This window comes from Barbus barbus, assembly GCF_936440315.1.
Source record: "Barbus barbus genome assembly, chromosome: 9".
NCBI classification, from domain to species: Eukaryota; Metazoa; Chordata; class Actinopteri; order Cypriniformes; family Cyprinidae; genus Barbus; species Barbus barbus.
The window spans coordinates 17827558-18404273 of NC_136737.1; the positions used below are offsets into that span (position 1 = coordinate 17827558).

Sequence of the window (576716 nt, forward strand, 5' to 3'; positions counted from 1 at the left end):
TCCTAGGCTTTTTCGTGCTGATGGCCTGCACCCCAGCAGAGTCGGAGCGGAACTCCTGTCGGACAACATCTCCAGGACGCTACGGTCCATCTGACTAGTAAGCCAATTCTCAAATAACTACTATGATGACTTTTGTTCTACCCACTTAAATGATAGAAGTACTTGCATTGTCCAATCTATACAGACTGTGTCTTTTCCCCGAATAGCGAGGTCAAAATATAAATTTAATGCAGGATCTAGAAAAAATCTGATCGTGATTAAACCAGAAAAACGCAAAATAAATGAACAAAAACTATTTTTAAAGCTTGGGCTCCTAAACATTAGATCACTCGCACCCAAAGCAGTTATTGTAAATGATCACAGATAATAATTTTGATGTACTCTGTCTGACTGAAACCTGGCTTAAACCAAATGAGTATTTTGGTTTAATGAGTCTACTCCACCAAGCTACTGTTATAAACATGAGCCCCGTCAGACTGGTCGTGGCGGCGGTGTTGCAACAATATATAGTGATATTCTCAATGTTACTCAGAAAACAGGATACAGGAGGTTTAACACATCCAAAATACTTCTGCTTAATGTTACACTGTTAGATATGCAAAATAAATCTCTCCTATCTCTTGCTCTGGCTACTGTGTATAGACCGCCAGGGCCATATACAGATTTCCTAAAAGAATTGGCAGATTTCCTTTCAGATCTATTGGTTAATGTTGATAAAGTGATAATTGTCGGAGATTTTAACATTGACGTTGATAATACAAATGATGCATTAGGACTTGCGTTTACTGACCTAATAAACTCTTTTGGAGTCAAGCAAAACGTCACCGGGCCCACTCATCGTTTTAATCATACGCTAGAATTAATTATATCGCATGGAATTGATCTTACCGATATAGATATCGTACCTCAAAGTGATGATGTTACTGATCATTTCTCATGCTGTGTATTACTGATATTAATTATATGGCTCCGCGTTATCGTCCAGGCCCAGCCACCAAAGCTGCCAGGGCAGAGCATATCCGCAAACTCATAGATAATAACGAAAACAATCCAAGGTTCTTATTTAGCACAGTGGCTAGATTAATAAATAAACAGATGCCACCCGATCTAAATATTCCCTCACAGTTTAATAGTAATGACTTTATGAATTTCCTTACTGATAAAATAGATAACATCAGAAACAATAACAAATGTATATTCTACTGCATCTAGTATTTCAGCTTCATTCATCGCACCCAAAGAAAACTGCAGTGCTTTACAACTATAGAACAGGAAGAGCCAAATAAACTTATCAGTGCATCTAAACCAACAACATGTTTATTAGATCCTGTACCCACTAAACTACTGAAAGAGTTGTTACCTGTAGCAGAAGAACCGCTTCTCAATATTATTATCTCATCGTTATCTTTAGGTCACGTCCCAAAACCATTCAAGCTGGTAGCTATTAAGCCTCTTATTAAGAAACCACAACTAGATTCTAATGAACTGGCAAATTACAGACCCATTTCAAATCTTCCTTTTATGTCTAAAATTTTTGAAAAAGTTGTGTCTGCTCGATTGTGCTCCTTCTTGCAAAAAAATTATCTCTATGAAGAATTTCAGTCAGGATTCAGGCCTCACCATAGTACAGAAACTGGACTTGTTAAAATTACAAATGACTTCTTGCTTCAGACCAAGGCTGCATCTCATTGCTAGTATTACTTGATCTTAGTGCTGCGTTCGACACTATAGACCATGACATACTCATAGATCGATTACAAAACTATACTGGTATTCAAGGGCAGGCTTTAAGATGGTTTAGATCCTACCTGTCCGATCGCTACCACTTTGTTCATTTAAATGGGGAGTCATCTCAATTATCACCAGCAAAGTATGGAGTACCACAAGGATCTGTCCAAGGTCCTCTGCTATTTTCAATATACTTGTTGCGCCTTGGTAATATTATTAGAAAATACGGGATTAGTTTTCATTGTTATGCTTATGATACTCAACTATATATCTCAACAAGACCAGTTGAAACTTCTAAACTATCTAATCTAATAGATTGTGTAAAAAAATGTAAAAGATTGGATGACCAATAATTAAATTAAATTAAATTAAATTCAGTCCTCCTATTAAATTCAGATAAAACAGAGATATTAATTATTGAACCAAAAAACAGTACACAAAATCTCTTGGATTACAATTTGCAACTAGACGGATGTACTGTTACATCCTCTAAAGTCAAAAATTTGGGTGTTATATTAGACAGCAACTTGTCCTTTGAAAATCATATTTCCCATGTTACAAAAACAGCATTCTTCCATCTTAGAAACATTGTCAAGCTTCGAAACATGCTACCTGTTTCTGATGCAGAAAAGCTAGTTCATGCATTCATGACCTCTAGACTGGACTATTGTAATGCACTGCTAGGTGGTTGTCCTGCATCTTCAATAAACAAGCTACAGATAGTCCAAAATGCAGCGGCTAGAGTTCTTACCAAGTCAAGAAAATATGATCATATTACCCCAATTTTACAGTCTCTGCACTGGCTACCTATTAAATTCCGTGTCATTTACAAAATATTATTACTTGCCTATAAGGCCCTAAATGGTTTATCTCCTGCGTACCTAACTTGTCTTCTACCACGCTACAATCCAACCCGCTCCCTAAGGTCGCAAAACTCTGGACTTTTGGTAGTACCTAGGATGGCAAAGTCCACTAAAGGAGGTAGAGCTTTTTCACATTTGGCTCCCAAACTCTGGAATAGCCTTCCTGATAACGTTCGCTGTTCAGATACACTTTCTCTGTTTAAATCTACATTAAAGACACATCTCTTTAGCCAAGCATTCACATAATGCATCTTATAATCTTGTACTGCAGTTATATCTGATCAAATGTACATTATTATTATTCTTTAGCTTGGGTTGAACAAATCATTTTTGCTTAGATGGAACAGCAGCTACGCTAATTATGTCTCTATTTGTTTCTCTGTTTCTGCCACGGGATTAACATCCCATGGTAACTAGGAATTACAGAAACTTCAGTCTGGATCCAACCCTTAAATGATCTGAGATGACCGAACACCTGAGAAAAGATGATGCCAACCCCTTTAGAGGACCTCAGAGAATGCCAAAGCTAAGACAACATACAGAATTACCAAATTTAGCCATAAGTTAAATATATTAAGGTTCTGCAATATATAAATATATTGTGGAAACTTAATTCCCTGTAGAGCTGCTTTCCAACGATTTGTATCGTAAGAAGCGCTATACAAATAAACTTGAACTTGAACTTTGTGCAAAATTCTGTGTGTGTGTGCGTGTGTGTGTGTGAGAAGTGCTCTCCCACACACCCATCTAGTGTGTTTCTTTATAGTGCCTTTATCCAATCAAAGCACTCTGTGAGCAGACTTTAATTATCCATCTTTGTGTCCGTCTTCCTCTCTAACGTCTGTTTTTTTCCCCAGCATCTTTTGAAGTCACTCTTCAGCCAACTGTTGGTTGACAGACAATTTGCTGCTTGGCTGCCCATCACAAATGGACAGATCCAGAGATAAAGGAAAAGAGAGAACGATAACACTAAAGCCTCTTATAATTTCAGTCCAATCGCAAAATCCAGTGGCAGTTTGGTGTCACCACTAAAATTAGATCTTCTTAAGACCAAACTCTTACAAAGCGCAGATGGACAGTGTTTGATACTTGTATAGGTATTATTTAGTAAAACCCTGAGGGATTTCTGATGGTAACGACTCTAGTTTACTCTAAACACAGTAAAAACATCTCTTGATGGAGAAGTAGGGTCAGAACCGAGGTCAGGAGCTAAACAGACATTATTTTTTAGTTTGACCTTATCTTGGGTTGTGCTTTTTTGCAGCCCATTCTTAAAATGGAAACGTCAGTTCCCTATCTGTCGGTCACTACGAGTTATGTCGTGACGACATAGGGGATTTACTTGGAAGCCCCAATCATCTCTGACTTAAGAGAAAACGCCAATGAAATTGGCTAGTGGATTTTGCATACCTGAGCCACTCCCCGTGCATACGGGTATAAAAGGGCGACAGGTGCATCCACTCATCCGATTTTTGCTTCGGAGCCGAGTGGATGAACGTGTTGATCTCCACAAAGCCATTCATCATCTGTCTGGAAGCTGTTCTGGTTGGCGTTACGGTGCGAACAGCGGTGTCCTGTCTGCAGCGATTCCCCTGGGCACTTCAACTGAAAGAGCAAATCATGGTCGGTTCACGTCTTTTTAAAGACGCTGTTCCGGCCGTGTCCTCTTGGTTGCGGTCATTTCCTGTCCTCCGTAAACAGCCACGATCGTTGTCTTCAGTGTCTGGGGCTCCAGCACGCTGAAGCTGCGTTCGTGGATGGTTTATGCGTTCATTGAGCGTGTAACCATAGCAGCGCTGCGATCGCGCCTCTCTCTCCTCACGGGGATGGGAGGGGCCCCCTCTGTCACTACCCGCGCTGGCTTCTCTGCCACGAGCAGAGAACCATCGGCTAGTGCTCTGGGCGATCTAAGGGTTACAGTGAGAGCCTTCCGCCGGGCCAGTCCCCACGGACCTTTCACTCCTCCTGCAGCAGCTGTTCTGTGCGGCTCCCCGGTGATTCTGCTGTGCCGTCTCACGGCGTGCCCAGCAGTTTCATTCGGCGTGCCGATAGAGGATTAGATGTCGATCGCGGCATCGGGGGATGGGCAATCGTCCTCTGAGGATGAAGGTTCGGCGCAGCTGCGGGGTTCGCGGCCGCCGCCGAATCGGACCCAGAGTTGACGGCCGTGCTTTCCCGGGCCGCCGCGAGATCGGGCTGGAGGCGTGCACACCTCTCAGTCCTGAGCCCTCGCGGTGAGATGATTGGCTCCTCGGCAGAGGCTGTGGCTCGCGACCACGCCCTGCCCTGGTTCCTTTCTTCCCGGAAGTGCACGAGGAGCTGATGAAGTCGTGGACGGCCCCTTTTTACGGCCAGAAGCGGCGCGTCTGCCTCCTCCATCCTCGCTACCCTCGATGGCGGGGGGGCTAAGGGTGACGCTGACATTCCCCAGGTGGAGAGAGCGGTCGCGGTGCACTTGTGCCCGCGAAACGCCGCCACTTAGGGGAGTCGTTCGCGCCTCCCGTCCAAAGCCTATAGGCTGATGGCCGTTCTCGGCCAAAGCTTATAGTGCTGCGGGCCAGGCCGCCCCTGCCCTGCATGCCACGGCTATCCTGCGAGTACACAGGCCAAGGCATTAAATGCACGAGGGTAGTACCAACCCGAGGTTGACGCAGGAGCTGCGCTCAGCGACTGGCCTTGCCCTACGGGCAACGGAAGTCACAGCGCAGTGCCTCGGGAAGGCGATGTGCACACACTTGTGGGCCAAGAGTGCCGTCTGTGGCTCAGCCTGTGGAGAGGGGCGAAGTCGACAAAGTACACTTTCTCGACACTCTTGTCTCCCAGGCTGGACTGTTCGGCGACACTGTCGAGGACTGTGCCCAGCAGTTCTCGGCAGTACTGCAGCAGACCGAGGCCGTCCAGCACATCTTGCCCCGGCGTGATGCACCGCTCCGCCACAGGGCAAGCCCCAGTCTGCTGGTCACCGTGGGCGCCCTCCTGTGTCCCTTTGAGCTGCTCCGCCTTGTGCTGGGGCGTCGAGCCTCTTGCAGGAGCGTGGCGCCCCCCCCCCCGTGTTCCAACTGGCCCCGATATCGTCCAAGGAGGCGATATAACGGCCCTGACACGGGCAACCCGGAGGTGTGGGAAGCTGCTCTATCTCAGGAGATGGCGGGATCAGCGCCGCTCCTTCCCCCGAAGGAGGGTTGGGGGGAGAATCATTCATTCTTTGTCAAAAGAAGAGCAATTTCCTTTTTCCCCGGGTTATCAGGTTCGCGGGTTGACAGTGCGCGACGCACTGCCTCCTCACTCTCGCCCGCGACCCATCTTGCCAGCGGCCAAGAGAGTGCGGTTCGGGGACGCAGTGCCTCCCCACGCACCTCTAGCCAGTCCCCTTTGGGACCTAGGGAGTTCGGTAAGGATGCTTCAGAACGCGCTGCCTTCTGTACTATCCAGCCTTACTCCTCTGCGCTGCACCACCGCAGGTACGTCGATTGTGCCGTTGGAGCCCCTTGCACGGCGTCTGGAAGCGTGGCTTGCGCTGCCCAGCCCGTCTCGGTGGCTCACGCGCACAATTCGACTCGGCTATGCGATTCAGTTCGCCAGGCGACCTCCCAAGTTCAGCTGCGTTCTCGAGACCTCAGTGGTAGCTCGGAACGTTCCTGTCTTGCGCGAGGAGATTGCTGTCCTCCTGGCAAAGGATGCAATCGAGCCGGTCCCTCCAGCCGAGATGAGGCAGGGCTTTTTACAGCCCTTACTTCATCGTACCCAAGAAAGGCGGTGGTCTTCGACCAATCCTGGGGTGCAATCCCCAGGATTGGTTTGCAGCGATTGACCTGAAGGATGCTTACTTTCATGTTTCGATCCTTCCGCGGCACAGACCGTTCCTACGGTTTGCGTCCGAAGGTCGGGCATGGCAGTACAAGGTCCTCCCCTTCGGGCTCTCCCTGTCTCCCCGTGTCTTCACGAAGGGCGTTGAAGGCGCCCTTGCCCCGCTACGGGAAGTGGGCGTCAGGGTCCTCAACTACCTCGACGACTGGCTCATTCTGGCCCAGTCCCGAGAGCAGTTGTGCGATCACAGGGAGCTGGTGTTACGGCACCTCAGCCAGTTGGGGCTTCGGGTCAACTGGGAAAGGAGCAAGCTCTCCCCTGTGCAGAGAATCTCTTTTCTCGGTGTGGAGTTAGACTCGGTGAGTAGGACGGCGCGCCTCATGGACGAGCGTGCCCAATCAGTGCTGAACTGCCTGAGTTCCTTCAGAGGCAGGACTGTGGTGCCACTGAAACAGTTTCAGAGGCTCCTGGGGCATATGGCATCCGCAGCTGCGGATTGCTTCATATGAGACCACTTCAGCACTGGTTGCACTCCCGAGTCCTGAGGTGGGCATGGCGCCGCGGTTCACTTCGGGTGAGTATCACGCGCGAGTGTTGCCGCTCCTTCAGCCCCTGGACGGACCGTGCTTTTCTACGGGCCGGGGTGCCCTTAGAACAAGTGTCCTGGCATGTTGTTGTCACAACAGATGCCTCCAGTACGGGCTAGGGCGCTACATGCAACGGGCAGGCAGCCTCGGGGCTCTGGACAGGGCCTCGACTGCTTTGGCATATCAATTGCCTGGAGCTGTTGGCAGTGCATCTGGCCTTGCGGCAGTTTCGGCCACTGCTGCTAGGCAAGCATGTGTTGGTCCGCATGGACAACACTGCGGCTGTGTCGTACATCAACCGGCCGGGAGGTGTACGATCACGCCGCATGTCACAGCTCGCCCGCCATCTCCTCCTCTGGAGTCACACGCAGCTCAGGTCGCTGCGCGCTGTCCACATTCCGGGGGAGCTCAATCGTGCGGCCGATGCGCTCTCACGACAGCTCACTTTCTCGGGGAGTGGCGACTCCATCCCGAGACGATCCGGCTGATCTGGAGTCGATTCGGGGAAGCTCAGGTAGACCTGTTTGCTTCCCGCGAGTCCTCCCACTGCCAGCTATATTCTCCCTGACCGAGGGGCCCCGCGGCACGGACGCACTGGCACACAGCTGGCCTCGGGCTTTACGCAAGTATGCATTTCCCCCAGTGAGCCTACTCGCACAGACACTGTGCAAGGTCAGGGAGGACGAGGAGCAGGTCCTGCTGGTCGCGCCGTATTGGCCCACCCGGACCTGGTTTCCGGAACTCATTCTCCTCGCGACAGCCCCTCCCTGGCGTATCCCTCTGAGGAAGGAACTCCTTTCTCAGGGGCTCGGCACCATATGGCACCCGCGTCCAGATCTGTGGAACCTCCATGTGTGGCTCCTGGACGGGACGCGGCAGACTTAAGTGGTCTACCACAGGCCGTGGTAGACACCATCACTCAGGCTAGAGCTCCTTCAACAAGGCAAGCCTATGCTCTGAAGTGGAGTCTGTTCGCGAACTGGTGTTCTTCTCGCCGGGAAGACCCCCGAAGATGCACGATTGGAGTAGTGCTTTCTTTCCTGCAAGAAAGGTTGGAGCGTAGGCTGTCACCCTCCACCTTGAAGGTGTATGTGGCTGCTATCGCGGCCCATCACGATGCAGTGGACGGCCGGTCCGTGGGAAAGCATGATCTCATCGTGAGGTTCCTGAGGGGTGCCAGGAGGTTGAATCCGCCTAGGCCACCCCTGATGCCCTCCTGGGACCTCTCTATCGTCCTGGCGGGACTTCAGAGGGGTCCCTTTGAGCCGCTGGACTCAGTCGAGCTGAAATTCCTGTCGGCTAAGACAGCGCTCCTGACCGCGCTCACTTCCATCAAGAGGGTCGGGGACCTCCAAGCATTTTCGGTGAGCGAAGAGTGCCTTGTGTTCGGGCCGGACTACTCTCACGTTGTCCTGAGACCCCGGCCGGGATACGTGCCCAAGGTTCCCACCACGCCCTTCCGTGATCAGGTGGTGAACCTGCAAGCACTGCCTTCGGAGGAGGCAGATCCAGTCTTGGCGTTGCTGTGTCCCGTAAGAGCATTGCGCATATACGTGGACCGCACCCGGAGCTTCAGAAGCTCTGAGCAGCTCTTTGTCTGCCACGGAGGTCAGCAGAAAGGGAAGGCTGTCTCCAAGCAGAGGTTGGCCCACTGGATAGTGGAGGCCATCGCCTTGGCGTACCAATCCCAAGGCGAGCCGTGCCCCCTTGGGGTGAGGGCTCACTCCACACGGAGTGTTGCCTCCTCCTATGCGTTGGCGCACGGCGCCTCTTTGGCAGACAGCTGTAGAGCTGCGGGCTGGGCGACACCGAACACCTTCGCGAGATTTCACAGTCTCCGCGTGGAGCCAGTCTCTTCCCGTGTGTTGGGTAACAGGTAAGTGGCGGGAAGAGTTGGCCGGTGTCACGCTTGCTGCGCCATTCCCCCTCACCCGGGGATACGAGCGCCTGTTTTCCTCCTCCAGTTCAGTTCCCCGGACGGCGAACCCTGGTGGAGACCTCCAGCACCCCCGGCAGTCAGACTGGGCGGAGCAGTCTGACGCCAGGCCCAGTACTGGTGCTAGCTCGCCCGGGTCTCCGGTCAGCCCCTGTACTCAGCTAGGTGTCCGTATGGCCTGATTCCCTTCGGGTAATCCCACACGTGTATTCATCCACGGTACGGTTTCCCTCACGGTAAACCCGTGTCTTCCCTTTGGCAGAGCTCTGTCAGGCCCTGCTGGCAGCCCTCCTCCCTACTCCTAGGTAGGATCTGCCCCAGGGTCCAGTCGTATGTAGTACTGCCCCAGGCCTGGGTCAGTCCATATCAGTGTCTCCACATGTTACCTCCCTTCGGGCAGGATGTGGCCTCCGTAGCGCCCTTCTCCGGAAGGCTCGCTTCCCCGTCGTTACCGCCAAGCTGTAACAACAAATAGGAAAGACTTGAAGCAGTCTTTCATAGAAGGTCGAAATCCCTTCCGATTTCTTGGGGAAAGGAACAGCGGCTTGGCTATCTCCAGCAGCAATGTACTCAGTGGTCCCTGCGGGCACCAAGGTTAGCGAATTTGCACTAGGGCGATGGGAAGGTTGCGACCTTCGCATGGCATTTGTCTGTCACGCACTAGCTTGTCAACATTTGCATGCACAAGGTCGTGACGGGGTTCAGGTTGTGGCGCTTTCCATATGACCCCTATGTCGTCACGACATAACTCGTAGTGACCGACAGATAGGGAACGTCTCGGTTACGTACGTAACCCTCGTTCCCTGATGGAGGGAACGGAGACGTTATGTCCCCATGCCACAATCTTGAACCATCGCTGGTTGCCAGGGACACGTTCTCGGCTCCTCAGCGGGTAAAACCGGATGAGTGGATGCACCTGTCGCCCTTTTATACCCGTATGCACGGGGAGTGGCTCAGGTATGCAAAATCCACTAGCCAATTTCATTGGCGTTTTCTCTTAAGTCAGAGATGATTGGGGCTTCCAAGTAAATCCCATATGTCGTCACGACATAACGTCTCCGTTCCCTCCATCAGGGAACGAGGGTTACGTACGTAACCGAGACGTTCAGTGTGTTTTTACAAAAGTCCCTAAGTGACCAGTTTCATCTAACAAATGGTCATTTCTTGGGATGTTAGCACACATTTGAAGGATTAATACTGAATGTAAATAAGTAAAACAACAATGATTAGATATTTTAATGGCAGTTCACTCTGTTCATAAAAATATATTTGTTTACAGTACTGTAAATATTTTTTAAATGTTGTAAATTCACCATTTAACAGTATTTTACAGTGGTATTACATATAATGTGCTGTAAACAATTAAAATTTTTACTGTGTATGGTGAAGTATTATACTTAATGGTTACACATTTTTATGTTGATTTATTGATGGTAAATAATATTTTTTACTGAAAAAGTCAGTAAATTTAGATGTTATTCTACACTTTTTAGGTTAGCATTTTTGTCAGTTAACAAAATGTATGTCATGTTGTAATTGCTAAAGTAGGTAGTTATAAGTCAAAATATTTTTTATTATGACAAAATCAACCTATTTATTTATGATAATTAAAAAAAAATTAACTGAAATAAATTATATAGTAGTTATTGTAATGTAAGACGTTTAATTGTATATTGTATTGTTTTATCATAATTATAGCCTATGATTCAATTTTAACTGTAATAATTATTTAAATTGATTTTTATTTTTAATATAATTATTTAAATTATTTAAACATAATGTAGTGAAAATCATTGCAGATACACATTGACATGTTGGTATTAGTCTAGTACATTACAAACATTCTTTTTTTTTTTCATTTAAAAAAATAAATTAATTAAAAGTGAAAAGCCACGCAAAACATCCCAAATTAACCTATGCTTTACTTAATCCTTGAGACAAGGTCCAAACACAACCAAAGCTTTACCAAATCTCTAAAAAGTTACTTAAAATATCTGAGATTCTGCTTTAGTGACATTTTCTTGTGAAACTGTAGACTTTCAGAAGCACTTTAATAGACTCGTTGGACTACAATGTCTTGAACACCGACATCTGAGCTCCTCCGTGGGCACTGCTCTACGGTGCAATGACTCCACAGGTACGAATTTAATTACTGTAGTCCCTTGAGCAGCCCCATATAACCAGAACCCGCACAGCCAACAAGTACAGCAATCAAACACCTGAGAGAGAGAAAGAGACACACACAGCTGTGGGTTCACGTTGACTGCAGGTTAATCAGAGTCATTTATCACTTGTGCTGTAATCGCTAGCATTAGTCACCTAAACGGCCAGGACTCAATGTGACATTTTCTCAACCGTTTTCTTCAATATCGGAGTGTGTCCGCTCTATCCACACTGTCTTTATCTCATTCCCTCATTCATTTTATCTCTATATCTATTTCTGTCGCATACTGGGGAGAATGAATTAGTAATGCTGTCCATGCGGTGTAACAAAATGGGGTGTTTGTAGAATTTTGAAGGCAACTGTTTGCATGTATTCACTTAAAATCAAAGTTGTATAACTTAATATATAAGTTGCTATGACTTAATTATAAACAAATCATAAACTTAACTAGATGATTTTGCTACAAAAATATATATATAAATAAAACATGGTTACTATACTTAAACCATGTTAACCACAAAAAAATTAACCTTGGTTTTGCTACGCTAACCATAGTTTTATCATGGTTATACTAGGCTTACTTCAAACCGCATTAGTTGGTTTACGCATGACTAATTGGTAATGTTACTGAGAATTGCTTGCATGGGTTCTTTTAGCATGCTTTAGCACATGCAATATATGTTAATGTTGTTTTAAGAGATTTTTACATCTTTTAACACATTAGCATGTTTTAACATGTTTTTGGCATGTTGTAATACATGACTAGCATGTTTCTAGCATGTTTTAACACACTGTCAGTCTGTTTATGCCGTGTTTTATGTTGTTAGCACATCTTAGCACATTGCTACCATGACGCTAGCATGTTTTAGCATAATTGCTAGTCGTTCTTTTAATGTTTAAGTATATTGCTTGTTGCTAACAAGTTTTAGCACTTTCCCAGAATGTTTTAATACTTTGTAGGTGTCACGTGTGTGTTCCAGTTTATTTCCTGTGTGCCCTTATTTGGTTAGTTTCTTTCCCCATTCTGGTTATTAGTTTATTAATCTCCAGGTGTGTGTGTTTAATTATCTAATTTACTCCTCTGTATTTAAGCCCTGTGTTTTTATGTCTCTTGGGTCTGCTGTTGAATGTCTTCATGTGGTCAATGGTTCCTATTTGGTTTATTAAAGACTCTAATTTCGTGAATTCCTCGTCTCCTCGTTCCTGGCTTCTGTGCCTCCCTGTGATATTGTGACAGTAGGCGTGTTTTGCTAATATGATTTTAACTTATTAGCAAAATGCATTCATGCTTATTTGTTAATATTGCTTTAACATAATGTGACGAGTCGGCTGCCTCCCCCCCGTCCATCATCACCACCCCGTCCCATATTTGCCGCCCTTCACCAGGCTCCCGACAGGAGTGGGTGTGTGAGAGAGGAGGGGCGCTGAAACAGCCAGGGCTGGCGGCGTGTGATGAGGCGCACCTGACGTGAATAGAGCCTCATCACCGCCGCCGTTAAATGCCGAACGCGCCTCTCCTCGGGGGACCGGTCTCTCCCCCGTGCATGCACGCTGGTGTCCTCGTGGGTCCAGGAAGGGAGCGTCGAGGAGGACTGCCGCACCCGTTAGGCGGCTGACGGGCCAGGATGCCGGGCCGCCGAATCCCCCAGAAGCGCCGGGATGCCCGAAGATGGACGAAGCCGCGCAAGAGACGCCGCCGCCACTCGCTCCCGGCCCCGAGAGGGGAGCGCGTGCGGCCACCGGACTCCGCCCCTTCCCTGGACCCTTCCCTCCTGAACACTGCCCTCCTGCACAGCCCCGCAGCACGACGAGGACACCAGATCCCTGTTTATTTTGGACACTTTTCCCCCTCTGGACACTTTATTTTGATATATTGTTTAATAAAAACCTCTCCGAGGCTTGACGCCACGCCCACTGTGTCTGTCGTTGGCTCCTCCCGCCACAATATTATTTGCATGGTTTAGCATGCTGATAGCTAGCTTAATACGAAGTTTAACTTTAGCTTAACTTATATATTTACAAAAAATTGAATTAAACTGTTTTTATAATTATAAAATATATGAAAAATACAGGTTTATTAGAGAGATGGTGATTAATCACAATATGAATGTCATTTATCGGTATCAATAATTCACTCTTCTGATTTCAAAGCTTCTTTACTACAACAATCTGTATTTTGTACCTTTTAAGCTTTTAGAGCGTTAAATGGCTTTTCAAAATCAAAATAATATTTGCAGAAAGAATTATCCTATGTTCAGACTGGCCTGCTGTGTAAAAATGATACTAAAGATAAAAGACCCACCATTGTCAAGCAAATTGCAGTTGTTCTGGCTACCTGCATATTTTAGGATTCATTTTAGTGTCCCCACCTGGTTTTTAAGGCTCTCGGAGGGGATTCACACATATGAATGTCTGACAAACAGTTTTCCAGATCGCAAAACCGTAATGTCATTGGAGTTTTAGTCGGACAATAAAACTTCCTATCTAATTTTTCACACTTAGTTTTACAAAGTACATATTTTTCAACTTTTTATGAGGATTTTGCTACCAACTTTTATGCCTTACATAGAAACATTTATTATTATTATTATTATTTTGGATTCAGGATTGAAGCTGCTATTATGACTAGGTTTTCTGAGTAGCAATCCCTTTCTTTTTCTTTCTTTATTTAGCCTGTCTTTCTTATTTGGCGGTATATCAAATTAAATTTTATTACCAAATTAATACAGAATATCAAGGTTTCACATACATTTTACTTGCAGTTGTATGTTTATAAAACTTTTTAACCAATTGGTTACCAAATGACTCAGGACTGCCACTGGTGCTGCTTCAAAAAAGCCAAGTAAGTGCATTTTCAGATTGCCGATTTGATTTATCTTCTTCTAACACACTGCTAAATAAATCTATAATAAAAAGTTTTAAATAAGTAGTACTAGTACTGGTATTAACATAAATGTTAGCATTATCTTTACTAAAGCAGTGGGGAATGTAGAAAGATCTTAGTTGCTTAGGGAACAGTTTCTTTCTTTTTCTTTGCCACAGGCTGTTAAGAGTCAACATTCTGCAAACCTTAATTACCCTCCCGAGGGAAACACTTGCTTATTTCATTCTCTCAGGGTTTGTGTTGCATATCCATTCTCGCCTTGGCTGCCATATGACTTCCACATTCATGTATTACCCGTCTAACTCCCTTTGCGTTTGCATGTTTTTTTTAATTTTTTTATTCCTTTCTCTCATCTCAACATGTCTCCACTAAGTACTGTTTAATTAGGGACTAAACAGCGAAAGTGTGGAGTCGTCTATTGTATCATCCGGTTTTCTTATCATTCGTTAACTTCTGGCTGGGAGTCTCTGAAAACCTCAAAATAAAAGAAAATGTGAAATTTGGCACACTGATTCATTTGGGTCTCAATATATTTAGTGGCAATTTGTCTGTATTGCCAATATATACATTTTTTTTTTCCCCCAGTTAGAATCATGGTTAGTTTTAGGCATTGAGAAATATGTTAGAATTACATTTAGGTTTGGACCATACATTTTTGTTTGAATTTTTACAACTTATCAGGACCCTGGGTGGGAGCACCAATTTTAGGGATTGAGTACCCATTGATTTTTTTGGGGATTAATTGACCCATATTTTACCTTGCCCCATAAAGTACCTTTGTAAACATATTTTTTGAACTTGTTCAAGTTCAAGTTTACTTATATAGCGCTTTTTACGATACAAATCGTTGCAAAGCAGCTCTCCAGGAAATTAAGTTTCCACAATGTATTTATATATTGCAGAACCTTAATATATTTAACTTATGGCAAAATTTGGTAATTCTGTATGTTGTCTGGGCATTGGCATCCTCTGGGGTCCTCTGAGGGGTTGGCATCATATTTTCTCAGGTGTTCGGTCATCTCAGATCATTTAAGGGTTGGATCCAGACTGAAGTTTCTGTAATTCCTAGTTACCATGGGATATTAATCCCATGGCAGAAACAGAGACACAAATAGAGACATAATTAGTGTAGCTGCTCTTCCATCTAAGCAAAAATGATTTGTTCAACCCAAGCTAAAGAATAATAATAATGTACATTTGATCAGATATAACTGCAGTACAAGATTATAAGATGCATTATGTGAATGCTTGGCTAAAGAGATGTGTCTTTAAACCGAGAGAGTGTGTCTGAACCCCGAACGTTATCAGGAAGGCTATTCCAGAGTTTGGGAGCCAAATGTGAAAAAGCTCTACCTCCTTTAGTGGACATTGCCATCCTAGGTACTACCAAAAGTCCAGAGTTTTGCGACCTTAGGGAGCGGGTTGGATTGTAGCGTGGTAGAAGACAAGTTAGGTACGCAGGAGATAAACCATTTAGGGCCTTATAGGCAAGTAATAATATTTTGTAAATGATACGGAACTTAATAGGTAGCCAATGCAGAGACTCTAACATTGGGGTAATATGATCATATTTTCTTGACCTGGTAAGATCTAAAGGTAGGATCTAATCCATCTTAAAGCCTGCCCTTGAATACCAGTATAGATTTGTAATCGATCTATGAGTATATCATGGTCTATAGTGTCGAACGCAGCACTAAGATCAAGTAATACTAGCAATGAGATGCAGCCTTGGTCTGAAGCAAGAAGTAAGTCATTGGTAATTTTAACAAGTGCAGTTTCTGTGCTACGGTGAGGCCTGAAACCTAATTCTTCATAGAGATATCTTTTTTTGCAAGAAGGAGCACAATCGAGCAGACACAACTTTTTCTAAAATTTTAGACATAAACGGAAGATTTGAAATGGGTCTGTAATTTGCCAGTTCATTAGGATCTAGTTATGGTTTCTTAATAAGAGGCTTAATAAACGCCAGCTTGAATGGTTTTGGGACGTGACCTAAAGATAACGATGAGTTAATAATATTGAGAAGCGGTTCTTCTGCTACAGGTAATAAACATACTGTTTTTCCACGCAATTCTAAAAACTTCTAAGTTAGTTTTTCTCCATTTGCGCTCAAGATTACGAGTTTCTTGAGAAACTTTCTTTTGAACTTGTCATAAAGCTTTCATCAGATTCTCACAATATTTGGCTCATACCATTTTGAGAACATGGCAGTGTAGTAAAAGCTCTTTGATAAATCAAAACATTTGTGTTTAATATGTGAATGAATTTGATTGAGTAAGCATGGCTGTAGCTTCACAAGGCTTCAATGTATTGATATGAAACTCTACATAAAAATCAAATCTACACATAAAGTCGACAGTACCCTGTGCATACAGTAAAGGAGCATTTTTGGATAGCACCACCTACTGTTAAATCAAAATGGCAAAAAAATAGTAACTTTGGTAAAATGTTTGTGTTCGACATGTAGCTATATTTCCTTTTTTTTACTTTTTTTTTCAGTTTTCCTTGATTCTCTACTCTAAGTTTGTAGATGTTCAGATCTAACAAATTTGAACTATGCAAAGTACCCAAAAATACCAAAAGTGGCCAAAAGTTCTAAGCAAAAATGTCTAAGCATTCCACTGATGTGCTTGTACTGTAATGTCTTGCAGCTTTAATTATATTTTCTTCCTCTCCCTCCCTTCGTCTCTAATCTTGCACTGTCATTTGCTGATCTATCATTGTTCTTTTTCTTTTAAGCACCATCATTTCTCTCTTTCCCTTTCCCCGCTGTCTTCCGCTCAATGGTTTCGTTCATCTCATTTCCAGGTATCTTCTGGCACGACCATATAATTTCACCAAAGCTAAGTGCTGACGGTGCAAAATTGTTAATGTACCGAATCCAAAGAGAATTACAATAAATAGCTGTTGCGAATAACACATGGTCTTTGTAAATAAAGCACACTTGGCTAACTGATTTAAAAGCAGAGGACATTCACAAAGTGCTTTTTGAAAGCTAGCAAGTGTGGCGAGAGCTGTTAGATTTTATGATGAATGGGAAAAACTGGCAGATTGGAGTCTCTCTCCCCTCTCCGCCATTAAACCAGCTTTATAGGAGGATGGAAAGAGAGGCCGCCATGCTGCATTGGTGGTCATTAAACTCAAAGGGAACACATATTGTGGTAAATAAAGCATTAACGAGTGCCACCGAGAGATGCAGACTTCGCACTTTCTCGGATGTGCACAGATGTTTACACCTGCATCATTCTCCTGTTGCACTACTGGCGGCCGGCAGGCAGCCACCCTCGCTTAATTCAACCACTCTGACAATGCATGAGAGCTGCAAAGGTTAGTTAACTTGACTGTGTTCTTGAAGAAGAAAAAAAGTCCTAAAGTAAAATGGGGTCCTAATGCCACTTTGTTTACTTTAGGTCAACATCTCAAAGGTTTTTGACCTCAAAGTAATGGAAATTAGCGAGACACACTCATTTGCACAATATGGCAAATTCGCACAATGTTGTACAACTTGAGTTGTACAAAAAATGTATTGTTTTTTCTTGTTACATGGTTAGTTTTAGGTATTTGGTAAGACACTTGTACTTAGGATTATGGTAAGGTGTGGATTATGTATTTTTGCACTATCAAGGTTTGATCCAAAATGTTGAACTGTGTCTTTTCTAAGTTTTAGATTAGAAATGTAGCGTCTACTTCATGTTTTAAATGGACCATGCTGAGTCCAGAGCATCCAACGTACTCATTATAATTCATAAAATACGGCAAAATCACACAATGTTGTTTGACTTACATTGTATGAAAACTTACAGGTTTTCCTGTTACAATAATGGCTAGTTGAGTAAGGAGTTTGGATTACATTTAGGTGCAGATCATACCTTTTTATTTGTATTGTTACAACTTCTCATTACACTGGTTTGGAGCACCAAGTGATTTAGACTTAATGTCCCAACTATAGTTAATGGCTTTTATTAATGTTTACCTTTTGTTAATAGGCTCTAACAAAGTTTGATAAAAAAATATTGATTACATTTTCAGTAAATTTTAGATTAGATCCATAAACTCACTGTTTTCAGAGTGTAGTTCATCTTTTCAATGGACCATTTCTCTGATGTCTGAGGACACTGCGTTGCTTCACAAATTAATTCAATTTCTGCTGTTTTCAGAGCCAAAACGCATCCAATTATAAGAATTGGGCAGCTCTCCAGGCCAGACAACTTTTGAAAAACAATTTCTAAATAAGATGTGTAATGAAGACAAATGGTGTAAGTAATTCAGAAAGGTGCAACGATTTTTTTCAGGGAAACGGTGACAGTTATTTGATGGCGAAGAGAGAAGATTTTTTGCTTGGCACACAAAGATCATTTAGAGTTTCTTGGAAAAGCTAGTCTGTTAGAGCTGTATCTATTCTCTCTGAATCTTAAACTCAAAAATGAATTGTAATGAATTACACAAGCAACTTTCATTAACACAAGCATTTTGCAAGACTTGTGCAAAAATATGACAGGCAGAACGTGTAGTTGTGCTAGTTGGGAAAATGCTAATGTAGGTGTTTTCGTAGAGACGTTTGTTCAAATTAAAACCACCCGTAATGGTTATCTCAAATTCAACATTGGCTTCCATTGTCTCCCACATGTGCTAGAAGCAGCAAAAATGTTTGTGGCTTCACACATATATTGTGCTGAGCAATGACTACAAATGGAAATTTGCATTCACATATTCCCTGTGATGTGTATATCACCTCAAGCCTTACCTCTCTGTCCGGCATCCACTCAACCTTTAGCTCTCCGTGGAGACAGACGGCTATTTTTAGCTCTGCATAACAACACAGTTTCTCAACAGATGGGCCCATTTAGGAGTTTTGGATAGAAAGTGAACACACCTGCAGAATGTTCACATTTATAAAACACCATCAGCTGTTATGAAATAGATTTTTTTTTCTGCAGTCCAATAAGTGATTTGAGTCCTTTAAAAGAATAGTTCACCCAAAAATGAAAATGTGCTGAAAGATGTAGATGAGTTTGTTACTTCATCTGAACCGATTTGGAGAAATGTAGTATTACATCACTTGCACACCAATGGATCCTCTGCAGTGAATGGGTGCCGTCAGAACGAGAGTCCAAACAGCTGATAAAAACATTACAGTAGTCCACATGACTCCAGTTCATCAATTAACGTCTTGCGAAGCAAAAAGCTATTTTTGTGTAAGAAACGAATCCATAATTATGCAATTTTAATTTTAAATGGTTGCTTCTAGCCAAAATACTACTCCATAATTACGCTACCTCCAGTATAAAAAGTCCACTGACATAATTATTTGGAATTGTTGTTAGAGTTTTTGGGTGTGAACAGTGCTTTATCTGTGCATGTTTCTCTCCTGATTCAGACAAGACAGCTTGTTCACTGGAGAAAGCAATGTTAAAATAGCTGACTTGTATTTTATGATGGTAAAAACTATTAAATTGCTTCTTACAAATGCGCAACTTTTCCCTTCACAGGATGTTAATTGATGGATGTGTCATGGATTTTATTGTGATGTTTTTATCAGCTCTTTGGACTCTGATGGCACCCATTCACTGCAGAGTGATCCAGTGATGTAACGCTAAATTTCTTCAAATTTGAAGCAAACTCTTGGATAGCCTAAGAGTGAGTACGTTTTCAGCAAATATAAATTTTTTAAAAACGCTGTACAACGACATAATCAAACTGCTAACTGACTCTCTTTCTGCTTTCTTTTTCTGACTCACCATGTTGCTAATTCTGAATTGCTTTTCCTATAATGTCTTCCTTGTCATTTGTCTCACTTCCTCGCTTTCTCTCTCTCTGACATGCATTGGCCTTTGGACTCTGTGTTCGGGGTTAATCTCAAGCTGTCAGCGTTGAGAGATGAACATGGTTTTGTGCTGTCCATATGGATATTCACTTCCTGTCATTCTCTGAAATGGCTGTCACACGATTTGCTCTCTTTTTGCTGTCTTGCATTCATCACTTACAAATTCCACACCACTAGACATATTTCAGCATTTGTCATTTTTTCACTGCTCAAATATATACGTCATGGACCTTCAAAAGTGCAATACCCTACTACAGTGGCTCTTAACTACTGCTGAAGTGCCTCCAAACAAATATGCTTTTGCAGTATTTGTTTGCAATTTGCTAATATTCATTGGTTAACATTAGATAATGCATTAGCTAACGTGAACTAACAATGAATATAATATTTTTAATGCATTTATTACTGTTAATGTTAGTGATATAATTGTTGATCATTTGTTCTTGTTAGTTCACATTCAATAGTACCGCCTTTTCATTTTGCTTTTATCTCTCCCTCCTTTTCACTCCTTGGAGCCTTTATCATGGGGCTGTCCACATTTATCAGCACTGTTATGGTAGTGTGTTTGGCCGTTTGACTGCATCTGACCTCCCGTCAGCAGGAGCCGCACGGCTCCAAGTCCGGCTGGAAAGAGCTGGGGGTGACAGACTGGCCCCGTCCAGAACACTCCAGATCTGACAGTAATTGTCTCATGCCTGTGCTATCCTTAAGGACCCCTGACAGCTGGTGGGTGGATTTTTTGTGCACCAATTAGGATGAGGAAAAAAATCGCATTCCCTTCAGAGAGCGAAAGAGAGAGATCAGCCTTCTTCACGTTAGCGGCATCGAAAGCTTTGAATGTTTTCTTTAAAAGCAGGGAAGGGGAGCCGTGGCTTCTATTTGAGCAGATGAGGAATGAATTGGATGGAAGTCAGACTGCAAGTAATCAACGGAGGCTTATGCTATCTTCAGAGTGCTTGAAGGCTCGCAGCCAATTTGTTTTAAACATTAGCGCGTAAGTGTTCAAAGAGAATCAGTTAATTGATTGTTAAACTGTGCAACCTTCTACATGCATCCACCAGGATATGCTTTCATCAGCTGGATGGCCTGTACTCTTGAACATTAAGAGCGTGGTTGTTGCGAGAATAAAAGCATTGATTGCAATATGGCTGGACGTAGGAGTGTGGAGAGTGAACAACATCCTCCAAATCACAGTTTTTACAACAAGCACGCAAGCACTTGGTAATAGCATTGACTGCATTCTCCATAGTGGCCAGAAGGGTTAAGGTGGGCTAAATGCTTCCGGTACTGTCCAAACCAAAGGCCAAATTTTTGCAGATATTTAGTGTACCTAGAGCCCTTTACCTTGGGTAGACTCTTGCTCCTAGTAATATATAACAAGTCATTTATTTTATATATATTATATTTTTTAATATTTTCATAATCATTTTTTCTAATGTAGAGGTTTAAAAATAAATTGTCTTTGCTATTTAGCAATTATATTTAATCCAGTTTTAAAAAGACTACAAGCATAAAATAACTATGTACAGTAATACAAACTCAGCTATAGTTACATTAGGAATTAAATGCATTATTTTTTTTATATATAATTATTTTTAATACATTAAATTAATTGTGACATGAATTAATGACAGCAGCCATGCTATGCTATTATCTGTGGTTCAAGAGATTTGGGTTTAGAAGCTAATTTTAGCATTAAAACGCTTCATATATTATTCTCAGACAAAAATTAGGAGTGCTATGCACATGGTTTCTCCAAAGAAAGAAGTTTCTCCTAAATGTTCCCATTAAGTTAAATTTATTTTTATGTGTACCATAAATTGTAAGCAGTAGTTAAGTAGCTTGTGGTTTGGTGTTGACACAATGGTGCATGCAGAACAAGAAATATATTTCAATACACATTTGTGGTAATTGCAGAAGTTGCAAATGGTAATGCTGTTTTGATTTCTCTATTATACTTAGGCTAACTTTCAATCTTGGTGTGAAAACGTTTGGAGCAGCAGAAAACCTACCTGATAACAAAAGTTAACCATGGTTTTGCTACAAATAAAACCGAAAAAACATGGTTACTACAGTTAAACCATGGTAACCACAAATTAACTATGGTTCTTCTTTGCAAAACCACGTTTAGTAAAACTGATTTAGTATTTGTAGTAAAACTGTGATTATGGTAATCAACGCCAAAAAAAAAAAAAAAAAAAAGATTACTAAATTTGTACTATAATAAAACCATGGTTAATTTTTGTAAGGGACACCCAAAACATCTCCAACTCATCTGAGAATGCCGAGGACCGTTGACCGTGCCAATGTCTGTACATGTTTGTTTCCATAAGAGGCCGCTGACAGATCTTGAGCCTGACACAACCCATTAACTCTGAATGATGACAATGAAATGTATTATCATTTCATGAATAATTCTGTCATTCACTAGGAAAGGAACAGATTAGCCTTAGCATGTGACTCTGGTTCAACCATCACAAGATATTTGTTATGACAACCAAACATGAAATCTTATATCAGTTAGTATTTTGATTCTTTTATGCCATCTCCACAGGGCAGAGTTGAATGTGCACACATTGTTCCTTTCATGCCGACTGATTGAACAGCAGGTTCACAATGTTAAATTTAATTAGCCTCACCACCCAGACTTTGGAGAAAACTTTTGACAATGATTTTAGTATATTTCAGCAACACACAAATACAACTTAAATTAACCCTAAAGTTAGCTTTAACATTATTTAAATAAATAGCAAGTTAGCATGCTGTAAGGTCTGTTTTGGGTTCTGTTTGATGTTCTTGCTTTCATGTCTTTTATTTTAAAGTTTAGGCCTCATGTCTCCTTGTCTGTTCAATGTGTCATGTTCTGATTGGTTGTCCAGGTCATGTGTCTTGTTTCCCATTGGTTTGTTCTTGTCATGTGACCCTCCTTGTTTGTTATAAGTAGTCATGTCTTTGCCTTTGATTCTTGTCATGTATTGATTTTGTAACCTGCTGTCGGTGAGTCTAGTCTGTTTCATGGCAAGTCTGTTCAAGTCTTCGTTTGGATTATGTTTGTATTTTGAAAATCGCCATTGTTAATAAACTGCACTTGGGTTCATCACTACGTTCACCTTCAGTGGACTCTTTACTAGTGGTGGGCAGAGCGAGGCTTCGTGAAACACTGAAGCAGTTGAAGCAAATGTGTCGAGGCTTCGAAACGTTTCGACACCCGTCTCTACAGTGACACCTAGTGGGCATTTTGAAGTATTGCTCTGAAACCGTGTCGACAAAGAAACAGTTACGCGAATTGACGAATTATAACGTATGTTGTGTTAGTTGGTTTATCAAGTGATTTGGGGGAGTGGTTAGTGTGTTCGACTGGAATGCTGTCTCCTTGGGTTCGAATCCTGGGGGAAGTCATCTTCACAAAATTATAATAACATTTACATTTATTAATTTAGCTGACAATTATAATAAACAATTAAAATGTGTGTTTTTATTGTTCTGTTCTTGTAAAGTGTTGAAACATCAGTCTGACATCTGAATGAACTCTTTGTGAATAAATAAGTGTTATTTTGGTAATGGAAAAATAGACAATAAAATACATCAAGCCACAATGTCTTACTTTTTTTTTTTTTTTTTTACATATAAAGATTTTTATTTAAAAATATTAATTGTTCTGCTGTTGATGGACTTAGCCTACTTCTTTTTTTACATAGAATTTCTCCAGCCTTTGAAAAAATCCTCTCACAAAAACCCACGAAGTGAAGATGCGTTAACTCCACTTTTATACTTTGTGGGAGTTAGGTTGAGACAGATGTGCAATTGTGTGATTTGTTCCCGACCCTGTCAATCAAATGCAGAATCGGCAGGTATGCCATGTCTCGAAACACTTGTGACACGCCCCGATGCTTCGAATCGCCTTAGTCACGTGACATGGGTGTTTCGAATCACGCTTCGGAGCAGTGTTTCGAAACATCTGTGCTTCGGGATCTCGACACCGTGTCGAAATGTCAGTTTCACGTCAGCCATCCCTACTCTTTACACATGCTAACATTAGAAATGTTAATGGATAAGCTATCTGTAGCTAGAAACAATTTTGTGTTGTGAGCACTTCCTATGCAGTTAAACCCTTACAAAAATTATTAAAAAGTATTAAAATACCTAGCTATTAAAATTAACTATGGCTTTGCTGTGCCAACCATAATTTAACCATGGTATTTGAAGTGAAACCGTAATTATACAAATGGTAATCAATGTAAAGAAAAAAAAACATGGCCACTACATTTTTACTATAGTAAAACCATGGTTAATTTTCGTTAGGGAAGTTTTCTGTGTAAATAGCAAATTGCTATGGATTTGTGGTTGCCCAGGCATGTTAACATTTGACACGTTAATTGCTAAGCTATCTGTAGTTGGCCACAATTTTAACATGTTAGTTCCAAGTTGTTTTTTAGGCAGTGAACGCGTATACGGAGTGGATTTAGTAAATTATGCAGATTCTGTCCTGTGTGGTTGTTAGATCATATAAGACTTGTTAATGGCCAAGCTATTTGTATTTAGCCACATTTCTAGCAATTGTTCGTGTTCTGAATGCATTTAGTGAAATGCTATGCAGTTTAAAGGTGTTTTGTCTAGTTATGAGGGTGTTCTAACACTAAACATGGTAATAGGTAAACTATCTGTAGCTAGCCACAATCCTAATGTGTTATGTGTAGTTTCCGGTGTGGTTGCATTTCTAGCAATTGTTAGTGTTCTGAGTGGATTTAATGAGATTCTATGCAGTATTTCAAGGGTGTTTTGTGTCATTGCTGAGGTATGCTAACATTAGACATGTCAATGGCTTAGCTATCTGGAGCTAGCTACAATTCTAGCATGTTTTGGGTAGTCTTCAGGGCAGTTGCCATGCGTTCAGAGTGGATTTAGCAAATTACTGTGCAGTTAAGGGTGTTTTGTGTGGTTGCTAAAGCATGCTAACATGTTTTTGGGTAAGCTATCTGTACCTAGCTATGCTAGGGTGTTGTATGTAGTGTCCAATGTGTTTCTGTGTGGATTTAGTGAGTTGCCATGTAGTTTCAGGGGTATTTTATGATGATGCTATGAGCTGAGTAAGAAAACAAGCGTTGCACATGTTGCATCAGATCCAAGATGTAGATATGTTTATGGAAAGGTTGCATCTTACGGTCTCAAGACAAAAGCATATTTGAATAAAAAGGGTATTGATGAACCACAAAAGCTGTTATGTATATTTTATACAAAAATTATGGATTACTGTAGTTTAGAGTAGATGATTTGTGAAAGCAGAAACTGACATTAATGAAGACAAATATGAATCTTTGAAAAGAATCTCTTTAACTGATTCAATTACATAATCTTATCTTTTTGTTTTTCGCTTTCCTTGGCCTCCTCATTTCTTATTTTATCACAATTAAACAGCTGATGGGATTCACCTTGTCTTCCAGTACAGGCTTTCTACAATGTTTTTTGTTTGGGAAATGATTTATGACGCTAGTTGGTGTAGCTGAAAATGGTTTAGCCTGAAAGTGGCAGATATTGGTCGCTAGAAACCTCAGAACATGAGACTTCAGAAGCTTGTTACCTGGGAAGTCCAGCGCAGCCTCAGGGGACAGGTTTTTGAACATACTGACACTGAACAGGTGATTTAGCTCTAAATGCCATTAGGCTGTAAATCCTAGTTGACTGTAAAATGGTGATATAGAACATTTAGGTGGGTAAATCTCATCAAAACTGAAAAAATATAATCTGTTCACATTTACAGTATATTTCAGTTGTAATATTTCTCCTACTTTGTCCACAGTTCTGGCTGTATATTTTGTTCACTAATCTTATTGCAATGCATTTTTTGCTTTAGTCTTTGTTCTTTCCTTCACAATTTTCTCTCTGTTGTAGTCCACTTTTAAAAGTTGTATAAATGTGTTTTGCATATTTCCAACTGATAGCGAAGAAATGTAATTACTTCTCAAAACTTCAAATTAAGCATTTATTGCAGCGTTTCTCTTGTCATTTCTTCACCATTGTGAAAGCTGCTTAGTAATTGGAATCCCTTTTGAAAGTGCCGTTTTATTGCCTTTCAAACACTTCGCTAATGTAGTGTGTTCTCTGGGTCTTGTAAACAGACTTTAATGGTCTGTGCCTACCAACTCACTGCTGCGGCTTCATAACACTGCTAAAACATGGACAAACCATCTACTGCAGTCTAATATAATCACGAAAGGCACCCTACTGCACTTTTGAGACCAAAGGAGACTTTAAGAGCAGCTAAAGAGCTATGAGTCGTTGTAATAATGTTGTGATTATGCAGTATTAGTTTATGAATTATGAGACATGCATGCAAAACCTCATCGACAAGCATCTTTGGTTGTATCATGTTTTTACTGGGAGTTGTTGAGGACAAGGTAATTTTAATGAGTGCATTTTCATATTTTAGACAGCTCATGGGATGCTGGCATCGGTTTTGAAATCACGGTACATAAAACATTAAAAAGGTTTTTCGGGGATGTGACAGAGTCGCTGAATCAAAGGGTCTAAGTTCTGACTCTCGGCTTTGAAACAGTAAGTCCATGACAGGAATTCTCCGATGGATTGAAATGGGTCACAGTTTAAACGGGTCAGCTCTGATCCGGAGTCCAAGTGTGGATGTTGGAGAATAACATGGCTAAAACTCACTCTGGGCTTTTGAATTTTGTATAGGAGTTGTTTAGCCTAGTGGGAGGAATAGTTCACCCACAAATTAAAATTCTGTTATCATTTACTAACTAATGTAGTTTCAAATGTATTTTGTTTTTACAGGCCTGACAGATCAACTTTTTACAGAGCCGCAAAGGGGACACAGAGATGGAAAAAAAAACATAGATGGGAGGAAAACCATCACAGAAAAAAGTTATTGTCACAAAAATATTGCAGTCTTTACGGTCTCGCAAAATATTTGCATTCTATGGCAAACTATTGTGTTCCCCTGGGAAACACTGTGTTTGCTCGGAAAGTATTTGCACTCTCTCACAAACCATTCGCGTTCTCTCACAAAACTATTGTGTTCCCCAGAGAACTTTTGCATTTGTTTACAAAACATTTGCATTCCCTCGCAAAACTACTATGTTCCCCCAATATGTTTACGATCACTCGCAAAACATTTGTGTTCTCTTGCAGAACTAGTACGTTCCACCGAGACATGGCATTCCAACTTGGCATTTGCATGGCAAAATAATTTGCACTCTCTTGCTAAATATTTGCATTCTCTTGCTAAATATTTGCATTCTCTTGCAAAACTGTTACGTTTGCCCAATAAGTTTGCGATCGCTCACAAAACATTTGCGTTCTCTTGCAAGACTATAGCGTTCCCCCGAGAAACTTGGCAAAATAATTTGCACTCTCTTGCAAAACATTTGCACTCCCTCGCAAAACTGTTACGTTTGCCCAATAAGTTTGTAATGACTCGTGATACATGTATGCTGTCTTGCAAAACTATTAATTTCTCCTTGAGAAAGTTTGTGTTCTCTCAAAGTATTACATTCCACCGAGAAAGTTTGCAATTTCTCACAAATTGTATATATGTTCTCTTTTAAAACTATATCATTCCTCTGAGAAAATTTGCATTCCGTCACAAAATATTTCTGGTCTCTCACAAACTATTGTTCCGTCCAAAAACTTTGCATATCCACCACGCATTTCCATCACAAACATTTTGCAAGCAAACATCGTTTCATTGGAGGAACAAAGTTTTAGGGACCAAATGTGAAGTTTTTGGGGGGCCAGCAAACGCAAGGTTTCTTAAGGTTTCTTTTGCAAGACAAAATCAATTTATTAATTTTTTTTTTAAACCTATCACCATGGAACTTCTGGCTTAACTAATTCTGTGATTTTTGCAATCACGTTAAAACCAGAGAAATGCTTGTAGCAAAGCAAAGAAATTCATTAATCTTTGTTTTTACATTGTTTTCCACAAGGAGCTTGCGTACTTAGGCATACCTGAGCCTGTAGGAATCATGGGAAAGACATTAAGCCATTCTCAGCATTTTGGAAAAGAAGCTCCGAGAGCGATTATCCTGAGGTCAATGACAGGAATCATATGAGCTTGATGGACAGCCTCTAAATGCCTCACCTCCTCTCTGCGGAAAGCCGTTTGAGCTTTCCTAATTACCTAATCCGCTGGTTTTCTGTTGTCAACGACAGCCAAATCCCTTTCCCGAATTCAAAATCTGGTTATGGATTACATGCAAATTGGGGTTTCTTCCAGTCTGCTTTTATAGGACGTTATTCATATTTATGCAAAGCAGCGCCGGTTGTTTCTATTTTAGTTTTCTCTTGCCTTTCCTCCAATAGGCGTATCATTTAATTAAAAAAAGACTGGCAGATGCACAAGACGAAACATGTTGCATCAGGAAACTGAGACAGTCCATCCTCTTGATGTTCATGAACATTATCTTGTACGTAATACCAAACTTCACTTGAGGTAGAATGTTCTTAAGTTAAATATATTTGAATTATATTATGATAACTTTTTACTATTTTATTGTAATATGTTTTGGGCTGTATTAATATATTGTACAATAAACAAAACGAATCAGGAAAAAAGACATTTACATGTAAATATAATATGTTTGAACAATTTCTAGATAGTTTTGACATTCTGTATATTTTAATAAAATACCTAATTACACAACTTAATTTTTTATTCTTAAAAAAAACAAAACAATAAAATTCAAAACTTAACAAATTGTTCCTCTTTTGTAATTCAATTTAGATTAAACAATATGCTAAATCCGTTAATGTTATTGTAATTAATGTGATGTTTTCCTGGTATATACACACACTTGGCCAATAATGTGTATTAAATGGTAAAATGATTTACTCAGCTTGTTTTTCATAAGGCTACCACATACACACACACACACACACATAATTTATATAAATGATAAAAATCTCCAAACCTTCAAACACATTCTCCTCATCTCAGTCCCCATGTTTGCAGTTCCCTCTGTATCTGTCTCTCCCCTCCCTCTGTTACTTCACCTCCTTTTCATCTTGACTTTTCAATCAATAATTCAGCTTCCCCCTGCAGAGCAGGCCAACTGATGGACTGATTAAATGCACAGAAGGCATGAACTAAAGAAGAACGAGGGACTGAGAGAAAGAGAGGGACTAAAAGAGTGAAAGGACCAGACAGAGATAATGGGAAAAGAAGCAGATTACGGTAAAGGTTGTAAAGAAATGGACAGATTCAGAGTGGAAAGTCCCTGAAATCAAGGCTGAGAGGACAGAGGCATGATGGGAATTGAGATGGTTTAGAGGAAGATGACATGAAAGACTGATACAGGGGGAGAGAGAAATGCACAGGAGGAAAATAGAGGGAAAAACGAGACAAAGCAAGTCACAAAAAGAGTAATGTTTACACTATCAATAAAATCACAAAAAGCTAAAAAACAACTTGGGTAAAAGAGATGGAAATTATGAAAAGAATGAGTGAGAAAGAAAATATAGTGAAAGAATCATGAACGAAAGGCTGAAGGACAGATGAACGAGAGTAGTATATGGAGAGAAAAGTGTCAGGCTTGATTCACTTCTCTTCGCTAAAAGCTTTTTAAATGGTATTAATGTGAATACGACACATGCTTTGCCACAGACTGTCATAGTGTACTGAGTGATCACTGCTCTTTGAAACACTGAGATTACGAGTACATGAGTAAATAAGACCGAGAGAAAGAGAACTGTTACTTAGAGAAGCACTTGAAAAGAAACATCATATTTGCCATGACTGCATTACTAATAGAAATTTATGTGCTCCCATTTCATTGGCCAGTGTTCACACTAAGCCCCGCCTATATTGTAATCTGCCAGTACTGCTAAGTGTACGTCATCTATTCATCTTCCATTACTCAGTAGAAAGAGAGAGAGAAGAGCAAGAGCATTAAGAAGAGAGCGAGGAAAATGTGGTGGCGTTTATAGGGAAATAAAAATGACAGAGAGAGAGAGGGTAGGAAAAGAAAAAAGAGGAAGCAAGAGGAAAGCAAGGTTTTATGGAAGAAAGGAAGGAGAAAAGAAAAAGGAAATAAATTAAAAGTGAGGGAGGAAGCATGGATGAACGAAAGGATGCATGAAAGGACAGAAGAAAGAAAAATGGATTACGAAAGTAAAAGGAAGGAACAAACACAAATGATGGAAGAAAGGAAAATTAAAGATGGAACAAGTGAGCAAAGGAAGGCAAGGAAAAATTGAGGGTGGGAAAATAGAAGGGAATGGAAAAATGAAAGAAGGAGAAAAGTGAAAGTGAAGTATGGTGACCCATACTCTGAATTCGTGCTCTGCATTTAACCCATCCAAAGTGCACACACAGCAGTGAACACACACACACACACCGTGAACACACACCCGGAGCAGTGGGCAGCCATTTATGCTGTGGCGCCCGGGGAGCAGTTGGGGGTTCGGTGCCTTACTCAAGGGCACCTCAGTCGTGGTATTGAGGGTGGAGAGTCAATCCCTGCCGGCCCGAGACTGGAACTCACAACCTTTGGATTACGAGTCCGACTCCCTAACCATTAGGCCACGACTTCCCATAGAAAATATAGGATAAAAGAAACAGAACAAAAATTGAGAAGGAAGGAATAGAACAATGAACAAAGAAAGGAAGGAAAATGGAGTAGAAAGCTAAATAAAGGAAAACACATGACTGGAATTAGGGATAAAATGAAGATAAAAATTCAAGGGAGAAAGTAAAAATGGTAGAAAGGAAGGAAAATTAAGGAATGAACAAACCAACCAAGGAAAAAGGACAGAGGCAGGAATGAAGGAATAAAAAATAGAAGATGGACGAAGGATGAAATTGAAAAATCTAGAAGATGAATGTGGGAGGAAAAACAGAAAAAAATGATGGCAGGAAGGAAATGGAGAAAATAAATTAAGATAAGAGTCAAGTCAAGTCACCTTACTTATATAGCGCTTTTTACAATGCAAATTGTGTCAAAGCACTGCACAATATCAAAAAAAAGGAAAATAAAGTGTCAATAAGTTTGAATAGTGTCTTTGCAATAAGGTCGGCGATATCGCTGGAATGAAGCGTCCCCAACTAAGCAAGCCAGAGGCGACAGCGGCAAGGAACCAAAACTCCATCGGTGACAGAATAGAGGAAAAAAAAAAAAAAAAAAAAAAAACCTTTCGTTTCCTTGTCGATACGTGGGAAGCGGTCCTGACACGATGATCGTCGCCGCGGGCGATGTGCTGCGTACCGTCTCGATCAGGCTCTTGTAGTCCCTCTTCAGTGTCTCCGTCTGCCGCAGCTTGATGTCGTTGGCCCCCGCGTGCAGCACGACAGCACCGATGTTCTCGTTGCCCTTCAGGATCGCAGGTATCTGCGCAGAAACATCGAGAACACGTGCACCGGGGAAACAGTGAGTGTGCACTTTACCTTCAGCTGACGTAGCACGGACGTGCCGGACGATGGAGCTTCCCACGACCACAGCATCGCGTTCCGTCTCGCGGAGGGGGGCGAAGCGGTTCCGGGTGGAGATGAAGGACATCTGGGAAGATCGCGTTCTGGGTGCACAGGGTCTGTGCAAAGAAACACACGGAGTAGAGGTGGTGGGGATGTTAGAAGCGTGTACTTTACCTTCAGCTAGCGTAGCACGGACGTGCCGGACAATGGAGTCTCCAACTATCACAACGTCGCGTTCTGTCTCGCGGAGGGGGGCGAATTTGTTCCTTGTGGAGATCTCGAAGACAGGGGGGGGAGAAGTCGTCACCCGAGGCCTGGCTCGCGTCCTCCGCTGCTGCAGCACCCAGGGTCCGTGGTGTCCCGGCGCCGGAGTGAAGGACATCTGGGAAGATCGAGTCCTGGGTGCACAGGGTCTGTGCAGAGAAACACACGGAGTAGAGGTGGTGGGAGTGTTAGCAGCGTGCTGTATACTTACCCCGGACTTGTGAGCGACAGCCCGGGATGTTTCCAGCGCAGCTCTTCGTTCCTTCAGCTGGGCCTTTTTCTCCAGCAGGTCGCGGATCTGTTTCTCCATGGCCTCCAGCTCCAGCTGCACCGAATGCAGCTCGAACGTGTCCTCACCTGCACTCAGAGGTAGACACAAATCCGCCATTTAAGCAAGTAACAGTGAAACAATAGTAATGTGTGTGAATAGAGGATTTGCAATGTCAGCGAGATTAGCGGCTGCCACGCTGCCGATGCTAACGGGCTATAAGCTAATAGCAGACTCGAGAATCAGAATAAAACTAGTGATAAAACTAGTGATAAACAGGCGCTCTGATCGGATTTGTTATAGAACGCAATCGTGGATATATTCACACGTTATAGAAAAGCCGTTTGAATAAGGCAGTCGAAGCCCCACTGTCGTCGTTAAAGCAGGTTCAGTGGCAAACGGTTCAATATAGCGCACTAACTAACAACCCGACCAAACGCGCCAACCCGTTTGACTAAGGCTGTCAAAGCCCCACTGTCGTCGTTAAAGCAGGTTCAGTGGCAAACGGGATCACGGAGGAAAAAACAAAACGAAAAGGGCCTTTTCGAAAAGGGCGAAAAGGGCCTTCCGATAAGAGGCAGAAGAATGGATGGAAAGAAGAACCGTAGTAGGAAAGAAGGAAAAATGGAAGGAGGGATGATAAAATAAAAATGATGGATGGAAGCAAGGGAAACAAATCAAGAGAAATAAAGGAAATATAGAATATAAGGAAAAAATATGGTGGAGGATAAAAGATGGATGGAAGGAGCAAAAAAAAAGAAAAATGAAAAGAAAAAAATAGGAGGGCAGAGTAAGTTTTCATGAATTATAGCTCTAGCTCTGAGGTTTGTTGGAAATATATCCAAATAATATTTCAGCTCACTTTACGTTTCGCTCAGTGAAACAACCAGAGCTATAAAATATTTCATCTCTTGCATGTTGACTTCCAGTAATGAGAGAAGACCTTTTGGGAGATGCAGAACTTGAAGTGGAGTGAAATAAATGAGGTCCTGTGAGCCTTTCTCTACTGGAAGGCATGTGTAATATAGTTTCTACACACATGATGATATCAGAACTGCATCAGGTGAGTTCAGTAGGGGTTGAGCCAGTACTCTGATGTATGTGAGTCAATGAGAAGAGATCTGTGTTATGCACACAAGACCCTGGAGATTCCAGAATGCTAACAGCTGAACAGTGAACTGTCTTGTCTTGAGACTGTCAACACACTCCCTCTCATCTTATTCCTTCTCAAAATGTGTGCACATGTGCAGCAGCAAGAAAACAGGCAGTTGCACTGGGATTTTTCTTATACTGTCCCCAGCTGGAGAGTGTTGAACTTGCACAACCATTTTCAGAGCAAGCCCACTGTCAGAAAAATGTGCAATGGGACATCTTTGTACATTATTGACCACTAAAAGGTTCTTAGTTGTAACTTAAGGGTACATATTACTGATTTAAATTACTAATATGCACTGTTTAGAGGTAGATAAAAGACAAAATTGTCCCTTCAAGGGCGCTGCTCCCAAGGACAAGTTGTTTTACCCATAAAGGTGTATTGAAAGTGTACATATACACTTTAGCTACTAATATGTACATTTATGGTACTAATATGCATCCTTTAGGTCCTAATACCTTGTAAGGTTCTAAATTGAACCTTTTAGGGGTAAATAAGGTACAAAAGTTTGAAAAGGTACTGCCAGGTGACGTCTGGGTTTGTACTTTTTTTTTTTTCTGAGAGTGTAGGATTGTTTCATCCATTTTGATGTCAACCAGGTGAGTCTGACTGATTTAGTAAAGTAAAAATACTTTTTCTCAACAAACCACATGGTTTGAGGCCTCATTCATGGCAATCGGTATCCAGCAGCAACCACACTTTCTTCCCAGCATGAAGCAGTTCAGAGCAGTGTTGCCCGTATGAATTTTGGATGTTTCCCTTATACGACACATTACAGTGCTTGGAGTCTATACTAAGAAGTGAATGCATTGAATCTGGAGTACCGGGACTGGGGTCAGTAAATACCCCAAGAGCTTCCACAAAACTTACCCTCATGCTTGTGGGAATGACTCTCGATACGCTTTCTGCTAAAGGCTAAGATCCTCTGAAGTTGGTTGTTAGATGACAGTAGTAGCTTACGTAGCATTTTGGAATCATCAACAACAATTCCAAACATAGAGCAGTTTTGGAGCTATTCTGCATTTTGAGGATGGACAACAAATCTGAGGAGAATTTGCCAGTAATTCCGTCAACATGTGACAGGGATACAAGATCCAACAAGTGTTCTAGAACTCTAACTCAGAAATGGCTTGCCTGGAATCTGAGATACTGATGTAAGAGTGTGTTGTTATGGTAACTGGGCATGCCGACAGGGAGCTAATAGGGTAATTGACCTGCGAGTAGCGGGTTCTTAATCCACCCCCAAAACTCTCACACACAAACAAACACTCCCTTCCCAAGCAACCCACAGGGGTCGTCCTTTATCGGAAAACGCTGCTGCGTTTCTGTAATACGGATGGGGCTGAGTCTCTCATAGAGCATCAAGAATGTGACTCACGTTGCAAGTGCAAAGAGACAGTGAATAAGAAAGAGACTGAGAAAGAGGTCTTTCCATAGCTTTCAGTCAACCCTGCTGGAAATTATGGCTATAAAACCATCAAGGTGCCCTGACTACATCTGGTACAAACAGTTCTCTAACAATGTTAACATTCCATTCAGGTGTAAACTGGGCTATAAACAGATGGACTAACAGGTGGTGGGGCCAAAGGTTGACTTGGTAGACCACCTTGAACTAGCAACCAACCAGCTAGCATGTACAACCACGGTTTTGTTCCAACGGGGAAATGGAAAAATGCTATCAAAGTAGACAACCTGATAGAGAAGGAAGAGCAAGGAAACTGAGGGAGTATAGAATAAGTTGTTCATGCACTGTATTTTCCGATAATTGGTCCGAGGATAGGAGCAAACAACAGGGAACATTCCCATCATGCACTTGCAGAAGCAGGGTCATAGTCTGTCTGCAGCAGAACCACAAGGCCAAAACCCATCAACTAGGTCTGAGAGAACAAGAGCATATAGATTCTGCACAGATTTTCTATTCGATGTGGGGATAGATCGATTGCAAAATACAAAAGATGCTTTGGTTATTAAGAGTCCACAGATTCATAATGAATAAATAAGACAATTCATAATGAATAAATAATACAATTCTGAATAAATAAGACAGATAGATATTCAGACGGAGAGGACAGCGGGAAGACATATGTGAGATGGGCATGAGAATAAAGCAGCGGCTTAGTACAGAAAACCGCAAAGTGCATTAGAAAGGCATCCAAAATGTGTTTAAAATTTTTTTATTAATATACTGTATTATTCAGTCCAAATGACCTTAATATATCTTCAGACCTGATGCTGCAATTTTTAAAGGCTTGTCCATTCTGGTTTTAAGTTCCCTTTGACTAAAATGACCTCCATCAGTTATTTTGCATGCTTAGACCTCTTCAGTTAAAAATAAATTGTGAATCAAAGGTCTCTGGCGAGAAGCGTCAAATCGTTTACCGTTTCTCCTGCTGTCAACCCTCCATTCTTGACAAAAGCTTTCCCAGAGGGGCGCGAGATGGATAACACTGAGGAACCCTCTCGTTTTCATCTTCCACAACTCCCCCATGTCTCCATTTCACAGGGTTCGTGTTGCTGTGATCTTCCGAATTTCATGGCGTTTTGCAGATCTCGTCACAGTGATATGGAGTAATGTACAAAGGTTTAGTACTTGGTGTTCTCAGTGCATTTGAGAAAATTGCAAGTTTGGCGGAGGCCTATGTGGTTGGCTCTGGATCTTGATGTTTGTGTTATGCACAGTTTGATGACACTGACACATTTAATTTCCCACTGAAACAGGAAGTTGGGGCAGGACATATGGAACGACTTACCTGACAAAACTTCACTTGAAAATTTGGACCTTTGTAACCCCTGCCTTTTAGCAGGTGACCACAAGTGGGCATTCATTTTGGCAGCATTTCTTTTTTCGGAACCAACATAAAGATCGCAAATACTTAATTTTATCACAGTAGATGTTTTACCAGTGCTCATTTTTGTGTACTTTGTAGAAGTCAAGCCAAGTTACTGCCATTGAGATGAATGGGAATGCTAACAGCTAGGTTCAGCAGGTGTTGTAGACAAGCTTGCACGCCAACAAAATCCACGCTACACTAAACCCTTTGTACCAAAGATGAAGATAATTTCAACAAGAACCAGTTCCAGCCACTTTCCTTTAAATAATGGTTAGGAAATTTAGTAGAAACATGAGCAAAAACAAAGATAGGCACACAAACCATTTTGCTATTGCTAATCAGTGACATGTTTTTTTATCATTTAGTGGTAAAGCTTATAGACATGGACTAAAAGCCAAAGGATTTCGATTGAATTGCAGCATAGAGCACAAGGAACAATACTGATATTCAATCTCTTGTTGTGCCATTAATTAAAACACAGAAAGATTTCTGAGTTGATTTCTGATTTGATTTCCGTAAGTAGCAAGATCTGTGCAAACCATGTGGATAGGAAAATGTCCAGTCATTCACCCCAGATGAGAATCCCAAAAACTGCTGTTCAAAAGTGCCATCAGTTGTCCTTTAAAGGCTTGCTGAAAGAAACCAACTCAGTCTGTCGTCATTTTTTTCAAGTCAAGTCAAGTCACCTTTATTTATATAGCGCTTTTTACAATGCAAATTGTGTCAAAGCAACTGCACAATATCAAACAAAGAAAATAATGTGTCAATAAGTTTAAATAGTGTCTTTGCAATCAGGTCGATGATATCGCTGGAAATGAAGCGTCCCCAACTAAGCAAGCCAGAGGCGACAGCGGCAAGGAACCAAAACTCCATCGGTGACAGAATGGAGAAAAAACCTTGGGAGAAACCAGGCTCAGTTGGGGGGCCAATTCTCCTCTGGCCAAACAAACCAGCAGTTCAATTCCAAACTGCAGCAAGTCAGATTGTAAGGGCTCAGCTGGTTCCAGTGGTCTTTCCCGATGGCTGTCTAAGTGGCGGGGTCCTCAATGGGGATCTGTCTCTGGCGCTCATCCAGGTGTCTGGCTTCCGTCTACGATCAGGGCCACATACGTCATCTCCCGGCGCTGATCCTCCATCTCAGGTGTTCGGTCATCTCAGATCATGTAATGGTTGGATCCAGACTGAAGTTCTGTAATTCCTAGAAACGGAGAGACAAGCAGAGACATGATTAGCGTAGCTGCTGTTCCATCTAAGCAAAAATGAATTGTTCAACCCAAGCTAAAGAATAATAATAATGTATAATTAAGGTATCTTACCTGAAATAGAGAAGGATTAAGAGGTAACATATGACCCAAGAATGTCAGAAAAAGATAGGGGTGAACAAATATGTAATCTGAATAATTCCTTTATCTCTACTGTAAAAATTTTCCAGCTCTAAATTTACTTCCCAAAATAGAATAATTAATACATCAGATCTCAATGTTATTCCCTTGTGCCTGGTTCTATAAAGTTTTTATTCAAAGTAAGCTCGCTTTCTATCTCTTTACTTTTGTCCTTGGGCTTAAGTATTAGCCATCTTTTGCTGAGGTGTTTCTTTTCATTGGCATTATCATTTCACTTATCAGAACCTTTGTATGCTGGTGGGAAAGATACTAAACCTTTTGTGTGCATCAGCAGGAATGTGAAGAGTCTTTGAAGCACCATTCGGATTTTGATTTTACTCTTGATGGGCCTGCAATCAGAGGTATACAATATACTTATTTTATATTATAGTATGCTATTTATTCATTTTAAACTCTTACACTTATTTTGAACTCCATAACTTGGACAATTCAATCGGGAATTTAATGGTGGAGATAAATTTTGAGAGGATTTCAGGAGAATTTCCATCAATGCTTTCTGATAATCAGGTCACACCAGGTGGTCAAGTTCAACCAGCTCAACCAGTCCTCTGCAATGTGGTCTGCCAGGTTGACCTCGACCCCACGAGCTGGTAGCTCAACTTAGCAACCACCTAAACCAGGTTGGACATGTTCATGGATTGTGACAAGATGGCAACTTTAAATGATTTTCAAAAGCTAACAGTCTCAACACAACTTGGCTAATGAACAGCAAAACCAACTTGAAAGTAAAACAGCTTTGCAAGGGCATGAAGGTGAGTAAACAATGGCAGTGTTTTCATTTTTAGGTGAACCGTCCCTTTAAGAACAGCTGGTACCAATTATAATTCAACCTTTTAACTCCGGTCTTGTTTTTCTCTTCCAGTGTCTGTCTTCTAACCTTGTTTTTGTCTGATGTTCTCCAGTCTTATCTCTCTCCATGTTTGTCTCTCTCCTCTGATCTAGAGTATTCTGGTATTATTTTTCTTCATGTTCTCAGTATGGCTACATTGGCTTCTCTCTTGCTGTCTTCGTCTGGTAATCACACGGCCCAGATTAGTTCCCTAGTGACTTGTGCCTCAGATCAGATCTGAGGCTTATATTTGATTCAGAGAGAATGTAATAGCCACCGAAAGTGAGAGAGAATCTCTCTGCGTGTGAAAAATAATAACTAGCCGATATGGGCTGATACACAAAGAAATTGGTATTAATAACCATCTATGTGTATAATGAATTCCAAGCCATTTTCACTCAGAAACATCTTCAGATAGTTGCTAGAGATTAGCCTGGCTTCTTGAATCAACCAATTAAACATTTTTTTGTGTAATTCTGACTGAATAGTTTTTGACACAGATTAAAATCCTTACAAAGCCACAAATTGGCCATTTATTTGGGCTTTTCTTCTGATCCAATGAAAAGGCTTGATTATGTTGGTATCTTATGTTGGTAACTATTGTTCTAACCAGTTTAATGCTCTTCTAATTCATTCATATTGCATATTTAATACAAGATTTGATGAAGCATGCAATAACTGTGCATCTGTAGAAATGCCGCCAAGTAAATCATTCTTGGTTCTCTTACATTTTCTGAAACATACTACAAAACCAAGAAATGCAATTTTTTTAACAGTTTTTCTCCAAGTGCTGAAATTTAGCTTATTGCAACAGTGCAAAAACAATTTTACAAAAACAATTTTAGCACCTTTTAGCACCACATTTTTGCACTGCAATTGTTTTTTTGTTTTGTTTTTTGTTAACAACTTTTTATTGAATTTTTTTTCTGGGAACAGTAGTATAAAACAAAAAAGCAGCTGTGCAAATTTAGAACCCATCCCACCTCCTGGTAGACTTAAAATAAATTCAATAAATAAATAAAAATATTAATTAATTAATATTTAATACATATAAATAACAATACAATAAATTTTTACAAAGATTTTAGAAAAGATGACAACATTAGAAAGTCGAATGCCATCACGTTAATGTTTCAGATCATCAAACTAATTTAAATATTAATCAAAAATGACAAGTAAACACAACATGCAGTTTTTGAATGAAGTTTTTTTATTATGAAGGGAAAACAAAATCCAAACTTACATGGCCCTGTGTGAAAAAAGTGCTTGCCCCCTAAACCTAATAACAGGTTGGGCCACCCTTAGCAGCAACAACTGCAATCAAGTGTTTGCGATAACTTGCAATGAGTGTGTTACAGCGCTGTGGAGAAATTTTGGCCCACTCATCTTGGCAGAATTGTTGTAATTCAGCCACATTGGAGGGTTTTCGAGCATGAACCGCCTTTTTAAGGTCATGCCACAGCATCTCAATAGGATTCAGGTCAGGACTTTGACTAGGCCACTCCAAAGTCTTAATTTTGTTTTTCTTCAGCCATTCAGAGGTGGATTTGCTGATGTGTTTTGGATCATTGTCCTGCTGCAGAGCCCAAGTTAGCTTCAGCTTGAGGACATGAACAGATGGCCGGACATTGTCCTTCAGGATTTTTTGGTAGACAGAATTCATGGTTCCATTTATCACAGCAAGTCTTCCAAGTCCTGAACCAGCAAAACAGCCCCAGACCCTCACACTACCACCACCATATTTTACTGTTGGTATGATGTTCTTTTTCTGAAATGCTGTGTTACTTTTACGCCAGATGTAATGGCACACACCTTCCAAAAAGTTAAACTTTTGTCTCGTCAGTCCACAGAGTATTTTCCCAAAAGTCTTGGCGGAATCGAATTGTATGTGTAAGGAAAACACAGCCAAAAAAGGTAAAACGCATATGTATGAAATGTATTGAACACGCCTAGAGCAAAAACTATTTAAAGAGGACACAGAAAACATTCTAGAGTTATTTTCTGCAGAAAACTTCTGGGCTTTATTCTCATTTTGTAATAAAGTCTATTTTCTGGCATCCAAACCCCAAGACTTTGAAAGTGATTCTTCATAGAAAAGGCAGAAGCCACCACAAATTGGCGTCATGAACAGGATTGGAAAGGAGCAACAGGGTGGACGACCACTTTGGGTGGACTTTGACAAGCAGCACAAACTAAAAAAAAAAGGTAAGCAGTTTTGCTTTTATAATTAGTTTGTGTTGTTTGCTGGTCTGCCCTTGGTGGTAAGGACACTTAAAATTGCTCTTCCAAATTTAAAGAACAAAGAGAGAGGAAAAAAGGGGGTTTGATTCCAGAATAACTAATTGCATGCAATGATCTGTGTTTATTGTTAAGAGGGCCTTGAGGATAACATTAAACGTGAAGCAGATAAAGTATAGGAAAGCGCTCAAAGTCCTTCGGATACCGCTCTGATAAAGTTGTAGGGAGAATACAGAGGTCTGCATTGGAAGGCAAAAATTCCTGCAGGGTGCTGTTTTTTTACTGTGTTGAGGAAGTGTATCAGTGAAAGAGCGAGTAGAACTGACAGGTCACTCAAGGAGAGTGTAGTGTAGTCTGTTTCAATGTCTGTGTCTGCGTGAATGATTGTGGTTGTATGAAAAATAAATAAATTTCGTATCGGGTGGGTAAAAGCAATGCACCCCCTCCTGGTCCCTTGAGTAGGATGCAGCTAGTGAGGGATGAATGACTGTATGAGAGGGACGAATGACTGTATGAGCCCTATAAATAAGGGGACAAAGAATGAAAGAATGAGCCCTGTGTGAATATAGGGACTAGAAGGAGTGAATGTGTTTAGGAAAAATTTGCATCAATAAAGATTGAATCAAGATCTTTTATATGCTTTTACATTTTAGAGGTCTGTGTGATAGAAAATGAGAACATTTCTGAGATTAAAGCAGCAGAAGTTAGATCAAGGCATTAAGTTAAAAAAAGTATATTAAAAATACTTTTAAGGGCGGACAAAAGAATAAAAAAATAGAACAGAAGTAAAAATAAGTATAAAAATTAGTTTTACTAGTTTGGGATATTGAGTGATTATAAAATAGTTGAAACCATTAACTCATACAGAAAGTGTACATTCATCAGACAGACTAAAAAACTAGGTTTAAAGATGCATGTCACAAAATAAAGACTAAAAATAGGAGAACATTGGTTAAAATAGTTCAATTAAGTGGGAAAAATAGTAAGTTAATTGGCTATAGAGAAATATATATAGAGAGAGAGAGTCTTAAATATTGGATTGTAAGATTATAGGAAAATGTATGGCAGCCACTCCGGTGGAAATATTAAAGAATTGATAAATAAGGTCTCAAACAAATGGCAGAAGAGAACTAAGAATATGATGACAGAATGGCCAAAGGAAGGGACATTTGATGTAGCATTGTGTGAGGAAATGGAAACTCTGATAAAAAAAAACTATAAAACAAAATATCAGTAAAAAAAGAGAGAAGCAAAAAGGGAAAAAGAGAACGAACTGATAGCCATGTTTTAAAAGGAAGGGAATGATGCATTCAAAAGTATAAAACAGACAAAGGAGGCAGACAAAGAAAAAGGAAAAGTTGTTTTCTAAACCACCCAGAGGGTTTAGAAAACAACTGCCCCAGAGGAACAGTTGCCAATACTTAAGGGTACGGTAGAAGTGTCGGGAGAAATGCAAATGGAAGGACAAGTAGAGTTGGAAGAAAAAAAGGAACCAGATGTAAAAACAAAGAGGCGACAGAGAAAAGAAAGTGAAGGATATTTACCGATAGATTGTTATAGACAGGCACGCATATAATTAATAAAGGGGAAGTCGTGGCCTAATGGTTAGAGAGTCGGACTCGTAATCGAAAGGTTGCGGGTTCGAGTCCCCGGCCGGCAGGGATTGTAGGTGGGGGGAGTGAATGTACAGCGCTCTCTCCACCCTCAATACCACGACTGAGGTGCTCTTGAGCAAGGCACCGAACCCCCAATTGCTCCCCGGGCGCCGCAGCATGGCTGCCCACTGCTCCGGGTGTGTGTTCACGGTGTGTGTGTGCGCATTTGTTCACTACTCACTGCTGTGTGTGTGCACTTGGATGGGTTAAACGCAGAGCACCAATTTCGAGTATGGGTCACCATACTTGACAATACGTCACGACTTTTACTTTACTTTAATTAGAAATTATGAAAACAAACCAGGAAGGCAAAACAGGATATGAGAAAGTGTTAGAAGAGATTAGGAGAAAAGATTGGGAAATTGAAGCACAAGTAGAGGCTATAGAAGAAGAAATAGAGAAGAAAATTAAAGAATCAGCAAAAAAGATACAAGAGGTAAATAAATTGAAGAGAGGGAGAAGTAAATTGTTCGACAGTAGTGAGGATGTGAATGAAGGTGAGGAGTCATTTGATAAAGGAAAATGGGAACAGGGCAGAGAAAAGCGGACCCTCAGACCACTGGCTGCACAACTCCCAATTTCGAATCAAGGATGCACAGGGACAGTATGTCCCCTGGGCCTCACAGGACCTTGAGGGGCTGGTCACTCGCCTCCCAGATATTCATGAGGGGGCTGGAAAGTGGAATAAGGTGTTCGAAAAAGAAACTATGGGCAAAATTTTAGCTGTGGGGGACATTAAAGTACTTCTGGCAAAGATTATGGGAGGAGCAAAGATGGAAGAAATTCTTCAAGCATCCAATCTAGACAGAGCTGTGGACTCTCACTACATGGATGGAACTGTTTTTGATGCATTCCGTCCAGCAGTGTGGCAGGCACTGCGTGCTGAGGACCCGATCAGACTAGACCCTAAATCATTAAAGGGAGAACAGCTGGGGGAAACAGAAAATCCAAACACATATGTTCAGAGACAGCTGAAAAAATGGAAACAAGAAACTGAAAGGAATCCAGAAGGAGACTCATTAATGGCAACACGGTTTAGAAATGCTGTGATTGATGCCATGCCACAAGCTGTAAAGAGCAGGCTAGAGGACGTGGTCTGCTTAAACTCTAAAACACACAAAGAGTTCGGTGACCATGTGTCCCATGCAGTGGAGCAGCACAGAAGAAAGAGAAAGAGCTACAGAGAAAATTAACTCAGTTACAACTTGAAGAACTGACAAAAAAAGAACAAGAAAAAGATTCAAGCTCCAATAAAGAAAGAAAAATCAGAACAAATGGCATTGATGTCTCTAGTAAATACTCCTCCAGCAGCTATTCAGCAGAGCCCACCTGCAGCAGTCCCTCCAAATGCACACAACATTCCTGTACCCATCATTAATGTCTATAGTCAACAACCAGAGCCAATGGGATGGAAAAGAAAACCAGTACAAAGAGGACAGAGAGGAAGAGGAAAGCCGTATACTGGTCCTCCAGGAATGTGCTGGGGATGTGGACAACTCGGACATAACAAAATTGATTGTCCCACCAATCCATGGCAACAGCCACCTCAGGGTGGAAGGAGGAAGAGTTGGCAGCAGCCCACCTGGGGTCCATCACAGGGCCCAGTAAACCCTTGGGGAGGTTCCAAGCAAGGCTATTAGGGGTGCCCAGAGAATCCTACAGGGGAGAGTCAGCTTCCAATTTTAAAAACTAAAGCTGATCAAGAGCCTATTCTGCAAATTAAGATAGAGGAAAAAGCCACATTAATGATGGTGGACACAGGAGCTGTTTATACTTGTGTAAATTCAAATTATGATTCACATCTCCCTTTGTCTGGAAAATTCGCAAAGACAATAGGATTCTCGGGACAAATGCAGCTAATTCCAATGACAGCTCCAGTGTGTCTACAAACAAAAAATAAAAGTGTAACAATGCCCATTCTTGTGTTAAATCAGACTCCTGTTAATTTGTTAGGGAGAGATGCATTATGTAAATTGGGGCTACAAATTTGGTGTTCTCCAGAAGGAGTCTATATAGACACAATAGGAGTAGAAACTCAGATGATGGTTGTAGAGCCAAAAGCAAATGTTTATTGGATAGGACAGGTAGAACCAGATGTGAGACAGACAATTCATAAATGGGGAAAGTTTATTCAGGCTCAGATTCCAGAAGCAAAGTTGCCAAAATCAGAATTTCATTGTACAATGATATATGATCCTGAAAGAGATGAAGAAAATAGAAAAGAAATGGCAGGAAGAAACTGAAGGACAAAACATTGAAATAATTTCACTGCACATTATAATAGGTAAACAGGCAGCAGCTCTGAATATACCTGAATGTGAATTTGTGAAAAAATAGTTCAATGTAACAGATTCTGTGCTACATGTATCTTTATATGTAGGAAAAAATTGGGAAGCAAAAGATTTGGGACCAATGATGAAAAAGGCAGAACAATGCAAATGGGAACCAACAGAACATCCGTTGATTTTTCACTCAGCTGACAAAAATCACATCAAAATTTTGTATGCAACTAGTTTGATGGGAATTCCTCAGGAAGCGGTTATTAGTCAAAGGAAATTGACGCAGATGACTGCAACATCCGAATTGATAGACACTCCTGACACTGAACTTTTTAAGGAAGTAGAGCGTCAGGTACCAACTGAACTATGGTCTCAACATGACTATCTATTCTGCCATGTGCCTTTATTTATCTCTTTTTTTATTTTTCTACAATGTCCTGACTGAAAAGCTCCTTTTGCACTATATATATACACTCTATACATATACACATATATCTGCACAGTTTTGTTTTATTTAACTGGTTTGCACTCTATCTGCCATGTGCCTTATGCTACTTTATCTATCTCTTTCTTTATTTTTCTACAATGTCCTCATTTGTATATCTGTATACTTGTATGTACATATGTTTAAACTGTATTTATCTGTATTTGAACGTCTTAAATTTCATTTGTCTTAAATGTTAACTGTATGCACCAAGGGTCTGAGAGTAATGCAATTTCAATTTTCTGTATGTATGTACATGTGGAAGAATTGACAATAAAGCAGACTTGACTTGATGTAGGATTGATAAAATCAGCAATCCCAGTGAGAGTAAAACTTAAGCCAGATGCACGTCTGCCCAGAAAATCGCAATACACCTTTATACCTGCTTCACCTGATGCTGAAGCAGGTATAAAAACAACTATTGAAGGGTTAGTGAAGGCAGGAGTTTTAACAGAAACAACTAGTTATTGTAACACTCCAATTATGCCTGTGATTAAAGCAGACAAAAACAGGTGGTGTCTTGTGCATGACTTACGAGCAATCAATGATATAGTAGAGGATGTGCTAGGTACCAAACCCGCACACGCTACTGATGAATGTCCCTCCTGATGCAAAATACTTTTCGGTAATTGATCTCTGTTCGGCCTGCTTCAGTGTTCCACTAGCAGAGGAGAGTAGATATTTATTTGCATTTACATATGCTGGTAAACAGTATACTTATACCAGAATCCCACAAGGGTTTAAACATTCGGCACATTCATTCAATCAAGTTCTTAAGGCTGATTTAGAGGATCTTTTGATAGACAGTACTTTGTTACAATATATGGATGATTTGATTATTTATTCTTCCTCACTAGAACAATGTCATCAGGATTCTATTAAAGTCCTAACGAAATTAGCACAAGGAGGTCATAAAGTATCCAAAACCAAAATACAGTATTGCCAGCCTCAAGTTGAATACTTAGGACGATTGATTGTATTTGGCACACTAGCTATAGCTCCAGCTCAATTAGAAGGCATAAGTAAAACACTATTGCCTCAAACAGTAGGACAAATGATGACTTTCCTCAGAATGACTGGCTTTAGTGCCAACTGGATAGAAGACTATGCAGTAAAGACAGGGCCATTGAGAGAAATCATGAAACAAGCAGGATTGCAACATTTAATTAATCCGTTAAAATGGAACACAGATGCCTTAATAGCATTTGAGACTTTAAAAAAGGAATTACACCAAGCCCCTACATTGGGAATGGCTGACTAGTCTAAATAATTTAATTTGTATGTGGCAAATAGAGCTGATGGTTATGCATCAGCTGTACTGATGCAAGAGACTTGTAGTGGGAGGAAAAAACAGCCTATAGCTTATTACAGCACAAAGTTGGATAATGTAGCACAGGGTTACCCACCATGTTACCAACAAGGCTTGGCAGCAGTATATTATGCTTATGAAAAAGCATCCACAATAACCCCATGATTGTGTGAATGACTCATTAGCATTTACAAGATTACGACCAGATCTTGAATCAACACCCATCCCTGAAGCAGAAGTCACTTACTTCGTAGATGGTTCTAGCGTCAGAGATCATGTAGGAAATCATAGAGGATATTCAGTGGTGAAGAAGTACAAGGAATAATTTGTACCTGTCATATCACAACATTGTGTACAACCTTGTTCTGCTCAATTAGCAGAATTAAAAGCTCTTACAGCTGCATGTCAGTTAGCGAAAGGACAAACAGCCAATATTTTCACGGATTCAGCATATGCTCATGGTGTATGTCCTCTATTTGGAGCAGTGTGGAAGCAAAGAGGTTTCAAAAAGAGTGATGGGACTCCCATCCAACATGGTGAACAAATAGGTCACTTAATTTCTGCTATGATGCTACCAAAAAGACTAGCAGTAATCAAATGTCAGGCACATAAAAAGGGATATGATTATGTCATTAAGGGAAACAATGCAGCAGATTTAGAAGATAAAAAAGCTTCAGGATGTCTGGTACCAGTATTAGCACCTGTAGTAATTCTAGAACCTCAACCTCAATTGGATGATATAATTCGAATTCAACAACAAGCAGGCCCCTATGAACAATCAATGTGGCACCAAAGGGGAGCTAAAAAAGACTCACAAGAGATCTGGCGGGCACATGAAGGACAAATTGTTGCACCAACTTCACTTTTGAATATTCTCATTGCAGATGTGCATGGTTTTGACCATTGCACAAGGGGGGAAGTAATAAGGACAATTAAACAGCAAGGATATTGGTCTTACGTGCAATTGTGGATGAATTTTTGTCCACATGTGAAATTTGTGCCAAAGACAATGTGAGGAAAGGGATAGCGACACCAATAGGCCATATACCAATACCAGAAGGGCCATTTAAGCATTTGGTAATGGACTACGTGGATATGATAAAGCGAATACAAGGCAAAAGATACACGCTTGTGATAATAGACAGATTTAGCATCAGATTTAGATTTGGGATACCATCAGAAATAAGTTCATTATTATTTTATTAATAATAAAATAATAACCCCATGAATGTGTGAATGAATCATTTACAAGATTACGACCAGATCTTGAATCAACACCCATCCTTGAAGCAGAAGTCACTTACTTCGTAGATGGTTCTAGCTTCAGAGATCATGTAGGAAATCATATTATATTCAGTGGTGAAGAAGGACAAGGAAGAATTTGTACCTGTCATATCACAACATTGTGTACAACCTTGTTCTGCTCAATTAGCAGAATTAAAAGCAAATTAAAATTAAAATTTTATTAAAATTAAATTAAAGAATTTCAGAATTAAAAAATTTTTAAATATTTTTTTTTATTAAAGAATTAAAATTTCTCTGGTATTCCGGAGAAAATGGAATGTGCCCAGGAGAGAGGGACCCTACAAAGTGGTGAGAGCTACTCCAACAGCCGTCCAAGTGGAGGGAAGCACAACTTGGTATCATCTAAACCACTGTACTAGAGTTCCCAAGAGAAGGACGGAAAGAGAAAGAAACAGACAAGCAGACAATTCAGGAGAAAGGGACAAGGAGAAACCAGAGACACAAAGTGCAAACTGAAGAAAACTCAAAAAAAGATTCACAAGGAGCTCACATCCTCCTGTCAGGTGAACAGGAGAGGAGAGAGAATAAGTCTGACAACATATCTGAAGACCATCATATGGCTAAAGCACCTAATAATGCAAGTCCAAACTCAACCAACAGAAAGCAACCTGACTTCCCTTCAATTAACTTTTCAACCTTTGAACAACAGTGATAAATGGTATCAACTCAACAGAACCAATGATAATCAAATATCGTAGAAACGTTGATCATGATATCCAAGGTGATGAAGAAATTAGTCAAAATGATGAATTATGGGACAGCCCAAAATAATGAGTGGTACAGATGGGCAATCTTTACTGCTAGAGAAACAGGGAAAGAAAATTGCTTGCTGTGCTCCAAATCTCCATTAAACAAAGTGAAAGCCATACCAAATCTATATGATTATCAAAAATGTGCCGAATTTGGGAGAAACTTTTGTCATTTAACTGATTTTACCAGATCATATTGTTTAGCTGAATGTCTAGGGTTGTTAGGACATCCTAAATTAACAGATTATTTTTTTAGACCACTCTGGGGATCTTGGTGTAAGTATTCATTTGTCAGCCAAAATATGAAAATTGAAAAACGGAAAGTAGAGATTCCTAAATGGTATAGCATAGATTATAAACAAGAATATGAGTGTTTCCATAAACCAAAATGAACACAATATGTGGGCAAGTTCAAAGGAATATGTGCTGTTAGTTGGTATATTGATAAGAACAATTCTTGGAAATCAGGAATTCCTTCTAGAGCTCCAGAACTTTTAGCACACGGAACAAATAAAGGAAGTAAAATAACACCAGAAAAATGTGAAAATCAAACTATTGCTTTACCTTCTATATACATTTATGAAGACCAATCATTAATAATAGCAGATTTATTTTGGATCTGTGGAGATGAGCTATTATTGCCTTCTTTACCAATTGGATGGAAAGGTATATGCGTAAGAGTACGATTACTTCAAGAAATTAACATGGCCCAATGGGGAACAGAACAAAGCACAAACAAAGAAGACAACAGAATTAGAAGAGGTTACAAGCCAGACCCCAATGTATATATAGACTCAATTGGATAACCGCGAGTAATTCCCAATGAATTTAAAGCAAGAGATGAAGTAAAAGTAGGTTTTGAGTCAATATTTGTTTGGATCACACCAAACAAAAATACTGAATGAATTAATTATATTTATTATAATCAACAAAGATTCTTAAATTATACTAATGCTAAAATATAAAGTCTATTTTCTGGCATCAAAACCCCGAGACTTTGAGAGTGATTCTTCATAGAAAAGGCCACTGTCATCACTCAATGGCTGCATGTCGAAGTGGTGCCTGCAGAATAACATAGCCTTTATAGACAATTGGACGAGTTTTTGGGGCAGACCTGACGAAAAGAGATGGTCTTCATCCCTCCTGGGGTGGTGCAGCTCTTCTCTCTAGAAATATGGCACATAGTCTTAAGAGTTCGTATTTGACTAACTGGGGCCCAGGTCAGAAAGCAGACAGACTGGCTAAACCGACCGTCTGCTAGCTTCCTCATGTCACAGAAGTCAGTTAATTCTCAGCACATAGAGACTCCTTCACCTAGATATCACACTATAGAGACTGTGTCTGTTCCCCGAACTAGAAAATACAGAAAATGTCCAAACCAAATTAAGAGTAACAATATAATTGATGTTCAACAAATAAAAAATGTTTACAATACAGAGAAACAATTGATAAAACTTGGCTTACTGAATATCAGGTCCCTTTCTACAAAAGCACTTTTTGTAAATTATTTGATCAATGATAATAATCTAGATTTGCTCTGTTTGACAGAAACATGGCTAAAACCAGATGAATACATTACTTTAAATGAGTCTACCCCCCAAGATTACTGCTATAAAAATGAGCCACATCCAAAAGGTAAAGGGGGAGGTGTTGCTACAATTTATAGCAATATTTTCAGTATTTCTCAGAGGGCAGGCATTAAGTAAAACTTGTTTGAAGTTATGGTGCTGCGTATACCATTATCTAGAGAAACACGTGTTAGTGATAAATTCCCTGTGATGTTTGTACTGGCTACTGTATACAGGCCACCAGGGCACCACACAGACTTTATTAAAAAATTTGCTTATTTTCTATCTGAGTTAGTACTGGCTGCAGATAAAGTCTTAATTGTTGGCAATTTTAATATCCATGTCGATCATGAAAAAGATGCATTAGGATCAGCATTCATATGGCGCTTTTCCACTGCATAGTATGGCACGGCACGGTTCAATACAGCCAGGGGCGTAGATTACGCGGGGGACGTGTCCCCCCCACTTTTTATAAAAAATAAATTCGTCCCCCGCACTTTTTCATTGGACAGTTGTGTTCTCGACATGTTGAGGTTTTAATGGAGCAATGTATATAAATGCAGAATGATTTACAATTCAAAGAGACAAGATAATTTATACATGACGTTTACGTTTCCATGGCAATCAGTCACTCAGTTTGTGACATCACGACACGCCCAGGCTCGCGCCCGCGGTCCCGCGCTGTATCCATCATTCATTAGAGGTCGAGATGAGTTCAAAGCGGCAAGAAACTCTTCACTCCTTTTTTACGAAGAAGTCAAGCAGCGTAAGTTGGCATGTGGGATCCGAATAGTGTTGCACAATGTTGAATGACTCTGCCTATTGTTCTTGTTGAATAATTAGCAAGTTTTGATGTTCATTATATGGAGAAAAAAATAAAAAGCTGCCTGGACAAACACGCACTTATTTATTTTCAGTGTATTTTTCCATAACTCTTTTGTAACGTCTTTTATTTTAACACGTATGTATGTTATCAGAACCCTTCAAATAAGAATAAAGATAATGTTGAATGAGATTTTACAGCGTTTGCAGCATTGTGACACTGCCAAATCTACATGATGTATTTCAATCAAGTATGCAAGCACTGATCTGATACTGGACCGATCTTCATTTAGGGGTGCTCTGTCATTATTGCACTAATTTGACGTTTTTATGTGTTGTCAAGAATGAACAAGAAACAGTCAGCCTAGGTTTGTTAGGACAGAATCAGGACGACACACAAGAAAAACAAACTTCACAGGTGAGAACAACTGATAGAGTGACTTTTAACACCTGTCTGTTTTTACATTGTATGAAATCTATTAATACACAAGTGTTTGTAGGATTATATATGGACCAATCATAAAAAAACACATAGTTAGTCAAATATAGAAAAATAAAAAATAGCATTAGTATGATGAACAACTTCTCAGCTGTCATTTTTAACTACAGTAGGTAATTATTAGCTTGCATATTGGTTGTTTATTAGTACTTAAGCACATATTAATTCTGTATTCTTCATGACCATATTCTGCATCCCATAATCCTACCTTATACCTAAACTTAACAACTACAGCGACTACCTTACAAGCTATTAATAAGCAGTAAATGAAGAGTTTATAGAAGTAAAAGGCATAGTTAATAGTGAATATGTGTTTATCATTCTAAAGTGTTAAAAAATAATTTAGGATACAAATGATTGGTTATTGTCCAGCAGTGTACTTAATGTGTTATTTTCTGCTGTATGTCACTATTCCCTGTATGTACATGTTACTTTATTTGCTATAGACAGAGGCAGAAGTGAATCCACAGTTGAGAGTGAATGAGGCAGAAAGTTTCAGTGAGGCTTCAGAGGTAAAGATTATTTACAGCATTGTCTATGATAAGATATGTCTTTTAACATAGAGTAATCAGACTAATGTATAATAGAACAGAACAGAATAAAGGAGTATGTGAATGTGCAAGTATCCATTAATGTGTGCCATGTACTGTACATACAACACACACAAAATACAATCTGAAATATGTAAACAATAGTACCCTTATAAGGACATCTTTGTAACTTATACTCAAAAAGGTGCACATATAGAGTACCAATATGTACCGTAATGTACAACTATGAAACTTTTTGGGGTAAATAAGGTACAAAGATGTCCTTTTAAGGGTACTGTCCCAGTGACAAGCTGTTGTATTTCTTTCTTTCTTTTTCTTTTTTCTCTCTTTCTTTCCTTCTGTTTTATAATCATATATAACAATATAATCATAAAGCATATTAAGCCAAAAGGTATGATTAAAAATAAAACCTGTCAATTAGACAAGGGTTAACTGAAAAAAACAACAACAAAGAAACAGGTATAACACTAGACATTCCGTCCCCTCCACTATTGAAATGATGGCTACGCCCCTGAGTACAGCTCACGTTTGGCGGGTTTTCCACTGGGACCAGTACCTGGTACCTGGTACTTTTTTTAGTACCACCTTGGCCGAGGTTCCAAGCGAGCCGTACCGTTACCAAAACCTGACATGTAAACTCTGCTGGTCACCGATTGGCCGGAGAAAATCGTCACTGCCTGCGTCATTGAACTTTCAGCACGAGACACAACAGACCCGCTAGATTTAAATCAGCACAGTCAACGAAGGATCAAACGCAACTGTTTTGAATGAGCGTACCTTTTTTAAACAGCCAAAAAATGGCTGTTTCATTGTCTGTTGAGGAAGTACAGATGTTCCTCTCTTTGATAGCCGAGGAGCGGATCCAGCGAGAGCGTGATAGAGCGATGAAGAATTAAAACGTTTTTCAGGAGTCACGGCAGTATAGGTGGTGCAACTATAACGACACGTGAATAATCCCGCCCACTCTAAAGTGGCACTAAACTGCAGTGGAAACACAAAACGAGCCGAACTGAGCCGTGTCGTGTCGTTCTGAGCCGTGCCGAGCCGAGTCGTACCACGCAGTGGAAAAGCGCCAATAGACATTCTGAACACTATTGGGGTTAGACAACACATTTCAGGACCTACTCATTGTCGAAATCATACTCTAGATTTTATACTGTCACATGGAATTGATGTTAGTGGTGTTGAAATTTTGCAGCAAAGCGACATCTCAGATCATTATCTAGTCTTGGTTAAACTCCATATAGCTAAAACTGTAAATTCTACCCCTTGATACAAGTATGGCAGAACCATCACTTCTATCACAAAAGACTGCTTTGTAAGTAATCTTCCTGATTTATCTAAATTCCTCAGCATATCCAACAGCGCAGAAAAACTTGATGATGTTACAGAAACTATGGACTCTCTCTTTTCTAGCAATTTAGATACAGTTGCTCCTTTATGCTTAAGGAAGATCAAAGAAAACAGTCTGACTCCGTGGTATAATGAGCACACTTGCACCCTAAAGAGAGCAGCTCGGAAAATTGAGTGCAGCTGGAGGAAAACAAAACTAGAGGTATTTCGTATAGCTTGGCGGGAAAGTACCCTATCCTACAGAAAAGCATTAAAAACTGCTAGATCTGATTACTTTTCGCCTCTTCTAGAAGAAATAAAACATAACCCCCGGTATTTATTCAATACAGTCACTAAATTAACGAAAAATAAAGCATCAACAGGTGTTGGCATTTCCCAAGAAGCAGTAATGACTTTATGAACTACTTTACTTCCAAGATCGATACTGTGGAAGAAAATTCATTTTATGTTAATTTTATGCTTCTGTATTGCAAAAACCTTTTTGGTATGGCTGTGTAAAATTGGGAAAGGGTCTGGGGATTTCTAGCCTAAGATGTATGGACGACAAGGGAGGGGTCCATAGAGGGTGTTGGGGAGGAAACCAGACCCAGGGGAGATGGGCCAGATGTATGGTAATGACCTGAAAGGTTATTTGGGCCCTAAATATAAGAAGATATGCTTTTGTAGAATGATATAGTAGAATGTTGTTTTTTACTTCAACATATGTGGAAAATTACAGCAAAGAGATGTTTTGTAACCCTGTGACCTTGAGCGTCTAGAGTGTGGATATAAGGTGGAGGAGCACCCTCCCCGGATGGTCACACTCTGCAGCAACTGGTGTTTCTGTATGACTGTCTGACATTCTTTGCAAAGAATTAAACCTTTTAAAAGACTAAGAGTGAGTTTGTCTCTTGACTGATGAGAGTAAGTTAAAATTTGCCACAACAGATACTATCAGAGATAAAATTGTAACCATGCAGCCATCAGCTACAGTATCGCATCAGATGCACTATAGATCCCCTGAGGAACAATTCCACTCATTCTGTATTAAAGGAGAGGAAGAATTGTATAAACTTGTTAAATCATATAAATCAACAACATGTATGTTAGACCCTATTCCATCTACTAAAAGAGCTGCTTCCAGAAGTCATGGATCCTCTTTTGGCTATTATTCATTGTCATCAGGATACGTCCCCAAAACCTTCAAAATGGCTGTTATTAAGCCTCTCATTAAAAAAAACACAACTTGACCCCAAAGATCTAGTTAATTACAGACCGATCTCACATCTCCCTTTTCTGTCAAAGATACTAGAAAAGGTAGTATCCTCACAATTATATTAAATTATATTGTATCTGTGAGGAATTCCAGTCAGGATTTAGACCGTATCATAGTACTGAGACTGTTCTCATTAGAGTTACAAATGATCTGCTTCTATCATCTGATTGTGGTTGTATCTCTTTATTAGTTCTACTGGATCTTATCACTGCGTTCGACACTATCAACCACAACATTCTTTTAAATAGACAAGAACACTTTGTTGGCATAAGTGGAAGTACCTTAGCATGGTTCAAATCGTACTTATCTGACCGCCATCAGTTCGTAGCAGTGAATGAAGAGGTATCATATCGATCACAAGTGTAGTATGGAGTACCTCAAGGCTCCGTACTAGGGCCGTTACTTTTCACGCTTTACTTGTTACCCTTGGGAGATATTATCAGGAGGCATGGTGTTAGCTTTCACTGTTATGCTGATGATACTCAGCTCTATATTTCTTCACGGCCTGGTGAAACACACCAAATTGAGAAACTAACGGAATGCATAGTCGATATAAAAAACTGGATGAGGAGTAACTTCTTACTGCTAAATTCTGTAAAAACAGAGGTATTAATTATCGGACCTAAAAACCCCACATGTAATAACCTAGAACACTATCTAACACTTGACGGCTGCTCTGTCAATTCTTCTTCATCAGTTAGGAACCTAGGTGTGCTGTTTGATAGAAATCTTTCATTTGAAAGCCATGTTTCTAGCATCTGTAAAACTTCATATTTCCATCTCAAAAACATATCTAAATTGCGACCTATGCTCTCAACGTGAAATGCAGAAATGCTAATTCATGCATTTATGACCTCAAGGTTAGACTATTGTAATGCTTTACTGGGTGGCTGTTCTGCACGCTTGATCAACAAACTACAGTTGGTCCAAAATGCAGCAGCTCGAGTTATTACTAGAACCAGGAAGTATGACCATATTAGCCCAGCTCTGTCAACACTGCACTGGCTCCCTAACAAACATTGTATAGATTTAAAAATGTTAATTACTTATAAAGCCCTGAATGGCTTAGCTCACGCCGTAATTTTAAATCTAGATTATAGACACATTTCTTTAACCTGGTTTACACATAACACACTAATGCCCATATCATATCCCCAGTGAAGACCTCGACTTAAAATACAATAAAACTAAAAATAAAACAAAATAACTAAAAATCTAATAAAATACCTAACTACATAATACTATTATTGTTAGAAATTGCAACAATATAAAAATAGAAATATAATACATTTATACATTTAAAATTTTAATTAAAACAATAAGTGAACAATTAATACACAAAAATATCCTGGCCAGAGGAGAACTAACAGTCCTTAGAGATCTTCCTAGAGTATTGGAGGTGAGAAGTAACAGAATGTCTTGTCTTAAGAGAACAGGAGACACGTTGAAGGAGCACACACCTCAGAAGCTGGAGACGGGGGGGAACTAGGAGACCAGGAGAACTATGGAAGAACACAAGAGTTAAGTTACACTGGTAAGTATCATAGAAAGCTGTACTAAGACAGAGTCCACTTCATGAGTACGAGAACAGACAAATGTGCTGACTGAGGTGTGTGATAATTTACATTTACATTTATTCATTTAGCTGACGCTTTTATCCAAAGCGACTTACAATTGCTATATATGTCAGAGGTCGCACGCCTCTGGAGCAACTAGGGGTTAAGTGTCTTGCTCAGGGACACATTGGTGTCTCACAGTGGATTCGAACCCGGGTCTCTCACACCAAAGGCATGTGTCTTATCCACTGCGCCATCACCACCCCACATATGGTGATAATGAGGTGATTGGATGCGTGACAGGTGCAGGTGTTCAGAACTCAGGTGATAGTGATCATTGTGCTTGAGTGGCGGTGGAGCCCAACCGTTCTGTGACACTAGAAACCTAGGCGTACTTTTTGATATTAATCTTTCCTTTGAAAAACATGTTTCTAGCATTTGTAAAACTGCATTTTTCCATCTTAAAAATATATCTAAATTACGACCTATGCTCTCAATGTCAAATGCAGAAATATTAATTAATGCGTTCATGACCTCGAGGCTAGATTATTGTAATGCTTTATTGGGTGGTTGCTCTGCATGTTTAATAAACAAACTCCAGCTGGTTCAAAATGCAGCAGCTAGAATTCTTACTAGAACCAGGAAGTATGACCATAATAGCCCGGTTCTGTCAAGACTGCACTGGCTCCCTATTAAACATCGTATACATTTTAAGATCTTGCTAATTACCTATAAGGCCCTGAATGGTTTGGCACCTCAGTATTTAAATGAGCTCTTAACACACTATAGTACTTCACGTACACTGCAATCTCAAAACTCTGGCCATTTGATAATACCTAGAATATCAAAATCAAATGCGGCCGGGAGATCGTTTTTCCTATTTAGCGCCCAAACTCTGGAACAATTTACCTAACACTGTTCGGGAAGCAGACACACTCTGTCAGTTTAAATCTAGATTAAAGACCCATCTCTTTAACCTGGCTTACACATAATACACTATCACATTTCTATAATTCAAATCCGTTAAAGGATCGTTAGGCTGCATTAATTAGGTCAATCGGAACCAGGAACACTTCTCAAAACACCTGATGTACTTGTTACATCATTAGAAGAATGGCATTTGTCTGTTATGGCATTAGTCTGTTTCTTTCTTATTAGGTCACATTAGCCACCCAGATCCAGACTGTATCCAGATCAGATGGTGGATCAGCACCTAGAGATGACCTCTACAGCCCTGAACATCAGCGGAGACCAGGACAACTAGATAAGCCCTAGAGACAGATCCCCAGTGAAGACCCTGTCTCCTAGATGGCCATCGGGACAAGAGCACAGGAACCAGATGAGTCCTTTGCACAATCTGACTCTGCTTTAGCCTATATTTAAACTGGTGGTTTTGTCTGACAAGAGGAGAATGACACTATTTCGACACACTATTTCCCCGTCTAAATACTTTCACGAGTTCACACTTACATATAATAAATAGAATAAAGTTTATGCGTATTTGGCGTGCTGTCCGAGGGCAGGGCTCCAAGCTCTGAACTTTGGCCTGAACCCTGAGTACCCCCCTATAGGTTAGGACAGGAATAGTTGTAAGTGTGGAGAAGGTGTGGCGGAGGGTTGCTGGAAAACTGTCAAGGAACAGAGGTAAATTTGCTGTGTATATATACACACCTCTTATCTTGTAAACTGGGTTGATTACTGATTGTGCATCCTCTTGTGTTAGTTAGGTTAATTATCTGAATGTGCTCATCTCGAACTTTGTAAATAGTTTGTTTGTGTATGTTAGTTTGTTAATGAAAATGTCCATCTGAAACACATGGTTTTTGAAAACAATTTCCATCTGAAATACATGATTTATGAAAACGATTTATGAAAATGTCCATCTGAAATAGGGTTAGGGGTTAAAAAAAATCCAGAAATCAAAATCAAGTCCAATTTCAGTTGTTCACTGTCCTTCCACTCCTTCTGGCCACTCTCCAGTCCAAGTCTGGCCTGGTCCCACGACCAGGTCCCACCATCCATCCGAGTTTTTTGACTTTCAGCAAATTGAATTATTTCTGGTTAAATTCACACATTCTCCTCTTTAATAATTTATTTGGTTCAAGCATGTATACATGATCTTATTATGATTGTATGAAGGCCTCATTTGTACTTTGTAGAATCTCTATTACCCATACTGACATTAATGTATCATGTCTAATATAGATTTCCAAAGTGTGTTTTATGAATTGTATTTATGAATCTACTACGTTTCTAGTTGTCTTTTTATGAGCGGTATTCTTCAAAGGGTTATATTTTAAGATATGTTTCGCAATTAATTTTCATTGAGAACAAAGAATCATGGGTTAGCCCTCATAATCCAGTTCAGGATTTGCTCCGATCCAGGAGCCCTCAGAATCCAGTCCAGGATTTGATCCGATCCAGGAGCCTTCAGAATCCAGTCGCCCTCGGAATCCGGTCCAGGTTTTGCTCCGATCCATGAGCCCTCAGAATCCAGGAGCACTCATAATCCAGTCCGGGATTTGCTCCCATCCAGGAGCCCTCAGAATCCCGTAATCCTCAGAATCCAGTCCATCATTCTGAAATCCATGATTTATGAAAACAATTTCCATCTGAAATACATGGTTTATGAAAACGGTTTATGAAAATGATTTATGAAAATATTCATCTGAATATTCCAGTTCAGGATTTGCTCCGATCCAGGAGCCCTCAGAATCCAGTCCAGGATTTGATCCGATCCAGGAGCCTTCAGAATCCAGTCGCCCTCGGAATCCGGTCCAGGTTTTGCTCCGATCCATGAGCCCTCAGAATCCAGGAGCACTCATAATCCAGTCCGGGATTTGCTCCCATCCAGGAGCCCTCAGAATCCCGTAATCCTCAGAATCCAGTCCATCATTCTGAAATCCATGATTTATGAAAACAATTTCCATCTGAAATACATGGTTTATGAAAACGGTTTATGAAAATGATTTATGAAAATATTCATCTGAAACACATGATTTTTGAAAACAATTTCCATCTGAAATACATTTATGAAAATGTCCATCTGAAATAGGGTTAGGGAGTAAAAATCCAATAATCAGAACAAAGTCCAATTATGGTTGTGCACGGTCCGTGAACAGCATCTGGCCACTAATCCTCAACTTCCAGTGGTCTAAAAATATATTTCTGTTGATGTAAAAAAATCCCAAATAGGGCTTGAAGAACTAGTGGTTGTATTTCTTAAATTTACACAGCAAATAGTATTTGTTAGGTTTAGTGTGTGTGTTGTTGTACACGTTTCCTCGAAGAAAGAAGCAATGAGCAAGGAAATAATTTTTGTTTGGCTCTCTACGTCACCCAGACTTTACCATTATATAATAAGAGGAGCATAGAAAAGTTTATGAAAGTGTCACTCCACAATACAATAGCAAAATATATAAATATGTATAGTATTTTTATGTTACATTAATCAGTGTATAGCACACCTTCCTGAGGAAACGATATGGACCAGAAGGCATTGCAATTACTACATATTTAGACAGACTTAAAGAAGTTCCAGATCTATACTTGTGCTTCTTGTTATTTCAGTTATTTTGCCTTTAATGTAAATAAACATGTGCAAACAATATACTTGCTCTTGTGAATTTATTTAGATGTTAATTACATTTACTTACAAATTCATCATCATCATGTTGATATGCTATGTTACTATAAAACTCGTACGACAAACATGTCTTCTAATTAAAACTCTTACGACAAACAATCTTCAATTGTTGCGTATACCGAGCTGCAGCGGACACTTTGTAAATGACTTCACTTGAACCCATTGTGCGATCTGTCTCTTTAATACCGCGTGGTTTATATACACGTTGCTGCTGATTGGGCTGACATTTTTTACACACCCATCAAACAAGAGAAAACGTATCTCAAACCCCGTTGCACGTTTCCAGGAAACATGTCGTTCAACCCGGAAACAAAACATTGGGCACTGGTGTGAGCCTGAACGTGCCCCTGGTTTTGCTAGTGTAAAATTTGCTGTTGTATTTGACATATAGTCTGAATAAACGGCGTTCACAGAGAAGCATTAATCCACAGTCACACGGGGAGCCACACTGTAAACGAGAGGCCATATTTTAACATCTTTTTTCCCACACATCGCCGACCGCAGCAAATTTATCATGTTCACGTCAAGTAGGCCTACTTTTTCTGTCATCAAAGGGAATGTCTCCAGGGACGTTGTAGCGGGAAATGTGGCTCTGACAGCGTTAGCATTCAATAGGATCCCCCATTGCTACACCTTTTGATTTATAAACCCCAGCTAATATCAGTAACCCATGATGGGCTTGGAAAAGGGTTTCATCAAGCTCCTTCCAATTTTCACCATAAACCTGTTTTCCCTCCTCACCGGTCACCTCAGGAATGTAATTTTTTACTGATATGAGGCGATTTGAGGTGAATATTTCCTGGCGAAAAGGCAGAAGATCCTAAAAACAAAATGGAGTTAATGAGATCACAGATTTGTTTTTGCATCAAAGCAACTCTAAAAGTATTTTGAAAGCATTTCATTATGCCACCATAACAAGTTAAGTTCACCAATGTAAATAGTGGAAGCTAAAATAAAGTAGACATAACAAAGTTAATATTTGCAAAGCTTGATTGGGTTCATCCAAGTTTGTTGATGCTGCCATTACTTTTTTCCCTCCAGCCATCAAAGCTAGTTCATTCAGAGTTCACTACTAAGGCAAATTTCTGTCCACACTTGGTTTGTTTATGTGCCTCTGAAGGGTCTATTTTGAGTATGCATCATGATATTTGTGTCATCAACGCGAGCATCACTGTGAGTACTAGCAACATAGACTGGATTGTCAGGATTATATATAATTTTCAGTCTATTCAGTTTAATTAAATATTTTTTAATTATCTGCATTAAATTTCTCAGAGGAATGTGAACATTGTTTTTCAGAGTTATAAATAAAGGATTATTGCAGTATGTTTTACTAGATAATAATATTTAAGTCTTTATACTTCAAAATTGCAAGTTTCATTCAGTGTTATTTGCTGATTCTTAGTCATTTTTGGGGTAGAATTTACTAGCAATTTCTGAATGAAAATTGTTTCAACTACATTTTTTTTCCCAGTATATTGTGTTATTTTCGTGTTTAATGTAAGCAGTTTATAAAATGTAAAATATTTACATTTTCTTTAGCTTTAATTCTATATTGTCAAATACTTAATCTAAAATAAATATATATGTATTTTTGTTTATTATTATTATTAGATTTGGAGGTATAAAAATTTATTTTAGTCCCAGGTAAACTGAATCTTTTTAAAATCATATTCTGTTTTAGCAGTGTAATTTTATTTTATTTTATAATATACAGTTTTAATTTAATTTAATGCATAATTAGCATTGCAAGGTTTTCCTTTGTGACTGTCTGTTTCTTAATTTAAGATTGACAATCCTAAATTTAATCACTAAAAAAAAAAAAAAAAAAAGTTAAAAGTAAACCCAACACCATTTTTTTTTTCCTTCAGGCTATAACTGAACAGAACAACATGTCACAATGGATTTATGTAATATGAAAAGAAGATGAACGAATTAAAGAATTATGAAAGAATGCACCCTTCACCTTCTGTTTCATTTTGGCAGTGCTGAACCTCTAATGTTGTTTTTCACACTTGAGAAAAATGTGAATAACAGGGCAAGGGCACTCAAGATGGCAAGCAGGTGAATAAACAACAAGAAAAAAGGAGACTTACTTGGTTCATAAATTACTGCCGCAGCTCTTCTTACTACACTTAGTGTCACTGTGACTCTCTACCTGACAGACATTTTCTAACAGCAAAAACACAGTCGAGAAACATCTATGTCATGTTTTGATGAACCAGTACAGCAATCTGTAATTTACAGAAACATCACGTCTCCGTTAACCAATGTTATCGATTGCAATATGACATTTTCAACTAGACAACGGTGAATATTTGGAAACATCTGAGCGCTAAATGCTGCCATTGACCAATCAGAATCCAGTATTCCAGACCAATGTAATAAGTTAATATGACGCTCACAATCATGATATTGTTCCGAATTCAAACCAACAGCACGAAATTTAAACACTTATTGCTAGCTACTTTGTTTTTGAAAAATTTCCAAACAAGGTCACAGTTGGATTCCATTGCATTCCATTACAATTAAACGGTATTTTAGAAGGAATAGAGTGAAATAATTCAGTCATTCATGAATACAGTTTTTTATTTCTTTTCTTAATTAGTCAGCGTTTTTAAACAAATTGGTCCAAAAATTATTAATTGGTACTTAATTTTATGTGCTTTTGCTATTTTTAAAAATATTTCTACAGTCATGGCCAAAAATATCGGCACCCTTGCAATTCTGTCAGAAAATTGTTCCAATTGCAAATGTTTTGGTATTCACGTGCTTATTGGTTTTGTTTGCACTGCAACAACATACACACACAACAACAACAACAAAAAAACAGAGAAAAAAAAGTCAAACTTGATAAAATTTCACACAGACCTCAAAAATGGACTGGACAAAATTATTGGCACCTTGTCAAAATTGTAAGAAATAATTAAGTTTCAAGCATGTGATGCTCCTGTAATTTGTATTTAGACACACTTGTAGCAAGTAACAGGTGTGGACAATATAGTAATCACACTTGCAACTTGCACTTGGAGAAAAGTCAACCTTTGTGTTGTGTGTCACACTGAGCATGGAGAAAATAAAAAAGTGTAAAGAGCTGTCTGTGGATTTGAGAGAAAAAATTGTGGAAAAATATGGACAATCTCAAGGCTACAAGTCCATCTCCAGAGATCTTAAGAGATAACCTCCTTGGATGTGGACGGAAGAGCAAAATTAATGAAAAATTAACTTCCAAACCAATTCAAGCTGATCTGCAGACACAGGGTACAACAGTGTCAGCTCGCACTACCCGTCACCATCTGAATGAGAAGGGAGACCCAGGAGGACACTACTGCTGACACAAAGGTATAAAAAAGCAAGACTGTAATTTGCCAAAACTTATGTGACAAAACCACAATCCTTCTGGGAGAACATACTGTGGACAGACAAAAGACAAAAGTAGAGCTTTTTGGTAAAGGACATCATGGCACTGTTTACAGAAAAAGAAAAGAACACAGTCCCTACAGTCAAACATGGTGGAGGCTGCTTCTGCTGCTTCTGGCACTGGATGCCTTGACTGTGTGATCGGTATCATGAAATCTGATGATTACCAAAAACTTTTGGGGCGCAATGTAGTGGCCAGTGTCAGAAAGCTGCGTCATGGGTCTTCCAGCAGGACAATGACCCGAAACACACTTCAAAAAGCACTCAGAAATGGTTACAAACAAAGCAGTGGAGAGTTCTGAAATGGCCAGCAATGAGTCCAGATCTGAATCCCATAGAAGACCTGTGGAGATCTCAAAACAGCAGTTAGGAGAATGGATCCTTCAAATCTGAATGACCTGAAGCAGTTTGCAAGAGAAGAGTGGTCCAAAATTACAGTAGAGAGGTGTAAGAAACTCATTCATGGTTACAGGAAGCGACTGATTTCAGTTATTTTTTCCAAAGGGGGTTCTACCAAATATTAAGTTAAGGGTGCCAATAATTTGACTTTTCTTCTCTGTTTTTTTTTTTTGTGTGTTGTTCCAATGCAAACAAAAAAAAGAACCAAAACATTTGCAACTGCAACAATTTTCTGAGAGAGGGGTTGCATTTTGTGACAGAATTACAAGGGTGCCGATATTTTTGGCCATGACTGTATATACATTTAATTATTTATCCAAATTTCACATTTAGTTTGTCATTTAAGTACTCGAAGCCACACATATATCAGTTTATTATACCTATATCAGTTATTGTTTTTAATCTAAGATTTATATTTTTTATATATTTTATATAATTATATTATATAAATTATATATAATTTATATATTTTACTTCAATTGTCGAAAACGATTATTAATAGTTTTAGTTAACAATAACAATGTGTTGATCGAATCATTTGCATAAATGAAAATTCACTCATTCAAATACATACTAAAATATTTGTTTTTACCTCCAAATCTAACTAAAATAAATTAAAAATACCTATACATTTATTTTAGATTTAGTATTTGACTATATAGAATTAAAGCTAAAGAAAATGTAAATATTTTACATTAAACACGAAAATAGCACTAACAACAACACTATACTGGGAAAAAAATGGTGTTGAAACAAATTTCATGTGCTATTTATTTTTATATGTTTTTTAATTATTTTATTTCAGTTGAATTCATTATAATACTTTAAATGAAAGTTTATTGATTTGTTTATATATTCAATTTGTGATAATTTGTTTTAGTTAACAATAATAACAAATTGTGTTGAATAAATCGTCTTGAGTAAATAATTAATTGAGTCATCTACTGCCATAAAGTAATTGCAAAAAGAGTCAGAAAAACTTCCCACTAGTAATGCATTAATAAGATTATTTTTTTATTTTGTACGATAGATAATTTTGGAGTACACTGGGCAGCCACTGCATTAGTGCAATTTAAATTACAGTCATGCCCATTTAAAAGCTTCTACTGCTTTTCAGTGGATGTTCAGTGGACCCAAGATGCACCAGGGCATTCGGCATGTGGACCATTCTGGACATGGCAGATCTGTCACTGGCCCATCCAAGCCACCAGCAACGGGCCCACTAAAACAGTGTCAATCAACAAAGGGCCATACCACCCTCAAGACGATGGCAATCCCAAGTGCCCCCATTCGTGCCAAGCCACGTCGGCAACCAAAGCTGAGAACTGAGAGCTAAAGGCTTAGCTTTTCATCAAAGGCAAAATGCTTATCTCCCACCACAGAGACTTGAGCTGCGTCATTTCCAAACATCTGCCACTGACCGACTAATGCTGAGAAAACCGATTTCTGATGAGCTAAAATAGCGACACAGAAATTCAATGTATAGAGTAAAATCAAACTACTTTCTCCTCTGAGAATGAAAGTGGCACTATTTACTTAGAGATTAACGTCTGACTGGATGAAGCACCAATCCCTTGCTGAAGTATTTTTAAATTTTGCCCTTTCAAATCATTCACATTCATCACAGACACACAGCTTATCACTGTATCTTCTGTCGGTGGGATTACGTTTTTATTTCTACATGCTTCTCAGTCTGAACAACAGCAAAATTTGCTCTCCCTGAGAATCACTTCCAGAAATCTGTGAGGAGATGGAAAGATAGACAGCGAGTGAGTCAGAGATACAGACAATGACTCAATGAGCACCAGAGAGCTGATCATTTATTTATAAATGGCTTACGACTGTGACTGCAGTGGATTGCTGGTATAATAAGAGGCCTTGTGGACGTACGCAAGAGACTTGCATGAGTGGCACACTGGGGAGAATGAGGTAAGATGTGCAAATTTTTCTTTAGGCTGTCCTCTATTCAATAAAATGAAAACCAATAGGCCTAATTATATTTTAGGATGTCTGTTATCAACTGAAAGAGAAGAAAGCGACTCAAGTGGGGAAAAAAATACAACTTGTCCCATGTTAGGTAAGCTGTGTCATGACTTATGTCATGGGGTAACTTGAATCATAATGGAATATGTGATTTACATTTAATATAAAAATGTGGAGAGAATTTATATTTTATTCATATCTATATTTTTATACATTATTTTTTAAATAACTGTGTGTGTGTTATAAGTGTGATTGTATTATTATTTTTAAATATACTAGTATTAAGTATTAAATAAAAATGCTATTATTTTATAGTGCGCATCATTTTATATTCAATGCTAAAAATATTGCCATTTTCTTTTTTATTTCTTTTTTATATTCATTTTCATCATTTTCAAAACTAAAATAAGCGAGATTTTAATGTATTACAGTACTACAGTTAGTCAATCTAAAATGGTGATTGCGCATTAACAGCTGTCAACCGTGTTTGACCGTGTCTGAACTTATTTACCCAGCAATTTTTTTTTTTTCACACCTGCTCACCATGTGCATATATATGATTTCTTCTTGCAACAAACCATCCCAATTGAAATCAGTGATGTTTTTTGTGCAACTCTTGTGTATCTATAAAGTGTACAGGCCTATACTTTAATAATACTGACGTGGAACTAGTTTTGTGTAACTCTTGAGTTGACAAAAGTGAAATTTTTCATCAGAATAACCAAATGATTTTTTTGTAGATGTAGTCATGTAAGGATAACAGACTCTGGCTGAAGTATTTATAACCAGCCAAATAAACACAGAACTGTAGTTGACGTAGGGGTGCCTGACAGGGAGACGGTTATCAAAGTATGTTTGAAAATTGGTTACATACTAGGCTTGATTGAACAAAGAAAATACTAAGAAAACCCCAAAAATATGAAGCCTTTCATCTTGGAAAGGCATACTAAACAAAGTCAAAGAATGACATTGTTTTGAATGAGGAAACTTCAATCCTCTTTGCTTTGTCCAAACATGGTTTCCGTTAATTAGTCTGTGGTTATGTATTGCCAATACGCAAAATAATGCACAGAGGATTAACCAGTCATGCTTTAAATGAGGGGCAGAGCTCTAATTAATAAACTCTAAGCCGACTTAGATCCTGAAATATAATCAATACTTCTGAGGTGAAGATGCGTCAAGACTCAAATTAATTTTGATTGGAGCCAGATGCTAACTTTGACATTGTCTTCCCCCCATCTTTGTTAGCTATGAACAAAACTACCCATGGTAGGAAAAAAGACCAACAATATGTGAGGTTTCTGTGAAGTGTGTATTTAAACAAGTTGGAAAGTCAATCATAACATCAGGTGCATTAAAGAAACAGGTAAACTACATCTAATATGATGTTTTGCCCAGTGTTAGCAGGCTTGCTAATTGTTAGCAATGACAACTGAGACTTTTAGCTCTTGTGGCACTAATATGAATTGCACTTTGGTGATGTTTTGCGAGAAGCACCCAGCTGCAGCCTGCAGATCGAGGCTGGGCTGCACCTGGGGCGGGGCTGCACATCTCGTCCCACCTACAACTGTTCTCATTGGTTAGTGGCGTCAAGTCATTACGTCGATTCTAGCGGTTTTTCATTCACGTTCTTCTTGGCTGCATGGTGAATACAGGCGAGCTACATCTCTTGTCTAATTTGTTTAATTACAATTTTTTATTCTGAAGTGCTGTTTAGTGTGTTGTTAAAAGGAAATGTAAAGTAGTTTCAAAATAAAATCGCATAACTTTACTCACTCAGCCATGTCACGCAAGGTGGAAAGGTCTGCTTTTAAATAACCAGGTCTGCGTTTCCCAAAAGCATGGCATAATGCTGCCTTTACGTTCTATCGGAAATTTAATAATTCTCACTATTGAAGTTGTAATTACGAGCTCATCACATTAAAGTTTCGGAATGGGAGGGCGTTCATGTGCAATGTTTACGAGAGCACTTGAAGGCAGCATTAGAAAGTTAGTGTGTGGTTTTAGTGGGATTATGAATTTGATATAGTGTTCCCAAAATAAGCCCCTTAAAAATAAATACAGTGGCAAAACTGAACCAGCAGAAGTAATATAGGACAAGTTCATATTAACAATGGCTATACAAATTTATTGTTTTTGTCTCTTACATGCAGTTGCTTTAGGGCAATTGTAAACCAGGCCCGGTTCAGACAGAAGGCACACTATGCATGGCTTGACAGTAAGTGTGTTAAAGTTTAAATTTGTGCAATGAAGTATGCATAAGGCCTCATGAGTTTAAGGTTGGCTTTAAGTAATCTTGCTTCTTGCTTTTTCTAAAGCACTGGCATGGCTAACATAATCTTAGATGTGCATATGAAAGAGTTCTGTTTCTGTTTTTGGATACAGGTGTTGTGAACTGGGGAAAATGGAGTGAAACATCAAAGGCTGAATTGCGGGTGCCTTTTGAAATTAAAGAGTGTAACACATGTAAAACCTTGTTCAAATCCTGCTCAGGTTTTTACGGTAATGGGAAGCGTGGTTACCTGAGAGGATTCTACGACAGCATAGAGGACCCAGACTGCTGTTGCATGTGCCAGTAAAGTGTATAAAGAAGGAAGGTTTAATGATTAAATTCAAATTCAAATTCAAATTTTATTTGTCACATACATATACATACATAGTACGACATGTAGTGAAATGTATTGTACGACTGTCCAACAAATTGTCCAACAAAATTAAGAAAAACCTCAAGTTTACAAAAATACAAATAGAAAAAGTACAGTAAACATATATACAGAAATAAACTAGCAATAAAATAAAATAAAAAAATAGATATGAGAATAAAAATAGATATGAAGAATAAAAATAGAATATGATTCTAAATAGATTAAAATAAAAAGTAACGTGTATGTCAGTGATAACGTGTCCGTGTGCTGTGCAGCGCAGTAAAGTGTATAGTGAGTAAAGGAATACTAAAGACAAAAGACAAATGGTATGTAAGTCCCACTCATTTATCCTTACGTAACCTTCTACAAATTAGTGCAGATTGTATTGAAAGTGTGCAAAGTGGAAGTGTGGGGTGATGTGCTTAGAGTGGAGAGTGGTTAAGACTCCGAATGGCCTGCGGGAAGAAGCTCCTCCTCATTCTCTCTGTGTTCGCCTTCATGGAGCGGAAGCGTCTCCCTGAACGCAGCAGAGAAAAGAGTCCATTGTTGGGATGGCTGAGGTCCTTCACTATCTTCCTGGCCCTGGTCAGGCACCGCTTGCTGTAGATGTCCTGCAGGTCAGGGAGCTCGGTGTGAATGGTACGTTCCGCTGAACGCACCACCCTCTGGAGGGCTCGTCTGTCCTGCATAGTGCAGTTCCCGAACCAGGAAGTGATGCTGCCCGTCAGGACGCTCTCGATGGTGCAGGTGTAAAAAGTCTTAAGCACCCGAGAGGGAAGTCTAAAGTCGCGCTGTCGCACCAGTGTTTGTTCACCATCAGACATACTCCACCTCCCCTAGTCTTCCCCGAGTCCAGCGTTCTGTCCATGCGGTAAACCGAGAAGAACTCGGCCGGCTGGATGGCGTGGTCTGGTACTGCTGGGTTCAGCCATGTCTCGGTGAAGCAGAGAAGGTTGCAGTCCCGAATGTCCCTCTGGAACTTGACTCTTGCCCTGAGGTCATCGAGTTTGTTATGCAGCGACTGGACATTGGCGAGCAGGACACTTGGTAGGGGAGCGCGGTGTGCGCGTGCCCTCAACCTGTTCCTGACGCCGGCTCGTTTCCCTCGAGGACGCCGGTACGGGTCGCGTCCTTTGTTCCTTCTCAGAATCTCGCTCGGCCAGGATGGGTCCGGGTTCAGAAACGGCGAAAGGTGAGTGCATTGTGCACCAATAGAAATAAGAGTGGCCCTGTCGTATGTAAGAATGGCCATCTTACAAAAAGAAACCGGTGATTATGGTTTACAATACGAAAAAATAACAAAAGAAGACAGGGCTAGAGAACGCAAAGTTTTGCGGGGGAATGCAAACATCTTTGCGAGAGAACGCAAAGTTTTGCGAGGGAATGCAAAAGATTTGAAAAATATTTTTTCCTCCCACCCCAAATTGTTTTCACCAACCCCGACATCTTTCCACCACCATGAGCTCTAAGGGGCTCCGTACTTTTGCAATACTTGACGGAATTGTAGACCTTTCTTGTTAAATCTGTTATGTTTACAAATTGTGCTTTTTGTTCAGTTATATAATTTGACTTTTGAAGGTAGTCTTTTAAAGATTAACGTAAGACACAGACCAAAATTTAAGTCAAAACTAGCGCATCAAAAACTAATTGAATGTGCCAAGCCGACACATGCCATGGACTGGAATTGGTTTTTTGAATAACACGTTTATTTGGATCTCAGTGACAAGACTCACATCCATCCCCTCCAGGGGAGCAGGGACATAAAGGGCTGGAAATTAGGCGATAGGGGCGCCGCGGGACTCTGTTTGACCATGTGGCTTGATGTTTGGTTGGCGTTTTAATGCCGCCACTTCAATGAGTTTTGACGAAATTACCTAAATGCCTCCCTTTTGTTGGCTGAGAGTGTTTCATATCTTTTTACACAGCAGTGGAGCTGGGGACAGTAAGTAATTTGATTCTTTTATGGCGTATTTGTTCAGCATGTTGGAGAGAAAAGCAAATAACAAATTAGAAATGAGTGTCTGAGGGCGAATAAACCAAATGTTTACAAATAATTCAGTTCAGTAGTTCCCCAGAGGAAGAGTTGTTTCACATTATACAAACCAGAGGCATAACAGTACCTACTAAAGGCAATTAAAGTAAAATCTTTACATTTGTTTTGTCAAATTACAAGAAAGCAACTGTGATAACTGCATTGAGTTTTTCTATATTTATTTTATTTAAAAGAATTTACAACAGAAATTCTTTTTTTCTTCATTTGTACATACATTTTAATGCAAAAAAAACAAAATCATGCACTAAAAGGGAACTGAACCCAAAAGAAAATGTCTGAAAAGAAAACGAATCATAATCAATGCACTGAACGCTCTAAAAGTAAATGTCTTGTATATTGCCTAAAAATCAAATCACATACCAGCCCTAGGGGGAAGGGAAAAAATATATAAATTAGTAAAATAAAAAAATTATATTATTATCCTTCAGGTTACTGAAGATAAAAAAGTATTAAAAAATATTTTGCATAACTCAAGGGATTTCTCGAGCCATTCTGATTGAACCTAGTGATCACGTGTGTAAAAAAAAATAGTTTAAAGAGGGTCAAATCTACTTGGCTGCCTCGGATAAAACTAAAATCAATGTCTAAAGATCTCCCTGATAGTACAGACCTTGTGGTTCAACTTTATTGATTCAAAAGACAAGAACAGCAGATCAAATCCAAGAACAAGAACCAGAACTGCCTTGAACGATGCCTTGTGCAAATGCCGAACATTGGGATCATGAAAACTATGTAAATGAAAGCTACTGTGTTCTTTTGTTTTAAAATTGCAATTATGAAACCACATCTTGATAGACAAGATTTGGTGTTTCTTATGTTGAACTCCGTTGGTCTGAATTTGTATTACAGTATATAATGGACTTCAAATTCTCCACTTAATGGCTAATTGTTGAACTTTCTTTTTAACAGGGAACTACAAGACCTTTCAACACAGCTTTTCCTGATGAATTTCAAATAGAATGCAATCCCAAGCTGGCATCACACATATATGTAAATATATATTAGATTCACAGAAGAATAACTCCAATTTAGGTTCATATTTAAAGGAATAGTTCACCCGAAAAAATGAAAATTCACTCATTTACTCACCCTAATGTCTTTCCACACCACTATGACATTCCTTCCCTTGTGTAACAGTTGCTCTTTTCACAATTATACTGGGAATTGAAGCTTTCGAGCTTCAAAAGCACAATAAATGTGGTCCATATGACATGTATAGATAAATCCCTAGACTTTTGAAGTCATTTGGTAAGAAACAAACCAAAGTTTTATAAAATCTTGACGTCCATCTTAGATCTCCTTGTAAAGTGCATAAGACATGAACTTATAATTTGTATACAAATCATTCTTGAATAACAAAACCTCCTAAACAGTTGGAGAAGAATATCGGTAAACAACGACTTCAATATCGGTTGTTTCTCAAATGAAACTACTGTACAACTTGAAGACATAAAATATAGCATAAAAGTATTATATGTATGTGGAAGTTATCAGACCTTCTTTCTCACAATTCTGAGTTTATATCTGGCATTTCAGACTTTTTGTTTTAGAGATAAACCCAGATTTGTGAGATATAAACTGAGATATAAAAAAAATCTGGATTGCCAGAAGTTAATTTGCAATTGCAAGTTTATAACTCACAATTGCGAGAAACAAAAGGCAGACTTGTGAGATAAAAAGGTCACGATTATCTTTTTTTACAGTATGATTTATTGCCTGGCGGAAACCAAAAACCGAATTGCAATATGAATTCTGAGTTTATATCTCGTAAATCTGACAAATCAGTTGTTTTTTTCCCTCGCATATTCCAATCTTGAGATAAAACGTCGCAATTACCTTTTTTATTCATTTATTTATTTATTATTCTGTGCTGGAAATGAGCTTCCAGATTTATAAACCACTTTTGTGAGGCAAAATAATAATAAAAGTCTCTATTTATTGTAATTTCACAGAAAAGAGCAACTCCTCCACCATAAAAAGAGTCATACTAGTTTAGAACATTATGACGGTGAATAAATGATGACTGAATTAGTAATTTTGTTTGGATTTATTCAAGGTCTACTCTAAATTCAATGAAAAGAGTCTAGAATAAGTAAGAATAGACAGAAAATAAGGTTTAATGAGAAAGTGACAACAGAAATCTGAACTAAATGCCACGTCATCTCAGTTAGCTTCCCGTTCCAAGCAAAAAAAAAAAAAAAAACACTTCTCCATTGAAAAGGTGAGACCTTTTGTAAGCAAAGCCAGGTCACGAAATGAAAAAGCAACACGAGAGAGCAGAAAGCCACCTAATTTGTGACCTTTCAAGAGGGTTTTATCTGCCGTGATTTTGTGCGTCTCGGCAGCTAAGGCGCTCATTAAAATCAGAAGAGGATGAGGGGGAATGAGAGATTGACAAGCAGAACAGATTTCTCCCTTTCATCTGCGTTAGCACTTGCCAAATTCAATTGAAGGAAGAAAATAACATGAAAAATAGCAAAATCGCTGAACACAAACAGGGATTCAGTTGTAGGCTCCTTAATTGGGTCCTCGGGGAAACATTCCGGCTACAAAATCAGGGATTTCGGGGTGTTTATTACAGGATGTTGAGACTCCAGAATATTAAGTAAAAGGGTTTGATAAGGATGAAAAAAAAGGGCGGGTGGTCGAGGAACACAACAGCTGCTTGTCAGTCAGGGTTTTGGCACGATTGTGTCAGTGGAGATGAACGTTTCTAATTAGGGAGAAATAGTTCAGTCCGGTTTAGTGAAAGAAAAAAAAAAAGGAAGAGTGAAAGAGAAAAAAGGCTTTACTGCCCTCTGGTGTTCACTTAAAACGTTAAAGACAGCAGTAGCGATGGGTGAGAGAGCTGGAGGAAGCTCAGTTGCCGCCCACTCCAGCTGCTGAAGTAGTTGTTCCAGAGCTGCTCGGTGCTGATTTGCCTTTATGCCATTGGCCGCCACGCCGTCGACCACTTCCACCAGACTTCAACTGAAAGAGACGATAAAAACCAACTGTTTTTTATTATTTATTTTTTTTATTTGAATTAAAAACAGGGATAAAAACACATTTTGGTTCCTCAAAGTAATTTTTTTTTTAAATTTGACCTTTTGACCAAATTTTTGAATAACAGTAAAAGAAAAATATATCAATTAAATAAATAAATACTGAAATATTATTATTATTTATTTCTCTTTATTGTAATTTTCTCCAAAAGTCCAAAAGAAACTTGGACTCAAATTCTGAAAATGTAATACAATTTTCTTTACGTTTAAGCTTTTTATAATTTTGGTAGATAATGTTTTTTTTTTTGTCAAAAATTTGGTTAATGGCAATTTAAAACAAAACTGAGTAAATTTCAATAGATTCTGTTTGTAAACCTGTAATTTAACATCTCAATAAAGGTTAATAAGGACAGCTTTACTATTTGAACTACTTACAAAGAAACAAAACCCAAAATTTGATCTGTAGTGACCATTAATGGAAAAATCAATTAACCATTAAGTCTAAATGAAAAAGTCGTGTGCTTTTCAGAGGTGATTTGTCTCATTCAAATACTGTTCAGGAAATAAATCAGCCTAATTCATTACATTAAGACTCTAATGTCTTTTATAATCATGAAAGTAATGCTCTTAATACCTCTGCGATTTACACTACAGCAAATTAAAATTTTAAGAAGCTTAAAGCGTTTGACCTTAATGTGCTTTAAACCATTTTACCTTTACTTCACACTGCTTTCTTGTGGTTTTTTTAACTTTATTCTCTTTGTTTCAATCTGTACAAAGTGTCTCCTCGCCCCCTGCTGTCTACCGAACTGAGCCACGGACAGAAGAGAAGAGAAAAGGCCGGTTTGGGGTATTGGGGATGAAAAGAGTCGAGAATTTTCAAGGGCTGTAAGTTTCTGTGAACGTTTGGAGATTAATATTATATGCAGCCCGAAGGAAAATGTGAAGCGGAAAAAGAGTATATAAGGAACAATATGGGAACAAGTGAGAGAAAAGAATTTAATACCAAGCATAATACAAACATTACAGAATATTTTAACATGATTATTAATCTGTGAGTGTGTGTTCACAATATATACAATTATTTTATACATTAGTCATTGTAGTTGTAGTATAATTATTGACTTATTTTTTATCCATCTATCTATCTATCTATCTATCTATCTATCTATCTATCTATCTATCTATCTATCTATATAGGATATAGATGAATACAAATTTCAATAAATATTTGTTTTTTACAATATATACAATTATTTTATATACACACACACACACATATATATATATATAGTGCTGCTTAAAAGTTTGTGAACCCTTTAGAATTTTCTATATTTCTGCATAAATATGACCCAAAGTAGTCCTGAAAGTAGACAAAGAGTCAAACAACCCAATCAAACAAATGAGACAAAAATATTTTCTTTGTCATTTATTTATTCAGGAAAATTATCCAACATTGCATATCTGTGAGTGGCAAAAGTATGTGAATCTCTTGGATTAGCAGTTAATTTACAGGTGAAATTAGAGTCCATCTGTGCAGAGGTGTTTTCAGTCAGTGCAATGACTATCAAATGTCAGTACGTGACCTGTTTTATTCTAAACTAAAGGCCTTTCTCACATTGGCTAATGTTAATGTTCATGAGCCCACCATCAGGAGAACACTGAGCAACCATGGTGTGCATGGCAGAGTTGCAAGAAGAAAGCCACTGTTCTCCAAAAAGAAAATTGCTTGCTAAAGATCATGTGGACAAGCCAGAGAACTATTGGAGATAGGTTTAATGGATGGATGAAACCAAAATAGAACTTATTGGTTTAAATGAGAAGCTATTATGTTCGGAGAAAAGAACACTGCATTCCAGCTTAAGAATCTTATTCCATCTGTGAAACATTTTGGTGGTAGTATCATGGTTTGGGCCTGTTTTGCTGCATTTTGGCCAGGACAGCCTGCCATCATTGAATTCTGAATTATACCAGCAAATTTTAAAGGAAAACATCAGGACATCTGTTTAAGAATTAAAGTCTTAAGAGAACGTGGGTCATGCAGCAAGACAACAACCCCAAGCACACAAGTCATTCTACCAAAGAATGGTTAAAGAAGAACAAAGTTAATGTTTTGGAATGTGATTGGCATTGCGATTTCAAGTTTTCCTTTCTCCTTGGAGTGTTACAAGCTGTTCATGCACAGATAAGATCCCTAAAGCTGCAAAGACTCAAACCCAAAGAGACATTCTTTATAATAGTTAAGACTCGACCACGCCCTCGTAAAACTGCTCATTCAAACATGATCCCGCATGTCTACATCTGTGTGGGAAGATTTGCATAACACTGTCCAAATGTATACGTAAAGAAAGAGTGTGTTATTAGTAGCGCTTTTTGTTTGTCATTTCTCTGATCACAAATGCTGACATGGTATTGTTTACATGGCGCGATGCAACGTGACGCGTAAAAATACCGTATAACTCATTATAATCAGTAACTATGTCCCCACTGGTTGCAGCAAATGCCTCGTTTATGATGGGTTTTATTATTTTTGTCTCATCGCGCTAGGACACGGCATCACAATACGGTAAGGGGCGTAAGATTTCCGTCACACACTTGAGATATTCGACCAATCACAATGCACTGGATAGCGGTCCAATCAGAGCACGCCTCGCTTCTCAGAGCGATGAGCTTTGTAAAAATCGACGCGTTTCAGAAATGCAGAGCATAGAGGAGCAACAATAATGTACAGTATGTGGAAATTAATGTGTTTTTTGAACCTTAAACAGCATAAACACATTGCATTACACCAAATACACAAAATAATGTTCTTTTTTAGCAACGTCATATGACCCCTTTAAATGGTTCTGCACTAAGGAATGGACTAAAACACCAACATGTTATTGTGCAGGACTGATCAGCATTTACAAGAAATTTTACCTTCAGTTACTGCAGCGATGGATTTCAACACCGTCATTCCCTCCAAGTTGACCACTAAATTTGGAGACTTGGGTGTTAACACCTCCCTCTGCAGCTGGATTATGGACTTTCTGACCAACAGACCTCAGCATGTTAGGTCAGGCCACACCTGCTCCACCACCATCACACTCAACACCGGCGTACCACAGGGCTGTGTGCTGAGCCCATTCCTCTACTCCCTCTACACCCATGACTGCAGGCCTGTGCATGGATCCAACTCCATCATCAAGTTTGCTGATGACACCACAGTGATTGGCCTCATCAGAGACAACGATGAGACTGCCTACAGGGAGGAGGTACAGCACCTGGCTGAATGGTGCGCTGACAATAGCCTGCTCCTCAAAACCAGTAAGACAAAAGAGCTTATTGTGGACTTCAGGAAGAAGAAAAGTGGCACGCATGACCCCATCCACATTAACGGGATGGTTGTTGAACGTGTCTCCAGCTTCAAGTTTCTGGGAACCCAAGTCTCGGAGGACCTGACCTGGACCACCAACACATCCAGCCTAGTCAAGAAGGCTCACCAACGCCTCTTCTTCCTTAGGACACTGAAGAAGAACCACTTGTCTCCAGCCATCCTGGTGAACTTCTACCGGTGTGTGATTGAAAGCATCCTGACCAACTGCATCACAGTCTGGTATGGGAACTGCACAGTTGCTGACCGCAAGGCACTGCAGAGGGTGGTGAAAACTGCCCAACGCATCACAGGGACACCACTTCCTGCCATTGAGGACGTCCAGAGAAAACGCTGTTTACGTCGAGCTCGTGGCATTCTTAAGGACTCCTCTCACCCTGACCATCGACTGTTTAACTTACTGCCCTCTGGGAGGCGCTTCAGGAGCATCCGAACAAAGACCAGCAGACTCAGGAACAGCTTTTTCCCTACAGCTGTCTCCCTACAGAACTCTGCCCGATGATTCCCCCTCACACACCACTACAAACTCTCCACCCCTCCCCATCACTAAATCGGTTAAAAAAATAAATAAATCCATCTAAACACTGAGTACTATGTACTGGAAATTTTTATTTTCTATGCACTTTCAATGTTCATTGCACTAGTGTTTATATATCTTAATGTATAGCTTATTCATATCCATTTGTAATTGTTCATAGTTGTTGCTCATAGTGTACATACATTTACTGCATAATCCATCTGTATAGTATGTTCATATCACCCATCTGTATATCATACTGATAGTATTTAAAATTTGTAAATTATGTCCATAGTACTGCCTTATCTGTATATTTCTGTACATATGTAACATATTGTAGGCACTGTATATCCTGTACCTCTGCTTATTGCACTTCTGGTTAGATGCTAACTGCATGTCGTTGCCCTGTACCTTACATGTGCAATGACAATACAGTTGAATCTAATCTAATCTAATCTAATCTAATCTGCAGCAAAAAAAGGGTCACACCAGATACTGAAAGCAAAGATTCACATACTTTTGCAACGCACAGATATGTAACACTGGATAATTTTTCTCAATAAATAAATGACAAAGAAAAGATTTTTCTCTCACTTGTTTAATTGGGTTCTCTTTATCTACTTTCAGGATTTATATGAAAATCTGATGACGTTTTGGGTCATATTTATGCAGATTCAGAAATATAGTAAATTCTAAAGGGTTCACAAACTTTCAAGCAGCACTGTATCTGTATATATATATATATATATATATATATATATATATATATATATATATATATATATATATATAATACAAACAGTTATGAGTAAATAGTATATATAATTAAAATATAATAATAATAAAAAAACGTCTGTCTGTGTTTAAAATTAAAATATAATACAATCTTAGTATTGTTATTACTATTATTATTGACTTGGTTTTTAATGTTTTTACAATATATAATAAAATATCTGTACATACAGTTTGTACAATTATTTTATCCATTATTTATGAATTTATTGCTGACTCTCACCAGTTGTCCCATTTGAGGGCTTCCTCCCATCTGTGTGCTTTCCTCGCAGGCTGATGAAGAGCCTTCCACCTGTGACGAGGTTTTCTTGGTAGACTGCATCTTGGCCTGAGGCTTGCTTTGAAGCAGCTGTCGTACAAGCAAAGACAACAGACAGGAGTTTAAAAGGAAATGCATCGCCAGTTTTTATGACTCATGCTGAAAGGTAACAAATCTGTTTTTATAAATTATTGGCTGACATTGTGAAATATGCATGATTGACATCACTAAAGTTAAACCAATTAAATAACAATTTCCAGTTGGATGAATCTCAAGAAACCATATATATGTATATATATAGGATGAATGTTTTTGTGACCTCTGACCTTAGTGATGGTACCCACGGCCTTGGTCCTGCCTTCTCTGAAGACGAGTCTCTGGTCCATGTGAAGGTACTCGGGGGTCTTGATGAAGCGGAAGTGTACAGTGGCTTTGTCCCCCGTCCGTAAACAGTCTTTGTTCATGCCGATGATGGTGGCCGTCTGTCTGATACTGCCACAGTGAACTATGATACAGAGTAACTCATGACTAAGTGCCAAACAGATACAATATCTGTTTAGATTAGTGTTGTCAAACGATGAATCACATTCAAAGTAAGTTTTTGTTTACGTAATATATGGGTATGTACTGTGTGCATTTATTATGTATATATAAATACACACCCATGGCGTGTACATATTTAAGAAAAATATGCTATGTTTATATAGTAAATATACTTATATATAATATAAATTATATAAATATATACATGTAAATATTTTCAGAATTTTTACTGTATGTGTGTATTTAAATATACATAATAAATATACACAGAACACACACATATACTATGTAAACAAAACCTTTTATGCTGGATGAGAGTAATCGTTTGACAGCACTAGTTTAGATACAATTTAAATATTACATTTTTTTTTTATACCTCTCCAGTAAAACAAAAGCATTGACATACATTGAAATTATTTTCTTTATGTATATGTATATTACATTTCATTAAGGTAAAACGGTGTAGATTCATACTATAATACTGGTTAACAACAATATTACAAAACATAAAATAAAAATTTAAACAATATAGTGAAACAAAATCATCTGCCAAAATGTGTGTATCCCCCGTAATGTTTAATGTATCTTTTTAAATATGTTTTATTCAGTACAACAACAGAAGTTTTTCCCAATACAAACATTCAGTTATCATTTTTTGATACACAATTTTATAAAGGTAAACCTGTAGACCTATACTTATTATACTGGCTATAACATGAAATAAAATGTAAGCACGTGAAACAGAATTATCTGTCAAAATTTGAATATCCTCTTTATCTGCCTAAATGTCTATATCATAAATGGTTTTTATATAAATTATAAATAAATGTATTACTTAAAAATTATTTATTTTTAATTTATTAAAGAAATTGTTCATATATTTTTAGTAGTAAGTTTAGTAGTCATTTATTTTTAATAGTATTTTTTTTTATATAAAAAGTTTTTAATTGTAAAATTTAATAGTAAAATTAGCTAATTTAAAATTAGTATATATATATATATATATATAAATATATATATATGTGTGTATGTATATATTTGTTCACATATTTAAGTACAATTATGTTATTTGTATATTATATAGTTATTTAATATTTCAATATTTTTATTTGTATATTATATAGTTATTTCATATTTCAATATTTTAGATATAAATAAAATGTTAAATAAATATTTGCTGCAGTAAAAATCCAAATATCTTATTTTGGATGTTTTCGTTTATTTTTTATCTCAATAGTATAAATGTTCAATATATATTATACAACAAGCAAACGTTTTAAATATCACAAGAAACAAAAATTCATTTTAAATCTTTTAAAAAAAAAATATGTTTAATATAGATTACATAAAAAAAATCTTAATGAACTTTTATCACAATAAACAAATATCTAGTCTAACATTTATTTTGGATCTTTTGATTAGACATTTTAAACTATATAAAAATGTTAAGTTTCAATTTCATCAGAATCAAAAATTCCATCAAATATTTATACTAATCTTTTTATTAAATGTTTAACAGATTATATAAAATATAATGTGATGTATGTAATATCATGAGTAACAAAAATTCAATCAAATATTTAACATTTGTCTTGCCTACTCACCCATAGCTTGGTATCGCGGCGATATCGTCGTTGGATGGTGCAGTACGAGAATCTCTGCCTCAAACTCCCAGCATGCCTGTGGGTTGAGGCGGGGCGACACCATCACCATCCCCTTCCTGATCGATGAACGCTTGATCTTCTTCAGAGCGAACGAGGCCGTCTGCCCACCGCGCACTTCTTTAACAGGCATGCGCTTGCGATGGATGGATTTGACGGCAATGGGGATGAAGACGCCCAGAGGATCCGGACCGAGGAGCAGCGTGTCGTTCAGCCGTATTAATCCACATAAAGTAGTCCCTGATACTACGGTACCTACACCCTGAGGAACATACGAGAGGTTCAAACAATTGAGAAAGAGGTAGACAGAAGTACAAAGACAGTATGTGTCGTACCGGCACTGAATATGTGTCGTCAATTTGAAACTCTGGTGGCTCGTCGTCTTTAAACGTCGTTCTGGGAGACAGCAGGTTCAGGAACATTTTCAACAAGTCCATGTTTTCACCTGTCACATTTGAGATCTGGAAAATCGGACACATCCTACACAGAAAATCAATGTTTTTGTGAAATATGCTCTCACTATTTCAGATTATATTAATACCTTGCTTGAAATTGATACTTACAAAGATTCTTTGGGCAAAAAAGCATCTTGATTTTTTCAACATTTTTTCATGCAAACAATTTAATTGTAGTCAGAGAAGTGACTAAAAATTCAACTTTTACAGTTTTTATATGGTTGTCAAAAAAGTGTGAGGTTAACCCTAAGTGTAAGGGTCATTGCACACTGAGTCTGAAATTTTAAGACGAGAAAAAGAGAAAAAGAAAGGAAATATTGGGTCCATCCAATCTTGAGATATAGCGAGGAAGGAGAGTTCCCCCTCATTATTAAGGAGCAGCGGGATTATCCCGGGCGATTCAAAGTTTACTTCAGGATGTCAGTGGCTCAGTTGGATGCTTTGCTAGTAATACTAGGGTCACATATTAAAAAGAAGACCACCAGTTTCTGTTAACTCAGTGTGTAAGGATATATACAGTGCTTTGTGCTGCGAGACGAGGTGGATGAACTTGACAATCGCCATTCTGGATTTTGGCATTCGCTTGAACGGTTGCTCTGAAATGTCAAACACTTCTCAAAATGCTTGCTTCAGATGCAAAAAATGCAAAAAGTCGAACCCGATCAAAATTTCTTTATGACAGGTGAAAGTTTCGGAGGCAGTCTGTAAACGTGATTGACATAGTGTGAGGTCATATTTATTTTTCGACGTGTGAAAATTTCAGATTAAATTGTGCAATGGCCTTAAATTTATAGTTTTTTTGCCCTTTTTATCATTCTACAGGCAAAACTTAAGTAAAATTACCTTTCTGAGCTAAAGTTTGAAGCAGTAACAATGACGTCATCCTTGTTTTGCACCAAAACTGGAATTTTTCTGCATCCTGGAGACTTCAGTAACCTTTGTAATAACTTTAGCGTCTCTGCAACGCGAAACCACACAAAAATTTGTCTATAAAAAACACACACTGTAGGGTTGAATGGCTGGATTTGTATTTCACATTATTTTTCGACAGCATTTGCGGGATATTGTTGATTAAACCAGGAAATAATTTTAACTTTAATTTCGTTACATCTTATAACTTCCGAACTCCAAAAACCCAATAACATTTACACAATAAGCACAAGGATACCAGGAAGTATTCTTGCGTATTACACAAACATGTAGGAATTACACCACTAGTGTGTAAACTCATCCACACAGAGAAGTCATAGAATATTAAACTCAAATTACAAAAATGAATCTTCAAAAAAAAAAAAAAAAAAAAAGAATTTTTGTAGATCATTTTGGTTATAGTATATAATGCGTGAAAAAAAAAAAAAAAAAAAAAACATCTGCAAAAATTTGTGGGCACCTGGTATCTTACAAAATTTCTATATATTAAAAGTTTATTCTATAAATTATTACTGATTAACATTATGCCACAAATGCTGTTGATAAAACTTCTGTAGTAAAATGAGAGAGTCACATTACCTTGTAAGATGTTAGCGGGACACATGTCTATCTTTGTTACAACTACAAAAACAGGAACGTTGAGGGCCAGAGCAAGGCCGAGGTGCTCTTTAGTCATGCCAATGATTCCTGCATTACTTCCCACCTTTGCGAGACAAAAAAAGACAGAATTCATAAAACTTGAAACCGCTGAATACATACACCTGTGGCACACCTACTCCCTCTCACCATTAGCATGCAGAAATCCGGCAGATGGCCAGTCATGCCAAATACGGTGGTCTTCAGGTACTTCTCGTGGCCCGCCAAGTCGATGAAAGTGATGACCTTCGATGACCTCTCACAGATTTTGGTCCAGTCCAGGCTGCCTCCATGGCTGTCTGGTTTGTTGACCACCTGCCCCTCCTGGTCGAAACCCAGAATGTCATTGCCGACGCTACTCGTCCGGCCGCTCTCCATCTCATGTTTGTGGCGGAACAGCTTCTGGCGAGCGAATCCACGACCGTTGTCGAGTTCGCCATGGGTTAGGACACCCAAAAGTGTGCTCTTACCAGCATCTACATTACCTACGACTGCCACTCTGCAAAAAGAAATGATTTTAAGCAAAAAAATTATAATTTTTAACATAATTTCTTTGTAAAACATCTAACCTGACTTCCAGGAAGTCTGCCTCTCCCACTCGACGACGGATGAGATAATCGCGGACATGTCCTGCTGTTTCCGTCCTCTCTCTCAGCAGAATCAGGTCAGCATCAACCTGTTCACAAAGTGACTGCACTGTAGCGACAGATGCTTCCATATCCCGCTCATCCAGACCATAATCACCACCGTCTGAGAGACAGAGACCCCAAGAATTTATCAACACTTCTTAATAGGACATTTACAAAAAGGCTTGAAAATACAAGAATAAAGATGACAGATGGGCAACAGTACAAAATCTGGTCAAACCAAGATCACATCACATCAACAATCTTTGACCTTAGAGGTTATAAGATCACTATTGTATAATGTCTTTTGTTAAAGCAGTGCTTTTGTCTATTAAATAAAAATGTTCAAAAGTTTTGTAAGATTTTTTTTAAATGTTTTTGAAAGAACTCACCCAGCTTGCATTTATTTAATATACGTAGTAAAAATAGTAATATATTGAAATATTATTTAAATTTAAAATAACTGTTTTCACATCTCACCTGTTCCCATTCCGACTACATAGATGGTTTCTCCGCATCCATCCTCTATTCGTTCTCGCAGCTGCTTTTGTAAACACTCATACTGCTCTCCTGTAGGGCTGACCAGTGCAAACTGACGACAATCAACAAAAATAATCAAAGTACTATTAAATGTACTTAATAGGAGAAAAACGAGATATTTATTGAGCATGTATTTTAATATATTAAAATGTCAAAGTTTTGGTATGCATTCCATATAATATCTCTTTACAGTGACCCTAAAACGAATTTGGACACTTAAGTAAAACTCAGAAGTGTATGAATGCCATTAAATTGGATTAAAACATATTACATCTATTCTGTTTTAGTTTTAATGATAGCACAAGCTTTTCAAACTTTTTTTTTTTTTTTTTTGCAAAACGTTTAAGTTTTAAATGATTAAAACAAAAATCTATTTATATAAAATTAATTTTCACTGCTTTAGACAGCAGGCTATGACTAACTTTATTTAAGATGCCAATATATTATGGTATGCATTCCATATATTCTATATCTATATACAGTGACTCCAAAAATTATTTGGAATGAATAAAAGATAATTAATTTTATAAAAAGTAGTTTGGTTAGTTTTTAATTATTAAAACTATTTAAAAAATAATTTAAATAAAATTAATTCTACTGCTTTAGACAGCAAGCTATAACTTTAATTTTCTGAACCATTCTTGAAAGTAAACCTATTTTCAAACATCTGTAATTTAATCATTCCATTTAATAATTTATTTTCATTATTACAAACATAAAACATCTATAAAACGTTTACCTTGAAAACTAAATTTAATAAATTTAATTCGAAAAAAAAATATTTTGATATTTTATAATTCTAAATATAATCAAATCTAATTTTAATAATATACTTAAATACTTTTAAGTGTGATTTAAGACTGTTAAAATAATTTTTGGTCACTTACAAATCAGTATTTGTAGCAAAAACTATGCTTTTTCATGTTGCACTTTTTATTGCAGTTTTACATGCGTTAAAAAAGCAACAACCTTAAAGTCACTCTATCACAATGTTACACATGTTCAGGTTCGTTCGCACACATGCACATAAGTCTGGGGTCAGTACAGTTGTTGCAGTGCCAGCTGGCGTTCACATGCACAGCCAACGTGTCACTCACGCAGCAGCGCGTTTGCTTTTAATTCAAAGTTGTTAAACGTGTTTAAACGCCACGCATTTATCAAATACACTCTTGTAATGGTTCATGCACATAGAGAAGCGTTCAAAAGAACGCTTAGGCCTGAGAGCCACCTTGCTGGTGAGGTCTAAATGATCCTCGGCTTCCCCGTTCTGGTTGTCGCCGGCGTCGCTGAGCTCAGCGTCGGGCGAATCCTCCGCGCAGCCCGGGTCAGGTGCGAACATACATGCCGGCACAACCGACTCCACCGCCGGGCTTAAGCTGCTCTCCGCGGCCGCCATGTTCTTCTCCAGCCTGCGTCTGGGAAAGAGATTGATCCAGTGAAGTTTTGTTTTTTGGTTCTAAAACTAGTTTCGCTTCAACTCTTAACTTGTTCATACTGACCTGTCTGGCGTAGTTTACAGAAATAAGGGGCCTCTGGGAGACACGCCTACTCATGAATAATTAACAGCCACGTCGTAAAAAGCCTTTTAAACTTTAAAGTTTCTTTTGTGACTTTCTTTAAAAAGTTTCTGCCTTTGAAAGAAGGTCGATTTTTATACATGTTTTCACGTGGCGTACTTAAAAAAAAAAAAAAAGTTGTACCGACTTAGTAATTTATACATTTTTAAACGAGCTCTGGAGAGAGACGCCTACTCATGAATAATTAACAAAGCAAGTCTGGAAAAAAAACTACTTGAAAAAAGAAAAGAAAAGAAAAGAAAAGAAAAGAAAAGAAAAGAAAAGAAAAGAAAAGAAAAGATTTAGATGTAGGCTAATGCGCTGATCTTTAAAACTCAACACGCCAGAACAGGACATCCATCAAGACACGCCTACTTAGTAATAATTAATTTACACTTTACATAAAAGTGCAAGCAGGCAAGTCTGAATAAGTCTCTCAGTCCAGAAGCCATAAATTGGCATTTAAAAAATAAATAAATAAATGTTATATATGACTGCGATATGTATCGATAGATATATAAATAATCAAGACAAGAGATTGGAATAACAAGCATATTATAAGTAGCAAATTTGTTCTTTTTTAATTTATTCTTTTAGCATAAACATTGCTACTGAAAAAGGCCTCCAGGAGGTTCTGGAAAGTATGAACACTAGGTGGCAGAGTTGTGCCGTGGATTGGAATTATGTCGGCACATACTGTACAATATAATATTGTATAAAGTTACATGAACTATTATTTTATCAACACATGTATAAAGTGTTTATAAATTATACCTTAATATACCTTAATAAGGTATTTATATATAAGATAAAGTGGAAGTATCTTGGTACATATAATGCTTTATATTATATTTGACTTTTTGATTGTTAATTAATTCACAAACTATTCTTTTATCAACTGTATACACGTATCTATAGATAAACTTTATATATATGTATATAATGTATATAATTGTAATGTTAGTGCAATAAAACTTACTGTATTAAAAGAAATTGATTATATTCTATAATCTAAAATATTATGTATATTCTATTCTATTCTGAAATATTATTTTCTTTCAAAAGTTGTAAATAAGTAAATAATGTAGCACCCTATAATATTTTATTATATTTCACACATATTAATAATTAATAATATAGAATTTTTTCAGTACATTACGTTTTACTGTATAAAATGTATATAAAATATATAAGTTAATGATATAATATGTAAGGTAAAGTTACTGCATTGGAATTATCTCGGTACTATTAGAATAGAATAGAATAGAATAGAATAGAATAGAATAGAATAGAATAGAATAGAATAGAATGTCCATTGTACCTTGTACATAATTCAACATTTTAATTATTGTTAATTAATTCATAATAGTTTTCTGCCCTAATATCAGTTTATTGTTTATATATATGTTTTGTTTTTTACTTTGTCTTTTCTTGCACTCGTTGCATATGCTGAGAGGAGAAACTCATTAAATTAACTTCAAATGCTAAAAATACAACGAAATGATCTGAACGAACCCATGAGATTTCTTTGTTTTAACAAGGTGAAGATTTGAGTAATTACTGTACGTTTCCTTGGCAACTGATCCAGTTTTGTTTCAGTGCCAGTTTTTGTTTTGCAGTGCACTGTTTATTTCTAATTCAAACCGCACAAGCGTTGGCCTTTGCTTTGCTGTGCTGTTACAGATGCCTGGAAGTGTCTGGAACCTCCTCCCAGCAAACTCTTTGTTTCAGGAGGCGTAATGAAGTGTAAATTGGTTTCACGAGTCTGTTTTTGAGTCTGTGTGCTGTACAGGATTGGTAATTTGTGTCCACAGGCAACAATCAAGTACAAGACCATGAAACCTGAACAACTGCAACTCGGTAACAACCCACAAAAGAGAGCAAAAATAAAAACCAAAAAATACTACTTCGGAATGCATACTATTATGTTTAATTCACACAGAAATAATAAAAACAGTATGAAAAACAGAAACAAAAAAAAAAAGACTGCAAACAGTATGCTGTTCCAAACATAATCCAATCTTTCGGCAGTCTGATCATACAGTACATCGGATAATAAGTGAATGTTCATACTATGTCTAATATAATTCTTACACACTGCAGTGATGTGTAATATGTTATTCAGAGCACAGTTAAGCACGGGATGTCAGTGAGTGTCGGTGTCTGTGAATTCCTGTAGAGGGCAGCATTTCACAAGAAACGAAAATTATCAACTGAAAAAAAAAAGACTGCAAATATGTCCAATTTTAGCATTATGTCATCTGCTTTTGGGCAGCAGAGTAATTGCATTTATTATTATTATTATTAAACACAATAACAATAGAATATACAGTTGATTACAATGTCATAATTTGTATGTGTGTGTGTGTGTGTTACTACTACTACCACTACTAGCCTACTATATATATATATATATATATATATATATATATATATATATATATATATATATATATATATATCATGATGTTAGTAGTTATGATTTTTTAAATGTATTATTTATGTAAGCGTTTTTAACTAATAGTAAATATGATTGGTAATGATTTAAATAAGAATTTAGTAATAGTTTGGTAATTGTGTGTGTTTAATAATAATAATAATAATAATAATAATAACCAAGCAACAATAATATTAGTATTTGTTTGTTAAATGTCATATTATTTTTAGTAAATTATTATTGTTACATACAAATAGATTGTTATCAATTGGCATTTGTATTTTATATAATGATAATAATAATAATTATTATTATTATTTTATTTTTTATATATATGATTTTTATTGTTTTGCTATCTTGGAGTGTTTAAAAAGTATTCATAGCACCGATTGTTGGGTAATGCCATAAATAACAGTTTAGTCATCTGTAATTCAGTACACATAAGTGGGACCAGATCATTCCCTCTTCACTAATAAACCTCTGGCCTGTTTCAATTATTAACCACATCACGGCCAGATTTTACCCCTATTTGAGGTAGAAGCTGACTCTCTGACCTCAGTACCTGTCCATCAGTGTAAGACGGCAGCAGAGTGAGACAGACAGACAAACACAGGGCTGAATGGAGAGATGGGGCCAGACACGCTCCTCGCACGGAAACAGGCCTCTTTTGTGCAGCTTGATTGAAATTCCGCCGCTTGTGGAGTCACAGGCCATTCTAGAGCTGTGGCCAATTAGGAAGTTGGGAAACCAGGGGTCTGTGTCTGGTTGAGCTAAAGAAAAAGTGCGAGAAAGCCATGAGAGAGCACTCAAACACAGCTGAGTGACATATCCTTAAGTGTCCTCAGGTTTTTAACGGGCCCAAGCCAGCCATTTAAACCATTTCGACCGACTGACTCAAAACGCTTAAAAGAAAAAGTGTTGCACCTCCCAAAATGTTTTTGTTTTCTATTTTCAAGCTTTATATTAATAACCTCTCTGTCTTTATGCGGGTAGTTGATTGACGTTCTGTAGATGGCAGTAAAACACTCTCGCAGCTGGATGGATGTGTTTTATACGCTCCCGCTGTCTATCACTCTCTCCCGGGATTGTGTATGGGTTTTATTTATGATAACTGGGTAATAAAGACACTCTGTTCTTCTCTCTTATATTGAGACGTGAAGATTGTGAAGGATGCGGTTGCTTACGTGCATCCGAATGGCTTGCTTGTGGGGTGATCTGTGCTTTAAAATCGAGGGCCACATTATTGCTACACACTGAATGTGTGTGAAAATTACTTTGTACACAGAAAATATATGGCTTTGACAGCTGCCTTGGCACTTAAGGACACACTTGCAGAGAAAGTTGTTTGTAGCTCTGCAGTATGTGCTACAGAAATAGTTAAACATTAATAATACAATGTTGTTGTTATTCATTAATTATTATAATATTTTATTTATTTTATAGAATAATAATAAAGCTGTGTTGTTATTTTTGTTATTATTAACGTTTTGGATCATATTATTAATATATTTGTTTTGTTTTTTGTTTTTACAATTTTTTACTGTTTTGTTAAGATAAGAAGAAGTAGAGCTTATTCATTTCTTTAGTTTATTTTATAATTTTTCAGATAATATATGACAATCTAATAAAATAATATTATTAAATATAGTATATTATTATTATTATTATTATTATTATTATTATTGATATATGATGTTGTTGTTAATATTTAGGTAATATTATTAATATTTTTTATTATTTTCTTTATTGTTAAGATATATAATAAGACGGATTAGTAGTAGTAGCAGTTTTATTTAGAATTTCTAGTATTAATTTCTTTAGTTTATTTTACAGATTTTCAGATAATATATGAAATAATCGAATAAAATAATATTACTAAATATTATATATGCATATTGTTATTGATGTGATATTACTAATTTTTAGATGATATTATTAATATTTTTACTATTTTTTTAAAAGTAATAATAATAGTAATAGTAGTAGTTCTAATTTATAATACTAATTTTAATAATACAATTTCTATTAATTTCTTTAGTTTTTTTTTCAACTAATAAACATTTAAATAATGTAATAAAATACTATATACAATATAATAAATTATTATTATTATTTAGCTAATGTTATTAATATTTTTACTATTTTCTTTTTTGTAATATTAGTAGCAGTAGTTCAAATTAGAATTTATATTAATTTCTTTAGTTCATTATTTTTTCTTTCAAATTATAATATTAAATAATCTAATAAAATAATATATATTAAATATAATAAATTATTATTATATTTTATTTGCATTTGTTTATTGAGCTTTTTATTTAATTAATTAATTAATTTATTTATTTTTTATTATTATTTTCCAAGTATGTGGTCTCATCTCTCCATGAATTAGAAGCTAAAATGATGGAAAATACAAAGAAATAAACAAACAAACAAACATTTGGAATTGTTTAGCTTGTTGGGTTTAGGGTTGTCTCTATAACCAGGAGCTGGAGGGCAGGGGCTGAAAAATAAATGTGCATGATGACGTCATCAAAACGTCAAAGTCGTTTGAGAGGCGGAGCCAATACATTTACATTTGATAAAAGATTACAAGCAAAAGTTACAAGTAACGTGTGTGGCATTTCAAAATAAGACAAAGAGTGTGTATTAAAGTATTAAAGTAAATGAGGTCAGTTTTAATGTAACGTTGATTTGGAGTAATAAAAAAAAATGTCGAAAATGTTGCACACATCATCTGTACAAGAACACTAGAAGCTGACAAAAGCTTGTGTTGCTGTTGAAAAAAACATTTAAAGCCCAAATTGATGTATTCATATGCATATTTGGCAGCTCCTCCTACATCTTGGCAAAAACAGATGCATTTGTAAGTGTTAAAGTAGTTATTTTACCTGTTTGCATATGGTTAGCAGCTTCACACATTGTCTTAATGAACCAAAAATGTAATCCAAAGACTTTCTGACTCCAGGAAAATTGTGTGTGTGGGGTGGTGTGTGTGTGTGTGTGTGTGTGTGGGGGGGGGGGGGGGGGGGGGGGGGAAGAATCATGGGAAAATTTGAAATTGTCGCCAGGCTGCCTTCAAAAATCACGGCAAAGAGTTTTGCACAGTCACGACCTCTGGTTTCCAAAAATGTCCAAACGTTGCCAAACATTTAGAAACGGAAAACCAAAGTTCAGTGCTTTTCCACATCTGAGACCTCATGAATTGCAGAGGATTTCGCGCAAGAACAAGACGTGCGAGATCTGGAGGTTTCACACGTTCCCTGGCGCCAAGGACACCTGCTTAGATTTGAGGACAAACATGACGAAATGTATTAAATGGCGAGTTTATTGCATCATTGCGTGTTTGCTGGAGTTCGAGTGGAGCTAATGAATTCATCCACTTTTAAAAGCAGCGGACTTGGCCTCCGTTTCTTTTGTCTAAGCATAATGGTGCAAGAAACCAACAATCGAAAGGCTTTAGTGCCTGTACCTTTGCTCCATCTCGTGAAAGCCAGATAAAGTCATCAAAAACCGCTGGCAGATTACCTAGCTGCCCGAAACATGTTCCTGAATCAAATTGATAGAATTAGATTCCATCAAATCACTTTAGCTTTTGTTTCTCTAGTCCCCACTGATCCTCGCATGGAAATAAAGCAACAGGCGACGTCTTGCAGCGACGTTCATTGTTTTCTTGGCGCTGGACTTTATGATGTAGTGTTTTATGTTTTTTTCCAAGAATTGCTTTCTGCACTTTGAGTTTGAAATTGATACACCCAAACCTGTGGGCCCCAGAAACCCTCTCAGAGAGAGAGACGCTGCTTTTATGAACACTGGAAGAGCGTTTGGGTTTGTTGGGGTTTTATGTACATTGAGCTAGATTCTATCTATCTATCTATCTATCTATCTATCTATCTATCTATCTATCTATCTATCTATCTATCTATCTATCTATCTATCTATCTATCTATCTATCTATCTATCTATCTATCTATCTATCTCTGTCGTGTCTCTCTTTCTTATCACTCACGTGAGTGTGTTCACCACATGCATAATGTCATTTCATGTCATTATTCGGTGTTGTGATAGGTCTCTCTCTCTCTCTCTCTTTCTCTCCTCCCGTCGTCCTATCACCCTTCTTTCTCTCTCTCCCTCCCATCCTACCTCGTTATCCTCAAACTGAGGCGCACGCAGTCCGCTCTATCCGTACAACAATCTCTCTCTTACACACACACACACACACACCTGCTGGGAGGAGCTGCGGAGCGGAGCGCTGCGGGGCGTGAGACCGGCTTCGCTCACACTCAATTTGGGCATCATCATCATCGGCGCTGGCGGATAACGGATCTGCTCGGGACTACATCCAGCCACGATGACCGACTTTATTTTGCCATTTTTGAGCATGTCGGGATTAATTCTGCTGGTTAAAACGCAGACAGTGGCAGGGGCTGAGCAAGGTAAGACATGCCAAACTCATTATTTGGGTTATTAACGTATATTTATTATTTATTTGCATGTATTGGTATATGTTCCTCTTAAAGTGTTAATAAATATTGTATTAATGTTTAATATTAAAACTTTGCTGTATGTTGGCAAGTCTCTATCTATCTATCTATCTATCTATCTATCTATCTATCTATCTATCTATCTATCTATCTATCTATCTATCTATCTATCTATCTATCTATCTATCTATCTATCTATCTATCTATCTATCTATCTATCTATCTTACTTATTATATAACTTGACATGTAACTGAGAGACTGCCTGGCTGATTGACTAAATCAATAACCAATTAAGTAACTTCTTTATTTGTAGAAGTTGTAGTTGAAGAAAACAGCTTTTAACCATTTGTTAAAGTTATGTTGATGTACCTTTCAAACTTAGACTCTTTAAAAAATAAAGGTTTTGATGGTTTCTACACCCTCTGTTAATCAAGAACCTATTTTCATGCTCTTGGGGACCATATGATTCTTTGGAGATCCATGAAAGTGCTTGCAGCTCCATTATACAATTGATTTTTTGGTTTCCGGTTTCTGGAGCTCTCCAGAAATGCACACTTTGGATGTATACCTTATTTCAAACACTTGCTTCACTTCATCGGATCATTAATAGAGGCTTCAAGAACTGAACTGGGTGTGTCGGATCAAGGACACTTACAGTTATAAGATGTTTCAATGAACTAAAGGAGATAAAGTTCTTTGTGGAACTTAAAGGCTGTAAACTCATTTTTCAGTCACCTTTATTTGTAACAGTAGATGGTTGAGCTGGTGTATGAGTGTCATTTTTCATAAAAGCATCTACCGCTGACTCCCTGATGCTTTTAAATGCAGTATCATCTTTGTGTGTTATTAGGAATAATGCAGTGAGTATGTGTTACACTGATCCATCAGATGCGTTTAACTCTGTATAAATGGCAGGGTTGCATTTACAGCACAACCACGGTTTATTAGGTTAATAGCAAATGCAATCGAATGATTCATCTTTTAATGGCATTGTGGATCCCTAAAACTGCCAAAATTACCTTGACTAGAAACTTTATGTCCCCTTCTGTTTAGCCGGACAGACCAGATGACTGTTTTAACAGCACAAATTTACACTTGATATCCATCAGACATCTTCCAAACAAGTGCCAACTGGCACAAAGTTTTTGCCTAATTTGTGGGCTAAAATGCTTTAATCATATCTGAATAATGGATTTGGACTGGGTACAAAAAATGCTTAACAGACCATGAGGATTGGTTTGCAGATGAAACTAGATTTACATAAGATTTCATGTGGGGTTTCTTGCATAGGGACGGTGTGTTACCAAGTTTATCGAGCAGGCATTCAATAAACCGTTGACAAAATGTGGTTTCCCTAAACAAATCAAGCATCGCAACAAGTGCAGCTCCCTAAGGGCTCCATTACCGCGAACCGAAAACACTAATGGCCTATAGACTGAATACTTAGTGTGGTACATGTGTCTCTGTCAGTGTAATGTCAGCCAGATATTTCCTTTCAGGTGATATATCATTCTTTTGGATGGAAATATGTTGTGTTATTAACACTAGAGCAGAATTTCCACTTGAATGCAAAAACCGAATGAAGTTTGCGTTCCATTTTCGATACATAAAGTGATTTTGACCTTCATGTCATTGTGCTTGTTTTGTAAGAGTTTATCTTCAGCCAAACCACTTTATTGTTGCAATTTCGCTACATGGCTGACAGGAACTAGTTTAGTTATAAATGGAATCAGGTGGTGTTGTGGTTCAGGTGCTAATTTTGGCTTCGACGTTTGTCTGCTTGATTCTGGAAACAATTTCTGGTAAAAAAAGGTCTAAGTTTACGTAAAGCCTGAGGATTTTGGAATCATGTTTGCGGGTGATGGCATGACCGCTGGGTCTGTTATGAATGCTGTTTTCCTCGGATAGGCCTTTGTTGAATTTCAATGCTGCATTCAATTTTTTGTATTGGTTCAAGACTTGACTCGTGACTCAGTTGTGAAAGACATATTGGCTTGAGAAATGGTCTCCTCTTGTTCTTGGTTTCTGTTTTGGCAGCATGGAACTATTTACTGCAGTTCGTTCTTGGTTTTATATTCCAGTACTGAAGTGAAATTATCTATATTTTTAGCAATGTTCATTAGGGGTTGGGTGTTTAGCTTCATTTAACAGATTTTAAAATGACCACAGTTTAATGTGAAGTTGGAGGAATTGTCTTTGAGAACACATTGTCAGCACATGTGCCTTAGGGCCAGGACTGAATATTTAGCATTAGGACGTGGCGTTTAATGTTTTTCAAAATAAATGATTCATAACTTAAAAGCAGCTGCAGTATTAGATGGCACTGAATGTGGTAACAAAAGATTGTTTGAATGAAAAAAAAGTAAATCTTTTGCTAATAAATCATTAGGTGGATTAAATGTAGCTTCAAAAGTATTTTATTCAATAAGTAAAGTACAGTATAAAATAATAAAGGTATTTGTTCACTAAATGATATTTAATAATTTCATAATTTTTGGCAAATTACATGAGATGGCTAATCAAAATTCCAATAATCTAATTAATCAAAATTAGTACCGATTCACAGAAAACTGAAAAATCAAATCTAAAACTATTTTTTGCTACTGGAGAAGAGACGCTCTTAAAACAAACAAATAAATAAAATAATAAAATAAATATAAGGTATAGGCAGGGTCACTGCACATATATTGCAAACATTCAACATATCGTCCAGCTTTAGTGTGTGTGTTTTGTTCATGGTCATCTTAAGTAGCTGAGTTGTGCAGCCTGAGGGTCTCCTACAGTACTGTCAGTCAATTCAGCTGCCAACTCTTCAAAGATCTTCTTCAGCCAGCGCTCATGCACCTGCTGAAAGCTATGCCTGATGTTTATTCCATCTTCTCTCTTTCGGTCAAGTTTGTTATTGTGTTTCTCGCAGAACGAGATTTAAAATCAGGTGCGACGCCATAGAGCTGTACAGCGTGATATAGAAATACATTTCCAATTCCTCAAACAGTCATGCATAATTTCACAGTATCGCTTATGTTTAGGACAGATGAACGAACGCCAGGCTCACCGGTCGATGATGCAATACTTGACCTCCAGTTTCTCTCGTCAGACTGACATAAAAATCATTCAGATGTTAAAGGAGTACAAACCCCACCGTGGACTGCTCTGCCAAGAAACATGTGTATCTCTGTTTTTTTAAAATCGCTTTAGTTACAAGTTCTAGGCTGGATTGTTTGCTAGCAAATAAAATATTAAATGTAATAAAATAGTAATAAAGCATTAGTACACATGTTTATATTCTAAGGCACATTGAGTATAAACCATTGAGATTTATATCAACACAGTGTTCTTTGGCATACAATTTACTTGGTATCAAAAATAGCTAATTGAGAGAGAGAGACTTTTGACTTTTAAAAGCAATTTATTTTACCATTAAAACACATTCATAAAACAAAAACCAATTTTATAACTCACTACCTGTTAAAAAAAGAAGTTTTCATCCTCTACAAAAACCAAACCCTTATTTAAATGCCACTCACTCTCAAACATCAGTTCAGCACTGTTTACTCGATAATATTCATATTCCAGTCGAATCCTAGATTCAACTAAGGCCTTAAACAAATTGCCATAAAATTGACTTAGTATGAAAAACAGCCTATTGATATATATATGTATATATATATATATATATATAGAGAGAGAGAGAGAGAGAGAGAGAGAGAGAGAGAGAGCGAGAGAGAGAGAGAGAGACTAAATCAAAACTAAATCATTAATTAATAAAACTTTCCCAACTTTTGTAGCTGGTTACTACTAAGTGACAGATTAAGGCAAATGTATGACCCTATTAGTCTTTCTGTTGATTTGTTTTAATTTAACATGTATAAATTTACATTGGAAATCCATAATATAATTTTAAAAAAATTAAATATTATATTTATTTAATGTTTTTAAATAAATATAATTGGAAAATCACAAATACATTTTAAACTGTATTTACACTGCATTTGTCTGAAACTTTAGTTACGCTGTTGAAAAATATATATATTTTTATGTGTCATGCTAGAAAATTGCAAATCTGTTCATTTTAAAATCGAAATTTGATATTTATTTAATGTTTAATGTTAGAAAATTGGAAAATCACAAATATATTTTACACTGTGTTTACAATGTATTTGTCTGAAACTTTGGTAACAGTGTTGAAAAATATATATATTTTTATGTGTCATGCTAGAAAATTGCAAAATCACAGATATGTTTTAAACTGTGTTTAGACATGCCTGAAAATTTGTTCATTGGGTTGATTTTTTTTTTACTTTTTTAAATAATGCAGTGGAATAAATGCATGACCTAATAAAAAAAAAAAATAAAAAAAAAAAATATTATATTATATTTATTTAATTTGTAATGTTAGAATTGTGCAAGATCACAATTATGTTTGGGACTTTGGTAACAGGGTTGAAGATAAATGCAAATCTCCATATAAAATGAATACAAATACGACAGAATTTTGTGGAAAGTGCCAATTCATTACTGCAAACTCTCAGATGTTTCTGTTTGCGAAGGAAATCATTACTTGTCACGTGACTGGCATATGAAAACCTTTGATTTCAATGCTAATGGATGATTGTAGTCTTGTATATGGTTGCAGTTGTGTTTCTAACCCATTAGCGAGAGTAAAAAATTCTGCCTCTATCACAGAGAGTGTCTTTGATCCTTGAGATTTATGGAGACAGACTTCAGTAAAGAGGAGTTTTAACTCGCCGCTCATGGGCGTCTTCATGCATCAGAGGATTATGTACTTCAGTAAGTTTTCATGGCTATTGCCTAATTGATATTTATGGTCATATTTCTGGCGCCTAATTTACATCCGTCATATTTCTGGATCCCTTAAAGCTGCTGTATTTAGAAATTCAATGGCACATCATACAGCTGTCCGAGAAAGTCTTGGCTAATTACTCTAAATCTCAAAATCCTGAGTCTATATTTGGATCCATATATGTGGTATTTCTTTAAAGAAAGAAAGAAAGAAAGAAAAAAAATCTGTTGGCTGTCCAACAACAAATACTATGTGTCATACATCTTTTTTTTTAGCATGATTTACAGAAGACTAAAACCCACTAATATATTATTCAGTGTAACAATAGTTTATACCAAAAAAGCCACCATGCATATTTAATTAAATTAAAGTTGCATTTTAATAATAATGACAATAGGATGCAAAAATAATGCAAATAATATAACGCAAAAATAAAAAACATAATGGTCAACATGACAGGTTTTGTGGGATATATCAAGATATAAAACAACACCTTTGTGTTTTCTGGTCTCTTATGTGCTGAAATTGTCTTTTGTCTGACAAATCAATTATTACTCTGAAGGTTTGAGCCCTACATTGGGCACCAGGTGACTTTGGAGTCACAAAGTGTTGCACTTGACATATTGTACTTGAATTTGTTGTTTTCAGTGATGCAATTTGAGCTTGTTGTTGATGACAGGGATGCAGACCAGTGTTTATCAGAGTGCATTTGTTGTTGTCGCATTCCCATGAAAGCATTTCTGCCTTTGTTTGTGCCCTTTGGACTTACTGCTTCTGTAGGATAAAATGTGAAGAAAGCAAAGCAGGCCAGAGAATACAAGAGAAGCAAAAAGAAAAGGACACACAGTCCTACTTCCATACCTGCACTTACACTTGACTCCCGCACTCCCGCACAACTCCTACGCGTTCACTTACTCTTGATAACATTCCTTACTTTCACTGGTCTGATAACTTTGGCTGTCAAGTATGCCATAAATATAGAGTGAGGAAACTAAATCAGATGTTTGGAGGAGAGACAGCGTGGTCCGTACCCGTATGAAGCACCTATAGGCTGGATGTTTCTCAAAGGCGAAAGCGCTGTGATGTGACGCTTTTAACTCGGAGAAGAACAACAGGGGGTCTTTTAAATTCAGATCAGTACTGTCACTACTTCTGCATAGACACAAATATGCACAAACACAATCAAAAGCAGCCGTTAATGCGCGCAGACACTCGCCGGTTTTGTTTTTTCAAATGTCATCATTAACATCAAAGAATTAGTTCAGGCAAACATTCAGTTTCTGTTACTATTTATTTAATTTCATGTCATTCCAAACCTGTATGTTGTTGTATTTGTCTGTAGAATAAAAATTGAGAACGTTTGAACAATGTTCACGCTGCTCTTTTGTAGTCTGGATGAGTTTTGCACAATATTTGATAGCTTTGCGCAAGGAAACTTATGTTTTGTGTGTGTGTGTGTGTGTTCTCCAGGTTTGATTGCATTGATTGAGCATAAGTGCAGATTCATGCACTAATTATGCTTAACACAACAATCTATTTTTCTGTCAAGCGGAAGATTATTAGTAAAAAAGTAAAGTAAAGTCGTGACGTATTGTCAAGTATGGTGACCCATACTCGAAATTGGTGCTCTGCGTTTAACCCATCCAAGTGCACACACACAGCAGTGAGTAGTGAACAAATCCACACACACACACACACACACACACCGTGAACACACACCCGGAGCAGTGGGCAGCCATGCTGCAGCGCCCGGGGAGCAATTGGGGGTTCGGTGCCTTGCTCAAGGGCACCTCAGTCGTGGTATTGAGGGTGGAGAGAGCGCTGGACATTCCCTCCCCCCACCTACAATTCCTGCCAGCCGGGGGCTCGAACTCGCAACCTTTCGATTACGAGTCCGACTCTCTAACCATTAGGCCACGACTTCCACTAGTTTAGACATCATTCCCCCATTAGCAGTTTACACAAAACTGATCAACCATTTTTTCAGGGTTTGTTTTTTCTGAATTTTTGTTTTCTGCAATTGCTCACAACTTTTTCAGTGTTCGCATATCTTGTGCACGTACAGAATCTGTTTTCGCGTTAAAACTGAAAGTAATTTATTATTTTCTGGTATTGCTGTATGCTGGTGTAGCTGATTTGTGAGTGAATGCTTCAATGCTACAAATTCAAATATGTAGTCAAGAATGAGATTTGAGATCCACGACTCGAAATACAGTGTACAGACTACTTTTATCATAATTTGTTTTGTTATTTTTTAAACTGAAAAACTAGTTAAACGAACATGGAGGAATTCAATATTAAAAAGCTAACGAGTAACAGCTGCTAGAGATTTTTCGCTATTGCTGACAAATCTGACAATCTAACGTCTTTTCCAGTGTCTGCATGTCTTGTGTGCATATCTGTGGACTTTCTGATATCAAAACTGAAAGAGAAACTCATTAATTGACCTATCGATAAGCCCCTCCCCTCGAACACAGACTAGCCAATGGCAGTCGACTATCAGTTGCACAGGGAGTGAAACTCAGACATCTTTAGGTTTCAGCGCCATAGAGAAATATTGGAAGATCCGAAGCTCGCATCGGTTTTATGAGGTTTATGCTTCAAAAATAAAAAAAAAAAAGGATGTGCCTGGGTTACTTGTAACACTGGTTCCAGGTATCCTGAGAGGATGGGCAATATCATTTATTTTATTTAGGTCAATTGCGATGCAATTTGTAAGTGATGAGCATATTTTTCTTGCGTGGTTGGGTTTTGAGTATTTTTGATAGTTTGCGTATTATTGTTCATGTAAACATCGCCATTGACTCCAAGAAACCATTGGTTTTCAGTTGGTTTGTTAGTGAACACTAAATGGTAGTTGAGATGTGTAGAATGAGATTCAAGACTTGCAGAGCGAAAAATAGCAATTAACAAATAGTAATTAGTAGTGTTTCATTGTACATGTAAATGTGCCCATTGGTTTTCATTTGGTATTTGAGTGAACTCTACACTCCAGTTCACATGTGTAAAATTATTGTGAATGAGATTTGAGACCTGCAAGCTTGAAATATAATGCATATGTTGCATGGACTGCTTTTTTATCATAGTATATATTATCATACAAATCATTTTTTTATTTTTATTTTTATTTTTTATAGTGAAGTTAACAAATCTGCTAAACAATTTTAAATTTTTTTTTGCAAATGCTCACGCATCTTTACCGGCAATATGACATTTTGCAAATCTGTGGATGTTTTGACCTCAAAACTGAAGGAGAAATGTAATTATTTTTTTATGTTTTTGATAGTTTGCATATTTTATGCATACTGTATAAATGCCCGTTTTGCCAAAACGTCATTGGTTCCCAAATGGTTTGTGAGTGAATGATACACGCCAATTCAAATGTATAGAATTGTGAATGGGGGTGTCTTTTATTGCTGTTTTTTTTTAATATTACACAATATTAACTTTTAGACATAAATTAATATTTTTGATTGATCAAACAGCTTTTTGGAAAGTTTTTCATTCATTTTAAAGGGATAGTTCACTTGTAAATGTGTGTCGAAGAGAAGAAATTGTTGAATAAAGTCATTATTTTTGTTTTATTTGCACAAAAAAGTATTATCGTAGCTTCATAGCATTGCGGTTGAACCACTGATGTCACATGGACTATTTTAACCATGTCTTTATGACCTTTCTTGGCCTTGAACATGGTAGTTGTGTTGCAGGGTCTGAAAGCTCTCGGATTTCATCAAAAATATCTTAAATTTGTGTTCTGAAACGAACGAAGGTCTTACAGGTTTGGAGCGACATGAGAGTGAGTAATTAATGACAGATTTTGAACTTTTGGGTGAGCTATCCCTTTAAGTCGAATTACGTAAGAATTGCGTACTTACAAATACTACAAAATAAAAATGTATTTTAGCGTTAAATGTGTACATGTCACCATTTTTCTTGAAGGTTAGGTTTCTTCTTTGTTTTCTCAGTCAGAGCGATGTTGTCAAGTGAGGTTTTAGTTCATGTTCAAATATTACCGTAAATCTACATCTCGGGGATGTTCATATGAAGGTGCTCAGAATATGAGATTCAAAAGTCTTCAGGGAGAGCTGGTGGCTGGTTAAATAAGAAGAATCACAAAATGAACATTGATTTATTGACTCCAAATAAGCACAGTGTAGCAGATCACAATGGAGCAGATTTCAGCCTTTATTTAGACATAATTTATTGACGAGTTAAACTTTCAATATTCAGCAAGAAGCAAGTTTCTCTTTAATGGAAATTAGAGAGAAAAAAAAGCCTAGCATGCATTTAATAACTTCAAATGTTTTTGTGCGAGTAGGTGTGAATGAATCTGTACCCAGCAGATTAAAATGGCCTGACAGTCTCATGCTCAGCTCTCTGAATGCGCTTCAGTGGTTTCTTGTCGTAAGTCTTTCACATAGCAGAGGCCAAAACAACAACTCAGCCCGACTAATAAAGACACAGCTCTATTGACTATAAACCATGGGGCTATAAATCCTATAAACACTTAATAGACTCCATTATAGATCCCCAACCACGTCTGCAGCGCTCACTCAAATGACAAAACAATACTTTGTACAGGTGAATATCTCAAACTCAAAAAAAACAAAAAGGCAAGTCTTTCAGGAAGCAGTAGTTAATTTAGGAGTGAATTCCATTTTGCCACAGTGATAAAAAATGATCTTACTTGATAAAATAAATTGTATTACTTACAAACTAGCTGCAATCTATAGTTTAACCATGGTCGAAATATGCTAAAACACCACTGCAAGGTTAATATTTAGAGTAAAAAAAAGGTGTTTTATTTTATTTGTCATATGCACTACAGTGTTTTTTATTTTTATATTGTGAAATTATTTTACTACTAACATTATATTAATAGTGTATTGATTGGTTAGAGCAATTTAATGTCATTCACTTTTACACTTTTATTTTACTTTGTTTTATTTTACTTTTAATGAGTCATGCATGTACATATGGTTATTTATTTATTTATATGCAATTTAATCATACATATATATATATATATATATATATATATATATATATATATATATGTGTGTGTGTGTGTGTGTGTGTGTGTGTGTGTGTATATATATATATATATATATAAGATTGCATCGTGTTCTTTATGTGGGCTACTTATGCAAGGAATCACCTGACACTATTTGCTACTCATTTTATTTGATATTTTATCATCATTCACATACATACTAATTATTATTATTATTATTTTGCAATTCTTTACGAATTATTATCATTTATATAATAATTTTTTTTATTAATTATTGTTACATAAACTTATTTGTTTTATGTCATGCACTTACATAATAATATTGCTATTTTTCTTTATTGCCATTTAATTTTAGAATGTTATTTTACGTTATTGATACTTTACTTAAAGTAAATTATTTATTTTATTTATTTAAATTTTTCATATGCATGTATATACTGTTATTAATTAATTATTTTATTTGTTTGTAACAATTTAATTAGGGTGTACTTACACACACACATTTTTGTATTAAACTTTAGCGAACTCTTTTTATATCGAATTCCTCCATGTTCATTTAGTTTTCTATTTGAGTCTAGGATGAATTTTCGTTGACTTGTTTGGTGACAGACTGTTTAGAGTTTGAATCAGGTGCCTTGAAAAACCATTACGCTCAATAATTACCCTCCCTGTGCCGTTCAGCTTCTACTCACTGATGTGCAAAAAAATGACAGTGATATATTACTGTATTTCCTGCACATTCGCACATGTTGCTTTTAGCTCAACTGTTATTACGTTAAAAGAAACAAGTGAGAATCTGACCTGAGAATCTGTTTAATTCGTGTCGTGTTCAGAATTACAGGACGATCAGCTGATGGCATTTGCGTGTTGGATTTTCTCCTGTGACTGTATTGCTGTGACAAACACGGTATTGTTTTTACCTTTGCAGCGCAGGATAAGACAGGCCTTGTCACCTCTAGCAATAGCAAAGCCACTAACAGCAGCATTGCATAACAAGACCAAGGGGAACTGAACACAACATCTCACTCTACGCCCCCATGCTACGCTTATATTACCTTTGCTGATCCTCTAACAAGCTTACTGGACATGTTTGACCCTCTGGACTCCTTCAGTTCAATATCAGAATATAAAATCACTGTACTTTGAACTTGAGCTTTTAGAAATATTCTTCAAGCCATTTCCTATTATAGCAGTATTTGGGCAGTTTCACAGAAACTGTGTATTTAAGGAGCTTATATAAAGAAACAGTAGCATCGTAATTCTTTATGTGGGCTAATCATGCAAACAATCACCTTGCACTGCAACAAATGTGCTAGTTGCTACTCATCTGGCAGCCAGTTTTTGAATTAGTGTCTCCTTTCATGTAATTGTTTATTTTATTTTATTATTTTGGCACACATACTTTTTTTTTGTTACATAAACTTATTTGCTTTCCTATTTTAATTGATTGCACATTTTTTTTATTTTGTTACAACTTACTTATTTGTTTGATTTTATTTTAATTTGTTTTATGTCATGTACTTACATACTAATTTATTTATTTATAGCAATTTAATGGCATGTACTTGAACGCTATTTTAATGTTTAGTCCTTTGTTTTCAAAATTTTATTCAGATATGTCTTGAATTTATTTTTGTTAGTTAGTTAGTTAATTAGTTAAATACTTAATCGATTTCAGTGATTATATCATAGACTTGCATATAGTATTGTCATCTATTTTAAGCAACTTAAAGCCGTGGACTAGTATTTTATTTTATTGTTATATTTCATTTTATTGTGTCTTGCACTTACATGCTGATTGATACTTTATAATATTATTTTGTTTTATTTTATTTTATTTCTCACATGCATAGACATTGCATAACATTAGTGAGTATTGCAATGGGTTGTTGCAAGTCTCTATGTTTGTGCTGTCTGATACATACAAAATAATAAGTCAATTCAACTAGGCATGAATATAGGCCAAAAATACTGTTGTTATACTGTTGACTTGAACACAACATACCTCAACATCCACAGAAACACATGCAGGAAAAGGCCTTGAGGTGAAGTGTCCAGCTCAAAGCTACATCTGTGGGAAACTTCTCTCAGTAGCATCATTTCTAGTCTCTAACCTTTGCGTTTCCAGCCTAAACCACCAGATGAGAAGCTCAGCTTGTTCCTTAAACCACAAGGACCATTCGGTTCTGCTTGTATTGTTCAGCTCTAAGTTAAGAGCCGTAATCCATCTCGAGGGGGTTTCGAGACAAAAATGATAGATATTATCATCCTAAAACTCCCTTTAGGCTTAATCTGATAAATAGCACATTCATAACGTGCCATCGATCGACTGTTTACGCTGGCAGGAGCGCGGAATCGATGCGTGAGAGCTTGGCGCTAATGTCCTTGTGAAGTGAAAAAATGGCGTCGCTTTCCTCCGCTTGTGTCGAAGCTCTCAGAGGTCAGACCTGGAAGCTGTCGAGAACCAAAATGTGCTTATTTTAGCGATTTATCATCGGTGATGGAAATTGCTGTGCGTGTCTAGGATGATACATATAATCAGATGAGTATTGACTGAATTATTGCAGGAACAAACAACTCCTGGCCGGTTTTTCCCACAATGCCTGAGTGATAATTGGATTTGGAGCTTGAAGTAGTTTTAATTATGCTTGTTTGGTTTGAATTAAGGCTAAAGCTTCTGTTTAATTGCTCAATGTAAATTTATAAACGACAGGTCGGTGCACATGTATTTAGCTGGTTTATTGATAGACCGATCTTTCTTAATGGTGTTGTAAAAACGTTTTTAGAATAATTGCTATATTACGAACGTGTAACCTGTAAGTATATCAGCGTGACCCCAATTAATTTGTCACCTCCAAGCTTGCTTTTCACCAAACCTTTCACCGTTAAGTGAACGTGTCGGCTTATTTTTGTTCAGATCACATAGAATGACTCCAAGATCAAATGCTTTCTTTTTCCTGCTGGAATAATGAGGCCTGTCTTTGCTTTTTAAAGCACAATTAGCCCAAAAGTTTGACTTTGTGTTGAACACAAAAGGAGATATTTTGAAGAATGCACAGGTTGCTCTTTTACAATTGTTTTATTCTATATAATTTTAAGCTTTTACAGTGTTTTTTTATATTCATTACATCATGTAAGTAGCATACACTCGTCTGAAATACAATAGCTTTGTAAAATGTATAGTTAAAATATAAATATTTATACAAATGTATATACTATATAAATATAATAATACAATAATATACTATATTATACTATACTATACGGTATAGTATATTATACTATATTATATGCCATTTTATATTTTGATATATATATAATATATATATATATGTGTGTGTGTAAATAAATATTGTTTTAAATGTTATATATATTAAATATATAGGACTTATATTTATATTCAATATATGTTAGATGAATATTCAAATATTATAATATGTAATAATGTACTATATTATGTGTTACATGAAGTACTTAGATGGAAAAAAAAATTATAATTAACATTTATAACACATTAATTAAATATATAAAATAATGTTTAATAAATAATGTATCCAAAATGCAAGAAACAGTCCTACAGTTTCAGTTTTCTGATTCTGCTTTGATCATGATTCAAACTTTTCTACTTTTCTTACATTTTGATTACTTCAACTTAAATTTTGATATGATTTTTATGCAACAATGTACATCATGAAATGTAAGATTTGAAATTTAATGTATCTAAAAAAAAAATCATTTATATATGTATATATATGTATATATATATATATATATATATATATATATATATATATATAAATAATTGTACACTATATTTATATAATTTATTTAACAGGTGAATAATCAAATTTTCTTTATTTATTCATTCATTTATTGTTTGGATGCAATGTTTACCATTTTTAAATATTGTTTCCTTACTTTGTGTTATATTATGTTAGTAAGGAATTTACTAATTTTTTTCGCCTGCTCTTTGACCTTCGTTCTCCTTAAGGAACTGTCTCATTGCTCCGGTTGCTTCTTTTTTTCATTGGAAGGCAGCAGATTCTCTAGGTTTAGGAAGTTTGAGTTTTGAGTTTGCATATTGAGGCGCAGATTACCATATGGGCTTGTTCTCCTTGAATAATAATGATTGTATTAATATCTATGTGCAGTTTAATCAGGTTTGCTGTCTGCTCTTGATAGATATTTATACTCTGTCTCCCTCTCTCTGCCTGTTTGTCTTTCTCAAAAGGAATAGTCGCTAGAGCAACATTTAAAGACTGACGGTGTTCCTACTCGACTGAAATATTCAAATGTACCAGCTTCACTCTGCACTCCCATTGGTTGTCTCCACACTGTTCATTTACATAAAGTTGTACTTGTGTAGTCTGGTATAGCTCCCAATCAGCGCATTTTTATTATTTTATTGTTAACTGTATTATTTTCATAAACAAATGTGTCATAAAAACATTGCTTGAGGACATTTTGGATGCTTTCACATCCAAAACATTATTATGTTTATTTAATTATTAGTCCGTTAATTATGTGTAATGACTATTTTATAAAATACTAGTTATATTAAAGTAGTAATTAACAATTACATTGTTCTGATTAAAATATTTAAATATATGAATGTATACAATTTAAAAATCATTGATAAAAAATGACTGTTTTTGTTTACATAATATATGCTGTGTATATTTATGTATATATAAATACACACACATGCATAATATATTTCAGAAAAAGTTATGCTTATATATTAAATATATTTATAAAATAAATTATATGAATATAAATATAGACATGTAAATACATGTAAATATTTTCAAAATATATACTGTATGTGTGTGTATTTATATATACATAATAAATATACACAGAACACACACATACACTATGCAAACAAAAAACTTTTATTTTGTATCGTTTGACAGCTGCAATACAAATATTTGTAATACTGTATATGTAATATTACACTAATTGTATAATTATATAATGATTTTATGTATTTATAAATATGTTAATTACACTATTTAATTGCTATTTTATATGTTATACATATATCAATATTATAATACTGTACTATAATAAAGTAATACATTATTAAAATTAAACAGTTTGTTTGTCATTTAAAAAAAATTAAACCTGTATATGTAATATTAAATTTTAATTGCATAATTATTTGTACTCTTTAATTCTACAATACTGCATATAGTATTCAATTTATTTAATAGTTTAATATAAATGATTTATACATTTTTGAATGACGAATTTCACTTATTACTTATTACTTTGGTTATTACTTTTTGAGTTTAATAACTATTAATTATTCATATTTAGTTATATTTAAGTAATTTAATTACTTTAATGTAGTAGTACATCATCGTAATTAAAAAAAAAATCATTTATAAATAATATTAAATATTTAATTAATGTTTTAATTATTCATTTGTTATACTTTTAAAATATTTAATTTATAATAATATGGAATACTTTTGGCGCATGGATAAACATCGCTGGAACTCTGTTTCATTGTTATTCCTGGCCAGTATTTTCCAGTTCTTTTCTGGTGTCTAGTTAGGATGATTAACCGAACACAAAGTTTGGCGTGAACGTTTGCATATTTGTGTTGCTCACTGTAAGCGTTAATGAAGACGAACGACCGAGAGCGTTTCCAAGCCGACTGCCGGCAGCAAACTATGTGTCAGAGTTATGTGTGTGTTACTCTTCAAAACCAGAGTCGCTGCTGAAAGCTTCCTGTTGACTTACTTATCCAATCATTTTATTCTGAGCGTCCCTCAAGAACGGACGGCTGTATTTCTGTCTCCATCAGCAGAATCAGATGCTGTCCATGGTGCTGAAAGAACCTTCCCAACTATGACGTCTCTAATATCCACATGTCAGCCACGTGTTTACAAGACACATTCACTGCTGCTTGTTTATCATCTGGGTTTGCGCTCAGCTCTGGTTTTTCTGCTAGCTGATGGTGATAGTATTGACATTGCCTCAGGCTATTTATCTCACACATCATTTGCATCCCAGCTAAATTAAATGGGAACAAATGATCTTGTCAACTCGTCCCATTTCAAATTCCCCTGCAAGTGGGTCACTTTATACTCCTGTCAGGGTAGAATTTGTGCTAGTAGCATTCGAAAAACAAAAAACGGTACATTGACAGCTTGATTCTGCATTCAAATCCTGCAAAAATTAGCCCCATTCACTTCCATTGTAAGCGCATCAAAGTGGGTCCAGTTGCCTTTGGTTGTAAGTGCCTAATTGCGTCTGGTGAGCCTCTTACAATAGAAGTGAATGGGGACAGATTTAAATGCAAAACTGTGAAGCTTATAATTTTATGAAAGCACTTAAAATAATTATTTTGTATTATGTAAGCTTTCAAGCTTTTTAAATCGTAATTTTTTTACAGTGGTTTTGAGGTTTATGGAGTTATGTTGTCATAGCAATGAAGTAAAATTGGATATAACTTCACACAAAAGTGCTTTTTTTCAATCATCACTAATTCAAAATCATGCTAATTCTCATACTAATGAAACAGTGATTTTTTTTAACATTTACATATTTATGTATAGCGACCTTTAAATTTATGATACCATGATAATGTTATATAACACTTATCTAATATCTAATATTCTAGCTATCTAATATTATGTAAAAAATGTGTTAGTTTGTGTGTGTATTATATCGCTTCATATATGATTTTATATTATTTATTTGTTATTATTATTATATTATTAATTCATTAATAATACTAATACTAATAATGTTATACAGTATATTATTATATAGTACTATTTGTGTTTATTATTATTATTATTATTATATTAATAAATATATATTATACTATACTTATATGCACCATGTCAGGCAAAAACAACAACAACAACAACAACATAATAATAATAATAATACTAATAATGTTATACAGTATATTATTATATAGTACTTTGTGTTTATTATTATTATTATTATTATATTAATAAATATATATTATACTATACTTATATGCACCATGTCAGGCAAAAACAACAACAACAACATAATAATAATACTAATAATGTTATACAGTATATTATTATATAGTACTTTGTGTTTATTATTATTATTATTATTATTATTATATTAATATATGTGTGTGTGTGTGTATATATATATATATATATATATATATATATATATATATATAATATGCAAATAAATAAATATTATACTAATGTGCACGGTCAAGCAAAAACAACAACAACAATAATAACAATTATTATTATTATATATTTGTATATATTTGATATTATATAGTACCATTTACATATATTATAAATGTGTGTGTTCTGAAATATTTACATTAATAATATCTATCTATCTATCTATCTATCTATCTATCTATCTATCTATCTATCTATCTATCTATCTATCTATCTATCTATCTGTCTATCTGTCTATCTGTCTGTCTGTCTGTCTGTCTGTCTGTCTGTCTGTCTGTCTGTCTGTCTATCAGTCTGTCTGTCTGTCTGTCTGTCTATCAGTCTGTCTGTCTGTCTGTCTGTCTATCAGTCTGTCTGTCTGTCTGTCTGTCTATCAGTCTGAAACTAAAAATACTAATTAAAGAGATTTGTCAAAAAATCAACTTAGAGTATCATGTAAATGCACGGCATATGAATATGTATTTCAAATGTTAATCTGTGATGTGAATACATAATTTTCAAAGTACTTATTCTGAACCCAGGATATTCCTTTAAAGAATGCTAAAGCCCCACAATGAGCTAGTGCTGGACTGTATTTCTTTGTGGTCCGGGGTCACACACACGATTCTCTCTGATTGTTTTCTCTGATGAAACGCCTGCATGTTGCTGTGGGTTATTGTTGCGCAGAGGGGGTTCAAAGTTACTGGGCCATGTGAAGGACGCTCCTACTCTCACAAACCAATTTCACCTCTGCTTTTCCACCACACTCGTCCTCTTTAACTAGAGTTCGCAACCTGTGTATTTACAGACGACTGGAACTAGCACACAAGTCTCACAGTACACTTCTTGAGACAATAATTGGCTCCCGAAATGCGCAATGCAGCAAAAGTAAGTTCACTTAAGCGCCCTAAGTGCACCTGAACCAATGTGGGACGTCCAAGTGCGCCGTTGGGCTATTTATGCAACCCGTTTGCAGGTGCATCCCAAGTCCGTGTCCGATAGGCTAACTCTTGAGCTAATAGATGGACATAAACTCTTGTTCCTGTGCCATTAAGACCCTTTTAGAGCTTTTAAAGAACGCAGTTCGTGTAGCAATTCATTATCAGATCTTCCGATGTCGTGGGGTCGTATGTTATCCCTTGACAAATGTTGAATAAGAAGTGAGTCATCTGGTGTTTGAGCAACAGATTTTGTCCACCGCCGTAGGCCTCAAAAAGACGAAGCGACCCTATTGTCCTTACATTTTAATTAGGCATAATAAAAGTACGGGAGATAATGGATCCGTGTGTTCCCAAGAACACTCGAGAGCGCCGTTATGGGTCTTACGCAATGACTCTCAGTCCATTCATGGCCCTTAACGTGTGCATTAGTGAGGAGCTGAGTGCCGCCCAGCGGGGCCATATCATCACTGACCCGCTGATGCCGCGGATGGTTAAGTGACTGCGGCCCGGCGATGTTTGAAAAGGCTTCTACTCCAGTCGTTCATAATGGTTGTGGGTATTATGATCACAGGAATTATGTCCGGTAAGGGTACAGCGGTTTCCCACGAGAGGCGGATGAGGTTCACTTCTTGGCTGTGTAAATAAGGACAGGCTTTTATTGACATCTCGGGGGGTTGGAATGGGTTTTGCAGATGGAGTAGCTACTTGAGTGTCTTGTGCAATTCATAAAACTGTCCATTTGAATCGATGATGGGTTTTCAGGTCTTTTACGTGTGTATGCATTTTGAGAGAGTCTGATAAAAATGCGCTGTGAAATGCTTTGGGGTTCTGAAAATAATTATCCAGAGAAAACAGGAAGATTCACTCTACTGAAAATCCTTTTTTTTCTATTTTTTTTTAAAGAAAAGATTTGCATTTTTGCTAAATTATTGTTATTGATGTTTATTTATTTAGTAATTTAGCAGACGCTTTTATCCAAAGCGACTTACAAATGAGGACATAAGAAGCAATCAAAACCAACAAAAGAGCAACAACGTGCAAGTGCTATTACAAGTCTTGGTTAGCCTAACGCAGTACAGATAATTATTATTATTATTGTTATTTTTTAATAAAAAAACATAGATAAAATACAATTAGAATAGATAGTGCTAGAGTTAGAGGGTCAAGTAAAGATGGAACAGATGAGTTTTTAGCCGTTTCTTGAAGATGGGTAAGGATTCGGCTGCTCGGATCGAGTTGGGCAGGTCATTCCACCAGATGGGAACAGTTAATGAAAAAGTCCTTGAAAGTGTTTTTCTGTGTCTTTGGGATGGTACAATAATTCGTTGTTCACTTGAAGAACGCAAGCTTCTAGAGGGCATATAAGTCTGAATTAATGAATTTAGGTAAAGGGGAGCAGAGCCAGTGGTGGTTCTGTAGGCAAACATTAATGCCTTGAATTTAATGCGAGCAGCTATTGGTAGCCAGTGCAAATTGATGAACAGAGGCGTGACGTGCGTTCTTTTCGGCTCATTAAAGATTAATCTTGCAGCGGCATTTTGGATTAATTGTAGAGGTTTAATAGAATTGGCTGGAAGACCTGCCAAGAGAGCATTGCAATAGTCAAGTCTGGACAGAACAAGAGCCTGAACAAGGAGTTGTGTTGCATGTTCCGAGAGAAAGGGCCTGATCTTCTTAATATTATATAATGCAAATCTGCAGGACCGGGCAGTTTTAACAATGTGGTCTGAGAAATTCAGCTTATCATCAATCACAACTCCAAGGTTTCTGGCTGTTTTTGAAGGAGTTATGGTAGATGAGCCTAACTGGAAGCTGAGATTGTGATGAAGCGATGGGTTAGCTGAAATTACAAGCAGTTCTGTCTTAGCTAGGTTAAGTTGAAGGTGATGGTCCATCATCCAGCAAGAAATGTCTGTTAGACACGCAGAGATGTGAGTAGCTATCGTCGGATCATCAGGATGGAATGAGAGGTAGAGTTGAGTGTCATCAGCATAGCAGTGATATGAAAAGCCATGTTTCTGAATGACAGAACCTAGTCATGCCATGTAGACAGAAAAGAGAAGTGGTCCAAGAACTGAGCCCTGAGGCACCCCAGTAGCTAGATGTTGCGACTTGGATACCTCACCTCTCCAAGATACTTTGAAGGACGTATCAGAGAGGTAAGACTCAAACCACTGGAGTGTGGTTCCTGAGAAGCCCTTTCTCAATAGGGTTGACAAGAGGATCTGATGGTTGACTGTATCAAAAGCAGCAGACAAATCTAGCAAGATGAGTAATGAAGATTTGTCAGCCGCTCTTGCAAGTCTTAGGGCTTCAACAACAGAAAGCAAGGCAGTTTCGGTCGAATGTCCACTTCTGAAGCCAGATTGGTTACTGTCCAGGAGGTTGTTCTGTGTGAGAAAGACAGAGACTTGGTTGAACACAACTCGTTCAAGTGTTTTTGCAATGAAAGGAAGAAGGGAAACCGGTATATAGTTCCCAAAAAGAGTTGGGTTAAGAGTGCGTTTTTTAAGAAGTGGAGTTATATGAGCCTGTTTAAATGCTGAGGGAAAAATTCCAGTGTGAAGGGATGTGTTAACGATGTGCGTGAGTGCAGGTACAACTGCAGGAGAAATGGCTTGAAGGAGATGAGATGGAATAGGATGAAGCGGACAGGTAGTAGGATGACTGGAAAGGATGAGTTTAGAGACTAAATGTTACAGTTACTAAATATATTCTAAATTATTTTATTACATTATTTGAATAATAATTCTACTAAAATATTTTATTAATTATTTACATTATATGAAACATGAAATTAAAAATGAAAGGAATTTTAAAGTTTTAAGAAAATGAATTAGCGTTTTTGTTACATATGGCAATATATATATGTATATATATATATATATATATATATATGCATATATATATATATATATATATATATATATATATATATATATAAATAATGTAAAGAAACATGACAATTAAAAATAGAAAATACTACTACTAATTATTATTATTATTATTCTCATTTTGCACATTCACCTTGGCATACCATGGTATTCTTTGAATTTTTAATTCTTTGAATATTTAATCTACTAAAATATATGATAAATGGTGTGCGTTTTATGTATAAAACCATGAAAATAGTATTAATAAGAGCTGATAAAATGTAAAAAAAACTGTAACTTGAATGCAATGTAAGTCGCTTTGGATAAAAGCGTCTGCTAAATGCATAAATGTAAATGTAAATGTAATAATAATAATAATAATAATAATAATAATAATAATAATAATAATAGGTTGTTATTATTATTAGTATCATAATTAGTAATAATTAATAATAATAATAATTATTATTATTATTATTTGAAAACATACCCTTCTATTATTATTATAAAATATTTTTAAATATACCCTGCTATTATAATTATTATTATTGTTATCATTTTTTGTTCCATGGCATTCCATATTTAATAATTAACCAGTAATTTACTAAAATTTATGATTTATCAAGAATGGGAATATATATATATATATATATATATATATATATATATATATATATATATATATATATTAGTGCTGTCAAACGATTAATCGCATCCAAAATAAAAGTTTTTGTTTACATAATATATGTGTGTACTGTGCATATTTATTATGTATATATAAATACAAACACATGCATGTATATATTTAAGAAAAATATGCTATGTTTATATATTAAATATATTTATATATAGTATAAAATATAATAATATAAATAAATGTATATACATGTAAATATTTTCAAAATATATACAGTATGTGTGTGCATTTACATATACATAATAAATAATCACAGTACACATACATATAGTATGCAAACAAAAACATTTATTTTGGATGCGATTAATCGCGATTAATCATTTGACAGTGCTAATATATATATATATATATATATATATATATATATATATATATATATATAACTAGGGATTTGCCCGAAGCCGAATACCTTATTTGGAAAGGCACGGATAATGGCTTCAAAACGAATAATGAATTTATCCGAATAAGAAACAAATATTCGGCAGACACAGTCACATGTTTTCTGGAACATTAGTGAGGTCTGCGGTTGTTAAGATTTTTTCAATAATAATGGCTAGTACTGCTTTGATAGCGTTTGACACAGTTTCGTACAGATAATATCATGGTGATCATTGCGTTTGTCTAACGAATGTGGTCTCCTCAGCAATAAATTATCCGCGTGCTCCTTTTTTGATTGCTGCCTGTCAGTGCCGGCGAAGCAGTGTTGCCAGATATTGCTACAAAAAAAACAAAAACAAAAAAACAATTACGGAAGCAGAAAAATGACAATAGTTTTTGAAACATAAAGCATGCTGAATTCCAGAAATTGAAAAAAAAAGATGCATTGAAATTAACAGTGCTTGCATTTTAATGCATTGTATTTCCAGGGCTTGCATTTTTAGGTCCTGAAATTTAACATAGTTGTTTATTTAAGCTGTGAATATTTCAATTCAAAATATTTCACACACATTTTCATAATTAAAAATTCATAATCAAGTCATTCATTTACAAAAACTGATTTGCACAAATGAAGCAAGGGCTAGGTAGAAGTTTTGATTATCGGGGCCAGTATAAACATGTGGAAATGCTGATTGTGTGTATGTTTCATTCAACATCTTTGCTGTTTCACGTAACCTACATGTAAGCAGCTTTCTGTTATTTCTGTACTTCAGCGTTGGGTAAAAGAGCATTATAATCTCCTTTGTGGTAGAGAACGCTGCTTACATGTAGGTAACGGGAAAAAGCAAAGATGTTGAATTAAAGATACACACAATCAGCTTTTCCACGTTTATACTGGCCCCGATAATCAAAACTTCTACCTAGCTCCATTTGTTCAAATCAATTTTTATAAATGAATGACTTGATCCACATGGTCTTCATCAACAGCCGCTTGCGCCACCTGCTGGTGAGCGGCTGACATCAGCTGAAGATCGTGCATTGGTGCTCTACTGCTATTCCCGCAGGTCCCAGACGTGCAACGCTGAATTTTCTGCCGAATTTTAACCACTGAATTTGTGACAGCGAATTTGGAAATTGAAATAAAATGACCGAAATTTGCCTGTCGAATATTATACATTGTATTTTTAAACAGACTTACGGTGGCCGAGAAGTGCAAAACAAATCACGATTCTGAAAACAAAATAACAAATTACAAACGCAAATTCAAATCTAAAAAACAAAACAACAATTCAGAAAACACAACAACAATTCAGAAAATATGCTATCGCTATTTGACAGAACTATGTCAAATTTACCATCACTCCATAGACACTGTATTAGAAACACCCTCGCATTAGCGTTAACAAGTTTTTTTTTTGTATTCTGATTCAAAGGTAACATAATACAGAGTACAGTGTTGTAAATGTACATGCATGTATATTTTTATGCAGCAGCTATTTTCACTGTGTAAATAGCGATAGAGGCTATTTAACTAAGTGCAAATATGTATTTACACTATGTTAAAATAGCAGGATTTTGTGCTATGTAAACTACTTGTTGCAAATAGTGCCAATTATCTGCACCTCAGTATTGTAGTAAAAAAAACCAGCATGCAATAATAACGTATTGAGTGTAAATTATAATTTTTAATTCAAATGGATGCCACCTTATTGGGACAATAAAGCTCTCCCTACACCTACCCTAACCCTACCTGATACTTTATTTTCAACTTTTGGATTATTTCCTTAATTTTTATTGAAAATAAATGCCTTTCCGATGCGATACGAGATTTGAAAAGGGAGAAAAAAAAAAGCTCGCAAAATGCAGACTCGAACCAGGGTCAATCGTGTCCAGAAACACAATGGCACGTACGCTATCATCTGCACCACTGGAGCTAACACTTTCACTTTTTGACTAGTATTTTTAGATTTGCATTTGCGTTTGTAATTTGTTATTTTGTTTTCAGAATCGTGATTCAGAATCGCCAGGACCTAAAAATGCAAGCCCTGGAAATACAAGGCATTACAATGCAAGCACTGTTAATTGCAATGCATCTTTTTTTTTTTTTTCTGGAATTCAGCATGCTTTATGTTTCAAAAACTATTGTCATTTTCTGCTTCCATAACCAATCTCCTGATAAATGCAGCAAAATAAATATTTATTATTTAAATCTTGTATTATGCAAATAGGATACAGAATCCCTAACCTCAACCTTCATCTTCCCACTTTATTAACGCTGTTACATTAAGTATTAAAACAAGTCCAGCGATGCTTATAATAGATCTGGCAACATGGCGGAGAGGAGTGGAGGCTGCACTTGCGCCAAGCTCCTTCACTCCTGCATTTCGCAGCTGCTGCGAGTCAGCCACATGAATTTATTCAGCGACATGATTTTAAAAAAAAATTCATATGTTTTCTAATTTTATTTTTTGAACATGAAACATTTAAGGAGGTCTGGACCTCATAGCTGGCTATGGGCCTCGATGTGTAAAGTGAATGAGTGTAAACTATGAATGAAATGAGCGCAAATCAACAGCCGCGTTAGGGTCTATCAGAGCTTTGTCTTGAGTTATATCAACTCGACAAAAATATCCTAAAAACGGTCCTAACTTCAAACCTTTTCGAAATTCAACTGTAAAAACGCATTATATTAGCCCTTTTCGTGAATGGTATTACATTTAATTATACAAGATGAAGAAAAGCAATGTTTGATCAAGGCTTTTGGAGGGTTCAAATGATTTGTTGCGCTCTGTTGATAAAAAAAACTCGTAAATGATCACAGACTCCCGCAAAACACATGATATAAGTTACTTAAAGTTCAAAGAGCTTTATATTCATTCTGCTATGAGTAGGCTACTGAACACTTTCTTTCCATTTCTATTTTTTTCTTCTACTAGTGCTCTTATTTAAGATTGTGGATGCTTGGCTCTTTCACTGGAAAATAAGAAGAATAAAGTTATTTTTATTTTTTGATAAAGTTTTAAAGATAAGATATTTACAAAGTTATAATTTTAATAAAAAACAATACTTTCTTTAGCTATACAAGGCATATTTGTTAAATGAAAACTATGACTCGAACAGATTTGCATTTAAAATAGTATTTTCATGTAATTTCAAGAACTTCCGGTTTAAACCACGCCCACTTCCTGATCTAGCCGAATACTTATACAAATAATTTTGAGATTGTCACAGATACAGATACAAAAACAAATAATGGCTCCGCTGCACACCCCTATATATAACCATATCATATTTAACAATAATATAATATAGAATTAATTTGTATGCATGGTAAAAATCCTGGTTTGCGTTTAAGTAACTTGGAGTATCATGGCATATGAATATTATTATATATTTTTTTACCCACATATAAATTTAAGGAGCCTACTGCGTCATGTTTTTTGTGAAGCATCCTACACTGGCCTGCAACTTCTAAGTCTGTTAAAAAATGATGACACAGTGTGTGAATACAAGAAAACGTCCTGCTTTCCCCTGATTTGCATTTTCAGTATGAATCTTCCCCGGAGCAGATGGCCGGTGGCTAAAGAATACGAGCGTTCGAGCCACATTCACCATCGCTGACATTATCTGGACTCGTCTGAATCCCTGCCTGCCAAACGCCCGAGCCAGTCTCGTCAGAAAGTACGCCCCTCATCTCGGTCCGGGCGTCATGCGAAGGCCAAATGCCACAAAGCTCGCAGGTGGCGGCGAACATCCATTCCGGCATATTGGCGGAGGATCTCTCAAAACGACTTTGTATGATCGTGATGTCGAACAGAGGGCACCATGTGTTCGTGGTTTTATCAGCCCGAGTAGAAAAACGCTGCATGTTTGTCCATCCTCGCAGAGAAAAACAGGGGAAGTGACTTTCAGGACAGCCGTATTTTGTTCGAGCAGAACGCTCTGCCATAATAGGGCGGCAGATGGGCAACACCGCTGTGCGAGATCATTGGTGTTCTGTAGATGTTTTTTTATTTCTGTGGCTCGTTTAGCATTTATGGCGTTTCTGCCGGGAATGAGGCGAATTCCATCATGTGCAATGACCCAAAAACCGCACACTTTTTGCGCACTACAGCTGGTGAAAGCGATTGGCGCAGTCGTGTAGTAATGTTCCCTGCGGTGTCGCATTTACACACACACTCAAATCATGATCAAATCTTAGAACCGTGACTGAATTACAGCTCTAAATGGGATGCAAATGCGATGCATGCAACAAAATAGATATTTAGGCTCATGTATACATGGAAATGCAAGTCACTATTGGGAATTGAATCGGTTCGGTTTATTTTACAGGTAATTTGCAGATGTAAATGCTAAGATTACATGTTGCAATCCAAGAAGAGCCAGTGAGAAGCCAACTTGTGAAGACTTTAATGCAGAACATTAGACATTAGGCGTTCTTGGTCTAAAATGTAGACTAGACATTTAATCACTACAATCTGAGTCTTAAAAAAGCCATAAAAACAAGTGTTTATTTATTTTGTTATTTATTTTAATTAAAATAATAACTTTTTAAATAATCTTTGTTTATTCATAATGATTTTTAATAAATTACAAACAAATTATGTGTGTATAGATAGATAGATGCTATTTCCTAATTTATTAGTACTTAAGTATTTTATTATATATGTTATATCTATTCATTTAACTAATAATTTATTTTAGTACTCTAAAGGCAAATGACAGCTTTTAGATTATATATAACTTATTTTTTATCAATCTACATTTATAAATAATATAATTTATTTATTAATGTATAATTTAAATATGTATTATTAATTTAATTTAAATGTGTTATTTGAATTTATTTAATTTTTAATTAAGCAAATTAATATTTTTTAAATGAATATGTGTGTGATTCAGAACATTTTTTTATGTAAATGTAATTTATTTATATGACAATGTTTTCATTTTTATTAAAATTTGGTGCTACATTCTACACTAAAGGGAAATTATAGATCTTCGTTTATTTAATTTAATCAACCTGATTCCAAATAACTACAATCTGAATCTTAAGAAAGCAATAAAAACAAATATGTATTTTATTTATTTTAATTAAAATAACTTTTTAAATTATCTTTTATTCTTAATATTTTTTTATAAATTACAAAGATAGATAGATAGATAGATAGATAGATAGTAATTAAACATTACAGTTAACATATTTATTGTTACATATGTGTATATATTTTGATATATGAGTTAACTCTAATATTTATATAATGTAATTATTATAATTGCACAATGATACTTGTATTAATATATCAATATAACAAATATATAATAAATAAGACAGTTTTGACGTGCAAAAATAAGTGCATCATCCCATAATTTTAAGTGCTGCAACCAAAAGTTAGCCTGGATTCTGGTGTGCAGATATTTTTTTTTCCTCACAGTAGACGAGTCCTCACAGATTTGGCGTCATTTGAGCAGAGTGTGTTTTTGCTGTGTTTATTGTCTTCAGACGGCCTCCTCACAGTGCAGTTTAGAAGAGTAGTTCCAGTTCTCAGGTCTTGTCTCTTTGTGCCCTTCCGTGGCCCTTTATCGCCATCTAAATGTGCAAACAATTGCACTTCTGATAGCTAAATGCCCTTAAAGCAGCCGAGGAGCCGGTGAGGAACCAGAGTTGACAGGAAGTGGAGCTCATTTATGAGTAGTCAGTCGGTATGAGTAATGTAACATGCAGGACTGTCCGCAGAGTGCTCAAGACAAGCGTTTTAGGCCAGAAACCTTTCGTCTGACGCTTCAGTTTCCTCTCAACCGCATCTTTCTTTCAGCGAGAGTTCGGATGAAGGAGGTGGTCGCATCAGTTAGTGAGGGCCGTCTCTTGCTTTCGCTTGCTTGGGAGACGTGACTGGAAAGACAGACCCTGAGGGACTTACAGCACAACTTCAGCACACACACACACACAGTGACAAACATAAACATGTATGGACTGACCAGGACTTGTTTTCCCTGAGGAGGTCAGGAAAATTTGTGAATCACAGATTTAGTACCATCTGAATTAAACACATCTTTTTGTTTTTCTCACACAACCTCATTTATATATATATATATATATATATATATATATGTGTGTGTGTGTGTGTGTGTGTGTGTGTGTATATCTAATAATTTATTTTAGTACTGTAAAGGCAAATGACAGCTTGTAGATTATGTGTATATATATATATATATATATATAAGTGTTTTTATTTTTATGTAAATGCACTTTATTTATATGACAATGCTTTCATTTTATCACAATTTGGTGCTACATTCTACACTAAAGGGAAATTATAGATTTTTGTTTATGATAGCAAAATGTGCATTGGCACGTGCATGATGACAGATTTGTGAACATGCAAATGCATGCTCATTTTTACTCAACAATTAAGTTGATCGTGTATTGATAGATGAAAAGCCATGTTCTATTACACAACTGAGGGAGCAACATAATTACACTTTCTCCTCTTCTCTCTCTCTCTCTCTCTCTCCTAATCCTCTCTTATCTGGAGTTTCTCCTATAGCCTTTACAATACTGCAGTGAATGTATGAACAGATTAGAAGGGCGAGGAAGCGTGAAAAGAGCAAAAAGTGATGTAATGTTATTCATCTCACTTGTTTTCCACTGAAAAAAAAGAGGTATTTGCAGAAAAGATAAATTTGTCCATTTAAATTTGACATAGACTTCAGCAGATGATTTTGCAAAACTAACTCAATACAAGACAGCTGTTAGCTAACATGACATTTAAAAGGTACTATTGTTTAAAAACCTGGAATATTGAGTTACTAAAAATGCAAACGAACACATTCTTACCTGTGAAAGTTTATCCAGTGTCTTCAGGAATTTAAATTTTGGTGGTTTTTACAACCAGAAGCTGTGCAATGAGTGAACTTTGAAGCAGTTCTTCTCTCTCCACACATTGGTTAGTGTAGCCTTTTGATTTTTTTTCTGCTGCTGAGAGGTTTGGTCACTGCAGGCTTTCAGTCCAAATACTCTTAAACGTCGAGACACTGCATGCCGAGATAGATCCTGTTCAGCGATGAACTGGCGAGCAATTCCAGCTGCAGTGTTGAACCGATTGCTCACTGAGGTTCTCCGCATTATCATGTCCCCTCGTGCATTTGTCTTTCTTGGACAACCAGCTTTTTGGGGGACTTAAATAAGTTAGTGACATTGTAAATATGCAATATTACATATTTCAAGATGGCGGATGTGTCTTCATGTCTGGAGTGGTCACTTACCTTTACTACATATGGTGGGTCTCTACAAGTGATTGGTCGCCTTCTTTTGGTGGCTTTTTAAAACAATTAAATCCTAATGGAATATGTCCCAAAACACACTACAGGAAAACATTTTTGAATGGTTTTAATGGTTAATAGTTGATGGTTTGTAATTGTTGTAATGGTATTTGTAGTGGAAACCATTACAATTTATGTGATGGGTTACTTTGTTGTTTTCATCAGGGTGGTATGTTGCTGTGGGGTTGCTAAGGTCTTCTGGGATGTTTTTAGCACATTTCCAGGTAGTTGCTATTGTGGCTTGTTCTGGGTTGTTTTAGTATGTTGCTGTTAAGGTGTTTTAGCAGTTTTTTGGGGTGGTGGTCTGAGTGGGGTTTTTTGTGTTATTTTTTTTTTTTGGCAAGGTAAAGCAAGTTTATTTATATAGCACATTAAAACACAATGGTAATTCAAAGTGTTTTATATAAAAGAAAGTAAAATAAGCATAAAAATAATCTCAACAGTAAAAACAAGGAATTTGAAAACTTGATTTAAAAACTGATTTAAATCGAATTTAAAACAGTTAAGAATAGAATAGCTTGTTGAATGTGGGGTTGCTAAGGTGTTTTAGGTGTTTTTTTGGGTGGTGTTCTGGGTTGTTTTTAGCAGGTTGTTGTGAGGTTGCTAAGGTGTTTAAGATTTTTTTGGGTGGTGTTCTGAGTGGTTTTTAGCATGTTGCTATGGAGTTGCTCAGGTGTTTTAGGTGTTTAGGTTTTGTAGTGTTATGGGTTGTTTTTAGTATGTTGCTGTGGTTACCTGTTAATGTTTACCAGAGCGACGGCGCACTGAAGCGTTTTTTCCCCCACTAGTTTATGAATGAATTTAACGTGAAAGAATATCATTAATCTTGACAAACTAGATATCATTCTGAAGGTCTAAGCCTCAAGTATCGACGACAGATTGCTGTTTTTCGATGGAAAGTTTATAAGGAATGTATTTGCTACATTTGTGTAAGCAGTACACATCAAAACATGCAGAATAAAAAAGCAGTAGCTACGTACCAGATTCATAGTAATAACGAGTCACAAATGCGTCCACTGCTGAAATCCCAGTTTAGTTAGAGAGGTAAGGGTCCATAGCAGTGTTAATTTCGTCGACGACGACGAAAAATATTCGTCAACAAACCTTTTTTCTGTGACTAAGACGAGACGTTGACGAGCTAAAACTAATATCTGATGATAAAAACTATGACGAAATTGATGCGCGTCTTCGTTAACAAGACGAGACGGGACTAAAATTTTATTTGAGGACTACCGGACATTCAAAATACATCCTATAGGCTAAGTTAACTGTCTTGTCGTTCAAAATGTGCGTCTCTGTCATTGGATAAGGTGCATTGCATGACAGCCGCAGTGGACAGATAGGCTACTAAAACGCGAACTAGCGATCTGAAACAATGGCCTCAGCAACCGAAGGGTTAGGGAGTGGGTGACCAGACGTCCCGTTTTTCCCGGGAGTCACAATTCATTGTTGATTAACTTAAAGTTAAGCCGGGCTCACACTGTGCGATTTTTAAAAGTCTTTTGCGATTGTTGCTTGTCACACTGTACGAACATGATCCCCATGTCAGACTGTAGGATCTCAGTTGTCTTAATGTCAGACTGTACGACAGTCAAGACGCGATAAAAACGGACGTACTCAAGAAGACTTGTCCGGAGTTTTATTATTAATTACATGCCTTGATGTAAAAAAAAAAACCCCGAAAAAGACGACGTGTGTGGAGCAAGTCATGCCTGGGCAAAAGAGGACTTTATAGACTTCCAGTTCTACAGAGCGAACTTGAGGTAATTTTGTTATTCGAGTTTAAACATCCTGCCCCTTAATAAATAAACTTTAAGTAAACTTTAGCTTGTACATGTATTGTTTTTACAAATAATGAATGGTTTGAAGTTGTCGCGCTAATTGCGTCATCAAGTTCAGTGCTCCTATTGGTTCTTGGTTTGACGGTCGTCGTAGGAGATGTCACACTGCAGGAAACTTGAGGAAAGTGTCTGAAATCTTCTGACACTGCCAGAATTTAATCGGAGGAAAAAAATGATCGCAACGGCCATTAATCGGCTGTCGGTGAACATGTCAAACCAGCGATCTAGACAACCGATTTTAGCCTAGGATTATAGGAATCTTTTAGGATTTTAGGATTTTCAAAATTTGTCTCAGACGAACAAATCGTGGCCAAAATCGCACAGTGTGAGCCGGGCTTTAGTGAAGGTGCGATAGGCGGAAACGCGCTGATAGAAGTGCTCTCTCTCGCACACGCTCCACTTCTTTAGTTCTCATACAGCGCGCGATCAGTTCTCAGTTCTCAGCGCTCAAATACACACACAGCAGTCCACATGTCTCTCATGTAGAGTATCTCACCGAAATACAGTCCGTTATGGTTTAAGTGAGCTTAAACAGGTGGGTGAAAACTGAATGTATGTCAGTAGGCTATTACATACATACCTTCCGTCTTAAATGAACAGCATTCCTAATTATCTGTCATAAATGTTAACCAACAAAAGATGTTAAATAAATGTATACTTAAGTAAACCTACTGTATCTAAAAAATGAGTTTAATTTATATTTCTACCAAAAAATGAAAATTTATTCCAGTTTTTCCAAATTCAATCCTTGATTCAAATTTCTCATAACTAAGCTTAATTGATTTGGTCTAAAGAGAGAAGAATTAATGACTATTTTTGTTTGAATATTACATATAAGATAGCTACCAAAATAAATGTTGGTAACTGCAGTTTGACTAAAAGTAATGACTAAAAGTTGACAAAAATGCTATGACTTTTCGTCGACTAAAACTAGACTAAAACTATGAAAGACTCAAATGACTAAAACTAGACTAAAACTATGAAAGACTCAAATGACTAAAACTAGACTAAAACTATGAAAGACTCAAATGACTAAAACTAGACTAAAACTATGAAAGACTCAAATGACTAAAATGTGACTAAGACTATTAAGCATTTTCTCAAGATAAAGACTAAGACTAAATCAAAAATGCCTGCCAAAATTAACACTGGTCCACAGAACAACATCACAGCGAGCACTTTTAGTCCAGCGAAACAATAACGTTGTAATAAGGATGAATATTCCTTTGTTTACATTTCATTTCTTCGGGAGAGTTATTGTTCACGTCTGTTATGGAATAAATTACGCTCAAAAACAGCATCTTGGTGGTAAAAAAAAACAACACGGTGTAGTAGCATACAGTTTTACAAACAGAATGAGACCGTCCACGGAAAAAAAGTCTCAGAAAAGCAGAATATAGTTTATTTGAATTTGGCGCTCTCTCCTGAAAGCGTGACGCACGCTCTGACGCAGCTGTCATCTGAGCGGGACGTAACTTAGCGATCTTACATAAAAAAACGTTGTTTTTTTTTCTTCTACATTTTTTATGTGTGTGTTTGTGTATTGTGTGGGGAATGTGGCCGTATCTGCATGATTATAATATGTATGGACGGACATCAGCGGTTTTATTACCGACTCTATGACGGCTATCATTGTGATTCAATGATCAGCTATTATTGATTATATGGCCCATCTGTTTGATTATCATCTGTATGGAAGCACATCAGCGTGCGATTACTGACTGTATGACCATGTCATGAATATGTATAATGACTAAAATAGTTTGTATAATTCTGCAATACTGCAATTCTGGTGGTTATTTTTCCTCAAACAGGAGGGTGGGGGGACTATAAATAGTTTCAGAAAAAATATTGCAGGAATCTCATTTTTCATGGTATCTTCTTCAAATTTGAAATATAAACTCATGAGACACGTGGCTTTCAACCCATTACTTTTCTGGATTGCTCCAGGACTTACTTCATGTATTTGTATGAAATAAAAAAACATTCAGTGTGGAAAAACATTTTTCAAGGCACGTCAGTGTCTATAACTTTTGATCTTTTTGAACATTATCAACTCTGGATGATGCATAGTAAAGCCTAGAGTGTCTTCTTTCCAAAGATACCTAATTTGTTTGTGTAGCACACTTTGTCAGGAACTGTTACCATGTTGCTGTGGTTAAGGTGTTTTTGGGTGGTATTCTGAGTGGTTTTTAGCATGTTGCTATGGGGTTGCTAAGATGTTTTTGGTATTTTTGGGTGGTGTTCTGAGGGTTTTTTAGCATGTTGCTGTGGTAAAGGTGTTTTTTGGTTGGTGTTCATGGTTGTTTTTAGTATGCTACTGTGATTAAGTTTGTTTTTTTCTTGAGTGGTGTTATGGGTTGTTTTTAGCATGTTGCTGTGGTTAAGGTGTTTTTGGGTGGTGTTTTGAGTGGTTTTTAGCATGCTGCTATGGGGTTGCTAAGGTGTTTTAGGTGTTTTTTGGGTGGTGTTCTGAGAGAGGCCCTGGGGGGGCTCGAGCCCCTGCCCTTTTGAGGTCCGATGGTAAAGTGCCCTTGCGGTCCGGTGCCCCCGGTCTGTGATTTCTGCCGAGGGTAGGGGTGTTCGATATGACGATTTTTGATCGTGAACGATAAAAATGTCTCCAAGATCTGCTTTTTTTGAAGAAATATCGTAGTATCGTGCTACAGCGCACATTCTATCAGCAGTTCTGGCGCCTCATACTGTACAATGCCACATGCATTCACATCGGTGTTAACTCAGCGGTAGAGTTACTCTCATGGGACACTACACTTATTCACAATCACAAAAGTACATTATTTGCATCTGCTTTAAAGCCTTGGTTAAATGTTTCATTCACACGGTGGTCAGACATGCGCTTTTTTCTGAGCACATACTCAAAGCGTGCGCATGAAAAAGCCTGTCAAACAGCGCCTGATTACTGAACTAAGTTATCTTTTGTGCTAATATTGTCAAAACACACAAGGTTTATGTATAGACTCAGTTGGTTATGTCTAAAATCAAAGTAAACAGCTGAGAGAAACAGATGCGTGCCTGTGTATTTGATGGGAGCAGGTCTTAAAGGGACAGTACTAAACATCCTGCCCTCTGTCATTAAAGGGATAGTTCACCCTAAAATTGTATTTCTGTAATACTTACTCATTCACACGTTGTCCCAAACCTGTATTAATTTCTTTGTTGGGCTGAACACAAAATAATATATTTTGGAGAATCTGGGTAACCAAACAGTTGCTGGTCCACATTGACTCTGATAGTAGGAAAAAAATATATATGCAACTGTTTGGTTTTCCACATTCTTCAAAAGAGCATTTATGTTTAACAGAAGAATGAAAGTCATTGAGGTTTAAAACAACTTTTGAGTGAGCAAATGATGGTATAAAAATAACACTATTTTTATTTTTGGGTGAATTATTCCTTTAATGTTAATAAAACACCGAACACAAAGAGAAAAATCACTCACTACTCTTGACTGAAAAACTTTAATAGGAATCAGTCTAGTGTTTTATTTTTATATTTGTTCATTCAATTTCTTGAATGCTCCTGCTAAATACACCTATTGTAGCCTACCTGAAAATAAAACACTGTTTATTTTATTTGTATATTGTGCGTATTTGTACTGTGCATCTTTGTTCTCATTTTTAATAACAAATATAAAATAATGAATGACAAAGATTTTTATCTTCACCCACTTCGGCCTAAATATCGACCATCCTTTTTTATATTTATATGATAAAGAATCATGATAAAATCTTGAATTGTGATATTTCTAAAAAAAATAAAAAATAAATTGTGATATGATATTTTTGCCATATTGCCCACCCCTATAGCCGAGGGGGACCAAACCCATCACCCAGCCCAATCCATCCACAACACCCCCCCTGGTCCTCGATTGTGCCCTTGTAACGCCATTTCACCCCTGCCCTTCCAGAGGCCTGTGCGCGCCACTGTTTCTAAGGTATTCTTGCTGGTTACTTACTGGCCCAAGTTTCACCCCCAAAATTCTCTAGATAGAACTTCTTGCCAGTTTTATTTGAAAATCATATAATACCAAAAAATTCTCAACAAATGACAGTTAAATGTTGCATTCATTCAACCACACTTTAATGCTTAGCTTTAGCAACAGAAATGCTGTTCACAATACAGCTGAGCTCCTTTGTGTGAATCTTTTAAAAAGGCCAGTTGAATGTGATATTAAATGAAATAATTGTTTTCTATTCCAGCTGAATCATTCCACTCAGGATGTCCCAGTGAGAGTGAAATGCGGTACGCACTGTGAAGCGCCGCTCTGTTATGCTAATCTAGCCCCATTATGAAACAGTACGATTCAGAAACGTTTTGGAAACTGAAGCGAGCCGGTCTCTTGAGTTCACAAAGACTCAGCCAATCAGAATCCACAAGTAAAAGCTACAGCCAAACGCTTATTAAAGCAAACAGAAAGGCACAGGAAGTACTTGTCTAATAAAGGGCAAAAAATATGATGTTTCATTTGCAAATCTGACTTTGCAAAGATAAAAGAAATTCAGAAATCTGATGAATCAGATAAAATCTCAGGACAACGGATGCAAAATCGTTGCATTTAATTTTTTTTTTTTTCCTTTTGGTGCCTCCACCAGAGGTTTTTGTGGTGACATCTGCGATAAGAGAAGAGCGTTTCAGACTTTAAAATGGTGACTTGCAGAATGAAGACAGCTGGCGAGGCTGGATCTTGTCATTTCACAAAGCCAGAATGTCCTGTGATGTAGATTGTAATGATAAAAGAACGTCCAAGGACTCGTTGTCTCATTCCACATCGGTTTTTGTTGCTAAAAGCATGACGACTTTCAGTCGAGCAGCCAGCTTGATTGACCCTGAGAAACGCAGAGATGACATTCCAAATAACTCTTGAAGCACAGGCTTAGTTTATGTAAATCACACTTTTTCTACCTTCAAAACTTTTAGCATGAAAACAGCTTTTAGATGGAAGGAAAAATGTAGAGAAAATTCATGAAATTATTTTTAAGCTGGGTTAACAGAAGTAGCAATATACAGAGACTCCCCAAAACACAACATTTCAAGAAAAATGGTTTCAAATGATCAATGAAATTCACTTATTTTTTTAGGCCACTTAAAGGGGTCATATGATGCTATTATAAAGATCATTATTTTGTGTATTTGGTGTAACAGAATATGTTGACTTGCTTTAATGTTCAAAAATCACATTATTTTTCAAATACTGTACATTATTGTAGGTTCTCTATGCCCCGCCTCTCTCAAACCAGTCGTTTTCTACAAAGCTCCTCCTTCCAACAAGTGCAGTCTGCTCTGATTGGCCAACTGACCCAGTCCATTGTGATTAGCTGAACACCACAAGCATGTGTCTGAAATGTAACTCCCCTTATCAAGTTAGTTTTATCAGTACAAGCCTGAAAGGGGAACAGAGTCACGTGACAGACACAGTGATGATGCTTCTATGTATTTGCAGTACACATGCTGCGGTTAAGATGATATATGACGGGCTGTACACTCCGCTGTGATGTGACCCTGTTCCTCTCACACACATACCCACACACACCCACACACACACACACACACACACACGGACGTTTGTTTTGTGAATTGTGTGGACATTCCATAGGTGTAATGGTTTTTATACTGTACAAACCGTATTTTCTATTGCCCAACACCTAAACCTACCCCTTACAGGAAACTTTGTGCATTTTTATGTTCTCAAAGAAACTCTGTATTCTGTATGATTTATAAGGCTTTTGAAATATGGGGACCACCCGTTGTAAGTTAAATTCAACAGGTGGTATGACTTTGGGATAGGTCTGTCAGTTTTATTTTATATATTGTATAATTAGTCTATATGTAGTCTATAAATATAGTTTATGTATTGTAGCCTATAGTTATATAATATATAATAATTTATATTTATTTTACTTTATCTGAAACATTTAACTAAAAACTATGCTCAATTCAAGTAGTAGCAAAATTAATAATCAATCAATCAATCAATCAATCAATCAATCAATCAATCAATCAATCAATCAAACTTTTGTACAAAAACATTGAATTTACAATTTTTTTAAGGTAAGTGGTTTCAATCAATTTATTTTAGCTATATTTAAATAAACACATTTAGTTGACTAACTTTCAACTAAATTTGTTTATTTAAATGTAGCTAAAATAAATAGTTTGCAACCACTTACCTTAAAAAATAAATAAATAAATATATATATATATATATATATTTTTTTTTTTTTCAGTCTATGTTTTTGTTTGTTTTTTTATCTGCGTTTTATTTGCTTGTTTGCATTTGCACGTTTTTCTCTAGTTTCCCCCTTTTATTAAAATAAAATTGGCCATTTTATTTATTAGCCATACAAACATAAGGCAAACAAAACTTTGTGTTTACATATCTGGAGTTCATGGTACTGTTTTGCGTTATTAACGTTGCAAACATGCTTTGGTGTCCAGAAGGAATCTATAATACATCCTTGTATTACTTGTTCTCCATTTTTAAAGACAGTTTAAATAATTAGTTTTTTTCCTGCCACAAGTTTGGGCGCTCAAAACTCGTTCCTCATTACCGTGTCACATATCTATGGCAACCACGAATGATATTTCATAATTAAGAGCTGGCAGCGAGCCTACGTCCTTCCCACTTATTTCAGAAATAAAACGATCAATGTGGGCCCCACGCACGCGGCATAATTGAACGAGCTTGTGCACGTTTGGGATTGATTAATCACACGAGAGAGAAATTGCAAACATCTCTTCTGCACAATGGCTGGAGCCGTTCATCATCTCGTGCGGCGGGAGTTAATGTTTGGAGCGCGAGGGCTGGTAGACGGAACAGCGCGGTGTAATTAAATATCCAGATCTGGATGAGGATAATGCCCGCGTTCATTAAATGTCACTCACTCGCACCTTGTTAAAAAAAGCGGCAGATTATCTGAGGAATGTTTTACAGCAGTGCAGATGAAGAAATGACAGATTTACAGTCTGTGCTGCATGAAATGTGGCTTCAAGAAAAGGTTAGTTAGAAAACCTGTTCAGTTCTAATAAAGTTGACACTACGTTATTTAATCTTACATGTTTCTTGTTTTATTGTGTATGATTAATCAGATCATGTTATCTAGAAGAAAAAATGTTATCTAGAAGAGCTTTTGGTTCATGTCACCTATTTATTTATTTTTTCATTTGTTTGTTTGTTTAGTTAGTTATTCTAAAAAATTCAGCCCAAAGCTAGAGTTCACTGATTTAAATCAGTGTTTGTGTTTATTATTATTATTATTTTCTTCCAAATGCAATGTTAAAAGGTTGTGAAGGTGCCATGGACTTATTAGATCATGGATTTGTTTATATTTCTTTTATATTAATAATTATAAATAACAATTATTATTTGTCAATATTTATTAATATTAATATTTTTATTAATAATATATAACTTATTTTTAATATTTTATTTGACCAATTTTGTACATTTTATATTATAATAATTAATATATATATATATATCTTTATTTAAAATTAATACTTTTTTAAAATACATATGTAATATGTTTAATTATATATAATAAATATATGCAATTAAATTTATTAATTTATTTTTAAACAAATGTTTCAAAAACTTAGTTGCGCAAACCTGTTCTGCTAAGACCTTTCTAGTTACTAAGGCATAACTGTATAGTTGCTAAGGAGTTCAGAGTGGTTTTTAGTATGTTGCTCATGGTTGCTATGAATATATTTCAAAATTAACCTATCATTTACCCTATAGACTTTTTTTAATAGATTTTTCTGTGACCTTTGACCTTACCTTTATACTTCATTATTGTTGGATTATAATAGGCTCTATTATCTTCCACACTGTAAAAAAAAAAAAAAGGTTGGGCAAACTTAAAAGTTTAAGGCAACCAGCTTCAGCAGATTTTTGAGTTTTCTCAACTTTATACAACAAAAACCAACATTCTAACCAACCTAACTTTAAGACACGACAACCTAGACTAGGGAACTCAAGACTTATAAAGACCAGGGAACAAAGGAGCAAACGAGAGCATTAACACAAAACAGGTGACAGGACTAAACGATGATTACTAATTAACTAAACCAGAACAGGAACTACCAAATAAGGTCAAAACAGAACTGAAAGGAAACTAAATCGTGACAGTAAACAGGGTCAATTCACATTGAAGTTAAGCATTAGAACAAAAAAAATGAGAGGAAGCAGCTAATATAGTCTTTAGGACAGTTACTCTTGGCACAAGCAGCAGTGAACAACTTCCTCCATATGTCATAGGTCGTGGGTCAATAGCGTTGCATTAAAGCGCTCGATTCACAAGGACGGTCACCATACGGACAACTTTATTTATAGAACAAGCGCTGAAAACTCGAATCAGTCATTGATACTTTATCCAATAAACGCGCAGCGTGTGACTGATTGCAATACTTAACATGTCAAGAAAGTATCTTGAATAAGACTTCTTCACTTTATCCAAACAAGAAACGCTCTCGATTTATTGACAAACGCACGCCGAGATTCGCATTGTGATACCCGCCAGTGTGAATGTTCATCATTCGAACTGCTTTTGCATCCATATTTCACACGTTCCCATAAAATATATTTCCAAAGCAGGTGTCAGGGATGTGTTTAGCATGCTGTATTTTCCCAGGTACAAAACAAGCAGGCGCGGAGTGACGGAGGACTGTGAGCAGAACCACATTAGGCATAATGTGTGAGAAAGCCACACTGAATTTTAAAATAAGCTGATGAATTATTCATGTTTTCTTAGTGAGGAGTGTGTGTGTGTGTGTGTGTGTGTCGGCTCGTGTATAAGGTTAGAGGGCTTGGTTCATGTTGTTTGAGGTAAATATCTTGATCATCTGGCACAAAAATGGAAGAGTTTGTTTAAAATCGAGGCAGGATTAATAATGAAGGCCTCTTAATATGTTTGCATATATATTTTTTTGTATTCATTTTATTTATTTGTGTTCAGAATTAATGCATTTTTTTCAGGATTATGGGTCTGGTTCATTATGCAGGGATTTTCAGTGGGAATTGAGCAGATTGTTATTAGTTTCAGTATATAATAAGGAGAGATGAAGTTTAGTTGGAGATATAGAGGAATAGATGAATTGGCACAATACTATGAGTATATTTAAAAAGAAACAGGATTCGCAATCCAATATAACTTTAAAGTAACAATGTTTTCTGAGTTACGTGGGAGATTTAGAGTGGAAAACTGTGTTTAGGAATTTGGATTGAATTGTTTTTTTTTTTTTTTATTAGGATTTGATGAGATTATGAAATATTACTTTGATATTATTGGCTACTGCTTTTGCTAATAGAAAAGTGGCATCAGGTAAAATTGTTTCAAAAGTAAAGAAAGCTGCATATGATGAGATATAAAAAAGATAAACATAAAAGTGCATATAATGTAATAGATCTTTAATGTATAGAATTTGTATGTATTAATTATCTAAATAATTATCTAAATTATATAATTATATAAAGTAATATATAAACAATTCAATAATTCAGAAGCATATATATATATATATATATATATATATATATATATATATATATAATATAACTAATTATATAACTAATTTATTAATCGCATCCAAAATAAAAGTTTTTGTTAACATAATGTGTGTATACTGTGTATATTTGTATGTATATATATATATATATATATATATATATATAAATACAAACACATGCATGTAAAAATTTAAGAAAAATATATTATGTTTATATAGTAAATATATTTATAATATAAAATATAAGAATATAAATATATAAATGTATATACATGTAAATATTTTCAAAATATATACTGTATGTGTGTGTGTTTATACATAATATATATATATATTTTCCAAACTTTTGGAGGGCAGTGTATACATGAACTATATATGTGTGTTTCTGTGTATTTACGCAGTAAAAAAAATAAAATAAATAATAATAAAAAAAAAATATATATATATATATATGTATGTATGTATAGTTTAATGTATATTTTGCTTAATATACAGTGTCCTACAGTGCCCTCCAAAAGTATTGTAACAGTAATGACAAAATTGGTCTGTTGGCTGTGGAGTCAAGACATTTACAAATATGATTAATAGATGAATATGAGACAAAACTACAGAATGTCACATTTTATTATTGGGTGATTCAACACATAGATGTTTTACCAGCTAAGAAGATCAGCACTTTTAGAGTTTCATCTCTCTATCTGATGTGAGCATAAGTATTGGAGCAGTTGCCTCACAGGTCTTTCTAAGTGACCAGCTGTGTCCTGCTGCATTAATTCTTCAGATATTAAAAGCAGGGTATGTGTCGTACCAGTTATATCCATTACTTCTGTATTCTGAATCTTGCATTCGATGATGACACACACAAACCAGGATGAAGACGAGGGAGCTGACTTTGAGAGAAAAGCAAGAAATTTGGATGCTAAAAGAAAAGAGGAAGTCATTAGAGCTATAGCAAAAACAAAGGGCATGGAGAAAACAACAGTAGTTGATAACAGACAAATCATAAAAGCTGTGAAAATGAACCCTAAAAGAAGTGTCTGTAAAATCACCAACAACATCCAGAAAGCTGGGGTGATGCTCTGACAATCTACTGTCCTCAGGAGACTTTGACACAGAATTACAGATGCTACACAGCAAGATGCAAACCTCTGACCAGCACCAAAAATAGAAAGGCAAGATAGAGTTTGCAAAAAATCACAAAGGTGAGCCAGAAGAGTTTTGGAACTGTGTTTATGGACCGATGAGACAAAGATGAACCTTTATCTAAGTGATGGGAAAGCAAAAATGTGGAGAGAAAAAGGGAACTGCAATGATCCCATGCATACAGCCTCATCTGTAAAGCATGGTGGAGGTGGTGTCATGGCATGGGCATGCATGGCTGTCTCTGGAACAGGCCCTCTTAACTTTACTGATGACTTAATATATGATGACAGTAGCAGAATGAATTTGGAAGGATACAAAACCATCTTGCCTCCAATATTCAAGAAAATGCCACCAGATTCATTGGGAAGTGCTTCATATTGCATCAGGACAGTGACCCAAAACACCCTGCCAGGTCAATCAAGGAATTTATAAGGGCAGAGAAATGGAAAGTCTTAGATTGCCCAAGTCAATCTCCAGATTTAAATCTGATTGAACATGAATTTCACCAGCTGGAGAGGAGAGTAAAGGCAGAAACTACCCAAAACAAGCAACAATTGGAATTGTCTGCATTAAAGGCTGGGAGAAGTATTTCAAAGGATGAGACCAAGAGTCTGGTGATGTCTATGGGTCACAGACTCACTGCTGTGATTGTGTGCAAGGGATCTGCAACTAAATAATAGCTTTTAATCTTTTATATCTGCCTTATGTTCAACTGTCCCAATATTTACGCTCACATCAATGAGTGGGGTGAACTCTAAAAGTGCTGCTCTTTTTATTTGGTAAAACATGTATGTGTTGAAACAGCCAATAATAAAATTTGACATTCTGTAGTTTTGTCTCATATTCATCTTTTAATCATATTTGCAAATGTCTTGACTCCACAGCCAACAGAGCAATTTTGTCTTTATTGTTCCAACACTTATGGAGGGGACTGTACTTATTTTAGTATTAAAATTTGTATACACTAATTCAATTTATATATTTATTTTAAAATTTCAATTTATATATTTAATTTATTTTAAAATTATTATAATTGAACACATTTTTCTATATACATCTTTACTCAAGATTTTTATAATTTGAGACAATTATTATGTCACACACATAACATATATAAATGAAGCAATTTATAAATTTATTAATTTACTTAATGTTTAATAATGTAACTATACCTGTATATACCTACATGCATACACACACACACACACACACACACCGTGCACGCTTTTATTCATTTATACACCAATTTAAGATTTTATTCTCTCTCTCTCTCTCTCTCTCTCTCTCTCTCGTCAAGTTGTAGCAATATATAGGACAATAGAAAAAACATAACTGAAAAACAAACCAATAAAGTATAATATTTTTCTTGGCATTATTTCTAATATTATAATTATATTTAACGAATCACAATTCAAACAATTTATTGCATAAATATTGTTCATTAATTTTTAAAGAGAGATGATTTCATCCAGTGTAAAGCAAGAAGGCCATGGCTATGATGTTAACTAGCATATCTATGGTGTATATCTATTTGTGCAGTCAACAGTTTATATTCACTGTATATAATAAGCATATATAGACTGATAGATGAACCCATCTCACACTGAACTGCCAGTGAATCACATCCTGCTTTAAATGTGTTCATGCAGTACAGCAGATGCTGTTGAACAAAACACTCATATCTCAGCTGCGTTTTACCGCAAACAAATTGTTACAGGTTTTCCGTTTAAGCACTGTTCTGTGTTTGCATATATTGGCTTTGACTCTTCACATTACCAGAGCGCGAGTCCAAAACATGTTTCCATGTACCTCAGCACTCAGGGCCAAACGAACAGGATATTTCCTTTGAACTTCCTGTCTCGACTCTGCACTTCCTTGTTATCTCCTCCAGAGCGATTTGGAATTGGAGTTGGGAGCATGCGTTGTAAAATCACAACGCATGCTGCTTTCACGCATCAAACCGTCCTGCCCATCCACTCAGCAGGAGGCCGCAAATGCACCTCTATTACGCTCCAGTCTTCATGTCGTTTTGTTATGGAAATGCGTGCACTTGTCCCATGTTGAAAGGCTCCTGGCTTCTCCTTTTGTGCTTTTCAACTGCTGTTAATGCGGGAAAAACGCCGTCTGATGTACCAACCCCGTCTCTACACTTTGTTGGGTCCATCCCTGCTGCTTCTCTCTGGGATTGTTTACTGCAACGCAAATAAGGATAGAGAGTAATTGAAATGGATGTCGGGATTGTTTGGGTTTAGGCAGACGACCGTCTTGTGAAATGTTTCATACAATACGTGTGCTATTTGGTTATTTATGAAGCACTAATGCATCATGGATAAACAAAGAGCGAGCACTTTTTAGTAGATTGCAAGCTACTTGAGGATATTGGTTTTTAAGCATTTGTGCGAATGAAAGAACATGTGTTCTCTTTGAACTCTCGAGAAGAGAGCAGACGACAAGACCACACTCACTTAAATCTGAGCAAGTGCATTCACAATCAGTATATGGATTTATTATAACTGTACAAATGAGTTCTTTCTTACAGTTACTTACATTTATTTATTCATTTATTTACTGATTTATTTGTTTGTTTGTTTATACACTTTAAGATAGATTTTTTTTCCCGGTACACTTATGTAAATCCCTTTATATGGTTTTGTATGTATGTATTTATTTTAGTGCTGGGCAACGATTAATCATGATTAATTACATCCAAAGGTTTTTGTGTACATAGTATACAGTATGTGTGTTTACTGTGTATATTTATTATGTTAATATTTAGAAAATATTTACATGCATTTACATGAAAATATTCATATTCATATAATCTATCTATCTATCTATCTATCTATCTATCTATCTATCTATCTATCTATCTATCTATCTATCTATCTATCTATCTATCTATCCATCCATCCATCTATATCTATCTATCTATCGTTCCATCCATCCATCCTTCCATCCATCCATCGTTCGTTCGTTCGTTCGTTCGTTCCATCCATCCATCCATCCATCCATCCATCCATCCATAGTTCGTTCCATCCATCCATCCATCCATCCATCCATCCATCCATCCATCCATCCATCCATCCATCCATCCATCCATCCATCCATCCATCCATCCATCTATAGTTCGTTCCATCCATCCATCCATCTATCTATCGTTCCATCCATCCACCCATCCATCCATCCATCCATCCATCCATCCATCCATCCATCCATCCATCCATCCATCCATCGTTCTATCGTTTTATCCATTGTTCTATCTATCGTTCTATCCATCCATCCATCGTTCTGTCTATCGTTCTACCATTCTATCTATTGTTCTGTCTATCTAAATGCAATGGGTCTTAAGTGGTCATCATGGACTTCCTAAAAGCTAAATAACAGTAATGAATTATTATTTTAATTAACAATAGTAAAATATTTTAAATGCATTAATTCAGTAATTTTCATTATTAATAATTTTCATTATTTTCTTACTTTATTTTCTTACATTTTATATTCATATTCCTATTTTGGTGTATATTTGTTTTTGGTAATTTTGGGTCTACTCTTTACATCCAGTGTAAAACAGTTGAGTATCACTCACTTACATAAACTATATCTGTCATTTTACTGTCAACCCACATCCAGCATTAACATTTTCTATGACAGTACAGCCATACTTAACACAAACATGACAAACATGTTGTAACATCTCATTCATGCGGTCTCATTTTTCATCTCTCCACCCTGCTCTGCGCTCTTCCTCAAGCATGTGACGTGGAGGAATATCTGTGTGCGGATGGCCACAGCTGTGTTTCTGAGAGCTGGCTGTGTGACGGGGAGCTCGACTGCCCCGACGGCTCTGATGAAGCACCAAACATATGTGAGTCCATCAACAAAACACATCGCACCATTTATTCATTTTCCTTCATTATTTCATTTATCTAAACTATTTCTCTACATTTATGTATATATAGAAGACATTATTTATTATATATTTATTTATTTTAAATGGATTATTAAAAACCAACTAATATAACATTTACAATTTTTTTTTCATTGAATGATAAATTATAAAACATTTTTATAAATTTGTATATTTGTTTTTATAAATAATTTGTTTTATATCTATATATATATATATATATATATGTGTGACCATGTTGGTTTTTGTGGTTTATGGGGACTCTCCATAGGCGTAATGGTTTTTATACTGAACAAACTGTGTGTGCTATTGCCCTACACCAACCCTACACCTAAACTTAGCCCTCACAGGAGACTTTGTGCATTTTTAGATTTTCAAAAAAACACCATTTAGTATGTTTTTTAAGCTTTTTGAATTACGGGGACATAGGCAGTGTCCTCATAAACCACCTTCATATTGTAATACCTCTGTCATACCCATGTCATTATACAAATTTGTGTCCTCATAAACCACACACACACACACACACACACACACACACATATATATATATATATATAAAATTATATAACGTTTTAATTTTTTTATATTTTAAAAAAAGTTAAACGATCTCTCTGTAACAAACTCATTATTTGTTTTTCATATACTTTTTTATTTATTAAAAAAAAACACACAACTTAATACAAAGTATTCATTGTATTATATAAAATTTTATGATATCTAACACACTTTTACATTTTTCAATATTTTATAAAAATATATTTTTCTCTCTCTGTAACAAACTCAATATTTGTTTACAATATACTTTTATTTATTAAAAAACATATAACACTTAAAATGTATTTATTTAATTATGTAAAATAATTTACAAAACATATATTTTTAAGTAATTTATTTTAAAAATATATATATAAAAAACATATTTCATTGTATATCATTATTTACATATATTTTTCAGCATTGGCATTTCCTATGCCATGCCCTCATACATCTCATAACCTATATAAACATCAAGTAAATATGTAAACTGTCATATTCGCAAGCTTATTTTAAGCTTTATTCACTCACAAATAAAGAGATCTGATTAACGAGCTTTAATTTTTTGAATATGAATATCATTGAGGGCGTTTTGAAGGACAAATTCAGATTTAACATTGTCACAAAGACCACAAACTAATCAGAAGTGCATTATTAAGCTGCATATTCATATAAACAATCTTTTTAAAAAGAGTTTTACACTTTCTGCCAAGTTGCATGTAATTTTGCCCAGTGTCAATGAGATGCACACTAATAAATATTGCTGGATGAGAAATACTGAGCCTGGGATAAAAGATGAAGCATTAATTGAAGGAATTGTTACCTGGAGTGTTGTGCGGTTTTTCACACGATACAGTCCTCGAATGCGCTGATTCTGAAAGGATAAAGAGATGAGAAAGCTTTTGTACGTATGACAGGCTGCATAATTATCTTTTTTTTAATAGTAGGCCATGGTATATCTTTTGAAATTCAGTGTATGCGGGAGGAAATATTCCTGACAAGGCTTTTATGAGATTAAAGGAAATCACAGTGGAGGTCAGTTGCCTTCTGCGAAATATCTTGTGGTACCATAATAAACGTGTTATTTTAAAATTATTTTTCCTGTCAGTATTTGGCAAATAAATGCCCCTTGCTCATTATTCCTGACAGTTTGGCAATTATTAAGCTCATTTAAATAAATACGATTTTTTTATAGCAAAAATTGTCTCTGCATGCATTCGGAATACACTTTTGCTTGTACAGTATGTGCAGCTGCATAAACTAGTTTCTGACTTTTCTCATTGCACGTCAGCAAACGCACCACCGTGGTTCCTTTGATCAGTTTGTCATCTCTCATCTGTGAACGACCATCTGTGGTTTTCCAACTTGCCGTTCTCTTAATATTCATCCCGTTAATCACATGAGATTAGTGTGTAATCCATTTCCAAAACAATAAACACAAGCAGAAATTTAAATTTGTGCAGTTTGAATGGATGAAAGAGCCTTGAAAAAAGTGTGTGTGTACTGAACATTTAACATTTATTTCCTTTTTAATGATTATTAAAACAAATGTTAATTATGTGCATACGTATATACACTGTAAAAAAAAAAAAATGTTGAGCCAACTTAAAAGTTTAAGGCAACCATCTTCAGCAGATTTTTTTAGGAACTTTCTTAAACTTTTAAGTTTGCCCAACTTTTTTTCTTTTCTTTTTTTTTTACAGTGTTCGTAAACTTTTTTATTACACGTATAGTTTTAGTATATACAACATTCATGTACAAAAAACATATGTTCATTAATTTATTTATTTGAGTTATTTCAGTTATCATATATAATTCATATAAAATAAGTGTTGGGGGAAGTTACTTTTGCATTACTCCCTAATAAGTAACCAATTTCAAAAGTTTAACACTTTCTTTTTCCATGCAAACCGCCCCCCCCCCCCAAAAAAAAAAACTGACAGTCAATAAATGGGAAAACAAATTAACTTGCGCTACCTATTTGAAAAAGTAACTCAGATATTTTTTTGTAAATTGAAAAGTAATGCATTATTTTCTAGTTGAAAAATCAATCGGATTATCAAGTACGTAACTTGTAATGCATTACCCCAACACCGTATATAATTATTATTTACCTTTATTTGTATTTTAATTTTAATACTATTGGAAAAACAATTTATATGTATTAAACTTTTCATATATATTTACCATTTTCCCCTCTAGTTTATGCTTCCCTGCCTCTGCTGAATTTTTATTTTATTTTATATATTTTATAAATAATTTTATATTTAAAAACATCCCACGATCTGACACCTATTATATGGTACATGCCAAAAAAGATGGGTTTATGATACGTGTTATTAACAGATTACACTTACATTAGGTTACTTAGGCTATAGCCTTACCCTTACCCTTTTAGCCTTAGCCTTACCCTTAAGGAGGCCGTCGTGGCCTAATGAATAGGAAATCGGACTTGTAACCCAAAGGTCGTGGGTTTGAGTCTCAGGTCTAGCAGGGATTGTAGGTTGGGGGATATATATATACTGAGGTGGAGGTATATATATATATATATATATATATATATATATATATAACTTTAGTTAGTTAGTGTACCACGTGGGGGCTCCAACTGCAGCAGGTATGCATGTAATATAAAAACAAAAACACTTATTTTTGACATTTTAGGAATGTCTGTGCCTCTATTCTGTTGGTTTCAAAAGAATTCCTTCATAATTAGTCTTTACGCGAGACCCCCTTCTAATACGTTGTCATGCTGGAGCGCGACCGTGGTTGAAGCCATCAGAGAGAGACTAAAACAATATAAAATGCTGCATTAATGAGGTTACATCACCCTCAATATCTTCCAGGTTCCATCTTGACTTCTGCTGCCTAGATACTTTTGAACCTCTCTGGAGATCTGGAGGCCCTGAGAGGAAGAGCGAGAGACACTGAGAGGATATTTTTAAACAATTCTCCTATTTGTTGAATTACATATTCTCTTTTAACTGGGATTATGAAAGTGGAGCAGAGGTCCGCTGGGAAAAGCCTTGGGGGGAAACCTGTGTATACACTTCCTTTGTCCAAAAAAACTCTTGAAAAAAACCCACTCGGGTGATCGTTTACAAGGAAATTGAAAGTTAAGGAGGCAGACGTACTGTAGACCGAGACATTCGGGGATCTGGACGGAGATCGATATTGGCGTTTTGGCAGTTGTCTCTGCTCCCCGTGACACCCCAGAAATGTCAAGCAATCCACAATCGGTGATTCACAAGAGACAGCTGGCGGCGTGAAGAGACATATTTAGGAGGAACTGTGCTGGGAGTTGAATATTAAAATAGCTTTGCTCATCACATTTATACACAGCACCCCTATGAATTGAGTTGAGGGGGTTGAGTCTCTGTTTTATGGCTTTTATTTGTATTTATGCCGCGTAGAGAGGGAAAACAAGAACGTAGAGGGCTTTAGAAGAACTTGTGCTGTTCATCTGTTTTGTTTAAGTACGTTTATTCCGTCTTTGTTTGGTTCTGCTGATACTTCTTTTGATTTTTTTTGAGTACATAATACTTATAAATCAAGAATACTTTCTGTCATTTGCTAAATTAAATGGTACTGAAATTGTATTTTATAAGTATTATTAATCTGGTTGCTTCTTTTTTCTGTCCTCTTAAAAATAAAGGTTCACATTGATGGTTACATGAAGAACTTTAACATCCATGGAACCTTTCCATTCCACTAAAGGTTATTTAATGGTTCTTCTATGGCATCCCTGTGAATACTTCCGTTTGAAACCTTTAGAAGGAAGAAGGCTCTTTAGATTTTTTAAATGTATTGCACACAAATAAATCAATATCTGATTAACTTAAAAGCTATGGGTTACTTTACAAGTTACTTGAAAAAGTAATCGGATTACATAAATTGTGTTAATTGTTATGTGTTACCCCAACACTGTAGATAATTATTATTTACAATTGATTTTTTTACAAGAAAGTAACAATTTCAGTTTTTCTACTTCAAAGTTTTTACGTGTAATTGACCATTCACAAAGACCCCCCCTAAAGACGACACTGACAACACGCCGAAAGACAACAAAGAACAGGTTACTTTTGCTATGAAACAAAGTCTCGGCTTTCTAATTTTGTAATTTTTTTAAGAAATTTAAACAATAAATACCATTTTGTAGCTCTTTAATGTGTCATGACAGATCACTGTATTACCTCAGTTCAAATGGAAAGTGAACTGATCGTCTCTTCCTCTTTACTAGTTATGGCCAGTGTTGTGCAAGTTACTTCCAAACTGTAATACATTACATATTACTTGTTACTGTTATTTAAAAGTAATTCCTTACCTTACAATATTACTGTCTCAGAATTGTAATGCGTTACATGACTCCTGTTTTACTTTTGAGTTACTTTCACCAAAATAACTACAGAAGTAGAACTAAACATTCTTAAATGACAAAATGTACTAGAGCCCTGCACGGGCCTCAAATTTAGGCCCTAGTCCCGAGACGCTGAGGCCTTAACCCGGCCCGTGTCTGACAGCTTATACGACCTCACTCATACAAATTCATGCAATTTTTGCTAAATCGCACGTGTTTTACGAGTTGCCAATTCGTATGAATTTGTACGAATGACCTACACCTAACCCCGCCCCTAAACCTACCCGTCACTGGGGTTTAGACAAATCGTACTAAATCGTACGATTGAGGTCGTATGAATTCGTCACCTCGTAAAATATGTACGAATTGCCTTGAGATAGCGTTGGAAATACCGAACCGAGTCTGTCTTTTTTTTCCCTCCCTTCTCCCAAAACGGCTCATGTTTCAGCTATTAAAATAGTTCAGTTTTGTATGTAATGGCAAAGTGTTTATATTTCATTTCGTTTTTTTATTAAGTTCATTTAGAAAATCGATTGGAGCATTTTTTTTCATTAAATAAGTTTTTTCTTTCTTAAAGTAACGGCCAAGCGGTCAGCGGCAGACCGGCAGGCTGAATAATCACAGCTTATGTTTGATCAATTCAGCCTTCTCAAATCATCATGACTTGCCTAAAATAAAATCTATAGATATACTAAAACAGTTCAAGCATATAACAATGTTTAAACGTTAAACCTAGATAAATGTGTGCTGCATCCAGTAGTTTGTGGGGAGAGTGGAAGCTAAAGCGCAGGACATGGAGGCACCAGCGCAATCAATTGCAATTTTTTTCAATGGAAACAACTTAAGCCGTAATTTTTGCTCATAAAGGTAAGAGTAATGCATCATTCTGAACTGTAAAGGGTCTACTTTTATTTGTGTGCACTCACAATATCAACAAAACGTTGTGCTTTTATCTTCAACAGGAGCGCTCCACAAAAATGAACCGAAAGACAGCGACTACATGCCTCACAGACATAATAAATATATCTATGGAAAGATTTAAATTACTATTTAATGAAATAAATAAAAACGAAAACTCTTTAATATAATCCTCATCTGTGAAGATGCACTTCTCTCTAAAGGCGTGTCTAATGAGGAGATGGCGTATCCTTACTATTTCCCCCTGGGCACATTCATGGTAATTACTTTTGCTGGGGCTTTATGGCAAGCTTTATTGCATGTATTTGAACGCAGAACTCTTCAGCTGTGCTGACGGTTCGCTGCTGCTGCGAGCCACTCTTGAAAGTCGCACCAGCACGGACTCATGTTGTTTCCACCAGCACGGCAATTTTTTTCATCTTTATATTTTAGACATCCATCAACTATTGATAAGGAGAAACCTAAAACAGGCCAGAGGACCGGCCCGCGTCTGAACTATGACGTGAATATTGGCCCGAAGCCCAGCCCTAGGGATGTAAAAAAGTTGAAGCCCGACTTTAAATTACATTTTTTTTAAATAAAATTTTGGGCCAAAAGTGTGTTGTAACGCAAGCGTTATTGAACATGTAAAATTATTGAACCGAGTAAAATATTAGTGAAAATTGATTAGTAATGCCTTACACTACTGCGTTACAGCAAAAAGTAATCTGTTACTGTAATGCATTACTTTTGTAACGCGTTACTCCCAACACTGGTTATGGCATGAAATAAACATGAATGAACATCAGAAAGTATTTTGTTTCAACCACGGAAAGATATTAATATACACCATTTTCAATTTCAAGTGCACCGACGGTAATCTACTCTCCTGTCTGGTTTGTTTGTCAGACAAAATGGCAGTTTCACCATTTTGATTGGTCAGATTGCCTGTCAATCAAACTCCCAGTGGAGGGTCAGTTCAGTGTGTTACTTGCCATTTCTTTGTAAGTATTTGTAAAGCTTACTAGCAATTTATATTTACATTACATTACATTTAGTCACTAAGCAGACACTTTTATCCAAAGCGACTTACAAATGAGGATAATGGAAGCAAAAGACAAAATAATTGTCAAAAACAACAAAAGAGCAATGAAACCCAAGTGCTATAACAAGTCTCAGTTAGCTTAACGTAATACATGTAGCAAGGTTTTTTTTTATTATATAATAAATAAAAAGATAACATAAAATAGAAAAAAGAATAGAGCTTTTGTTCATTGTATAATAAATACAAAGAAAATAAATAGATTACAAAAAGAATAAAGAAACTAGTTTTAGTTAGTGTTTACTCTTTTTTTATAAGAAAACAAGCAAAATGAATAGAGTGCAAGTCTAAAAGGGGCAAGTTTTTTATTTTTTAAGAATATAATTAGAATAGAGAGTGCTAGAGCATGAGATAAAGATGGATGAGATGTGTTTTTAGCCGATTCTTGAAGATTGAGTTGGGCAGGTCATTCCACCAGAAGGGAACATTTAATTTAAAAGTCTGTGAAAGTGATTTTGTGCCTCTTTGGGATGTTACAATAAAGTGACATTCATTTACAGAATGCAAGCTTCTAGAGGGTACATAAGTCTGAAGTAATGAACTTAGATAAAGGGGTGCAGAGCCAGTGGTGGTTTTGTAGGCAAACATTAATGCCTTGAATTTTATGCGAGCAGCTAGCCAGTGCAAATTGATAAACAGAGGTGTGATGTGCATTCTTTTCGGCTCATTAAAATGAATCTTGCTGCCGCGTTCTGGATTAATTGTAAAGGTTTGATAGAACTGGCTCGAAGACCTGCCTAGAGAGCATTGCAAAAGTCCAGCCAGATCTTCTTGATGTTGAATAAAGCAAATCTGCAGGACCGGGCAGTTTTAGCAATGTAGTCTGAGAAAGTCTGATCATCAATCATAACTCCAAGGTTTCTGGCTGATTTTGAAGGACTTGTGGTTGATGTGCCTAACTGGATGGTGAAATCGTGATGAAACGATGGGTTTGCTGGAACCACAAGCAGTTCTGTCTTGGCAAGGTTGAGTTGAAGGTGATGGTTCTTCATCCAACAAGAAATGTCTGTTAGACTAGCTGAGATGCGAGCAGCTATCGTCAGATCATCAGGATGGAATGAGAGGTAGAGTTGAGTATCATCAGCATAGCAGTGAGCCATGTTTCTGAATGAAAAAGTTTTCTTTTATCATTTTTCTGCTGTCATTATACAGTCATATCAAACATTTTAAAAAGTAATCTGAGTTTTAATCCTCTAAAACATTTAAACTTGTTTATAAAGCACTTGAGACATGGCAGGAACACCGATCTACCAGCCTTGTATAGAATCTGAAAGTAGCTTTGTTACGAACTGTATAGTGTCATTACCAAATTAGTCAGTATTCAAAAACAATCCATTTCTTTTTATATTTATAAATTCATACTTAATTGACCGTGAGCTTAATTGACTGCAAACTTCTTGTGTTAGCAAATGCAAGACGTACTTTTATTCCAAAAAGTTACATTACATTCACACATCATTACCGCCTCACGCAATATTAAAGCCCACAAACTTTTTTCCAGGGCTTGTGATAAATGTTTTAACATACTGCTTTGTTCCTCTTTTTGTGAGTGTCTGCCAAATGCATAAATGTAAATGTGGTTTGAAGAAGTTGAATTTTTCAAGATTACATTAAAAGTTCTTCTCTTCTCCAGGCTTGCGGCAGGTAAAGGTGAGATGTCCTGTCAATCACCTCCAGTGCCTCGGCACCCACAGGTGTGTTCATTTCAGTAAACTCTGCAATGGAGTACTAGACTGTGAGGATGGATACGACGAGGGTGTGCACTGCCGCGGTGAGTTCGCAATGATTTTATATACTGTATACGCTATTGTTGAAAGTTTTGGGTCAGTAAGTGTCTTTTTTTTAAAGTAGCTGGTATGTTTATTCAGCTAGGATGCATTAAATTCCTCAAAAGTGACAGTAAAGACAATTACAAAATATTTCTATTTCAAATAAATGCTCTTGAACTTTCTATTCAGAAAAAAAGAAATCATAAAAAATAAAATGTATCACAGTTTCAATAAAAAATAATAAGCAGCACTACCATTTTCAACACTGATAATAATGAGAAAACGTTTTGTTTGTTTTTTGAGCAGCAAGTCAGCATATTAGAATGATTCTAATAAGGATTTTGTGATATTGAAGACTCGAGTAATGATGCTGAAAATTCAGCTTTGCATTAATTTAACTATTATTAATAAATTAATTACATTTTAAAATATGTAAAAATAGAAACAATTGTTGGTGCCGATAGCCTTGTGGGCAGCATGCCAACATATAGTGCCATTGCGCTATGGGTGTCCTGAGTTTGAATCACGGCTTGTGGACCTTTCCCAATCCTGCCCCTATCTCTCAACCACTTTGCTTCCTGTCATTACACTGTCCTATCTAAATAAAGGCTATATATATATATATATATATATATATATATATATATATACAGAACAAGTTTTTTTTTTTTCTTTTTAATTGGAATAGTATTTCACCATATTAGTGCTTTTACTATATCAAATAAATGCAGCCTTGGTGAGCATAAGATACCTCTATAAAAAACAAAACAAAACAATTTTATTTATTTATTATTATTATTATTATTTTATTTATTTGATAAATAATCGATGTCCACTGGTATTATTAGGAAAGTTTTTTTTTGCACCAAAACAAATTTTTCATGACCATTTTTCGTCCTCTCTCTGACCATTTTAAAATAAATAGGCCATTTTCTTCTGTGTCTTAGACTCTTATGTAAAACTGTTCAAAACAAGTCATGTTTGCAGCTTGGTTTCTTCTTCTTTTCATAGTGCAGTGAACTCTTTTGATATTAAAAGATGAAAAGATGATCCCTTTAATTGTTCATATGATGAATCTATGAGACATGGCTTGAATAGTTTTGATATGTGTTTTATTTATGTGTAATTATTTATTTATTTATATGTAAACAGTCTCGAATTCAGCTGAAAATACCATGATGGTCCACCGACATCTATAACTGCAGGTCAAGATTTTAACCTGTGCAATTTCCATCTTAACGCCACAAAGTGCCCATTTTTTTCCTCATTTTAAAAGTGTTTGACAGAATTAAACCCACAACAAATCTGCAGTCGTTTGAAGTCACTTCCATGCAAGATAAGCACAGTCGGCTTAATGTAATAATGGGTTTCTGCTAAAAGGCAATTACTGTTTCTCCACATGATGAAGTGAGGATTGCGTTTTGTGACATTGTGGTGAAAGGCAACAAGAAAAGAGGTTTATATGGAAACTGCAGCCTAGTTTACGTCTAAAATGCTGATGTATTGCAGCTGAGAATGTTTAACTGTTGAGATGCATGAGCTACATCGTTCATGTCTTGAGAATGTGTGTATTTAGTTACGGCCATAATAAATGAACATATGGAGGTATTCATCATCCTCACCTTGAGTTGAACCGCTTGTAAGATGTTCGCACGCATACGGCAGGCTTTTTAAAGCAACCGAAAAACCTCGCTCGGAGAGCAAACTTGCACATTTACATTTTATGTTCCATTTCAATCGTAGTCTTGGTTCGGTTTCAAAGTAAATAAAATTGGGCGTCTTGAAGACGGAGGTATGGAAGTACATGCTCCTTTGAGGAGAAAACTCGGGCTGCTTTGTTCCACCCCATACCGGTTTCGGATTGCTCTCTGCACACCTGTCATAACTGAGCATTCATAATTTACATTATCAGTCCGCAGAGCAGATATCAACTCTCACTCCTGGAGGTATACAAATCTAGGACATATAGAGAGAAGAAGTGAGAGAGAAACATCTTTACGAGAATGGTCATATGAGCCAGACTCTTTTTTTTTTTTTGGTCATAAAAGTTAAGACAAACTAACCTTGTGGGTTAAAGATAGCGTGACACTAGCATTGACCTCATTTACGACCTTAATAAATGGCTGTAGTCTTATTGTGCACGATACTGCAGTGCGTAATGTCAACTTGTTCCTCTTTTTTAAGGTTAATGTGAGGCAAAAGCTAATTTTGAAGCATTTAAAAAGAGAAATTAAAACAGAAAACTTTTAAGTTCATTTTTTTTTGTTGAAGTTTGCATATTTATTTGAGCTGTTAAGCTGTTCAAATGTCATTTTTACAGTCGTTTTAGGGCTTATGGCATTGCTATAGTGAAAAAGTTTTAAAATTGGATTTATTAAGCATTTTTTCCACACTAAAATCATGTTAACACTCACATTGTTTACATTTTGTGGCTATTGAAACAGTGAGTGTTCAAGATTGGTCCCATTCTCTTCCATTCTAATTTGATAATACTGTTAAGCTATTTAAAATGTCATTTTTAAAGTAAAGTAATTTTTATTAACTCTTTTTTTCAAGAACCAAAAAATGTAAAATTGTATGTAACTTTAAATAGAACGCAATTTTCACACCAAAATCATGTTAACGCATATTGTTTACATTTTGTGGCAATATTATTGAAACAATGAGTATTTAAACCTTTACAGATTCACTTCCATTGTAAATGCCATTGTAGGTGGTTGCTAGGGCATTGCTATGCAGTTGCATACACCCAGAATACCGTATAGTAAAACATGGTAACCATAATTTAACCATGGTTTTGCTACCCTAACCATAGTGTAACCATGGCATTTGTTGTAAAATTGTGGTACACATTTACTACACGTTTACTATAATAGAACCATGGTTAATTTTTGTAAGGGTTGTTCCAGGTGGTTGCTAACTGTCTGAAGTCATAAAAGCCCACCCTATTGTGTCTGTTGCCACTTTTACTCCAAAATGGTGCTTATTGACAGTCCAATTGAAATGTAGGTTGCTACGTCGATAAACCTGAGTAAACAGTCTTGCAGGTATTTGACATCGACTTAAGCACCTAACTAACCTTGACAAAGTGTTTTTATATTCTCTTTTATTTTGTTCTGACAGGGAAAAAAACAAAACAAAAAAACTAGTGCGCAGCATTGGGACCACTGCCTTTGGATCACTGTGTGTTATTTTGAAACTCTTTCTTGGCTATTTTTCTTGGTTGTGTGGGGATTTGTTTTGTCATTGAGGAATGGAGCTTGCCTTCAGGTGACCACGGCTATTCACTAGAGACTAAAGAATAGAGAATAAAGAGATTTCGGCTGTGTGTGTGAGTGTGTGTTTCAGTACGATCGCTTATCTTCACGTTTCCCCACTGTTTTGGTCCTTCTCACACAGATTATATTTAGATCATTGGGGCCTGATAAGGACTTTATATCTTTTTTTATTATTATTCAGACGGTGTATGCCGGTGTCAGACTGACTGACTGTAGATGTGTGAAATGAATAACTTAACAAAGACGGCATAGAGCGGTGCAGAAGATAACAGAATTGAGACAAAAAGAGAGTTACACATTTAATTAACTTCCCTGAACACACACACAGGAAAGAACATGATGCCGTGCACATTTCATGGCAAAGGTTTTCTTGATCTGTCGCATTTATTCTCGTTTGTCTCACGTCAGAAGAGCATACAGTTTTGTGTACAAAATCACATTGTCTCACACTAGTACTCCACTACAATTAAGAAAAAAGCTAATCATATATAGTTAAGTGTTAGCATTCTCATTCAGTATGTGTACATAGCATGTTATCATAATAACCTGTTCTAGATAATATTTTTTTTTTTAACAAGTTAGTGTTATGCTAGACTAGGGTGACCAATAGATCTGTTGCAGGACAGTAGATGTGATTTTGCGGGATAATGCGGGACACGTGTGAGACAGATACTACTGTTATTCCATTTAAATACTGATTTACATTACATCCGTTGTCTTATGCGCTGATTTGTGTTTCTGCCGGTGGATGCCCATTGCCCACACTCCAGGTTGCCCTTCTGGAAGCATTAAATCCAGGAGAGAGTATAAGTTTTGAGTGCGCACACGTAGGCCTAATGTCTGATCGAGAAAGAGAACGCATGTGTTTTGTGTGAGAGTGAAGAGAATCCTGCGAGCGGAGAAATTTGTTGCGCTCTCGCATTACAATAATGCGCTCTGGACACTTGTCATTAAAATAATGCCTCAAAAGGAACTATTAAAATGAGAAGAAAGTCATGTCTGAAAGCTGCAAGGTTTTTTGTAAATGAAAAGAGAATATCGTGTTTTTCCGTGTGCGCTCGACCATTTCCGACGATGGTGCTCAAGCATTTGATGAGGTTCGCACATCCTTTGCGCCGTCCACGCAGTCGTCATCAGCGGAAACAGCCCTCTCTACGACTGCGTCGGTTGGTTATTTTCACAGCTAGAACATGACAGCTGCGCACAGTTTTTAATGTATTTCTTATTTTTGGTATTTCAATTTCTGGGGTGAAAAAAAAAAACAGAATACATAATTGAAATGCGGGATGCAGCTTACGTTTTGCGGGATGCGGGACAAAGCTCCCAATTTCAGGACTGTCCCACAAAATGTGGGACGGGTGGTCACCCTATGCTAGACTAGTAGGCTTAGTACTCCAGTATGGTTAAGAAAAGGCAGTGGCTTTACACTAAGTGTTAATAGCAATTAGATGTTATATTTACACTAAGTGAAAATAGCATATTTTCTTAGCGATAGATGCTATTTACACTACGTCCAAATAGCAATGGATTCTATTTACAAGATTTTCTGCTATTTGTACTACTGTACTTATTTCAAATAGTGGCAATTATCTACACCTCATTATTGTAATACATTATAAAATAGTACGTAATAGCGTATTGAGTGTAAATTGTAATTAAAATTATAAATGGATGCCACCTTACTGGGACAATAAAGCCCTCTCTACACCCACCCTAACCCTACAGTAATTAGCACTTGCTAGTAGGATAAGCTATTTGAAGGCTTATCACATTTTCATGCCTCCCTCGAGCCCACAACGCATCACATGCTTGTACTGTGATCATGATATCCTTTTCTAGTTAGTTTTAGGCTAAGCTAGTAGGCTTAGTACTCCAGTACGATTAAGAAAACAACTAATTGCATCCTATAGAAAGCTAACTGTCAGCATTTCCAAGTACCTGTTCAAAAACATGCCTTGTTTTCATAATATCCTGTTCAAAAATGTTATTTATTATAATTTTTTTTTACAAGTTAGCATTATGCTATTGCTAAGGTAGTAGGCTAAGCTGTTAGCTTGCTATATGAAGGTTAATCATATCACCCAATAATACTACACTTAGACCAATTTTGGATTTTTATTGAGTATCTGTTCAGAAACATAGCTTATTGTAATAATTTGTTCTAGCCAATAGAAAACAGTTAGCCCTATGCTAAAGTAGTAGAGCAAGTAGCTTGCCATCTGGCACTAACAGCACAAAGAAAGGGACATGTTTTGGAATTGTTTGTTTCAGTAAATTAGAATGGGCTTTGACTCTTTGACTGCAAACTTTGACTCGTCCTGAGCTTCACATATACTTGCATTTGTATAAAGATATTGCACCATGGATTGTCTATTTCTGTAAAATCACAGCACAGGAAAAAGGTCTTGTTGAATTTACAGAGCAATCATTTAGTCATCTGTGTCTAGAGATTGAGGTTGCACATTACCGAACATGAGCGATGGGCTTTCTGTCCTCTGGGCTTGAGAAGCTGCCTTATTTTACACATCCACATTTATAGCACAAAGGAAATGCTAAAGCTCATAAACTTTATATCTTTATGTGACAGGAAGGACTGTAACCTTGAAAATGTGCTGAGTGTCTCTCCTGCGCTTTTTTTTTTTCTTTCCTCTTGCTCTCCACAGCTTGCTCTCTTTTCACAGTTCCCTACAACAAAGACTTTTGCGACTAACATGAGTCTGCTTTAAAACAAGCACTGCATCCTATTGTATTTATTCTACTGTTTTTTTATGCAGTATTCTATGTGAAGGGTTCTTACTAAATCCCATGTATCCGGAATATATGTATGTATCTTAGTGCTGTCAAATAATTAATAGCGATTAATTGCATGAAAAATAAAAGTTTTTGTTTATGTAATATATGTGTGTATTGTGTATTATGTATATAAATATAGACACATACAGCATACATTTTGAAAATATTTACATGTATTAAAATGTGTATATTTATATAATTTATATTATATAAACATATATACAAATACAACAGTTTTCTTATATATATATATATATATATATATATATATATATATATATTGTTACGAGATGCTGATCCAGGAAGGCAGGAAGACGAGGGATTCAGAGTAATCAGGTTTTTTAATGACGAAGAATTTTTAATGACAAAGAAGATTACTGAACTCAAAGCTTATAAAGAACACAAACTAATGAGGAAACAAGATGATTAATATAAGACATGTGAATGGAATAAATGACGATAGACTAATAATGAACTAATGAGAAGAACCGGAACAAAACCAAATATGGGCAAACAGGAACCAAACCGTGACAGATATCGCCCCCCTCCCGGAAGGTGTGTCCCGCACCGGCGGATCAGGAGACTCGGGAGGCCATGGCGGGACAGGAGACTCAGGCAGCCATGGCAATATTATATTTCCATGAGGCCATGGCGGATCAGGGAGCTCCGTGGCCTTGGCCCTTGGCCTGGCCACACAGGCCGTGACTATATGGCCGCCCCAAAAAAAATAATTGGGGAGGTTCCCCTCTGAGAACAATTTAGGAGAAGCGGGCTCTTGGGGACGCTCGGGCAGCGCGGAGCTGGACGGGACCAGCGGAGACATAGGAGGGCACTCTGGAAGCGCGGACATTTGAGGGCGCTCGGGCAGCGCGAAGCTGGACGGGACCAGTGGAGACGAAGGAGGGCTCAGGCGAGGAGCAGGCATTGGTGGGCATAGGAGGGTGATCTGGAGGCTTGGACACTTGAGGGCGCTCTGGAGGCGTGGAGCTGGACGGAAACAGCGGAGACGTAGGAGATGCAGGAAGGCTGCACGGGACCAGCGGAGACGCAGGAGGGCTGGACGGGACCAGCGGAGACGAAGGAGGGCTCAGGCGAGGAGCAGGCACTGGTGGGCACTTGCGAGGAGCAGGCACTGGAGGGCGCTCGGGCAGCGCTGATTCCTGGGGGCGTTCTGTCAGCACTTTCACAGGAGGGACTGGCCCTGGAGAAGTGGGCACTGGAGAGACTGGCCCTGGAGAAACGGGCACTGGAGGGACTGGCCCTGGAGAAGCGGGCACTGGAGGGACTGGCCCTGGAGAAGCGAGCACTGGGGAATGCTGAAGAGGAGTGGGCACAGGAGGGCGCTGTCAAGGAGCGGGCACAGGAGTCCAAGACATCCCCTCATACACAACTAGTACTCCCAAAGGCACGTGAGCATCCGTTTCCGGGCTTACCATACTCTCTGGTGGCGGGCCTGCCATACTCTCTGGCGGCAGACTTGGGTTGGTCGCAGGCGGCGGCCGTGCCGCGGGCGGCGGCACAAACTTTGTTGCGGGCGGTGGTTGGCTGATGTTCCCCGGGCCAACCTTGCGGGGAACTAATCTCAGCCTCCTCATCTTCGGTTCTGGTCATGTCTTCTGTTACGAGATGCTGATCCAGGAAGGCAGGAAGACGAGGGATTCAGAGTAATCAGGTTCTTTAATGGTGCAAACGCATTCAACAATAGAATAAACACGACGAAGAAGATCTTATGATACTGAACTCAAGGCTTATAAAGAACACAAACTAATGAGGAAACAAGATGATTAATACAAGATAGGTGAATGGAATAAACGATGATAGACTAATAATGAACTAATGAGAAGAAGCGAAACAAAACCAAATATGGGCAAACAGGAACCAAACCGTGACATATATATATATATATATATATATATATGCATATACGTGTGTGTATTTATATATACATAATAAACATACACAGTACACACACAAGTATTATGTAAACAAAAACTTTTATTTTGGATGCAATTAATCGTGATTAATCATTTGACAGCACATATATATATATATATATATATATATATTTATATATATATATATATATATATATATATATATATATATATATATAAAACTGGACACAGATTTAAACATGCAACATAATTACAATGCAATACAAGTGTCTTACACAATGTATTACACATAGTTTCACATGGTATTTTTGCTCAGGAAACATTTAGCTGTATGCTAGAATTGTCTTCTGTTGCAGTTCTGGATCTGCTCTAAAAAAAAAAAAAAAAGCGTAGTAGAACAGATGCACCATTTCTCTTTCATCTCCCGAGGAAAGAAAGTGATAGATTTTTCCCTCGCTTGTGGCCTGTTAACATATTAATAGCATTAGCTTGTGTTGTGCTTATACAGTATGTATGTTTCTGGAAGCTCGTGTGTAGCCCGCCTCAGCCGTTTCCTCTCCCTGTCTGTAAATTTGCACTACTGAATGTTTATCAAAGCCTAAAAATGATAAAAAAGAAACCTCAGAACACGTGACAGTATTGACAGTCTTTGATGGCAAAATCGGAGTTTGTACTTCAATTCCGATGGAAAAAGTTCATTTTTCATTTTTTATTCAGTGGCGGAAACGGCTTCCATAGGAATACACACATTCTCTTTGTTGATAATTGTAAACCTATTGAACAAATGCTGGCACTACACATCGATTATGTTCAGATATTTATCTTGGTTGATATTATTTCAGACTTCATTGATGGTCGAACAACTGTTATGTGATGATGAAATCTTTTTAGCAAATGTAAAAAAGTAAATATCTTTTTTTCCTTTTGATATTCGTATAAATATGATTCGTATCATATTCTGTTGATATTTATGCATCATCTTCCAAAAAAAATAAAAAAAATAAATTCAATTTCAATATAATCAATATTACAATATAATATAAATTAATAAATAGAACAAATAAACTAATAAATGACCTAAATCAGAGCTGTTATTTGGGGCCTCATTGGTAAAACAAAATTTTGAGTGTGAATTGTTTGAAAAACTATTAAATTCAATTCAATATGTCAGTTTATGTAAGAATGGTTTTTATGAACAATTTGCCAAGATATTAATTCTAACGTTTCAAGAATAATGCTATTTTGCTTGATTCATGACTTAGCATTCCAGTTTCTACTCAAATTAAACTTGTCTTTTTGCTTCACCTCAAAACCGTTGAAGAGCCTTGAACATCTCTTTCTCTTTTTGTTGCTCTCAGTTACATTCCGTAACTAACATTCTTAGTTCTTCGGGACCGTTGAATGCACCACAAACGTCCTGAAGCATTATGTTCTGCACCAAAACAATCAAAAGCACTGTAAGATGTGACCATGGTCCCTCTGAAGGTATTGTTTTACGTCTCCTGAGCATTCATAGATTGGTGCGTACTACATACTACAGGTGCTAGGCAGGAAACTGTCTTTGTGTTGCACTTCTGAACGTCCCTGTGGTAATAACACACTAGCCTCGCTTTCCCCATCTGCATTGTCAGTCCCTAATGAATATACAGAATTGAATATAGCAGCCCACACAGCAAGGCGACTAAAAACCCCTGAAACACACAGCAACTGCAAACAAAAGAGTCTACACTTCACTGTGGCTTTTATATAATGGCAACTCACACAGTAAACAAAGCATTGGGATAACAAGAACGCCGTCAGATGCTTAAAGGTAAATTTATCTTGGAAACAACAGCTTTTCTTTATTCTTTTTACAGCCCGTTGTGAAACATAATTACTCTACTTGTAATGACCTGATTAGGTTAAACTTCAGAAGTTTTTTATGCACGCAAAAAAAAAAAAACTTGCGCCATCAAAAAATTATACAACTGATACCATCCATCTGTACAAGATATTGTTTATTGGTAACTCATATATATATATATATATATATATATATATATATATATATAATATCTTCATGATTTCGACAATTGAACTTAATTTTCTTGTGATCTCACCATAACAAAAATTGTATTCATGAGATTTACTTTTTAATATATCTTTCCTGTGGCTGACACAATAAGTTTTCTTCCGATTTCAATTAATTTTCTCATTATATTGACAAATTAAAAGCTGATTTCTTGTCTAATCTAATTTTTGGGGATTTTGCCATTATAAAAGTTGCATTTGAAAGATTTGGACTTTTTTTTATCTCAACTTGAGAAAATGTTTTCTCAGGGTTTACACAACAGTTTTCTCATTTCTCCTTTTTTTTGGAATTTTGTCATAAAGGTTGTTTTCTAAAGATCTCTATTTAATTTTATTGTGATTTCACCATAGCGACACGAGATTCACAAGATTTCAAATTTCTTTTGATTGCAACTAAAACAATATCGTGACCTACTTCAACTTAATTTTCGTACAGTATTATCGTGCCTTAACAAATGCTGTTTTTTAAGATCTCTAACTTTTGTTGTGAGATTACAAGAAAATTGTGTTGACCAGATGTCGACTTTCTTTTGATTTCAACTTCAACATTTTCTTTGTGATTTCAACTTAATGTTCACATTATCTAGACATAACAAAAGCTGTTTTCCTTATATCTACTTTATTTTTGTTTTGATCTTGACACAACAAATGTTTGTGATCTCAAACGAACTTTCTCATGATGTAGACATACCAAATGTTGTTTTGCACAAGAGAAAACAACAAACAGCTTTTAAGTTGGGTTTTCAAGACAAGTTTATGGTGAGATCTTAAGAAAATCTTTTTTTTTTCATTTCAGTTAAGATCAATTGAATTGACATCATGAAAAAGACAGAAACAAATAATAATACAGATATGTAACATCATTATTTTAGGTGTTAATATTATCAGTATTACAGAATGACTTGTTTATTTCCTTCATGTGTATTTAATTGCTTAGCAAAGACATTTTGTAATGTAGCTGCACAGGAATTTGACAGTTGTCAGCTAACAGCTGCAAATGTTAGAATTCATCAAATAAATTCAACATTTATTCATCTAGTGAGACTGCTAGTGTTCACTCGAGTGCTGAAAATGCAGGCATATTACAGTATGATGGGAGCAGCTGAGGGTTAAGTGCTTTGCCCAGGGGCAAAACTGCAGTGGTCACAGGAAGGGCAGTTTCATGTGCCAAGTTGATGTCCTTTGCTAGCTTGACTAGGATTTAGACGAGTCTCCAAGTGCAGAGCTTTTACGGCCACATCAATCTGGTTAAATATAGACTTAGTCGTTGAGCACAGGCCGTTGAACCAACCTGTTCATTTGCACCGGTTTATCTGGAGTTTATCTGAATCCTCTTCCAATGCTGACAGCCGATCCTGAAGTGTTGATGAAGGGGCAAAATAAACCAGCTCTGTTTCACAGTTACACAGATATCTCACATCCACCTCCCTTCGGTTTCTCTAGTTAGAGGTGCATGTGTTTGTGAAGTTATGCAATATTAGTTTTTGCTGTAACTGTGAAAACAAACCATGAGCTTTTAATTTCAATTTCCATACCATTCCCAGTTTAAGGGGTTCTTGGCCTGAAAAAGGATGACTACCCCTCTCATAGAGACTTCTCTGGACTTGGGCTAGTAAGCAACCACCTACCAACCACTCAGAATACCTTAGTAACCACATAGAAATATGCTAAAAACACTTCGGATAAGCTAGCATCATGTTGTGAGTTGCACATTTTCTTCGTTCTTTGTTCAGATGTTCCTTTCTATTCTAACAAAACATATTGTTACTCAACATGGGCTAGTACGAAACCACCTATAGAACAATACTAAAACTTATCAAAACATGCTAGCATCATGTCACTAAACTACCGACAACAGAACCATTGTGTTTTGTTAATTATGTTTGGCTACTTTGCAGAGCTTGATGGTTTGCCATGTCCACTTATTATAAGCAATGCTTATTAAGCATCTTTGGTTTTGTTGTTTGAGCTTGGCTCATAAAACATTTCAGTTTATTCAGTTTATTAATAATGTAGGCAGGTGCAGGTTGCTATATTTTGGTATGTGGCTTATTTCCAAGATAACACATTTGGATTTGAGTTTGTTATGGACTTCTTATTTTTTCTAGTCTGGCAACATTAAGTCAAACCGTACACTGATTTCTTGCACCGTACATACAGAAGAAAACACACAACTCAAAGTGTTTAAGTATGTCAATGCGTAGAATTTCTGCAAATGCAGTTGACACGACCTAAACTCGGTTGTTGAATGGATTTGTTACTTCCAGCACTAAAAGTTGAAATAACAACCAAATTTAGCTGCAGTATGTATGTGGTCATTGTGTTTGTGAATTCTGTGCATTTTCTTTGTTGCTTTAGAAAGTCAACTTCCCTTCTGCTTCCAACCTCCGTCCTTTGTCTTCTAGTAAACCATGTTTTTACTCAACTGTCATCTATTTATAAACACTGTCTGGTAGGTGCGGACCCTCTGGTCACCTGCTCTGATCGCACAAACAAAACAACAACAAAAAATACACAAGCGCACACTCGTTCCACTGCAGTGATGGCCTAGCTGTCTGAGCCCTGGGGATGGTGGCCACTCTAATGATGGAGACTGGCGGGAAGACCTGCTGTGAGTGAATAATAGACCTGTCCATACATATGCCATGTTCTCTGAACTGGTGATTCCTGCTGAGCAGGGGGCGGGGCTTATGGTGCAGCTTTTTGATTAGTCTGTTTAGACAGTTGAGGAAGATGCTAAAGTCAGGTGAAGGTAATGCCAAAGGTTTTCTATTACGTATGTGATTTAAAATCAAAATTTGATGTCCAACAACAAATATTGGTTTCATAAATGATTGGGCACATCTTGTGTTGCTCTCCATTTGACTGATATTCATGTTCATGTACCTTCTAATTACTTTGCCTATTTTATTTAGTTTGATTTTATTTTATAGAGAACATTAAAGGTTTCTGTTGGCCATTTTTAAAAGACAAGCCCTTCTCTGTTTTGTGTGTGTGCTTTGTTTTGTTTTGCTTTGCTTTGTTTCATGTTGCTTTGATTTGCTTTTTTTTTTTGCTTTGTTTCATGTTGTGTTCTTTTGCTTTGCTTTGTTTCATGTTGCTCTGTTTTGTGTTTTGCATTGTTTCATGCTGCTTTTCTTTTCTTTTCTTTTTGGAAAGCGTTGCAGGTTTCTATTGGCCATTTAAAAAAGGACATGTCTTTTAATGTTTTGTTTTTGTGTATGTTTTATTTTTTTGTTCTTTTCGCTTTGTTTTATTTAGTTTTTTTTCTGTTTTGTTTTGCATTTTGTTTTGCTTTGCTTTGCTTTTTTCCCCCTTTTTATTTTCTTTTAGAAAACATTGCAAGTCTCTACTGACCATAAAAAACGACAAACTCTTCAATATGTACCAGCCCGAATTTGTATTTCAGTATAAAATATGAATAGTGTTTGTAAGCCATTTCATTAGATCTTTTGAATGTGTCAAGCTTAGAGGCGGTCGGAAAAAACTTGTGGTATTTAAGTCCGTATAGATTTTCAAGGTCCCAGGCTTCAATTTTTAATGTGGTACGGGACTCCCGAGAGTGATTGATTGTTCACAGCAGCTAAAGTTCAAGCTCTTTGGGTTGGGGTAGAGAAATAGATCTACAGGCATTTACCTTAATGCCCCTGTCAGACTCAGCACCCTTCCTGGACCGCTGCCGTTAGCACTACATCACCCAGCGAGTGTCAGAGGAAGTAGGGCTCCTCACTGAGAGAAAATCACCTTGAGGGAGAGCTCTGGAGTTCACTGGAGATAAATCCTGTTGTGTGGGAGCCTGACTCGCAGCGAGAGTCCACCCGTAATGGCCTCCTTCCCACTCGGAGGAGATTAGTGTGAATCCGGGTGGCAGCTAGTGTCCTACAGTAGCTTCACACATTCAATACCACTCACAGTGTAAACAATGATTTTGACCTATTTTTGAAGTTACGTTTGAAGTTTTGGGCTCCTAGCATAAGCTTTGATTTCTCCAAAGAGTAATTCTCATCCGATAATCAACTCTCCCACCTGCTGTTTTGAATCAGAGATGTCTAGTTTCCTCCTCCTGGATCAATGCTTGTAACTTTTCACTCATTTCAATGCTGCAACATAGTCAGCTCCCTTTGTAAATAAATGGAGTTTCACATGCTTTTTCTTTGATTTATTTCTGTGAAGTTTCTGTTTTTTATACCCAATGGGCAAATACTGACATTTAAATTTTTATAGGGTTATCAAAAGGTCTTTTAGAAATAATATCAGGAAAGTCAAACTGTGTGGGGTGAGATAAGTGTCAAAAAAATTGGACGCAATGTAAAAAAGTAAATTGTCTTTTATTAGCAGTTTTCTTTGCTTCCTTTTTGCAGATTAAAATTTACGATTGCAGTAATCGCTTTTTCTTTTATACTGCCAAAGGCTTTATTTACACTTTTTGTTGGTGCTAAATCATGTCAGTTTAATTTCTGAGGTTTTATGTCATTTATATGTGTTGGTTTGGCATGCTGTTGCAAAATTTGACTATTAGTTAGGCCAGCTTCCTCCTCGTCATATATTCCACCGTATTTTTGGCACAAATCTAATGCGTATGAAGTCCATTATTCATTTTAAGTTCATGTTGTTTTTCAGTGAGGAAAACTGTTTTGGATTGCTTTTAGTGTAATTATTGTAGTGTAAAAAACAAAATATGTTACTTCTGCTCTTGTTGCTCCCAGTTCTTGTTATGTGAAAGAATAAAACTACAGATTTTAGAGGCTCAGATTGCCCATCTGCATAAATTAATAAATAATCTTTTATAGGCAAGATTATGAAATATTTCAAGAACTGTTAGTCGCTTCCCATCGCTAGTCCCACATATAAATAGTTAAACATCTTTCAGCTCAAGTGGATACACATTCCCTGTAATAGATAAAAAGCCATTATATTTCACTTTCAGTTAAACTCATATTGTAAAACACTTTGCATTACCCTTAAATGCTGTGATACATTTTTAAAGAAGTACTTAATTTAAAACTGTCAGACTCAAGCCATTCTGAACGTATGCCTCGGGTGGGTCGATGAATTTCTCAGTGCAATGCTTATTATTAATGTGGGCTCCATAGCAAATGCACGCTAAAAATCTCTCTCGCTCACGATTAGATGGCAAAACCATCTGCAATGTTTTTCTTTCTCACTCTTTCCAGTATTGTCACGCACTTAAAACCGTCACAAATGAAGAAGAAAAGCAAGGTGACCTGTTAGCCACAACCCTAGGTGAATAAAAACATAAAATATGGGCTATGGTTATTGAAATTGAAACAGATTGCCACCCAAGCTTTTATAAATCACTGCTATTTTTCAAACTATTCTGGGATCAATATATAAAGACGGGGTCATCTTCATTTGGTAAGCAATCCAGGAGAAGTGGTCGTCAAAACGTCCCTCATTATGAGGCTGTACAGGTGATAAATATCACACAATGGGCCTTAAATTTGTACTCCTCCATTGTGTATTGACAGCGATTTGGAGCGGGAGCTCGCCGGGAAGAATTGCATCCACAGAAACCGGCCTTAAGTGCCACTTAAAAAGCGCTGAATCATGGTCTCGTAATGAGGCTGCATCTGTTCAACTTTTAAAAAATGATTTCATACTGGCGAAATGGCATTGTGCTTTTATGGAGGGTTTTGTCGAGTGTAAATGCATGTTCATTGGGAGGGCGAACTCTGTGCATGATATTAAGACTGTGAATCAAAGTTTAAATGTGTGTTTGTGTCTTCTCAGAGTTGGTGCGTAGCTGCAAGGAGCAGAGGTGTGAGTTTGACTGTGTGATCATGAGAAACGGGACGTCCTGTTTCTGTGGGGAAGGTTTCGAACTGGATGAGGATGGGAGGCGGTGTCGAGGTGAGGGTCATTACCATTTGAACTTGGTTTGAAGAAATTTGGCTCTAAAGAAATGTAGCACTTTAGAGAGAGTTTTGACTTATTACAGGTAATAAAGGGAAAAAAGTCCAATAAAATGCTTTCCAGAATGAAAACTTCCTATGAGCTCTGACTGACAAAGCAAATATTGGTGTAAGATCATATACTCCCTATACTCAGTGCCTGTCTGCCTGATGAAAAACAATTTAGATAATGAAAAGAGCTTTTCTTAACTAGTGCGAGCTATGCTAAGCAAGCAGGCTAAGTTGTTAGCTACCTGACAGTGTTTAGATTTGACAATATTTAGTTTTGGTAATGTGATGTGTACAGTGAAAATTGTAAATAACATATTTTTATGATTAAGAAAATGTTTAAATAGATTTTCTATCATTAGTATATAGACACCGAATAGAGTACCTATAGAAATTTGTCTCAGAAGCATGTTTGTGATATCTTGTTTTAATCAATAGTTTTTCTTAAAATACAAACAAATTGAGCTATGCTAAGCTAGTAGGCTACAGTAAGTAACTACCTGAATATGTTTAAGTATGACCATAATTCGAAAGATAGTAAATAGTTACACAAAAAAATGTGTAATCTGGTTTTGTATCAGTTCCAATCAGGCATTGAATAGAGTACCTATAAAACGTTCTCAACTAATATGTGATGAAAAATTTGATGTGTTTGCGTTTTAAGCTAGTAAGCTGTTAGCTACCTCAAAATGATTAAATATCACCATTTTTAGCTTTGGTAGTTTGAAAGATATTCACGTTATTTAAATTTGTTTTATTTCGCAGTTCTAATCAGGCACAGAAAAGAGTACTCATAAAAAGTTGCCTCAGCTGATATTATTTTTTTATTATTATAGTCTAGAAAAGCTGGCTGTCCAATGCATGAACTCGAACCTCAGAGAAATTGTTGTTGATTTCATGATAAATTGGTTATGTTAACCAAAACAGCAATTTACTCACTCTTCCCTCACCAAACATGTATTTGCATATTCATGTTTTTTGATAGGTTGCTGCAGAATGGTGACATTAAGAGTTGGGTTTGCATATTTAGGTCATGTTTGAGCACATTTAGCACTTAATAAATAGCCCCGCTGTTGCCCACAGATCATGATGAATGCAGGGATTATGGGACATGCAGTCAAATCTGTATGAACACGCAGGGATCGTACAGATGCGCTTGCACAGATGGCTTCAGCCTGCAGGCCAACAGACGTTCCTGCAAAGCCAAAACAGGTGAGTCCATTTATCATCCGTGTTAGTTCCAGTTCCAGTCCAAAAAAAAAGTGCATTAAGCAACATGTATTTTACTTTGATCTTCAACTGTGCTTTAAAAGCACAAGTCTAAAAATAATTTAACCCATGCATAAATCAAATATTATCTCAAGTTACTGTACTAAGTGCTGGAGAGGTGGGCGACTGCTCTAAATCTGTAAGAGAGTAATAAACTCTAAACTGATTTTTAGCACATTGCTAGTGCTAGGGGGTGCTGTGATTGGGTTTTAGGGTTGTTAAGTAGTTGCTAAGGGTTTTTTAGGGGGCTATTTGCTAAGATGTTCATTAAGGGGTTTTGACTGTTTTTAGTGCATTGTTATGTGGTTGCAACAGTGTTCAACAGCTAGTTTGTTTACTGTATTGTTTAGAATTGTTTTTAACGTATTGATATGTTGTTTTTAGGGTGTTCTGTGAAGTTCCTAGTAAATTCTGTGGGGGTTTTAGCACATTGCTACAGTATGGTTGTAGGGGATTCTGGGTAATTGTTAGCCTGTTGCCAATGGGTTCTGAAGGATTTTTAGCCCATCGTTATGTGATTCTGGGAAGTTGTTAATTGGTTGCTAAAGGTTCTGCTGAGTTTTAGTACATTTCTAGATGACTTTGGGTATTTTTAGCGCATTGCTACAATATGTTGTTGTTGAGGTTCTGGGTAATTGCTAGCTTGTAGCCAAGGGGTTCTGAAAGATGTTTAGCTCATTGTTATGTGATTTGCTAGTATTCTAGGTAGTTGCTAGTCCATTCCTAAAGGTTCTGTGGGGTTTTTAGCACATTTCTATATGACATAGGCAATTTTGGGTAGCTTTAGCACATTGCTACAGTATGTGGTTGTAGGGGTTCTGTGTAGTTGCTAGCTTGTTGCTAAGGGATTGTTTTTAGAACATTACTATGTTGTTTCGAGAGTTTTCTAAGTACCTGTTAGCTAAAAATGTTGTTTGCTAAAAAGTTCAGAGGGGCACATAGCTTATGTGTTTTTGCCATGGTTCTTGGCAGTTGGTAGTTCTGAGTGTTTTTTAATGCATTGCTATGGGGTTTCTAGGGTGTTTTGGGAAGTTGCTGGTTGTTAAAGAGTTCTGAGGGAAATTTTAGCACATTGCTACAGAATGTGGTTGATGGGGATTCTGAGTAGTTGAGGGTTCTCTGACTGTTGTTAAGGGCCCTGAGGGTATTAGCATATCCTATATGACTTCTGTGACTTCATTTTGAGTATCTGTTAGCCAGTTGCTAAGTATTTATTTGGGGTAGTACATTTCTACAGTATGTGGTTGTTGAAGGTTATGGATAATTGCTAGCCTGTTGCTATAAGGGGGTCAGGGGGTGGGGGGGTTAACACATTGTTATGTTGTTTCTAGGATTTTTTCTGTAGTTAACTGGTTGCTAAGGGTTTCTGGGTTTATTTTTAACACATGACTATAATGCGTTTTCTGGGGGTTCTGGGTAGTTGCTAGCCTGTTGCTAAGGGGTTCTGAAAGATATTTAACCCATTGTTATGCAGTTTGGTAAGATTCTATGTAGTTGTTAGTTGGTTGCTTTAAAGTTTCTGTGGCGTTTTTATTTATATATGACTTTTAGGTTGTTTTATTTTAGTTGTATGCTACAATATGGTTGCTGAGGTTCTGTGTAGTAGCTAGCCTGTTGCTGACAGGCAACTGAAATGTCCCTGAGTGGTTTTTAGCACATTACTATGTGGTTCCAAGAGTTTTCTGAGTAGTTATTACCTGGCTGCTAAAATTTTTTTTTTTTTTTTTTAGCATATTGCTCCAGTATGGTTTTATTGAGGGTTCTGGGTAGTTGTTAGAGGGTTGCTAAGGGTTCTGAGAGTTTCAGCACATTCTATATGACTTCTAGGTCATTCTGAGGGGTTTTAGTGCATGTCTACAGTATGTGGTTGCTGAAGGTCCTGGGTAATTGCTAGCCTGCTATAAGGGGGTCTGAGAGGGGTTTAACACATTGTTATGTGGTTTCTAAGATGTTCTCGATAATACATAATAATAGCATTTACAATTGAGGATTGTCTCTTAGCAAGAACCACTAGAAAATATGTTCAATACTGAAAACAAGGAAAGGTCAACAAACTCCACACTTGACATTTCAATCAGCATTTAAATTATAGTCATCTTTAACATCCTAAGAACTAGTCTGGACTAGATGGGTAAACACAAAGCCCTCTGGGATGTTTGATTGAACAGGAAAGCCTCAGTGGAGTAGCACGGTCACAGTGGCGATCATCCGAGTGCATTAGTATAGATGACACTGTCATTCGCCTGATGCGAGTGTCAGTTACACTTATTGTCATCAATATGCAAATGGATTCCAGCGAGCTGTGCTACGACAGAGCCATAGGAGAGATAAACAGGGGAGGCCTTAATGGAAAGTCAATCAGAGCCCATCCAGCCCGACCTGCGACTGTCTATCAAATTTAGAGATGATTACACGCTCAGAGTTAATTGCACTTCATGGTGTCTGTTCATTAGTGTGAAAAAAAAAAAAAACCACAAGCCGATCACAAAGTTTACGTGAGCATAATATGTCACAGCAATTAGATTTTTTTTTCCCTTAAGTGTGAGCTTCTTAATGAACCTGTTTTAATTTCTATATAAATAATCAGAAATATAAGTAAATCTTTATACTGTATGTTCATGTAACATAAATTCATATTTTATATGGGTGTTTCTGCAAATACAAGTATGTTTATGTTCCAAGTGCAGGTTTTTGTGATAACTAGCTTTTTACTAATCATTTCTTTACGCTATAGTGCATAAGTTTGCCCTATTAGTTTCTTTCTTTCTTTCTTTTTTGTTTTGATAGATAGATAGATAGATAGATAGATAGATAGATAGATAGATAGATAGATAGATAGATAGATAGATAGATAGATAGATAGATAGATAGATAGATAGATATGTGTGTATTATTTAGTGTTAAAATATAAATTTTTATTCATATTGTTAAAATACAAGTAGTGTATTTGTATATATGTGAATGTGTGTGTATATATTATTAATTCATATGGCAATATTTCTTAATATTTGTTTATATACATTTATTGTGTGAAATTATCATTTTTATTTGCACTGCTGAAGTAAAATTAGTGTATGTTTATGTGAATGTGTGTATGGATCAATATTTATATTTATATTCACTTTATTCTTGTGTGAAAAGTATGAAATTTTTGTGTATGAACGTGTGTGTATGTGCATATATATATATATATATATATATATATGTATATATGTGTGTGTGTGTGTGTGTGTGTGTATATATATATATATATATATATATATATATATATATATATATGTATATATATATGTGTGTGTGTGTGTGTGTGTGTATATATATATATATATATATATATATATATATATATATATGTATATATATATGTGTGTGTGTGTGTGTGTATTTTTTTTTTTTACAAATATGTTGTAAAAAATATTTGTTTATATTGGAGAGTTGCTGAAATCGCGTTTGGTCTCGTACTGCATCGTGTATCTTGTCAGTGTGTGCACTTGCTTGGCCATTTGTAGTTGATAAACAGGAAAGTGGGTCCAGCTGAATTGAAATGATAATTTGTTAGATTGGTATAATGAAGGTTATTATACCGCGGCAGCGGTCGCGGCAGTCGTCGTGTGAAGCCCTCTTAGTGTGAAGACCAAAGAGTGTAAAGACCATCGACTCTACCGTGCGACTCCACCGTGCAGGGACACCGGCAAGGGATAGTAGTAGCTTTTTATTTAATTTTTTTTCATTGATATGTTTATTATTGAAATGTTGTTGTTATATGCATGTGTCAATTTTATTTAATTTCTTTATTTTCTTAAATATGTGGGTAGATAGTATTTATAGAGTTGTAACTTTTTAGTTTTAGTTACTTTTTCTTATTTGTAAGTCGCTTTGGACAAAAGCGTCTGCTAAATGACAAAAGTAAAAAGTAAGTAAAGTAAATATGTGGTGGAAATGACGTGTTGGTTCAGAGAAATTACAAAAATAACAAGTAATTTTGTAATTTATTTTATTTCAAGATTTAACATTGAAATGTCCACAGTAATGGAAGTTCCCAATATGAGCATTATGTTTAAAAAAAATTATTTATTATAAATAGCTCTGTGCATTTTGTGCTCCCTCTTTCAGATCCTGGTGATAAACCTCCAGTTCTGTTGACAGCAAATATGAATTCTATATCAGTTGTTTACCTCAATGGATCTTCTATGCCAAATCTCAAGTCCATGGAGACAAATGGGACTCAAATATTGGACTTTATTTATAGAGAGGAGTCACTCTGTTGGCTCTCAGTGGCACAGGATACAGGCCAGCTGTGGTGTGCCCGCATGACCAAACTCAAAGGCTTTTCAGAAAAACACCAGATACGGATAGGTCAGAACCTACAAAGTAAGTACGCACATCAAGTCTCAAAGCGCAAATTAAGGAACGTTTCATAACTTTGATGATTAATTCAGAGCAAGTGCAAACTAATGTCCTTTGAAGTTTTTATGAACTTGAGTGTTGTGTTTAATGTCCATATAAATTTTTTCATTAGTCTCTTTTTTCACTTCTTTTACCTCTTGAAGTGTTTAATGATCTGCTAATGAAGTGTTTAATGTCACAAGGTTAAATGAGTCAAGTGTGCATGTCAGGTCATTGAATGTCAGTTGTTGCTCCTTTGAAGCATGCATGAATTATTAAATGGTTCTAACTACCAGATCCCAGTTAACAAACTCGTATGTCCCATGTCTAAAAATGAATGGTTTCTTCCATGTAGATGTGGAGCATATGGCCATCGACTGGTTGACAGGAAACTTCTACTTCTTAGACAGAGTGAACGACCGGATATTCGTGTGCAGCGAACAGGGGGATGCGTGTGTCACCATCATTGACCTGGACATCCAGAACCCTAAAGGCCTAGCGCTGGATCCCATCATGGGGTATGCTTGCTAACACAACCATTAGGTCCTTTCATTTGTATGAGATGGTAGCAATGTTGTTAAAACTGGGGTAGATATATTTGGGAAAAAATCTGTTTAAACAACATGTCTACTACTATGAATAATAAGCCACTATACCACATGTATAGTTGTGTTGGCACATCAGTTCATATATGTCGGCACTGATAGCCTAGTTGGCAGTGCGCCGATATATAACGCTGTTGCGTTGCGTTGTCGGAGTCCTGAGTTCAAATCCCAGACCTTTTCCGATCCCACCTCCCTCTCTCTCTCTCTCTCTCCCAACTTGTTTCCTGTCTACTCTACACTTATCTACATCTTATCCTAATAGGCCTAAATGCAAAATGGTGAAAAAAAGAATGGTATGTGTAAGAATATGCATATAACTTGTGAGTCTGAACTATCCGTTTTATAATATTATCTTTAATAATATTAACTCTACAAACTGGTTTACTTCCAACAGTTTGTGAAAAAAAAAATCAGAAAAATAGTTATTACTTTTAATTTAATATGTATATAATAATACATTTACATTGAATATTTTTTTCAATGTTTTTTATTATTATTACTATTATTAGTTTGTTTACATTTTTTTAACATAATTTTGTTTACATAATTTAGAAATAGAAATGAAATCAAGTAAATCACAAGCATTAATATTAATCATCATCATAATCATAGTCATCATCATCAATTGTTTAAGAAATAGTAATAAATAGTTTGATGATGATGATAAAGACATAAAAGTTATAAATAGTTTGATCACGATTATTATTAGTATTATATTGGGATAAAGTACCTTTTGATTTGAAGTAATTTAATCTAAATTTAATGTATTACATAATTTAATTAAATACAATTTCAAGTAAATAAGTATATTATTCTTATTCTTATTACTAAAACCATTAAACAAACAAATAAATAAATAAATACCTTGATTAAAAAAATCATCAGTGAAAGATTTTTTATCATACTTTAATTACATGGTCACTGAAGTCTAAAGAGCTGATAAAAGGTCAATAAAATGACCTTTTAGAATCCACTCCAAACAAATAGTTCATAATTCGTTGACCTATGCAAAGACATTCAGCTATTTGTACTATCTTAAAATGATCACAAGTCCTACAAGAGGCTCTTGGTTGAATTTTTCATAGGAGTGAATAAATCACCCTTATCTGATGTCGAGTCATCTACGCGTTTGTGATGTGAGAAACTCTTTGTTCTCTTGGTAAACATTCATTTGTATGCTGTGCTGAGTTGTGCATGCTGTTGGGGCCAGTTTGTCACTTTCAGACGACGAGGACCGTTTCTGTGCCAGAATCCTGGTGCGGAGTAATGCGGATGACCTCCCCCTCTCTTATTTCCGCTGTCAGTATGTGTTAGTATAAAGAGAAATATCATACTGCGGCCCATTCATTCAGCTCTTGCTCACAGTGCCTCGGTTTAATTGCGCTGTTGTTACTGCAAGCATTCAACTCTGGCACAATATTTTGCAGAATAGAAAAATGATGGGTATGAGTGGATCGATTAAATGCCTTGACTTCTGATTTCATTTACCTCAGATAGTAGATTCCGGTTTAAAACTGCTCTGTTCTTGCCCCCCCCACCAGAAAACTCTTTTTGACGGACTATGGGATGGTAGCAAAGGTGGAACGCTGCAATATGGACGGCACCAACCGAACCAAGATAGTGGAGTATAAAACCGAACAGCCGACCGCTGTGACACTGGACTTGGTCAAGAAGCTCGTTTACTGGGCGGACGCTTATCTGGATTTTATCGAAGTTGTGGATTACAATGGCAAGAACAGACATATGATCATCCAAGGAAACTCGGTAAGATGTGCTCAATCTTGGTTTCTTCTTCTTGAACCCATGATCTTCATGTGAAAAAGACCAATGCTGATTACGAAATACTTGTGTACCTGTGTAGTAGGTACTACATTTGTTTTGAAAAAGTATGTAGTATGAAGTATGCAAAAGTACGTGGTACTACATATGCCATGTTGTCACTGTCAAGTGAGCTACAGTCTTCACTTCACTTCCACTTCCACTTCCATTTACTCCACTCCCATGGCTTCATGGGATAATAGAGTGTCCATCAAATGCGCAATCTAGAATCTCTGCAGAAGTAGTAGGTCATCTGAGTAATATTCATCTATATATATTTTTTTAAATATTAGTTTTCAAATTTCTGACATACTACTACTGTTTTGGCACACTGTTTTTTGAAAACTATGAATATTGGCATACTGTTAATATTGGTGTGCATACTAGTTTGCCTTGATTTTTTTTGAATAGTATGAATTCGGACATGCAGTGCTACTTTTTTGGCGTACTACCTTTTGAATGCTATGAATTTAGACATGCTGCTCTTTTGGGGTACTAGGTGAATTCGTACATACTATACTTGGCGTACTGTTTTTAAGATACTGTGAATTCGGACACTACTTTTTTGGCACACTGTTTTTTGAAAACTATGAACATTGTCATACTGTTAATACTGGCATGCATACAAGGCAGTTCCTAGCTTTTTTTGAATAACTTGAATTTGGACATGCTGCTCTTTTGGCATACTAGGCAAAATCATAATATATACATAATATATATGACATACTGTTTTTCAAATACTATGAATTTGAACATACTTCTCTTGTGGTGCACTGCTTTTTACATACTTTGAATTAGGGCTGGGCGATATAATGAACGCGATGATCATGCGCATCTCATCAGTAAAGCCGGTTACGTCATTAGCAGTGAAACTCCATCACCTGCTTTCAAATGGAGCGGCATTTAATACACAAAGCCATAGATCACTGACAAGCTACGCATGGAGATTTACCGCTAATCACGGAACCGGCTTTACTGACGAGATGCACATGACAATCACATGCGATATATCACCCAGCCCTACTTTGAATTCGGACATACTACACTTTTTGTGTGCTGAGTTTCACATACTATATAGTGTGGCATATTCTGACACAGCACAAGGTGTGTTGCCGTTTGCATGTGAATCCCCAACTAACTGGTGAACATCTTCCAGACCAGCATAAGAAAGTCTGATTGGTGACCTCTGTTCAGCTAAGCTATCTAGGAGAAGTTCTTGCTTAAATTTTCCCCTGCTGCCTTAATAGTCAGCAGTAAAGCTGTGATAAATGATGCTCCTTTGAATAACTCTTAAAGCAGTTTATTTTGAAGGCGATAAAATTTGGCCCCTCTCTCTCGCCCCTCCAACAGGCCCAGAAGTATGGTGATGCAAAATTCATAGCTTCATAAATTCTGTATAAATTTCATCCTTAGTTCATAGTACGGGCCAAGGGCACTGTCAAACCCATGCATTTTTCTCAAAAACAATAGAAAATCCATCTGCGGTTGTTTATCAGCGTTATGAGACATCTGGTGTTAACTAATACCCTCATGCAATATTTAAGAAAAGAGTTTTACAAATTCCTTCTATCCCTTTTGGAAATTGCCTGTGTGCAGGTTTTCAAGATTTGTCTAATTTTTAGATGTTTTTCTTGCTAAGTATCGACATCCAGTCAACGTACTGATTGGGTTTTTTAAGTGTTAAGAGATTCCACACTACATTTAGTGACAAGTTCCTATGTTGGCTTGAATTTAATTGCAATAGTGGTGACCATGAATTCAACAATCTTTGTTAGTGGAACAACTTTCCTATCAACCGTATCCGTAACCCCCAATTTAGGGGGATTGATCAGCGTTAATTTTGGTTCCTATCGCATCTTATTCTTAGGCTAAAATAACATTTCAAGTTTATGATACTATGCAAATCAACAAGGCAAACCAAATTTTTGTAACATTTTGAAAAAAAAAATGTGTGTACTTTGGTATATAATAAGGGTAGAGTATACCATTTTTCAAATTAATACATTTATTCAACAAGGATGCATCAATAGTGACAGTAAAGACTTTTATAATGTTACAAAAACATTTCTATTTCATGTGTCGTGGTACTCTCATGAATGGTGACAGAGACTGGCCCGGAAGAGTAAAAAAATGTATGAATGTCGTTGAAAGTGATGAAAGTTATTATTTTTGTTTTTTTGCACACAAAAAAGTATTCTCATAGCTTCATAAAATAAAAAAGGTTGAACCACTGATGACACATGGACTATTTAACAATGTCCTTACTACCTTTCTGGGCCTGGAATGTTTCACTTGTGTTACTGTCTATGGAGGGTCAGAAAGCTCTCGAATTTCATCAAAAATATCTTAATTTGTGTTCCAAAGATGAACGAAGGTCTTACGTGTTTGGAACGACATGAGGATGAGTTAATGACTGAATTTTCTTTTTTGGGTGAGCTAACCCTTCTGAAAAAAGAAAAAAAAAAGTTTAGTCAAGAAATCTATTTTTCTAAAAAAGAAAAAAAATTCATGGTTTAATATTCCATAAAAATATTATGTAGCACAACTATTTTAAACATTGCATTGATAATAATAGCAAATAAGCAGCAAATCGGCAGATATGAATGATTTCTTAAGGATTATGTGATGCTGAAGACTGGAGTTATGAGGCTGAAAATTCAGCCTTGCATCACATAAATGCATTTTTATGTATATTTAAACAGAAAAAAACGTTTTTTTTAATTGTAATAATATTTCACAGTATTACAGATTTACTGTTTTTATACCACGGGGCCGTTGAATGCTTGAATCTGATTGGCAGACAAATGTTCTAAGGTGTGCAATTATATTAAGAGAAACGCACGGCGAACGTAGTTCCAGGCTCCGCATTAAGTTACATGTCCATATCACTTCACCAAATGATTTCAATTATTTCAAAAGGTCTTACAACAGCAATACAACCAAAACCAACAAGACACTGGCCAAATACATAAATATAGTAAGCAATGGGATAAAAACGACTGATCATTTCCATGTTTTGCCACAAAATTACGTTTTATTATATATGTAAAGCACATGCTCTAGTTCTCCCGCTCTCTCTCCCTTACAGACACACATATGCGCTAATGTTGTTAGCGCTGCTCTGACGACTTTGTCAGTAAACAGTTTAGCAACTTAAAAGTACATGACATTTCTCACAAGCGAAGCGAGGTAACAATGGCACTGTTCATGAGGAAAATAAACGTAAAGTTTCACGAGTAGGGACGTTGCTGCCGAACACTGATGAGAGACAGACTAATTCAGAGACAGACTAATTCACGCACGCTCATGTCTCTCTCTTTCTCATAACTTAGTTATTAGCTGCATTAGTCTGCTATCAACGGCTCAACGGCTTTACTAGGTCTAAAATGACGTTTTGGAATTAGTAACAGAGGCAATGGATGAGATTCGAAAGAAATAATCCTACTCACAATAACGATTTAAGCACAAAAACCGGACGAATCCATTGAAATATATAATCTGATCAATGTGTTGAGGTGGGGCAACCGTAGCATAAGCGGAATAATTGACTCCGGACCGTTGAATTATTAGAAAAATAATGCACACCCCAATGGCCCGTCGTCAATTATTCCTTACTAAGTAAATAAATGCAGTGATTGTAGGAGACATCTTTTAAAAACAAATTTTATCAACCCCAAACTTTTGAATGGTAGTTACCACAAGGTAAAAAAAAAAATGCTACTAACCTGGCAAACTGTGTCAAAACCAATCAGTTTTTCTGGACAGGAAAATTGTTCCAGAACAATATCCTACTTGTGAAATCACAGGAAGTAGGCACCCAAACTGTGCCCCTTTATGTAAATTCGTCACATGGTTGGACGCTTTTGTCTCATTGTCCCCAGCCAGAACCGTTAGCCTGGTTGAGCATTGGGTTGTTTTGACCTTGCAGAGTCCTGGCTTCCCACTACAACTCTTTTGTGTGCTTTTTTTTTTATTGATTTGTTCATCCAATTCCTGCGAGGCTCAGCTCTAGCATATTCCCAGGGTCTCTATCGAAGGCTATATTGGTACTTTTTTCTCTAAGCTGGCACTGAAAGATAACCTGAAATGAACTCCGCTACCTCTAACTCATTTGTTTTTAACGTCACTCTTTCTACTTTTTTTCCCAAAATCAAAGCCTCGACACTACCCGCCGGTAATTTGTAGCACAGATGTGACATCAAAGATCCCTGCATATTTCAACTGGTGTCTGTCAGGGCTGCTGTTTATTCACCGAATGTTACATCGGCTCTATAGCTGGATGGATTAAAGAAGCAAATTTAAGCAGACATATTTGTGCCGTGTTCAGAATTAAGTTGAAGAGGTGTCATGGCCTCTAGATGAGTCTTTTTTGTCTTTCCCCATCCCTGTGTTTCTCTTTCTAGGTGTCGCACCTGTACGGATTAGCGCTCTTTGAAGATTACCTGTTTGCGACGTGCTCTGAACCCTCCAGAGAGAGCAAGGTGGACATATTTAGGATAAATCGCTTTAACAGCAGTGACACATACACCATTACCACTTTGGAAAGTGCCAGAGCTGTCCGAGTTTATCACAGACTGGCTCAACCTACAGGTAAACTTGTTGTTGGAGCGTAACTAATGTAATCAGCAATGGCTCAGATTAAAAATAGTGATACATTTTAATGTTTTTGGACTGAATTCTACTTAAATGATCATATTACATTCAGTTTCTGGAAGACAAGAAATGAATAAATTTCTGCATAAAATATTGTATTTTTATGTTCGTTGTTACACTGCAACAATTTATACGCAATTGGTTCGTGACTGAGGCCTAATAAAGATGACACAAACCAAAATGGCTCCCAACCTTGCTAGTAAATTTGCGACCAAATGAGTCTCTGTCTGTGTGTGTGTGTGTGTGTGTGTTTTCTTTTGGACAATGAAGATTTTTACCACGATTTCTGTAAAATCTGCAATATCTAAGCTGATCAAAGCTAAACCCATTCTACTTCATAATAAAATATAAAAGTAATTGTCAGGAAAAGTTTAAAATAAGAAATATGCAAAGTCGCGATAAGCCTGTTTGTTTTCATGTGCTTACTCTACACAAATTAGTTGCTGTTATTAGTTAGCATTTAGAAATTTGTTATGTAGCATTGCTTTTTCCTTGCTGTACGTGAAACACTATTTTACTCATTTTATCACTTTAAAACATTGAAGAAACAGGGTTAAATTTGTCATTAGCATTTAGCGATATTGCTAAATGTGCTTAAAGTAACTAATGAATTTGTCAAAATATCATAGAGTTTAGTCAGCTGTACGTATGATCATTGAAATCAACCATGTTTTAGTGGTATACATGTGTTTACTATGATAAATTATAAACTATTTAGGGTGTGCCTGAAGTGGTATTTTTAGTGCATTTCAGTGATATTTTCCAATACTAGCGCCACGATACTGACCTTTCTCTTTCTCCAGTCAGGACTCACGCATGCAGCCCTGACCCACACGGACGAAAGGGTGGATGCTCGCATATCTGTCTCCTGAGCCACAACTACAAATCACGCGTGTGCCGCTGCCGGACTGGCCACGTCCTTGCCAGCGACGGGAAATCATGCAAAAGTGAGGGTTACAAAAAACCAATCTCTCTTTTCTGTCTCTTCCTCCTGGAGCTCCCAGGTGTCTGATTAGCTCTGGGAGACGGGTCTCTCTTGTAAATGGTTTTAGGGTTATTCCCAATGGAAGAGGTGCTGCTATCTGAAACCGTATATCAGATGGATGGCCCTCGTGGGTTTGTCAAAACAGAAATTTATGACCAAATTTATGGAGCCGCAAGACGCTGAAGAATGGACACGTTTCTGTGATTAATAGTCCACGTTCAGAACATTAGGGCGGAATACATGGGAAATTGATATGTTTTGTCTCTTGGCATGGGGATCATTGACTATCTAAGAATATGTGTGTGTTTGTGTGTAGGAAGACAGACGATTTTAAAAGGAGTTTTTCCTCAAAGTTCAGATGGTGAACTACATTTACAGTAAAAAAAAAAAATAGCAAATCATCTAGCAGCTCAGATATATTACAGTTTTATTTAGTGTACGAATTATGCTTAAGTTAAACCTCATGTCATGAAAATCAGTAACCTTCACTTCATAAATGTGCCATAGGAAATCTTTGCATTTGCATTATTTTCTTTATCGACCAAATGTACAATAAAAATACAGGCTCTGGTGTAAGCAAGCCCAAAATGGTAATAATTCGTAAAGCATTGTGAAATCATAAGAAAAACATACAGTATAACCTAAACTTAACCCTAACAATAGATCTAAACCTTTAACTATAAAAGTCTGTCTGCCACATATTAAAAAATAATAGGCTAATAATAATAATGAAAACTAATTATTTTACTTTTAATAGTAATTTTTTTTTCATCACGGAATTAGAAATAAAAAAAGGTTATAGCTACTTTTTTATCGCAATTCTGACTTTCCTTACAGTTGCGAGTTTATATCTCACTATTCTATGGATGCCTGTTTCCGCCACTGAATAAAAAAGAAAAAAGGTAATTGTGATTTTTTATCTTACAATTCTGACTTTTTTTCTCAGAATTGCGTGATTTGAACTTGCAATTCTGAAAAATAAAGTCAGAATTACGAGATATAAATTCTGTTTCTGACTTTTTTCCTCAGAATTGTGAGTTTATATTCATTTCTGACTTCATAACTCGCTATTTATATTACACATTTCTGAGAAATGAGTCTGAATTTTGAGATGTAAACTCACAATTGTCAGAATTGTGAGATAAAAAGTTGCAGTTGCATTTTTTTTTGTTCTGTGGCAGAAAAGGCCTTTCATACTTGACCCTAACCATGATTGATACTTAAAGTTGTACCTTTTTGTATAAACCAGATATGACAATTTGTCACCTTGTCTGAATTATTACAAATTGTCAAGAGTGTGTTGGCGTGTTTATCAGGTGACTTTTCTCACATTTACATCAATTGATATTATTCATCATTGTGATGTGCCATCCAGCTCTCAGAAAATCATATATAATGATATGCATCAAATGGGGGCATAAATCGTCTATTTTATAGTGGGTTTAAATGTGGCTCCTCCAATTGAGTTTTTGTTTTTATCTCAAGTGTTACTCAATGTGAAGCTGTTTTTGAACTGAAGCCAGACTCGTCATTCATTCTTTATGAATGAGTTGAAGTACCATTCATTTGTAAATTATTTAATTCACTGGATTATACAAGAACAGGACATGGTTATTTAAAGCGGTTCACACAAAAATTAAATTCCTGTCTCTCTTACCCTCATGGAAGTCAATAACATTGTACGTCATTCATTCTCACATCTTGTGAACAAACTTTATAAAATAAAACTTGAGAGCAATGGAATGGCACTTGCTAAGAAACAAAGTTCAAAAACACATAATTGCTCTTTTTGGGTTCCTCTTTCCCTTCATCCTGGTTCCTCTTGTCTCTCTGGATCTCAGACTTAATAATAATTACAATCATCCTCTCCACTGCAGCCTGGAAGTAATGAATTTCGAAAACATTCTGCTTCATATGAACATGTCCCTCTCTTTGCTGCCCCCACTTAGGACCCTGTTTGTCCCCAGTTACTTCTCCACACACACTCAGATACAATTACAAACACATTGTAACTGTTATTCGCCAAAAAATGATTGATTCCATAGAATCGAATCAGTGGAGCTAATTCTGGTTTTAATTATGCTAATGTAATTAGCTTGAGCCTCTCGCTTTGGATACATTTTTGTCAAAGGCTTTAATTTGCAGAACTGAATTGAAAACGGAGGCTAATTATGTCAATTAATTAAGCTTTGACAGTACTGTGGCAGAAGGCTTATTACGTTACGCCACGGCATTTGTTTACTTTGGGTAATCATGTATTTGCAGAACCAAAGAACGAGCTATTCCTGTTTTACGGAAAAGGACGACCCGGGGTTATCAGAGGTCTGGATATGAATATCAAGTCTGGAGATGAACATTTGATTCAAATCGAAGGGCTTGTGAGTCCCAGAGCGCTGGATTTCCATGCAGAGAGTAGCTACATCTACTTTGCCGACACCACAAGCTTTCTAATTGGACGGCAGAAGATTGACGGAACCGCTCGGGAAACGATCCTTAAGGACGGTATGTTTACTGTGACTTCTCAGAGATTAATGTTGGCTTTTGTGTAATTCTGTTGAGCCGTACCGCAGTTTTATTGCGTAAAAAGCTATTAAATAGTCTCTAACGAACTCATTTTCGCTTTGGCTCGGTGATGAATCATCTGTGCAACCATGCAACCGTAAGGTAAAATCAGGCCGCCTGTACTTGAACACTTCTGTTGCCGTTGTTTTCCAAATGGGAAGTTATTTATCATACATTTTGTGCAATTCAGTCATCGGGGAAGCTTGCCGGTCGATACTGCATAATTTCACTGGGAAGAATTAAAGGAGGACAATGATTAATTGAGCTGTCTTTGATGTTATCAAGCTAAAAGAACAACATTTTCTCAATTTCTTTCTGCTCTCTCTTTCTCCAGAGCTGTATAATGTTGAGGGTATTTCAGTGGACTGGATAGGTAATAACCTGTTCTGGACAAATGACGGTTATAGAAAGACCATCAGCGTGGCCGGGCTGGACCGGCCCTTGCAGACCAGGAGAACGCTTTTAGAAGGCAATATGTCTCATCCCAGGGCCATTGTTGTGGATCCTCTAAACGGGTAAGCCTATGATACCTTTCCTGCTTACAGAAGCATTTAAAAGATTCTTCTTCAGGGATTTCAGTCTGCTAAAGCCTTGGACCAAATCCAACCATTTAGAGCACACTGGGGGCGGGATGTTTGCCCTTTGCGCTTAAAGATTTCATCAAGGAATTTCGACAACCCTGTGCTTCCTCTGATTTCCTCATGGTACTTTAATATATATTATGGTGCTGTACTACCACAATATTTGCATATTTTGAACTGCAAGCTATTACTATATTACTAAAAGAAAACACACACACACACACACACGGTAATACTATAGTACTTGATATACTATATCATTACCATTTTCATATACTGTGGTTTGCCTTGGTACATTTGCAGAGCTGGGTAGATTACTTACTAATTGTAGTCCATTACTGATTACAAATTACATTACAAACACTGTAGTTTGTAACATAATATGGATTACATATACTAGGTAATGTAGTCTGACTACTTTTTAATTACTTGTAGATTACTTGTAATTTAACTAATTTATCACATAGACTTGAATGTGATTATTGTGTTCCTTGTTTATAAAACAAAACAATAAAAAATATATATATTCCATTCTCTGTCATCAACATGATGAAATGCATTAAACATTACATTAGAGCAGAGTTTCCCAAACTGTATATAAGTGGTAGGTTTATTTAGAAATGGAAAAAAAAATGTGGTGAATCAATAAATTATGAATAAATTACTACCATTGTGTGAATAATATGTAATCATGTAAGGCATAAAAAAGTAACTGTAATCTGATTATGATTGTTTTAAAATGTAATATACTCTAATAACAAGTACTTAATTTTTATAATCTGATTACATAATCCAGATTACATGTAATCAGTTACTTCCCATCACTGTGCATTGGCCAAGAAGCCATGGAATGGTATCAGATGATAGTATCATGCTACTTTAATGCATTATGCTACTGTTTATTATTACAGTATAAGTTAATATGCTACAGTATGTGTTTAAAAAAATGTAATACCGTTGTACATGGTATATGTTACTGTATTTAATGGATACCATGGTATATATCAAAGAAACCATGGTATTATGATGGTAAATGTATGTCCAGCATGAAACTATCAAAACTTCAAAGACTACCATGGAATTATCATGGCTCAGCTCCAAAAACATAATATTACAATGATATGTAAAGTATTATAGTATGCAGGAAATAATAAATTCAAAACACTGATAATGACAAAAATAAAAAAAAAATTAAAGTACCTCGGAAGCCAAATACTATGGTACCTAAATTTCAGAAGTATTTTTCAAAGTATTATAGTTTTACCGTCTGAATGCCATCTATATAAAAACAATGTAAAACCATGGCACTTTGATATATAGCAATGAATAATTACAACAAAATTCTGAAGAATACCGTGGAATTACCATAGTACACATCCAAGAAACCATAGTATTATATGATGGTAAATGTTTAACAAAAAATGGTACTATACCATGGTTATACTTACATTCCTTGGAGTTACAAAACACATTTATTCAATAATATTGTTCATTTAAATCTAAGATTGGAAGTAGCAGATATGCTATTGTATCAAAGGGAGCTAATGCGAACAGCCTCATTCGATGTCATTGCTCAGATGGAAAGGCTTAAAGGGAATATAGCGACTCCATGACTGCAAATCGCTGCCTTGGCAGAACGGTGAAGCCTGACATAAGAGGTTTAAAAGTTTAAAGGCAGGTTCCAGTTTCTGCTTATATTTTAGTGACTTCTTTCCATGTGCTGTACACTTGACATGTTTATCCTCGTAATGGGTTTCTGGATTGGGTTGTCAGTTTTTAATAGCTTCGATGTCTTGGAATTTCAGATCATTTAGTTGCAAATAAGACCTGGAGTCTTTGGAATAATTACCAGTAATCAGTTTTAATCTGCAATTAATCTGTTATTGTGTTACTAGAAATTGGTTTAAAATTTCAAACAGTCTAAGTTTTTTTGAACTTCGGATCACCGCTTAAGCTTTAACTGCCGGTATGCTGAATATTCAGTACCTATCCCAGCTTAATCTCTCCCCTTTTAAATCCCATTTCCTTCTCAAAAAATGGTCCTTTACCGTGTCTGTCCTTCCGCATCCCATGTACGCATGTCATTTCTTGTCTGTGCTAACATGATAAGATGGAGGATTAGCTGGTATGACTCTAGGTCCTGATCGCATTTGCTCTCCGTCTCCATCACTCGCCTGGTTTGCCTGTTCAAAGCAGGTGCTGTCACTCAAAGCCCCGTCTCATGAATTTTTTAACAGGTCACTGAATATGAGTGGGGGGAGTCAATTCCCTCTGTCATGTTATGTTAGGCTGCGTTCAAATGCGCAAGGCCGTGTCACAGTGTTAAGTTTATGTTGTGAAATGTGAGTGATTTGAATTTGGAAAAAAGGACCTTGTACAAGGTGCAGAACAAAAAAGTTTTGGCTTCCAAATAAATCATGAATTAATAAACACATGCAATTGTACAATCCTCTTTTTTAGATAGTTAGGTGTAGATATTGTACTCAATTATTTTAAAGGATTATTTTACGGTGAGCTGTCTTTTAGAAGTCACCTTTGAACAAACCAGGGCCAGTTGCACAAATATCGCCAGTTTGGGGAAGTCGTGGCCTAATGGTTAGAGAGTCGGACTTGTAATCCAAAGGTTGGGGGTTCGAGTCTCAGGCCGGCAGGAATTGTAGGTGGGGGGAGTGAATGTCCAGCGCTCTCTCCACCCTCAATACCATGACTGAGGTGCCCTTGAGCAAGGCACCAAACCCCCAACTGCTCCCCGGGCGCTGCAGCATAAAATGGCTGCCCACTGCTCTGGGTGTGTGTTCACGGTGTGTGTGTGTGTGTTCACTGCTGTGTGTGTGCACGTTGGATGGGTTAAATGCAGAGCACGAATTTCGAGTATGGGTCACCATACTTGGCTGAATGTCACTTCACTTACTTACTTAGTATGTTTAGACTGTTTCTTAAGAACTGGTTTGACCAACTAGCTGTTAACCAAGGAGTAATCCGTCTTACTTTTTGCATTCAAAAAGAGCAATTTACCTTTTTGTAATTGAGTTTTAAACTCAGCATTCCAAAATCCAATTTGACCAACTGGTACAGCCAGCTGGTAACAGGTTTGTTCTTGGTGCAAGATGGTCTACCAGCTTACAACCTGAAACCAGCAACAATGTTCCAAAACCAGCTGGATTTTTTTTTTCAGCTAGAAGTCTAACCGTTGTCTTTATAGTTCTGGTTTGTGGCATTCAAATCCTGCATCTCAGGGAATTTCCCAATTGCTAAATGGTGCCCAGTATTGGATGTTGGTGTCACCGCTGAGCTTCCTAACTAGTTTGAGAAGCATGGTGAACAATATTTTCCAGAAACATCATGATGGTGGTTTGGAGGAAATCTTGGCTACGTTACCAGTTATAAAAGGTGTGAGAAACTCTGGCCTTCGAGATTCAACAGTGTTTATGCTGCATTTCATTTGTACTCGGAAGCTGGAAATTCCAAGTTCCCTGAAGCTGGAACACCCTCCCAAGTTTATTAGCACTTATGTTTGTCTTTGTCTCAATAAACTCAGTGGTGCACACAATACTATCCAACCTCTATTTGTGGACATGAAACTATGGCATTATCTTTTATTCGACTTGTATTGCTAACAATAGATGGGTCCATATTGCTTATCTGACTTCTGTCCTGGAACACAGTCCACTTGGGGGTAAAGTCATTCCAAGCTCCAACATCTTACTTCCAAGGTAAATTGAATGCAGCATTAGCTACATCCCTAATCCAACAAATTTGAAAAGTCTAACCAAAGACTTGACCATTACAAGCAGGTGTTTTTGATTAGGGTCAGCACTAACCTTTGTAGGACAGTAGATCTCCAAGACCAGAGTTTCTCCAACCTTAGCTCCAACCCTAATCCAACACACCTGAAAAATCTAACCAAAGTCTTGAAGAATAAAAGCAGGTGTTTTGAATAGGGTTGGTGCTAAACTTTGTAGGACAGTAGAGCTCCAAGGCTAGAGTCTCTCCAACCTTAATCAAATACACCTGAAAAATTAACCAAAGTCTTGAAGATTACATGAAGGCATTTTTGATTAGGGTTGGTGCTAACCTTTGTAGGCCAGAGCTTTCCACCCATGAGACACCAGAACAACTCGTATCTGAATTAAACCATCTAGAGTAGAATGGAAGTTAATTCTGGTCCAAGCTGGTCCTCTTCAGCAGGGTGTCATGATCTTAAAGATATCATTTCTCATTTGGTTTCTCAGATGGATGTATTGGACGGACTGGGAGGAGGATGAGTTAATTGACAGCAGAGGAAGGATAGAGAAGGCCTGGATGGATGGATCTCACCGTCAGATCTTTGTCACATCCAACATGCTGTGGCCTAACGGCCTCACGCTGGACCACTCCTCCAGTGTCATGTACTGGTGTGATGCCTACTATGACCACATTGAGAAAATCTACCTCAACGGCAGCCACAGAATGGTTAGTAAATGAGTGAGTCGGTTCTTTAGTTCTCAGACAGCTCTGTTTCCTCTCTATGTTCATCTAAATATTTCCCTGTTACTCACAAACCTGATCTACTTTTCACAGGTGGTGTACAGCGGGAAAGAGTTGAATCATCCATTTGGGATTGCACATTATCAGAATTACGTATTCTGGACGGATTACATGAACGCCTCGATATTCCGTCTGGATTTGTCATCCAATGATGTTGCCCTAATGCGGGCTGAAAGACCACCTCTCTTCGGGATTCAGGTGTATGACCCGCAGAGCCAGAAAGGTAAATATGAATATGTATGCTGTGGATTTTAAGCCATAATGAATTCTTGAAGTCTTTCCAAGGGCTGCAATGATATAGAAGGACTTTGATGTCTAGCTATTGACTGTCTTCCAGAAACTCTAAGATTCAAATCGCCTGAGTTCTGAGAGGTGGTCTGATTCTTTATATATCATACCATATATATCATTTATATATATATCATCCCATAGCTGTGCCTCAAGGCCAAAACCTGTGTTGGCACACACTTGGTATACTATACGATACATGGAAAAGAAATATATTGCCCCATATGCCTTCACCTTTTAAACAGCTGAACATTCTAGAAACTAATATCACACCGGCAAGTCCCTGAATTTGAATAAATGCTTTGCAACGGATATTCCTCGAGTAGGATACTTAATGGTAATTTTAACCTTAAGACTTCATGATCCAAGCATTTTTGGGGCCCAGATCAAATAAGCCTAACTTCTCTCATATTTTAAAGGCTAGTTTGAAGGCATTTGCAGGAAATTTGTATGATTTGTCATTCTGAGGTTCTGGATCCAGATCTCCATTATGTCTCCATTGACAAGCAAGTGTTCTGAGGAACTAGGCAGTTTTTCGGTGCCTATACTCAGTTTTGTGACATTTTACTCCATCGCCCTGCTGTGCAGAAATGGGTACATCAAAATTACAGGGTAATTTACAAAGACAAAATTCCGCCACTGATGGTGACTTTTGCATGCATTTTCTTTCACTATCCCCCTGTATTTGGTGGCCTAACTTGTTCTTGATGGGATAAAATGGCTTTGATTGAATCTGAACTCATAGTTCTAGACATCTTTGGTGCTGTGAGCTATTAAGGTGACTGGGACTGATGAATGTTCATTTTGGTCTACAGTTTTGCTCAAGGTTAATCGCTGTGGCGGCTCCTGTAGAGTTACTCATATGTTGCATCTGGTAGAGATACTAAATGTCATTCGTAATAACAGCCAGCCAATGACAGGCCAGGATTGACCCAGCCATTTGAGGTACAGTAGGAATATGAATAAGTGGCATTGTAACCTGTGCTTAAATCGTTTTAAAACTTCAATGACTTCAAGACAAACTAAGGTATAGCAACTCTCCAGTTTAAATATCCGCAAATGGGTCTCAAAAAGGTATCCAAATGAGACTTCAAAGGATAATGAAGGTTTTGGAAACTTTTCCAAGTTGGTCGATGGTTGTAATTCATATGCTGTTGGTCTAAACAAACAGCTTGAAAATCATGTTTACACTACGCTACTGATGTTGACCAGATGTTTGGTGCATCATTTCGGCACCTGCGATAAAAGCTATTGGCAGTTGTAAGCACCTGTCAGTGTGCAACACAGGGGGTCTGAAACACTGTGGGGAACGGCACTGCCTACTGAAGCACTCAACATTGGATATTGAATTCACATGCTAAGCTAATGCAGCCAAGTGGAACTGTGCTGAATATATAATAACCTGCTACTGCATTTAGTTTTTAGTGGAAATGACAAGCCTTTGTTTATGAAATCTAAACTTTACTGAAAATATCTGGCCGTTGTATCATACCTTGTACAACATTTGTATGCAAATTTGGATTTGATAATTAGCATGCACTGTTTAACTCTTTCATGAGATGGCACTCAATATATATAAGCTACAATATAATAATACCTAGTGGATGTTTTCAAGTACATCAGAAAGACAAATGGTCTAATGTTCATTTATCATTTTACAAGCTTCACTCAGCTCTGTTCAGGAGAGTTGTTGTCGCGTTATGCTACATTAGCTTGCTATGACTCATTTTTTTGCATGACTTGACAATTGAGAGTGACCTGGGTATCATTTGCTCAGAACTGTTGTTCTATGAAATGATCAGTGGTTTCAGTTTACAGTCTCGTATTCACATAAAATGTTTAGTGTTTCCCTCAGGAAATGATATGTCTGAACAGTTTTGTCTTTTTCTGTAAATGCATTATAGAGCCAAAAAAGAGAGACTTTTTCATATCTGCTATGTGACTAAGCACTGCGAAAAGCACTGCTTGTTCAATTAACATTATCCGCATTAATCTGCATTAATCTCTGGAGATGATTCGGTGGACACATGTCCCGTAGAGTCCAATTGATGCTATTTTTCACTGGGAGTCTATGCCAGATACTTGCATCATTGATTTTAATGGAGCAAAGATCAATATTGGACAAGAGGCTCTGAGCATGACATTTCATGTCCTTTCTGGATGCTGGGCTTCACTGGGAGAGCTATTTGCATTGGAAAAAGCATTTAGTTGTTCATTTGGAGTGCTTGGACATGCTGTTAGTTGAAATCTGTGGTAACGCATTTAGTTTAACGCTCATGGGCTGCATCCGAAAACTTAGGCAGCTGACTTGCTGCCTCAATGCCTTATGAGGCAATGACTTTGCAGGCCGCATTTTTGCACGAAGGCACCTCATGAAACTGATTTCGAACTTCTGAGACAGTTTAATGACCTATAACAAAATAGAATGAGTTTTGGTGATAACTAACCAAATATTTAATTACCACAATACTGATTTCTCGCTAGAATTAACATCAAAAGTGCAAAAAGTTAGTCAGAAATATACATTACACCCAAACTGACCACCGAACGCAACTTTCAGAGGCCATCTTTATTTTTTTAGCTCAACCATCACGGAATGGAACACACAGGATTGTGGGATATCAAAGGCAGCAAAGGATACATCTATGCTGCCTTCAAAAATTGATCAGATGAAGGTATCTCATGAGACAGGAAATGAAGCTAACTTTGGATTCGGACGTGCCTTGATGCCTTCCTACCTTGGAGCATTTTTCAGTTTCCGGATACAGAAATCATCTTGTTCCTTGCGAGCTTGTGTAGAGTAATAAAACACTACATAAAATATGAGCCGATGTCGTTAAGATGTAACTTGTTCAAAAGATTTTAGTGAATCTAAGGATGGTTCATGTAAAAGAATTGGTTCAAGTAAATGATTCACTGATTCACTTAAGTGCAGTCACATTTAGTGAAGGACGGTTTTGAAGCACTGCTTTGTGAAGCTTCGAAACCTTTATGAATAATTTGTTTTGAAACAGTGATTCGGAGCACGTATCAAACTGCCAAAGTTATAGTAAATGAGGCTTTGCTACATTATAAGTGTTTCGCAACATTTTGAAATTTCTATGGTTTGCTGTTGAGTCATGCAAATCATGCAAGTGGCGAGCCACTGAACCAGCGTTTATGGTTCTTACCTGATCTCGGATCAGTTTTAATGAGATATTTGTGTAAAAAACCCCCGCATATTTATATATTTAATATAATATATTTAATAAATATTAATAATAGTTATTAAAAAATACACATATTATACAGACACTTCAAATTTAATGTTATTTTATTATTTAAATTGCATTTAAGGTATTATAGTTTCAAGAAAACATTTGCAGTGAGTTTGTAAAAACTGTTTTTATGCATGTTTTGACCTGAGTTTTTGTTGCATTTACACAGTTTTGACCAGCAGGTGTCAGTCAGCATGTGGTTTTCTCGCACTTCAAAACTGTGAATCATTTTGCGAACTAATTCGTTCAGTTGATTCGAAGCTTCGAAAAGGTTTGTTACTCCCATCACTAGATAAATTCACCATACTTTAGCGAATGTTCATAAGTGAAATTCAGTCATTTCAATAGGAATCCACTCGACTGGAAAGTTCCCATCAGTATTAAAAAGATTTCCCAATGCGGTTTTCGTAATACTGTTCATTACTCTTTTTTTTTTTTTTGATTAATCGCATCCAAAATAAAAGTTTTTGTTTACATAATGTTTGTGTGTATACTGTGTATATTTATTATGTATATATAAATACAAACACATGTATGTATATATTTAAGAAAAATATGTTATGTTTATATATTAAATATATTTATATATAATATAAAATATATAAATGTATAAATGTGTAAATTATTTCAAAATATATAATGTATGTGTGTGTATTTATACATAATAAATATACACAGTACACATACATAATGTACGCAAAAACTTTTATTTTGGATGCGATTAATCGCGATTAATCATTTGACAGCACTAATTTTAATATATACTTTAGCTAAATATTTTTGTTTAGTAATGACTGTTTTTTGACTACGTATATAAATAGGACATGTAATTTCAATGTAATTTTGTCACCCTAATTAGCATTTTCATTGGGTTACAGCCACATAAGAGCCAACTGCTCTAATATAATTATATACATAAAATATTATTCACTTAAGTAGCTATATATTTGTATGTATATATTTTATAGTGTAGCTAACTAACTAATGCAGCTTCTCCAACACATTGTGAACATAAACATAATATGAAAATTATGGTTTATTTGACATCTTCAACCATGTATAATGTCTCCAAACTGCATTAAATATCACATTTATCTTTCTTTGCTTTTTTCCTCAGGTAATAACCAGTGTTCGGCAAATCACGGAGGCTGTGGCTCTTCGGCTCTATGCCTTGCTACGCCTGCAGGTCGCATATGCGCCTGTGCAGACGGCCAACATTTGGAGAAAGAGAACGTCACCTGTTCATGTAAGCTTCTAGTAGTCGTTTATAATGATTATTCAGGCATAATATGATATATGAGCTATAATTTGCACAATATGAGCGACAGAAATATTACTAGCCACTGAAAACATGTTGCATCATATGTGGTTAGAGCTGATGTAATTGATTGTTATTCTGGGATTATAAATGGTATGTGGTAGAGCAGAATATGCAGGTTTTGTATTGGTACCCGCAGGCTTGTCAATAATGGTGGCGATTTGTGGGAAATATGACAACAGATCAGATATGTTTATGTTAAGCTGAATATGTCCATTGATTTCCATTTCCAGAGGGGGATGTAAATGTCTCCGCTCAACCTGCGGTTTGGCTGTAACTGTGTTTGTGTGTGGTTTGGCCTTAAGTCCATTGTAAACTCATGTTGATTCAATTTACTGCAGAAATTACTTCTGTTTTGCTAGCTTTTTATTTTGTGTGTCATTATATGTATACGGTGAAAGCGTGTGCCTGGTTTAAGCATAAGTCAGAACTAAAGAACTGGCCACTTTTAACACTTGAGTTGGAATTTGAGTAGAATAGTCCATGCTACACATGACGTTAAATTGGTATCACAGGAAGTAGAATTTGCTCACTGCAATTCCAATTCAGATAAATTTAACAATCAAAATAAATGATTTGATGTAACAGAACTTTTACAACAAAACCTAATTGCATCACTAATTATGGTGATAATCTTTAAGTCTGTTGTTAAAATATAGTGGTTACACTGTTACTAATTTCATTTAGCACAAAATAATTGTATTATTATTATTATTATTATTATTATTATTTATTTTAGGATTTAAAAACATGAAATTAAGACATTAAGATACTGAAGTCTTATTATTATTATTATTTGTTTCTGATAATTTGTAGTATTTCCTTTTTTTCTGTCTTAAACTAGTCGCCTCAAGCATTTGGACCCTATTATATCAAGATGTATTTACATTTACATTTATGCATTTAGCAGACGCTTTTATCCAAAGCGACTTACGTTGCATTCAAGTTACAGTTTTTACATTTTATCAGCTCTTGCTTTCCCTGGGAATCGAACCCATGACCTTGGCGTTGCTAGCGCCATGCTCTACTATTTGAGCTACAGGAAAGCTACCTATGTATTTAAGAAAATAACAAACAAACAAACAACCAAACAAGCAAACAAATAAATACATAAGCTCAATTCAAAGTGTTATTTTAGTATAATTACTATTATAGTTTTGTTAATATTTTAAATTATTATATTATATTTTGTTTTATTTTTATTTTCTATCTATCTATCTATCTATCTATCTATCTATCTATCTATCTATCTATCTATCTATCTATCTATCTATCTATCTATCTATCTATCTATCTATCTATCTATCTATCTGTCTGTCTGTCTGTCTGTCTGTCTGTCTGTCTATCTGTCTATCTGTCTATCTATCTATCTATTGTTAGCAATAATAACCCTGGCACAGAGAGAAAAGGTTTTCTATCTGTGTGTGTGTGTGTGTGTGTGTTCTTTCTCTAACATCTTGTTCCTGCCCTTTTCAGCCCCATCAGAAATCGCTAAGACAAAGCACTGCGGCCCAATGGAGTTTCAGTGCCAGAACCAGCGTTGCATTCAGCTCTCATGGAAGTGTGATGGGGATGATGACTGCTCAGACGGCAGCGATGAAGATCCACACCTCTGCTGTAGGTCTTCTCGCACTTTTGTAGTCCAACTATGAACCTACAGAAACAAAGGTTGTCTCCACAATGGAAAACTAGAGTAATGCCTACTTCATAATCTACACTGTAGACTACCACAACCTGAAGGTGGATATTTATTTTTTACAATTTAAATAAAAGGCCTTTTCCTTGCTTTTATTTATATATATATATATATTACATAAAACCTATATTTATATCTATAAATAAGGGGAACACACAAATACTAATATTATGACTGTATATAATACAAGCTTTTTTATTGTTTTAAATTATAGGTTTTATGTGCTTTTTATAATAAAAATGAAAAGAACAACTAGTAATTACAACCTAGCATTTAAATATGTAAAATAGTCAAATCTACACTAAAATTATATTATTCTTTATATTTAATGATAATGAAATGATGAACAGTACATTTTAGTATTGTTTATTCTGTTTAATATTGGGGTTTTTTCTATTGAAAAAATTATTATAGTACAAATAATATAGATTTTCAGTCATGTTGATAATTTCAAATGTTGTACAGAAGTAATTATAGGGTTAAAATCATAGTTGATGCACTTTGCTTTGAAAAGAAAGATCAAGTTAAGCACATTGCATTGTGGGATACAGTATGCCACGGTATGTTGACATATGACACATTTCAATGACACATTTCAAAACATTTGGACAACCAGATGCTTTCAGATGAATTTGTGTTACTAATTGACAGGCCGTTTGTTTTTCCTCAGCCAATCGCAGCTGCCCAGTGGACCAATTTAAATGCCTGAACAACCGCTGTATCCCGAAGAGATGGCTGTGTGATGGCACCGACGACTGCGGCAGCAACGAGGATGAGTCCAACCGCACCTGCTCAGGTGAGCTTCACTCTGGAGCCCTGTCCTACATGGACGGCCCCATATATGCGCCCAGCCATCCGGAACAGCCTCGCCAACCGGCCCCACCGCTGGGAGACACATTGCTCGCTGTAGGCTACTAGCGCTCAAAGCTAGCGCCAGTGGAGTATAAGTTGCCTTGAGAGGAGAAGGAGTCTTACATGACACCCCCCCATATAATTTCCCGCCGGTACCGGCCCATGTCACACGTTCCCTCTGGTCGGAGCGACTGCACGGAAACAAAACTAGGTTCGCCCGCATAATTCATCATGCACTTGGTGGGATTTACACCTGACACACATCTGTTTCAGCCCAGTGAGCTCGAGTCCTTCGTGAGCGTTTCCGTGTCTCGCTTTGGGTCGTCGATTGCGAATGACCGAGTCTGTCAAGTTTACACCTCCTGGAAGGATCCGGCATCTAATTTACTTTTAGATTGAACCATATCCTGCGGTCTAAATCTCTAGAAGTCGTCGTCCAAATGTCTCCTCCTTTGGGGGTTTTCCTGAGATCGGGATAAATACGTAATCTGAAACATCAATATCTAAGTAAAGATGCTGTGTTTAAGTCACATCGTGTTGTCAGAGCCGTATCGTGCTAGTTGATAAAAGGGCTGGAGACAAATTTCACACATTTCACCAACAAGCAGCGGTCAATTTAATTTAGATAGCCTACAGACAAAGTTCCCCTTTGTGGGTAATACAATTTTCTAATCTAATCTCTAAAAGAAGAATTTGGAGAAAATCAATGACAAGTGTTTGGGAGAGTAGGGAAGGGGGGGCGGAGAGTTCGTGCCAGCTTGTTATTTACAATCATCTTATCTGTCAAAGGAAATTCTGGATTTTTGGGGTGGATTCATTCCTGTGGCTTTCAGAAAGATGTTACATTTTAGGATATAATTCAAGATTTATTTATTTATTTATTTGCAATTGATTTAAATGATGGTTTTATGTACTATTTGTATTAAAATATATATAAAAAAGTATTTTGTAAAAATATATAAAAATAAGGAAATCTGTAAACATAAAATATATACTTTTATAAATTATTATTATATTATATTTACTATTTCATCATAACAAAAACACAAATAGAGTATGTAAGCATTGTTTATTCTTTTTAACATTTTTTTTTTAGAAAATATGGCCTATATAGTACAAATAATACATAAAATCTATAATTGAAGTAAAACAAATCAATATTAATACAAATATAAACAATACAAGACTTTATTTTATTTTTTTAAGTTTTGTATTGATTTAATTTATAGGATTCATGTGCTGTTTATAATGAAAATTATTTGTTTTGTACAAAAATATGTAAAACCTATAACTTGTAAAATTATATTATAAAATTTATTTTATATATATTTTTTGGCAACAAGTTGCAAAAATCCTTTTTCATAAGAACTGCTCATTAACATTCGACCAATTAGTTCCCAGGTTGCTGTCATGAGAGACCGAACAGTCACTTAAAAAATGATATTTTAAAAAGTCACAAAATAAATGCTCACTTTTCTTGAATATTTATGATTTGAACTCCATTCGGTCTTCAAAGGCGCCTTCAGAACAAGGTTCATAATCGAACCTGGAATTTCAAAATGACATCTTGAGGGAACTAATTAATCGTCTAGAAAGTGTAACAGGGAGAAAAAAAACCCCTAACTCCTGTAATTAAGTAGCTCTGACTAGCAAGACTTACAGGCTAAAAACGAGAAATAATAATAAATAAAATAAAAAGGTTTTACACGTTTCACACCCTCTGAAGATGAATAGATCATTAAAATCAACGACATTGACATTTTGGCAAGACTCCCAAGATGACGCTCCGATGCAAACGTTCTCATAAGCAGGGTTCAGAATACACCTACTGAAAAACTTAAATTTTAATAAAACTGGTAGAAGTGAGAACCAAAATAAACTTCAGGCATAGTTAAACTATGACGAACTAGCTATTCTTGCCAACTGACGCATCATTAATTTATATCACCACATTGTGCTCGTTTCATATTTTAGCCTGTTACTTTTTCTACATTGATATGCATAAAATTGGTAAACAACCAAACTTGTGGTCTGTTACTCTGTCAGAATTAAAATCTGCACCTGTTCGGCTGTATGTTCCAGTTTGCTTGCCTTCGTTCAAAGCTTCATAAAACAGCACAACCTGACCTTCAAAGGTTATTCAAACACCTGCAGTCCTTTTGCAGCAACACTGGAAGATGCTAGAAATGCAGGGAGTCTTCTATTCCTGGTTTTCAGTTATTGATTAAAAGGTATATTTTAACCAAATAAAGAATTCAGTTTTCATTTCCTATAATGTTGTTCCAAACCTGCATTACAGTAGATTTATTCTTACGTCAAGCACAAAAGTAGATATTTTGAAAAATGTTTGTGCTGCTCTTTTACGTCTTAAATCCGATCAGACTTTATTTTTCTGCCACTATAAATACTGTCTGTTTTGTCCTACACCATTTCCTTCTTTGACCGCAAGTAGTTCTGCTAAACCATCTGCTAACTTGTTTATAGTGTCCTTTGTTAAATCGGGACCAAGGTTTGTTCAGTAATTCATGCCTCAAGGGTCACATACTTTATCTGAACATCCTTGATTCAAGTTCTCTCACTGTCGCTACTGGATGGTTTGTCGGCCTCGTACAGCCAGCTGAGGGAAAACAGTTATCTTTAGCCTTCAAAACACTTCACAGATAAATTTTTGTTCTTTTGCGATACATTTTTTTTAATGCTGTGATCAATAACTATTACAATTCAATCTCACACCCGTCAGTCCTTTACATTCTCCATGTGTTTGCTTCTGTTGTGAAGAGTTTGAATGTTTTCTCGCAGTTTAACACACTGAGAGAAAACTTCTGAATCCCGCTGAGAGGTTTTACCCGCTGGGTATATTTACCATATCCGTGTCTTCATAACATGGTTAATTCCTGTTCATAGGTGCCAGATGTTGATACAAAACACATTTTGAACACCGCACCCATTCATAAGTCCTGCAGAAAAGACACGAACTGTAATATTGGATGTCATGGGTTTAGGGGTTTATCTCCGAAAGCGATTATTCAGTATCACGGCTGAGACTGGATACAGACCTGGAAAAGGTGAAAACAAATCCAGATGATTTTTCAAGCATGGAAGAAAAATAAATACTGTCCTTGGGTCCAAAAGTGTAAGATTACATAGAAAGTCTTGGATTTATATTTTAGAGTTTTGTATTGTAGGGTTTTACTGTATGATATGAGTAATTTACTGTATTCTATATATATATATATATATACAGGGTGCGATTTGCTGGGGGGGATTGGGGGGATTTCCCCCCCTCTGGTTTATGCATCCCTGCCTCTGCTGAATTATTTTCATCCCCGGTGGGGATAAAAACATCCCGCGATCTCGCTCCGAGGTTTCCTATCTAAATCAAATGATTCGTGATACGGGCTTTGAAGGCCCGTTCTGAATCAAACGATTTGCGATACGCGATTCGATCGGAGCGCTTCAAATCATTTTGTGACTCAGTGAAAAGCTCCGTTGATACTGTGTTCTTTGATCGCTTTTGTTGCTTGAATAACCTTGGAAATGAAATCATTACAATTAATAACTTACAATGTAACTAACTTGCAATGATTTTAATAGATTGTGATCACGTTAAATACAGTTTCTGTCGTATTAAAAACATTTCATGACATGACACCTATATATTACTTGCCTAAAATGACTTTTAACTCATTGTTATGCTAATAATATAATTGATTAAAATGTTGTGCTAAATTAGAACAAGGAATACAAGCATTTTTTATTAGACTTTTAGGCCCTGCTTTTTTAACGGTTCAAGAAAAAAAATTATAAACTATGTATTCGTAGTTATGGTGATTATAAGTTTCGAATTAAATTTAAATAATTATAAATTACATTAAGACTACTAGATTCTTAGACTTTTAAACCATGCTTTTATTAAAAAATAATATAATAGATACAAAATAAAAATTATAATTTAATATTATTATTTCTCAAAACTTTCTAAAATAGTTATTAAAATCATTATTTCATCTTGAAAAAAAATAAAAATAAATTTTTAAGAGAATTGTTCAAGGCTGCACACAATCTTTTTCAGCACTCTGATGGATTACTTGGGTTTTGTACAAGATGTAGGAGTGAGATTGAACACATCCATTCAGGTGTGATTTAATATCTGCGCTTTGTTGCTTCCCACAGCCCAAACCTGCCAGCCGGGCCAGTTTCCCTGTGAGAATGGACGCTGCATCCCGGAGAACTGGCGCTGTGACCGTGATGATGACTGCGGGGATCAGTCGGATGAGTCTTCGTCATGTGGTGAGTCTTCCTCACATGGAGCGCTTTGAAGTTCTTCCCTCTGTATTTCCATATTTTATCTTTGCTATCATAATTTTTCTGGTCTGTTTCATCGCCAAGCCTCCGTATACTTCAATTAGAGGCTTTTTATCAATCCATAGTACAGTATTTTATCTTGTTATATATTTTGAGCATGTCATTAATGGCTAATTGCATTGAAACATGATTCAAAAACCACACTTTATTTCTTTATTACTTTTGTTTGATTTCTTATCAGAATAAGATCCTGAAAATTGTTGAACTGAAGGCGTCAATCGTTTCCAGATGATTTACAGAGAAATACATCTTCTGTTCATAAATGACGCCCATTGTAGTTTCTCAAAACAGAAGAACAAGGTCAGATGTGCTGTTTTGAGTTCAGTTTAATCTGATGGCCTGAGGCTTTTAACAACAATAGACAAGCTATTGAGAGCCTAGACAAAACTATGCCATAGATCTGAAGTGTTTTCTGTAGCATCCTCACGCAAACAAAGAAAAAGGCCTGTTCTGTTTTCATATTTCCTCTGTTGTTGGCTCTTTGATATCTTTTGATGTTTTTATGCAAATGGAGGTCACACACTCCTTTCCACCAAACTGCTTTGATTTAAGCTGTGAAGGTCACCTTCTGCTGTTATGATCACATCTGAACTGTGACCCTATTGGATGGTTTTCTGCATTCTGAAGTGAAAATGATCCAATGGATGTTGGAGTTATAGACTTTCTTTGCTGCGTGGTAGCCAATCAGTTGAGTACATGCAACGTAGTATCTCAAAGAAAAATCATGGTAAAATGCATTTCAATGTAAAAACAACATCAAAAGGAATCCTCAAAAATACAGATATAAAAACTAAATATAATAATTGTTTTTATATTGCATATACACTATTGTTTAAAAGTTTGGGGTCAGTATTTTTTATTTTTTGTAAGAATCAACCAGGATTCATCAATAGTGGCCATAAAGACATTTCTAATGTTCAAAATATTTTTCAAACTATTCTTTTGAACTTTGAATCTATGTATCTATGGATAATGAATACTTTTTATTCTTCATGAAATCTTTATTCATTGCCTCACAGCCAAGGCTGGTGCAATTAAAGTTAAAACGCCTACAGTGCATTTCCAGGGTCAAAATGATCATTTGCCAGATACTAAATGCAAGTGAAAATTGGCCTTGACATGTAAATAAAGCAAGATCATTCGATTTATTTACCAAGCGATTGAAATCAAAATCAAACTTCTGAAACTCTTTACTAAAGACACTTCATTTAACAACTTATTCTTCAGGGGAAAATATGCCTTAAGTGTCTGCAATACCTACGAAGTAAGTTTTCCCAGAACTCTAGCAACATACAGTATTTCTCACATTAAGCCGCCGAAATGAAAACGACGCTGTCTTCACGCTTGCATTTGATGCAGCTGTCCTCAGTAGAGTTTGAAAAAGGCAGACACCTTAAAATCAGCCCATCAAACAATATCTCAACTGAATACACAATGACATGGAGGAACTATTTTAGGTTCCTCAAACAACCTTTCAGTGAACAGTTCTTTCATGTTTTAGTGTGAAGAACATTTTAATAATCTAAAGAACCTTTTTCCCACTTTGAAGAAACTTTTAGGCAATTGAAATGTTCTTCATGGAACCATCAATGTCTATCAAGAACCTTTATTTTTAAGAATGAATGTAGAGATTCAATGGAAGAACCATTTTGGTTCCCCAAAGAAACTTTCAGTGAACAGTTCTTAAAAGAACCATTTTCTTGGTGTGAAGAACATTTTAATTATCTATAGCAGAGGACCCCACAGGCCGTGGAAGGGTTGCTATTGGGTTGCAAGAACATTCTGGGAAAAATGTGTATTGATATGATACTCTTGTTATTTATTTTGCGTTAATATTTGTTCTATTTATTCTGGATTTTTGTTTGTTGTATGCGATTGCTATGCATTTGATGTAAATTAAATGTTCAATAAGTAAATGAAGGATTGTTTTGATCTGTCATATATATATATATATATATATATATATATATATATATATTATTCTAAAGAACCTTTCTCCACTAAAAAGTACCTTTGCGGAATGGAAAGATTCCATGGATGTTAAAGGTTCTCCATGGAACCATCAATGCCAGTAAAGAACCTTTATTTTTAAAAGGGCAGTTTTAAAAAGAAACATTTATTTCTTAGTGTGAAGAACATTTTAATAATGTGAAGAACCTGTTGTGCAAATATTGATGTTAAATATTCTTCATGGAACAATTAATGCAAATACTAATAAACCTTCATTTTCAAGAATGTAATGATTCAATAGAAAAAAACATTTTGGTTCTTCAGCGAACTTTTCAGTGAACATTTCTTTTTTTTCAACTTTGTATTTGTTGTTGTTGGTGTGAAGACCATTTTAATAATCTAAAGGAGCTTTTTCAAACTTTAAAGAACATGTTGTGGATTTTTTCTATGGATATTGAAGATTCTTCATAGAACCATCAATGCCAATAAAAAGCCTTTAATTTAGCATACATTTGCATATAGCATTAATTTGCATGTATTCATTACCAAAAAGGCTGGAACTTTGTGTATTTGTTGTGCTCAATGCCTAAAAGTTCAGAATATGAGTGACATTCTTGGATTTCCTCATCATAAACACAAAGATAAGTCAAGGCAATTATCCTTATATATTGAAAAAACAAACTATGAATAGCTTTGCATGATGTTATGCTGTTTATTACTATCCTTTGACTATCTCAGCGCTCCAAGGCCCGCCGTAAACCCATTGTGATGGCTCGTGTCGTCTGCGACAGCACTGTTCAGCTCGTGTAAATGAGAGATGAGAAATACCAGCAGATCTCAACCTCTTTTCCTCAGAGGGATGAAGTGTGCGTTCAAAGATTTCTCCTCTGTTAGTCGTCGCATCTTATTACCGTTTAAATTTCCTTGGGTAACGTTCCAGGGTCGCTTTGGTTCTCACACACAGGAGCCGCGTATTGAGTAATTAAAGTTTATGCTTGGCTTCCTCAAATCAGAATCAAGCTGGCACAGGAAAGCCGTGCGCGCACCATCTGAGAAATGTCGAGAGTCGCCCCGTTCGCCATGAAGTCGCAGCACATGGCATCGCACGGCTGCTCGCTCGCTCCATACTGTGAGTCGATGTCAGTTCACTGCATACTTCCTGTCAGTAACCAGGGAGCTTCTTTTCTAATGCATGTTTACTTTTGAAAGGTGGTGTGACCCCACAAAGACGCCACTGTTGGTTTATTTGGAAATGCACGTGAGGCAGGTTAGCACTTCTGTCTCGTGAAAGATAAGACAGACGGTGCAAAGTTCAGTAGAAACAAACTCTGTGTTTGTTGTTCTTGGCGGTGAAAAGTTGTTAGTCGAAGGCGTAATCTAAGCTTTTATTATTCTGTTTGCATTTTCTTCTGACATGGGCCCAACGTTGACTTGTGAAGTTAGAAGGGGGTGTCCTTTGCCCTTCATTGCGCTGATTTGTTGTTGTTGTCCTCCTTATTAGATTTCCCAACCTGTGAACCGCTGACCCAGTTCGGCTGTACTAATGGGAAATGCATCAGTGTGAAATGGCACTGTGATTCCGGTGAGCTAAAGTGAATAAAGATCTGAATGGATGTTTTTTTTAATTGATCATAATAATAATAATTAGATAATGATACGGGGATAATAATTAGATTAAAGTTTGTCATGTTTTTTTATTTTATTAATTTTACATTTCACTTCGGAGAAAAAAATAAATAAATATATATATAAACTTTATTTCCTGGGAATAAAGAAAAGTAATGTGTTTGTCCTGCTTCTTTTTTCCTCTCATTCTTCAATCTGTCCTTTCTTATTTCCTTGATACTTTCCTTCATGTCCCTCCTTCCTTCCTTTACTTTCATCTTCCTACTTTCTTTCTTTCTTTCTTTCTTTCTTTCTTTCTTTCTTTCTTTCTTTCTTTCTTTCTTTCTTTCTTTCTTTCTTTCTTTCTTTCTTTCTTTCTTTCTTTCTTTCCGTCATCCATTTATCATTTTGCCCATCCTTCCTCCATTCTTATTTCCTGATACTTTCATTCTTCCTTTAATTTCATCTTACTACTCCTCTTCCATCCATCCTTCCTTTTGTCTTTGCTTCCTTCCTTTTGTCTTTGATCCTTTGTCATTGTGCTTGTAATGCTTCCTTTTTCCTTCCATTCTTCCATTTGTCCTTCCTTATTTTCTTTGGTTTCTTCCTTCCTTCAATTTAATCGTCCTACTCTTCTTCCTTCCTTGATTCTTTCCTTTCACCCATCTTTCTTTCTTTTTCTTTCTTTCTTTCTTTCTTTCTTTCTTTCTTTCTTTCTTTCTTTCTTTCTTTCTTTCTTTCTTTCTTTCTTTCTTTCTTTAATTTAATCTTCCTATTCGTCTTCCTTCATTGATTCATTCCTTTCATCCATCCATCTTTCTTTCCTTCCTTTGTTCCTTCCATCCTTCCTTTAATGTACTGTAAACTTGCTTCTTTCCTTCCTTTATCAATTCCCTTGTCTATTTGTCCTTCCTTTCTTCCTTCCTTAATTCCTTCCTCTTTTTTGATCTGTTCTTCTTTCTTTCCTTCCTTCATTTGTCCATCGTGTCTCTCTCTCTCTCTCTCTCTCTCTCTCTCTCTCTCTGTCTCTAGAGGATGACTGTGGGGATGGCAGTGATGAGGTGGGCTGCGTTCACGCTTGTTCGGTGGCTCAGTTTCAGTGCTCCAGCGGGAAGTGCATCCCTGAGCACTGGATGTGTGACGGGGACAATGACTGCGGTGACCTCAGCGACGAGAACGCCACCTGCTCCAGGACAGGTGCTCATGATCGCACAAAACACAAACACACAGAAACATTGACCTAAAACTGACGTCTTCCACCTTCAAAATGCCAACATTTGTAACCACAAAACCTTAACCACCAAGACCCTTTCCCTCCATTAGCGCTCTCTGCCATTAATGACTGCAGTGAGAAAGAGTTCCACTGCCGTGGCGACGGAACCTGCGTTCCTGAAATATGGCGCTGCGACGGAGACAAAGACTGCGAGGATGGTAGCGATGAATTTGCCTGTGAGGGACCCAAGAGAATGTGTGACCCCAAGGCAAAGTTCACCTGCAAGGTCTCAGGTAGAAAGCAATATCTATTACATAATTGCATTATTACGTTACATAATCAAGATTCACACTTCGGAAAATTCTCTATAATGTCATCTCTGGGTAAAGAGGGCCATGAATATGATCATTAATCGTTTGATTGTGGCCTGGGGTGGTGTGATGAATCAGCACTCATTCAAATTATATTGCATTACCGTTATTCAGCTGAAAATGGGACTGTGATGTGAAAAGACGCTTCCAGAAGGCCATTGATTATTGCTTTGCTTCCCTCTAGACTGAATTAATCATGTTTAAGATGCATCGTTTTGTTCAGTTTGAGGCAGACCAGGAATATTTTATTACCCTTGTGAGTTGGGTTCAGGTAGAATTGTATTTGTGTTCATGTGTGTTTGTGGGTAAGTGTGTGTGTGTGTGTGTGTGTGTGTGTGTGTGTGTGTATCTGTGATGCTGAACTTCAAAAGTTAGAGGTTGGAAAGTGGAGCATTTGCCACTTAAAAAAGCTGGAGGCTGGTTTATGAGAGGAACTTTTGAGGAAAAAAAAGACGTACTTCAATTTGTGACGTAATATTCTAGAGCTGTCAGTCAACTAAAATGTGTAATTAAAAATAATTCCATAATATGAAGTTTAATTAAGCAAATTAATGGCAGGTAAACTGGATATTTGCCCCAAATGAAGCTAATTAAAAGGCTAAACTGGTTTCCTGGTCTTAGATGGTCTCTTAGACATGTCTATTTAAATAACCAAATAAATAAAAAAATCCAAATACATCCCTGCTGAAAAAAAAACAAAACAAAAGAAAAACAGCGTAAGCTGGTTGGCTGGTCTTCCAGCCTTATCATAACTGGTTTGCAGGCTGGTTTTAGATGGTTTTTACCACTTCTTTAGCTGGTCTGGGAAAATCAGGCAAGACCAGCCGAAGAGAATAGGGCTGTTTTATTTTTTCCTCTTAAACCAGCCTTAACTGGCTTCCTGGTCTTAGCTGGTCTCTCAGTCTTGTATGATTAACCAAATAAATAGAAATTAATCAAGTGTTTATGGATTTTTTCTTTAAAAATGGTCCACATTACGCTAAATAAAAGACATCTCATTATTGTACCCAAGAAACCAACTGAAAACATCTTAAACCAGCCTAAACTGGTTTCTTGGTCTTACCCGGTCTCTCAGGCTTGAATAATTACCAAATTAATGGAAGTTAATCTAATGTATGTGGATATTTGCTTAACAAAATGTCCAAATTAAGCTAAATAAGAGACATTGCATTATTTTACTCAATAAACCAGCTGAAAACATCTTAAATCAGCCTAAGCTGGTTTCCTGGTCTTAGATGGTCTCTCAGGCATGTATAATTAAACAAATTAATGAAACAAAAGCATGTGTATGTGGATATTTGCTTAAAAGGGGGTCCAAATTAAGCTAAATAAAAGACATTGCCAAGAAACCTGCTGAAAACATTTTAATCCAGCCTAAACTGGTTTCCTGGTCTTATGTGGTCTCTCAGGCTAGTCTGTTAGCTGATTTTAGAGAGGTTTTGGACACTTATTGTCCTGGATGACCAACTAGCTGTCTAGCTAAACACCAACTTGACTCAGCTGGAAGATTAGCTAGAAAAGCTAAATACTGACATAGGCTAGTTTAAGCATTTTTTTCAGCAAGAAGTAAATATATTGTTTATGTCCATATCATTAATCATAAGCCTGTCACTAGCCTACAGAAAACGTCCAGTGTGAACACCTCCTTATTCATTCTTATTGCCTGCTCTCGCTAAGTGCCCTGTAGCAACTTGTTAGCATGTTTATATTAGCAACTTAAAGCACGTAACAGTTTCACATTTGAGGTGTCACTGTGTATAATCTATACTGTGGAACAAAATGTGGAAGTCATAAACCTCATTTTATTCTTAAATCTAAAACCACGTTTGCAAAGCCATTAGAAATCCCTGAGGGGAGCTGTTAGCAAAAATGCTAATTCACTTCCAGGTTGTAGAGCTACATCTCGAATGGCTAGAAACTATAGAACAACTGTCAAAATGGTTTATTGCCTTGGTCCTTTCATAAACATGGAGGAGATTTTAATTTGAGCCTTTTTAATCGCATCTAGCCTGAATTCAGGTAGACCTAGCTAAACAAAGTTTCTGGAAAGCCCAAAGTAAAGTGAATTAAAATCTGATTAAGTGAAGTCTCGGTGAAGGTCTACTGAACGTGAAGACACTATTTGGTCTTGGAAGATACAGAAAAGTAATTTATGTACTCATCGCCCTGTTTCACCTTCTTAAAGAACTTGTCTGGAGAGATAATGAGGGAACCTCTAATGACTTGCCTCACATGCTCCAAAAAATTAATCGAAACACCTTTGGTTACTCAGTACACCATTAAGAAGAACTGATAAGGATTCTGTATGAAAATGTACAGAGAAACTCATGTAGTAATTTTAGAACTATTAATTTAATTTTAGTTTCTGGAAATCGAGTCGTATCGATTTCATATTCATATGATTAATGGATATTGATCAAAACATCCAACTTATATATATATATATACCTTATTAACGATACCTCATTAACGATTTGTCCAGCAAGCATTAAAACCAGTATGTTTTAACAATTCAGATTATTCCCGTGGCCACAGTAATACCGAATTGATTAGGTAATTTTTTAGCATAGGTAAATTTTAGCCATTTAGGTAACGCGATCTTTGGCAAAAAGTTTAAGACTTGAAAATCACATAGCACCAGACAAAGATTTCTTAATAAATCAAAGTTTATTTGCTACTCTACAATACTGCTAAGCTAAAATAACACAAAACAGAGTACGTACACACACAAACACACATACACGCTGCAGGAAATTAATTGTTTTGATTTGCAGAGAGTTTAAGGTTCTAATGCTCGTTTCCAAGAATGCTCTAACTTCAACCTGAGGGAGTCACAAGCAAGGAACTTTACTATCTTTACTCTTAAAGATGAATGTAACCAGTTTCCAGCAGAATTATGAACAATTATTTGATTACTTGCTCTGAGTTGTTTCGTTCCTTTCCTGGATGAGGGAACCCCGGTGCAAATTGGCTGCTGAAATTGCTGTTGTGTGATGTCACTGGGGATGTTGGTTTCTCTGTGACGTGATGACGCTCTTAGGAAGTTAAAGGTGTTAAAGTTTCTTTGCTCAGAACTTTGAAGGTATGTGTGGATCCTCGCTAGATGGTATATGGCTGAGAGCGCTTATCGGCGCGATCAGATGAGGAGCCAAAGTTTCAAACAGCGCGCAAGCAGCAAGCTACTAAGCAAAGCTGGGCGTCTGTCTTTATCAGGCTGATTTCAGTCCGCCCCTTTTTCTGTTTGATCCAATCACAAGTGTTTCTGTAGGGCGGAGCCCCGCCCCGCATGGTTCAGTTTTCCGTGCGTAAAATAAGAATATGTCCTAGCAGATCCCTATAAGTGTTTTAATCATACATTATGATGATAAAAGTCAACTTTCATCCACACCGAATTATTGCTGATGCAACTAGTTTTCATTCAAAATCAAACAACAGGTATTTAGCATACACAACGTACATACCTTAATTCTATATACTACATGGGTTAATGCATCGATTAACATGCTACCTTCTAAATAATCACACCAAGTATATGAAAGGCATAAGATACAATGTTAGTATGTATTGTCTATTGAGTATATTGTTTTAATAGAAATAGGAATAAAGGAATATCTGTTGGCAGAGAGTCAATAAAAGTTTGGGTGTTCTTTGCACAAGAAAAAAGCATGAGTGTCCCGTTGGGTATGTATATGTGACACTTCAACGCCCAGTCTCATCATAAAAATGTCTCTCCTGGTTGATACAATCATTGAATTATGTGTTAAGCAGTCAGGAGGTCGTGTCCAGATCCAGAGGTCTTTGTCCTGTTTCTGGTTGAATTATGTTTAAGTGATAAGAAAGCCACAGTAAAGTCCTTTTCTGGAATACGTCCAGATGCTCCCTCAAATTTATCCTGGTTTTAGAAGTCTCCTGAGATGAGGAGATTTAGGGCAGGAAATCGGCCAGCCAGTCAAATGCAGATGCTGGGAGTGGAAGTCTTAACTCCTGCTAAGGAATGTGCTGTCTTGAAATTATTTTGTGTGTGTGTCCTGGTCTACTAGGCACTACACTCATGTTTCACATTAAATTGGAGAAAAGGGTATTTAAATAAATACTTAACTCATAAAGTGGCTATGAAACTTTCAGTCTAGTGCGAACAATGGCTGGATACCATTCAATTTCATGCCTTAAACTTTAAAACGGTCAGTTTCCCAGACACTTTTGCTAAGAGTAGCTTTTTAACGTTGCTTTTTTCCCCTTACACTCTTTAGAAAGCTCTCTTTTTTTCAATGTTAAAAAAAATAAATAAAAACCATAATTATGTACTGCATTATCGCTAATGATACGGCAAACACCAAGGTCCAAAAAGCACTCTGAAACTGTATGTAGCCCTATGGGAAATTATATGCCATATCTCAAATGTGGTTAAAGAAAAAGTGTGCAGAAAGCAGATAGCTTTGTAGAGCAACGACGCAGAGTTAATGATGCTAAAACAAGTTCTTTGTAACGCATTTGTTTTTTTTTCTGCACCGTAGGGAAATGCATTAGTAAGGACTGGGTGTGTGACGGAGACATCGACTGCGAGGACCAATCGGATGAGGAGGGGTGTGAAGTGTTCGTCTGTAAGCCTCCGAAGTACCCCTGCGGCAATGACACTTCTGTGTGCCTCCCGCCAGAGCGAATCTGTAACGGCTGGAGGGACTGTGCCGACCATTCCGACGAGGGACCCTACTGTGGTGAGTCATGGGATGTGGGTTGTTAGTTAATGCTGACCGGCCCCTGACAGAGATTGTGATATAAGGATTAATGTGATGTACAGTAGACGCGTTCATGAATCAACATCCTCGTTGGAACAACATTGCTGTCCACCAATCAGATTTGCAGGTTAGGTTTAGAGGTAGACATGGGTATTTAACGTATCTATCTATCTATCTATCTATCTATCTGTCTGTCTGTCTGTCTGTCTGTCTGTCTGTCTGTCTGTCTAGATTTTTTTCCTTTTAATAAATGCCTGTTTCTTCCTTATAATTGATACATAAATACTTGCACTTTGTAAGAAAAATAAAATAATAATTATTTTTTTTCAATCTATTATATTTAAATTAAAATGATTTAAAATAATTTTACATGAGAAAGGCTTCCATACATATCTAAGTATACTTAAATAAATAAATAAAAGTTGCTCAAAAATAACAAAAATAATACTAAAAAAAAAATCTTGTAGTAACAAAAAAATCTCAGTAAACCTTATTTTTGGCTTAAATCACTGAAAAAAAGGAAATAATACAAGCGTTATAATCCATGCATTCTATTATTATGCAAGATATTAATAAAATAATGATAATAATAAAAATAATAATAATATTATATAAAAAAATATTCAGTAGTGTATTTTAGTCATCTACTACTACTAGTTCAAGTTTATTTATATAGCGCGTTTTACGATACAAATCGTTGCAAAGCAGCTCTACAGGGAATTAAGTTTCCACAATATATTTATATATTGCAGAACCTTAATATATTTAACTTATGGCAAAATTTGGTAATTCTGTATGTTGTCTGAGCTTTGGCATTCTCTGAGGTCCTCTAAAGGGGTTGGCATCATCTTTTCTCAGGTGTTCGGTCATCTCAGATCATTTAAGGGTTGGATCCAGACTGAAGCTTCTGTAATTCCTAGTTACCATGGGATGTTAATCCCGTGGCAGAAACAGAGAAACAAATAGAGACATAATTAGCGTAGCTGCTGTTCCATCTAAGCAAAAATGATTTGTTCAACCCAAACTAAAGAATAATAATAATGTACATTTGATCAGATATAACTGCAGTACAAGATTATAAGATGCATTATGTGAATGCTTGGCTAAAGAGATGTGTCTTTAATCTAGATTTAAACAGAGAGAGTGTGTCTGAACCCCGAACGTTATCAGGAAGGCTATTCCAGTGTTTGGGAGCCAAATGTGAAAAAGCTCTCCTTTAGTGGACTTTGCCATCCTAGGTACTACCAAAAGTCCAGAGTTTTGCGACCTTAGGGAGCGGGTTGGATTGTAGCGTGGTAGAAGACAAGTTATGTACGCAGGAGCTAAACCATTTAGGGCCTTATAGGCAAGTAATAATATATATTTTGTAAATGATACGGAACTTAATAGGTAGCCAGTGCAGAGACTGTAAAATTGGGGTAATATGATCATATTTTCTTGACCTGGTAAGAACTCTAGCCGCTGCATTTTGGACTATCTGTAGCTTGTTTATTGAAGATGCAGGACAACCAGCTAGCAGTGCATTACAATAGTCCAGTCTAGAGGTCATGAATGCATGAACTAGCTTTTCTGCATCAGAAACAGGTAGCATGTTTCGAAGCTTGGCAATGTTTCTAAGATGGAAGAATGCTGTTTTTGTAACATGGGAAATATGAATTTTGCTGTCTATTATAGAGCTGAAGAGCACACTGAAAACTGGCCTCTGAGGATGTGTGAGAGAAGAGAAACAGACTCTGGATGGTCTTTTTTGCTGTTAGTAATGACTGAAGAGACTAATATATATATATGTTATCCACCGTCTACTTGTGAAACGCCTTATTTTTGGTACAGAATATGAATCAAATATGAGGAATGATGCAACAAATTCAATATCTCTCATACTCCCCAGTCATATGACATTTAACTGAAATATCATCAGATATCGGTTCCGTCTGTCAGAGAGGAGATTTGACTGTGAATTTATTTCCTCCTTTTGACCAAAATAATTAGGTTTTGTTCCAACAGGCAGCAACAATCCAGCTTAAATCAGTTTAATTGTTTGTAGCAAAAACCACATAGAATTTGATTTTAACAAACCTCATCCAAACCTAATCAATATGTGGCTTGAAATCAAGTTACAATCCGGTGTATTTCAGATCAGATCAGGTTTTGTTTTCAGCGTTTGGGATGTGACTGCAGTAATGGGGTGGGATGTTTGGGATGTGACTGCGTCTAAAGCTAGAATATTATACAGTCACATAAAGCGTATTCAGCTGAATTCCCTCTTTTATGCACACATGTGCCGTTCTCTTTGTAATGAATAGTGAATGAGCAAAGGATCGAGCTGTTTTGAACACAGCATGTGTCAAATTTTCTCTTTTTACAATGACAGCTTCTTTTGTATGTCTCTTAGCGTAAATCATCACTATGGCAACCATGCCAGATGCCGGATTTTGAGTACACTATCTACAAAAATGGAGCAGATTTGAATATTTAATTTGATCTTTTTAATATAAAATATTTAATTTAATATTTTATACATATATTTTAAGAAATTGTAAAATTATTTATTTATTTCCCCCCATATATATATATATATATATATTTATATTTATTTATCTTAACATCCTTAAATAAAAAAAGCAATTGCTATCTACTTGTTTTCTGAGATTTTCTTGAATCACGTTCATATCTTAACCCATTTATAAATTGTTTTTTTTTTCATTAAATTATGTTAAATCTATCTTTTAAATAATGTTAAATGATGGGAAAATGTTTGCCATTAAGCTAAGAAAAATGCATTCAATGTATTTTCTGAAAATGTCTTACTATGTTAAGAATTTTGCTTCTCAAAAAAGTATTATTAATTAATGAATGTATTTATTTAAAAATAAATAAAAAAAATAAATAATTTTGCCATTTAAGCTAAGAATAATGAACTTAATTCAAAATACATTTATTTTAATATAAATTGTTTTATATTATTATCGTTTTATTGCATTTTATCTTTATATCTCACTGGCCTTTAACTAAATGTGTCATTTGTGTTGGTGCTGAATTGAAAAGCTGTAGCACAAATTCCAGCATGCGCAGGTTCAGCGGGCCTGAAAAGAGCATTTAACATTGCATTTTAGTCTAATGCCTCTATTAATTTTAAAAGGGCCAATCAAACCCCCATTAACTTTAAGCACACTCTCAATGTCCTGCTAAAATATCTTGAATATGGCAATGAAAGTTGGGCTGAACCCAAATCCTGCTAGCCGCTGGCAGAGATGAATGCACTCGCCCTGGTCAGGATAAACACAAAACCGTCAAAACCCAGTGGTCTAGAAACATTCCATAAAAATTTCTGAGCTAGATAAATATTGTTTAAAACAGACCTGGCCTGCACATAATAGGACTAATCATGATGAATGGGCCTCCAGATCACGTTCCCAGCTTTGTTGAGTGAGTCTTGAAGAGAAATAGGTCACCATTTTTTGTTCTTTGTTAGTGTGCAACTCTCAAATGCTCCAACCAGATTGTCAATGCTTAGCCGGTTCTATACTTCTATATATCTTTAACTATCAACAGCTTTTTTCCTGACCTCACTGGGCTTTGCAAGCTTTTGCCCTGTGGCTGCTTTTCTCTGTGCTACAGAAGACGTGTGAATGGATCTGCTGGCCTTTGGGGACCCAAATATTTTCCAATCTTCTTGATGCTATGGATTGTGAATTACAGTTTGTTTTTAATGCAATCCGATGAGATTTGACATACAGCTGGACCCTCACTGAATCTGTCCATTGTTGGGGAAAGTTACTTTTAAAGGAAAGCATTGCAATATTTTAATTCTGATTTCTCTCAAAACGAGGACAGAAGAGCAAATAAATGGGAAAACAAAGTAACTCTTTTCTTGTAATTTAAAAATGTGTTAATGTGTTACTTTACTAGTTACTTGAAAAAATATCTATCTATCTATCTATCTATCTATCTATCTATCTATCTATCTATCTATCTATCTATCTATCTATCTATCTATCTATCTATCTATCTATCTATCTATCTATCTATCTATCTATCTATCTATCTATCTATCTATCTATCTATCTATCTATCACGGAGTGACTAGAGGCAGGTGGAACCTTTTTTTTTTGGGAGGATGTTTCCCTGCCGGAACTGTACCGGTGTAACACCTGGCCGGTTCCGGTTGTCCCATGAGTTGTGAGTAAACGGGTGATTAGATGAGGAAATGAGTGTCAGGTGCGTGATGCGAGGGTGGCGATCGGCGATTGAGACCTGTAATTGAGACGTGGATTATAAAAAGACATGGTGGGGGATAAAGAGGGAAGGAAACCAGTGTGAGAGGGAGTGAGAGATCGCGAGGAGAGAAAGTGGGGCAGGGACGGATCTTTGCAGGCTGTTGATCAGTGAAGAGCCTGCTAAAGCTGTGAGTTATACGTACCCTCCATTCTCTGCCTGAGTCCATTGAAGAGCCTGTTAAAGCTGTGAGTTATCCGTACCCTCCATTCTCTGCCTGAGTCCATTGAAGAGCCTGCTAAAGCTGTGAGTTATACGCATTCTCCATCCTCTGTTTGAGTCCAGCGAAGAGCCTGCTAAAGCTGTGAGTTATATGTACCCTCTATTCTCTGCCTGAGTCCCGTGAAGAGCCTGCTAAAGCCGTGAGTTATACCTACCCTCTATCCTCTGTCTGAGTCTAGCAAAGAGCCTGTAAAAGCTGTGAGTTATACGAACCCTCCATCCTCTGTCTGAGTCCAGCAAAGAGCCTGCTAAAGCTGTGAGTTAAATGAACCCTCCATCCTCTGTTTGATTCCAGCGAAGAGCCTGTTAAAGCTGTGAGTTATACTATCCCTCCATCCTTTGTCTGAGTCTGCTAAGGCTTGGAGAACCTGTTAAAGCTGTGAGTTCTACGTACTTCCCATTCTCTGTCTGAGTTATTCCTCTCTCGCTGTCTTGGCCTGCTTCGAAGAGGATTCTAAGAAGAAGAACTGGATCGAGTGCCATTTTATCTTAAAAATACTTTTAATTCAATAAAGACGAACTTTGTATCTTTTATCTGATTGTCTGGTCTGGTGGTGTTCTCGGCTAGCTCCTTGAGGTGGTACGGTTCAGAGGGGCGGTGTAGAAAGGTCCGGTCACCCGCCCCGGCCTGTGACAGATTTGGCGTAGTCGGCAGGGTTTCCACCTTGAGTTGAGCGACCAGAGACCCCCCGATGGCAGACGAAGATTTGCCGGTGGGCCGGCCTCAAGTTACGCCTATCTTTATGGGTGCTCCCTGGGCCCAGAGGTATGGGGGACCAGGCTCGGAATTGAGCTTATCAGAATGGAAGGCTCAGGTCGAGTACCTGGCGGGACTTCAGGGGCTAAGCGCCCCACAGAAGTTACAGTTCGTCCTGAATTCACTTGAAGGCGAGGCCAAGAGAGAGGTGCAGGCCGCACCTGAAGAGATCCGAGCTACGGCCCAAGCTATTTTTGATTTCTTGGCCGGGCAGTATGGCGATGCCACTCCAGTAGCTGTCCTCCGGACTCAGTTTTTTAATTGTAAACAGGGACCCCGGCAAACTTTACGGGCCTTTGGTCTACGATTGCGGGAGCAGTTTACCAGGCTGAAGGGGAGATGTGATCATGGTCTGGGAGGAGAGGAGACCCTGTTGCGGGACCAATTTCTCCTCGGGCTCCGGGAAGGCCCTGTTCGTCAGAGCTTGCGGGTGCAGCTCCGCCGGGACCCCGGGTTGACGTTCGAGGATTTGCGGAGAGAAGCGTTGGCTCTGGAGTTGGACCATGCGGAGACGGCGGATCCCTCCGTTTGCATGGCCGCCAGTGGAACGAGCGACTCTACCCCTTTGGGGCTGTCCGATTGGAGGCACACCTTACGTGCTGACCTTATGAAGGATGTCCGTGAACAAATGACCGAGTTGTCTAAGACCCTTCTGGAGGAGTTCCGCCGGGAACGGCCTCCTCTGACTTTACCCCGGGAACGTTCTTACTCGGATGGGAGTCGAGACCCAGGAAGACGCCCATTCCAGCCTGCCGGCCCTAGATTCCAGTGGGACGAACAGGGTCGCCCGATTTGTAATGGTTGTGGAGAATCTGGACATTATCGTCGCCAGTGCGGCTCTCGCCGCGGTTCACAGGGGGGTTTTTAGAGTTACCGGCTACTGTGGGTCAAGTGTCCGGGACCCCCTCGATGGACCCTTCTTCATCTACTGGCTTTAGAGACAGTTTAGTCGGGCATTGCCCCCTTGTGGAGATTCAGGTGAACGGCGTTAAAGTCCGGTGCCTAGTGGACACCGGGTCCCAAGTGACTCTATTCTCCGAAAGCCTGTCTAAAGAACTGTTCAGTGCCCAATGGTTACAGGGGGCAGAGGCTCCTTGGCTTACCCTGTGAGGGGCAAATGGTTTGGACATCCCCTACATTGGATACCTGCTCACAGACTTTGAGATCCATGGGGTCACCGTGCCGCATAAGGGGGTTGTGGTTGTTCGAGACCCTTGCTTGGGGGCGCATCGAGCCCTTTTGGGCACGAATGTCATAATGGATTGTTGGGAGGAACTGTTTCAAGCTAGGCCCACTCGAGCCGCTCCGCCAGCCGAGAAATGGGAATGGAAATGTATTGTTGCCGATTGTCGCCGGATCCACACGGCCCGTTCCCAAAGAGACCGTGAGGATACTGGCCGGGTGGCTTGTCGATATGCCCTGTCTATCCCGGCTCGGAGTGAGGCTGTTATTTGGGCCCGGTTGCCTGCTCGGGCCTATGGACCGGAGGATTGGGTCCTTGTCGAGCCCCATTGGGATTGTCAGAGCGTGGAGGTGGCTCGAGGACTGGCCGTGGCCCATCGGGGCCGAGTGTCTGTGAGAGTACGGAACGTGAATCCTTATCCCGTTAACCTGTACCGCATCAACGACTAGCCCGAGTTACCTCAGTGAGCCCCCAACAAGTGAGAGAAGGTGGGGAGGTTAGCTTCTGTCAATTGAGCTCTACGGTGGTCGAAGTGGCCCTGAGGCGAGTGGACCAGCCTTCGAGTCTTTCTGGAGAGGGGATGCCGGCTCATCTTCGGGGAGAATCCCTGCGAGGAGAGGGGCTGGAAGAGAGTCATACCCAACAGTTCCAGGATTTTCTGGCGAAATGGCAGCACGTATTTTCTACACACGATGAGGATTATGGTCGTACCGATGTTGTAAAACATCAGATTCCTACCGGTGATGCCGCACCAAGTCGGGAGCGGTATCGTCCGGTGCCGCCAACTCTCTACTCTGAGGTTCGTACCCTTTTGCGGGGGATGTTGGAGAAGGGGATTATTCGGGAGAGTAGTAGCCCTTGGGCAGCTCCTATCGTCTTGGTACGAAAGAAGACTGGAGCCTGGAGGTTCTGTGTAGACTATCGTAAATTGAACCAAGTAACTAAGAAGGACGCCTTCCCGCTACCGCGGATTGAGGACTCTCTTACCAGCCTGACTCGAGCCGCCTGGTATTCTACATTAGATCTTGCCAGCGGGTACTGGCAGGTGCAGGTGGAGGAGGGGGATCGGGAAAAGACCGCGTTTACTACCCCCTTCGGGCTCTTTGAATGGGACCGGATGCCGTTCGGCCTTTGCAATGCTCCAGCCACATTCCAGCGGCTGATGCAGCGGTGTCTGGGCAGCCAGTTGGTGGACACCACGTTAGTATACCTAGATGATGTCATAGTTTATTACCCAGACTTTGAATCCCACCTCCAGCATCTGGAACAGGTGTTTCGGGCAATGGAAAAGTACGGGCTGAAGTTACAACCAGAGAAATGTCAACTGTTCCGTAAAGAAGTGAAATTTCTGGGCCACTGTGTAGGCGCCTCTGGAGTCTCTGTGGATCCTGAAAAGGTGTCGGTCGTTCAAGGATGGGACCCACCCAAAACAGTGTGACAAGTGAGATCTTTCTTGGGCTTCGTGGGGTATTATCGGCGTTTTATCAAAACATTTTCGAAGATCGCTAAGCCGCTAAATCAGCTCCTCACGGGCTCAGGTCGTCCCCGTGGCCGGGGGTCTCCTCTTGTCGCTTGGGCCTTTCAGAGGCTCAAGCAAGAGCTGTTACAGGCTCCCATCCTGGCATATGCGGATTTCACCCAGCCCTTTGTCCTGTATACTGATGCCAGTAAAATCAGCCTGGGAGCCGTGTTGGCCCAGCGGCAGCAGGGAGTGGAGCGAGTTATAGCTTACGCAAGCCGAAGTCTTCACCCCGCCGAACGAAACGATTCTAACTACAGCTCCTTTAAAATCGAACTGCTGGCCATGAAGTGGGCCATGTGTGAAAAGTTTAAGGATTACCTGTGGGGAGCCAAGGTGTTCGTAGTAACTGATAACAATCCTCTGGTCCACTTACGGACGGCCAAGTTGGGGGCAGTCGAACAACGGTGGGTAGCGCAACTGGCCAACTATGACTACCAACTTCAGTATCGACCGGGCCGGGAACACACTAATGCCGATGTGCTGTCCAGACTCCCGGAGGTCGAGGCCCGTGGTCCTCCGTTGGTGCCTTCCATTGGACGCAAGGAGGAGCTCATGGTAGGAGCTGTGGAAGCACCTGGGTCCCATTTGGAGGAAGCCCCCGTTAGTTGGGGCTGGGACCCACGGCGATGGAAGCAACGACAGGATGAGGATGTCGGTTTAGTGGCGATACGGTCCTGGTTAGCCCAGGGGTTATGGCCTGAGACGGCAGAAAGACAGGCCCAGACACAGGCAGTGAGAAAACTCCTCGGGCAGTGGGAGAGGCTCTGTCTGAGAGATGGGGTGGTTTGTCAGTCTATCCGAGACCCAGTGACGTATGAAGCTGTGTGTCAGGTGGTGGTACCCGAGGGTCAGATTCAGGTCCTGTTACAAGCTTACCACACCCAGTTGGGACATCAAGGGCAGGAGAGGATGGTGTCCCTGCTGCGGAGGTATTTCCACTGGCCAGGGATGGAGGCGTCCGTGAAGTCGTTCATCCAGAAATGTCAGCGCTGTACGCTCTTTAAAGCTAGAAAGGAGGTGCGAGCTCCGCTGGCCCCTATGCGGCCCAAGGCCCCTTTGCACATCGTGGCTATGGACTTCCTGACGTTGGGTCGACCGACGGATCGCTTCCAGAATATCCTGGTGGTAACTGACCTGTTCACGAAATATGCTTGGGCCATTCCAACTCTGGACCAGATGGCTATTACTACTGCAAACGCTCTGTGGAGGACGGTGTTTCAACCGTTTGGGTGCCCGGAGACCCTGCATTCAGATCAAGGGCCAAATTTTGAGTCCAAGATTGTCAAGGAATTGTGTCGACTTTATGGGTGTAGGAAGACTCACACCACGCCGTACCATCCTCAGGGTAACGGGGGGTGTGAGCGGTTTAACCAGACCCTGCTGGGCTTATTGGGGACGCTGGACACGGACCATCAGAGTAACTGGGTGGATAGTCTTCCCGCCCTGGTACAGGCCTACAACAATAGTGTGCATAGCACCACCGGGTATGCGCCAACTTACCTGATGTTCGGGAGACACGTGTGTCTACCCATGGATTTGCTATTGGGAACGGCTGCGGCCGGAGAGACGGGGAGTCTGACTGATTGGGTGGGCAGACATCATCAACAACTTCACTCGGCGTATGAACAGGTCACTGACCGAATAAACGTAGCCGCTGCCAAAAACAAGCGGTTGTATGACCGGACGGCATGGGAGGCTCCGTTACTGCCCGGAGAGAGAGTTTTGGTACGGGACAATCGGCGCCAAGGGAAGGGTAAACTTAGTGACCGGTGGGAGGCCCTGCCTTATGTGGTGCAACGTCAACAACGTCAGGAACTAACTTTTCTGATGTTCTAATTTCTCGAAGCCAGTATACTTGTTGACGTCCATCTCTCTCGCTGTCTTCCTGCCTGCCGTTTCCCACCTTTGATGTCGTCTTGAGTTCAAATTTATCGAAGACGAGGGTTTGGCCCCTGCAGATAAGAGCCGTTCTGATGATTGTGGGTTTACAAACTAAACATCATGTTGATTTGATTTTCCCCAAGTGAGTACTGTTGGTTGTTATCCATCTTCCCGGTTGTCCCTGAGTTAAAGTGCTATCGAAGACGGAGGCATTCGGTCGGAACTACGAGCAGAGGCCCTAGTTCACTGTGAGTGTGTGGATTGCAGTGTGTGTGGTGGACATTTGCACATGTGAAGTTTTCGAGTGCTTTGTTGAATACACGAGTGTGGGGAGTAAAGTTTGCCTTTGTTTGTGCCTTTGACCTGCTGGATTGCCTCGCTTGAGGGGCGTTGGGGCTTGCTAACCAGTGCTTGTTGAGTGTACATTATACAAAGCTGTGAGTTATACGTATTCTCCATCCTCTGTTTGAGTCCAGCGAAGAGCCTGCTAAAGCTGTGAGTTATACGTACCCTCCATCCTCTGTTTGAGTCCAGCGAAGAGCCTGCTAAAGCTGTGAGTTATACGTACCCTTTACTCTCTGTCTGAGTCCATCGAAGAGCCTGTTAAAGCTGTGAGTTATCCGTACCCTCCATTCTCTGCCTGAGTCCATTGAAGAGCCTGCTAAAGCTGTGAGTTATATGCATTCTCCATCCTCTGAGTCCAGCGAAGAGCCTGCTAAAGCTGTGAGTTATATGTACCCTCTATTCTCTGCCTGAGTCCCGTGAAGAGCCTGCTAAAGCCGTGAGTTATACGTACTCTCTATCCTCTGTCTGAGTCCAGTGAAGAGCCTGCTAAAGCTGTGAGTTATACGTACCTTCTATCCTCTGTCTGAGTCCAGCAAAGAGCCTGCTAAAGCTGTGAGTTATACGAACCCTCCGTCCTCTGTCTGAGTCTAGCAAAGAGCCTGTAAAAGCTGTGAGTTATACGAACCCTCCATCCTCTGTTTGATTCCAGCGAAGAGCCTGTTAAAGCTGTGAGTTATACTAACCCTCCATCCTTTGTCTGAGTCCAGCGAAGAGTCTGCTAAGGCTTGGAGAACCTGTTAAAGCTGTGAGTTCTACGTACTTCCCATTCTCTGTCTGAGTTATTCCTCTCTCGCTGTCTTGGCCTGCTTCGAAGAGGATTCTAAGAAGAAGGAGTGGATCGAGTGCCATTTTATCTTAAAAATACTTTTAATTCAATAAAGATGAACTTTGTATCTTTTATCTGATTGTCTGGTCTGGTGGTGTTCTCGGCTAGCTCCTTGAGGTGGTACGGTTCAGAGGGGCGGTGTAGAAAGGTCCGGTCACCCGCCCCGGCCTGTGACATATCTATCTATCTATCTATCTATCTATCTATCTATCTATCTATCTGTCTGTCTGTCTGTCTGTCTGTCTGTCTGTCTGTCTGTCTGTCTAAAAATCATTCAAGTCAAAGTCAAAATAATTTAACAATAAACAGACAGACAGATAAAATAATTAGACAGACAGACAGATATATAGAGCATAGACAGACAGACAGATAGAGCTCACACGGACGGACAGACAGACGGACCGACAGACAGACGGACGGATTAGTAGTAATTAAGCACATATTAATGCCTTATTCTACATGACCTTATTCTACAGACAGACAGACAGACAGACAGACAGACAGACAGACAGACAGACAGATAGACAGATAGATAGATAGACAGATAGATAGATAGATAGATAGATAGATAGATAGATAGATAGATAGATAGATAGATAGATAGATAGATAGATAGATAGATAGATAGATAGATAGATAGATTAGTCAAATGACAACATGACAAAACCAAGATGATAAAATCAGACCTTTTCACAGTCAAGATGGATTTTTTTTGTTTTTTTGAATATGACCCTTTAAACTGAATTTTTAAATGGTCTCTCAGTCCAAAAACAGTTATTATTCCCCTGCTGAAACGTTTTAAATTTTCTCTACTGTATTAGTAGCTTCGCTCAGACCTCACAACTCCTTGGCATCACTAGTGCCAGATTGCACCCTAGCTTTATTGAATGTACGTTCACTTGCCATTTTATACCTTTTCATGCTCCTTTCCCTCATCAATGATCCATTTCTGTTCCCCACATCTCTTCTGGCTGTGCTTTGTTGTTTTCCATTTGAGTGTTTAGCACATTTTTATTCACTCCGCAACTCCAACATGACTGCCTTGAGGTTTATGGATACATTATCCTCTGTCAGTGCTAGACACTTCATTTAAACCTTGAAACCACTTGATGTTCAAGGTGGTGTTACCTTGAATCCCTCTCTGGCCTCTTAAATTTTTAGGGGGAATCAAACCAACGGATTTCTTATAGTTGTTGCATAATTAATTGGGATACATTTTTTTAACATAAAATTATTTAATAGTCACCTTTCTATGTCTTAGTAGTTATTCAGAACTTGTTTTTTAATGTTCATTTGATTTTGTTTTCCCTTCAAGTGCACTAATATTGTACACAGAGGATTAACAAAGCCGTTTGCAGCAAATGCATGCTTTATCATCATTGTTAGAAATAGCATTATTGTGGTTATTACCCAAGTGGCTAGCTGCTATATTCTGCTAGTTGACAGTTTTAGCTAATACTTAACCACGTTTTTCCATTTAGCATCTTACCATGGGACCACTTCAGTCACATTACATCATCCAAATCAGTCTTCAGCTATAAATCACAATAAAGTGATAAGGGTGGAAGAGGCTTGTTTAGTGCTTCCGAGCTTTCACCGGAAGAAAAACTTAGAAGAACAGATATACTGGAAGAGCATACCTATAGTACACTGGGGAAAAAGAAGAAAAAAAGTTTTTCTACCTTTTATAGTAATATGTACCCTTAAGGTACTGCTATGAACTTATAAGGGTACTGCTATAGAGACAAGCTGTTGTACCCCTGTAGAGTCAATACTAGTAAGACCTTCAGAACACAAATTAAGATATTTTTTAAGAAATCCAAAAGCTTTCTGAACCTCCAAAGACAGCAACTCAGCAACCACGTTCAAAGCCCAAATGTAGTAGTAAGGACATTTTTTAAAAAGTCCATGTGACATCAGTGGTTCAACCTTAATTCTATAAACACTGGTCACTGGTCATCCACTCCCCCGCCTACAATCTTTGCCAGACCTGAGACTCGAACCCGCAACCTTGGGTTACAAGTTAGACTCTCTAAACATTAGGCCACGACATCTCAGTGTGGTATGGAAACAGCTCAAATCAGGACTGCAAAGCACTACAGAGAGTTGTGCACTTAGCTGAGCGCATCTCAGGGTCTGCTCTCCCCTCTCTGCAGGACATCTACCTCAAACGCTGCAAAAGTAGAGCTGTCAAAATTATCAAGGGCTTTAATCACCCTGGTAACCGTCTATTCACTTTGCTTCCATCTGGTAAGCGCTTCCATAGCCTGATGGCAAAAACTGAGAGACTTAGGAGGAGCTTCTTCCCCCAGGCCATCAGGCTCCTAAACTCTAACTCTGTGTCATAACATCACTTGACTCCATGTTAACATCACTATATCAATGAATTAAGCTATTCATAATTTTTCTCTACCTCATATTGCTGCTATTTACATACCTTGTACAACTTTTATGCACATTCTTTTGCACATTCCTGTTATATTACTATTTATATCAACAACATACTGACGTGCACATTTATATTAATATTTTTTTTATCTTTTATTTTATTATTTTTCTTAATATTTGTCTATACAATTGCACTGTCCTTGGAGCGGACCTGAATTACATTTCACTGCTGGTTATACTCTGTATAATTGTGCATGTGACAAATAAAAATCTTGAATCTTGAATCTTGACTGCCCAGAAGACATTGTTGAATAAAGTATTTTGTTTTTGTTTGTTTTATTTGCGCACAAAATATTCTAGTAGCTTCATAAAATTAAGGTTAAAACACAGACATCACACTTCCACTTTTCTTAGTGATATATGATATGACTTTGCGAATAAGTTAAATTTAAAAGGTAATTTTACTTTTACTAGTTATTTGGAAAAGTAATCTGAGAGTCACGTGACGTACTCATGAACCTAGTCGCACTTGAGTAGAGCTCCGTACGTTTGGCCCCTTTTTGCAGATTTTTTCGTTTTATTTTAAGTTTTATTCGTTAATAATACTTTTCCTGATGGCATACAATCGGAAACAGCAGGAGTTGTCTCCGTCAGCTTCTCCGAATAAGAAGAAATTCAAGCCACCAGACATGGAGTGAGATGGTAGACAAGATGGCGAACACTGTTACACACTTTGAGGACATTCATAAGTACCGAGTTGACGGCGATGCGGAATGAGTTCGCTTCTCACATGTCAGGTGGTTTAATGGTAGACTCAACCGGTTTTATTTTCAAACTTGTATTTTGTCTTATTATGCAGTAATTCTGTTTGATATCTATGACTGACCTTAATATTCTGAGTTGTAATATTAATGGCCTAAATGGCCCTCACGAACGTATAGGTTTCTGGATTTTTTCAGAAGAAGAAAGATTGATATAGTGTTAGTTCAAGAATCCCATTTGAAAGAGGAGGACATACACAGGTGTAATAATACGTTTTATGAAGTGGTATCTCACTCATCTTCAGATACTAAAACCAAGGATGTCCTAATATTGGTGCGGAGGACTTTAAATATTACTATTTTAGATGAAGGTTGTGATACAGATGGTAGAATAACACATATAAAAACAATAGTGGAGAATAGGAATATTGTAATAATTGTATTTCTTTCAGTTTATGCCCCTTGTACTCCTGACCCTACTTTTTTCTCTGTTTTTGTCAACCTATCTCTTGAAATTTTCGGATTTTGAAATTGTATTGGGTGCAAATACAAATTCTGTAATGTCGCATATCCTAGATGGATCTGGTCCAAGGGAATCACACTCTCAATCTTTTTGTTCTGACAAATTTCAACAATGTGTAACCTCATCCTCATTGGTGGATAGTTGGCGTTACGCAAGATTACGCAACAGTGAAAAGTTTGCTAATATTTCAGCAGTGAAATCTCAATCTGGGCTCATTATGACAGACCCAAAAACATTCATATCGCTTTCCACTCTTTTTACTCTAACCTCTGTACTTCTTCTGCTGATGGTGACCCTGACTCTTTTGCATCTTTTCTTTCCAACCTTGATGTTCCTAGGCTGTCAGATTCAGATTCAGAATACCTGGCTGAACCGATCACTCTTCAGGAGCTGGAGTCAGTCAGCAATCTGATCTATGAACAAAGGGAAATCCCGAGGCATAGATGGTATTCCAATAGAATTGTATGCTACTTTTTTGGTCAGATTTAGGCCCCCTCATGTTAGATATGATACAGTTTTCAGTTACTCAAGGCTCATTTCACCCATTTGTTAATATAGCTGTTATTTCTCTCTTGTTAAAACAAGATAAAGATCCGACTTCCTGTTCTAGTTACAGACCACTTTCTTTGATAGGGACTGGTGTTAAATTATATGCTAAAGTACTATCTCGTCGTCTAGAGAAATTTATGAATAGGCTAGTTCATCATGACCAAACAGGATTTATTAAATCTCGCTCCACTTCGGATATCTTACACAGGTTATATCATATTATTAATTCAACTAATATTTCGTCCTCCCCATGTGCAGTATTATGTCTAGATGCGATGAAAGCTTTCGACCAGCTAGAGCAGAACTATTTATGGGTGGTTCTACAGCATCTGGGTCTAGGATCGAGTTTCATAAATATGATAAAAGTTCTGTCCGCCAATCCAGCAGCCACTGTTCTCACAGGTGCTGTTCACTCTAACCCATTCTTTATACATTGAGGTACTCGTCAGGGTTGCCCGCTTTCTCCTCTGTTATTTGCCCTATCCCTGGAACCCTTAGCTCAAGCAGTCCGACAATTTGAAACTGTTTCTCCCATAAATATACTCATCATCATATTTCTTTGTTTGCTGATGATATCTTATTGTTTTTGGAGAAGACGTCACATTCTATTCCTCGTGTATTGAATTTATTTGACCATTTTGGATCTCTCTCTTGGTTTAAAATTAATTGGAGTAAGTCATGTTTACTTCCCCTCAATTCTAAAATTCCCAGGGACATGATTCCATGTCCCTTTCTATATCTATTCCATTGGTTCAAAACTTTTAAGTACTTGTTTAAGTACTTGTTATTTATTTATCTATTAATATTAATTAATTATTATTATTTATTTTATTTATTTATTTTATTTTTTGAAGTCTACCAGGTGTTGGGTTCTAAATTTGTACAGCTGCTTTTTGTTTTGCACTACTGTTCCCAGATTAAAATTCAATAAACAGTTGTTAACACACACAAAAAAAAGAAAAGTAATTTGATTACATAACTTGTGTTACCCCCAACTATCTGTCTGTCTTCATTCAAACAACATGACAAAACCAAGTTGATAAATCTTTTAAAACAGTCAAAGAGTTTTTGGATATTTTTTTTGAATATCATCCTTTACCCAGAATTTTTGTTCTCTTTGACTCATTGGATAAAAGCGGTGCTTATTCACCCATGTTTTTTATATTCTGATTTTGCGCATAATTTAAATAGTTGGATGGAAACCCAGCCAGTTACCCGCAAAAGCTAAAATCTGTCTACACCGGACGCGAGCGGCGCAACAAAATACTATAGAACTCATAAGCAGTGATGTTGTCTACACTGGATGCGACACCACGACACGACAAATAAGCTGCTGCTGTGTTCTATTTATGACGTATTGACACAAATTTCAAATGATTTTCAACAGTCGCTTTGTCACATCCAGTGTAGACAGATATTAACTTTTGCAGCACGGTGCGACATGACAACTGTTGTGTCCGGTGTAGACACGGTAAGCCTTTTGTTTTGCAGACATTTTCCTCTTTTATTTTTTTATACACCATCTCTATCTTTCTGTTGTTGCTCGGCTCGGCTAATGTACGTCATGTGCACTGAGTGCTCTCTCCTCTGCATCAAGAGTGGACACGCCCCTTACTGCTGATTGGCTACAAGTTTGTTTTGGTACTCAGCCCGACTCTAAAGTTTTCTAAAGTGTTTTTGAAAAATTACATACCCCACCTTTAAAGGTACTTTCACAGTGACAAGCTGCTGTACCGCTAAAGGTTGCGCTTTTGTTTGAGAGTGCAAACAGGCCTGCATTCTCTAAGGCCTGCTTTTGTGAGAAACTATGGAGCGAAATAAGATCTCATTGAGTCAGTCCACTTGCTTCCAATCACTCTAGCTGACCAAGACGTGTATAGTCTGGAGGACCAAACAGGAAGCACCAAACTCTTTCTTGTTTGTTCTTTCTCCGCGATTTCCTTCACTCCTCCAAGCGTCTACAGCTCCCTGCTGTTCGGCCGTATGTCTTTTGAGGAATTCCATCAGTTCTTGCTGCCTCAGTGTTCGGACCCTGCTGTTTTCTTCTGAAGTGACAGTTTCTTCCGTTCTTTCTGACAATAACCCACTTCGCCTGCTTTTTCTCTCCATCTCAGATGAGTGTTCGGTGAGGAAGGGCGGCTGCAGTCACGAGTGCTCGGTGGCGCCGGGTAAAGGGGTCGTGTGTTCCTGTCCAGCGGGGTTCCAGCTGGGTTCGGACGGCCGGACATGTGAGGTTCTGGATTACTGTACCAAGCACCTACGCTGCAGCCAAGTGTGCGAAGAACACAAGAACACTGTGAAATGCTCCTGCTATCCAGGCTGGAGTCTTGGACCTGATGGAGACAGCTGTTATAGTACAGGTAAACAGCGGCCTGTTGATTCTTGGTTGGCCTTTGTTAACAATCTGAATTTTTCACATGAAAATTGGAGGTTCAACCCCAAATAGGGTTAAAACCAGATTACAGTCCAAACCACAAGGCAATTAACCTCAGGGGAACCAAATGACCCTGAATGTCTGTGCTGTAAATAACACAGATAAATGGCTGCAAGATGACAAGCAAGTTAATTTAGTGCACATTTATTCATATTTACTTTCAGAGAGAGGATTGTGCAGTCAGTTTTAAGGTGTAAAATGCATGTTTAATATGTATGCGTTTCATTTTAGCGACTCGACTTTACTGAGAGCAGAAGTGAGTTGGGAAAGATCAGAGAATTCAGACTCCAGCGCACTTGGTGGGAGTGAAGATGATGATGTGCAAAGAGCACTAAGTAATGTTTTAATAAAAAAAACAAAAACAAAAAAACAAGCTTTTACTGAAACACACAACTCAGTTTTCAGAGCTGTCAAAATGCTTTTAGTTTTTGTCCGAACTGAAACGGCCAGCTACAATTGATTTTGCAGTCCACATAAGGTTTTCTGTCCAGTCTCAGACTTGTAGAGATGCCAGCCACATAATACCACATAACATTATTTGTTTATTCATAGCTTGGAATGTGCTAACATTTTATTTGAAGATTATTATTATTAGTAGTAGTAGTTTTTTTTTATTTTATTTAATTTTATTTTTTAACATCTTAGTCTTTAACATCTTGAAATTTTTCAGTAATGTATCTTGAATTGAATTTTTGACTTGACAGATAATATTTAGCTTTTTGCCAATTTTACATTTATCGATTTAGCCTACAATGCAATTTATTTAATTTACTAGCAATTTATTGTAAATTCAAAAATACACACAAAGACTTTTTATTGTGATTTGATAGAACCAACTTGTCAACATTAAACTTACTTTTGCATTTTTACGGTCCTGCTGCATGTGTTCTTATTCTCTTTACCGTTTGTTTTCTGTCTTTTTTTGTAGATCCTTTTGAGGCGTTCATAATTTTTTCCATCAGACATGAAATTCGCCGCATCAACCTGCAAAGGGGAGACTATAGCCTGTTAGTTCCTGGGCTCAGGAACACCATCGCTTTGGATTTCCATTTCAGCCAGAGCCTGCTGTACTGGACCGACGTCGTAGAGGACAAAATTTACCGTGGGAAGCTGTCAGAGAGCGGCGGTATGATTCACAATTTTTTACATAGTTTATGATGGCATTAATACTTATGACTTTATTATACCATACAGGCTATAATATGATTCAGTGGAATTTACAGTGCATCAGTGGAATTTACAGTGATGATGCTTGAGTGCTGGGACTGAAAACTGCAGTACTACAGAAAACAAAGTTTGTGTCAAGGAATTATTTTGGATGAAAGCACTTTTAGGTGCAACCTCCTGCTTCTCCCAATTTCTGTTTCCCTTGCCTGTCACTCCAGTACGGATACAAGCATGAATAATGTGTCAAAATATATTATAAGTATTGTCAAATCTAGTGTTTACTACAGGTTTCATTCACTCCAGCATGTTTTCAAAATGCTGTTAACACTTTGGTTGACAAAATTATCTATCTGTCTGTCTGTCTGTCTGTCTGTCTGTCTGTCTGTCTATCTATCTATCTATCTATCTGTCTGTCTGTCTGTCTGTCTGTCTGTCTGTCTATCTGTTGATAGATGATAAATAAATAGACATAAATAGATATGTATAGATGTAGATACAACTTAAAATTACTTTACAATTATGAAATTAATTTATTCATTTTAAATATTATTAACTTATTTATTTTTACTTATTTTTTATTTTTCATTATGTATGACTATTTAATTTAATTTTATTTTTAATTGAATTTAATTTAATTTTATTAATATTTAAGGAGTGACTAATACCTCTTTATTTTAATAAAATAATAAAAATTAATCAAATTAATTGGTACATTTATGTTAAGTAATGTATATGTTGTATTGCATTCAGATCAATGATCAAAGTGCAAATATTGCTATTTTCAAAATTATTAGCAGGGAAACGTTTTGTTCTCATTCTCATTTTCACGATTCTTGCTGTCCAACATATTGTGAAGTTATTTTTTTTTTTAGCTCTGATTTACACTTAAAAAGCAAAGTCAGTCTACTGACTGTTGTAAGTTAATACAACAGTCAGTAGACTGTTGTATTAACTTAACACTGTGTTAATATTTCAGCTTCGAAACGTGTGAGAAGTAATTTGCACTCAGATCACAAAGGAACTGATGAATAGATATTGAGAAACAGAGAGAGAAAAAAGTAGGAACCACTTTGTCTTGAGGGCTACGCTAACGTTTCTTTTCACACACTTCATAGGGTACCAAATTACACTTGCCAGATGCCAAATTCAAGTAATCTTGAGCATGACCGATCAGCTAAGAGCCTAACAACCATTTATTTCCATTATAATAACCCAGTTTGTTGTTCTGGCAGGTGTTTCGTCAATCGAGGTGGTGGTCCAGCATGGTCTAGCCACTCCAGAAGGCCTTGCCATTGATTGGATAGCAGGAAATCTCTACTGGATCGACAGCAACCTGGACCAGATTGAGGTGTCCAAGTTGAATGGCGAATTACGAACCACCCTCATCGCCGGGGGTATGGAGCACCCTCGGGCCATCGCCGTGGACCCTGGGCAGGGGTGCGTTCTTCACTACAGTTGAAGAAAATAACAGCAAAACACCAGTTTTCCAATTACTTCATAGCTTTAATGAACAACTTCAGTGATTGATAGCTCCATTCGGTGGTTTGTGAATTGTAATGAACCCGTCTAAATACCCATAAAGGAGTTTTTAAATGATTTCCAGAAGGGATATTACCATGAAATTGAGCCATTACACATTCTTACCTATTTTGTAATTGTGCTAATGCTTTTAATGAGTATGTGGTTTGCAAGTAACCCTCGTTTGAAAGTCGTTTAAGGTAGATTTTTACATCCAGTTTTGTCGTCAACAGCGCCTTGTTCTGGACCGACTGGGACGCCACGTTTCCTCGCATCGAAGGTGCTTCCATGAGCGGGAAACGGCGACATGTTGTTTTCAAGGACATGGACTCCGGGGCTTGGCCCAATGGATTGACCTTGGACCACATGGAGAGCAGGATAGTATGGACAGATGCCCGGTAAGAAGCATACAAGCACTCTTCTGTTGGGTTTTTGACATTTTTTGCAAGACAAAACTGTTTGGGAATGTTTTGGATGGAAACTAGAAGGTGGAATTGGGAATAAGCTAAGTCATTGGTAACAAATTCAAGAGCTCGTTTTGTTGAATGATTGATGTGTTTTTTGTACCAGTTCAAATTTGAGATCCACCTCCGCTGGCGATGAAATGACAGGCCGACAGAGATATGCTATTACTATTGATTATAATTTTGCCCATCAAGTATTTTTTGTATTTTACAAAGCAGCGGCGTAGCAATTTTGCTGTCTTGACTCGTTCATAAACTCTCATCTTGCATTTCTCACTGCGCTAGTTCAATTCCTCTTGTGCCCGGTGGCTCCTAATGTGCCCAAATTAATATTCAGATAATGAGATTCTTGGACTTAATGAAGAATCTGATCAATTCTCGGCTTTCGATTGCCTCATTTTTGTCTCAGCTATATTCAGATCACACATCTCTCTTTCTCTCTTTTGGTCTGTCAACAGCACTTCTTTCTTTCTGTCTTTTTCTCTGAACAGTCTCTTGACATTAAAGCATCAGTGGACACTAAACTCCTTCTTACAGAATATTTTGACTCTTTTAGACTGAATACTCTCATTTATTGGGAGTACACTGTGTTTGTAGTAAAAATGTACAGAATGTTCAATGTATGTTGTTTTGTTTTTACTAATGGAACGCTAAACTGTGCCATTTACAAGCAGTTTTATTTTTGTAGCCTAATTTCATGAAATTCAAATAGATTTCGTTTGATTCATTTTGTTTCAGTTTGGTTGATGTTGCTCATTTTGATGTTTTGTTTTGATATGAAATGACTTAATGTCAGTTCAGTTAAATGGCATAATTTGGAGTTACTGTAAACAAGATTTATGAAGTTTGATTTGATTCCGTTCAATTTAAGTTGATTTGACCACTCAGTTCAGTTAAATTAATTTTAAGTAAGTTTGGTTTTATTTGATATAGTTCAGGTTGATTTAATTTTAAACTATTTGGTTGAGGTCAGTTAATTGTTGTAATTCTGAGTTAAACTGAATTAACTTTGATTCGTTTCGGTTCAGTTTTTTGGGGTTGATTTGATTCACTTTGATTTAAACGAGTTAAGTTCATTTAATTTAATTGTTGTAATTCAAATTGAAACTATTACATTTTGAGGTTGATTTACTCAACTAAGTTCAGCTAATTGAATGGTTTTAATTCAAAGTTAAACCATGTTTGATTTGATTCATTTCGATTGAGGTTGATTTGACTCAATGAAGTTGAGGTAATTGATTTGTTATAAATCAGGGTTTAACAATTTATTAAGCTCAGTTTGATTAAATTCAGGTTGATTTGATTTGAAATGACTTTGTTCAATTCAATTCAGTTAATCGCTTTGTCGGAATTCAGAATTAAATGAGATTATTTGTTTGTTGAAACAGTGCATGACAGTGTTTATTAAGAAAGTGAATAGGGTCAGTTTTGATTTCATGTGACTTTAAAATACTCTGATTATTATTAAGAAAATGATTTATCCCTCCTCAGATCTGACGCTATATACTCTGCTCTATATGACGGAACGGGGATGATTGAAATTCTCAGAGGACACGAGTTCCTCTCTCACCCATTTGCCGTGTCTCTCTTTGGTGGGAATGTTTATTGGACTGACTGGAGGACCAACACTTTGACCAAAGCCAACAAATGGACCGGAACCAATGTGACTGTGATCCAAAAAACCAGTGCCCAACCCTTCGATCTGGAGATATACCATCCTAGCAGGCAGCCACAAAGTACGTATGTCTCACTGTATTTCAAAACTGTCTAGAGAGGCTTTGAAAGAGATGATGATTTGAAGGATCCAACGGAACATAATGAGAGAAATCTCTAGATTGAACGAAGTTGTCATGTTGGATTAACAGCATACAATGACCCAGTTTTGGCACATTCCCATTTCTCACTAGAAGATTTTAGGGACTAATTGGCTGCAAAGCTGTCTTGTCAAGAATTCCCTCGATTCCTATCAAGAATTCCCATCATTTCTGAAACATGAAACAGACAGTCAAACACTACAAGGTCACATTTCTTTTCTGATATTCCTGCTGAAAACTAAATGCACTTTCATTTAGAGCCAAAATACTTACCACAACAGAAACAAAATAATGTTTTATGTTTGAGTTTTTGAGTTGAGAATTATTGTATTTTTTATTTTATTTTATTTTATTTTATTTTTCTTTTCGTTTTGTTTTATTTTCCTTCTAAAACGAACTACACTTTCTAATTAGAACCAAAAGATGTACCAAAACAGAAACAAAAGGATGTTTTTATTTTTGAGTTCTTTTGAGAAATGTTTAATTTGATCTTGTTTTGTTTTATTGTTCTTCTAAAAACTAAATGCACTTTCAAAAATGTCAATTAGAACTAAAAGACTTACCAAAATAGAAACAAAAGAATGTTTTGGGTTCTGTTGTATATACATTTTATTTTATTTATTTATTTATTTTATGAAAACAACAACAACAAAAATAACTAAGACAACTTTTCCAACAAATAGTAATTTTTTTTGTTTATTTTTTTAGTTTTTCCAAAGAAATGCAGAAGCTGCTACAAAAAGTTATTAAATTCAAATAAATTGGTTATCAAAATTAAATAATTTTGCTCCGATTTGTTTGTTTGTTTGTTTAGCATTTACTGAAAAGCTGTGACTGAAAAGCTAATGTGTTCTGAATGTTTTTTAATGGGCTTTTATAAGGTTGTTATAAGGGTGTTTTTGCTGGTTGCTTGGGTGTATTGGGCGGTTTCTTACTGGCCCAAGTCAAAAGAACCACCCCTAATGACCTCTGGGTAATTTCTTGCAGTGTTTATCAGTTCAGTGTATGCTGAACATGCGCTTGAAATCTGTCCCTCCTTCTGTAACCCTCTTTTAATTGGCCTAATTGAATTTGCTCAACGTTTGGGCAATAAAGTACAAAAGAAGAGCCAAAAAACGTCCCATAAATAAAACACAATTGAATCAGCCCGTGATGGCTGTCCAGCATCTTTTCCCTTGGGTGTACATCTGCCAGATGCGGAAGAATCAGCCTTCTGTCAACACATAGAGCTTGGCATCATCCACCAAAGCTAAATTACACCCTTAATGGCGCTAAGAGGCTCTTTGTTAATTCATGACTTCAGATAAACACTTATAATGGGCTGGCGGAAACGTTCACGGAGCATTCCAGATAGTGATTGGCAGCTATAAACCTACGGTTTGGATGCAGTGATATGCCGCACAGATGTGTGAAGGCTTTTTTTGCGATTGTGAGTCTGTTTTTTATGTTCTGATCAAATTCGATTTGAAGTACAACCTTCAACTATATACAGTCCCTGAAAATGATGATGAAAGTTGATGAAAGTGAATCTGGATTGAATCATTTTTAGAATTATATATTTAGACTCACCGTCTTTCGCTTTGAACCAGGTTGTTTTGAAATTTTCATTTCTTTTGTTTCATCTGTTTAACCCCCTAGGCTTTTATCTTTATTTGTTGTGATAAATGTTTATATTATGACATTTTAAGAACTTTGAGCTGCCTTTTATGTTTGAAAGGTGCTTTATAAATAAAGTTACAATTAAATGTATTATTGTTTTTGTTCTATTCAAACATTTTGATCTGGAACCCAGGTTAATTGAATTGAATTGAATTGAATGGAATTGAATTGAATTGAATGTTATTTTGTTTTATTTTATTTTAATTAAATTTAGTTTTGTTTTGTTTTATTTTATTTATTTATTTTATTTGTTATAAAAAAAAATGCCATTATGTCTTAGTTTTTATGAATCAAGTAAACATTCCAAGTAATTATTAAACTAAAATAGTTTTGAAACGAGCAATAATTTAATAATAATAATAATAATAATAAAAATATTTAAGAAAATTAATTAGCCTTGGACTGAACTATTTATAATATTTTTCAAACTTTTTTTGTTTGTTGTTTGTTTCTGTTCTTGTGTCTGTCTTGTAGGTTAACACTTCTGCTGTGTTTTGAAATATTGTTTTGAGCACTGGTCATTTGCTCTTTAATAATTATTTGTTTTGCTGTTGGTTGATTTGTTTCATCTGTTATTATACTTATCTTTTTTTTTTTTTATTATTATTAAAATGTTTTCATATTATGCCCGTCATCTGAAATATTTTGAACTTAAAAAGTGCTGTATAAATAACATTTCATTTATGTATATATTTATTTATTTATTTTTACAAATTACAGAAAAAATGTCAATGTACATTCAAGTATTTCTCAATTAGGTAAACATTTTTCAACTTTACATTTTTCCAAGCAATAATTTAAGTTAATTGGCAATACTCTGAAATGAAATAACTTTTGTCAAATGAATGGGCTTTAGCCTGAACCATTACTAGTAATTTTTCTGACCTTGTGTGTCTGCTCTTGGCTGTTTTTGTCCTGTGGTTTAGCACCTGCTTTCCTCTGTTTTGGGATTTTGTTTATAGCTCTGGATGTCTGTTTCATGTCAGAATTCATTATCCATCTGCGTCTGAAACGTCCGGCCCGCATCGCTATCGATTTTCACATGTCGGAATAGCTTAGCGAGAGTGACATAGAGATTACTGTATTCATTAGGCCCAAAACGGCAGTTTTTTATGGACTTGTTATGCATTTTTTAGTTACGTGTGTGTTTTACGGTCCCACTTAGAGTTGTGGAGTAACAACCTTGCTCTGAGCAAGAACAAACCCAGGGAATGTTGGGTAGGGAATAAGGGGCCTAATTACTCAGCACAGCGTCCACTTGTTAGGCAGAGTACTTTTGGTTTTCAGTTCAAATTAAATGTAAAAATTTTAATGTTGACCTGTGGCTTTGGCCTGTGGAAATAATAATCAAAGGCATCGCTGTCTAATAAGACACTGTGATGATAAATCAGGAGAATGAAATATTAATGTGATGTATGGAGAATGTATGCTCAGATATTCTTTTATTAATGTTTTCTCTTCTCTTCTCCGGTCTTCTTCAGCTCCTAACCCGTGTGCTGGTAACAAAGGAAGAGGCCCGTGTTCTCACCTCTGCCTTGTAAATTATAATGGTTCTGCAGCTTGCTCCTGTCCACATCTCTTGAAGCTGTCGGCCAACAACCGAAGCTGCCAAGGTGAGCTCAGCCTGTCTGCTGAACTGTAGATCTTGATTTTTACGAGACGTGTATGGCACGCACACCGAAACTCTGTGGTTTTGAGGCTTTTTAATATTAGAAAATTCTAATCATACATACAGTATTAAGTCTTTGTATTTTATATCATTGTATTGAATAATTGTGTGTATATATATATATATATATATATATATATATGTAACATTGTTTGATTTAATATTAACATTACATGTCTTTATACATGGCAGTGTCTAATGCACAGATCTGATATTTGGACTCAAAAGTGATATTTTTGGGCAAGAAATGCCATTCGTGTACACTGATGCTTCACTGAAGCACAAGTTGCGAATTAAAATATAGGTTTCTTCATAAAAATGAGCGATCCACAACTGAATGGAGCTGATATAAAGCAGAATGTCTGATATTGGAATAATTATAGCGTGTATCAGGAGACTTTCGCGACCTACCTAAACTCATTACAGACTGAAATGGAGATCTCTCTTTACCGGTCGCCCCAGAGATCTCTCTGGAGGTCAAGAAAGGAGAATTTACAGTATGAGTCCTTTTGAGCTTTATGTCTTTATGGCGCTGCCTTTGTAAGGACAATCAATTCCCCTTATTATATTAACTGATTTAGGTCATATTTTTATCACTCCCAGAGATACTGGAGACAGAGAAATAGAATTCAATTGAGAATGAATTTCAGTTGATTATATATTTATACATTTGTGAACAGGTGTGAAGAAGTTTCTGTTATACGCTCGGAGATCTGAGATTCGAGGAGTGGACATCGACAACCCGTACCTCAACGTCATCATGGCCCTCACCGTACCCGATATCGATGACGTCTCAACGATGGATTACGATGCTGTAGACGAGAGGATTTACTGGGCCGATGTGAAGACCCGAACGATAAAACGGGCGTTCATTAACGGAACCAAACTCAAAACCGTCCTGTCTGGAGGTACGGCGAGCTCCATTTTGACAGTTATAATCTTACACAGTTTACACACTTTCATAGATAGAAGAGTCAAATTATATTATTTGTTGATGATATCTGTATTTACAGACCTATCTAATGTCCGTGGCCTGGCTATTGACTGGCTGTCGAGAAACATGTACTGGATGAGCTCAGACAACGACGAGACCCATATTAACGTCGCCCGTCTTGATGGATCTCTCAAAACCACTGTTGTTCACGGCATGGACAAACCCAAGTGTCTCGTCCTGCATCCATCTAAAGGGTACAAAGCAAAAACCACACTAACAATTAGCTGTATCCATATTGGAGAAGTTACGGGCTACGTGTCGCTAAAGATCGCTATCCTATTTATTAGTAAGTAATTGCACACTTCCGTCGAATTGTCACCTTTTGTTACCGTCAAAGCTGCATGTGAGAAACATCAGTTACGAGCTAATTACTGAACAGGTCTCTGTTTATATTCAGCGTGCACAATTAACTAAAGTTATTAGAGTCATTTTCTTAGAGTTGATTAAGACTGACAAATCGTTGTAGCAGTGAAAACTCTTTAACGATGCCAAACTGGTTGTCAGCCAATCAGAAATGTGAATTTATCTTACCCTTATTGGGCTGGTCAATGACAGCTCTTTAATTAGCATACATTATGATTCCAAGCATGCAAGCTAATTAAAAAACGAAGCCAGTTCCTCGCAATTGTTTACACGAGATTTAATATAATGCGATTCTGTAATCCAGTGATGGATCTTAAGCACGGTACAGTGTGCATGTTGTTGCCGATTTCTCTCGTGACCTTTGCCCCTCGTGTCGCATTTTTTCCGCCAGCTGTCTTCTCATTTTAGCTTCCGACCTAGTCGACATTTCTGAAAGTCATCTGTCACGTTCATGTGCACCATCAAGATGTATGAGGGAGATAGAGACAGCTTTATTTGATTGTTTTGTGCTCTGTGGTGATTGTAAAGATAAAGTTCTTTTCTACCTTCCCGACCTTCACACGGGTCGCGATCCTTAAACAGAAGAGTCCCATCCTTCATCTCCAAAGACTCATCCATCTCTCTGAATGATTCTTGTTGTGTTGTGGTCTACAGGAAGATGTTCTGGATGGATGGAGGCACTATAAATATGGCCAATATGGATGGCAGCAACATCAAGATTTTGCACCAGAACCAGAAGGAGCCTGTTGGTAAATTAAAGCTCCAAAACCTGCAGTAGTGAAATGTGTACTTAGAGAGTATTGCATATTTTTTTTGGTTAATTTAGCTTGTCATTGCTTTGCTTTTGTCTGGTTTGCATTGCTTTTTTGTTTTTGTTTTGCTTTTCTGTTTTGCATTGCTTTTTTGTTTTTGTTTTGCTTTTCTGTTTTGCATTGCTTTTGGTTTGCTTTTGTTCTGTTTTATTTGCTTTTCTTTGTTTTAGTCTGTTTTGATTTGCTTTTGTATTTGTTTTGCTATTCTTTGCTTTGATTTGCATTGCATTCATCTGTTTTGCTTTGTTTTTCTTCGCTTGAACTGGTTTAGTCTGTTTCGTGTTGCTTTTGCTTTGTTTTGTGTTGTGTTGTGCTGTGTTCATCTGTTTTGCTTGTTTTTTTGTTTTTTTTTTTGCTTTGGTTTAGTCTGTTTTGTGTTACTTTTTGTTTTCTTTTGTTTTCTTTGTCTTTGTCTTTTTTGCATTTTTCTTTTTTAATTAACTTATTTTTGGTCTCTTTTTTTTCATTTGCAAACAGCATAGAGTAAGATGTTAGCAACACTGTTTGCTTTAATGTTTGTTTCGCTTTTTTGCTTTTACATTGGTTTTTGTTTTAACCATTTAAGAGATCTGCTGTTTCAGACAATCTATTTAACATTTGCAAGATCATGTACATGTATTTACTGTAATTGCATGTGAGAATAAGGGCTCCATTTACTCATTCCTCCTCTTCCTGTAGGCCATGTCTGTTGAAATCCTTATATCTATCGTAATTTGGTCTGAGTAGTAGCCCTAGGTATTGTTAGAGCTCTCTGAGATGTTCGTGGTTCTCTCCTCAACTCATAATTAAAGCAAAATCTCCCTGACACGCAGTCTTAAGTAACAGCGGTTATCATTATGATGTGAACAAGGGATTATTGCAGATGAAGGAAATAAAAAGAGAAATCAACCCTTTGAACTCTTTTTGAACACTATTTATGCTGTGCAGCAAATAAACATGCTTTGCTGTAGGGGAAATTGCAGATTTCAAATAACCAGACACGATTTGTTACTGACGATGTGTGTTGATATTCATAAGATGAAACAATGTTCGGTTCTTTGTTATTTAAATTAGCTATGTTTAACAGAAACATCTCTTGTGACAAGATAAGGTCAAATATTGAAGTTTGGGGTAATTCTGTTTACTCTTGAGCATCCAGTTAAAGGAATACTTCATCAAAAAAAAGAAAATTGCTATAATTTTCTCACCCTCATGTCTTCCAAACCCAAACTGTTTTCCAAACCCAAAAGCCTCTTATACTCACCAAGGCTGTATTTATTTGTTAAAATAACAAAGTAAAACTGTAACATTTTGATATTGTACTACAATTTAAAATAACTGTTTATTATTGTAAAATATTATGTACATTACATTTACATTTAGTCATTTGGCAGACATTATATACAATATAATACATCATATACATGATCCTTCAGAAATCATTCTAATAAATGGAAACAATTTTTTTTCTCTTGGTTCTTTGAATAGAAGGTTCAATAGAACAACATTATGTTTATATTATGAGCATATTTGCATATACTGTATATTTATTTGCATGTATATGTATTTTTTATGAGCCATTGCTTTACATGTTTTCATATTTTCTTTTGTGCTTTCCAGGGCTGTCAATCGACTACTCAGCCAACAAGCTATACTGGATAAGTTCCGGAAATGGAACAATTAATAGGTGTAACCTGGATGGGAGTGGCCTGGATGTGATTGACAGCTTGAAAAAAGAGCTCCAGAAAGCCACAGCATTAGCAGTGATGGGTGAGTGAAGGCTGTTTTCATCAGCATTGATTTAGCAAGGTTAATTATAACCAAGCAAATAATGGAGCTATTTAATTAGTACAATGATAGACAGTATAAATGGTTTGTGAACAGCGGCCTATGAATGATAAGGAACAGTTTTTACGCTGAATGTGGGCCTCAGGGTTTTTGTTAAGGCTTAATTGTGGAGCTGTTTTAGTACACTGCAATTACAAATCAATTGAGGGAGATTGTTGTTTTCAAAGGGCTTGAATCGCAACACTCATGTTCTGACATGGGTTTTTTCTTGAACTTTGATGACTCACGACTTTTGATGTCACAGCTGTGTTTGCTGATTGTAGCAGCTCTGCGGGCTTTGATACTCGGCCAAAGACAGATATGAATTTGCGCTGTCATCTTTCATGTGGCTTCTGAGTCACGGTAGATTTTTAGTGCAAATCCTAAAAAATTGTTTTTCTTTTTTTGTGACATTTACATTTATTCATTTAGCAGGTGCTTGTATGCAAAGCAAATGAGGAAAACCAAGCAATTTGTTAAAACGAAGGAAACCGTATTGACAATACAGATGGCATAAAATTTTAAATTGCTTGTGATGTTCCTCTTTTTTTTCTGGATAAAAGTATCTGCTAAATGAGCAAATCTAAATGTAAAATGGTTATTCACAACTCATTTAACTTCTGTAATGTGGCTTATTCCTAAGTGACCTGATTTGATTGGACCTATAAAAAGAGAAAACATGTTGGAAAATCACATTTTGGGTTGTTATAGGAATATTTCTGGATTGGTAAATTTGTGGTCAAATGTATTAAAATATATATGTATATAGTAGTTTTAAGTTTCTCTTATTACTCTTCTGTTTTTGTTCTGTCGTTTGTTTTTCATTTATTTTTGTTAGATTTTAGTTTGCTCTGTTTTTTGTTCTGTTTCATTTTGCTGTTTTGTTTGCTCTGTTTTTAGTGTTGTTCTGTTTTTTGTTAAGTTTTGCTGTTTTTTGTCTTGTTTTATTTACTCAGTTTTTGTTTTTTGCTGTTTTTATTTTGCTCTTGTTTTTGTTTCATTTTGCTGTTTTTGTTTTGTTTGCTTTGCTTTTAGTTTCGTTTTCTCTTTAGTTTCTGCTTTAGTTTTGTTCTTTTGTTGTTTGATTTGTTTGCTAATTTTTGTTCAGTTTTTTTAGTTTTGCTAATTTTTGTTTAGTTTGTTGTCTTGTCTTGTTTTGTTTTGCTCTGTTTTTTGTTTCATTTTTATTTTCTCTGTTTTAGTAGTTTTTTTGTTTAGCCTTGCTGTTTTTTTATTTTGCTCTTTGTTTTGTTCAGTGTTTTGTTTTACTCTTGTTTGTGTTTTGTTTTATCTACTTTGCTCTGCATTCTGTTTCTGCTCACATAATAGAATTTTAACTTCTATTCATGCTAATTTACACTTTACAGTAAGTTTCTATTAGTTAGATATTGCATAATCTAAAATGAACAAAGGGCAATTCATTTGTTACAATATTTTACATCTTTGTTAATGTTAAACATAATGGCTGTTTATTGTTAGTTTATGTTAGCTCGAGCCAGTAAATAATATTAACAGATACAACTTTTGATTTTAATAATGTAATAGTAAGTGTTGAAATTAATGTATGGAAACTTATTGTGAAGTGTGAAGGGCAAAGAAAAATGTTAACAAAAAAAAAATATATATATATGTACTGTAAACAAACACCCCTAGGCCATAGTTACATTCCTAAAACATTGTTTTATCTTTTATTTGTTGAGAGCAGCTATAGTGTTTCAATTTCAGTGTCTTTCTCTCACATAAAGAAACTCAATGAAGCACTTGCCCTAGTGTCCCTCTTGCTTTCATCATTTAATTTCCTTTGACCCAGTGCATAACTCTGTCAAGAGTGGTTCTGGGACCATGGTGGCCATTTTTCATCATTTGTGGATTGACTGTAATCTGTTTAAGAGTAAAACAGCTGGTTCAAAACCATAGGATCATCAGCAAAATACATCAGTTCTGTTTGAAACGTCGTTCAGGAGACAAAACATCCTGAGATTTTGAAGCTTTATAACTATGCCAAATTATAGAGGTTTTGATGTATCAACAGGAATGAACAACGTGAGAGTAATAATTTGGCTATATTTTGGGTAAATATCATTTGGCTATCAGCAGGCAAGACTGTTTCAGTTTATTTAAAGATCAGGATAGGTCCCATATGAGTAGAGATGAGGTTTTAAACATGTTTATTTAGAGTGTTTATATTAAAAATAAAAATGTTTTATTAATTAAACAAACAAACAAATGCATTTATTTATTTAATAAATATTATTTGGAGATTTTACAACTGCTCATCTGATCAGAATTAGAGATTTTAGAGATAGAGATAGATAGAAACTTTAAATATTTACATTTAATCCTCACAATGAATAATTATTTACAATAATAATGAACAGTTAATTTTTACACCGTATATGTACATTATATACATACAATTATAGTAAACAATTATTAATAATTATTTATAATTAATTTTATATATTTAAAATAGGTTTTAACATTTACGAAAACCCATTTATTTATATCAGTATAAAATTTCATTACTGTAATATTACTGCACATTAATATAAAATTCTGTTGATTATTAGCTTTTTTTAATAATGGCTTGAAATATAACTATTATATAAATGTATTTTAAATTCATTTATAATAAATACGAACAACGCATTTCTGTTTGTATACACAGTCCCCTCCATAAGTATTGGAACAGTAAAGACAGTCAAGACATTTGCAAATATGATTAAAAGATGAATATGAGACAAAACTACAGAATGTCACATTTTATTATTAGCCGTTTCAACACGTACATGTTTTACCAAATAAAAAGAACAGCACTTTTAGAGTTCATCCCACTCATTGATGTGAGCATAAGTATTGGGACAGTTGAACATAAGGCAGATATAAAAGATTAAAAGCTATTATTTAGTTGCAGATCCCTTGCGCACAATCACAGCAGTGAGTCTGTGACCCATAGACATCACCAGACTCTTGGTCTCATCCTTTGAAATACTTTTCCCAGCCTTTAATGCAGCCAATTCCAATTGTTGCTTGTTTTGGGGAGTTTCTGCCTTTACTCTCCTCTTCAGCTGGTGAAATTCATGTTCAATCAGATTTAAATCTGGAGATTGACTTGGGCAATCTAAGACTTTCCATTTCTTTGCCCTTATAAATTCCTTGACTGAACTGGCAGGGTGTTTTGGGTCATTGTCCTGATGCAATATGAAGCACTTCCCAATGAATCTGGTGGCATTTTCTTCATGAGTAATCATCCTTTGCTTTGTGTACATCACATTCCAAATAAAACAAAGTAATAAAATGTGATGTGTGTATACAAATACACTTTTATGGGTATATTTGATTAGTACAATGTATGATTCACTGCAGTGTCCAACCATAAGCATCACTGCATGGTTATTTGATATCGGAATAATTTTTATTACATTTCCTGAAACAACTATATTGATAAATGTAATTTTAAAGCCACACAAATTATAACTAATTTCATTTGGCTTATTCCACCCACACCGGTTTCTCAGTAAGACAGGCTGTGTAATATTTTGAACGATGAACCTGAGGTAAAAGATCTTGAATCTTGAGGACTGCATAAGATAAATAATTTGCCCAGCCAAACATGCCAAATGTGGATGTATTATTCGATTAAACCCCAAGGAGCAACCTGTTCTCGCTTCTCCTGCTATATCATCCTCTCAAACCCTCTCACAATCAGATACCGACGTTGCCAACCGCTAATACAATCAGATTGAGCACCATCTCGACAATCAGCATCTGTGAGCTGGTAATGGAGTGATGGTTGAAGTCTGTTCTGTCTGCTTAGCCACACCGAACACTGTTTACTCCTCTCATTTATCAGGGTGTTATGTGGAGCAATGCTACTATATATAACACCCTAATATTTTATATACAGCCGTATATTAGAAGGCACATACAAATTATTGTATCAAACCAGATGGAAACAAAGGAATTTGTGTTTGAATCATACAGCAGAGAAATTTGTGACAAAAATGCACCAGCTTTCATTTGAAGACACATCATTTTTTGGCCTCTCATTCATTTCTTCCTTTCTCCTTTCTGTCGGATGAAGCAACTGAACTTCGTCTGACACATTTTCGGTTCTCATCTCATCATGGCCGTTTGATAATTACACTCGTTTGTTTAATATTAATGTCTAATTAACCCCGGTTTTTTTACCAGCCGTCCCGGGAGTAAGGAAACAAGTAAAGAGATAATTAATTATTAATGGCTTCTTTTCCGTTTTCATTTTCTTTGTCATTGTCGTCTTTAAATGACATAGTTTGCTCATTCTTAGACTTGAAGAACTTGCAACCCTTATTTGGGAAATAATTAATCTTATGAATGAAAATGAAACTATGCGAGATAGAAGTATAGCTTGTTCAGTGACATTTATGTACAATGAAAGTCGACTAAATTGAAAAAAGTTTCAGTGGACAAAAGACTTCAGACTCTGTAAGGCATTGTTTTATATCATTATAATGGAATGTAAATGGCTGGAAATTCAATAAAAAAATGGTTTATATATCAAATAAGCCTTAACAGTCATGTCAGTGTAGTACTGTGAATAAGTAAGTACACCCCCATTAAGAATAATATAGAATTATCTGGCCTTTGTTTGGGAAATATTTAATGTGATAAATACAAAATAAGGCTATGAAGGTTAGAAGTATAGTTCGTTCAGTCACTTTTATGTTCAATGACATTTACAAAATTTTCAACAAAAAGTTTCATTAGACAAAGACTTCAGACTCCATTAGACATAGTTTTAGATCATTTTAACAATATAAAAATTACAGCTATTTTTACTGGAAATTCACAATAATAATAATAATTTCCATATCAAATGAGCTATTATAGTCCTGTCAATATAGCACTGTGAAAAAGTAAGTGCACCCCATTGAAAGTCATTTTTAATGCACGCTTTATTTGGACTGTATTTATGGCTGAACATCAAATAATTTAACAGTGAAAACTGGCCTGTGGCTAATTTTACACAATGATTGATAGTTTCATTTTTAAAAAGGTTTCTATTTAATGAAACATTTGCCTGATTAAATTAACTATTATTTATAAGGTTTTTTTTTTCCTTCTGGGGCCTGAAATAACGGAATTTTGGTCAGTTTTGATAATTAAACAATAATTTGCTGAATGTGTTTTTGTGCTGGCACCTTGGCTGGTTTAGGTCTGTCATGGATAAATAAATATGACAATAAAACCACCAGTAGGTGGCAGCAAGTCCCTGTTTTAATAAATTACTTACTGAATCATTTATATCAAACAATTCGTTCAAAACGGCTGATTCAATAGAAACGAAACAAGTGAGACCATCTGAATGGACCGTTGAATCACTGGCTCACTCGATTCGTTCAAAAACTGATTCATTCACGGAATTAAACACCGTGTTGCTATGCACTGTTGTATAAAACTAATAGCACATTTGTGCTTGCGGCCTCGTGCACATGTGCTGATATTCAGAAAAGTACATTGCTTGTGCAATGAATATAACAATGTAAAAACTCATACATATATATATATGAGTATTTTTTTGTTTCATTGCTGGAATTATAAGGGCATTCTAACTGTATTCTAATGGGCTCACGCAGTGAATGCTTTTGGACTCTCAAGACGTGTTTTTTTATTTCTTCTCAAAGTTGGATAATGTCAGCTCTCCTATCATCTCTCAGTCCCTCACAGTCACACATACATTATGTCAGGAGAATGTCTTTAAATTCTAATCAAGGAAAAATCATACCTTCTGTTGTCTTTTTAAAGAACTCCAAAAGTTGCGCTTGAACCATTTTGCGCGGAAATGACAAAATTGCTTCTGCTTGTGCGCAGCTTGTTACAGTACCAAGTTCTGATTGGCCAATCGCTATTTTTTAGTTCGTAAATGATCATAAGTAGAGTTTTTTTTTTTTTTTTATGTGCATGATAAGTTTTATGTAATACACAAAATTAATAATTGAAAGGGGATGGTAAGGGGGAATGGTGGTTTTACAGGGGGGATGTTTGTTGTCATTTTTTTCGACCAGGGGGATGCCATCCCCCCTCAATTAGAGCCCTGTGTATAACAGTTTCACTGCAATTCATGTTATAATGTTAGAATTAAAGAACAATAAACATAATACATATTACAGTTGCACTTATCTATACATAGTAAATGCAGTTATTTTTAAAGTGTTATTGACATCCTATCTAAAACGTGATTTAGCCAAAAAAAAAAACAAACAAAAAAACAATAATGTTACCACTTTAATATGTCTTGCAATATCCGTGCATGCAAAGGTTCTGCGCGATCCTCAATATCTGAATATCCTTGGGGTCTGAATCTGGCTCGTCTGGCAATATTGACGAACTTGCTGCTTTGGCAAGGGGTGGAGCAGTGCTAAAACACCATCTAAGCTCTTCAGCAATCACAACGCACTGGGACAGCTAACCAATCACAACAGATTTAGTTTTTCGGAAGGCAGGCCTTCATCAAACCCGGAACTAATCGAGCCGTTTGTGCCAGGCTGAGGAGAGAAGTATTGTAATAATGTAAATTAGGTGAAAAATAATGTGTTTTTCGAACCACCAAGCATGAGAACATGTTCTAGTACACCCCCAAAACAAAATCAAGACTTTGTAAAAGAGCATAATAGGACCCCTTAAGCTGTAAAAAATGATTAAAAATGTACATTCTAAGTATAATTTGTTCAATTACACTGCATTGTATCTGTTAACATTTGTTGAATGCCAATCCAGTATATGTAACCCCAAATATATTGCGAATAAAATGAAAATGTCTACCAGGTGACACATTTCTAGCCACATTTTCATTTGCATCAAATTAAATCTGTACACTTACTCCATTCAGGAACTTTCTCTGCCACGGAGCATCTAAACGATCCTCTGCTGTGCCCTACGTGAAGTATACAACAACACTGTTCACCATAATTCATTTTCCCTGCGTTTGTGTCTGCCAACAGCTGATAGCTTCAGCTCAGGCCGAGCGCTAAGAATAGTCCTGCTTGCTTTTGGCGTCTGTATGTAATTCATTCAGGGCAGCCAGGGGACTAAGATGCCGCTGCTCACACCTATGGGATTCATAAGTGCTGAGAGGGTGGGTAGAACAGAGGTACGGTGGCATGGTTTCGCGCCGAGGGACGTCTCCTCCTTCAATATAAGACACGACTCGCAAGTAATACGGGCAAACGAATGTGTAGCTCGTTGTGAGTGGTTCGAGTCACCGGGGAAAAGGATGTTGGGAGACTGCGGCACACTTGCATACCTTTTTATAATGTGTAATCACAGACGATGTGTGAGTTCTGGTTGGTTTTCTCGGCGTTGTACTATTTCTTAAAGGCTGAGTTGACACGCTATAGGGCTTAGCGGATTTGCAGTGTGCTGTCCGCAGCAAAGTATGTACAGTAAATTTATGTAATAAGTGCCCAGGAGTACAACAGTTCATACAGCTGTAGCTAAATAAATAATAATCATTTATTTTGTATTATTTTTATTATTAATACTAATACTACATATTTATTATTATTTGTTGAATATTTATTTAAATATTATTTAATAACTTGTTTAAATGTATTTATTAGTTATTAATATTTAATTAATAATAACATTGATTTATTAATAGTTTAATATTGAAAGTAATGTTAAATAATTTCTGCACAACTTTTTAAGATAAAGGCAAAAGGGTTATTCAAAAATGTTTGTTCAAATGAAATTGTGACATTTAATTTCTTTAATTTTAATTTTAACCTAAAATCTTGGTGTTGAAAAAAAAGAAAGGTTCATGTAAATGTTACTTGTCAAAATTGCATTTAAAATAGAGATTTCAGTGTTTTTCAGCTGTTCAGAAGCATTATTTTTCTCTCTAGGTGGGAAGTTGTGGTTGGCTGATGATGTTCTCGCTCAGCTGGGAACCATTAACAAGAGGGATGGAAAAAACCTGACGGTTCTTCGGAATAAGACCACAGGCGTCGTCCACATCAAAGTATATGACAAAGACAGTCAGAAAGGTAAAAAGAAACATATTCCTGAATGTTTTGTCTGAAATAAAACCCAGACACAACAGCTTGTAAAGAGTGATTAACATCAAACGTGTTTCTTTTTTTGAAAGATTTTGTTTTTTACATTTGACCACACCTTTTGATCAATGAGTTACCTTCATTGACTTCTTAACCATGTTTCAGTTCATGAATTGATGAATGGAATGAATAATGGTATTTCTAATAGTTTTTCATTTAATTTTTTTATAACACTCACAAAAAAAGCCATTTCTGGCAATTAAATATGAATATTTAATAACTTAATTAGAATTTAATATTATAAAAATAATATTAAATAATACATTAGAAATATAACAGGACAATTAAATGTATTGCTTTATTTTGTTAAAAAAGCAACAAAATTTTCGTTTAGTCATAAATAGATTTGATAAACCACCATACTATTGGTTATGTTAATCATAAGTATTTTAAAATCATATAAAAATATATTAAAAATAAATATATTTTTATTTTAAAGTATTTGAAGTATATATCAATAATTTGAATAGTATTTATTTTTTATTTTATGCTTTTAAATGGTTTTATGTTTGTGTTTTATTTTAAATATATTTTAATGCCTTTTAATAAAAAAGTATTTCTGATATTTCTAGACTTTCCATGACCATGTTCACTCATTACAGTATTTAATTATTATTATTATTATGAAATTTTTTTTTTTAGTCAGTTGGGAAGACAACATTTGTAAGTTTGTTTCTTCTTTTAATAATTATTTAATTTTATTTAACAATAACAATAATACAAATTTTAACAGTTAAAAAAAAAAAAAAAGTATGTTGCCTTAATTTTCAAACTCATTTCAAACTCATATTTTCATTAATGCCCCAAAAGAATAAAATCCTTGTCATTTCTTCAAGGTGAGGTTACATATGACTCATAACGGATATGTTTCTAAGGCCACACATTGTCAAAGCCCTTTCCTCTTTATGAATTATGGCGAGAGACATTCATATCACTGACAGGTCTATTAGCAGAGGAGTGCTTGATCCTCTAAACGCTCTATGATTAAAAAAAAAAAAAAAAAAAAAGGCAATTAGGGGCTCTTTAAGGTAAATCTTTTTGCTACCTTCTCAAATCTCCTCATACCAATTAGCTCCCCCATTTATCTCTCTGACACGGACCTCATGGGAGCGAAGGCCCGTCTCAGTACGCCACTTCAAATGAGCTAACTGGGGTGTTTCTGACGAGGTGTCCGAGGAAAAAAGTCAACGCACCACTGTTTTTTCCCCCTCCACTTCGTTTTGTGTTTGTGATGTTCTTGAAATTGGTTTAAGAATGTACACAAGCTAGTCCCCAAGCTAATTTGACAGATTAGCATTAGATACACCTGTTCGCCTTCACAAATTCTTAAATTTTCTTCGTAGGTCGCAATCCTTGTGTACCGAACAACGGTGGCTGTTCCCAGCTTTGCTTTCCCACTTCTGAAACAACTCGGACGTGTTCTTGTACTACGGGCTACAACCTTCGTCCGGACCGCTCCACCTGTGAAGGTATGACCATTGGTTGTGACCTCTGCATACGGACATAATTAACTTTCCGATCTCGGAGGTATTCATTGTTTTTCAAAAGCACATTGACCTGGAAAGGGGTTGGTTTGATTTATTTTATTTTTTTTCCCTTGCTAGGTCTTCAGTCTTTCCTGATGTACTCCGTTAATGAAGGTATAAGAGGACTGTCTCTGGATCCCAGTGATAACTCGGAAGTTTTAATGCCGCTAACTGGCACACTGTTCGCCGTGGGACTGGACTATCATGCCGGTAAGTGCACTTTTCCTTTGATTATAAAAGAAAATTCAAAAGAAAATTTGATTCTAAAAAGTCATTCTTAATAGTTTTTGATATTTGTTTGTATTTCCGTTTTAGTTTTATTAATTGTACTGTTTTAGTTAGCTGCCAAGGCAATGTTTCTTATTTTCAGTTTTCAGCTAATGTTTATATTTTATTTGAACTTTTCTTCATTTATGTGAATTTTAAATCACAAAGAAAAACACATTTTAATACTTTTTACGGACATACATTATTTTAATATTATTTATATACTACTATAGTGTTTATTCGTTTTTATTTTAACTTTTATTTCTGTTTGCAGTTTTCATTTAAGTTAAGTTTGTTGTAGTAATTGTCTATTTTTTAGTTTGTCATTTTTATTTGTAATATTTTGGTTTTAGTTTTAGCACTTTGTTGTTAAGGTCATTGCACACTGAGTCCAACATTTTTGTGTGCATTTTTTCGTTTTTTGTTTTTATGACGGACGAACGTTTCAGAGGCAGTATGTAAACATGATTGACACTTACCAAGGCAGCATTTCTGATTTAGTTTGTCATGTAATAATTATATTTTATTTTACTTTATTTCAATTACATGAATTATTAAATCTTTAAGGAAAGTGTATGTTAATACTTTTTTACTGTAATATACATGTGTTATTTTAGTATTAATTATATACTCATTTTTTTTTTTTTCAGTTTTAGTCATTAAAACTATGGCAGCATTTTTAATTGTTGTTTTTTGTCTAATTTTTATATTTTATTTTATTCAGCTTTATTTAAATTATTGAAAATAATTCAGTCATTTTAGTTTATCAAATGCTATTTATGTTGTCACAATTAAAAACAAAACAAAAAAGCGGTTAATAGCATAAAGAGGACAGTCATATTGAAAAGGTAGTGGCCAAAGTTCATAAATTATGGTAGTTTGGATGTAACATAACAATTATTATGTTTAAAATTTGCTTTCAAGTTTAGTGTGTTAAAAGTGTTAGGTGTATAATATAAAAACTGTGTAAAAAGGTGGGGGAAATATGATACTTTGTTCTACTGACTACAATCAGGTAGACATTTTTGATTCTTCTGAAATGACCAAAGCAATTAGGCATCGCCATGCCATGTGTACAACAACATATCACCTCTTGACATGAGGAAAACATTGATTTGCAGGGTATTTCCCAGTGTTTGGGACAGATTCATATAGTGCAGTAATTGGACAGCTGTCTCTGCGCTGAGACAGAAATGCCAGGCTTTGCATCAGTGACAGACAGTTTGCAGCTCTGCATTTGCATGATAAAGCAAATATTATTATGAGGTGATGCGGATGCAGTATGCGGTTATGACAGATGGAAGATAATCGAAACAGATTAGCTGGACAGATGAGCCGATGCCTCATAACGATGTGAATGGGCTTCATTGGAGTTTTTGTCAAAAGGGATATAATGTAATTTTTTTTTGAGTAGGCGAGGAGCTGGTGATGCATGAAGCTATGGATAATGTCGTGCGGCCAAGTCAAAGCAATTTTTGTGAAAAGCGTTTTGAAAGGGACAGACCACGGGAGCCAGGACAATCACAAGTACTTTGGGCCTTTTTAGCCTCTATTGTTTTGGAGAAAAGGTGGGTTTGAATGAGAACAAAAGGGCAAAGACATTTTGGCCAAGAGAAACCGACTCATTTTTTCAGGTAGAGCTTGGCATGCAGCTCTTCAAAAAATAGTTTGAAGGCTTTGTTTATTCAAAATTGGCCATCAGCGCAAGAATACATATAGTTCTTAGCTGCTGTAATGTAAAAGGCAAAAAAAAAAGAATTTAACAGCAGGTGCTAACTAGACTAGGCACACTTTATAGTTAATGTTTATTGCATATCTATCATAGGAAATGATACATTGTACTGGACGGATATGGGCTCCAACAGAATCTCTAGATCCAGTCGAGATCAGACCTGGAGAGAGGACATTGTCAGGAGCGGTCTTGGACGTGTTGAAGGACTAGCGGTGGACTGGATTGCAGGTGTGAAAGTTTCTCTTTTTTTCAGCATTTCTGTGTTTCCAAATTGAAGTGGTCAGGCTTATTGTTTCTCTGTTGGTTCAGGGTCTTTGTTGCTTTGCATCCAAAGGTAATATTTACTGGACGGACCATGGCTTGAATCTCATCGAGGTGGCTCGATTGAATGGCTTGTACCGCGCCGTGGTGATATCTGACGGTCTTGATCAACCCAGAGCCATTGCTGTACACCCAATGAAAGGGTACGTATCTGCCTTTTTATTTTTCCACTCTGAAAATAACCTCTGGTTTATTTTTTCTTCTAATGCTAAGCTTCAGTTTCACCCAAGTGTGGCAACAGCGTTTAAATGAATGACCTATGATCATCTAGAGAGCAGTTAGTGTGTGCAATTAGCACCTCAAAGCTTGTTAACTGCAGATGTACGTCCTCCTTAAAGGCCTTATAATTTTCATTGCATGTATTCTAATTTGAGAGGGCCATCATAATCTTGACCTCATGTTTGTAATAAGTTACCTCATTATCTACAGCTTTGTACTGTAAAAGTGCAAAATAAAACATTAAGCTGTTATGTCTTTCACTGGCGTGACAAAAAGACTCAATTTTCGACTTCTACCCTTCAAATGCAAGAGACCATTTTAATGATCCAGTCCCTGATGGAAATAAAATCCTGTTCTACATTTGGTCTCATTTACACTTTAATATGCAAAAAAAAATTCCCTTTAAGAGTACAACAGCCTGTCACTGGGACAGTACTCTTAAAGAGACGTCTTTTTACCTTATGTACCCTCAGTGTTAGGAAGGTTACTTTGGAAATGTAACAGGTTACAGATTACAAGTTACCCTATTTAAATTGTAAAAAGTAGTGTAACTATTTCAAACCAGGCAGGGTTAACCTTACAATAGTACTTAACACTGAATACTGTCTGACCTTTTTTAATCGTTAACATTTTCATAAGTTACTGTAACTTAATTACATCGTTTTTTTATTTTTTATATCTGTAACAGATTACATTTACATATATTTTGTAATTAAATTATGCAACGCCGTTACATGTAACTAGTTATTCCCCAACACCGTTTACCCTTAAACGGTTCATAGTAGTACCTTATTGGTAAGTATTACTACTCTAAGGCACTAATATTCAAATTTTAGGAATAGATAAGTTACAAAACTTGTGCCTTCAAGGGTACTGCCCCAGTGACCAGCTGTTGTACCCTTCTGTTGTTTTACAATGTACTATCCGATTCTGCTTAGAAATTAACTGTGAATGGTAGAGGAGAGGAAAAACACACCCTAATTAGACCCCATGAGGACCTGAACACAGCATTAGACCAAACAAACTGTAACTCTATTAGCATTGTACTTGTTTTCACTGTAACGGAAGATAAATCTTGGATTTCAAACTGTGTGAAGGTCAAAATTCCTCAGGTTGACTACTTAATCGTACTCTCCTTTAAATTCATGCAGGTTTCTCTTCTGGACGGAGTGGGGCCAGATTCCTACCATCTCCAGGTCACGTCTCGATGGTTCAGTGCAATCCGTGCTTGTTAGCACCGGACTAGCAAGGCCCAACGGCATCTCCATAGACTACCAGGTCTGCCTCCCCTACATGCTTACTCTGCAGGCTGCAGTCCATGTTGATTTTGTGGCTTATCTTGCAGCTTTAGGGCAGCCAGATCGTATATCCCTTCATTCTTAATACAACAGATGAATGATGTTTGTCTTCCAACTGCGTTGTAGGAAAATAAATTATACTGGTGTGATGCCCGCAACAACAAGATCGAGAGAATCGACCTTGAGCGGGGGGAGCAGAGGGAGATCGTGTTCTCATCGAGTGGGGTGGATATGTTTTCCATAGCAGTCTTTGGGGCTTACCTCTTCTGGTCTGACAGGTAATTTATTTTTCCATAAATGTTAGTCTCAAAGAATGGCCCAAGAAAGCAGATACCATCCCATTTTCCCTACAAGGTCGCAATGCCTAGTGCAAAAAGACACTTTAGACTATTTCAGAATCTCCGGTGGTTCAATGTCATGCCAAGGATTTGTTACCTCACCTTCTGTTAGACCAGCTGTATACTGTATTTTAATGAGTTCTTTGGTTTTAATTAGTTGAGGGCCATTGATTAGCAAGTGTCAAACTTTCGGTCTTGTGCCCCCACGACGGTAGAGCTTATGCCAACGGATCCATCCGCCGTGCTTCCAAGAAAGACGCCGTGGACGTAGTGACCGTCAGGAGCGGCTTGGGCTTCAGTCTGAAAGATGTGAAGGTCTTTAACCAGGATCGGGAGAAAGGTTGAGGTTTCACTTAATGGCAGTTTTCCTGTTATTTGAACATTGCACCAGTGCACACAAGTACAAGTTTTATCCTAGATAAAGCAGGGGTGTCCAATCCCACTTCTGGAAGACTACCTTTTTGCAGAGTTTAGCTCCAACCTCTTCCAACACACATAGCTGGAAGTTTCTAGTAACCCTGAAGACCTCGATTAGCTGGCTCAGAGGTGATTAATGAGCACTAGAGCTAAACTTAAAAGAAAAGTTACCCTCCGGGAGCAGGATTGGATACTCCTGCTGATTAATTTTATTTGCATGCTGAAACTATCATCTCAAAGCCATTATTAGGTGATATCATTTGTTTAGACCACATGTTTCAAAGGGCCAATGTCCTGCAGAGTTTAGCCCCAACCAGCTCCAAAACACCTGCCTGGAGGTTTCTAGCAATCCTGAAGCACTTGATTAGTTGCTTCACATATGTTAAATTGAAATTGGAGCTAAACTCTGCAGGACAGTGACATTCTATGATCTAAGTTTGAGATCCTACTTTGTAGGGTGTCTGATCTCTGATTTTCTGACTTACCCAGGAACGAACGCTTGCAGCAGAGCAAATGGAGGATGCCAGCAACTTTGTTTTTACTTGGGGAATAACCTGAAAACTTGTGCTTGCGCCCATGGATATCTTGCTCAGGATGGACTCAGGTGCAACAGGTACGAGGGTTACCTGCTGTACTCCGAGAGGACCGTTTTGAGGAGTATTCATCTATCGGACGAGAATAACCTCAACTCGCCAATAAGGGCGTACGAGAACCCAAATTATTTTAAAAATGTTATAGCTTTGGCCTTTGATCATCGGCAGAAAGCGCATGGAACCAATCGGATTTTCATTAGCGATGTTCATTATGGGAATATACAAGTCATCAATGACGACTGGACAGGACGACGCGTCATTGCTGAGAGTAAGTAATTGTGTCTAATTACTAATTACTTTTATTGGATATATTGTTAGTCACGTTTTTTGTTGGAAAAAATAGTTTTTTAGTTATTTTTTTAGTTGTTTTGAGAACCCTTTCACGAATTCATTCTCAATTCTGCTACGTTTTTTGGACATTTATCATCTTTAAAAGCCCATATTGAATAAAGTAAAGATGAAATGACAATGTCCAGTGTAACTTAAATGTTGTTTAGAAGGCTGATACCTTCCGAGTAATGCTGATGAATGATTTCACAAAGCTTTTCAGACATCCTTAATGTTTGTAGCTTACATTATATCTGTAGGGAACATTTGAATGAATTGGAAATTGGTTTGTATGGATTTGTCCATATCGTCCAGCCTGATATTGTCTGTCCAAGGTACTTTCGTAACACATTTATTTGCTTTATTTGCAATGCAGCTCATATTTGTAGCAGCATCACGGCCAATTAACTGTGGTAAAATGTAAATAAATTATCCATACAGGGTACAGCTAATTACTCTGATAAAGCAGCAGCCCAGTAACCGGCATTGCAATTCATACCTCTTGTGATTTATCAGGCCCTAACCTTGTCAACATTAACACACGTCTCATTTAATCAGTATGCCATTAACCTGCAGAGCTGTCAGTTTGCAGCTGCCGTACTGAACGATAGCTTGCCTGAGAGGAATTGTGATATTTGTCAAACGAGGCCGTGGCAGGCGCTCAGATTGTTATACCTGACCCTAGACGCTAAGCTTTATCCTTTGTCATGGATTTATGTTGATATATTGCAGGCATGTATCGGCGTTGGGCTGATAAACAGCTTGTCTGTACGTACTCATGTTTGAGGGCTGATAGAGGTGAGGGAATGACTGGAAGCTCTTTAGTTGAAGTGACTTTTTTTGTTTTTAGCTGATTTGTGATGATATTAGTTTTTAAATGTTGAGTTTAAAGTGAACTGACTCGGAAATGTTTTTGTACATTTCATCTGGCAGCTATAACTATGTGTTATCTCTCAAGCTTTTGTTGACAGGGTGGTTCAAATCTGACATATTGTAGCTTCTCCAAATCAAAGTCAGTTCAAGACCAGACAGTTGCTCGGCTCGATGACTTGATGACCAGTTACCTCTAGAATGCCGCCTTGCACCTTCCATTACCAGTTTTAAATCAAGATTGAAAACATATCTTTTTTCCTTAGCATTTTAATTTAAAGTTTATTGATGTTTTATTGGTTGTCTTGTTTGCTTCTTTTTTGTTTTCTTTTCTCATTTTAATTTCTGGTACATTGTTAAGCACATTGGATAGCTTTGCTATGTTTAAATGTGCTATATAAATAAAATTTACTTACTTACTTACTATAGTTTTCACCAGTGCTAGTGATTAAAGACTTTTTGTCACGCTGTTAGCAACGCTTCCAAATCTTCTTTTTTTTTCCCAAAGTTCATGCTGACCTGTTCACACCTTTAAATGATGCTTCATTTTTGCTGTATTCACACCTCAGGGTTATTTTTAGACATGTTACTAAGCTACAAAAAGGCTAATCAGTGTGAAAAATGCAAAAACAAACAACACCAAAGTATAATTAGTCATTTAAGAGAGACATGTCTGGTATATGAATGAAGAGACAGGCCATTGTAATTCAATGGGAATCTGTGAGAGAATATTAGAAAGAATTAAAGGTTTTACTTAGTCAAGACTCCAGAAGCATGCAAGACATCAAGCTCTGAAGGCTTTTTATCCATGTGAGGGGAAAATCAATTGCGGGTCAGGGGTGAAAGAGAGCTACTGCGAGAGTATTGGCTTGCAGAGGGAAGACGTTAGACAGACAGCGAGTGTGAACTATGCCAGAGGACTTCGACGGCACAAGATCAGCCTTCAGGCCTTTAGAGAAAGAACGAGAGACAGCGATGCCAATGCTGCGTCTCCGTTGGGGGAAATCTGTCTTTGTTAGCCAGAGGACGGTGATTGATCGCAGGCGGGATGTGATCGCTTGACACACTCGTAATATATTGTACAGGAGACGTTTCCAAGGCAACACGCAGACCTCAGCCTTCTTGTGGATCTCTCGTCGGAGCCCGAAGTGGAAATGTCATGTCACCTTCGTTCTTAAAACCAGACATTTTCATCAGGAGCTGTGTTCTTGATGACCTCTGATAAACAAATACCAGGTTATTGCTGTTTAAAGTATAGTTTGTTTTCTTAGCATTTGTTCCTGGTCTTATTGTGAACAATTTTTCTATGGATGCATGCTATGTTGGTATCATATTGGGTTTAGTAGGCCTATGTATTTATTTATTTAGTTCAATATTGTATATTTATTTTTGGATAGTTATTTCCATTGGTTTTTGCATTTTAGAATTCCATTGCTGTCATTTAATGGTCAAAGTTCTGTCATGAAAACTATAGGAGAGTTTAGCATGGTAGTACACTTGGCAATGTTAAGGTGTTTGGTCTTGGCGGAATAGATCTGATATGCTACCAAGACTTGCTTTTGCCAATAAGTCCACAGACATGCTGCTGTGAGCATATAGGAAATACTGCTGCTGCACAAATAACACATATGAACTTACATGATAACGCATATGATAGCTTACATGAATCATCCCATATAGATCTATACAGGTGGAGCTGGGGGAGGTGGAGTGTTTCTGAAGCACACTGCAACTGCTACAGCAAGCACTAGCCAAGTAGCCATTGGCTGCTGTTGTGAAAAGTAACCGATCAGCTGCGCCATGTGAATGATGATGTAATTATATCAGATTCAGATAGAACCTATCGGTCTGCACCATAGAGTTTCATGACAGAACTTTGGATTTAATATTCTAAAAACATGAGTAATTTAATAGCATTGTTAATGTAATCTTTACCATATCCGAAAATTAATATCCATTTTTTTTCACACTGTACATTATGATATTGTGCCTACTGTAATTTATTTTATTTTGGTTATTATAATTTTTAATAGTTTGCATCTATGTAGAATCTGCCATCTTCGTTTTTTCTATATATATATTATTTTTTCTATTTATTTTTTATTTGTTTTTCTCACTTTGAAACAACGTTTGTTGAGCTCTCTTGTGGAGCTTCAGAGGAAACGTGATATTACACAGGGTTTTTTTTCTTTCTTTCTTTTCTTTTTTCTTTAGAAGAGCAGGACAGGAGATTTAAGTGTCAGTTTGCTCTTGCTCATTGCATCTCTTTGCTGTCTTGGAGAAACAGTTGTAATATACACTTGACTATATTTGAGATTTTTCTTTCTTATACAGTCAATGGCGAATAGTCTAAATAATACTTCAGATCCAGTGCAGTAAATTATTTAGACTATTCGCCATTGACTGTATAAGAAAGAAAAATCTCAAATATAGTCTTGTTAATTCCTTGTTATGTTCACTGCAACTAATCTAGCAGAGCCTGAATGTCCTATTCAGTGCCACTCACTTTCCCTATCAGGCTCTGTGAGGGTTTTAGGGTGAGGAACCACATCCCAAAAAAAGTGAAGTACTTCTGCAGTGCCTCTTAAAACATGCTGCTCAGGTTGCGGTGTGATAAAGTAAAAAAATATTTTTTTTCTCCCATGCATTATGCAATTGTAACATCAAAAAGACTGAATAATTGTTTGATCAGTGCATGATTTTGTTTTTCACAAAAAAGCCCAAGCAGATTATAAAAATGCTCTGAACTTTGTGTCGAGTCGTACATGATATGGTTACATATAGGAAATGCATGAGATGACTGGACTGTTAATATATATATATTTTTTTACTTAAATCAAATATAATATATATTATTAGACAGCAATAGACAATGGCAGTTTAGTGCCACATTAAAATATAAAAAAATATTTTTTTGAGAATAAAGTTGTTTTATTACAAGAATAAATTAGGCAAATTAGGCATACTATTGTGTGAATATACTATAAATTATTTGAAAAAATGCAATATTCTGAGAAGGGTTTTATTCTCTAAATATTACTTAGATTTTGTCACAAAGTTATGGTATCTTATTTTATATTTTCTTTTTTTTTAAATGTTAACATGGAACTAAAGTGCTGTTGTTATATTATATTATATGAAATATTATATTTTATAATAGATATTTTTTTTATTTTGTTACATTTAATTGAATTTATTTACATAAATTAAATAAACTATTTTAAATATTTATTTGTTTGTCTTATTTGTTTAATTTTTCAATGTAAACGTTACACTGAAAACCATTTTAATATCTTTGTATTTGCCAATTTTTAAAGTTTCAACTTTTTATTTTTCATTCTGTTTTTGTTTCTAGTTTTGTTTTATTGTTACTTAAAGGTGCCATAGAATGCATTGATACAGTATTTTAAATTGTTCTCTGATATCTACACAGAAGGTATGTGGCTTAGGTAAGGGCAAAAAATCTCCAGAAATGATTTTACATGTCCATTTACAACCCTAGGATTTCTCCCTAGAATGAAACGGTCTGTTATTGGCTTATTTGGCAGGGTCATGAATAATAATGAGCTCTGCTCTGATTGGCTGTTTCACAGTACGGCTCATCAGCAAGAAGGAAGCACAGGGAGGAAAATATATATTTAAATACTTTCTCTCGCAGTTATATCGTCGGGTAATTATACTGTATATAAAACGCAGGCATCAGGGAGCCGTTATTAATATGCGAGGCACTGAAACTGCTTTTGAACGATCCATCGATCGCGTTATAGTTTCACTTTCAAGAGACGCGATCACACAAACTATGTTTACATTATGGAGCAACAGTACTTACCACACATTTCACAAGATCAGATGCTTGTCAGTGGTGCTCAGGATCTGTAAGTCATTCGCCATCATCCTCATCTCTCCTTACTGAGAGTGAAATCTTATGTACTGTAACAGGCTACCGCTAGCAAGGAGCTAACCATGTCCCTTTAGTGGCTCGCGTTATTTGCTTTCTGTGCCTTTCTGAATACAGACACCAACCCATCCCTGCACTTCACACCCCCTGCACGGCCTGGAACATAAAATTTATTTTGTTATTTTCGCTTGTTTATTTACAATACCTGCAGAGCTTCTGATGGTTCGGCCGGCTTAGAACAAGGGCGGGTTTATGCAAATGTTGGGGGCGTAGTGATCCCGACTGTTGCGTCACAGTCGGTGTTATGTTCTGATTCGCCTGTTTTTCAGTGGTCTTTTTTAATCACGAGATTTACATATGAAGGAGGAAACTATGGTGTTTGAGGCTCACTGTATGTCATTTCCATGTTCAGAACTGTTATTATTTAAATATGCCAGGGTAAAGACAGTTTTTCATTCTATGGCACCTTTAAACATGGAACTAAAATGCTATTGTAATATTATAATGCACTTTTTAATATAAATCGTTCAGTTTTATGTGTAATTAAAAGTGATTATATGTACAATCAAGCAGTTCTTTACAAATTGCAGTGTTTTTAAGAGCTAAAAGGTGTATTTTTCTTTTTTAAAGGTTTTGATTTAGTATTGACGTAGATTTCCACAACACATCTTGACCTTTTCTGACACCTAGCTGTTTTTCACATTGACCATCTGTCTGCTTTTTTTTCTTTTTGAATCACTTGTGAAAGAACCTGTGGAGGTGTTTGCCTGCCATCCGGTTTTATGGCCTTCAGGTCAACTGCTTGCATTTGTGGACTTCAATGCTTTTTATATCGTTTATTATTGATAGAAGGTTTGAAACAACTAGATAAAAGTATTTGGACTTTATTTCAGGCTTTAAAGTGCAATGTGTTTAAACTGTGTGTAGTAGGTCACTGTCTGTATGTTATTTGAGAGTACTTGAGCGATTAGCATTGACGTTGTGTCTCCTCCTCTAGATGTTGGTTCTGTGGAGGGACTGGCGTACCACCGAGGATGGGACGTCCTGTACTGGACGAGCTCCACCACAGCCACCGTCACCCGCCACAGCATCGACCAGACTAGACCAACCGCCTTCAACCGAGACACGGTGGTCTCCCTGTCTGAGGAGGACCACCCACACGTCCTCACTCTGGATGAATGTCAGAAGTAGGTCTAGAGATTCAAGCTAATTTCTGACATTTAACAGACAAAAAACAGACAAAAATTTGGTAGTCTTTTATCTATTTTGCAAGTTCAAAAATATGTACTTTTCATTACAGTAAAATAAATCCATCTGTCTCAAATGCCAAAAGTTTCTGCACTCCACCTCACTTCAAAATAACCCATGTTGATACATTTTTGATGGCTGTCTTTCCAAAAGGTCAATTAAGGGAGGGATCCTCTAATTATTTTGGAGTAATTAGGCGCCAGACCACATACATAGTATTAATTTTACATCAATGAGTTATGAGCTTCAAATATTCAAAATATTCAAATTTAAAACAGAGTGACCTGTGCTACAGAGATTTGCGGTATTAATCTCCAAACACGTTTGCATCTCTTGATCTCTGTAAGCAATTCCTTTCATTTTCAAATTAGAAAACATTACTTAAGTTTCACTTTTATGCATTTATTTATTATTTTTCTACTTTGGCAAATTTCTGCCCTGCTGAACTGTTCATGATTGCCTTTTAGTTTGATCCTCTAATTTTAGTGTCATCTAGCACAGTGGTTCTCAACTACGTTTTACAGGAAATATAGAGCCCAAGCCATACAAAAATGAACTAAAATGTGTGTTTTAAAGTATTAAAGTAATATATTAATACAAATTGCTGAATTGCTAATACTTGTAAAAACATTTTGTTGTCAGCACAAATCACAAGTTTCACAAGTGAAACTAGTTTTGTTTATGATTTTGGAATTAGCATCTGATAATCTGACTAGCATCTAGATGAATTTGCATCCAAATACCACAAAGTTAGATTGAACACACAATATTTGACATCCACAACAAAAGGTATTCTTTTTGTCATTTATAAAAGGTTGTTACCCCTATATTTTTGTTATTCTTACTGTGTTGTTCTGATGTTAGCTGTGCTTTTAGCAATTAGCATCATGCAACATTTAGATTTCTGCTTCTTGGATCAAAACTGTATAGTTGAGATCCACCGACCATCAATTTGAGTTTATGAAAGAGATGGCACTTTGTTTACTTTGATTTTGCCTCAGCCGTCTACATTTAAATTGACTTTAGCATTTCCCGCCATTTTATGCTAAACTGTATTCAATCAGATGTGGAATTTTCCTATTTCTGTCAGACTTTTGACTATAAACATTTCCTGATGCTTGAAAAATGTTGTGTAAGGAAGCAAAATGAAGCTACTGTTACTGCTTAATTGATAAAGGTAAACAATGCTATGCTAGCATTAGCGTGTGTTCTTCAGGTATACAATCATAAACACTATCATTACACAACAAATGTTAGCTAAACACAATTCTACAGACATTCTCTTAATTTTTTCCAAGTAGGAAATCAGAAATTTAGACTTGTGAAGAGTCTCTACTCAAGAAGAATTGACAATAAAGCAAACTTGACTTGACTTGACTCAATTGTACAGTATGATATATTTTAGCCTTAGCATTAACATGACTGTTTGTTCTCTAAGGATCAATTCCCCTCTTCATACCCTGACAGCACTTAGTCGGACTGTAGCAGTCGGTGCGTTAGCCTGTTAGAGCATTAGCACGGCAATAAGTGGCTGCTGCTGTCAGCAAGAAGTCCCAGCAATCCAAAAGCTGCCAAAGATCACAGCTAGGAGCCACACACCGACGCTAGCGGCTGACACTGCAAGGTGCTGTCACATGCCAGGCTAGCACACTCGTCTCAAACACAAGGACATGCTTCGTCCTTCGACTGACTAGTCTTTTTCTTCCACATTAAATGAAAAAGGGCTGATGCTATTAGGCTGTAGCCTTTTCCATTATAATTGCAGATGAATAATTTTTTTATGAGCCTATTAGCATAGTGTAGTGCAGAATCAATGGTGCACATTTTGTTTCAAGAAGACTTGTGTGCGCACTTTTTATGTGCCATTCATAGAAAACATTTACATTATGTCTGAAATGTAACAAATTTGAAGAAGAAATGGCTCAGAAAAGTCAGAGATGGCCAGATATTTTGGATATGATTAATTGCAATTAATCGTTTGACAGTACTAATACATATAACCAATTCTCAACCAGCTCCATTTTAGTGAAAAAGGCATATCTGTACTAATAAAAACTACGAATTAACAAAAAAATACAAATGTATATTAATCAATTCATTAATTTAAAATATTAATTCTAAAAATACATGTAAAGTTGTTAACTTCAAGAAATTAAAAAAATACATTTTCTGTATATAAAAAAATATAATTTAAATATTTAATACAATAATAAAAACAATTCATGAAAAATGCTTTTGATCATATTCACACTTAAGTTTCAGCTTCTTCTGTTTTTTTATGCACATTTAAATGTGAAATTTTAATGTGACTTTCAAAGAAGTCATGTCTGAAATATGCCAAATTTGAAGAACTAATGGCTCAGAAAAGTGATACTAATTCTAAGAAAAGTGCTTGCGTGAGTTTGATATTATGTTATATAATGATTTTTTTTTTTTTTTAAGAATCACTCAAATGTCTAAGTTCTTTTGGACTAGAATTTTATGGTAAAAATCATTTGATGTGACAGCTTACAGTCTGTTTCCGTTCCCCTAGCTTGATGTTCTGGACTAACTGGAATGAGCAGAAGCCGAGCATCATGAGGTCGACTTTAACCGGTCGGAATGTCCGCGTCATTGTTAGCGTGGATGTCATCACCCCTAATGGACTCACCATCGACCACAAAGCCGAAAAGCTGTATTTTTCTGACGGCAGTCTCGGCCACATCGAGAGGTGTGATTACGATGGCTTTCACAGATATGTGAGTATGGAGCCACTTTGTGTGTGACTTTTAAAAATGCATGGAAGTGCATTAGCTGAAGCAGAGACTGTGTCTTAAGAGCACTGCAAAAGTTTTTCAGCCTTTGTGAAGCTTTTCTGTTTTTCTGAGGTGAGACATTGAAGGAAGACATAAAGAAATTTTGATCCCATCCGCTGAATACAGGTCACTTGGGTTCAATACATTGTCACTTAAAACTAAAAATTTGCTCTTGCCAGGAGGACCAAATAAAAAGACCTAACAATGTTAAACAATAATTTTATATTTTTCTCATTGTTCTTAGTTCTAGATAAAAGTGTATCTGTAATCTGTCACACCAGATACTGACTGGTTTTCGTAATTTACAGATGTCTTCAAAGGTAGTGAATATGTTGTAGAAATATTACATTAATACAAAGTTCTTTCATGAAACTCTATATGGCGCAGGACTACAGGACTTAACTCAATCTCATACAATGACATCATTATTCATATAGCGCAGCTGATTGGATACTTTTCACATCAGCAGCTCAACGTTCAAATACTAGGCCTGTGTTTGCTGTAGCAGTTGCAGCGCGCCCTCCACCTCCCCCAGCTCCACCTGTATATATCTGCTACAGGGTGATTTCATGTATGTTATATATGGTAAATATATTAAGCTTTTTTGCAATCAATACAGATTTGTAGTTTTCAAATTTATAGTATGTACCGTGAAATTTACCAATGTCTAAAAGTAAATGCATTGTAGTAACGTTACAGCAGTGTTATCATTTTCAAATTAAGCTTTTCTCTTTGCAATTAGTTGAAGCATTTGCTTCATTTCAGATTTGTAGTTTTTTGTTTTTAAGCATGTTACTTCATGAATTTAGAAAAAACAACAAAAAACAAACAAACAGTAAATGCATTGCAGAAACGTTACACTAATGTTATCAAATTTAAATGAGGCTTTTCTGTTTACAGCTGGCTTTAAAATGCATTTGCTTCAACTTCGTAGTTTTCAGTTTTTAATAATTTAGCAATTTCTTTAACGTGGAATGGACAATACAAATTTCACAATGTCACAATTCTTTCCAGTGCTCATAAAAATCATATCCGATCAGATCTGACCACCCTATGAGCACATTTGACATGTTCTGTAAGTAAAAAGGGGCGGAGCTTAGCAAAGGGTCAGTATAGCTTTAAATAAAGTGTTAAGGTTATGTTTGAGTAACCCTCTGTCACATTATTGGAGAGCAAAGTCTGAGATAATCCCTGCTTAGAAGCTACTTGAAACATAAGCCTGCACTCGGAGCGGGAATATCATGTTCTTGTCCACTGATTTGTAATTCAATGCTAAAAACTTTCGATCTTAAAGTCGTGACGTATTGTCAAGTATGGTGACCCATACTCGAAATTGGTGCTCTGCGTTTAACCCATCCAAGTGCACACACACAGCAGTGAGTAGTGAACAAATGCACACACACACACACACACACACACACCGTGAACACACACCCGGAGCAGTGGGCAGCCATGCTGCAGCGCCCGGGGAGCAATTGGGGGTTCGGTGCCTTGCTCAAGGGCACCTCAGTCGTGGTATTGAGGGTGGAGAGAGCGCTGGACATTCCCTCCCCTCACCTACAATCCCTGCCAGCCGGGGGCTCGAACTCGCAACCTTTCGATTACGAGTCCGACTCTCTAACCATTAGGCCACGACTTCCCCTTAAAGAGAGCATGAAGAGGTTTTCACCTGTCGAGACGACAGCTCTGATATCAGAAAGTCATGCAGATGTGTCTGCCGCATCTTTCATCTTGATTCCCCACACACGTGCGGGCGGTGACAGAACACTTGGGAATAAAGACATCTCGACCGCATGAGGGTGAGAACACGTGTTTGACATGTTGTCATCGTGGATTAAAGCACGAGCCTCGTTCTCCATGCGCCCATCGAGCCGCCTATTATTATTACAAAGACTCTGGCATTCAAATGGACGACCCTTCAGAGACATCTGTGTCTGCGTGTTACTGAAGAGCGGTTAATGCTGCACTTCAGAACAGATGTGTGTGGCTCACTAAAGCCTTTGGAAATAAATAGCAAAAAAACATGAAAAGTTCTCAAAGGTGGAAAGAAATGTGTACAGCCTCTTTTTTTGTTGATGGCTTACATACAGTTATCATAGAAAATGTAATGAAGAATTTGCAGTGATTTGTTTTGTGAACATTATATAGTAATGTAACAGAAATATTGGTCTCTCTATGTATTTGGACTTGTTTATTTATTTATTTCTCCTTCCTTTTCCTTGTTGCTTTGCTATATTATGCCAAGATAGCCAAGATAGTTTTTATGGTCTGAAGGAATTTTTTTTTATTTTATTTTTTTTATAAATGTATTTATCTGTTTTATCCAACCATCTATCCATCTATCTATCTATCTTAAGTAGATTTTTTTTCCTTTTTTGTGTTGCCCCCACCCCCATTTGTTATTTTTTATTTTATTTTTTAATATAATGATGTACCTTTTTTAAAAAAAAAAAAAAATATATTTTTATATAAGAGTTTTAGATAAAAAAGTTTTATATATTTAAAAAAAAAAAAAACTCTCTCTCTGAATTTTTCTCTCTGAAAAAAGAAAACCAAAACAAAACAAAGTCAAAGGCATTGTCAACTTTAACCAAATTAGAAGTGCCTTGATTTTATTCAGTTTTATTTATTTACCGCTGTTTGCTCTCAATATTTTTGTAAATAAATTTGAGAATTTTTTTTTTTTTTTACACAAACAGGAGATAAATTAGACTAAACCTCTTTTGCTTTTCTTAATTGCTTTGATATTAATTAAATAATTTGTTTTATTTACTGCTTTGCTTTTTCTCAGTTTTGTTTTTGTTTGTTTTCAGAAATGTCCAAACCCTCCCACGCACAGCAGAAAAATAAATAAATAATAGACTTCTTTAACCTTGCCTTCAGGGCTTATGTAGCATATGGAGTTGTGGAGAAAAATAAAAATATTAAACTTATGATGATACAGCTTCCACTAAGTCATGACAGTTTGTTTTTGATAAGGATCAAATGTTTTCAGTGAAATTTACTTACCAAAGTCTAATTTTACATGTATTTGTTGAGTGTCGATTTTGAACCCCAGTTCGAATTCCCATCTCTACCGTCTCAGTGTTTCTGAGTGACTGGACTCGATTAATTTCCTTCAGGCACGTGAAGAACAGCCCCTCAGTCTCACAGCTTACCTTCCGCCCTGAGGCCATGCATGATGTACTGTATCCCTGTGTCTGTTACGACTACGATTCTATTTACACTCTCTGTAGATCTGGGTTAATCATTTATAGTATGGGGGATAATGGATGAGGGGTGTCCTTCGGGTGTCACGGTGCTTCCCCTCCGGCTCTGGACGGGTCTGTGTGAATTTTACAGACACTCAGTGTGCTTTATTTTGGTCTGTGCACCTTTGTGTTGAAAGTAAACTGCCTGATGGAACTGTGCTGTACAGCAGGAGAGATGCTTTCATTTATTTATTAGCAGTGCTTCAAAGATATTGAATGATTTGTACAAGATAACTGTAATATTTTTGAATAGACTTTATCTATCTATCTATCTATCTATCTATCTATCTATCTATCTATCTATCTATCTATCTATCTATCTATCTATCTATCTATCTATCTATCTATCTATCTATCTATCTATCTATCTATCTATCTATCTGTCTGTCTGTCTGTCTGTCTGTCTGTCTGTCTGTCTGTCTGTCTGTCTGTCTGTCTGTCTGTCTGTCTATCCGTCCATCCGATCATTCTGTCATTCTACTTGTCCATCCATCCATCATTCTATTGTTCTGGGGGCAGTTGTGGCTGAATGGTTAGATATTTGGACTTGCAACCCTAAGGTCTATCATTCTACCTGTTAGTCCATCCGTTCATCTATTCATGCAACACAACATTTTATTGTTATATCGTTCTATCGTCCATTTATCCATCGTTCTATCTATTGTTTTACCTGTCTGTCTCTCATCCATCCCTCTATCATTCTATCGTTCAACCTGTCTGTCCATCCATCCATCCATCCATCCATCCAACATTCAATTGTTCTATCATTCTATCATTCTATCTGTCGTTCATCCATCATTCTATCTATTGTTTTACCTATCTAAATGTCTCTCAATCCATCCATCGTTCTATCTATTGTTCTGTCCATCCGTCCATCCATCATTTTATTTATCATTTTACCTGTCCATCCATCATCCAGATTTCTATTTATCTTTCTACCTAGCCGTCCGTCCGTCCATCCATCCATCCATTTATTGTTCTACATGTCAGTCTGTCCATCCATCTATCCATCCATCCATCCGTCTATTGTTCTACATGTCAGTCTGTCCATCCATCCATCCTTCTATTGTTCTAGAGGTCAGTCTGTCCATCCATCCATCCATCCGTCTATTGTTCTACATGTCAGTCTGTCCATCCATCCATCCATCCATCCGTCTATTGTTCTACATGTCAGTCTGTGCATCCATCCGTCTATTGTTCTACATGTCAGTCTGTCCATCCATCCATCATCCATCCATCCGTCTATTGTTCTACATGTCAGTCTGTCCATCCATCCATCCATCATCCATCCATACATCCTTCATGTCAGTCTGTCCATCCATCCATCTATCCATCCATCCGTCTATTGTTCTACATGTCAGTCTGTCCATCCATCTATCCATCGATCTATCCATCCGTCTATTGTTCTACATGTCAGTCTGTCCATCCATCCATCCATCATCCATCCATCCATCCATACATCCTTCATGTCAGTCTGTCCATCCATCCATCTATCCATCCATCCGTCTATTGTTCTACATGTCAGTCTGTCCATCCATCTATCCATCGATCTATCCATCCATCTATTGTTCTACACGTCAGTCTGTCCATCCATCCATCCATCCATCCATCCATCCATCCGTCTATTGTTCTACATGTCAGTCTGTCCATCCATCTATCCATCTATTGTTCTACATGTCAGTCTGTCCATCAATCCATCTATCCATCCATCCATCCATCCATCCATCCATCCATCTATTGTTCTACATGTCAGTCTGTCCATCCATCCATCCGTCTATTGTTCTACATGTCAGTCTGTCCATCCATCCATCCATCCATCCATCCATCTGTTGTTCTACATGTCAGTCTGTCCATCCATCCGTCTATTGTTCAACATATCAGTCTGTCCATCCATCCATCCATCCATCCGTCTATTGTTCTACATGTCAGTCTGTCCATCCATCTATCCATCAATCCATCCATTCATCTATTGTTCTATATGTCAGTCTGTCCATCCATCTATCCATCGATCCATCATCCGTCTATTGTTCTACATGTCAGTCTGTCCATCCATCCATCCATCCATCCATCCATCCATCCATCCATCCATCCATCCATCCATCCATCCATCCATCCATCCATCCATCCATCCATCCATCCATCCATCCATCCATCCATCCATCCATCCATCCATCCTTCTATTGTTCTACATGTCAGTCTGTCCATCCATCCATCCATCTATTGTTCTACATGTCAGTCTGTCCATCCATCCATCCATCCATCCTTCATGTCAGTCTGTCCATCCATCCATCCATCCATCCATCCGTCTATTGTTCTACATGTCAGTCTGTCCATCCATCCATCCGTCTATTGTTCTACATGTCAGTCTGTCCATCCATCTAGCCATCGATCCATTCATCCGTCTATTGTTCTACATGTCAGTCTGTCCATCCATCTATCCATCGATCCATCGTTTTAGCTATCAGTTTTGCTATCTATCTGGAATTTAAGCACGAGTTCAAAAATTTCACAAAGTTTTTAAGGTCATGAGAACTATAAATCTGACATAAATCACCGATTTAAATATAAATCACCAAAACTTTTGACTGCTAGTCTATAACCTGAAATATTTAATAGTACTCTTATCATTTTTTTATTTATTTTTTTATTACCAGGATATTTCCCTCACCTAAATTCTTCTTCTTCAATTTGTAGGTCATTGTGAAATCAGGACCCGGAACATTCTTTGGCTTGGCAATTTACAGAGACTTCATCTTCTGGTCTGACTGGACGCAGCGGGCCGTGATCCGCTCTGATAAGTTCACCGGAGCCAATACGAAAGTCCTCCGTGCAGACATCCCTCATCAACCGATGGGAATCATCGCTGTTTCCAACGATACCAACAGCTGTACGTGATTCATTTCCTTTGTTGCATCACATGACGCAACTGTTTTAACTCAAACCAAATGTTTTTAGGTGAATTGAAACTGAGATGTTGTGTCAACAAACCTTTATAGTATATTTCTAAAACCCTTGAATCAAAGAGAGTTTTAAAACAAGCAGAAAAACATGTTTCTCGGTTGACGTAGCAGATGACTTGCTATCTTGTTTGTATTAGTCACACAAAGTTTGTTTGTATTATTCACACAAGGTGTCTGAGATGTTTAGTCTGTGATGACAGCAAACACAATGCAAAGTAACTGATGTTAGATGCGTCAGAAGTCACAGGGGGCTTTTTTGATGGGTGCGAGGGAAGCTGGAATAAAGTCACAGTGTTCTCTGCTGACTCTACGTATTACAGGACACGCTGGGTTTCTGTCAGCACAGTGTGATAAATACAAAGACAAATCATATTAATAAGTGACAGTACATCATTAGAGGGGACTTAAAAATAAATTCTGTATCCAGAGTAAAGGAGCTGCTCTGAGTCAGTTTTTTTATATATACAGATTGTATCTGCATATTCAGATCTTGAATCAGGATTGTGATTAGGGTTCAGATTATGACCTAGACTCAAATACAGAATGTGATTCAGATTCGTTTTGCTCTGAATTTAGAATATTATCTATATTGTGTATCCATATTGTAATATAGGTTATATTTGCTCTGAAAATTCCAATTCAATTCCAATCTGTAATCTATGTATTCTGTATGTAATCTGTCATCTCTGTCTAATTTGTAATCTATGTAATCTACATTTAAAGTATGTTTTATAAATACAAATTGTGATTCATATTAAATTTAGACTATTTTCGATCTGAATATGTAGATTCTAAGGCATATAGATCAAGTTTGTGATCTATATTCAAAAGGTATGATTTGTACTACAATTACAGATTGTGATTCAGATTCACTTTTATTTGAATCTAGATTTTAGATTCAGATTATGATCTATATTGTACACCCTTATTGCAATCTAGATTATATTTGCTCTGAACATATATTCTAAATATAAATTAGGATCAACATTTAGATTTATGAAGTAGACTATAAATGCAGACTGTTTCAAATTCCTTTTTGTTATACCCTAAATCCACATTCAGTATTCACATTATTATTATATGTTTTACATCCATATTATAACCTAAATTAAGATTGTGATCTATACTCAAAAACTATAATTTATGCTATACAGATTGCCTTTTCAGTATGGGTGTATAATACAGATCACAATCTGAATCCAAAATCTAGATTTAAATCAAAGGCAACCTGTATAGCATAAATTATACTTTTTGAGTATTTTTCAATTTTTCTCTTGCTTTTTTTGTCAAATAAAATAATTTAATATGTAAATTTAAGCAGACACCCAAAAAAAAAAAAAAAAAAATCTAAATGACCCACTTCAGTATTTGTCACTGAACTAATACAGCGAATCCATCTTGATAACCTCCATTCAAGTCCCATTCAAAATACTGAAACCCAGTCCATTCTGGCCAAGGAAGAACATTTACATAATTTATGTTTAGTGCACATGGTGACTTATATGTTTATATTTCTTGACCACGAAACTTAAACCTGCCGTGCTTAGTAATTGCATCTCTTGAAACTCCCAAGGAGCACCACATTTCAAGCGCCTTAGGCATAAATCTTTTAAAGCAAAGAAACCAAACTCGATTCACCCGGGAAATAAAACTGCACCATGAAATTTACAGAATTAGCAGAATTTATAGAACGTGACACATTTATAGAATGCCGACGTTCCACTTCACTTCTTTCTTGGCTTCGATACAGACGTCTCTTTGTTTAGCGGTTCAAGCCTCAGTGTTTCAAAAGACTCTAATGGAAGCAGCTTAGATGCTTGGCATCCGAAACCGCAAATTGAGATTTTCTCATCTCGGGACTCTCTTAGGAGATTTGGACCTCAGTAGCCACCGTCCCTCCTATCTATATAGTGCAGACAACTCTATTAAGAGAATTCGCTCAGACGGAGCTATAAAATGCTGAAATTCTGAGTAATTCCCCACATTACTTTTTAAATCATAACAAAAATAAGACAAACTTAATGCACCCTTATGCTGTTCTAAACCACATGACTTTTTCCTTCTGCATATGATATAATTTCTGTTTTCTTAGGTTAACTGTCCCTTTAAAAGTGGGTACCATCTGCAGTTCCTTTTATTCCAACTAATAAACATTCCTTTATAATCACCGGCCAACAGAAATCAGCCATCGAAGAGTCCAAGCTATTAAAAGCCCCATCCCATAATAAGCAGAAGCCTCCCAGGACTGAAGCCCCATGTCGCTACGGTGAAAGACGCTGGCCCAATGCACTCATCTGAATCCTCACCATTTGTGCAGGGGAATACGCTCGGCCCACGGCTCTGGAGTCTGGCAGCCGCTTGTGTGTAGATAGGGCACGGTTCAGAGACCCGCGCTCCATGCCAACTTCTGTGCCAAGCACAGTTCAAACTCACACCCGCTGAGGAGCCCAACCCTCTGACTGGCACTGCAAGAGTGCCCTTCAAGCCTTGAGTGTGTGTGTGTGTGTGTGTGTGTGTATACGGTGCTAGGCTGAATTGTGTTAAAAGACATTGGATGCCTTAAGCCACATTTAAAATAGAGTGTTCTGAAAGGCAGTGAGAAATTAATAAAATGTTTCACACAGCATTCAATAAAGGTTTTCTTTATTCCAACAAACACATTTTGTGCTCATTACTAAATAATACAAGGATACTTATTTATCAATGTGCTTATTTTAATCAATGTGCTAGAAAGATTCTGTGTCTGAATTGCTTGTATCTAAATCCAGATTGTCATTCAGATTCCTGTTGCTCTCAAAATAGGTTCCAAACCTTGATTGTGAACCATATTCTATATATCTAGATTATGGTTCAGATTCAATTTGCACTGATTCAGATTATGATTGCAATTCTGGATCCAGATTATGATTATACATCCAAATTGAAATCCACAATCATTTTGTTCTGAATATAGATTTTAAACATTGATATCATTCTAATCAATATTTCATATTGATAAGAATTTAGGTTCTAAAGAAAGAAAGAAAGAAAAAGAATTGCATGCATATTGTATACATATTTATTGTAAGTACATACAGATTGTAATTCAGATTTCCCTTGCTCTAAATATAGATTCAAATTAAATATTGTGGTCTAGATTCAGATTAGTTTCCATATTTTAAATCAAGATTGATTAATATTCTGTTTGCTCTAAATATGGAATTCTGAAACCAGATTATGATCCATTTTGTACATCCAAATTGCAATCCAAATACATTTGCTCTGAAAATGGATTTTAAACCAAAATTGTGATTCAGATTCATATTGTTCAGAAATTAGGTTCTGTATCCAGATTATTAATAGATTCCAAATGAGGGTTGTGGTCAAGATTCAGAGTAGGATCCATATTCTAAATCCATTTTATGATTCAAATTCTGTTTGCTCTAAATATGCTATTCTGAAAATAGATTATGATCCTTTTTTTACATCCAAATTGCAATCCAAATTCATTTGCTCTTAAAATTAATTTTAAACCAAAATTGTGATTCAAATTCATATTGTTCAGAATTTAAATTCTGTGGTCAAGATTTAGATTAGGATTCATATTCTAAATCCAGATTATGATTCTATTTGCTCTGAACTTGTAGTCCTGTAACCAGGTTATAATCTATATTGCACATCCATATTGCAATCCATATTGCTCTGAATTAGAGGCCTAGATTTTTTATTCTGAAGCTTTAATGCTAAAATCATAATAGTAATAATAAATAAGAATACTTTTCTATTTTTTTTATTCTTTTACTTATTTACTATATTAAAGTTATTTTTTATTGTATTGTTTTTTATTTAAAAAAACAAACAAAACAACAACAAAAACTTTAACCCAAAGAACCCACCTTGATTGTTTTCCATGAAACCACGAATCACCCAGTATGATACTTCATAGTATTCCCAAGCTGCTTTTTCCGGGGTTTTATTTTTATTTTTTTCCTGCCATTACTTTTTGTACATATTTGAACATGGTACCAAACATAGGGGCATTTATGTGCCATGTTTGAATGTGTACAACAATTTCAATTCCTGTGTTTAAATTCTTAACCCAAAGTATGAGCTGTAAATATTGTCGAACTGTTGTAAATCTCACGATTTGTCTCAGTGCACTAAAATGAGTGATTTCTTACCAAGGATTTCTCTTATTACTTTTAGGTGAATCATCCCCCTGCAGCGTGAACAATGGAGGGTGCCATGACCTTTGCCTTTTGACTCCACTTGGTGTGGTGAACTGTACTTGCCGTGGAGAACGGATATTACTGGATGATAACAGATGTGTATGTAAGTCCTGTACCCCCTCTCTGTATCTCTTGCTCATTTTCACTCACCCCAAATTTGATGTCTCAGTACTTTGAATTAAGTCCATATCTGTTAGTATTGAGGATCTTTATGCTGGCGTATTCCAAATAATAGCAGATATTTCTGTTTGGGATGCTGGTCATAAAGCAAGTTTTGAGAATGTGAAATGTTTGGTAGCTGATTCACTCTGGATTGAAATTCAGAGTGCACATTTGTGTCTGCCATGCCCTAGGTCTGGAGGTGGATAGCTGAGAAACAGGAGACATGTGGGACAGAAAGGCCGCTTTTGGCATAGTGAGAAGAACATTCTGCTGCTCTAGGAACAAACTACTGCATAAATCTATCAGCTGTGGCCCGACTATCTTATTACTGCACCATTCTTATGCTCATTATTATTTATATTATTAATATTATTTACAGATCTAAATGACTGAGATTCCTGTGGCTCTGAATGTAGATTCCAAATCCAGATTGTGATTCCAATTCATTTTGGTCAGAATTTAGGTTCTGGGGCCAATTGCAGAAACTTAGCCACCAAGTTAAGACTGTGTCTTAAGAACTAGTTTGAGCAACTAGCAGCTGCCAAGGGGAAATCAGTTTTACTTTTCCAATACAAATAAGACCAATCTACCTTTTCATAACTGAATTTAAAAAGTTATGACCAGTAATGAAGAAAAAAATGTTTAGATGAATAACTTTTTAAGACTAGTCTAAACAGTCTAATGGCGCTCTATCACTGCGTGGTACGACTCGGCTCGGCACAGCTCAGAACGGCACGACACGGCTCAGTTTGGCTCGTTTTGTGTTTCCACTGCAGTTTAGTACCACTTTAGAGTGGCCGGGATTATTCACGTGCCGTTATAGTTGCGCCGCCTCTACTGCCGTGACTCCTGAAAAACCTTTTAATTCTGCGTCGCTCCATCGCGCTCTCACTGGATCCGCTCCTCGGCTATCAAAGAGAGGAACATCTGTACTTCCTCAACAGACAACGAAACAGCCATTTTTTGGTTGTTTAAAAAAGGTGCGCTCATTCAAAACAGTTGCGTTCGATCCTTCCCTGGCTGTGCCGATTTAAATCTAGCGGGTCTGTTGTGTCTTGTGCTGAAAGTTCAGTGATGCAGGCAGAGATGATTCTCTCCGGCCAATCAGTGATCAGCAGAGTTTACTCGTCACATTTTGGTAACGGTACGGCTCGCTTGGAACCTCGGCCGAGGTGGTACTAAAAAAAGTACCAGGTACTGTTCCCAGTGGAAAACCTGCCAAAAGTGAGCTGTACTGAACCGCGCCGTGCCGTAATATTCAGTGGAAAAGTGCCATAAGCAACCAGATTATAAAAAACCAAGTGTGCACAGAGATTGAAATTAAGTGATCTGGACTCAGATTGTGATCCATATTCTGAATCCAGATTATGATACACATTCTATTTGCTATGAATATGTCATTCTGGATCCAGATTGTAATATATATAGTACATCCATATTGCAGCTAAAATTCATTTTACTTTAAATATTCTAATTCCAGATTGTGATTCAGATTAATTTTGCTCAGAATTTAGAATTAGAATTTAGAATTTAGGTTCTGGATCCTGATTGCATACAGATTGTAATCCAGATTCCCCTTTCTCTTAACATAGATTCTAAATAAAGATGATGGTCTAGATTATATTCCATTTTCTAAATCCAGATTTTGATTCAGATTCTGTTTGCTCTAAATATATTGATTTTTTTTAAATATATATTGTACATCCTGGATGCAATCTAAATTAATTTTGTTCTGAATATAAATTCTAAATCCAGATTGTTATTCAGATTTATATTGTTCAGATTTAGGTTCTGGATCTGTATTGTAAAATATAATTGTACATCCAAAATGCAATACAGATTTACATTGCTTCAAATATATGGATTCAATACCAAGATTTTGATCTAGATTAAGATTATGATCCATGTTCTAAATCCAGATTATGATTCAGATTACAAAGAACTGAGTTTGAATCCAAATTTTGCTCTGAATATAGATTCTAAATGAAGATTTCGAATTGTAGATTTCAGATTGCTGAATTTTTTTTTTTTCTAGATTGTAATCCAAATTCCTTTTGCTACACTGTAAATGCCAAGTGCTTTTAATTTCACCTGTTTGGAGCCACTACAGATTACTATCTGGATAGATGTGCTAGGTGTGAATGCCGGTTTCTTTACAACACATTTACATAATCCATACTGTTGGCTAGATCTAAATATTAAATGGTTCTGGGGGCTTCTGTCTAGATATTGATACTGGAACACCCATCTACTGTACCTGTAATTGATTTTTGTTAGGGATGGGCATGATTACAAAAAAATTTAAAACAGTTGTTTGTCTTTAAGAAACATTGGTTAGATTGAGAGTGGTAGCATACGGACATGATACACAGTGACTTTCAGTCTAGGATTGCAACAGCACTTCACTCTGCTTGGAGAGGATTATGGGGCTTATACACAGATGTGTTTTTGTGTTCAAACAGCTAGACATAGTGCATCAGATGGAACAGAACAGAACACAGGAAACGCAATACAAAGGCTAAGGATACATCCCTCTGAAGTTTGTGTACATAGACTCACAGTAAAAAAATGTGCAAATGGAACTCCACTGCCACATCTTTCCTCGGCTGAATATGTGTCAAACACTCAAGAAGTCAATGCACATCCCTAATCTATACTTCAGTGCAGCACATCCCAACTCTACAAATCTATTTTACTCTCATCTTCTAGCCATGAACTCCTCCTGTAGCATCCACTCTGAGTTCCAGTGCGGAAACGGGGAATGCATCGATTACCAACTGACATGTGATGGCATCGCACAATGCAAAGACAGGTCGGATGAGAAGATGCAGTATTGTGGTAAGAACCCAATCAGATAGGGTGCTGTGTTTGAGCCCTCAGGCTTCATCTCTAAACTGAATGAAGGAAGCTACAGAAGGTCTTCCTGGTCTCCTGTGACTCGGGCTAATAAGACGAGCTTAGAGAAGCCTGGCAAAAATGTAATGATTGCGAGTGATGTGACAGGCTGGCTGCTGCTCTGTCTCTCTCTCCCTCTGTCTTTACTTTCTCAAGCAGAGTTCCTAATGAAGCAGTTGCTCTCAGATAGTTTTACTATCCAGACTTTACATTGCATATTTATGAATAGTATCTATCTATCTATCTATCTATCTATCTATCTATCTATCTATCTATCTATCTATCTATCTATCTATCTATCTATCTATCTATCTATCTATCTATCTATCTATATATCTATCTATCTATCTATCTATCTGTCTATCTGTCTGTCTGTCTGTCTGTCTGTCTGTCTGTCGTCATCTTCCTTCATTTAACTGTGTTAAACATCTCCATTGTTTTTTTATTGTACAGTCCTATGCCTAATCTTAGCTTTATCATTTTTTAGAGAACCGGAACTGCAGACACGGTTTTAAAACGTGCTATAACCAGCGCTGTGTGGCCAACCATCGATTCTGTAATGGCGTGAATGATTGCGGGGATAACTCAGATGAAGTTTACTGTAACAGTGGGTATTTTTTCTTCTTCTCACAGAATTGAAACCCATTCTCAATCCAGTGTTGGTCAGTTCAGGAATCTTACATTTTTTTCCCCCTCATTCTGCCTGACTCTCTGGAGAAATGTAGTCCATCATTCAATAAAACTTTTGAATTCTCTCCTTGCTTGAACATCTAAATAACAACATTAAGCTTTAATGCAGAAACACATCTATAATGTAGACAGCACAAACCACATATCTCGGCATCACTATGCTTCAGTGAAGGCCAATGAAAGCTGTACTCTTTCCAGCAATGCGGAATCTAAGGCTACGTTTACACGACAGCGATGTAGTCAAAAATGGAAGAGTTTTTCCCTTGCATTTTTTAAAAGTTTCACTTATACATGACAATGTTTTCAAAATGATTCACGTTTACACATATCCGTATACATGGCCAAAAGCGCTGTGTTACATATGCCAGGACAGTAGTCGGTGCTGTCACCTTGTTAGTAAACAGTACCTGTAGGGAAGTGACGATTATATGATGTATATGATATGTATATGTATACGTCTCCACTGTTTGTTGTAATATTGGTGAAGTAAATCCACACTTTACTGAAGAAGCGTTAGCAAACTCTTGAGCAGAAACAAGTACCATATACTCTGCCATTGTTGTGTTTGTTTGTTCGTGCTTGCCTTTAAAATCGGCATTTTGATTTACGTTAAAGTGGTTTGACCTTCATTTAAAGCATTTTGATTTGCTTAAAAGTGGTCTGACTTCTTTTAAAGCGTTTTGGTTTGCTTTAAACTGGTTTGACTTCATTTAAAGGATGTTGGTTTTCTTAAAAGGGGTTTGACTTCATTTAAAGCATTTTGGTTTTCTTAAAAGTGGTTTGACTTAATTTAAAGCATTTTGATTTGCTTTAAAGTGGTCTAACCTTATTCAAAGCATTTTGGTTTGCTTAAAAGTGGTCTGACTTCATTTAAAGTGTTTTGTTTGCTTTAAGGTGTATCTAGTTAATTTTTTTCCTTCTGGTTCCAGATTCCTCGTGTTCTTCCTCTGAGCGACGTTGTGCAGACGGTGCCTGTATTCCTGCATCATCCTGGTGTAATCAGATCATTGATTGCACTGATGCATCGGATGAGAAAAGCTGTAGTAAGATTAGCATGTGTGAAGGCACTAGCCCGTTCACACTTCTGTGGGTGTGTGTGTGTTTGCGTGTCACTTAACGTGTGAAACACTCGTCTCATTGTCCTCTCTGTGTTTCCAGATAGCACAGACTGCATGGAGTACTACAGACTGGGTTCTCGTGCCAGCAACAGCGAGAGGTTTCTAACCTGCAATTCCACGTCGCTGTGTGTTCATCCCTCCTGGATCTGTGATGGAGCCAACGACTGTGGGGATTACGCAGACGAAATACACTGCCACGGTAGAAATGCATTTGCATTCTCTCCCCCGGACTGTCTTTCTCTTGTTTGTTTGTGTTCAAAGTACAATGTTGTCAAGTTAAGAATGGAAAATAGCACTGGGAACAAAGGGAATTTTTACAAAGTTTGCATTGCGGTGCAGTGATGGCGCACATCGCCAGAGCCTTTTATGAGGCTGTGAAATGTGGACTTTTTTGACTCAATCACACTGAGTTCTGCCAAATACTTGACAGTAATATACTTAGATATTTATGACATATGTAGAAAGCCCAGGCCAGGACCTACTAAGAATACTTAGTGACTTAATAAGTCCTTGTGGCTGAGTGAAACTCTGGAAGTCGATGAGTATGTAGAATTTTTTTGCGGAACTTTACAGTCCTGTCAGAATTTATGAACTGAGCGCACATAAACGTCATCGCAATATTTTAATTAAAAGTTGGAAAGTTGGATTTGTCTTTGAAATCTGCAAGTTAGGGAATGTCAGTGAATGAAGAATGAATTGTGGTAGAAGCAGGTTGCTAATGATCATGTATGAATTTTTAATGGTGACTCGTTGATGTTACAGTTTCATTTTTTCACATTCTGACATATACACATACACACACATACATACATCCATACACGCATGCAAACATACATAAATATACACACATAAATGTCAGAATGTGTGTGAATGCAACTGTAGCATCAACAAGTCACAATTATATTTTTATATAGCAATTTTTACACTGCTCACAATTTACATTTAATTGTACATGATTATTTATTAACTTCATTTATTCATTTACACAATAATAATATACAGTATAAAGTCAATGCAAAATGTAGCAGATTTTTTCAGGGTTATTAAGTTTCTACATACATACACACATACGTGCATACATACATACATAAATAAATCCCTATAATAATTTTGACAAAATGTTTAATTGTTTATTTCACTACAAGTTCAATTATGACCATTTTATGTGTTGATGAAAGAATATATATTCACGTGTATTTGTATCCATGTATATTTGTTATACATGTGTATACGTTTATATGTTTTTCACTTTTAATTTAATTATCATAATGGATTTTCATATTTTAAGATTTAAACTTGGTCTTGTAAAAATGGTAAAACTAAATAATATATAAAGGAAAAGTATCATATGAATGATACCATATTAAACTCTTTTCTTAGACAGTTTTAGAGTCTTTACACAGCAAAGAAACAAAATGTTTTAATAAAAATCAATGCCTAGGGACATCAAATTGGCTGTAAACACCCATTTATGATTTTAAAACTTCTACGTAGGAACTTTCCTGGAAGTCTTGAAGGCAGAAATACATAATGTGTGATTGTTAGCCAAAGCATTCTCTGAAAATGTTTATGTCCCTTACAAACAGAAATGAACACAAACCTTTAATAGAAATATGAAGAGGATTCTGACCTTTGCTTGTGGTCGCTGCTATCTTGTAGAAAACAAAAACTCAGATGTTTCCTAATATTTTACTCAAGGAGATGCTGCAGGTTTAAAACAACCTTGATGCACAAGTCGGAATCCAAACGAAAATACAAAACCACAGATAGCAAATTGGATAAGTGGAGCTGAGGTAGATATTTAGAGGTCATACAATTGATTTGTTTACAGCATATACTCATCCCTTTTTTTCTTGACATAGTGGTGAACCTAGAAAACCCTTTGGTAATTTGCTGAAAGTAAGAACTTCAGAAGGTTTTCTACAGGTTCCACTAAACCCTCATTGTCTTCATTTTGGCGTTTCTCCCAGCTTCTTCAGTTCATACGTGTGAGGATGGCCATTTTGCGTGTCCCAGTGGAAACTGCATCTCCAGCGTCTGGTTGTGCGATGGACAGAAAGACTGCGAGGACGGAGCAGATGAATTTCAATGTGGTGAGTGCCACTTTTCTACATTTTTCAACTGATCAGGCCTGCTGGACACATTGTGTGCTCTATATGTCATCCTAATGAATACATTCACGTCTGAAGACTTTATTTATCTTCAAGTCACGCACCACTGTCTACATTAGGACGTAAGTGCTATTTTGCTCTATTGATCCACTTGTCACGGCTAGTATGTGGTAAGTGCTAAATGTAAGAGTTCAGCTGCTTGACATTCCTGGCTTTACAGAGTTACAGTTATGCTTTAAACAAAAAGTTATGCTCAGTTTCTTGTCTACTCTGTTTTATTCATTTCAAATTATTATTATTGTAGACATCTGATAAGCTGGTACTTTTATTTGGCATAAATGGCTGCCCACTGCTCCGGGTGTGTGTTCACGGTGTGTGTGTGTTCACTGCTGTGTGTGTGCACGTTGGATGGGTTAAATGCAGAGCACGAATTCTGAGTATGGGTCACCATACTTGGCAGTATGTCACTTCACTTATTTGATTGCATTTTATTGAAGCTCATTTCCACTTCAGGGTAAAAAAAAAACAAACCTAATTATATTCTCATAATTGCAACTTTTTCCTTATAATTGCGAGTTTATATGTCCCATTTGTGACTTTATATTTCAAAGTGTGACTTTTTTCTCGTAATTTTCTCGTAATAATTCACAAAATGTGAGATTGTAATTTTGCATGTGACTTTATTTCTCGTTATAGCGACTTTTTTTGGATTTGCTACTATGACTCACAATTCTGCTTCTCATAATTATACATTTATTTCTCACAATTTGTAACATTTTGGCTTCTATGGTGGCTTTAAATCGCGCAATGTGACTTTAGTTCTCGTTATAGCTATTTTTTCCAGAATTAGTACTATATCTCACATTGTGTCTATATATCTTACAATGCTGCTTTATATCTCGCAATGCAATATTATTTCTATAATTATGACTTTATTGCTCACAATTTGCAATCTCCCATGGTGACTTTATAACTGAAAATGTAACTAAATCTCGCAGTGTGATTTTATTTCTCGTTATAGCAACATTTTCTTTTAAAATTGCTACTATATCTTGCAGTATGACTATATATCTTGCAGTGCTGTTTTATATCTCACAGTGCAACTTTATTCCTCTTTATTTTTCTCAAATTGCGAATATACAGTAAATCTCCTGTGGTGACTTTATATCTGAAAATGTGACTCACAATATGTCGTAATTTCTCATTATAGCGACTTTTTTTTGTAGAATTGCTATATCTCATAGTATGACTGTATATATCTGTATATATATCATAATGCGACTATTTTTCATAATTATGACTTTATTTCTCAGAATTTGTGACTATGTCTTCATTGGTGACTTTAAGTCTTGCAATGTGACGATATTTCTCGTTAAAGCCATGGTGACTGTATAACTGTTTAATTTCTCATTATACTGTAGCGACATTTTCTTCTAAAATTGCTACTATATCTCACAATATGACTATATATCTCGCAATACTGCTTTATATCTCATAATGCGACTTTATTCCTCTTTATTTTTCTCAATTTGCAAATTTTAAAATCCCATGGTGACTTTATATCTGTCTATATTTCTTTTTATATTTCTGTATCTTACAATGTGTCTGTATATCTTGCAGTGCTTTAAATCTTGTAATGCGAACATTTCTTATTTCTTACAATTTGTGATTTTATATATTCCATGGTCATTTTAAGTCTCACAATGTGACTTTATTTCTTGTCATAGATTAATTGTTACTTCACAGTAATTGTGACTCACAGTATGTCTATATATCTAGCAATTTTGCTGTATATATCACAATATGATTTTATTTTTTGTGATTTTGGCTTTATCACAATTTGGGACCCCCCCTGCTTAGGGGGAAATATTTAGATGAATTTCATTATATTTTTTAAAGAAAGTTACTTGAACAACTGTATAACTTTAGGTGAAGGGTTATTCCATCCAACTCTTGCTGTAATGTGTTGCATAATTATTATTCTTATCGACATTCACGTTTCCATCTCAAACTTTTTGATGTATCTCTAAAGTGAGCAGAACTGTAGAATAGGAAGTTTGAGGAAGTTCTGCTTTCCTGCTGCGACCAATCTTTGCTTTGCTTCTGTCCCAACCCCGTGCCGGGAATCCTTTTGGTTCTGCTTCAAAGCGTCATATTCTGAGCAAGAACTCTGATCTGCGACTGAAGCTCCCGTGAAGCCAGCGCAACTCTGGACCGCGCTGCGGTCACATAGTCACTGACCCAAAATCAGAAGTAATACGGATTTGCTTCCGTGTCCTTGATCTTGATGAATGCGCTGGTGCTTTTTCACCTTTCATTTTGGTTATTTGTTCTTTTGAGACTTCCCCTAAGGCAGGTTTTGAAGAATGACCCTCATTTACCTATTCATCCTCTTCGCTTTCGTTGTCTTCAGCCCTTTTGGTGTCACTTTTTAAAACCTTTCTCTTGGTGACCTTGGTCTCTCCGTCCCAGCCCCCAGTAGCTTTGAAGAGATATCACAAAATCGATGGCAAACGCAAGCAAACAAACTTTCAGACTGCTGATAGGGCATATTTGCTTGCACCTTTTCGTGGCTCGCGTGCGTATGCAAGTGGACAATTACTTTAAAAGTGCTTGCTAGCAGGATCGCCTTCCAAAGTTGAATCTCTAATCCCAACAAGGGCGAAGAGGGCTTTTAGAGGCCAATTTCTTCAGACACTGCACTCAATTTGGCTTTCAAAGACAAACTTATAACTATTGAAGTGTATTCACAGATGTGTATGCTTTCATTTTGCTTATTATAGGATATAGTTCTTAGCTTTCCCACCAAAATGGAAATTCGGTCTTTAATTATTCACCTTCATGTCATTTCAAACCCATATGGCTTTTATTTTTGTGTATATATATATATATATATATATATATATACATACTATGTTTTGGAGCAGTGTGAAATTTCCAAAATACCATATTTTGTGTTCTATAGAAGAACTAAAGCCAAAAGTTTTCTTTCATTTTGCTTGTTATAGGGTACAAATGTTCTTTTTCTTAGTTTTCCAGCCAAAATGAAAATTCTGTCATTATTCATTCACTCTCTATTCAAACCTGTATGACTTTTTAATTCATAATTAATTTTTATTTCTATTTATCCCTTTCTATTTGGGAAAAGAGCATAGTGAACATTTACAAAATATCGTATTTTGTGTTTTGTGGAAGAATTAAAGCCAAAATGGTTTAAAACAACATAAATTATGAAAAAAAATATATTTTTTTGTACCGTTTCTTTAAATGACAGTACGGCCTCCCATGGGTTTATTTTCAAAGTTCAAACTTTTCCCTCTAGATTCATCGTGCCTTTGGAATCAGTTCGCCTGCTCGAAAAACAAGTGCATCGCCAAACAGTGGCTCTGTGACGGGGAGGATGACTGCGGTGACGGATTGGACGAAAGCGAGGAAATTTGCGGTAAAACTCTGAAGCACGTATTTGCATTTAGGCCACACAATGAAAGACTTCCTCTGAGAGGAAGGATATAAATCAACATGAAAGAGGCGGGAAGAAAAATTTGCCTGCGGTTTCATCATAGTTGCGAATTTATGGTCATGCTGTGCTCCTAACAAATGGGCTCTGAAAAAAACCTTCAGGTTTCTCAAAGGTCAAACACAAACAGATTGTTAAACAAGTTCTCAAGACAATGCTTAAACTTTTTCAAATACTTTAGTTTTGTTTTAAAAAAATGAATATTCATTCCTGCATCATGTTGGCTGGAGATTGCGATGCCCAATCTGTGTTTTCTCGACAGGTTCGGCAACATGCGCCCCCGGTTTGTTCAGTTGCCCAGGATCGTACGCTTGTGTACCCAGGAACTGGTTATGTGATGGGGAGAGAGATTGTCCCGATGGAAGTGATGAACTAGCGGTAGCTGGCTGTGGTAATTTCAACCATAATATTTCCTCTCACAAAACCAGCAACTTCCTGTTCCTGTTTTCACCCCAACTCACATGAAGCTAGTAAATGAATGCATCAATCGAAGGTTTAGATATATTTGACTGGATTCATGTTACTTATGTTTTCATTCCCTTATATCAATTCCCTTATTTATCCACCTGAAACAGCAAACACTAATTAACATCACTGTTGGATAATAAGGTGCCAAATTTACCCAAAATATTTTTTTATCTACTGTCCATGAATTTTCAGAGCCACAACCAAAATAATTGGGGATTTGAGACAAGTCTCAGGTGTCTGTTATGTGCTACTCCTTTTATCCTAACACATACCTAACGTCCTGTTTGTTCCTGTTCCTCTCTTTAATAAGCTCCGAACAACACGTGCACTGAGAGCACGTTCCAGTGCCGGAACCAAAACTGCGTCCCGCGGCGGTTCGTGTGCGACCATGATGACGACTGCGGAGACGGTTCTGATGAGTCTCAGGAATGCGGTGAGCAGCTCCGGTTTCTCGATTCATTACTTTCTGTTGAAAATGACCGTTCCTTTGCGGCCTGTATAATGGGTTGTAATTGTGTTGGCACAACATTAATTGGATGTTTCAGCGGTTGGAATGCATGCATAACTCATTTTCCCATACCTCAGATCTAAGAATAAACACTCTCTTAGAATAACTGACGGAAATATAGGCTACTCTTCAACTCTTTTATTGTTATCTATGAGGATGAATCTCACAAACCTGTCCCAGTCGCATTTTACCACAAAATCGTAAAGAAAATCAATTAGGAAAAAAATATAAAATATTGTTTAAAGCTGCATACAAAAATAAATAAATAAATACAATTTAGAAAGGATACTTTAATAGTTCTTTTTTTATTTTAAAATCAGCATAAATTTAAGTAATGCTACTTTTGAAAATGTGCTTAAGAAATAATGCCAAAATGCATAATTTCTATCATCCTAAAAATCAGCTTTTTTGTCTTAATCTAAAAGTATTATTTTTGACAATAATAATTGTGCCTTTTTTCTAATAATTGCAACTTCATGACTTTTCTTATAAATGCCACTTTTTTTCCTCATAATTGACTTCATATGTCATCATTGACTTTATATATATATATCTCAATTTATATAGATTTTTTGTCACATTGTGACTTCATATGTCCCATTTGTGACTTTATTTCTCTTCAAGTACAGTATTTCTCGCAATTGCTATTATGCACAAGTTATTTTTGATGATAATTGCATTTTTTTTAACAATTGCTAATTTTTACGACTTTATATTTCAAAATATGACTTTAAATCTCTCAGTGTATTTTTCACAATTGCGATTTTTTTTTTTTTTTTCAACAATTATTTTTCTCGCAATGTGACAATTTGTCTCTCATTGTGACTTTATATCACAAAACGGAACTGTAGGCCTATTTCTCTCAATATAACTATTTTTCTCTTGCTTTTTCTACAGAATATCGTTTATGCAAAGAGGAGGAGTTCCGCTGCACAGATGGGCGGTGTTTATTGAGAGCCCAATGGGAGTGTGATGGCTTCCCCGACTGTCTGGACCAATCAGACGAGCTGCCACTCAACCCAAAGTGTTCCGCTGCAGGCGAGTCCCTCTCATGTGTCACGTACCCCATTTGACTGACAGGTTCCCAGGTTCCTTCCCATATGAGATTTGTCCTCCCCGTTTGCGTCCTGTACCCCTGCCAGTACCACCTGAGCTGGGCAGAGAGGGGCTGATGAAACTGCTGTGCCTCTGTTCTTCAATTTTTGGTTTCAGGGCAAACATATGCCATTAATGTTAACAGATGGCATTACTGTTCCCAGCCAAGCTCATTAAGGAACAGTTTTATGTTTATATTTCTGAGGGGAAATTCAGTTCAGTTGTTTACAACCTGTTTACAGTACAACTTTAAAACACTAATAAAGCTCTTTTGACTTGGACCGTTAAGCAACAATCTAGCAACCAACCAGAACACCCAGCAAAGTGCCCAAAACCACCTAGAATACCATAGCAAACAGGCTAAAAGGCTCTCAGAACACCCTAGCAACCACATACAGTAGCAACATATTGAAAACCACAATCAACACAATAGCAAATGTGCTAAAAAGCACTCAAACACCCTTGCAACCACATACAGTAGCAACATATTGAAAACCACCTAGAACACCAGAGCAAACAGGCTAAAAGGCTCTCAGAACACCATAGCAACCACATACTGTAGCAACATAGTGAAAACCACCAAGAACACCATAGCAAACGTGCTAAAAAGCATTCAAACCCCCTAGCAACCACATACTGTAGTGACATATTGAAAACCACCTAGAACACCAGAGCAAACAGGCTAAAAGGCTCTCAGAACACCATAGCAACCACATACATTAGCACCATATTGAAAACCACCAACAACACCTTAGCAAATGTGCTAAAAAGCACTCAAACATCCTAGCAAACACATACAGTAGCAACGTATTGAAAATCACCAAGAACACCATATCAACTGTGTTAAAAATGCTCTCAGAAAACCATAGCAACCACAGACACTAGCAACATATTGAAAAACACCAAGAACACCATAGCAAATGTGCTAAAAAGCACTCAAACACCCTAGCAACCACATACTGTAGCAACATATTAAAAACCACCTAGCACGTAAGCATAGCCATATTCTAAGAACCACTCAGAACACCCTAGCAACCACATAGCAGCCGTAGGTAAGGCATAGAAACGTGCTACATTCTGTCCATAGCACCCTAGCAACCCCTCAAGTTTTCTGTTTCAAATCTGATGGTTTTGTTGATTTCTGTGTCCCCTTTTTTTCTCGCTGCTCCATGTTTTAGCAAGTTTGTGCAACGGTTCGGTTTTCATGTGTGCAAACGGCCGCTGCGTTCCGCTGGGGAGCGTGTGTAATCAGCACGACGACTGCGGCGACCGATCGGACGAGAGGAACTGCCACGTTAACGAGTGTTTGAACCGTAAAGTCAGCGGCTGTACCCAGGACTGTCAAGACCTACCCGTGGGATACAAGGTGTGTATGAAGCACATTTGTCACGCTGTACAAGGTTTTTCTTTTTACGAATTAAGCATCTGGTTCAACTTCCACTCTGAAAATGTCCACACATGAAACTACGGCCTATGAACACACAAAATAATGTTTTTGTTTTTCCAACAAATCTTCGATAAACATCATTAGCAGGCTTTAGTGGCTATGACAATATTGGGAAAGTCTGCACAAACAAATCGTTTGAAGTGATAATATCTTTTTGCATTCCACAGAGGTTTATACTTAGCACTAAATCTGTGGAGAATGTTATGATCCTGTTTCCAATCAGTTCACATTTAACCAATGAATGTATAAACGAGAGTGCTAAAACAAGTATGCTAGCTATTTAGCGCTTGAGAAAGTCAGCTGAGGTAGTGCACAGCAAGGGACAAACAATGTGTGTTTTTAGTGGGAGAATGACACGCACACACACACACACACACACAGAGTGAGTGGCAGATCGAACAGCTTCGTTTGGCAGATGTCTCTGCCAAATGGGCCGGTTGTTTGACAGCCACACTGATTTTAAAAACAGGCAGTCAAGGACACGGTGGCTCCGAACTTACTAGAACTGTTTTTCTTGCTTGTTTTAGCTTTTGTTACCACATAATTAAAATATAAAGCATAATGAATGACTAATGCCTAAACTAATGGTCTAGAAACTTTGTAAACATCGTTTTGTTTCACTGCTCACTTCCTGTCCGTTAGTCTCTCATTAGTATTAGAGTGAATTGTATATAAATTGAAATATAAATGAAAAAATGAAAATATAAATAAAAAAATTATAAAATTACTCAAATGCAGTTATTAATTAAAATGGTTTACAGTATAAAAAAACATTTGAATAAATAAAAATCTATCTATACACACACACACACACACACACATATATATTGTGGCGGGAGGAGCAAACGGCAGACACAGTGGGCGTGGCATCAGGCCTCCGAGAGGTTTTTATTAAAAAATAATAATCAAAAATAGTGTCCAAGGGGAAAAAAAGAGTCCAAAATAAACAGGGGATCTGGTGTCCTCGCCGTGATGAGGGGTTCGTGAAGGAGGGCAGTGTTCGGAAAGGAAGGGTCCAGGGAAGGGGCGGAGTCCGGTGGCCGCACGCGCTCCCCTCTCGGGTCCGGGAGCGAGTGGCGGCAGCTTCTTCCAGCGGCTTCGTCCTACTCCTTGGCCCCCGGAGCTTCTGGGGGATTAAACGGCCTGGCATCCTGGCCCGTCAGCCGTAACAGGTGCGGCAGTCTCCCTTCTCGACGCTCTCTTCCTGGACCCACGAGGACACCAGCGTGCATGCACGGGGAAGAGACCGGTCTCCCGACGTGAGGCGCGCTCTGCATTTAAACGGCGGCGGTGATGAGGCTCTATTCACATCAGGTGCGCCTCATCACACGCCGCCAGCCCTGCCCCTCCTCTCTCACACACCCACTCCCGTCGGGAGCCTGGTGAAGGGCGGCGAATACGGGACGGGGTGGTGATGATGATAAGGGGGGAGGCAGCCGACTCGTCACAATATATATATCAAATGAATATATATATATATATATATATATCAATCAATAACCCAAAAATCTAGAAATTATATACAATTCTGAAATTAATTTGTTTTAGAACATAATAATACAATTAAAAATCTGAACATTTAAATAAATTATGCATATTTTAATGAGCATTAAGACTTTTTGTATGGTAATTTATTTTTTGTTAGTAATATCATATAATATGAAATAAAAATACCAATAATACAATAATATAAATTATATTTGTGTTATATAACAACATTATTTATTTAGTTTAATAATAATAATACTAATGTGCATTATTAAAAAAATAATAATAATTATGCATATTTTAATGACCATTAAGGCTTTTGCATTGTAATATAATATAATATTATTATATAATATTATATAATTTACATGTACATATACATCATTAATAATAAAACATTACTTGTTTAATAATAATAATAATAATAATGTGCATTGTATAGCATTTATAATACGAAATATTTAATTTAATTTAATTTAATTTCATTTAATTTCTTACTTACTAATTCCACAGCATTGGAAACCATGCATGGGTTAAATTTTACATCTGTTGATAAATTTTATCTATTTACATTCATGTTAAAATAATATAACTTAATTGAAATATAATGTATAACATTTCAAAACATTTCAATGAAATATATTGAAAAACATATTTATATGTTTTTAATTAATTATAATTATATATGTAGTTTATTTTTATTTTGTTAACCCATAGAGTTATGTGAGATTCATCCACAAATCTTTGTTTTTTACTTTCTTCTCTAGTGTACGTGTTGGCCGGGGTTTCGTCTGAAAAACGACGGCAGGACTTGCATTGACGTGGACGAATGTTCGGAGAACTTTCCCTGCAGTCACCAGTGCATCAACACCTACGGGTCTTTTCACTGCCTGTGTGCCGACGGGTACCAGCATCCCGCCAGTAACCCACACAGCTGCAGGTCTCTCTCAGGTACTCTGCTCTATTCAGCAGCACAGGTGTGAATGAGCTCCTGTGGACCCTCACAAACATTTTACAGTCACACTTGCCCAGAAACACCCCGCACGGGCAAGAACACGCATACTGAGTCTTGTTGTGACTCATATTTAGAGGAAAGCAACAGGAGGTTGAAGACAATTAGTTCATCAGCTGGAGATGAGCTCTGATTGGCTAAGAGAAGATCCAGGTGTAGCATATGGCATCTGCCTGCATTTATTTACTGCATAAAAGAAAGACGTTTATATTCACTCATTTAGTGTTCGCTCGCAAATGCTGCTGACATGCAAAGAAGCTGCTAATGAAATCCACCGAAGACCACCACTTACAATTACAATTGCCTCTTTAAAATGGTACTGTGGTAATACCATGTTTTTTGGACATGTACCATATGACTCATGCTACATAATATGTTATATGTGGTAAAGCAGTTAGTTTTATGTAGTTTAGTTTAGGTCAGTTTTTGGAAATTGGGGATTTATTTTTTCCCTACGAAATTTTACTTAAAATTTACTTTTTTGTTTACAAATTTTGATGAAAACAAAATATATAGAAATAAAGCTAGTATTTTGTTTTTATTCTGTCCTAATATTTGGGGTTTTTTTAGGTTTCAGTTGACTGCGTTATTAAATAGATTGCATCAACCCTGTTACCATTATGTAAATATTTTTCCATTACCGATTTTATAAATAATAAAAATAATATTTAATAATAACAACATCATAATACTTTTATAAAACAAAGTCTCATACATTCTATTGCTTTATTTTTTAAAGCATCTTAAAATATCAACCCTGTTGCCATGATATTGTTTAGAGAACAATCGTTAATTTATTTTTTAAGCAATATAATATCATTGAAATATGCATCGAATTATATTATATTTTAAAATATTTTTTAATGTTTTAAAAACGCATTATCTAACAAAAATTAGGTTTTATTGCTTTATCTTTTTAAAGTGTCTTAAAATATGGACCCTGTTACCATAATATTGTATAGTGAACAATTAATGTTTATTTAATTCAAATATAATTCTAATATAATAGCAGTATAATTCAAATATAAATATAACTATATACGAAAAATATTTTCTAATGTTTTAAACGTTTTGTCTAAAGAAAATTGAGTTTTATTTGTTTTACCCTTTTAAAGAGCCTGTTACCATGATTCGTTTTTTATATACAGTGAACAATTGATATTTGAAAAATGTATATGTATATAAGCAGATTTTAGTTTTTCATGGCCTTGAGGACAAGGTTTGTAATATGAAATTTAATCCTAAAACTTTCAACCCTGTTGCCATTATTCATTTTTACCTTTATGAAGGCATAATTACATTTATATATATTAAACACCCAGTGAATTGACACTAAACACATTATTTGTCTGAATGTATTTATAAAGCCACCATTAAACTAGAATATTTTCCATAGTATACTTATTTATCCATATAACAATAATACACGTTAGTATAACAAAGTAGCATTTGATACTGTCCCTGTACCGCCACAGTACTGTTTTGTAAGTGTCTCTCCTTCAAAGACATGTGCCTACACACACACACAAGTAATAAAGCACTGTTTTCCTATGACTGACAAGTCTAAGTCCCAGACTTGACAGGAAGTGGATGTTCGAGTGTTGGCAGCTCACAGGAAATCGATTTCAAGTCATCAAACTGAAGTTGCAGTCGTATCTCGCAGCCAGAATAATCCATAGAGCAACACAAACACATATTTAAAGGCTTTTTAAAGTATTTGGAATCCCAAATTGGGGTTCTGTTTTTTTTTCCAGCATAAAAACATTAATTGAATTTATCTTTTAATTATTGAAAATTAAACAATTTTTTTTTTTTTTTGGAAAATAAAGGGGAGGGATTTAATATTACAATTAAAACATTGAAGACATATTTTATGATTATTCCTTCAAAATAAGGTTTTAATAATTTTAGTAGGCTATTACGTACATTCTACTGAACAATAGGAATATATTTCTGCCGCAATCTCTACAATTGAAACCCGAACTTTTATTTTGACGGGTTGCCGTGGATACCTTTACATTTCTGTGTGTATATGATATGAGGATAGTTTTACTCAAATGAAACGGTCAAATGCTCATGAAGTGACTCTCACAGCAGTTCTGGATATGTTGTTCTGTATTTATATCCTCATTTAGTGAAGCGGCAGATGTTAATATCACCGCAAGCCTCACGTGCGCTTCTGTATGAGTAACAAACAAAACATTAATATTAACACAGACACAGACAGAAGTCAGTGGGATAATACTATCAGAAATACTAGTGGGAGTGGGCTCACTTGTGTGTGTGCGTACGTTTATGTGTGCATCGGGGTGGAACTCTGCTGAGCGCACATACAGAGTATACATGCAATGTAATGTTAGAGTCAGAAATAACATGCCGTTGTGTAAATAAATATGGGGGGCGTTTGTGCCGTCGGATAAAAAATATTTATCTAAATATTTTATGCATTGCACTGAATAAAATAAAATAACAAATATCTAAAATTAAATATAAGAATATTTTAAAATATTTTAAATATAAATAAATAAATAAAATATGTAATGCATTGAATAAATTATAAAATGTATAAATTAAAATAATTTATAAAATAAAATACAAAATGTTAAAATCATCTAAATAAATATATATATATATATATATATATATATATATATATATATATATATATATATATATATATATATTTTTTTTTTTTTTTTTTATAAAATAAAATACAAAAAAATATTTCATGCATTGCATAAAATGTAAAATACATAAATAGAATGCTTTCTTTTTTATTTTCCAGCGGAGGAGCCTTTTCTTATTCTTGCTGACCATCACGAAATCCGAAAGATCAGTCTGGATGGATCAAACTACACACTTCTGAAACAGGTATGATGGATAAAGCTCTCTAAAATTTACAATTTTACTTATACAATTGTTAAAAATCTCTTTTTATAACAATTATTGTAGTTTTTGTGCTCTCAGATGCCATCCTGTTTAGCTCAAACTCATTAGTGTGTTTCCTCCATATTCCCTTGTAATTTCCTTCTTATTTCTTTCATAAAAATACACATTCTCACAGCATATGGAGCTTAATTCAGACACAACATCCAAAAGCTCAGAGGAAGCACAGGATCAACAGCCACCTGTGTTGCATTATAGAAATTCACAAGCTCAACTTGAGCCTGAAACAGCGTTTTAGACACTTGATTGACGTGAATATCGATGCCCGGGAATATTTACACACGGAAAAGGTCATATTGTGACTGGAATCACAACTATTTTCCACTTAGTATGGAAAATGATGATGAAAAAGTGTAAGTTATGGCTCCTTTAATAATTCTTAACCGGTAAATATATAATTATAGTAATCGTTATTAATAAAATGTCAGTTATGGTCTTTAAATCTGTATGAAACTGCTTGTCATTGCAAAAGGAACCATGACTGATTTGGCTCTGAAGGGACCGTTGGCCCTCGTGTGAAGAGATTTAGGGGCTTGCCATCGAAGGAGCAGTTAAAAACGCACGCTTGGGTTGATTCATCAGTCAAGAACTCCATCAGTTTGATTTAAAAGGTCTGGTCCAGCAAATTAGATCTGAACACGGCGGGGGGTTTGAGTGAACGAGACAGAACGACAGAGAGAGAGACGGGGGAATGTGAAAGACCCCTACTGAGAAAGTGATTGGCTACGGTCATAGCAGTGCATGATGGGAAGTTTCTGTCAGAAGGAGGAAGTCTCGCTCTTATTTCTAACCGAACGTAGTGAAAATAACAAAGCGAATGAGAAAGGTATAGAGAAAGCGGCGACGGGAAGATGTTATAATGAGTCGGCTTGGACGATAAAAGACGCATTTTGATGTTTGATGTTTTTTAGTATTATTTTTGTGACTCATGCTTTTATAAAATGCTTCTGTTTGCTTAAATTAAATGGTTTGAAAAGATCAAATTATTCACTTTTTATTAAATATTAATAGCTGCTGAAGATGTGGCCTAGCAGATAAATTCTCATGTGAGCAAACGAAGTTCGAGTCTTGGACTTTGGACTTTAGACTTCCCTCTCGGGTGCTTAAGACTTTTTACACCTGCACCATCGAGAGCGTCCTGACGGGCAGCATCACTTCCTGGTTCGGGAACTGCACTATGCAGGACAGACGAGCCCTCCAGAGGGTGGTGCGTTCAGCGGAACGTACCATTCACACCGAGCTCCCTAACCTGCAGGACATCTACAGCAAGCGGTGCCTGACCAGGGCCAGGAAGATAGTGAAGGACCTCAGCCATCCCAACAATGGACTCTTTTCTCTGCTGCGTTCAGGGAGACGCTTCCGCTCCATGAAGGCGAACACAGAGAGAATGAGGAGGAGCTTCTTCCCGCAGGCCATTCGGAGTCTAAACCACTCTCCACTCTAATCACATCACCCCACACTTCCACTTTGCACATTTTTCAAGTACAATCTGCACTAATTTGTAGAAGGTACGGAAGGATAAATGAGTGGGACTTACATACCATTTGTCTTTGTCTTTAGTATCCTTTTACTCACTTATACACTTTACTGCACTGCACAGCACAGCACACGGACACTTTATCACTGACATACACTTTACTTTTTATAGAATCTATATAGAATCATATTCTATTTTTTATTCTCATATCTATTTGTTATTTTATTTTATTGCTAGTTTATTCTGTATATATGGTTACTGTACTTTTTCTATTTGTATTTTTGTAAACTTGAGGTTTTTCTAATTTTGTTGGACAATTTGTTGGACAGTCGTACAATACATTTCACTACATGTCGTACTACGTATGTATATGTATGTGACAAATAAAATTTGAATTTGAATTTGAATTTGAATTTGAATTTGAGTCTGGTTCGCAACAATTACTGGTGACAATCTTCCCACTATCCTGTCCTCTTTATACTTGCCTTATATCTCTATCAATAAAAACATTATATCAGAAATGAACATTAAAAGACATCTTCATCAACTTAAATAGAATTTGAAAACCTAAACAATACATTTGATTTGATTTATTTTAATGAAAAATCAAAAATAAATTTCATTATTATATGAAGTTGAAATAATATAATGCTTTTTTTTTAAACTGGTGTAGAGTAAAGAGAAACACTAGAAATATTTTAACTAAATTACTAATATACATGAAGCTCCAAAACTTTATCTAAAATAAAATATAAATGATTCTTTCATCTTTTTTTATAATTTAATTTAATTTAGTATGATATGCTGTATATACTATGATAATACTGATTAATATTTTTAATTAGTTTTTATTTTTGTATTTTTATTTTAAATTAAGTGTAGTGATTTTATGTGCTTTTGTCATTTTATTAGTTTTCAACCAATTTTCTTATTTTAGGTTGTTTTTATTTCAGTTGTGTAATTAGTACTTCAATAGCGACTAATAATAATAATTATTATTATTATTATTATTATTGTTATTTCGTCATTTAGCAGACACTTTTATCCCAAGCAACTAATAATAATAATTATTATTATTATTATTATTTATTTAGTCATTTAGCAGACACTTTTATCCAATAATAATAATAATAATTATTATTATTATTTATTTATTTAGTCATTTAGCAGACACTTTTATCCAATAATAATAATAATTATTATTATTATTATTATTTATTTATTTAGTCATTTAGCAGACACTTATCCAAAGCAACTAATAATAATACTTATTATTATTATTATTATTATTTATTTAGTCATTTAGCAGACACTTTTATCCAAAGCGAATCATAATAATAATAATAATAATAATAATTATTATTATTATTCAATTTTATAGCTTAAAAACCTTTGCATTAAAAACTAATGGTCTCATTTCTCTCGCTATTTTAATATTATTCTTCAGGTTAGAGTGAAAATTGAGAATTTATCCACTGTTTAAAAAAAAAAAAACACTCTGACTGTTCTTCCCTTTAAAGTCTCATCTGTCAATCTCACGCTTTGCCTCTCTCTCTCTCTTTGCCTTTCTCTCTTCAGGGACTCAGTAATGTCATCTCTCTAGACTTTGACTACAGGAAGGAGTTGATCTATTGGATTGACACTAGCAAGCCCAGTGGACGCAGAATCAACAGAATGCGCCTGAATGGAAGTGACCTCAAGGTACATCCGCGAGTGTGTGTCTGTGTTTACGTTGAATTACTCTTGAAATCACCCAGAATTGCCCAGATTGACATACGCAAATACCCTCTGCCCCTGGGTAAATTTGATTCACATCACCTCTGCACAGGGGCATTTTTTATTGTGTAATTGATGGATTCCAATGGGGGGGAAAGCAGACATATCACTCCAACAAATAAATAAAAGCTTATATTTTTCTGAGAATAACTATGAAATGAGCCGGGGTTGGAATGATAGACAGGGCAATGTGTGCGTGTGAAGCTGTCTGTCTTCATACTCCTCTCCATCAATGCCCTTGCGTATATTACTCAGGGCGGAAAATGGGCATAGTGTGCCAGCCTTGCCCTGCTGGGCCGCCAGAGCTTGTTATGTTTAATATCGAGCCATAATGGCTCATTAAGCTTGATTGAACTCTGGATCTTGAACTGATTTATGATACCGTGCTATAGTACAGAGAGAGGGAGAGATCTGAGCATCTGTAAAGGCAACAAAGAAGTGATAAAGTCACCCCAAATGTTGAAATTAAAAGCAAAATGAAGCCACACTAAGATAATTACACTTTTTTTATAGGACATTGGTGGAAAGATGATACATCAGAAAATTCAAAATTCAGAGAGAATTTTGTGTTGCCAGGTAAACATGCTCTTGGTAAATGCTTTGAATGTATACAAATGAGCCAGACGTCAGGAGAGACGTCTATATATTTGAAATGTGTTGGTTTTATTTTATCGTAAATTCACAGGCGTTGAAACTTAACAACATTCAATGCAATGTCATGTTGCATAAAAATAATGTAGTAGAAGTACCAGTTTTGAACACTGGGGGCATTCTGGAAATAAATAAAACATACTTATTTTGTCATTCACAATCTAAATTACCAGGAAAGGAAAAGGCTAAATTAAGCAACACAAATATTTTTTTTTTTTTTTGATAGGACATCGATGGAAAGGAGATGATAAATAGATAGAATGAAAGTTTCAGAGAGTGAGAGAATTTTGCATTGCAAGGTAAAAATGCTCTTGGAAAACTTTAAACAACTGCAAATGAGATATTCTCCTAAGACAACTAGAGAGATCTGAAATGTATCAGTTTGATTTTATCATAAATTGACAGGTTTTGAAACTTGCAAACATTCAATGCGATGTGCCTGTCATGTTGCGTAAAAATACTGTAGTTGCAGTTCCAGTTTCGACCACTGGGCAATCTGGAAATGTGAAAAACATAGACTTTATTTTTTAAAGGACGTTGATGGAAAGGACATGATAAATAGATAGAACTAAAGTTTCAGAGCGTGAGAGAATTTTGCAGTGCAAGGTAAAAAAATACTCTTGGTAATCACTTCGAACGATTGCAAATGAGACATTCTCTTGAGATGTCTGGAGAGATTTGAAATGTTTTGGTTTGATTTTATCATCAAGTCATAAGTGTTGAAACTTTTACAAATGATCAATGCAGTATGTCTGTGATATTGTGTGAACATTCCGGCAATCCAGAAATGTGAAGAAAAAAAAAAACAAACACTCATTTTGACTGCCTAAAAAAATTTACATCCTGCCACTGATTCTTCAAGAGATCAGTTTGATCTGAGCATTGTGAGAATTTTAGGTCTCTGACATTCTTTTCAATACAACTTCATCTCCAGCGATATCGTCGACCTGATTGCAAAGACACTATTTAAACTGAACCGAGCTGGATGATGACACCACTGAATCCAATAATGAAATGCCTTTAACTGAAAAACTTTTTTTTAATCTTTTCATTTTACATTATTGACACACTATTTTCCTTTTTTGATATTGTGCAGTTGCTTTGACACAATTTACTTTGTTAAAAGCGCTATATAAATAAAGGTGACTTGACTTGACTTGACAATCACACCTTAAATGTAATGCTAAATATCTAATTTATTGGGAATTGTTTGGTCTTGTTTGCTTTGTTACCTCGTTTACATACAACCTTTTTTTTCTTTGTAAAAAAGTTGCACCGGGTCGAAATTACATTATTGAGAGAAAAAAAAAACAGAACTATTATCTTTTTTTACATTCAAAAATAATGAAAAAAACCTATAAATAAAATAAAATATTTCTGAACATCATAAAAAATATAAACATATTTTAGTTTGTTTTATTTCACAATAAAAGCTATAAATTTAACGGTATTCAGCACAGAACAGGAATGAGAAATATAATTAGTATAAAACAAAAATAAATTATAATGTTCATATAAAAACAACATTTATCATAAACATCAAGCCTAAACAAATTTATCTAAAGTGAAATATGCTGGAAATATACAAGTATACAAGTAAACTTGGGGTCACGTACTTCTATCATTCGGCAAAAATCCAAAGTGAGCACTTATTTTCGCATGCTTTATGGAACTTTGACTTAATTGACTTAGTAATTGAATTTGCCATGTTTTGTTGGTGTTGTTTTGCTTACCTGGTTCATATTTTTGTGTACTTTCACCCTGTGGTGTATCCCCACCCTGTGATTCTGTACCATTTACCTGAAGATGTTAGTTTCCCCGGTGAGCACAGCATCTAGAAAACCTGTGAAGATGTCGAAATTCATCACGGCTAGGCTAGTTTTAATTAGCGCTGATGGTAAGACCCAGTCTGAGGCAAAATGTCTTTAATGTTCATCTCTAATGTTCATCAGCTTGCAGAATGTTACTCTTACTCTTAAAGCGCTAGGCAGGGGGCACCAGCAACCAAGAGTGAAAATGATTAAAAGCGCTGGATTATCCGCCAGCTGGGAACAGTATTGTTTATGCCAAACGGGCAGTTTCTGTGATCAGTATGAGCAGTGAAGTGTTGTGAAGTGCCTTCTTTGTAAAACTACATCTTTTGGGAACTTTTCTTGCCATTTTTGGGGAGTTTGAAGTTCCATTAATGAGCGGTTATGTAGCCCGCTGATAATTAGCAATAATGTACAAGTCTAGCTCAGCGGTTCTCTAATGGATTGCTTTTAGGACCCCAATTTTTCATTTGCAGTCAAGAGATTTTAGGTTGCTAAAAGTAACTACACATCTAGAAATTATCATAGCCTTGGATTTTTGCATGTTGTTTGAAGAAGGAAAGCCCATTCACAAACTTTATCCTATGTTTACACATTGTTGAACACTGTTGTGGTAGTTTGACTTTTTGCAGTGAAATCTTACTAATTTGATGGCTAACTGCTATGCTAACTATTTTTGACCTCGTATGAAGCCACCCCTTTAATAGTAACAATGGTTTTACTACAAATAATACCAAAGAACCATGGTTGTATTAAACTACTTGTAATAAAATTGTGGTTATACAAATGGTAATCAGTACACCAAAAAATCATGGTTATCAAATTTTTACTATAATAAAACAATAGTTTGTAAGGCACCAGTTCACAACTACACATTTATAGGTTATTATCATAGTTATCTTTAATTTAGTTTTATTTTTTTTGAAAAATAATAAAACCAAGACCATTCACTGCTACTTTTATCCTACATTTGCAAGTATGTTGTTGAATTTTGGCTTTTTGCAGTGAAAACTTGCTAATTTTCTATGCTAGCTGTTTTGTGAACCTGTAAACCATCAATTAAAAAAATAACACATCTAGAGGTTATCGTAGCCTTGAATTTTACATTTTATTTGAAGAAATAAGACCCTTCATTCCCACTTTTATCCTACATTTACAAGTTGGTGAATGTTGTTGTTGTTGTTGTTTGGCTTTTTGCAGTGAAGACTTGCAATAGTTATGCTAACTATTTATAATAGTTATGCTAACTCCTTTGTGTGGACCTGCAAAACACCAGTTTAGAGACAAATCATCTGTAGGTTATTCAAAGCCTTGAATATTTCTTGTTATTTGAAGAAACAAAGCCCCTTTATATGCAAGTTCATCCTATGTTGACAAGTTGTTGATGTAATTTGACTTTTTGCAATGAAAACTTGTTCATTTATTTGGCTAATTACAATTTGGCTAATACAAACTATTTTGTGGACCACCGAGCCACCAGTTGACAACCAGGTCTAGAGGTTATTATATTATTAATGTTTTTGTTTTTGATAAGGAAAAAATGTATACAAGTTTGTTGACTGTTGTTTGCTAATGTGCTGGCTAACTGCCATGATAACTCATCCTAAGCAAATGAGAGCCAGGATTAGGTTTATATGAATACATTTTTGTTTGTTTTGTTTTATATTGTTAAAAAATGAGCATGTAAATTCCTGTCATGACGATAACTGTTGGCAGAAACGATACAGACTTACTTTTATGTGACTCTACCAGCAAAATACAGTGCACAAGTGCATCTCGCCCTCACCATTCTGAACTTTTCTGCTAGGAAGCATTTGTTCCCTACAGTACCGGCTGTGGATAAATCCATGTGAATAACTGGCCTAAAGAGACCAACTGTGCTTGACTGCTGTTTTTTCAGGTGGTTCACAGAACGTCGGTCCCCAATGCTCTCGCTGTGGACTGGATCGGCAAGAACTTGTACTGGTGTGACGGTGAGAGAAAGACCCTGGAGGTGGCAAAAGCTAATGGACTCTACCCGACCGTACTGCTGAGGACAGGATTGAGGAATCCAACCGCTCTTGCACTCGATACTCACATGGGGTAAATGATGCTTATTATTGCCTATTGTTTGCAATCCCAGAACGCATTGCTTTTGAGTACACTTTTAAGAAGCACTGCACCATTTAAAGCCATTTATTCCCACGGTGCCTTAGATATGTGTTCTGGATTGACTGCTGCGAGCAGTCCCTAATTGGACGGATCGGAATGGATGGCAGCAAGCCACGTGTCATAATCAAAACAGAAATACGTGCTCCCTCAGCATTGACCATTGACCACACCAATAAAAGGATCTACTGGGCTGATGAAAACCATATCTTGTTTTCGAACATGGATGGTACAAAAAGATACAAAGGTAAGTTTCGCCTTGTTTCGAATGTAGTCTCATTTCGAATTGTCCTCATTAACATCTCTCAATCCCAATTTCCAGTCCCAATCAAGGACATAGGTGGCATAACCGGTCTCACACTCTTTGAGGACTTCATCTACTGGAGCGACCAGAAGTTGAAAACCCTCAGCCGCTCGCACAAGACGTCTGGCGGCCAACATACAGAACTCCTCAGCTCCTGGCAAACCATTCGAGACATTCAAGTCTACCACCCACTCCGACAGCCTGATGGTATTACAGCGAGAAACTCAGTCTTCAGTTGACTTTTTGTGCTAGAGTCATGTTGTTTCGGGCTTGTTTCTTATTGTTTGCTGTTTGTCCTCAGTGCCAAAGCATCAGTGTCAGGTGACTAATGGAGGGTGCAGTCACCTATGCCTTCTTTCCCCTGGTGGGGGATACAAGTGCGCTTGCCCTACACACTTCTACCTGGCAAACGACAACAAAACCTGTCTGTCTAACTGCACCGCCAGCCAGGTGTGACTTTATAATTACCTCAGGAGCCAGAATAAGGGTTTTGCCGTAGCTCAACTACTCTTGGCACCGCTTTCAACTACAATTATATCCAGTCTGCTACTCGATAAATAGATGTTCAAGAGGTTGTTTCTCATTGTGTGTAGTTTCGCTGTGGTACGGATGAGTGTATTCCCTTCTGGTGGAAGTGCGACACTGTGGACGACTGCGGAGACGGATCTGATGAGCCGGCAGACTGCCGTAAGTAACCAAACATGGTGGCAATCAGCCAAACTGGTTAAGCCATTGAAAAATATGAATTAAGTGCCTTGTAGTGTCTTTAAGACTCGAAATGCAGCAAGCTGCCTACCTAAAGAGCCTTCTAAGGGATGATAGATGAGGTTTGGACCGAGTTGCTTTCTACAAAATCTTTTTTGGCCAAATTTGAAGGCGGCATCACATATATCCATTCAAAAATGCCATTCAACAAGTGCAAAAAGGTTTCCAAAATGGCAAACCAAGCGAAAAATTTGCCAATTATAAATTAATTTTATTTAACACTGTTTACAGGTTTGGGATGACGTGATGGTGAGTAATTAATGTCAGAATTTTCATTTTTGGGTGAACTATGCCTTTAATGTTGTGTTATAAGCTTAGCAACATGCTAACGTCAAACTCTGTTGGAATCACTTCTGATTTGCTTCTTTGTGTACAATAGATAGAAAGAAAGCTCCCAAGGTTGAGATTTGTTCCCACTAATTCACTTCCCCGTATTTGTGAACTTCGAGCATAGTACGTAAAATGCGTGTCTTAAAATGACTCCATAATAAACTGTGATTTCTTTAAGCTCAACTGAAAGAAAGAAATCCTTTAGACACTTGAACCATTTGTCTCATGAGCTGAGGACAGGAAAATCTTTTTGTGACAATTCATTCCTGTAATTTTCCTCTCCGGTTCATGGAGCGATTATAAAAAAAAAAAAAGATTTGTCTGTCATCGAGGTTTATATTCAGGTGTTTCTTCGTTGAATATGCCATTGTATGGGTCATTTCTTATGTGCTTTTGCTTGTTTGATTGGGAGGTGAATAGTCTAATTCATTTTGTGAAGTATTTATCTCGAAAGGAAGTTTATCGCACGTTGAGATGCTAAAGAGACGTCAAAGCTGACAATGAACAAAAGACTCCAGGAAAAAAAAAGAAAGGCACCTTTCTATAATATGTTCTTTCTTTCTGTGCAATATATCTGTCTGGCTTTCCGCCTGTGTTTTGTTTTGTTTTATCTCTGTCTTTCAACTTTTCTGTCTTTATTTTGATTGCTTGCTCATTTAGGTGAACAATTTGGTCATTAAGGGTAAACGTACCTATTAAGCACACTTTCATTTTTGTGCTCAGATTATAAAAAGAAAAAGATTATTTATTATCCTACTTGATGTCTTAACCAATTGATATGTTTGGTACTATATACCTCCAATAATTTCAAGTCAATCAGATCATTGCATGCTGAGATACGGGTCTCCATGTGTGCACACTGTCTGCCAGCCATTTTGAAAGCTGTCTAAAAACTTTCACCAAAAGAGGAGCCCCTTAAATGTGCGGGTTTTTTTAGATGTTTAAGCCTTTATTTGAGGTAAGTTTAATGTTTAGAGTTTTGCATATTATAACCTGGAACTTGGATGTGGGAAATAATTACATTAGATCCAAAAGATAGTTTTAGCAACACAGAATGCTTACAGAACACAGTTAGCTGACTAGCTGTATAAGATTGTGTGCTACGCTAATATAGAGTTTTTGAATTTAATGATGTATATCTTAAACAAAATTCTTTTGTCATTTAAAATACAATTAAATATTTTTATGTGAGAGATTAATATTTTATTTTAGCATAACTTTTTGTACCGAAACCAATATGTTGTGCACTAAAAAAGTCTCAATGTAGATTTATTCTCTATGTATTTTTCAGTATCTGTCTTTCATTTGATTATTTACTTGTTCATTCACTCGTTCTTTCTTCTATAATTTCTGCATTTGCTTTATTTTTAATTTATCCTTATTTTATTTTTTGCTTTTTATTTATTTATTTTTTATTTGCTTGTGTCTTATATTTCTGTCTGTCTTATATTTTCTTTATTTGCATGTCTTTGTATGCCTTTGTATTTCTTTCTTTCTTTCTTTCTTTCTTTCTTTCTTTCTTTCTTTCTTTCTTTCTTTCTTTCTTTCTATTCTGTTTGTTTTTTGTTTCTGTTTTGTCTTTTTTTGTTATTTGTACATTATTATACATTTGGCTGTCTTTCTTTCATTTGGTTATTTCCTTGTTCATGTATTCATTCTTTGTTCTGTCCTTTTCCATAAATGTGTTTGTTTATGTCTGTTTTTCAGTTGTTTTCTTTCTGGCTTCTTTCCTTTTTTGTTTGTTCGATCTGTTTGCCTTTCTGTTTTGTGTATCCTTCTTCCGGTTTTTTTGTTTGTTTGTTTTGTTTTGTTTTTGTTTCTTTTCTGTTGTTTTTTTGTTTATTTTTATACTTGTTCATCCACTCTTTATTTTTATGTCTTGTGTTAGTTCTTTCTTTCTTTCTTTCTTTCTTTCTTTCTTTCTTTCTTTCTTTCTTTCTTTCTTTCTTTCTTTCTTTCTTTGTTGTTTTACTCATTTGTTCTCTCTTTTGTTTACAGCGGAGTTTAAATGCCAGCCCGGAAGGTTCCAGTGCGGAACGGGTTTGTGTGCCCTCCCTCCCTTCATCTGTGATGGAGAGAACGACTGCGGAGACAACTCTGATGAAGCCAACTGTGGTAATTATAGATTGATGGATAGATAAATGGAGACCTAGCATAATGCAGTATGATGCATCATACAATGATATCTTTGTTTGCATTTGCTTTCAGACTCATATATCTGCCTGTCTGGCCAGTTTAAGTGCACTCACCGGCAGAAGTGCATCCCTATAAACCTGCGTTGTAACGGACAAGACGACTGCGGAGATGGTGAAGATGAAACCGATTGCCGTAAGAAAGTCTAATTTTTTCTCTTTCTCAGATTTTACATCAACGGCAATGAACGCCATTCGTTTTCATCATTCCTCAAAGAATCTCAGCAAAAGTTCCTTCTGAGCTAGTTTTCCCTTCAAGAGAGGCAAAACAACCAGAAAATGAGAGCGAGAGAGGTCGGAAATAGATTAAATCTCCTTCTTTATGACTTCAGAATGTGTTTATTGGCTGGTGGTCAAACTCAGACAGATTCAACAAAATGTTTAAGAACTTTGAATCGGCTGATGAGAAAAGTGCCAAGCGAGGAGCCTGGTAAACATTGCCCAAAGTTTTGTTTTGTTTTCTCATTCCTCAGCTGCAGACGGAATTGCTCGAGGGGAATTTAGGACACCGACAGCGAGAAGAAAGGAGTGAAATGAGAAAAAAAGAAAGCGAGGTAGACTTACTAACCAGGAAGCAAGGAAGCCGTCTTGTCACCTTCAGAAATCAGGCTGGAGTAATCATTACTTTGTGCGACAGGGATTTCAATCCTAGTCCAAATGCAAGACTTATTTTAGGTGGCAGTACAGGAGACTGGCAGAAGTTAATGCTCTCACTCAGATCTGAATCCTCCATTTGAAGTCACAGCAGGGGCCTAATTTCTCACTCCTCCCCAGAGTCGAGTATGTGGCTGGGCTTTGATAAGAAGCCCGGTTCTGGTACGCCCTTATGGGAGAGTGCAGAAGAGAAGCTGTCTTCTCCGAGAGAGAATCAGAAAGATAGAAGTAAAAATCGAGGAAAATAATTAACAGCATTGCATGGGACGGAGCCCGGAGGGTCCCCAGAACTCTAAGAGGCTTTTGAGGGGGTCTGACGGCGTCTTGGATCCAGGGGAGCTGAGCTCAGCCCTGGGCACTGATTAGCCAAACAAAGGGAGGGTTTAACAGGGATAATCGCATATGGAGCATGGCATTAGAGGCCGGCTTTAGACCTCCCCCCCAAAGGAGGGAGAGTGCTGTGGGTCAGGATTGCTGCTCCATCACCGGGAATGTCGGGTCTAGGCTTAGCTTAGTTTGTGAGTTTTCCCTCACATCTCCGGTCTGAAAACGGAGATGTGAGGGAAAAGAAGTTGTGGTTACTCAGACCACCAGGGTACAGTCTTGTTTTACTTGTTTTATCATGAATTAATCACGCTTAGAGGAAGTAGAAAATGTTCAGAATTGAATCCAGGTGGACCTTAAAACAGTTCTCCAGGAATATGTGTTATATTAACCATAATTTAACCTCAAATTCAAAAGTAAAAGAAACAAAGCAGCATGGTGTATTATGTATAAAGACTGTAAAATGATTTTTTTATATTTGTTTAGGTTTTTTTTCAGCATATTTTGAACAAAACCCACTCCCTTAAAAGACACACATTATATAAACTATAATATTAATAAAATAATATCTGTAATATGTTAGATTACATTATACATAATTGCATTACTTACATTTCAAAGTTATTTAAAAAAGACATTCCTCAATATTGTTGTATAATAAATAATATATGCATATACTTAGATGTATAAATATATCCACTACCAGTCAAAATGTGGAATTATTACAATTTTTTTTATGTTTTTGTGCTCATCAAGGCTGCATTTACTGTATTTGGTGAAAAATACAGTAAAAACAGTATATATTGTGAAATATCATTAAATATGTTTATATTTTAAAATATAAAAAATATTTTATAAATATTTTATATATTAAATATGCTAAATATTTTAAAATGTATTTCTGTGACAACAAAAGCTGAATTTTCAACTTCATTACTCGTGTCATCAGTGTCACTTGATCTTAAGAAATTGTTTTAATATGCTGATTTTGTACTTTAAAATATTTCTTATTATTATGATTTATTATGATCATTCTTTACTAGTGTATTTTATTATTTACTTATTGTTAATATACTGTATGTGTATATATATATATATATATATATATATATATATATATATATATATATATATATATATATATATACAAACCCGATTCCAAAAAAGTTGGGACACTGTACAAATTGTGAATAAAAATAGAATGCAATGATGTGGAACTTTCAAATTTCAATATTTTATTCAGAATACAACATAGATGACATATCAAATGTTTAAACTGAGAAAATGTATCATTTTAAGGGAAAAATAAGTTTATTTTCAATTTCATGGCATCAACACATCTCAAAAAAGTTGGGACAAGGCCATGTTTACCACTGTGTGGCATCCCCTCTTCTTTTTATAACAGTCTGCAAACATCTGGGGACTGAGGAGACAAGTTGCTCAAGTTTAGGAATAGGAATGTTGTCCAATTCTTGTCTAATACACGCTTCTAGTTGCTCAACTCTCTTAGGTCTTCTTTGTCGCATTTTCCTCTTTATGATGCGCCAAATGTTTTCTATGGGTGAAAGATCTGGACTGCAGGCTGGCCATTTCAGTACCTGGATCCTCCTTCTACGCAGCCATGATGTTGTAATTGATGCAGTATGTGGTCTGGCATTGTCATGTTGGAAAATGCAAGGTCTTCCCTGAAAGAGACAATGTCTGGATGGGAGCATATGTTGTTCTAGAACTTGGATATACCTTTCAGCATTGGTGGTGCCTTTCCAGATGTGTAAGCTGCCCATGCCACACGCACTCATGCAACCCCATACCATCAGAGATGCAGGCTTCTGAACTGAGCGCTGATAACAACTTGGGTTGTCCTTGTCCTCTTTAGTCCGGATGACATGGCATCCCAATTTTCCAAAAAGAACTTCAAATTTTGATTCGTCTGACCACAGAACAGTTTTCCACTTTGCCACAGTTTTTGCCACAGTCTTTGCCAGAGAAAATCTGGATCATGTTTAGATATGGCTTCTTTTTTGACCTATAGAGTTTTAGCCGGCAACGGCGAATGGCACGGTGGATTGTGTTCACCAACAATGTTTTCTGGAAGTATTCCTGAGCCCATGTTGTGATTTCCATTACAGTAGCATTCCTGTATGTGATGCAGTGCCGTCTAAGGGCCCGAAGATCACGGGCATCCAGTATGGTTTTCCGGCCTTGACCCTTACGCACAGAGATTGTTCCAGATTCTCTGAATCGTTGGATGATATTATGCACTGTAGATGATGATAACTTCAAACTCTTCAAACTCAATTCTTTTTTTCTGAGAAACTCCTTTCTGATATTGCTCCACTATTTTTCGCCTCAGCATTGGGGGAATCGGTGATCCTCTTGCCATCTTGACTTCTGAGAGACACTGCCACTCTGAGAGGCTCTTTTTATACCCAATCATGTTGCCAATTGACCTAATAAGTTGCAAATTGGTCTTCCAGCTGTTCCTTATATACATTTAACTTTTCCGGCCTCTTATTGCTACTTTTTTGGAATGTGTAGCTCTCATGAAATCCAAAATGAGCCAATATTTGGCATGACATTTCAAAATGTCTCACTTTCAACATTTGATATGTTATCTATATTCTATTGTGAATAAAATATAAGTTTATGAGATTTGTAAATTATTGCATTCCTTTTTTATTCGTAATTTGTACAGTGTCCCAACTTTTTTAGAATCGGGTGTGTATATATATATATATATATATATATATACATATATATATATATATACATATATATATATATATACATATATATATATATATATAAATGAAGAGTTTGGTTCCAAAATGCTATAATTCCATTTTGATTAATTTGAGTAAAAATGTGTTTACCTTACCAAGAAAGTGGCAAGATGAAAACCATTTTTTTTTTTGTTTCACACTTTCACATAGCATCTTTAGGTTATAATAGCATTAAAAATTAAAATCCAGATTTTGATTTTCAAAGATTTATTATAAAATTCCCAAAATGCAATAAATTCATGACATTTTTTTATTAAATTTTTCTTCAAAATGCACTAAATTAATCAATATAAAAGTTATTTTTCATATTGAAAATATTGAAAATACACAACAAAGTAAGTTGATCCACATATGACAGCCTCTGAACTTGGTCAATACTAGGCCTAATCTTATGTACAGGGACTGGACTAAAAATACATTCAATCAGTCTTTGCCATGTTATATTCATTTAGTTGACTAGTGCTATACACTGTAGGCTATATAACAAAAACATTAATGGCATTAATAAAAACACTCTACGCGATATCGCGTTCATAATCGAATGCGATTCATCTGCGATTATGAACGTGATATTGCTGTGATCTACGGCGAGCCATGAAAGTTAAATATATTGCTTTTATTATTTCTACATTATTGGAAAATTCTTGTGTATAAGTCATAAAAAGTGACAGAAACAATTTTACATTGCATTTATAATAATTATAATAAAAACAATATATAAGTAATTGAAATTATAATTACACTAATGTGAAAAAAATACATACGCACGTGTGTGTGTGTGTGTAGTTATATATTTATGCATTTTGTGTATTTATAATAATTAAAATAAAAACATTACAAAGTTGTGTTTGTGTGTATGCATTTATGTATTTATAATATAAAATATTAATAATAATAATATAAGGAGTTACCAGTGCCAGCACTCAGGAGAAAAGTAATATTCCAAGAGCCATGGTTTACCATAACAGCCCCCCCCCACCAAAAAAAAAAAAGCGAGAAACGTTGTCTCTTAATTCATCTCATTTAAAGCGCCGCTACTACAGCCATCTAAGCAGCGCTTGTGTTCAAATTCACCTCCTTATATACAATCAACTGCAAGACAATCACTGTCGGACCTCAGATCGCCTGCTGCGAGCAACGTTATGCACAATCCATGGCTTCATTTCTGAGGGTTTGTGGGAAGATCAAAGCACAGTTTTCTGCAGTCTGTTACTGATTCTTTATGGTGCTACTCTTTCAAAAAGTGTTGCAGCAGAATAAAGCCTCGACAAACTGTTAGATTCCGTAAAGTAGCTCTAAAATCGGATCTAAAACTTAAGGAAAAAGTTATTCTGTGGTTTGTCAACTGAACTTCTCAAAGTTTTGATCACATGATCTCCTTCTCTCCATATCTCCAGCCGAGAACACTTGCTCGCCGTCCCAGTTTCAATGCAAGAGCACAATGCACTGCATCTCCAAGCTGTGGGTGTGCGACGAGGACCCCGACTGCGCCGACGGCTCAGACGAGGCCAACTGCGGTGAGTCGCTCGCCGTCGCCATGCATTACCTCACGCTTGTCATCACTGCCCATAAATATCCTCGTTAAAATTCGCCGTGAGAAATTTCAGCTGGTCTGAACTCCTAAAACATTCCATTTGCTTTAATTTTGCACCGACTCTTTCCCCCGAGGACTGACGCAGATGAATAAAGATAGCTTCTGGTTGCTTTCATAACCGACTTCTTGGCGTTCCTACTCTGATCTTGGGGTTTTGTGGATGACGTTCGCCGGAAACCGCTCACCCGAGCGCTAACGTTTTCTCAGGGCGAGCATTGTCAGGTTGCATTGTGTTTGCTTTATGAGCAGCCAACCAATAAGTCTTCTCCATTGGGCCCAAAATGGATGATTTAGTGTGCTATAATTATGCAGATTCTGGTTTCTCTGTGTTTTAGCAGAGCAATATTTCACGTTTTAAGTAAAGCAGCTGCTTTGGTTTGTAGAGGACGTGTAACTATTCCAGGGGAAGTGATTATTATACAGTTGTTAATTGAGATTTCTCACTTATTTAACTATCAATTTTTTACGTGATGCATGATGTTGAACTTATTATTTGCTTTTTTAAATAAGTATAAACAAATAATAATAATTACTATAATTTAATAACTATTTAGTATTTTTAATAATTTAATAATGGCTATCAATAATTAAAAATGCCTTTGAATTATATTACAACTTTATTACGAACTATAAAATAAAATAATAAATTGTTTCAAATGTATTTATCTTGTATTAATTTGTATTTAATTAGTTATTTAAGCTTGGATGGATGGATCTATCTATCTATCTATCTATCTATCTATCTATCTATCTATCTATCTATCTATCTATCTATCTATCTATCTATCTATCTATCTATCTATCTATCTATCTATCTATCTATCTATCTACATAAAGAGTATTATGGAATTATGTCTAGTGAAGATTACAGATGGGAGGATTGTGTTTTAATAATAAAGAACAAAGTTTGAGTGGTGAAAACGTTTGCTTGTGTTCTGTATTTGATGCTCTTTTCAGGACGAAAAGGACTTTATATTATACAGCTGATGTGCTCAAGATTGCTTAGTGTTGACTTTAAGCTTTAAAGTCCTCATATCTTAAACAAAAATACTTCCTCTGTGTGTCCTTTATGTCAGTGTCGTTTAGCGTTTTGAAGGGCGTCTTCACATTATTGCTGGTAATGATTCTCAGTGCAGCTTTAATGGCTGTCAAGTACATTAGGTGACATTGTAGTTACAATTTGTCTTGTAAATCGTTTTTTACTTTATATCGATCCGTCCATCAGTACAACACAAAATAGTTTTCATTTTTAAGTAGTCCATTTCTGTCTAGCACTGAATCTCAGTTACTGTCCACCTCTCCAAGGGACCAACTAACCCACTGGCTTTCATTACTGGGGAAGTTTAGCACATTGCAAGAAGGAAGTAAGGGACTTTGGAGAAAGTTTTCCACTGCAGTAGTGTTCATCGAAACATACTAAAGCTTTTTAGTCATGGAAATATACTTTTAAGTTGCGTGCAAAGTTAGGCAGAATTAAACTGTTCCTGACCTGTCATGGCTTACAATTATACAATTAAAAAAGTTATTTTTCTTTCTCTTTCTTTCTTTCTTTCTTTCTTTCTTTCTTTCTTTCTTTCTTTTAGTTGTTGCAGATTTATTCAGAAGTTTAGAATCCATTAAATTCTAACATATAGGCAAAATACTTATTAGGTTTGTTTTGTTTTTACATTTTTAAATGAATGAATGAATGAATGATGCATTTATATAGCGCTTTATTGTGTATTGCTGTACACCCAAAGCACTTTACAATCATGTGGGGGGGTCCACTTGATTGGCTCTATGACTCTCTCTCCTCAACCACCACCAGTGTGCAGCATCCACTTGGATGATGCGACGGCAGCCACAGGACAACAGCGCCAGTGCGCTCACCACACACCAGCTACAGGTGGAGAGGAGAGAGAGTCATAGAGCCAATCAAGTGGACGGGGATTATTAGGAGGCCATGATAGACAAGGGCCAGTAGAGGGAATTTGGCCAGGACACCGGGGTTACACCCCTACTCTTTACGAGAAGTGCCATGGGATTTTTAATGACCACAGAGAGTCAGGACCTCGGTTTAACGTCTCATCTGAAAGACGGTGCTTTTTGACAGTGTCCCCGTCACTATACCGGGGCGTTAGGACCCACACAGACCACAGGGTGCACACCCCCTGCTGGTCTCACTAACACCTCTTCCAACAGCAACCTAGTTTTCACCGGAGGTCTCCCATCCAGGTACTGACCAGGCTCAACCCTGCTTAGCTTCAGTGGGCAACCGGTCTTGGGCTTCAGGGTGATATGGCTGTGGTGATTATGATTATATGATTATAATGTCACAATATTTTAATTTGTTTTTATTGCCATTCATTATTTTTTAATTAATTATTTTAATTATAATTATATAATAATGCAAATATATTTTTTTTAATGATTGTATTTTAATAATTGTATTTATTTTTTTATTTAGTCCAGTATCGGACAGAAGTGTGAGGTTTATTATGTTCTTAAAGTCGATTACAATTCATTACAATTAATGATTATAATTATTGCAATTACAATTAGTAATACTAATTATAATAATGAGTTGAGCTATTTCTATATGGTTTTTTATAATTGTAAATAACTATTAAAGTATTCCACTTAATTATATAAATATTGCATCATGAAAAATGTTGAATATCAGTAATTAAAATATGTATTTATTTATTTATTCTAATAATTTATGATAATAATAATGTTGATAATTACTAAACTGTTCATTGTTTATATATGAATTACATATTGAATTAATATTTTAATATCAATAATTAATATTTATTATGATATGTATTATTATTATTGTGTTTAAGTTATAATAATGATAATAATAGTAATAGTTTACAAAACTATTATTAAACTTCAAAAGATTACAAAAATTTCAATAATTATTAAACCGTTTTATAACTATATATTTCTTTCTCAATAAATATTCATTATATTTTTGATGTAATTGTGAGTAAATATATGTTTTATATATTATAATATTTGAATCTGTTTTTACTTATTTGTTTTAATCATAAATAATTTGTATTTTATTTGTTTTAATAATAATAATAATAGTAGTTGTCTAAATGTCTGACAAAAGTGTGAGGATTATAATGTTCTTAAAGTCTGAAAAAGCTTTAGTTCTCAATTAGTTTTTTTCTTTCTCTTCGAGTGATTTGGACTTGATGTATTGGATTTCTCTAGATACACAACTCACTACTGCACTTTACATCATTGAGAGGAAATAATGGAATACTCACATTAACCCAGCATAATAGTGTATTGATTTTTTAAGCATGAGGACATTTCCTAAGTGTCTGTTTGAATGTCCATCAGCGGAGTGGAGCTTCATCTTCAAAAAATCAATAAGTTGCTTACATCTCTTTGGAAACGGGGCATTTCCTAAAGAGATATTAATATGAAATCAGAATCAGAATCAGAATGAGCTTTATTGGCCAAGTATGTTTACACATACAAGGAATTTGTTGTAGTGACAGAAGCTCCACAGTGCAACAGAAAGACAGTAACAGGAAAGGACACAGGTAATAAAAACAAAATAACAAGAAATAGCCAATAACCAATGTACAAAGCAGCAAAAAAAAACAAAAAAAACAAAACAATATATAATAGACAACTATGTATGTACAGGTCAAGTATGTGCAAATTAGAAATGAGAAAAATAAAAATAAAATAAGTGAGTGTGGTGAATGGATAATGTATTAGTTGTGTGTTCCACGTTTATTGTTGAGTGTTCATGAGACTTATTGACTGAGGGAAGAAACTGTTCCTGTGTCTGGTCGTTCTGGTGCACAGAGCTCTGTAGCGTCGACCAGATGGTAAAAGTTCAAAGAGGTTGTGTGCTGGATGTGAGGGGTCCAGAGTGATTTTGCCAGCCCTTTTGCTCACTCTGGATAAGTACAGTTCTTGGAGAGTGGGGAGGGTTGTACCAATGATTCGCTCAGCAGTCCGGACTATCCTCCGTAGTCTTCTGAGGTCAGATTTGGTAGCTGAGCCGAACCAGACAGTTATTGAAGTGCAGAGGATGGATTCAATGATGGCGGAGTAGAACTGTTTCAGTAAGTCCTGTGGCAGGTTGAACTTCCTCAGCTGGCGAAGAAAGTACAACCTCTGCTGGGCCTTCCTGACAATGGAGTCAATGCGAATGTCCCACTTCAGGTCCTGAGAGCTGGTGGTGCCCAGGAATCTGAATGACTCCACTGCAGTCACGGTGCTGTTCATGATGGTGAGTGGGGGGAGAGCAGGGGGGTTTCTCCTGAAGTCCACGATCATCTCCACAGTTTTGAGCGTGTTAAGCTCCAGGTTGTTGAGACTGCACCAGACAGCCAGCTCCTTAACCTCCTGTCTGTAAGCAGACTCGTCACCATCCTGGATGAGGCCAATCAGTGTGGTGTCGTCTGCGAACTTCAGGAGCTTGACAGAGGGGTCTTTAGAGGTGCAGTCGTTGGTGTAGAGGGAGAAGAGCAGTGTGGAGAGAACGCAGCCCTGAGGAGCTCCAGTGCTGATGGTTCGAGTGCTGGATGTGAATTTACCAAGCTTTACTAACTGCTGTCTGTCTGTCAGGAAGCTGTTGATCCACTGGCAGACGGAGGTGGGGACGGAGAGCTGAGTTAGTTTATTTTGAATGGTTTCCGGGATAATGTTGTTAAAAGCAGAGCTGAAGTCCACAAACAGGATCCTCACATAAGTCCCTGGTCTGTCCAGATGCTGCAGGATGAAGTACAGTCCCATGTTGACTGCATCATCCACAGACCTGTTTTCTCTGTAGGCAAACTGCAGGGGGTCCAGTAAGGGTCCAGTGATGTCCTTCAGATGAGCCAGAACCAGTCTTTCGAACTGATCTTATTTGAAAAACAAAAAACAGGAAAAACAAACAAAAACAATACGAACACTGAAGAGCAACGCACAATAGCTGCCATCAGCGGCGGCATTTTAACTCCTAAATGCATCCACTAGTGCCTGCACAAAGAAACATTGATATGGCATATTGACAGGGTGACTGAGATGAAAAGGGGACTAGAACTTTTGATGGAAATGGACATTGGAAAACGGATAGACTGAGTGCAATGTACTTGATTTTACAACACTGTTTTTTTTTTGTTTTTTTTCATCAACTTAAAAATTATTTGTTCACTAAAAAAAGTATTATTATTATTATTATTAAATATTAGAAGGATTAATATTTTAACAATTATTTGTTTTATTTGTATTTATATTATTATTTTAATAATTACTAAAATAAAATGTAATAATATGTAATATGTCTTTTTCAGTCACTTCTCTTTAATTACTATGGTAGTTTATTTTATTGTAGTTGGCTTGTTTTGAGAAGTAATACAAATAAGTTGAAATATTTGTAATATTTTAAACTATTAAAATATTCCAACTAATTACTTAAATTATTATTATTATTAATACTTTTTCAGTTACTTCTCTCTAATTTCTGGCATCAGACATTGAAAAATATTATGTATTATGTAGTTTTTTAAAACTTGTGTCAACAGGTAGTATTAAGTGGGAGGTTATGATTGTCCTAATGCAAAAACGTTGTTATAAATGAGTGTTATAATGAGTTGTTGTTTTTTTCTTCATTGTGTTCTCAGCACATCACCTCATTCTCTCAATGGTTGCTCTGGTTTGAATGGCTAAGCAATGGTTTCATGTGTTTTGCAGAGTCATGACTAAATATCCACATTATTGTTGTTTCAGGAGAATGGATAGTTGGATTGAGCTCTCATGAAGCATTCAGCATGCCGCCACGTTCTGACGCATTGAACACTGCTCTTAATTTGTTGGAGGTGGCCTCTCACATCACCGCATGATCCAATTGATTTATTTTGAATTATTTACCATGATCTGCCTCATGTTGGCAGCACGTCGGCATAAGCTAATTAGCCGAGAACGCTGCCCGTAGCTCTTTAAAAGCATACAAACTGACACAAATGCATTGACGCAATGAATTAATTCGTTACACCTGCTGCGTTTGTTTGCTTGTCTTTTAAAATTCTTTAAAATTCAGTAAATATTTGGATATTTTTCAGTATTTTGACTTGATTCAGATACGTTTTCTTCATTTAAACATATAAAATTTAGTGTAAAAGCATACTCATATTCTCTATTAAGTTTTAATGAGCGAAACTCTCTCTTCATCCAACTTGAAGTTGATTCGAGCCCTAAAGCTATTTGAGGGAAAATCTTAATATTCCAGCCTTGTTCTTTCTAAATTAGAATTCTCTTAATGTCATTTTAAGACTGGGAATTAGGACTCAAACACAGCATTGTGATTGTCAATTAATCATGCATTATGTTCTCATCATCTCTCATGATAGTTGGATTAGTCGTCGCCGACATTCAGAAGAGGGGAAATTGCATTTCTGACTTCCTGTACTCAAATCAGCTCGGATTAGCGTGTTGATTATTTTAGAGCAAGGAAATGTGATTTACGCCATTGTGCCTTTGATTCAGCCCTGCGGGATTCTCTGAAGAAAAAAAAAGTGTTAAATTTAAGGTTAAAAAACCTGGCTGGTGCAGTTGCTGGAAAAATTTAACATTTATTGATAAAATATTAATATGCCAGTTTACAAAACTACAAAAATATGAGTTGTACCTTAATCTGAAATAAACTGTCACTATCATGGAGTTATGAATATCCCTTTTGATTGAAATCATTTGTGTTTTACAAAGTTTAGTTTAATTTGATTTGTTGTTGTGGTTGTTCTTTAATTTATGCCATGTTTAGTTTGACTTTTTTGTGCCAGTGTGTTTGCTGGAAACTTTAAAAATTTTATTCATAAAATATTAATATACCAACCTACAAAACAAACTAAAAAAATATGCTTTGTACTGTAAAATAAACTAAAAAAGTCACCATCACTATGTTGTTTTTAAATGCAACAATTTAATAAAATAAGTTTTGTTTAGTTAATTTTTTTTTTTTTTATTGAATGGTTTTGTTCGTTAGTTTTTCATTGTGCCATGCTTAGTTTTAATTATTATTTTAGTGTAGTTTAGTTTTTGTTTTGCTTCATTGTGCTGTGCATTTTTGTTTATTTTAGATTCATTATGTTGGGTTTAGTTTTATTTTATTTTAGTTTAGTTTTTTATAATGGTTTCATTGTGCTGTAATTTTTTGTTTGTTTCATTGCATCGTTTTTAGTTTTGTTTAAAAATGTGTTACATTTACAGTAAAAAAAAAAAACGTTGAAAAACATGAGTAAACATTTTTTGGTATATAAACCAATATATAAAACAAACTGCAAAAAAAATATGCTTTGTACCAAATCCTTGTTTTATATTAAGCCATTTAGAGTGTTTTAAAATCTGAAGATTATGTAAAAAATAGTTTTTAAAGTAAAACATATTATAGTGTAGTTTATCTAAGAGCTCAAGATCCTTGTTTGTTTTACACAGTAATTGTAATGAGGAAATTCAGATGAATGTTTTGTTTTGTTTGTGTATGCAGATGAAAAGACATGTGGGCCGCATGAATTTCGCTGCAAGGACAACAACTGCATACCGGATCACTGGAGGTGTGACGGGCAGAGCGACTGCAGTGACAATTCAGACGAGGAGAACTGCAGTACGTGATTCAGCATTTAATCTCTTATTTAACTTGTACAAACTTATGCAGTGAATAGTTTAACAAACACATCCTCTGTAGATGTTGCTGTCTGTGTCATCAACACTCCTTGTTAAATGAAAATCCAAATTTGGTTTTGCTGTAGTTTGTTGTGTTTTATTGCTGTGATGTGTATTGTTTTGTTTAGTTTCATTGTTTTGTGTTGTTTAGTTTAATTTAGTTTCATTGTGCCTTGTTTAGGTTTTATTTTAGTTTAGGTTTTAATTTTAGTGTGTCATGTTTAGTTTAGTCATTGTGCTACATATTGTTGTTTTGATTAGTTTTGTTTTGCTGTTATTTAGTTTATTTGTGCTTTATTTAGTTTGTTTGGTTTAATTTTGTTAAGTTTCATTGTACTGTGTTGTTTAGTTACTTTTGTTTAGTTTTATTGTGCTGTTATTTAGTGTAGTTTGTTTGGTTTAGTTTTGTTAAGTTGTATTTTGTTGTGTCGTTGATTAATTTTGTGCTATTATTAGTTTTATTGTGGTTTATTTTTTAGTTTTGTTGCATAGTGCTGCATTGCATAATTTTGTTGTGCTGTTTTTGTGTTTAGTATTTCATTTAGTTTTGTTTATTTCAGTTGTGCTGCATTGTTTAGTTGTATTGTGCTGTTATTTTAGTACAGTTAAGTTTAATTGTTTGTTTGGTTTAGTTTTGTTTCGTTTCACTGTGCTGTGCTGTGTTGTTTAGTTACTTTTGTTTCATTGTGCTTCATTGTTTTGTTTTGTTTCGTTTCATTGTGCTCCTTTGATTAATTTAATTGTGCTATTTGGCATTGTTTAGTTTTGTTAGTTTGGTTTAGTTCAGTTGTGCTTCATTGTTTAGTTATATTTGTGGCGTTATTTATTTTAGTTCAGTTTAATTGTGCTGTGTTTAGGTTTGTTTCGTTACCATGACTTGTTTAGTTTCATTGTGCTGTGTTTTATTTAGTTTTGTTGTTGTTTAGTTTCATTGTGCTGTTTTGTAATTTAGTTTACGTCACTTCATTGTGTTATTTATAGTTTCATTGTGTTCTGTTTTGTTATTTAGTTTGATTATGCCATGTTTTGTTTTTTAGTTACCTTGCGTTTAGATTCATTGGGCTGTATTTTGTTGTTTAGTAACATTGTGCTTTGCTTTGTTGTTTTATTTGGTTTCATTATGTTGTGTTTAGTTTCACTGTGGTGTGTTTCATTATTTAGTTTACTCTCAGTTGTCTGTGTTGTTTTGTTTAGTTTGAGTGTGCTCTTCGTTGTTCACAGTAGTTTATTTTAATGCTGTAATCATGCTCTAATCTTCGTCTCTTTTGACATCTGAATGCTTTGACATTTAAGTACATTCAGCTTTCATATGTTCCTCTTATCACACTTGGCTCTTAACACAACTAGACATATAGGCACAGCAGGGTTTCTAAAAAAAGGACAAAAAAACGGATTGATATCAAGCTCCGTAGTGTGTGGCACATAGATGTTGGATCCTCAGAGAGGGATTTACAAGCTAACACTGGTGCGTCAGTGTTTGACACTGAGCCGTCTTTTTCTTCTGAAGAGCACATGGATCTCAAACAGCGTCCAAAAGTGCTTCATCACTCTGTGTGTGACTGCTGTCTCAAATCTCCATATTTCTTCCCTATTTTTCCCCTGATGTCTGAGTCATTATATAGACAAAGAACAAGTTCTCCAGTACTCAAAGAGCTCCTAAAGCCCAGTGGATCTCATCACACTTCAGCTGTGTCTTCAGCCTCTAGCTTCACACTTTCAAACAAGAGCGAAACACAGTGAGAATGAGATTGTGTCTTGATTGCTCTGGAAGTTTATGTGTTGCCCAAGTAGTGATTATATAAATTTCCCTGAAATGCAGACAGGTATTTTTCCTGTCTTCTCGGGATGTTACTAACTGCCGTCCGCAGGACTGCAGCTGTATGTTTTTTGTCAGCCCTGTGACGTTGATTGACAGTTAGAGGAGAAGGTGTCCCACTGAATGGCAGAATCGATCTCTCACACTGATCTGCAATTTGGTTTTAATGGTAGCGGTCCTGTTGCTCCTGGCATCGGCTCCCGTGATAAACGGCCATGTATGTTGCTTTGTTTTTCCTCTGTGCTGTGGTGGGAGCTCTGACCATTTATTTACTAGATTACAGAGCCACTGCCATCATTTATTCAAAATGTGATCATGATGTAAGTCAGACTTGTGCTTGCAGCAGAAAGCAGAGCACAATGGCATAATTTCCACCTCAGTGATACTTCTTTCCTGTCTTTTTCCACTTCCTGTTCCCATTTGTTTCCCCTTTTCTTTCCTGTTTGTTTTCTGTTACTTATTTTTACTTTGTTTTTCCTTTTTGTTTTGTATTACTTTTATCCATTTCCTTTTCCTCCTTCGCTTCCCATTTGTCTTCCTAGTGTTTATCTTTTTCCCTGTCCCTTTCCCCTCTGGTTTTCCTTTACTTCCTTTTACATTACTTTTCATTTCCTTCATTTTCCCCTTCCCTTCCCTTCCCTTCCCTTCCCTTCCCTTCCCTTCCCTTCCCTTCCCTTCCCTTCCCTTCCCTTCCCTTCCCTTCCCTTCCCTTCCCTTCCCTTCCCTTCCCTTCCCTTCCCTTCATTTTGTTTTACTTTTAATTTTCGTCTTTTTTCTTCTCTTTCTGATTCCTCTTTCCATTAACTTTCCTCTTCCTCCAATTCATTATCTTGCCCTTCTTTAACCTGGTTTCTTTTACTTCCTTTTACTTTAACTTTTTCCTTTGTTTTTCCTTTTGCCTTCCTTTGATTTCCTTCCTTTATTCCTTTAATTTTGTGTTCCTCTTTCTCATCCCATTCCTCTTCATCTTCCTAGTGTTAATTCTGTTCCCCTTCCCTTTTACCTGTTTTTTTCTTTCTTTCCTTTCTTCCTTTTTTCTTTCCTTTTTCCTTCTCTGTCCTTTTCCTCTCCCTCTTTCCCTTCTATTTCTTTTGTTTATCCCTTTATGCTTTTTGTCTCTTTCATTGGTTGGTTGGCTTTACTTTCTTGTGTCTTATATTCTGTTTTGTTTCGTTTGTTTGTTCTATATATTTGATTTTCTTTAGTTAATTCACTTCTTTGATTTTCTTCCTTTCTGTTTTTTATTTGTTCTGTCTGTTTTTTGTTTTAATATCCTTGTTTCTTTCATTTGTCTGGTAGTTCATTCACCCGTTTTGTCTGTCTTGCACTTGTGCAGTTTGTTCTTCTGTTTATCTGTGTCTTTGTTGTTTGTTGGTTTGTGTGTCTTTCATTCATTTGCCAATTCTGTCCTTCCTCTTGTTCCTCCTGTTCTTTATCTCTTTCTCCTTCCCTTTCCCCTTTATTTCCTATCCTGTCCTTCTTTTCCACCTCCTTTCCTTTGAAGTTGTGCTTGAATCTACTACTTAGTATTTGTCTGAAACTTTTGAGGGTGCACAACCTACCCAAAACAAATCAGTGCCAGTGTAAAGCAGCTGTTGGCTCAGCATTATTTACTAAAGAACAGCATTGTCTTGAAGGTTTCTCAGCTGTCACGTCAGACTTGTAGATCTCATAAGCTGTGATTTTATGTACAGTCAGTCTCCCTACCCTTTTTTCCCCTCTCTCTCATTCTTTTGCTATCAATCTCTCCATCTCTTTAAATTAAAAGCAAGCTCACGGATCCCTCACTGATCTACATCACAACAGACACTAATACAAACATCTTATGTATTCAGTATCAGCATGCAGCATTTCCCTAGATCCCGTTTTTAACAATCTTAACTAAAATAGGCTACTGAAGGGGGTTTGTTTGACTCTGCTTACATTTTAGAGTCTATTTGTGTACAAAAGGTTATATTTTTGCATGATTTCAGGCTGATAAGAGAGAAAATATGACTCATATATGGTCACCTATTAATCTAGAGATGAATTCCCGCTTTTTGCTCACTTGCTGGGTGGGAGTGAAACTAGATAGAGGTTTGATTTCTTTTCCTCTGTTGGATTCACCTTGGGAGCCTCACACAGAAACATCACTGGGAGGATATAAAGGCTCTCATTGGGTCGTGGAGTAGTGATGTCAGGGCAGATAATCTGCAGAGCACTGGAGCCGGATGCAGAGAGACTGATAATAGTGTTAGAGGAGTGACACAGCAGCACTCACTTATTGTGATCAAGGAGATATGTTCTCCATCTGTCCTTCCTTTCTTTCTTTCTTTCTTTCTTTCTTTCTTTCTTTCTTTCTTTCTTTCTTTCTTTCTTTCTTTCTTAATATCTTTGTTTATTTTGTCTGTATCTTTCATGGACCTTTCTCAGCAGGGGCAGTTCGTCATAGTTGGGTAATCTTCTATAGCAGTGAATGGGAGATTATATCATTTTTTCTTTTTTTTTTCTTTTTTTTGCCTTCCCATTTGCTCGAACAGCAAAAAAAAAAAAAAAAATATATATATATATATATATATATATATATATATATATATATATAAACTTTGGAGGTTTTAATTGTTTGTTTTTATTAGTTTTGTGTATTTTTGCTTGTTCATTGTGTCTTTCGTTTGTTCTCTCATTCACTTTCATTTGCTCGCTTTCAATTTGTTTGTTCTCTGTGTTTGTGTGTGTGTTTTAGTTTTTTCACTCATTCTTTGTGTTTAATTCTGTTTTTCGCTCATTTTATTAGTCTCTTTCTTAGTCTATTAGTCTTTCTGTTTGTTTATTTACTTGTTTGTTCTTTGTTTCTTTTCATCTTTTTCTTATTTACTGGCACTCATTTTCACATTTTCTCCATGGCATTCCTGGCAGATCGTACCCAAGAAAGTCTGAATGTGTCTTTCTGTTCATAACAATACAACAAAAATGTTTAGCCATTTGTTTGTTTGTTTTACTGCTGCCAAAAGCTTATTTCGCTTTCACAGTCCTTGCTTCCAATACTAAAAGAAATCCAGATTCTGAATCCATCCATGTCTTTCTCTCTCTTCTCTTTTCAGAGCCAGTAACATGCAATTCGAAAAATTTCATCTGCGCCAATGGAGAGTGCATCTCCTCACGCTTCCGCTGCGACGGCGACTTCGACTGCACCGATAACTCTGACGAGGTTTCAAGCACCACATTTATCAATTGCTAAACATCATTCATCTGGTTCCTGTTAGAGTTCTGATATCCGTAAGTGTGTTTTCAGAGAGGCTGTGAGAGCCACTGCTCCGAGGATCAGTTCCAGTGCCTGAATCATCTCTGTATCTCAGTCAAATGGCTCTGTGATGGACAGGAAGACTGCAAAACCGGGGAAGATGAGGCCAACTGCAGCCCTGCCAACACTGCCATGACAGGTTAGCTGCTTTCACACGCTCTTTAAATAATGCAAACAGATCCAGAAGCGATCAAAGCTGTTCCCAGACAGCTAGCTTGGCACTCCTATAATCACACGTCACCGAGCGGACACCTTTTATCCAAAGGGAATCATAGGCCTACGACTGCACAATGGGGACTGGAGATCGCTGCACGACCTCAAACCCTGCTGCCTTCTTTTATAATCGCTAAGCTACTTCCGCTTAAATCTAACAGCAAAATGACCCCACATTTGTCATCTTCTGCATTTAAATGTCACCTAAGGAGTTTCATTGCAGGGAACGGCTTGTTCCTCCCTCAGCGATAAGACTCCTTAGAGTCTAAAACTGCTGCTTAAGTACACTTGATGCAAGTGTGGTACACCTGCAAACACTCCGTCCCAATTTGTTTTAAAAGAGCTTGCTATAAAGAAGTGTGTCGTCTTTTGTGGCAAGTATTTACATGCACCTAGAACATCTACCTGTAATGCTTTCACTGCATTTATATAAGGAGGCAAAATAACATCCTCTCATCTCCCTTTTCATCTATTCCTGAGGAACAGATGGCAAATCCACTTACTCGAGATGGATTTTCAATATTCACTTCCTCTATGATGTCAATAGCAAGCTACGCTCCTCCCCAGAGCTTTGAAGTCAAAAAGAAGTCAAGAGTTTTTTTCTTTCAATTTAAGTCAGTATCAAGTTCAAGTTTCAAGTTTACTTTATTTATATAGCACATTTAAAACAGCCAGAAGACTGACCAAAGTGCTTTACTTAAAGTATCTATATATTTATTTATTAATTGAAAATGATATAATACACACACACACACACAAACACACACATACACATACACATATATACATTCAGGATTCAAGATTTTTATTCGTCACATACACAATTATAGTATAATCAGCAGTGAAATGTGTTTTTTTTTTATATACATACAATTGTATTTCATTTTATTTAATAATTATAAAATACTATTTTTCATTAAAATAATAATTTTTGTTCATTAAAAATTACTATTATTAATCATAATTAAATAAATTTTAATAAATATTGAAATTGTAACATTTTTTTTCTTTGAAATGATTATCAATATTATCAAATCATATTACATATTTTAAGATATAATTTAATGTAATATATTTTAATTTGATTATTTTTCATTAAAATTATTATCAAATCATTATATTGCATATTATTTAATGTTATTATACATTTTAATAATAATAATAATTATTATTATTATTATTGTAATATTTTTATTAAAAATACTTAATTTCAACTTAACATCTGTGTGTGTGTGTATGTGTTTATATATATATATATATATATATATATATATATATATATATATACATATATATATATATATATATATACATATATATATATATATATATATATATATATATATATATATATATATACATTTATATACACTCACATCCACAACTTTTAGTTAAAGCTAAACACTCAAGAACTCAGAATAATGTATGTTCCGAACCACAGCTTCATTTGTTACTTTAACTCCAAGAGACTTGAAGTGTTTCTCAAGTGTTTTTTTTAAAGTTGAGGTCTCACTACCATCTTTCTTGGACCTCGTCTTGAATATTTCAGCATTGTGTGCTGTGTGCACAGGGTACCTGGGTCCATCCACGCCTGCACCACCCAGTGAATTATTCTGAGCGTAAGACAGTTGGAGATGCATTCAGAAAGCTCTCACACTCCCTTTCCATTTTTTTGCACCTTCCCTGCGACTCAAGGCAAGCCAGGGGAATTTTACCCTACGATTAATATTAATGTGGCTGAAAACACTTCAAAAAGTGCAGCCAGGAATCTCTGGCAACCTCTCGCTGACCGAAACTGCAGCTCGGTTTATTTCAGACCGTGTCGATCTACAGCAGGGAGTCACGTGTGTGAGATGGATGCTTTCAAGCAACAGATTGTCCCAGGACATGTAGACTGATGTGTCTTATTATAGGATTCTTTGATGGAAGATTTCTTGTCTTGACTTTATTTTGCGAATTTCTTGTATCTGCGCAGCTCGGCCGACATCTTGTGCTCAGACCGAGTATGTGTGTGTTGGAGGAGGCTGTGTGTCGGCTGGTCAACGCTGTGACGGACAAAATGACTGTTCAGATGGATCTGATGAGGTCAGTTGTGTACATACACAGAAAAAAAGCCATTTTCTGATTACAATAAAGTGTTTCCTACAAAATTTTTATACTTTTCAAGTACTTCTTAAAGGGATAGTGCACTCAAAAATGAAAATTACCCTCATTTACTCGCCCTCACGATGATATTTTGAAGACTGTTTCAGCAGTTTTCATCAATAAAGTGCATAATTATAATAATAATAATTTTCTAGTTTAACTTTCATTATCCAAAAAGGCCTTGCTTTGCTCTGTTGTACAAAATCTGTGTGAAAATTATTATTATTATCTAAATTGTTTTTTTATTTTTATTTTTTTTATTTAAGTGTACATGGTAACTTTTCATGTAGTTAGGTATGTAATAAAAGTATTTAATAAAATTACATATAATAAATGCATATTATATATATATATATATATATATATATATATATATATAATTTAATAATAATAATACAATGCACATTTTTAATTTTTGAGTGTGATTATAGTTAACTTTTTGTTTTGTTAATTTATTATCAAAACAATTGGTTATAATAAATATCATTAAAACAATCGTTCAATCAATCAATCAATATTTACGTATTGACATAACTAATATGGCTTTTTTTTTTTTCTTTTTTCGTTTTTTTCTGCAGCACATTAAAATATATTTTGAAGAATGTTTCCGTCAATATAGTGGAAGTCAATGGGGTCCAAAATTTTCAAGCTTTAAAACAGACCTTTTAAAAATGTGTAATTGATTCAAAGGATGAAAGAATGCTCTTTTTTGGGGGGTGAACTCTTGTTAATTCTGATAAAGCGTTGCACAGTATTGCTGCATTGTCTCTTGGTAATAGCAGGCCTTTTCCTCAAGAAGCTCTGTTTTCTCGAGGGACTTTGCTTTAATTACACCCTCACTCATAATGCAGTGTCAACAGTTCAAAATGAGTTTGCCTGTCCTAATAAGCCCCATTAAAACAGACCTCTTTTTCAAGGGCCCCTGGAGAGCCAAGGCCGCATTTCTTCCATCCATTATATATAAAAAGCAATTTCAGCTGTAGGAAAAGATCAAAGGTCATTGCTAAAGAGGACACACCTCTTAATTCAACCAATCATTCAGTTGAGTTATTGAAATTGAGATGAGCCGTGTGTGTGTGTGTGTGTGTGTGTGTGGGTAGGTGGACTGTATCCGGGAGTGTAAGGAGGACGAGTTCCTGTGTCGGAATCGGGCACACTGTGTCCCCACTCGCTGGAGGTGCGACAGAGTCTTTGACTGCCTGGATCAAAGTGACGAGGACAACTGTGACCAGGGTAACGCTCCCAAATCAGTTATTGGTCAGCACATATCTAGTTCCCAGCATGCATGGGATTGAGAAAGTAAATGTTGAAATTAAGTTCTATCTATCTATCTATCTATCTATCTATCTATCTATCTATCTATCTATCTATCTATCTATCTATCTATCTATCTATCTATCTATCTATCTATCTATCTATCTATCTATCTATCTATCTATCTATCTATCTATCTATCTATGTCTGTCTGTCCATCCCTATCCATCCATCCATCCAGTGTTCGAACTATACCGTGGACTTTGGGGGAGCCCACCTTTTTCTATGGGATCGTGTGCTTGCCCCCCCACCCCCTTCTCCTAAAACAGTTTACACTTCTGTTTCGGCTATTAAAATAGTTCAGTTTTGTGTGTAATGGCAAAATTATTATATTTCATTTTGTTTTTTTATTAAGTTAATTTAGAAGAATGTTTGGAGCATTTTTGTTCGTTAAATAGCCTATAAGTTTTTGTTTTAGTTTTAGCCTATAAGTTTTGTGGCCAGCGGCATGAGCTGATCATAGCTTATGTTTGATCAATTCAGCCTTCTCATATCATCACGACTTGCCTAAAATAAAATCTATAGATATACTAAAACAGTTCAAGCATATAACAATGTTTAAACGTTAAACCTGTGCTATAATAATAATGTGCGCTATATCTGAGTTTGTGCGGAGAGTGGAAGCTAAAGCATGCTCTGCAAGACATGGAGGCACCAGAGCAAACACTTGCATTGTTTTCAGTGGAAACAAATTAAAATAGCCTACGCCCTCATTTTTTATTTTTTGATAAAGGTAAGAATAAAACATCATTTGGACCTGTAAAGGGTCTACTTGCATTTGTGTGCACTCACAATACCAACAAAAGGTAGTTATTTTATAAAACAAAGAAAACAAACATGATGCGCTTTCTGCCATCTCGTCTTGAACAGGAGCGCTTCACAAAAATGAACCGAAGCTGAGCGAATACATGCCTCACAGACATGATACATATATCTATAGAAAGCTTTAAATTATCACTTAACGAAAAAAAAAAATCGAAAACAAAAACTATTTTATTATAATTTAATCATAATCAATAAAGATGCATTGCTCTCTAAAGGCGCGTCTAATGAGGAGACGGGAGTCAGGATCAGCAACTTCATCCTTGCGACACAGACTCAGAAAACATTAGTTTATTAGTAAATAATTCAAATATCTCCTTACTATTTCCCGCGGACACATTCATGGTTATGTTTGCTGGGGTTTTGCAGCAAGCTTTAGCCTATTGCGTGCATTTGAACGCAGAACTATTCCGCTGCGCTGAATTCACCTGCCGCTGCTGCGGGACACTAAACACCATCGAGCTGCTCTCAGTCGCGGCACAGTCTCGTGTTGTTTCCACCAGCCTGCCAATTTTATTCATCTCTAATCGATGGATGTCTACAATATAAAAACAAGGAGAAACCCAAAACAGGCCCGAGGCCCGGCCCGCGTCTGAACTATGACGTGGAAATTAGCCCGAAGCCCGGCTCTAGAGGCGTAAAAAAGTCGGGGCCCATTGGGCCCGGGCCGAAATGCAGGGCTCTACAATGGCTTACTTCTTGCGTTGTCATCCCGGTGGGAAGTGTGCTAACAGGGCTTGCAGCAGGTAATGGTCGTGCCATTAAACTGCCTTGTGTTCTTTTTGCCATGGTGGCTATATGATGCTGTATGATGCTAACTGCAGAATGGATTTCAAGGACTGCGCGCACAGATCTATGGCTAACGTTTATATTTTTTCTACGAATCTTTGAGTTAACGCACTAAACATGAGTGAAATGAATTTGCACCGCAGCGCCCCCACACCTTCATGCTCATGACAAGAATAGCGTGTATAGATATCTTTATTGAAGTGAATTAGGTTTAGATCGCAGTCATGCATGAATGAATATTTTTTGCAATTTTACACATAATAATCCAAGATGATCACATTACACAAAACTGAAATTGCACGTCAAAAATAACACATTGTCAATATTTTTTGAGACCCCCCAAAATTTCACAAATCACATTTTCAGGGGAGCCCATGTCTTATTAAGGGACATTAGCTCCCCCTAGCTCCCGTAGTTCGCACCCTGTATCAATTGATAATAAAAGCATTATTTATAACAACAATACTACTACTACTACTACTAATAATAATAATAACAATATTTAAAAATATTTAATACAGTTAAATAATTGTACACTCATAATGTATTTTATGAGTGTGCCGTTATAACTAACATTTCAGCTAATTAATGATTTAACAAACATTATTTATTATAATAAAGTTAATGGAATCATCACATTTTCTAATTATTTTTGAGTGTACACAGTTACAGTATATATTTTATTTTATATATTTTATAAATATTATAAATATAATAATATAAATATAATTTACAATTAAAAATAATAAACATCATACATAGGTATGACTAACCTTTCAGTTACGTAAACATATAAGTCAATATAATAAATAAATAAATAATTTGTTAATTAATTAATTCATTCACTCACTCACTCATTCAGGGTACTTATTTATTAAATAACATAAAACAATTAAATGCTAATATAATAATAATAAAATAGTATTTGTTGATGATGATGATTAATATTATTATTATTTTTATTTATTATTATTATTATTATTTATAAATGTGTACATATTTATAACTAACTTTTTCTGTAACAAAATAAAATTATTTACTCATAGTACAAACAGGGCATAGTACAAATAAAGTCATTAACATTTACTAAACTAATAAAATAATATTAAAAAGTTATTTTATTTATTTCTGATATGTTTCCTGTATATGTTATCTTTACTGCAGGTAAATATTGCCAAATATTGCATAAATAATATGTTAACTAAATGTAAGTGTTACATCAGCTGTAAAAGCCCAAATCTGAGGCGCATGACCCAAAGTGACAGACTCGTGTGTCAGGCTGACGCATTTATGCCAGTACCTTTAAATTTCAGTTTCAGCCCGTGACAGACTTGAGGGACTTTCACAAACATGATTATCAGAAGAATACATTATGGCGGATCAGCCGAGCCGGGTGCGGCACAGCGCGGAAAAATCCCCAGCCTCACGAGAGAAGTCATTTCCCCAATATTTGTCAAAATTGGCGAGGATGAAAGGTTCCGTGTTGCCACTTGATATCTGACAAGCAACTTCATGAAAGGCCTAATTTCAGTGTTTTGAAAAATTGCGCTTGTTGATGTTGTTGCGAAGACAACGCCAGCCGTCCCACACCTGCGGCTCTTTGGAAGTCTTTGCATCAAAGATGAAGTCCTGTTTCTAAACGCCTTATTTATTTATTTATTTGCAATTTTCTGTCTCCTAAACGTCATATGAAATTTCACAAAATATCTCTTCAGAGTTCGTGTTTCTTTCAGACCGAGTATTGACTGGACTGTCTGACTTCCTGGTATTTTTCCACAATCGGACACCTTTGATCTTTGTTGAGTCTTGAGGTTTTAGTACTCAAGTAGATCTGGAAAGTTCCTTTGTTTCTCTCCTGTTTCCTGTTATAAATCAGTAATAGATTTAAATCAGTACGTTAAGCTAAGTTAAATATTGCACATTGCGTTCAAAACAAACTTAGTTAACCAGGTTTTATAGTCTCAGGAGAAAAATTAGCTAAAATTCTGAATATTTATGCAAAAGTGTGTCCTGGTTGCCAGGGTGATTCTATGGAGTTGCTAAGGTGTTTTATTTATTTATTGCATATATATATATATATATTTAAATTTTTTACTGTTGCTTACAGTTTTTTTCCCCCATTTTATTACATACAGTTTGTTGCATACAGTGGTTGCTTACTAAACAATCAATCTTCAAAATCCACTAAAAACCAGAGCTAAAAAATAGTTTTCGGTTTAGTTTTTTCTGTGATTTTGGTCTTTAAAATAAAATAAAATATAAAATAAAATAAAATAAATATCACATGGTTGTTTAGGAAATAAAATGAGAAAAACTAACATTAAAAAATGTTATTATAACATTTTGTCAATAAAATAGAATAAATAGGTTTGTTTATTGGTTGGTCGGTTTATTTCTTAGTTTATTGGTCTATTTGTTTCTCTGCATATGAGATTATTGTATTAGTATTATTATTATCTATATTTAATTTATTTATTTGTTTATTTGCTTGTTTGCTTGTCTGTTTTCCCCCACAAGTCTTTTTTTTCATGTGCAGATCATAAAATGTATTCATTCATTTAATCATTCATTAATTTATTTACAAAAATAATAATCTATCCTCCACATTTTTTCATAGTGTGCTACATAAAGTAAGAAAACCCCAAACAAGCGACAATTTTAGTATAATTTAATTTTCTTTCATTCATGATGTTTTTTTTTAAAACAAACTTTAGAGTTTTAAATTATGGCTATTTAACTTTGTTTTTAAGTGCGGTCGTTTGTGAGTCTTGCATTTGCACCCTTCCACCCTGCTTTTGTCCAGCGTCACGGCATCGTCTTTTATTCAGGGAAACTTTGTTATATTAATGTCCATTTCTGTCAAACTCCTGCAAGAAAACTCTCTCGCTCAGACCTGATGACAAAGAAGGGTTCAGGGTGAGAAAAGCAGGGCATATTTTCAGAAAAAGCAATGCTCTTAGTCTAACAGCCTTATAAAAAACATGCTTTCTGAACTCAGAGCCAAACCTAGGCCTTTAAAAGCCGCTACAATAACTGATCTCATGTCATTTTATAGGTTACAGTCATTCTTATTTTCCCCAGTTGATGTTTTTGCTTTGACAACCTCTGTAATGCTTGTGCTTCACTGTACCTGAGGAACTAAATGGGCTCCATCAATTTTATCATCAGGGTTTATAGAAGGTTTAGTCGCTGTTGGAAAAGGAAGTAAAAATGTATTTTCAGTTGATGGTGATTAAAAGCATCTCAATGCCAGATGGAATTTATTTATATATTTATTTCAACAACAAAAATGGCTTTCAAATAAATCTTTACAGATAGCATGAATGGTTAGCCGTCTTATAGAAATCCATATGATTGCACAAATTGCTTCAGATACAAACCAAATGAATATCTTCTTAAAATTACAGGATATATTCATGTGCAAATAGCATGTGAACTCATTTGTTTAAATATTTAATTGTAGATTAAATTCATATTTATTTCAAGAACATCAAAATGCACCAATATTGTCCTTGTATGGGATTGTGCAAGGTTGCAGATAAAATAAAGTTCAATAAATTCAAATGGGTTCACAAGTTGTGTAATTATATGTTCAAAAACTTTCTCTGAATAAGGTGCAAATTAGTGTCCTGTTACTTTTTTGAAAGCAGCAGGAGCCCAAATCTCATGTTTTTGAAGTGAGAATTATTGCATATATAATTAAACTCTTATTTTACATTAAATTAAAAGTATGAAAACTTGTCAAACAAATCAAATATCCATAAAACTGCAACAACCAATAAACAGTTTCACTTGAATAATGTATGCAATAACTCAATGAGTTTTTACATGCATTGTGTTGTTAAAATATAATAAATACTCAAATCTTTTGTTTGCAGGGTCATTGGCTTGCCGTGCAGACGAGTTTGTTTGCAACAACACGCTGTGTAAGCTGCTGGTCTGGCTGTGTGATGGTGAGGATGACTGCGGAGACAACTCTGATGAAGATTCAAACATGTGTGGTATGTTTAGGACTAGTGGGTCTTTTCCACTGAAATCAGACTGTATAAAAATGAGTGCTGTCAAACGATTAATCGTGATTAATCGCATCCAAAATAAAAGTTTTGTTTGCATAATATATGTCTGTATATAGTGTATATATATTTAAGAAAAATATGTTACATTTATATATTAAATATATTTATATATGATATAAATCAGAGCTCTTCAACCCTATTCCTGGGGACCCACTATCCTGAAGAGTTTAGCTACAACCTTAATCAAGCATACCTGAAGTGGCCAATCAAGCTCCTCAAGACTGCTTGGAAATTGCAGGCAGGTGTGCTGAAGCCGGTTGGAAATAAACTTTCCAGGAGAGTGAGTCCCCAAGAGCAGGGTTGAAGACCTCTGATATCAATTATATGAAAATAAATATATACATATAAATACAGGTAAATATTTTCAAAATATACGCTGTATGTGTGTGTATTTATATAAATATACACAGAACACAAACATATATTATGTAAACAAAACTTTTATTTTGGATGCAGTTAATTGCAATTAATCGTTTGACTGCACTAATAAAAATGTTTATTTTGTTTGTTGTTTGAGGTTTTGTTTGGCTTGATTTTCTTTGTGTGTGTGTTTGTTTTAGTTTTGATTTATACATATTTATGTTTGTTTTGCTTTTTTTGTTTCTTTTTTTACGTTTTTACGTTTGTTTCTTTTTTGCATAAATATTTCTGTTTGTTTGTTTAGTTTGTGTGATTATTTTATTTAATTTTTTGTGCGTGTCTTTTGCTGCATTTTTCAGTTTGGGTGTTTTGGTTTGTTTTTAATTTTGTTCGGTTTAACATTTTATTTCGCTCATTTTTGTTTTGCTTTGATTATTTATTTCTCCACTATATATATATGTGTGTGTGTGTGTGTGTGTGTGTGTTTATCCAAAAATAATTTTCAATTTCAGTGTGCAAAATCAGCACAGATGATTAATCATAGGTACTTGGCTTCCTCTTAAATTGTAAAATAATTTCTAAAAGTTTTCTCTGATTTCTTAATATGAAATGATTTATGACATCATATTTAAATGAAATTATGACATTTGTTTTTAATATGTTGAGCATGCCAGGTTAGAGTGTGTAGTTTAGGAGCATCAGTGTCTGGTTTGAAATGGATCATATTTATAAGGACATGTGAGAACAACCTCACAAAACAAACAAACAAAAGAAAGAGCAGAAAATCTATATAGGACACTTTGACCATCCTGAACACACATTTAACCTGACACTGTACACCTGAACTGTAGTAAACAGTGATTTTTCTCTGAAAATAGTTTTCGCTGTAGGCCTGCCAGTAAAATGTCTGAAAAATTGCTCTTGGAGCACTTTAAAAAATGCTTCACCGTCATTTGAAACGTACAAACCACAGAAAAAAGCAGAAGATCACTTTTGTGATTAAAAACGAGGTTTTGATTACTCTGTGTATGTTTCAACCCGCAGGAAAGATGCCATGTCCTCCAAACAGACCCTTCCGCTGCAGAAATGACAGAGTATGTCTGCGGACCGAACAAATCTGCAACGGAGCGAACGACTGTGGCGACAATTCAGACGAAGAAGACTGTGGTGAGTGTGAGACTTCAGTTTCTTTTGTTTTCTGTCTATTTTCTTTTCTAAATCATCTCTCTTTCTTTTTTCTCTAGCGGATGTGATCAAAAGGCCGAGGCCGTGCGGGAAGACCGAATTCTCCTGTGCCAATCACCGCTGCATCCCAGCCGAGCTCCAGTGTGACTTCTTTGACGATTGCGAAGACGGCGGCTCGGATGAGCGCGACTGCAAGGCATGTAAGTGTACTTCCTTCTGTAATCCTTCTTCCTTCGAATTGGGTTTCTGTATTTTGTGGAGTAAAACCTTTACAGTGTCTCATTTTGTCCCCCGTGGGTCACAGATTCTGTCGATGGTGCGTGTCGAGGACGGGCCGACTTGTGCGGAGACGACGCTTTCTGCAACCATACGAAAACACCTTCAGTCTGCCAATGCAAAGATGGATTTCAGAGAAACCAGAAAACCAAGCAATGTGAAGGTAGAGAATTTGTACAAAACATTTCCAGTTTTCAGATATTCAGAATTTTTGTCATCATTCATTAAGATTCAGCATACACATACATTCACAACCCTCAAATTTGCTTAAGTGATTTTATATTTTATTTTATTTCTTTTTAATTAATAATGGTAATAATAATAATAAATTAATAGTAATCTTTATTATTATTTTTATTATTATTATTAAAAACTATTACAATTATTACAAAATGTTACAATTATTGATACAAAAGATTTATTTTTATAGTGTACAAATATTGCATATAAATAAGATTCTTTTAAACATTTATCTTTGCATGAAATTATTAAATAATTGAGTAATTATGTAAAAAATATATATAAATATATATATTTGTATTTATACATTAAAATATATCATTTTGATATAGATGATATCAAATATATATTTCTTTATTAATGATATAAATAATATTGGATATTAATAAAATATTCTTACAGACAATAATGCATATTAATAAGAAAAGTAAAATGTTTATTTATAAAAAATACAAATTATGCTATGTATAATATATATATATATATATATATAAATAAATAAAATATATATAAATAACAAAAATTCTTTAAATATTTTTTAATTCAATATTCTATTAATAATTTATATTAATAAAAAAATGTAAAACATCACATATTTATTTTTAGTTCTGATTTCTGATGTATTTTGATATTTGATATTTATTTTTCTTTTTTTTTTTTTACACAATTTTAGGCAGGGTTAAAAAGAAACTTACAAAAACAAAACACACACACACACACACACACAAAAAAAAACAGATATTTGACAACAATGCTAAGGCTATATCAAACATTTAGTATTAATGGCGCACAATTTGAATAGTAGTTCATGTAGTTACATTTTAGTCCTTTCTAAATAGTACTATGTTGTATTTTCATGCCTTGAGAGCTTTGAGAATTACTGTTATAGATTAAGCAGAACAAGGTACATCAACATTAATAGCTCTCTTTTAAAGATGAATTATGGGTAGCTCTGTGACTCAAGAGATGTTCACTTGGATTCTGCAGTATATTGAAGTATGCAGAGCATTTTAAGATTTGAAATGATTTATAATGGGTACATTTTTCTAGGACCACTTGCGTTTTAAGCATGAGGTGATTTGTGATATAATAAATCATTTTATAAAAGCCTTACATATCTACTGTTTTATTATTTATAACCAAATAATTTTGGTGAAATATTTTGCTTGAAAAATGAACTAGTGCTGTTTTTCTTTAAAATAAATTACATTCGGTTAGGTATTTTGTGATAAAACGCAAAGACACAATGCGAATACTTGCCCCTAGCGCATCCCAGAGGGTGAAAGGTCTTTTGTACAAAGCCCACAATGCAAAAGTCTCTTTGTATTCAGTTCCAGCGCTGGCATTAAACTGTTGGAGGTATGTCAGCGGTCGCTTCAGGGTCATCTCACTGAGCATAACAGGAAGTCCAGAAATCAGCAGGCGCTGAACACAGATAGCTGAGATTCAGCTGAAATCCCAAACAGAGAGACATCTCTGCAGCACTGTTAAAAATGTCATTGGAGAGCATGTGGGAGAGGCTGATGGATGAATGTGTTCCTCTCTTTCCTCAGAGGTGAACGAGTGTCTGCGCTTCGGAAGCTGCTCGCAGTACTGCACCAACACCAAGGGCTCGTACAAGTGCACTTGTGACCGAAACTTCAAGGAGATCGATGGGGAATGCATCACAAAGGGTAAAAGAATATACAAATACAAATACATTATACAACTAAACAGTTTTAGGCTGAGTTTAGTTGCTTTCATTCAAAACACTTCAGGTTTCAAGCTAACATTTGATTTGTTTGGAAGGTCTTGAGTTGTTGTTTTAACATTTATAATTAAAGAAATCGCTTTTTGTTTTTTAATCTTTTTGTTTTTGGTCTGTTTTATTTATTTTCGGGTTTGGTTTGGTTTTGGTATCATTTTTGATTTTGTTTGTTTTTGGTTGATTTTTTTTATTATTGTTTTTTTTTTTAGCTTTTTAGCTTTTTGCTTAATGTATTTCTTGCTTTTTTGTTGTTTAATTTATTTTTGTTTGTTTCTGGTGTTTTGGTTTTCTTATTTTGTATGTTTTTTTTCTCTCTTTTGTTTTGATTGTTCATCTTTTGTTTTTCTTTTTTGTTTGATGAATTTTTTTGCTTTTTTTCTTGTTTTGGTTTGGTTTTGTCTTTTTTTTTGTATGTTTTTGTTTGTTTCATCTTTTCTTTTGCCTTTTTTAAAATGTACTTTTTGCTTTGTTTTTTATTTATTTTTTATTTTTTTTTGGAGGGGGAGTGCTGTTGGTTTGTTTTTGTGTAGTGTTTTGTTTTGTTCATTGCCGTGTTTTGATTTATTAGTTTGTTTGTTTGCTTTGGTTTTTGCCTTGCTTTTGTTTGATTTGTTTACTTAATTTGTTTCACACACATATCTCTGTGCTTAGGACCAGAAGATCAGATCCTCTATGTAGCCAACGACACCGAAATCTGCAATTTTGTGTACCCGTACAACCAAACTCATGGACACACACAACTGGCCCGAATCTCAGACAGCGCTCGCATCATCGGCATGGACGCGCTATTTCACCATCACAAGTTTGTGTGGGCCACTCAATTTAACCCTGGGGGCATGTTTTACAAAGACCTCCAGGACAGGAGCCCAATCACATCAAACAGTGGAGTCATAGTAAGTCAATAACAACCAATAAGACCGATATCGTTAATTCCGTTATATAACCCTCTAACTTTTTAACACTTCTTTCAAATTATTTTTGATATTTTCCTCATGAAATCACAGAAACTAGCATGGTAGCATCTTACTAAGGCAGTTTTGAAACTTCTCTATGCTCTATATTTGCAGTGTCCAGACTTCCGGAGGCCCCGGGACATCTCGGCCGATTGGGTGACAGGGAACCTGTACTGGACGGATCACTCCCGAATGCACTGGTTCAGCTACTATACGGCACACTGGCGCCGACTTCGCTACTCCATCAACGTGGGACAGCTGGGGGGTCCCAACTGCACCCGGCTCATCACAGACATTGACGGGGAACCTTTCGCTATTACTGTTAACCCTGTGCGCGGGTAAGTGTCCGTTTTTGAGTCCTGACTATTGTATCAGGCAATATGTGTGTAATATCATCTATCATTCTTTAGGATGGTCTACTGGACTGTGATTGGTGACCACTCTCACATCGAAGAGGCCGCCATGGACGGGTCCTTGCGTCGCATTTTATTGGAGAGGAACTTGCGTAGACCAACGGGTGAGATTCTTGCATGCCAGTCATCCTTTTTAAAATACTGTGTTGTGTAAAATATGTGACTCACAAAAAGCATGTGCCAAGTGTTATGCTAAAAGGGAGCATCTTAATATATTATATCAATATCTATAACTTCACCGTCACTTAAAATGTGAAGCAGCATACCGTCTCGGTAAGAAGGTCATTTCAGTCATCTGAAAGTGAAATCCATTATAAAATATAAAGTCTGAGTGAAACTATTTCATATGTACAATTTTCCAAGTTGAAATTCTTGCTACTCTTAATGGAAAGGCCTAATATTGTTTTAGTTTTCTGGTAATAGAAACATTTATGCTTTTTTATGAATAAATGTAAGGCAAAGGTTTTCACTAATGGGACCAAGAAAAGTAATATTTAATTAATAGAAAAATTAATTAAATAAATAAATAAATACAGTATTTATTATAATGTTATAGTATTTTAGTATTATAACAATATTGTCACTGTAATTTATGTATAATGATGTATATACGATAATGAACATTTTATTATTTACATTTGTATTAATTATATGATACTTATATATTTTAAATAATAATGTATTATAGTATTAACATTTTATATTTTTATTAATTGTATTATGTAATTATTTTTCAAATAATCATTTATAATTATGTATAATTAAATTATATATAATAAATTATTATAATTATAGAATGTAATACAATTGTATTGTAATAAAATTTCATAATATAATTGTCTTTATCTTTTCAGGACTTGCAATTGATTATTACAACCAGCGACTTTACTGGTCAGACTCTGAGCTGTCTCAGATCGGAAGCATGCGTTTCGATGGCTCTGATTCGCTGGTTGCTGCTAGCAGTCGAGATGGTGAGTTTGCATTTGTCGGAAATTGTATGATATTCAGAATCACCCTCCAGTTTTTTTTTTTTTTTTATCCTGCAACGTTCGTTTAAAAAAAAAAAAACTTGTTCTGGTGAACAAGACATTTATTTTGCATGATTTTTTTAACTTCAAATGATTGACCTGGTTGACTGCGGGTGATTTGAGTCCTTTCTCAGAGCTTGTTTCTTCAAATTGTACTTTTATAAACTGTCCAAGAACTACTGGAAAGGGTGGCGGTTTAGCATCCGTCTTTAAAAGCAGCTTTGGCTGTCGGACCCTAAAAACTGAGACGTTCTCCAGTTTTGAAGTACAAATGTTTTGTTTGAAGAAGGACAAATATCTGGCGATTGCTGTTGTATATCGTCCACCAAAACCAAATAAGGATTTCATCAATGAATTTGCTAATTTTTTTTTATTTTAGGAGGAATTGTTACACAGTTTGACAGACTCTTGATTGTTGGGGATTTTAATATTCATGTTTGTTGTGATACTAATCCCCTAGACAAGGATTTTACAAGTCTTATTAACTCTTTTGATTTGGTCCAAATGGTTAAAGGTCCTGCGTATTCACTGGGCCATACACTTGACCTGGATTTGGTATATGGTCTTTCTATATGTGATCTTGAAATCTGTGAGTTAAGCTTCTCTGATCATAAGCCTGTAATGTTTACTTGCTCTTTATCAGGTCAAATTTAAAAGTACACAAGCCTGTACTCTGGTCTCGTATCTTTAGTCCTACAGTTAATGAAGACTTATCTGCATATTTTAATGAGGCCTATCAGCTATATTCTCTTGATCCTTCCTTTAATAATTCAAATGCTGAACAATAACTTATTTGGTTTAATTCTTCCTGCTCTGACATTTTAGATTCTATATCCCCTTTTGCAGAAAAGACAACAAAAATATAAGACTGAACCGTGGCTAAATAACACTACGTGGGCACTGAGACGAGTATGTCAGTGTGCAGAGCGGAAGTGGTAAAAGGACAAGTTACATGTGTTTCTTGAAATCCTTTGTACTTCTTTGAACAACTATCAAAAAGCTGTGAAAGCAGCTAAATCTAAATATTTTTCAGACATTATATCAAGAAATTGCCATAGACCCAGGATTCTTTTTTCCACTATAAATATGGCTTCAACTGATATTATTCCAACACGTTTATTTATTAAGATCTTGGATGCTGTTGGGCCGTGTATCCTGGCCATAAGAGTCTCTCTGAAGGGACTGTCCCTGAATATTTCAAACATGCAAAAATCAAACCACTCTTAAAACAACTAAATTTGGATGTGACTGTGGTGTTATCCAATTTTACGACCATTTCCAATTTACCTTTTATTTCAAAGATTTTAGAGAAAGTTGTTTTTAATCAATCGCTAAGCTATTTAGATTAAAATAGTATGTTTGAAACTTTTCAGTCAGGTTTTAGGAAACATCACCGTACTGAGTCTGCCCTGTTAAGAGTGTTAAATGATTTCTTGCTATTAATTGATACTGGTAACGCTGTAGTACTTTTGCTTTTAGACTTAGGGTGCTTTCTCACTCGGGTGCGCACTAAAAGTGGACCAAACAAGCGTACCTCCTTGAAGAGGTGGTCTCGGCATGCTTTCAAATGAACCCTGGAGCGGTTTGTTTGTGGTGAGAAAGCAATCTGACCCAATCGGTATCAACGAACCAAGCGGTATCATAATTCATAACGGGAAATATGTTATATAAAATGCAGCAGTCAGTGTCTTTTGTGTCTAGCAGTCAAGCGCTTTGAGTACCCAGAAAAGCCAAGTCAAGTCACCTTTATTTATATAGCGCTTTTTACAATGTAAATTGTGTCAAAGCAACTGCACAATATAAAAAAAGGAAAATAGTGTGTCAATAATGTAAATGAAAAGATTTGAAAAAAAGCGCTATATAAATGAAACAAATTATTATTTTGTGAATGCAAGTGAGAATTTGTGAGAAACTTTGATTTTGTTAGTGAGAATATTTGTTATTGCAGTTGAAAACCAAAGAGCACCTCTTCATATGTAATTAATTACTCTTCTCCGCGCATTACAAGAATGTTGTCCTGACGAAGCCTCGATTCCCTCTGGTTGTAGCTGCATTATATATATATATATATATATATATATCTCACTTGCATTCAGATATATATATATATATATATATATATATATAGATATATATATATATATATATATATATATATATATATATATATATATATATATATATATATATATATATATATATATATATATATATATAGTGAAAATATAATAATATATAGATAGATATATTAGAGAGGAATGACAGCTACATTCGTTTTGCGTTTGCCAGGACAGTTATAAAGCCGCAATAAGCCCGCGGAGCAAACTTGTCAATTCATCTTGACGAATGACGCAGAGGAACGTAAACAAGTGAACTGTGACCAATAAGAGGACAGCTTTACTCACATGTGACTTGCATAAACACAGTTTGGAACGCTTTGCAATGTTGCCGTGTGAAAGCAAACCGAACCAAGAAGAAAATGCAACAATGTAACAAATGAATCCCTGTTTCGGAACAAAGCAAACAATCTGCAGGTCTGAAAGCACCCTTAAGTGCAGCATTTGACACTAGACCACAGTATTCTTATTTCCCATCTTGAATACAGTGTGGATATTGGTGGTTCTGTCCTAAAATGGTTCAAATCCTATTTGAATAATATAACTTTCTCAGTTTGTGTGGATGGGTGCTCATCATCTAAATCAGTGTTGACTTGTGGAGTTCCTCAAGGTTTTCTTTGTATATGCTCCCGTTGGGTTCTATTTTTAATAAGCACAAAGTGTCGTTTCATTGCTATGCTGATGACATGCAAATTCATGTGCCTTTTAAGCAAAATGACAACCAGAATTTTAGTGCGTTAACTGCTTGTCTGTCTGATATTAAGGCTTGGATGTCTCTTAATTTTTTGAATCTCAATGAGAGTAAGACTGAGGCAATTGTGTTCGGGTCTTTAGCTGTATCTGGCAGCATACAGCAAGTGCTGGCTGCATACGTCAAGCCCTCTGTAAAAAAAATTGGGTGTTGTGTTTGATTCTGCTTTGACTTTTGATAAACAAGTAAATGCAGTAGTTAAATCAAGTTTTTTTTTCAGCCCAGACTCACCAGGTGCTAAGGTGAAAGTTTTTTTTTTACTTGTGTTGAGTTCAAGAGAGCTATACATGCATTCAACCTTCATGACATTCCATTCCATCTTAATATAAACAATTTGTTTTATGATTATTTTAGGTGCTTAAATAAAAAAAAAGTTTTGATTTTAATAAGGGCTGTCAATCGATTAAAATATTTTATCGTGATTAATCGCATGATTGTCATGATTATGATAATCGCAACTTAATCGCACATTTTTATTTGTTCTAAATGTACCTTAAATTAGTTTTTAATACTCTAATCAACATGGGCATGGATAAATATGGATGCTTTATGCAAATGTATGTTTATTATTATTGAAACCATAGTCGACATAGAGCATGAAGACTAGACGTGTTTCAAAGGTCATAGAGGTTTTTCAAAGAACTTGTTCTATTAGACAAATGAAAAAATAAATACCAGGTTCCCATTACTTCTCTTTCTTTGCACTGAGCAATTTACTTGCACAAACCTGTTTACATTTTTGCAGGACAGGGCAGCTCACTTCTTCTGAACATGTAAAATGTACATTTATTATTTATTATTAGATTTATTTGCCTCTCTCTCTGTGCCCACATACTGTATTTTGATGCAGCTAAATTCTCAATAAAACTGTTTTCATTGGTATATTTTACTGTTTCTGTTGTCAGACAACGGAATGAATATGTAATGGTGATTGAAACGCGACCCATCGCTAAAGGGGTCTGCAAAGTCGCTAAGTTGGCAACACTGTGCATCTCCATTTCTCCAACTATGAGCTAGGCCACGGGTCAAACAGAAAATGCATGCTACGTTAATCGCGCGTTAATATAATTAATGCCGTTAAAATGAATTATTAACGCGTTATCTTTGACAGCTCTAATTTTAATCTAATACCTTTAGTTTTGTTAATTAGTTAAATAGCTACTTTAAAACTGATGTTTCAGGAAATGCTTTTGTTTAGTTTCATTTTTGTTTGTTTCTCTTTTTGTTACAGTTTGATGTTTTGTTTAATTTTGTGCATTTGTTTGGTTGGTTTATTGTTTGGTTTGGTGTTTTGTTTTCATTTGTTTTGTTTCCTTTTGTTTTGATTGTTTGTTTTGCTGTTATCATGTTGCTAACAAAGTGATACAAAGTACTGTCAGTATGTTGCTAATAAAGTTGCTCTAGTACGCGTAAAAACATGCTGCACAAACAATTATAAAGTAAAATTATGTTTTTGTATATTATATTAACTTTATATTAGAACTTATAATAATTGAAAGAAATAAATATAATAGTAATTTCTCTCTACTCATCTGCCATCTTGGATTTCAATTTTCTATTAGATTTATCGCAGTTCATTCTGAAATTGCTTTCTTTGCTAAGTAAAAAATGCAAATGCAGTGCAAAATGGGATATCTTAGAGCACAATATAATTTTGTCGTCTGCTTTTTGGAATGTAGGGAGTGCGTTTATGATGCTTTAAAACGCTGTCTACATAGGCCACTCGCTAGGTTTTGGAGCTTTTTAGTTTTTGTCTCAGTTCTAGGCCTCGGAAACTTGAATTTCTTTATTCTAAGCTTAAAAGGGATTGTGTTTTTCTACTCTGTGACATTTTCAAATAACATTGCTGTTTTGTTTTGCATAATTAAATCTGGATGCCTCCCACAGTTGTACATGAAATATATTCAGTATGAATGAATGACAGAAATTGATTTTGTTTCAGGAATTTCTCAACCCTTCCGAATTGACCTGTTTGAGGATTACATCTACGGGGTGGGCATGAAGCACAACATCTTCAGGGTTCATAAATATGGGAAGTCACCTGCTGAGAAGCTCCATCTGGGCGTGGAGAGAGCGTCCAGCATCTTGGTCTTCCATCGGTACAAACAACAGGAAGGTGAGTCTCAAAACGTTTCTCAATTGAAAAGGATGATTTAAAGGGGTAGTTCACCCACAAATTAGACTTTTCTCAACAATTACTCACCCTCATGTTGTTCCAAAACCTTATGAGTTTTTTCCTTGGAAAACACAAGCTAAGCTTCTGTTGATCATAAAAACAAAACGGTATAATAAGCAGAAATGTAAAAAATGCATGTTTGGAAGGACATTAATGTTATTATATGACAGAAGATTAATTTTTTTGATCAAATTTTCCTTTAAAACCATTATGGTTGTGCATCTTCCAGAGGACCGTTCCAGTGTGAGATTTCTTGGCAGTCGTCTGAGTTTAATTTCATGTTTAGATTGTTGAAATCTGATTGGACTTCTTGTCTACGGCCAGCTAGAGCTTATTACAATCACATATTACTGTCAAATGTTTTTTAGTATACAATTATGGGCTCTAATCAGATGAATGAAATGATGTGTTTTGTTAGATTCGCGGCAGAGCGATTGAAAATATGGAGTCTCTGATGTTTTGAAGTCATGAAATGAAATGAAAATCTGGCCCTACTTATATTCTGAATAAATGTCTCTGGTCTTATTTTGCACAATATGGCAGTGCAATTTTGTAAAATAAAATAAATAAATAGCTATGTAGTATTTACATAACAATAAATGTACTGATAAATTGTTACGTGCCTTCCTTGGTCTAGGGTCAGGAAGGGTAACAAGGAAAACCACAGAGAACCACAGAGAAAAAAATAAGTAAATAAATAAAACTCTTAACAGCCAACCAGGAACTCCTCTCTCCTGTCCCAGCACTCCACAAAAATCACACAGATTTTTTTTTTGTTACACAAAAAAGTGGTTTATTTGACAAGCTCAAATAAAGTACAAAAAGGGGAGCAAATAAAGCTTTGGGAGGGGACCAGGTCAAAATAACAAACATAAAAACTCTAACTTAGGGAGAGTACTTTCTAAACTCACAAAACAAAGTGAAAAACAAACAACAAAAGTCTTACCTTACTCCCTTTCTAACCAAAAACAGGTGATGACAGTTAGGACCAGCTGATCTTCATTAAGCTTTGCATGGAGTAGAGGGAAGAGAGAGAGAGAGCAAAAAACAAAACACTGCCAAAAATACAAACTGTAGCAGTAGCAATATCAAATTCTGCACAAATATAAAAACAAAAATAATAATTATGTCTTGGGACGTAACACCTCCATCACCAAATTTACAACCCAGGGATTGTAAATACTGTCTTTATCGTGTACAGAAACATACAGTAACACCTCAGTCACCATCAGAATCACAGGCTCTAGAGAGTGCATCCGCCACCACGTTCTCCGAACCTTTCTTGTGTTGAATGTTCAGGTTATATTCTTGCAGACAAAGTGAACAGAGCATCAAACGCTGATTGAGATTGCACATGTGAGAGAGAAAAATTAGAGGGTTGTGGTCAGTATAGACAACCAGATGCATACAACTACCACCCACATAAACTTCAAAATGTTTGAGTGCCAACATGAGGGCGAGAGCCTCTTCAACTCCATGTTCAACTCCGGCACTGTCCTCCTGTAACAGGACTGCACCCGCTCCCACAGCACTTGCATCCACTTGTAACTTAAATGGAGAAGAAAAGTTAGGGGCAGAGAGAACTGGAGCATTGCAGAGAAGGTCTTTGGCAGCAAGAAATGCGCTTTCACACTGAGGACTCCAGACAAATTTCTTCAGAGAACTAAGCAGGTCAGTAAGGGGAGACACTACCGTTGCAAAGTTTTTACAAAATCCACGGTAGTACCCTGCCATTCCTAAAAACCTGCGTAACTGACGCTTGGTAATGGGAGTAGGAAATTCAACAACAGCAGCCACTTTAGCTGTCACGGGCCTTACACAACCTTGACCCACCTTTTTCCCAAGGTAAGTTACTACAGCCTTAGCAAACTCACACTTTGCTAGATTTAAGAGTTAATTTAGCATCATGCAATCTGCTAACACACTCTCTAAGCTACGGATGTGGTCCTCCCAATCACCTGAATGGACCACAATGTCATCCAAGTAAGCTTCACAGTTGCGCAATCCTGACAAAACTTTCTGCATGAGCCTTTGGAATGTTGCTGGGGCATTTCGCATCCCAAAAGCCATACAAGTGTATTGGAGGAAGTTGTCAGGGGTGACAAATGCAGAAATTTCACACGCATGTGCAGTCAAAGGGACCTGCCAATAGCCCTTTAATAGATCTAACTTTGTGACAAACTTCTATGCACCAACCTTGTGCATACAATCTTCCATTCGGGGTAAGGGAAAGGAATCAGGCTTTGTAACGTTGTTTACCTTTCAGTAGTCGGTACAGAAATGAAAGGTAGAATCGGGCTTTGGGACCAGCAAGCATGGAGAACTCCAGGGACCGTTTTGAAGCAGGTAGTCTATCTCAGTTTTCATGATCTCCCATTTTGAAGGGTTTACTCTGTGTGGGTACTGTTTGATAGGAACAGAGTTATCTACATCAATATCATGAGACATCACTGTTGTTCTTCCTGGAACATCAGGGAACAGTGTGGGATATTTTTGTAACAACGTTATACAATATCTTCACGCTGCCTCTTAGACATGTAGGACAAATGTGAATCTATATTACCCAACATAGTGGAATTGTTTAGACGCACACCCTCCTCTTGCGTCTACGATCGGGGGTACCCACAATATAAACTGTCTCACTAAGTTTCTGTTCAGTAGTATAAGACCCCGAAAACCTAGCCTGTAGAGCGGAGCCAGGAATGGGAAGTAGCACAAGAACAGACTCACCCGGCTGAAAATTTGCAAAGATGAGTTTTTGCCAGTTTGCAGGCTTTGTGCAGCCATTCACGGAAAGAACTGACATAGTCTAGAACAAAAATGGATGCACTATTCTTACCCATTAACTGCTCCTTTAACAACTTCAAGGGGCCACAAACAGTGTGAGCAAACACAAGCTCAGCAGGACTAAACTCTAGTGACTCCTGAATAGACTCTCTCACAGCAAACATGAGCAACGGCCAAATGTGGTGCAAAACTTTATGACCTCCTTCAGCACTACTTGTGCTTTCAATGTACGCAATGGTACAGCAGGATAATGGGTTGCAGTACACATTATTGTCAAAATATACTGGTGCCCATGTTTCGACTTTGGAAGAGGCCCTACACAAAAATTCATCACCAGCCTCTCAAAAGGCTCTCCAGTGACAGGAATCGGCTGAAGAGGAGCTTTAGGAATGGTTTGATTTGGTTTTCCCACACGCTGGCAGATGTCACATGACCGGCAGAAACTAGAGACCGCAGATTTAACTCCAGGCCAGTAGAAATGTTTAACTATCCGCTGAAATGTCTTTGTGACACCTAGATGTCCAGCAATAATGTTTGCGTGTGCCAATTTCAAAACATGGGAACGATAACTGGAAGGCAAAACAATCTGATATACTGTTTGCCAATCATCTCCGTCTGTACAATCAGTAATATTTAGTATATATAGTATATATATATAACTATATAGAAACATTTTTACACCGGAAATGTTATGTATAATATTATACATTTCATTTATATATTAATCGTAGTATGTCTATCACCAAAGACAATTATTTAAAAATATTTTCTTTGTTAAAAAAAAATAAAAATGTGCAGCTCCATTCTACATTATTTGCTCATAGAAAATTTTAATTTGTTATAAACATTCCTTTCTTTTTATCAGTTTTATCCATTCTGACAGCAGCTGTGGATTTATATTCTGGAGTCTTTTTAGTTTATTTCCCTCTTTTGCAACCAGTGTGACCCTGCCCTCATTTATCCTTTACTCTCTTTATGTGTGTTTTCATTCCTCTTCCTTCCATTACGATTTTTCACTGTACTCCCTCCTCTTATCATCCGCTGATCTCTCTCTCTCCGTTATATAGAAGGAGGGATGGAGTAATCTTAGCCTGTGTTGTTTGTCTTTGTGCTGGTGTAATGGGAAGTATCATTTCTCCCTGATGTGCTTTTACATGGTAAAGCTTTATTGAAGATGTTCTTCAAAACAACCTGCAAAATCTAAAATAAAAAAAAGACAAACAAATAATATCTCTCACATGCACACATTACACCACCTACTAAAAGCTTTTAGATAGATAGTTTGTTATATACACGAGGATAGTTTTATCTTTCTGGCGAGCATTATGCTGGCGGTATGAAAGACGCAATGTTCTGCTCATAATGTTTCTCTGATCTCCACTCGTAATGTTTTTTGCCCTGTAATTTAGACCAATTTACTCTCTCTGGCCCTTAGAATTAAACAGCCTGTTTTGCTACTGTACCTTTAAAACTATATTCAAATGACCCTTTTATAATTTACATTTTGGTACATTTGTTTTCATTTAATTATTTGTTTTATTTTATATATTTTAGCATAATTTTAAATAATTTAGCATCATTTTCATAATTTGGCTAAATGTTTTGCTACACTGAAGTTCCATTGATGTTTTTTTTTTTTTTTTTTTACTGGTTTAATTATGTTTTTTGTTGTTGTTTTGTTTTGTTGTAACAATTTAACTAAATATTTTTCTACACTAAAGATTAACTGACTTTTTGAACTTTTTTCATTACATTTAGTTTAGTTTAGTTTTCTTTTGTTCTTTTGTTTTGCTGTAACAATTAAAGGCGTTTTGAAGTGGTTTATTTTTTTTGTAACAACTTTCACTGAGATTCACTGACTTTTTGAACTGGTTTCATTATGCTTTGTTTCATTTTGAACTGTCCATTTAAACCATTCGAAAGAGCAGAAATAGAAGTTTTGTTAACATTTTGCTACTGGAATGTACAATTTTTAACTGGTTTATTTATATTATTTAAAAAATTTAACTAAATATTCTCTTTTATTTACATGTTCAGTTTCAACTGATTTTTCAATCTGTCTCTACATGATCTATCCTAATGAGCCATTTGAAAAAAATCCCATTTTATATTAATTTTCTCTTCTCTTCCTCTCTCTCTCAGTGTCCAACCCATGTGCAAAGATGAATTGCGCTTTCCTTTGCCTCCTGAACCCCAGCGGGGCCAGATGTGTGTGTCCTGAGGGGAAAATTCTGCTGAACAGGACCTGCACGGACACCAACGTCTCAGGTACATCTGTCAAAACACGCTCAGCAGGATGCTCTTACATCTCTAACAGAGCGCCAACGCGACCCTAAGAGGCCCCGGCATGTCAAACTCAAATGTTTCACTAGAGTGATTTTGACTGAAGTGTTTACTATTCTGGGCCCTTTGCCCACACACGCAATACACCTGAAGCCTATGTGCTAAAAAAGACAGCAATTGTGTTGCTAGCATTAATTCAGTCAGAGCGGATGACTTATTTGATTAGCGGTGCTTGCTAAGGCGAGCATTCTGTATCTTTGAACTGTATCTTTTTTGAATATAAAAGTACGCCCCCCCCCCACAAATTATTAAATAAATAAATATATTTATATATATTTTTTTTAAAGGTCATTAAAAAAATTCCCAGCTATCGCAATAACTTTCTGCATTTTTATTTTCCATAAATCTTGATGAGCTAATATTATATCAGTTACGATATGACAAATATCAAAACACATCAGAAATCAGAACTAAAAAATTTAAATGTGACGTTTTACGTCTTTCTTAAATTAATATACATTATTTATTATAAGAATATTATATTAATATGCAATATTATTTATATAAAAATTATATATAATTTGATATATTCCCTATATACTGATTTTATAAGCAACTAAATACATGTGATAATGTCCTTGCTAATTATAATTAACCTTAATAATAAAGGATTTATGTTTTAGGAGATCTTTGTCATCCGTCATGTGAGAACGGAGGTCGCTGTATCACCAATGAACGAGGGGAATCACGCTGCTTCTGCTGGCCGAATTACTCCGGGGAACGATGTGAGATCAGCCATTGTAAGGACTTCTGCCTCAACGGAGGCACTTGCACAGGATCTCCATTAGGTGAGCGCTATTGCCCATCTGCAACTGGACATCGTTTGTAGCTTGAATATTTTTATGCCTCCTTTCTTCTCATGTTTCATCTTATGCATGTCCTTCATTTTATGGTAAACAAATACACTAGCTATTTAGAAAAAAACATTCTTGTCAAAATTCTTATTTGTTGCGTAATTGACACACACACACACGTTGGTTTTTGTGGTTTATGGGGACTCTCCATAGGCGTAATGGTTTTTATACTGAACAAACTGTGTGTGCTATTGCCCTACACCAACCCTACACCTAAACTTAGCCCTCACAGGAGACTTTGTGCGTTTTTAGATTTTCAAAAAAAAAACACCATTTAGTGAAGTGACATAATGCCAAGTATGGTGACCCATACTCGGAATTCGTGCTCTGCATTTAACCCATCCAACGTGCACACACACAGCAGTGAACACACACACACCGTGAACACACACCCGGAGCAGTGGACAGCCATTTATGCTGCGGCGCCCGGGGAGCAGTTGGGGGTTCGGTGCCTTGCTCAAGGGCACCTCAGTCGTGGTATTGAGGGTGGAGAGAGCGCTGGACATTCACTCCCCCCACCTACAATCCCTGCCGGCCCGAGACTCGAACCCGCAACCTTTGGATTACAAGTCCGACTCTCTAACCATTAGGCCACGACTTCCCCATTTAGTATGTTTTTTAAGCCTTTTGAATTACGGGGACATAGGCAGTGTCCTCATAAACCACCTTCATATTGTAATACCTCTGTCATACCCATGTCGTTATACAAATTTGTGTCATCATAAACCACATAAACATGCACACACACACACACAAACACACAAAAAAAATACTTATGTAAAAACATATTACATATGATTTATGTAAAAAAATACTATTCTACACATAAATATTGAATTGTTTCAGGTTTTATTTTATCTCTTGTTTTGTTTTAAAATGTAACAATTCATATTTTATGATCAGAATCTTGTATTGTGCAGAGACGTTCACAAAACGATCAGGTACAAACATGGTTTTCTTGACGCACCTCGTCTGCTCTCAGAATTCAAAGTAGGCCACAGGCAGACATCTGATTCAGGAGGGATTTCTCAGTCTTTTTGCTTTCTGTCTATTCAGTGAAGAAATGCAGCGGAAATATATAGCACCTGTGCTGCCTTGGGTTGTTTCAGGTCATCCTGAGTTCTCTGAATAGTGTGAACTGAGAAACAAGCAAGCATATTGTGAGGTTTCATATAACAAGCACCAAATTAACCCAGATTTGCTGAAGGTGGGCATTTTTCTTATAGATGTTAGACTCAGTAATCGCTTTTTCTTAAGAAATAAACCACAAAAATTACAGTTCTGTCAGCATTTACTCACTCTGATGTCATTCCAAAAGCGCATGACATTCTTTTCTTTGTGAAGCACAAAAAGAGAACTTTAGTAGAATGCTCATGCTGCTCTTTTCCATGTAATGAACGTAAATAGTGATCAAGAGTTGTTGGCTTGAAAAGTTGAAGTGGCTCATTTGACTTGTGCACTATATTACAAGTCTTCTGAAGCCTGCACTATTATAGTGTATGAGTAATGTCAGCAACTGATTTTTTAGAAATGAAAACTTTCATTTAAAAGTATTTTATTATGGTGAAAAAATATTAAATACATAATATATATTTTATAATTAAATTGGTATAGTTCTTACTGTAAATAAATATTGTTTTATTAAATAACAGTAATTCAAATTATAAATAATAAATAATATTTTTTGTCCTGTTTCTAATAGACTAAATAATGTTCTTAATATATCTAAAATACTGTTATTTTAAATTATTATAAATATTAACATATATAGAAATGCATAAATAAAATATATATAATTTTCATACGGAAAAAGAGCAGCATGAACATGCAGCTAAATGTCTCCTTTTTTGTTTTACGGGGGAAAAAAAGAAAGAAATTGGTCTGGAATATGATGACTGTGGGTAAATAATGACAGGATTTCCATTCCTTAAAGGTATAGTTCACTCAAAAATGAAAATTCTGTCATTAATTACTCCCCATCATGTCGAATGTGCACCTGATGTCACATGGACTATTTTAATAATGTCCTTATGACCTTTCTGGGCCTTGAACGTGTCAGTTGTGTTACTGTCCATGCAGGCTCAGAAAGCTCTCGGATTTCATCAAAAATATCTTAATTTGTGTTCCGAAGATGAACGAAGGCCTTACGGGTTTGGAATGACATGAGGGTGAGTAATTAATGACAGAATTCTCCCTGTCCCTTTAATATACCTGACTGAAAGACTGAAAGAAATGTTTTTAACACATGGACAGGTAATTAAATAGTTGGTAATTGTTCCAGCTAACAAACGTTATTGAAATTCCCCTGACGCATGTGCGCCAACTGCCGACAGCCTGTTTCCCAAAAGTGCAGAGTCATGTTCACTCATTGTCTGTTTGTTATTATTGGCTGTTCAAGCACATGAGAAGACACCAGACGTTCCTTTGCCCATTTGTTATCGTAACCTCTACGAAAAATATATCAGTGCGAAAGCTTCAGGAAGGTGTTGTGCAAATCACTCAATGTTTAGCCTTTTTATTCTGAAGGATATTTTGGCAGGAACCAAAGTCTGGACGGAAATCATTTGGAGTGTGTTAACGTCTGAGAAACAGTCAGGATTTGTTTCTGTTGGCGTCTTTGCGTTAAAACTGTCATTCGCACCAGCTGGCAGATGGACCACCAAGAGTAGGATGAAGATCCCTTGGCTTTGAGTGTGTGTTGAATGTGCAAAATCAATGCTCAACAGATGTACTGTCACGCAAATCCCCGCTAGAACACCGTGACTCAGCCAACAGAATGTGATTATTTTAGTTACTGTGACAAAGAAAGCAAAGACTAGCATAGATCACTGTGATTGATGTCAGTGCCTGTGCCTGTGCATTTTATTCCCTCACAGGCAGTGTTATTTTGAATTAGTTTTTATTTTTATATTTTTAGGTTTTAGCAGTTGTTATAGGGTTAGGGTTTTTATTGGAATTATTGCTTTTTGTAAATATTTCTGGTTAGCTTTATATATCATTTTCTGTCCTGTTTCTACTATGTTTGTCACAAGAATGTTCTGCACTGAAACACCACTAAAACAGTTAATTATATCGCATATACATTACCGTTTAAGTTTAGGGTCAGTAAGATTTTTTTTATTTTTCTTTTAAAGAAATTGTTATTGTAGTATTATTTATATACTATTTTAAGAATTTAGTTTTATTTTTTTGTGCTGCATTTATTTTTTATTTTATTTATTTATATTTCCAGTAAGTAATTGTGTTGCTTTTGTTGTTTTTATAATGTTTTTAATATTTCTATTTAGCTTTAATTTATTTTTTAATTTTAGTTTAAGTTTTAGTAATTTTACGTGCTGTTATTTTATTGTGTATTCGTTTTTTTTTATTATATTTAGTTTTAATTTATTTTTCATTATGCACATTTTATTTTTATTGCTATTTGTATAATATTTTTATTTAGCTTTAATTTATTTTATTTTACGTTAATCATTTTTATATGCTTTTGCTATTTTTATTGTGTCTTGGATATTTTTTAAATATATATTTCTTTTTAGTGTCAATTTATTTTTCAGTATGCACTTTGTTTTATGTTTTATATTTTAGTTATTTTAGTATTTTTATTTTATTTATATTTTTTTTCTGTTTTTAAGATTTATTTTTTAACAGTAACAATACAATATTTGTCATATTTTTGGGTCCTACATATTTTTCAGTTTCATTTTAGTTCTCAGTTATGACCTTCTCCGATTATCATGAGCAGGGCAAATATATTTAGGTCAAGTTAAAAAAAAAAAAATAAAAAAAAAAAATAATAATTAAAATAAAACATGGTATTGCATAAAAATGATCCAGCCATGCTTATAGTCACTAAAAGAATGTGTATTTTTTTACAGGAAAGCCCACGTGTCGCTGCGCTCTGGGTTTCACTGGTCCTCTGTGTGAGAAGCGTGTTTGTGACGGTTACTGTCTGAACGGAGGCACCTGTGACATGACCCTGGGGAACCAACCCGTGTGCCACTGTCTAGCAGAATACACCGGAGAACGCTGTCTTTACCGTGAGTACCAAGTACCTGAAGTCAAAACAATTTACAGTTGTGGTCAGAATATTGGAACCCTTGGTAAATATGATCAAAGAAGACTGTGAAAATTAACCTGCTTTGTTAATCCTTTTGATCTTTTATTTAAAAAAATCACAAAAAGCTAACCTTTCATTGGATAATAAGAATTTAAAATGGGGGGAAATATCATTATGAAATAAATGTTTTTCTCAAACACACGTTGGACACAATTATTGGCACCTTTTTATTCAATACTTTTTGAAACCTCCATTTGTCAGTTTAACAGCTCTAAATCTTCTCCTATAATGCCTGATGAGGTTAGAGAACACCTGACAAGAGATCAGAGACCATTCCTTCATCCAGAATCACTCCAGATCCTTTAGATTCACAGCTCCATGACGGTGCTTCTTCTCTTCAGTTCACCTCACTCATTTTCTACATGGTTCAGGTCAGAGGACTGGAATGGCCAGCAGAAGCTTGGTTTTGTGCTCAGTGACCCATTTTTGTGTTGTTTTTGAGGTTTGTGTTTGGATTATTGTACGGTTGGAAGATCCAAACATGGCCCATTATAAGATTTCTAATAGAATCAGTCACTTATTGATTTTTTTATCTGTTGGTATTTGATAGAATCCATGATGCCATGTGTCTGAACAAGATGTCCAGGACCTCCAGCAGAAATATAGGCCCACAACATCACAAATACAGCAGTATATTTCATTGTACACATGGGGTACTTTTTATCCCTGTGTTCACCAAACCCATCTTGAGTGTTTGCTGCTAAAAAGCTAATTTTTTAGTTTCATCTGACCATAGAAGCCAGTCCCATTTGAAGTGCCAGTCGTGTCTGATAACTGAATTTGCTGGAGTTTGTTTTTGGATGAGCTAGGAGAATTTTTCTTGAAATCCTCCCAAACAACATGTGGTGATGTAGGGGCTGTGTGACAATTTTTTTTTAAGGTTTTCTGACCCCGAGACTCAACTATTTTCTGCAATTCTCCAGCTGTGATCCTTGAAGAGTCTTTAGCCACTCAAACTCTCCTTCTCACCGTGCATTAGGACGATATAGACATACGTCCTCTTCCAGGCAGTTTCATAACATTTTCTGTTGATTGGAAATTCTTAATTATTGCCCTGATGGTGGAAATGGGGATTTTCACTGCTCTAGCTCTTTTCTTAAAGCCACTTCACTAATTTGTGAAGCTCAATTATCTTTTGCTGCACATCAGAAATATATTCTTTGTTTTTTCTCATTGTGATGGATGATTAAGGGAATTTGGGCTTTGTTTTCCCTCCTATTTATATTTCTGTGAAACAGGAAGCCATGGCTGGATAATTTCATGTTCATAATCACCCTAGAGTGCTCAAAATTGTGAATATGAATGGGAATATACTTCAGAGATATTTTACTCTTAAGAATTTCTAGGGGTGCCAATAATTGTGTCCAACGTGTGTTTGAGAAAAACATTTATTTCATAATGATATTTCCCCCCATTTTAAATTCTTATTATCCAATGAAAGGTTAGCTTTTTGTGAATTTTTTTAATAAAAGATCAAAAGGATTAACAAAGCAGGTTAATTTTCACAGTCTTCTTTGATCATATTTACCAAGGGTTCCAATAATTCTGACCACAACTGTAGTTGCTGTGAAGAAGAGGTAAGTTATGACAGGAAGTTAACATACATTGCCTCAGATCAGTCATAATAATCGTCTTTCTCTCTGATGGCAGATATTTGTCACCATTATTGTGTGAACTCCAAAGGCTGCACACTGTCTGGCTCGGGACACGTAGAGTGTGTGTGTCCCACCCGCTACGAGGGGCCAAAATGCGAGACGGACCGGTGTCTTCGCTGTCGAGGGGCCCAATGTATAGTAGATGAAGAGACTGGAGACGTCGCCTGCAAGTGTGTATTTAGTAAAGTGACATTAACAGTTTAGCACTAATTCATTATATAATATTATGCAATATATATAAATGTAAATATAAAATAAGTGTGAAAATTAGTGCTGTCAAACTATTAATCGTGATTAATCACATCAAAAACAAAAGTTTTTTGTTTACATAATGTACAAACCCGATTCCAAAAAAGTTGGGACACTGTACAAATTGTGAATAAAAACAGAATGCAATGATGTGGAAGTTTCAAATTTCAATATTTTATCCAGAATACAACATAAATGACATATCAAATGTTTAAACTGAGAAAATGTATCACTTTAAGGGAAAAATAAGTTTATTTTAAATTTCATGGCATCAACACATCTAAAAAAAGTTGGGACAAGGCCATGTTTACCACTGTGTGGCATCCCCTCTTCTTTTTATAACAGTCTGCAAACGTCTGGGGACTGAGGAGACAAGTTGCTCAATTTTAGGAATAGGAATGTTGTCCCATTCTTATCTGATACAGGCTTCTAGTTGCTCAACTGTCTTAGGTCTTCTTTGTCGCATTTTCCTCTTTATGATGCGCCAAATGTTTTCTATGGGTGAAAGATCTGGACTGCAGGCTGGCCATTTCAGTACCCGGATCCTCCTTCTACGCAGCCATGATGTTGTAATTGATGCAGTATGTGGTCTGGCATTGTCATGTTGGAAAATGCAAGGTCTTCCCTGAAAGAGACAACGTCTGGATGGGAGCATATGTTGTTCTAGAACTTGGATATACCTTTCAGCATTGATGGTGCCTTTCCAGATGTGTAAGCTGCCCATGCCACACGCACTCATGCAACCCCATACCATCAGAGATGCAGGCTTCTGAACTGAGCGCTGATAACAACTTGGGTTGTCCTTGTCCTCTTTAGTCCGGATGACATGGCATCCCAATTTTCCAAAAATAACTTCAAATTTTGATTCGTCTGACCACAGAACAGTTTTCCACTTTGCCACAGTCCATTTTAAATAAGCCTTGGACCAGAGAAAACGCCTGCGCTTCTGGATCATGTTTAGATATGGCTTCTTTTTTGACCTATAGAGTTTTAGCCGGCAACGGCGAATGGCACGGTGGATTGTGTTCACCGACAATGTTTTCTGGAAGTATTCCTGAGCCCATGCTGTGATTTCCAGTACAGTAGCATTCCTGTATGTGATGCAGTGCCGCCTAAGGGCCCGAAGATCACGGGCATCCAGTATGGTTTTCCGGCCTTGACCCTTACGCACAGAGATTGTTCCAGATTCTCTGAATCTTTGGATGATATTATGCACTGTAGATGATGATAACTTCAAACTCTTTAAACTCAATTCTTTTTCTCTGAGAAACTCCTTTCTGATATTGCTCCACTATTTTTCGCCGCAGCACTGGGGGAATTGGTGATCCTCTTGCCATCTTGACTTCTGAGAGATACTTCCACTCTGAGAGGCTCTTTTTATACCCAATCATGTTGCCAATTGACCTAATAAGTTGCAAATTGGTCCTCCAGCTGTTCCTTATATGTACATTTAACTTTTCCAGCCTCTTATTGCTACCTGTCCCAACTTTTTTGGAATGTGTAGCTCTCATGAAATCCAAAATGAGCCAATATTTTAATGAGCCAATAAGTTTATGAGATTTGTAAATTATTGCATTCCTTTTTATTCGTAATTTGTACAGTGTCCCAATTATTTTGGAATCGGGTTTGTATGTGTGTGTACTGTGTATATTTATCATATATATATATATATATATATATACAGTGGGTACGGAAAGTATTCAGACCCCCTTAAATTTTTCACTCTTTGTTATATTGCAGCCATTTGCTAAAATCATTTAAGTTCATTTTTTTTTTCCTCATTAATGTACACACAGCACCCCATATTGACAGAAAAACACAGAATTGTTGACATTTTTGGAGATTTATTAAAAAAGAAAAACTGAAATATCACATGGTCCTAAGTATTCAGACCCTTTGCTCAGTATTTAGTAGAAGCACCCTTTTGATCTAATACAGCCATGAGTCTTTTTGGGAAAGATGCAACAAGTTTTTCACACCTGGATTTGGGGATCCTCTGCCATTCCTCCTTGCAGATCCTCTCCAGTTCTGTCAGGTTGGATGGTAAATGTTGGTGGACAGCCATTTTTAGGTCTCTCCAGAGATGCTCAATTGGGTTTAAGTCAGGGCTCTGGCTGGGCCATTCAAGAACAATCACGGAGTTGTTGTGAAGCCACTCCTTCGTTATTTTAGCTGTGTGCTTAGGGTCATTGTCTTGTTGGAAGGTAAACCTTCGGCCCAGTCTGAGGTCCTGAGCACTCTGGAGAAGGTTTTCGTCCAGGATATCCCTGTACTTGGCTGCATTCATCTTTCCTTCGATTGCAACCAGTCGTCCTGTCCCTGCGGCTGAAAAACACCCCCACAGCATGATGCTGCCACCACCATGCTTCACTGTTGGGACTGTATTGGACAGGTGATGAGCAGTGCCTGGTTTTCTCCACACATGCCGCTTAGAATTAAGGCCAAAAATTTCTATCTTGGTCTCATCAGACCAGAGAATCTTATTTCTCACCATCTTGTGGTCCTTCAGGTGTTTTTTTGTGTCTTGCACTGAGGAGAGGCTTCCGTCAGGCCACTCTGCCATAAAGCCCCGACTGGTGGAGGGCTGCAGTGATGGCTGACTTTCTACAACTTTCTCCCATCTCCTGACTGCATCTCTGGAGGTCAGCCACAGTGATCTTTGGGTTCTTCTTTACCTCTCTCACCAAGGCCCATGACATGTGGAGTCCCACAAGGCTCAATTCTTGCACCGCTCTTGTTTAACCTGTATATGCTCCCACTAAGTCAGATAATGAGGAAGAACCAAATTGCCTATCACAGCTATGCTGATGATACCCAGATTTACCTAGCCTTATCTCCAAATGACTACAGCCCCATTGACTCCCTCTGCCAATGCATTGATGAAATTAACAGTTGGATGTGCCAGAACTTTCTTCAGTTAAACAAGGAGAAAACTGAAGTCATTGCATTTGGAAACAAAGATGAAGTTCTCAAGGTGAATGCATACCTTGACTCTAGGGGTCAAACAACGAAAAATCAAGTCAGAAATCTTGGGGTGATTCTGGAGACAGACCTTAGTTTCAGTAGTCATGTCAAAGCAATAACTAAATCAGCATACTATCATCTCAAAAATATTGCAAGAATTAGATGTTTTGTTTCCAGTCAAGACTTGGAGAAACTTGTTCATGCCTTTATCACCAGCAGGGTGGATTACTGTAATGGTCTCCTCACCGGCCTTCCCAAGAAGACCATTAGACAACTGCAGCTCATCCAGAACGCTGCTGCCAGGATTCTGACTAGAACCAGAAAATCTGAGCATATCACACCAGTCCTCAGGTCCTTACACTGGCTTCCAGTTACATTTAGGATTGATTTTAAAGTACTTTTACTCGTTTATAAGTCACTCAATGGCCTAGGACCTAAATATATTGCTGATATGCTCACTGAATATAAACCAAACAGACCACTCAGATCATTAGGATCGAGTCAGTTAGAAATACCAAGGGTTCACACAAAACAAGGGGAGTCTGCGTTCAGCTATTATGCGGCCCGCAGTTGGAACCAGCTTCCAGAAGAGATCAGATGTGCTAAAATATTAGCCACATTTAAATCAAGACTCAAAACTCATCTGTTTAACTGTGCATTTGTTGAATGAGCACTGTGCTATATGTCCGAACTGACTGCAATATATTTTATGTATAATCATTTTCTTTAAATTTATCTTAAATCATTTTCTATATCATTTTAAAATTCCTTGTTTTTATTATTCTTATTTCCATGTTTTTATTGATTTTAATGTCTATTTCACTTTCTTTTATGTAAAGCACTTTGAATTACCACTGTGTATGAAATGTGCTATATAAATAAACTTGCCTTGCCTTGCCTTCTCCCCCGATAGCTCAGTTTGGCCAGACGGCCAGCTCTAGGAAGGGTTCTGGTCGTCCCAAACGTCATCCATTTAAGGATTATAGATGCCACTGTGCTCTTAGGAACCTTAAGTACAGCAGAATTGTTTTTGTAACCTTGGCCAGATCTGTGCCTTGCCACAATTCTGTCTCTGAGCTCTTCAGGCAGTTCCTTTGACCTCATGATTCTCATTTGCTCTGACATGCACTGTGAGCTGTAAGGTCTTATATAGACAGGTGTGTGGCTTTCCTAATCAAGTCCAGTCAGTATAATCAAACACAGCTGGACTCAAATGAAGGTGTAGAACCATCTCAAGGATGATCCGAAGAAATGGACAGCACCTGAGTTAAATATATGAGTGTCACAGCAAAGGGTCTGAATACTTAGGACCATGTGATATTTCAGTTTTTCTTTTTTAATAAATCTTCAAAAATGTCAACAATTCTGTGCTTTTCTGTCAATATGGGGTGCTGTGTGTACATTGAGGAAAAAAATGAACTTAAATGATTTTAGCAAATGGCTGCAATATAACAAAGAGTGAAAAATTTAAGGGGGTCTGAATACTTTCCGTACCCACTATATATATATATATATATATATATATATATATATATATATATATATATATATATATATATATATATATAAATGCACACACATGCATTTATATATTTAAGAAAAATTTTATGTTTATGTATTAAATATATTTATATATATAATATAAACTATGAATATAAACATATACAGTACATGTAAATACATGTAAATATTTTCAAAATATACTGTATGTGTGTGTCTTTATATATACATAATAAATATAAAACACATACTGTATTATGTAAACAAAAACTTTTATTTTGGTTGCAATTAATCGTGATTAATCGGTTGACAGCACTAGTAAAAATAAAATATAGAATTTTATATTATTGTATAATGTAATAGTACAAATATGAAATAAGTGTAAAAAATATAAAATTTCATATTATCGTATAATATAACAGCACAAATATCCTACACATATTTTATACCACCCCCCCACCCCCACCCCCCATGTTGGATCCACAGTGCATTTATTTATTTATTTAAATAGACATTGTGTGTATACATTTTTATTATTATATCATATACATATTGTATTTATTTATTTAAATAGACATACAATATTTTATTGTACAAATATTATTTGTAACATTTCATGTTATATACATATAAAATATTATTGAAATTCTAAATCTAATAAAAAATATTATATTATATAATAATACAATATATTATATTTATTTATAATTATAATTTACTAATAATTTTAATTAATGTGATTTTTAAAATTACGACGGCTCCCAGTTCCAACATTGTTAGCTTGGCATTGAAAATGGTCAACATGTGACCGAAACGTTTACCTTTTACCTTTACGTTTTTTTTTCATTAAATTGCTTACACTGCTTTCATCTCGCTTGTGACTTTTAATTTTTTAGTGTGCAGGCTTTGTTCAAGTATTTTACTAATAATTTTAATAATTAGTAGCTCATTTTAAAAAGTACAATTTTACAAATATTTTATTATTTTATATATTGTTTGTATATAAATAATATAATTAATACATTTATATTCTTTCTATATATGTGTGTTTAGTATATTTAACAGTATATTTTTAAATGTTTTTTGTGCGTATATACTAAATTCTTTGAACAATTCATATTCCTTGATGATTTAATGTCGCAGTATCAAGATGAAAAGACAAAATTTACATCGAAATTCATCGCTGTTGTTGTTCACGTGTGTTCGCAGCTGTACGAACGGCAGAATCGCAGCCAGCTGTCAGTTGTGTGACGGATACTGTTATAACGGCGGAACCTGCCACCTCGACTCCGAGACGGGCCTGCCGTTCTGTCAGTGAGTAATTTCTTGATAGCTTTCTACGGCACCAAATTGCCTGCCGTTATTTAGATTAATTCGTTTTAAATTGCTCCCTCCGGCAACCACTTTCTGTTTGTTTGACTTGGGAGGATGAATGTTTTGTAAAGGTGAACAGGAGAGAGGGAGTATTATAGCAGAAGAGTGAATTATCATAGCAGGGGTCCATAATCTGCCACTTATATCGACCTCTATATGGTCGAAGAAAGATGGTATGTTAGAGAAAGGCAGAGAAACCAATGAGAGACTCCAGCAGAAAAACAAAAAGCACTGAGACTGAAAAGAAAACTAAAACTGAAGATACAGAATTGATTCTGCTTTCTAATTCATTTATGCTCTTAAAGGGACAGTTCTAGAGAGAAAAGTGAAGAAAATAAAAAGTGCTTTTATTTTCCAATTGATTCATTCCAAAAAGGCCTTAAAAGGACAGTGCACCCAAAAATGAAAATAGCATTTCATCCAAATCTCATTTCTAAACATGCATAACTTACTTTCTTCTTCAGAACACACAAAATAAGAAGAAATTAAGTTGCTATTTTGCAGGAAATTAAAATGAACAGGAAGTGAAGCTTTTAAGCTTCAATAAAGGATGCAGATGTGCAATGACAGTATTGTAAAAATGGTTCATAGAACTTATTCACTATTTTCTAAGAGATTTAAAGCCATACAATAATTTTGCGTGAGAAGTAATTAAATGCTCTGTAAAGATCAGTGAGTCATCCAGGTTTATAAATGAATCATTCATATGGGTTTGTGAACTGAATCAACTGATTCATTGATCTAACAGAATGATCTATTCATGAAATCAGTCTTTGCTACTTTTCTTACAAATGCACCAAGACGAGTTCATAAACAGATAGCCAATCATAACAGAGTTCATTTACATGTACTTTTAAAGGTACAGTAGCAAAACAGCCTATTTCTTTTAAAAAAGTTTGGAAAATGGTATACATACAACTGTCGTAAAAAAAAAAAAAAAAAAAAAAAAAGATCCTATAACTTAATTGCAATATTCTAAGATGTCTGAAGCCATACAGCAGTTTTGTGTGAGTAATTTAAGCCAGTAATCGCTGTGAGTCACTCAGATTTGTGAATGAATCGTTCAGATGGGTTTGTGAAAATAATAAACTGATTCATCGACAAAACTGACGTTTCTGATTGACCACATCTAAATCTATGATTCATTCTTAAATCAGACTTTTCTACTTTACACCAGGGTGAGTTCGTGAATGGCTAGCCAATCATAGCAGAGCTCATTTACATATAGTCTTAAAGGTACAGTCGCAAAACAGCCTGTTTCATTTAAAAAACTCTGAAACATTGGAAAATGGTCTAAAAGAACTATATTACAACATTATTGTACCTAGTTTCTTGCACAAAAGTATGTTATTTCTAGTGTCACCAAATTCCTGGAGAGAGGGGAAAAAAAACAAAGACTTAATAAATAAATAATTAAAATAAATCATTCATACTGAAAAATCCCTTGAAGAGACAGTACACCCATAGAATGTAATTCTCATTTAATCCAAATCTCATTTCAAACCTTTATGGCATTCTTCCTTCTGTAGAACACATGAAAAAAAAAAGAAAATCTTAAGGAGAAAAGTTATTATTTTCCAGGAAATTACAATGAACAAGAAGTGAAGCTTTGTAGCAGACGCCCTAAAAAAACTTTAAAAAGTGGTTCATACAACTTATTTTCAATATTCAAAAATGTTGAGAGAGAAAAAGTCTATAAAAGTGAAAATAAGACTATAAAAGTGAAAAAAGAAATGCCTTAAAGAAATGCCCCCAAAACTTTAATTCTCATTCCATCCAAATCTTATTGCACAACTTTATGGTTTCCATTCTTCTGCAGAACACACACAAAAAGAAAGTCTTGAGGAGAAATTAAATTAAATTACTATATTCCAGGGATTTACACTGAAAAGGAAGTGAAGCTTTGTAGCTTTAATTAAGAATTATAGATGCGCCATACAACTCTCATAACAGTGGTCCACAAAACTTTTTTTTTCTTTTTTTTGTTTTTTTGTAGTATTCAGAGATGTTTGAAACCATACAATAGTTTGTGTGAGTCACTCAGATGGGTTTGTGAACTGATTCGTTGACAAAACTGTCCTCTCTGATTGACAAGAGCTAAATGAATGATTCACTCATGAATCAGACTTGTCTACTTTTCTCAAGAACACATCTAGGCAAGCTCATAAATGTTTAGCCAATCATAACAGAGCTCACTTACATATAGTCTCAAAGGGAAAATAAGAAAACAGCTTGTTTCATTTAAATACTCAGCAAAAGGTTAGAAAGTGGTCTAAAATAACTAAATTATAACTTTTTGGTGAAAGAAATCTTGACATTACAAGTGGAATGCTCAGTATGTTATTTCTTGTGTCATCAAATTTCTAGAGAGGAAAAAACTATAAAATTGAAGGAAAAAAAATGGTTACTTTCCAGTTCATTTATATTGAAAAATCCCTTAAAGGGACAGTACACCCTTAAATTACAATCTCATTTCATCCAAATCTCATTGAAAACATTTATGACTTCCTTTCTTCTGCGGAACACATGGAGAGAAAAAAATCTCAAGGAGAAATTAAGTTTTTTAAATTAAGGAAATTACAAAGAGCAGGAAGTGAAGCTTGGTAGCTTTAGTTAAGAATGCAGACACACTAGAATGCAGCTATTGTTGCAAAATTGTCTAAAAAAACTAAATTATAAAATCTTGGTGCATGAAACCTTTACATTATAAGTGGAATGCTAAATATGTTATTTTGTGTTTCACCAAAATTCTAGAGAGGAAAAAGTTTAGAAACGTGAAGAAATTAAATAATTTCTATTGGCAAATCCCTTAAAGGAACAGTACACTCAAAAAATATAATTCTCATTTCATCCAAATCTCTTTGCAAACCTTTGACTTCCCTTCTTCTGCAGAGCACATGAAAAAAAGACATGAAAAAAGTTACTAGTTTCCAGGAAATTACAATGAGCAGGAAGTGAAGCTTTGTAGCTTCAGTTAAGAATGCAGATGCACCATACAACTGTCCTAAAAATGGAGTTTCTGAACAGAATCAACTGATTAGTTTCCTCAAAAACACACCAAGACGAGCTCATAAATGGCTAACCAATCACAACAGAGTTTATTTACTTATAGTATAAAGGTACGGTAGCAAAGCACCCTGTTTCTTTAAAGGTGCCATAGAATGAAAAACTGTCTTTACCCTGGCATATTTAAATAATAACAGTTCTGTACATGGAAATGACATACAGTGAGCCTCAAACACCATAGTTTCCTCCTTCATATGTAAATCTCGTGATTAAAAAAGACCACTGAAAAACAGGCGAATCAGAACATAACACCGACTGTGACGCAACAGTCGGGATCACTACGCCCCCAACATTTGCATAAACCCACCCTTGTTCTAAGCCGGCCGAACCATCAGAAGCTCTGCAGGTATTGTAAATAAACAAGCGAAAATAACAAAATAAATGTTATGTTCCAGGCCATGCAGGGGGTGTGAAGTGCAGGGATGGGTTGGTGTCTGTATTCAGAAAGGCACAGAAAGCAAATAACGCGAGCCACTAAAGGGACATGGTTAGCTCCTTGCTAGCGGTAGCCTGTTACATTACATAAGATTTCACTCTCAGTAAGGAGAGATGAGGATGATGGCGAATGACTTACAGATCCTGAGCACCACTGACAAGCATCTGATCTTGTGAAATGTGTGGTAAGTACCGTGGCTCCATAATGTAAACATAGTTTGTGTGATCGCGTCTCTTGAAAGTGAAACTATAACGCGATCGATGGATCGTTCAAAAGCAGTTTCAATGCCTCGCATATTAATAACGGCTCCCTGATGCCCGCGTTTTATATACAGTATAATTACCCGACGATATAACTGCGAGAGAAAGTATTTAAATATATATTTTCCTCCCTGTGCGTCCTTCTTGCTGATGAGCCGTACTGTGAAACAGCCAATCAGAGCAGAGCTCATTATTATTCATGACCCTGCCAAATAAGCCAATAACAGACCGTTTCATTCTAGGGAGAAATCCTAGGGTTGTAAATGGACATGTAAAATCGTTTCTGGAGATTTTTTGCCCTTACCTAAGCCACATACCTTCTGTGTAGATATCAGAGAACAATTTAAAATACTGTATCAATGCATTTTATGGCACCTTTAAAGCTTAAGGAAAGGTTGGAATATGGTCACAAAGAAGTAAATTACAACATTTATTCTGCACGAAACCTTGACATTCTAAGAGGAATGCTAAGTACATAGTTTTTAGTGTCACCAAATGGAATTGCGAATATAGTAATCACTTTTAAGCAAGTGAGAGAAACCGACCACAAAGAAATGGACGGAGAGTGAAGCCATTTTTCCGCTAATAGTGGCAGCTCATTCAAATCTTTTTTACATAGAATGACTGAATTTTTTATCCTTTGAATGGAAAAAAAGAAGGAAATTGACAGATGGATGGTATAAGAAAACCAAAAAGCTGTTGAGCCATTGTACAGCTGCTGAATGCGGCAGTGGACGTACTCCATCTCTCAGAAATGATTTGAGTTTTGTCTGGCTGCCGTGAATCCCTCACTGATGGAGTCTTTACTTTCCTCTTCAACACACAATAAACTCTACCAGACTAATATATATTTTTACCTGCCTCCATTTTTCTTGTTTGCCAAAGGCATTTTATCTGGAGGAACAGGAGATGGTGCTCTCTCAAAAACATTCAGAGGACAAAATAAGAGTGCAAATCATTGTTTTCCCTGAAGTAAATCAGCCTGAATGGATCAAACCAGTGAACATGAATGGGATGGCAAACATCAGCCATTCCAGGAAGAATAAGTATTCATAAAAGTATGAATCACCGTCTAAATCTCAAAAAAGTCTCTCAAAGTCTCTTCCTTTACGTTTTGTTGAAGAAAATATCCCTGAAGATGGACACAAATCCTTTGTTGGCTTTAACCATGACACCTGGTCTTCGTTTCCACTTCTTTTTCCAATTTCTCGTCGCCAATGATGCTCTGATAAAGCCATTGTGCCCTTCAAGGGTGAATCAATTTGCATTCAGATGATTCAATCTTGTTTTTTTTCTTTGGTCGCTGAAGGTGAAGGGTTGGTAATGATGGTGGCTAGACATTCAGAGATTACCTGGAAAAATGAGTGTGTCCTGCTTATATAGACCTGCTTGATTTCAAGTCACCCCATCAAAGACTCTTTTGTTTGTCCGTCCTCTATTTCATTATCTTATCCAGCAGTGTTTCATTAGAGCTTGCTTTAGAGAGTCTTAGTAGATGAAGACGGCTGGAGATACTGATGGAGTTTTGTGTTAAAGGGGTCATGTGATGCGATTTCAAGTTTTCCTTTCTCTTTGGAGAGTTACAAGCTGTTTGTGCATAGATAAGATCCCTGAAGTTGCAAAGACTAAAGCCTGAAAACCAAAGAGATATTCTTTATAAAAAAATAAGCCACGCCCTCCTAAAATGCCCTCCTACAAGTACGTCACTTTGTGGGAAGATTTGCATAACACTACCCAAACGTATCCGCTACAAAAGAAGGCAAAACTTTTATTCTTGGTGTAGTATTGTTGCTACTGCTGGCGCCATGTCCTGGAGACGGGCTTCCAAAAGAGTCCACAAATAGAAATCAGTGATTAAGTTGTATTTACAACACTGTTCCAGAACAGTACAACCCAAAAATTAGAGTGTATGCACTGCGCTGTGCATTTTACAGAGGACTATTTCCTGAACCTGGGAGAGTAGCCTACAATGCTGGCTTGCACAAAGGCTGTTTCTATAAAGTGGGGCAATTCCAACTTTGCAAGGACAGTCTGACCCTTCTGACTCAAGGCCTGTAAGTACGTTTCCGCTACTGATGATTCAAATGCGAATTTTGAGCAGTTTAGAGTAGTGCTTGTTGTTTGTCGTTTCACAAATGTATCACAAATGCAGACATGGTAAGGTTTATGCGGTGCGATGCAATGTGATGCATAAAAAGACAGTATAAGTCATTATAATCAGTAATTATGTCCCCACTGGATGCTACAAATGCCTCGTTTATAATGGGTTTTACCATATCACAATATGGTAAGGGGGCGTAACATTTCCGTCTCACGCTTGAGGTATTCGGCCAATCACAACGCGCTGGATAGCTGGCCAATCAGAGCACACCTCGTTTCTCAGAACAATGAGCTTTGTAAAAATCTACGCGTTTCAGAAAGGCGGGGCATAGAGGAGCAACAATAATGTACAGTATATGGAAAATAATGTGTTTTTTTAACCTTGAACTGCCTAAACACATAGCATTACACCAAATACACAAAATAATGTTCTTTTTAGCAACATCATATGACCCCTTTAAATTCAATTAAAGGACTTGTGTGTCCAGCAAGATTGTGGATTGCATGACTCAAAAAGTAGACTTTCATTTTGATCATATTCCTAGAAGATGTTCTTTGAGCTTTGAGTTCAAATCGGAAGATTTGTTTTGTATTGTAAACAGGCCCATAGTAGCTGGTTTGTTTTATAAAGCAGTATGACAGCTGATAATTGATATTGTGGATTTTTTGCAATGTCACTTTCTCCCCAAATTCTCATTACTCCAATGAATTGGAGCATCTAACATTTGATTAAGTTTGTTTTTTGTTTGTTTGTTACTCCCATTGTTGTCAGTGGTGATTGACATCAGTGTGAAGCAATTTTTTTTTAATTTGCATTAAATGCATTACAGTTATGGGATTCAGAATATTTATTTGAGATTTTTATTTACTGATTTATGTGATTTATTTATTTGTTAATTTATTGTGCATTATGGTCATGAGAATGATATTTTATTTTATATTATTTTTATTTATTTTATTTTCATTTATTTTACATTACAGTGATGAAAATGTTTATATATGTGTGTGTGTGTGTGTGTGTGTGTGTGTGTGTGTGTATACACACACATATAAACCTTTTCATATGTATATATATATATATGTATACAGGGGTGTGGACTCGAGTCACATGACTCTCGACTCGACTCGGACTCGAGTCCCACATTTGATGACTTGCGACTCGACATAATTAAAGAAGACTTGAGACTCGACTTTGACTTTGACAGCAATGACTCGGGACTTGACTTGGACTTGAGGCCTGTGACTCGGAAAGGCTTGATCAGATCAGCATCGTTATCACTCTAGACAACTGCAGCGTGCTTGCGCTTGACTGGCAATTAGCCAGAGACTGCATTCATATACAGTATATGCTAGTATAAAATTAATGGAGTAATAGCATAACTTACAACAAAAGAACCGAGATAAGAAAAAAAAAGACATGATTCGTCTAGTAGCTAAAAGCGCTGCCCTGCCCGTTTGATCGCCACCCAGCAGACACACGGAGCGGGCATGAGGAACGAGTGGTGTGGCCGCGATCACTGGTGCTGGCCTCATTTACACCGTGACCGCTGCTGTTAAATGCTAAACAATTTCCTCACTTCTTTTGTTTGTCCGACACCGAGGTGCACCATGAGTGATAGATCCGCGCCCCGCCACGACCCTGGCAGCTCTACCAACTCAATGTGCTTTTTTTTTTTTTTTTTTTGTCAGATCTCCACTGTTTTTGTTTTAATTGCATGTGCAAAATAATTATTAGATAAACCTTGATTTAAGCTAGATTTAATAAAAATTGGCTAAAAAAAAAGTGACAATTGGCCTAATGATCATTTAATTCAAAGAAGTGTGTCTTTCACAACATGATTTGTGAATTGTAGTCTCTCTATAACTATAAAATATAGCCTACTCAATTTTTCTCCCTCTTCACCAGGCACTCATTTCACTTTTATTTCTTTCAGCATAAATAATTGAATTCATGTGTTTAAAATCAGTCTGTATAGCACATAACCCCTAAATTTAGCGATCAACTATGCATATTATAAACTTAACATTTAACGTACAACATTGTGTCTTTGTTACTCTTAGTTATAAAGAATGGCAGCATTTTAGAAAGACTGTCTGAGTTTGTCTGCATCCATATTGCAGGTTTTCTCTCACACGTAAAGCATGGTAGCAGTTATTTCTTTTAGTTCTTTCAAAGCAGTTCTTTCTGCGTTTCTGCTCACGTGTTTTTAAATGTTTCATTGAGGTTCCAAATAATGGCTCATTGGCTTAGATAAAACACCTTATTCTTCTTATGCACACATGCAAAGTATTGCAGCTGTTATTTCTATGAAATTATGTTGTCTTTGCTGTTCTGGTAGGCCTATTTTTTTTTTCTTTTTTCACAGCTTGTCCTATTTTGGCACAATCCCTAAACTGAACTTGAGAAGTTTTACTAAGGGCACCCATCTCTCATGAAATTAAACTATGTAAAACAAATTCTACCTGACTTCCTGATATAAAGTACTATACATTTGATTTGGTAATTAATACTGAGACACTAATTTGGGCAAAAAGCACTAATGACGTGTTTAAGACTTGAAGCTAAAAGTTGAAAGAAGCTAAAATAAATAAATGTATTTATTTATTATGGTAATGAGAATGATAGTTTTATAATGTTTTACTTTTTGCATTATAATAATGAGAATGTATTTATTTATTTGTTTGTAATGGGAATGAGATTTTTTTATTTATTTGTTATTCATTTATTTTTCTTGCATTATGATATGAAAAATTGGTTGTTTGTAATGTGAATGCAATTTATTCATTTGGCATTATGATCATTCACGTGAGAGGATTTTTTTTTTTTGTATTATGATACCAAAAATTAGATAATTCATTCATTCATTGTAACGAGAATTAGATTTATTTTGAGATTTATTGATGATAATTATTTTTGCATTACGCTAATGATAATGAGATTATTTAATTTATTTTAAATTTTTGTATTGCAGTAATTGTCATGAAAATGTCACAAAGCAAAATATTTTAATAGTCCTAAAAGCAGGATTTATTTGCTTTATGTAGCATAGAATTTCATATGTGAACTATTACCCAGGCGTGTTCCTAACAGGTTTCATGAAATTCACCCCAATGTTTGTGAAACTGCTGAACAATATTCATAATTAATTTTAATGTTCACATCACCCAGCTTTATACAGAAGGCTATTACAGCCTCCAGGTGTTTTGAGTATGTGTTGAGTATATAGTTTGAGTGTATTGCGGGTCTTGTTTCTGTTGTGTTGTCCTCACGTCTCTCCTCTGGTCTCGTTGCGTTCTCCTCAGTTGCCCGTCTGAGTTTAAAAGCCCAAGGTGTGACGAGAGAGCTAACCCGTGCGATCACTACTGTCAGAACCAGGGCATTTGTTCCCTCACCGCCTATAACAAACCTCGCTGCAAGTAGGTCTTTCTGGTTCATTCAGTTTCCAAAACATTCCAGAGCATTCCCACAATCCCATCCGCCGCGGTCAGCATGCGTCTGGCCTGTTCGTGGAATGAACACGCACAAACATCGCCAACCAACTCGCACAGCTTCCAAGAGCACGTTTCACATTTCGCATTGCACTCCGCTTTTCCAGACACACGCCGCCATTTCTCCGCACCATGCTGTAGGTGTGCGTTTCTCAGTGTTTGCTTCATTTGTATGTTTATCATGACTGGTATTTTTGAATATGTTTTAGTGGTTATAGTTCTGAATATGCTGAGGATTACCTGTCTTTGATTGCTCTTCTAGTATCCATTATTTATCGTCTACTTTTGTTGAAAAATTCATAATTTTCTTTATTTGTTCTCTTTCCATATTTTACATGTTTTCCAGCTTTGTGTTTCTTTCTTTTTCTGAAAAGGACACTTTTCACAAATAGGGTACACTGGTGTGTCATGACTATTTTCCTCGCAAAAATAAATAAATAAACACTGGGATTTATTTATTTATTTATTTGTTGTTTTATTGTTGTTTATTTGTGTATTTGTTTGTTTGTGCCTATTAAATGTGTTTTATAAACTAATTTAAAACATGAAATTGACCCAGCATGAAAACCTGCTATATTTCAATGTAGAAAATGTCTGTATCTTCCCCTTAAAATGGTTAGTTTATAAAGTTATGGCGTTATTATGTCTAACAAATAAAATCATATTATATAACAGCATATAAATCAATATCATATTCATATATCATAAAATTAAATTTGAAATTAATCAAATATGCTATGAGCATATATACACATCACAAATAATTTTGATATTTATTTATAATCACAACAAAATTGATTATATTTTTTATGTATGGATGGATGGATGGATGGATGGATGGATGGATGGATGGATGGATGGATGGATGGATGGATGGATGGATGGATAGATAGATAGATAGATAGATAGATAGATAGATAGATAGATAGATAGATAGATAGATAGATAGATAGATAGATAGATAGATAGATCACAATGTTTTTTATTTGTAGGATATTTAAATAAACTCCAAATTTCCAAGCATTTAGTTTTATCCAGCAGAAGAATTTTATCTAGAAGGATGTTCCCACCACGATCTGTTTCTTCTAGATGTTCTGTCACCTCCTTCAGACAGCAGTGCATCATGTGCTTCCTCCTGCAGGAAACAGAATCCCTGTCCACAGGAAGTTTGATTAAATATTGTTTTCGAACTGTTTCATTCACGCCACCATCTATCATAAGTGCATAATCTTTCACATCCCTGTAGTTCTGCTGTGGACGCATGTAATTTGGATCCAGGCAGTCCCTTGTCACACAAACACACACTTTGCATGTGTCTCAAGTAAACAATACATCCTTTGGGCTGGATTTTACACCTCCTCCTGTGATTTATACTGCGTGCATCATTAAAACTTGCTTGTCAAAACCAAAATCATTATAACAAATGATACCATAATAATGAATAAAGGAAACCCAGAGAGAAAAAAAAAGATTATTGAGGTATAAGGGGTAAATTAAAACTGTTATTTTGTATAAATCTAATTAAATGCTGATTTGAAGAACTCAGTGCATTGTAAATTTTACCAGCGCTGATATTTGTTGCTGCTTCTTTGTTCACAGGTGCTCTGCAGACTGGTCAGGAACGCAGTGTGAAAGACCCACAACCAAGACCAACCGCTCTGAAAACTTTAGCGGGAGTGAGTGTAAAAAACACACGTACTTGTAAAACTTGGCACAAATACCAAAAAAAATAAAAATGTAATGCCATAAATATTATGTGAAATGTTGTTTGTAATTAGATCATTCTCATTATTGAATTATTTTATACTCAGCACTTCCCATATTGTCCACCATTTTGTATGATCATTGCAATGCATTCTGGGATTGCCATATTTAAGCAAATTAGAATTTGGTCAAAACTAAATATGCTTAAAATGGTGTAATTCCTTGATTTTACATTTGTCAGTCAGGAGAGAAAACACTATTCTTCCCTTCTGTCTGAGTTTGTAGTAGGCGCATTTCCATTACAGATTTGCGCAAAACTTTGGCGATATTTTATAAATGTCGATAAAAAAGTATTGCGAAATGACCACGTTTCCATTAACAGATGTTATGCGACAAAAACGTAATGTTTTCCTCTCGCGATAAGTCATGGATAACGGAATCTGATGGGATTTTGACAGATTTTGGCTATATTTAATCGAAGGAGGTGTGTGCATGTATCTTTACAAAAGCAGCACGGAGAGCTGCTTCAGAAACGTGTGCGACACGCCTCATATAAACACAAGCATAGACTAGAGTGGCTGAGATCAACTCCGGTGGCCGTATCAGAGCCACACTGCGCCGCAGATGTGCGCAGTGTAAATTGTCTAAGCATGAATGGCAGGCAAAGCCCCTTTTACTTGAGAGCGGCCACGTATTAAGTGTTTCTTGGAGGTTGTAGTACATTGAAGACTGATTATATGACATTTTACGTGCACCATGTTACCTGTAATTGCAAAATTGCAGTTTTGCAAATTATTCCTTTTTCGCATTGCCTGAAAAACCACCTCATGTGAGCGCAACAACTTTTTTGCGATATATGGGTGTTTTTGAGAAATCGGCGCGTTTCCATTAGGCGTATTTTCAATTCGTAATTTCAATTTGCGCAATTTGAAAGGTAATGGAAACGCGCCTAGTGATGAACTTGCCCTAATTGTCAATCAAACAGTTTCAGACAGTTCATTCTTTTCATTTTTGAAAAGTAGAGTTGACATTTTAGCCTTGTTAGCTAAGAGAGGTTAGCCGTTAGCATCATGAAATTTGAAAATCATGGTAAATTGTACTTATTTTGACTTCTGGAAAAATACAAGTATCTCCTGTAGCTTCTGAAGGGCAGTACTAATGTATATATCTTCATTCTGTTCAAAAGTTTTCACCCACTGCTCTTATCATTATGGATCACTAAATATATAATGTATACAAAGTAGGTGCATTTGCATTCATATCACTTCCATTTTGTGTAAATAAAGTCTAACTGAATCACTGTAAAGTGCATGTAACTTATTTATTTATTTTTTCTGTTCTTATCTTTTCTTTCAGGAAGTATTGCCATAATAGTGCCTCTAGTTATTCTTGTATGCATTATCACCGCTGTTGCAGTGGGACTCCTTATTTGCAAAAGATGTCGACGGTAAACACATAAACAAATCTGTAATTAGCTGGATTAGATGTCTAATCAGAACATTACACATCTGATTTATTGATAATGCTGTAGAAAATCTTGTAAGCCAGCTGTGCTTCAGCGTTTAACTAGTGTGCTAAATGCTCCTATGAAAACTATACAAAGATAATACACTTTTATCCCTTCACAGAAGTAAGCAGGTTCAGCGGCAGCCCATGGCGAATGGTGGCTTGAACGTGGAGATCGGGAATCCGTCTTATAACATGTACGAAGTTGACCATGACAATCACGTAGATGTGGGAAGCTTTCTTCATCCCAGCTTCACCCTCGACCCTCATAAGGTACTAAACGAGTAGGAACTGTAAGTACTTAACATCACTTTATGGACTTAACTGACGTAGTCTAAGTGGTTTTGACGTAAATTATGCAATTTGATGGTCTTAAAACTTTTTTTAGCCAATCTAATTGTGAATGACCATGTTTCAAAATCGAAAGCGAAATAAGTGATTTCTCGTGAACGTTGGTATAAATTATTCATAAAACAATTCCCACATTAATTTGTGTTAAATTCAAAATGGCAATTTATGTAAGAATAGTAATTTTTGATAAATTCGTTCTAATTTTAGTAGCCTATCTGAACTTTAAGCAAAAATAAAAAAATAAAAGTTTACTTTTATATATCTTATTTTCAGTTAATATTTAAGTAACGAAATTGTGTTTTTTAAAAGTTAACGAAAATAGCCCTGATTTTTCCACATTCAAACAAACAAAAATAACAAATTTAGCATAACAAATCATGAGATTGTTTATATTCAGTATCCAAAAATGTCCTGAAGTATTCCACATGGTGTGACGAGGTTTCTATGTTTGTAAAGCCTCTGTGTCTTGCTTGGTTTAGTAAAACAGAATATTTTCTTTGTTCTCTTTTATTTATCTAATGTCCCACAATTTAGTCTTATGGGACCGATTTCTTTCCCTCAAATCAATTGAGTTTTCAAAAGTAGAAAAGAATTGTTGCAATTTAGTTTTAAACTCTGGCTTTATATGTAATTTGGGTTCCAACCAGAATTCCCCAAATTATTTAGTCTATTTTATGGTTTTAATCTACAAGTTTGTTTAAATATACAGTGTTTTTAATGGTTTTGGTTTGTTTTTCAGGGCTGGTGTGTGAAGTCAAGCGACCCGCGTAATTTACCCCCTGCGCGCCCAATGACTGCACACACTTTACCCATCCAGAACGTTCCAAAGGAACTCATTCCAGGACAGGTGGATTCCAGAACTCTTTAATACGACGTGTTTTATGATTATTAAGAAAATAAACCGAAATTAAAACATTGTATTTTTCCAGGCCATGAACTATTCAAACCCCATCTATTCAAAGATGACGTACCATGACGGACAGCACTGTCGAAAACCAGTCATCAACCTCGACATGAGACGCGATTTACTCCCAAAGAGACTGGACACCACGATTCGAGAAACAGCGGCATAACCTAGCTTTTCCACAACCTGCTTTGTTTTTGTTTTATTTTTATTGTTTTTTTTTTTATATATATAAAGATCTGTATAAAATGTATAAAAAAATTAACTTTTTATGTCCAGTCAGGTTAAATCACCTCACTTTGCGTCCCACATATATGTGCCAGTTTTCATTTTAATTTCTTTCTGTTGCAACCAAAATGTCTTTTTATAAATGACAAATGCAGTGTTTTTCTTTGCTTTGTGACTTTGTAAATGCTCTACACGAATACGAAAAAATTGAAATGGACAAAGCTGCTCAATCTTAAAAGGCTTTATATACATTTAAAGATAATTTTATATAGGTTTATATGCCTACACACTATGTATATGTGTTCCTGTTGGTGAAACGATCACCAATGCCTAGATATTCCCAAGTTGCCTCTTACATTTAGCAGTATTAGAAAAAAAAGAGACACTTATTTAATAAATGCATCATATGCTCATCGCAGATTTTATTTTTGATATCTCTCATTAATATTTCTCGCATATGTTTATCTTTAAGTTGACCGGTGTTTCCAGGCGCTTCAAATATGCAGTCTAAACCGAAAGTGAAACCAACCCACGATGGTTTTTGCAACCGTACAACTTGAAAACGTGTTATTTCATTTTCATATCGCAAATGTCTTTAAGCACTTAAAAAGACTGAAAATGGATTTTGTCACATTATAGACTCACTGGTGAAACGACACGCGCGGGACTCTTGTAATGCCATGTTTGAAGAAAAAACACATTCTCTGTGCAAATGTACACAACTTGAGGAGGAGAAAAAAGTTTTATAATTTTATAGTTGATTTGTACGTCCAGTTTGCTTGTATTTTCTGGAAATGTATTAAATGTAGAACTTTTATACAAAACGATGTACACAGTATATTGGTTCGTCTTCACTTTGGGTTGAAGTGTTTTATAATTATAAAATAAACTAGTTTGATGTTGCACTGTGCAATCGTACAGGTTGCTGTTGTATAAGGGGAAATGAAGGACATTTACTGTTTAAATACATATAGATACACCTAATGTGATTTTGGACCAAGAACTATGAAATAAAATGGGTTTTCTTTCCATTTTCAATGCCTTTAGTTGTCATTGATATATTGGCCTACACGGTTGCGTAAATTATTTGCATACCTAAATGTATAAGAACTATGGCTTATTCATGTTGCATGAAGAATTCTTTTCTTCCTTGTTTAACAGGTCCACTATAATTTCCATTTCAGGAGAAACGAAAGGACATCTCTTTACAACAGACATCCAAAGCCTCATTAGAGTAAGCGTTTTTACATTGGTGAAGATGTCGTTACCAGAGCAATTTGCAAACAACCTTGAAAAACGGCTCAGAAAAACTCCAGAATTTGGCACGTTGCCATTTACCGTTATATTAATCGGATTGGAACAGTTAATGGACCAGGAATTTTCATGCCCATGTACCCCAGGCCTTAACATGATATTGATCAGCTTCATCTTTCTTGGACCTGCTCTTCTGGCACTGACTGTGATGATGTTCATGAGAAGGCCTTGCAGACGTAAATCGCAGAATGTTGCAGAGCTTTTTTTATTTAGTCTGATTCCGCCTTCATTGTGGATGTTTCTGTTGTTGTTTGAGGGTGAATATGTAGCGTGTGGCATGTCACACTGGGAAAGAGATTACGTCTTGGATGAAAAACTCCAGATTAAATGGTGCAAACCCACTGGAACAAGGGACGGCAAAGTGAATGGAACAGACCTGCTAGAACTGACCGAAAATACCACTTTCTACTCAAGGGTGAGTTTACGTACGTGGTTTATTAAACAAAACCTTATTTTAAATGATTTTATGACGCAGATGAGATCACACCCCTTACAAAAATTTACTACAAATAACATGGTTAAACTATAGAGTATTAAAACCACGGTTCGTTTGTGTTATTAATTTTTTTTTTTTTTTTTTTTGTAGTAGTAGTAGTCACCTTTATTTATATAGCTCTTTTAACAATGTAAATTGTGTCAAAGCAACTGCACAATATCCAAAAAAAAAAAAAAAGGAAATGGTGTGTCAATAGTGTAAAATGAAAAATAAAAATTGCAATCAGGTCGACGATATCGCTGGAAATGAATTGTCCCCAACTAAGCAAGCCAGAGGCGACAGCGGCAAGAAACCAAAACTCCATCAGAGACAGAATGGAGAAAAAAACCAGGCTCAGTCAGGGGCCAGTTCTCCTCTGGCCAAACGAACCAGCAGTTCAATTCCAACTGCAGCAAAGTCAGATTGTAAGGTCTCAACTGGTTGTAGTAGTAGTAGGCTAGTAGTAAAACCATGGTTAGGCTAATTTGCATAAGGGGCATCGGTTGAATTCGATATTAATTATCGTTGACTAATATAACATCAAGGCTGTACTTTACAGTGAACGTTGTCACTTGACATCAACAAAACTACTTAAAATTGCTGTAAAGCTGCTGTCACATTTACTGTTGTTCGGCAAATTCTCGTTTCAGTAGTAATCTATTCCTTGGTTAAAGGGGTCATATGATGCAATTTCAAGTTTTCCTTTCTCTTTGGAGTGTTACAAGCTGTTCGTGCATAGATAAGATCCCTAAAGTTGCAAAGACTAAAGTCTCAAACCCAAAGAAGTATTCTTTATAAAAGTTAAGACTCGTCCACGCCCCCCTAAAACGGCTCATTCAAACTCTCCCCCACGTCTACGTCACGAAGAATCTACGTCTACGGAAATATTTGCGTAATGCCGCACAAATGTTCACTCAAAGAAAGAAGGCGTGGTTTCAGTAACTGCAGTAGTGTTGATACAGTCAGGGAGACGCTGTGTGTTTCTTTGAGAAAGCAAAAGCACTTTACTACGGTTACTAACGGAAATGTTTCAAGGGGACCCAAAAAAAGTGACGGACCAGCTGGGATTTGCTTATTGTGCAGTGGCTATTGGTTGAGTTGTTGGTGAACTGAAAGGTGAGTGTTTTTTTGTTGTTGTTTATTTTAACACCCTGATTGCATGATTTCTTTGTCTTTTGGATATTATTAGATTAATAATGACAAATTACACAATTAACGTTATTATATAAGATGACTTAATTTAATATCCTCAACTAAATATAATTTCAAGGTTAATGAAAATAAATTCGCAATGCTTCATTAATTGTTAAAACCAGGTCAAAATAAAAATGACAGTAAGAATAATATTTAAAAATGTATTCAGGTCCTTTTAGTAGGCTAATGAAAGAAAGGACAACAGAATACAACTACAACGTGCTAACTTCAGTCAACTTGTTTTTGTTTTTCAGATCTAAATGTATTGCCCGTTCTGTGGCTTCCAATGGCTGACTTTGCCAAGATTTTGCAGTTCATGTGGGCGAGATGTAAGCTTTGTAATAGATAATGCTCCTAGAACTGCGGGTGATGACCAGGTGTCATGTCAGACCGTGCCCAGAGGTAATATTCTCTTACTGAGATCCCTATACTGTTCTGTCCATTAAATTATAAGATCTACGTTTAGTTAATCTTTTTCTCTCTGTTTCTGATTTTGACAAACAGACTTTATCACACATAATCACATGTATACTAATTTATTAACAATTTGAACCAGGTTATAGTGTATGCCATACAGAACAAAACACAAATACATTGCACATGTTTTTTTTTCAACATAGATCTCCCAATATGACCTAACTGTTAAAAGTGGTATGCTTAAATGCCTGTCCAATGCCAGTTGTTCTTGTTCTTTTACTAACTGGATTTGTGCACAAATTGAGATTAAATACATACACTTTTCAAACTGTATCAAACAGTTAACTTGTTTATTTCTTTGTTAATGCGGATACATTTTTATGTTTAAGATTATATTTGTGGATTCCTGCACTCCTAATAACATTGTTCTCTTTTCCCTTCAGGCTCAGGAACCGTATTAGATGAAATCACAGAGGCAGGCCTAATCCATAAATATTTCTCAGAGGGCCACACATATGAAGTGATCCTTGATTTTCTTGGAACAAAGCATAACATTTTCCTGAGTCTGAGCACCTTAAAGAGAAGACTAAGGAATGCAGGCTTAACAAGGAGGACAGACTATACTCCCATTGGCACTGTGAATTAGGGATGGGCGATATCTTATCGTTTGCGATATACCGTTGAAAATTCTCCTCACGATAAAAATTTGTCTCCTCACGATAATAACGATAAGTCTAGTTGATGACGTAGTTTTGTGCGCGCCCGATTCACTGTTCACGTGCGGAGTGAAAACAAGCATGGCGGAAGGCGGACGTGAGGCTGACAGTGCGTTCACACCGGACGCGACTTGCGCGAATAAATCACGCTATTCGCGCGTAGTTGGACGCGTGAACATTTTGGGTTTACTCGCTTCATTCGCGCGTGAAATTCACTGCACAACAGACGCGTATTCGCGTCATGGGCGGGGCTTCTGCCAGGCGCACATGTATAACTGCCACAGAGAGCGTATAGAATTTCGCTCTAAACGCTCAATTCGCGCTGCGTCATTCGCGCGAATTGCGCGGCAGGATGTCTATTCGCGTCTTTGCATTGACTTAAATATGCCATTTCTGAGATATTACAATGAATTAATTTCTAAAATGTTATGATATGGAAAGCCTGAAACAGATCACAGCAGTATAGCCATACACAGGCTTTCAGTCATCAGCAACGTGGTAAACGTGTGCCAGTAGCCTATGCATATGATTTAATATGAAGCGTCCATAACGCATTATTATGATTGATAAGAGCAATTAATGGAGATGAGCTGTTGATCATAGTTAGCATGGCCATAAGTTGGCTGTGTACAGAAAGTTTCAAGTTAATTGCATTAGTAATACTATATGAAATAAACTTAATCTTTAAAACTTAATCTATATATATATATATATATATATATATATATATTATCGTCATTTGTATCGTTATCGCAATAAATACCTGAAATTATCGTGATAAATTTTTTAGGCCATATCGCCCATCCCTACTGTGAATGCAGCTATAACACATGAACTGACAGGCTCAGGACAGTTTTTAGGTTACAGAACTCTGTGGCAGACATTGCGACAGAAGTATTTCCTGACGGTTAAAAGGGATGATGTAATGCATGCAATTCGCAGACTAGACCCATCTGGAGTTCAACTTCGCCATAGACGCAGGTTTGTCAGAAGAGGATACTTTACGGCAGGACCAAACCAAGTGTGGCATGTCGATGGGTATGATAAGCTCAAACCATTTGGTGTTGCCATCAGTGGCTGCATTGATGGTTTTTCTAGGAAAGTGATGTGGCTCAGAAGTGGCAGCTCTAATAACGACCCAGGGATAATTGCTTACCATTACCTGCAGTGTGCATCAGAGTTTGGAGTTCCAGCACGGCTTCGCACAGACTGTGGGACAGAAAATGGCACTATGGTAGCCATTCACTGTGCGTTAAGAGCACAGCATACAGATGACTTTGCAGGAGCCCTCAGTCACATGTATGGCACTTCAACTGCAAATCAGCGAATCGAAAGTTGGTGGTCCTTTTTCAGAAAGCAAAGGTACATGCCTTTTAAGATTAATTCCAAAACAAAAATGTTAGAACATGTACTATTTACTCAGTTTTTTTGTGTGTTGTCTCATGACAGATGGTTTCAGCGGTCAACAGCATGTATTATATGAGAATAACACTAGACTAAAATGTAATCCAAATCTCTTTTTTCCTGGTGCTATAAAGTTCTTTACATTGATATTTAAAATTTCTTTAAAAAAAATAGGAATGCAGTTTAAATAATACCTTTTGTTGGAAACATTTGTTTTAGGAATAATTTACATATAACTTTTATTCAGCACTTAATTAAAACATTGTGTATACTTTCATTCCATCATTAGGACTCAGTTTTGGATTGATCTCTTCAGTGACCTGAGAGAGCGGCACCTTTTCAATGGCAGCCATGAGCATAAGTGCCTTCTACGGTATGTCTTCTTGAGCATCGTGCAGAAAGACTTTGATGAGTACAGAGAACTTTGGAATAACCACACCATCCGACCTGTTCGTCAGTCTTCTTGTCATTCTGGTAAACCAGAAGCCATGTATCACCTGCCTCACAGGTTCGTATTTAATCCATGCAATATGTGACCATGTTCAGTAAATATCAGATACCATTTTCACTTAAGTTTAATCATTAATGATCAAAGAAAATGTGATTGATTGCCTGTATCTGACACAGAAGTGTATAGTGAAATGACCCTCACTTGACGATTATTGTATTATTTTAAATCAGAACTAGATTTGTTTAAAAAAAGAATTCTGATATTCTTAGACAAAACAATGCATGAAGCAAAAAGGGGGATTCACAAACTGTCTTTGTAGTAGAAGCAAATGTAAAGAGCATATTGGACATTAGATGTTGTCAACATTGAGGGTCAACTTTTGCCTTATGTCTACAATTTCAAAACTATTTAAAAATTTCGGCATTGGGTTATAATTTTGGGTTATAATCTTAGCAGTTGTAGGTTTTATTATACATTTTTGTAATGAGTTGACTCAGTGTTTTGATTTCTGATTTGCCTTAGGTTTGATGCAAGGGACTGTGGATTCACAGTGTCACAGGAAGTCATTCAAGAGTTTGAGGACATTCTGCCACCACAGCGCAGTCTTTGTGGTGATAGTAATCTCCAAGTTCATTTTTCGGACTTGCAGAGACAGAGTGGGCTTTCTCCACCAGTCAACTGGATAACTGCTGTTGAGAATTACATAACATTTAAAAATATGTCCGGACTTGAAAATCATCAGATCAAAGAACAACTTTATTTGCACACTGCATATGTCATCAGTGTTTTACTGAACATCAATGATTTAAACCGTGTATAACAAAATCAACTTGGTCCATGATGAAAATGTCACTTGTGAAAATAAAATCTATATTATTCCCCAAAACTCACCAGTATATCAGTAGTCTATTAACCTGAGTGTCCTTGTTAACTGAGTAACTTGAAATTTTTAACTATAACATAAGTGTAGTTGAAACGTACGTAATACAAACATGCCTGCATTTCAAAATACGAAAGAACAAAGTGGCACATTTTCATTTCAATAATACTGTTTACTCTGAACTAAACTCCAGTATATCAGCCAAAGGTATTTCGCTTCAAGGAAGTCCAAACCCAGGGGAGTTTTGGATGCCATAATCCATGGCTGCTTGAAACTCTTCATAACTGGGTAAGATTGGAATTTTGATTGTATTTGTACATACATTTGCCATGGGAAATTGAGTGCTCTTCTGAAAAACTAGCTGTGGCTGTGGCTGTATTGCTGCAGGGGGAACTTCCTTCAGCCCAGTTCCAAACATAAGGACATCTTCCAAAGAAGGACTTGCCTCTTTTTCTGAGGGAGCAAAATGAAAATGTTAGACGTGTTTTTTTTTTGTTTTTTTTTATCTCATTATTTGCAGCAGTGACAATTCTGCACATTTCTTATAATTTTAACCATAGATACCTTCCAGGTAGAGCAGATAATCTCGCCAGTAGCTCAGTACTCTAGCCTCCTCCTGACGGTTGGTGCTACCAGGCTGACTGAACTGCACCTGGAAGATGTTCTCCACAGCATCAGCTGTCAGCTTGGTCTCAGTGTAGCACATGAATGAGAAGAAGAGTGAAGGATGCTGTTCCAAGGCATTGACAAAATCAAGCGTTGCCAATCCTTCTTTGAACCTACAAAAAGTGCAATGTCAAAAAGTTACTACCATGAGGTTATGTGAACAACTTCTGAAATATAAATCTGATATATATATATATATATATATATATATATATATATCAGATTTTCCATTTTAAAAAGAAATAAGGTGACACTACTTCAGCCACAATATTTAGCCTTTATTAGTATAATACAAAGCATTGAAGTGCTCATGTTAAAATATAAAATAACTATTTAACATTGTATTAAAAGTTGTTACATGTCCACAGAGTAAGTAGAATATTATACCTCTGGATGGAAACATGGTTTCGGTAGATGAAATACCACTGAATGTAATCATCTACAACTTTGTTCTTATCCTCCAGAGTCCTCATGAATCGATAGCAGCCTGCTGTCTGAAGCATGCTGGAGTATTTTTCTGTGAGTTCCTGGAGGTCACTTAGTGATGTAGCATTCTTTATCTAGGGGAAAATGAAAAAGCAATTAAGTGTTTTCATTATCATTATTATTATTATTATAATAATTATAGGACCAGTTAACAGGCCACATTACATTTATACAAATTAGTAAGGCTTGGGCTATTTGTAACTTCTTTCAAAAATGGTTTAAGACACAAATGTAAAGGAAATGTGATTATACAGATAGCATCGATACAAAAAGAACAAAACTGAACAGTAATGTCAGATTCAAAAGAATGAAATACTGTGATTAATTTCTATATTGTACATATTTAGATATATGTTGCATTCATAATTTATGGTCTACCTTCCAGTACCTGTGCACATGGAATAAAGGCTTTTTTGGGTGTAGCACATCATTATCAAAGGATCTGATAAGAATATTTGATTTCAAACACAAAGGTTTTCCTGTAGCTCAAATAGTAGAGCATGGCGCTAGCAACGCCAAGGTCATGGGTTCGATTCCCAGGGAAAGCAAGAGCTGATAAAATGTAAAACTGTAACTTGAATGCAATGTAAGTCTGCTAAATGCATAAATGTAAATGAATATATTTAATTGACCTTGGTTCGTAATGGCCACCAAAACATCTGACTCTGATATTGAATAGATTTTGAGAGATTAAATGAGACACAATCACAAATTTTAACCCCTACGATACTGGATATTAATAATGATACCAGGTTAAAAATGTAATATTATAAATAATAATAATAAATAATATTTATTTAAAATATTTCATTCAAAGACTAGGGGTTTATAACTACTGTTTTTAATTTATACTCACTGCTCATATGAGAGCGTACCATCATTACATTATTGTCAAACCTACTGTTTATACAGCAATTAAGTTATAGTTTTTTTCAGTTGATGAGAGTAATTTCTAAAAATGTTTTGTAATCCCAGCCTAACAAATTACCTCAAGAAGGGCCTTCTTGACCTCATCATCAGGTATGTCCTCAATTGGAGCCTCAATTATCTTTACTTTACCAATTAGGTAAAGGAAGAAGTTTGGGGAAAGACAACAAGGCCCTGGACCACCATGGACAATGGACACTGCAATCATTCTTCCAATGTGGAAATATTCATTGTCTTCTGCAGCTAAAAATGCCAATATTGCAATGTTAGAACACCCTGATTTACAACATTGTAAAAACCTCACAAAAAGTATTACCTTTACTATCAAATGAGAGGTATTTGGCATTGTCTTTGCCTTCAAATACTCTCCTTGTTTTGATGGTGTCCATCAACAGAGTCAGAAATTCTCGAGTAGGACCCCCGCTGTCCAAAGCCTCTTCCATCAGCCCAGCATCATCTGTGAATTTCACCATCAAGCTGTAGGTGGGATCAAATGAGGATCTCCTGAAATCTCTTAAGGCACCATCCCAGACATTTGCCCGGTTAATGTTAAATCTGCTACAGGATGTTTTGTTAAGATTATGTGCCAGATTTGACACTATGTCTGCAGCTGTCAGCCCATCATGTCCATCGCTGTAAAATAAAAATAAAAACAGTCCACAAACAGCAAGAAACTATTAACACTGCAGCTTCTTATTTTTATGAATTATTTAAACCATGATATTTTAGTTTTTTTATTATTTTATTTTATGGGCGCTTTATAATGAGTAAGATATACAACACTGCTCAAAAATAATAGCAATAATTTGGTGATGTCCATGTGATGTCCATAATTTGGACATCACAACTTTAGTAACAGATTTTGAGAGTCCTCCCACAAAGTCACATTTTTCTGGTAAAGAACAAGGTGCTGATAGTACTGTGATAGTACCTGTCTTTCTCTGGTAGTTTCTCTGCTTCCTCAAGATCAGAGGAACTGCTGTCGATGGTGATAGGTGCACAGATATGGGTATATGTACTGTGGAAGAGAGGTACAAGAATAACAATAACACAATTAATCAATAAAGTATTCAGAAAAATATGTTTTGTTGTTTTGGCTGTAGTCCAGCACTTTAGTCCAATAGGTTTATTTCAAATCCAGTGAAAAATTATGTAAAATCATTTCTTATGACTGACCTGTAGAAGTCACTTGACTTAAGCTCACCCACTGAGGTGGTCATCTGTTTGGGTCTTGTTGCACTCTTGGCCTGTAGCACCAACAACACCACACAGCACAATAAGAACTTCACAGAAATACATAGAAAATAAGCAAATTCTGGTTTATTATGTTACAGAATATGACATACCTGCCCACTAGATGACTGGGATGTTGATGGTGCAAATATTGTGGCTAACCGAAAACATACAATTTAGTAGAAATTGTATTCTAGATAACATAAAATACTTCTTATATAGCAATTTTAAAAATGAATGCATTAAAACATACTGACTTTCAGCTTGCACAGCAACAAGAAAATGTGTCGGCAGAAATTTAACTTACCGATGTCTATGCTCTGGTGTACTGCTTTCGGGACTTGACCAAAGCTGCCAAGTGTAAACATAAAACCCTAAACTCATTCATAGCCTTAACACTGTATATGCTTTTCTATTTCTAGGAGATTTTATTGCATTATAGTTGTACTGTAAGCACAGACATGCTGAACACCTAAATTCCTGAGATGTACCTACCACTGTGTCAGAAAGAGGTGACAGATTGGGTTGTGCCCTAACACCAACTTCATCATCATCTTCTGAAACCGAGTCATCTTCTTGACCTCACAAAAGACTTTGTGATCAATCTCTATTTCCAATTATATGTCCAGTATTGTTAAATATGTAGGCTGTAATGTTAAATTGTTAAATGTTAACAGTATTGTTAAATATGTAGGTATTGCATCAAGATGGCGCCGAGTATGGCTGCTGTGGTGTGGAACGCTCCCGTACTTTTGTTGTTTTTGTTTGTTTGTTCTGTGTTTAGTCATTTTCCTACTGTCAGTTTTACCAGAGACGAACTACTGGACATAAGGCAACACACACCGGACAATTTTTTTCCGGTTTTTGATTATTCAGACGCTTTGTTGGATGTTTTGGTCGGAGGGGCAGCGGTCCTAGTCAAACGCGCGCTCAGACGGAAAAGAGGGAAGCGCGCCGGCGCGCTGGTTAAACTCCGCGAACGCGGCTTCCGAACTGCGCTCCCAAGCATTCATCTAGCGAATCTCCGATCCCTTCCTAACAAAATGGATGAACTACTTCTCCTCACCCACACAAATAAGGACTTTACAAACTCTGCTGCATTGTGCTTCACTGAAACCTGGCTGAGTGAAAACATCCCGGATAACATGCTTCATTTGCCTGGATATCAGCTGTTCAGATCAGACCGCATCACGGAGCTAACGGGGAAAACGAGAGGTGGTGGACTATGTTTCTACATAAATGAAGGTTGGTGTTCAGATGTAACAACTCTGAAGAAGATGTGTTCTCCTAATTTGGAGGCCTTCTTCATAAACTGTAAGCCGTTCTATTCACCCCGAGAGTTTTCATCCTTCATTCTCGTGAATGTGTACGTGCCTCCGGACGCGTGCGTGAGCGCCGCGATGCAACAGCTGGCTGAACAAATATCTGAAACAGAGCAAAGGTACCCGGACTCTTTTTTAATCATTCTTGGAGATTTTAATAAAGCAAATCTCTCCCGCGAACTGCCAAAATACAGACAGCACGTTACATGTCCCACCAGAGACATAAATATATTGGATCATTGTTACACAATAATTAAAGATGCATATCACTCTGTCCCACGGGCAGCTCTGGGGCTCTCTGATCACTGTTTGGTTCATCTCATACCGACCTATAGGCAAAAACTCAAATCTTCGAAGCCTGTATTAAGAACCGTTAAGAGATGGACAAATGAAGCAGAGCAAGATTTAAAAGCTTGTTTTGACCTCACTGATTGGACTGTTTTTGAAGCCGCTGCCACCGATCTGGATGAACTCACAGAGACTGTAACATCATATATCAGTTTCTGTGAGGATATATGCATCCCCACCAGGACATTCTTATCATTCAATAATGATAAACCGTGGTTTACTGGGAAACTCAAACAGCTTCGTCAGGCCAAAGAGGACGCTTACAGAAGTGGGGATAAAATCTTGTATAACCAGGCCAGGAACAGACTAACAAAGGAGATCAGAGTGGCTAAAAAGAACTACTCTGAGAAGTTGAAAAAAGAACTTTCAGCCAACGATCCGGCGTCGGTATGGACTGGTCTGAGGAACATCACCATGTACAAGACACCACCCCCACAGTCTGTGGAGAATCAACAACTGGCTGACGATCTCAATGTGTTTTACTGCCGATTTGAAAAGGCCAGATTGACACCCAGCACCCGCTCTGATCTGCACTTCACACATTCACCTTCCCCCCCTGCAACCCCCCTTACTCCCTCCCCCACCATTCTACCTGCGTTTAAAGTCTGTGTAGAGGATGTGAACCGGGTCTTCAGAAAACAGAAATCTAGGAAAGCTTCAGGACCAGACGGTATTTCACCTGCCTGTCTAAAAGTCTGTGCTGACCAACTGGCCCCCATCTTTACACAAATCTTCAACAGATCTCTGGAGCTGTGTGAAGTTCCCCGCTGCTTCAAACGCTCCACCATCATTCCCGTCCCCAAAAAGCCCAAAATCACTGGACTTAATGACTACAGACCTGTCGCACTCACGTCTGTGGTCATGAAGTCACTTGAGAGACTGGTCCTGGCCTACCTGAAGGACATCACTAGACCCTTGCTGGATCCTCTTCAGTTTGCCTATAGAGCAAACAGGTCTGTGGATGACGCTGTCAATATGGGACTGCATTACATCCTGCAACACCTCGACAAACCTGGGAATTATGCAAGGATCTTATTTGTGGACTTCAGCTCGGCCTTCAATACCATCATACCTGACCTTCTCTCAGACAAACTGAGACAGCTCTCTGTGCCCTCCTCCATCTGTCAGTGGATCACCAGCTTCCTGACAGACAGGCAGCAGCTAGTGAGGCTGGGCAAACTCACATCCAGGACTCTCACCATCAGCACTGGCGCCCCTCAGGGTTGCGTTCTCTCCCCACTGCTCTTCTCCCTCTACACGAATGACTGCACATCAAAGGACCCCTCTGTCAAGCTCCTGAAGTTTGCGGACGACACTACAGTCATCGGCCTCATCAAGGATGGTGACGAGTCTGCTTACAGACAGGAAGTTGAGCAGCTGGCTGTCTGGTGCAGTCTTAACAACCTGGAGCTGAACACGCTCAAAACTGTGGAGATGATAGTGGACTTCAGGAGAAACCCCCCTGCTCTCCCCCCACTCACCATCATGAACAGCACTGTGACTTCAGTAGAGTCATTCAGATTCCTGGGCACCACCATCTCCCAGGACCTGAAGTGGGACAATCACATTGACTCTATTGCGAAAAAGGCCCAGCAGAGGCTGTATTTCCTCCGCCAGCTAAGGAAGTTCAACCTGCCTCAGGAGCTGCTGAAACAGTTCTACTCTGCAATCATCGAGTCTGTCCTATGTTCTTCTATAACTGTTTGGTTTGGTTCAGCTACCAAAACAGACATCAGAAGACTACAACGGACAGTTAGGACTGCTGAGAGAATTATCGGTGCCCCTCTGCCCAGCCTCCAAGAACTTTACACCTCCAGAGTGAGGAAAAGGGCTAAGAAAGTCACTCTGGACCCCTCACACCCAGCTCACTCTCTCTTTGTACTGTTGCCCTCTGGCCGGCGCTACAGATCACTGAGCACCAGAACAGCCAGACACAAGAACAGTTTTTTCCCCCAGGCCGTATCCCACCTGAACAACACATAACACACCCCGGTACTGTACATCTGTAAATAACCCATCAAACCTTCATCTGCACATAGGACACATGCACATTCACAGTTCTGTCTATGGTCATGTCTCTTTTCTGTATATTTTTATTTTTATTACTATTGTTATTCTTAATTATTGTATATTCTCTTCATTAGTGTTCTTTATCACCTTAATTATATGTTGTCTGCACTATGTTTGTACTTTCTGTACTGGAAGCTTATAACACCAAGACAAATTCCTTGTGTGTGCAAACACACTTGGCAATAAAGCTCTTTCTGATTCTGATTCTGATTCTGATTCTCTTTCTGATTCTGATTCTGATTCTGATTCTGTAACTAGTTGGAACCCCACAAAGCACTTAAAGTTCTTAGTTTTTAGTTTAAATGCACATAAATTATATAAAAACATACTATTTTAATACTTACTCTTTGACAACAAATCCTCAAGGGTACAGATGTACAGTGTGATCCTTTGATATGCCTTTCCAATGGCCTCTTTGTACTGTCCAATGGTAAAAGGTGTGTCAGTCGCTGGGATATTTTTTTATCTGAGAGCTAGATCTGGATAAAGCAAGACATATTCTCCATCTTCCATGTCTTGATTGAAGTCTTTTAGTTTTTTCACAGCGGCTTCCAAAAGTTGCTCAGATGACCACTGGGGGTCAACATGTAGAGGTAGGTTTTTTCCTCTCATGGGCTTCAAGCCATTCTTGGTCTTGCTCATGATCCCAACAGAAATCTAGACCATCAGGCAAAAATGATGGAATACAAATGTTAATATTGTTCTGTCTGACAACTTCATTAACTTAAATAATGATTAGCTTACCTTTACTGTTTTGTTTGATTTCTTTTTACTTTTTGAGAATGTTTTCCTTTCAGTTTCTTTTAGTTCTCTGTATTTCATGAACTGATGAACAGCTGAAGCTGACTTTGCTGGAATGGCACATGCATCAGTTACTAAAACACACACACACACACACACACACACACAAACACACAAAATCAGAAACAGAGAGAAAAAGATTAACTAAATGTAGATCTTATAATTTAATGGACAGAACAGTATAGGGATCTCAGTAAGAGAATATTACCTCTGGGCACGGTCTGACATGACACCTGGTCATCACCCGCAGTTCTAGGAGCATTATCTATTACAAAGCTTACATCTCGCCCACATGAACTGCAAAATCTTGGCAAAGTCAGCCATTGGAAGCCACAGAACGGGCAATACATTTAGATCTGAAAACAAAAACAAGTTGACTGAAGTTAGCACGTTGTAGTTGTATTCTGTTGTCCTTTCTTTCATTAGCCTACTAAAAGGGCCTGAATACATTTTTAAATATTATTCTTACTGTCATTTTTATTTTGACCTGGTTTTAACAATTAATGAAGCATTGCGAATTTATTTTCATTAACCTTGAAATTATATTTAGTTGAGGAGGTAACATTTTATAATAACGTCCAGTTATAAGTCATTTATAAGTGATTAGTTAATGATTAACTAATCATTTACAAAACATTCATAAGCAATTAATAAGTGATATGCTAACAATTTGTGTATGTTTTGTTAATTCATTTAAAAGTCATTTACAAGTAATTAGCTAATGATGAACTAATCATTTACAAAACATGACTATACATTCATAGATGATTAAGTAATATGCTAACGATTTATAAATCTGTCATAAGTTATCTTTATAAATAGCATCATGAAATAATTAAACACATCCTTAATGGTTAATAGTTAATCGTTAATATATTATTAATCACTTATAGATGATTTGAAATGTCAACATTGTACTATTATCTCAATAAACATTATAAATCATTTACAAAGCTTTCTGCATCCCCTAATCTAAAGTGTAAACTACTCATCAGTTGTAAATGTTTTACAAACCTTCCAGGTTACAGGTTGTTTGTGAATATATATATATATATATATATTTACGCACACACGACTGGAAACCATAAAGTTTGCTGGAAAAACATTCTTAGACTCAGAAAATTTGAGATCGTTCAGAGACTCAGAAAAACCCAGAAAAATCATGAGAAATCAAGACTAAGAATGGCGTGAGTTTATCATAATTTTCATCAAAGCAGTTCTGTCCACAACAAGCTCACATGCGTATGCATTTCCACATAAGAGACAGAAGCTGCCAAAACATCATCAAAAATTATTGTTTGCTATACAAATTGAATAAGATATTTTCACAACCTTCTTTACGTCTATTAAATGATCTGTTGTCCAAAAAATGTATTATCATGCCTGTTCCACTGAGCTTTTTTGTTAACTGTATTGCAGGCATTGATGGATGTATTGGTTTCATACCAATGCAAAGTAACATAAGGTCAATCAAACATTAGGCCTCGTCTTATATCGTGCCTGGTTATGACCAGTGTTGGGAAAAGTTTCTTTTAAAAGTAATGCATTACAATTTTGCGTTATTCCATAAAAAGATTTAACTAATTGTGTTAGTTACTTTTTACGGAAAGTACATGGTGCACAGACCATTACATTACTTCTGCGTTACTTTTTGTCACCTGGACTGGGCTTGCTTGTTTTTTTTTTTTAAAAAGACCCAAAAGTTATAATTTTGGCAATTCTTAAGGGCCCTTTCACACCAAAAGTAAAAAAAAAAATATTAAAAAAAAAAGCCTCTGGCTGAAGGAAGTGCCTCTTGTCTCTGCACTTACTCCCAATTTCTCTCAACATGGAGACAAGAGTGAAGTCAGTGAATAAATAATCAAAGTAAACTTTTTTTTTTTAAAAACTCGATATTTTGAAAATTTAAAAGTAATGTTATTTTACTAGTTACTTGCAAAACATAATATGATTACATAACTCGAGTTACTCAAAATGCATTACCCCCAACACTAGGACATGTGTGACGATGTTGTTGGGAAACAGAGCCATGCACATGTGGGTTTGTGTGACCCAGAACATCTGTTTGCTTTGGACCCTCTGGACAATGTTGCTTAATTTTACATTGTGTCAAGTAAGGAGGAGCACTGTAAAAGGAATGTCCGGTTTCCTGTTTTCCAAAAGGGAAAATAAAAAAAAGGTTTCAGTATATGTGTGGTACCCTTAGAGCTCTTTTAACTGCATAGATTGAAGACTTCATGACTTCAAACTAGCCACAGGTAGGTCTACTCTCTACAAAGACATACACTTAATGTGGCATATTCATGATTTTATGATTTAATTCAGGGAAGGTCAAAAGTTTTGTCCTTATTTATGCACTGCAGCTATTGTCTGTCCTACATATGAAAATATTGTGAACCAGACTACAGACCATAAGAGACGGAAGCAGCCAAAAGCATCATCAAACTTCCCTCAGAGATGTCGTTGCAACAAAACCTTGTTAAGAAACTACAAGAATTCCTGAAGCCATATGCTGTTTTCAGCACTGTACCATTGAGCCTTTTTTTAATCGGATTAGAGGCCATAATGGATCGACACTTCACATGCCCGTGTAGATCTGACCTGAATGTACCGCTAACAGCATCCATATTCACTGGACCTGCACTTTTTACTTTTGCTCTTATGTTCTATTATTTAAGGCCTCTTACACACGGATGGTTTCATTGTCCTCAAACAGCTAATCTTGATACTCAGCAGACCTGCTTTAAAGTTCTCGCATACTGTCTGATTCCACCCGTGATGTGGATCTTCATCTTGTTACTTGATGGTGATTATGTTGCTTGCAGCATGACAGACTGGAAGGGAATGTATGTTCTTGATAAGGAGCTAAACTGGTGTAAACCTACTGAAGAGAAGCAAAATGAGAAAGAACTACAAGATTTGACTCGCAAATTTATTCATCAGTCTCAGGTGAATATAATATACTATATGAGCTTGTTACTCTAGTATGATAATAGGAATTGTTCTTTTATTATAAAGTTTTTTTTGTTTGTTTGTTTTTCAGTTTTCAGGTTATGTTGTGATCTCTATCTTCAGTGCATTAGCGATTGTCTTTGTGGGTATTTATGACAGCTGCATAAGTGGAAAGTGTAACTGTTGTCCGCAGCGACTGTTATCCTTCTGCGGACGAACAGAGACAAGCGATGAAGGAAATGACCCAGGACAGGATGAAGTAGAGCTTGATACTCACCACGCCACTTCTTCCAGCACTGAAGACCCACATGGATAAAATGCATGTATAAAATACATATTTTTGCTATTCCAGAGTCACTTTAAGGGATGTCTTAAAAGGATAGTTCACTCAAAAATGAAAATTACCTACACTCAAGCCATTCTAGGTTTAAAAAAAGTGCTTTGGGAGGTTAATAAAGGCCTCCTGAAGTGAATCAATGCATTTTTATAAGAAATATATTACTATTTAAAGCTTTATAAGCCATAATCATTAACCCGTTCACTAGAAAGTGGCTTTCTAGTGGATGACGTAAGTGTAGCATAAGATCCGGTGACAATATGCTAGTCTCTCAAGAACCAAGTTTTGTTTACAGCAAGTTTTGTCTACCCTTGGCTTTTTCTTTACAAATTCTCATTTAGTACTTCTAATTCATGACCGATGTTTTGTTTTGCTCTCTCCTCTGTGCTTCCGTTTTCGTCACTTTTTATATTTTAAAATGAATACTTGTGGCTCATAAAGATATATTGAGAACTTATGAAGTGAAGCGATCAGTCTGTGCAAGAAACTGAACATTATTTACAACATTATTACCTAATCGATATCCTCAAATTGGTTCTCTCAGAAGATCTTGGATGAAAACATTGGATGGCCTGAGTGTGATTTAACAACAATTTATTTATTTTTTTTTCATGTGAACAATCCATTTAACACACTAAGGGGCCGTTTACACACTACACGTTTTTGCCATCATTTTGTTTTTTCTATGCAAACGTGGGCTCGAAGGACATCTTTGAGCATTGCATTCATGTGAGAAAGCCGCATGAAGTTAAGAAGCTCAACCTTAAAAAAAAACATGCCTCGATGCAGAGTTTATTCCATTTTATCTTGTAAAGAAAAATATATGTTAGCTATTATTAGTGCTTAATAAGCTCAAACAAAAAGTATTGTAAAAATTATTGTATACAACATGTATAAAGACTCTTTTCTTTATTGCATTGAGAGGAACAAATATGTAGCTACCACCTGATATACCTATATACGGGATGTGTGAATATGTTGTAAGAAACATATAAATTGACAAATAAAGAAAATAGACTGATTTCTGTGGTTGTTCTTCTAGCTTTTCAGTGATAGTTTTGCTGTTTATGAATTTATCTGCTGGCAAGAAACAAGAAATTTATTTTTCAACTCTACTTGCATTCTAACTGGTTTGTTCAATTCAGAGTTTTTTATCCAATAAGATTCACATACTTATAGTTGTTTACCTATATAACCAGGATGTATTTAAATGAATTCTGTCTCTGCACTATGCGAGTAGCCCACCACCTCCCCAGCACCACCTGCCTAGATCTGCTACGGGGGATCACAGCAGCGTAGCAGATCTGGTCTATTTACATTAAGCCTTTCATGTACAAATTTTTAAATCACAAAGGAATATTTTTTACACATTAGTTTTTACTTTTAAACAAGTGAAAAAGCATTCCAATAACATTTTTGTCAATATATTTTATTTTTGGGGGGGCGTTACATATTTGTCCACTGTAGTGGATACCATGCATCAGAGGTATAAAAAGTGAATCAACTTAATGTGTGGTCTTAAAAAAACATTTTTTAAAACATTTACTATGAGAGAATGGTATGAATACAGGGGTTTGTGGGGCTGTGTGAGGGGGGGTGTAGGTGGTGGGCTATTCATACCTGTACCTGTGAGCACAAACACACACATGCACACACACCCTCCCCACCACATGCTCGAACGCAATCATGCACACATATAGCTGCACTCATACTGTATAAATGTATGCATGTCTGCAATTTTTTCTGACATCCTATTTAGCTGAAAAATATATTTTTTGTACCTGTCTGGTTTTCTGAGAATACAAGGATTTAACACTTATTCCTGAGGTACATGGTGCATCTCCTCTTTCCTCTGCCTTTTTGAATATATTATGCAATATCTCAAAAGAAAAAAAAGATACAAAAACAACAATTAAATGGAATTCTAGACAACACTTTGTGGGTTCACCAGTTAGTGGTTGGGACATGATGCTACAACTTAAATGGTTCAAAGTGGCTTCCAAAATCTGTCCACTGTAGTGATCTCCATGCATGATTTTAAAGTCTATCCCAAGAGTTGTCATGACTGAAATCTTAATTTTCTAAAATTAATTAAAAGTAATTAATTAAAAGTAAAACATTCAAACCAAATGTGACCCTGGACCACAAAACCAGACAGGGTCTTTTTTTATTTATACAATTTTTATGATTTATACATCATCTGAAAGCTGAATAAATAAGCTTTCCATTGATGTATAGGATAGGACATAGGATATTTGTTTGAGATACAATTATTTGAAAATTTGGAATCTGAGGGTGCAAAAAAAATATTGCGAAAAATTCCTTTTAAGTTGTCCAAATGAAGTTCTTAGCAATGCATATTGCTAATCAAAAAAATATGTTTTGACATATTTACAGTAGGAAATTGACTAAATATCTTTATGAAACATGATCTTTACTTAATATCCTAATGATTTTTGGCATAGAAAAATAAAAATCGATAATTTTGACCCATACAATGTATTGTTGGCTATTGCTACAAATATGCCTGTGCTACTTATGACTAGTTTTGTCGTCCAGGGTCAGAGTATGATGAATTCAGTAAGAGTATGATGAAAAATCAACAGCAGTGATAATAAATTAGGAGTTAACTTTTACAGATGTTATTGTTTTTAAAGGGATAGTTCACCCAAAAATGAAAAGTCTGTCATCATTTACTCAAACTCATGTCATTCCAACCCTATATAACTGACTTACTTCTGATGAATATAAAGGAAAAATCATATGTCTTAGCATCTTTTTAAAATGTTATTTATTTATTAATTAATTCCTTTTATAAGGGCAAAACCCCAGCAAAATATTAATGTGGTAACTCGTGAGCCAGATGGGCTAGATTTGTTTTTTGTTTTGTTTTGAAATTTTAGCACCAATCCAACCCTAGTTGGGACTTTATATATCAGAATTGTAATTTTTGTTGTTGTTGTTGTTTTTTTTTTTTTGTGAAAATGAATAAAATTCTTAGTGTTTTACTGCAACTAGTCTTCACTGCCCCTGTAAACTTCAGCAAATTGTATGTATATATGTTTTTGGAGCAGAAGTGTAGGTAGTGTCACATTTTTTTCCCACTGAGTTGGGTTTTTCTGAGTTCTTACTAAGAAACCACTTATTTTTATTTTCTGTTAAAATGTATGGCACAGCATCCTTTAAATGTTAATGCAGAAGCAGAATTTAACCACACACAGACAACACATCACTACAGACAAAAGGGACGAACACAAGAGTAAGTCTAAAAATATTAACTTTCATTTAGATTCACTTTTTTAAACAAAGTGTTCGCTGCAGTTTGTGTATTCAGAAGTGAGAATTTAATGAAATGAACAAAATTATTTTCTTCATTGAAGGGGATCTGTGCACCATATAAAGACCATTTGCACAATCAATGAGACAGAGATGCCACTAACTGAATGTTTTTCTTCGGTTTTAAAGAAAATATATGCATTTCTGAAACAACATTCTTTTTTTAATAATCTTTCTATTGAGTCTTTTGTTAATCGGATTTGAGGAGTTCATGGAAGCAAAAGTTTTTTTCATGTCCGTGCACACATCATCTGAATGTACAACTAACAGCGTGCATCTTCATCGGACCTGCACTCTTTATTTTCGAATTACTCTTCCTCTTTTTAAGGCCTTTTAGAGAGAAATGCAGTCATTTTTGTGCAAGAGCAGATGATGATACTCAACAAAACTGTCCTAAAGCTTTCACATCATGTCTGATTCCACCCATAATGTGGGTCATCATCTTGTTACTCGATGGAGATTACTTTGCTTGTGCCATGACATATTGGAAGGGAATTTTTGTGTTTGACAATCAGCTCAACAGGTCGTGGTGTAAACCTGTGGAAAAGTTCAGAAATGTGAGACCGCTGCAAAATTTGACTCAAACACATATCCATCAATCTCAGGTAAATATAACGGCATGAGTGTTTCCTGTTTTCGTAATATGATAATAGATATTAATTAATTCATTCTTTTACCCCGCATATGTCAGACGCGAAAATTAAATTACAAAGTATTTTTTTACACATGCATATTTTTTCCCTGTGCTTATGAATTGTTTAACCTTCGACAAACCTCAACCTTCAAATCATGAACTTGCAGCTTTATGGATATTACTAATATTATGGAACTAATATTATTCGTATTATTCTTCTTCAGATATATGGTTATGGTGTGAGCACTGTCTTCATCGTCTTTCCAATTATCTATGTGGGAATTTGTGACTGCTATCTATCTATCTATCTATCTATCTTACATATTAATGGATCATTATATATTACTACCCCTCCAAATGAGGACCTTGCCTCCTCTCCCCTCCCTACTGAACATGATCGATTTCGAAAGCGAATGTGACAAAAAAAAAAATAATAATAATTTAGCGATTTTAGATTGCACGCTTCTCACCCGAACCAGACACCAATGTGACTTGTTGGCTTTATATGCTGAGCTATCAACAACACAGCACAGAAAGTGAAAGAACAACTGATTCCCAGTTACTCCGTGAGTGCTTTAAAATCATCCATAATTTGTCGTTTTGTACTTTACACCATACAATGTGCTGAATGAATACAATACTGAATCATAACACAAAAAGCCAAATCTTAGTATTGCATGATAAGTGTGTTTTTTTTTTGTTTTCTTTAGTTTATCTTTTCATGATATGTAGTTCACATTGGGACTGTTTTTTTGTTGTTGTTGGTTGGTTGTTTGTTTGTTTTTTCTGGATATTAAAAGGTGAAATATTAGTAAGAGTGGCTAAGAACATGTTATTATATTAACTTCTATATTCAATGAACCGATTTGGTACAATCATGAACCAGGACTCCAAAAATGCTTACATTGCAATCATGAAGTGTTCAATTTCAATCATGAAGAATGCCATTTCATAAAGCAGGTTGATTTCTTTCATTCTCATTTCTGATTGTCCTGATGATGAAGTTGTATGTTTGTAGTGACTTCTAAAACAGAATAATTGAGACCAAACTCCAATATTATTAGCTGAACTTCCCTTAGTCACCAATGGCGGTGCCGTGTTCTATATATGTTGCATTTCTTTTGAAACTTGATAGCCTTTGTGTACAGATTTTTCTTATTTTTTGCCTTATAGTTTATCTAGTGTTTAACAGTAAAATAATAATGCTTGTGATTTAGTAAGATTACACCATGTCAATGACCAGCTATCATGAAACTGATGCAAACGGATGAATGTTCAACAGGTGAGTTTGTGAGATTGTAATTAAAGCTTTGGTTTTTAGTATTAGCATTATTATTATAACTTTATTGTCCACCTGAGTGGAAAATTGTCTTTGACTCACCAACACAACAAGATTAATAACAACATACATACATAAAATAAAATCACAATAATTAGTCACATACACACATAACTTAAGGTAAAATAAAAATATAAATACAATTCAAGCCTTACACACTACTTAAGAAGTTGCTGAATTAATGATTCTAATTGCATTGGGGATGAAAGACCGTTTGAACACATTTTTATTTGCTAGAGGAACTCTATAACGTCTACCTTATTTCAAGAGCTCAAACTGGCTGAAGAGAGGATGAGAGCCATCTGCAAGAAAAACTCTCGCCTTCTTCTTTGTCCTTTCTACATAAAGGTGTGTTAACTGATTCTGAGGCCTGCCAATTATTTTATTTGCTGAGGATACAACTCTGGAAAGTTTGCTCTTAAGTCTGCAATTTAGATGCTCGTACCAGACAGAAATATGAAAAGTTAAAACACTTTCAACAATGGATTTATACACAAGTTCCACAAAAACCACTAAGCTGTCTGAGAAGGAAAAGTCGTTGAGAGCATCTTTTGAAAATGTACTCTGAATTATCAGCAAACTCAACTGAGAATCCAAAATTGATCCAAGATACTTAAAATGTTCCACAATTTCAACTTGTTGACTCTCAAGTGAAATCGGCTCACATATTACATCTCGTTTTGTACACATAATGAATTCTTTAGTCTTAGCAACATTAATTTCTAATTGGCTAGAGCAACACCAAGTTTCAAGAGCCTTAACATGGGTCAGGTAGGCCAAATCATATATATGGTTTGTTTTGTCCAACAGGCAGGGCCATATCATCAGCATATTTAAATAGTCTGAAATTTACCTCATTAATTGTAAATTCATTAGTAAAAATAGAAAACAGCACAGGGGAAAGAACACAACCTTGTGGGCAACCATTGCTCACAGTGAGCACATCAGACATCACCCCTCTAACACAGACTCTTTGTGGACGACAGGAAAGAAAATTTCTGATCCAAAGGATGAGCCCTTGATTGATATTAAGATCCATTAGCCTTTTTAAAAGAAGATGTGTCTTCATTGAATTAAAAGCTGAACTAAAATCTACAAACAGAATTCTAGCATATCCCTTAGGATTTGTAAGATGTTTAGTAACTGTATTAAGAAGAGGCAGTACAGCATTGTCTGTGCCTCTATTACACTTATATGCAAACTGAAGTGGATCTTGCTTAGAGGCCACACTTGAAGTTAGATAACTAGCTAAAACTCGCTCCATAGTTTTACATAATATAGAAGTTATTGCAATAGGCCGATAATCATTTGGCATACTCGCGCCTTGCTTTTTTGCCACAGGTTGAATCACTGAGTATTTCCATAATTTAGGTACTGCACTTTTATCCAAAAGAAATTGAAATAACCTTGTAAAAACTCCCTTTAATTGAGGAGCACAATCTTTAAGAAGACGGGCTTTAAGACCATCAGGGCCAGTAGTCTTATTCGGCTTTAGTTTTCTAAGACTTGCAATAACATCTGTCTCCTTAATAACTATAGATTCCTCTGCACTAAGATTTTTGCATATCTCATCACATTCTATCTTACCTTCCACTGTATCGAATCTGCAATAAAAATTATTCAAATCATTAATAAAAGTTTGACAATTTCTGACCAAACTGTTATCTTTTTTATTTGCCCATTAATGTATTTAGTCCCTCCCAAGCCTGTCTAACATTACCTGTTAAAAAATTGCCCTCAATTCTCGTTTTAAAATCAAATTTTGCTTTGATAATTTCCCCCCTCAACTGTCTCTTTTTCACACACAGTAATTCTATGTTTCCAGAACAAAAAGCAACCTTCTTTTCATTAAGACACATTTTCAGCTGTCTAGATACCCAAGGCTTGTTATTAGGGAAAATTTTCACAGTTTTAGTTTCAGATACAGAATCTTCACAAAATTTGATATACGAAGTAATAGTGTCTGTGAGTTCATCGGCATCCTGGCATGACTGAAAAAAATGTCCCAATTAGTCTCTTCAAAACAGTCCTTTAATCGCTCTTTGCACCTGTCTTTTTACCCAAGTATTTCCACTGTGCTTTCAAAAAGCATTTCAAGTAAGTTTACAAATAAACCATTGTACATAGTTTTACATTGAGAGACATTTTTCAGTGGAAATGGAAATTAGCAGCTATTCCAGTGCTTTCAATAACAGATGGTGCATCAACAAAACAATAAAGGACATTATTTATCACTTTATTAGCAGTTTACCAATAAGACTGAGTTAGGAGTGTCAAAACAGTTTGGATTGTGCTGGTTATTATTTTTGTCATACATGACATATTTATTCAGTTTTATATAGTTTGTTTTGTGTGTGTGTTTATATGTAACCTCTTCATCTTTGTAAGAAGTCAATTTCTCTTCATTTAATGTCTTTTAATTTAATGATAGGAGTTTACCAGAGATTGAGTGTAAATATCTGCTGTATGCTGTCATGTACCATTATATGGGATGATATGCTGTTTGTTTTTATTGTGTTAGACAAAGAAGATTTAATTTACTTCTAATGAGTTCCATTGAATTTAGTTCAATGGAGCGTTTCTGAATTACTCCCAATCTAAAATAATGAAGTTGACTCCCGTTTGCATGAATGGTTTCCATTGTTCTTTTTCAATGTCCCTTGCCTCATAGTTTATGATTAATGACCATGTAAATAGTTAATAATAGAGATCCCAAATCCCTGTATATGAGATTGGCTGATACACATTGTTCTGTAAACAAATATATATATGATCTTTACTCTTTAAAAGGTCTCAGTCGTTCATTCGTTTTGAAGTAAACCAGTGAACTTCAAAGTGGCCAGATTCTCACTGCTAATGAAAAATGGTGTTTCTTGAGTTGTTTTCAAACAATTCTGAAAAATCAGAAGGAAAAACAGCTTCTTTTGGTGTACTGCATTTTTGCTTTGCACTAATTGGACTGGAAAAGTTGATGGATCGTGAATTTTCCTGCCCATGTAACCCTGAGTTTAACATGGTGCTGATCAGCTTCATCTTTCTTGGACCTGCTCTTCTGGCTTTGACTATGATGATGTTCGTCCAAAGACCTTGCAGACGTTCATCTTCTCAATGTGCTGGGCTCTTTCTATTTAGTCTGATTCCCTCTTCATTGTGGTTGTTACTGTTGTTGTTTGAGGGTGAATACGTTGCGTGTGGAATGGCACACTGGGAAGGAGATTACGTCTTGGATGAAGAGCTCCAGATTAAATGGTGCAAACCCACCGAAATAAGGGACGGCAAAGTGAATGGGACAGACCTGAGAGAACTGACCGAAAAAATCATTTTCTACTCAAGGGTGAGTTTACTATACATTTGTATCATATTCTATTATTTCTCACACACACACACACACACAAATAAAAATCAACAAAGAATCCAACACTTTTACATGTACACTTATTTATATTAGTAGAGGAGAAAAAAAAATAAGTCAATGTTAAATTGTTTGGAAAAATGTTTAATGTAAATAATTGTAATAAAGTATTTTTCAAAATTCTCTCTCTCTCTTTGTGTGTTTTTATTAGTTTTCATCTTTAGTGCTGCTCACATGTCTCGCGGTTGTTATCCTCGCTGCTGTAAGCTGTTGGGATTGTAGAACAAGATGTCTGGAGCGTCAGGAAAAGCGGGATAAAATAGCACAACTATCAGAGTCATCCATCTACGGTTCAGAGGTTGAACTACAGCGGGCCTCCTAAAATCACTGAGTTATTTACATACATTACATACAGATTCACATTAATACAAGGCACAACTTGTACGATGGGTAAATTTTATGATGAAGTCTGCTGTTTAGTAACTGTTTTTGTAAGTTTAATATAATTTGCTCAGTTAAAATTTGTTGCCTGACTCTTAAAATGCAAGTGTGTTAACAATGTGGGTATGAAATACAATAAAATTATTAATTAAATTAAATTCAAATCTAATAATTGCTTTATTAGAAGAGTAATTATGGATAATTTATGATCAATCCATGTCTGATATATTGAAGGTGATGTTTGAGAATGACAGGTTGAGGGGATGGTGTGTTTTTCAAAACTTTTTAATACCCTAATGATATTTGTATATTTTCATTTTGTATTACCTTGTAAGTAGTCACTCTAAAATTGTGCACTTCATGAAAGAACTGCATTATTATATATATATATATATATATATATATATATATATATAATTTTTTTTTTTTTTTTCTTTTTTTTTTTTTTCTCTAAATATAAAGCTAAAACTAATCCTTTTTGTTCTGTGTATTGGACACTTTAAAACACTCCTGTTTCTTATAAATATCTGGACCAATCAGAATGGGAAATAGACCATAGGAAAGAGGAGCAGACCTGTGTTAAATGTAAACAAATATGTTGTCTGCATTTTATTTTGCTAGTGTGCTATGAATGAAATGGGACAAAACTATATAATCTAAAAAAAAGTATACTGATGAATTTAAGGTAAGTATTTCTTACATGTATTAAATTCAATGCATTTAATAATGATTTATTGATTGATTCTTTATTTTCAGCTCTTAGATTTCTATTCTCACTGTTTTGCTGGTTCTGGAGAATTTGAAAAAAAAAAAGTGATTTGAAGACACAGCGTGGAGAGCTGGACAATGATACCACTCTAACTATCCAGTGACACCTTCAACACTGTTCAACCACAAGAGGGAGAGTTACAACACATGCTGCAAAAGGTACACAAAGAGATAAACTCTACTGTTTTTCGTGACAGAACCATTTGAGAGTAGAAGGTGGACAACTGGGAAGAGGAGGGATCACCCCTAGTTCAGGAGGGCCACTGTCTTGCATTGTTTAGCTCCAACCTTAAAAACACACTTGAACTGAAGAAATCAAAGTCTTCATATTCATAAGAAGCAGGAGCACTAGAAGCACTAGGAGCAGGATTGAATACCTCTGCTCTAGTTGTATTCAAACTCAGACCACTTTCTAATGAGAAAAAAGTCTTACCACATAATTCCAAATTTCCTCTTTATTTCTGTTTACTGAATACTTTACCATTGTGATTATTATAATGTTTTCTTAAAAAGAAACACAAATACACAATATGCCAAATGTTTGTATGCTAGAATAAGTCAAAACTGAAAGTGAAACAACAAGTCTATAGCTACAATGTCTGAGCAGCTAACGCCATCCTTAGGTTACTTAGATCAATGTTGTTTTTGTAATGGATGCAAAGAATATAATTTTGGCACTTCATACCAGTGGTTTTGTATTTATACTGTCATTAATTATTTGCATTTACGTCATGGCATATTAAAAACAGATGAAAACACTGCACTGGACACATCACAGAGAGCAAAATCATCTATATCAATGTCTAAACCTCTGTCCACTGCAGAACCATTACACTTCATTATAGAATGATTAACATAGTATTAACTTCTAGGGTTGTTAAGTGATTTTTCAGTTTTAAATATTAAATCTGTTAATATTTAAGAGATCTTAATGTCATTTCCTTCATAAATTCTACACTACAGACTCAAGAGAAAGGAGCAGCCAAAACGTCATCAGTTTTGTCTCAGCCTGTTTTGAATGATGTCTGACACTCAGAACATCTCTTTTCCACAACTCTTTTTAGAGCACTTAAAGGGCATTATATCTAAACCCACCTTTAATTAAAAAAAAATATTGTTATGATTAATATTATACATTATTACTATTTTCTAAGTATTCAGAACTAGCCTGCGAGATGAGATATTAAGCCATGAATTTATCACTACATATATTTTTTACTATAAATCCAATACAGAATTAATGTATAAAAAATGTTTACTGTTAGTTAAGAGAAATGGAAGAAAGGAAGTGGGAAAGAGTACATTCCTTAAGCAGGTGTGTCACGAGAGAAAAAAAAAGATGAAACAAACACTGCAAAGATTTGGCACATTCATGTTTACACAAGAACGTTGTTGCAAAATTGTTGGTTGGAATGTGGTTTCATTTTTCCAGCTCAAGTGAACTTATGAACCTAACTTATATTTAAACAACTATCGCTTTGTGTTGTTGGCCAGATAAAATGACAGAGAAAACATAAACGGACATGAGATCATTTTTAAGTGCATCAAACCATCAGGCAAGTCAAAGCAGCTTCAAAGGGCTCTATATGGTCCCAGTCAAAGAATAAGGGTCTTATAGTGAAACAATTGGTAATTTTCTAAAAATAAAAAAATATATACTTTTTAACCACAAATGCTCTTCTTGCACCAGCCCGACCTCACACATTACGTAGTCACATTGGAAAGGTCACGCGTGGTGTCACAGTGTTTAGTGAACGTGAGCGTGCAAAGGAAGTAAAAAGCCCTTTACAAAAAAAGTAAAACAACTATGTCAGAAAATTTTGAAGATGGTGGAGAAAATGTGAGTTTTTCACCCTACCCTACAATTTTTAACTGAAGTACACAAACGAAGAACTAACCACACACGTCCTTTCCAGTTTGATTACACAATGCATGAAGTCGTGGATGGGAATCGCAGGTCATCCCATGGTCATCAAGCCACGACCCACTTACCGCATATAAATATACAGTATTTATATATGTATAAATAATATGTGTGTGTGTGTCGTCATATTGTCAGTCCTCTGTCGTGTGTCTTGTGTCGTGTGTGTCTTATGTCCATATTTGGTTTGTTTCCTGTCCTTGTTTAGTGTGATCATTAGTTAATTCTTGTCCAGCTGTGTTTGTCTCATTATCTATGATTATCCTGTGTATTTATAGTCCAGTCTGTTCAGTTTGATTTCGTCTGGTCTACTCGTTACTGACCGTGCACCGTGACACATACATTGTAACAGGGCATACGAAACGAGAGACATTTGGGTCCATCTGTAGAGCTTTATTTAACAACGTGGTTTACAAGACATGCAAGGGTCAGTCTCTAGCAAACAGGCATGTCATGGGCAAGAGAAAAGAGTCGTTAAATAAACAGGCGTCGTCAATCTCTGACGAGCAATGTCTAAAAGGGTAATCCAAAGGGGTAATCCGAAAAAACAGGCAAAATTTTAGGCAAGGGTCAAACAGAGTCCAAATAGAGCAAGGCAAGATCATAATCCAAAGACAGGCAAGAAATCTGAAAACCCGTCTAGACTAAACAGGCAAGACTTGACAGTACTTTAATACCATGCAGGAATGGTTCTGTAATGTAGCTATCACTGACGTAGTGATAAGCACTAACAATAGCAGCTTGGGAAGGATCTGAGTGGGTGTAATATAGTGTGTGATTGACTGCAGGTGAGTTCAATCAGTGCAATGGAACATGGGAAATGTAGTCCAGGGTGATGTGTAACAGTCTGTGTGGTGTGAGTGTCAATATAATGGAAGGGCAACCTCTGGTGGCAATCAGACAGAAGTCACTAGCAAACACACACACACACACATATACATGTGTATATATATATATATATATATATATATATATATATACAGTATGTATATGTCACGAATCCGGTTCATGGACTTCTGTCTGATTGTCATATATATATATATATAATTTTCAATTTGTCAGGTTTAGCTTGTCTGCTTCCACTTTTGCTATGGGCCTCTCTCTTGCTCTGTGATGGTGATTATGTTGCCTGTAGCAAAACAGACTAGAATGGAGTGTATGTTTGTGATGAAGTACATACTAAGTAGTGCAAACCAGTTGTCTTGAACACAGGAAACAATGTGACAAAACCGCAAGATCAGACCCCTTTTTTTTTTTTTTTTGTCTAATTCAAGCATGTCTAGTATAACCTTCAGAAATGGTATTTTATGTGTACTTGGGATATCGTAACCACATATTTCAGCAAGAAAATCAATCCACCCTAACGAAATGGTTGAAATTCCCCCCAAATTACCATGTTTTGCAGATGTTTGTGTTTTATTTGGTTGTTTTGATAGCTGAGCTAAACATGAAAGCATTTTAGAACTTGCCTGGAAGATGCTTTTCCTGTGAAACATTTCAACGCACTTTAAAGAACAGCTGACTGAAAATGATGTACACTTTTAAAAATGAAAGTTCTTTATTGGCACTGATGGATCCATTAAGAGCATTTCACATCCATGGATTCTTTCTATTCATCAGAAGGTTCTTTATAGTGGTAAAAGGTTCTTTATATTATAAAAATGCATTAAATGCATTAAAACACAATGGTTTGTTTAAAAATTGTGCACTGAAAGGTTCTTTTGGGACAAAATAAATTGTCATGGCCTTGCTGTGAAAACTCCTTTTTGTCCTGTTTTAATATTTATTTGAATGAAATTGTATGTTAAAGTACAGAAACAGAGATTCTGAAGATTCAGAGGTGTACATCTGGCTCAAAATCTATAAGATTAATAACATCACAGATAATAACAGTTAAATAACTTAATAATATCTATAATTAAAAATAAATAAATACCTGTTTAAAAAAGAAGATGAAGAGATGGCGTTATCTGATAGCATTTTATAAATTCTATTGTGATTAGCAACAGCATAATGATCATGTTTACCTGGGAAGTTGCGGTTTGTCTGGTCATGTGTGCCACATTTTTGTCATCCCTCAGAGACCTCAGAACAGGTTCTGACAATGCCATTCAAAAAAGTATTTATCCAAATGTTGCTACAAATATTTCTTAATCTAACAGCTAAAATGACACATTCAAAGTTTTCTAAAGTGTTTATCCTTAAATGTAAGTTAAAAATTCAGCTTTTGTTTACTTAATAATAATGAATATACAGTGTGTCATTGAGTACTTAAAAAGTGAACTGCTCAGAGCCATTGATTTCACAACTATCTGAAACAAATCATTTGTCAAAGTCCATTTTGAAATAAACCAGAAACGTATTTCTCTGTAACTGCTTGTATTGTATTATATTAATTAATCTACATGACAGAAACTGAGACTGTCAATTAACAATTGACTCCTAATTCATTATTTAACTATTATTCTGAAGTCTGTTATTCTATTATTATTAAGAGTGAAGCATATGTAAACTTTAAAGGTTTAGAGCAATTTAAATTAGCGCGGTCATGAAATTGATGTTTTGTTATTTTTTTAAATGTTAATTGAGGTTCAGATATAATGTCAATAACTGTTTTATAATATAGCAATAATAACATTAACTAACATTATGTCAATGTTTTTTTTGTTTGTTTGTTTTTGGGGGGGATTTGTATTTGTTTTCCACCCACACACAAAACCATATACTGAAGTGGGGAAAAAAAATGAAGGATTATTTTTCAACTCTCGTTCCGGTCTGAAGGGTGCAAATGAAAGTAATCTGGTTGATGTTGGTGACAACCTGAGTACCATTGCTGTTTTGCTTTTTCTTTTTTTCATTGAGCATATATTGGAGATAATGGTTTAATACACCATCAACAAAGTGGGAAATATTTCTAGGTTTCTATTTCTAGAGCTGCTTAAAAAAAAATAAAAAATCAGATTTAACCAACTGAAATCAATTGAATTAAGCAAGATCTGGTTCACAAGATTATTATTGTTGTAGGTAAGTGTAACAAAAATTTGTCTTGCTATTTTTAACAGAAAAAGCTATTTATTAGCAACAACAACAAAAAAAAAAAATATTGCCACAATTCTTAATTACAAGAGTAAAAAGGTGTCAATAAGACAACTGATTATTTACTATTAATTTACTCAGTACTATTAATGTGCATTATCCCTGAAAAAAAAATCTATTTGAGAATTGTTTTATATTTAATAAGTAAACTGCAAAATATCAAACATTTACAGTAGTACATGATTAATTTCAGTAGATTAAAATCACATAGCATTCACAGTGAAGTTGTATTATTGTTTAATAAATATCCATATTTAATTGCTAACAAGTGCTATTAAAATTATATACACACACACGCATTGATTAAATATACAAAAAATATTACGTTCTTTACAGGGGGCCTACCCATCTTTAAACACTTCCTGAGTATCTCGTGTGCCTGAGACTATAAGTGTTACGGGGTTGACGAGATGTGAGACGTGCGGATCCATTTGCAAAGCTTTATTATGAAACATGGTCAAGACAGGCAGGGTCGAATAACCAGCAAACAGGTATGTTGAGGGCAAGACAGAAGCGTGGTCAGTAAACAGGCGTGGTCGACGATCGGCGTACAATATCCAAACAGGGCAAGGCAGAGAGAATAATCCAGGAACACGGGCAGGAATCAAAACACAGGAAAGCAACGAGGAAAACTATGAACAGAAAACGCTTGATAAAGTAGCTAGGCTAAACAATACTCGGCGGTGAGCAAGAGCAAGTCCCAGGCTTAAATGGTGAGTGGTAGGGATTGTGAAATGATCAGGTGTGGGCGAGATAGTGAACAGCTGTGCATGTCGTCAGTGCAATGGATTGTGGGAAATGGAGTCCAATGTGTTGTGAGTGAAAATAGTCACTGTGGTGAACGGGTGACCTCTAGTGGTGGTTAACTGGGAGAGCATGGACCAGATTCGTGACATAGCCCGAGACTGCTCAGGAAGCCATGGCAGGATCAGGGATCTGGGGGAAACAGAGACAGACACCACAGCGAGAACAGAGACTGACAACACAGAGAGAGTCCCAGTGGGCCCAGGGGCCATGACCGGGCAGGTAGAGAGTTCATGGACGGTCTCTATGGCTGTGGCAGGGCAGGACGAAGATTCATGGACGGCCTCCATAGCCGTGACAGGGCAGGACAAGGATTCACAGACGGCCTCTTTAGCCGTGACAGGACAGGGCGTGAACTCACAGGCGGCCTCTTTGGCCATGACAGGACAGGGCGTGAGTTCATGGATGGCCTTTTTGGGGTGCTCAGGAGGAGCGGGCTCTATGGAGCGCTCTGAAGGAGCGGGCACTTGAGGGCGCTCTGAAGGAGCGGGCACTTGAGGGCCAGGAACGGCACTCCTGGCCGTGACTGGAGAACTGGATTCGGGATCGGCACTCCTGGCCTATGCTTGAGAACTGGATTCTCGGGATACGGGTGTAGGTGCCACCACTTCGGAAGGTTCTGCAGCGGAAGCCGCCACCTCAGGAGGCACTGGAACAGACTCGTGGACAGGAGAGGCCTCAGGAGCACAGTGTGCAGCCCACACACTCAAAATGGCGACTGCCATAACGGGAAGCACTGAGGTCAGAGGAACAGTCTCGGTAACGGCCAGAGTTGAGCCCTTGGGAATGCCAGCTTCTCGCACCGACGTCAGTGGTGGGTCCATCACACTGGATATCAGAACTCGAAGGACTGACCTAGAATCTGTGGTAACAGCCTCTGGCTGAGGAGCTGAGGCGTGGCGTGACTCTGGCTGGAGCACTGAGACGTGGCGTGACTCGTGACGATCAACTGGGATCAATAATCTATATTCCGCTTTTCTGAGACTTTTTTTTCCGTAGACGGTCTCATTATTTTTGTAAAACCGTATGCTGTAACATCGTTTTGTTTTTTTACCACCAAGACGCTGTTTTTGAGCGTAATTTATTCCATAACGGACGCGAACAATAACTCTCTGAAGAAATGAAACGTAAACAAAGGAATATTCATCCTTATTACAACGTTATTGTTTCGCTGGACTAAAAGTGCTCGCTGGTATGTTGTTCTGTGGACCCTTACCTCTCTAACTAAACTGGGATTTCAGCAGTGGACGCGTTTGTGGCTCGTTATTACAATGATAAAGGTACGTACGGCTTTTTTACTCTGCGTGTTTGGATGTGTACTGCTTACACAAATGTAGCAAATTTGTGCCACTCATTCCTTATAAGCTTTCCATCGAAAAACAGCGATCTGTCGTCGATGCTTGAGGCTTAGACCCTCAGAATGATATATAGTTTGACAAGATTAACTTTGTCCCGTTTCATTTATTCTATTAGAAAACAATGACACATGCAAACAAAGATCGTTCAGTGCGAGGTCGCTCTGGTGAACGTTAACAGCTATATTTAGCTGAACATCTCTAAAAAGAATCTCTTACACACACACTCTTTAGTGGAAGCAGAAGATGCCCATCCTCACACTTGAAAGCCATCAGGGTCATGATTTCCATCACTCATCTCTTTTTAAGAGTCATGTTATTACAAGAATGATAAAGAACACTGCTCACTGAAGAAAAGAAAAAAAAAAGATTGTTGATGCTGTTCACTTTATTTAAACAATTCCTTTTGATTCAACATCATATATCAGGTTTCCGGTTCAAACATGACTGCATTGAACAGACTTGAAACAACCGTTTTCTTTTACATAATAAATAATGTTTTAGGAGAAAATATGTTTATAGAGTATAGGGCTGTAGGTTATTATAACTAATTAAAAGCTAAACAAATAAATACAAACCCGATTCCAAAAAAGTTGGGACACTGTACAAATTACGAATAAAAAAGGAATGCAATAATTTACAAATCTCATAAACTTATATTGTATTCACAATAGAATATAGATAACATATCAAATGTTGAAAGTGAGACATTTTGAAATGTCATGCCAGAAAAGTTAAATGTACATATAAGGAACAGCTGGAGGACCAATTTGCAACTTGATTCGGTATAAAAAGAGCCTCTCAGAGTGGCAGTGTCTCTCAGAAGTCAAGATGGCAAGAGGATCACCAATTCCCCCAATGCTGCGGCGAAAAATAGTGGCGCAATATCAGAAAGGAGTTTCTCAGAGAAAAATTGCAAAGAGTTTGAAGTTATCATCATCTACAGTGCATAATATCATCCAGAGAATCTGGAACAATCTCTGTGCGTAAGGGTCAAGGCCGGAAAACCATACTGGATGCCCGTGATCTTCGGGCCCTTAGACGGCACTGCATCACATACATGAATGCTACTGTAATGGAAATCACAACATGGGCTCAGGAATACTTCCAGAAAACATTGTCGGTGAACGCAATCCACCGTGCCATTCACCATTGCTGGCTAAAACTCTATAGGTCAAAAAAGAAGCCACATCTAAACATGATCCAGAAGCGCAGGAGTTTTCTCTGGGCCAAGGCTTATTTAAAATGGACTGTGGCAAAGTGGAAAACTGTTCTGTGGTCAGACGAATCAAAATTTGAAGTTCTTTTTGGAAAATTGGGACGCCATGTCATCCAGACTAAAGAGGACAAGGACAACCCAAGTTGTTATCAGCGCTCAGTTCAGAAGCCTGCATCTCTGATGGTATGGGGTTGCATGAGTGCGTGTGGCATGGGCAGCTTACACATCTGGAAAGGCACCATCAATGCTGAAAGGTATAGCCAAGTTCTAGAACAACATATGCTCCCATCCAGACATTGTCTCTTTCAGGGAAGACCTTGCATTTTCCAACATGACAATGCCAGACCACATACTGCATCAATTACAACATCATGGCTGCGTAGAAGGAGGATCCGGGTACTGAAATGACCAGCCTGCAGTCCAGATCTTTCACCCATAGAAAACATTTGGCGCATCATAAAGAGGAAGATGCGACAAAGAAGACCTAAGACAGTTGAGCAACTAGAAGCCTGTATTAGACAAGAATGGGACAACATTCCTATTCCTAAACTTGAGCAACTTGTCTCCTCAGTCCCCAGACGTTTGCAGACTGTTATAAAAAGAAGAGGAGATGCCACACAGTGGTAAACATGGCCTTGTCCCAACTTTTTTGAGATGTGTTGATGCAATGAAATTTAAAATAAACTTATTTTTCCCTTAAAATTATACATTTTCTCAGTTTAAACATTTGATATGTCATCTATGTTGTATTCTGAATAAAATATTGAAATTTTAAACTTCCACATCATTGCATTCTGTTTTTATTCACAATTTGTACAGTGTCCCAACTTTTTTGGAATCGGGTTTGTATATTTAAATTTACATTTAGTCATTTGGCACTTTTAGTCATTTGACACTTTTATCCAAAGCGACTTACAATTGGGGAATACAAGAAGCGATTCATCTTGAAGAGGCAATCAGACAGAGGAAGTGCTCGTAACACCAAGTTTCAGTCATTGTTCAAATAAGTACAAGCTAGCAAGGGAAGGAGAGAAAGATAAAGGGAAAGATTAAGGTTCTTTTTTTTTTCAAGTCAAGTAGTGCCGAAAGAGATGAGATTTCAGTTGTTGCTTGAAGATTGACAGGGATCCAGCATTCCGTATAGGGGTGGGAAGATTATTCCACCAGCCAGGAATGGTGAATGAGAATGTTCTGGAGAGTGATTTTGAGCCTCTCTGTGATGGTACCACAAGGCGTCGCTCACTAGCAGATCTCAGACTTCTGGAAGGGATGTAGATTCGTAATAGTGAGTGGAAGTAGGAGGGTGCTGAGCCTGTGGTTGTTCTGTATGCAAGTATCAGTGTCTTGAACTGGATGCGAGCTGCCACTGGTAGCCAGTGCAAGGAGATGAAGAGAGGTGTAACATGGGCTCTTTTGGGCTCGTTGAAGACCAGTCGTGCCGCTACATTCTGAATCATTTGTAGAGGTTTGATTGTGTTTGATGGCAGTCCAGCCAGAAGAGCATTGCAGTAGTCCAGCCTGGAAAAGACAAGGGCCTGGACAAGAAGTTGTGCCGCATGCTCTGTCAGAAAGGGCCTGATCTTTCTGATGTTGTGTAGTGCAAACCTGCAGGATCGAGCAGTCTTTGCAATGTGCTCTTTGAAGGTCAGCTGGTCATCAAAGATTACACCAAGATTTCTGACTGAAGTTGATGGGGTAATCATTGATGAGCCTAACTGAATCGTGAAGTCATGCTGTAGAGTCGGAGTGGCAGGGAAGACAAGAAGCTCCGTCTTTGCCAGATTTGAGCTGTAGGTGATGAGCTGCTCCGGGTTTGTGTTCACGGTGTGTGTGTTCACTGCTGTGTGTGTGCACGTTGCATGGGTTAAATGCAGAGCACGAATTCCGAGTATGGGTCACCATACTTGGCCGTATGTCACTTCACTTCACTTCACTATATATATATTATCACTTTCTAGCTGCTTAACCCAAAGGTTGTTTTAAAATATATAATGTCTTAATATCACTCACAAAGTAATTTGACTCACTCAGAAAAAAAGGCTAATTAGAGACTAAAGAGCTATCTGTACCATATGTCAGCAGTAAAAAAGTAAAATGTAGATGAGACTACAGTATTTAATACCAATGAGTGAAAAAATAAATAAAACAATCAATTTAACCCTATCCTCTAGCATTTTAATTCATGAGGTAAACATTTTAAAAGTGCAAATAAGTTGGGAAACAATAACATATAAAACATGCACACACACATGTACACAACCATCAAAACTCTCAAAGAAGTTCCAAACTCATCAAAAAATGCAAATGCATTTCATCTTTTTTCATAAGAGCATGAATTCCCACACTGCCTATTCAAATGTATCCTCAAAATACACAGGTTGGCGATCGCTTCTGTTGTGTTCAGACAGAAATTTGAAACCTGTGGTTGCACAATGTGACGTTTATATCTGTGTGTGTCTCCCCAGATTCTGGATGCACAAATCAGTATTAGTAATTGAGATTGGCAGAATCGGCTGACCAATCACAGGAAGAGTGAAAGTAAAAATGTGAAAAAAGGCAAAAAAACAAACTACACCTACCTGAATGCAACATTATCACCTGTACGGGTAAGTTTAAAAAAATTTTTTTACTCTGCTATTGTATTGTCCATAGAAATATTGAAAATGATTCTTGTTCTTTTCAAGAGGATCGAACTATTCTATCCTGTGGAAGAAACTAAAGACATTTCCACAAACTGTGAGAGGAGCAGCTAAATTTACTTGAGACAGAATTCCTACAGCTTTGAAGATGCAAATGAAAACTTTTTTTAAAGTAGCAGTTAAGCTGATTTCCAAGAAAAATGCCATCACCTCTGTTCCACTGAGTTTTATGTTGCTGGGTTTGCAGGCGTTGCTTAATGTCCAGTTCTCATGCCCATGCAAAGTTAAGTGGAACACACTTATAACAGGTTTCCTCTTCATTGTACCCACTCTCTTTGCTTTTGTCATAATGTTCATGCTTTTGAGGCCTTGTAAATATAAATGCAGCCGTTCTCAAAGTCAGAACAGCGGTGGAAGAACGCAAGGTCGGGACAAAACCGAAGCCTCTCAAGAACAAAACCAAAATGGACAATCTCAAGAACAGGACAAAAGTGCAATATATCCGTCTGAAGAAACGACACAGAGTTTTCAGACCGTTTTTATGGCTTGTCTGATTCCACCGATTGTGTGGATCTGTATATTTTTCATTGATGGAGATTATCTTGCATGTGGATTAACAGATTGGAATGGACGGTATGCCTGTGATAAAGACCTGCATCCGATTTGTTTGAACTGGTGCAAACCTACTGAATTAAACCAAGGAGGAAATGAGACCGAACTATATGAACGAACACGAGAGTTGATTGATCGATCAAAGGTAAATGCCAGAGGATTTTACCTCAAAAACCAACATAATACATTTTTTGTGAACAGCATTAACAGACATTTAACATAGGCATGACATAAACAAATTTTCTTGTGTTTTTGATTCACTGAAAAGAAGTAGTACATTTTAGTTTATGGACATGTCCAATTGTATCAGAAAATGGAGAGCATCATGTTTTTAATCACACGAGTGATGTGACAAACAATGCGAATATTAACTTGCTTTTGGTATACACACAATAACACCATGTATTTACCAGACACGACGCACAAGATTCCTGCAAAATTTGTCTGTCCACACCAGACACACATGGCTGTGCAACGCTACAAAGTCAATCGTATATCGCAGCCAATCAAAAGCGTGTGTGGGCAGGCTTTCTCTGTAGGCACACTGCACTCGCAACGAAATGCATGCGTTTAAGTCATAATTATAAAAAAAAATGTTACTTTATAAAAATGACAAAGACTCTACTGAGTGACTGATATCTTTTCTATGGAATACTCTTGTTGGTTCGCATTGAGTTCACAATTTTAACTTTCATGTGTGCTTTAATTTATTTTCCAGATCTGAGGTAATCTACATCTACTGTTTCTTTCAGTATGGCTATAAAGGTGACGTAAAATCATATTCAGAATCACATTAGACACTTTAAACAGAGAATAACGCACAAAATAAACACCTGAGATCATCATTATCATAGTTTGCATGTTGTTGTTCCAGCCGCAACGTCAAAGGAATAGAAAATGTTTCTAAAATAGAATCCCCTGCCACTTGACACGTGTTGCTGCCGTGGCTGGTTTGTCCAAAACTCGTGCAAACGTGCAAAAAATACCTATAGCGTGTCGTATCGCGTCTGCTTAGGACGCAGTGCAACAAACAATACGCAGCAACAATATAAAAAGTATTCCAATTCCGTGGGAAAACCATGGACTCGGTAACATTGTTTCAAAATATGAATTGTGCATGTTTAATTGTGTTCCTTATTTATTCTCTTGTTTTCTTCTTATTCTTTTTAAGTGTGTAGGTTATAGCCTGGCATTTGTCTTCTGCATTATTGCAATTATTATTGTGAGTGCCAATGACTGCAACAGAGGTCGCAATTCTGCCTGCTGCAGAAGTGCAGATCCTGAAAGCGAAGGCGAGGAACAGCGTGATCTGTTGGAAAACTTATTCAAGAAACAAAGTGCGCAACATGAGCTGGACAAGCTTCAAGGTGACGGGTCGCGACACAGGCATCCAAGTCAAGTTGTAGAAATAGAAGAAAAGGTTTAATATATCAATTCCAGATCATATGTTGTGTTTACTTTCTCTATATAGGCCGATTCTATTTTTATTCTATTTTAAGTATTTCCTCATTTACATTTCATTTGTTTTATTCTGTTATCAGTAACTTGCTTCATACGAAATGTAATGTTTATGACTTAATGCAATATCGTTTGTCACAATATTGTAGTTGGATAATGTTTTATTCTGATACAGTATGTTTACATAACGTGACATTGAATTACAGTGAAAAGATACAACTTTCTTTAAAAGCAACAAATCACACTGAAAGACTACATCCTACAATAGTACATTTTGAAAGATTTCAAGATATTATGCATGCATCTCTTCCTTGTATGTGTTGTGTGATACTTTGTGTTTCTTGAATAACTTTATTTTCTTGTTTGTATCACTGAAATCTGAGCAGGAATCATCCAGTCATGTTTTATTGGTTTGTGGCTTAACCTAGTTGATGAATCAAAGTACATATCCTGTCATTAGCTGTTATAGGTGTGATTTGCAAGCTAATAAATTAAGGGAATTATTATGGGTGTATTGATGTTGTTCCAGTATACATGCATTTGTAGATGTTTCTACAATGTGACTGGATGTTTTAATGTGGTGAGGTACATAAAAAAAAAAAGCTCTTGATAAGTAAAAATAAAAACATTCATAAAACTGCCTCTGGGAAGAATGAATCATTCATTTACGAATGTTTTAATAAGACAACATGTTGACACAAGTTTGAAAGAAATAAATTATATCAGTTTCAACAAAATTTCGGTGTCTGCTAAATTGCATTTCATTGGCAAATCGTCATGAAATGTCTACAAATGTATGAACCAAGTGAGCTCAAGTCATGTTGTCTCAGCCATTGGTTGACGACATTTTCACACCCTAAGTGTACAATTAAAAGTGTAAGAGAAAAGTCAGGTTTATTTATCATTTGCTTAGTTTACACGTGTAGAGAGGGTATTGACAATACACAAAGTTGACATAATCCCTTTACATTTTCATTTTATAATATAGTGAAACATAAGACTGATCGGTAAGACTGTAATGTTAGATAATGTATACTCAAGTGCATCTTGAGAATGTAGCTATATGTTACGCATACAGAAGAGGAATTTAAGGGGAAGAAGGAAATAATTCTGGTACCTGCCCATGCTTCAGTATATAGTATTTGACAAGTCAGGGATCTTTGCAAACACAATAGACAGCAGAGCAGATATAGTCTAAACCACTTTCAGTTGCATCACCTGATAAGAAATCTATAGGACTTTTTTCTCCGTCTTCTTTTCCGAGAACCACTTTGTTTTTAAAGGTAATGTCCTTTGTACTATGCTGATATTGCATAACATTAACGTTAGACATTAAGTTTTATTATTGTAACGTTACATTGTTTATCTTTAATTATATATATAAAAAGATGTAGATATAATTTTAACCTGATTTATTTATGTTCACCTTATAAAAACAATTTTGATAAATGGCTATTGTTAATGATTATTATTCTGTTAATCAAACAGAATCAACTCACAATTTTTTTCTTATTTCCACAGATAAAGGCAAAAAAACTAAAACATCAAGCATAACTGTGTTGTGTTGTGTTGTCTAGCCCTTAAAAAATGTCGGTACTACAAAACTTTTCCAAGAACTTTAAGAGCTATCTGGATACAACTACTGTTTTCACCACTTTTCCATTGAGCCTTTTGTTATTTGGATTAGAGGCACTGGTTGACACCCAATTTTCATGCCCATGTGGAAGATTATGGCATGAAGAACTAACAAGCTTAATGTTCGCTGCACCTCCCTTTTTTGCTTTTATGTTAATGTTCCTCCTAACAAGACCTTTAAAAAACACCAATATCTGGTGTTGTCTAGGATGCATCTGCGCAACATGTCCAGACAGAAAGAATAGATGCAATACTTTCTGTCTTTGTCTTAAATCTTTCCTGCCCTGCCTAATTCCTCCCTTGGTTTGGGTAATGCTCCTGTTGTATGATGGTGATTATTTTGCCTGTGGTCTATCAGACTGGGAAGGAGAGTATGTTTATGACGAAGTGCTGCAAACAAAATGGTGTAAACCCACTGGAAAGGACGCAAACAGAGAGACTTATCTACGAGATCTGACTATTATTCATATTGTGATTTCAAAGGTAAGTGCATTGTCCTGTATTTAACTGTATGTAATAATAGTATTTAACAGTAATTGTATGCACTTACAAGTTTTTTTGTTTGTTTTTCGCTGAACATTACACACTCTGTAAATATTTTAGTAATTCATCTTTTGACTCAATATTGCCTAGTTAATATCATAATACAACTATCTTCAGTTAGGTAGTAGTAGTATTATTAACACAAATTATTCTGCATTGTCTTTCAGATGGCAAGTTATGTTCTACTCATTTTCTTCTGCATTACAACAGTTTTGGTTGTAACTGTGTATGACTTGTGCGGATGTGGAGAAAAAAGCTGCTGCAGAAACACAGATTCAGAGCATGAAATTTTGGGGCAGGGGATGGAACTGTCTTAAAATTTAGAAACTTAATAACTATTGCTTGGTGTGCCAAAATCATCGCTCTTATCATGTACAGGAAAAATATTAACAAAAATATTAACTTTCTAAATGTAATGCAATTGCTATGTATTTAACATATACACAATAGGCTACATCTTATTGTAAGTTTTTTTTTTTTTTTTTAGTTTTTTGCTCTTTTTACTGTACTTTCTGATCATTCAAGTCTTTTTGAATTGTATGCTAGTATTAAAAAGAAAATCTAGATGAACAGCAACAGCATAGCAATCATATTTACTTTGGAATTTACTTTATGGCTTTTTGCTTGTGCCAAAGTCTTGTCATCCTTCCGAACAGGTTTGTCTTGCTAAAGACATGTAAATAATGTATTTCTCCAAATGTTGCTTAATTTGTAGAAACCTCAATTCAAATTTCTAATCTCAAAGTGAAATAGACTAGCTAGCATAATAATCTACAACTGCTAATATGACACATTCAGAGTTTTCCAAGATGTATCTTTAACTTTAGGTTTTCAAACTTTTATTAAACCTATAGCCTAATAATTTTTTGTTTGTCATACGGTCAAAAAATATTATTTTATTAGCAGCTAATATCTGCAGGTGTAGAATATATTATAATTTATATTAATTCCAGTAGAGTTTCAAAGTTTTTCGCTGCAGATTTGAAGAACTTTGATAACAAAGTGATGATATGAATCCTCTAATCCACGCGTTTTGTATGTTTTATCTATGCCTCGTGTCACCTGCGAGTAATCTAGCTGGTAATCCAGTGAAAGAGTTGTCCAACTCAAGTCCCCAGGAGTTCTTCAGAAACTTTTGTGAGTATTCAAAAGCAGCAGGGGGCACTGAAAGTTCCTGTCAAACTAAATCTCAGTCACACAGCCGGTGAACAGGAACATAAAAACCTCACTCAGAATGTGGGACATTTTAAAATATAAAATTTGAGAAAGTTCCATCAAGTTCAGTAAGGAGTTAATCAAGGAAAAAATAAAAGAGGAAAGATGCCTGTTTCAGGAAATTAATAAATATTGTGAAAAAGTAGAATTAAACAGTGACTATAAAGAGAAATTATTGATACTACAAGCTAAATTAGATGATATGTATTGTAAAAGATCCCTAGGTGCTTTTGTAAGATCACGGGCAAAGTGGATAGAGGAAGGGGAAAAGAATACCTCGTATTTCAGTAGTAGAAAAGGAGACAGAAAAATAAGGCCATATTAAGTTTACTGATAAAAGGGGTAGAGTGTAAAGATGTTAACACTGAAAAATAGGTTTTTACTTTCTATAGAAACCTCTACACATCTATGTACTCTCACTCTGATTCCTCCAAATTTTTGAATAGAATTAAGGACTTCATACCCAAAATTGATGACGCATTTAAATAATTTTGTGAGTCTGATTTAAGAATAGAAGAATTGGATGAGGAGAGCTTGAAACTGTCCCTGAATAAATCTCTAATTTTACAGGTTTTTCTGGAAAGAAGTTAGACATTTGTTATTTAAAGCAATTCAAGAATTCATAGAAAGAAAATAATTACCAACAAGCATTAAACAAGGCATACTAATACTAATTCCTAAACAGGGCAAAGACAAAAGATTACTAGACAATCTAAGACCCATTACACTTCTCAACACTGACTACAAGCAATTATCGGGAATTATAGCCGCTAGGATGAAAAAAGGCCTGTCTCAGATAATAAGTGAAACTCAATCTGGCTTCCTTGGTGGAAGATCCATTCATAACAACATAAGATTGGTTTTAGATTTGATCGATTACAGTGATATATTTGTAGAGAGGGGTTTCATTGTATTTCTAGACTTTTACAAAGCCTTTGATTCAGTAGAACATCCATTTATCTTAGAAGCTTTAACACATTTTGGTTTTGGACAGAAATTCACAAATTTAATTAGTATACTGTATAATGATATTAATAGTTGTGTATCTTTAGAACATGGTACTTGCTCAAGATTTTCAGTTAAGAGGGGCATTAGGCAAGGTTGCAGTTGCTCTCCTTTACTATTTATAATGGTTGCTGAACTATTGTCCATTATGGTAAAGAACAGTGGATCTGAAGGCTTAAACATATCAGGGAAACACATCATCGTAACTCAGTTTGCAGATGATACAACTTTGTTCTTAAAAAATAAAAACCAAATTGTTACAGCACTAGATTCAGTTAATAAATTTTCTAAAGCATCAGGTGTTATGCTAAATATTAATAAGTGTTAAATTCTTGTGTTGCATAAACAACCAGCTTGCTCAATCAGTAACATGAGAGTTAAAACAGAAGTTAAATATTTGGGTATTACAGTTACACGAAACAAAGAAATAAGAGAGAAAGAAAATATTCTTAAAAATATTGATAAATGTAAAAATACCCGGCCTATTCATTAGGAATTTCAGAGAATATGATTAATTTATTGAATCAAACAAATTTAAATTTTATTTGGAAAGAAAAATGCCATTACATTAGGAAAGCTGACATGATTAAGAGTATTGAGGATGTCTCTTTATTACGTGAAGGACAGAAACTCTTATATAATTCCAACTTGTTTTTGTTGATTGAATGAGACCCACACCCTTCTTTCTTTATTCTTATTTTCTTTCTTTTCTTTCTTTTATTTTTTTCATGTTTTTCTTTTTCAAATTACTGTATCAACAAGAATAACTTGTGTTTACTTGTTGAAATGTTCCGCTAAAGTTTGTATTTTCAAACAAAATAGCAGGTGATGGTTCTGTGGGGGCCGACGAATGTACTTATAAATGTAAGTTTTGTGTTTTAATTTACTCAAATAACTAGCCAAACAAATGTTAAAAGTCATGTATTAAAAAATGTGAACTGAAACCAATACCACTGCACAGATTCCTTTGTTAGGTCTGAGGTATAAGTTCTTGTATTTATTAAATTGAGGGCTGAATATGATAATTCCTTTACTGGGGATACAAACTCTGCCAGTCCACAACAATAAGGCTACTTAATAATTGGATAAGTCTTTCAATTGTTTTATTTATTTATTTAGTAAGTAAGTAGTGCTGTCATGCTAGATATGTCCACAAAGGTTGATGATTTCTGGAGTAGCCTATTTTGTATGCATGTCTGTTTCATATCTTCTAACCTTAAGATTGTAGCCCTGTCTTAATAATTTTCATAAGTCTTTTGTTTTTTTCTCTTCTTGTAGGAAAGTTCTGGAGAAAATGGGGCTGCTGGGAAGCGTAAAAATATAATGAATGAAGCTGTTCTGTACATTACTTTTGTAATTTAAGTTAGCCCATTTGTAAATGAAGCAAAGTAATTTCTGTGCATTGTTTTATTTTGTATTGTAAGTTGAAACTTAGAAATAAAAGACAAGAAGTAGTTCTGGAAATTGTTTATTTTTGCAAAGCAAAAAATTGGTCTATTGCAAAGCGATAAATTGGTCTGTACTTAAAAGTACTTTTTTACAACTAATAACAAAATAACTTAAATTCAACATCAGAAAAACAACATAAAAATAAATTAACAGTACATAACTGTCACAAATCCGGTTCATGGTCTTCCATACACTCACCACCAGAGGTCACTCGCTCACCACATGGACTCTTGCACTACACTAACTGTTGCACGTCACCGCAGACTACAATTCCCATCATTCATTGCACTGACGACACACACAGCTGATTGCACTGATCACACACCCTATATAAACCAAGGACTTCCTCTTCCTCTGGGCTGAGTATTGTTCAGGACCCATGCATGCCCTAGGACTACTCTTATGTCTTGTCCGTGCCATACTCGGTTGCTGGTGTTTTGACCCTGCCTGTTATTTGACTGTTTATTAATAACAGCTTGCAAATGGATCTGCACGTCTCTTGTCTCGCCGGCTCCGTTACAATAACACAGATTGGAAAAAAAATTGTAGGCTTATGTACACTTTCATTCAGCTGAGCAGGGAGACCCTGCTGGTGCTGCTGGACCTTGATGGGCTGCTGGTGCAGCCTGGTGCAGCCTCTGCCAGTGGAACATCATCATGGGATTGTCTCCAGAGTGTTTGAGTGCATATTTCCACTGTCCAGCACTGGGACGTTCAGGTTTATCCTGCAGTACAGGGGTCTGGTCTGATTTAAGGAAAGGAGGAAAGGTCTAATTGTGTAGAGCTATAACAAAGTAATTGGTGGAAAAAATATTAAGTTTAGTAAAGTACTTTCAGTAACTACTATTAGTGCATTGAGGAAAAACTGCATGCATCTAAAAGCTTAATTAAAAGTATTATCTTTACTGTAATGTGCTTAAGGTATGAAGAGTAAAAGTAAAGATATGTATTCTGCAGAAAAAAAAAAAACTTTATACATGATGGTTTTGCTTTAATATTACAACTATAATTTGTATGTTGCACTTCTGAATTTGTTCAAGGTTGTTACATTTAAAATATTTATATATGCTACTGTTGGGCAGTTCAGTCTACAACAGTGCATCATATTGTAAAAGACGATGTTTTTGTAGTGTTGCTGTCCTGTGAGGAAAAAAACTCACTGATCTGTGGGCTGATGTGAATACAAGGAATTTATTTCATTCCACTCTGACTCCACCACTTTATTTTGCAAATGAACGGATCGAAGATTATTGATATAATATTAAAAATAGTTGCTGATTACAACTGCGTCCGATAACGAAGGCTGCTTCCAAGGACTCGGACCGGTTGCCTAGCAATTGTGACAGCTGTTGTTGATGAGCGATAGTAAAGTTTGTAATTGGAATTTTTATATTCAGCTGCATAAAACTAAACAGGGTTGAAAGCCTGTTTAAATATGTTCACCACGGTCCATTTATGTACATAATAATCAATAATAAAATAAACAACATAAAGGTATATTGGTAAGAAGTCAACTTTAAACCTCTTTATATTTTGTATTTTTATGTCATTGCAATATTTAAGTAAGTTGAAACCCAATACTAACATATAAATTGTAATTCAGTAATTAAAAGTCAAAAACTAACAATTCAGTCTCCATAGTTATTTTCATTTTCATTAGCAAATAACATCCAAGGCAGCTCTCTTCTCACACCGTTGCTATGCGACAGGAGCGACGATCGGGAACACCTGCTGGTACAATCAGGAAATTCTGTGAAGGCTAGACCGGAGTGGTCTTCAAAGGCCATGTTGGCCGCATCCTTCGAAGGATCCGTCCTCCGAAGGATGCAGTCTTTGAATTGGGACACAGCTATTGTCATGTTCAAGAAACCAGTCAGATGATTTGAGCTTTGTGAAAAGGTGCATTATCCTGCTGGAAGTAGCCATCAGAAGATTAAGAGTAAAAAGAGTGTAAAGACCATCGACTCTACCGTGCGACTCCACCGGGCTAGGACACCGGCAAAGGATATAAGTATCGCTTTTTTTTTTTTTTTTTTTTTTTCCTTTATATGTTTACTATTGAAATGTTGTTGTTGTATGCATTTGTCAATTTTATTTAATTTCTGTATTTTCTTAAATGGATGTGTATAGAGTATTTACAGAGTGTTAACTTTTAGTTTTAGTTACTTTTTCTTATTTGCAAGTCGCTTTGGACAAAAGCGTCTGCTAAATGACTAAAAGTAAAAATAAAGTAAGATGGGTACACTGTAGTCATAAAGGGATGGACATGGTCAGCAACAATACTCAGGTAGGCTGTGGTGTTTAAACAATGCTCAATTGGTACTAAGGGGCCCAAAGTGTGCCAAAAAATACCCCCCACACCATTACACCACCAGGCTGAACCATCGAGACAAGGCAGAATGGATCCATGCTTTAATTTTCTTTATGTCAAATTCTGACCCTACCATCTGAATGACGCAGCAGAAATCGAGACTCATCAGACCAGGCAACGCTTTTCCAATCTTCTATTGTCCAATTTTGGTGAGCCTGTGCGACTAGCCTCCGTTTCCTGTTCTTAACTGATAGGAGCGACACCCGGTGTGGTCTTCTGCTGCTGTAGCCCATCTGCTTCAGGGTTCGACGTGCTGTGCGTTCAGAGATGGAATTCTGCATACCTTGGTTGTAACGAGTGGTTATTTGAGTTACTGTTGCCTTTCTATGATCTCTAACCAGTCTGCCCATTCTCCTCTGACCTCTGACATAAACAAGGCATTTGTGTCCACACAACTGCCGATCACTGGATATTTTCTCTTTTTCAGACCATTCTCTGCAAACCCTAGAGATGGTTGTGCGTAAAAATCCCAGTAGATCAGCAGCTTTTGAAATACTCAGACAGCCCGTCTGGCACCATCAACCATTCCATATTCAAAGTCACTTAAATCCCCTGTCTTCCCCATTCTGATGCTCGGTTTGAACTTCAGCAAGTCATCTTCACCACATCGAGATGCCTAAATGCAATACTGTGACTAATGATATTGCATTAAGGCTACGTCCACACGAAGCCAGATTTCTCCCTATCCAATCTTTTTTTTTGCCTCAAATTCCGTAAACACGGAGTCGTCTCAGGAAATATCTGCATACACACAGAATCACTGAAACCGACTGAAAACGATGTAGTACACATGCCAGACCAATACGTGGCGCTGTAATTCTGCCACAGAGATACACAAAAAAACTGTGAAGAAGACTTGGACCATGTGCGTAAACCTTGCGCGCTGAATACAAACTAACACACAAAGCAGAAGATTTTGCTTTAATAAAGCTAATGAGCTTAGTAGGTTCTGCAGCACGAACACAGGCACGTAGTCTGACATTGTTGTTGTTGTTGTTGTCGCTGTTATGTGACATAGCGGTGTCTGAGTAGGGGCGAGACGTGGGCTGATGACGTCATCGTTTCAGAAAATATACGGATTCGCCGTCCACACGAAAACGTGAAAACGGCATTTTCTAATTTATCCACCCTGGGACCCGGTTTCAAAAATGATCAGTTTCACTCTTCGAAAACACCGGATTCGTGTGGACGAAACGCCTATACGGTAAAAAATGTATGCGTATACAGCGAAACGCATCTTCGTGTGGACGGGGCCTAAGAGTTGCTGCCATTAGCAGCTGTCTGATTAGCAATTTGTGTTACAAAGCAATTGAGCAGGTGTACCTAATAAAGTGGCCGGTGAGAGATATATATATATATATATATATATACAGTATATATATATGCTATTATACAGATGCATAAATGTGATTTTTTTTATCTTTGTGGACCCTGAAGGTTATATCCAAGATACTAATAAAGTTAAAGGAATGTTTATTATTGATAGGTCATGAAATAGTTCTCTGAATTTAAATTGAGATTTACCATGGACTGACAGCTCAACCGTAGGGTAGAACTTTATATAAAACATAAATTAAAAAAAAGTGCTTGAGGCTATTTATTAGATGTCTACTAATAAGAATTTTAAATTAAATATTTTTTTCATTAGCTGCTTTTAGGGGTGAAAGTTAAAGGATTAATCCATTCATTCGTGTATCAAATCGTAGCCTATAAGGGTTAAATCATTGCCTTTTAAATATACACAAATAATAGAATGACTATGATGTATTATTTTAGTTGATATTACTCTTGCCAATCTCTGCCCAGCAAACAATGACTTGGTGGTCCGCCAGCATTTTTTGGGGGCTCAAATTCAGTGGCTTAACATGGGCGGACCACCGTCGGCACAAATATCGCGCAGATCCCCTGGCTAACCTTACCTAGCATACACCAGAGTGTGCCAGCCTCAGCCGAATATTCGGTCAGAATTATTCGTTATCCGCAGTGTTGAGAAGGTTACTTTGGAAATGTAATAGGTTGCATATTACAAGTTACCCTACTTAAAATGTAATAAGTAGTGTAACTTTTCAATTACTTTATTAATGTAACTGATTACATTTGATTACTTTTTGATTACTTTTCTAAATTTCTAATGTTTTGAACTGTTAATCATTTGCAAACATGTAAACCAAAAAGATTCACTCCTTTTTTCCCACCCAAAAACCTAAAAAGGTCTCAATTATCAAGCCATTTTGTTTTTGGAGTGAATAGTCAGCGCTGTCTTCCACCTTCAATACCATGACTGAGGTGAGACCGTTGAGCAAGGCACTAAACCCCCAACTGCTCCCCGGGCGCTGCAGCAATATGGCTGCCCACTGCTCCGGGTGTGTGTGTGTGCACTTGGATGGGTTAAATGCAGAGCAAAATTTCCGAGTATGGGTCACCATTCTTGGCCACACATCACATCACTTCACATCACTTTCACTAAATTTGTTTATGTCTGGCTGAGCAAATCATTTTACTCCAGACTGTTTTCTGAATGAGGGACAATTCAAGGCAGGTTTTGTTAAAAAGTTAAAACTCAAGGATAGATCAGTACCCATTGTTCATGATCCAGCTGCACGTCAAGAAGAAGGAAGTCTCACTCTTTATATTTGTTATAATTATTTGCAAGTTGTCTTTTCCACAGAAGAGAGGGGAGGGGTGAGCAGAGCTCATTAGCATGTAAAGAGATATGCACCGAAACAAGTCGCTGTGAACAAAGCTTTTTTTGACAAGGTAAACGTGGGCATGACCACTGAGACAATTTGGAGAAGACCCTAGAGAATCATACCAACTTGTGGAAAATGGGTATCCAATGTCCCCTTTGAAGCACAGCCACCACAAAATCAGACTAACTTTAAGATCATTAAGATCATTCTGAGGTTAAATACAGATTTAAAATTATAACAAGAAATAGTTTAATAGCTATGATACTGTTTTTTAAGTCAAATCTGTGCATAGCTATGGCAGGAAACACTGGAATCTAACAATGCCTTAGAAAAAAACAGTTAATCTTTAAAAAATAAAGCATATACATAAACCCATAGAGGAAATATAAGAGTTATCGGATAAGCATGTTATAAACTTTTGAAACATTGGTTTCATATTTTAGAGCAGTCACTGCAATTTATGAAAGAAATCAATTAAATATGTATGTGGGAGTGTGTGTGAAAAAAATCAGATGTAACCCCCTTTGTAATCCTTAACATTTTCATAAGTAATGTGGTGGCTTCCGCCGATGCTGTGAGGAATCATTCTCAAGAGTCTTGGGGTTTTGATGCCAGAATTTAGATTTTATTATCAGAGGCAATAAAGCCAAGAAAACTCTGGGTTTGCACCCTCTTATATACAGTGTTTTCCTCTATAAGGCGTGTTCAATACATTTCCTATATGTTATTGTTTGCCTTTTTTTTGGATGTCTCCATCTGTTTCCTGGAGCAGACAATGGGCCCCAATTTATGTTACGTTAAAGGAAGACACCCTATCATGTCAAAACAGGATGTGCAGCTTTACCTTAAACCACACGTCTGCACATTCCATTCAATTTTATAATAGTAGAATAACTTGATACATAAATGGCTATATTCACATTGGTTACACTTGATTAATTTATATTGTGATTAATAAAACTCTTCCACATTTCCCCCTTTGAGACTTACTAAGTCTCACCTTTACTTGTCTTTCCCAGAGTGCAGTTTCATAATTCAGTCTCATCAGTTATTACTACCTAGTGACCAAATTAAGTCACACAGTTTTATTACCAATGACTAGATTATGCAACAGCACTCTGGCAGAGCAGCAGGACCAAACCTCTCCCCCACAATTGACAAGGAAGGAGTAAAAGTATTGTCTCACTAATCCCTCATTTAAGATAAAACAATGTTATAAGCATGAGTGTGCAATTGGTTCAGCACTTGCCTGTGGTTGTCACAGTTATGTATACAGAAATAAAGATTCAAAACATAAAACATGTAACATCACACACAAATAGCATAGTTGATCTTTAGCCCAGACACTTTGCGCATCGTAGAGGGACACCCTTGGGCAGAGGTTAGGCTAGCACTTACACCCAGGGTATGGTTCATCTGTATACTTCTTCTTCGTCCTCAGTCGAGGTAGTAGAGTATCCATCATTTGTCAATGTTTGTGACTTCCAGTTGGGTGCATAAGGCCAGTCCTGGTGATGTACATTTTGGTAACTCTTCAAATTCAATTTTTCATCATCTTGACATCTTAGCATTTGCCTAGCTATGGCTTTGACAACTATAGTAAGTACTAAGTATTCTAATTTGTTGAGATTAGTGAATTGGTGGGTTTTTGTTAAATGTGAGCCAAAATCATCACAATTAAAAGAACCAAAGACTTAAACTACTTCAGTCTGTGTGCATTGAATTTATTTAATACACAAGTTTCACAATTTGATTTAAATTACTGAAATAAATGAACTTTTCCACGACATTCTAATTTATTGAGATGCACCTGTATTTTCCCATTTACATTTAATTTATTTTATTTGTTTGCTTCAAGGGAAATGTATTGTTTATTACTTAATCCAATATCACTAGTAATGGTATTGTAGTAATGTTTTATTCTGATACAGTAAGTTTACATAACATGCCTTTGAATTACAGTGAAAAAATAAAAACGTTCTTTAATAAAGTAAGGGTATTATAATGGGTGTGTTGATGTTGTCCCAGCATGTATGCATTTGTAGATGTTTCTACACTATGTCTGGATCTCTTGATGTGGTGAGTTAAAAAAGGCTCTTGCTAAGTGAAAGTGAAAACATTCATAAACCTACATCTGGGTATTGTGTTTGCAATCTTGGGAATCATTCATTTAGGATTGTTTAAATGAGACCACAACATGTCAACACAGGTTTGAATGAAATAAATGATATCTGTTTCATTTATGTAAATCTGGTGGATTTCACTTCTGGAGATTTCAAGAGACAGAACGAGGCAAAAGTATACTTTCAAAAATAAATAAATAAATAAGTAAATAAAATAATTAAAAACTCATATGCACATCAGAAGATGCTCTCAGCTCAGTTCAGCATTTTATTGAGCTCTTCATACCTATCTGATTTTGTAACTTTTGTTTTTAAATGTATGGCCACAATAATATTTCAGTATATTTTCCACTGACCATTGATTTCTGTTGGTCAGTGCGGCTCAGTCCTTTAAGTGACTGAATTTTGCCTCCAAAATTTAGTAGAACAACAGTATACAGTAAATGTGCCCACACCGTAAGGCCTTTCAAATATGAATGTATGTACTGACAAAAGTAAAGAAAGCTTTATGTTTGTTTTGTTTATTTTGAAGTTGTATATGTACTGTATGTATTTTGTGTGAGGTAGTGTATATTTAAAATAATGGCCTTTTTGTGTCTTCTAAGTTTTATTCTGGTGCCAAGTCTTCATTATATGCCTACAAACCCATACAAGTCAAATAGAACGGAAAACTTTGTTGGTTGCAAAGTACACATGGCATTGAAATTTGACAATGCACACAGTTGACAATACAATCCTATCCTGATTTTCAGTTTATAATATATAAACATATATGTGAAGAAAAAAGATAGTAAAACATAAAAGGTCGGTAATGTTAGGCAATGTATAATTAGGTGTGCTGTGAGATGAATGTACACAATGTTATGCATACAGCTGTACAGGTAGAAGTTCAAGGGCAATAATGAAATATAATGCAGTGAATTTTAGTTGAATGGTACACCCATTTTGAAGTACCTGCCCATGCTTAATACACAATATTTAACAACTTGTGGTCCTATGGAAATCACAGCAGCAGCGCAGATATCTAAAGAGTCTAAATGATTGTCCACTGCTTCACCTTTTCCTGAGAAGCTATACACACAGCGTCCGCTTTTTCCTAAAGGTAATGTCTTTATTAACTTCTTGATATAATGTAAACTTGTGTTGTTGTAATGTGTTGCTTATACTTAAGCTAAGCTTGTATCTTAAAAATAAAACATGTACTGTTCATGATTATTATATTGTTCATCAAAGATCATTTGTATATACACAGACAAAGGAGCAGCAAAAAATCATCAAACATAGCTGTGGTGTGTTGACTGATCCTTAAAAGATGTCGGTGCTACGAAACCTTTCCAAGTACTTTAAGGACCAGCTGACTGCAACTACTGTTTTCACCACTTTTCCATTGAGCCTTTTGTTATTTGGATTAGAGGCACTGATTGATGTCCAATTTACATGTCCATGTGGAAGATTATGGCATGAAGAACTAGCAAGCTTAATGTTTGCTGCACCTCCTGTTTTTGCTTTTATGTTAATGTTCCTCCTAACAAGACCTTTAAAAAACACCAATATCTGGTGTTGTCTAGGATGCTTCTGTGCAACATGTCAGCACAAAAAGAAAAGATGCAATACTTTCTGTCTTTGTTTTAAATCTTTGCTGCACTGCCTAATTCCTCCCTTGGTTTGGGTAATGCTCTTGTTGTATGATGGTGATTATTTTGCCTGTGGTCTATCAGACTGGAAAGGAGAGTATGTTTATGATGAAGTGCTGCAAACAAAATGGTGTAAACCCACTGGAAAGGACGCAAACAGAGAGACTTATCTACGAGATCTGACTATTGACTATATTGTTACGTCAAAGGTAAGTGACGTCTTATTGTTTTGTTTTGTTTTTGTTTGTTTTTTCCCACTATTAACACAAATTAAATAAATGAGTGTAAAGTCTAACATGCTTAGTTAATATCATAACCCAGCTACATTCAGGTAGATGTACAGTTTACGGTGACACTAATATGCATTAATTTGCTGATGCAGTAATCACTAATAAATGGTTTAGTTCTTCATGAGTTGTTAACTCATGATTATCTGTGCATTAGTTTAGCATTATTTAATGCATGTTTGTGCACCTGTATTGTAAAGTGTTTCCCAGTTTTCTATTAATAACTGCATAATAATTCTGCATTGTCTTTCAGATGGCAAGTTATGTTCTACTCCTTGTCTTCAGCATTGTAACATTGTTTGCTGTGACTGTGTATGACTTGTGCGGATGTGGAGAAAAAAGCTGCTGCAGAAACACAGATTCAGAGCAGGAAAGTTTGGAGCAGGGGATGGAACTGTCTTAAAATCTCGAAACCTAATAACTATTGCTGTTCTTGGTGTACCAAAATCATTGCTCTAATTATGAACAAGAGGAAAAATATTAACAAAGACACTGACGCGATCATTTTAAAATTACTAAATATAATGCAACTGCTATGTATTTAACATACATCATACAGACTACATATATACAGTATGTATGCCACGTCTTGTTGCTTGTAAGGGTTTTTTCTTTGCTTTTCTTTTGCTCTTTTTAGTGTACTTTCTGATCATTAAAGTCTTTTTAATTATATGCTGGTAAAAAAAAAAAAAAAAGTCCAGCAAACTTTCTTACAGAACATGAATAGATGGGTTTATTTATAGCATTTCATCTAGATGAAGAGCAACAGCATACCAATCATATTCCCTTTGGAAGTTAATTTATGTCATTTTGCTTGTGCCAAAGTCTTGCCATCCTTCAAATCTGGTTTGTCTTGCAAAAAATGTATTTCTCCAAATGTTACTTAATTTGTAGAAACCTCAGTGCACTAGTGAAATAGACTAGCTCTGATCTATAATAATCAACAACTGCTAAAATGACACCTTTGCCATTTTCCAAGGTTTTTATCCTTTAGGTTTTCAAACTTTTATTAAACTTTACTCATTTTTAGCTTGTCATACACTCAAAAAAGATTATTTTATTAGCAGCTAATATCTGCAGGTGTAGAATATATTATAATTTATATTCATTCCAGTAGAGTTTCAAAGTTTTTTTGCTGCAGATTTGAAGAACTTTGATAACAATGATATGAATCCTCTAATCCACGCGTCTTGTATGTTTTATCTATGCCTCGTGTCACCTGCGAGTAATCTAGCTGGTAATCCAGTGAAAGAGTTGTCCAACTCAAGTCCCCAGGAGTTCTTCAGAAACTTTTGTGAGTATTCAAAGGCAGCAGGGGGCACTGAAAGTTCCTGTCAAACTAAATCTCAGTCACACAGCCGGTGAACAGGAACATAAAAACCTCACTCAGAATGTAAGAGATTAGAGACGCAATTTAAGATCCTTAAAACTGATGATATGCAGAGACCTGCCTGCTGCACAAGTAAGTTTTTACTGTTGAAAAGTTAACAACCATTAATAAGTAACGTAATATTAATAGCAGGTATTTTGTACAGATTGTTTGCGTACATGGAATCAGTTTCTGCCCTTGTAAACAACCCAGACTACCCACACCGGAGATGTATGGAGGGGAACCCGATCTCTGCAGAGCCTTTTTAACCAAGTGCTCTATGTTTTATTTTCCCTCCAGCCTCTGAGATTTGCCACTGAGGAGGCTAAGGTGGCTCTGGTGTTAACGCTGCTGACCGGTAAGGCAGCGTTGTGGGGAACGGCGGTATGGGAGAACCGACATCTCTGCTGCTCTTCGTTCAACGACCTCAAGGAGGAGATGAGACGGGTCTTCGATCGCGCTGCGACAGGCCGCGAGGCAGCTAGGAGATTAGCTGACCTCCAGCAAGGAGAGGGGACCGTCTCCTGCTATTCCATCGAGTTTCGGACTCTAGCAGCAGAGAGCAGATGGAACGAGAGGGCGCAGTGGGACATGTTTCTGCATGGGTTGGCTGATCGCATCCAAAGAGAGATCTTTATGTTGGATTTACCTCCAGATTTGGAAGGACTCATAGACCTGGCACTGCGCGTTGACGCACGCCTCCACCAGAGGGGTCAGTGAAGTCGTCATTTACGGGATCTCACGCTTCCTGAGTATTCTCTCACCAACACCGATGATGCGATCAGTCATCCGTCAGGAGACGAACCCATGCAGGTGGGGAGAGCTCGGCTTTCCCGGGAGGAGAGAGAGCGTCGGAGAAGGCGGGGTCCGTGTTTATATTGCGGGACTGCTGGACACTTCCTAGCCGAATGTCCCGTAAAAGGGCAAGCCCGACAGCAGATCTGAGGTTGCTGTCGGGTGGTATCTCCCTTAACAAGACCTCGGCTAATACTCTCCTCCCGGTTAGATTGCAGTGGGCGGCCAGAAGTCAGAAGTGCAAGGCTTTATTGGACTCGGGTGCTGAAGGTAATTTTTTGGATTTTGCTTTTGCCAAACAGCTTCTCATTCCCATTGTCACTCTCGACCACAGGATTTCTGTTAAGGCACAATCACTGCCTCCGATTACTCACTCCACTAATTCCATTACTCTCATCACATCTGGCAATCATACCGAAAGGATTATTTTTTTTTCTCACTGACTCTCCTTTAGCACCTGTTGTGTTGGGCCATCCTTGGCTCACAAAACACAACCCCCGGATCGATTGGGGCCAGAATTCTGTGTCTGCTTGGAGCGAATCATGTTATGCGTCTTGTCTAGTGTCAACCTGTTCCTCTGTGTCTCGTTCTCTGTTGCAGGATGAGGCGGTGAACCTGTCAAACGTGCCCGCAGAGTACCACGACCTGAAGGAAGTGTTCAGTAAGTCCAGGGCTGCTTCTCTTCCTCCTCACCGTCCCTATGACTGTGCGATAGACCTAGTTCCAGGTACGTCTCCACCTAAGGGCAGATTATACTCACTTTCTGTTCCAGAAAGGGGGGCCATGGAGAAATATATTTCTGATTCTCTGGCAGCCAAGTTCATTCGTCCTTCTTCTTCTCCAGCTGGGGCAGGATTTTTTTTCGTCGCGAAGAAAGATGGCTCCTTGCGACCTTGCATTGACTACAGAGGCTTGAACAACATCACGGTAAAGAATACTTATCCTTTACCGTTGATGTCTTCAGCTTTCGAGCGGTTGCAGGGAGCCTCCTACTTCACCAAATTGGATTTGCGTAATGCTTATCATTTGGTCCGTATAAGAGAGGGAGATGAATGGAAGACCACTTTTAATACCCCCAGGGGGCATTTTGAATATCTGGTTATGCCTTTTGGGCTATCCAACTCCCCCGCGGTCTTCCAGGCACTCGTCAATGACGTGCTGAGAGACATGGTCGATCAGTTCATATATGTCTACCTGGATGACATATTGATTTTTTCTTCTTCTCTCCAGGAACATGTTCAGCACGTCAGGCGGGTGCTCCAAAGGCTGCTCGAGAATGGGCTTTTTGTCAAGGCGGAGAAGTGCGCGTTTCACGCACAGTCAGTTCCGTTTTTGGGGTACATCATCTCGTCCGAGGGGATACGCATGGATCCCGATAAGGTTAAGGCTGTGGTGGATTGGCCAACCCCTGATTCCCGTAAGGCCCTGCAGAGGTTTCTGGGGTTCGCCAATTTCTACCGGCGTTTTATTCGCAATTTCAGCCAACTAGCCGCTCCTCTGACTGCCTTGACCTCCACCAGGGTGACGTTCAGGTGGTCAAGTGCGGCTGAGGCCGCATTCTCCAACCTCAAGAGCCGCTTCGTTTCGGCTCCCATCCTCGTTGCCCCTGATCCCGCACGTCAATTCGTGGTGGAGGTCGACGCGTCGGAGGTGGGGGTAGGTGCGGTGTTATCTCAGCGTGCTGCCGCGGACGACAAGGTTCATCGCTGCGCGTTTTTCTCTCATCGATTATCCTCCGCCGAATGCAATTACGACATTGGTAACAGAGAGTTGCTGGCTGTTAAGCTGGCTTTGGAGGAATGGCGTCACTGGTTAGAGGGGTCGGGGGTCCCTTTTATCGTCTGGACCGATCATAAGAACCTTGAGTATATCAGAACCGCTAAATGCCTCAACTCCAGGCAGGCTCGCTGGGCATTATTTTTCGGCCGTTTCGAGTTCACCCTTTCTTATCGACCGGGTTCTAAGAACACCAAACCCGACGCGCTGTCACGCATTTTTGATCATTCGGAACGCCCGTACTCTACCGAGTGTGTTATACCTGAGAGACTTATTATCTCCACACTCACTTGGGAGATCGAGTCGAAGGTTCGGAAAGCCTTAGAAGGGGTAACGCCTCCTCCCGGTTGCCCAACGAGCCGGTTGTTTGCGCCGGAGAGAGTACAGTCCGACGTTATCAGGTGGGGTCATTGCTCTAATGTGGCTTGCCATCCAGGAATTGGTCGCACCAGTTTTCTGGTTAGGCAGCGGTTCTGGTGGCCTTCCATGGCCCGTGACATCCGGGATTTTGTTTTAGCCTGCTCAGTCTGTGCTCGGGGTAAGACTTCCAATCGCCCACCAGAGGGGCTACTCCAACCGCTGTTCGTCCCTTCGAGACCCTGGTCACACATTGCACTCGATTTCGTTACTGCCCTCCCGCCCTCCCAGGGCAATACGGTTGTTTTGACCGTAGTTGACCGGTTCTCGAAGGCGGCTCATTTCATCCCCTTGCCCAAATTACCCTCTGCCAAGGAGACAGCGGTGACCGTTGTAGATCATGTCTTTCGTGTTCATGGCCTCCCGGTAGACGTGGTCTCTGACAGAGGGCCCCAGTTCGTATCCAAATTTTGGAGAGAGTTTTGTCGTCTGCTGGGGGCGAGTGTTAGTCTGTCTTCGGGTTTTCACCCTCAGACCAACGGTCAGACTGAGCGGGCTAACCAGGATCTCGAGAGGGTGTTGCGGTGTTTAGTCACACAGAATCCCACTTCTTGGAGCCAACAACTCTCGTGGGTTGAGTACGCTCATAACTCGTTACCAGTGTCGTCTACGGGCCTCTCACCGTTCGAGTGTAGCTTAGGTTACCAGCCACCTATTTTTCCCAGTCTGGAATCCGAAGTCGCTGTCCCCTCGGCTCACGCCTTCGTCCAGAGGTGTCATCGCACCTGGAAAAGAGCCCGTGAGACTCTTCTCCGGGTGGGAGCACACACCAAGGCCAAGGCCGATCGCCACCAGTCGAGGCCTCCCGTCTACGTCGTTGGTCAAAAAGTTTGGCTTTCTACTAGAAATATTCCTCTCCGCCCCGTGTGTAATAAGCTTGCTCCCAAATTTATTGGCCCTTTTGCTGTCACTAAGATCCTTAACCCAGTGGCAGTCCGCCTTAAACTTCCTCCGGCGTACCGGAGAATTCATCCCGTGTTCCATGTTTCCAAAATCAAACCTGTTTTTCATTCACGACTTAATCCGCCCACTCCGGTTCCCCCACCGCCGCGTCTCGTAGATGGGGAACCCACTTTTTCGGTTAATCGTATTCTGGACTCGAGACGAAGGGGACGCGGATTCCAGTACTTGGTGGACTGGGAGGGTTACGGTCCGGAGGAGAGAAGTTGGGTTCCTGCCAGGGACATATTGGATCACTCACTGATTGATGATTACAATCAACAGGTAAGATCTGCTGAGAACGCCAGGAGGCACTCTTAGGAGGAGGGGTACTGTCACGGTTCATGGGATCACGGTCTCATCTGGGCTTCGTACGGTTGTGTGTATGTGTGTGTGTGTGTGTGAGTGGGCGTGCCTGATTACCACAGCGAGCTAATCAACCCAGGTGTGGCTCGTTTGCGGCTCTATATCAGCTGTGCTAACCTCACCTTGTGTTGTCAGATCCTTGGTGTTTGTCCTCGCGTTCCTGTTCGCTCCGCTGGCTCCTGTTACGGGATTCCTTCTTCGACTCCCTGGATCTTCCTGAGTCTCTTCGCCTGGGTGCCGCCCACTGCATCCCTGCGCTAAGGAGATCTGCCGACTCGGAGCTTTCGCCGCCGTGGACTCCTTTCTGTTTGTGACACAATAAACTGTATGTTAAGCATCCGCAACTGAATCCGGTCTCTTTGTTCGCGTGACATATTTGAATTAGAATTATACTAAGTGAATCGTTCAGAGTTTTTCATTTCACCACTGACCTCACTGAGCAGAGTCACTTAATTTACTTTAAGACACATTTTTTCCCCTGTAACTTAGCCTATTTAATTTGACATGAAAGAAAGTGATTTCTCCATCAGTTCAATTTTTCTATTCATGTCCCGTTTTCAGCTTTGAATGTAAATGTTTCTAGTTTTGAATGGCTTTCACTGAATGGCTTTCACTTTCAAATATAATATATATATATATATATATATATATATATATATATATATATATATATATGTATGTATATATATATATATATATATATATATATATATATATATGTTTATTTATTTATTTGTTTGTTTGTTTGTTTTTTGCATCAAATTGTTTCAGTTACAACTGGCCACCAGCAGGGGCTAACTAAACCTTGCTAGCCAAAATATTGACCACTAATCTATTATTTAACTATTATTCTGACCATTAGATTTAATTACGCTTACCTCTGTGACAAATTCCCACCAGTTTGAAACTGCAGTTCAAAAGCAGCAGGTTTGAAGCTCACCGCTAATTCAGTAATTGCAATGCAGGAATCACTGTGTAACATTTGGCTGCCAGTCAGCTTGCAAAGTGGCTTGTAATCAACTGAGAGTAGAAGTAGCGAAGAAAACATCTTCCTTTCCCCCTCAAACACACTTCATTTTCTTAATCACTGTAATTACCGTTCAGAAACAGGCTTTGATTAAATTAGAACAGGGACACTTCACCTTCTGTTTGAGGACACATCTAATTAGGCCGTAGTTACATGGGAAAATGGGAATGTTTTTTACTCTAAAAAGGTTAATCATTATATATGTTTCAAAAACTGTGACCATTTTTCATAATATAATATTTACCTTTTATCAAAACAGTTCATAAATTAATCATAAAATAAGCAATGAATGCTAGCATGTCCTAGAAATTAAATGTCCTGAAATCATTTTTTTTTTTTATCTTTCATCTGTGTTTTCATGTATTCACACCTCCTCAGGTCTTATCTGTAAGAGCACCTGGTCCAGAGATGAACGGTGTGCAGTTCTGTGATTCTGTGTTCATAGGTGTGCACAGATATGCCATTTTATGAGTCTGTCAGACTCTGACAGCATGACACAGATCAATAAAATATAAAAATATATCAAAAAGCATATTTTATGCAATTAAAGCTCATATTCTCAACCTTAAGGTTGTGACCTTGTATGGTGTTGCTTTGATATTTACTCTATATTATACAATTTATGTTGTTTACTCCCAGTAGATGGCGACAAGCGACTATCATCACTTAATCAATTACTCAAACTGATTCATTTAGCAGCGCTGAAATGTCCAGGAATGTAATACTGTTCTTTATGAGTAAGTCAACCATTCACTCAACCGATTCATTCAAAAACACTGATTTATTCAGAGCTGTGTTTACGAGTGATTCAATGAATCGTTCGTTCAATTAATTAATTCAAACACGCTAATTCACCCAAGAATGAAACATCTCTGTTTTTGCTTGGCGGCACTTGATGGTTCAGCTGAGGTTTTGTTTGGAAATATGTTCGTCGTCAGAGCAGAAACGGACAAACTGACCATATTGGTCTAAAATCTTAAGTTAAGTATTGACTTCTTGCTAATTGCACCGTTATAAAAGCAATTTTGACACAATTATGCTACGTTAAAGCCATTATTTCTAATGTGATGTTTTTGCGTTAACATTGCAGCAACGGCAGATTCTAAATAGTTGACGGTGTAAATATACATATATACATACATATATATATATATATATATACATATATATATATATATATATATATATATATATATATATATATAGATGCCACAAAAGTTTAAAGTTTAAAACTCTCTCTTGTACTATTCTGGAATATGTTTTGTTGTTTTAATCACTTTGTTTTCCTAATTTGTAAGTTGCTTTGGATAGTGGATTTTGCTGTTTTGTTAAGTACATTTAAGCATTTTTAGATATGTTTAATGGCAAATTTGATTAGGTATATTTTTGGGCTTATTTTAGCAGTCTGACACAAAAACTGGTATGTTTTGGAAAATTATACAATTATAAAATTGTCCACCTCCATCAGCAGCAATATAAATGAGTGCTCCTGCATTCTGGCTTCTGAATTAGTTTTAATAGGTATCTGAGACACTGAAGCAGTAAATAATAGACCGCAGCTCTCCTTATCATGATGCTGTAACCCCTGCAGTGAAAACTGTATTGACTTTCAACAAATCAACAACCAGACAGACCCCCACTGACCCCTGCATCAGCCCCCCCCTCTCTCTCATTCTGTTTCTCTGCACCAGTCCATATCTTACATGCAGTGTCACGCCTGATCTTGCCTTCAAACTGTCCACCTCCATGTCTGTTTGATCCGTTTTCTTAGTGAAAGACAGGATATTCCTGATAACACTGTATTCATTCATTGCAATGACCAAAACAGCTCTAAGACCTGAAGTTGCTTTACAAAAACTTTTAAAAACAAACCTAAAATATAAATACCATATTATTCCCTGACAAAATTCCACATTTTTTTTGCAAGGGGATATTAAATCATATAAACGCTATTTAACATTTACGAGTATACATTTAACCTTTTGATAGATGAGGATGATTAATTAACACGTGAGTACATGGTTACATAAAATGGGTCCAGTCTGATCTGTAATGATGTTTAATTAACGATAAATCACATATGGTGGGCACTACTGTGGAGAAGAACTCCTGCGGTCTACAGTAACGAACCTCAGAACGTCCTGCTGCTCACTCTGTGAATGATGTGGGCCCATAAAACCACTTTATACCCTCATTATAGTGTTTCCCAGACACCTCTGAGACGGAGGACATCTCTGCAACATTAGTGGCTTTTAGTGTTGGCTCTGTAAAGGTCTCTGGGTATGTTGTTACCTGTCCAAAGTTTGTTAAGCTTTTTTAAACAATTGTCATAACCTGTTCCATGTTTTTGTCATGTCATGTTTTTCAGAGCTAATTTGAAGATTAAATGTGTATTTTCTGGGCTCCCCTCTCTATCATTGGTTGGCCAGACTGGCAGCCCCACCCTAAACTCACACTATTGGTTGAGCCAGTGTTGCTGTGTCATTTTTAAACAAAGGAATGTTTTTATGTCACTCGATTATATGCTTTAGAATTTAACTGGTTTATCAAAAGTGGTCTGTGATATTATTGTTTAATATTATTTTTCCCAGTCATGCAGCCTTGATTACACCAACCAAAAAGAAAGATTTTGTTTAAGGTGGAGAAAGGCTATTCGATTAGATTAGATTAGATTAGATTAGATTAGATTCAACTTTATTGTCATTGCACATGTAAGGTACAGGGCAACGAAATGCAGTTAGCATCTAACCAGAAGTGCAATAAGCAGAGGTACAGGATATACAGTGTCTACAATAGTTACATATGTACAGAATATACAGATAAGGCAGTAGTACTATGGACATAATTTACAAATTTTTAAATACTATCAGTATGATATACAGATGGGTGATATGAACATACTATACAGATGGATTGTACAGTAAATGTACACTATGAGCAAAAACTATGAATATAATTACAAATGGATATGAATAAGCTATACATTAAGATATATAAATACTAGTGCAATGAACATTGAAAGTGCATAGAAATAAAAATTTCCAGTGCATAGTACTCAGTGTGTGGATGATTTTTTTTTGTTTTTGTTTTTTAACCGATTTTAATGATGGGGAGGGGTGAAGAGTTTGTGGTGGTGTGTGAGGGGGGTATCATTGGGCAGAGTTTAGTAGGGAAACAGCTGTAGGGAAAAAGCTGTTCCTGAGTCTGCTTGTCCTTGATCGGAGGCTCCTGAAGCGCCTCCCAGAAGGCAGTAATTTAAACAGTCTATGGTCAGGGTGAGAGGAGTCCTTAAGAATGCCGCGAGCTCGACGTAAACAGCGTTTTCTCTGGACGTCCTCAATGGCAGGAAGTGGTGTCCCTGTGATGCGTTGGGCGGTTTTCACCACCCTCTCCAGTGCCTTGCGGTCAGCAACTGTGCAGTTCCCATACCAGACTGTGATGCAGTTGGTCAGGATGCTTTCAATTGCACACCGGTAGAAGTTCCGCTGGATGATTGGAGACAGGTGGTTCTTCTTCAGCGTCCTAAGGAAGAAGAGGCGTTGGTGAGCCTTCTTGACTAGGCTGGATGTGTTGGTGGTCCAGGTCAGGTCCTCCGAGATGTGGGTTCCCAGGAACTTGAAGCTGGAGACACGTTCAACAACCATCCCGTTAATGTGGATGGGGTCATGCGTTCCACTTTTCTTCTTCCTGAAGTCCACAATAAGTTCCTTTGTCTTGCTGGTGTTGAGGAGCAGGTTATTGTCAGCGCACCATGCAGCCAGGTGCTGTACCTCCTCCCTGTAGGCAGTCTCATCGTTGTCTCTGATGAGGCCAATCACTGTGGTGTCGTCAGCAAACTTGATGATGGAGTTGGATCCATGCACAGGCCTGCAGTCATGGGTGTAGAGGGAGTAGAGGAATGGGCTCAGCACACAGCCCTGTGGTACGCCGGTGTTGAGTGTGATGGTGGTGGAGCAGGTGTGGCCTGACCTAACATGCTGAGGTCTGTTGGTCAGAAAGTCCATAATCCAGCTACAGAGGGAGGTGTTAACACCCAAGTCTCCAAGTTTAGTGATCAGCTTGGAGGGAATGACGGTGTTGAATGCTGAGCTGAAATCAACAAACAACATCCGTGCATAAGTGTTGTTATTATCCAGGTGTGTGAGTACCGAGTGCAGTACTGTGCATACTGCATCCTCAGTGCTCCTATTGCTACGGTAGGCAAATTGGTGTGGGTCCAGTGTGGGTGGGAGGCAGTTCTTGAGGTGTGCCAGGACCAGTCGCTCAAAGCACTTCATTACAATGGGTGTGAGTGCTACGGGGCGGTAGTCATTCAGGCACGTCGGGGAGGAGTGTTTCGGCACTGGCACAATGGATGTGGCCTTAAGGCATGTTGGCACAGTTGCTTGGGTGAGGGACAGGTTGAAAATGTCTGTGAAGACCTCTGCGAGCTGCTCTGCACATATCCTGAGCACATGTCCAGGAATGCCGTCAGGGCCAGCGGCCTTGCATGCATTGATCCGGCTCAATGCTGTGCAGACATCTGTGGAGGTGAGTTTGAGGGTCTGATGGTCTCCTGAGAGTGTGATCTTGGTGGCTGTCTCCTTGTTGTTATTCTCAAAGCGAGCATAAAAGTCATTTAGCTCATCAAGGAAGGAGACGTCTGTGACCGTTGGAGTGGAGTTGCATGGCTTGTAGTCACTGATGACCTGGATGCCCTGCCACATGCGCCGGGGGTCAGAGTTGTAAAAATGCTCCTCTACCTTTAGCTTGTAGCAGTGCTTGGCCTTCTTGATGCCCCTCTTCAGGTTAGCCCTGGATATGCTGTAGGCCTGAGCGTCATCTGATCTGAAAGCAGTGTTGCGGGCTTTCAGCAGGAGCCGCACTTCCTTGTTCATCCATGGCTTCTGATTAGGGTACGTTGTGATCTGTTTCTCTGTTGTAACACTGTCAATGGAGGTATTGATGTAATCCAGTACAGAGGTGGTATAGATGTCAATGTCCGTGTGAGAGACACTGGCAGCCTGGGAAGCAAACATACTCCAGTCCGTTTGTTGAAATTTGTCCTGAAGTACAGACTCTGCTCCCATTGGCCACACTTTGATGGTCTTCACTGATGGCTTCACACGGTTGATGAGGGGTGAATACTTGGGGGTGAGAAACAAAGAAAGGTGATCAGACTGTCCCAGGTGGGGGAGGGGAGTCGCGATGTAAGCTCCTGCGATGTTTGTGTAAACATGATCCAAAGTTTTTTCTCCTCTAGTGTGCCAGGAGACATGCTGATGGAATTTGGGGAGCACTGTCTTTAAGTTGGAGTGATTAAAATCACCCGCAACAATAAATGCAGCTTCCGGGTGTACAGTCTGTTGTTTACTAATGGCCGCATGCAGTTCGTTCATAGCAAGCTTGGCATTAGCATCCGGGGGAATATAGGCTGCAGTTATGATGGTGGAAGTGAACTCCCGCGGCAGATAGAAAGGTCTACACTTAACCATGAGAAACTCTAGGTTAGGTGAGCAGTGTTTTCCAACAATGTCAGAGTTCGTACACCAAGCTTTGTTCACATAAATGCACAATCCTCCACCTCTGGTCTTGCCGGAGTCATCTGCCATTCTATCTGCTCGGAGCGTGTAACGTCCTGTTAGATCAATAGCATTATTGGGTATGTCGCTATGTAGCCATGTTTCAGTGAAAACCATGACATTGCAGTCCAAAAGTTTCTTACTATGGGTGATGCGAAGTCGTATTTCATCCATTTTGTTCACCAATGACCGCACATTAGCGAGGAAAATGCTGGGTAAAGAGAGCCGGTGCGGTGTTAGCTTTAGCTTAGCTCTTAGTCCTCCGCGCTTCCCCCGCCTTTGTTTACGATCTCGGCGCCGCCTGTGAGCACTTCCGCCCGGCCGAGCAGTGTTCTGGAGATCTCCGGGATGAGTCGATGATTGGTTATAAAACTGTTGGAAAAGTGCAGACCGATATCCAAAAGCTCCTGTCGGGTGTATGATGTTAAGGCAAAGCTGTTCAGTGAGAACAGACCCGAGATGAGCAGGAAAAATACTGCAAAATTGCAAAAACTGGAGAGACGCTGAGCCTCGCGATGTGTTCGCGCCGCCATCTTGGTCACTAGTGGTCACTATTCGATTTTGATACAGAATTTTATATTGTTTTATTATTATTGATAATAATTAAATTAATAAATGTATCACGTTTTGTAGTGTTATTGTTGATTTGTTCATAATTACTGATCACCAGATCATCAAAGAAAGAAAATTTGCTGAGAGTCACTGAAGTAAGCCATATTATGAATAAATGAAGAGTTGAGAAAAAAGAGAGAAAAAAAAAACACTTACACTGACAAGCTATGCAATATCGCGTTCATAAGCGAATGCGATTCATCTGTGATTATGAACGCGATATTGCGTAGCTTGTCCGTGATCTACGGCTCTGTGTATTAAATGCCGCTCCATCTGAAAGCATGTGATGGAGATTTACTACTAATCACAGAACCGGCTTTACTGATGAGATGGGCATGACAAGCACATGCGATTTATCATCCAACCCTACATTTTTTTGTCTGTTTGTTGATCACAAAGTAGAAAGTAGGTGAGAAAACCTAGGATGCTGGGTGTATTGAAAAGTGCCGCCAATACTGTCTACAATGCGTGGAATGGTGCGCTGTGATTGGTGGAGCTGATGTATCACATTCTGCAGAGAAGGGAGACTGGCGTTTATCACGGTTTGAACAGATAGGAAGAAAACATGACAGAATAGCGGATAATTTAATTTTGCGCAAAATTAAAAATTTACTTTTCAATACTGACCAGATACAACACTGATTTTGGCGGAAATTCTTTTTTTTCTTTTTTTTTAAGAAAAGAAACTCTTCAAATCCTCCGTTTTTATTTATTTATTTATTGCCAGAAGCCATGGTTTGAAGTTAAAAGATGGATTTGTTTCTTACAAACATGCAAATTTTCATCTCACAAGATGTTAATTGATGGACTGAAGTGGTGTGGATTACGATTATTATGATGTTTTTATCAGCGGTTTGGACTCTCATTGTGACGGCACCCATTCACTGCAGAGGATCCATTGGTGAGAGGATCCAAGTGATGTATTGCTACTCTTCTCCAAATCTGTTCTGATAAACAAACATACTATATTTTGAATGGCATGAGAGTAAGCAAATTTTTATTTTGGGCTGAACCTTTAAGAAATACATTGTGGGCTATTTAGTGTACTCTAAATATACAAACAAATAACAAAACATTAAAAGTCCTTTTACAAAAGCGGATTAGCACCACTTGTACAAGTCAATGAACGACTGACAATCAGTAGCGACTCAACTTCTCCTTTGACGTGGTTTTTGTTTGCGTTTTCTCATCGTAAACATCACGGGTGACATCTGGAACAGGTTTCAGTCTGTGATTCCCTGGGAGAGGTTTAAGATCAAAGCATCCGGATGATGTTTTCTCTCTTGTGAAGTTGCTTGAAGCGGTCAGGGGAAAGCTCTAGGAGGGGACAAGCTATCAGAGTCCTTCCTGAGCTTGATAATGCTCAGACACTGATGACTTTGCGGTTTTGGCCTGAAAACATTTACAGTCAGCTTTTAAACAGGCAGTCGTAAAGATTTTTCTTTGTTTATCCCATTGTTTGGAGAGATGGTGGTAAAATGCAGCCTCAGATGGGAATTTTTTGTGGGATTGGTTAGATTGTGGTTGTATGTGCACATTTTATTTTGGACATTATACAGTATTCTTTTTGTGTGTAATGACAATTGCTAGTCCAATATTTTGCGCCGAATTTTCAACATTTTAAATGTTATAAGAAATGTGATGGGTTACTAATATATTATAAATATATGGGTTACTGCCTGCCTATATATATATATATATATATTTTTTTTTTCAGAAATTTTAAAATAAAAATAGTACCACAAGAATGCAGTTTTCATTTTTATCCACTGGAGTCAAAATAAGATTTGATTATGAACACAAATCATACATTAGTAGATCATCTTCTGAGAAAAGTTCTGATCTAATGACTATATTAGCACAGCAAGAGCTGCAGTGAATAATTTTCTTCTCAATTTTGTGGAAGAAAACAGCATGTCAGTTGAAACAGGACTACGCTTTGACAGATTTAGGCCTGAACATACACATTAACAATTTATGAATTACCAAATACTCCCTTAAACGATGTAATGCTCAGTGTGTCATGGAGAATTGAGACGGCTTGGCTTGTTACCTGCTGATTTGACACTCAGCCCCCTGTGAAGTTTGTTTATGAGTGTTAGAGCAAAGAAAGCAAGACTGGTGCTTGTCAACACATCCACAAAAGCCAGTTTTAGATGGGGGAAAAGCATGTTTGTGTTTGAGATAGCGAGACAAGCTCAGTCAAAAGCTCAGCATGAAAGACATTGATAAGAATAGTTTTTGCCTAAAATAGCTTTAGAGAAGTTAGCGTTAAATAGACCTCTGTCGATCTGAACTTAAACTGACAGAAAAGTGTATTTTAAAGCTCCAGCTGCACTGAGGGAATAATTAATTGCATGTCAATGTCATTGAATGTCGATTTCATCTTTTCTAGTTAAATATTAATGTGTCTTTAAGCTTTGAGAAAAAAAATAAACCTAGAATCTCTGCAGCTAACACAAAGTCAGAGGGGGAAAAAAATATGCAAGGGAGGGATGAATATTTTAAATAACAGACCTTTGAAATTGTATTTCAAGGTCTTAAAGGGCTTTCAGAGTGACAGGTTTCCTAAACTGCCACCTTTATGCGACAGCATGATCTTTTAAAACATGAAGGATCTTGATTTAGCATCACAGTACATGATGTATGATTTCAGAAGGGGTTTTCAATAATAAAACACCTTGTAGTTGAAAAGTCCTTCATCTACAAGGTATTTTAATTTTTGAAATGGTGTTTTTCACATTTATGCTGGTAAAGTTTGTAGCTCATATTTTGATTGAATGCCTTTAGATGATTAATTTTACAAGGTGAATGGGGTCTTTTTTTCATTTGTCTCTTATTTAAAAATAAATAAATATCTGAAATAATAAAAAAAAAAAAAAAAAAAAAGATGGATTAGCATTGCAAATACAATGCCTATACATTTTCAAATGCATTTATTTGTTTGTTTGTTTGATTGGTTGCTTGTCTTACCTGTGGGGGAAGTCGTGGCCTAATGGTTAGAGAGTCGGTTGCGGGTTCGAGTCTCGGGCCGGCAGGAATTGTAGGTGGGGGGAGTGAATGTCCAGCGCTCTCTCCACCCTCAATACCACGACTGAGGTGCCCTTGAGCAAGGCACCGAACCCCCAACTGCTCCCCGGGCGCCGCAGCATAAATGGCTGCCCACTGCTCCGGGTGTGTGTTCACGGTGTGTGTGTGCGTGTGTGTGTTCACTGCTGTGTGTGTGCACTATGAATGGGTTAAATGCAGAGCACGAATTCCGAGTATGGGTCACCATACTTGGCCGTATGTCACTTCACTCTCACTCACTCTTGCATTCAATTCTGAAAGTCTAGACTGTAAAAGTCTTTATTGGTCCTGATTAAAACATTGCAATTCCAGAAAATGTAACCTATCCATTAACTGCATTGCTAGAAGATTGTGTAATTATCACTCAAAATATTCCAGGTCCTCATTTTCTTTGCCCACCTTTTATAACAATTTTAGGAGATAACTTTAATTAATATTCCCCTTGGTCACACTGGAAGGAAAATCACCTCCAGACTTTGAGAATATGGACATTTCCCACAGTTTTATCTGGTTAGTGACTCCTGAGGGGGTAAAAGGATCTCCAAAGGCTCCTCTCAAGTGTAAAGTCTAGAAGCTTTAGATGATCTAAGAAAAGTTTTATATTTCTCTTATGATGGTATAAGATTTCGGAACATAGAACTGGTCCTTGATCACAACTTCTGGGGATCTTCTATTCAAAGCTCCAGCTTAAAAGAAAATCCTTTCTCAGAGATGCACATCAATTGTAGAGGAGGGATGGAGACTTTTTTCAGCCCAAGTCCAAAGGCTCTCCCTTGGCATGAGGTTTGAACTTTAATCCAACAGCTTGAGCGAGAATGAGACTCAAAGACCTTCACTAAAGCCAGTTCATGACAGGGACCTCAAATTCTTCTCTAAGCCAAACTGCAGGCATTAGAAGCGGATATAACGGCTAAAACTTCAGCCTCAGATAGCGCAACCTTCTCGTCCTCTTCCAGGTGGCATCCGAGTCACTCCGTGCCAAGAGATTGAGAGGGATATACACATTTGGCCAGTCAGGAATTTGGTTTGGAGAAGAACAAGCCCAGAGAGGCAAGGTTTTGGCCTTATCATGAGCTCTGGGGTGCTAAAGATTTGAGACCAAAAGCTGGATGCTTTCAAGAAGATCAGCTGATACTGAAAGGTGCCAGATTTTCTCAGATAGGGGAATTCACACTGAAAGTGTGGTAAAATGTCATCTAAACAGCATTTAAATAAAGGTTCCTTGCTGGTTCCTTGCAGGATAAGGTTCAAGAACTGCTGTATAGATGTTATATTCGAATCTTTGGATCATTTTTCTTTGGTTCTTCTATGGTTCTGTGCATTGGTTTTAGGTATCGACCTTTAACAGAGGAAAAATGAAGCCCATGGGGGCTTTGAAGAACTTGTACATGTGTTAGCATTCAAAACGTACCACAAAAAAAGCTCAAACATAGATTCAGCCATCCATAATTAGAATTTACCACCCATTTATTGCTATTAGTCCATTCGACCCCATTTCTTCTTATTTTTTCACACTTCTTTAAGCAGCACAACCATTTTCATCTGGGCTAATAGGATACAGACTTCCAGAATACCAAATTCACACATTTGAATGATTTTTAAGGATTGTTAAAGGTGTATTTGTATTTATTTTTATTTTATTTTATTTTTGGTAGAATGCAGTAAGAGGATGCTGAGAGAGTGATAAAAAAAAAAAAACAGCCCCATTTAGCAACAAATTAATGATTTATGTTTTGGCTCTTATTATGAAAGCTGTCATTTTTCTTGTCATTTTTGTTTCATGTTTCCCATAAAATCATATACTTTTTTCTTCTTCTTTTTTTCTTTCTTTCTTGTATCTACAATAGGCTATGCATTAGTTGTGGTACATTTAGCATTGTTTTTCTATCCGTAACCCTAGAAAACACCCAAGACCCATCAGGTCAAAAGCATTAAACTAGATATTAACAAGTTCTTTGTGGACCTTTAAAAGTTCATTCAATTGTAAAACACCTTTTTGCTTCTAATTGGAAGCGTGTTTGAATGTGAAGTCTTGTGCAGAAACATGCCCCCATGGAAAAACGATTTTATCTAATTTAATGTGAAAATAATCATCTTTTCTCCATTTTAGCTTCTGCAAATTACCTTTCTCTGAGTTTTTCATTGCTTTTCGCGAGTTTGTTTCACTAGAGAGACCCTGTAAGTGTCCTCCTACTCTCCAGTTAATTGAGGGCTTCTGACTCGGAGTGCCCCCTTTACTCCTCAAGATAGCTGACTGTTTACACACACACGAGGGGGAAAAAAATGGTCCAGGATTCTTCTTACCGCCCATAAATTAAGGACAATATGTTGTGCGCAAGGAAACTTCCTTAGTCTTTGGAGGAATACATGCCAACATCAAGAGCAGAGTTTTCAATCACCCCGCAAACTTTTTTCCTGTGTAACCAACCTGCCCTATACTTTCCGATGGGATCCCCATGGAAAAACGCGCAACTGTGAGACTCAAACATGGAACTTTTTAACGTCTTTTTAAAGTCATCCATCTGCATCTGGTGCCTGTGCTTACTACCGCTGAAGTTATTTGGGCAGTTGGGTAAGTCAAAAACATGCTTATATTAAATGCTAACGCTGTTTTAAAGGCATAATGTGGCGCAATTTTAAGACGGTTTCTGTATTGCGCAGCAGATTGCGCTGTTGATGGAAATAAGTTACGCATGCAACCTCTAAGATCTGAATGCTAAAATGCGATGCTTGTTTGTTTACTCGAGAATTTGCCACACTCACAGTGCAAAATTTAAAGATTCACAAACCTTGTGCGTAAAAATCTTGTAAGTACTTTTTTAACTATGATGGTACTATTATTATTTATTTTTTGTATGCATGTACTATTTTTTAACTAACCTCATAGCATCAGTTTAAAAGGGGTTTTATGGGTTTTAATTTTTTTTGTTGTTGTTGTTGTTTGTTTTGTTTATATTTTACTGCAGTGTATTATTTTATGTTGATATGTAGGCTGTTTTGTTTTATTTTAGCTCATAACCGTTTAAAAGTTGTGCATACGATTTTTGTCTGGCTGCGTCAGGAACATGGTTTTAAGATAAATGTGCTTTCAATCCTCAAGACATTGTTTTCATCAGTGCTCAATATTCTCTAGCGGGATTGAACAGCTGTTTGAAATCTGTGCTAACTTCGTTGTAACTCTGCGCACTGACATCCATTCGCGCACCAAATGGAGAGACTGTCTGTGCAGTTCTGATAGAAACGTGCTCTGTGGAGAAAAGGTCTCTCTCTCTCTCTCTCTCTCTCTCTCTCTCTCTCTCTCTCTCTCTCTCTCTCTCTCTCTGTCTCTGTCTGTCTGTCTCTGTGTGTGCGTGCAGATGTTTTCAGCAGTCATTAGAGCAGTCAGTAGGTGAGTATTAAGCCTCAGGGGTGCAGTAATTGTGGGAATGTGAGCCTCATGATTGTGGGGTCAGACTGATTAGAGAGGTTGTGATATCTTTACTGTCCTTTCCTCCAGCTCATGCCTCAGTGCCATTACAGGCTATAGACCTGTGTAAAGGTTTTATTATTTTATTTAATTTTATTTTTATATAGTCTGTATTGGTCTGTAAATCAAGTAAAATAGAATACAATACAAGTATATAGAATATAACATTAATTTAATAATATTTAGTTTTTATTTATATTTATATTTTTTTGCATAGAGACATATAGATACCTTTTCATCATATGTCAGGAGGCATTATTGTGATTATTATTTATAAATAATAATCTAGTTTAATTTAGCAGTTTTTTTTATACCAGGAATGAGGCGATTTTGGTTTATTGTTTTTATTTGGCTTATTATTTTTTATTACTTATGTGCATTCCTGCAGTACCTTTTATGACCACAAAGCACAGAAAACCTTAAGTCTAGTGGTAAATATTGTGACGGAAAAAAAAAAAAAAATTATATATTAATTCAGTCAATTGCAAAGCATTTTAGCTGTTCATCTGTATCAGGCATAGGGTGATTTTGTGCACTTTAGTGGGCAGTCGTGGCATAATGGGTAGAGAGTTGGACTTTTAACCTGAAGGTTGTGGGTTCAAGTCTCGGGTCCGGCAGGGATTGTTATTGGTTGGAGTGAATAACCAACACTCTCTCCACCTTCAATACCACGATTGAGGTGAGACCCTTGAGCAAGGCACAGAACCCTCAACTGCTCCCCACATCCTCCAGGTGTATGTTCACTACTGTGCGTACACTTGGATGGGTACACCCCCCCCCCCCCCCCCCCCCCCCCCTCCATCCTTGTTGTGTGTCACCAGAACAAATATTATTGTAGGCTAATGAATGGCATTATTGTATATTAAAGTTTTGACATGATTGTACATTAATTATTTTGTGCTAATCTCCTAATTTTGGTGGGTAATGTTTCTATTGTCTGGAGTTTTAAGGATAAACAAAGCTGTACATAAAATATTCCAATAAATGTCCCAATTTTTGGTATTGCTCTTGCACAAAATCCTCCCAGCGGCGTCCTTTCATTCAGCAGACCGTGAAGGAGTCGTTCTCCATGATATTTCTTCAGTGAATCATCAGCGTTGACTTTTCAGTCTTTATTAAATGTCCGACAACTGTGTGTTTGGATCATGTGATCTCATCCCTCATAAGCCCCACTCAACAAGAGATGTTACCGAGTCCTCTGGGTTTGGGTGAATTGCTGGCTGAGTGAGAGGAGGAAACAGATGAGTGCGTTTGCAACTGTGAAAGTCTTTCGCTTTAATATCACGGACAGTTTCCTGTGGTCACTGATATTTCATAAATGCAACAGACCCCGACCCAACAAACCCATTTTTTGAACTAATCTCTCTCTAGGGCCAGAGACAGTAAATATCTGGGGCTGTTCCTCTCCTGCAGTGTAATCAGCTCTTCATTCAGCCGAGAGGCAGATTGTCACAACCGATATCTCACATTTACCAGCCCTGCAAAACTCCCACATGCACATATGGATGAACTTGTGTGAAAGTTCTCCAGCTTTAAGAATCCTTATACACTACATGCTTAAAATAAAGATTATTTGCAGCTTGTTTGGTTCAGCAGGTTCTCCTTATCGATTTGTTTTTTGCTTTGTAGGAGTTGAGTTGAGTCTTGAGTTGGCTATATAGTTTTTGGCAGGTTAAACCATGACTTTATGTCTTTAAATAACTTTATATCTCACAATTTAGACTCCGTATGAAGTCGCTAAGGTGACTGGAAAAAAATATGAGTTTGGTGTAAAAAAAAAATATATATATATATATTGCAATGCTTTAGCATTTTGCGTTCCCACAAAAAAAAGTTGTTTGCTGACAAAACTTTTGAAAACTGGTGATGGATGAGACAAACAATTATAGTGAATCATATTTCACTTGCAAAAGTTTAGCATTTTGCATTTAGTTGCTAATGATTTTGTGTTCTCATGAAGCCTTTCGAAAGTTATACAAAACCTTTCCAAACTTATGCGAGTTAATGCAAAATTGATGACGGAAATAAAATGAGACGGGAGGAAAAACTGTGTTTCAGTCGTGGACATTTTGCGTTCTCCAAGAAATATCCATTTGGTCACAAAACTTAATCATTCTGTCAAAAAAGTTTCTAAACTTTTGTGCACGAACACAAAACTGGTGATAGAAATTGTATGAGATTCAATGAAATACTATAATTTGATCTTAAAAGTTTTGTTCCTCGGTTGAACTTTTCTCTTCTTTCGAAGCTTTTTCAAAACTTATGTGAGCGAATGCAAAACTGGTTATGGAAATGATGAGATGGAAGGAAAAACTATTTTGTTCATGATAGTTTTGCATTCCCCCAAACTTAGCGTTTGCTTTCAAGACATTTGCGTTCACTCAATTTTTCTAAACTTTTGCGAGTGAAAGCAAAAGTATATTTTGCTTTTGAACGTTTTGCAATGCCCCAAAAAACTATAGATTTCTCTCGCAAAAGTTTTTTGTTCACCCAAGAAGCTTTACATTTGCTTACAAGACTTTTGTGTATTGAATTTGTGTATTGGTGATTGAAATGAGATGGAAGGAAAATTGACGATTTGCTTGCAAAAGTTTTGTTTCCAACAAGAAACCTTTCATTTGCTTTCAAAACTTTCGTGTTCTCTCAACTTTTCCAAACTTATGTGAGCAATTATATAAGTGTTGATGGAAAAAGGAGGAAAAACTATACTGCACTTAGGTTCTTCTAGGACATTATGCTGTCAAACCCATTTTGCTTTATTTATATTTCACTTCTGAAACCATTTGAAGATGTCAAAGGTTTTGACCACATATGGACATTTATCTGTCTTCTAGTCTTTTGCAGTCATTGTCTTAGCGCTAAAAAAATGTTTGCATTGTTCAAAAGTAGTGTGGTGTGCAACAGCATACATGTTGAGAAAGTGGACGTTGCCCATGTCTAATCTGAAGTTTTCAGTTGAATTCCCTGGTGAGGAAGTGTCTGAAATTCACCCCGTCCCTAAGTCAACAGATTAACTGGGTGATCTGAGATGTTTACCCAGCAGCGCTGTCCCAGCTTTGGTTTGGGGGCTGAAAACACAAGTGCTTGTGGAACCTTTGACCTTGCGTTGCAAGATTTGACTGCAAGTACAGACAAAGTCCAAATGTGGCTTGCTCTGTTAAACATGGCCTTCTGGTAAAGTTTCTATGCTCAGATCTTTTCAACTGATGAAACTTCTTTTCTATGACATGGATTTGTGATGTGATTTTTTTCTTTAAGGTTGAATGAATCTTTATTTTTCTTGCATGTTGGCTGTTTTTATTTCTACACCTGTAATGTCACTTTTTATTATTTTATTTACAGAAATTTCTATTTTGCTAAATTACCTTTCTGTGGTCATTATTATATATTGTATCATTTTATTTTACATTTGCAATGTCACTTCTGTTGTCATTTTTGTTTTATTTTGTTTGTTTATTTTGTATTTTATTTAAAAAATGTGATGTAACTTCATCATCGACCACCTAGCAACACCCTAGCAACCACCCCAAGTACCCTAACAACCACCTTGAGTACCCTAGCAACCAACCTAGATGCCACTCCAGGTACCCCGGCGATCTGTTTTCTGTTCTTCAGATAGACTGTATTGCCTTTAAAACATTCGAACTTTAATCTTTAAAACTATTTTACATATTTCAAACTACTTCAAACTGGAAACCTTCAAACTTCAAGCTTTTAAAACGTTTACAAACTTTCTGGCTAGGCTTTTTCAATCCAACTTAAAGTTTGTCTTCAAACTTTACTATCTAGTTTTCTTTTATTACTTATTTATTTATTTACTTTATTATATTATTTTATTACATTTTTATTTTATTATTTTACAATTGCAATGTCACTTATTATTATTTTATTTTATACTTGTGATTTTCATCTACTTTGCTTTTGTCACTTTATTTTATTATTTTATTGTATGGTTGGGATTTCACAGCTTTTTATTTCAGTTATGATGATGATGATTTTTTTATTATTTATTTATTTTTTGTAATCAAACTACACACTGAAGATTTCTAGCATATGTTTTCTGAATCTGTGAATGGTGTATGTTTGAATGGAAAGTAAAGCGAGCACCCAGTAGCTGCTATTACTTTCATCTTATCTTGAAGCTGGCCACCTTGAAACTTCATTACCTCCTCTTAAGAACCATCCCCTCAAATCATCCTTACATCTCCCCACCAAACCATTATTAAGAATTTATCAAATGAACACTTAAATGTCTTTATCTTCATCTTGCCCCATTGCACCTCTAAGAGTAAAGCTTAGAACGTAATTGCAGAGTAATGATCCTTGAATTAGGCTGGAAAGAGCAGGGCATTATGGACTCTAAACCAGTCGAGACATGATCTCATCAGTGCTCCAGTGGGGCAGAAAGCCCTCTCAGCCCGGCCTCGTCTTCACTCTGGAGAGCAGACAGGATTAGAGGAAAGATTTTCTGCTCTTTTCCACGCCGGTCAAAGGTCACCTGCCCTTATTCTTTATGAGGACTTTTATTGGAAACATGTTCCTTTGAACAAATTCTGTATTTGAGACTTCACTGAGAGATGTAGCTTAAACTAGTTCTTAACATATTTAGATGAAAATGTGAGTGATTTACTATGCAAAACCTGTTGACAAATATGCCAGAGTGTTCCTAGGTGGCTGCTAAAGTGTTCTGGGTGCTTAAATGGTTAATTACTTGTCCAAGACCCTAATGTCTCAGTCCTTTTAGACCACACTGGCCAAAACTCTGCAATCTCGTGAGATGATACTGTAATATTTTAACATTGCTTTGTTTGGCTTTTTTCTTTTTGTTTTGTTGCCCTTTGCTGATGTTTGTTTTGTGTCTTTGTTTGTGTTTTTTTTTTTTTTTTTTAACTTGCTGACAGTTTTATTTGTTTAATTGTGCTTTGGTGACAATTTATTTGTTGCTTTGCTGTTTGTTTTATTGTACTTTGCTGATGTTTTGTTGCTTTGCTTCTTTCTTTTTGTAGTGCTTTGCTGACATTTTTTAGTTGTGCTTTGCTGACAATTTATTTGTTGCTTTATTTTTTTCTTTTCTTTTTGTTTTGTTGTGCTTTGCTGATGTTTGTTTTGTTTTATTTGTGTTTTTGTGATGTTTTGCTTTGCTTTTTTTGTTTAATTGTGTTTTGCTGACAATTTATTTGTTGCTTTTGCTTTTTTCTTTTTGTTTGTTTGTTTTGTTGTTGTGTTTTGATAATTTTATATATTGGTTTGTGTTTTGTTGTGCATTGTTGACATTTTTCTGTTTTGATTTGCTGTTTTCTTTTGTTCTGCTTTGCTGATGTTTGTTTTGTGTTTTATTTGTATTTTTGTGATGTTTTGCTTTGCTTTTATAAAAATTGTGCTTTGCTGACAATTTATTTGTTGCTTTGCTTTTTCTTTTTGTTTGTTTGTTGTTGTTTTTGTGTTTTGTTAACAATTTATTTGTTGCTTTGCTTTTTCTTTTTGTTTGTTTGTTGTTGTTTTTGTGTTTTGTTAACAATTTATTTGTTGCTTTGCATTGTGTTTTGTTGTGCATTGCTACCATTTTTCTGTTTTGATTTTCTGTGTTCTTTTTGTTCTGCTTATTTATCTGTTTTGTTTTGTTGTGCTTTCCTAGCAATTTATTTGTTTCTTTGCTTTTTTTTTTTGTTTTGTTTTTATTGTGCTTTGCTGAATTTTTGCTTTGTTTTTATCTTTGTTTTGTTGTGCTTTGCTGACATTTGTTTTGTTTAGTTGAACTTTGCTTAGTTGCTCTGCTTTTTTCCTTTTTGTTGCTTTGCATTTTCATTTTATTTTATATTATTTTTCTTGCTGTCATTTTTTGCTTTGTTTTGCTTTTTGTTTTGTTGCTCTTTGCTGATGTTTTTGTTCTGTTGCTTTATTTTTGTTTTGTTCTGCTTTGCTTTGCTGCCGTTTAGTTTTTTTTAGACTTTTTTTTTTTTTTTTTTTTTTGTTAGACTTTGGTGAAATTTTTGTTTTGTTGCATCACATTTTCTTTTTGTTTTGGTTGTGTGTGTTTGTGTGTTTTTCTTCTGTTTTTTTTTTTGTTTCTTTTTGTTTTGTTTTTCTTCTGTTTTTTCATTTGTTTGTTTTTGTTTTTTTGTGCTTAGCTGATATTAGCACCAAGTAAAAGTCCTGTGTCCTGTCTAAAGTCTGCATTTTCCCACCAGTCTGTTGTGTCTATAACGTCTGCTATCTGCCCTGTCTCAGCTTCCCACGTTCACTGGCAGAGATGACATGATTTTCAGCCCAAACTTTCTATTAGCATGTTCAGGGGGAGCATTAGAGGATTACCAATGTACTGCTGGCCTCAGGCATCCTCATACAAAAAGCGAGGCAGGTCCTGTCGATCTCCCTCCCCCTCATAATTAGCTACAATAGTGACATCCGACCCACTTCGGCTCTGAGATACAGGAAGGATAAGGTGTTACAGATGTGCTGTCTGAGGAAATGGCAAGGGATTAAAAAGGTTTTAGCCTGAAAGTCACACGTCTATTTTTGTCCCTCCGTTTTGCCGTGAGACCCGGACACACGTCGCCGATTCTGCCGACCTTTACAGCATAAAGTTAGGAACAAGGAATAAGGGATCAGATAAAGGTGCGTTATTTTTACCCTAGATAAACATCCGCGGCTGAGGAGGTCACTTTAACCCCCATTTGGGTTTTAATGAACCTGAGTGACGTTTTCAAGCCACCGTAATGACACAATTTTCGAGCTTCTCGCTCGTTGTCTTCTGAGTGCTGACCTTTGTCTTTGCCGAAAGGTTGTTTTAAACTCATTTATAAATATTAAAGGTTGTAATTCACTCTGTAGTTTGACTGTGTCCTTGGTTCTTCCAGCTCCAGAGTGCTATCCGGGTGGATACAGGACATTGAGAAACGCATATCGTAGCATTGATTTCGACTCCACTGAACTTCAGAACACAGCGATCCAGGATCTAATCTGTGACCATTCGCTGCCTCCCGGATGGTACCGATTTTTCATAAACAATAAGCCTGCGGAGATGCCGACCCGCTGCGTTGAGGTGAGAAGTTGTCAATAAGTTCTGACTGGTTTCCAAACTGCAGTTTCTTGATCTCTGTTTCTTTTTGCAGATGAACCGCTGTGGGACACAGGCTCCAGTGTGGTTATCTCTAAAGGACAGCTCTCTTCCGAGGCCCGGAGAGGTCAAGCAGCTCTCAGCCTGTGCCACTTGGCAGTTCTTCCATGGAAGCACCAAAGACTGCTGCCTTTTCCGTATCCCAATCTCGGTCCGGAATTGTGGAGAGTTCCTGCTCTACTTCCTGCAGCCGACACAGGGTTGCATGGGATACTGTGCGGAAGGTAGAATAACATGACTAATTTTTGGTGGTTTACAAACACAGGGAAAAAAGTACCTAGAATTAATTAAATGAAGTTATGTGTAGGCCACATTTCATCCCCAAAAAAATATTTAATATGAATCATTTTAATTTTAAGTATTATTAATAATTGTGATAATATTAATAATTAATAAATATGTTAGATTTTTATGAAAATAATGTCATCACACACAAAAAAAATTAATTATCCTAAAAACATTTCATACATGTGGGAAGTCGTGGCCTAATGGTTAGAGAGTCGGACTCGTAATCGAAAGGTTGCGGGTTCGAGTCCCCGGCCGGCAGGGATTGTAGGTGGGGGGAGTGAATGTACAGCGCTCTCTCCACCCTCAATACCACGACTGAGGTGCCCTTGAGCAAGGCACCGAACCCCCAATTGCTCCCCGGGCGCTGCAGCATGGCTGCCCACTGCTCCGGGTGTGTGTTCACGGTGTGTGTGTGTGCATTTGTTCACTACTCACTGCTGTGTGTGTGCACTTGGATGGGTTAAACGCAGAGCACCAATTTCGAGTATGGGTCACCATACTTGACAATACGTCACGACTTTTTTTTTACTTACTTTTACTTCTGATTTTGGCGTGAGACCACAAAATTGGTGTTTCAAATGAAAAGGCATTCAAGTTACATTAAATGTAATTGCAATTGATTTGCATCTTAGTGACATAATTCACCTGTAATAGCATCTAAAACAGTGCTTGCACCAGTAGAAGAAACAATAAAGAGTGTCTTTCTGGCCTATTTAATAGCACATCTATAGATGTTCCCTGCACAAGAGCCCAGTGAGAAACTGACATCTAATTTGTAGTGGGTGATCAATATTTCACTTTCTTTGGCCGCGTTTCCTCTCTGACTTTCTCAAACATCTCCTGGATCCATATAAATGACTGTATCATCAACCGTGTGCGAGAGTATTTGGGTCATTTTTAGTTTAGGATCGATTTTGGGCGACTGAAGTTCTGCAGGGGAGCAAATCAGGCTACTGATTCATGTAGCAATATTTCACGGATTTATGACACTTCCATGACGGCTTCAGGAAGAAGGAAACTGTTTGGGTTTTAGAGTTTTGGCACAGCATGAAAGTCAGGGCATGAAAGTCAATAGCACTATGTACCATTTAAGGTGACACAAGTCAGACTGATCCTCTTACACAACAGACTGATCGTCTGTCTGTCTGTCTGCCTGCCTGTCTGCCTGTCTGTCTGTCTGACTGTCTGTCTGCCTGCCTGTCTGTCTGCCTGTCTGTCTGACTGTCTGTCTGTCTGCCTGCCTGCCTGTCTGTCTGTCTGCCTGTCTGTCTGTCTGTCTGCCTGTATGTCTGTCTGTCTGTCTGTCTGTCTGTCTGCCTGCCTGTCTGCCTGTCTGCCTGCCTGCCTGCCTGTCTGTCTGCCTGCCTGCCTGCCTGTCTGTCTGCCTGCCTGCCTGTCTGTCTGTCTGTCTGCCGGCCTGCCTGTCTGTCTGCCTGCTTGCCTGTCTGTCTGTCTGTCTGCCGGCCTGCCTGTCTGTCTGCCTGCTTGCCTGTCTGTCTGTCTGTCTGTCTGTCTGCCTGCCTGTCTGTCTGCCTGCCTGCCTGTCTGTCTATCTGTCTGCCTGCCTGCCTGTCTGTCTGTCTGTCTGTCTGTCTGTCTGTCTGTCTGTCTGCCTGTCTGTCTGTCTGTCTGTCTGCCTGCCTGCCTGTCTATCGATCTATCTATGTTTGTCTGTTTATTTATACTATAAAAGAATAAACAGGTAATGTTGAGCATAAAATAATATTTTTTTTATTTAATAAAAACTAATTTATTCAATAAAAACAACATCCTTCATGCATCATAGGACAGATTTTTGCAAAAAGGCATAAAAAATAAATAAATAATTTGTTTAATAAAAAACACATTTATATATTCAGTTTTATTTATTTATGTATTTATTTATACTGCGAAAGTATAAACGAAGTGGTTTACCTCATTGGGTAACTGGTCATCTAGAAAAAAAAAATATATATATATATATATATATATATGTATATGTGTGTGTGTGTGTGTGTGTGTGTGTGTTTTCTTTTTAAATAAACATTTAATTGTTAAAATGTTAAATTAAAAATATTTATTGATTTATTTATTCAATTAAAGTATAAAAAGAAGTTTAATGACTTTGTTGTTGTTTGTGTTGTTTCATTAGTTGCTTCACCATACACGCCTAAATCATGCCCACCTGGAGAAACCAAAGTTAACGGCTTATGTAAGGGTAAGTTTTTTTTAGTTATATATTAAAATATATTTCTATATTTTTATTTTTTAAATTTATTACATCTCTGTATTTCTATTTCATCTTATGACCTTTTCTGTGAAGCGAACGTCCCCTCACTGTCCTCAAAACCCATGGTGACCCCAGAACTAGTCGGCAGCAGCGTCCACCTCCGCTGCTCCTTCACTGGGGTGACGTCCGTGTGGCCAGTGGGGTATCAGGTGGTGTGGGCCAGATACTCCTCCAACACCATGAAGGTGGAGATCAGACGAGACACGACCACCAGACTCTACTCACTGGTGGAGATGGACGGAGTTCACTTCAGACTGGGAGAAACGGTAAAGAGACGATTGTTGAATGTGGTTTTCATGTAAAAATACATTTAGAAAGTTGAATTTTGCTTAGGATTTGTTGAGAATGATAAAAAGGGCTACAATGTTTAGTAAATTGCTGTAAAATTTCCAATGTTATCCAAATACATTTTAGCCTGGTTAGCCCCACCCAAAATGAAATCTCATTGGTCTAAAATCCTGCAGCGCCTATCTGCATATTAAACATACATATTGCGTTCTGATTGGATGCGAGCTTGTCACTTCATGCAACATTTTTGCTTGAAGTCAAGACAATAATTACTAGGGCTGGGTAAAAAATATCGATTCTCCGATTTTAATCGATCTTCAGTTTAACGCAACGATATCGATTCGGGAAATCCCCGAATCGATTCTTAATGAGCGTGCTTCACGTAAGAGGATATGAATATTCACCTCTCCTCCTGAAGGTGTCACCATGATCAAGAAGGCGGTTCACCCAGGGCGAGGCTTGGCCACGGTGTGTGTGTGTTCACTGCTGTGTGTGTGTGTGTGTGTGTGTGTGTGTGTTCACTGCTGTGTGTGTGCACGTTGGATGGGTTAAATGCAGAGCACGAATTCCGAGTATGGGTCACCATACTTGGCTGAATGTCACTTCACTTATCTTTCGAATTGCTCCACTAAAAAAAACAACTGTGTGCACCCTATTATTAATGTAGATGTGTATTTCAGTAATAAACTTAAGTAGGAGAGTTTCAGTTACCAGCATTTATATCAAAATATGGATCCCATGTCTGCAAAACTAACATTTTAAATGAAATATTGATAGCTAATCGATATTGAATCGAATCGAAATCGAAATCGGATCGAATCGAAACCATAAAAATAAGAATCGTATCGAATCGCAGAATTGGTCACAATACCCAGCCCTAATAATTACGTTTCCATTAACAATAAACAACATAACATAAACAATTTCTAAATTCTATTTTTTTTAATAGTCAAGAAAATATTACAGCTGCAGACGAATTGCATTGAAACAAATTTCATGTTTGCTAACGATTGGTGAATTCAGTTACATGACTTAAGACAAGGTCACATGACTCTTTTGACTGACATAGTGTATAGTACATGTATTTTTTAGAATTATTTTTTAGAATTATATATTTCCTTCACAAGTGAGCGTATATGCTTTTATGCACATCTTGGAAAAGTTTTTTGCATCTTTCAGAATTTTTCACTCCAATATACCAAAATTCGTAAAAAAATAAATAAATATATATATATGTGTGTGTGTGTGTGTGTGTTTATATGTGTTATTATGAAGTTCATATAAATTTAAAACATTTGTATAATTTGTCAAAATACGTAAATGGGAACCTGGCTAGACATTGAAACCTTAAAACACCTTAAAAGTAAACTAAAATCAATATTGTATTTTTTTTTTTACTATAGTTATGAATTTTTCAGGAGTGATAGAAATATGTTAGATAGAAATATATGAATGTGATAGAAATATATGCATTTTTGGCCACATCTGGTGAGTCTTAAAGCACTATCATTGTCTTTTGATTTTTTTCCTCTGGTGTAATGCGCACCAGACAGCCATTAAACGCTCTTCTCACCAGACTAAGAAAGGAAAGGGTTCGTTGAGGGGCGTCTTCAGTCATGATGCCCTTTGACCTCTAATGTGAGTTCAGAAAGTGTTTCAGCGGAAGTGAGACTGGGTCAAGAAAGAGGAAAGGTCAAATCGAAGCCACATGTGTATACAAAGCATAAATAACACAGAGGTGAAACATTGAGGAGTTTTGTCTAGAAGTTTGATTCTGATTAGTTTGTTTTGATATGAAGTTTGAAGGAGGTTTGAATCTTGGAGTTTAATATGTGCTGTGCTACCTGCAGTCATAAAAAACTCATGTGTTTGTATATCACAGAGGCCCCCGTTTGAGGAACACCATCATTCTGGTTTGGGTTGTGAGGTTCCCTGAAACGTGTCACAGCTGGACTTAGTCAAACACACACACACACACAGTCATATAAGCACACCTTGTGCTCTCTGTAATTCCCATATACAGGCAAAACAGACCTGAAAATCCTTCATACACATACAAAAGCACATAAAAAAAACATAGTTCGTTTCAGTTCCATATATGGTTTCAAATGCCATGTAGTGATGTAGTCTGTCAAAGACGTGCATTATGAACGTTATGAACTAACGTGCGTTAGTGTGTTATGAAATAAATCTTTGATTTTTATTTTTTGGGGGGGGGGTTAATTCTCATATTTGTTTTGTAATTAAAGTTTTTTAGTATGTTTCTCAAAATAAATACAATATAACAAATAATTTTTTTTAATGTTTTATTTTATTTTTTAAAAGGCTTTTTTTCCCATATATGAATTAAATCTATGAAAAAATAATTAATGTACAATTTTCAAGTTATTTTAATTTTCAAATAATACATAAATTAAAAAAAATTCTTCCTTGCAATAAAATTATGCAAAAGTTCATTATATATTTTGTTTAATTTTTATTATTAAAATTGTATATTATTTATTTATTTTGTTAGTTAGTTCGTTCGTTAGCTAGTTAGTTAGTATTATTGTTATATTTTGCTGTATTAGAAATTCCCATATATGAACAAAATTATTATTATTTATTTATTAATCTATTTATTATTTTAATACATTTTTTCTTATATCTCTATATAGGAATACAATTATTTGCAAACAATTGTAATTTTATTTAAATTATTTACACAGAGAAATAAAAAATTAAACCAGTCCCTGCAATAAAAGTGCATTATTGATTTCTATAGTTTCTATCTCTTTGCTCAATCAGCATGACCTTCATGACAGTCTGGTTTGATTGACAGTTTTCATGCAGCGTGTCCACCTTCCTGTTAAACTCCTCCAGCTTGCAGTCGGCGTCTAAAGAAAGCGCTGGGTTTTTCGCAGGAATTAAGGTAAATCCTGTTACATCTAATTCTTCATAATTATGATGGAACATGCGTCATGCACAGCGCCTGAAGTGATAATTACCGGCTAAATACACATTGCAGCATTGCAAATATTATGTTGCATAATTACCCATGTCTAACAGAGCTGTATGATGGTGTTTGATTTACTCTGGCTTCAGCCAACCGTCCAACACTTTTTCTGCAGTTTATTCCAGATGTCCTGCACATCCGCGAGGACGCTAAAAAGCATGTTTTGGCTGTATACAGCACAGTCCCTATTCCCTGCCATGGGTTTGAGCACAGCCGGCGCTGCAAAGTGACCCTTGCTCTCAGCGCACATGAATCAGGTGTGTGTATATTAGTCACTGACAAACTCGTTGGGAATTGTCAGTGTTGGAAATGGTGACAATATTAATTAATCTTTTCCCCATTATTTTTATTATTATACATTTTAAATGTGTTTTGTTTAATAAGTAGTTTTAATTGTTTCTGTCATAAACTAAATTGTTCATTTTCATATTCATAAATATATATATATATATACATACATAGATATATTATTATTTATTATTATTATTATTAATTTTCTAACTCAAGTACTCTTATTATCATTATTTTTATTATTATTATTTAGAATTTTAAACATGACTTATATACTTTTTGTTTTTATTTATTTGTATATCCTTTTTATTTTATTAATTGTATTTTTATACATTTTATTTATAATTTAGTTGTTTGTTAATTATTTATCTATTCATTTTTATTTGTTTTATATTTCTAGTTTTAAATTCGTATATATTTTTTATTTGCTAAATCAAGTGCTCTGATTATGCGGAAAATAAAATCGTAAGGAAGTATTTCAGTATTATTTTTATTTACAATTTGTAAACATGCTTTTGTATTGTATTTTGTTTTTATTTTTATTTATTCATGCATTTTTTTTGTATTTTATTGCAGTTTTTAAACTCGTATATGTTCAAGTCCTCTCAGTCTCAAGCTAATTTTTCACTTTTAATTTGAATGTTTTTTAAACTGTGAATCTTCTTCTTCTTCTTCTTCTGAATACTGATACAAATCTGTATTTGTGTTCATAAAATGTCTTTCTCATCTTGTCTTACGCTTTATGTAGCTTTGGTAAAATGCTTTGAATGTGACAGCATGTGCATGAATTGTCCTTTTCCTCTCAAGAACATTTTGTCTTTGAGTTTTTTCCTTTCGTTTGAGGATGTATCTACTGATCATCTCTGTCCGAATGTCTCAGACGATGTAGTCGTGGAGGTTTCAAATGTGGCCTTATCATCCTGCTCGGTCGAGCTCCTGTCCCAGCCCTGTCGAAACAGTGTCTGTGCTCAGGGTACCGTGAATCTCAGCGCTGTTACTGATTTCACTCGGGACGGGAACCGGGTCAGCTTCCTCTCCACTCAGCCCGCCGAAGGCAGCCCTCGCCTCTGGAGAGGTTACAACCCTCCTGCACTGAAGGTTAGCCAAACTTTAGCATGCATTTCAAATTTAATATCAGTTGCTTGATTGGTTTTGTACTTAATTAATATCTGTAATTTGATAAGTGCTCTTTGAAATGGCCTTCAGGACAATGAAGTGCTTAAGCTTTGAATATATTTACATGATAATGTTTTAAAGGGGAACTTGTCTTGCTCTTTTTACAATTCGACCCACCCTGTTGAACTCCAGTGTGCCCTGGTGGTACACTGACATTAACCAATCATAACAAAGGTCATTTGAATATAGAAGTCTTAAAGGTACAGTAGTAAATGATAGTCTAAGGGTGCAAACAACACTGTTACCACAGATTTCACACTTAAAATAAGTAAAATGTTATTATAAAGTAGTATTCATTTGGACCATTTCTACATCAAGGTGGGATGTTAGTAAAGTTTTGCAATTTATACAAATTATGTTGTGATGATTGCATTAGTCAAACATTCAACCCTGTTACAAAGTAAGGGGAAAAAAATGATTACATGAAAATGATTGAAGCAAATATTTTTGTTCAGTAATTTTTGGAAAAAAATTGTTTATTAACTTGGTTACATTTGCAACCCTGTTAATATGTATTTATTCTTTTTAATTTTGATTAAGAATTTTCCATTTTATTTAAGAAAATAACAAAATCACATAAGTCAAGGTTTTATTATTAGACTACTATTTTTAGAATATTTTCAGACACATTTTTTGTAGCAGGGTTGAAATAAAAAGAAAACCTCATATGAAATAAGTAGAAAGTAAAGAAGAAAATTAAAAAGTCCATATAAAATTTTGTGAGACAGTTTGACAGACATTTTAACATTTTCTTTTTTGTGTGTGTATCACAGTGTTGAGTAAATAACTTCATATAAAATACATAAAAAATAAAACAGCTCATATAAAATAATTTGCATGTACTTTTTTCCCATTTATTTATTTATTTAGGTAGTTAGTTAGTAATACAGTTGAAAAATAGAAAACAGAAAATAATTAGAAAATAAAAACCGCTCATATAAAATCTTTTGAGACAGTTTGAATTTTTTTTTAGCATTTTCCTTTTTTTTTTGTGAAACAGGGTTGAAAAAATGATATAAAATAATCAGAAAATGAAACAGCTCATATCAAATATTTTGCGACAGTTTGACCATTTTTTTTAGCACTTTCCTTTTTTGTAACAGGGTTGAAAACAAAAACAATCTGATATAATATAAATAGAAAATAAAACTGCTCATGTAAAATTTTCTGAGACAGTTTGACAGACATTTTCAGAGACATTTTCTAGTAGAGAAATTTCAGATTTTCAGCAACGGTTAGATTTTTTCGTAACACCAGGTTTGAAATATACTCCAACTCGCCCTTACAGCTCTCATAATTGACCCCTGCTGAAAGGAAGAAAGAGCCTCTAATAAGGCCGACACCAAAAGGACAGACAAGAATGTGGTAATTCAGAAGGAAAGAAACGTAAACACACACAAACCGCCAGTCTTCTTAAATGAGGTGTCACCGCCGGCCCCAGACCACCATCTGTGTTGTCTGTAAACATGAAAGCCGCTCCGTGCCCTTTAATAATGGGAAGAGACTGTACTCTTCTGCATTATAATTAGACAAGAGCCAGCATAGCTCCGCAATTATTGTCCCCATCAATGGCATCTAAATTGTGATAAGTTGATTCCCTGGGATGGTTTCGCTACTTTCTTATGAGTCATTTTTCTATGTAAGTAATAGATAAATTTGGAGTGCAAATATCTGCCAGTATGAATGATTCATTACCAGTTACTTCTTTTTTCTGAATGCAGATCACAGTTCAAGATGTTCCAACGGCGACTTGTTACTCCCTAACTGACCCTCACGTCATTACATTTGATGGCAGGTAAAATATTTCTGAGTTTTCAGACAAGTTTCTTTCTTTCTTATTGCTCAACTGGTAAAGCTTTGTGATAATATGGCAATAATAATGGCAAGGTCATGGCTTCAAATCCCAAGGACCACAATAATTATACAGAAAGCTTTTTATTTATTTTTTTTGGCATTTTCAATGGACAATATGAATTATTCTAGATCGCCTGTGATTTACAAGTTATGTGAGTTTTACAAGTTGTACAAATATATACGTACAAGTTGATAGACAAATTTTTTTTTTCATTGTTGTTGTTTCTTGGAGCTCATCTGGTAAAGCGCAAACGACGAACAATGCCAAGGACGTGGGTTCAATCCCCAAGTAGCACAAATAATTTCCTGAAGGCTTTTTATTTCTTTATTCGGCATTTGCAAAGAACAGTTTGAATGTTCAAGATCGCCTGTGATTATTTCGACATAAGTTATGTGACTTTTACATGACATATGCCCAAATGGTACATTTTCAGGTAATGAGGCAGAAACGCAAAGGTCACTTTGGATTTCAGATTTGTGTGGCGCAGATTTATCACTTGTACTTGAATTTGGCTCAGAAGGAGGGATCTTCATGAAAGTGTATGGGAACTGTCCTCATTAGCGGATATGTCCTTGACAAATGCCGGCCCTGTGCCACAATTTCCTCTAGTAGAGAAGCACACATGACCCGAATGGACAATAGATATGGATTTAAACACACTATAGCGAGATGTATTGAGCAATGTGTGTTTACAACAATGTCAATGCACAGAGCAATAACCGCAAAGTGTCACGGTCACGTCAAAGTAAATGATGCTGAAACTGTCCTGTGAAAATGCCAAATACTGCCTCGGTTTCTCTCTCTCTATCTCAATTTCTTGCTCTTGTTTTATCTTAGTTCTTTTTGAATAGACTCTTTCTTGCTGCCTCTTCTCCACTTTGCCATTAAGTTCAAGTAGTCCTCTGAGAGGCTGTATTCAGCTGTCTAGTCTTTAAAGGTTGTTTAAAGAGTGCACACAGAGGTTTCTGAATTTCATTTATTTTAATCACCATGACTTTTAGCAAAGCAGAGCAGAGCTCGGTAAAGAAACAAGACAACTATCAGTATGTGTATCGCATCTCTTTCTGTGTATCTGCTAAGTTAAATCATAATTGGTATGTTAATTAATTACATTTCATTCATTTTAAAATTGACATCTATTAATCTTACTATAACCCTATTCCACTCAGGCGCTACGAGAACCAGCAAACAGGCACATTTTTGCTTTATAAGAGCACAAAGCGTGTATTCGAGGTCCATACGAGGCAATGGGATTGTGGGAGCCGGCATTACTCTGTGGCGTGTACCTGCGGAGTGGCGGCTCGAGAGGGCAACGAGGTTGTGACCTTTGACATGTGCAATGGGCAGCTGCAGGAAACACGTCCGCACTTGTCCGTCAAAGCCCTGGGACCATCCGTGGCCAATCAGATCAAGATCCATGAGACGCATCAAGGGAAGAAAGTCATGGTACGCTTACAATCCAGTGCTGTGGTAGCTAATAATAATGCATTAATATGGATAGGTTTTAAAAATGAGGGTTTATTTGTAGACTATTTTATGCTACTGTAAAAAATGTGTTTCACTTCTGAACCTAAACTATTTCAACACATTCAGTGTTGGGGTAAAGCATTAAAAAGTAATGTGAATTACGTAATCAGATTACTTTTTCATGTATGTAGTAAAGTAATGTATTGTATTACTTTTAAATTTACAACTAAATATGAGTTTCTTTTTCAAAATAAGTAACGCAAATTAATGTTTTCCCATTTATTTACTCACACCTCTCCCCGTTGAGAGAAATTGGGAGTGAGGTGCAGAGGCACTTCTTTCAGTCTGAAGCTTATTAATTTGAACTTTTGTGTGAAAGGCTTACATAACTTTTTGTTTGAAATGGCCCTAACAGTTGCCAAAAATATAATTTTTTTTTTGGGTTGTTTTGTTATAAAAAAAAAACAAATAAGCAAGCCCAGCCCAGGTGACAAAAAGTATCTCAAAAGTAATTTAATGCATTACTTTCCAGAAAAAGTAACTAAATAATGCAATTTATTAATTTTTCATGGACTAATGCAATATTGTAATGCATTACTTTAAAAAGTAACTTTCCACAACCCTGCTCACAGTGTAAAATATATTAGATTTAACAAAATACACGATAGACCGTATGATACCTCATTGACATGCAAACTCAGGAAATCTGAGTTTGATTTTCACAGAAAATCACTGTGAAATGTATGCAGTTCAAGTTTCAATTTCTTGGCGATATTGTCTGAAAAGTAAACACAGACCTCATCTGTTTGGAAAAGAGGCTTTTTTTTCCCCTGAAAAAAGATTTTAAAGCACTCGGTCTCCACAGACCTGACAGTACAGCAGATGTTGTCATTGTTTCATTGTGACACAGTTAGAATGAGAAAGTGTTTTGTGATGGCTAAATTTATCTAGATTTATAATATCCTGATGCAGACTCTTGACAAATTGCCATTAATGTCCTCATAACCAGCTGTCAGGGAAATGGGATCTTGTACTAACATGTGCATTTAGTTTATGTGTGAAGTTGGGGTAAGCTGAAGTTTAGTTTAGGAAATTGATGAAGTAATAATTTCAGATGTTGGATAGACCCAGTGAATGCATGGACAGGCAGTGAAAAACAAATATATGTATGTATATAAATTAATAATATATTATAAATAATACTTTTGTCAAATATAAAAATATATAAATAGAAATGAACAGGTTTTTCTCTTTGTAGATTTTTTTTTTCTCCATCTTTTTTTTTTTTCTTTTTTTTTTTTAAATGCATAACATGATATTTTAATAAAAATCTGTACTTGACACTATCCAAACACTTGCCTTGCATATTTAAGGGTCAGCATGACCTAATTTTGATAATTTTGGTTTAATGTTTAGCATTAATTATCTAAGAATTTAGGTGATTTTTCTTTGACTCCTGCAGATTGTTTTTGCCTCAGGGGCGTTTGTGCGAGCAGACGTCAGTGATTGGGGAATGAGTCTGTCAGTCAGGGCTCCAAGTCAGGACTTTAACGGCACCAGAGGCCTGTGTGGGTTATTTGACCGGAACAGCCACAACGACCTCCACCATCCTGCAGGCACAAGCTACCGTGACAAAGACCTAGAGGAATTCATTCAGGGCTGGAGGTAAGAAATGCATTTTCAACATCTATGTAGTCTATATTTCACTAGAAACAATATACGGCACTTAATTGAACTGTTGAGTTTAAGACGGGTAATAAATCTATTCAGAACCAAAGCTGTCATGAGGTGTGCCACTAAGGTCCTTTAAGGCTCTGCAACTCCATTCCTGGAGTGTCCTGCAGACTTTATTACCAATCCCAATTTCACCCACCTTTCTGTAATTTGCAATTAATTCTGAACACCTTAATTAGCTAGCTCGGGTGTGTTCTGTTAGGGTAAGTTTTAAACTCAAGAGGGACACTGGCCCCACAGGACTGGAGTTGAAGTGCCCTTCTCTAAGGTATACCTGTAGATTTAACCAATGGTCCTGGTCAGAAATATGGAGCTATTATGCAGGTAAGAACTATGAAAATGTTCAGATATATGTACAAATATTGCCACACATTTACAAGCTGCAAACTTCCAAAAGATGCCAAATAAATTGGAGTAAGTAGGAGACTTGGATAGCAGTTCAGTTTCCGATTAAAGTTTGCATCACCATTTAACCTTGATTTGCTCATTTTAATGTCAAATATAATTAAAGCAGAGGAAAGTCTCTAATCTAATCGGCTAACCTTTCTCGAACTCTAAATCCTCTCTTGACGCAGTGCTTGAGGGCTTAATTCAAAGGCTGATTTGAGACAGTCATATTTTTGTTTTATTTCTCCGTGTCAGGATCGCGCCTGGGGAGAGCCTGTTTGACAGCACGCCACCTGCCGTGGATGAGGAGATAAAGTGGAATTTCTGTGCTTGTCAAAAGGGATACAGCCTATCCCTCCATTCAGCACATGCCTCCGAAGGCCAATTAAACCCACCTCCCATCTCTCGCTGCCTATCTGACGACAACACCGATTACACATCCTTGTTCCCCTTCAAAGATGCCACTACCGAGTACGGCGTTAAACCTGTCTCCACCCGTAACGTCCAGAAGCGGGAGGCGTGGGCTGAAGTGTCAGAATTGGGTGTTAAACTGAAGTCTCAAGTGTCCCAAGGTCTGGCAGAGAACTCTCCTTCTTTAGAGGAGTTAGAATTAGACTCATTATTTAAGGTTGACGCTCCTCGCTTGAATGAATCTAAGGTGCCCTTACCAAGCACAGGTGGAAGGGCTAAAAGACAAACCCTTGACTTTTTGCCCATTTACACCGTCCAGGCTCTAAGCCAGACTGACCTCGAAAGTTTCGCCTACTTCTTTCCAGATGACTACCGCTCTTCCAGCCGCCCAGCTACCCACCCTTCCTGGCCGACTCCCAGTGGCCTCACTTCTGCCAAAGCTTTGGAGGTCTGCCAACTGGCCTTGGCGAACTCAACCGTGGGCACAGTATGCAAGAGTCTGCTGGGTCGGCGCCTGGAAGAAGCTGTGGATCTCTGCATCCTGGATCTTCAGTTGAAAGATGATTTGGCCTGGGAGGACGCCCTTGTGCCCTTCCTGGAGAACGAATGTGAACGGAAGTGGTTGGAGAACCGGACCCAGCGTTCTCAGGAAGCTTCCAGACCATTGGCGGATATCGCAACAGCCCTACGTTGTCCAAATTTCTGTAATGGGAATGGGGAATGTGTAGAGTGGGGATGTCAGTGCTATCCGGGCTACAGCTTTTACGACTGCAGTCTCACTATCAGTAAGTGATCGTTTTGACATCTAATGTATCTGTTGCTTCAAATGTGATCCACAGGGATCCTCGATAATCAGAAACATTCTAGGCTGAACTTATGGCAAAATAGCTATTAATAAGAAGCCATATGGGGTACTACAACATGTTTTGTGTGACATGCCTACAGGGGGCTGTGAGATTTGAATAGGGAACACAGTTGAGGATCAAAGTTATCTTTGAGGCTTTTTTCGTGTGACTGGGGAACATCCACCTTTGTTGTCACTCTCTCTGGACATGATGGAGTCGTTTGAAAGTTTTCTACATAAGATGTGTGGTCTGAGAGAAGATTTATTCATCAGATTTATTGAGGTTGTTAATTCACTGCTCAGGTGACTTTGTCATGTCTCTTTTAAGAATCTAAGATGTTTCTGCTAAAGTTGAAACACAAGTGAGACAATTGTTGACTTATATTAAGAGAGCAAAGCTATGAATTCAAAAGTCAGATGTAGTATTGTATTAAGTAATTTGGTCTTGGGGATTGGTATCTGTTATAGTATCTGTGATATATCTGTTATAATCTCTTATAGTGTTTATAGTATCAGAGTAGATCAGAGCACAAATTTGTGAGATTGTTGAGACTCCAGTGAGATTATAAGAGTACTTTTCTTAGAAGAACAGGAGAAGTTTCCAAATCCTTGCAATACCAATTCCTGTTTAAAGGCCATATCACTTCCTGCTCCTGGAGATAAACCGGTTGCAATGTGAGCAGTACACCACATTTTGAAGGAAATGCTGCTGAACATGTAAATTTTATTTCCTCTATAGATAACTCTAGGGCTCCGTAAATATGTCTTGTGTGATAGCAGTTGACGTTACAAATTCAGCAATTTATCATTGCATTTACAAGCATTGGTTTGTAAATAGATGACTGTCTAGTGTGATGTGATGTTGCATCTCTATGGGTCAGTACTTTTGCTGCTCTTTTGGCCAAATGTGTGTAATTAAAAACCTATACATTGGCACAAGTACAGTGCTCACTACAGCTGTCATAACCAGATGGTGGCCAAGGTGCCAGAACATTTCTGTGGTGTTAGATGACATTTTTTCCTGTGCCAGCTCGTTTCATCAAGTAGGCTATGTATTTTTAGGGTCTTGTTGTATGCTTTCAATTCCTTTTAATTATATTTTGCTTTGGATGCTGTTGTTCTGCATTCCTTGCCCTTACACTCGCCAAAGAATAATTTCCTACTCCCTCAAGCATGTCTTCAAAGAAACCGCAGATGGCGTGCGATTTGAGAAAGTGTTTTGTTTTTTTATTGGTTGAGAATTATTTGAATTGTTTTATGGAATTCCTTTTCAAACGGCAAAGTCATTGAGCGTGTTTATCGACTGATTGTTTCTGGCAATAGCGGCAAGGCTCAGAAGTGCCATTAGCTTTCTCAGCCAACCTTCATATCAATGAGATATTGTTATGCAGGTATGCTAACGCCTGGCTCTGTGCCAGATGCTCATGCCGGCTCTCTGATTAGCATTGGGATCTTCGCTAAGCCGTTATCTCCCTCGACGTTTTTCGCATGCTCCCTGGGGCTGCTGTGGTGACGAAATGGGAGTTTTAACACAAATTAGCAAACAGATTAGGAGCGCTAGAGAGGGCTGTTTATCACAGACTGACGCTTTTCATCCTCTCCGAGAGTGAGCTCTGATTTATGGTAACCACGCTAGGATCAACGTGCAAGGTAGCACAGGGAGGACAGCTAGATAAATCTGCTTAATTGCCCAACTGATCATCAGCTGATGCCTCTTCCACATCTGGGATCGCCATCCATTAGTTTTTTTGGAAGCCCATGACACGTTTATGCGTAAGCATTTTCGGTTGACTTTATTTCCACTTCATCTAGTCAAATGTGGATTTTTGCAGGTCTTCATTTTGTTTGCGCTCTCATTTGGCCTCATGGTTTGTGAATATGTTAGCATGCTAACATACTACATTTATTTCTGATGAATACAGCATGTATACTGTGTACTGTATGCATTTTATTTTATTTTTTATCTTGGTGACCTACTACATTAGCCAAAGAGTGGCTACATTATACCACAGAGCACAGTGTATCCCACAGTGCATTGTGCTCAATCTGACCTTCCATTTCCAGATTAATGAATAAACTGGAGATAATTACTGTCACTACATTTTCATTGCTTGTTGATTGGGCGGTCAAAAAAATTTGAATGAATAACCATTTGTATTTTAAGATGACAACTGCACACCACGTACTGTTATTTTTTTAAAATAGTAAGTATACAAAGAATTGTATGCAATGTTATTTTTGTCCTTAAGTTGGTTTCGTGGTTAGCACATATGCTCTAATACACAGAAATGTGCTGCTCATTTGGACAATGTGACTTCGAATGTGGCTTATGATGTCTAGCAATCCAATTTTTGCTTTTTTCTTTACTGTGCTACAAATAAAAATTGAAATAAGGAAAAAAATAGAATATTAAGAATGACTAATGCAGATCCATGACCCTTTTAAAGAAACAGTGCATCCAAAAATGAGATTTTGTCATTATTTACTCCCACATAATGTAATTTTTTCTGCATGTGAAACAGAATAAGCTAATATTTTGAAGATTACTCAGCTCTTCTCGTACAATGAGAGCTCGAAGTGATCTTTCAAGCTTGATAACACCAAAATAACACCATACGAGTTTGTTTTCGTTTTGCCTGAATGATTCCTGTAGTATACAAATGGTGCATCCTTACTACATTTTCAGGCTGTGTGTTCAGTAGATTCACCTCAAGATTTGAAAATGAGGAGGAAATGGAATTAAAAGGATTCAATTTCGTAAATGCCCGAAAACTGCACATCACATATTCTCCTTAGTCTTGTGGCACATTTTATGCTATTACTGCCAACATGAAGGGTGTCCGGAATGAAGCTGCTCTACTCTTTATTTCACATAATTCCAGGTAGAGTGAAAATCAAGTCTATAGAAAAGGCAATCAGACTGGATTCAATACCTGTGAACAAACTGGAAAACCTCACTTTTGCCTTTATTCAGCTGTGAGGCAGGGGTCACATTCCGTGAAAGGACTCCTCTTAGATTCATCTCTGACTTTATATATATATATAAAGCAGGTTCAGTGAGTCATCCCGATCGCTCCTCATTAATCATTTCTCTTCAAACATAAAGCACCAGCGTTCGCCCTTGTTGCAGAGATTATAAACTCCTGAATATCTCTCACGCTCCCTTCCTGGCCGGTGAGGGACAGTGTGTGAGATTGTGTATTTGTGTACACCGCATCAGTGCTCGAGGCTTGTCTGGTTCAGATCTGCATTTTGGGAGCTCGAGAACAGAGTGAATCATGGGAAAATCTGAAAATCACCTCACTGACCTGCTGAGCTGGAAATTTTTGATCTCCAAGGCAATTAGGAAGGTATATGTGTAGTACTCCTTCAGTGAGAGTGAAGCTTTTTTTAAGGTCCTAGATTTTGTGGCTCGTTTTGAAGCCATAATGATCCTTGTTTCAACTGCTAATATCTTTTTAATGGTTAGCTAATTAATTAGCAAGAATCATTGAAATGGGGAAACAGGCCTTATGCATTTTGAATAGGTAAAATAAATTTCTACATGATTTTAAACATATAATAAATACATTATATAATAAAGACATTTAAGTCTATATATATATTTTTTAAGAAATTTTGATATAATATATATAGACAAATGCATAAAACATGGAAAATTTGGAAAGGTAATTTATGGTTTTAAACAGTTTATTAGATTTATGAGGTTTATGAGGAAGTCGTGGCCTAATGGTTAGAGAGTCGGACTCGTAATCCAAAGGTTGCGGGTTCGAGTCTCGGGCAGGCAGGGATTGTAGGTGGGGGGAGTGAATGTCCAGCGCTCTCTCCACCCTCAATACCACGACTGAGGTGCCCTTGAGCAAGGCACCGAACCCCCAACTGCTCCCCGGGCGCCGCAGCATAAATGGCTGCCCACTGCTCCGGGTGTGTGTTCACGGTGTGTGTGTTCACTGCTGTGTGTGTGCACTATGGATGGGTTAAATGCAGAGCACGAATTCCGAGTATGGGTCACCATACTTGGCAGTATGTCACTTCACTTCACTTCACTTCACTTCACTTCACTTCAGATAATGTCCTTAAATGTTAATAAACAGCATCTGAAAGATTTATATTATAGTTTATACTTATAGCCTATAAACTATATAATATAAACTATAAGTATAACTATGTTGATAAATGCATAAAATATGCAAATATGCATGCAAAAAAAATAACGTGTTTTAAAGTTTATGAAAAATACAGCATCAAATAATATTTTTAATACTTTAACATTTTCACTATTTTGTTTTTATAATTTTTAAGCTAACAAAACATTTCATAGCAGATTTTCTTTATCAAATGTGGTACTTTCATTGCATGGCTCACAAATTTGTCTTCAAAAATAATTTAAAATTAGCTTAATTGTCTCTGATGGTAGCATATCTTTCCTAAACAGTGTTAGGGGGCTATTTGTTTTTGTAATTATTTTACTATCACTTTTTTACCCAGTGTAAAATTACACAAAATAAGATCATCTGGAGGAGGTTCTTTGATGAGGCTGAAATTCATTAGCACTCACTCTGTGCTTAATTGTTCTCCTCCGAGGACCATTTTCTCTGATATCTCTTATTGTTTTCCTTCTCCATTTTTAGATATTCACTACACTTCTGGCTTAGTTTAGCATCCCGTCCCAGTACATCCATTTTCTTTTGCGTCTCAGATATGTGATTCAAATAGACTTCCGCCCCGCGGAGATCCGAACGTAAGGTTATGCTCTGGTAATAAAAACACTGATTTGAAATGAGCCTTGATGGGAGCGATAATGGCATTAATCAAGCTTAATGCAGCCATGGTACAGTCATTTCAGCCTGTCGCTGAAACTATATTAAATGTTGTGTTTTATAAGGCCTGAGAGACGCCCAAACAAGCTCGTATTTACTCGTTTGCATTATTTAAGAAACTCAGTTGTAGAGAGAGTTATTTTTCCCAGCTCTAATTATACCGTAATGTTTGCCGAATGAATCCGTTCCCTGTTTAATGACAAACGCTGGCTGGCAAGGTCAGAATCCAGCAGTCTGACTGTTTAGTGATGTACTGTATAGCTTAAAGCTGGGATTGTTTTGTTTGTTTGATTGTTAGCGGCGGTGTACTTGGAAATGACTTTCGTTTGGTTTAACTGCGTTTTTCAAACTGTCGGTGTTGCATTTTTCCATTTGAGTCTCGTAAACTTTATTCACTGGTGGTTTTTGGAAAGGATGGGGAGTGCACATTATTAAAGACTTCACATAAATTCACAATGGAGTTTTGGGGTTTAACAAGACTCCCAGAGTGGCTTTTCAATGAATCAACAATGAGTAGACGGCAGACTGTCATTTTTGCAGGCTCATTTGACTGAAAGACTTTTTCTATGAGGTTTTGAATGAGGTTGTTGAGTTGAATGACAAAGAACACATTGGATTTGACCCTGTGACCCACAAAAGTCTGTACTTTTTCCATTTATTGCCCAAATTGCTTTCTAGTTTCAGTTTCTAGCAACTGAGCAAGTGTGTGTATGTGTGTGTGTGTGTGTGTGTGTTTGGTTGTCTTGAGGAGTAAAACTGCAGTGTCAAGGACACGCCCCTAAAATACCACGCCCATTGAATAGACCACACCCCTTTATTAGGCCATGCCCTCATATACTTAAAAGGAGAAGTTGCTAAAGCAACCACCATTACTGTTACTTCTGCTCTTGTTAAGGTTATGTGAATAAACCCAAACAATGTGAACTTTATGAATTTCTGTAATTTGTCTGTTTTCTTTGGTTTCCTCAGGTCAGCCAGTAGAAATCACCGATCTGGAGAACGGCGGTTTGTGTGACGTACGTGAGTTTGACTGTGACAGCGTGAGGGTTTTTGGGCTGGGTTTCATCGACTCACCTGACCTTGCGTGTCTTGTAACCAGACTAAAGGTGAGACACAAATGATGCCACTTATGTTTATTAGGCAAATTGTATAGAGACTAATTTAGTATTTGATAAAACTTTTAGTATCATTTAATAATTATCATTTATTATAGTATATATATATATATATATATATATATATATATATATATATATATATATATATATATATATATATGATTATTCTATTATTGTATTTTATTTATTATAATATATTATTGTAATAAATATTATTGTAATTCATATTATTATTATTATAATAAATATATTATTTTATAAATATGTTTATTTATTATTAATATTTATGTATTTATTTATTTTATAAAACAAAAAAACTTAAAATATATAAATTAAATAATTGGAATTTAATATTATGATAATTAATTTATTTTTATTACTATAGAGTCTTTTATATGAAATATATTTGGTATAATACACTATTATATTATAAAATGTATTATTCTATAATACTTTTATTTAAAACTGTGTGTATGTGTGTGTGTCAACCATGATCTTAGTCATTAAAAAAAAGAAAATGAAAATAAATGAAACCGTTTATAAACATATGCACAATTTGTACATACAACCATACATATTACACCAATCTATCCCTCTTTAATTGCAATTTTTTTTATTTATTTTTTTTATATAATGATTATAAGATCACGTTCAACTCTTCTAAGCCAGTCTTCTTTAATATTTCATCAAGGAGTCTTTATGCATCTTAGAATGCCTTATTGTTAATACCTGCTTGCCATCTGTTTGTATATTTAATTAGAAGAATGAGGGGGGAAAGGCATAGGGGACATCTGAGGAGATAACCAAAGCAATAAAAACAGTAATCAGTCAACACAGCAGAACACATAGAAAGAAAACACCATGCAATAAGACCAATAAACAACATGCAAAACACACATAATGTGCTGTAATTATCTGAGGATTTATATTGGCTGCTGATTCCTTTATTAATTTGTCTGTTTTATTTAAAAGTTTTGGGCTCGAAGTTAATTTCATGATGTCAAATCGATAATCTGCAGGGCTGAGTTTAACCCTCATGGACCAAAAGAACCTAGAGCCCTTTAAATAACTTGAAAACATACTTTTAACCTTGAATACTTTAGAAATCATGAAAAGTTAATGTCTACTTTCTATCTGACTTTTATTACGTCTTGGTAGTTGGTTTTGAATAAGCCAGAGGAACCAAAGGGTACTTTTGAAATGAATATTGTTAGTTTTACAAATACAGCTTTGGAGCCTTTGGGACCTGCAAACATCATGGTTAAAAAGCAAATGTAACTAACGATTCCCACCATGTAAATCTGAACATGCTCCCTGCATGCTTTCCTTTCATTTGAGTTCCACCGCTCAGATATTTCGGAGCCGCCTACTTTTCTCGCCTGGGGGTGTTTCGCCTGCTGTGTGAGGTCATCCCATTTGAGCAAATTGGTTTGACATTCATTATTCTAGCTGTTTCTGTTTTTCCCAGGGGTGAAGATTGCTCTAATTTGCAGTTTTAACTTTTAACTGAAGCACATATGCCCATACTAAAGTTTTAAAATATCTTCTGATAAATGTGGGTTAAATTCAAAGAAAATGTTCACCTAAAATTAAAATTTGACCTTTTACTCACTCTAATGTTGCTTCAAACTTTTCTGTATTTGGTTTACTTTTATTATATGGAAAAGAGTAGACAAAACATTATAATATGTACCCTTTTTTTGTTGCACGTAAGAAACAAATTCATACAGGTTTGGAATGACTTGAAGGTGAGTAAATCGGCAGGATTTTCTGCTTGAGATAAAACTATGCATTTATTGGCCTGTACTTGTTTAATAAATTTAATTAATTACAAATAAGTACAACATTTTTTTTAAATAAAAAAAAAAAAGTAAAAGAGTTGTGGGTAATTATATTGAATGTGCACTTGTAGTGCTATATAGTAAGTATACAGTATTTTTATTTTTTTTAAACTGTACATGCAGATAGTATATTAACAAAATAAAATCTTAAAGAGCGTTCATTGTCATGACTATTTCTTAACATGCTTAAGTACTCTTTTATGAATTGTGCTTTGTCAAATGAAAATATCTGAAGTAGCCCTACATTTTAAATCATTATGTTTTAATAACCGTTTGACTTCACTTATATTGCTGTGCACACTAAACAAGTATGTTTATTAATATTATGAATTCATTTAGGCTATATATATATATATATATATATCAGAAATGACAAAAAGTATATTTTAGTTTACTATGAACTTGTATTAATACCAGTATATTCAGCAGTAGAAGTAGTTTTGAAATTACAAATGAAAATGTACTCAAGTCCTACTTAAGTGAGTCCAAAAAGCACTTTTTATTTTAACTAATTGGACTGAATATGTATTTAAACTAAACTATAATAATATTTAATTGTACATACCTATTAAGTATCCAAAAACATTACATTCAGTTCACACTTAAGTATATTATTTTAAATATTATTTCTACATTATTATAATGTACTTCTTTTTGGGTGTCCCTTTCGAAAATAAACAATTAATTTCCATTGTTTTTTAGCACATGAATGGAGTTTGGATCCCTGAAGAGGAAGGCAGAACCAAAGCGTCCTTCCTGAGCTCTAAAGCGATGGACTGCTCCATCCCGAGACTCGGCAACATGGCCGTCGACACGATGGACTTCATGGCCAGCGAGCAGCCCTATGCCAGATGGGAGATTAAGGTACCTGTCCATCAATCTCAGGGACAGGGATCTGTCCAAGGGTTCATGTGATTGATTTTCCACTGCCAATTTTTGTGGTGACTGAATAAATCAAAATGTCACTGTTCGGATAAAAGCAGGCCATCTTTTTCGAAACTTTCCATTGTGATTGAAAGATGAAGCGACCATTGAATTGAGAGCATTGGTAAAATGCAATTACGCAGGAAGTCTCCTTCACAGTTATAGGTTTTAACATTTAAAATCGGTTTGAATTTATGCCGGCCGCACGCGCTGTTTGAGGCCAAGCTAAATGGCGCGTACTGGGCACTTTAAAATATTATATCATGCCGAAATCGCCGAACCGTGAGATGGAGGAGAGCTTTTCCATTCCGAATGACAGCCATAAAGGCAGCACAATCATTTTAATCATTTTTATGCTTTGACGGCCCATATAGGAAACCAATTTGGCTTTATCTTTAAGTATATGGCTAACATAAACATTAAAAAGTTCGTAAACTCTATTCAGGTCTTGCGATCATTGACCTCGGTGCTCAATCCCAAAGTGAGGCTTGATCTATGTGTGTACGTGTTAATGAGTGTGTTTACTGATGTAAAAAATGGATGGCCTGTGATGAGGAGAATCATTAACATAAATTTAAATGTTGAAAGAGCCACAGGGTTTCTCTGAAGGTCAACGCAAAGACGTATCGTGAGGTAATACATCTCGAAATCCACCTAAACTCCTGCCTGCATTAATCTCAAAGGCTTGTGGGATTAACACTCACTGAGGGGGTGAAAAATTAACCGCGCTTTTGGATTTACACAAACTAGTGCTGCTAAAGACACTGAAGTCTGAGGTATTACAAGAAGATGTACTTTTTTGCATCACCTGCCAGTGGCAAATGAGCTGAGAAGGTTTACTGACCATCAATATTTCTTAATATGCTTTTCGTATTATCTTTATTACGCATTTATTTTGGTTGATATGGCAGTTCAAACATTTATCTGTTTTTCTGGTTGTTGATACTGTTTTTGTCTCTTTTTTTTTCTCGCATTATGACTTAAATCAATGCTCATGTCAAGTTATTAAGGTTTTTGGTAAGTAGCTATATAATAAACGGCTTTATGTGGAATTTTGGGATAAATAATAGTTGGCTGACTGCACATTAGGCGTTAAGCAATAAAATAAATTTATTAGTAGTACTATATTTACTCAGGATAGATATCTAAACCTTTCTAATTCTCTTTTTCTTCTTTAGGTGACTAATGATGGTCGTCAGTACAGTGAGGGCAAATTTGTAACCCTTTATGATGGTATTTGCCAGCTGTGTGTGACTGCATCTGGACTTTGCAAGCTGAAGGTAATGATATTCAAACACTTATTAGTAATACATACATAATTAGACCCATAGATTTTGAATGGTCCTTTGTTTCTCATATTTTGCTCACAATTAGCACAAAGAAATGTGAACGAAAATTACACACATGCACATAGCATTTCTCCCAACTAGTTATTTTATGTATTGTAACTATATTTGCATTGTCAGAATGAATGAACGAATGACTGAATAAATAAATAAATAAATAAGGTAAACTAGGTTGTTGGCTGTTTATGACAAAAACACAGTGTCTGTTATATGAATGTAAATATAATTATGAATATTATTAAACACACACACACACACTAATATTATTAATAAATAATATTCCTAATAATATTTTGCATATCTTAATAAATAATATAAAACTGATAATAAATAACAATATTATTATTGTTATATTATTGATAAATTAACGATTTTTGCCAAAAATGCAAGAAACAGTGGTTACTGATCTCTCTCTCTCTCTCTCTCTCTCTCTCTCTCTCTCTCTCTCTCTCTCTATATATATATATATATATATATATATATATATATATATATATATATATATAATAATATTATTATTATTATTATTATTATTATTATTATTTATTTATTTTTTAAATAAAAGCAATATAATTTATTAATACTATGTATTAATTCATAAATATCACAAATATCCACATTTTTAGTATCTTAATTTCGAGATACATTTAATTTGATCTGAATTAATTACAAAATAATGTGGAGAACAATATAAAGAATTCAATACATTTCAATACAGAAATTGTTCAGAAACCCCTGATTTTTTAAAACAGATTCTAAATTGCTTTTGAATGAAGGTTATTTGTAGTACTGTGTTTAAAAACATCCATAATTGTTCCCGCACAACTTCCCTCATGGCCCTTCTGTTCATTTGCCCATCTGTCTATCGTCCTGCACTTTATATTCACTGTGCACAATCACACTTCCTACACTAATAGCCTGGATTCTCCACCGGAAAGTAAGTCGCAGAGGATGTGAGTTTATTGACTCAAAAGGCAAAAAGTCTGTCATAGCCGTTTAGTGTGTAAACTATTCTCAGTACAGCAGGGCCACTGGGGTGTGCGCTGGAAAAATCCGGAGCGTGGATGTGGGAAACAGACAATATTATTCCCGACATCGAAACCAGAGACTGACAGAGTAACTGATCCCTTGAGCACCTGATGTCCTCCCCTTCTCTCGGTTTCTTTCTCGGGGGTTTTAAGCTGCCACATAGCGTGTAATCTCAGCGTGAGAGATGAGTTATCTAGGTGGGTCCGTTTGGTCTGTGTTTATCTTCTCTGCTTTGCCACCCGGATGTCCTCCGGGCGTTGCGACTTACACGTCCCGCTGGATATTAAAAACTTGAAATATAGAGATTGTATCAGTGCCAGGCTTTATGCTTTGGTGATTTATAAAAAGAGCTGAGGTTTATCTCAAAGGTTTGACAGAGGAAGTTGGCTTGAGCCGCAGTGTAACTGTGAGCAGTAGCAAAACATCTCCATGCTGGTGGATACCGCTGGAATGCTCAACGGCACAGTTCAATAACACACAAAATTCAGTTTTTCCTTCTTTCTTTTCTCTCTCTGTCTTGGAGTTCTTTCTTAAACTTTAGCATGAACAACAATAAGGTTGTGAGTTCGATTCCCAGGGAAAGCACAAACTGAAAGTCGCTATGCATAAAAATGTGTGCAGGATTAATTATTAGTTTAATTTCATTCATTCATTCATATTTACTTTTTATTCACTCTATAATTGTGATTGTTTTACTTATGCATTCTACTTGTATTTTTATTTAGTTAGTTAGCTAGTTATGGTTTGTTTGTTGTATTATATTTATTTATTTTGTTTGTTTGTTTTTATTATTTATGTCTTTATTTGTAGATTTAGGGTTATAATAGTTTTTTATTTTATAATGAATTTTATTAGTTCTGTTTTATTTTTAAATAGATTTTTTTATTCGTTTTCACTCTATCATTGTAAGTTTTAGTTTTGTAGTTTCTTTCTTTAGTTAGTTTTAGTTTAGTTTAGTGTAATTTGAAAGGTTTTTAACTTGTTCCATGTTTAATACCGGTGGGTTGTATGGTGTTATTGTTAAAACTAATAAAACTAAAAAATAAATAAATAAATTCCATTAATTACAATAAAAATGAATTATATAAACAATTTTAACAATTTTCAAAATTAAATGAAAATGAGAAATGTTGCCTTTGCAGCTAAAATAAAATAAAACAAATTTAAGTTGAAGTAATAAATTTACTAAAACTGAAACAGAAATACATAAATGAAACCTAAATAGAAATATTTTAAAAAGGGAAAAAACAAATATTACAAAGACAAAGCAAACATGGGATAACAAAAATGCTAAAGCAAATTTAATATGCAAACTTAAAATATAAAAATAAAATCTAATTTAAAATATTAACAAATACTATAATAGTATAGAATGCTAATAAAAAACACTCGGGTTGTAAAGGTTTCAAACTTTCTATATACCATGTATCAAAAAATAAAACTAAAATTAATTTGTGGGCATTGTGGATGTTTGTCCTGAAGTCATGATAATGTGACAGTTTACTTTATGGTTATTATTATTATTTCATATTTAGCTGTTTTTTTTATTTTGTTTTGATTTTGGTTTAGTTAAATTAGTTTAACCATTTAGGTTACTTATGACTTTTCCCTGTTAGTTTTTATTAGACAAAGTCAAAGTTGTATTTGTTGAAATGTTTAGGTTTGTTTAATGTAATTTAGCTTGCTTTGTTTTCCAGTTGTCTTTAGTCAAATCGAAGTTTCATTATTTTTTTTATTTTTTTTTATTTTTTTTAGTTTAATGCAGTTTAGTTTACTTTGTTTTAACGTTTGTATTTAGTTTTCATTACTGATCACTACATCTCTCTCTCTCTCTCTCTCTCTCTCTCTCTCTCATGCTTTTTCTCAGGAGAGGACGTGTAATATAGATGGGATGTGTTTTGCTGAGGGAGACTCCAGCCCTTCCGTACCGTGTCTCCTGTGTAACTCCACGGTCTCCAAATACACCTGGTCCATTAATCAAGGTAAACAGTCAACATGAAAGCAAACTGAGATCTGTTGGCATTAGCACACAATATTGAACATTATCTGAACCTGTAGACACACAGCACAGCATTAAGCTACAAATTAGTAACACATTTTAGCAGCTTTGGGACTCGACCCAACAGCCTTCTGCAGCACAATCGAATTTAAAGCAAAAGCAAATAAAGATAATGGCATTAACATAAAGATACAAAATACAAGCTGCAGTCTTAATATTTCTTATTCTTAATATTTAATTAATGTTCATGTGGGAGATGTGGGTTCGAATCCCATTCCTCCCTTTTTTTTTAAAGAACTGTTTAGACTGACTAAATGTGACCTTAACAATGTGAAGTGACATTCAGCCAAGTATGGTGACCCATACTCGGAATTCGTGCTCTGCATTTAACCCATCCAACGTGCACACACACAGCAGTGAACACACACACACCGTGAACACACCCCCGGAGCAGTGGGCAGCCATTTATGCTGCGGCGCCCGGGGAGCAGTTGGGGGTTCGGTGCCTTGCTCAAGGGCACCTCAGTCGTGGTATTGAGGGTGGAGAGAGCGCTGGACATTCACTCCCCCCACCTACAATCCCTGCCGGCCGGGGACTCGAACCCGCAACCTTTGGATTACAAGTCCGACTCTCTAACCATTAGGCCACGACTTCCCCGCAATGTGTGTTTAATTGAAAATTGTGTGAGGCCCTTACTTTGTCGGTTATAATCAAACTGTAAAAGGAAGTAGGGTAGATCTGAAAAGACACGCTGTCTTGCTACTACTTTGAGTATGTTTGAAGTTAAAGGCCCACAGCTTAACTAACAGACCTTATTACAGCAGCTAAATAGAGACGTTATATGGCGAATCAGCTGGAAAACTCTCGCTGTGAATCTCAATTAGCTGACGTTACATTTTCGGATTTTACAGCCTTGCGAAAAATGAAGCAAAGCACTTAGTAATAAACTTTAGTTTTGGGATTATTAGCACCCTGAGAAGACTCTGGGTCTATAGTGATGTGTAATATTTCAGTAGGTTCTTTTAAATACTGTTTTCATCTCAGGAGACATTTATAGGATACGGATGAAGTATCGGACTGTCATGGGATGATGGGATGAAGTGAATTTACCACAGTTCATATGTGTTGTTGACCATGATGCAAAGTGGCTTAAATATTAATGTACCTTTACTGTGGTAAAAACACATTGATGCATGCCATTGTGTCCTGATTTGATTTTATATGCCAGTATATGTCAGTGATTCTATTGTCAATAAACAATTTAGCAATAAACAAATGTATAGTTTATTAATGTAGAGTTTATTTAATGTTATTTTTAACATTAATATAATATGATGTAATATTAACATTAAACATATTTTCTGATAATAATTTTATTAGTAATTAATTTACTATGCTTAATGCTGTTAATGTAATTATTTGTTGGTTGTTTATTTAGCGCAAACTCTCTTCTGTTATTTGTTCGTTTGTTTGTATATCAATATTCATGTTATTGTAATTATTAATTATAAGTAATATCATTATCATTAAATATCACTAATCAGTAATTATTGATTATTGGTAAGTATATAATGGTTATATGTTATTAATCATTAATCATTGTTCATTAATCAAAACTCAGCTGATGTGTATAAACAATTTTTATCTAATCTAATCACTTATTAGAGCCAGTTGTTTATGGCATTGTAATTTATTTATTCACCTTTTCAAACTTTTCAGAAGGCCAGCCACTATCCATCTAAATCTTTTTATATAAAATAGAGTAAAATATAAAACTATTTTACTTTATATACTGTATATAGGGACTCAAAAGAAACATCTTCACAAGTATAGCAAAACAAACACACACACACACACACAAGTTATTATTAGCGAGTTCATTGGGAATCATGTTGCTTTTGAGCACAAACTCCCTCCTCTTTAACCACAGCACTGTGTTCAGAGAGAGAGAGAGAGAGCGATGACAGCAAACATCCGTCTGTTTGCCTGCGCTGCAAATGAGGGCCGGACCGATGCTATCTGAGACTCCACACACATTCACCTTTACGGAAGATTACAAGCGTTCGCCTCACACCCACGTATCTTCTGCTGGTTATTTCCCTCACACTTTCTGCTGTGCTTTCATCATTCTGTGGCAAAACTGAGAGTTCGTTCATTCATGCAGACAAATTAAATTTAGACGAGATGATCATCAGAGGGAAATCTAGAAATGGAAATGTTAAGTGATTCAAATGAACAATCGTAATGCAGAAGTAGTGTTACATAACTGAGCGAAATAGACATCAGACCATTTTGAAACAATTAGCATGTGTTTTTGTATTTGGTTTGCGAGAATAGCAACGTTATGTTTTATTGTGTTATTTTGCATTGGGTTTGTTTACTTTGTGATTTCAGAACAGATTTATGGATCCATTTCCCAGCCAGAAACTCACAAGCTTGTATACGTCATGCTGCTCGTGAATGAGATTTTGAATATGACTGACATATTGGTGCAGAAAATGCTTTCATATTTCAAGATCAGGGTCGGTTTATTTTCTAGGGTTTTGTTGGGGATAATTGCATGTCACTTAAGATGTATATTTTTTGCTCAGTGTAGCGGATTTTGTTTGTCAAGTTTCACACAAAACAAGAAGCGGGAAATAACCGTCGGATACTAACACACAATGCTGTAAATCAGATTTTATCCCACAAATGTCAGCATGCCAGATATTACGAAAACAGATTTTCCTTGTGTGCCTGTTTGTTCCATATGAGACATTTCTCATTTTGCTCTCAGAAATAACATGGCCTATATATATATGTGTGTGTGTGTGTGTGTGTATATATATATATATATATATATATATATATATATATATATACTGTATACACATTTACATTACATTTACATTTATTCATTTAGCTGACGCTTTTATCCAAAGCGACTTACAATTGCTATATATGTCAGAGGTCGCACGCCTCTGGAGCAACTAGGGGGTTAAGTGTCTTGCTCAGGGACACATTGGTGTCTCACAGTGGATTCGAACCCGGGTCTCTCACACCAAAGGCATGTGTCTTATCCACTGCGCCATCACCACCCCATATACACACACACACACACACTTACTCTTTTAGCACTTAGATGAGAAATGTCTCATTTTGCTTTCTGAATTCTGAGTTTTATGAGTTAAGAATTTGTATATTTATGTATCTTTATTTGTTTGTTTGAATTAATAAATATTTGCAACAATAAAAAAATATATAAATAACAATAATATTGTCCTGAATATATTTATTGATTTTTATATTTTTGGTATAATTATTGGCCATAATTATGAATTTATATACATATATTTTGCAAATGTTTAGGGGGAAAAATAAAATCAAAAATAAAAATATCTATATTTTTCTATTTTTAAAATGTAATTTTTTTATGTAGTTGTTGTAAAAAAATACTGATAATAGTAAAAAACGTATAAAAAAAACGTTTATCAATAAAAAAACTGAAACTGAAAATCAGCTCTGGGAATTGTTGATTCATTCATGTTATTCTGTCTTGCAATTCCCCTCTCATTTCCTCAGCTAATCGTCCACCGACCTTCCACGTGCCACGGGATGGCTTGCAGACCTTTGTAGGTGAGAACTTTGTGTACCAATTCACAGCCACGGACCCCGAGGGCTCGGCCCTGCTCTTCCAGCTAGAGATGGGGCCCCCCGGGGCCTCAATTTCCCCGGCCGGGCTCCTCATCTGGAAAGTGGACGAGGAGGAAGCGCGCAGTTTTCAATTTACTGTGTCTGATGAGTGTGATGCCCAGAGCAGATTTACTGTGGAGGTGAGAGACATTGAGAAACTGACGCTTGACTGATTTTTATGTTTAGGTAAAATGAGATGCAAACTTTAGTTTTGAAGAAATAATGATTCAAGCTTCTTCAGATGTTACATTTTATTGTGTGTTATTTACTCACCCTCATGTTAATCCAAAGCTGAATGTTTTTTTTTTTTTAATTTGAATTACATTTGTACTTTTTAAATGTTTAAAAATATTAAATATTTTATTTTTCAAATGTTTAAAATTATGATTATTTAAACATTTATAATTATGAAAAATGTATTATTGTGTTTAAATTAATAATATAATTATTTATTAGTACTTACAAATAAAACAATTCTGAAATTACATGGCCAAATTATTTATTATAAATTATTTATTTATTTAAAATATAAAAATACATATGTTTAAATTAATAAACATTTATAATAATAAATGTGATTAAAAACTGTTTATAAAAATACAATACAAAATAAAACTGTAAAAAATCTTTATGAAATAACATTTGATTTTTTTTATACTTATTTATTAAAATAAAAATAATTAAAAACTATATTTTGGTACCATAGGAGTGTTGCATTTCCAGCAACAAGCTATTTTTGTTTTTCAATCAGCATTATTGTGGCATTACATAGTGTTACATCACATTTTTGTCACATTTTATTGTGCGAGTTGAAGCAATAATGAAATATGCTCTCCTAAACTGTTTTCGCCATCTTATGTAGGATTGGGAAATCTGATTCATTTTAGTGAATCAATTTGTTCATCATCGCTTTGGATAAAAGGTCTTCCAAAATGAATAAATGTAAATGCCAAGCTTGCATATTCACATTTCATGATCACATTCAAAGATTGGTCATTTTGTCATAGAAAGATCAAATTAATCATTGAAACAGGACTGGATTATAGTTCTGCAAGGCCTTTTTTTCATACTAGATGCAATGTGAGATTTGCCTAGATGACATTAGATGACTGAAAATGGTGTGTTGTTGCATATGTACTATGGTAATCTTTCAGTACCATGGTACTACTCTATTTTTAATTGCTTTTTAGGAGTTATAGAGTTTAATATCTTTTAAAAAAAAATGACATAAGGACAGCAGAACTCAGCTGCCCAGATTCTCCGGAGTCTTGTCTCAGCAATGCGGTGAAACGAAAGACAAACGTCCTCTCATCTCATCTGTGGGCCCTAGACGGCTAACAAGCATCTGCTTCCTGCCTCCTAGCGCTTATTAAAGACTGTCTGAGTTTAAGAGATACAGTCGTTTGAGGACAGAAGTGAGAGATGGAGACTGTATGCAATTAGCAACACTGCAGTAAAAAAGAAAAAGGATGATATTTTGGGTCAGTTAGGTACTTTATTAGAAAATAGGGTTGCAAAAAGTGTTAAAAATTGTGTATATGTGTAATGAAAAATATTAAATCAATATTCAGTTATTTACATATATTAGTATTGATCATAAATATGATGATGTAAATGATGTTAAAAAAATCAATGACATTTTCAGACTCTGCGCATTACGTGGTTTTGAGACAAAGTTAACTTTTTAGTTGCGTTATCTCACAGTTCTGTCCTTGTTTCTGTGCTACAGGTGATGGTGCTGCCATGTGGCTGCATGAATGGAGGGACGTGTGTGACTAACATCAAGTATCCAGCGGGCAGCGGCGAGTACCTGTGCGTGTGCCCGGCCGGAATTGATGGTGACCTGTGCCAGAAAGAGCAGAACGAATGCAGCTCCAGCCCGTGCGGAGCAGGAGTGTGTGTAGATCTGATCAACGGGTTCCAATGCCAGTGTCCTGCTGGACTCACAGGTATTTAGTTCAACCTGCAATGCAAAAAAGTTCCATTTTCTGCCCATCACACTCGTACATCAGCACAGCTGTGATTCGGTCGTAGGTAATCACAGTGTGCTGATATACAGCCATATTGTAACGGTACTCGTGTGATATTGCGTTTATACAACAGTTCGATGGCACAATTGTGTAAATACAACAAAAAACATCTGAGCGTCTTTAAAAACCCTCTTTTGTGTGTAACTACTTCCTTCTGCTACGGATTCAAATCTAAAGTTGACAGTTTAACAGCTGAGCCCAAACCTCCATTACTAATTCGAAAATGTCACTTTAGAACTAGTAACGAAGGAACATTGAGTTACTTCATTAAAGCTTATTGTATTACTGTATTAAAAGTAGTGTCAATCAAACTTTTATTACAGACTCAAGGTCCAAATTTAAAAAAGACAATGAACAACATATACAACCCATATAATCCATCACAAACATATAGAGTTACAAAATACACCAGTACCAGTGTCTCCACAGCTTTGACTGATACCGTGTAGTACGTAGTGTATTATGTAGAGTATTATGAGAGATACGGACTGAGCGAGTGTGATTACCTGCATCTGATACAGCATTCATTCTCCAGATCAGTCTCATATTCACAATAAAACATTCGTTTGAATATACGCTGAGGAAAGCGATATCTTTTTTGTACTATCCTTTCATCTATAATGACAGTGCTGCTTAGTGAATTTGTTGGCTGCGTCTTACAAGCTGTTGTTGAAAGTAAAAAAAAAAAACTTAATTGTTTACAACCCCGTTTCAGTTTCCTTCAATATAAAAGTCTTTTCTGCTGACTCACTCATAAAAACAGTCTTGTCGCCATATAATGGCAGAATAATGTAACTAAAATCACCATCACAAGCTCACACACCATTAGAGCCTTGCATTTCAGCCCGGGCCTGACGGGCCCCTACTTTTTTACACCTCTAGGGCCGGGCTTCGGGCCAATTTTCACTTCATAGTTCAGACTCGGACCGGGCCTCTGGCATGTTTTAGGGCTCTCCTTATTCTTATATTTTAGACATCCATCAATTAGTAATGAAAAAAATTGCCACGCTGGTGCAACACGAGACTGTGCTACCGCCAGCGCAGCTGAAGCGTTCTATGTTCAAATGCACGCAATAGGCTAAAGCTTGCCGCCAAGCCCCAGTAAAAGTAATTACCATGAATGTGTGAAATAGTAAGGAGATATTAAAATTATTTACTAATAAACTAGTGTTTTCAGAGTCCGTGTCGCAAGGATGAAGTTGCTGATCCTGACTCGCCATCTCATCATTAGATGTGCCTTTACAGAGAAGTGCATCTTTGGATTATGATTATAATTAAAGAGTTTTTGTTTTGATTTATTTTGTTAAGTAGTAATTTAAGCTTTCTATAGATATATTTATCATGTCTGTGAGGCATGTATTCGCTGACTTTTGGTTAATTTTTGTGAAGCGCTCCTGTTCAATACGAGACGGCAGAAAGCGCATCATGTTTGTTTCCTTTATTTTATAAAAGCACAGTGTTTTGTTGATATTATGAGTGCACACAAATAAGTAGACCCTTTACAGTTCTGAATGATGAATTACTCTTACCTTTTATGAGCAAAAATTATGGTGTGTCCACTGAAAATATTGCAAATGATTGCGCTGGCGTCTCCATGTCCTGCAAAGCATGCTTTAGTTTCCACTCTCCGCACAAACTATTGGATACAGCACACATTTATCTAGGTTTAATGTTTAAATATTGTTATATGCTTGAACTGTTTTATATCTATAGATGTTTATTTTAGGCAAGTCATGATGATTTGAGTAGGCTAAATTGATCAAACATAAGACTATGATCAATTTACTGTATGCCGTTGTTACTTAAAAAAAAAAAAAAAAAAAGTATAAGCAACAAAAAACGCTCCAAGCATTTTTCTAAATTAACTTGATAAAAAACTAAATGAAATATAATCACTTTGCCATTACATACAAAACTGAACTATTTTAATAGCTGAAACAGTAGTATAAGCTGTTTTGGGATAAGGGGAAAAAAAGATGGGCTCGGGTCAGATTTGGGCCTGTAATTCTGATAAGCTGTCGGACACAGGCCGGGCTAGGGCCTAAATTTGAGGCCCGTGCAGGGCTCTACACCATTTCTCAATACTAAATAATATTAAATACTAATGTATAAAATATTATTTATTGAATAATAATAGTTAATAAACAGCAACAACCATCATCACTTGCTAGGCAATTCAGTCAAAAGTACAAAGGCAGGCTCTGATATACAGCATTGAAGTTACACAAAATATAATGTGATTAGATTTTGTCCTCAGCCAAAACTATTTGCTCTGGAACAAATAATAGATTATTGAGACCAAAGCCTGGCCATTAGATTTACCCAAAACTATATATGTCTCATGTTTAACTACTATAGAGACATCAGAGTCAGCAGAAAATTCCAAAAGTGATGTGAGGCGCTCTCAGTAGGTTCATGAGCGCTGAATGACCGCTGACATCCTGGAGCTCACATCTCCGAACATAGGCACCGATCCCGTGGGGGCTCAGGGGCTCGAGCACCCACGGAACAACACGAGATAGTCTCTGTTCATTTTAACCAATAAGAAATAGATTGCAACTTGTACGACTTTATTCTCATTTTCTTAGTTCATTTGAGGCAGTTTTTGGCGTTATTTTAAATGTCAAGAGTGCATTATTGTAATGCGAGAGGGTGCCAGCACGAATCTCTCACCTTGCAACGGGCTTGCTCTCCCATATAATGATAAAGACTCTGCGCTCCCTCAGATATTATGTGTGCATCCTCAAACTTTGTCCTGTGTACACGATAATAAATGCTTATTGTAAAACGGGTATTTATTAAATCATTTTATTTAGTGAAGCGTAACCCTCAAAGAAAAAATGTGTGTATTATTTGGTTACTAAATAATGTATTTGCAGTCTGTGCATTTCACTTCACAAGATAAATTTTGTGTAGTAAATTTATCAAATGCACAATCCAACGGAGTATACTCTATATACTCTATATATACTCTATAAACTCTATATACTCTAGCACCCACCGGCAGAAACCTAAATCGGCGCCTACGTCTCCAAAAATGTCAAAGCAAATTTTCTAATAGATGTTATCTTTATTAACAAACTGCATATCTGAAATCTACACAACAATATTCACACCTAAAAAAAACTCTTAAAACTACATTCCATGACACAAAAACAGTATCATTTATAACATTTTAGTGGATTCTGTCATCACAGGACTATCACACCGCTGGAAAAGACTCTCTGCCAATCAGATTTGAGAACCAGAAAGAGCTGTTGTATAGCCTATATACACCTTGTTTCTGTATTGATTATTATTTATTAACTTTTATTCATATTTAATATGATTTTTATTTATTTCTTATTAATTAAGATATCATTATAATATCTTAATTTTTTACACCATATCTTATAATTTACACCATTTAGTATATTTGTTAATGTAAATAATTAATTATTATACAAAGTAATGAATTAAATTACTTTTTACCTTCTCCACATTACTTTTTTGTTTTTAAGAAATGTCAGACTTTAAAACATTGTATTGTGTGTATAATTGTTTTTATTAATAACTATTTTTATTACATTTTATTATTTATTTAATATTTATAACTTTGTATTAACAGGGTTGTGGAGTACACTGCCCTCCAAAAGTTTGGAAACACCCCTGGCAAAGTGTGGTTTTGGACGATATCAGCATAAATCCTTATAATTTTTTGGTGCAAATACATGCCAGCCACCCCTTTGCCAGCTGTGATGCCTGGTTACTGGTTTAAACTTGGCCCAGGTTTTTAAAAGACTTTTGGGTCAGCACACCTTAGGTTCAACAATTGATTGTCAATTCCAAGTCAGTGTTTGAATAAACTGACAGCTCGGATGCCCAGATTATGCAGAGCTGTAATAGCTGCTAATGGTGGATATTTTGATGAATAGAAAATTTAAGTTTTTTTCTATGTATAAACTGTTTATGTAATAAAATATGTTTTTGTAGTTTGTGCTACGAAATTTGTTCCTTATTCTCCTATTGTACCTTATCAGTGCAAAATTATCACAAATTAAAAAGGGTTCATGCCAATATTGTCCAAAACCGTACTTTTCTAGGGCGTTTCCAAACTTTTGGAGGGCAGTGTATATGTTAACATATGTAATTAATTTAATTTGTACCTTCTCTTCACATGAAAAAAGAAAAGATTTTCATAATAAAATAAAGCCTTTAAAATGTCTTATAATTGGAGAATAGATGTATATGTTAATGAATTATATTGACATTGGTATAAATCCACATGGAACATTTAAGATTTATGACTAAGGTTTTATTGTTTTTCTCACATTATCGCTCTGGTACTTCATCCTTAGATCAATATTTTGTATTTATTTGTTTGTGTGTGCATTTTATTTTTTTTATTATTATTGATTATGAAGCAGGTCCTCTAAATAAGCACAAACGCTTGGCTCAGTTTCATTCTTGATCCAATTACAAAGTCATATTTTGCCAAAACCTATTCCTAGTTATGACCAAGAAGATCAGCTCATTTACTTTCTCCAAGCTTGAAACCAGCCAAGTGTATGCGGGTGAAAACAAAAAAGGCTCAAAAGCAAAAAACGCTCCTGCCTGAGATTTTCAAACAAAAGCTGAACAGTTGATGTTTTCACACAGTGTCTATTTTGAGATCGGTGGTTGAAATCTCTTCGCTGCTGATGTGCAAATTAGTATTTCCTGGCTGAATGCAATGCCTGTTGTTGCTTGAAGTTGAAATGCGAAGCTTTCCTGTCAAGACGAAGCTTTTTACCTTAGTGTTTTCTGTGTTTAATATCTAAGGATGGAAGAAGAGAGTCAGAAGGGTTTGTCCATATCCACTAATGGCGATGGTTGCGTGAAATGAACCAACACTGCTGATTGGATAAAAGTTTGTATTTTGCTGCAGCTCGTAATGCTTTGGGCCTTTGCAGATGGTTTGGACATTATTAAAGATCCCCTTCAAACACATTCCAAAGAGAAGCCACAAACAACACAAATACAAATAAAAAAATGGACAAATGCCCAGCAGCTACTGAACCCACACAGAGGAAAGAGTATCTGTACGCTATTCTTCTGCTGGGAGTAGTAAACAGGCCAAACCACTGTGATGAATTGGCTCAGCGATGTTTTATCTTTGCTGAAAGCAGTGTTTGTTGTGGCCACTTGATGTTTTAGCAGAGGAAAGAAGTGGAGGACATTATTATCTTTCTCTATAAACAATGCTTCACCACAATTTTAGTGTTTTCCTATTATTTGAATTTCAAATGTGCTGCCGCCTCAGTTATTTGATAAAAATGAAATAAAAAGTTTTTTTTGTTTTTTTTTCAGAGGTTTGAAGCATAACATTGCCTCTGTCTGTGAAAAACAATAGCATTTAGTGACAATAATAATCATAAACATACCTGCATGCATAATGAACCAATATATTGGCCAACAACTAGTCACACTTTCTGAGGTAAACGATTGATGCAGACTTGCTGCTAAATGATTCTGGTGGTAGCCAAGTATTTGCTATGCAGCCTTCATCATAATTTAATGACAATTAATTATAGAAATGAGTTAATACTGAATAACTTACCTTTTAAACACAGTATTGCCAGTTACCTTGTGTATTTTTGCTCCCGCCAATGAAAAGTAGTTCCAAAGACCGAGTAGAAACACATCTCTGAGCATCAAACAAACAACAAGCAAATAATTTTGTTTGAATGAATCATTTGAGTGAGTGATTCAATTATAAGACTGTCGCTTGACTTGTTTCTGAAAGAATCAATGTTTTGAGCAAACCTTTTGAGTGAATGATTCAATTACTTACAAGACCGTAACTTCATTATTCTCTGAAAGAATCAGTGTTTTGAATGAATCATTTGAGCGAATGATTCAATTACTTACAAGACTGTAGCTTGATTTGTTTCTGAAAGAATCAGTGTTTTTAGGAATTCATTTGAGTGAATGATCCATTGATTACCGCATTAAAGGTGCAGTCACGTTTAAGGTTTTTGCATATGAAATCCATTCATTTCTATAGAAATCCCTGAAAACTCATTAAACAGTCACTTGATTTGAACTTCTAAGACAGTGATATTATTTGTTTCTGAAAGAATTAGTGTTTTGTACAAATAGTGTGCGTGAATGATTCAATTACTTATAAGACAGTAACTAGATTAGCTTCGAAAAGAATCAGTGTTTTGAATTAATTGTTTGAGTGAATGATTTATTGAGTACTGCATTTAAGTTGTGGTCACATTTACTTTTTTGCATGTGAAATCCATTAATTTCTATAATGCTTATTTGTTAAATGTCCACAGGTGTCACGTGTCAGGATGATGTGAATGAGTGTGAGAGACGGCCATGTTTTCCTGGTGTCAGGTGTGTGAACGGCTTCGGCTCCTTTATGTGCGGCTCCTGTCCTCGGGGCCTGGAGGGAGATGGAATCTCCTGCAAAGGTAAGAAAACAAAGTTTCCTCCCAAAGCACATCTTCTTCTGAAAAAGAGGCTTTTGCTGAGAAGTTAAACAGTTCCAAACAAAATATGACCTCAGTTTTGTTGTAGGGGAAAACTGTTTTCTTTTCTTGTTTCACGTTCACCCACAGATGCCAAAGCATCACAATCCTGCAGTTCTGCCCAGACATTTCTTTAGGGAATGCTGGGCTTTTCATTTCAAAGCATCAAAGTCTCAGAGTATCCTTGTATAATATGCTTACAGAATTGCTAAACAGGAGTCAAAATTAAATAATGGATCCATTTTATATTTTGAATTGTTAAAAATATTTTTAACTTAATATTAAAAAAATAAATATAATATTTAAGATAATGCATTTATCGAAAAAGTGTAATATGTTTTAACCGATCAACAATACAGATGAATTCACCTGTGAAGTTTTAATTTAAAATGTATTTATTAAGAAAACATTGTTGATGTGTATCCATCCACAGGATGTAAGGGGGGAACCCTAAAAGACAAAATTATTGACAAAATTAAAAGATAAAGTCTTGGTTTAAAAAAATACAAATACACACAAAAATTTGAAACCTCAAAATATGAGGGAAAATAATTAGGCGTGTGCACTCAAGTATATTTAAGGTAAATGTAAAGATAATTTTTAATATTTATTCATTAACAATATCATTATCCACAGCATCAGGCAGGAAAATTTCAATTGGGAAGACTTACCACTTTACATTTACATTAAAATAATTAAATGGAATAGTTTATTGATAATGCATTTAGCTGAATATGCCTACAGAATACAGTCAGGTCCATAAATATTGGGACATCGACACAGTTCTAACATGTTTGTGGTGGTGTATACAGCCAAAAATGTTCGAATTGTGTCGATGTCCCAATATTTATGGACCTGACTGCAGTTGATTTCTGAAATATTGTATGCATTTTAAACTATAAAATTTGTATCAACCTGAGCCTTTCATAAACCTAGGACCTTAAAGCTCAGTGATTAGTTATTTGTTTTATACAAAACATTGCGTTTTTCTCTGCATTGTTGCTCAAGGGGCTCCTTACAGATGTTTTCCATCTTCCTGCATGCGCCTTGACAAAATGTTCTGCAAATGTCTTTTGACCGTAATCTGCAAGTGATAAACCCTCGTTCAGGGGAGCTCTGTGTTCACGGTTTCCTCCATCAGAGGGACAGAGATTTGATGACTCCTTCATCCAGACCTGGGCCTCTATTACAAACACAATCTTTCTGATTGCTGCATACAGAAATACAACAGAGCGGTGAGAGTTGGATCTGCCACCCCGCTTTGATTATGACCAGCAGAACTGTGGGAGGGAGAGCAATACAATCCAGATGGCACAAGATAGTTATCCACCTTGTGCACACACAGACTCCATTCCAGATACTGCGCTTGTCCAGAGATAATTGGTAAAACAGCTCCTCAGTAGTTTCCGTGTTGAGAGAGAGAGAGACAGCGAGAAAGTGAAATTCTCGCGTCTCTGGTGTGCAGTTCTACTGACAAGCTGAGGAGACGACAGCTCTGAAAAACATTTCAGAGCTAGAGAAATGGTTAGGCAGTTGTTGTATCAGGCCGAGTACGGCACAAGATGTTCACAGAACGCAAGGTGGAAGTCTTCAAAATGGAAAAAGAGCCAAAAAGTCAAGTCAAGTCAAGTCTGCTTTATTGTCAATTCTTCCACATGTACGGCACATACATACAGAGAATTTAAATTGCATTACTCTCAGACCCTTGGTGCATAAAGTTAACATTTAAGACACTGACAGTAGACGTTCAAATACAGATACAGTTTAAACATATGTACATACAACTATACAAATGAGGACAATGTAGAAAAATAAAGGAAGAGATAGATAAATGGCAGATAGAGTGCAAACCAGTTAAATAAAACAAAACTGTGCAGATATGTGTATATGTATAGAGTGTATATATATATATATAGCACAAGAGGAGCTTATCAGTCTGAGGACATTTTAGAAAAATAAAAAAAAGAGATAAATAAAGTGACATAAGACACATGACAGAATAGATAGAGTGCAAACCAGTTAAATAAAACAAAACTGTGCAGATGTGCAGATATATGTGTAGTGCAAGAAGAGCTTATCAGTCTGTTAAAGTGACAAAATAATAGTCTTTTTATCAGACTATCCGAAGAGGTAGTTTGCAGTCAATGCTGGATGAGGTAGTGATCAGTCCAATGCTGCACAAGTGACAGGTGCTGGTCACAGTTTTTAAGTGGGTGGGGGGGGGGGTGCGTGTGGAAGGTCCTGGGGATGTGGGGGGGGGGGGGGTTGTAGTATCAAAGTTCAGTGTTGCATGGGGTAAAAGAGGGGAGGGGGGGCAAGGACGGGAGGGAGTTCAGCTTCCTGACAGCCTGATGTATGAAGCTGTCCTTCATTCTGCTGGTCCTCGCCTGGAGACTCCGCAGTCTCCTCCCTGATGGCAGCAGACTGAAGAAGCTGTGTGTCGGGTAGATGGGATCACCTGCAATGCGGAGGGCTTTGCGGGTGAGACGGGTGCTGTAGATGTCCTGGAGGGAGGAGAGAGAGAGACACCAACGATCTTCTCAGCTGCTCTCACTATGCGTTGAAGTGACTTGCGGCAGGATGCGTTGCAAGCGCCATACCACACAGTGATGCAGCTAGTTAGGATGCTCTCGATGGTGCCTCTGTAGAAGGTGCACATGATGGGGGCCGGGGCTCTGGCTCTTCTGAGTTTGCGGAGGAAGTAGAGACGCTGCTATGCTTTCTTGGCCAGTGCTACAGTGTTGTTAGTCCAGGAGAGGTCCTCAGTGATGTGCACACCCAGGAACTTGGTGCTGCTCACTCTCTCCACAGTCGCACCGTTGATGGTCAGAGGGGCATGCTGAGTGTGCACTCACTTGAAGGCAACAACAATCTCCTTCGTCTTCTCCACATTCAGAGAGAGATTGTTTTCACTGCACCACCTGGCCAGTGGTGATCATCAGTCTTAATCTTTTCATTCTCTAGGATTTTCTTCAGTGGAAACCAAAGTGAAAGTTTAACCACAAGTTTGTCAAGAGACAGCCAGTGCTGTATTATTCAGATTATAACAAGAAAACAAAATTCTTGTAAGGTTAATATTTTAATAGGAAAATACATTATCTTCATACCAACATGGTGACATCGACAGCTTTCAAAAGTGAAGAAAGTTTTTCATATATTGAATCAATTTTCCTATATAACAATAATATGAATACCTTTAAAAAATATATTATTGACGTTCTGTTATTGACTTTTGTGCCACCTTTGAGACTCCTGATTTCACTAACTAGTCAAGGGGAAATATATGAAGTGAAGTGAAGTGACATTCAGCCAAGTACGGTGACCCATACTCGGAATTCGTGCTCTGCATTTAACCCATCCAACGTGCACACACACAGCAGTGAACACACACACACCGTGAACACACACCCGGAGCAGTGGGCAGCCATTTATGCTGCGGCGCCCGGGGAGCAGTTGGGGGTTCGGTGCCTTGCTCAAGGGCACCTCAGTCGTGGTATTGAGGGTGGAGAGAGCGCTGGACATTCACTCCCCCCACCTACAATTCCTGCCGGCCGGAGACTCGAACCCGCAACCTTTGGATCACGAGTCCAACTCTCTAACCATTAGGCCACGACTTCCCATGACCCATGAATTCCCATGACCCCCTTATCATAACCTTAATGCTAAGTAACAACAAAATTGTTTTTCTTTTATTTTACCCTCGAAGGAACAGAACAAATGTTGCAATGCCATTTAGAAGGACTAAAAGTATTTAACTGAGCTAATTCTTCTTTTTTTTTTTCTTAATGGGTCCTTCCGAAACATATGGTCATGTGATCAAAACTGTCGACGGTTTGCGAAATTAAGGTTGCGATACATCATACCCCACTCTCTCTTGTCCTTTATTCTGCACTTGAGGCAAAAGCTGTCAAGTTGATTTTGAATCATTTCTTTCTCTCTTTTTCATCAACACCAGCAAGATTGGTCACATCTCGTCCCATCACCTCTCATGCTGTCACCTCATCCGCGCCACCCGCAGTGCGGCCCATCAGCAAAATACCCATCCCCCTTTCTAGAACAACCTCCACTCACCTCCCGCCAGAGTCCAACGAAGCTCCAAGCAAGACCTCGGTCAGCAAAGCTGCCACCAGCACAAGTCAGAGAACTGGCAAGTTGTTGTTTCCATTGTTCTATCTCTACATGTCCACAGATGGCCAGGAAACAAAACCATGAGGGTTTAGTTCGGAGCCAAATCGCCCACTGCTGGTGTCATGACATTGCAGAAAATGATTCTTTGTCTTTCCCTGACGCAGCTTGATGTCCCTTCAATCCCCTTAGAGTCATTTCCTGCGTTAGGTTTTTTGTGTGTGTGATGTTCCCAGGAAATGACTTTCCTCCAGCTGCTAAGCACAAAGCAAGACAAGGCCTGCTGGCATGCTTTTGTGCTTGCACCTCTTACCCTCTCGTCTTGGTATAATGCCTGAAATTAGCGATTCTAATTAGCCATGCCAGGCATTCAGACTCTCTATGAAACTCAACAGAGCAAGGTTAGGTAAAGGACGTCTCTCACTCTCTATTTGGAAGAGTAATAGTCGAGAGACACATAGTCAAATCTGTGTGGCATTGCATGTATAATCCCATAGGAAATTGATATTACAAATCCTGTAATATCTCTATACTATTTTATGATAAATCTCAGATTTCTAATTTTTTCACATTTTAGAGGAGACATTCTAAAAATGAATACTGGCATCTTTTTCTCTGGAGAAAACTAATAACGAAGAAGCAAGAGAAGAAATCTCAATTTGATCCTATCAAATCTGAAATAACTGAGATGTTAAAGAGATTTCTTAAAATAATCTTTTTAGTAATTTTCTCAAGAGTTTTGGAAAAAATCTGATGTCCCAAACTGTACTTACATTTGCCAAGACACCAGAGTCTCCAATCAATATGTTCTCAATATGAACTCAGTACATACATACCCCCATTCCCCGCACTAGTGGCTAGGAGAAAAAAAACTGGGATGTTAAAGAGGCCTCCTGAGAAAAATAAAACTGTCTTCTCGAGAGTTTGGAAAGAGATCTCAAAAATGTCTCAAATTGCCCTCACATTTGCCAAGATACCTGTATAAGCTGCAATCAAAAGTCAAAGAATCCAGTATGAGCTCCAGTATTGCTCACCAAATTCTTGTTGCCATCTTTAATTTAAGAGGCATGTTGAAGATTACTGAGATCTTTCAAAAGTCTCCATTTTATACCAAGTCTGCAATCGAAATCTCAAGATCATCTTATAAACATTCTTTAAAAAGGAAACCATTTGAGCTATGCAAGACTTATGTTAAACAAGGTGTGTTTCGTCTTAGACATAGCTGACCTAAACATGATAGAATGTTGTTCTTTTCCTCACAAAGACACAAAGAATAGAGCACACAAGTCATGAAACCTATGTTTATGGCACTTTGTTGCAAATAGCTCAGGGGCCTAACAATATTTGCTGGGACTGGCACAACATGCCCCTGGGAGACATCAGGATGGGGAATGTAAATTGTCTTTATGGCTCCGTTCCCTCCCCTCATCTTCCCTTTCAATCCCTCAGGTTATGTCCTCTGGGAATAAAATGGAAAGAAAGAAAGATCAGACATCAACCAAAGAGACTTGAGGGGTTCCCAGGGAATATCTGTGCTCTAACCAGCTTTGCAAAGACATCTTTGAAGCCTTTTTTTATTTTATTACCACAACATCATCTTTTAATATTTGCCTCAACATTTTGTTTCATTTTCTTTGAAAATTATTTTGGAGAAATAAATGCAGACAAATGCACACCAACTTTAGGGCTATAAATTGAACTTGGATAGCATAATTTCAAGAACATTTGATCTATAAAGATTTCCATTATAAGTCTGAGTTCATAATTAGATTTTTTACTTTGCCAAACTGTGTTTATATTTGCAATGATAATGTTGAAATCTTAGAATCTAGAACATACATATGATAGCATAATTTCAAGAACATTTGATCTATAAAGATTTCCATTATAAGTCTGAGTTCATAATTAGATTTTTTACTTTATCATTGCAAATATAAACACAGTTTGGCAATGTTGAAATCTTAGAATCTAGAACATACATATTTGAGATTATTGATATTATCTCAAGGAGAAAAATATGAGAAACAAGGAAGTATCTTAATTTGATCCCCACTGAATTCTAATTTCAATCCTATAGAAATCACCCAGATATTCATGCGATCTCATTTGGGATTGTTCTTTCCTGTGGAAAGGTGTTGATTGTCTCATAATTGAATGATTCAGCACAATGGTTCTCTCACTCTATGCAAAGAACATTTTAATTTTACAAACTAAGTGGGTCACAGTAGATGAGGGACCCCTTGTAATTGTTTTGAATTGCTGTCTGTTTTAAAGGTTATTACCAATGTAGAAACATCCATTAATAGGATCCCAAAAGAGACTCCTACATTTGAGTTACTGTGTGCTACAACCCCAAAGGTTAAATTAATTCCTGTCGTTCTCAGGTACCCTGGTCGTTCTTTTGTAAATACTAATTGAAAATTAAATTAGACAGTGTCCCCGATGGCCATTTGTCCCCAGACTGCACTAGAAGTAATTCAAACAATACGTCTCCTTTTATTTTGTCAAACCCTCATTTACATTTGCCTTTCTTGTCTCTGTCATAATTAATGCAGGAAAGGAAACAAAAGGATTGAGATGGAGGACTAGGGGGATTTGTAAAGTCCACAGAGATTTGCTAACCCATGAGTCATCTTTTCTGAAAGGTAGATAAGGCCAGACTTTGAGGAACAGGGCCAAATAGCCCACTCTGGAAAGCCGCTATGATCCTTGGGAGCACCTCATCTCTTGCTAATACAGTCTTGCCGGCTTGCAAATTGCCTGCCATCACACTTATGGAGGATGATGAGATGGCAAGCAGAGGGGATGCAAGCTGTCACCCACCTCAGCCGATAAATCCCGTCGTTGTCTAAGGGATTTGCGCTGACCTTGCGGAAATGGGACAAAAAGCCCGGGCAATAACCCTTGATATGTGTAATCACAGGGCAGATAAATCTATTTTTAATGGAAGACAGCTGCTAACTCTTTCATTTTTCTCTGCTCCGCTGGCAGAGGGCAGGCTTCTTGTTTTATTTGACATGGCACGTGACGCTCGACAGAACAGGTGCGTGCGTCTGGGTGATTGTGAGCAAGATGAGGGCGTACTTATTAAATAAAATATGATGTGACCCCACATACTGCTGCAAAAATAATTTCCTGCGTGCTCCAAAAGTGCTCGGATGGATCCTGTAACCTATATGTGGTGGAATAAAAAGAACACCGGTTTGTTCAGTGGTGTATAAAACAATGGGGTAATTTTTTGTCACAGGAAATGAGGTAAAAATTTCAGGGTGTTGCTTCACACCTTCTGACATCAGCACATCTTCCCCAGTGTATGAGCGAGACCTCATTTTCTCTGCATAGCTAATCCTTCACCAGTCTGTTGCAGTTGGGTAACTGTTGCAGGCTGCGGAGGCCATGTAGGAGTATGAAATTGTTGGTAGGAGCTGAAGGTGAAATAATGGAGGATACAAAATCTAGAGGGTTTCTAAATTCACATCAATCTTCTATTAAGATGCTAATGAGTAAATGCTAACAAAACTTTACGACTATATATTAATGGCAAATTTAAAAGGCAGTATTTCTTTACGGTGCAGGTTTTCCCAAAGGACTAAATGTGACATCCAAGTGTGCAAGTAGGCCATGTTTTCCAGGTGTTCAGTGCATTGACCTCCGGCCACCCTACACTGGTTACGTCTGTGGACGATGTCCTCCAGGATACCAGGGCAATGGGCGCACCTGCACAAAACAATCAAAGCAAAGCAGTAAGTACTTTTTGAACTTGACAACATTGCAATAAGTCTTTCAAAGCTGTACGTAAATATATAAATGCATGCACAAGCACAAACACCTTTTAATCAACACAAAACTAAATAATACAACTTTTTCAGAGTTGTTGCATCATCATGAAGACTTAACTTACATTTTTAGCTTCGTTTAAAAATTAATCTGTCGCTGTTTTCCTCTTCAATCCTTTCTTAATCCTTTCACCCCTTTCTTAATTAAAAAAAGACAGTAAGGAATTAGGGAAATAATGTGTAAACTCATTTAGATAGGGGATGAGGAGGGGTGAAGACAACGAGGAAGAGTGAACAGAAAACTGGGTTTTCAACAGAGTAGCGGGGTTTTTTCTCGTTTCTGTTTTTTTAGTCGTTGATTCTCCTTTTATATTTTAAAAAGCAAAACTACCAGACTGCATCTTATCCCTTCTTATCCCCAGAGTACAGTATGTTACATTTCACTCAATGGAAATGTTGTTAGACTTCTTAATCTGTTCCTTAGCTTGAAAAATCCCTCAAATACATTTTCCTTGGTTGCAGTATCGCAGCACGATGGTAAAAGCCTTCAGAGCGGGGTAATGACTTTTAATGCATTTTTCCCTGTGAATGGGCCACTGCTGGAATCATTCCTAATAGTGCTGTTATCAGGAGTGAATCCATGAGCAGCCACAGTGGGAACTAGAAAAGAAACCGCTTCATTTTGCAAGCTAATTCCCTTATTGTCGCCACATGCATCCCAGATTCTTACATACTCCGAAACAACTGTGTGTCTCTGCTTTTTGGATTGTATTTTGTTGTATTGTGTCTTTGTTTCTCGCATGTGGATGGGGGACAAAATAAATCTTGTCGAGCAACCACAGTGACTATCTGTTGTTTATGAGTAAATATACCAGCACCACCATGAGGTTTTAAACTAGTACTGAGCACCATTGCATCATAAGTGCACTTTTGGTGGTTTCATTGTGTAAAATCTTCAAAGGTCCGTTCAAGATATCCAGAGGATGTCAATGAATCCTAACTGCAAAATACACTATGAATCTCTTCTTTTCATTTTGGTGTCCTGAGCTTATGTAATGTGTAATGAGCTTTGTTGTGGCCGACATTAAAAGTATTTACTGTCCATAAGCTTGATGTGTTGTATTTCATCTTGCATAATAAGCTTGTCCTCTCATCTAGCACCCCGCTACTCACCACAACTGACTCAAGCCAAGAACAACCTACCCCATGTCTCCCACGGCTTTCCCCATCTGCACCTCCCCGTCCTTCCATTCAGAAAACCTCAGAGACGCCTATCCTCACCAGCGTGGTTCCCACACCATCAGGCCACCACTCGCATCCCCCTCCCACCAACCTTTCCACCTGTCACAGGGAAAGGGGAGTTGGTGCTGACTGCAGGACACACACATGCCTCAACCAGCAGCAGGGTTCGACTCCTCTCTCACTCTCACAATCAACTTAACGTTCTTCCGAGTCCAGAAGAGCTAGATGCTTCATTTAAAGTCTCGGCAGGTGGATTTGCAGGCATCACGCCTGGAAAAGTCACATTACCTCACACTTCAAGGCATGTTGAGACACCGAGGAAGTCTCCACAGCAATCCAGTCTGGTCACAATTATCCAACCTCGACCTTGGACACCTCCAGACTCCCAGAATCCCCTAACAGCAGCCCTAACTTCCCTTTCTTTCTCCTTTCCGGAGTCTGAGTTCTCTGCAGATGGAGGCCTTGGAGCTGGAATCCAAGACCCCTATGAGACGCAACCACTGCCTCAGGAGAATTTCAACTACCTTGGTGAGCAAAGCCAAACCAAAATCCTGGACAACCAACCAACTCTTCAGAATGGTAGACACCAAAGCAAGAGCAAAATTGTGGCTCTCTTAGAGGAGAGAAGTTTCACCTGTGCAGATGTCCCGTGCTTCCCAGGAGTCCACTGTGAGCTTGCAGGGGACGGGCAACCTAGATGTGGACGGTGTCCTTTGGGGTACACTGGAGATGGGCGAATGTGCAGAGGTAATTTTAGATGTACAAGATGACTTTTCATTATTTATTGATGAGTTAGTCCTGCAAGTCCAACATTAGAGACTTACTTATCCATGACAAATATGAGCAAAAATTGCTTAATTACACTGCAAAATGTGCAAATATTATACCTTTAAGGGTATAACATCTTGTCACTAGGGAAGTACCCTACATCTTTGTATCTCACCCACCCCTAAAATGTGCATATTAGGACCTTAGAGCAGTAATATGTACCCTTAAGGTGCTACTATGAACATTTTAGAAGGTAAACAAGGTACAAAATTGTCCCTAGTGACAAATGTTGCACTTTTTTTCTAAGAGTGTCGACAAGTATGGTCAACCAACCATGTGTCGTTTCAGGGATGGTTTATGTGAAGTAGTTGATACCATAAAATTAGATGCTACTAACTCTGTAAACTTGGTTCATTGTATCAAACTGGTAAATTCCTGATTAGGTTTCCAGGCGTAATGGTGAAACCTGAATCCCAAAAATGGCACAAAGCCATCTAGTCCAATTCAAACTACCAATATTTGTATAGTAATTGGCGATTTTATGTTATATAAATAGGTCAGTGAATAAATTGTGGGCATGCCTTCTGAGGTCTAGACTATGGAAAATTGTGCAGCATGTGGAGTTTAAGACTGACAACTGACAGTAACTGGTGTAAACAATAAGCTCATTCCCCGAGCATGCTCTAGGCATAAGGAATAAATACATTCCTTGAGCGCCATCCCATGGGTTCGTGAACCTGAGAAAATTAGGAGCAGTGGGTGGAAGAATCACTAGAAACATGTTTGCTATTGTAATCCCATGATATTGCATTACTATGTTGAAATTCACTCAGGACAATGATTATTTATGCATTCGTGGATTATTTTCAGGCACTGTTTTCAAGGTATGAATATAGTGTGAACATGCACAAAACAGTCACAGGTGTCTTGCGTTGAGCTCTACAAAGCATATGGCAGTGGATCCAGTCTTTCATTAAACAGGAAGTTTGTGGGGCAAATGTTACCCAACTATTCAAATCAGCCCTGTAGTTTTCAGAATGCTTGAAGAACTTAGGGTGAATCTTAAACAGCAAGTATGGTAATGATCTAAAAATATAACACTAGCATCACCTGCACTTTTACAACAACTTGCTTTATTAAAAGTGAAAGGTACACATTTAAAATAGGTATAGTATACAGAATCTGTATACATTTTCGCTTCCTGTGCTTCAGGGCCGCAGATGGAGGCAAACATGTTTGCCTTTTGACGGAGTGAATCTGACCATGTGTTATGTGTTTGCATGCCATTTGTGCCTTCAGCCGTGTGCAGACATGCCTGTGGTAGAAACATGGAGTGCGCGGCTCCCAACACGTGTCGCTGCAAGAAGGGATTCAGTGGTCCCAATTGTGAAACAGGTCACAAATAAACACACACCAATGTTTATAATGTTTTAAATATGATCATAGGTACAATCACATACACAAGGACTCGTTTTTGAAATAACGTAATTGTTGAAATATGTAATTTTGGATTCTCACAGCAATCTGCAGTCCAGCCTGCCTGAACGGAGGGAAATGTGTGGGGCCAGATGTATGCGATTGCATGTCAGGTTACCATGGAGAGACTTGTGAAAGCGGTAAGAGAGCTGAAATTTCATTGCCATTCAGCACTAGTGCAATGTGTAAAAAGTGAATTTTTCCAATTTTTGTTTGGAGTTTGTAGGTGTTTTTGAATTAATGTCCCTATGAAATGGCTTGACAAGTGGTATTTTTTATTGTCAAAGCTTTTTGTTTGTCACAGCCTTTCGTTTATGAACCGTGATTAGCTTTTTTTATGATCAATATTCTTTTGTTTACATCACAGGCTTTTGTTTGTGAATCATGATTTCTGCCTTTATTACAAGTTGGAGTGTGTTTTTTATAAATTTAATAGGAGACAACATTGTTTGAGAGCATTTCATTTGACAAATGTTTGCGCACACATTTTATGTTCAGGAAAATGATTGTCCATTTTATATCTGTGTAGGTTAATTTTGTGTCAAATAGCATACAGATGGCCTCAAGTATTATGTTTGTTGGTACCATTTTGCAAATCTGCACCATTTGTGCTTTCCATAAAGAGGCAAGAGCCAAATAATCTGCACAGGCTTGATGAGGTATGCATTAGCGGTATGCTTTTTGTGATATATGACTTTATTTTATGTGCATTTGGTCGTATGAATATTCCTGCAGCTCTCTGCAGTTTGCCTTGCCTGCACGGAGGCACCTGCGTGGGTCGAGACACCTGCTCATGTCCCTATGGCTTCGTAGGGCCCAGATGTGAAACCAGTGAGTCCTGATTAATTATGTTTGCTTGGAATTCATGCGCATGTGGACGTTAAACGTAATCTCTTGCACCCCTAGTGGTCACAGATGGCATTTCATGTGGTTTGGTTTCATTTACACAGTGGTGTGCAACCATCACTGTCAAAACGGCGGGAAGTGTGCATCACCGGATGAGTGCGAATGTCTGGCGGGGTGGACGGGACCATCGTGCGAGACAGGTGAGAGTGTGTGGTTTGCTCCCAGTGGAACCAATCTCTTTTCACTAAATCCATCATATTTGTATGTGCTGCTTCCTGGTGGCATTTAGCTGATGTAGAACCTCTATCTGTTCATTTTTCATTCCATCCTGGCGGCTCAGAGAAAACACCAGCTATTATTTCAGCCTGATGATAACTTTCTCTCGTCAACCTGTGAGGATCAATTACTATCAATTGAGCAGAGAGCCTCAGAGTAACAAATGTAGTTTTTATTCACATAAATAAATATTTTAAACCAATGTATGTCAATGCTGAAGGTCTTAAAGCAATAAGGTGATGCAATAAGATGTTGCCATAGGTAAGGGGTGTTTTTTTTTTTTTTTTTTTTTTTTTTTCCATAAAAATAATATAATAGAGAGAGATTTAACTTTTAGTCAATTTTCATGCTTTCATTTTAATTAAGTTTTACTAAAAAAAAAATTTCCTTGTAGGTTTTTACTTTTAGTAATTTTATTACTTAAGTACATATTTTAGAACTTATTTCAGTTAACTGCCAATGCAACATTTCTAATTTTCTATTTTTATAGGTTTTCATCTATTTCTATTATTGTTTATTTCAGTCTCACTTAAATATATATGTCTGTGTGTGTGTATACACTATATTGCCAAAAGTATTGGGTTACCATGATCTTCATTTTAGAATTAATTATACATTATGCATAATTCACATTAATTATGAAACTGTATACAGTAGTTCTTAGTAGTTCTCCAGGATAGATAGATATATATAAAAATTGTAGTTATTGATTAGCTAATAGTGAACTACCAGTTTCAACTGAGCGCTATTACTTACTAAATCAATAATCATAGTTTCTTGTTAGGTAGTAGTAGTTACTACAATGTTAATAGTGCATTAGTAACTTGTTCCTGTTTAGTTATTCATTAACAAAGGATCAGTATTCTAAAGTGTTACCAAGATTTGTACTCATAGAAATTACTAAAGTAGTCAAACATGTTCATTAGAAGGGGGTGACCCAATACTTTTGGCAATATAGTGTGTGTGTATATGCATATACATACACATACACACACACACACACACACACACATACATACACACATATACACTTACATTTAGTCATTTGGCAGACGCTTTTATCCAAAGCGACTTACAATTGGGGACACATATATACACATATACATATACACACATATACACACACACACACACTGCCGTGCAAAGGCAAAAGACCGAACTTTGATTTTTGTCAAAAATTAGTTATTGATATTTTTGGGACATTCAAGACATCCTTTATCATGTACATAAGTATCTGGAGTCAATTTCGTTGTTTTTCCGAGAAAATAATGGGTCGTCTCAACCGTAACTTCAAAAAGCCCCAGAGAAACCAAGGCAGAACACCGTATAACACCAGTAACAACTCTTTCACTTTGTCTGGAACGCTCAAAATGAGTTATGTTTACCCGTGCGTCAATATGAAGTTATGGTGCCAGCTTGGAGTTATACGTGTTCTGCCTTTTTTTTTTACTGTCCATTGAAGTCTGACGCATTTTAATTACGGTGTCGACAAACGAATTAGATCGCGACCTACCAAACAGCTCCATACAACAAAGCACTATAAAGACTAGACACCTTGGCAGCAATACATACTCGTAAATAACCTTTAAAAAGTTTTTCTTCTTTTTCCTGTTTGTAATTATTCACCAGGCTGTCACTTCTAGTTGGATGCGTGTGGACTCAAATGCCGTGGCATGTAGCATGATCAATCATAAAATCAGAAATAGCCACCTCGTAAAATATGCATGAATTGCCGTGAGATCGGGCTGGCTGGCCTAACAGTTCGCAATTAAATCCATATCCTACCTTTTCTTGTAACCCAATAAAATCAATCCATGGCGCTGAACGTCGTCGGAGATGTTTAATCCACACGCATTTCTGAGCATGCCAGTGTTGCTGGTGTTCACATCAATCCACAAGTCGTTCTTTTAGGTTAGGCTATTTCATTAAAGTCAATATAAGCAATAATGCTATGTGTAGCATTCTTTTACGTTACTGAGCATAGCAAATAAATTGGTTGCAAAACGGTATTCACTCACATGTTTAAAGGGGTCATATAATGCCATTTTTGTACAAGTTAATATGATTCTTTAGGGTCTAAATGAAAAGTTTGTAATATACTTTAATTAAAAATTCTTGTTAGCATTGTAAGAAAACACTCATTTTACCTGTTTAAAAACAGCTCTCTGTTCAGCACGCCATTTCAGTGCATATGCCTTTAAATGTTAATGAACTCTGCTCACCCCGCCCCCTCTGCTCTGTGGGGCGTGACAACACACAAGTGTTGCCTTGACAACAGTTGAGGGTATCTTTTGGCGGAAGAATGGCAGCGGGAGTTTGCTGGCCACATGTTGCACCGTGTCCAATTCTTCTGATGTGCTTGCCTATACTAAAGCAAATAAGTGATCAGATAACATAACTCATGTTGTTATATTGGAAAACATAAATGAGAGTATTTATAGTCTTGAATCATATGCATTTGCAGGCTGTAAACAGTATTTTGCAGGTATTGTGTTAAAGTTACCATTCATCTTCATGCAGTTATAACGGTTACAACACGTTTTTTTTTTTATTAAGTATTAATCAGTAACAGACACCGTTATAAACCATCTACAAAAGCTTATTAAACTTAATGTACTGTTACCACGTTGAATTTACCACAGCGTACACAGTTTATAACACAATAACCATAACGCGTTGTTCATTGCAAACGTGGAATTATGAATTACATTGAGAACGTCGTACATAGAAAACATGCCGTAATGAACAGTTGATTTCACATAATGAAAGTTAGTGTAAACTTTAGCCACATTCATGGTGAAACATGCAAGCGATTAGCAAAGATTAATATAAAGGTTAATAAAACGTTACACTCACTTCTTCTGGAGGTGCAGCAGGAACACATAGTTGGTACCGATCCTTTTTTCAGGAGCAGCTTCTTGGCAAAACCAGCTTTAAACTGACCCTCGTTTATATAGCAGTCTGGTGAGAAATGATTCACGCAAACATGAAAAAATTGAGGTTGATCTGAGGGACTATTCCCTTCGAAAATAAAACTCAGCCACTGCGTCTTCAGCGGTTCTGATTTAGGAACATCAAAACGACTGCTGTGTTCGTTATTACACCCAAGAACAGAACACCATGATCGCTTCGAAGTCATTCTGCTCCAGCGTATAAACAATGGCGGACTATGATGACAGCTCGCTCAGGGCGAGTCTGTGTTGAAACGCTCCTGTCAATCAACAATCGTGGGAGGGGCCTCCGATCTTGTGACATCACAAGACGAACAGCTCAATTTGAGACTGGGGAAAACATTAGGAGATTAAAAAAAAAAAAAAAAAGTATGGATTTTTATCATTATAGGATGGTTGTGTACAGGCACTGTCAACACACATCTCAGTACAATCAACTTGTAAAAGTGGATATAGCATTATATGACCCCTTTAACATTTAGTCTGCTTATTACCACACTGCTGGTGCCACAAGGGGGCAGTGTGTCTGTAATTCTAAAATTAATACAGTCACATTACTATACGCAATAGCCTATATGAGATGATATAGCCCATGATAACTAGACTTTATACAGGTGTTACTAAAACGATTTTGTAAATGGTGATCAGCGACAAAATAGTGATAATGTGGAAGTTACTGCCTTTTGCCTTGGTCTGACTTCTCACTTTTTTCAGACAATGCAAAGGCAGAGTACATTAACTTCAAAATAGTGGTAAAAATCAAGTTTGAGCTCACATTGTTTTAATGTAGATAATTTTCATTACTAAAACATCTAATTGCCAAATTTCCACTGTCCTACCTATAATTAATTTGACTGGACAAGTAAGTAATTTTTCCTCAATTTAAGGTATTTTGCCTTTGTAGGGCAGTAATATATATATATACACACCTCAGCTGTGATTTTGACCTCACAAACACTCAACAGTGAGATCTAACCCCCGAAACAACCGCAGAGGTTTCATTCTTGTTTTATTTAATAAATGTATCTGTCTCCAGCTCTGTGTGACCCTGTGTGTCTCAATGGTGGAACCTGCATCTGGCCGAACTCCTGTACCTGTCAGCCTGGTTTCTACGGGGCTCGGTGTCAAAACGGTAACAGCACTTCTTTTTGAATAAATTTTCCTGATGCATCGCCTTGTTTTCTGAGAGCTTACAGAGGCCGGATATCAATTTCTTAAGAGTGTGAAGTGAAGCATGACTACTGCACTTTTAAACGATAAAATGGACCAGCCCTAAAAACCATTTGGATTTTATTGCTCATGCCATAGCCCCAGATTCAGGACGTTTGATGTGTATATATCGATTCCTCTGCAGCAGCTTCTCGTGGTGAGGAATGATTCGTGTAATGGCTTGAAACAGCAGCTTGGTGATGGGGAATGACTCTTATTGTCTGGATTGCTTCACATTTTGTGAAACGTAGGAGCTTTTAGAGTGTTTTTCTAGTCATGTCAGATTTGCTGTTGGTTGTTTCACCTAACGGCTGTTTGATGTGTCCGTCATCAGTTCAGAGAACACTGGTGTGATTTTCATTCATCAAATGCTGGACTTTTATGTGCTTCTCTTTCTTTCAGCCGTGTGCAGTCCACCCTGCAAGAACGGTGGTCACTGTATACGGAATAACATCTGCTCATGTGTGGAGGGATATTCTGGGCCGCGCTGTGAGAAAAGTAAGTGTCGTCTTGATAGGAAAAGGTTTTGATAAAGCTCCATCATAAACTTATAATTTTATACCTCTGTGCCCCCTTTGAAACACACGGCATGATGGGATTTAAGTCACAGCATATGGAAGGAAAGTATAGAGTTGTTTTGTTGATCGAAATGACAGAAAACGGCACTCTGGGAGCCAAGATCAGACGTTAGTTGAGGAGTTACATATGGCCTGTCTGATCAAGAGAGATGAATCTGAGCAAAGATAGTGAGTTATGAGAATTATGAGACATATGGGATCAGGACTGGATGAATTAATTTAGATGGAATATTCATTTAACAAGACTTGCCAATTAAAATAACATTTAAGATCCATTGGTAATGTCCTTATGTTGAGGTCAAATGTAAAAGTTGTTTTTTTCTAAACATACTTCACACATCATATTCAGTAAGTAGCTAATTAATTTTTGCTTTTATATACAGATGGAATAAAGAAAATGCTACTACTACTACTACTACTACTACTAATAATAACAATGTGATATTATCAGTCAATAATGAAAAGAACAATTTAAATAGATAAAATAATGTATAAACAAAACATTGGTTCAAGTATTTATTTTAATAATAATAATATTCAAATAATATAATGTCATTTATATAAAAAAACATTTTTAATTTATGAATAAGACATTCAATAAAAGCCAAGTATTTATAATAATAATAGTAACAACAACAACAACAACAACAATAATAATGTAATTGATGATATTAAAATGACAAAACATTTCAAATTTTAAAATAAATCATAACATGAAGAATTTATCAATAATTAAACATTAAATGAAGTAGCTATACTACAAATAAATTACTTAAATAATTTAAACAAAACTAATTTTACATATAAAAATAACAGAATAAACAATTGATTTAAAAACCATTATCAATAATGATAAGAAGAATGACATTTCATGTTAAATAATAAAAAAAGAGAAATTTGTATGTATCAGGACGTATGAATAATTAGTATAATTAAATTAAACAATAATAATAATAATAGGATTAAATCTTTTTTTTTTTTAATCTAAATGGAAAAAGTCTATAACTTAGTCCATTATTATTATTGTTTGTTTTTTTATTATAGTTAGTAATCTTTGTAATGTGATCCGTTTTGTTAGTTGTCAGAGTTGTAATCAGTATTTCAGACACATCTTGACCAATCCAACTCTAAAATCCTTTAACTGTCTACAAAAACTAGAATTTAGTTATTTTACCTTATCGGTCCGAGAAAATCCAAAGCTTTACCTTTCCATCTTCTCCACAGGTGTGTGTGAGCCAGTGTGTATGAACGGAGGACGATGCGTCGGTCCAGATGTGTGTGACTGCGCATCAGGCTGGAGGGAAAAGAGATGTGATAAACGTGAGTACCAGATCTCATCCTGACAAAGACCTTCAAGTGACCTCCTTACCTCATGTTAGCAAAAGTCCAAGAGTGGAAAAATTCCAGTTTCCACACGAGACCCTTCAGTCACAGCAATGACCCAAATCAGAGCCGGCCCAAGGCATAAGTGAACTAAGCGGCTGCTTAGGGCCCCCAAGAGTAGTCTACATGAAACGACCGTTTATTTTATTTTATATTCGTGATATATGTCAGTGGACAGTAATTATACAAAAGTGCAATATTAAATAATCAAATATTCCATACATATTTTATTATTTCCATAGCGACGTGTCGTGCAGGCACAATAATGACCATGTTGATAATATGTGCCGGATGCTGACATGTGGATCTGTCAGATTAACATCACGTAAATTCACCTATTTCTCCCGAAATAAATGAAAGTGGTCAGTTAGCTGGGAGAAAAACAGAGTAAACTTTATAGTAACCTACACAATGTGTATTTAATAGGAATAAAACATGTCGTCCATTAATTGAAAGGATTATTATTGCCGCTTTCCATAGAAATCAGCGTGTAGCCTATTTAACAAACTAAGTCTTTTTTTTTTTTACTTAACTGAAGTGTATTTAAATGTCTGAAACCTAAAATAAACTGTATTTGGTTGAAAACACTGAACAGTTACGAAATATGAAAAGCACAGAGCGCTTCTTTTTATTTTTTTCAACAAATTCAACATGGGGGTTTTGTGGCACAAATCAGAGGTGCGTTTCTCAAAACCATTGTTAGCTAACTATGGTCGTTATTTCCATTGAACTCGATTTGTAACGACAGAACTTGCGACCATAGTTGCATAGTGGCGGCACAGAGGGGCCCCCAAATAAAATTGATAACACACTTTTGATAATGTAGTCCAGTGATTTGAGCCTTGTTTGTTTGATGTGGTTTCTCTCTCTGTTTCTGTTCTTCCAGCTGTGTGTCTGCAGAAGTGTTTAAATGGAGGTGAATGTGTGGGGCCGAACACCTGCCACTGCCATCCCGGCTGGAGGGGAACTCTCTGCCAAATCCGTAAGTGATTCCTATCCGAGCAACAGAAATGCAATCCTTACACCGCAGCCACACTGCGGTGAGCCTCCAAAGACATGCACTTCACTCACTCTCGGTCTCAGTAAAAGAATCTAAATTGCATCTCCTCTGTTCCTGCGCGCTGCGGTTGTTGGTGATATGTTTTGTTTATAAACAGCACAGATCATCTGTGTTTGGCAGGAGAGCGGGAAGTAAATGTGAATGCTGATGTTCTCATGAGGAGTGTGGATCAGGATCAGTTTGAAATGGCTTTGAGTTTGACCTGCATAGGAATAGTTCTTTTAACATGAAACTTTAGATCTAATGGTGACATATGAATGAGATTTGAGAGCTATGATGTATTTAAAAAAATATATATATTCAGTTCATCACAAAGCTATAATATGGAAGATGGGTCATACTGTATGGACTAATTTTTGATGCCATTTATGATTTTTTTTTTTTTTTTTTGTACTGTTTGGAGCTTGACAGCATTTGTTCACTTTCATATGGACAAAGAGCGACCGGGACATTCTTCAGAATATTTTTCCCAATCACACAGTCTTAGTTTTGTCTTAGTCTAAGCAGAAATGAATCGCTTTTGTTAGATATATATTAGGGGTGCAACGATACACGTATTCGTATTGAACCGTTCGATACGAGGCTTTCGGTTTGGTAAGCTTTACAAACCGAACGATTCGGTGGACTAATCCTATTATAGCATATTATCCCATTAGGTTTGATTAGTGCGTGTGCGAATTTAGAGAATTTTCACTGCATGATTCAGTCTATTAAAATGCATTTAGAATGATCACAAAATTCAAGATATGGCGTCAGAAAATGTATATATTTACATAATTTCATATACTTAATATCACAGAAAAGTGCCGTTTTTTTCTATCCAAAAATCAGTATGATTACAAATGATTTTTACAACAGTTCAATAAGCAAGAAGTTAATTAAAAGACTTGCGTTTTAGACACCATATTTCTTTTTTTGCGCTATTTCGCCATCAAAATAATTCCAAACACAGCCACAGCACTGTTTTGTGTCTCTGAGCAACATTATGGCGTTTCGTTCCTGAATGAATGATTCAGTTCAATTGCAATGACTCACTTATTAACAGTGACTTGCTGCCACGTGCTGGCGGTTTTAATTTCACATTTAAAGTATCTTTTAATTTTTTTATTAATTTCAAACATCAGTTGTCAATGTTGTTTAAAATATCAAAACATTATTTATGCATTTGTAACTGCAGGTTAAAGGATTACATGTCCCTCTGAGCTTCATTAAACAGTGTGTAAAAGCATCTAAATGCAATTCAGATGGAGGTTCTGTGTTTCCTCTGCACAGAAAAAATGTATTTTGTCAATACTGACTTAATTTGCTTGGTAACAGCCCAAATGTCTTGACTGATTAAATGTAAAAAAAAAAAAAAAAAAAAAAAAAAAAAACTCAAAAAGGTGGTGCGCTTTTAGAAAAAATGGCTTTATAAAAAAGGTAAAAAATGCCCATAAAAGGTAAAAAATAATTTTAAACTTATTGGAAAATATTGATCTGCTACATGACAATAGGCTACATCAACTGGAATACTTCAAACCGGAGCCGTTTTTGTTTTATACGCTGCTAGGAAGACACCCCAGAAGTATAGCTCCATCACTGTTCAAAGTAAAAAAAAAAGTTTTAATAAATTTTTAAAAATTTGTAAAAATCAAGGAAATTTCTCTGGCATTTCTTGCTTTTTGCTGTATCGAAAAACGTACCGAACCGTGACACCACTGTATCGTATCGAACCATGAATTTTGCGAACTGTTACACCCCTTATATATGTTTATATAATTTCTGCCACCATATTTGCATATTCCATCATGATTTATATGTGTACCAACTCTGTTTGAAATCTGTCATCTAAAATATTATCTAAAATATAACCTAATAAAACTAAAACTAAAAAATAATGACATGATTTTTCCCCAGCAATCTGTGAACAGAGGTGTTTATACGGAAGCCGATGTGTCCGACCCAATGTTTGTGCTTGCAGAAGTGGTTACATGGGAACTCTTTGCTCTAAGAAGGTAATTAATTTAAATATTTTTTATTAGAAAAAAAAACAAACATATACTGTATGTATTTTTCATTTCTTTTACAGCTTCCTGTCCAGAGAGGATAAGGAAATGACATGAGGTGTCACTGCTGCACTGAGGACACTGGGCCCATATTTTACTACTTATTAACCTGACAGGGTTACATACTATCCGTTTCAATTTGTAAATATCATATCTGAATATATTAATTTATGTATAAGGTATAATATAATGTTTTTTCACGCTTTTCAAACTTTACTATACTTGTGAAAATGATTCTGAACAAAAAAATAAATGGGTGTATTTTACAAAACACGTTTTGGTGCTTTTGACTTCATTCTAACATCCACTCACATTTTCTCCAGAAGATCTAAATATTTTTGCAATTCCGTTTAGTGACGGACGGCAGTGGCAAATAAATGTCACGCTTTGCCTCTAAATGACCTTTGATTTCTTTGGCCAGATTTTATTTGTAACATACTGCAGTGTAAAGTTAAGTTTGACAGAAAAACTCTCTTGATTTTCAAACCAAGGCACAGACAATTTAGCATCCTTTGCCATCCTTCCTCCAACTACGTGGCCTGAAACTCGGCTGCACTCTATTTCTCTGAGGACGTCCCCTTTAATGTGACTGGAATGTTAAAAAAAAAAACACGTAAACATGCTGTTTGTGTCACGCCTGGCGGAGCGTGCAGTGGCTGCAGTTTTACCGCAGATCACTTGGCAAATATAAACCGACATCAACACAAACAAGCATCTGAACTAATTAACGGCCATTGATGGCAGCCATTAATGAGTCAGCCGCAGATAGTTCCTCTCATGCATGGCTAATAATCCAGCTGTTCATATACGATTACCTGAGCTGCAAACATTAAACAGATCGCTGTTTTTTAACGCAAAGGACAATAAACTGTTCATCACTAGTTTGAAACGGTTATGAGGAGGCCGATTAGTGTTTGATTTATTGATTATGAATAATTCTGAATACGCGCACTACTGTTCAAAAGTTTGGAGTTTTCTGAAAGATGTTTTTTCAGCAAGTACGCATTAAATTACTCGAAAGTGACAGTAAAGACATTTATGAAGTTACAAAAGTTTCCATTTCATATAAACGCTGTTCTTTTAGACTTTCTATCAAAGAATCCTGAAAATCATGTATCGCAGTTTGCACAACTGTTTTCAACACTGATTATAAGAAAAGTGTCTTATTTTAATATGCTGATTTGCTACTCTATTATAACTTATGAAGGATCATGTGACAGTGAAGACTGCAGTAACGACAGCTTTGCATCACAGGAATAAATTACATTCACGGTTATTTTAAAAAGTAATTTTTTGTCATTTTAGATTTTATATGCATTTCATTATATTAAATATTTTACTATATTTTAAATCACATAAATGAGGCTTTGGTGAACACAAATGACCTGCAAACAATTAAAATAATAATAATAATAATAATAATGAAATATTACAAACCCCAAACTTTTGAATGTAGTGGACCTCATTAATAGAACGTTTAAATCATTTTTGCCTCTTCCTTTTCATTGCAATTGCATGGATTATCAATCGATATTATAGAGTGCTATATTTCATTTCTGACAAGTATGAAAATGAGGCTGCGAAAAATATCAGTACAGTGCATCCAATGGATACTGTAAACAACTTACAGATTGTTCAACTGATGAAACATCTTTCTGAAAAACTTGAAGTAGACAAATACTTAAAACAGCTTTGAAAGTTGTGAAAATTACACTATTTAGAATTGTAAGAAACCTATCCCTCACAGCTTCATTTTAATCTATAAAATTCAATTGTCTAACCTGATTTTCCAACATGGATATAATATATGTGAACTTGTGAAAATTAACCATGGTTTTACTACAAATAATAATAAAACAAAAACATGGTTACTACATGGTTTTGCTATACTTACCATAGTTTAAACACATTTGTACCAAAATTGTGGTTATACAAATGGTATGTGTCTAAAAAAAACGGTTAGACTACTACACTTTTACTACAATGGTTCGGCCTAATTCTCATAAAGGTAACTAGAATAATAAAGTGCAGTAGGCTAAACAATGTGCTACAAACCAATGTTTGTGATTATGATAACTTTAAAAATGGCACCAGTTTGTAATAACAAGCACCATAACGAACTCTTTTTGTACAAGTTACAGCTAAAACAATGACACCGTTTCGCACATTCACGTTACAAAATGGCCGCGCCCGCTATTACGTTAAAAATAAGGTGGATCATAAAGTCTATATGATTAAAGAATTGTCCTTCTTAGGCAAACTTTCTCTTTAAGGTCTACCTGTCGTCACGCAGGGCTTTCGACTTTTAAGAAGTATTACGGAAAGTCATATGGGATTTTCAGATAACAAATAAAGACATCAAGAGCTCCTGCACAGTAAAATAATTCAACAAGTTCACAATTTTAAGCACCTTACCAATGTGTCCGCCCATTTGTGTGACTGAAAGAGTGAGTGAGTGAGTGTGTGTGTTCCTGTCTCGTACCTCCCGCTAAAACTGCATGACAAAGAATTTCGTCATCTCACTGTCAGGCTCAGGTTAGATTACCGCCACAGGTGGTGTGAATTTCCACAGAGTGGGAATAGAAACACGAGGATTATGGGAAAAAAACGGAAATCTGGATTTTAATCGTAATACTTTAGACTCCATCAAGGACAGTCAATTACTGACAGACGGCCCCGGCAGACACGTCTATAGAGAGATAGTAAAGTGTGCGCGCATTAAATATTAATTTGAGCGGGTATACCAAAGAAGCAAGCAACATATGCACAAAGTCTGTTCTTTTGCTCTGATCTTAGTGGTTTTGAAGCTAAACTGTGTGAGACAAAATATGTCTTTCAATCAGCAATTCTTTTTTTTTTTTTTTGTCTCACAAAGCCTAAATGAATATTAACACAGATGGAAAGATGGCAGAGTTGTATTATGTTATTCGATTGTGGTGTTCTGTTACCTTACAGAATAAATGGTCTGAGTGTGAAAATGTAAAACCAAGAAATGTCTGAGCCACATTTCACCCCAAAAATATTAAAATAAAAGATTTAAAAATTATTTTCATAAATGAAATGAAAAAAAAGGTAGTGTTTCTGAATGAAATTGTATTTATATAGCCTAATTAAATTATACAAATTATTGTCATTACAGTATTATACATATTATATATATTATACATACCTATTGTAGGCTATTCATTATTTAGCCTGTTTATTTATTATTTTTGATAAATTATTATTATTTTTTTTTTACAATTTTAATTTTCAGGTGAACTATCTCTTTAATGGTCCTAAAAACAGCCTTCTGTGTAAAACACACACACATTATACATGCATACAAATAGCATATTATATATATATATATATATATATATATATATATATATAGTGCCCTCCAAAAGTATTGGAACAGTAAAGACAAAATTGCTCTGTTGGCTGTGGAGTCAAGGCATGTGATGAATATGAGAAAAACTAAGGGCTTGGAGAAATCAAGAGTTTTAAAACCACCAGCGACACCAGCAACCAACAACTACCTGATCGGCTGAGAAAACAACAGTAGTTGATGACAGACAAATCATAAAAGCTGTGAAAATGAACCCTAAAAGACGTGTCTGTAAAATCACCAACAACTTCCAGAAAGCTGGGGTGATGCTCTGACAATCTACTGTCCTCAGGAGACTTTGACACAGAATTACAGATGCTACACAGCAAGATGCAAACCTCTGACCAGCACCAAAAATACAAAGGCAAGATTAGAGTTTGCAAAAAAATCACAAAGGTGAGCCAGAAGAGTTTTGGAACTGTGTTTATGGACCGATGAGACAAAGATGAACCTTTATCTAAGTGATGGGAAAGCAAAAATGTGGAGAAAAAAGGGAACTGCAATGATCCCAAGCATACAGCCTCTTCTGTAAAGCATGGTGGAGGTGGTGTCATGGCATGGGCATGCATGGCTGTCTCTGGAACAGGCCCTCTCAACTTTACTGATGATTTAATGTATGATGACAGTAGCAGAATGAATTTGGAAGGGTACAAAACCATCTTGCCCCCAATATTCAAGAAAATGCCACCAGATTCATTGGTAAGTGCTTCATATTGCATCAGGACAATGACCCAAAACACCCTGCCAGGTCAATCAAGGAATTTATAAGGGCAAAGAAATGGAAAGTCTTAGATTGCCCAAGTCAATCTCCAGATTTAAATCTGATTGAACATGAATTTCACCAGCTGAAGAGGAGAGTAAAGGCAGAAACTCCCCAAAACAAGCAACAATTGGAATTGGCTGCATTAAAGGCTGGGAAAAGTATTTCAAAGGATGAGACCAAGAGTCTGGTGATGTCTATGGGTCACAGACTCACTGATGTGATTGTGCGCAAGGGATCTGCAACTAAATAATAGCTTTTAATCTTTTATATCTGCCTTATGTTCAACTGTCCCAATACTTATGCTCACATCAATGAGTGGGATGAACTCTAAAAGTGCTGCTCTTTTTATTTGGTAAAACATGTATGTGTTGAAACGGCTAATAATAAAATGTGACATTCTGTAGTTTTCTATATTTTATTATGCACATAATTATTTCAGTATTTCATTTTAAGATAAGGCATAGAACTGTGGTTCTCTGGTTTATGCTTATTACATTTAGAAAATTCAAGAGTAAATAGTTATGCTAATGTATTATATTTGTACTATGTACTTAATTATTAAACACTTGTGTCTTTATGATACTTCAGTTGAAGCCATTTAATAATATAAATATGACATGAGAGGCTGTACATTAGTCATTTAACAGGAGTCAAAGGGGGTTTGAGCTAATCAGCTTCACCTTGTATTATAGCACACATTGCTTTAATAATCTTATGTCTCAAGGTCTCTTTTAAATAAAGAGGAAGAAGCCATACATTTGCATTCTTAACTCTGTCAGTGTTGTTATATAGCACGTTGAGATGTGATAAGCTGAGGAGTATGATGACAGCTTTCTAACGTCTTTTTGTCAAGCTGTGATTCTCACTCCATGTGTTATAATTAAACCTGTTGGGGATTGTCCAGTTAATGCTAGATACTCTTTAGTTACTTGTCTAGAGGTCATATTGAAAGATGATGAGCTTAATTTGATCTATTATTTGAACTTGACATGAGTCATGCAGGGAGATATTTTACTGATCAGCAACACATTGTTTTCGATGAACTTGGCCGATTAACAACTTACGTTATGTCTCAAAGCAGTTACAGCTTGCAGAGCCTCAACATTGCTTGAAAAAAAAAAAAAAACAAGAAAATGGTAAGAAACAAAGAGCTGGATGCAAAAGAACTTAAAAATGATGAAGACGTGTTACTTTCTGCCTAAATATGTTAGCTCGGATTGCAGATTAGCACAAGTATTAAGCTAAATTTGTTATTGTGTTGGTTGTTTTCCTCATTTCTAAAATGCTTTAAAAAAAAAAAAGTGCCTGCTAAATTAATAAATATAAATGTATATGTTGTAAATTAGCTTATCTAAACAAGTTACATTACTTACCTGACCTTGTATTTATTTATGTTGTAAATAGTTGTGCTAGCAGTTAGCCACTCGTTAGTGTAAAATAAACCCCTTCAGAGTGCTACAAGAGCCATCGGCTTTATGCCAAGGTCCTGATCACCATGTCTGGGTTAATTTTGCGTTAATGACCAGCTAGCTGTATATTATTCCTGAATGTACCATTCATTCAGAAAGATAAATGGAGAAGTTGCTTCTAAATGTCATTGTATGCTAGTCTGAGATCTGATTAGTGGCGTTTAAGAGGCTGTTCACGTAGCTACACATGCATGTGTACAAATCTGCTAAAACTAAGTCCATGCTATCTCTTCCCTTACGAACATTAACCATGGTTTTTCTACACTAACCATAGTTTAACCTTGGTATTTGTAGTAAAACTGTGGTTCTACAAATGGTAATCAATATGCCAACAGAAACATGGTTACTATACCTTTACTACAAGTTAAGACCACCGCACAGGAGATTAGAGGAGAAAAGTGAAAAGCTGAGAAGAAAGCAGTGCAGTTTTCTGGCCACAGTTCAGATCTCTCAAGCATGACTCAGAATAAACCATATATCCCAGAAACCCATCACCTCAGACTTTTTCCCTTCCTTTTTTCCTTTCCTCCCTTGAGTTGAAGTACCAAGAAGGTACATGGTGGACTGTGGTCCTAAACTGCAGTAGTATTTACTTTTTTTTCCTTGTAAAGATCTTCTCTGGGAACTCTTTTCTTTGAGAGGTTTCTATAGCCCTCAGAGCTGTCTGTCCCTGGGCTCCAATTAGTTGCCTTTAATGGTCAGCAAGGGCACTAGAGAGACCCTCATAAGGTTCTCCAGCCAAGCAAGAGAAATGAAAGCATGAAGGGTGTCTCTCATCTGTGCTGGACTATCATATGCTTCTTTACCTTATTATATGGTCTCCCACTCAGTCCCTTACATTCTCTGTCTGTCTTTTGTTCTGTTCAATGGGTTGTTCCTGTTACGCAGTTGCTTTTGAACTCTATAACTTTAGAGTGACACAAACAAAATTAAAACAAGCAAATCATCAGAATTCATTAAATCTTTTGTTAATGCTTTCATTGTTCATTCCATTTTCCTCTCCAAAATGACGCCGCTTCCTAGAGGAGGATGTTGTTAAAGTCATCCAGGGAAAATTAACCTAATTATTTTCTAAATGCATGTTTTTGATCTTATTGTGAATGGTTCATCTCTGTATCTGTTTCTTTTAATTTCTCTTAATTTTTTCAGGTGAAATGGCGTTCATCTCTGTTGATGTATGGACTGCTAAAATTATTTAGTCATTTTGTTTTAGATAATATCACAACTAATTTACACATTTTCAGCCATTACTTCGTTCACATCATGATTTTAAGGAACTAGTTTTTGGTACTTAAATACAATACAAAAGGTAAACGTGGGATAAGGTTACTGGGTTAGCATTAATAAGTTAGCACAATTAATATTGAACATACATTCAAACCAGAGTATTACTTTTTTTTTTTTTTATCACCCCCTGTTAACTTAATTGGGAAGTGATACGGTTTACATCTTCAAAAAGTCTGAATTTAAAATTCAATGATATATTTTAAGACTGTATGATGAGGAACATGAAAATGTACTGCATAACAAGATGCTAATGGTCTCTTGACGCTGCTGTTCAGTGGACCAGCATCTCACAGACATGATTTGCTATTGACCTTAAAATTTGGATTATGTTTTATGGCATGGTTTAAAAATAGATTAGTTGCTTTTAAAGTGTGCTGATCTATGCGTAGGTGGATGGGGTGTCCTTTGTACGCTGACCTGTATGTAAGAGCACTCCAAAACCCGAGAGAGAAAACTGCCAGAAACTCTCGTTTGGGCTTTGAAAGTGTTCTAATTTGAGAATCTAATCACACTCTTTCCAACAGAGTTTTAAAACAGGTGCTTAAAAGGTGTGCACAGAGCTTTATAATCTTGCTTCACAGGAAATTAGGCCTTTAAAATGCTAATTGGCACTCACCTTCATTCAACTGGAACTGGATTGTAAACTATGTCATCTTGTCTATGTAAACTGCAAAACCATTCAATGAGAATATGAATTGTTTCATGCTCTGCTTGCTTCCCCGAAGTCGGGTATTCAGGAAACCGTCGCTATAAGCCAATGCCTGACTTCTGCAACTTACCAGGAGCTTTCACCTGCAAATTTAAGTGCCAAGCAATCTTTCGGAGGATTATAAATGGCGTATCTTTGTTTTGCATCCCAGCAGGCACTCTTAAAGATTAGAGGCGATGCTGTCAGGGTAAACAATAAACCAGTTGGAGCGTTTGTTTGGGCCACGGGCAGCTCATTGAGGACACATGTGAACATCCACTTTGGGAACTTGGGGAACGCAAGTATTGTATTTTAGGTCTTCAGGAAGAGTTTAAAGGGTTAATCAAATTAGCTAAGAGCTGTCATGTGAATGTATACGAATAATTAATTTGGACAACTTCCCAAATGTCTGTAAGGAAGTCAATAGTAATTTAGGTTTCAATGAAGTAATGACAAGTTCCATACATTAAGATTTGATTGCTCATAAGTTCCACACTGGAACCTCTAATATGGTAACGGTGCATTAAAACCTTATTTTTGTTTTCATGCCTAATTAGTTCTACTTATTCTTGTCAATTCTTAGACTTTGTTGGAACAACAATCTCCAGTGGTGTGCTACTGACATCTAGTGGTGAATACTCAAACATATGAACCTAGTGTCCTACTACCCAGTCTAAGGAAACCATAGAATCTGGTTAAACTTTAAAGATAAAACTGTTATCAAGCAAATAATTTTTTTTCCACAACAGAGTTTAACTAAACTTAATAAATAAACCAAAAACCACTGCCAAACCACCATACAAACAAAGCAGCAATGTAATATAGGTATGGGGAACACTAACTGATATATTTACTCCCCCCAAAGATGGACCACAGTACATGCGTGTGAGAAACAGGAACACACCTGGGATGTTCAGTCAGACAGTGCATTAGAGAGGAGCAGGATGACTAATAAGAGAGAACTCTTACACAGCTAATGTTGTGAGCTACATGCTAACATTAACTAAAGCTAATGGAGGAAAGACTCACTGGTTTGAATAGCACTTACATGGTTCTTGTGGTGGTGGTGTGGATGTTAAAACTTCTGGCAAAATAGCTTTTCTTTTAGAAAAGTTCAGAAAACCAATGTTGAATACTCCTTCAAGTAAGCAAATGATTCCAGTTACCATAAGCGCAGATTGATTTTGGCACCTTGATTTGAGTAAAACCTTTTCCAAGAACTCTCTTCACAGTTATGCCCATGTCAAACAGGTGTTCTGAATTACATTCTGGCATATTTGAAACACTGCCCCCTATGTGTAGTAAAATCCCAACTGTCTCTCTCCCTCCTTTTGGACCTGGAGTGACACACAGTCCATGTGATACAAATTTTACAGGCAACGACAACAGTCGCTGTCTATAAACTTTTTGGAGCTAAATTTAGCGCTGGGTCAAACTGAACAAGGTTGCTTAGTTATTACAAGAAAATTAAGTAACCTACAAAGACTTTATAAGCCATAGAGAACATGAAATGTTGAGCAAACAATATCAGGAACAAGGGATGAATGGACCAGAATAAAGGGACAAAAACAAAGGTCTTCTCAGGGAAGGTAGGTCAGATCACCGCCCTGGCTTCCTGTTGACCTGCACAAGGTCACCCAGAGGACCCGGTACCCAAATGTTACAGGCCAAAGGTGTAAAAAAAAAAACACCAAAACCCCTGAACGTTTGATGGTGCGTGCACTTATTTATATATCTTCAAATGTCCTCCTTCTTTGGGGCATGACAGGTGGCCCCCCCAGCTCCACCTGTCCATCCTTTTCCACAGCCACATGGTGGCGGACAAATCCAGAAAGGGATCAGTCATTCAAGAAATGGCATGCTGAAGTGCAACGGGGCCACGGAAGATCTCTGGATACCAGATCAGACACAGCTGCCCCCCGGCTGCTATTTTCACTCAGCTTAAAGTACCATGGGCAGCCAGCATCTACGCCATGGACTACCCACAACTACCAGTCTGTCTCTGCACACCATGAAGTCCACCGCAGGGGAGCACGAGCATCTTCCACATGATACCCAGAGCTTACCCTCAGACCCTGATGAGCTCGACAGTGGCAGTGAAAGCTCAGAAAAATCCACTGGAGCAGAGAGCCCAATGCGGGGCCACAGGGAGGTGGGGAGACGCAGAGGGGGTCGTAGACTTGCAGGGGTGAGCAAACAACGTCAGGCAGCTAATGCTCGGGAGCGAGACCGCACACACAGTGTTAACACTGCCTTCACGGCGCTGCGTACCCTCATCCCTACAGAGCCAGCCGACAGGAAGTTGTCCAAAATCGAGACCCTGCGATTGGCATCAAGCTACATTTCACACTTGGCCAATGTGCTTCTGCTAGGGGAGGACTGCATGGACGGGCAACCGTGTCTGAAATATCACAACATCTTACAAAGCAACAGCAACCTTAAAACTCCACCGGTTCGACCCATTTGTACCTTCTGCTTGAGTAACCAAAGAAAAATGGTAAGTACTTGAAGGTGATGAAACTATTAACTGCCACCTGTTGAGCTTGTGAAGGTTGGTTTCCAGAAACTGTTACAAATTTGGTAATGTATTTGCATGCCAAACTTCATATTACTTGCCAGAAGTACCTTGCCACTACCTTTTCCTGAATTGTTCTCTTAGGTGATCAATTGCATTAATGCATGCCTACATATTTCGCATAGAATTGTAAACCGATTGTTGTGCGGGTGCGCATTCTAACACCTTTCAATTATTATGTACTTCTGCAGCTTAGAGATGGGGAAAAGCACACAACTGCGTGACAGCAGAAGTTCACCCGACTGTCCGCTGCTACGTAGGAGCTCTCAACTTCTGAATGTTTACATGTACAGAGACATTGCCTTGCACAGAGACAAAACTCTTTTTTTTTTTTTTTTTTTTTTAATCTCTGAGGACAGACAAAACAAACAACAAGAAGAGAGATGAATCTGCACTTTTTCTGCATGTGTGTCCACTTTATCCACTGTTTTGGTTAATGTAACCGGAGAATATGTGTAAAGTTGCACCTGGTGGGAGGCTATTTCAGTATCAGATATAGTAAGCCACACCATCCCTCGCCTTAAAAAAAGGCTTGTGTCTGCCTCTTGTACATCACATGATGGTAATTGAAACCTTGCGGTTTGCAGTGGTCGCTGTCAGTACAACGGCGGGTAAAAATCTCATCCCCTCCCTCTTGACTCCACATCGACGCTGGGACCACGATCCCAACATGGCACTCAGGAGACTGTAAACAAGATTTTAACCTCAGCATGATAATTTGAGTTGGGAAAAACTTGCTAAATATTTATTAGAAAGTTCAAGTACTACATGACTGAATGCTATAGGCGGAAGTATTTCATAATGAGATAATTTTACATATCTTGGGAACTGGTGTTGGTCAAGGTACACGATCCCTAACACGAGTCCTGGGTTATGACCCTGGCCCCAAATGTTAAACAGCCTACCCTAAATCCTTGTGGTCATACATTGAGAACACACTTTGGTGACAATGTTGCATAGACTGACGATTAGCAGTGTGCACCCTTGCAGACTCAGGAAGAGGGTACATCGAGGTCACTCTGTAACAACAAAGGGCATGCTTATGCTTCTGAATCAGAAAACACCAAATTCAGTCTTGTAGATTCCACTAAACTTACGTGAAGGCCATTTGAGCACAAGTCCAACTCACGGGCGCCAATGTCAAGACAAGCTTGTTGCATTAAATGCATTTCAAGAGTGCACAGTTGATGCATCAATTATGCAATCACTTGCCACAACTGTAGCTACGCAATTGTATTTTCTAAAAATGCATGCACAAAGCTATATTGATTCATGATGTCAACATAGATTTTTTTGTCCACCGATTTGCACCAAATGGAACCAAAAATATTTAAGAGACAGTGGTCTTTTGAGATATGAGTAGATGGGAGTTTCATCTGGGAATTTAATTGGCTATGCCTAATTACTGCTTAAAGTCTAGCTCGGCTTAAAAAAAAAATGGCAGTTTGATTTCAGAAAGTGTTCCACAAATTGGCACGTTTCACGTTGACAAAGGTCTAAGGGAAAGGTCTTCGAGCATGTGCTAAGCTCAAGTTCACCATTAAAACATCTGCTGAGCCTTGTTTTGTTTACATTAACGGAATTAGTAGGAATGACAAATTTGAGCATTTACTGCAGTTACAATTTATTTTCAGATACTGCATCTGAGGTAATTAAGAGGTAGAATTATTTTTGTGTAAGCATCAAGATGTACCAACCAGTTGTTAATATCCAAAATGTTTACCTGCGTGTCTTGCACAAAATCAGAACTTCAGCTTATAAGTTTGTCTGAATCTGCAGACTGTGTAGAACGACTCTTCCTTGAATCAAGTAATTTTTTCAATACAGAAGCAAAAAAAGGTGGTGGAAGTACCACAATGTACTGGAAATATTGTAATATGGCAAGGCTTTTGTAAATCGTTTGTAAATACTTGCACTTTTTAAAAAGTAAAAGGTCAATGCATTATACCAAGAATATGGCCTACCTTTAAAACATTTTGAACAAGCCTGTCGTATTCTAATACTTGAATTGTCCGCTCTTCGAAAAGTGGTCTTTTGCACATGCCAAGCATCAAACAGGCTGCTATTTAATCAAGTATTTTTGTACAAGAAAAATGTCTGTTCTCATGACTTTCAAACCATTAAATTATTTTTGAAGATGTTCTGAAAGTAGTTCATTTTTGGATTTGAGGTGCCCCCTAGTGGATGTCACATTGCATGCAACTTTAAAAATGATAATTTTGCAGTTATTCAAAATCATGTTAGACCGAAAACAAGACCCACACACACTAAACATACTTCTAGGTCTTTATTTCTTAAAAAAAGTCAATTAGTTATTCAGATTAAAGAAATCGGTGACAAATAAGATGGGCGATGCATCAGAAGAGGTTGGGAGTCATTTAAGGGTCTTTACAGGGTGATCAGCAATTTGTTTTCAGCTCTGTAGAGTTTCATAGGCAGGGAACAGAACGCTGATGGATGTTATGGGAGAAGGACTTAACCCTTTGGCAATAACATCACAATGAGACAAGTTGACTGTTTTTTTTCCACCCTTTGCGGACACTGATCATGACGGGGCATGAAGGCATCGATACCATATAGAAAAGGGCGTCTTAAAAGCAAACAAGGCAGCCTGATCTAATTCAATGGAATGTCAATTCATAAACGAATCATTATAACAATAATTTAAGATGTCCAAACTGTGTCAACACTTAAAAGTTCCTTGAGTGAGTAAATAACTATAAAGGTTGACCATAACTTGTGCTATTTTAAGTGTAAACCTCAATATTAGAAAAATCAGTTAAAATTAATAATTTGTTATAAAGCCCTTAAATGACATCTAAATGTTATGGTTTGAAAAACAGGAGGTAGAATTAAAAAAAAAAAAAAAAAAAAAAAAAAAAAAATAGAAAGCACTTCTGTAACAACATTCTGCTGACATGGTTCTTTAGTCTCCATCCTCTTCCTCGGATTCGGACTCTGAAAGAAACAAAATCAATGATTACGGATACCATTTTAATCGGAAAGTTTCAAAGATGATGAAACAAGCAAGCTTACCCTCCTCAGCGTTCTTCAACCATTCTACAAACTTCTTCATCTGCTCGAGGAAGACGCTCTTTCCTTTGGCCACGTGGCCTTCTGTGTACCACTTCAAAATGACCTCCTCGCTCAAAACATCAGCTACAGGCAAGACAAAAACATCTTCAACCGGGTATAACCTCTATATAGCATTGCACAGGCTAGGTAACATTTTTGTACAAAAACTACCACAATGAGCCAAGCCTTGGGCTTAGGTGCATAGTTTTGAAGAGACCAGCTATTGAAGAGACACCTTTGTAAAGAAGCACCACAATCTTCTGGAAGGCCTTCATGAAGTGGATATTGTCGTAGCAGTATTCCTGGATCTTCAGCAGGAGGGTGAGCTCAGACAGGCCCTGGGAGGTGAAGGCCTTCAGCAGTGGGCTGTATTGCTGCAAAGAGAGTTAGCAAGATTACTACCAGTAATTTGATAATAGGAAGTATTGCGAAACAAACCTTTCAGAAACATCGATACCTTCAAGAGTTTGATGGCTTGCTCTGTGACGAGCTCCTCCTTTTTATTCCACTCGACGGAGCTCATGACACTGGTCCACACGATGCCGATCATTGTCTGCTCGGAGATGCTCGTTTTCTTCATCTCTTCACGAACATAGGCAATGATCTGGCGAACAAAATACAAAAATTAGTCAAATACAGGCATAATAAACCTCCAAAGCCAAAAATTAAGTCACTTAAGTTTTAAATATAGTTCAATTTTTAAAGCGCTTCAAATTGAAAGTTCTTTGTGTGTCCAACTTGTCCTAGACAAGGCAGAAACTCACATCTTTGAGGGTCTCGCCACGGGACATCTGTTCTTGCAGTTCTTTCTGAAGCTCTTTGCGCGCTCCAATGGACTGCTGGTTGCGAGCGAAGTCCGAGAGCTCTTTCAGCCCAGCGTCAGTGAAGTATTTTGAGAAGTGTTCGCAGCTACGCTTGTTGGCAGGGAAAAGCTCCTGTTTTGGGCAAAAGAGGAACCGGTTACATCAACGAGCAAACAAAAAAAAAAAAAAAAAAAAAAAAAAAAAAAAAGATTGTGGCATGAGAGAACTTCGACATTATTTGAGGCGGCAAACTACAGATTTTGTTCATTTTAGTTTATGCTTACGTAATTTGTGCTTTGCCAGTTGTTGCTTTATTTTTTCCAGTTTAGTTTTAGTAATCTTAGAACTTCAAACTTAAGTTTTAGTTACTTGCCAAGACAACATTTCCATTTTTTACAAGTTTAATTTTTCCACTTACGTTTTATTTAAAATTTACTGTTAACATTAGTTGAAATTTACATTTACAGACCTGCCAACCTTTGAAATGTTTTTTTTTTTTTTTTGAGTACCACTTGTGTGATGGCAAAAAAGCGGGGGGTATGACATCCTGATATTTTGTGAGGAACTGCTGTGAGGCATGGACTCTTTTTGGTTTCTTTTTAGGTCTGCTGCTCTCTCTCCCTGTCAGTGTCCTCATCTGATGTCCTGTTTTTTTTTTTAGCTGCAAGTCATGAACACACTTTTCTGTCACCGAGCCAACTTAAATGCCAGGTGAAGAGGCAAACTAGCTTAAATTATGTAGTGTTAGGATAACGTTATTCATGTTAAATATTTCCCAAAGGTCTGCACTAAGTCACATACGACAGCTGCACAATTCTGGATAAATTGAGAATCACAATTTTTGCCTCAAACAGGGATCACGATTCTCCCACAAAACAAAATGTGACAAAATACCATTGCTGCAGTCTATTTAAAAGGGTTTAATTTGAACGAATTATTAAACATTTTAATATGAACTAAATATATTATAAATACATTAATTTAAATTATGAAAAAGTGGTTTGAATTAATGACTTAATGTCTCTCAAATACTTCACTCGTTTCTTTACTGGATGAATCAGCATTTTTAAACGAATCTCTTGATTCAATCACAAATATATTTTAAGTCACTTGTCGCCACCTAGTGGCAAAACAATGCAATCAACAAACGTTATTTGAAGCGCCAGTTAACTTTCAAAAGGTCTATTTTGATCGCTACCATAAACAGTGTTTATATCTGAACTATTAACTAATGAATGACTGTAATACAGAAATACTGTGTAGTTGAAAAGACTGTTTGTGAAGCTGTTACCCAAACATGGTAACTGTCTGCTCTGTCAGCAGCTGAACGCAGATGTGAATGGTCCGGTACAACTTTTTTTTAAAGGTTTATTAGACACGGGCAAAGCTCCAGTGCAAATATATCAGTATTTATCCAAGTATGTGCACTTTTTTGGACTAAAAGCCCTAATATTAGGATAGGTCTACGCATTTGTCAATCACACTTGCTAGATGGGGAATGAGCCCAGCGCTCTGATTGGTCGAAGTGCCCTTTCATTGCTGTTGCTTGATAGGTTTGTGCTGCACAAAGGCGTTACCAGGTTTTTGCGTAGTTTAAAGTGACAAATCGTACCGGCGTACTTTGAGGTCAAAATGCGTGCCCGCTACGCAAAATGCGTACAGGTTGGCAGGTCTGCATTGTTTACAGAATATTTTCCAAAACATTCAAAGGTCATGTTTAAATGTAATTACATAGCTTAATTTACATATAAGCCAAGTATTATTTGCACACTAACCCTTTACATACATTTTTATATAACTTTTATATTACTCCAACTAAGCTAGATTTTGGATGCTTTTGGGAATCTTTAAGTGCTTTATCCCAAGCGGAGGCTGCAGTACGATATTTACCATCAGCCTGTTGTCCATGCCAACTTTACGCAGGCTAGCAGCAACTGAGTTGATGTCTTTTTCGTTGATCCAAGATTTGAAGAGTTTCACAGCGAAGGCTGCAGAGACACCTGCGATAAAACCCAGACGACAAGTCAGTTACAACTTCACTCGGAAAGCGCCACTGGTAGTCTAGAGAGATTACACAGGTCTGCCATTACCTTCCTTGACCAAGTTCTCATTAAAGAGGCTGTTCAGGATGGAGGCTGATATATTGCCATTGGCCAGCAGGATTCCAGCAAGCATGGCCAATTTATTCCTCTCTGACTCTGTGAACCCTTTTAAAAACAGCAGCAGCTGTGAAAGAAAAACAAGACAAGGAAGAGTGATAACACCATGGGACTTTCCAAATGCACAACGAAAGACTTTGTTTGACTAACAAATATGGTGTAATCCTTAGTTCAACAATTTTGCTTACCTTCTTGATCTCCTCTTCAAACCCTTTCTCCAGGTACTTGTAACGCCTGATCAGCTTGTTAAAAACCTACAACACAAGGTGAACATGCTGAGACTTGTAAATAGGAAGCCAGGGAGTACAAATTGCACCCGTCACAGTGATATTAATTCAGAACAAGCTCCAAAACTAGACTATTTGCCAGGTAGCATATACAGGTGAGGTAAACACTATATTCTTGCACTTCTGGTTAGATGCTAACTGCATTTCATTAGCTCTGTACTTGTACTCTGCATAATGACAATAAAGTTTAATCTAATCTAATAGGAAATACCTGAGCGTAAGCCTGCATGGTCTCCAGGTCTTCACTTGCAGTGAAGAGGCAGAACTCCGTACGGGTCAAGTCATCAGATAGAGTACCTCCTGGGGCTATAAAAATAAGTTACATATTTGTAGAAATGCATTTCATATACACAAATACTAGTAAAATAAATTATATATATAGAAAATATTTAGTAAAAATAGATGTACGCTTCATATAATATATTTGTAATACTTAGTAAATTTAAATAAAAATTTACCAATTGTACGCATTAGAAAAAAATACATGGAGAAAAAAAAAAAATACAAACTTTGCAGTTAAATAGATAGATATAAGAAAAGAGTAAAAGTAAAGCAAGTACATTAAAATTAATTACAAACATACACACTTTACATAACTTATTAGAAAAGATTAAGTAAAAAAAAAAAATTAAATGTACACTAAAGTTAGTAAGAGTAATTTTAAAAAGTAAATTGTATTCACAAATAGCACCTATGTATAAATTAGTTAAAAGGTGTAGTAAAAAAAAAAAAAGAACCTTTAGATACATTGTACGTATAAATTAGCAAAAAATATTTTATAAATACTTGAGCATTAGCAAAATAAAACCTTTAGAAAAATTGTAGATACATACATTTATACAAGTAATCAGTAAAAGCAAATGTTAACAAGAAGTATAAAAAGAATGTACAAATCTTCAAGAAATTAATACCAGCCCATTGATAGAGAAAGGTATAACTGCAGCCAGGAGATCTCCAAATGGGGGAGGGAACTCCAAGTCGTGGCCTAATGTTTAGAGAGTTGGACTCGTAACCCAAAGGTTGCAAGTTCGAGTCTCAGGTCCGGCAGGAATTGTAGGTGGGGGGAGTGAATGCACAGTAGGGTTGGGTGAAGTCTACCAAATTGGCATCGGACGATGTCTACAGTGAAACATCGTGATGTACGATGACATCGGGGGGCAGGGTTAGGGGTGTGCCCAAAGCGTGAATCCGTATGCAGAAAGGCATGGAAAACAAATAACGCATTCTATGAGTCCACTAAAGGGACATTAGTCGCTAGCTAGAAGTTGCCAGTTACATTACAGCACATGAAAGTTACTTACCCCACACACACACAGAGAGCAAGGAGAGATGACTGATAGGACAATGGCAAATGATTTGCAGATACCAAGCACCACAAATATCTAATCTTGTAAAATGTGTGCTAAGAACGTACGCTCGGTAGTATAGAGTCCACATTACCGCGAATCTCGAAAGTGAAGTGAGAGCGCGCATTCGAAAGCAGTTTCAATGCCCTGCATATTAGTGCAGTTTCTATACGGTATAATTACACAATTTGAGCAAGGCACCAAACCCCCAACTGTTCCCCGGGCGCCGCAGCATAAGTGGCTGCCCACTTCTCCGGGTGTGTTCACTGCTGTTTGTGCACGCACTTAAAATGGGTTAAATGCAGAGCACAAATTCCTAGTATGGGTTACCATACTTTGCCACGTCACTTCATATTGGGGTGGAAGCTCCAAAATTGGGCGTGGCTTCCTCCTGACAACTCAACCTCCACCCCACAGCTGATTCTAAAGATTTTACTGGTTGTGCTAATCAGTGTTGATTTCCTACACTGCTACAAAAATGCTAACCCCTAAACCTAACCTTAACCAGTGAAATTGACTGCACGGCGGGATTGGCGCTGATTAGCGTGGTAAAGAACTCCCCAAGCGGACCTCACTGGACAATGGAACCTATTTAGTTACACCCAGAGTCACTACCCACTCTTACCCTGCCATTTTCGAGCCCCGGGTCAAAATAGCCTTTTTACTCAATTAGACTGCTTTTTTTATTATTTCCATTTTTAGTTTAATAAAAATAACTTTTCCTTTAAAAGCATTATGTTTTTAGATTGCAATGTTAGAACGCAACGTGAGCTTAACCAATATTTTCGCATGCATACATGCTTACATTCACTTGTTTAATTCAAATACAAAATAAAGAGATACCATACACCGCAAATCAGCCAAAAAAAAAGAAATTTGCGCATACCGCCCAGCCCTACTTCACGCCCCAGTTTGGAGGTCTCCGGTCTGCAGTAATACCTACTTGCATTGATGGGACCATAGCCAGGTGCTTACCCAGCATTCCTCCAGCCACCAGGATGTCGAAGAGCGTCTCAGCATACCGGCGGTAGTCGAGCTTGGCGCCAGAGGCATCGAGGAACTTTGCTACCGCTTCCAAATCTGCGCCAGTTTGGTTCAAGCCTTGAACAATACTTTCTTGAAACTGAGTAGGGTCAAATCTCTCCTTTTCATCTGTGAAGAAATGAGAAACTTTAAAATGGGAGGCACTGCTTTAAAACGTTATTAAATGTCCCTTTGTCTACTTACCTCTTTTCCTTGTTTTAAAACGCTGGCCGGTAAGCGTTGGCTTTTGCTGCTTTTGATTATTCATAAAAGACACCTGTGAAAACACAATGAAGATATTAATGAACATATCTGTGCTCGGATTCATATCATGGAGGAGCACAAAAGAAACCACATGTAACTTAGATGTGGCAGGAGATTTCTAAACCCACCCAAGCCATCAATAAGACTAACATAAAATATGCTAAATAAAACCTTATAAACGATTAATAAACTGGCTTAATTGCAGATCCAGGTAAACATGCAAGTTGGTAACCCAATGTTGCCTCGTGAGCAAATTACACACACAAGTAAATATTTCTCATATTAAACCAATTCATGTTTTTATATGGATATATTGCTGTATAAAAGTATTTAATTGAATTTGAGAATGAGTTTTTAGGTCTGAACTGAAACTCATGCGCCGGTCTCGCGCTAAAGCTAAACGGCTAACATGAGGCCTAACCGGTCCAAATCTAGCTTAAAAACCACAATTTAAAAGCATTTCAAATACAACAGAGGGCGATGCTAATAATTAATACAGTATTTAAATAAAGAACAAAAAGGACCAAACATTTCATTGTTTTGATTTCATTGCCATCGTGTCGCGAGCTCCGCCATCATGATGTAAAACAGCTGATCACGAGCGTGAGCCCAAAAAAGGCCATCCTATAAAAACACGGGTTTACAAAAACTCAAGACAACGCTGTACAGGCTTATTATACTAATATGATATATATGCAGTACTCACCGAAATTAATGCAGATAAAAAACGGCTTTTTGAACCCAAGAACAAAGCAAGACAATGGCAGGTCCGAACCCAACACGCAAAACCCTCCCGGATGGCAAAAGACTGCTGCGCATGCGCGAAAGAAGAACTGAAAAAACACAATGGATCCGTCCATTATAGGGGAGCACTGGAGATAGAGAGGTGGCTAAAGTTGATACAAATCACGCAAATTGTACATTTACAACGATCCTTTGGACTATATATAGCTAAAACATCTTATATTATATGAGTAAAGTAAATAATTTGCTCGTGTTACTGCTTACGTGGACGTTTAAAAACGGATCACCCCTCTCTACTGACAGTGATTCGTAAGCCCGATTCTGGTCATACCATTGTAACGAGAGGTGCGATTTCTTTATTGCCAAGGGTAAACCATTAAAGCATTCAGTTCAATTGGGTCAGCTCGTAAATATATTTTTGGAATTTTCTTGTTATTTATATTTTGGAATTTATGCTAAATATATAACTTTTATACTTTAAAATAATACATGCAAGATTTCACTCTGACACTGATTAATTATTGCTAAATAAACACCATTATGATGTAATACTAACCAGCTCATTAATAAAAACCACAAACAATATAAAATTAAGTTGTATTGTACTTTAACTTTATTTTTCCCAACACAATTACATATTTGAACACCACCAGAAAGCAAAGACTCATGATACATGTTTAATTTTTCCTCATCTTCAGCATCCATATAGCTTGTTGATCCTCAGGATGTCGGTGTTGGACATTCCCTGCCTCTGTCCGATTTCCACCGTCCCATCAGGAATGGGAGTGATGGTTTCCAGCCCGGGCTGGATGGAGAAGGCTGTTCTTCCATAGTGCATGATGGAGCCGTAGTCATATGGAGTGTCTTGGTTGTTGGTGTTTTGTTTCTGGAAGTTGTAGGCCATATCAGGAGACATGTTCTCCCAGTTGATCTTGACATACTTGTCACGATCGCTCCTGGTTTGCTCGTGATAGAAGCCCAGGGCATGATTGAGCTCATGCTGAACGATACCGTGATACACACAGCCGTACCTGTTGAGGGAGACCACCTGTTTCCCACCAGTTCTGCCAAGAGAAGAGTAGCACCTGAGAGGAGAGAAATAAGAGATGTTAGACAATATCAGTCTGATTTAATGTTGTTTGTAAAACAGAGTCCAGAAGGTATGATTTTTCTCACCCATCTTTGTTCTCAATACTGATGTAGTCGGTCTGAGTTGATCTGGCCACAAAACGGATGCAGGTTTTGGAGTGAAAGGTGGACATGGCGTTCACAATCACTGATCTGTCATAATAAGCTGCAAACAAAAGGGTCCAAAGCTTTAAAATGACATTTAAATGAATGATTGATAGATTCAATGATTGAAGGAGATTGACTCACAGAATTCACCGCTCACTATGTAAGGGATCTCCACTATGTTGTTAGAGTTTTTCTTCCAGAAACAGTTGTTGTTAAAGCAGTAGAGAGCATTTCTGGTTTTGGGAAACACCAGGTCTCCTTCGATCAGGACTTCAGAAGACCCTGCATTTAAAATGAAATACACTGGTGAAATAACACAAGCTATTTATAATCTTTGAACACTTTTTGGAAATGTGACCCACTTCTGGCTTTATAGAAATATACAAAGTGCCTGACCATTGTTGGACTCCAAAATCCTTGTAGTGATGTCCAGAGGTTCAGGCTCTGACACAAACACTCCTTCAAACCTTTCCTCCTGGAGGCAGAAAGAGAGATTTTTAAAATGACTTATCTGAGGAACCTTGATTGTTTAGGGAGGGACTAGACAGGATCTTACCATAAGAGGAGATGCCTGTGAGACACCAAACAGCAGCAGCAGAATGGAGAAGGAGGCTCTTGTGTCCATGTTGTCTAAGTGTGTAGAAATGTTCAGGATGCTCCTGTGTTGAGCTTTAGTGTCTCTGTGCTGTCAGACCTGGACTTTATAGTCACCTGAGTAGGTGGGTTTTCTGGAGGATTATGGGTAGGGTCTTAGTGTCCAGAAACTAATGTGTGTAACTAAAGGGAGGAAACTCTGACCTCGCCTGTTAGTCCAAATGCTTCCAGAAACAGACTATAACCTAAGTTTATATTATTTATTGGGTTTAACACTAAAGTAGAAATGCTGTAGTTTTTGTTTTCTTAGTGTCCCAAAACAGTAGCATACGAAGAGGGTCCACAGAGCTTCTAGCATTGAAAAACAAAACTTCAGAGGAACCCTATATTTTGTTAGCTAGTCCAATTATTTTAGTCAATTGTTTGGATGATTTAATAATAATTGGACTAAATGGTTATTTGGTCATACTTATAACTTCATTGGTAAATTCACATCTTTGCCTATAGCTGTTGTTCAGATGGTCACCCTTCTGTCCAGTGTAGATTTTCTTGATCTAAACTAAATTAGCTCATGGTTTAGTGGTATAAAAATGTTATTTTTTGATCTAGGCTTTGTATTACAGTCAGGCTAACACTTTAGAATATTGTTCCATCATTAATGAATAACTACACAAGAACACATGAGTAACGCAATATTAACACTCTAGTAACTACTAGTAACCAACGAGAAACTCTGATTAATGAATTAGTAAGTGGTAGTGCTTAGTCGAATGTGGTAGTTTACTATTAGCTAATCAGTAACTATTCTTTTTTTCATACCTTCTTAAGAAATACGAAGAACCACTGTATACAGGTTCATAATTAATATGAATAATACATAATGTATAAGTCATTCTAAAGTAAAGGTCATAGTAGGGTACTAGTACGCGATATTAATGACTGAAGTATTACGAAATTTCTCAGAACACTGTAAAAAATTTACATTTTGAAAAATTGTGGGAACTGACAAATAAATATTGATTTAACAAATTGCTTCCCAATAATTCTCCCCAAACCAAAAATTGTAGTAATTTTAACTAAAGGTCTTAAGTTAAATTAAAAAATATACATTCACCGAACAAATTATATTGTGCTCAGCCAATCTATCCAGCAGAAGTGAAAAATCTGTATTGGCCGAACAAGCTTTGCAGCAAAAAAACGCGTGTGCACATGCACCTGAAAGAAACCGTTGCTGTAGTGAATTCAAATTCCTGTGCGCGAGAAAGCGAGAGAGCGGAGCCGATGCTGAAGGGCGACAAAACATCATTTACAGACGGATTTTATATTATTAAAGTTATGGTAAGTACACTGAGTTTTGTATGTATTAAGTCATTTTTCACATACTGCATTGTATTTTGCAGAATAACAGTGAATTCACGCCTTTACTTGTGTCAACCTAGTTTAGCCTGTACTGATCTCTCAGTAGGGGTGTGCGATATCGTCTGTGATAATAATGTAATTGTTGTTTTAACGATGTGGGATTTCACATTATCCTGTATATCGCCAAAACTAAACAAAACACTCCTAACTTACAGAGTGCATGAATACATTAACGTTACGTGATGAAGATTAGAGTAGTGCACGTGCGCATTTACAGTGCGTTTTTTCACTGCATTATCCAGTCTTTACAACAGTTCAATAAACAAGAAGTTGATATTAAAGGGACTTGCGTTTTAGACACATTATTGCCTGTTTATTTCGCCAACAAAAATCATTCGGGGGCCGGCTGTCCACAGTAGTCCTTAATATACCAGCACAATAACACACTCAGCAAAATATTGTCTAATTATCATTATCGATAAAATCCCAGAAAATAGTGAGATATCAGATTTAAATCACATGATTGCCCACATGACCACAAAAAAGAAAAAAAAGTGTGTCAGGGCAATCAACAAATCATGTAAGAAAAGGGTACAAAGACAACTTTCTGTTACTATTTTTTATGAGAAATTGAATTGCAATCCTGTATCCTCATTCAAAACATGAATTTATGACTCTTTGAAACAACTGTTAGAGCATGGCTGTTTTACTAAAGCTGAGTTTGATTTTATGTGGGTTGAACATCCAGTAACGCCTGTCTTATATACTCTGCCCAAAATTAATAAGGCCTATAAAGATGTTCCTCCTGGTAGAACAATTGTGTCAGCCATTGGCTCTAAAATTTCTGCGTTCATAGATTTTTTCCTGCAACCTGTATTTGTCCTTATCTTCTTGTAGCATGTGCCTTAAATATACAGATCATATAAAACATAATTTAAAACCAATATCTGTAATGTAAACATATCTTCTTGCCATTAATATAGAAGACAAGCTCACTGTTCACAGATACAGATGACATGATGAGTTAAGAAGGATCGCAGTGCTCTGTTGATGGAGATGCTCCTGGTTTACTGACCATCAGCTGAATGAGCGACTGACTGACTGACTCACATCACACTACAGTCTTTGCTTTGCCTTTCATGGTTAAAATGCAGGAATGTGTAAAGAAGATATGCATGCAATGGGTTTTTCCTCCATTGTTATATATTTATTTATTGCTTAGGAGATTCCTTCATTCACTTCCTGCTCTCAGTCTCTCAGAATAAATTATTAGATGTAAAGACAATCCACAAAAAGGTTCACATTTGTTAAATGTTTAATTTTCCCCACACATTTCAGAAATACAACAACATCAGAAAGAACATCACCTTATTACATTATTCACCTACAGACACACAAAATATATTAAGTAGTCTGCATAAGCCTCATCTTCAGCATCCATACAGCTTGTTGATCCTCAGGATGTCAGTGTTGGACATTCCCTGCCTCTGTCCGATTTCCACCGTCCCATCAGGAATGGGAGTGATGGTTTCCAGCCCGGGCTGGATGGAGAAGGCTGTTCTTCCATAGTGCATGATGGAGCCGTAGTCATATGGAGTGTCTTGGTTGTTGGTGTTTTGTTTCTGGAAGTTGTAGGCCATATCAGGAGACATGTTCTCCCAGTTGATCTTGACATACTTGTCACGATCGCTCCTGGTTTGCTCGTGGTAGAAGCCCAGGGCATGATTGAGCTCATGCTGAACGATACCGTGATACACACAGCCGTACCTGTTGAGGGAGACCACCTGTTTCCCACCAGTTCTGCCAAGAGAAGAGTAGCACCTGAGAGGAGAGAAATAAGAGATGTTAGACAATATCAATCTGATTTAATGTTGTTTGTAAAACAGAGTCCAGAAGGTATGATTTTTCTCACCCATCTTTGTTCTCAATACTGATGTAGTCGGTCTGAGTTGATCTGGCCACAAAACGGATGCAGGTTTTGGAGTGAAAGGTGGACATGGCGTTCACAATCACTGATCTGTCATAATAAGCTGCAAACAAAAGGGTCCAAAGCTTTAAAATGACATTTAAATGAATGATTGATAGATTCAATGATTGAAGGAGATTGACTCACAGAATTCACCGCTCACTATGTAAGGGATCTCCACTATGTTGTTAGAGTTTTTCTTCCAGAAACAGTTGTTGTTAAAGCAGTAGAGAGCATTTCTGGTTTTGGGAAACACCAGGTCTCCTTCGATCAGGACTTCAGAAGACCCTGCATTTAAAATGAAATACACTGGTGAAATAACACAAGCTATTTATAATCTTTGAACACTTTTTGGAAATGTGACCCACTTCTGGCTTTAGAGAAATATACAAAGTGCCTGACCATTGTTGGACTCCAAAATCCTTGTAGTGATGTCCAGAGGTTCAGGCTCTGACACAAACACTCCTTCAAACCTTTCCTCCTGGAGGCAGAAAGAGAGATTTTTAAAATGACTTATCTGAGGAACCTTGATTGTTTAGGGAGGGACTAGACAGGATCTTACCATAAGAGGAGATGCCTGTGAGACACCAAACAGCAGCAGCAGAATGGAGAAGGAGGCTCTTGTGTCCATGTTGTCTAAGTGTGTAGAAATGTTCAGGATGCTCCTGTGTTGAGCTTTAGTGTCTCTGTGCTGTCAGACCTGGACTTTATAGTCACCTGAGTAGGTGGGTTTTCTGGAGGATTATGGGTAGGGTCTTAGTGTCCAGAAACTAATGTGTGTAACTAAAGGGAGGAAACTCTGACCTCGCCTGTTAGTCCAAATGCTTCCAGAAACAGACTATAACCTAAGTTTATATTATTTATTGGGTTTAACACTAAAGTAGAAATGCTGTAGTTTTTGTTTTCTTAGTGTCCCAAAACAGTAGCATACGAAGAGGGTCCACAGAGCTTCTAGCATTGAAAAACAAAACTTCAGAGGAACCCTATATTTTGTTAGCTAGTCCAATTATTTTAGTCAATTGTTTGGATGATTTAATAATAATTGGACTAAATGGTTATTTGGTCATACTTATAACTTCATTGGTAAATTCACATCTTTGCCTATAGCTGTTGTTCAGATGGTCACCCTTCTGTCCAGTGTAGATTTTCTTGATCTAAACTAAATTAGCTCATGGTTTAGTGGTATAAAAATGTTATTTTTTGATCTAGGCTTTGTATTACAGTCAGGCTAACACTTTAGAATATTGTTCCATCATTAATGAATAACTACACAAGAACACATGAGTAACGCAATATTAACACTCTAGTAACTACTAGTTACCAACGAGAAACTCTGATTAATGAATTAGTAAGTGGTAGTGCTTAGTCGAATGTGGTAGTTTACTATTAGCTAATCAGTAACTATTCTTTTTTTCATACCTTCTTAAGAAATACGAAGAACCACTGTATACAGGTTCATAATTAATATGAATAATACATAATGTATAAGTCATTCTAAAGTAAAGGTCATAGTAGGGTACTAGTACGCGATATTAATGACTGAAGTATTACGAAATTTCTCAGAACACTGTAAAAAATTTACATTTTGAAAAATTGTGGGAACTGACAAATAAATATTGATTCAACAAATTGCTTCCCAATAATTCTCCCCAAACCAAAAATTGTAGTAATTTTAACTAAAGGTCTTAAGTTAAATTAAAAAATATACATTCACCGAACAAATTATATTGTGCTCAGCCAATCTATCCAGCAGAAGTGAAAAATCTGTATTGGCCGAACAAGCTTTGCAGCAAAAAAACGCGTGTGCACATGCACCTGAAAGAAACCGTTGCTGTAGTGAATTCAAATTCCTGTGCGCGAGAAAGCGAGAGAGCGGAGCCGATGCTGAAGGGCGACAAAACATCATTTACAGACGGATTTTATATTATTAAAGTTATGGTAAGTACACTGAGTTTTGTATGTATTAAGTCATTTTTCACATACTGCATTGTATTTTGCAGAATAACAGTGAATTCACGCCTTTACTTGTGTCAACCTAGTTTAGCCTGTACTGATCTCTCAGTAGGGGTGTGCGATATCGTCTGTGATAATAATGTAATTGTTGTTTTAACGATGTGGGATTTCACATTATCCTGTATATCGCCAAAACTAAACAAAACACTCCTAACTTACAGAGTGCATGAATACATTAACGTTACGTGATGAAGATTAGAGTAGTGCACGTGCGCATTTACAGTGCGTTTTTTCACTGCATTATCCAGTCTTTACAACAGTTCAATAAACAAGAAGTTGATATTAAAGGGACTTGCGTTTTAGACACATTATTGCCTGTTTATTTCGCCAACAAAAATCATTCGGGGGCCGGCTGTCCACAGTAGTCCTTAATATACCAGCACAATAACACACTCAGCAAAATATTGTCTAATTATCATTATCGATAAAATCCCAGAAAATAGTGAGATATCAGATTTAAATCACATGATTGCCCACATGACCACAAAAAAGAAAAAAAAGTGTGTCAGGGCAATCAACAAATCATGTAAGAAAAGGGTACAAAGACAACTTTCTGTTACTATTTTTTATGAGAAATTGAATTGCAATCCTGTATCCTCATTCAAAACATGAATTTATGACTCTTTGAAACAACTGTTAGAGCATGGCTGTTTTACTAAAGCTGAGTTTGATTTTATGTGGGTTGAACATCCAGTAACGCCTGTCTTATATACTCTGCCCAAAATTAATAAGGCCTATAAAGATGTTCCTCCTGGTAGAACAATTGTGTCAGCCATTGGCTCTAAAATTTCTGCGTTCATAGATTTTTTCCTGCAACCTGTATTTGTCCTTATCTTCTTGTAGCATGTGCCTTAAATATACAGATCATATAAAACATAATTTAAAACCAATATCTGTAATGTAAACATATCTTCTTGCCATTAATATAGAAGACAAGCTCACTGTTCACAGATACAGATGACATGATGAGTTAAGAAGGATCGCAGTGCTCTGTTGATGGAGATGCTCCTGGTTTACTGACCATCAGCTGAATGAGCGACTGACTGACTGACTCACATCACACTACAGTCTTTGCTTTGCCTTTCATGGTTAAAATGCAGGAATGTGTAAAGAAGATATGCATGCAATGGGTTTTTCCTCCATTGTTATATATTTATTTATTGCTTAGGAGATTCCTTCATTCACTTCCTGCTCTCAGTCTCTCAGAATAAATTATTAGATGTAAAGACAATCCACAAAAAGGTTCACATTTGTTAAATGTTTAATTTTCCCCACACATTTCAGAAATACAACAACATCAGAAAGAACATCACCTTATTACATTATTCACCTACAGACACACAAACTATATTAAGTAGTCTGCATAAGCCTCATCTTCAGCATCCATACAGCTTGTTGATCCTCAGGATGTCAGTGTTGGACATTCCCTGCCTCTGTCCGATTTCCACCGTCCCATCAGGAATGGGAGTGATGGTTTCCAGCCCGGGCTGGATGGAGAAGGCTGTTCTTCCATAGTGCATGATGGAGCCGTAGTCATATGGAGTGTCTTGGTTGTTGGTGTTTTGTTTCTGGAAGTTGTAGGCCATATCAGGAGACATGTTCTCCCAGTTGATCTTGACATACTTGTCACGATCGCTCCTGGTTTGCTCGTGGTAGAAGCCCAGGGCATGATTGAGCTCATGCTGAACGATACCGTGATACACACAGCCGTACCTGTTGAGGGAGACCACCTGTTTCCCACCAGTTCTGCCAAGAGAAGAGTAGCACCTGAGAGGAGAGAAATAAGAGATGTTAGACAATATCAGTCTGATTTAATGTTGTTTGTAAAACAGAGTCCAGAAGGTATGATTTTTCTCACCCATCTTTGTTCTCAATACTGATGTAGTCGGTCTGAGTTGATCTGGCCACAAAACGGATGCAGGTTTTGGAGTGAAAGGTGGACATGGCGTTCACAATCACTGATCTGTCATAATAAGCTGCAAACAAAAGGGTCCAAAGCTTTAAAATGACATTTAAATGAATGATTGATAGATTCAATGATTGAAGGAGATTGACTCACAGAATTCACCGCTCACTATGTAAGGGATCTCCACTATGTTGTTAGAGTTTTTCTTCCAGAAACAGTTGTTGTTAAAGCAGTAGAGAGCATTTCTGGTTTTGGGAAACACCAGGTCTCCTTCGATCAGGACTTCAGAAGACCCTGCATTTAAAATGAAATACACTGGTGAAATAACACAAGCTATTTATAATCTTTGAACACTTTTTGGAAATGTGACCCACTTCTGGCTTTAGAGAAATATACAAAGTGCCTGACCATTGTTGGACTCCAAAATCCTTGTAGTGATGTCCAGAGGTTCAGGCTCTGACACAAACACTCCTTCAAACCTTTCCTCCTGGAGGCAGAAAGAGAGATTTTTAAAATGACTTATCTGAGGAACCTTGATTGTTTAGGGAGGGACTAGACAGGATCTTACCATAAGAGGAGATGCCTGTGAGACACCAAACAGCAGCAGCAGAATGGAGAAGGAGGCTCTTGTGTCCATGTTGTCTAAGTGTGTAGAAATGTTCAGGATGCTCCTGTGTTGAGCTTTAGTGTCTCTGTGCTGTCAGACCTGGACTTTATATTCACCTGAGTAGGTGGGTTTTCTGGAGGATTATGGGTAGGGTCTTAGTGTCCAGAAACTAATGTGTGTAACTAAAGGGAGGAAACTCTGACCTCGCCTGTTAGTCCAAATGCTTCCAGAAACAGACTATAACCTAAGTTTATATTATTTATTGGGTTTAACACTAAAGTAGAAATGCTGTAGTTTTTGTTTTCTTAGTGTCCCAAAACAGTAGCATACGAAGAGGGTCCACAGAGCTTCTAGCATTGAAAAACAAAACTTCAGAGGAACCGTATATTTTGTTAGCTAGTCCAATTATTTTAGTCAATTGTTTGGATGATTTATAATAATTGGACTAAATGGTTATTTGGTCATACTTATAACTTCATTGGTAAATTCACATCTTTGCCTATAGCTGTTGTTCAGATGGTCAACCTTCTGTCCAGTGTAGATTTTCTTGATCTAAACTAAATTAGCTCATGGTTTAGTGGTATAAAAATGTTATTTTTTGATCTAGGCTTTGTATTACAGTCAGGCTAACACTTTAGAATATTGTTCCATCATTAATGAATAACTACACAAGAACACATGAGTAACGCAATATTAACACTCTAGTAACTACTAGTAACCAACGAGAAACTCTGATTAATGAATTAGTAAGTGGTAGTGCTTAGTCGAATGTGGTAGTTTACTATTAGCTAATCAGTAACTATTCTTTTTTTCATACCTTCTTAAGAAATACGAAGAACCACTGTATACAGGTTCATAATTAATATGAATAATACATAATGTATAAGTCATTCTAAAGTAAAGGTCATAGTAGGGTACTAGTACGCAATATTAATGACTGAAGTATTACGAAATTTCTCAGAACACTGTAAAAAATTTACATTTTGAAAAATTGTGGGAACTGACAAATAAATATTGATTCAACAAATTGCTTCCCAATAATTCTCCCCAAACCAAAAATTGTAGTAATTTTAACTAAAGGTCTTAAGTTAAATTAAAAAATATACATTCACCGAACAAATTATATTGTGCTCAGCCAATCTATCCAGCAGAAGTGAAAAATCTGTATTGGCCGAACAAGCTTTGCAGCAAAAAAAACGCGTGTGCACATGCACCTGAAAGAAACCGTTGCTGTAGTGAATTCAAATTCCTGTGCGCGAGAAAGCGAGAGAGCGGAGCCGATGCTGAAGGGCGACAAAACATCATTTACAGACGGATTTTATATTATTAAAGTTATGGTAAGTACACTGAGTTTTGTATGTATTAAGTCATTTTTCACATACTGCATTGTATTTTGCAGAATAACAGTGAATTCACGCCTTTACTTGTGTCAACCTAGTTTAGCCCGTACTGATCTCTCAGTAGGGGTGTGCGATATCGTCTGTGATAATAATGTAATTGTTGTTTTAACGATGTGGGATTTGACATTATCCTGTATATCGCCAAAACTAAATATTGTCTAATTATCATTATCGATAAAATCCCAGAAAATAGTGAGATATCAGATTTAAATCACATGATTGCCCACATGACCACAAAAAAGAAAAAAAGTGTGTCAGGGCAATCAACAAATCATGTAAGAAAAGGGTACAAAGACAACTTTCTGTTACTATTTTTTATGAGAAATTGAATTGCAATCCTGTATCCTCATTCAAAACATGAATTTATGACTCTTTGAAACAACTGTTAGAGCATGGCTGTTTTACTAAAGCTGAGTTTGATTTTATGTGGGTTGAACATCCAGTAACGCCTGTCTTATATACTCTGCCCAAAATTAATAAGGCCTATAAAGATGTTCCTCCTGGTAGAACAATTGTGTCAGCCATTGGCTCTAAAATTTCTGCGTTCATAGATTTTTTCCTGCAACCTGTATTTGTTCTTATCTTCTTACATTAGAGATACAATGGACTTAAGAGATTATTCAAGCGGCACAATTGCCTTTGACTTCCATGCTTTTAGTCACAATGGATTTTGAAGCTTTATATACGAATGTCCCTTTTGAAGGGGGTTTACAAGCAGCAGAATATTATTTAAATCAACATGCTCATCAGGTCCCAAATACTGCTTGTTTAACTGATCTCATGAAATTTGTGCTTACTCATTTTTGTTTGGATCTGATTTCTTTTTGCAGATTTCTGGAGTTAGCATGGGCTCTAAAATGGCTCCAAGTTTTGCATCCCTATTTTGTGGGCTGTTTGAAGAACAGTTTGTATTCAATCAAGCATCTAATCCATTTATTAAATATATTGTCTTGTGGAAACGTTATATAGATGACATCTTTTTCATTTGGAGTGGCACAGAATCTCAGCTTGTAGAGTTTCATGAATTAGTTAATTCATGAATCAGTGATGCTTTGACATTTACAATGGATGCTCAGTTAGATCAAATACATTTCTTAGATGTTAATGTGATTCTGACGGAAACTGGATTTGTAACTAGCCTGTATCGTAAACCTACCGATCGTAATATGCTCTTACATGGATCATCATATCACCCTGTTTCTTTGAAACGTTCTCTTCCTATTTCCCAATTTAGTCGGATTCGCAGAATCTGTTGCAGAGATGAGGACTATCAACAGTAAGCTGAGATCTTGGCAGACAGGTTCAGGCAGAGAGCGTACAAAGAGGAGTGGATCCAAGCTGCCGCCGCATGTTTTAAAGGTGCCATAGAATGAAAAACTGTCTTTACCTTGGCATAGTTAAATAATAACAGTTCTGTGCATAGAAATGACATACTGTGAGCCTCAAACACCATGGTTTCCTCCTTCATATTGTAGCAGTACGGTATACCTGTGACGTACCCCGTAATAGAAGGAGGAGTGTTGGTAATTACGTTAATTGAACACAATATAGAAGTGGCCGTAGGGGCGCTATGTGTGTGCGTCTGTTCTGTGTCCGCTTTGCGTCCGCGAGAGAGAGGCAACTCACTTCCGGCGAGGTGTGTGAACATTGGGAGGTAGGAGTTGTTGGCAGTGATTATATTTTAGGATTTGTTTTATTTGGCTTCATGGGTTCATTTTGTTAAAGGGTGGACTGAGGAGCTTTATGGGATGTCTGCAGCAATGGCGGTCTTTACGGAGATGTATTTAAACGCCACCGTGTCTAGGTTATGTGAATCGCATTAGAGGTAAGTCAAATCTATTACGAGGATGTTTTTAGAATTTGGCTCGTTAAAATGTATGTGTTTTATATTATAGGTGTGAGCCAACGTGTGCGGTGTTGCAGTGCGCTTGGTGTCTATCTCGGTGTTTGTTTCAACTGTGATTGGAAACTTGATGGTTGGCCATTCCAGTGGCCGCAAGTGGTTCTTCCATACTGAGGCCTTGTGCCGCGGCCTCGGGATTATCACCTCGTTGTTCGGGATCGTATGACATCGCGTTTGAATTGAGCCGGCAGATCGGTTGGAGTAATCGGCCGTTGCCTTGTGCTGGTGCACTTCTTTTCTCTGTAATTGAGAATATTGACCATGTTTAACTCTCGCAGGATCAGTTGGACTGCGCTGTGGTATTCTCCCCACTCCAGTGACGGGTTGTGAGTAAAGTGAAACTGAGAAAAATGGTAATTAAAGTCTATAGCGAATAGACAATCAGCTTTTTCTCTGTCACAGTCCCTTTTTGATTTTATTTTGTTTCTTGTTTGGTTCTTAAATGAAGATTGTTTTCTGTATTTGGTCTTTTTGGTTTATTCTAATGTGTTATGGTATGGTTTCTTTCATTGTAATCAGGTTGTTGTTATGGTCTGGTTTTAGCCAGTTGTTAGAGTTGTAGCCATGGTGGCTGGACGCGGCCGCTTGCCTATTTTGGAAGAACTGAGACGGCGAATACTTTTGTTTAAAATGTGTATTGTAATATGTGCTTTGGCCATGCTGTTCTTACCTGATTACGTGTTTGAGTTATTGATTTCTTTTTGTTTTGTCTTTATTTCTCATCAGAACCGGGTGGCCAATTGGGGAGGAGCAGCCTTCCTTTGTGTGTGGTGGAGGGTTTTGCCTGAATGCTGTGTTCACTGGAGGTGTGGTGTGCTGTGGTGTGAGTGTGCACTGCTGATTGCTGTTTCCATCCTGTCTAGGTGTGCCACCCGGAATTATGAAGAGTTGCTGTTGTGTATCGTTAGAATAGTTTTATTTGATTTTCTTTTGAGTTGATGCCATATATTAATAAAGTGTGTGTTTTATTACTGTAAATAAAGCTTTCATTAATTGTGACTCCACTCCGCCTGATACCTGACTCACCGTATCGAACTTTTGAGCTTTGCTTTATTGAGAAAGGTGTGTTCCCTGCACACTAAAACAGGGTGGCTTGGTCGGTGTCTGTGTGGCAGCCCCCTTGTGGTGGCTTGATCAGTTAAGTCGCGAAGTGCGTGTGAGGGCTACTAGGTGATAAGGTATTGCGCCCCTTCGAATAGAGAATGCCACATTTGGTGTAGTCAGCAGGGTCGCGGTTGTTGTTCAGATTCAGAGTCTGGGTGGAGTCTTTTTTTTTTTTTTGTGTATGTGTTTTTCGTTTTGTTTTTCAGAATATAGGTGACTGTGCAGTGAGATTCTGATCGGGTGAGTATCCGCTTATGCACACCATGGACAACGAATTACAAGATGAGGGAGTTAGTGACCCAGCTAAGAGCAGACAACGAGAGACTGCGGCAGGATCGGGTAATGACGGAGCAGCTTGATCCTGGCACAGCTTCTACTAATACAGCACGACCTGTTACATCTGGTTCAACTTATACGGGTGCTGGCATGGTCGAACGCTCCGTGTTAATTCCGCGAGACAGACGCTGTCCAAATTTTAATGGCAGGTCGGGTATGGGTATTGACGAGTGGGTTGAGGAAGCGCGAGCGTGTATGCGTATTCGTAATATGACCTCTGCCGAACAGGCCTTTTTCCTGTACGATCATCTTGAAGGAGAAGCTCGAGACGAGATTAAATATAATAAGTGCTGATAAAAAGGATCCAGAGAAAATTATTTCTATGTGGTTGTGCAGAATCAAATATTGCACTAAAGGAAACATTTTTGTCTCGGCGGCAACAAGAGGGAGAAACATTGTTAGAGTTCTCCCTGGCCTTGCTAAGTTTTTTCGAGAAAGTAAGGAGTCAGTCGCCACATGTCATTTCTAATGGCGACGTTACGGTGAGAGATCAGTTTGTGGATTGAAGTCGTGAATTGAAGTGCTCAGTCACTGTTACGGGGAGCTGTTTGGTCGCCACGGATCCACTTTATTTGAGCTACCATCTGTGGCGCAGGATTCCAGAATTGTTCATGCATTTCAAGACTGTCAACAAGTTATTCACGCTTCAGATCATGGTAGTAATGCAAAGGTAAGGGGGTATTGCGTGTGTCGTATTTTAGGCGGCACTTTGAAGTTTGTGATCGCAACCCGTTCATCTTCACTTGCAGGTAAAACGGTGTTATTTGAGCCTCCAGAGACTGGGTTGCCTGCGGGATTATTAGCTTCACCCTCCTTAGTGCAGGTAACTGGTGGTACTTTTTCAGTTCCTGTAGTCAATGTTGGTACCATGGATGTAGTGCTTTATCCCACTGCAGTCATAGGTAGGTTGCGGGAAGTATATTTGGTGGGTCTACCAGCTGGACTGACTGTAGTCCCATCAGTGATCGCTCAGGTAGCTTCCAGCGACGCTTCTGCTATATCAGAGCAGATTAAGTCGGTCGATTTAGAAGGGTTATCGGTGGAAGAACAAGAACCGGTTAGGGCTCTCCTTAGAGAGTATCAAAGTGTGTTCTCGAAACATGACGGGGACTTGGGGTGATCCAACCTCCTGTCCCACGATATCCCTTTAACCGACAACATTCCGGTGCGACAGCGTTATAGAAGCATCCCACCATCAGATTACGAGTTGGTAAAGACCCACATTGGCCAGCTACTGGAAGCGCAGATTATCTGGGAGAGCTGTAGCCCATATGCGTCTCCAGTCGTATTAGTAAAGAAGAAGGACGGTAGTCTGCGCATGTGTGTAGACTACTGTCGGCTTAACTCTAAGATGAGTAAGGATTCATTGGATTCATTGACAGGGGCTCACTGGTTCTCCACTTTAGATCTGGCCAGTGGGTACAATCAAGTCCCTGTCTCAGAATCCGACCATCCCAAGACCGCCTTTTGTACACCCTTTGGGCTATTCGAGTGGAATCGGATGCCCTTTGGTCTGTGCAATGCGCCAAGTATGTTCCAACGGTTGATGGAGCGCCTCTTTGGCGACCAGCGGCACCAGTCCGTCTTGTTGTATCTCGACGATATTATCGTGTTTTCCTCGTCTGTGCAGCAACATCTGCAAAGACTGAGGATGGTGCTGGGTCGTTTGGGAGCTGAGGGTCTTAAAGTAAAGCTGGGCAAATGTGCGTTTTTTCGAGAAAAGGTAAGGTATCAAGGGCATGCAATCTCGGGTCAGGGAGTGACGACGGACCCTAGTAAAATTGAGGCTGTCGCACAGTGGCCTCGCCCTGAGACCGTGGCTGAACTGCGAACCTTCCTGGGGTTCGTAAGTTACTATAGGCGTTTTGTGGAGGGATTCGCCAGGTTGGCGGCCCCACTACACAAAATAGTGGCTGAACTAACTCGAGGTAAAATTGGTAAGCGTGGTCCAGAACTGGCCGCAACGTGGTCTTCACAATGTGAGGATGTGTTTCAGACTTTAAAGTAGCCTTCGGCCGTCAGAGCGTAATACTGCCACGTATAGCTCTATGCGCCTTGAGTTCTTGGCCCTTAAATGGGCCATGACCGAAAAAGTTTAGGAATATCTGCTAGGGCACAAGTGCCTTGTACGTACAGATAATAACCCGTCAAGTCATCTGGCCACGGCTAAGCTGGGGGCTTTGGAGCAGAGGTGGGCTGCTGAATTGGCTGCCTTTGACTTTGAGATTCAGTATCGGGCAGGTAGATCTAATCAAAATGCGGATACATTGTCGCGGCAGAATGCCGTAGGGCAACAGATTGACGGTAGTGATTTGCTAGGGGCGATTGTGCCAGAGTTGCTAAAGCGAGTAGCGGTTACAGATATGGGGCAGGCGATTACATCGAGTGCGGTACAGGCTTTGCCGAGTAATTCAGCATCTGACTATTGCCTTACAGGATGCAGACCCAGTTATAGGGGAAGCCCTGCAGTTTTGGCGACAAGGGCAATACCCAAAACTGCGAGAGCGGCGACTCTTGCAGAAGCCGGTGATTATGCTCATGCGGCAATGGGACCGGTTAGTAGAGTAAGAGGGTATCGCAGGGCCTTCTGTCCTGACGGAGGGGAAATGGTGCTTCAGTTAATAGTGCCGGTAGCCTTGCAGCCGGAGGTATTAACATCCTTACATCAGCACCATGGACATCAAGGTGTTGAGCGCACCCTGGAGCTGGCACGACAGCGGTGCTACCGGCCGGGTATGTCCTCTGATGTGGCCCGTTGGGTTCAGGAGTGCGAGCGGTGCCAACAGGCTAAAGATGTGGCACCAGTTGCTCGAAGCTACATGGGGCATTTGTTGGCCTCTTGCCCGAACGAGATAGTGGCCATTGACTTTACCGTGTTAGAGCCATCTCAGATGGGGCAGGAGAATGTGTTAGTAATGACTGACGTGTTCAGCAAATTTACTGTGGCGGTTCTTATCCGGGATCAGCAGGCCAGAACTGTGGCTCGGGTCTTGGTGGAGGAGTGTTTTTTTTTAAATATGGGGTGAGGGCCGCAATTTTGAGTCCAACCTGATTCAGCAGTTGTGCAGCCTCTATAAGGTGGGTAGGTCTCGCAGCTCCCCTTACCATCCAGCCGGAAACGGTCAGTGTGAAAGGTTCAATCGGACCTTGCACAATTTGTTGCAAACCCTACCCACTTATAGAAAGAGGGACTAGGCATCTTGCCTGGCGCACATGGTGTTTTGTTATAATACCGCTCCCCACCAGGCCACTGGGGAGTCTCCCTTTTTCTTGATGTTTGGGCAAGAGCCAAAGTTGCCTATAGATTTCCTGCTAGGCCAGATACAGACGCCAGTGGCGGGTCAGGTACATAGGTGGATTGAGGAGCATCAGGCACGGCTACAGGTTGCCGTTGAGGGTGCTCGAGAACGGCTGCAGGTTGCGGCAGGCCGTAGAAAAGTGGGACATGATCAGCGGGTGAGGGAACAACCATTGAGTGAGGGCCAGTTGGCCTACATGCGAGACTATGGGGTCCGGGGTCATCACAAACTCCTTGATTTGTGGAGTTCTACGGTAAATCAGGTAGTGAAAGCCCCGCCTACTGGCAGTTCGGTGTATACCGTGGCCCCGGTAAGTAACCTGAGTCAGGTCCTGCACATCCATCGTGCTGCATTGAAGCCTCAAGCCCAAAGAGAGGTAGTACCACCTGATCTCTCTGGGAGTGTGGTGGAGCCGCCGGTGTCTTTGGAGGCTGAGGGAGAATTAGAAGATGGGGATCTGGATTATGTGGTACCTGAGACTCCATTGAGTGATTGTGAAGGAGCTGCTGTAAGTAGGCCCCCACTGGAGGCAGTATTTGTTCCTGCTCCGCTGGTGGACGGCGTAGAGGCAGTACCTATAGCAGAGGCCAGTGTAGGTTTATTACCTGGGTCAGGCCCGGGCTCAAAGTCCCCTTCTCCGGAACTGCCTGATCCTTCTGTGGTGTACACTTTTATTTATGAACTAAAGCAATCTTAAAACTATAGTGATAATATTAATAATATTATGAGCCAAAAAAAAACCATTGAGACAAAAAGTCAGAAAGATTGTACTATTTTCAGATAAGACAAAGCACACATTGATCAAATTTAATGTATGTGCCTTAAATATACAGATCATATAAAACATAATTTAAAACCAATATCTGTAATGTAAACATACCTTCTTGCCATTAATATAGAAGACAAGCTCACTGTTCACAGATACAGATGACATGATGAGTTAAGAAGGATCGCAGTGCTCTGTTGATGGAGATGCTCCTGGTTTACTGACCATCAGCTGAATGAGCGACTGACTGACTGACTCACATCACGTTACAGTCTTTGTAATGCAGGAATGTGTAAAGAAGATATGCATGCAATGGGTTTTTCCTCCATTGTTATATATTTATTTATTGCTTAGGAGATTCCTTCATTCACTTCCTGCTCTCAGTCTCTCAGAATAAATTATTAGATGTAAAGACAATCCACAAAAAGGTTCACATTTGTTAAATGTTTAATTTTCCCCACACATTTCAGAAATACAACAACATCAGAAAGAACATCACCTTATTACATTATTCACCGACAGACACACAAACTATATTAAGTAGTCTGCATAAGCCTCATCTTCAGCATCCATACAGCTTGTTGATCCTCAGGATGTCAGTGTTGGACATTCCCTGCCTCTGTCCGATTTCCACCGTCCCATCAGGAATGGGAGTGATGGTTTCCAGCCCGGGCTGGATGGAGAAGGCTGTTCTTCCATAGTGCATGATGGAGCCGTAGTCATATGGAGTGTCTTGGTTGTTGGTGTTTTGTTTCTGGAAGTTGTAGGCCATATCAGGAGACATGTTCTCCCAGTTGATCTTGACATACTTGTCACGATCGCTCCTGGTTTGCTCGTGGTAGAAGCCCAGGGCATGATTGAGCTCATGCTGAACGATACCGTGATACACACAGCCGTACCTGTTGAGGGAGACCACCTGTTTCCCACCAGTTCTGCCAAGAGAAGAGTAGCACCTGAGAGGAGAGAAATAAGAGATGTTAGACAATATCAGTCTGATTTAATGTTGTTTGTAAAACAGAGTCCAGAAGGTATGATTTTTCTCACCCATCTTTGTTCTCAATACTGATGTAGTCGGTCTGAGTTGATCTGGCCACAAAACGGATGCAGGTTTTGGAGTGAAAGGTGGACATGGCGTTCACAATCACTGATCTGTCATAATAAGCTGCAAACAAAAGGGTCCAAAGCTTTAAAATGACATTTAAATGAATGATTGATAGATTCAATGATTGAAGGAGATTGACTCACAGAATTCACCGCTCACTATGTAAGGGATCTCCACTATGTTGTTAGAGTTTTTCTTCCAGAAACAGTTGTTGTTAAAGCAGTAGAGAGCATTTCTGGTTTTGGGAAACACCAGGTCTCCTTCGATCAGGACTTCAGAAGACCCTGCATTTAAAATGAAATACACTGGTGAAATAACACAAGCTATTTATAATCTTTGAACACTTTTTGGAAATGTGACCCACTTCTGGCTTTAGAGAAATATACAAAGTGCCTGACCATTGTTGGACTCCAAAATCCTTGTAGTGATGTCCAGAGGTTCAGGCTCTGACACAAACACTCCTTCAAACCTTTCCTCCTGGAGGCAGAAAGAGAGCTTTTTAAAACAACTCTTTTGAGAAGTGTTCCGTTAAAAAAAATAAAAAAAAAAATAGCATATGCTTGTTAGGCATGTTTTTGAGCATTGAAGGTTTGAGTGGGTTTAGGCTGGTCTTTAATCGGTCCTGATCTGGTTGTAAGATGATTATGAGCTGGTCGTGATAGGAGCTAGTTGCTTAGGACCAACACATCACCACCTTAAAGCAGCTCATGACCTGCTAAGGACCAGCATAAATCAGCTGCCATTTTTCAAAACATACCTAACCAGCATATGCTTTTTTGTTTGTTTGTTTTGTTTTTTTCAATAGGGTTGATCGTTTAAGGCAGAGACTAGACAGGATCTTACCATAAGAGGAGATGCCTGTGAGACACCAAACAGCAGCAGCAGAATGGAGAAGGAGGCTCTTGTGTCCATGTTGTCTAAGTGTGTAGAAATGTTCAGGATGCTCCTGTGTTGAGCTTTAGTGTCTCTGTGCTGTCAGACCTGGACTTTATATTCACCTGAGTAGGTGGGTTTTCTGGAGGATTATGGGTAGGGTCTTAGTGTCCAGAAACTAATGTGTGTAACTAAAGGGAGGAAACTCTGACCTCGCCTGTTAGTCCAAATCCTTCCAGAAACAGACTATAACCTAAGTTTATATTATTTATTGGGTTTAACACTAAAGTAGACATGCTGTAGTTTTTGTTTTCTTAGTGTCCCAAAACAGTAGCATACGAAGAGGGTCCACAGAACTTTGAGCACTGGAAAAAAAAGGGGGGAAAAAACCTTTCCATCTCAGAGGAACTATAGTTAAATTTAATATCGTTTAATACAACAAAAAAGGAAAGATGAAGAAAAAAAAAACATACATTTGCACAAACATTTCCTTAAATTAGCTAAAATTAGTGCTTCCCTTTTAATTTATGACCCTGCCACTAAAAAGAAACTATCAACCAGCAAACCCTATGTAAATATTATAAAATGCATAAGAGCATTAAGAACACAATGAAAACAGTAATGGAAAACAACTTCAAGGTCTCTCCAACACAATGTTTAATAATGAAAAAATACACATAATTTGCATGCATTACTTTATCTGATATTTACCAGTTAAACTGTAACAGAAACTCCCAATATAGTTAGGCTTTTATTGAAAAAACAAATTAATAAATAAAAACAAATCTGTATTTTCTTTGTTATTTTTTTAATAATGACCAATGAAATGGCTAACTTTTGTAAAATAAGAACAAAAAAATGTATGTATGCAATGTATGTATATAAATATGGCTTCAGTTTCCCTATATATGAATTAATAATAAGTGATACTCTATATATTTTTATAATTACATAAAATAACTGTAACGGAACTGTTTGTTTAGTTTCCTTTTTTCCTTATTTGGTTCTTCCTGTTTTAGTTCATGACCTAGTTTTGTTAATTAGTTATATTCATCACCTGTGTTCTATTAATTACCTTGTTTCCTCGTTTGTTCCACTCCCTTTATAAGTCCTCAGTTCTCCCTCTGTGTTTGTCGGTTCTTAAGTTGTAAATGGTCTTACGTGCGTTGATGCTATTAAATTTACCTTTTTGTTATCCTTGTGTGTGGGCGCCGATTACTACAACCACCAACCGTAACAGAAGAACCGACCTCTTACAGAAGACAAGATTACTGCTCAGGAAGCTGGAGCTTGTGCCCGTTATTTGCGGGGGTTCACGCCGCCGTTCGCGGCTCGCCCCTGCCCGTGCTGCGTGGGATGTCGGGCTGCCTGTAGCGGCTTACCCTGGCCACCCGTTTTGGGGAAAACGGGTCGCCATTCGCCGCACACCCTTACCCACGTCTCCAATGAAATTCGTTCCGCCTGAGACGGCGAGGAATGTTCCGCCCGCGGCGAGGAGGATTCCGCCGCAAGGGGCGATGAACGTTGCGCCGTCGGCAACGAAGAGGATCCCGCCGTACACGGCGATGAATGTTCCGCCCACGGCGAGGAGGATTCCGCCGCGAGGGGCGATGAACGTTGCGCCGTCCGCGGAGAAGAGGGATTCCGCCGCCAATAACGGTTTCCCCAAACCACCGAGGGGGGAAAAACAGGTGCCGGTCGGGATTTTAGTGGAGTTTGAGGGCATGTCATTCCCTCCAGTGCCTGCTCCTCGTCAGTGCCATCCAGTACCTGCTCCTCGCAAGCGCCCTCCAGTGCCAGCTCCTCGCCAGTGCCATCCAGTGCCTGCTCCTCGCCAGTGCCTTCCTGTGTCTGCTCCTCGTCTGAGCCCACCAATTCCGGCACCTCGCAAGTGCCCACCTGAGTTCCCGCTGGTCCCGTCCAGCCGTCCTGAGTTCCCGCTGGTCCCGTCCAGCCGTCCTGAGTTCCCGCTGGTCCCGTCCAGCCGTCCTGAGTTCCCGCTGGTCCCGTCCAGCCGTCCTGAGTTCCCGCTGGTCCCGTCCAGCCGTCCTGAGTTCCCGCTGGTCCCGTCCAGCCCACCTGAGTTCCCGCTGGTCCCGTCCAGCCCACCTGAGTTCCCGCTGGTCCCTTCCAGCCCACCTGAGTTCCCGCTGGTCCCGTCCAGCCCACCTGAGTTCCCGCTGGTCCCGTCCAGCCCCGCGCCTCCAGAGCGCCCTCTAATGTCCGCGCTACAAGAGCGCCCCTTTGAATCTGCGCTGCAAGAGCGCCCTCAAGTGTCCGCGCTGCAAGAGCGCCCTCAAGAGTCCGCGCTGCAAGAGCGCCCTCCTGCGTCTCCGCTGGTCCCGTCCAGCTCTCCTTCGTCTCCGCTGGTTCTATCCAGCTTCGCGCCTCCCGTGCGCCCTCAAGTGTCTGCGCTGCAAGAGCGCCCTCAAGTGTCTGCGCTGCAAGAGCGCCCTCAAGTGTCTGCGCTGCAAGAGCGCCCTCAGGAGTCCGCGCTGCAAGAGCGCCCTCCTGTATCTACGCTGGTCCCGTCCAGCGCTCCTTCGTCTCCGCTGGTTCTATCCAGCTCCGCGCCTCCCGTGCGCCCTCAAGTGCCCGCTCCTCCAGAGCGCCCTCAAGTGCCCGCTCCTCCAGAGCGCCCTCAAGTGCCCGCTCCTCCAGAGCGCCCTCTAGTGCCCGCTCCTCCAGAGCGCCCCCAGGAGTCCGCCCCTCCAGAGCGCCCCCAAGAGTCCGTTCCTCCAGAGCGCCCTCAAGAACCCTCTCCTCCAATGTGGCCCCCAGAGGGGAACTTTCCCAAAGAAATTTTGGGGGGGGGCCATATAGTCTCAGTCTGTGTGGCCAGGCCAAGGGCCAAGGCCACGGAGCACCCCGATCCGCCAAGGCCGCCCAAGGACCCCGATCCGCCAAGGCCGCCCGAGGACCCCGATCCGCCAAGGCCTCCCGAGGACCCCGATCCACCATGGCCGTCCGAGGATCCCGATCCGCCAAGACCGCCCAAGGCTCCAGATCCACCATGGCCTCCCGAATCTCCAGGCCTGCCATGGCCTCCCAAGGCTCCGGATCCGCCATGGTCTCCCGAATCTCCAGTCCTGCCATGGCCTCCCAAGGCTCCAGATCCGCCATGGCCTCCCGAATCTCCAGTCCTGCCATGGCCTCCCAAGGCTCCAGATCCGCCTTGGCCTCCCGAATCTCCAGTCCTGCCATGGCCTCCCAAGGCTCCTGATCCGCCATGGCCTCCCGAATCTCCAGTCCTGCCATGGCCTCCCAAGGCTCCTGATCCGTCCTGGAGGCTTCCCTGTCCCATCCTGGTCCTGCTCCAGCCTCCAGGACGCCCACCCCCCCTCCCCGATGTTACTGTTACGGTGCGGGACGCACCTTCCGGGAGGGGGGCGATATCTGTAACGGAACTGTTTGTTTAGTTTCCTTTTTTCCTTATTTGGTTCTTCCTGTTTTAGTTCATGACCTAGTTTTGTTAATTAGTTATATTCATCACCTGTGTTCTATTAATTACCTTGTTTCCTCGTTTGTTCCACTCCCTTTATAAGTCCTCAGTTCTCCCTCTGTGTTTGTCGGTTCTTAAGTTGTAAATGGTCTTACGTGCGTTGATGCTATTAAATTTACCTTTTTGTTATCCTTGTGTGTGGGCGCCGATTACTACAACCACCAACCGTAACAATAACAGTTGGCTCCAAAATAAAAACACTGTTATTTCTTATCGTTGTCATGGTGTCTTTCCAAAATGGTATAACATTTTCATCTGTGAAACAAGAATAAGTGGATGGTGATTGTCATTGTCCAACTCCAAAAAGCAAATTAAAATAGTCAATTTGTGATTCATGTGCATTATTCAAAGACTTCTGAATCAATTTGATTGTTTACATGAAAAACAGACTGTAATATAAGTCGTATTTACTCAAATCATTGTCATCTTTAATATGAATCTGGTGCTCATGAGAAAATGTTTTGCTTATGATCAGACACAAAATGGCAAATGATAAAAAAAATAAATCTTAAGTTGTTTTGTACTTTGATAAACTTTATTTTTCCCAACACAATTACACATTTCAGAACTTAAACACCAGAAAGCAAAGACCATCATTACCATGGATCTTCCTAATCAGGAGAGATGTTCTCCCAGTTGATCTTGATGTGCTGGTCACGATCGCTCCTGGTTTGCTCGTGGTAGAAGAGGCTCTTGTTAAATTATGCAAGGGAATGTGGATTAGTTAAACAAATTTAAGAACCATTTCTGATTATGTACGTTTTTTGACAGGTAAGGTCAGAGATTCCTCCCTTTAGTTACACACATTAGTTTCTGGACACTAAGACCCTACCCATAATGCTCCAGCAAACCCACCTACTCAGGTGAATATAAAGTCCAGGTCTGACAGCACAGAGACACTAAAGCTCAACACAGGAGCATCCTGAACATTTCTACACACTTAGACAACATGGACACAAGAGCCTCCTTCTCCATTCTGCTGCTGCTGTTTGGTGTCTCACAGGCATCTCCTCTTATGGTAAGATCCTGTCTAGTCCCTCCCTAAACAATCAAGGTTCCTCAGATAAGTCATTTTAAAAATCTCTCTTTCTGCCTCCAGGAGGAAAGGTTTGAAGGAGTGTTTGTGTCAGAGCCTGAACCTCTGGACATCACTACAAGGATTTTGGAGTCCAACAATGGTCAGGCACTTTGTATATTTCTCTAAAGCCAGAAGTGGGTCACATTTCCAAAAAGTGTTCAAAGATTATAAATAGCTTGTGTTATTTCACCAGTGTATTTCATTTTAAATGCAGGGTCTTCTGAAGTCCTGATCGAAGGAGACCTGGTGTTTCCCAAAACCAGAAATGCTCTCTACTGCTTTAACAACAACTGTTTCTGGAAGAAAAACTCTAACAACATAGTGGAGATCCCTTACATAGTGAGCGGTGAATTCTGTGAGTCAATCTCCTTCAATCATTGAATCTATCAATCATTCATTTAAATGTCATTTTAAAGCTTTGGACCCTTTTGTTTGCAGCTTATTATGACAGATCAGTGATTGTGAACGCCATGTCCACCTTTCACTCCAAAACCTGCATCCGTTTCGTGGCCAGATCAACTCAGACCGACTACATCAGTGTTGAGAACAAAGATGGGTGAGAAAAATCATACCTTCTGGACTCTGTTTTACAAACAACATTAAATCAGACTGATATTGTCTAACATCTCTTATTTCTCTCCTCTCAGGTGCTACTCTTCTCTTGGCAGAACTGGTGGGAAACAGGTGGTCTCCCTCAACAGGTACGGCTGTGTGTATCACGGTATCGTTCAGCATGAGCTCAATCATGCCCTGGGCTTCTACCACGAGCAAACCAGGAGCGATCGTGACAAGTATGTCAAGATCAACTGGGAGAACATGTCTCCTGATATGGCCTACAACTTCCAGAAACAAAACACCAACAACCAAGACACTCCATATGACTACGGCTCCATCATGCACTATGGAAGAACAGCCTTCTCCATCCAGCCCGGGCTGGAAACCATCACTCCCATTCCTGATGGGACGGTGGAAATCGGACAGAGGCAGGGAATGTCCAACACTGACATCCTGAGGATCAACAAGCTGTATGGATGCTGAAGATGAGGCTTATGCAGACTACTTAATATAGTTTGTGTGTCTGTAGGTGAATAATGTAATAAGGTGATGTTCTTTCTGATGTTGTTGTATTTCTGAAATGTGTGGGGAAAATTAAACATTTAACAAATGTGAACCTTTTTGTGGATTGTCTTTACATCTAATAATTTATTCTGAGAGACTGAGAGCAGGAAGTGAATGAAGGAATCTCCTAAGCAATAAATAAATATATAACAATGGAGGAAAAACCCATTGCATGCATATCTTCTTTACACATTCCTGCATTACAAAGACTGTAACGTGATGTGAGTCAGTCAGTCAGTCGCTCATTCAGCTGATGGTCAGTAAACCAGGAGCATCTCCATCAACAGAGCACTGCGATCCTTCTTAACTCATCATGTCATCTGTATCTGTGAACAGTGAGCTTGTCTTCTATATTAATGGCAAGAAGGTATGTTTACATTACAGATATTGGTTTTAAATTATGTTTTATATGATCTGTATATTTAAGGCACATACATTAAATTTGATCAATGTGTGCTTTGTCTTATCTGAAAATAGTACAATCTTTCTGACTTTTTGTCTCAATGGTTTTTTTTGGCTCATAATATTATTAATATTATCACTATAGTTTTAAGATTGCTTTAGTTCATAAATAAAAGTGTACACCACAGAAGGATCAGGCAGTTCCGGAGAAGGGGACTTTGAGCCCGGTCCTGACCCAGGTAATAAACCTACACTGGCCTCTGCTATAGGTACTGCCTCTACGCCGTCCACCAGCGGAGCAGGAACAAATACTGCCTCCAGTGGGGGCCTACTTACAGCAGCTCCTTCACAATCACTCAATGGAGTCTCAGGTACCACATAATCCAGATCCCCATCTTCTAATTCTCCCTCGGCCTCCAAAGACACCGGCGGCTCCACCACACTCCCAGAGAGATCAGGTGGTACTACCTCTCTTTGGGCTTGAGGCTTCAATGCAGCACGATGGATGTGCAGGACCTGACTCAGGTTACTTACCGGGGCCACGGTATACACCGAACTGCCAGTAGGCGGGGCTTTCACTACCTGATTTACCGTAGAACTCCACAAATCAAGGAGTTTGTGATGACCCCGGACCCCATAGTCTCGCATGTAGGCCAACTGGCCCTCACTCAATGGTTGTTCCCTCACCCGCTGATCATGTCCCACTTTTCTACGGCCTGCCGCAACCTGCAGCCGTTCTCGAGCACCCTCAACGGCAACCTGTAGCCGTGCCTGATGCTCCTCAATCCACCTATGTACCTGACCCGCCACTGGCGTCTGTATCTGGCCTAGCAGGAAATCTATAGGCAACTTTGGCTCTTGCCCAAACATCAAGAAAAAGGGAGACTCCCCAGTGGCCTGGTGGGGAGTGGTATTATAACAAAACACCATGTGAGCCAGGCAAGATGCCTAGTCCCTCTTTCTATAAGTGGGTAGGGTTTGCAACAAATTGTGCAAGGTCCGATTGAACCTTTCACACTGACCGTTTCCGGCTGGATGGTAAGGGGAGCTGCGAGACCTACCCACCTTATAGAGGCTGCACAACTGCTGAATCAGGTTGGACTCAAAATTGCGGCCCTCACCCCATATTTTAAAAAAAACACTCCTCCACCAAGACCCGAGCCACAGTTCTGGCCTGCTGATCCCGGATAAGAACCGCCACAGTAAATTTGCTGAACACGTCAGTCATTACTAACACATTCTCCTGCCCCATCTGAGATGGCTCTAACACGGTAAAGTCAATGGCCACTATCTCGTTCGGGCAAGAGGCCAACAAATGCCCCATGTAGCTTCGAGCAACTGGTGCCACATCTTTAGCCTGTTGGCACCGCTCGCACTCCTGAACCCAACGGGCCACATCAGAGGACATACCCGGCCGGTAGCACCGCTGTCGTGCCAGCTCCAGGGTGCGCTCAACACCTTGATGTCCATGGTGCTGATGTAAGGATGTTAATACCTCCGGCTGCAAGGCTACCGGCACTATTAACTGAAGCACCATTTCCCCTCCGTCAGGACAGAAGGCCCTGCGATACCCTCTTACTCTACTAACCGGTCCCATTGCCGCATGAGCATAATCACCGGCTTCTGCAAGAGTCGCCGCTCTCGCAGTTTTGGGTATTGCCCTTGTCGCCAAAACTGCAGGGCTTCCCCTATAACTGGGTCTGCATCCTGTAAGGCAATAGTCAGATGCTGAATTACTCGGCAAAGCCTGTACCGCACTCGATGTAATCGCCTGCCCCATATCTGTAACCGCTACTCGCTTTAGCAACTCTGGCACAATCGCCCCTAGCAAATCACTACCGTCAATCTGTTGCCCTACGGCATTCTGCCGCGACAATGTATCCGCATTTTGATTAGATCTACCTGCCCGATACTGAATCTCAAAGTCAAAGGCAGCCAATTCAGCAGCCCACCTCTGCTCCAAAGCCCCCAGCTTAGCCGTGGCCAGATGACTTGACGGGTTATTATCTGTACGTACAAGGCACTTGTGCCCTAGCAGATATTCCTAAACTTTTTCGGTCATGGCCCATTTAAGGGCCAAGAACTCAAGGCGCATAGAGCTATACGTGGCAGTATTACGCTCTGACGGCCGAAGGCTACTTTAAAGTCTGAAACACATCCTCACATTGTGAAGACCACGTTGCGGCCAGTTCTGGACCACGCTTACCAATTTTACCTCGAGTTAGTTCAGCCACTATTTTGTGTAGTGGGGCCGCCAACCTGGCGAATCCCTCCACAAAACGCCTATAGTAACTTACGAACCCCAGGAAGGTTCGCAGTTCAGCCACGGTCTCAGGGCGAGGCCACTGTGCGACAGCCTCAATTTTACTAGGGTCCGTCGTCACTCCCTGACCCGAGATTGCATGCCCTTGATACCTTACCTTTTCTCGAAAAAACGCACATTTGCCCAGCTTTACTTTAAGACCCTCAGCTCCCAAACGACCCAGCACCATCCTCAGTCTTTGCAGATGTTGCTGCACAGACGAGGAAAACACGATAATATCGTCGAGATACAACAAGACGGACTGGTGCCGCTGGTCGCCAAAGAGGCGCTCCATCAACCGTTGGAACATACTTGGCGCATTGCACAGACCAAAGGGCATCCGATTCCACTCGAATAGCCCAAAGGGTGTACAAAAGGCGGTCTTGGGATGGTCGGATTCTGAGACAGGGACTTGATTGTACCCACTGGCCAGATCTAAAGTGGAGAACCAGTGAGCCCCTGTCAATGAATCCAATGAATCCTTACTCATCTTAGAGTTAAGCCGACAGTAGTCTACACACATGCGCAGACTACCGTCCTTCTTCTTTACTAATACGACTGGAGACGCATATGGGCTACAGCTCTCCCAGATAATCTGCGCTTCCAGTAGCTGGCCAATGTGGGTCTTTACCAACTCGTAATCTGATGGTGGGATGCTTCTATAACGCTGTCGCACCGGAATGTTGTCGGTTAAAGGGATATCGTGGGACAGGAGGTTGGATCACCCCAAGTCCCCGTCATGTTTCGAGAACACACTTTGATACTCTCTAAGGAGAGCCCTAACCGGTTCTTGTTCTTCCACCGATAACCCTTCTAAATCGACCGACTTAATCTGCTCTGATATAGCAGAAGCGTCGCTGGAAGCTACCTGAGCGATCACTGATGGGACTACAGTCAGTCCAGCTGGTAGACCCACCAAATATACTTCCCGCAACCTACCTATGACTGCAGTGGGATAAAGCACTACATCCATGGTACCAACATTGACTACAGGAACTGAAAAAGTACCACCAGTTACCTGCACTAAGGAGGGTGAAGCTAATAATCCCGCAGGCAACCCAGTCTCTGGAGGCTCAAATAACACCGTTTTACCTGCAAGTGAAGATGAACGGGTTGCGATCACAAACTTCAAAGTGCCGCCTAAAATACGACACACGCAATACCCCCTTACCTTTGCATTACTACCATGATCTGAAGCGTGAATAACTTGTTGACAGTCTTGAAATGCATGAACAATTCTGGAATCCTGCGCCACAGATGGTAGCTCAAATAAAGTGGATCCGTGGCGACCAAACAGCTCCCCGTAACAGTGACTGAGCACTTCAATTCACGACTTCAATCCACAAACTGATCTCTCACCGTAACGTCGCCATTAGAAATGACATGTGGCGACTGACTCCTTACTTTCTCGAAAAAACTTAGCAAGGCCAGGGAGAACTCTAACAATGTTTCTCCCTCTTGTTGCCGCCGAGACAAAAATGTTTCCTTTAGTGCAATATTTGATTCTGCACAACCACATAGAAATAATTTTCTCTGGATCCTTTTTATCAGCACTTATTATATTTAATCTCGTCTCGAGCTTCTCCTTCAGGATGATCGTACAGGAAAAAGGCCTGTTCGGCAGAGGTCATATTACGAATACGCATACACGCTCGCGCTTCCTCAACCCACTCGTCAATACCCATACCCGACCTGCCATTAAAATTTGGACAGCGTCTGTCTCGCGGAATTAACACGGAGCGTTCGACCATGCCAGCACCCGTATAAGTTGAACCAGATGTAACAGGTCATGCTGTATTAGTAGAAGCTGTGCCAGGATCAAGCTGCTCCGTCATTACCCGATCCTGCCGCAGTCTCTCGTTGTCTGCTCTTAGCTGGGTCACTAACTCCCTCATCTTGTAATTCGTTGTCCATGGTGTGCATAAGCGGATACTCACCCGATCAGAATCTCACTGCACAGTCACCTATATTCTGAAAAACAAAACGAAAAACACGTACACAAAAAAAAAAAAAAAGACTCCACCCAGACTCTGAATCTGAACAACAACCGCGACCCTGCTGACTACACCAAATGTGGCATTCTCTATTCGAAGGGGCGCAATACCTTATCACCTAGTAGCCCTCACACGCACTTCGCGACTTAACTGATCAAGCCACCACAAGGGGGCTGCCACACAGACACCGACCAAGCCACCCTGTTTTAGTGTGCAGGGAACACACCTTTCTCAATAAAGCAAAGCTCAAAAGTTCGATACGGTGAGTCAGGTATCAGGCGGAGTGGAGTCACAATTAATGAAAGCTTTATTTACAGTAATAAAACACACACTTTATTAATATATGGCATCAACTCAAAAGAAAATCAAATAAAACTATTCTAACGATACACAACAGCAACTCTTCATAATTCCGGGTGGCACACCTAGACAGGATGGAAACAGCAATCAGCAGTGCACACTCACACCACATCACACCACACCTCCAGTGAACACAGCATTCAGGCAAAACCCTCCACCACACACAAAGGAAGGCTGCTCCTCCCCAATTGGCCACCCGGTTCTGATGAGAAATAAAGACAAAACAAAAAGAAATCAATAACTCAAACACGTAATCAGGTAAGAACAGCATGGCCAAAGCACATATTACAATACACATTTTAAACAAAAGTATTCGCCGTCTCAGTTCTTCCAAAATAGGCAAGCGGCCGCGTCCAGCCACCATGGCTACAACTCTAACAACTGGCTAAAACCAGACCATAACAACAACCTGATTACAATGAAAGAAACCATACCATAACACATTAGAATAAACCAAAAAGACCAAATACAGAAAACAATCTTCATTTAAGAACCAAACAAGAAACAAAATAAAATCAAAAAGGGACTGTGACAGAGAAAAAGCTGATTGTCTATTCGCTATAGACTTTAATTACCATTTTTCTCAGTTTCACTTTACTCACAACCCGTCACTGGAGTGGGGAGAATACCACAGCGCAGTCCAACTGATCCTGCGAGAGTTAAACATGGTCAATATTCTCAATTACAGAGAAAAGAAGTGCACCAGCACAAGGCAACGGCCGATTACTCCAACCGATCTGCCGGCTCAATTCAAACGCGATGTCATACGATCCCGAACAACGAGGTGATAATCCCGAGGCCGCGGCACAAGGCCTCAGTATGGAAGAACCACTTGCGGCCACTGGAATGGCCAACCATCAAGTTTCCAATCACAGTTGAAACAAACACCGAGATAGACACCAAGCGCACTGCAACACCGCACACGTTGGCTCACACCTATAATATAAAACACATACATTTTAACGAGCCAAATTCTAAAAACATCCTCGTAATAGATTTGACTTATCTCTAATGCGATTCACATAACCTAGTCACGGTGGCGTTTAAATACATCTCCGTAAAGACCGCCATTGCTGCAGACATCCCATAAAGCTCCTCAGTCCACCCTTTAACAAAATGAACCCATGAAGCCAAATAAAACAAATCCTAAAATATAATCACTGCCAACAACTCCTACCTCCCAATGTTCACACACCTCGCCGGAAGTGAGTTGCCTCTCTCTCGCGGACGCAAAGCGGACACAGAACAGACGCACACACATAGCGCCCCTACGGCCACTTCTATATTGTGTTCAATTAACGTAATTACCAACACTCCTCCTTCTATTACGGGGTACGTCACAGGTATACCGTACTGCTACAATATGAAGGAGGAAACCATGGTGTTTGAGGCTCACAGTATGTCATTTCTATGCACAGAACTGTTATTATTTAACTATGCCAAGGTAAAGACAGTTTTTCATTCTATGGCACCTTTAAAACATGCGGCGGCAGCTTGGATCCACTCCTCTTTGTACGCTCTCTGCCTGAACCTGTCTGCCAAGATCTCAGCTTACTGTTGATAGTCCTCATCTCTGCAACAGATTCTGCGAATCCGACTAAATTGGGAAATAGGAAGAGAACGTTTCAAAGAAACAGGGTGATATGATGATCCATGTAAGAGCATATTACGATCGGTAGGTTTACGATACAGGCTAGTTACAAATCCAGTTTCCGTCAGAATCACATTAACATCTAAGAAATGTATTTGATCTAACTGAGCATCCATTGTAAATGTCAAAGCATCACTGATTCATGAATTAACTAATTCATGAAACTCTACAAGCTGAGATTCTGTGCCACTCCAAATGAAAAAGATGTCATCTATATAACGTTTCCACAAGACAATATATTTAATAAATGGATTAGATGCTTGATTGAATACAAACTGTTCTTCAAACAGCCCACAAAATAGGGATGCAAAATTTGGAGCCATTTTAGAGCCCATGCTAACTCCAGAAATCTGCAAAAAGAAATCAGATCCAAACAAAAATGAGTAAGCACAAATTTCATGAGATCAGTTAAACAAGCAGTATTTGGGACCTGATGAGCATGTTGATTTAAATAATATTCTGCTGCTTGTAAACCCCCTTCAAAAGGGACATTCGTATATAAAGCTTCAAAATCCATTGTGACTAAAAGCATGGAAGTCAAAGGCAATTGTGCCGCTTGAATAATCTCTTAAGTCCATTGTATCTCTAATGTAAGAAGATAAGAACAAATACAGGTTGCAGGAAAAAATCTATGAACGCAGAAATTTTAGAGCCAATGGCTGACACAATTGTTCTACCAGGAGGAACATCTTTATAGGCCTTATTAATTTTGGGCAGAGTATATAAGACAGGCGTTACTGGATGTTCAACCCACATAAAATCAAACTCAGCTTTAGTAAAACAGCCATGCTCTAACAGTTGTTTCAAAGAGTCATAAATTCATGTTTTGAATGAGGATACAGGATTGCAATTCAATTTCTCATAAAAAATAGTAACAGAAAGTTGTCTTTGTACCCTTTTCTTACATGATTTGTTGATTGCCCTGACACACTTTTTTTTCTTTTTTGTGGTCATGTGGGCAATCATGTGATTTAAATCTGATATCTCACTATTTTCTGGGATTTTATCGATAATGATAATTAGACAATATTTAGTTTTGGCGATATACAGGATAATGTCAAATCCCACATCGTTAAAACAACAATTACATTATTATCACAGACGATATCGCACACCCCTACTGAGAGATCAGTACGGGCTAAACTAGGTTGACACAAGTAAAGGCGTAAATTCACTGTTATTCTGCAAAATACAATGCAGTATGTGAAAAATGACTTAATACATACAAAACTCAGTGTACTTACCATAACTTTAATAATATAAAATCCGTCTGTAAATGATGTTTTGTCGCCCTTCAGCATCGGCTCCGCTCTCTCGCTTTCTCGCGCACAGGAATTTGAATTCACTACAGCAACGGTTTCTTTCAGGTGCATGTGCACACGCGTTTTTTTTGCTGCAAAGCTTGTTCGGCCAATACAGATTTTTCACTTCTGCTGGATAGATTGGCTGAGCACAATATAATTTGTTCGGTGAATGTATATTTTTTAATTTAACTTAAGACCTTTAGTTAAAATTACTACAATTTTTGGTTTGGGGAGAATTATTGGGAAGCAATTTGTTGAATCAATATTTATTTGTCAGTTCCCACAATTTTTCAAAATGTAAATTTTTTACAGTGTTCTGAGAAATTTCGTAATACTTCAGTCATTAATATTGCGTACTAGTACCCTACTATGACCTTTACTTTAGAATGACTTATACATTATGTATTATTCATATTAATTATGAACCTGTATACAGTGGTTCTTCGTATTTCTTAAGAAGGTATGAAAAAAAGAATAGTTACTGATTAGCTAATAGTAAACTACCACATTCGACTAAGCACTACCACTTACTAATTCATTAATCAGAGTTTCTCGTTGGTTACTAGTAGTTACTAGAGTGTTAATATTGCGTTACTCATGTGTTCTTGTGTAGTTATTCATTAATGATGGAACAATATTCTAAAGTGTTAGCCTGACTGTAATACAAAGCCTAGATCAAAAAATAACATTTTTATACCACTAAACCATAAGCTAATTTAGTTTAGATCAAGAAAATCTACACTGGACAGAAGGGTGACCATCTGAACAACAGCTATAGGCAAAGATGTGAATTTACCAATGAAGTTATAAGTATGACCAAATAACCATTTAGTCCAATTATTATAAATCATCCAAACAATTGACTAAAATAATTGGACTAGCTAACAAAATATACGGTTCCTCTGAAGTTTTGTTTTTCAATGCTAGAAGCTCTGTGGACCCTCTTCGTATGCTACTGTTTTGGGACACTAAGAAAACAAAAACTACAGCATGTCTACTTTAGTGTTAAACCCAATAAATAATATAAACTTAGGTTATAGTCTGTTTCTGGAAGGATTTGGACTAACAGGCGAGGTCAGAGTTTCCTCCCTTTAGTTACACACATTAGTTTCTGGACACTAAGACCCTACCCATAATCCTCCAGAAAACCCACCTACTCAGGTGAATATAAAGTCCAGGTCTGACAGCACAGAGACACTAAAGCTCAACACAGGAGCATCCTGAACATTTCTACACACTTACACAACATGGACACAAGAGCCTCCTTCTCCATTCTGCTGCTGCTGTTTGGTGTCTCACAGGCATCTCCTCTTATGGTAAGATCCTGTCTAGTCCCTCCCTAAACAATCAAGGTTCCTCAGATAAGTCATTTTAAAAATCTCTCTTTCTGCCTCCAGGAGGAAAGGTTTGAAGGAGTGTTTGTGTCAGAGCCTGAACCTCTGGACATCACTACAAGGATTTTGGAGTCCAACAATGGTCAGGCACTTTGTATATTTCTCTAAAGCCAGAAGTGGGTCACATTTCCAAAAAGTGTTCAAAGATTATAAATAGCTTGTGTTATTTCACCAGTGTATTTCATTTTAAATGCAGGGTCTTCTGAAGTCCTGATCGAAGGAGACCTGGTGTTTCCCAAAACCAGAAATGCTCTCTACTGCTTTAACAACAACTGTTTCTGGAAGAAAAACTCTAACAACATAGTGGAGATCCCTTACATAGTGAGCGGTGAATTCTGTGAGTCAATCTCCTTCAATCATTGAATCTATCAATCATTCATTTAAATGTCATTTTAAAGCTTTGGACCCTTTTGTTTGCAGCTTATTATGACAGATCAGTGATTGTGAACGCCATGTCCACCTTTCACTCCAAAACCTGCATCCGTTTTGTGGCCAGATCAACTCAGACCGACTACATCAGTATTGAGAACAAAGATGGGTGAGAAAAATCATACCTTCTGGACCCTGTTTTACTAACAACATTAAATCAGACTGATATTGTCTAACATCTCTTATTTCTCTCCTCTCAGGTGCTACTCTTCTCTTGGCAGAACTGGTGGGAAACAGGTGGTCTCCCTCAACAGGTACGGCTGTGTGTATCACGGTATCGTTCAGCATGAGCTCAATCATGCCCTGGGCTTCTACCACGAGCAAACCAGGAGCGATCGTGACAAGTATGTCAAGATCAACTGGGAGAACATGTCTCCTGATATGGCCTACAACTTCCAGAAACAAAACACCAACAACCAAGACACTCCATATGACTACGGCTCCATCATGCACTATGGAAGAACAGCCTTCTCCATCCAGCCCGGGCTGGAAACCATCACTCCCATTCCTGATGGGACGGTGGAAATCGGACAGAGGCAGGGAATGTCCAACACTGACATCCTGAGGATCAACAAGCTGTATGGATGCTGAAGATGAGGCTTATGCAGACTACTTAATATAGTTTGTGTGTCTGTAGGTGAATAATGTAATAAGGTGATGTTCTTTCTGATGTTGTTGTATTTCTGAAATGTGTGGGGAAAATTAAACATTTAACAAATGTGAACCTTTTTGTGGATTGTCTTTACATCTAATAATTTATTCTGAGAGACTGAGAGCAGGAAGTGAATGAAGGAATCTCCTAAGCAATAAATAAATATATAACAATGGAGGAAAAACCCATTGCATGCATATCTTCTTTACACATTCCTGCATTACAAAGACTGTAACGTGATGTGAGTCAGTCAGTCAGTCGCTCATTCAGCTGATGGTCAGTAAACCAGGAGCATCTCCATCAACAGAGCACTGCGATCCTTCTTAACTCATCATGTCATCTGTATCTGTGAACAGTGAGCTTGTCTTCTATATTAATGGCAAGAAGGTATGTTTACATTACAGATATTGGTTTTAAATTATGTTTTATATGATCTGTATATTTAAGGCACATACATTAAATTTGATCAATGTGTGCTTTGTCTTATCTGAAAATAGTACAATCTTTCTGACTTTTTGTCTCAATGGTTTTTTTTGGCTCATAATATTATTAATATTATCACTATAGTTTTAAGATTGCTTTAGTTCATAAATAAAAGTGTACACCACAGAAGGATCAGGCAGTTCCGGAGAAAGGGGACTTTGAGCCCGGTCCTGACCCAGGTAATAAACCTACACTGGCCTCTGCTATAGGTACTGCCTCTACGCCGTCCACCAGCGGAGCAGGAACAAATACTGCCTCCAGTGGGGGCCTACTTACAGCAGCTCCTTCACAATCACTCAATGGAGTCTCAGGTACCACATAATCCAGATCCCCATCATCTAATTCTCCCTCGGCCTCCAAAGACACCGGCGGCTCCACCACACTCCCAGAGAGATCAGGTGGTACTACCTCTCTTTGGGCTTGAGGCTTCAATGCAGCACGATGGATGTGCAGGACCTGACTCAGGTTACTTACCGGGGCCACGGTATACACCGAACTGCCAGTAGGCGGGGCTTTCACTACCTGATTTACCGTAGAACTCCACAAATCAAGGAGTTTGTGATGACCCCGGACCCCATAGTCTCGCATGTAGGCCAACTGGCCCTCACTCAATGGTTGTTCCCTCACCCGCTGATCATGTCCCACTTTTCTACGGCCTGCCGCAACCTGCAGCCGTTCTCGAGCACCCTCAACGGCAACCTGTAGCCGTGCCTGATGCTCCTCAATCCACCTATGTACCTGACCCGCCACTGGCGTCTGTATCTGGCCTAGCAGGAAATCTATAGGCAACTTTGGCTCTTGCCCAAACATCAAGAAAAAGGGAGACTCCCCAGTGGCCTGGTGGGGAGTGGTATTATAACAAAACACCATGTGCGCCAGGCAAGATGCCTAGTCCCTCTTTCTATAAGTGGGTAGGGTTTGCAACAAATTGTGCAAGGTCCGATTGAACCTTTCACACTGACCGTTTCCGGCTGGATGGTAAGGGGAGCTGCGAGACCTACCCACCTTATAGAGGCTGCACAACTGCTGAATCAGGTTGGACTCAAAATTGCGGCCCTCACCCCATATTTAAAAAAAAACACTCCTCCACCAAGACCCGAGCCACAGTTCTGGCCTGCTGATCCCGGATAAGAACCGCCACAGTAAATTTGCTGAACACGTCAGTCATTACTAACACATTCTCCTGCCCCATCTGAGATGGCTCTAACACGGTAAAGTCAATGGCCACTATCTCGTTCGGGCAAGAGGCCAACAAATGCCCCATGTAGCTTCGAGCAACTGGTGCCACATCTTTAGCCTGTTGGCACCGCTCGCACTCCTGAACCCAACGGGCCACATCAGAGGACATACCCGGCCGGTAGCACCGCTGTCGTGCCAGCTCCAGGGTGCGCTCAACACCTTGATGTCCATGGTGCTGATGTAAGGATGTTAATACCTCCGGCTGCAAGGCTACCGGCACTATTAACTGAAGCACCATTTCCCCTCCGTCAGGACAGAAGGCCCTGCGATACCCTCTTACTCTACTAACCGGTCCCATTGCCGCATGAGCATAATCACCGGCTTCTGCAAGAGTCGCCGCTCTCGCAGTTTTGGGTATTGCCCTTGTCGCCAAAACTGCAGGGCTTCCCCTATAACTGGGTCTGCATCCTGTAAGGCAATAGTCAGATGCTGAATTACTCGGCAAAGCCTGTACCGCACTCGATGTAATCGCCTGCCCCATATCTGTAACCGCTACTCGCTTTAGCAACTCTGGCACAATCGCCCCTAGCAAATCACTACCGTCAATCTGTTGCCCTACGGCATTCTGCCGCGACAATGTATCCGCATTTTGATTAGATCTACCTGCCCGATACTGAATCTCAAAGTCAAAGGCAGCCAATTCAGCAGCCCACCTCTGCTCCAAAGCCCCCAGCTTAGCCGTGGCCAGATGACTTGACGGGTTATTATCTGTACGTACAAGGCACTTGTGCCCTAGCAGATATTCCTAAACTTTTTCGGTCATGGCCCATTTAAGGGCCAAGAACTCAAGGCGCATAGAGCTATACGTGGCAGTATTACGCTCTGACGGCCGAAGGCTACTTTAAAGTCTGAAACACATCCTCACATTGTGAAGACCACGTTGCGGCCAGTTCTGGACCACGCTTACCAATTTTACCTCGAGTTAGTTCAGCCACTATTTTGTGTAGTGGGGCCGCCAACCTGGCGAATCCCTCCACAAAACGCCTATAGTAACTTACGAACCCCAGGAAGGTTCGCAGTTCAGCCACGGTCTCAGGGCGAGGCCACTGTGCGACAGCCTCAATTTTACTAGGGTCCGTCGTCACTCCCTGACCCGAGATTGCATGCCCTTGATACCTTACCTTTTCTCGAAAAAACGCACATTTGCCCAGCTTTACTTTAAGACCCTCAGCTCCCAAACGACCCAGCACCATCCTCAGTCTTTGCAGATGTTGCTGCACAGACGAGGAAAACACGATAATATCGTCGAGATACAACAAGACGGACTGGTGCCGCTGGTCGCCAAAGAGGCGCTCCATCAACCGTTGGAACATACTTGGCGCATTGCACAGACCAAAGGGCAGCCGATTCCACTCGAATAGCCCAAAGGGTGTACAAAAGGCGGTCTTGGGATGGTCGGATTCTGAGACAGGGACTTGATTGTACCCACTGGCCAGATCTAAAGTGGAGAACCAGTGAGCCCCTGTCAATGAATCCAATGAATCCTTACTCATCTTAGAGTTAAGCCGACAGTAGTCTACACACATGCGCAGACTACCGTCCTTCTTCTTTACTAATACGACTGGAGACGCATATGGGCTACAGCTCTCCCAGATAATCTGCGCTTCCAGTAGCTGGCCAATGTGGGTCTTTACCAACTCGTAATCTGATGGTGGGATGCTTCTATAACGCTGTCGCACCGGAATGTTGTCGGTTAAAGGGATATCGTGGGACAGGAGGTTGGATCACCCCAAGTCCCCGTCATGTTTCGAGAACACACTTTGATACTCTCTAAGGAGAGCCCTAACCGGTTCTTGTTCTTCCACCGATAACCCTTCTAAATCGACCGACTTAATCTGCTCTGATATAGCAGAAGCGTCGCTGGAAGCTACCTGAGCGATCACTGATGGGACTACAGTCAGTCCAGCTGGTAGACCCACCAAATATACTTCCCGCAACCTACCTATGACTGCAGTGGGATAAAGCACTACATCCATGGTACCAACATTGACTACAGGAACTGAAAAAGTACCACCAGTTACCTGCACTAAGGAGGGTGAAGCTAATAATCCCGCAGGCAACCCAGTCTCTGGAGGCTCAAATAACACCGTTTTACCTGCAAGTGAAGATGAACGGGTTGCGATCACAAACTTCAAAGTGCCGCCTAAAATACGACACACGCAATACCCCCTTACCTTTGCATTACTACCATGATCTGAAGCGTGAATAACTTGTTGACAGTCTTGAAATGCATGAACAATTCTGGAATCCTGCGCCACAGATGGTAGCTCAAATAAAGTGGATCCGTGGCGACCAAACAGCTCCCCGTAACAGTGACTGAGCACTTCAATTCACGACTTCAATCCACAAACTGATCTCTCACCGTAACGTCGCCATTAGAAATGACATGTGGCGACTGACTCCTTACTTTCTCGAAAAAACTTAGCAAGGCCAGGGAGAACTCTAACAATGTTTCTCCCTCTTGTTGCCGCCGAGACAAAAATGTTTCCTTTAGTGCAATATTTGATTCTGCACAACCACATAGAAATAATTTTCTCTGGATCCTTTTTATCAGCACTTATTATATTTAATCTCGTCTCGAGCTTCTCCTTCAAGATGATCGTACAGGAAAAAGGCCTGTTCGGCAGAGGTCATATTACGAATACGCATACACGCTCGCGCTTCCTCAACCCACTCGTCAATACCCATACCCGACCTGCCATTAAAATTTGGACAGCGTCTGTCTCGCGGAATTAACACGGAGCGTTCGACCATGCCAGCACCCGTATAAGTTGAACCAGATGTAACAGGTCGTGCTTTATTAGTAGAAGCTGTGCCAGGATCAAGCTGCTCCGTCATTACCCGATCCTGCCGCAGTCTCTCGTTGTCTGCTCTTAGCTGGGTCACTAACTCCCTCATCTTGTAATTCGTTGTCCATGGTGTGCATAAGCGGATACTCACCCGATCAGAATCTCACTGCACAGTCACCTATATTCTGAAAAACAAAACGAAAAACACATACACAAAAAAAAAAAAAAGACTCCACCCAGACTCTGAATCTGAACAACAACCGCGACCCTGCTGACTACACCAAATGTGGCATTCTCTATTCGAAGGGGCGCAATACCTTATCACCTAGTAGCCCTCACACGCACTTCGCGACTTAACTGATCAAGCCACCACAAGGGGGCTGCCACACAGACACCGACCAAGCCACCCTGTTTTAGTGTGCAGGGAACACACCTTTCTCAATAAAGCAAAGCTCAAAAGTTCGATACGGTGAGTCAGGTATCAGGCGGAGTGGAGTCACAATTAATGAAAGCTTTATTTACAGTAATAAAACACACACTTTATTAATATATGGCATCAACTCAAAAGAAAATCAAATAAAACTATTCTAACGATACACAACAGCAACTCTTCATAATTCCGGGTGGCACACCTAGACAGGATGGAAACAGCAATCAGCAGTGCACACTCACACCACAGCACACCACACCTCCAGTGAACACAGCATTCAGGCAAAACCCTCCACCACACACAAAGGAAGGCTGCTCCTCCCCAATTGGCCACCCGGTTCTGATGAGAAATAAAGACAAAACAAAAAGAAATCAATAACTCAAACACGTAATCAGGTAAGAACAGCATGGCCAAAGCACATATTACAATACACATTTTAAACAAAAGTATTCGCCGTCTCAGTTCTTCCAAAATAGGCAAGCGGCCGCGTCCAGCCACCATGGCTACAACTCTAACAACTGGCTAAAACCAGACCATAACAACAACCTGATTACAATGAAAGAAACCATACCATAACACATTAGAATAAACCAAAAAGACCAAATACAGAAAACAATCTTCATTTAAGAACCAAACAAGAAACAAAATAAAATCAAAAAGGGACTGTGACAGAGAAAAAGCTGATTGTCTATTCGCTATAGACTTTAATTACCATTTTTCTCAGTTTCACTTTACTCACAACCCGTCACTGGAGTGGGGAGAATACCACAGCGCAGTCCAACTGATCCTGCGAGAGTTAAACATGGTCAATATTCTCAATTACAGAGAAAAGAAGTGCACCAGCACAAGGCAACGGCCGATTACTCCAACCGATCTGCCGGCTCAATTCAAACGCGATGTCATACGATCCCGAACAACGAGGTGATAATCCCGAGGCCGCGGCACAAGGCCTCAGTATGGAAGAACCACTTGCGGCCACTGGAATGGCCAACCATCAAGTTTCCAATCACAGTTGAAACAAACACCGAGATAGACACCAAGCGCACTGCAACACCGCACACGTTGGCTCACACCTATAATATAAAACACATACATTTTAACGAGCCAAATTCTAAAAACATCCTCGTAATAGATTTGACTTACCTCTAATGCGATTCACATAACCTAGACACGGTGGCGTTTAAATACATCTCCGTAAAGACCG

At 37.2% G+C, this 576716-nt stretch overlaps 11 protein-coding genes, 2 long non-coding RNA genes and 1 pseudogene across 14 annotated transcripts in view; 8 read left to right on the forward strand and 6 right to left on the reverse strand.

Moving 5' to 3' along the window:
* Window positions 1-69903: 69903 nt before the first annotated feature.
* Window positions 69904-84608, reverse strand: gtpbp1l (GTP binding protein 1, like). The gene is made up of 12 exons (XM_079424916.1): window positions 84551-84608; window positions 84280-84466; window positions 82992-83103; window positions 82455-82635; window positions 82036-82384; window positions 81829-81952; window positions 81163-81277; window positions 80200-80344; window positions 79808-80126; window positions 77987-78165; window positions 77625-77750; window positions 69904-72705 (listed from the first exon to the last, which is right to left on the reverse strand). The coding sequence occupies exons 2-12, from the start codon at window positions 84445-84447 to the stop codon at window positions 72595-72597; spliced, it is 1929 nt and encodes a 642-aa protein (XP_079281042.1). The 5' UTR covers window positions 84448-84466; window positions 84551-84608; the 3' UTR covers window positions 69904-72594.
* Window positions 84609-91392: 6784 nt separating this feature from the next.
* Window positions 91393-371651, forward strand: LOC306874752 (low-density lipoprotein receptor-related protein 1B-like; the record flags this gene model as incomplete). Its single annotated transcript, XM_079424987.1, has 92 exons — window positions 91393-91477; window positions 136995-137108; window positions 145677-145814; window positions 161600-161719; window positions 162853-162981; window positions 167152-167409; window positions 167780-167942; window positions 169571-169793; window positions 174251-174437; window positions 175304-175447; window positions 177751-177987; window positions 178382-178562; window positions 182861-183080; window positions 183189-183378; window positions 187818-187946; window positions 189495-189635; window positions 190385-190510; window positions 194740-194856; window positions 198383-198463; window positions 199519-199683; window positions 199810-199992; window positions 204585-204785; window positions 222153-222398; window positions 223401-223598; window positions 224872-225076; window positions 225391-225555; window positions 227113-227357; window positions 230576-230707; window positions 231444-231671; window positions 231777-231951; window positions 232775-232869; window positions 234532-234681; window positions 242625-242765; window positions 244178-244303; window positions 244439-244570; window positions 246453-246587; window positions 246694-246823; window positions 248051-248177; window positions 248324-248475; window positions 248751-248875; window positions 249442-249813; window positions 255638-255827; window positions 258422-258626; window positions 264629-264821; window positions 269080-269205; window positions 271974-272102; window positions 272647-272766; window positions 273779-273892; window positions 274008-274166; window positions 275938-276060; window positions 279401-279520; window positions 279858-279986; window positions 280374-280496; window positions 281469-281609; window positions 282845-283032; window positions 285369-285552; window positions 288399-288484; window positions 291615-291737; window positions 296175-296356; window positions 296470-296669; window positions 296745-296933; window positions 297028-297176; window positions 297320-297413; window positions 299820-299936; window positions 300030-300149; window positions 305172-305291; window positions 312852-312968; window positions 317924-318030; window positions 318115-318262; window positions 320312-320421; window positions 321582-321714; window positions 327285-327407; window positions 328887-329009; window positions 329087-329227; window positions 329332-329466; window positions 331097-331216; window positions 331942-332183; window positions 332358-332581; window positions 332654-332760; window positions 333511-333627; window positions 338495-338668; window positions 343658-343783; window positions 344482-344646; window positions 348588-348749; window positions 350480-350654; window positions 356407-356511; window positions 365737-365850; window positions 367522-367598; window positions 368983-369073; window positions 369255-369405; window positions 370223-370330; window positions 370413-371651. The coding sequence occupies 92 exons, from the start codon at window positions 91393-91395 to the stop codon at window positions 370554-370556; spliced, it is 13974 nt and encodes a 4657-aa protein (XP_079281113.1). The 3' UTR covers window positions 370557-371651.
* Window positions 371652-387470: 15819 nt separating this feature from the next.
* Window positions 387471-389630, forward strand: LOC306874747. Its single transcript, XR_013784656.1, has 3 exons — window positions 387471-387577; window positions 387683-388268; window positions 388363-389630. It is a non-coding gene; the product is annotated as an uncharacterized lncRNA (long non-coding RNA).
* A 19770-nt stretch (window positions 389631-409400) lies between these two features.
* LOC306874812 lies at window positions 409401-412222 on the forward strand. The gene is made up of 4 exons (XR_013784659.1): window positions 409401-409479; window positions 409558-410269; window positions 410843-410889; window positions 411303-412222. It is a non-coding gene; the product is annotated as an uncharacterized lncRNA (long non-coding RNA).
* A 32593-nt stretch (window positions 412223-444815) lies between these two features.
* On the forward strand, window positions 444816-514334 carry LOC306875178 (von Willebrand factor D and EGF domain-containing protein). Its single transcript, XM_079425624.1, has 32 exons — window positions 444816-445037; window positions 452789-452973; window positions 453044-453272; window positions 455468-455533; window positions 455639-455871; window positions 458715-458804; window positions 459004-459145; window positions 460060-460277; window positions 462077-462150; window positions 463380-463656; window positions 465140-465342; window positions 466054-466994; window positions 472843-472979; window positions 475535-475696; window positions 476935-477036; window positions 479999-480113; window positions 483692-483942; window positions 485532-485751; window positions 492138-492275; window positions 496288-496479; window positions 500033-500200; window positions 501392-502222; window positions 503543-503638; window positions 503764-503859; window positions 504455-504550; window positions 504670-504765; window positions 508829-508924; window positions 509404-509499; window positions 510804-510899; window positions 511849-511944; window positions 513919-514016; window positions 514091-514334. The coding sequence occupies exons 1-32, from the start codon at window positions 444953-444955 to the stop codon at window positions 514109-514111; spliced, it is 5946 nt and encodes a 1981-aa protein (XP_079281750.1). The 5' UTR covers window positions 444816-444952; the 3' UTR covers window positions 514112-514334.
* Window positions 514335-523595: 9261 nt separating this feature from the next.
* On the forward strand, window positions 523596-524443 carry LOC306875177 (transcription factor 15; the record flags this gene model as incomplete). The annotated part of the gene is made up of 2 exons (XM_079425623.1): window positions 523596-524141; window positions 524411-524443. The coding sequence occupies 2 exons, from the start codon at window positions 523596-523598 to the stop codon at window positions 524441-524443; spliced, it is 579 nt and encodes a 192-aa protein (XP_079281749.1).
* Window positions 524444-526491: 2048 nt separating this feature from the next.
* Window positions 526492-533983, reverse strand: bzw1a (basic leucine zipper and W2 domains 1a). The gene is made up of 12 exons (XM_079425021.1): window positions 533883-533983; window positions 533117-533189; window positions 532865-533041; window positions 530755-530849; window positions 530445-530510; window positions 530188-530323; window positions 529988-530097; window positions 528059-528229; window positions 527752-527898; window positions 527530-527668; window positions 527256-527378; window positions 526492-527177 (listed from the first exon to the last, which is right to left on the reverse strand). Exons 2-12 carry the CDS (start codon window positions 533178-533180, stop codon window positions 527146-527148), a joined length of 1260 nt encoding a protein of 419 aa, XP_079281147.1. The 5' UTR covers window positions 533181-533189; window positions 533883-533983; the 3' UTR covers window positions 526492-527145.
* A 631-nt stretch (window positions 533984-534614) lies between these two features.
* On the reverse strand, window positions 534615-535781 carry LOC306874769 (hatching enzyme 1.2-like; the record flags this gene model as incomplete). Its single annotated transcript, XM_079425010.1, has 5 exons — window positions 534615-535005; window positions 535097-535214; window positions 535298-535438; window positions 535553-535631; window positions 535713-535781. The coding sequence occupies 5 exons, from the start codon at window positions 535779-535781 to the stop codon at window positions 534615-534617; spliced, it is 798 nt and encodes a 265-aa protein (XP_079281136.1).
* Window positions 535782-538539: 2758 nt separating this feature from the next.
* On the reverse strand, window positions 538540-539706 carry LOC306875594 (hatching enzyme 1.2-like; the record flags this gene model as incomplete). The annotated part of the gene is made up of 5 exons (XM_079426271.1): window positions 538540-538930; window positions 539022-539139; window positions 539223-539363; window positions 539478-539556; window positions 539638-539706. 5 exons carry the CDS (start codon window positions 539704-539706, stop codon window positions 538540-538542), a joined length of 798 nt encoding a protein of 265 aa, XP_079282397.1.
* Window positions 539707-542464: 2758 nt separating this feature from the next.
* LOC306874833 (hatching enzyme 1.2-like) lies at window positions 542465-543631 on the reverse strand (the record flags this gene model as incomplete). The annotated part of the gene is made up of 5 exons (XM_079425111.1): window positions 542465-542855; window positions 542947-543064; window positions 543148-543288; window positions 543403-543481; window positions 543563-543631. The coding sequence occupies 5 exons, from the start codon at window positions 543629-543631 to the stop codon at window positions 542465-542467; spliced, it is 798 nt and encodes a 265-aa protein (XP_079281237.1).
* A 9340-nt stretch (window positions 543632-552971) lies between these two features.
* Window positions 552972-554423, reverse strand: LOC306875260 (hatching enzyme 1.2-like; the record flags this gene model as incomplete). The annotated part of the gene is made up of 5 exons (XM_079425738.1): window positions 552972-553362; window positions 553454-553571; window positions 553655-553795; window positions 553910-553988; window positions 554355-554423. 5 exons carry the CDS (start codon window positions 554421-554423, stop codon window positions 552972-552974), a joined length of 798 nt encoding a protein of 265 aa, XP_079281864.1.
* Window positions 554424-558835: 4412 nt separating this feature from the next.
* LOC306875518 (hatching enzyme 1.2-like) lies at window positions 558836-560002 on the forward strand (the record flags this gene model as incomplete). Its single annotated transcript, XM_079426149.1, has 5 exons — window positions 558836-558904; window positions 558986-559064; window positions 559179-559319; window positions 559403-559520; window positions 559612-560002. The coding sequence occupies 5 exons, from the start codon at window positions 558836-558838 to the stop codon at window positions 560000-560002; spliced, it is 798 nt and encodes a 265-aa protein (XP_079282275.1).
* A 9341-nt stretch (window positions 560003-569343) lies between these two features.
* LOC306874770 (hatching enzyme 1.2-like) lies at window positions 569344-570510 on the forward strand (the record flags this gene model as incomplete). Its single annotated transcript, XM_079425011.1, has 5 exons — window positions 569344-569412; window positions 569494-569572; window positions 569687-569827; window positions 569911-570028; window positions 570120-570510. 5 exons carry the CDS (start codon window positions 569344-569346, stop codon window positions 570508-570510), a joined length of 798 nt encoding a protein of 265 aa, XP_079281137.1.
* Window positions 570511-570904: 394 nt separating this feature from the next.
* Window positions 570905-576716, forward strand: part of LOC306875261 (aldehyde oxidase 3-like) — a 31972-nt pseudogene continuing 26160 nt past the window's right edge. The window contains exons 1-2 of the transcript in view: window positions 570905-570958; window positions 571264-571538. The product of the transcript in view is annotated as an aldehyde oxidase 3-like (transcript). The remainder of the gene's footprint in view (window positions 570959-571263; window positions 571539-576716) is intronic.

What these genes read in the sequence shown, in the direction of transcription:
- bzw1a (XM_079425021.1), bottom strand. Translation starts at nt 533,180, where the DNA reads ATGAATAATCAAAAGCAGCAAAAGCCAACGCTTACCGGCCAGCGTTTT. An exon ending in TGAGAACTTGGTCAAGGAAG is followed by an intron (nt 530,098 to 530,187) that starts GTAATGGCAGAC and finishes GTTTTATCGCAG; the next exon opens with GTGTCTCTGCAGCCTTCGCT. An exon ending in GTTGAAGAACGCTGAGGAGG is followed by an intron (nt 527,178 to 527,255) that starts GTAAGCTTGCTT and finishes TGTTTCTTTCAG; the next exon opens with AGTCCGAATCCGAGGAAGAG.
- LOC306875178 (XM_079425624.1), top strand. Translation starts at nt 444,953, where the DNA reads ATGGAACTTTTTAACGTCTTTTTAAAGTCATCCATCTGCATCTGGTGC. An exon ending in AGTTAACGGCTTATGTAAGG is followed by an intron (nt 455,534 to 455,638) that starts GTAAGTTTTTTT and finishes TTTTCTGTGAAG; the next exon opens with CGAACGTCCCCTCACTGTCC. An exon ending in CACCTGGTCCATTAATCAAG is followed by an intron (nt 480,114 to 483,691) that starts GTAAACAGTCAA and finishes TCATTTCCTCAG; the next exon opens with CTAATCGTCCACCGACCTTC.
- gtpbp1l (XM_079424916.1), bottom strand. Translation starts at nt 84,447, where the DNA reads ATGGCGGCCGCGGAGAGCAGCTTAAGCCCGGCGGTGGAGTCGGTTGTG. An exon ending in GCCGCGATACCAAGCTATGG is followed by an intron (nt 78,166 to 79,807) that starts GTGAGTAGGCAA and finishes TCTGTATCATAG; the next exon opens with TTCACTGTGGCAGTATCAGA. An exon ending in GCCCTCAAATGGGACAACTG is followed by an intron (nt 72,706 to 77,624) that starts GTGAGAGTCAGC and finishes CGTCTCTTTCAG; the next exon opens with TTGAAGTCTGGTGGAAGTGG.